The sequence below is a fragment of the Ahaetulla prasina genome, chromosome 6 (assembly GCF_028640845.1).
Source record: "Ahaetulla prasina isolate Xishuangbanna chromosome 6, ASM2864084v1, whole genome shotgun sequence".
NCBI classification, from domain to species: domain Eukaryota; kingdom Metazoa; phylum Chordata; class Lepidosauria; order Squamata; family Colubridae; genus Ahaetulla; species Ahaetulla prasina.
In genome coordinates, this window is record NC_080544.1 from 82,435,109 (window position 1) to 82,973,076 (window position 537,968).

General features: G+C 38.7%; 10 protein-coding genes and 2 long non-coding RNA genes across 29 annotated transcripts; 6 read left to right on the top strand and 6 right to left on the bottom strand.

Annotated features, from left to right (window-relative positions):
- Positions 1-3,100: 3,100 nt before the first annotated feature.
- On the bottom strand, positions 3,101-26,922 carry ANKUB1 (ankyrin repeat and ubiquitin domain containing 1). 4 transcript variants are annotated; one of them, XM_058189015.1, is made up of 7 exons: positions 26,887-26,922; positions 20,556-20,811; positions 16,059-16,202; positions 7,534-7,750; positions 6,824-6,938; positions 5,509-6,438; positions 3,101-3,750 (listed from the first exon to the last, which is right to left on the bottom strand). In XM_058189015.1, the coding sequence occupies exons 2-7, from the start codon at positions 20,643-20,645 to the stop codon at positions 3,666-3,668; spliced, it is 1,581 nt and encodes a 526-aa protein (XP_058044998.1). In that variant the 5' UTR covers positions 20,646-20,811; positions 26,887-26,922; the 3' UTR covers positions 3,101-3,665. The 4 variants fall into 4 exon arrangements, with proteins under 4 accessions (XP_058044998.1, XP_058044999.1, XP_058044996.1 ...); XM_058189016.1 differs by lacking the exon at positions 26,887-26,922 and having other exon boundaries at positions 16,101-16,202; positions 20,556-20,879; XM_058189013.1 differs by lacking the exon at positions 26,887-26,922 and having other exon boundaries at positions 20,556-20,878.
- Positions 26,923-27,058: 136 nt separating this feature from the next.
- RNF13 (ring finger protein 13) lies at positions 27,059-87,124 on the top strand. Of its 3 annotated transcripts, XM_058187831.1 has the most exons (11): positions 27,101-27,214; positions 33,138-33,227; positions 39,325-39,451; positions 40,926-41,006; positions 51,731-51,856; positions 63,636-63,723; positions 65,381-65,471; positions 65,965-66,070; positions 71,397-71,490; positions 83,654-83,734; positions 85,225-87,124. In XM_058187831.1, exons 3-11 carry the CDS (start codon positions 39,338-39,340, stop codon positions 85,605-85,607), a joined length of 1,164 nt encoding a protein of 387 aa, XP_058043814.1. In that variant the 5' UTR covers positions 27,101-27,214; positions 33,138-33,227; positions 39,325-39,337; the 3' UTR covers positions 85,608-87,124. The 3 variants fall into 3 exon arrangements, with proteins under 3 accessions (XP_058043813.1, XP_058043814.1, XP_058043815.1); XM_058187830.1 differs by lacking the exon at positions 33,138-33,227 and having other exon boundaries at positions 27,059-27,214; XM_058187832.1 differs by lacking the exons at positions 27,101-27,214; positions 33,138-33,227; positions 39,325-39,451; positions 40,926-41,006; positions 51,731-51,856 and having other exon boundaries at positions 63,682-63,733.
- A 1,915-nt stretch (positions 87,125-89,039) lies between these two features.
- Positions 89,040-95,863, bottom strand: PFN2 (profilin 2). Of its 2 annotated transcripts, XR_009155688.1 has the most exons (4): positions 95,477-95,863; positions 92,397-92,589; positions 90,514-91,036; positions 89,040-90,059 (listed from the first exon to the last, which is right to left on the bottom strand). XR_009155688.1 is itself a non-coding variant. In XM_058187836.1 (3 exons), the coding sequence occupies exons 1-3, from the start codon at positions 95,606-95,608 to the stop codon at positions 90,939-90,941; spliced, it is 423 nt and encodes a 140-aa protein (XP_058043819.1). In that variant the 5' UTR covers positions 95,609-95,863; the 3' UTR covers positions 89,040-90,938. The 2 variants fall into 2 exon arrangements, 1 of the variants encoding a protein (XP_058043819.1); XM_058187836.1 differs by having other exon boundaries at positions 89,040-91,036.
- A 225-nt stretch (positions 95,864-96,088) lies between these two features.
- LOC131200689 (uncharacterized) lies at positions 96,089-374,424 on the top strand. 10 transcript variants are annotated; one of them, XM_058187833.1, is made up of 6 exons: positions 96,091-96,269; positions 154,522-154,638; positions 156,181-156,213; positions 361,917-361,973; positions 367,212-367,265; positions 372,154-374,424. In XM_058187833.1, the coding sequence occupies exons 1-5, from the start codon at positions 96,142-96,144 to the stop codon at positions 367,228-367,230; spliced, it is 354 nt and encodes a 117-aa protein (XP_058043816.1). In that variant the 5' UTR covers positions 96,091-96,141; the 3' UTR covers positions 367,231-367,265; positions 372,154-374,424. The 10 variants fall into 10 exon arrangements, 3 of the variants coding, with proteins under 3 accessions (XP_058043817.1, XP_058043818.1, XP_058043816.1); XR_009155683.1 differs by lacking the exons at positions 361,917-361,973; positions 367,212-367,265; positions 372,154-374,424 and adding exons at positions 169,151-169,330; positions 174,799-177,188 and having other exon boundaries at positions 96,105-96,243; XM_058187834.1 differs by lacking the exons at positions 361,917-361,973; positions 367,212-367,265; positions 372,154-374,424 and adding an exon at positions 174,799-177,188 and having other exon boundaries at positions 96,089-96,269.
- On the bottom strand, positions 331,357-376,130 carry LOC131200691 (uncharacterized). 2 transcript variants are annotated; one of them, XR_009155690.1, is made up of 5 exons: positions 375,995-376,130; positions 363,926-363,999; positions 361,478-361,611; positions 335,278-335,387; positions 331,357-331,451 (listed from the first exon to the last, which is right to left on the bottom strand). It is a non-coding gene; the product is annotated as an uncharacterized LOC131200691 (long non-coding RNA). The 2 variants fall into 2 exon arrangements; XR_009155689.1 differs by lacking the exons at positions 331,357-331,451; positions 335,278-335,387 and having other exon boundaries at positions 359,026-361,611.
- On the top strand, positions 375,111-407,925 carry TSC22D2 (TSC22 domain family member 2). Of its 2 annotated transcripts, XM_058187827.1 has the most exons (4): positions 375,111-378,001; positions 393,235-393,306; positions 402,724-402,775; positions 406,362-407,925. In XM_058187827.1, exons 1-4 carry the CDS (start codon positions 376,077-376,079, stop codon positions 406,620-406,622), a joined length of 2,310 nt encoding a protein of 769 aa, XP_058043810.1. In that variant the 5' UTR covers positions 375,111-376,076; the 3' UTR covers positions 406,623-407,925. The 2 variants fall into 2 exon arrangements, with proteins under 2 accessions (XP_058043810.1, XP_058043811.1); XM_058187828.1 differs by lacking the exon at positions 393,235-393,306 and having other exon boundaries at positions 375,113-378,001.
- Positions 407,926-438,174: 30,249 nt separating this feature from the next.
- On the bottom strand, positions 438,175-441,513 carry SERP1 (stress associated endoplasmic reticulum protein 1). Its single transcript, XM_058187117.1, has 3 exons — positions 441,185-441,513; positions 440,823-440,898; positions 438,175-439,564 (listed from the first exon to the last, which is right to left on the bottom strand). The coding sequence occupies exons 1-3, from the start codon at positions 441,266-441,268 to the stop codon at positions 439,524-439,526; spliced, it is 201 nt and encodes a 66-aa protein (XP_058043100.1). The 5' UTR covers positions 441,269-441,513; the 3' UTR covers positions 438,175-439,523.
- A 165-nt stretch (positions 441,514-441,678) lies between these two features.
- EIF2A (eukaryotic translation initiation factor 2A) lies at positions 441,679-456,400 on the top strand. Its single transcript, XM_058187099.1, has 14 exons — positions 441,679-441,847; positions 445,034-445,103; positions 446,317-446,391; positions 448,542-448,660; positions 449,684-449,780; positions 450,550-450,632; positions 451,936-452,009; positions 452,121-452,265; positions 452,816-452,932; positions 453,454-454,025; positions 454,155-454,271; positions 454,507-454,635; positions 455,305-455,370; positions 455,914-456,400. Exons 1-14 carry the CDS (start codon positions 441,820-441,822, stop codon positions 455,977-455,979), a joined length of 1,758 nt encoding a protein of 585 aa, XP_058043082.1. The 5' UTR covers positions 441,679-441,819; the 3' UTR covers positions 455,980-456,400.
- LOC131200415 (uncharacterized) lies at positions 454,257-469,847 on the bottom strand. The gene is made up of 3 exons (XR_009155609.1): positions 469,713-469,847; positions 456,681-456,792; positions 454,257-454,600 (listed from the first exon to the last, which is right to left on the bottom strand). It is a non-coding gene; the product is annotated as an uncharacterized LOC131200415 (long non-coding RNA).
- Positions 469,848-469,916: 69 nt separating this feature from the next.
- Positions 469,917-482,654, top strand: SELENOT (selenoprotein T). The gene is made up of 6 exons (XM_058187116.1): positions 469,917-470,145; positions 474,666-474,776; positions 475,311-475,437; positions 476,742-476,829; positions 477,793-477,945; positions 478,472-482,654. Exons 1-5 carry the CDS (start codon positions 470,009-470,011, stop codon positions 477,915-477,917), a joined length of 588 nt encoding a protein of 195 aa, XP_058043099.1. The 5' UTR covers positions 469,917-470,008; the 3' UTR covers positions 477,918-477,945; positions 478,472-482,654.
- A 147-nt stretch (positions 482,655-482,801) lies between these two features.
- On the top strand, positions 482,802-489,285 carry LOC131200411 (glucose-dependent insulinotropic receptor-like). Its single transcript, XM_058187113.1, has 2 exons — positions 482,802-483,126; positions 485,728-489,285. Exon 2 carries the CDS (start codon positions 486,059-486,061, stop codon positions 487,049-487,051), a length of 993 nt encoding a protein of 330 aa, XP_058043096.1. The 5' UTR covers positions 482,802-483,126; positions 485,728-486,058; the 3' UTR covers positions 487,052-489,285.
- A 27-nt stretch (positions 489,286-489,312) lies between these two features.
- Positions 489,313-520,532, bottom strand: ERICH6 (glutamate rich 6). Its single transcript, XM_058187097.1, has 18 exons — positions 519,967-520,532; positions 517,075-517,129; positions 516,370-516,458; positions 516,215-516,269; positions 513,255-513,382; positions 511,449-511,509; positions 510,415-510,521; positions 508,152-508,202; positions 506,557-506,615; positions 506,253-506,369; positions 500,570-500,668; positions 500,325-500,479; positions 497,653-497,738; positions 495,558-495,706; positions 494,593-494,678; positions 492,485-492,643; positions 491,516-491,747; positions 489,313-491,242 (listed from the first exon to the last, which is right to left on the bottom strand). The coding sequence occupies exons 1-18, from the start codon at positions 520,025-520,027 to the stop codon at positions 490,982-490,984; spliced, it is 2,010 nt and encodes a 669-aa protein (XP_058043080.1). The 5' UTR covers positions 520,028-520,532; the 3' UTR covers positions 489,313-490,981.
- Positions 520,533-537,968: the final 17,436 nt, after the last annotated feature.

Here is a 537,968-nt window from a genome sequence, read left to right on the forward strand (position 1 = left end):
GGTTCTGGAGAACCCGTACCAGAATTTTTGAGCAGTTCGGAGAACCGGCAAATACCACCTCTGGCTGGCTCCAGAGTGGGGTGGGAATGGAGATTTTGCAGTATCCTTCCCCTGGAGTTGGGCGGGAATGGATATTTTGCAATATCCTTCCCGTACCACGCCCACCAAGCCACGCTCACAGAACCGATAGTAAAAAAATTGGATTTCATCAAAGAGCATAACTATACAGAACTTATTGCTAACAGGTTCACTTAAGAGTCCTCTTTTGAAAATGTGAATGGCAGCGTTTTGGTGGATGGGTAAAGTGTCCTGAATTAAAATCTTTTAGCACTAAAATAAGATTCATTGAACACCCCACAATTAGCTGGGTTCATAGCCACTCAGGGCTATGAATCATATTTTCCAGACCTTATGACAGGGTCTGCAATTAATAAACTTGTCGTATTTTATGTTGATATCTAGCCACCTGCAAAGATACAAGGAATGTTTGTCTCCTCCAAAATAGGCAGGAGGGAGAAAAAAGTATGTAACAATGATTGAAGACATGTTCTTGGTCAGGCTCTTTAAAAATAAACTCAGCGGAGTATTGCATACAAACCCATCATGTGATGTCCTTCTGGAGTTAGCAATATCAGACAAAGCAAACAAAAAGCAAAACACATTTAAGATAAAAAGAAAAAGATTATTTAGAGCAATGTGAGCTTGCTTTAGATAAAACCAGATTTTAGTTACACTTCTGATTTACTGGCTCAAATGTACAGAACTATTATTACATTCTTGTTAATTACCCACCTGCATTTTATTATTTTTCCTATCCCCCCATATTTTCTATATTTTAAAACTATTTATATTTGTATACATTTTTGAAATTATATTAGTAATAAATACCTGCTTTTAAAAAGAAATAATATAATCCACCTCCCTACCCACTGCTGAAATTTGTGACCACTGTACAACATCTCTACCAGTGATCACCAGGTCTATTTAAATACCTCCAAAGAAGGCAATACAGGTAATCCTTGATTTATGATCACAATTGAGTGCAAAATTTGTTACTAAGCAAGACAGTTGTTAATTTTTGCCCCATTTTACAATAGGAATAGCAATAGCAATTAGACTTATATATCGCTTCAGTGTGCTTTACAGCCATCTCTAAGCGGTTTAGAGTCAACATATTGCCTCCAACAATCTAGGTCCTCATTTTACGAACCTCAGAAGGATGGAAGGCTGAGTCAATCTTGAGCCAGTCAGAATCAAACTCCTGGCAGTGAGAATGCAGTGTGCCTACAAAACTGCATTCTAATCACTTCGCCACCATGGCTTACAACATTTCTTGCCACTGTATTAAATGAATCACTGCAGTTATTAAGTTAGTAACATGGCTGTTAAATGAATCTGGCTTCCTCATTGACTTTGCTTGTCAGAAGATTGCAAAAGGTGATCTCGTCACCCTGGGACACTGCAACTGTCATTCATATGAATTGGTTGCCAAGTGTCTGAATTTTGATCATCTGACCATGGGGATAATTGTAGCGATTGTGTGAAAAACAGTCATAAGTCACTTTTTTCAGTACCGTTATAACTTCAAATGGTCACTAAATGAACTGTTTTTAGTTGTGGACTACTTGTGCACAGAATGAAAAGTAATTTGCTCCACAGTTGACTTGCTTTTACCATTAGGAATGTTTTCAGGATAACTGAACTGTACTTCCTTGTGATTTAAATGCATTATTATCCTGTCATCCAGAACTGAAAAATTATTTTCTGTCATCTTTATTATCTAAAAATGGATATAGTGTTTCCCTGCAGTGTTCTCCAGCTTTAAATTCTCAGTATGTACAACTGTTCTCTCCATTATTTAATTATTTTTCTTTGGATTTGATTGTCAATGTTTTTCCTAAAATCAGCCTAGAAGGAAGTACAATAGTCCAGGTGTCATCTAACCAATGCAAAATACAAGCAGTCCTTGATTTAAAATCACAATTGGGACTGGAACTTCCCTAAGTGATGCAGTTGTTAAGTGAATCACCCTTGATTTTAGACCTCTTTTGCTGCTACCGTTAAGCTAATCACCACAGTCCTTAAATAAATCACATGGTTGCTAAACAAATCAGGCTTCCTCCCAATTGACTTTGCTTCTCAGAAACCACTTGAAAGATCACCAGTGCTAATCACACATGGCCTTGGGATGCTGCAATCATTGTAAATACAAGCCACTTGCCAAATGACAAAAATTTGATTACATGACTCTAGGGATGTTGGGATGTCGTACGTATGAGGACTGGCTACCACATTTTTCAGCACTGTTGTAACTTCAAATGGTTGTTAAGCATATAGACATAAGTCAAGGACTATTTGTAAAGAGGACAGTGAGTTATCTTGATCATGACACTGTATTCCTGTTGGTATAGTGCCAGGAGGATTCTTGTCCCTTTGCAGTAGCATTGTACTGTAACCTATGTTTAGCTTGTTCATTGTATGCTGTTCAGAATGGTCCTAATTCTATACCCCTGCATTTGAACCTTCCTTCCTTCCTCCCTCCCTCCTATACAGCTGCTCAGTTGTTATACACCAGGGGTAGCTAATAACCACCTAAAAACGTTGACGAAGTAACAGAATAGCAGTGCAGTGTAGAATTTTTTAAATGATACGGAGACATTGATATACATATTTCGGGTATGATTGTTCAGCCAGATCTGCATTCCTCCAATTATAGCATATTCCAGTCATATTAAACCCTTAAATAATAATGCATGACCATGGAAGCAATTCACATACCATAGAAGTTCATTCATTAGGTTTAATGGCAGCAAAAAAAGGATAGGATACAAAATCTTGGAAACTCCAACCCTCTCTTATTAGACTCTCTTGCTGTAAGAGGTCATAGAAATAGCAGTCTTTGTGGCAATAATGTTCCAGCATATCTCGCCTCACTCCTGTAACTGCTATACCTTACTGCTCTCCAAGTAGATTCAATTCAATAAATTAATACAAAAAGATAATTAAATTAAGACATGTCAATAATGATTTAATAAATAGGAACATATGAATTCTAAGAAGTAGCAGAAATACATTTCAAAAACATCACAAATGTTTTATAAATTAGGATTAATTTGGGAATGGCATTATAATAAAATTCAGACTTGTCAATCAGTCTTGTTTTCAAATTAGGAGGAGAGAGACCACTCCTCCAATGGTAGTACTTATTTACATGCAAAATATTTTCATCCACATAATATGTAAGCTGCTAAGATCATTTTTAGAATTCAGAGGATTCTTCTGAATACAAACTTCTTTGTCCACCACAATCTGTTTCAAGGTCTCCAATCCATTCCATTTCCATCCCATTCCTGGAGCTTCAGAAAAATTAAATTTGCTGATTGTCTACAATGTTTCTGTTTAAAGAATCCCCAATAGGAGTCCTCCAAAATGTTCAAAAAATATGCATTAGCATTTCATATTTATATAAACCAATTGTTATTCTTAATTCTTTTGGAATATGAATGGCATTTCAATAGCATCGGAAGGATGCTACTGGATTCCCACAAAGGGGAAGATTCCAGGATTCTCAGAATATGTATGAACTTTGCTTGCCAAGATGTATTGTTTCTATAAATCTTTTTGGTTAATCTATCTATTATATAGTCTATTTCATCTGAGTCTAGTTAGTATGTAGGTTTACATATACTTTTTCTAGCTAGGGTTCTTGCAATGTTCAATTGTTGCAGCCAAGGCTTCTCTTTAAATTCACTGCAATAAAAGATATAGACATTTGTTACCTTTGCAGCCACAAATAAAGTATCAATTAATTATATATACATGCAAAAGCAAGTACATGTTCCATCATTTACAAAGTGAAAATGTTGAGTCTGGATTCCTAGTATGCTTTATTAATAGAAAACATACCCTGAAAATAAAGACAAGTACCTGGGAGAAGTCTGCTCTGTGCTTTATGCTTGTGTTCAAATGATAGTTGGCTATTGCAATTGCAGAGTTTGATAAATAGACAGTATATAAAGGTAAAGGTTACCTTCACACCAAAGTGGTACCTATTTATCTACTCACATTTCCATGCTTTAAAACTGCTAGGTGGGCAGGAGCTGGGGCCAGTAACAACAGCTCACCCTATCACCGTGATGGTGAACCTATGGCATGTGTGCCACAGGTGGCACGTAGAACCATGTCTGTGGGCATGTGAGCATTGCCCTAGCTCAATTCCAGCACGCATGTGCGCACTGGCCAACTAATTTTTGAGCCTTCCGGGCCCACCGGAAGTCGGTAAACTGTCTCTGGGGATGGGTGGGGAAGCATCCTAGAAAGCATCTGGAGCCTGGGGAGGGTGAAAAATGGGCCTACCGGGCCCATCGTGCCATTGCGTGCCGAAAATGGGGGGAGCGCGGGGGGTCATGCGCGCATGCACAAGGGGTGGGGCACATTGGACTATGGGTGTGGGCACGCACACACACGACCCCCTGCACTCCCCCCGCTTTTGGCACGCGACAGCAAAAGGTTTAGCCATCACTGCCCTATCATATACCGGAGCTGTCAGTTTTCCAGCTAACAAGCTCAGTGTCTTTAACTGCTGAGCCATCGCACCTCCTCAATATAATATATGTCTCATAAAAAAAAAAAAATTGTCTGCTAAATTAACGTATTTTTGAATTTGACATACTGCACCGAACAGTAAACTAATCCATCCTGTATTTGATTCCCTAGCCTGATCTCAAAAGCTTCTCCCAACACAGAATGTTGGAAACATTGTCTAATGAAGTGGATCAAAAAACATTTTTTGCAGGAGAGGACAATCCACACTTTAGTTTTATTTAATAGTTTTTTTAAAAATATATTTCATGATTCTGCAAATCAGCTAAAATCAACTTGCTCAGCCTTGACCTAGACTCCTGCTCTTCTCTGCTTATAGTTTCCTGAATTTACTGTTGCCACTTGGTGGCAGTATCTATTCATCAGAATCTTTCTATTTTCAGCAGCTCCTTCAAATGATAATTATAATTGGCAATAATACATGATAATTATAATTGGCAATAATAAGTGATGATTAATTATGAAACCCTCCTCAGTTCTTTTTAAATCTACATTAAATTGCTGAGATAGGTGACCTATCACATAGATTCTGGTTTCATCAGCATGCTAATGATGCCCAGTTATTTACCTTTGCCCCAGGTCGAACAGGTGACAGGGTGAACTCAGTAACATTTGTAAAATATTTTGAATACTTCTGTCACACGAAAAAGGCTCAAGGCTGGATAGACTGTAGCCTACATGCAGGTCTCTCAGCATCCAGGTTGATGCCCCCTGGCACCGTGAAATCACATTGTAAATTATGGCAACAAATCACTATTTTTTGCCACAATTTTTCAAGCTCAATTTTGGGATTGAGGCACCTCTTTAGGACTGGGAATGGAAGCATAAGGTCTCCATAAGAAGAAGAAAAAAACTTCTGATGCTGCTTTTCAACTTATATATTTTTGAATAAAGACCGACACATACCTGGCTATGGCTAAGCAGTAGATTGCATTCTCTCTTGGAGTTCTTCCACAGTATTCTGAAAACGACTCCAGGGAAGGATTTAGCAGGAACTCTACATTAGGTATGGAATAATAGTATGCTGGTTTGAGGAGAGCATTAGAAGGCAGAGGAACTCTTGCTAAACACATATTTTGGTCCATGTATTCTTCATTAAGCCGTGTGTTCTTTTTTCTAGGTTTCCTTTTTTGCCATTGTCTATCTTTGCTACCTTTCTTCTTTGCACCTGCCACTGGAGGTAATCTAACATTTTTCGCTTTGAGGTACATATCAGATATGGTCAAATGGTACCGAGATCGCTCATGTTGAAACTGATTATTTAAATCTGGCAGTGTGCAACCTCTGCTACTTGCATGTTTGATCACGGCTGAGCAAAACCCTCTGGAGGTCATTTCTGGTTTTGTGAAACCATCCACAAAGACAACATCCCCAACTCGTGTTTTGAAGGCTGCAGCAGGGTTGTACTTCTTGACTGAATAGATGTTATTTTGAGATTTAAGAAGCCAAAGCTTTAACTTAATATAGATTTTCATGGGCAGAGAGAATGTAGGATAAGAAACCACCGACCATAACTTGGTGACTAAATATAATACACAATCTTTATGTCTCTGCTGGATACATAGCTGCAATGGCGTTTGCCCTGCAGAATTTTGGCATTGAAGGGATAATGCACTGGAATTAACAAATGCTTTCAGTATCATAAGTTGGCCTGCTTCTGCAGCTGCATGAACGGGACATTTCATGTTGTCAGAATGATCGTCTTCTTGACACCACTCACGATAAGGATGTACACCAATTGTTTCAGTGGGCTTCACTCCCTTTTTCAAGAGCCAGACTGAAACCTGAAGGTGTCCGAAAAAGGCTGCCATGTAAAGAGCTACTCTCTTTTGATATCTGAAACAATATGTGTGCAAAAAAATAATTAGCCATGTAAAGAATAGTATAGCATTTCCAAAATCACAAGTGTAATCAAAATTACACTGCAGAAGCCATTATGCATTTACATACAGTAGTCCCTGATATAATCCAGCACTATGGTTGATAAGGAACACAACCAGCATTCTGAAATGGTCTTGAAAGTCTATTGTAATCAATGCAGCAAACACAAAATAGATGTTATCTTGCAATAGAAGGCTTGACCTTCTTGATTTTAACTTTCACTTTCTTCCCACCTATTACCTCTATCCTTCAGTTCTTGCCACTTAATGACCATCTTGGAACAAACATTCTAATCTAAAATAAAACTGGATTTTGAGAAGTGTGTGTTGAATCTTCATACCTGAGTATTGGTTCTTCCTTTGACAGATAATACTGGATCTTGGGTTTGTTTCCTAGGATACAGCTGGTCAAGAATTCTCTCCATCCATTCCAAACATCCAAACGAAGAGTTGTGCCTGTTAATAGTAAACATTGTCATTTATTTCTGTTTCTATTTTTGTCGGCTAGAAGGTACCACTCATTCTCTTCTGAATACTAGCTTTTAATATCTGCAGTAGCAGAGAAGCTGAAAATCACATGAACAATAGCAGGAAAAGTGAAGTTTAGATTTAGAAAAGAAGCGATTTACATAGTATTATGGATACAATATAAAATTGAATCAACATTTAATTCAGAAGAATAGCTAAATTATCTAACTATTAACTGTTATCAAAATGTTAAATTTCATTTGCTAATTGCCAGTTGCTTATGTTCTAACATTTTAAAATCGTCAACTATGCCGGTGTTAGGATTTGAAAACTGAAGAGATAGTAAAATGGCACTGCCAAATATGAAAACCCTATTTCATTTTCTCTCAGTAAAAGTGTAAATATTTCTTATAATATAGTTCTGTATATGTCTACTCAAATATAGCTTGCTTTAGATTCACTGAGACTCATAAACCGTCTCAGATAAAGAAATCTGGACTACAATTTTGAGTCACCAAGATAAGATTTGAAGGTCCTATACTTATCAACTAAAAACAGATATAATAGGCAAACAGTCTTATACCTATATCTAACTGATAATCATTCGGAGTATTGCAGTCAAACATCTCCCTGCCCTCTGGAGTCCTGAGACAATAAATGCTACTTGGAAAACCACATTTCAAGGTCACTAAAGTTTTCAGATCTGAAACCTTTGATGAAAGAAGATAAATCCTTCCCATTATGGACAATTTTTCATGAGTGACTGGGTTGTATACATAGAAAATTGGCTTGTCTTCTTCCTGGTGGAGAAAACAACACTAATGAACAAGAAACATAATGTATATGACATGTCTTCAATAATTTAGTTCCCTTCAGATTTATTGAACTGCAACACTACATTTCTATATTTGTTGAACTACACAATTAAAATTCCTAGTCAGAATATCCAATATTTGGTGGACATTGGTTTGAAAAAGGCAATTTTAAATGTATGTGCAAGAAATTTCCCTCACATATGTCGATAAGGGAGTTAAGGTTTATCTTACAATTTGTTACAGGAGGTAACAATTTGTTATTAATTGTAATTAAAATAAATTAGATTGTCTTTTTTTCCCCTCCTGACTCTACCCTCCTTGTAAAGTATATCCTTATGGTATTCAAGGAACAAATGCAGCCCTAGTCTTGAAAAATGTTGCATATGCTCTGAGAATTTGGTTTAAAATTACACCCTCCTAAGATCAGTTCTGGTAGTCTTTGGATAACTTTAACATTATTTTATTCTGGCTTAATTTCCATCTCAAGAATGAGAAGAATCACTAATATGCTTCTCAGAATGAAAATATACAGAAAGAAATCATATAGAATATTTTCCACAATCAAAAGAGCTATAGCAACAGAAGTGCTTGTTTCTCAATGTGGGATCTAAAGCTTGGCTTTAGTAATCACTTCTGTGATTACTAATGAACTTGTATGAATGCAGATTCTTTCCAGTCTAATTTTTTTTGCCTGTTTATTTAGAAATTAAGTTCTGCTGAGTGCAAAGACCAGATTGAGAAGAAGACAGCAGCTCTAAGGTTTTTCTGGTGCTATGTACCAAGTAATGCCTTGCCAAGAACAATAATTTTGGCTAACTAACTCCTGAATTGATAAAATAAGCAAGACAGCAGCAATAATTCCTGGTTTCTCAATTTAGTTGCAAGTAATTTTCCCTTCCCTATTTATATATTAGCTTCAAAGAAACAATGAGATTTCCTTATTTTCTTTCCTCTTTGAAAAAAAAGCATTAACATCATGGCACAGCAATTCCTTATTTACATTTAAAAAAATAATGTGCAATTATGGCATATAAGTCACACATCACATTTTCACATTGGACAGTCATGGTATAACCATGATTTACTAAAGGTTCTAGCTTGCACAGAATTATGTATGTATCCTTCTGTTCCTTAAGGAGACAGAAAAGTATGATAGTAATTCAGACCAATAAAACCATGTCCAAAAATACTTCAAGATTGGTGAGGCAACAGAGTGGTATTGGGGGAAACAGAAGGAAGTTCACAAGGCATATTAGGAAAGTCCTCTCCCATAAGCACTTGGTATGAACTGTCATAATGACAGCCAAAAAAAGCTGAAATGGGCGTTGGCTTACCTGAACGCCCTTCTTGGAGAAATGGGAACGCCGGTCAGGCTGGGGTTTCTCCTGTGCTAGCCAATTAGGACCTCGTCTGCTTATTTCTTTTGGCCCTGCCTCTTTGCCTTCCAGCTTTTTCAGTGAGGACACTGAAGCAGACTGATGTGTCTACCTGAAACGATAAAGAATTAGTAGCCACCCCACCCCGACACCCCCTGAGCCGGCAGGATTAACCCCAGGGCGCGGCTGACCGGCGTTCCCACTTCTCCAAGAGTTCTCCAAGTTCAGGTAAGCCAATGCCCATTCTCCCAGTCAGTGGGAACGCTGGTCAGGCTGGGGACATACCAAAGTAGACATCCTCATTGGGTGGGAAACTGCTGGCTCTCCAGGGATTGGTCCGACAGGACTTGTTGAAGAACACGCCGTCCAAAAGCTGCGTCAGCGGACGCAGACGCATCCAATTTATAATGTCTTATGAACGGTGTCGGAGATGACCAGGTGGCCACAGTACAAATCTCCTGAATCGAAGCGTGTGTGTTCCATGCAGCTGAAGTTGCTGTGCTCCTGGTAGAATGAGCTCAAATGCGCCCTGGAACGGCAATGATTGGTGTTGGTATGCTGCCGCAATCGTAGATCGGATCCATCTGCTCAACATGCGAGAGTTAATCTTTAGGCCCAATGAGGCTGGTAAGTATGATATGAACAAGAACTCTGACTTCCTAAAGGGTTCTGAACGAGAAATGTAGATCTTTAACGCCCTACGGACATCAAGTGTGTGCCAGACTTTCTCCCGTCTGTGTACTGGTGAGGGACAGAAATCTGGAAGTACTAGTTCCTGCGCTCTGTGAAAGACCGTATTTACTTTGGTCATGAAGGTAGGATCTAGTCTGAGAATCACTCTATTGGAGTGGAACACACATAGGTCTTTTCTGACCGAAAGAGCTGCAAGTTCAGAAACTCTGCGTGCTGACATAATTGCTACTAGAAATTAGACTTTGAATGATAAGAATCGTAGGTCGACTCCTCTCAGAGGTTCAAATGGGGCTTGGTCAGGGCCGTCAGAACCACATTGAGTCTCCATGTTGGGAAACGGTGAACCGTCAGCAGTCGCAAATTAGAGGCACCTCTCAGAAAAATGTTGATTAGAGGATCCTTGGCTGCCACTGTGAATGCGCCTCCAGCCATAACTGAAGAGAGTGCCGCCACTTGCCTTCGCAAAGTTTTAGGCGCCAAGCCTTTTTTTAATCCGCTTTGCAGAAAACGTAAAATGTGGTAAACAGACGCTTCAGTAGGTACCACTGAATTGTCCCTGCACCAAGAGCTGAAGGATTGCCAAGTGTTCTCGTAAATACGAGAAGTGGACAGTCGACAGGAAGCCTGAAGAATTTCAGTTACCTTGTCCGGGAGGCTTGCGGCTCTTAGGAAGCCCCGCTCAACCTCCAGACGGTGAGCTGGAACCATTGCGGGTCTGGATGGTTGAGGGGTCCCTGGACGAGAACCACTTCGTTGGCTGGGATCGTCCAAGGTGGTGCCACTGTCAAGGAGAGGAGGTCCGCATACCACGGCCTCCTTGGCCAATGAGGGGCCACCATGATGACTTCCGCTCTGTAGTCCAGAATTTTGGAGATGACCCTTGGGATCAGGGATGGGGGAGGATGCATATAGTAGGCCTGGTGGCCACGGGCACCTCAGAGCGTCTATTCCCTCCGCTTCCGGAGATGGATACTGGGAGAAGAACCTCGGGACCTGATGATTGAGATTTGAGGCAAAAAGATCCACCAAAGGTTGGCCGAATCTGGACACCAGATGCTGAAACAAGGAGGGGTGGAGAGACCACTTTGTCGGATCTATCATGTTGCAGCTGAGTCCGCCCGTATGTTCGTGATTCCAGAGATATGAGCCGCTGACAGTGACAGAAGGTTGGACTCTGCCCATAGACCAATACGCAACATCTCATGCATCAGAGCGACTGAGTGTGTCCCGCCTAGCTTGTTGACATGCGCTTTTGCAGTCATATTGTCTGTTAGAATTAATATGTGCTGACCTATGACTAAGTTGCTGAAGCTGCAAAGTGCCAAGTAAATGGCCCTGAGTTCCAACAGATTGATGTTCATCTGGCACTCGTGTTCGGACCAACGACCTTGAGACATGTGCTGACCCAGATGGGCGCCCCAATCAGTCAAGCTGGCATCCATGGTAATCATTATCCTTGAAGGCTCTCAGTAACTGCTGCCCTTGTTCAGGGCATCTGAAGTCCACCATGCCAGGGAATCCCTGACTTCCTGGGACAGTATAACCTGTTTGTGGTCCAAGGTGTGATGACGATCTTGGTGTGGTAACAGAAACCATTGTAGGAGCCTGCAGTGAAGAGGGCCCATGGTACTATGCCGAAGGTAGACACCATTTTACCCAAGTTGAGATAATTGCAGGATAGATGAGTGTCTCCGCCTTCTACATTGGGAAGCCAACGAGGAAAGACTAATTCTACGTTCCTCAGACAGGAATATTATCAATTCTGTGAAATCTATTTGAGCGCCCAGATGCAGGATTCGAGTGCTTGGGAGGTTGCTCTTCTCCCAATTAATGTAGAACCCGTGAGCCTGGAGTTCCCTAACAGTGACCTGTAGGTCTAATTTGGCTGAATCTGGAGTGTCGAATTGGACAAGGATATCATCAAGATATGCTTGTATCCTGATGGGAAAGGAACAGATATGGGCTATCAGGGCCGCCAGGACTTTTGTGAATACCCTTGGGGCTGAGGAAAGGCCAAAAGGCATAGCTCTGTACTGGAAATGCCGTCCTGAGTAGGCAAAATGAAGGTATTGGCGGAATTGGGAATGTATGGGAATATGGAGGTAAGCCTCCGACAAGTCAATGGAGGACAGGAGATCCCCCTGGCGAATACTGGACAATATTGAGGAGAGGGTGGACATTTTGAACCGGTGGTATTTAATGTATTGGTTCAAAGATTTTAAATTGAGAATAGCCCTCCATCCCCCCGAGGATTTGGGTACAATAAACAGTCATGAATAGAATCCAAGTCCGCGTTCCCCTGCAGAACTGGTTGAATTGCTCCAATAGAGATAAAATGGTCAATTGCCGAATTAATTAGAGCCCTAGACAAAATTTTTTGAGAAACGTGGCATCATACAAAAACCTTCGGGGGCCTGGCTAGGAACTCAAGAGAAAGTCCATCCCTCACGGTAGTTTTAACCCACGTGTCAGAAGTCGTAAAATCCCAAATGGGGAAGAAATGGGAAAGGCGGGCCCCAATTGGGACAGCATCTATATTACTTGGACCTTCTAAAGGGTCGACTCTTGCCTCCCCTGTATAGTCTCCGAGAGGAGAAGCCAGATCCCTGTCTGCCCTGAAAATTACGTTGTGTATTACTGACCTGTCCAAAGGAACGTTAAGCTCATTGCTGGTTGAAAGATTCCGAGCTCCGAAAGGACTGGGGCCTGCTGTATGGTTGGCTGCGAGAATCACCTCGAAGAGATGTTGTGGGGAGCACCTTGCGCTTGTCGCACGTCTCAATTAGTAACGGCTCAAAAGGGGCCCCAAACAACTTGTCACCTGCATATGGCGAAGAGGCCAAGCGTCACTTACTACGGGCGTCGGCCTGCCAGTTCCGAAGCCACAGCAGTCGTCTGGATGTGACTGAGGCTCCGATGGCCTTGGCTGCAAACCGGGCCGCATTGAGAGTCACGTCCACTAAATACTCCAGTGAGGCTCGAATCTTATTCAGATCTTGGTGTGATCTGACATCGGAAGGTGGGATGCGCTCCTGGAGTGACTTGAGCCAGATCAATGATGTGCGATCGAAAAAGGAAGAAGACATGGTGGCCTGGGCAGCCCAAGCAGCCGCTTGATGATTTTTGATGAGAATCCTCCGGTTTCAGAGACTCCTCCGGTGGACCCGCAACAGGAGATACAGAAGTCAATGCCACAATGGGAGTGTCTACAGAAGGGACCTGAAGAGCTGATTCCAGATTTGAGGCTACACCATAAAGTCTTTTATCTTGGCTGTTAGGGACAGGTCCCAAGCCTGGGGCTGACCATTGTCATTGAGCACCATCAACAAACAACTTGGGTGCTGGAATCTTTTCAGCTTCCAAGGCCTGCTCTACAAAGGATGCATTGGTTGGGTCTGAAGGTGCTGAAGCCTCCTGTGAAGGTCTGGCACCCCCTAATTTGTAGTCTGCAGCACTTTATGTAAAAGTGATCTGAACATATGTGGGTTGAAAAGACCCACAAATGCAGGTTGATCAGGTTCCAGATCCTCGTCATCAGATACAGCCTCCTCCCTATGTGACTCCTCCTCAGACCAAGACCCTTGGGCTTCCAAATCTTGGTCCTGATAAAACCTGTTTTCAGGTGCTGAAGAAATTCTAGGCCTCCGAGGCCCTTGAGGCCCTGATGGAGTGTTGGTGATAGCACTAGGTTGAAGACATGGAGTGAGACTTTGTTTGATCACCTCAGAAATCATATGGCCAAAGGCCTCTGAAATCAGAAAGCCTGGATTCTGGCCTAGCGTCTGAGCAGGAAGTATGTTTGGAGAGGGACAACCTGGGGCAGTTGTAAAAATAACCCCCAATGGTTGAGAAGAAAAAGGAGGGGGAACGTGGCCTGAGGTCATGTGACCTTGACTGAACGGTTCCAGAATAGATTGAAAGAAGGCATCAACACAATAAGGGCTGGGAAGTGGCTCACCAGGCTAATGCAGCCTGTTATTAACACACAGCGGCCTGCAATTACAATTACTGCAGGTTCGAGTCCCACCAAGCCCAAGGTTGACTCAGCCTTCCATCCTTTTTAAGGTAGGTAAAATGAGGACCCAGATTGTTGGGGGGGCAATAAGTTGACTTTGTATATAAATATCCAAATAGGATGAGACTATTGCCTTACACAATGTAAGCCGCCCTGAGTCTTTGGAGAAGGGCAGGATATAAATTCAAATAAAAAAAAAACACTGGCGGAAGACTGTCGGTCAGATCTGAAGGATCGATCTGGGGACCAAGCTACAGAGGTAGTATTGAGAACCACGCCTTCATGTGGGCTAAGCTCCCTTACTGGAGCAGTTGCTAGCCCTGTATTGTGATGGGAGGCATTATCCCTATTCTGGGATTGTGCTTTATCAATTGCCCTTTCTATTGCCCTATGGAGACGTTCTTCTGCCTTAGAGGGCTTACTTAATTTGGGCTTGCAGAAGGTGCCTTAGACTTCCTCTTCTGGCCAGAGGAAGTACCCTGCCCAGGGCTGGATGGGTGATCTTCCCTCTCATTTGCGCGCTCTGGGCCTTTTGCTGAATCATCCGCCATTTTGAGAATCCCTGGCTCGCCCTTTTCCCGCCAAAAGAAACTGTCGTTTGTACTCACGGCTCTGCTGAATCCCCGCTCAGGAGGTTGAAGCTGAAACGCCTGGGCTAAAGAGCCCTTGTAGGCAGCAGAAAGGGGCCGGTGATCATTCCTCCTACGCTCGCTCTGCCAGCGGTCTAAGTAAAGGCACCTCTGGTCTAGCCAGTTGCACTTGTCAGTGACCCGAGTTGCGTTCCGAGCGGCGGAGAAACAAGCCACGATCCATGCAGCAGCAGAGCGAGGCTCCGAGCTCCGCTGCCTGAAGAAATGTGCCTTCCCAAAGGGGAAATCAGGCTTGCGGCTTTAATTAGGTGCGGAATGGATCGTTGCACCAAGCAGCCACTAGAGGAAACTCCTTTTCCTCAGTAAGGAACACCCTCCCTGAATAGGGAATTGTGGCGTGGGGGAGCCTTCCAAACGCTCAACCCCCAGAGGCGCTACCAGCTGGCAGCCCTGTGCCGTCTCCTGCAGCCTTTGGTGGCTATGAGCAAAGACTCTCCTCACCGGAACGAACTAGCAAGAATTAAAACGAACTCTTTTTTTTTAACAATAAGAACAATCAAACAATTAATCAATTAATCAATTAAAATGGTCTAAGCAGGGGTAGACACATCCAGTCCCTCTGCTAGACTGAGTCGAAAAAGCTGGAAGGCAAAAGAGACGGGGCCAAAAGAAATAAGCAGACTCGGCATTCCCACTGACTGGGAGAATATGCATTTTGTACTTGTTTCTCAATGTTGTACACAAGTACACAATCCCCACTATCATGAGATTTGTGTTGTAATGTCATTATATATACTTCCTTGTTTTCTCCGCTCTGTCACCCTCCCACTTGGACCCGTTTCATTTCCAGTCCAGCCTTCATCCCACTGGGCTCTATTTAGAATTGTATTCAAACGTTGTTTGAAGGACTGGTTGCAGGGAAGGAGGAAAGATTGTGGAAGATTGTGTCTTGGGTATGCAGCTTTCTACCTTACAATACAACCTTGACTCTAACTGAAACCTATCAGCTGGGCATGAGATTAAGATTGTGGAATGAGGACAGTTTTAAAAAGCTATAAAAACAGTTAGTGGATATCTTCATGCTGCACTTAAGGGATGTGAGGTTGAGCTATGTTTGTTCATTTTTTTGGAAATCAAAATAGTAACTTTTGTTTGCTTGGATTATTTATTCTTGCTGCTGCTACCATACTGTATATATCTATCAGATTCTACCAAAGACTTTTATTTGCTGAAGATTCCATTAAACCTGATATACACATCCAGCCACCATTCTCAGTCACTCTTATTAGGGATAGTATCATGCTATGTGCCACAGGTGTTGATGGAGAAGAACTGATGAACAAGTCAAATTTTAGAATACATGGCATACTAAGACACACAAAACATATAATAGTTCGTTTGAAAGAACTTCTTAAAACATTTATAAGTTCATTTGCAATCAGAGTGAGACTAAGGATTCTCACAGTCTTTATGCATTCTGCTTTATTATTTGAAGATTACTGTATTTCATTTGAAGATGAGAATCTTCTCATTCCTCTTAAATGATGCTAGCACAAATTCTAAAACATAGAGAGAGAATTTTTGTATTTGGCAGCCTTTTTGTTCTTTTTAAATCATACCTTGATGACACATTTAATTGAGGAAGAAACTGTAATGCCTACATCAGCTAGTACCCAGTTGTCCTTTAGCACTGCTCCTGCATATATCAGCTCCAGGTATCTCCTGCCTTGTTTGTCTTCAGAAAGTGGAACATGAAAATAATCCTTAATAGAAGAAAGCGGATTTTTTTTTTTTATAAAAAAACCATAAACACTAAAAGTTCAAGGTAAATATCCAAGTTATCATTCAATAACCATACTTGTAGGAATTATGGGGGAAGGATTTGAACTAAATAACGGGGCTATTTAGTTTGTTTGCCTAGTATATAAATGCGGAGTTGGAGAACCCAACTATCAGTGAGTGTGAGCCAGTTTCCCTCAACCTGTCACTCTCTATTCCACTAGACCTCAATTTCCATTATCTCAGACAACATCCCGTATAGAAGTTAAAGTCCAATGTATTCAGAGGGCAAGGATTTGAAGAAAGCTAATGCAAATATTAAGCTAGATAAATCAGTGGTTCATTTTGATGACTTTCCTATGTCCATAACTAATATAAACATGTCACAGTCTACTATGAGATTAAACACAATTTAAGCAGAGCAAGGTGAAAAGTAACTCTCGCATAGAATGAATGGCAAGTGTCAATATTGTGTCTACATAGTGAAAGAGACCAGTTTACTTTTTAGAAGCTTGAAAGAGAAGAACATGTACCTTGAGCAAAGGCACATAATAATAATAATGTATAGCAAGCACAGAGTTACTAAATTAGTAAGTTACTAATTTCTTAGAGGTACCAAGAGTTGTAGCTCAGCAGTTACAGGGTTCCCTAGTCTTGTTTTACAAAGTGCCTAGAGGTTATAAGTTTGGTTAAGATTTAACATTATTTCGAAAGGCTTCTGGGTGGCGCCATCTTTCTCGCTGGGTGCCAATTTATGGCACTCCGCATTGAATACCGTAAAAGCCGGATTTAACAACTGATCCCGGCTTCATTTCTCTCTCTGGTTGAAAGAGAGAGACAGAGCAAGGGGGAGGAATTGGGTAGATTCCCCTAGGGGCTTTGTTTTTGTAATACAAAGTCCTGAACGGTGAATCCCCTTATTTACCCCTCCCCCACCTCCAGTATTCTCTGCGCTCCTGAAAAAGCAGGAAAAGAGGAAGATGTCCACTTCTGCTAGCAATTGATTTTTTTTGTGGATACGAAAAGCAGGCGGAACGAATGTGAGGAGTAATTATTGGTTTGCAAGTATTTTTGATTTTCTGACTTCCTCCCCCCCCTTCAGTTTCGTTTTAGAGAAACTGAAAGCAGAGCGATACATCAAAGGGAGCTTTGCTGTTGAATCGAAACTGAATGGAGATTTTATCTTATTGTGTTTGACTGTGGACTGTTGGATTATATTACGCTGTTTAAGTACGTTACAAGGGGATTCTCAGCAGGAATTTTGTTATGGAGGTTCTTTCAGAAGAATGGGTTCGGGACGTTATACAGGACTACACAGAAAGAATGTATTTAATTATTCAAAAATACAAATTGATAAAAAATGGGGACGTTTTGGATGAGAGTTTGGAGCAAATTAACCAGTGCAATTATTCGGAAAATGGAATGGAGGATATACAAATAAAAGTGGATAAATATGAAGATTTGATCGTGAAGAAACAAGGTGATCTAAAGAAGTTTTCTTTAAATAGTTTGGATGAGCTGCCTGAATTTGTGCTACAGGAGATTGTCCCTCAAATGGAAAAGACTCACAAGCTTAATGTTTCCCAAGAGTTCTCTTTTTGGACTGATGGAATATACGGCAGTAATTTTTGGATTTCTGGACATAAGGAATTACTAGGAAATATTGTGATTGACTTTTTAAAAGGAGCAACGAAGGAAAGACAGAGATTAATGCACCAAAAAAAATGGCAAGAGACAATAGTATTATTTTTGAAACAAGGTTTTTTTAAAATATTAATAGACAAAAATATTTGTGTCCCCGAAAGAATTATATGGTTATATGGTTATAGAAGCTATAAGGGAGATATTCTCTGAACTGGATTGGATTTTTATGCTTTAGCTGGTTTTAAATATTTTAGGATTAATTTGTTCTACTGATTTATATATTTTATTATTGTTTATTGTTAATTTTTTGAAGGATTTGGTTATGTAAGGAGGAAGTCAGAGCTAGAGAGGGAGAATTGGTATAATAGTTTTGGGAAAAAAAATTTTTTTTTTAGCATATGTTTGTTTTATTTTTAACTATACCTTGTGTTTGTTCCGGGAAGCCAGGGGGGGAGGGGGAGGGGGTTTGTGAAGGGAAAGGGGTTGGGGGGAAAGGGGGAAAAAAATTTTTGTAAAACTTTTTGAATAAAAAAAAAAAAAAGATTTAACATTATTTCTATACTGCTGCTCCTCTTAGAACAGCCTCTAATAGTTTACCATTAATATAAACTGACAGCAAACCACACCCCTTATTAACACTGATGATGTTGCCTAGTTTGGGTAATGAAACTTCTGCAAGAAAACAAACAAGCTCAGAGAGCACCAAGGACCCCTCAGTTTACCATTAAACCAAAAAGGTCGGCTTAAGATCACTCGATGAGGCAGGATTTTTTTAATATCAGCTCTATGGCACAGTTATTCCAGTGCTTGACCTTCCCTTTACATGCCCTTTGATAAATAATATGGTACAAGAGGGGATGTATGTTGGATTGACAGTTTAGCATCTTCTGGAGGATAAACTCACCAGGTAGTTTACAATGGATTACAATGGCTGTCAAGAACCCCACATGCTTACCAGTTCTGCTCTGTCTTCAAAATTCTCTGAATAATATTCTAGGACTACATAATATTTAGCTAAAATTTTGAATCAGTAACAACAAATAATTTCTGCTCTTGCACTGGAATCAATGTGAATGGTCCCATTGTACTTGCAGTGGAAGATGCAGTACCAGATCCTGTACTCTGTTGTTTCTGTGTGGAGCATATTAGCACCAGGCTCTGTTCTGATAGTATTTATGGTTTGAATTTTTTTATATGCATTTTGTTTTTAAATCTATGTTGTTGTTTTTAACCCAATGGACTCTACTACTTTATAAGTAAAGTTACATAGGATTGAGTTGTTTTAGTTGCAATCCTATGACTACAGTCAGGCTTCTCTAAATTCTACTGTAGAGCTACAGCTGATCCTTCATGGTGGGATAAATAGTTTTATTGGAGAGAAGAAACGGAGTCCTCAACAAACAAAAAAAATCTGCAATTCACAGCAGTTCAAAGGTCTCTCTCTCTCTCTGTGTTCTATACTCCAGGATTAAGTCCTTGATTTGTTTTCCTTCTACCTTTTGAGATACTGTGGCATTCTCTTCAAGGTCAGGGAAAGCAGCTGCAGTTAAAGAATGCTTACATAATCATTCTCCCCAGCTTCAAAAGTGTATGGTCCCCTCCTTGCTAGTTTCAGCCCTTCTATCTCCTTCATTGGGAATCTCCTTGAATTGAATAGGGTATCATTTAGAATAAACGTTGAAAGGAATGCAGAGTGTCCATACTCTTTGTATGTAGCCATTTGCAATGCTATATTAATTCACACTATCAAATAGATATGGGTTTAATGGTGTCATAATAAATTATGAAGATGAAAAAGAATGATGTTTTATTTTTCTATTCTTTTCCATCCAACAGAATGTTGGAAAGGGACTGTGTCAAGAGACTCAGGACCTTGTTCATCTGTTTGTATGTTTATCAGCAAGATAACTCTGCAAAAACCGAATAGAACATAACAAAGTTTGGAGGGGAGAATCTGAAAAAAAATAATAACAAGAGTTTGAAATCAGGCCAAATCAAGATCGGGACTACAGAGAAAAAACATGTAGGGGAAAAAAAAATCACCCAATGTATTTCTGCAAGAGAAGCAGTTGGGCAGTTGCTGAGAATGCTGCCGAGTGTTTCATTCTAAGCCTGCTTTCTCACATGACTCAGAACAGAGTTATTATTAAGGAGTTGAAAAAATCCCAAAAGTCAAATTCTGCACGCTTTCTCTTCCTGGTTTGTATTCTGCAATTAAAGGAAATAGGACTAAACCATAAATACATGAATCCTTAGGTTCCAGCCCTATGTATTTCAACTCCAATGAATTTTGTGTAAATATGGTAATCATGTAGCTTGTGTTACTAGTTACTTAGTTTTTTCTTTGTTAACATCTCACATTCAAACAAAATAAACAACCTTCCTATATTGTATGTAGAAAGAGAGAGTTTTCAAATGATTTGCAGACTGGTTTTCTAGACAGTAACTGTTCAAAAGAAAAAAAAGAAGTCATAAGACAATTTTTGTTTCATATAACTTAGTGATCGTAACTTGGTAAGTTACGTAAGAAGCATGGTAACAACAGTTCCTTGTTTCACAAAAATGCTTTGTATATGCCGTAAAAGAGATTTCTCTTCATTTTGGCAGTGAATTTTATTACTGATTTCAATTTTCCATAGGGACAGAAAGTCAAAAGTTCTAAAAAGGAAGCAATTTGATAAAGATCAACTTACCTTTATCATCAGTTTTACGTCTTGCACAGTATTCTCTGGTGAAATGTCAAAAGACTCACAGAGCCCTTCAAAAGCGACAAATATCCTCATTTTAAAAGATGCTATTTACATTCTTCAAATGACTTTAATAAGCTTCACCTTACTACAATAGAAATGAAAAAAAAAATCCCAATTTTGTACGTTTCCAGTCTAAACTTGCATATTCTCATTTAAAAGCAAAAAGTAGCCTGGAAAATCCTCAGCCAGCCCATGGAATCTGAAAACAGTAAGAAGAATTTGATCAAAGGCTGAATTGAAAAGAAAAAAAGTTTGCTTTACAAACCTAATTAAACTTTCAAAGCACGTACTGACCAAGGCAAGATTGAACAAGTTTTCAGCATGTATATATATATATGCCTGCTGCTCCCAGCCAATTGTGCAGCAGTATTTGCTCAATTATATTTATCTAAGCTCAAAATACAGTCTTTTGACTTAAATTAGTATATGTTTACTCAATTGTTCATAACAATCTTCAAACTTTCTGTAAAGAAATCTAAGCTTTGTACTCATGTTACCATAACAACTTTGTAAACCTGTTAATGTGACTAGCCTTGCCAGCTTAGTCTGGAAACCAACAGGATCTGCCAACAACTTGAGATTTTCAGGGTCATGTAAGCAAGTAAGATGATAGCCAGGGGGAAAAGAAATGTATAACTATTTTATATTCTTATATGCTATCATTTCCGTTAGAGAAATGTGTGTATAATTCTTGGGGAGGACCCCAGGGTTCACAGCTTTCTGAAAGGCCAAGAGATTTGGGACCTCCCTGGTTATCAGGTGGGAAAGTGACAGAATATATATATATCAATAAACACACTCAACTACTCAAAAGACATCAGTTTCTCAATGCTAAATCATTCACAAAGCATTTCATTTAGTCTCATCATGCTTTACTTCAAACACAAATTGTAAATTCCTGAAAAAATCACCAATCATCCTTCAACATTATATTTGCACAAAACATTCCATTATACAGGCTTATTCTGGAGCAGAAAATGTACAGTGAGCCTTTTTGCATTCATATATATTACTTAATGACTTACTAAAAAGCATAAACATGGTTTACACACCGATGTCTAGCATAAAACGCTTTCTAAATGTTGCCTCTTGCTATCTTTTATATTCTTTCAATCAGATTTTTGCCAAACATATTTCCAGGTACATTTAATAATCTAATTAATACCCTATTTTCTACATTATTTTTATATTTATTTTTATCAATGAATCATTTAAAATGCGAATATTTTAACAACCCTAGAATTTTTCCTTTTCTGAGGTTGAATTCACTTACAGAGTCAAGCACGATACTCTACTTTCAAAAATAATCCCTTTAATAAATTTCCATTCAGTAAAAAAAAAAATGAAAATTCCTGTGTTCTGATTTCCCCAAAAGGTTGAAAATTACTGTGGTCTAGTAGTTGATAATAGCAGCAGAAGTATAATAGTTTTGACTTCCCTCAATGAGAGAAAAGGGGAAGCACAATTGTTTTCCCTTTTCTGTAAAAAAAAAAAAAAGAATTTGAGTTTGCTGGAGAAACATTGAAGTGAAACATTGAGAATGAAACCATTGTAATTCATGGTTCCATTTATTGCTGCAACTGTTATTATTGTTCTGTAAGTCCTATTGCAACTCCAAATCTCAACCAACAAATGCTCTGTCTTACACATTGGCAAAAAAAATAGAACACAAAATACAAGCTGGACGGATATGACCTAACAGACGACCCTCATTCTGTCAAAGACCTTGGAGTACACATCTCAAGTGATCTGAATGCCAGAGCTCACTATAACAGCATTGCTAAAAAAGCATTAAGAGTTGTTAACCTAATCTTGCGTAGTTTCTTCTCAGGTAATATTGAACTGCAAACTAAGGTATACAAAACTTTTGCCAGACCAATTCTTGAATACAGCTCATCTGTCTGGAACCCACACTGCATATCGGACATTAATACAATTGAACGAGTCCAGAGATATTTCACAAGAAGAGTCCTCCACTCCTCTGCTCGCAACAAAATACTTTATGCCACCAGACTCGAAATTTTGGGTTTAGAGAATTTAGAACTTTGCCATTTTTGGTCTGACCTAAGCATAGTACATAAAATCATCTGCTACAATGTCCTACCAGCCAATGAATACTTCAGCTTCAACCAAAATAATACAAGAGCACACAATAGATACAAACTCATGGTAGACTGCAGAAAATATGACTTCAGTAACAGAGTTGTCAATGAATGCACTACCTGACTGTGGTTTCTTCCCCAAATCCTCAAAACTTTAACCTTAGACTGTCTACTGTAGACCTCACCCCATTTGCAAAAAAAAAAAAAAGTTATATATTCTAATTAGCACTAGAGATAGAGCTAAATAATGAGCAGTTTTCAAATTTTCAGGTTTTTTTTCTAACCATCCTGGTTGCACTTCAAAAAGTTTGTTAGTATTTAGGCCAGATCTTCCTGATATAGCATCCACAACTATTACTGTGTCTGCAGATACTTCCGTGAGCATATCTGAGATTTTCCTGTTCTTCCGTATTTTAGGAAAGGTTTTAGAAACACACACAAACACACACGCACAGAGAGAAAAACTATTTAAGTGAAAAGCAAACTTGTTTAGTTATTTCTACCCCCTCCTCCCACACCTTATTTCCAATTATAATTATCTGCAGCCTTAAATGTAAGGATTTAAATACTGAAATGTGTGTTGATAGAATTAGTGGCAAATCATTCATTCTTTGATCTTTTGATTTGCCTGCATAAGGAGCCAAAGCAACACTATGAATTTGCACCCACTGGTTGCTGAAAGAGAAGTAGAAAGTAGAAAGAAAACAAGAACATAGAACGTCTTACAATGCTAATTTTTTGTACATTTCCTGCTTCATCCTTTTGCTGGAAAAAATGATTCAAGCATGAAGCTGCAATATTAAGAATAAAAAAAATCCCACTTCTTGCAACTCCAGTTTATTTATAAAAATAAACTCCTTGTTCTAGCTTTGTGTATAAGCCAACATGTGGCTGTCATGATCTGCTGACACCAATTATTCCTGTGCAAAGATATCATACAACTTGAACATTGGATACTACTTTACAGAAAATATTTATTTACAACAGACATTTCTTTTTCCACAAAGCTAGTTTACAACTAACAGAAGTAAGAAAACAGATGGTAGGTTACTTCCTTTTACAGGGCAGATTTAAGTGGTCATGTTGTATCTCATGATAGGAAATAAATTAGTTTGCTTGCCTTCTGTGACATTAAATACATTTAAGTCAGACTAACTGGCCCAAAGGTGCTTTTTCAAGAGGGAACTGGACTTTCTGGGTTTTTTAAAAAAGATGTTTCGCTTCTCATCCAAGAAGATTCTTCAGAAGTGAAATATCTTCAAAGAAAAATCAGAAAGTCCAGTTGCCTCTTGAAAAAGTACCTATGGGACAACCATGGCCTGGATGACTGAGAATCTCCATAGACATTCAGTCTAATTGACATTAACATATGCATGTTTTGAGCAATATTGTGTCCTATGGGACCTGCGCCCCAAACTTTGTAAAAGGTAAGCAACGCCTTTCATGGCTGAGACTAGCAATGACTCCTTAACAGATTGTTCTTATACTTCCTAACAGGAATATCAGGATGTTGTATAATTTTTAATGGCTTTAGCATGTGTGCATTTTGATTGTGTTGTTGTTTTGATAATCTGAATGAGGTATTTGCATTAAAAGTATGTCACAGAACTGAATTAAATACTGTATACAAATAATTGCACAGATGATATTAAATGTTATTTAGAGAACTCCTAGTTCAATAGAAAATTAATAATTCACAAAATAACGACTCTCTATTTTATACTAATATTGCATAATATTAATCTCTCCCCCCCCACTTTAAGGTATATTTTATTTTAATCACTAAATGAACTTCATTATCTCCAATGCCCTGACCTGATGCTCTCAAGAGGTGGTATTCAACAGGTTCTGACCAGTTCTGGAAAACTGGTAGCGGAAATTTTGAGTAGTTTGGAGAACTGGTAAATGCCACTTCTGACTGGCCCTGCTCCCATCTATTCTCTGCCTCCTGAGTCCCAGCTGATCGGGAGGGAATGGAGATTTTACAGTATCCTTCCCCTGGAGTGGGGTGGGAATGGAGATTTTACAGTATCCTTCCTCTGCCACACCCACCAAGCCATGCCATGCCAAGCCACGCCCACAGAACCGGTAGTAAACATTTTTGAATCCCACCACTGAATTGCTCTCCAAACTTGTAGTACTTCAATTCCCAGTTTGTGACAAAATGACGGAATTGTTTAATGGTAAGTATGAGATTTGGAAAGAACATATTCAACATTTATTCCTTATTAGTAAAATCCTTCTTTTAACTAGGCCTACTTTCTACAAAATGTCTATAATCCATACCATTCTTTCTCATATCAAAGCATGACTCTATAATCTTTGATATGCTGGAAGGGGGAATTTTTAATATTGAAGATGAAAATAATAATCCCTATATGTTCAAGGCATACTGTTAAAATTCTTAAAATGTTTACTAATACAGAACATTATATGTCACAATTACAGTATATTGGCTGAGAGCATATCCAGAATTCTTGCTATGATTTAGTGCAAAAGAAACTCATTCAGTTCATAATCTATTATGGAGAATTTTTAATGTTTGAATGCATCTAATTATAGTTTATTTAATAAATATGACTTGTTACTTTATGTCATTTTATTTCTTAATAAAACCAAGTATTCAGTGGTGGGATTCAAATAATTTAACAACTGGGTCTCTGCCCTAATGACCAGCTGGGTAGGCATGGCTTGGTGGTCATGTGACCATGGCCAACTCAACGGAACTCACATTGATGGCCGTTTCGTCTTAGCTGTTACAATGTAATAAGGGTTAACCAGAGAGGCAGTTTCTGTAAGCAGGGCAATAAAGATTAGGCTAGAAACAACACCAGAATGTTTCCTTCCTGCCTTCCTTACAGGATTAGCCCCATAAAGTGGAAAAAAAACAAAATAAGATTTCTTCCAACAACCAGTTCTCCAAACTGTTTAGAACAGGGGTCACCAACCTTTTGGACCTCAGGGACCACTAAATTCATAATTTTAAATCCTGTGGACCACTAATATGATCTGCCTAATTACCGGCTGGGTGGGTGTGGCTAGGTGGGCATGTGACTGGGTGTGGCCAACTTGATTTCACTCACATTGAGAGGTGCCTCACCGGCCTCTACTCGCCCCTCCCCTCCCAGCCACTTCTCGCCTCCCTGCCCCGGCTCCTTATGATCCCAACAGGAAGCAATTGTTGGAGCAAAGCAGCCACCATGAGAAAGAGTTGGCAAAACAGTTGGCTCAGTTCAGATTGGATTTGACCGACAAGGAGATTCAATAGAAGCACCTCACTGAGGACTACAAGCATAGGCTTTCCAAGCAGAGGGAAGACCTGCGGGAGTGCAAAGCCAGGTACAGGTGCCTGGAGGCTCAGCGGGCTGAGATGGTCAGCCAGTTCCAGGCCATGATGCAGTCCCACTGAAACAAGACCCTTCGGCTCTTCCCTCCAGCCTTCATCCAAAGCCCCACACCAGGAGGCCGAAGCAGACCCCAAGTCAGAATTTCTGCCCCCCTCCGACCCACAGAAAAAGACCCCGAAGAGGGAGATTCTCTGCAGCAATACAAACTTTCATTGAACGTATCCATTCCAGGGACCGTAGTTTGAAGAGCCCTGATTTAGTGCAATATAAAAAATGCAAATAATTTTTCTACAGACCATCAAAATTTTCTCGCGGACCACCAGTGGTCCATGGACCACCAGTTGGTGACCGCTGGTTTAGAAAGTTAACAACCGGTTCTCCTGAATAGGTGTGAACTGGCTGAACACCACCACTGCAAGTGTGTCTTAGCCTGATGTATGAACTGATCTTCTGCTGACTTGTTATGTTGTCCGAAACCAGCCTCTGTGGTTTGTATTAAGGGAACCTTGAACCCAATGAAACACAATTCAATCATAGGTGTGCGTGCCGTGTAAGCACAGCCAGCACACTCATTAATCTTGCTTGTCAACTTCAGTTTACAGTTTAACGTTGCATGAATTCTACCAATTTATATTTTATTCAGTAAGTTAGGATTAAACTACACTTAGCCCTATGTTTTAGCCCAATGGTTGCCTTCAGTAGAAAAAAAAAAGCACGATCATAATCGTTGCATTCCAGAATTAAATTCTGACACAGAGGAAACGACAAATTCCAAGACACCCTCAATTAACCCTAATCGCCTGCCCATCTTTCATTTATCCTCACCTTCCTTCTCTCCTTGCCACTCCTGCATCCCTCAGGAGGTGGCCGCTTCACTCAAGCCCCGCCCCTCCCCTCCCCAGGAGTCGTCGTCGTCGTCGTCACGTGCGAGCAGCCGTGCGCAAACACCGTCCAGTTTGTGAGTGACGGGCAGGGGAAGCCAATCCACGCCACCCTCTTGGTCCTCTGGGCCTATACGCGAACGCGGGGGTGGGTGGGATTTCCGCAGCTCTCGGCTGGCTTGCTGACGGACCGAGGGAGGGCTCGATTATGGCTTCTGGCTGAGCTGCCCTGCGGTCCTTCGTCTGGGCTGGGGAGTCTCTTCCCTTTTTCGGTAAGGGTTTCCCCCCCCCCCTTCCCGCCTCAGGGCTTTGGGGTGGTGGGCGCGCCTAGGCTTCTTTCCGGAGCTGACCTCTGATTGAACGTACGGGTTAGTCTTCGAGCCGGTCGTTGGGAGAGGCGGGGAATCTATTGCCGTCCCGGGCGTGATTTTGTTGCCTCTTCTCTCTCTCTCTCCCCCCACAACCCCGTTGATCCTTCTATTCCAGGGGTCCAACCTTGGCAACTTTAAGCCTGGAGGACTTCAACTCCCAGAATCCCCCAGCCAGCAAAGCTGGCTGGGGAATTCTGGGAGTTGAAGTCCTCCAGGCTTAAAGTTGCCAAGGTTGGGGAGCCCTGCTCTATTCCCTTGTTGGTCTTTGCAAGCGCAGGAAATTGTGTTGCACAGTTCGGGTTGTGCACGATTAAAAAGCGTGTGTGTGTGGGGGGGGGGCAGGGCTGTTTTCTCCAACTCTTTCCACACACCCCACTTTATCTTCCAATAGAGTTACTTTCTTTTGACTTTTGCGGCTTGGTTTTCCCGCCCCGCCGTCTTCCTTCCTTCCTTCCTTCGTTTTTAGGCGGCTGGGTCGTGGGGGACCCCGCATACCCCGCGTGGAGACGGTCCCCACGAGCTTTTGTCGCAACATCTTTCCCGCAGCGCCTTGGATGGGAGGGTACCTTGAAATCGCCCCGTTTTGGGGTTGCTGAAGTTCCATCGGGCGCCAGTGGGGTTCACGCCTCATTTTTCCCAAGAAGCAGAAGCTGAACCGCAAGCAGTGCGATTCCGGCGTCTTTTGTGATGCAGTGGATGCTTGTGATGACATGACCTTTTTTTTTTTTTTTTTAAGGACCCTTTATTGGGTTTAGCGAGCGCGGGAGGGGGGAGAAGAGTTTAATGCGTGCTCTTCAATTGAAAGGGATAGAAAATCATATTACTGCCTCTTCGTTAGTGGTGGCAGCCGAAATGGGTTGCCTCCAACTCCTCTCCAAACTTTTGGTCACGTTGAATCTAGAGCGAATTAAAAACAAAAACAAAAATTCAGTACAGTTTGGATAACCATCATGCAGCTGTTGTTTAGTTATTTGCCTTGGAAGTTTCCTGTAGATTTACATACAGGGAGTGGCTTTGGAAGAGGCAATCACTAATCGCATTTATTCCAAACAAGAGATTGAGTAGTTCCAGAAATACCCTATAAACTGCTGTACAAAAGTTGGAGGTTTAATATCTTGGGAAATCTCAAATTAGTTCTACCCCTGGAGCAAGCTATAATGCAGTTTTCCCCAACTTGGCGCCTCCAGATTGCTGAGCTCCAAAGGCTAAAGACTTTTGGGACCAAGGGATAGAAGGGTTGACAGATAGGCTACCAAATCTTGAGGCATACTTCCCATGTGATTCCGTTGAAAGTCATTTTCTGTCTTCTGTCTCTCTATATGTCATAGTTTGGACCCATAGACTATTAATAAATAGTCTGGGATCAGAAAGTGAGTGGTTGTCTTCTCTCGTGCTTTCTTAAAAAGAAATTTAAATTGTTTCTATATTGTAGTATATTGCTTATAAATAAAAACTATCCCTGTGTAGTTATGAAATTTTGTTTAGCCATTTATCCATTCATCTAATCTTTAATAGAAAAAATGTGTAATACTTAAAAGGAGCCCAGGCGTTACCAAATTTCTAAGATTGGCCCTGATAGAAAGGCAGATAGGCAGAAAAGAAAGAAGGGTTTTTCTTATGAAGTGCTGTTGTTTTAAACAGCACTTAATAAGAAAACCCTTCTCTCTTTCAGGCTAAGCTTAGAAATTTGGTAAGGCCTGGGCTACTTTTAAGTATTACACATTTTTCTATTAACAATTAGATGAATGGATAAATAGCTAAACAAAATTTCATAACTATATAGGGTTAATATTTATTCAGTTTTTACAACCACTAAAATGGGGTGGATTTTACAACTGAAACTATAGTGCTGAAAATGTGGAATTTGAATGCTGTGATTATATAATAAATCAAAACAACATAGTACTTTTTGTGCATAACAACTTCCACTGGAGTTTGAGAGAAGCTTATATTCCTTCAAGAAACGCTTCAAAATTCCACTCTCTTTGCACACAATCATTGTGATAAAAATGTGATATATTATCAGTGCAGATATGTTAAAACAATTATTTGTATTGGTAACAATTGAGGTTTTGAACACTCTTATGTCACTCCTTGCCCTGCCTAATAAGATGCTGTTAACGCCCCAGCTCATTAATTAGATCCATTAGCCTTATATTTGTGTGTATATATGTGTATGGTGAAAGGGATGCGGTGGCTTAGTGGGTAAGACGCTGAGCTTGTCGATTGAAAGGTCGGCAGTTCAGCGGTTCGAATCCCTAGTGCCGCGTAACGGGGTGAGCTCCTGTTACTTGTCCCAGCTTCTGCCAACCTGGCAGTTCAAAAGCACGTAAAAAATGCAAGTAGAAAAATAGGGATCATCTTTGGTAGGAAGGTAACAGCGTTCCATGCGCCTTTGGTGTTGAGTCATGCCAGCGACATGACCATGGAGACGTCTTTGGATAGCGCTGGCTCTTTGGCTTTGAAACAGAGATGAGCACCACCCCCTAGAGGGAATGACTAGCACGTATGTGCGAGGGGAACCTTTACCTTTTAATGTATATGACAATACTAGCAATTTAATTGTCATAAAATGTGGGAACCTAGTTATCTGATCCTACTACATAGAAGGTAATAGTCTACATTACAAATGTTCTCCTTATGTTTAGATGTAAAGGATACATTTGTGTGACATAGAAGCTAGGAATATAATGCACTTGTACAGCTTGATTTAGAATAGGATTTAATATTTTTTATGAAGTAGTTTAATATTTACTATGCAATACATGTATACCAAAAACCAGAGTGTTGGCTCATGGGAGAACAATAGAATGCAGTACAAAAGAGGAAATAATAATTGGGATCTATTGTATACCTGAAATGGGCCATGCCCTTGCAGAGATCCTGGATTCATATTTTACTTATTTGATTTCTTAGAGCGTCCCATCTCAATAAGTGACTCTGGATGACATACATATAAAAAACAATTACAAACTATATATATATATTTTACAAACCACACACACACACACACACACGTAAAACTGTTACTATGAATATTAATAGAGCCAGGAAATGGGTCCTTGAGGATCCTAAACCAGCCACACAACCAACATTAGGAACTGAACTTTTTAGTTGGAAGTCTTCTAGTCCAACCTCCTGCTCAAACAGGAGACTATACAATTTGAAATAAGTGGTTGTCCAGTCTCTTCTTAAAAACCTCAAGTGATGAAGCACTCACAACTTCTGAAAGCAAGCCGTTCCACTGGTTAATTGTTCTCACTGTTAGGAAGCTTCTCCTTAATTCCAGGTTGTTTCTCTCCTTGATTAGTTTTCATCCATTGTTTCCTGTCTTGCCTTTTGATGCTTTGGAAGATAAGTTGACTCCCTCTTCTTTGTGGCAGCCCCTCAAATAGTGGAATACTGCTGTCATGTCACCCCTGGCCCTTCTTTTCTCTAGACTAGTAATACCCAGTTCCTGCAACTGTTCTTCATATGCTTTAGTCTCCAGACCTTTAATCATTCTAATTGCTCTTCTCTGCACTTTTTTGGAAACATTTTCTCAACATCTATTTTTGTAATGTGACCAAAACTGGATGCAGTATTCCAGGTGTGGTCTTACTAAGGTTTTATAAAGCGGTACTAATAATTCATGTGATTTTCATTCTATCCCTCTGTTTATACAACCAATGATTGTATTAGCTTTTTTGGCTGTTACTGCACACTGCTGCCTCATATTTAAGTGATTGTCCACGAGCATTCCAAAGTCCCTCTTATAGTTACTGTTTTTGAGACAGGTTTTGCCTAATCTGTACTTGTATCTTTGATTTTTCTTGTCTAAGTGAAGACAATCTGAAGACAAACATCAGTAGCTTTTGTATTCAAATTATATTTTATTTATTTTAGACTAAAAAGGGGTTTTAGCATATGCTCTCTTTTGTGATTTGGGGCTGAGACAAGCCCATTGTTGTTATGCAGGCTGTGCAATCTCTAGTTGACTCAGTACCCTGTCCCGATGCATGGAAGTTCTAGTCTCCCAAAACCATATTTCAATTTGTCCAATATCAGCAGCAAGATGACTCAAAGATCCAGGGCTGTTGAGCAGCAGGGCAGTTATACTAGGAACAGCTGCCAACCCAGCTTCTATCTCTGTCCTTTTTTCAGGACACAGGTAATCTTCAGTTAACAATAATAATTGGAATTGGATTTCTTTCACTAAGCAATGTGGTCATGTAAAGATTGACATAATATGGCCACATTACTTAGTGATAGTAATCTTGGCACTTCTCATTGCTGTTGTTAAGTGAGGATCATGCGTCATTACACAAGTCCCAGATAGCTCACAAGCAGGCTGGCCATCAGGTTATGCAGCGTAAATGTAGCAGGCCCAGGGGTGGCTGCTGCCATGGAGGGCAGAATTCAAGTGCGGTAGAATGTGTACCTGGAGAAACAGTGGTGAGAAGTTTGGGAAATATGAGCTTTCCCAGGCCCAGATTAAGAGACTGTCACTAAGAAGTCCCAAAATGGATTAGGGGGGAGGATAAGAACAGGTTCAGGTAACCGCACCCTAGCATCTCTCAGGATATAAGTTACAGCTTTAGTTTGGCAAGATTCTGGCCATTAGGTGCAAGCAAATAAAGGATGTGCCAACAACTCCACAGCAGCTAGCAACATCCTTACTCCAGCATCCCCAGCAGGTAGACGCACAGGTAAATAAGCTGCTGTAGTGCAAAGTTGTGCAATGAGTTGTCCAGCAGTAGCAACTGAGCCAGTGCTAGTGCACTCTATGGAAGTGCACTAGCAGAGAGAGAAATTCAGAGGAGTTGTAGACCAATTGAGCTCCGAATGAAATGTTCAACAATAGCAGAGCAACGGAGTTCCCAACAGATCACATTGGTGTGATCTTTTAATTCAATTCAATGAAAGGGGTGGGCTGTGAAATGGGCCATGCCAATGATAGAAGGCAAATGACCCGTTACTGGACAACTACCAGAACTTCATCAGGAGATTTAGACACAATTTCAGCAATCCCATTTGGAGAATCACAGTCAGTTGGGAAATTTGGCAACTCAAACAGAGAAACAAGAAAGTAAGCTTGTTCATCTTGGATTTTAAATTGTTGGCCTGGGGTATTGGATGGAATGAAGTGGCACTTATCCAATTTAGAGTGGGATTGAATGATGACACTCGAGTTGAATTGGTATGCCAAGGGTCTCTTGCCTCATTAGATGATCCAGCATTGTTTGATTAATTGGCACTCTTTTGGGAAAATTGAAGCAGAGCAAGTACACCAGAGCAAGAGTTGCCTGTAGGACACAGGTTTCTAATAGTCGCATCTCCAGAGACAGATTGGGAAGCCAATGCAAATTGGAGCTGTCAATAAGTTAGTCTTGAAGGAAGAGATAGGGAAAGGCAAAGAGATCTGTGCTTCTGTTTTTACTGAGGAGTATCAGGGCATATTGCCAGGACCTACATAGTGAGAAAACCAGCAGCGGAAACTAGAGCATCTGAACCAGTGTTGGGGTTCAATTTTTTTTACTACCGGTTCTGTGGGCGTGGCTTGGTGAGCATGGCATGGCTTGGTGGGCGTGGCAGGGGAAGGATACTGTAAAATCTCCATTCCCTCACCACTCCAGGGGAAGGTTATTGCAACATCCTCATTTCTTCCCGATCAGCTGGGACTCAGGAGACAGAGAATAGATGGGGGTGGGGCCAGTCAGAGGTGGTATTAATTGGGTCTCTGAACTACTCAAAATTTCCACTACCGGTTCTCCAGAACTGGTCAGAACCTGCTGAATACTTTGATCTGAACAACCCGCCAGCAAGTACCTACTCTCATCCACAGGTGCTCACCAGGGAAAAGCCACTGGCCTCCATCATGAGAGGTCACAGGAGGGAACCAGCCAGCAAATAAAGAGAGCTCAAGACAAAGGGGGTAAGAATGTTTTCTTACTCTTGTCACTATAGCCTTAAAATTGGGTATAAGGTGGAAATAAAAGCTTTCATCTCATCACAAACTGTATAGATGTAGAGGTGGTGCATAAATGGCAGTAAAACTAAGCACCTGCCCTCTGGAACGAACTTCCCCCCGGTTTACGCCAATTGCCTGACCTTCGGACCTTTCGCCGGGAACTGAAAACTTATTTATTTATCCAAGCGGGACTGGCCTGATTTTTAAATTCTAAATTTTAAATTTTAAATTTTAAATTGTAATTTTACTGGGTATTTTATATGGTCAATTGGACGGTTTTAATTTCGGCCTTTTATTGAATAAGCTTTTTAATTGTTATTTTAATATGTATATTAATTGTTTTAAATGAAGGCTGTACACCGCCCTGAGTCCTTCGGGAGAAGGGCGGTATAAAAGTTTAATTAATTAATTAAATAAATAAATACCAAGACATGTAGAAGAAGAGATTGTAGATGGCCAGATTGCTCTAGTACATCCCAATTGTAGTGCAGCTGGCACTTGACATGGGATTATTGCCCTTTTACATAGCAGCTTCCTTGCAAGTGCCTGTGGTGCAGCTCCATAAATCATTAGTGGATTGGACGACTGGAGCAATCTCCTTTCCCTCTCCATTGAACACAAACTTCCATGTTCTCCCTGGTGCTTACAGTGAGCATCCAGCCAGAGTATGTGGAATACCTACTAAACATGCTGACTTTGCGGATGTCTTTTTGAGAACAGGAGGAGGCCACTGCACTTCCACCTCATAGGGGCTGTGATTGCACAATTGACCTGAAACCTGGAGCAAAAATCCCAGGCAAAAGACATTATCCCATGTATACCAAACAGCTTAGTATTTTAAAGGAATACCTTGATGGTCTGCTAAATCTCTTTTTAAGATTTCCCCCTAAGTCCCCAGTCTCTGCGCCAGTCTTTTTCATTGCAAAGAACAAAAAAGTGCACACCATCCATGATTACAAGGATCTTAGTAAGGACATGATCTAGGATCATTATCCACTTCCTGTAATATTAGACCTGTTAGACCAGCTGCAGAATGTCTGCATCTTTAGACCTGAGGAATGTTTACAATCTCAGTCAGGTAAAAGAGGGACATGAGTATCTGACTGCCTTCAATATAAGGTATGGAAGTTTGAATATATTGCATTGTTATTTGGACTAGCAAATTATGAAGCACTATTTTGCAGATTAATGAATCATGTTTGGAATACTTCTTTTTTTAAAAAAAGAAGTCAGTATTTAAATATCAAGAGAAAAGCTATGGTCTCCAGTATTTTCTTAGTTTTTAACAGGCCCTCGGAATCTCTGTAGTCTAGTGTTTAGTTCTGTGACGGTCTGCCTAGCCCTAGATAAATGAAATATTAATATTTCATTTAAGGAAAGGCTCAAGAGATTCTTGCCAACTTGCTTTTGGGTAAGTGCATCTTTTGTGACTAATGAAGAAAGCTATTTTGTAAGGGCACTTATAACCATTTTGTAAGTGCACCCAAATTAACTTTTCAGAATTCTTGATATGCCTATGGGACAAAGGTTCAAGGGATCTAGGCTGTAATTAGATAAACCTGTCAGGTTTCCCAATATGGGATAGGCAGTAAAATAAGATGTTGTTTTTTTTATTTGAATTTATATCCCGCCCTTCTCCGAAGACTCAGGGCGGCTTACATTGTGTTAAGCAATAGTCTCATCCATTTGTATATTATATACAAAGTCAACTTTTATTGCCCCCAACAATCTGGGTCCTCATTTTACCTACCTTATAAAGGATGGAAGGCTGAGTCAACCTTGGGCCTGGTGGGACTTGAACTTGCAGTAATTGCAAGCAGCTGTGTTAATAACAGACTGCATTAGTCTGTTGAGCCACCATGTTAATTTATAGTTTAGATCAACATCTTGGCTTGGGAGAAAACATACAAGATTAGGTGGTGGCTGGCAGATTCCTGGTTGTTAAAACTGATTTACAATAGTGAAGGTGGTATTTGATTAGATCTGGTTAGGACTCTACCTTATTGTTATAGGGTATAATACAGGGGTGAAATGCTCCCAGTTCGGACTGGCTTGCGAGATCTGGTAGCAATGGCAGCTGCTGGTTCGGAGGACTGGTAGCAAAAATCCCTGCCCCCCCCCCCTCTGCTGAGCTGCACCATCAGCAGAGGGTGGTTTTTTTAACTTTTAAAAGCAGGTTTTTCTTCAGCCGAAACATGCCTTTAAAAGTAAAAAAAGCCTTTGAGGATCCTGCCCCTCAGCTGAGATTGGCAGAGCCTTTAAACTTAAAAAAAAAAAAATTAAAGGCTCCTCTGGCGATCTCATCTGAGTTCCTCATCAGCAGAACCTTAAAAAAAACCTCCTTTTAAGAGATTCTAAGGCATTTACCTGATTACTGATCGAACACATGGCTTTTTTCCCAGCCCGAAAACCCCGGTTTCACTTTCAGCACCAGACAGAATCAGTTGCTTAGTTAATCTATTTCATCACTGAGCAACTAATGCTGGCTGGCTTTGCTGGCTGAGGAACTCTGGGAATTGAAGTCCACAAACCTTAAAGTTACTAAGGTTGGAGACCCCTGATCTAAAAAATATAAATAAAATAAAATAAAATAATAAAATAAAATATTTGTGCAGCTTTCTGAGATTTGGTGTGTTTCTGTAGTGTTTCACTCTAACTACACAAACACACCAAATCTCAGAAAGCTGTAAGTTGTATTTTGTGTGTGTGTGTATGTGTCAGTTGTGTTGTGTGTGTGTAAAGTGTGAAAGTTGGTTTTTGAGCTTTTCGTGGTTGTGTGAAGTGTGAAGTGCAGCTGCTTTTACATTGTGTGTGAGTCAGTTGTGTTGTGTTGTGTTATGTGCATGTAAAGTGTGAAAGTTGGTTTTTGGTACCTCATTGTTTTTTATACTTTGTTTATTATTTTTATTATTTATTGTTATTGGCCATGCCCACCCAGTCATCTGACCACCAAGCCATGCCCACCAATTAAGCCACGCCCACAGAACTGGTAGGGAAAATTTTTAGATTTCACCCCTGGTATAATAACATGTTTTTGAAAGGCTTACAGAGTATATCTCTGTCTCCCTTCACACAAAACAGAATAAAACTGAGCTTACCTTGAGTTTGCTTCACGCCTCACATCTCCCAGGATTGAGTTGATATTTACTGAGTAGTTCTTGGATTTCTTCTTCAGGGTTATTGCTGGACACTTACGGGTGTGATGAGTAGATAGGAAGGGGGTTAATATGGCTTGTTGATAGAATGCTTTGCAGAAGTATTCTTGGTGTTTGAATTGGTTCATCGCTTTAGTGGAGTGTGGTTTCTAGTGGGTGATGGAATCCTTTGACTTGGAAAAGGGAACGAAAATTGGGAATGATTAGAGGTAAGTGTGCAGGCAGTGATATGGTGATGGCAAGCATGGATATTTATGATAGGAAATTAATGTATGCTCACAAAGAACCTTATCCTTAGTACTGATGCCACATTCCAGCCTCTGAACTTGGTCCCAAGGCCTGGTGATTGGAGTAGAGTTCCAGATGATGCAACCAAATGCAAAGTCAATCTGTGATAAGACTGTGAGAGGGCTGGCCTGGTGTGTATTATCAACCTTGATTTCTATACCAGGAAGAGAGATTTGAACTTCACTAGAGAAAGTTGAAAAGGGAATCCAGTTGGGCAAATGTAAGAACATTTATTAGGGATTACCGTGTGGCAAAACAATTTGTTATTCTATTTTTATTGCTGTCCAAATAGCCAGCTAGTGCATTGTATTAGGTGCAAAGAAACAGTATTTATATTCTTTTAATTATACTTGTGGTTGACTTTTTTTAGCAAGTCAGGATGAGAATGGTGTCTAGCTATTCTTGATCTTTTGGCAGCTTTTGATACTGTTAATCTTGGTATCCTTCTAATTGGTGGGAGGTTTGGGGTGGGGTAGGGTGCCCTTCTCTTCAGCAGTTGCCTTCCTTTGAGGCGGGTTCCAATGGGTGTTGGGAGGGGGAAGAGATTGGGCCATGAGCCATTTCCCCCTCACTCCCATTTAATACCTACATGAAGCTACGAGACCATCTGTTGGCAAGGGATTAACTGTTATCAGTATTTGTTCGTTTCTTTCTTTTCTGACTTTATTATTTTTATAAATAACTCATGGCAGAGAACATATCCAGCACACCTTCTCCTATTTTCCTCAGAATGATAGTATGCTGATGAGACTCGGTTATATAACTGTACTCTAGGTCATTCAGTGCCTGGCAGCTGACTAGATAAGATGGAACAGGTTTGGACTCAAACTATTGTACAGAATAAGGAAGATTTCTCCCACCTAGTCACCCACCCCCATTTCTGGAGTGTGTCTTTTGTTAACTCCAGGTATAATAGCATTCTCCTAGACACCGAAGGCCAAGGCCAAGAAGGCCTTTGCTTAAATCCATGATGTGCATCAGTTGTGCCTATTCTTAGATTCTGCTCATGGTCACTCATACTTTAATTGTTTCAGTCAATTTCCAGTTGAACGGTTACAGTGAACTCTACAGTGGGGTACCATTTTTTTTAAAGCATTTGGAAGCTGCAGTTTATCCATAATATAGCAATGTGGCCCATTTTGAGTGCATCATGTTATGCTCATGTAAGATCACTGCTGTGTGGGCTGCTCTTGACTTTCAATAGGTTTGTAGGTGCAGTTCAGCACGCTAGTTATGACTTTTAAAGCATACGGCCAGAATACTCGGTGGACTGCTTGTCTCTCCCTGTTCTACCTGATTTGAAAAGATGGCCATGTGCCAGATCCCTTCTGTGAAACAGTGTTATCTTATGAGACCTAAGAGGCATGCCTTTTCTGTCTCACTGCCTGCCTTGTGGAACAGCCTTCATTCCCACCACTGTAGGTTCAGAAGACCCCAAACCCTATCGGCCTTTCAGATGTCCTTAAAAAGGGTGTCATGCTGATAGTGGAATCCAATGTATGTGTTTTGCTCTGTGATGATTGAAGAATCGGTTATTTTAGCGAGAGTCTTTTACTGTTATTGTTGCTCTTTTTGTCAGCTTTGGAAACCATACTAGGTTTTTTAATGTGCTTGTTTTTATTAGTTGTTAGCCGCTTAGAATTATTTAATTAAGATTGGTAGCAATGTGCATTTGTAAAATAAATGCATCTCAACTAGGTTAGAATGCTTATTCCACACATATGATTGCTCCCTTACTGCCAGTGCAAAGATATACTTTTAGGGATTTAAACATAGGTTTCTTCTTACCTTCATGAATTGACTGATTCTTGGCGAAAATATTTGGTGGTCTGTGCATGCTTGCATAGTGACCATCTCTGGCCTGGAAACTTTTGGTTCCCAACTTGCCAACCTTAGCCTTTACAAAATCTGTGATAAAATTTTCCTTATAATTCAGGAATAGTAACATTCAAGTAGTCCTCATTTAATGGCCACAACTGTTATCTGAAGTTCTGTCATTAAGCAAAGCAATTGCTAACTGACACCATGCCTGTGCGTCTGATCTTGCTTCAACTTTTCTTGCTTTACAGGCCTGCAAAGACCATAAATATGAGGATTGGTCATAACATTACTTTTTTATCACCATCATAACTGTAAATAGTCGTTAAGCCAGGGTTACATTTACTGGACTGTTATTTGTGATACCTAATGCAATCATACTTCACGACTGTAAAGATAAAGAGTTATGATACTATTAGTAAAATAATAAAGTAGCTGTTTTTACCTTTAAATCTAAAATCACCCTGTGCTTCTTAAAATACCCCTTGTCAATAGTTTCTTAGACTGTGCTATTTATTTAACAACCGGATATTTAGCTTGCTTTTATAACTTGTGGCTACAATTGGATCATCTTAAAGCGTTTCTTACACTTTATTGATAACATGTTTCAATTACATCAGAGTGTGAATGCTTTTATAATGACATCCATTATAATGATTGAGGCTGCCAGAAAGAGCACGAGCCAGAACCTTGTATCTCCTTTGACACCCAAAGGGGTAAAAGAAGAAGTAAAGAAGAAGAACGAGAAGTCAATGCTTTTTTCATATCCCAATTCTTATATTTGTTGTTCTTCTTTTCAGGAATTTCATTAAGATGCTGCTATCAATAGGAATGTTAATGTTGTCTGCCACTCAGATTTATACTATTCTCACAGTTCAGCTGTTTGCTTTTTTAAACCTGTTGCCAGTAGAAGCGGATATCTTAGCGGTAAGTTTTATAATTACTTTATAGCATAAAATATTCTTCAAAAATGGTACCCAACCCTTTAAACCTAGGTTTGTTGCATGTTAGATACAGACTCAAGTATTTCACCAGATCCTATGGCTAAATTTTTCATAGCACATATCCTAATTTACATTTTCCACTGGTCTGCACTATCTCAACTACCTATAACATCCACTACCTCATTATTTCATCTTGTTTCCCATTAAGCAATAATCCTTTATATTGCTTGTTCTTTCCCTTGCCTTTCCCGCCTTCTTGTATTTCCTTTTATGAACCTCCTTGCCTTCATAAAAAAATAAAATCTTATGCCCATCTTTTGAATCTGATATGAGTTTACTCATGCAGAATGGCTCTATCCCATTTAGCATTTAACCCTAATGCGTTATTCAAAGGTCATTGTGGTTCTTGGTTCAATTTTGCTTTTCCAAAGCCTTGTTCCACAGATGCACAAACTTATCAATGGCCAAATACAGTTTTAGCAAAATGAGTTGAGGGCTTCTTTGCTACTAGGGCAAAGTAGAAACTCTGCTTGCTTACAGCAGGTAAATGTATTCACAGAAAAGCATATACACACATTTTTGTTCAACTCATTCACTGTTTTTCATAAATTGTCTTCCATCTTCTCCCAACTTAAGTCTTATAAGCACTAAATTAATTGTAACTTACGACCAACATATGATATATGAGTAATGAGCTGGGGAGCCACACGGGGATCAATCTGTGGGTCAAAGTGTGTGCCCATATTTTAATAAGCAACCTCTGCAGAAGTCTTTTTCTCCAATACCTTTTATCCCAGAAGACTCTCTATTGCTCCTTTCTGTGGTTTATTTTTTCAATGCCTGCTATGTAAGCCAAGTCTTATTTCTATTTAATAAAATATTTTCAGTATGTCTCAACAAAAATTAGTGATTAGATTTCTCCATGTTTCATTTATTCTCTGCTAAGTTTTCAGTGCTGTAAATGCACTGTAAGTAATACTGATTTTAACTTGCTCTAGTTTATGTTTAAGTTAGTTTCATGTTGAAAAAGTCATATATAAAATTTAAGTTTTATATGATTGTTAATTCCCCTTTTTTGGTGTAGCAAACAGAATAGAAGCAAAAAGCGGACTGAATTTCTAAATATTGAGTTCTCCCCCCCACCCTTTCTGGCACTTTCTGATTCTGACTTTCCATAAAAGGAAGCTAGTTTACAGTCTCTACTGTTATTCATGGATTTGGTTTAAATATCAGTCGTAATAGATGAAAGCAAAATGAATCTTATATTCGGGCTACTTCAAAATTTCAAAATTAAAATGTCTTGATCTGCACTTTGTAACAATCCTTTTGCAAAGATTGTTGTTTAATTCAAGAGTATGCTATTTAAATTCTACTATACAATTATGAAATAATATGTATATGGCTAATTTTGCAATTTAATAATTGATATATGTTTTTGTGTTTCTTGTGTATTATAGTTTAATTTTGAAAATGCAACACAGACATTTGATGACTTACCAGCAAGATTTGGTTATAGGTTGCCTACTGAAGGTTTGAAGGTAAGAAGTAATATTTTGAAACAGATTATTAAATGGCAATTTACCTGATGGTAATTTACTGACTATACAAATTGTCATCTGCTGTTGGAAGAGAAATTTGGGAATTCTTATTTAAACAAACATTAAGTTCTTGCCATTTGAAATACTAATTGAGTGCTTTGAGGTAATATCACCTAATCTATCTGTAACTGAGTGCCTCATCTTCTAATCTTAACTATTCTGTTAGATCTCCGTATTAATGAACTTCTTCAGCATATTTGTGTTAAATTTTGATTCTCTGACTGGATTGTTGCTTTGAACGCAGATCATCATAGTAAAATGGAAAATAATAAGCCCCTGTATATTTTATAATTTTCTCTAATGTTCCATAATCTCCATCACCTTGCCTTTGTTAGTAAGCAGTCTAACTGTTCCAGCTATAGAAGACACCTTGATAACATGATGCCTGTTACAATCTTTTACATAAGTACTTTTCAAATCAGAAACTAGGTTGTAAATGTAGGTCTATTGATTAAGAATTCTCAGCTCCTGTGCAGTGTCTTCAGAGCTGTACTAAGCATTGGGTCAGTATATATTCTGGTGATATTCCTATCAAATATCATATTCTCAACTAAAAACAAATTATGCATCTAATTTTCTGTTGCACTCATTTTTCTCTTGGTTTGAGTAGAACAGTTAGTTATCATACAGTCTGCGCTACTAACTTACTTTGATAACAGTTGCAAAGGCAGTATTACTTAGAATAAGCAGCTTGAGAATTCTGTCATCTAAATTGCCAATGTACAGTCAAAACATGCTTGTTTTCAGAAGCATTTGGTTCTTTATAGGTCTTAATATATGCAATAGCATTAGCATAGCAACAGCATTTAGACTTATATACCACTTCACAGAGCTTTACAGCCCTCTCTAAGTGGTTTACAGTGTCAGCATATTGCCCCCAATAATCTGGGTCCTCATTTTACCGACTCGGAAGGATGGAAGGCTGAGTCAATTTTGAGCTTATGAGATTTGAACTGCCAAATTGCAGGCAACTAGCAGTCAGCAGAAGTAGCCTGCAGTACTGCATTTAACCACTGCACCACGCGGCTATGCCAAGCTCAAAAGGAATTGCAGAATGTTGTACCTATATTTTCTAGAGTAATGTATTCTGAGAATGCTTTGGTTTCTTTTGGTATTGACTGAGATCCTCGTCACTTGTCTTCAAAAGTAATTGCAATAAAATGGGCAAATTAGCATCTCAAGGTAAATATAATGTTTTAGTTGTCAGGTTGTATTTCAGCTAATGCTGTAAAATGCATCAAAAAATTTGTTAGCTTGTACCAAAGAGTTGAATTATTGTCTACTGCTCTAATTGTTTTTAAAATAAAGTAATATATAGGCCATCTCTTGGAACATGAGAAAATGTTCTCTTGGTTTATGGAGAGAAAATCTGATCTCTGGTCAGTAGGAATCGAAAACCACTTGATGGCACATCAATCAATCAATCAATCAATCAATCAATCAATCAATCAATCAATTGAACATTGCCTTGTATCAATGAAAGGACTTGCACATCTGAGTGACATTCAGCTATGCCATTAGGGTTGTATACTTTCAAACGGTTACTCATGAAAGGCCAGTCATTGAAAATGGAGCAGATAGAATACAATCCATTCGAAAAAACGGGGATCCATGGCAGAATTCTACCAAGAAAACCACATAGATTTTCAAGACCAGGACAATGTCAATATGGTACTGGAAGATGAGTCCCATAGGTTAAAAAGGTATAGAATGAACATTCAATGAGAAAGTATTCCACTGCAAAGAACAAAAGACAAATAGGAATAGCTTTTATGTTGGTGATGTGCCTGGATTTAAATTAAAAAAACATCCATCTGTTGATGTCAAAACCATGAATTAAGGCGAACGCCAGACAGGATTCACCATGTTGACATTCTAGGATCAGCAAAAACATCCTCAAATGATATTATATTATAGAAGAATGGAATGCTGAAATTGGAGTCAAATAGCACCTGTACTAACAGGAAAACAGTGTTTTGCCAAATTTTAGCAGTTTATAACAAAATACACTAGAAATCAACAAGATGAATACATTTGTCACAGGATGGACAATACTGGAATCAAATTAAATATATAGTGTGCAAGCAAGGATGGAGGAGCTCTCTTCAGACATAAAAAATGAGGCCTGGGGCTGATTGTGGTTCAGATCGTGAAATAATTCTTAGAAAACTAAAAAAAACACCTGGTCAATAAGATAAATCATTATCAGTTGTCTGCATGGTAGTGCAATGAAGATAAATAATAGATTTAGACTTGATAAATAGAGTGCTTGAAGAACTATGTTTTGAAATGAATGACATCATTAAAGATGAAATAAACAAAAATACCTTGAATGGAAAAAACAAACAAAAAGAAGATGAAATGTCTATTTGCCAGTATAGTGAAAAGAGCTGGCAAAAAGTAGAAGGTGATAATGAAAATTTTACCAAACCAAACACTAAGTTCCAGAGTGGAGCAAAAGGTAAGGATTGGAAGTATATTTAAATCAGCAGTGCAAAGAAATTGAGGATAATTGTTCCTGAAGTACAAAATATTTAAGAGGTTTACATAAATTGGTGCAAATTTTGTGCAAACAAGAAGGTGATCTATTGAAGAAGTGTTAAAGAACTGATGGTGGAAATATATAGAAAAATTGTATGAGAGCATCCCCGTTGGTGAGATATTCTACCCCCCCCTTCTTTGTGTAGTTTGTTTTTCTGAACTAGAGTTGGATCTGGAAAATGAAGTGAAATAGACTATAGGAAAAATTGCTAACAATCAGTTGTGAGCTTTGATCAAATATCAGTCAACTCTTTAAAGCTCATTTTACTTTCCTATTGATCAAATTTATATGCCACCCATCTTCTGGCTCAAGGCAAGTTTAAAGTGATATGGTTGAAATGGTAACAGTTTGCTGATTGTAGATTGATATGGAAAAAAAACCCTTTATTCCAATATTAAAAAGAGCAGTGTTAAAGTGCTCAAAGCACAAATTGCATTTATCTCACATGACAGTAAGAAAATGCTCGATTTTTTTCCTATCCAGGCTTTAGCATGCACAGAAAGAGTCACAAGATATTTAATTGTATTCAGAAGAGGCAGAAGTATCTGATGGATAATGGAAAAGACGAGTTTCAAGCATAACATTTTTTTTTGCTTTATTAATTATATAACTTCTTTTAACTCTACAAACCACAACAAAAAACCCTTAAAAACACTGGATTGCCTCATCTACCTGTTGAATAATTTATGTGATCACCAGGAAATAACTGTTAGAAGGAATATGGAGCAACTACATTGTTCAAGCTTTGAAAAGGAGTAGACCAAGATTGTATGCTGTGGTTTCTTTAAAAAATAATCTTTATGCAGAGTGCCTGAGAAGAAAAAACAGAAACTAGAATTAAGATTGTTGGGAGAACCTTAACCGATAACCTCAGATATGCTAATGATGCCATTTTGATGGCTAAAAGGAAAGTGGAACTAACTACAATAAGTTACTCTTACTGAAAGTAAAGAAGTACAAAAGCTAGTCTGCTGGTCAATATTTCTTTTTTAAAAAAAGATTCTGTCAACAAGCAATGACAGCCCAATGTGAACAGAAAATAAGGAAACAAGTAATAACAGACTTCATTTTCCTAGGCTCAAAGATTCACAGTGGTATTTATAAAATAAAGTGACATCTGCTATGGCAAATCTAAACAAAATGCTAAAGTGCAAAGATAGCACACCAACAGCAAAAATACGTTTTGTCAAGACAATGGGTTTTTTAGATGAAATATGTACTTAGAAAGCTTGTTTATCAGAAAGGTTGAAGAATGAAAAAGTGACGCCTTTGAATACTAGAACTAGAAAAATTGAGGATACTTTGGACTGTAAGAACAAATATGTTCTGACTCAGCTCCCCAAACACGACAAACCCTCTGAAAAATCAATGATTCCTTTATTAGGAGCGCCAGCAGTCCTGGCAAAAAGTTTCTCTCTCACCACAGGCTAATAAGTCTGTCTGGCAGGGAGTTGAATAGTTGTGTGCCACATCTATTCATCTCCGCCCCCTGCCTTTTCTCCTCAGAGCTAGGGTGGGGCTTCATTAGCAGCGATGGCTCTTCCTTCCCAAAGATCGGCCCACGGATTTCCACTGCTCTCCTCTGTCTTCTGCACATTCTGTGTGTTAGGCACTGAACCCATTTGTTCCTCCTCTTCCTCATTAGCCACCTCCAGACCTGGGGGCTGTTGATTCTCCATCTGAGGTCTTGACGGATGGCTCAGGCTCCGCCTCTGTCTCTCTGTCTGCCAGCTCCATTCCCTCTTCCCCCTCAGACCTCTCAGGTGCTGACCTTGACTCCCACGCCTCCTCATCTGATTCGGCTGCTGGAGGGGCGGCGGCCAGCAGCCACAAGCCACAATACAATACTCTATAAAACTACAGAGCTCACAGGAAGATGAAGGTAAAGGTTAAATATTTTGGACCTGTGCCATGAAGACGAGTAACTGGGGAAGACCCAATGCTTGTTAAATCAGAAACAATTAGTGGAAAGGCTGACAGAAAACAAGATAGAAAAATACTGTTATTGAGCTAACAAAAATTGGAAGGAGAACTTATTGATAGACAGTCCTGGTAAACTGATGTCATTGTGTCACAGAAGCAACTAAATAATTAGCAATTATATATTGAGGGTATAGGGATGCGGTGGCTTAGTGGGTAAGAGATGCTGAGCTTGTCAATCGAAAGGTCGGCAGTTCGGCGGTTCGAATCCCTAGTGCTGCATAATGGGGTGAGTTCTGGTTCCTTGTCCCAGCTTCTGCCAATTTAGCAGTTCAAAAGCACATTAAAATGTTAGTCGAAAAATAGGGACCACCTTTGGTGGGAAGGTAACAGCGTTCCATGCGCCTTTGGCGTTGAATCATGGCTACATGACCACAGAGACGTCTTTAGACAGTGCTGGCTCTTTGGCTTTGAAACGGAGACGAGAACTGCCCCCTAGAGTCAGGAATGACTAGCACATATTTGCGAAGGGAACCTTTATCTTTACCTTTTATTGAGGGTATAATTAAATACATCTGAAAGGCAGGCATATTTGAACTGTATTATCTGACAGGAGTTAAAATATTGTGTTTTAACAATTAGACAACAGAAAGTTAAAGTTCAGTTAATGATTGTGCCAAAAAGGATGGTGGAATTGGGAGAAACTCACTTAATGACTGCATCACTTAGTGATAGAAGTTCTGGTTCCATTTGTGGTTGTAAGTTGAGGACTACCTGTAAAGGGACCATTTTATTTAAGCTTTGATTATTACTGTATAACAGTACTGTATCCTTCTCTAGTGATTATACCCGATAGGGCCAAGGATCCTGAGAGGGTCTATGTTTTTCCCTTCTCAAGAGATATATTTAAAATGAAGATTCTTAAAAATTCTTATTCTACTCCTGGTGAAATGCATTACCTAAGTACCTAAAATGCATTAATGTAAATGCACTTAAATACTATAAAATTGGCAGGCTGCAACAAAGCTTTTTAATATATGCTTAAAACTTAAACTTTTGTACCTATTTTGTATTTAAGTAAATACTTAAGTGGTTTGCTGGATTAATGCCCATGTGAAATAGAGTTGGAAGCATAGCTCAGTTACACTTGAAAGTTGTCATTATAAGTTATACTGTATCTTGGCATTTTATTAATTTTAATTTGTATTGAACTTTAGGATATAAGTATTCTGATTTCATCCTTATCTGGCAAAGAAGGCTGATGATAGTAATGCCATCTTTGCCCCATTAAGAATTTTGACTGATTTAGATGAAACTTCCATATTTTTTTCAATCCCAAAGAGAAGAATTTAAAACAGGCAATCATGAGTGAACTAATTGCCATGTTTTGTATTAGAAGTTTTATAATTTAGATTTTAAAATGTTGATGTAGTTCTGAAAAACAGATGGACGAGTTCTCTTCTATTGCTCTGCATGAAGGACTCTTTATTATTATTATTATTATTTATTATTTATTTGATTTTTATACCGCCCTTCTCCCGAAGGACTCAGGGCGGTGTACAGGCAAAATAAAACAGGTAATACAATGTACAACTTAAAATACGATTAAGAAACTTATTTTATAGTTAGCCTAAGAAGTTAAAATATATAATAGACTAAAACCCCATTTAAAATTATTAATAAAAAATTTAAAATTGATAAAATTCAAGCCAGCCTCGCGCGAATGAACAGATGTGTCTTCAGTTTGCGACGAAAGGTCCGAAGGTCAGGAATTTGGCGTAAACCCGGGGGAAGCTCGTTCCAGAGTGTGGGAGCCCCCACCGAGAAGGACCTTCCCCTGGGGGCCGACAGCCGACATTGTTTGGCGGACGGCACCCTGAGAAGTCCCTCTCTGTGAGAGCGTACGGGTCGGTGGGAGGCATGTGGTAACAGCAGGCGGTCCCGTAAGTACCCAGGCCCTAAGCCATGAAGCGCTTTAAAGGTCGTAACCAAAACCTTAAAGTGCACTCGAAAGGCCACAGGTAGCCAGTGCAGCCTGCGCAGGAGCGGTGTTACATGGGAGCTACGCCTAGCTCCCTCAATCACCCGTGCAGCTGCATTCTGGACTAACTGAAGCCTCCGAGTACACCTCAAGGGGAGCCCCATGTAGAGAGCATTACAATAATCCAAGCGAGAGGTAACGAGCGCATGAGTGACTGTGCACAAGGCATCCCGATCAAGGAAGGGGCGCAACTGCCGAACCAGGCGAACCTGGTGGAAGGCCCTCCTGGAGACGGCCGTCAAATGATCTTCAAACGACAGCCGTTCATCCAGGAGGACACCTAAGTTGCGCACCCTATCCTTTGGGGCCAGTAACTCGCCTCCAACAGTCAGCTGCGGCTGCAGCTGACTGAATCGGGATGCTGGCATCCACAGCCACTCCGTCTTGGAGGGATTAAGCTTGAGCCTGTTTCTCCCCATCCAGACCCGTACGGCTTCCAAACACCGGGACAGCATTTCAACAGCTTCATTGGGGTGGCAAAGTACAGCTGGGTGTCATCAGCGTACTGCTGGTATCTCACCCCGAAGCCACTGATGATCTCACCCAACGGCTTCATGTAGATGTTGAACAGAAGGGGCGAGAGTATCGACCCCTGCGGCACCCCACAAGTGAGGCACCTCGTGGTCGACCTCTGCCCCCCTGTCAACACCGTCTGCGACCGGTCGGAGAGATAGGAGGAGAACCACCGGTACACGGTGCCTCCCAATCCCAATCCCCCCAACCGGCGCAGCAAGATACCATGGTCGATGGTATCAAAAGCCGCTGAGAGGTCTAATAGGACCAGGGCAGAGGAATAACCCCTATCCCTGGCCCTCCAGAGATCATCCACCAATGCGACCAAAGCTGTCTCCGTGCTGTATCCGGGTCGGAAGCCGGACTGGAACGGGTCTAGATAGACAGCTTCATCCAGGTATTGGGGTAGCTGTCGCTCCACGGCACTCTCTACAACCTTTACAACAAAGCGAAGGTTGGAGACTGGATGATAATTGCCCAAAATAGCTGGGTCCAGGGAGGGCTTCTTGAGGAGGGGTCTCACCACTGCCTCTTTCAAGGCGGCAGGGAAAACCCCTTCCAACAAAGAAGCGTTGATAATCCTCTGGAGCCAGCCTCGTGTCATCTCCTGAGTGGCCAGTACCAACCAGGAAGGACACGGGTCCAGTAAACATGTCGTGGCGTGAAGCCTCCCCAACAACCTGTCCACGTCCTCGGGAGCCACAGGGTCAAACTCATCCCAAATAGACTCGACAAGACGTGCCTCCTCTCCCTCGCTTGGATCATCCCAATTTCGGTCCAGACCGTCCCGGAGCTGAGCGATTTTATCGTATAGATAACCACTAAACTCCTCGGCTCGTCCCTGCAAAGGGTCATCCCGCACCTCCTGATGAAGGAGGGAGCGGGCCACCCGAAACAGGGCGGCCGGGCGGTTATCTGCCGATGCAATGAGGGTGGAGGCATAAGAACGCCTCGCCTCCCTCATTGCCACTAGGTAGGTCCTAGAATAGGACCTAACTAGTGTCCGATCAGCTTCGGAGCAACTGGACCTCCAGGTGCTCTCTAGGCGTCTTCTCCGGCGTTCATCTCCTCAGCCTCGGAGAACCGAGGGGCCGGACGAGATCTGCGCCGGCTCAGAGGCCGCAAAGGCACGAAACGGTCCAAGGCCCCAGCCGCGGCCTGTTCCCCGGCCGCGGCTAGTTCCTCACTCGTGCCATGGGCCAGGTCCTCAAGAAAAGGCCCAAGCTCTGTCAGGGACCTCTCGGGGGCCATCAGGCGCCTGGGACGGGACCAACGTAGGTTCCGCCTCCCGCGATGGTGAGTGGCGGTTCGGAAGTCTAGGCGAAGGAGAAAATGATCGGACCATGACATTGGTTCTGTTACTAAATCATCTAATTCCAGATCATTTAACCACTGTCCAGAGATATAAATCAGATCCAGCGTGCCTCCCCCCATGTGCGTAGGGCCATCATTTACTCGAATCAAGTCCAAGGCCGTCATGGAAGCCTGGAACTCCCGAGCTGCCGTCGATAACAAGCCAGCTGATGGCAGGTTGAAATCCCCCATGACTATAAGTCTGGGGGTCTCAACCGCCACAGCAGCAAGTACCTCCAACAGCTCAGGCAGGGCTGTGGTCACGCAGCAAGGAGCCAGGTACGTGATCAACAAGCCCAACTGATTCCTATGGCCCCACCGCACATAGAGGGATTCACAGCCAGCAATCTGAGGAACAGTGGCCTCCCTCGGCACCAGATCTTCTTTAATAACAACCGCCACCCCCCCACCCCTACCTTGGGCCCTTGGCTGATGAAATGCTCGGAAACCTGGAGGGCACATCTCAACAAGGGGAACCCCCCCCCTCTAGGCCCAACCAGGTCTCCGTAATGCCCATAAGGTCCGCGGACTCCCCCTGAATAAGATTGCAAATCAGGGGAGCTTTATTAACCACGGACCGGGCATTACATAACATCAGCCGAAGGTCCAAGCTCTGAGGATCATGGCCGCCCGAGGAACGGGTAGGGAATGGGGGGCCGGAGCACGTGATCGCTTTCAAACATCGAACACGTGCTCCCAACTCTTGATACGCCCCCCCCTCCGCCATATCTGCCTCTCCCACTTACCGTACAGATCGAACCACCCTCTAATCCTGGAACAGAGCCCTCCCCCCCCTGCCTTCAGACCAGATGGAATAATGTCGCGAACCAGCACAGGGGCTGGATCCCTCCCCGACGGGTTTTCACCCCCACCCGTCAAATCCCTCCCCCCCTTTAAAAAACCCTTATTTAAAAAACTATTTAAAAAACCCCACAGATTCTTCTTTGCCGCATAGAAGAGCCTCCCTTCCCAACAACTGGTACTAGAGATTAAATAATATTAATGCTTATTTGGAGAATCACACAGTTGGTAAGTGTTGCAAAGGCAGTTTTCTGGCCACGGCACTTTGGATTATGAACATCCTGTAATTGATAGCACAATGAAGGCAGCTGTATACTACAGGAATACTGAGTGTTCTTCTAGCACAATATTTTTTCTTTCTCAACAAAGAGTACAGAGACTGTACACAAATTTGTCAGATGGTCATACTATAAGAAATTATTTCCCAGGAGTTGAAATTCCATAATAGCATAAGCCAGAGCTACTGCCTTTTTTTCAAAACTAATGGCAGCTAACCACCTAAAACTATCCACTAGAGGGTATCATAGCAACTTCTGTGAAATAAAACCAATTCAGATATTTTGAATGGGATGTTATATTTATATTACCTTCTTAGACTGCATATATTTGGCTGATGTATTTTAGATGTCAGTATAACCAGTTAATTGTATTAATTATCAATATACTGATGACATTCAGATATATATCACAGGCCAGGCCAGGCCAGGCCAGGCTAGAGATTATTTGAAGGTGTAGAATTGGTACTCAGAATTTGGAGGAAATAGATGGGGTAAAACAAGCTCAGATTAAATCCTAGTAAGGTGGAAGTACTGTACTTTTAGGAACAGCTAGCTCTGATACAATTACAGTGATAGCTCTGGGCCAAGTTCCCTTCCTTCCTCAAAAGTAAGTCAGTCCTCCTGCCCTTGTGGCTTCTGCCCTTCCTAGACCATGAAATCCTGATGACAATCAGCCACACTCTCATTGTATATTTCCAGTTCTGCAATATACTATAAATGAGGGTGCTATTGAAGGAAATTGAGAAACTGCAATTGATAGAGACCACAGCAATCAAACATTTACAGAGTCATACTTATCCTTTGGTTGCTGCGCTGGTTATCTATAAAGTCCCAAGCTCAGTCTAAACTGCTCTAAAGTTGTTGTACGGTGCAGCACTGGGTAATTGGAGGGACTGGTTAGTTCAGAATGATTTTTTCTGGTCTGTGACTTGTCACCAGGTGAGTTATTGTGCAAGTTTACCAGCCTGATTGTGGGAGAAGGCATGGTCACAATCTTTCTTCAGGCTTCGGAATATGTTCCTTGCAAAGAAATGTCATTATCTTTCTGCAGTCATCAGAATTACTTTATTTGTAATGGATACGGGACCTGCTGTTTTATAGTTCCTGTTAATTATATTGCATTTTTATTTATACTGCACAACCCACCAGAAAAAAATTGTTTATTTTCCCATGTTATATCAAAATGCTAATCGTATCTTTTGAAATTGGTTTTCAGGGCTTCCTAATAAATTCAAAACCTGAGAATGCCTGTGAGCCTATAATTCCTCCACCTTTGAAGGATAACTCATCCCGTGAATTCATTGTATTAATCAGAAGACTTGATTGTAATTTTGATATAAAGGTAAGTAACTTTTCATTTCTTCAGTTCAGACATGTATGTAGTTTCCGAAGCTTCAAAATTATGTTTAAATACGCTACTTGAAAAGAGTCACACTGTTGAGTCCATATGCATAAATCAAATTTGGGTTGCCCCCCCTCCCCACCCCCCAAAATTTCTTCTTGCTGAAAATTGTTGGAACTATGTCTCATTATTTTGAGACAGGTAACACTTTGAAAACTAGTAGACAATGCAATTTAAAATACACAGAAACCCCCTCTAAAAAAAGACAGAAAATCATTCTCTCTCTCTTCTATTTTTCTCTAGACATAATAGCATTCAGGTTGCCAGAATTTCCCCAGTCAAATTTCCCCAAAAATTTTTGCCATATTTTTAATTAATTGGTTTTGGGGTTATCCACCAATTTCTCTTATATGTCAAGCATTGTTGGAGGAAACTCCTTTTCTGGAGGTTTTCTTCTGCAACCACTTAATGTGCAATATTTGAATGTCTTTATTGCCGGGCTTGCAACTTTTTTTTGTTCTGGGTACCAGCAACCTGTACTGTAATCTTTTGTAAAGAAAGAACATTTTTTATATTTTCAGAAGTGTAAGAGCAAGTGTAAATGTAAGAGGCACTAGGCCAGGGGTGAAATGTAAAATTTGTTACTACCGATTCTGTGGGCATGGCTTGGTGGAGGCAGTAATGACTGGGTGGGCATGGCCAACTTTTTTTTTAACTTTTAAAAGCATTTTTTTCTACAGCCTCTTTGGCCAAAGAGGTTGTGAAAAAATGCCTTTAAAAGCCTCTGATGGTCAGGCAAGTCAGCTGGGATCGCCAGAGGAGCCTTTTAAAAGCATTTTTTCTACAGCCTCTTTGGCCAAAGAGGTTGTGAAAAAATGCCTTTAAAAGCCTCTGATGGTCAGGCAAGTCAGCTGGGATCGCCAGAGGAGCCTTTTAAAAGCATTTTTTCTACAACCTTTGGCCAAAGATGTTGTAGAAAAAATGCTTTTAAAAACCTCTGATGGTCAGGCAAGTCAGCTGGGATCGCCAGAGGAGCCACAAGAGCAAAGGGTGACAAGAGGAGCTCTTAAGCATAAAGAAGAGCAACAGCTTCAAAGTAAAAGTCAGGACCCCAGAATGGAAGCTGTGGGAGGAGCTAGACGGAAGATACCGGAGGAGGATCTTCTGTTGTCTGCTTCAAAGCTTCAGGAGGCCAGTAATGGCAAATAGAATTTTGTCATGGAATGTTAATGGTTTGAATTCAGCTCAGAAAAGAAGGAAAATATTTCACTACTTGAAACAATTTAAAAATGATGTGATTTGCCTGCAAGAGACACATATCAAATTATCAGACCAAAAATACTTAATAAACTCAAAATTAGGTAAACATTTTGTTGCATCAGCTTTGGATAAGAAGCAAAATGGCATCGTTGTATATATCAGGAAGGATATACCAGCTAAGTTAATTGAGGCAGATATTCAAGGAAGATTTATTGCTATTGAACTAGTGATAGATGCAAAAAATACTTCACTGATAGGTATTTATGCACCTAATCAGCAACAAGAAAAGTTTTTTAGTTTAAATTCTTGACTCTTTTGAAGATAGAAATGACTACTAAGCCATCAAAGCCCTCTGGAAGAAGGGGATCTGAAGCAAATCTTGAGGATATACTTAAAGAACAATTAAAACTCTCTGAAGAGAGGCAAAAGGAGATGATGGAAAAATTTAATGGAGAAATAAGGGAACAGATGAAGGACAATAATGAAAAAAATAAGAGAAGATATTATGCTGGCTTTTCAATGTTTGTCTAAAAAAGTTGAGGGACTGGAAGAAGAGATGCAACAGATTTCTCAGTCAAATAAGCACTTAAAAGATAAAATGGAAGGTATTCAGACAAAAGTGGATGAAAATAAAGATCAGGTTGTGATATTGCAGTACAAGCTTATGGAAGGAGCTCTTAGAATCCGCGGTTTGCAGGAACAGAGAGGAGAGGACCTAAGAAAAACCATATCAGAAGCATTGGCTGAATTTATTGAAGTGGAACCCCAAGAGGTAGCTTATCAAATTGATAAAATATATAGAGTTAATTCTTGGATCACAAGACAGAGAAAGCTTCCTCAGGACATTGTGGTTTATTTTGTGAAAAGAACTATGAGAAATCAGATTTTGCAAGTTGCATATCAGACAACTTTGAAAATTGGAGAAGAGGAGTTGAAGGTCCTGAAAGAGATTCCTTCCAAGATGTTAAGAGACAGGAAGGAGTTTGTCTTTTTTACATAAGAACTTAAAAAACACCAGATTCAATTTAGATGGGAGGTGCCAGTTGGTCTGACAGTATTTTATCAAGGAAGGAGATACAGTCTTGAAAGTTGAAATAGAAGTGATAGAAAAACTTCAAGAGATCCAAGAAGGCGTGGTGACCCAAGAGGCTTCATTGCTGCCAGCACCAGAGGAGCCACAAGAGCAAAGGGTGACAAGAGGAACTCTTAAGCGTAAAGAAGAGCAACAGCTTCAAAGTAAAAGTCAGGACCCCAGAATGCAAGCTGTGGGAGGAGCTAGATGGAAGATACCGGAGGAGGATCTTCTGTTGTCTGCTTCAAAGCTTCAGGAGGCCAGTAATGGCAAATAGAATTTTGTCATGGAATGTTAATGGTTTGAATTCAGCTCAGAAAAAAAGGAAAATATTTCACTATTTGAAACAATTTAAAAATGATGTGATTTCCCTGCAAGAGACACATATCATATTATCAGACCAAAAATACTTAATAAACTCAAAATTAGGTAAACATTTTGTTGCATCAGCTTTGGATAAGAAGCAAAATGGTATCGTTGTATATATCAGGAAGGATATACCAGCTAAGCTAATTGAGGCAGATATTCAAGGAAGATTTATTGCTATTGAACTGGTGATAGATGCAAAAAATATTTTACTGATAGGTATTTATGCACCTAATCAGCAACAAGAAAAGTTTTATAAAATGTTACACGAGAGGGTGACCCTCTGGGATTACAGTTCGTTTATTTTATTAGGAGACTGGAATGGAGTAATTGATACAAGAAATGATAAGAGAACCTCTTCTAAGAAGATACCTATACATGCAAAATTACCAAAATCCTTTTCTGAAATGATGGAAGATTTTGAGTTTAGAGATATATGGAGGTTACGGAATCCAGATGAGAGAGATTTTACTTTTTTTCCCGATAGGCATCAATCTTTTTTACGTATTGACTTTATCTTAATTTCTAATGACTTACTTTCCAGGGTGAAGAAAATGAAGATATTTCCGAGGTGTTTAACTGACCATAGCCCAGTATGGATGGAATTATTACAAGGGAAAAAAGGTGGTAGAACATGGAGGTTGAATGAAAATCTGTTTAGATATGAGGATAATGTAAATCATTGTAAGAAACAGATGAAGGAATTTTTTGATTTTAATATGCACAAGGGGAGACCTATAGGAACTGTGTGGGAGGCGAGTAAAGCTTTTATTAGAGGTATATTGATATATTTGGACAATAGGCAGAGGAATAATAAACAAAGGCAGCGTAGGTACTTGGAAGAAGAAATTCAAAAGAAACAACATTATTAATTCAAAACCCACAAGATCACAAACTTAAAGAGGCTATAAGAATATTACAGAGTCAATTTAATATGTTAATGGCAGACCAGGTGGCAACGAATATACAATATGCTAAACATAATACCTTTTGTAATGCAAATAAACCTGGGAGGTGGCTGGCATATAATTTAAGGAAAAAACAGAAAGCACGTGTCATAGAAAAAATAGAATATAAAGGCAAAGAGATATATCAACAGGACAAAATTAAAAAGGCCTTCTCAGAATTTTACACTACTTTATATGCGAAAGATAAAATATCAAATAGGGACATTTATGATTATTTGAAAGATTATAAGGTTAATACTCTAACATTAGAACAAAGGGAAGAGTTGAATCAGCCAATAGCTACTGGAGAAATAGTGGAGGCAATTAAACAATTAAAAATGGGGAAAAACCCCGGTACAGATGGACTTAAAGCAAGTTATTATAAAAAATTACAGGATGAAATACTAGGCCCACTTAAAGAATTATTTAATCAGATACAACTAGGAGGGGGAATACCCCCATTGTGGAAAACATCTTTTATTTCATTGATACCAAAAGAGGAACAAGATTGTTCTAAACCCGGGATTTATAGGCCAATTTCACTTTTAAATAATGATTATAAGATTTTTGTTAAAATAATAGCAAATAGATTAATGTTAGTTTTACAACAAAGAATTCATACTGATCAATCTGGTTTTATAAAAGGGAGGCAGATGAGGAATAATGTTAGATTGATTATTAATATATTGGAATATTTGGAAAAGAAGAATACTTCAGCAGCACTTATTTTTTTGGATGCGGAGAAGGCCTTTGATCGATTGCATTGGGATTTTTTATTTAAATTAATAGAAAAAATGCAATTTGGAGATTGCTTTGTTAGAATAATTAAAGCAATTTATGGAGAGAAAACAGCTCAGATTATAATAAATGGTAGTCTGACAAAAGTTATTAAGATTGCGAAAGGAACAAGACAAGGATGTCCTTTATCACCACTATTGTTTGTTTTGACTCTGGAACCATTATTGGATAAAATACGAGAGTTAACGAAAATAGGGGGAATTAAAATTAGACAATATGAGTACAAAGTTAGAGCTTTTGCAGACGACTTAGTGGTTACTTTAACAAATCCTATAAATTCAAGTAGATCTTTGTTGGAAACAATTGATAAATATGGAAAGGTATCAGGATTTAAAATAAATCAGAATAAAACAAAAGTGATAATCAAAAATATGTCTAAACAACAGAAACAAAAACTAGAGGAAATAACAGGATTTGAGGTGGTAAAAAAGGTTAAATACTTAGGGGTTTATATTAGCTCATCGAACAAGAAACTTTATAAGAATAATTATGACTTGCTATGGCAAAAAGTTCAGAATGACATGAGTGTCTGGAAAAAATTGCAGCTATCGCTATTGGGGAGGATAGCAACTATCAAAATGAATGTGTTACCTAAATTTTTGTTTCTGTTCCGGATGATACCAATAATTAAGAAAGATAAAAATTTGGAGGATTGGCAGATTGGGATTAATAAATTTATATGGCAAGGTAAAAAGGCGAGGGTTAAAATGAAAATAATTCAGGACTCACGGGAAAGAGGAGGCCTAAAAATGCCTAATTTAAAACTATATTATGAAGCAGTTGCCCTTTCAGTAATAAGTGACTGGTTTAATTTAACGGAGGAAAGAATTTTGAATATAGAAGTTATGACTTACCATATGGATGGCATGCGTATTTATTTTATGAAAAAAAAGTGGATAGGGCTTTTAAGAGTCATGTGTTGAGAAGTGCTCTTTTGCGGGTCTGGAAAAAATATTCCTATAAACTAGACTATAAGATTCCTATGTGGGCGACCCCAGACATGCAATAGAGAATATAAATATAGAAGAGAAACAGGAAATGATTACTTATAAAGAACTTTCGTATGCTGAAGGAGGTAGCTTGCAATTAATAGGGCCGTGGTGGCTCAGGCTGTAAGATAGCCTGTTATTAAAACACAGCAGCCTGCAATTACTGCAGGCTCGAATCCCACCAGGCCCAAGGTTGACTCAGCCTTCCATCCTTTATAAGGTAGGTAAAATGAGGACCCAGATTGTTGGGGGGGCAATAAGTTGACTTTGTAAATATACAAATAGAATGAGACTATTACCTTACACACTGTAAGCCGCCCTGAGTCTTCGGAGAAGGGCGGGATATAAATGTAAATTTAAAAAAAATCATTACAAGTATTAAATGAAGAAGGGAGGAATTATATTTGGTTTCAATATGGGCAACTAAGTGCTAGATGGAAAGAAGATCAAAAAATTGGTATAATGCAAAGGGAGGAAAATTTAATAAAGCAAATTAGAAATCAGACCCAGGAGCATATAAAGAGATTGTACAATGTGTTGCTTGAAATAGATTCGGAAAAGGATTTGGTAAAGGACTGTATGATAAAATGGGCACAGAATATTCAGGAACCAATAATGTTGGTAACATGGGAAAAAATCTGGGTTAGAAATGTTAAGTTTACACAAGCACAGAATCTAAGGGGAAATTTTTATAAGATGTTTTATAGATGGCACTTAGATCCCAAAAAATTATCATGCATGTATCCTGATATCCAAGCGAAATGTTGGAGATGTGACTGTGATAACGCTACATATTTTCATATTTGGTGGACTTGCAAGAAAATTAAGGCCTTTTGGATAAGAATTTGGTGGATTATTCAAAATGTCCTGAAGAAGAAGATAAAGTTCCTGCCGCAATTTTTCCTTTTGGGAATTATAACGGATTGTACAGTGACTGAGATTAAATTGATTTTGAACTTAATAACAGCAGCAAGGCTGTTGATTGGACAATATTGGAAGAAAAAAGAGTTACCTACAATAGAAGAATGGATATTGAAAGTTACTAACTTGGCTGAGATGGCTAAAATCTCAGCCTTTTTGAAAGACAATACGCAGGAAAGATATTTAATTGAATGGAAAAAATGGATTGATTATTTACAAAACAGATATCAGATTAAGAGATATCAGATTGCCTTTGAATAATTAGGATGTATTATTTTATGTAATGGGGGGGTTAGGAAATGAAAAGACTTGGATGAGGTTAATTGGATTAGAAGGGAAAATTTTATTCTATGTTTGGTTTATGTATAACAATACCTTGTGATTGACCCTGGAAGCGGGGGGGGGGGGGAAGGGAGGGGGGAAGGGTTTTTTAGGGGGGGAAGGGGAAAAAATGTTTTTGTTTGTTAAAACTTTTTCAATAAAAAAAAGTGTGGCTTGGACAAAATCTATTGCTAAAGCAAGTGTAAAAAGAAAAATGGCAAGTGTTGTAGAACTTAGGTGCATAGACAGTATGTTCTTATAATTGAGGCTACCTTGCATTTGCCATTCACATATTTCAGAGCAGTTCTAATACAATAGCAAGCTGTCAGATGACTAGTAATGTTGTTAAAAAAGTGGAATGCAAAAAGAGAGTGCACTCCCACCACAGAACACAATAGTTGTATGAGCATAATTAAAAGTGCATTTTTGTCTTGGTTTTTATTTAAATAATAGCTCTCAGGAATTCTAAACAGCCTGGAGATAGGATGGGGAGAGCTGAACTCTACAAATGCAAAAGAGAATATTTGCAGAAGTTTGCTCTTCCCCAATGACTGCTGTTTACACATATGTTAAATTGCATTAAATTGTATTCAGGATTGTAACTTCATCCGACTGCTAGAGGAAATCGATTCTGAATATTTTTAGAAACCTTTAACGTTTAAGAAAACAATAGCAATCAAGGGAAAATTCTGTACTTGCCTAATGCCCATACTATTTTACCTGAATGATTCGTTTGTTTCCTTACTATCTCAAGCAGTATAGTCAAAATGTTTACTGCTAGATCTGCTGAATGTATAAGTTGGTCTTAATACAGTATATGAAAACCATACTTTTCTCCAATAAATATATATTTGTGTTTGAAATAATGTAATACTTTTGCGTAGGAGAAAGTGCATGAATTACAATGAATTGTCATGACCAGAAGAAGTTTTGATATAGCTTAGCTTTATTTTCTAGAGCAGTTTGCTTGTTGCTTAGAAATCAGATAGTATAGTTTGAAATAAATTCTGATCACTTCCCAAGCTGCAAATTTTGGTGGTTTCATTTACTATCGCTATTAACTGTTTTAAATTGAAATTGCTATGTGCAAGCTGTTATTATATTGAATACTGAAATTAATGCTGCAAAGTATTTCTTTTGATTGACAACAGTGGAATAAGGAACAAGCCTTATGGGTTATAGGAAGTGTAGGACTTCTAAACTGTGATTTAGTCTAATGTGGGAGGCAGCTTTGTAGATTATATTCAGGACTCTGTGGATCTAATAAAATGTTTACTGAGGAAGAGGAACTAAACAGCATAGTAATCAAATGTTAAATAATCTGCTTTATTTGTTTAAGAAATTATGTGTAATGAACAACATATACAGTTCATGAAAAATTGCAAATGACAATTTGTAATTGAAATTTTCAGTACGTCTGCATTAAACTTGGGTACTATAGTAATTATCCAAAACAGACATGGTTACTAGGGAATAAAGCTATTGAACTGCTTCATAAGACTTACTTCAGAGTAAACATGTTTGGGAATGTTTTGCACATAGTCATTGCCTGTCCAATGGCAGACCTTAGTTTTAAGATTTAGGAGCAAGACCTTTCCTCTTTGCTTCTGTGACACTGAACAAATATATAAATAAATATATTGGCCATCTCACATTACCTTTTGAAACTAAAAGAGTGACCTTTAGGCTTTTTGCAGACTGCTGATGACAAATTTGAGACTTGAGCAAGCACAATTCCTATAACAACTCTTTTTGCTGCACTACAAGTAATACTCCCTTAAATCTAGTATTAAAAGAAATAGCATGGGTATGGGGAAGAGGTCAAGAAAGTATTGCCTAGGAACATACACTAAATCTTATGTAAGATAATTTAGAATTGCTCAGATTTACTTTTAGATAAAATTGTAAACATAAATGATTGGTTATCTTTATGGACTTTAGCTAACTTGAACTTCTCCCTCTCAAATGTACTAATTTTGAAAGCACATGGTAAGGTTGCTTGAAACATTTCTGGAACAAGCCATTAATTGGGTAACTCCTGTAGTGTTGTCATGGTTTAAAATGGACTTCTTGCACCCGTTAAGAACAGCAAACAGTCATATGAAAACTGTAAGCTAAAGATACACAATTTCTGTAACTTTACAGACTTATCTGAATGGCTGATATCCAGAGGTGGTATTCAGTAGGTTCAGACCAGTCCTGGAGAACTGGTAGCGGAAATTTTGAGTAATTTGGAAAACTAGTAAATATCAACTTGACTAGCCCTGCCCCCATCTATTCTCTGCTTCCCGAGTCCCAGCTGATCGGGAAGAAATGGGGATTTTGCAGTAACCTTCCCTTGGAGTGGACTGGGAATGGAGATTTTACAATATTCTCCCCTGCCATGCCTACCAAGCCACACCCACCAAGCCATGCCATGCCCACCAAGCCACGCCCACAGAACCAGTAGTAAAAAAATTTGAATCCCATCACTATTGATATCTTATACAAACTTGTCTAAGTTTCTTTCCCATTGAAGAAAAACCAGATCTGGAAAGAGATATTGTAAGGTTTGGTTGTCCTTTAAAGCAGTTTATTTCCCTTTGAGACAATGCTTGTGGATGAATCAGTGTAAATTTTATTTATTTATTTTTTATTTGCACTCTTTACATATTTGTTACATATTTAACAGATCTGTGACATTATTCATACTACTAGAATCAATATTCAATACATCGTATACATTCTATTTGTAAATGTTCTATTCTTTTATGTACATTTCCATTCCTTATTTCTGTTATCTATCCATTCATACCATTTCTCCCATACTGTATAATATTCCGAGTTTTCCTTTTCCTTTAATTCTAATGTGAGTTTGTCCATTTCCTTGCAATCAAATATTTTCTGAATTACTAATCCCTCTGGCGGTATACTATCTTTCTTCCAATACTGTGCAAAAGCGTTCTTGCCGCCATTAATATATGTAACATCAAATATTTTATCTTTCTATTATATTTCACCCTAAATATCCCCAGGAGAAAAAATTCTGGTTTAAGTTCTGTTTGATACTTAGTTAAATCCTGCAGCCATTCCTGTATCTTTGTCCAATATCGTTTCGCTTCGGGGCATGACCACCATGAGTGAAAGAAGATACCTTGACCCTGTTTGCATTTTCAACATTTTGGATTTAAATTTGGATACATCTTGGCCAGCTTTGCTGGCGCTAAATGCCAACGATAAAACACCTTATATTGGTTTTCCTTATAGGCCACAGATTTAGTTATTGTATAATTTTTATTCCAGATTTTTTCCCAGTCTTCTAATTCTACGTTGTGTCCTACATTTTTGGCCCAGGCAATCATGGGTTCTTTCACCACCTCCTCCACCTTATCAAATTTTAGTAAATAATTATATATTTTGATTATTAGTTTTCCCTCTGGACCTACCAATAGTTTATCTAATTGTTGTGGTTTGATATCAAATCCATATTCTTCTGCGTCCTTTTTATATCTAGATTGTAACTAGGTATGGCCACCAATCCATAAATATTCCCTGTTCCTTTAACTCCTGATTATTTTTGAGTTTCCCTTGATTATTTAAAATTTTGTTATAGCTGAGCATTTTGCCTACATCTAGTGTATTGGGGTGGATCATTGCCTCCATGGTGGATAGCCACCCGGGGATCTTCATATAGTCTTTTTTCTTTATGTCTTCCCACGTTTTTAACTGCGCATCCCTTATTTTATGTCTGTAAAAATACGAATGTGCCTTATTTCCCCTGTCCCACAGAAAGGCATGCCACCCCTTTTGTAAGTCATGCCCTTCCAGTGTTAAAATTCTTCTGTTTTTTAAATTTTTCCAATCTCTAATCCATACTAATATTGCTGTCTTATAATAGAATTCCCACGTCGGGAGTCCAAAGCCACCTCTACTTCTACTATCCTGAAGTGAAACTAATTTTATCCGTGCCTTCCTGCCTGACCAGATAAATTTTATAATTATTTTGTTTAGATCTGTGAAAAACTTCTTATCCAATTTTATAGGGACTGTTTGGAATAGATAAAGTAATTTAGATAAAATATTCATCTTAATAGTCGCTATTCTTCCTCATAGAAATAATTGTAATGTCTCCCACCTTTCCAGATCCTTCTTTATTAGTTGAAATAGTTCTATGTAGTTGTCATCTTTTATTGAAGAGCACCTCGCCATTAACCAGATTCCCAGATATTTAATCTTCTTAGCGATTTGTAATCCCATTTCCTTCTGTAGATCTTTTTTCTGATTCATTGTTAAATTTTTAAGTAACATTTGGTCTTTTCTTTGATAATTTTGAGGCCCGATACTTCTCCATATTTTTCTATTTCTTGTAGTAAAGTGGGTCCAGTTTCCAATGGCTCCTCAATAAAAAATACCAAGTAATCGGCGAAGGCCTGTACTTTATACTCTTCTTTTTTAATTATCGTTCCTTTTATTACTTGGTTCGCTCTAATTCTGATTAATAATATTTCTAATGTCAGGATAAAGAGTAGAGGTGACAGTGGACATCCCTGATGTACTCCCTTCATTATTTGGAATGCTTTTGTGGTGTCCCCACAAAAGCATTCCAAAGCTCCAAATCAGTGTAAATTTTAAATAGCATTGGATGTGTAGAATTAATTATGGAAATATTTGCTTTCTTTCAATATTGATCTACTGAACCCAGGAAAGGACTGTGAAACCAATCAAGTTTCAGGATCCTATTACATTATGGATTAAATTGTAAAATAAAAAAGCTGATGTTGGAAACAGCTAATTTGTCTTTTGTAGAACACACTGAAGTTGCTTGGGACAAAAAGAGATTTCAGTGGTATTCCTAAATATAAATATAGGTAAATGGAAAAAAGTATTGTGCTCAGTAGTAACATGTTTATCGAAGTTCCAATAACAAGAGTAATTGTCAGCAGGTGGCAAAAGGCAAGATATATATCACCTACTTTTGTACAATTTACATCATATAAGAAAAGTACACAAATAAAACAAGAAATTAGTTCAAGTTGACAATAATTTTACAAAGCATATATGGATGGCAGAAATAAGTAATGTCATATCTCTAACAAATACTTATTACAAGTGTGTTTGGCATGCAGGTTTTGAATGCACAGAGAGCTGGGTTTAAGGCAGCAATTGTTCACAATGTTGACTCTGATGACCTCATTAGCATGGGATCTCAAGACAGTAAGTACAGGTATTAATTCTCTCCTGTTTGAAAACTATTCTGTTTCTCAGTGGTGATGGCATATCTTCTTTTTGTTCCCACTAAGAATTCCGACAAAAGAAAAATTTTCTTTTTTAATATGAACTTCATAGACACATCATTACAATAAAATGAGAGGAACACAGATGTATTATGCCAAGTACACAAAGATGCTCTTCTATCTTTTAGCCTGTGAATACAGATAGTTTACTTAACAGTAATTAAGACTGGAGTTGGGACTGGGATTTCCTTCACTAAGCAATGTCATGTGACTGTGCTTAGCACTGTGCTAAGCAATGTCATGTGACTGTGCACAATGTCATGTGACTGTGTTGATACAGCAGTTCCAGCAATCACCAGTTACTATTGGTGTCAGGGTTCCAGAAAAACCTCTTCTGCATAAAAAAAAACCTCTGAAGCCATTGTCTTTCAAAGTTCTTTACTAGCATAAGAAAACTGGCACATGATGAGTGAAATTCCAAAACTGAAACTTCCGGATTCTTTTCTCAGTTATACAAACCCCAAGAGTCCCACCCCCCTAACCCCTTTGCCGGTCACATGGTCCAACGTTCTTCCACTTTATTCAAAACCTCTTCTTGACACTCCTTCTGCAGATGCAAACACAATCCGACCTTGACCGCTTGAAGAATGTAACCATACCCATACCCATCACCCCCACTTCTTCCCCTCGGGAGAAATGTGGCAGCATCTGGAAACCTACGGCCTAGTATGGTTTCCAGGCCTGACAATTGGTAAATGAACCGCTGTCAGTCACCAAGGACCTCGCATGGCTGCAACTTTAAATTTCATGATGGTTCCTCCATTCATTTTGTTTGTGGGAAGCTGGCAAGGAACATAGCAAATTATAATTGACAGTGGAATGCTGGGACAATCAGAAATCCAGGCTGGTTGCCAAACTCTGAGATCACAATCATGTGACCATGGAGACACTGCGATGGCTGGAACTTTGAGCACTGGTTGTAAGTACCACTCATTCGGCACGGTTGTAAATTTGAATGGTTGCTGAATGAGTGGTCATTATCTGAGGGCCACCTGGGTGAGATCAATTGTGCAGTTCCGAAAACACAAACCTGTAACTGGGACAGATTTGAAAATCTGTCATACACCATGACAATTAGAAGGTTTAATGTGGGAAAAATGCCCAATTAGGTAAGGAATCAAAACATTTAGAGAATGCGGGCCTTGCCCCCCTCCACTGTGTCCCCACAGACTTTCCCCTCCCCCACACCCACCAGGTCCTCAAAGGGCTTGAGCTCCTCCCCTCCCCATCACACAATTATCTTTTGAATGTCTCTGGACCGCATATCAGGGGAGGAAGGCAGACCACTCCATCCCTTAGCACCCCTGGGCTGCAGGTCTGGGTCCTGAGAGAGGCACCAGAGCAGCTTCAATTCCTTGCAATTGCACTAAAATTGCAGTCATTTATTATGTGGTTATGCAGCCCAGCGATGAAACGATCTGCTGTACTTTGGCACTTTCTGCAGCACTATGCAGACCACATTAGGGAAACAGCGTATCGCTTCATTGCCGAGATGGGCAGCACATAAATTTAATAAATAAATAAATATCACAGTTGGACTAGTGATTACTAATTATCGTCTTTTTTAAAAAAAACAGTTGAAATTTTAAAGAAGATTGACATTCCATCAGTTTTCATTGGCGAAACATCTGCGAAATCTCTTAAAGAAGAATTTACTTTCGAAAAAGGGTATGTATAAGATAAATCACAAATTTTTTATTTACTATGGTGATATACAGAATGAAAGATTCAGTTTGAATGTAAGGATATTATGTTTTGCTCGCCTTTGATGCTGAAATGGCCAAACATTTAAATATCTTCTCATATTTCAAAAACTTTATTTTCTTGTGAAAGTTATACGAAATTTGTAGACATAAGTGTTCAAATTTTAAACCAATTTATGCAAGGGTTTTTATGTTAGCTATCTTCTAAAGTTAGACAATTTTATTTAAAAATAATGCTTTCTTTTACGGGCAATGTATGTGAACACATATAAAAGTGATCTATGTAAATTTAAAACTTCAAAGAAATACACAACCAAATGTAACAATCAAGTGTCTTAGCAGAAGAAGAATGAAGTATTTTTAGACTTTTTTATCATATGCAGTATTACAGATATTCTTCTCTGTACAACTTTTTTAGTAGAATTCTTACAATAAATTGTTTTTCCTTTCTTTCATAGAGGGCATATTGTGCTAATTCCAGAGTTCAGCCTTCCTTTGGAATATTACCTAATCCCATTCTTAATAATTGTGGGAATCTGTCTCATCCTTATAGTTATATTCATGGTAAGTATAATCTTTTCTCATTATGCTATCTTTAAATTTTCTCTACACATATAAACACTTTTTTTATTGCTGAAGTCAGTTTATTTTAAAGTTTATTGTTTAGTGTATGCCTTTGGGAAAGATATTGCAGGCATTATGTAAACTGTACATTAGAATCTTTAGCATAGCTTTAAAAAGCTGTTTGGGTCATCACTCCAGTTGAGGTTTCCACAGATTCATCAGTTTAAGAAGAGCTTCCTTATGGATAGTATTTATATTTAACTTAATATGAATATAAATCCTGCATGCCACATACAAAGTTTCACATGCAAATACTAATACTAACCAAACGTTAATTAAAATATGCTTGTTGCTTCTGATAGCATATGAAGCTTATAGTTTTTGTCACAATTCTTTTTCGTTGTTTGTTTTAGGAATTGGAGTAGACTAGAAGTTGAATATCATAGAAGAATATAGAAGCAAATTAAAAGTTAAAATCCTTTTTATGTTGCAGGTTAAGGGAACTATGATTCCAGATATTTTCAAACATATCTGGAATACAAGAGTTTTATTATGCATGATTAATGAATCATACCTTCTTTGTTAAGAATTTTATTTCTTTTTTGTGGCTGGTGCAGCATTTTTTGTGAAAATTAATGCATTTCTTTTATATAAGCAAGAGAACCAAAAGTAGCTAGTACTTAAAGTAAAAGATGATTTTTGGTATCTGTAAATTTATTAAAATAGTAGTAGCCACATAAAGTTGAACTGGGAAGGATGTTTTTCTCTGGAAATAAATTTTATTTTCATATCTAAAAAATAATCTAGGGTAGTATGGATAGTACTTCAAAAATTAAATAAACATAGCAAATTGCTGCAAAAGGAAGATTTCATGGTTATTTATGGATTATCCTTTTAGTCATCCCAGTATCCTTATGTTAGTGTCTAGTTTAGCTTTTCAGAATCTTCTATCTCTTGAAACAGCTGGCAATGTAGAAAAACTCTCAAGTGCTTATGGTGATACAGGGTTCAGCAAATTGTATGACTGCATATATGACTGTTCAAAGAATGGGTTATAAATGGACAACTTTTTTTTCTCTTTGGATTTTCTGCATCCTACTTTTGAATGATTGCTAAGTTCAATATTAGGCAGTAGGGCAGGTGCCCATCTTGACAGGACAAATGACAGCAAACCATAGACTGACACACTGATATCCAGTTGGTAATGTTAAAAGAAATTCTTTTGAATTCAGTTGTTATGGAGTTCTCTGAGCATGAGAATGAAAATTTGAAAAGCTTTCAAAAGAAAACCAGATGGACATTTTGTTCGTATGCATTAAAGAGCAGTAAAGAACTCACTAGTTTGGATTGGGATGGAGTGAAGGCTAAGTATACATAACATGACAGTCAGTTTCCAAGATTTTGTAATGAAACCCCCTTTTTTCCTTTGAGTAATCTTGGCTAATGAGACTTTGTGAGAATCTAGCTTTGTTGTTTAGTGATAAGAGTGTTAATGTCACTGTAAATGTTTTTGTGCCAAGATTTCAATTACTTTCTCTGTATAGGTAAGGATTAGGTCCAGCAGAACAAAACCCATGTTGCTGCTGCATTCTGAGAAATGAAGTTAGAGAGGAGAGGACAGTAATTTTTTTTTTGCAATCGGATTCTTGTTAAAATTACATTGCACATGCTTGTTTGAAATTTTAGCCATCTGATCAGAAAGTTTTTTAATTGCCTTCTACCTGTCCAGGCATAATGGTGACATTTTTGTTTTTCACTTCTCCTGTTCCTAGCCAAATACTATATATTTAATGGATTTCTATATTCTGATTCATGAATTTCTGGGCAAACATATTTTGCTTATGCATAGTGCAGTATCTCTTTCTTTTGTGTTGTGTCTTTTAAATGAGTTATATCCTATCAGTAGGAATGGGTTGTTGTTAGTTGCGAAGTCGTGTCCGACCCGTCGCGACCCCATGGACAACATTCCTCCAGGCCTTCCTGTCCTCTACCATCCTCTGGAGTCCATTTAAACTCATGCCTACTGCTTCAGTGACTCCATCCAGCCACCTTATTCTCTGTCATCCCCTTCTTCTTTTGCCCTCAGTCTTTCCCAGCATTAGGCTCTTCTCCAGTGAGTCCTTCCTTCTCATTAGGTGGCCAAAGTATTTCAGTTTCATCTTCAGGATCTGCCTTCTAAAGAGCAGTCAGGGTTGATCTCCTCTAGGACTGACTTGTTTGTTCGCCTTGCAGTCCAAGGGACTCGTAGGAGTCTTCTCCAGCACCAGAGTTCAAAGGCCTCAATTCTTTGGCGCTCAGCCTTTCTTATGGTCCAACTTTCACAACCATACATTGCAACTGGGAAAACCGTAGCCTTGACTATACGCACTTTTGCTGGCAGGGTAATGTCTCTGCTTTTTAGTACGCTGTCTAGATTTGCCCTAGCTTTCCTCCCCAGGAGCAAGCGTCTTTTAATTTCTTGGCTGCAGTCCCCGTCTGCGGTGATCTTGGAGCTCAGGAAAATAAAATCTGTCACTACCTCCATTTCTTCTCCATCTATCTGCCAGAAATTGAGAGGGCCGGATGCCATGATTTTAGTTTTCTTAATGTTGAGTTTCAAGCCAACTTTTGCACTCTCCTCTTTCACCTGCATCAAGAGGCTCTTTAGTTCCTCTTTGTTTTCTGCCAATAGAGTGGTATCATCTGCATATTTGAGGTTGTTGATATTTCTTCCGGCAATCTTAATTCCAATTTTTGATTCATCTAGCCCTGTTTTTCTCATGATGTGCTCTGCCTATAAGTTAAATAGGCAGGATGATAGTATGCACCCTTGCCGGACTCCTTTCCCAATTTTGAACCAATCAGTGGTTCCATGTCCAGTTCTCACTGTGGCTTCTTGACCCGCATACAGGTTTCTCAAGAGACAAATCAGATGGTCTGGTACTCCCATCTCTTTAAGAACTTGCCACAATTTGTTGTGATCCACAAAATCAAAGGCTTTAGCATAGTCAATGAAGCGGAAGTAGATGTTTTTCTGGAACTCCCTAGCTTTCTCCATGATCCAGCGTATGTTGGCAATTTGATCTCTAGTTCCTCTGCCTCTGTGAAATCCTGCCTGTACTTCTGGTAGTTCTGATCCACATACTGCTGGAGCCTAGCTTGTAGGAGTTTAACCTTACTAGCATGTGAAATGAGTGCAATGGTGCGATAGTTTGAACATTCTTTGGCATTGCCTTTCTTTGGAATTGGAATGTAAACTGACCTTTTCCGATCCTGTGGCCATTGTTGAGTTTTCCAAATTTGCTGGCAAATTGGGTGTAGCACTTTTACTGCGTCGTCTTTTAAGATTTTGAATAGCTCACCTGGAATACTGTCTCCTCCACTAGCTTTGTTCAGTTATTTAAAGAGTCTTGGCACTTGTCTATCAATCTTAGATACAGGGACTTGCAGTGTGCCCAAGGCTATATCATGTCTTCCACATAGCAGCCTTTGCTTCTCTTGCACGAATCATTAATCACCATAGTGCTCTTGTTCCTCAAAGTAGTGAGGGACTGTTTTAAGTGCTGTTCTGTGAAACTAGTAGATCTTTTCTTGGTCTAAATAACAGAGGAGCCATATGGAAAACTTTCATCCCATTCACATAGAATGTAGAAGTATGAAATAACTATTGTAGAAAAACCTCATAGGGATTAGTACTGATTGATATGGGATTCTGAAATGACTGTAAATAGAAATTAAATATCTGACTTCAATATTAGCATATCAGAATGGACCAGAAGGTAAGGAAAATCTTCTCTTAGGATACAGATTTTACTTACTCTTTGAGCTGTAGGTTGATAATCACAAGAAGCTTGGCTTTGAGATATCCAAAGCACCCAATAGTTAAATGACTTGACCATTAATGAAGAATTATTGACAGTCCCCATGACTGTACATGTACAGGAGAAAACAAATTCTGATACAAATTAACTTCTCATACAGGAATGGTAGGTATGAGGCTTTCTTGATTTTTGGAACACATCTGTGTTAAAATTCAAGAGATGTAGTTGTATATCATCCACACTGCCAAATGCAGAAGCTGGAGGCTGAAATGGAGCATAAGTAGTTCCATATGAAAAGAAAATAGAGCAGTTAGAGGAAGATTGCTCAAGGCAGGAGAAAGAGTGTGGCAAACTTGCCAGGGAACAATTAGGATTGCAGTCCTTCACACTCATTTAAACATCCTGGCTGCAAGGGGAATCTATCAGAATGCGTAGTGGAATTTTTCTGTGCAAATATTGTAGTAATGCATCCAGTTTCAACATGACATCATGTCCCACCTGGAACATAACCGTAAGAAAAGGGTTTTGTGCCCGGAATTAAATAACTGGCCTTTAGTGTAGAAGAGTTGCCATGCAGTGACCAGCTGAATCTGCTTGTTATAATGGATGTAACCCAACTCGTTGCAGTTTACATAGATTCACAGAACAACAAAACTATAAAATATTCATTACAACTTATTACTAAAACTGTAATAAAACTATTTTTCTACCAATTTATAAAAATCGAATATAAAGAGCAAGCAGGCTTGTATGGTAGAGTTTGTAAGATTATCCCTAGGAGACAGTTGTTGGGTTGAAGGTATATTGAACTTCTGTGATTCAAGGTGGCTCCCATATCACCATATACCATATTTTTCGCTCCATAAGATGCTCCTGACCATAACACGCACCTAGGTTTAGAGGAGGAAAACAAGGAAAAAAATCTGCCTCTGCCTCCCAGCATCCATGCGCTATTCATCTGGCTAGCATCTTGCGGCAAACAGCCTGCCTCCTCCGTGTCTGCTGCCTCCGCCTGGGAATGCTGGAGCCTTCACCTCCGAGCAGCTGATTGACGGTTGGATCGGCCTCCTGGAATACAGCTGATCAGCTGTTCTAGGCAGCAAGGACTGCTGCCGCTGTTTGCCACTGCAGCCTGTCACCCCTATTCGCTCCATAAGACACACAGGCATTTCCATCCACTTTTGGGAGTAAAATGGAGCGAAAAATATGGTAATATAAAAACAAAAACAAAACAGTTTTGAGATTTTAAAAAATGATCTGAAACTCTGTGTGTGTGTTGCACATCTTTGGAAACAGTAGAAGTAGGTGGTTCTTACAGTTACCAAATTTTTTCTTAGCAGTTCTTAACTGCTGAAAGTTTAAGCATTATCGTATTATGTTAACTGAGGATTTGGATAAGAATTTACATGTAGGAGTCTTACTGTTATATTTTATAAATAGTTTTATTATATTTCCTTCTTTAGGTAACTTAAAACAAATCAAGTAGTTCTATCCTTTTCTTATTTTATTTTTCCCTGTCTTTCAAGATAACAAAATTTGTTCAGGACAGACACAGAGCAAGAAGGAATCGTCTTCAAAAGGATCAGCTTAAGAAGCTTCCAGTACATAAGTTCAAGAAAGGTAAGTGAAATGTTTTAGAACTTTTAAAATAATCTCTATCTTACCAGTTTTAAACACTGTGTTACAACTGCAGAAAACAATTGGATAATGTTTCACACACTGACAAACTCTAATGCTTTCAGACATGGATAGCTTTGATTCAGAGTATAAGATTGCTATGCAAAGTCTAGAGTAGACAAGAACAGAACATATATTGGAGGAATGAAAAATATGGTCGGTCCTTTCATCCCCCTGACCCAACTTCCTCAATTAAAAACTGCTCTGTAGAAGTCATATAGAAAGAAGCACTTTGGTGGGCAGCTGGGAGAGGCACAAATCAGCAAAAAATAGTCTTTTTTATTTTTAAAAAGTGGGAACAGTTTATTATATTCTACATTCTGTATTTAATCTCCAAGCTTTCTATTTAAACCATCGACTAACAGGAGCACTAAAATAGTCCTTTGTGGCCAGTGTGAAGATCTGCTAGAAATCTGAATTTATGATTTATAAACTAATGAGTCATTGACGTATTACTGGAATTGATTTTTTTTAATAATTACTTAGAATATAGCTCCATGATGTAAGAAAGAATGTAAATATATTACAAATAAAACATTAAAATGTTTCAAGATAAATATTGTAATTTCAAGAAAGGAGATAATGGATTTTTCTTTATTCAGTGGCTTATGACAGCTTAATTCAATGAAATTTGCCCTCCTACATTATATGAATCATATAAATAACTTACAAAAGCAGGTATTTTTCAGCAATCGTGCAGTAACAACTCTTAGAAGAAATAAAATAGTTCTTCTATATTTCAAGTATAGAATGATATGTTCTACTAAGGACCTTAAGGTTTTTGATATTTGCTGTCAAAAGGAGAGAATAAGCTTGCTGTACACACTGTATCTGTTTTCCCCCAGTGTTTTGACAACTGTTTTGGATTCTGATTTGCAGAATTTCCAGCTAGTATGCCAGCAGTTTCAAAGAATATGCTTCTACATATCTGAAGGACATCTTATTGAGAAAGTATATACTGTATTAAATTGTCAGAAATCATTCATTAAAAAAACTGAATAGGATCTTTCCTTTGACATATGCTTGAACTGAATTTTCCCATTGTACTTTTTCTTCATTGTTGAGGGAGGAGTGAGGATGTTAGTTTTTGAGGGTTTTTGCTTTACAACATGGCGTAATTCAGTGGACCCGTTTGTTGTAGCTTATAAAGAGCTATAACAGCATAATGCCACTATCAACAGAACGAATATATAAGACATTATATGAGTTCAAGGCAAAACTCTAGCCTGCATGTTGTTTGCCCTTGATAAATACCTTGCATGATTCATGATATTGTCAGTAGTACTATTGCAAAGCAGATATTTGGTTGAAAAGTGCATTTGACATGATGTGCAAAGAATGAATTTCTTCTAAGATAATGAAATTCACTATGCAAAGCTGAGTGATCTTTGCTGAATAGTTTTATTTCACTGAGCTTAAAATGGACTAAAAAGGATTATGAAAGGTATCATTTTGAAAGACAGGAAATAGGCTAAGGTTTCCTTAAGTTCCGTTCCCTTTTTTCCCCTTTCCTTTTCCTCTTTTCAACAAATATATAAGTACGGTAACAGAACTGAGCCTTACCCATCTTAGGTCCAATTCCTGAGACAGGGTGGCTGGTAGCTTGGCAATTTTCATTGCCACTTCCTGTCTTTCAAAATGATACCTTTACCTGTTCTCCTCCATATGACCCAGTATATAAAAGAGATAGGGCTCCCATCACCTGGGAACAAGGAAAAGGGGAGAAATGATAAAAGAAAATGAATGGCATAATACCGCCTCTTCTGACTTAATAGGCATGTGGTAAGGGTAACTTTTATGTAAGGAGACTAATCTTACAAGAAATAAACAGAATCAAAGGTCTCTTTTAAAATGAGAGAACATTAATATTCCCTTTAACTTTAAGTAGCTACAGTAAAATGGAGGAAAGAATACAAGCATTAAAAACATAGGCAGGATTTCAGGATAACTTCCAATATCCTGAATGGAGTGGCAATTGTAAGACCGTAAGATTAGCTTGGCCTTTTCTCTAAGATGTACAACTACTGAACTTGCATAGAGAAAATTTATATCAAAGACAATGAACTAGATCAGAGGTCTTCAAACTTGGCAGCTTTAAGACTTGTGGATTTCAAGTCCCAGAATTCTGGGACTTGAAATCCACAAGTCTTAAAACTGCCAAGTTTGAAGACCTCTGAATTAGATTAACATCATACACAGCCACAGTAATCTTATGCAATATTTCTAGCTCTCAATTATGAGGTCAGTTTGGTGCACAGGTAGCCCTCAATTACCATGACAATTGGAATTGGAATTTCTGTTGCTAACTTAAAATATGGCTACACTGCTTAGCAATGGCAATTCCTGCCGTCCCAGTTGCATTGAATTCTTACATTGCATTTAATTCATAGGATACATATGCACATATGCTACCTTTGTTTATAGTGCCATAGTGAGAGAAAAATTGTACCTGTTTAAAGTAATCACATGTTGTTTGTTTCATTGCAACTTCAAGTTGAAAAGTGCCCATGGACTCACGTTATCAAACATTTAAATAGCTGCTGCTTGTTGACTTCTTACGCTGCTACTTCACGTCCTAATTTAGAGAGCCATCATGCTATTTTCCTTTCAGATATAGAGGGCAGTTAAACTGGGAGCCTTTGGCAGTCAATGGAGAAGTCACTCTATTGATACTCTTTGGAGATAATTCTACCTTTCTGTCCTTACAAAGTGGGCATAAATTAGAGTCAATGCCCATGGATACGAAAGTTGGTATAGGAGCCACTCTAGAGTTCTATGCCAAGCCACCTTTCAAATTTCTAGTTAAAGGTAAAGGTAAAGGTTCCCCTGGCATATACATGCTAGTTGTTCTCGACTCTAGGGGACGGTGCTCATCTCCGTTTCAAAGCTGAAGAGCCAGCGCTGTCCGAAGACGTCTCCGTGGTCATGTGGCCGGCATGACTAACTGCCAAAGACGCACGGAACGCTGTTACTTCCCACCAAAAGTGGTCCCTATTTTTCTACTTGCATTTTTAAGTGCTTTCAAACTGCTAGGTTGGCAGAAGCTGGGACAAGTAACGGGAGCTCACCCCGTTACCCGGCATTAGGGATTCGAACCGCTGAACTGCCATCCTTTCGATCAACAAGCTCAGCGTCTTACCCATTAAGCCGCTGCGTCCCTTTAAATCTCTAGTTAGCGCCATTCAAAATGTTGGTATTTTTTATTTATTTATTTATATATAGAAGTATAATTTAGATATACATGTTTAATTCTTTTGGCCTTCATTTAATTACTTTTAATAGAAGCAACCCCACAAATGGAAGTAATTTGCATGTTACAGGTTTCTTTCTGTAACTGTAAATTTTGTAGTGCAGCAGTTTAGGTAGTTTTCTCTATAAATGTTTATTATTTAGCTGAGGCAATTTGTTTCATATTATAAAGAAGGAAATTGTCCCGGACATTCTCACCAAGTTGTAATTAAATGCAACTACTCTAATCAACCTTTGTGTGGTTGCTGCTTTGGCTGCTGAAAAGGAGAAAATTGTAGAGCAGCCAACTAGGAGCAGAGCTGCTCTTGTAGGGAACCACCTAGACTGCTGGAAAGGAAGCTTGTTGTGGCTACTTTGCCCTTTCCTCGCTGTAGAACAGGGGACTGCAAACTTGGCAACTTTCCTTGCCAGCTTCCCCACTAACTTCGCTGGCTGAAGAATTATGGGAGTTGAAGTCTACAAGTCTTAAAGTTGCAATGTTTAGAGACCTTTGCTATAGAGCAAGATGGGACTTGCACTGAGTCTTAAATTGGTAATACAAGGATTGTTTTTGCCTATAAAAGACAAAACAAGGAGAAACCTGTTCCCCACTACACCTGACATGGAGACAAGCATTCTCATATAGAGTAGATGACGTCAGAGGTCTTCCCCATCCTATCATTTGATTGTCCAAGTAAATAGATGACTAGATACAGCCCCTAAACCAGACCTAGTTCTTTACTTCCAGGACAGCTGGATACATTAACTTTTGGGACAGATAGAAAACTATAAATGCTTTCCCCCTCCCCCCCCCCAAGCATTGGGAGTGTTGTGTGTTTCTTTGGTGTAGATTTGGAATGGTATAATTTCATTTTTAAAATGACTTTCAGAAAGAGTTACCTCTTTCTTTTCTTTTGCTGCAGTTGATCAGATCAAATTTTAGGTGGGTGGGAATAGCTGTTCTTGGCAGGATGCTCCTTTCAGGTTCATGTAAGCTGTTGAGTTTGCTGTTTCCATTAACACATCCACTGGATGTATTTAAAAAAACAACAACTGCATGCCAGCTGAAAATCCCAGGGCACAAACTAAAAAAACCTTTTTCCTGGAGATTTGTAAATTATTGGCTTGTACTATATTTTTAATTGACATTATTTTTAATAATTGCTAATACTTGTTAATTATACATGGACTTTCCAATATACAACATTTAACATATAACATCCAGTCTTTTTGAATTCAAAATCACTGCCAGATTATTGTTTAGAGCTACAGGCAGCTGGAACAGTTATAAATATTTGATCAAGGGTGAGTGTTACATTGAATCCATTATTAATGGAGTCTGTAAAACGGAGCTTATTTTGGTGGTGCATAATAGAATTAGCAGTAGAACTTACAGTCTTTCAAGGTTTGAAGGAGATTTTGAATTTGGGGGTGAATATTCTTTAGTCTTCACATTACAATCTAAGTTAAGTGTAAGACACTTACACTTTGGTATTTTTAATTGTACAGGTACAATTTACAATTGTAATTAAGACCAGAATTACAATCATAAGTCATGCCAGTAATTAAGTGGTCATCATGTGATTGACTTGATTTTACTACATATTTTGTGTTGGTCATTAAGTGACTGCCACAATTGTTAAATGAACATCATGGTTGTTAAGCAAACGCCAGAGTAATTAAGTGAACCAGTTATTCACAGTGGGTGTTTTTGGCTAAAGAGCAGAAGTAAATGTCAATTTCTGGCAAAAAAATACTACAAATTGCATTCCTGTGACCATGGGTTGCTACAAGTGGTCATAAATGCGGACTGGTTGCTGAACACCAAAAATGTACTCACATGACCACATTGGGGGCTGGATATTTGAACTCTGAATCTGGACCATAAGTATCTTTCTGGGGGTCCGTTGTAACCTCAAACACTCTCTAAGCAAAGGATTGCCTGATTTAGTTACAGCTAACTTCTTGTTCTTGTTTGATGTATTTTCTGTGTAACTCCAGTTGCAAGAATCACTTGTAAATATTATCTGTTCATAACAGTCACAGCTGCCAGTTCTTTAATTGGTATTGGCCTTCATTCACCTTGAGTTCTTCCCAAGAACATTGGATATCATAATATATTGATGTATATGTGTAGATCCAAGTAGTGTGGCCCTTTGAAATTGACAGATGGAAATTTTCTCAATGCACAGGTTTTCTAAATGCCACCCAGTGTTTTTAGTATGACACCCAGTGTACCATTAACCACTGAACTACCATGGCTGGTTTATGCCATAATATTTCAGTTTTAAATTCATGATACTTTGAAATGTCCAATTCTTTGTCTTGCATTGTATTACATCAATTATTTTCATTCATTTAATAATAATTAAACAAATTTATATGACTTTCCAACTTATAAATGGTAACACTGGTCAGCTTAGCCTTATAGCATTAAAAATCCACAACATAAAACATTACCTTCCCTTCCCCCAATGGGAATGAAAGAAGAGTTTGCCTCAGAAGCAAGCAAACAGTCAGAGACACAGCACTGGCAGCAGAAGCATTAACACATGACTCCCTTGTAGCAATTCCCGATTCCCACCCCACCCCCCTGCTTAGGTCTTTTTCTGATGCTCATAAGTTCTAGAGAAGGCTCCCTCAAAGGCTCCTGTGTTTTTTAAATGCCTGCTGCTTTGGTCCAAATCCCTACCCTTCAGATGATTTTATTAGCCATGGTAGCGCTATAGTTAGAACGTAGTATTGCAGGCAAACTCTGCCCATAGCCAGAAATTCAATCCTGACCAGTTTATGGTTGACTCAATTTTCCATTCTTTGAGATCGGTAAAATGAGGAACCAGACTGTTGGGGGCAATATGCTGATTCTGTAAACTGCTTAGAGAGGGCTGTAAAGCACGGTATATAAGTGATACTGCTGATGCTTAACCAATAGCAGTAGGACCATAACCTGGTTCTGTGCTGATCCAGGCAGAAAAACTGGAAAGATAACACAATGGAAGTTCAGGAAACGTTTTAAGTGCTTTGAAACAGAGGTATCTTGTTCCGTGCTCAAAATAAAATGTTTGAAATATGCAAATTGTAATATGAGTGCAGCGCCCTTGAAGGAATTATTTTGAGTGTGAAAACAAAATATTTTTCTATATGATCATGTTTCCCCAATAAGACTTGTCCGGATAATAAGCCCAATTGGGCTTCGGAGCGCATGCACTATAATAAGCCCCCCTCAAAAATAAGCCCCCCCAATACTTATACGCATGCGCAGCTGCCATGCAAACAGCATGAGGTGAGGAGGTGAGGTGGGGGGGCAAATAGCTCTCTCGCAGCCCTCTTCTCTCTCTTCTCCTGAGTGGCAGTGGTGCATCCGGCTCACGGATTCTGGCCTGCTGATCTTGGGTGGCAGCGGCAGCGCTCTGACCTGATCCTTGCTGACAATGCTGCAGGCAAGAACCGGCCACGCCAATCCTGCTTCATGGCTGCGCAGACAGCCTGCACAGGCCACTGCTCGAAGCTCCGGCGCCAGTACCCCTCCTCTCAGATCGACAGGGCTAGGGCTGGCAAGAGTTTGTTCGTGGCTGCTCTTCGCAGCTGCCATTAAGAGAAGGGGCGCGCAAGCTACGGTTTGTGGGAGCGATCTCCACAAGGCCGTTCTGGTTGGATGGTAGGTGCACGTGGGGAATGTTCCCCCACTGTCCGTCCCCCCCCCCCCGCCTCGCTTCCTCACATCGTGCTGCTTGCACGGGAAGCAAATTAAAAGCTGCCATGATTGCTGGAGGCAGTAGCCTGAGCGGCACCGGCAAAACAGCTGGTTGGCGTTCCAGCACCTGTCCCTCTGCAGTGGGCTGATGTTTAGGGCCCTCCTGCACCTGAAAAATAATAAGACACCCCCCCCCCCCCATAATAAGGCCAAGGCCATATTTTGGGGGTCAAAAGAAAATAAGACCCTGTCTTATTTTCGGGAATCACAGTAGTATATTTGAACTGTTTGGACTCCTCTGTTTCCAGAATGACTCTTTTCAAATCTCCTGAAACAAGCATTCTAATAACATGATGATAATTATTTTTCAAGTAATGGTTATATACACTATAATTCTTCAATTTATCTGACTTAAAAGGGCAGAGCAGATGCTATTATTACTTTACGGAAATAATTGCCTGAAAAATAGAAGCTAAATAACTGCTTAAGGGTTTATAGATTCCCCCATATAATTTATGTTTCAGCATTAACAAATTGCAGGGTATGGCACAAAGTGTAACACCCTAGTTCAAATATAACTTGATTTCTATTGCATTAAACTAATGGTCATCTTGTTTGACATTACTTGCACATTTCTAACATTCCCAGCTTAGAAATATAAATTCTCAATTAACATTTTCACATTAATGCTGCTTATACTTACTGGGAAAATACATTGATTACATTGTGTGTAAAAGAGCTACAAGAATAATATTGGTAGTTTATAATCTTAATGTGCTTTGTTGGATGTTTACAGACCTAATTGCCTATGGTATGTGAAGCATTTTTTTCTCTCTTATGTGTAGTTAACCAAATTTCTTGCCACCTCACAGTATTTGCAGACTTACATGTACTTAATTTAAAAAACAAGTCTTTAGGTTTTTCTCCGAAAAATTTTAATTGGGAAGCGTCAAGACAGAACTTACTCTCTCCCATTAATAGTTCAGTTGTCAGTGCTAAAATATCAACTAAGTTGCTTATAAAATTGTGATTACTAGCCTCCCAAGGAAAACAAATGTGGTTGTGGAAAAATGTAACACAAAAAGGGTTGTAAGCTTCTTTAATCAAAGGCATTGCTATGAGAACGACAGCATCTAAACAAAGCAAGCCTAGGTAATCCCCATGGTTCCAGCACAAAGAAGTTGTACCTTAGAAAACCTAGTTCAGAATTAGCTCTTTGTGATACTGTATTTGGCAAGGGAGGAGCCAGAATTGCCATTTGTTGAAGATACGATTTCCCAAGGCCCTAATGCAAAATCCATTAGCACCAATTACAGCTGGTCAAACCATGTTGACACTGAACTGAAGGGTTAACTATTTCTGCTTCTTTATTTCATATTTGGATGGCAAATTTGGAAGAGTCTAATCTTGGTGTTAGGCATTCCTTCATTTTCTTTCAACTATAACACATTCTGATTGCCTGCAAACTTTATGCCCTTCTTTGCATTCAGATGAGTCTAATTAGTGAAACTTTTTAGAAAAAGAGAGGGATTCTTTCATCTCCCAACTGAATTTTTGTGTTAAATCTGAGCCAACAGGTTCTAGGCTGTATCTTGGCAACACTGAGACTTCTTGTATGGCATAAAAACTAGCTTTCCTGATGGGTGGAAGGGGGAAATGTCCTGACAGTTATGTCACAGTAATGAGACGAGGGAACTGGAGCATTGTTAGTATTTAAGATGAGAAAGTCTGTGAATTGTTACCAACCTTAATTTCGGTGAACCTTTTTTTCTATACGTGTACTTGCACTACAGTTTCTGCTGTGCATCTGGTGCGATGCAAATATCTTAATAATTAGATTACTCATTCTACGGAGAAATAGCCACCCTGCCTCTGATTATAACTCTTTAGTCTCATTAGTTGCGGCTTTTTTCCTCCTTAATACAGTACTTCTAATGTTTTGCTAGATTTGTTTATTACAATTTTAATCTACTGATTCTAGTCCTGTCCTCTGTAACAACAAAGGCAAATTAACATCTTAGAGCTAAGATGCCTGGAGTTATCCACATCTTTCTGAGTCTCCATTGGGCTTGTTTTCCAGACTGCTCATCAAGGTTCCTCTTTGTGACATGTTTCAATTTATCAGTATCTTTTCTTTCAGTGTGCTAAATTTGACATATTTCTCTGACTGAAGTCTGATTAACAAATTATAGTTGGATAACCGTTTTCCATGAAGTACAGTCTGTGATTGCACTAATTGACGAAAATTAATAACAGACTCACCTCATGTTCTGTTTGGAATATCTTAAATCATTTTCATGTCTACCGGTGAACCTCAGTTAACAAGAGTAATTGGGACTGGAATTTTCAGGATTAAACAATGATTATAAAGAACCATACTGAAATTCTGGCACTCCCAATTGCCATCATTAAGCAAATCACAAGACATTGTTAAGCATGACATCACATGACTGCCATTTGCAGCTTCTTGTTGTCTTTCTCACTAACTGCTTGTCAGAAGCCAGCAGTGAAAATCACAAATGGCAATCCTATGACCGCAGGATGCTGTGATGATTGGAACTTCATTCAACACCATCGTAAGTTCAAACAGTTACAGATGAGTGTGGTTGTTAAGTGAAGACCATCTGTATTGTCAAGAACCCATGTAATATGTATTCATTTAGTCCAATTGTTTATTAAATCGGTTTATATAACCACCCTGCTCATGAATACAACTATAGTTTGGCTTCCATTTTTAATTTTTGGTACCTCAATTAAAGCTTACACTAGATTCAGCTCATTGTTCCAACCTGCCAATATCATTTTGAGTCATGCCTGTTTTCTGTATAGTGAGCTCACCCTCCTGGCTTAATGACAACTGCAGATTCAGTAGCCACACAATTTACTCCCTCATCGAAGTCACTTAGCTGCCTAGATAATGAAATTTCTGGCACTTTGGGATGGCCCTGTAGTCTGTTCTTAGCAGAACAATACTGAGGATGGCAGCAAACCTTTATTGTTGCTAGCTTTATCTGCACCTCTTAAAAGGAAATCTGAAAACAATGTCTCATTTATATTGACTATTTCCCTATGACTATCATTAAGTGTTGTATCTTATGATTCTTGACGAATGTATCTTTTCTTTTATGTATACTGAGAGCGTATACATCAAGACAAATTCCTTGTGTGTCCAATCATACTTGGCTAATAAACAATATTCTTTTCTTTTCTTTTCTTTTCTTTTCTTTTCTTTTCTTTTCTTTTCTTTTCTTTTCTTTTCTTTTCTTTTCTTTTCTGTGCCTTAAAGACTAGAATACTCTATATTCCTTATTGGGAATTGCTTTGGAAATCTGCCCCGGATCTTCATCTACAGCAAATGAAAAATTGAAATGTTTCTTAGATTCTCGGCCAACCTTAATTCTTTCTTTTTCAATTTTTATGCCACATTCCTCCATAAAAAAAACCAGTTATTTGGGGGGAGATTCCCCCCCACTTTAATATCATTTGCAAAGAGCCAGCTTGATGTAGTTGTTAAGGCAGGAACTATTAGTTCTAGTCCTGCTTTAGACGCAAAGACAGCTGTGTGACCTTGGGCCAGTCATTTTCTCTCAGCCCTAGGAAGGAGGCAAGGCACTTCTGAAAAACCTTGCCAAGAAAATTGCAGAGACTCATATAGGCCATTGCCAGGAGTCAAAAAACTGACTTGAAGGCACAGACTCAAAGAGAGCAAATGCTTTTATTTTAGCTGAATAAAGATTTATTTTTTTAAAAGTAAAGATACTTCGATACTGCTATAAACAGTTTGGCACTTTGTCTTTCCTGGGCTTTTGCAGTACCCCACTAGGAAAAGATAGCTTTGGTATAAGAAGTTGCAGGGAGCTTCTTGATTAACTCTCCATACATCTTGAAACATCTTTCACCAAAAGTGCTCCATTTATTCTTATATTGAAGCTGCTATCCTATTACACTAAGTATTAGAATTCTATAAAATGGTACGATACTCCTGTCATTTGTTCAATTGACTGAGTTTATAGGAAGCATTTTAACATATGGGAGAAGTTACAATATTATGAAACAGCAGAAATTAGCTAAACATTTAAGGCAAAAGGAGGCTGTTGAATAAAGCGAAATTTTTGGAGTAGACTCTGCTTAAGGGGAATATAAGGCATATCTATTTTGCTTTTGGTGAGAGCAACATGGAGTATATATAGAAGCCTACTTGGATGTTTTTTTTTAAATTTCTGTGTATGGGTTCCGTCTTGTGATTTTTGGTGGTATCTGATTCAAGTACTAACCAGGTCTGATCCTGCTTAGCTTTCAGCTCTCATTTATCTAGACTTACAATATGGCAAGTTTTAAAATAATTATAAATTTGTTCATGTTCTTATAATTGTCCCTTTCTAGTGATCTAGTGAACTGTTTAAATTGGCAGTAGTTCTTCAGGTTTTTAGACACAGATCATAATCCAAAACCATTAAAAGATACAAGAAATGCCTATAGCAGCTGTTATAAAGCACTCCCCTCCCCCCATTGAGCTACAGATAGTCCTTGATGTAAGACTGTAGTTGGGAAAAGATTTTTGGTTGTAAGTCATGACTGTTTTAGGGGACCCAAAAGACTCGATCTAATTTTATTATCCCTTTTATGCCAGTAATTAAGAGACTCATATGCATAAATGTGAATCCATTCTCCTGAATAGGGTTTTAAGTTGCAGATTGCAGTTACATGAACGCAGAATGCTGTAACCAGTCACGAATGTATGTTGGTTGCCAAATGCCCCAAATGTGGTCAGGTGATTGGGGGAGAGGGAGAAACAAGACATAGGCAATATTTTACAACAGCTAGAAGTGTTTTATAAGCCATAAAGCATTCTTCCTGCCATGGTAATTCAGAACAGTCATTAAATGATCAGTCATAAGTCAAGGACTATCCATATAGCTTTTGCATAGCAGATGTTCTGAGTTCTTAATATAACTATTTAAATGCTAATACTCTATATAAGAAAGCTAGTTTGATATAGTGGTTGAAGGCAATGAACTGTAATCCAGGAAGCTGTAAATTCTAGATGACTCACTTTACTTAGAATGGCTTAGATCTCAAGCAGCCACCTAAAGGCACTCTGAATACATTTCTGCAGGGCATGGATTCTGCTACATACTCTTACTTGTGTTTCTGTCTCTTTCATTCAAAACTTCTCTGCTTCAGGAGATGAGTATGATGTTTGTGCCATTTGCCTGGATGAATATGAGGATGGAGATAAACTCAGAATTCTTCCTTGTTCTCATGGTAAGTAGCTACATTAGATTATTTACTGAAGTCATTTTGGTGAGGGATACAAGATTTTGCTTCTTATAGACAAGGAACCAAATGTTGTGTATTTGTAAATGCAGTTGTTTTCATTAAACTAAGGCTGGTTCCTACAGAATTGTTGTGATTACATCTCCCAGAATTGCCAGCCACCTTGGGCAAAGACATATTTCAAAGTGTTATTTCAAGAAACAGTTTAGAATATAATAAAGTTGGGGTGTGGCAGGTAAGAGAGAAGAAACAGTTCTATATTTTTAGGAATTTTGACAGTGTTAGCAGTATCAGTATCCTAGATTTGATTGTATATTAAGATTGAAACAGGTGACATTTTAAATATTAATATTAAATGGTTGGATCCAACACTCATATTTATAAAAATTATGCATTGGCTGGCAGTTTTTATCTTCTCAAAGAGATTAATAGAATAGCTGGACTGACTAGACTTTGTCTGATACAGGTCAGAAATTGTTACCTTTTAAAAACTCAATTATGCTATTTTCAGTTTGCATTTTGAAATGATAATCCAAGGAGATCCAAGTCATGAGTGTTATTTGAAAGTACAAATGAGTGGCTTGCTTACAGGTAAAAATGTGACATTGCTTGTAACTAAATAATTTCCTGTGGTGGATTCTGTGTTGTTTGTGCTCTGTAAAATCCACATTTATAGCTTTCCACAAACACAGATTTTTGTTGAACCTAATTTTTCATAATAGTTGAAATTCAACTATTAGTAGTAGAAATTAGTACAGGGAGCACAATGTTTGATTGCAGACTTAGAAGGACCCATTTAACTTTTTATTTTTTGTACTGCATCTTATGATTGTAGGCATTGTAATAGAACAGTGATGGCGAACCTATGGCACACGTGCCAGAGGTGGTACACAGAGCCCTCTGTGTGGGCACATGCGCTGTTGCCAGGTGCTCTTCTGGTTTCTGGTGCACATATGCACGCTGGCCAAACAGGTCTTCGTGGGTGCCGGAGCACCAGAAAAGGGCCCGAAAAATGGCCAAAACAGCCAAAAAACAGGCATGCATGGACCAGCCAGCTGGTCTTTGGGTTTCCGGTGCTCCGGCACGCACACATGTACGCATGTTCTGGTTTGGGCACTTGATGCCAAAAAGGTTCACCATTACTATAATAGACTAATAACTATTATCTGAAAATGTAAGACTGCTCAGAGGCCCAACATTATTTCACAGTTCTTAAATTCAGCAATGACATTTCGTTAGCTACTGCTCTGCAGGACAAGAACTTAAAAACACACATACCACAAGTAACATCTATAGTTTCTTCAGAAGTAAACTGGCTTCTATAGAAAAAATGGTGTGAAGGTGGGTGGCACAGAGTGCCTTGTGTATTATCATAAAACATGTAAAATTATCTCCAAACTGCCTATAACTGCCCATTTTCCCCATCTCCTTCAAACACCTCTCTCTTTCCTTCCCCTCTTTCTCTTTTTTTCTGACAGCCTACCACTGCAAATGTGTGGATCCTTGGCTAACTAAAACGAAGAAAACGTGTCCTGTCTGTAAACAGAAAGTGGTCCCTTCTCAGGGAGATTCCGATTCTGAAACAGACAGCAGTCAGGAGGAGAATGAAGTCTCTGAGAATACCCCTTTGCTTAGGCCGATTGCTTCAGTTAGCACTCAGTCTTTTGGGGCATTATCAGAGTCATACTCTCATCCAAATATGACAGAATCTTCAGACTATGAGGAAGAGGAGGAGGAAGAGGAAGAAGGAAATGAAGATATTGACAGTAGCGATGCAGAGAATGGAGTGACGGAAGAAAGTGTAGTAGTCCAGCTACAGCCCAATGATGAAAAGGATTACAGAGCAGCAGATGCTGTTTGAACTGCAAAATGGGCAGTGTTACATGAACTCCTCTCCCCAGGACCTCTTACCTTATGTACCTGTACATAAGAGAAGTGCATTGCAGCCCATCCATTGCTTCACCAGAAGTACCTGTTCATATAGCATTCTATAGTTTAATCTCATTACAGGTTTCTTTACTTTTTGTTTATTCGATTCGTCTTTTGAAGACAAGCATTTTAACAGGACTTCACAATGTTAGTAATGGGGCTTCCACCACTAAATATAATGCACCCCCACAAAAGAGGTGTATCAGCATCTTGTTAAATGAAGTTGAACCAAGACCGTACATGTGTTTTCCCTGCTACAAGGGTGTAAGTAAGCAGTGACTTATTCGGTTATTTGTTAAACTTATGGTAAGTAACACCCTAAGCATCCATCCAACCAAAAATGTATGGGTGTTATGTCTGTGAAGGCTTTCTCTACAAGAACCAGCACCTTTTAAAGAACAAGATATGCTTGTTCTGTATTTGTCTGCCAAGAGTATTTCCCAACAATGAGGAATTGGAGCTTTGAGCTCTGTGAAGGATTTTGACTGTCGTTCATTATCCTATTGCGTTTGCAAGCACCTGGCAAAGAAATCTCAACATGACTTAGCTTAACCCATCTTTAAGGAAATAAAGGATAACCCCCCATGTTCGTTGGCATACTTCACTAATACTCCGCTTTCTTCAGACAGGGATTGGGACCAGGTTACAGAAAGACAACCTTAGAGCACACCACCTACTAGAACATTTAATTTTGTGTATGCCATATTTGGAAACAATTTTGTGTGCAGTACTGATTCACAAAGGAGGTATATCTTGTAATAAGAATGTCTGATACATTAGCTTGGTAAAAACTATGCAGAGAAATAAATCAAACTATGTATTGAATTTGAAAATGAGTGCTCATAGCTAACAGGATTTTACTTACACTGTATCATGAAAAGAACTTCATTATATAGAAGTGTAACTATGTAAAAAAAAATGTAGCCATGCTTCTGTATAGTCAAATTACAGGGATTTTTTTTTATATAGCCTTGTACAGGAAAGTTTGAAAGGATGTTAATAAATACGTTTTCCACTTTAATAGCCATTTTGCCAGTATATGTGGATCTACATTAAAACAGGCTGTGTGACTTCCTTTATCCTTCCAAAAATGGTTAATACCCCTTTCCTGCATGGCTGGTGTTTAGGCAGCAGAATACCAGAAATTTCAATTAACCACTCTTGCCATGGTTTTTTAATAAACAAATGCCATTCTCTTTGTGAAGAAGCTATGTCTGAGTTAGACCTTTAAACTAGCATGATAGTCATAAGCTTTGGAAAATACTTGCTTATGCATGCAACCAACTGGATTCTTGAATGCAGTTTAGGTCAGCCACACCTGAACTGACTTCTGTCTCTCTCTCTCACATACACATTTATTATATTTTTATCAAGTCTTTATTATTTTTATAACTAACATGGCAAATATATAAATATATATATATAAATAAAAAATAATAAAAATTAAAAGTTTGGGAGCCTCTCTGAACAAGTAAGAAATAACTTCTCTTTCACATCTTTATTGCATTTTTTATCAAGCCTTTATTATTTTTATAACTAAGGTGGCAAACATATCTAGTACTTCTTCCTCCTCCTATTTTCTCCATAACAATGCTGAGGTGAGTTGGGCTGAAGGAGAGTGGCTTGCCAAAAATCACCCAGCTGGCTTTCATGCCTAAATAAGGTTCAAGAAAGTAAACAAGAAGGAAAAAAATCATAAACTCTTTATGAATTACTTGTTTTCACATTAGTATTTGTACAATTAATAAAAAAGCCCTTACTGTGAGTCATCAACACAGGTATATCCTATACTTCATACTTTTAAAGTATTGAATTTTGTTCAAAAGAAGGGCTTGAGATCTTAAAATATTGGATTGAAATGTTTTGATTTCTAAAACGTGCAACACCATTTATATATCATCTATGAGCAAAGACAACTAGAATTAGTAAATATTAATTTATTCAGCCAACTGTTTTGCAAGCTCTTCAATTTATCCAATTAATGAACCCATTTTTCCCTTGGTAAACATTTCAGTAGCTGTTTTATCAGTTTTATATTTTAAGAAGTCTGTGCATTTGTCTGAAACAAAACAGTTCCTCTGTTGAACTTGTGACTTTTAAACCTTATTTGCTTTTTTAAAACAAATTGTCAAATATTCACCCTAAAAAGATTTTTTTAAAGAGCAATATTACTTATTTGAAGAACGTGGCAGGCATAGACTTAAAATTACTTGGCAAGCTGTTTGGAATCTTGAGGCACATCCCAGCATTATTAAGTCTTAAGTCCTATTATTAGCGAAAGACTGAAATTGGCATTCAGGTTTTCATCCAACTGACATAGTTTTATGTATTTGAATTTTCCACGGATATAAAGGGGCTTCAAAGATTAGATAGTTTGTCAAACTTTGGATAAGTTTTAGATTGCAAGGCCTAATGGTTTACTGGTTTGCTATGAAAAATAAGGGAAGAACTTTGAGCAATTGTACATGGTCATGTTGCCTGCTAAACTACAGGATGCTATTGCTGAAAAGCGCTCTTATTTTTTACTTTTGAGGTGTTTATAAAAGGAGTGGAAAGCCTCTGGGTGATAATTGCCATTTCCTTTCTTAAATTAACTTTAATATGATTTAGAGATTGGGGGATTGTTTAAAGGTGGAAGTGTAAAGACTTGTTTCCTATACCTTTTTCTAGACTCCTTAATTTTTGAACATATAAAGGCTTACACAGTATCAGGCTGGCTGTGGTTCGTGGACATAAATCTGTGTATTACCATAACAGTTGGAACCTTCTTCAATTGTAATATAAGTTAATTTTAAAGTCACCAAGTAGTAAATGGTTATATATTTATGGTTTCAATGTTGCAAGGCACCCAGTCATTGTGTCAAGATGGTTGATAAACAAATTTAATGTTATTTACCAGAAATCAGTAAAAATTAATAAATCTGAGATTGAATAAAAACATTGGAAGGATGATAATGCTAAAAATGGAGATCTTCCACTGAAGCTGGAGTTTTCAAAACAGACAAAAATCTAAATGTCAGTATAGCTGTATTAATCAAGATTCAGCGATAGCTCTACATTTGGCTATCTAGCAGCTTTTTCTGTTGATCAAACTGGTTTTAATGACTTTCAGTTGATGTACAGCAAAAGCAACATTGACATAATTGAATACAGATTTCTTCCCTCTCCCAGATCTGTTGAAAAATGTGATTGATATTTATTAAAGGATCTTCGGAGGATTATTATTCACTAAATTCAACAGATTGCATGATAATTAAATTTATGCCGATCTTAATAGAAAAAAATTAGTGTAAGTATAAGGTAGATAATCCACAAGGGCAACAAAGAAAAAGAAAAAACCACCACATAACACACTAATTCATAATTTATTTGGTTGGAATAAATTTATTTCATCTGTCTGTAAACAAGGTGTTTAATAGTTATGGCATTTTTTGAAATGCATATTAAATCAGATGAGTTAGACTGTATCCCAGATGTAACAAAGTGCAGGGAAATAAATGAACAAATCAGCAACAAGAATTTGTTTAAGTCTGTACATTATCCACAAGGCTCAAACAATAGAAGCAAATACTAGAGTGTCCCTAAAGTAGTGCCATTCAGAAGAAGCCATTCTTGTAGTTAAAATCCATCTCACAATAGCAACAGATCATTTTTTAAAACATTAGTATGGCACAGAATACATATTAAAAATTTATCACAAGACAGCCAACTCAGTTATTCCAACCAAGACCATCTTTCATTTTCTGTATACAGAGTTCTGCAGTTCTCTTTTAAATGAACATACATGTTAGTACCGTGCTCAAACTGACAATTTGGTTACACGTTTCAGATGACTAATGCACAAGGCAATTTACTTCACAATTTCTGCAGCTAGGGCATGATAGGCCAAATAAAAATTAGATTTGAAATGGTATTATTTGAACTTTTATTTTAAAACTACCAACCTTCAAAACATACACTGGTATCAAAGTAGCAAGTCTTAATATCCTTTCAACGTTCCAACAGACTGATGTCAGTCAAGGTGCTACCTGTATAACCAAAGGTGGCAGTTTGCTGACAGTGACACTGCAGTATCATATAAAACCCAAGCTGCAAATCAAAATTGGTCCTATGAAAAAAAATGAAACTGGACACACTCCAGATGGTTACACTGGGATATCTAAAGTCCATGATGGCAGCCTTTTTACAGTTCAACTACAGAACAGGAGCTGGCAAAGAAAGTTACGTGCCTGAGCTATTGTGGTGATGGAATGTCCCTGGGGATTCATTCAAGATGGTGATGGTGGTTTGGTGATGGGAGAAGTGCATCGGCACCTTTTCATAGTTTTGCAGTTACCCTTTTAAAGCAGGATGTGCTTCAGACATCATGGAGAGTTTTGCAAGTCTACACAGAAGAGCAACAACAAAACTAGAGCAACAATTTTAACAGCTTTCAAGCAGCAAATTGGTTAAACAAACCAGGCACTGTATTTTAAAAAATGTATTTATAGATAGAAGATGGAAGCAAAGAAACAAAAAGTGAATGAGGACAAGGGGGAAGAAAGTAGAGATATGCATGCACTTTACCCCTCCCAACCATGCTCTACAAAGGAAGACTAATGAGCTGTGTAAATGCTCAAAGTGCTGAAGAGGCATTGATCAATCTTGATTGTACAATCGGCACCTTTATTTCACTTCATTTAAATTGGTTTAGTTCTCAATGTCACATTAATCGCTAAGACAAAGCAGTCTGGACTTAGCATGATTTTCTTCCCAAGGTTTCAATGTATCATGCATATCATCTGTTTGCAATAGATGGTGCCAGATACAGAATGTGGATACAACAATGATTAACATACCAACAAAAAGTGTAACTGAAGCCATGACATCAGGGAAAAGATCTGTAAATAAATTGCCATCTTTAGGCTAGTATTACGGTGAACACAAGAGGATTGTGATGAGAGTTGCTATGTGAATGGGGAGAGGTTGTTTAGATATCAAACCTCTGCAGGTGTAAAGCCAGTTCATTAGCTTTCTTATTGAGTGTCCCTCTTTGGACAGTTTCTCTTTCCCATAACCATAACCAATGCTGGAGTACACAAGGAAACAAGGATGAACAGAAATAAAGAAAGAATAACACCTTTCCCCACCAATAGAGGGATACAAAGGAGACACAGGTTCATTCCCCATCACCCTGCATTGCTAATAAAGTTTCCACAATGTAGATTACTGTCAGGAAAGTTTAATAGCAATTTTCCCTAATACTTAACAGTCTGCCTAGCAACTAGAACCCAGAGTCTCTCAAGTATTTTGCCATTGAGTATGCCTTCTTATTCAATCCGCCTCCATGGACCCCTTCTTTGCCCATTACGAAGACCAAGACTGAAAGAGAAAACAAGTATAAAAAGAGTGTTAAAAATAATTCCAAGTGTTAATTAAGCACTGTAATAAGAATACACAAATGTTTCACATCAGATCAATCACCTAGGATTATTCTTTGTTCGAATGTTTCTGTTTCAAAAGTTTTAATAAAAAGTGCAGGCAGATAAACTCTCTAATGTCTGAGAAGCAGCATATTTATGATGTGGGAATTATAACTGAAATAACTACAGTAAATATACACTTGGTATAAATATGATCAGAATTATTTTCAGTATAACTCAGAATAGTGTAGTTCAGAAATATTTAGAACATATTTGTAAGTTCTCTTGTATGCCAGCAGATGTCACTAAAATATATAGTAATTCTGTTCTCAAGGTGTTCTCACTACAAAAGAGTGTCCATATATATATTGTTCTGCTTTTTCTATACACTGTATACTTAAAAGTCTCAGCTGATGCTAGACTTGTATCTGAAAGAACCATATTCAAATCCAATCCGAGCAGTGACTTGACAATTGACAAGTTACTCTCAAATTACTCTATCCTAGAGGACTGGAGGGAAAATAGGACCTTGAACTTCCATAGAAATGACAAGATGTAAATATAGGAAATACTAAATTTTCAGTATCTTTCAGTATACATTTCTTATTTATGCAATAAGTGCTTGGTGGGACCTTTTGGACTCTGATGCCAAAAGTAATACAGGTAATCATTAACTTACAACCATTCATTTAACACCCACTTTTAAGTTATGATGGTGCTGAAAAAAAATGACTTACAACCAGACTTCGCACTTATGACTATCACAACATCCTTAGTTATGTGATCAATATTCGAGTGCTTGGCAATTGGCATTATTTACAATGGCTGTTGTGTCCTGAGATCACCATTTCTGACCTTCCCAGGGGGTATCCAACAAAGTCAATGGGGGAAGCCAGGTTGATTTAACAACCACTTCAATTAGCAAAGGAAGTTCTGTTCTCAACTGTAATCATAAATTAGGAACTACTTGTACCCACTCCAAGTTCAGAAAATGATTTAATGGAATGCCTGTGAGCTTAATATAAGTTTGTGAACTATTGAAATGAACAGTTGAATGGTTCAGAATACCCCTGTTCTCTAACACTACATGCGTATGCCACGTATTAAAAATCCAGGCTGTCTTTTTGAAAATAAATAATGTAGTCAACTCATTTACATTCTCAACATTAAGCCTTAATACTGTGAATCTTGCACCAATATGGACAAAACAGTTTCATGAACAAATTTGATTGGATAAAACTTGAAATTATTTATTGCCTGCATATTTTCTACTATTTAATAAAAAAGCAAATCAAACGATAGTGCAAGAAGAAGCTTACCTCGTCCAGCTCTGCCTACAGCAACATTATATGTTGGTTCGCCACCTTGGCTCTTTGTCCTGATGTCCATTGTACAGTCACCATCCACATAGAGGCTATCTCGGATCACAGAACACTTCTTTGCACCAAGAGTCAGACCGTTGGTAAAAAAACCTTCGCGGTCTTTTCCTACAATCATATCTATTTCTATAGGCTGTCAAAGAGAGAAATCCAGAATTTTAGTTGAATCTTTAATGTTGCACACTGAAGAATATATGGATCTAGAAATTGTGCAAGTTCAATAGCAAGTTCTCTAGCAATTTAACATAAAGGTGGAATCTGAATTCAAGGGATAGTTCTTTAGCTATGAAGTGCAAACTCTAAGCAGAAAGCACATTTTAATTTGAGTGACATGCCACAGTTGCATTCTACAAAGTAGATGAACCCAAAACAAAGATTTAAATAAATAAACGTAACATAAAATTCATTTTATTATGTGTTTTCAATAATTCTCTTTAGTAGTTTTAAAATTTACAAATTGATGCCAGCTTTTGTATAGACTCTAAGATTGCATCCAATCCTTTCATGGGATGCATGAAATACTTGTGGTTAAGTTAATCTTTGCTTGGAACTCTACTGTAAAAAAGTTATTTTGAATGCTAATAAAATTATATGCAGGTTAAGGAGCTATTTCTTAGATAAATATCAGAGAAGTATAGCAATAGACATCATAGACATTTTACTATATGAATAGGCACCACCTTTGAATTCAACAGATCTAAGACAGAAGGTGAACCAATCCATTAACAGCCTTATGCTGTCCATAAACCCTCTTAGATGTAATGTAACTACAGCTTTAAGGCATTAATAGTATACATTAAATACTGAAGGACAAAATGCAGGCTATCCTTAATTATTTATATCTAGAGCTTTAGGACTTCTTAAACCAGGTTTCTCAAACGTAAAGCATACAGGGTTCTTACTCCCATTACTGCAAATTTGTGTTTTTGCACCAAACATTATAATGCAACTCAAAAGCTGCTGAGATTGCTTAGACAAAAATGGATAGGTTTTCAGAACTGCCAGGCATCCGATAGCTATATAGAAGAGGCAAATGAAGCAACAACACGGCCTGTTTTAACAACTGGAAATAGAATAAGCAAGCTGCTTACAAATCAGTCTTTTTTCTCTAAACCCAGACCAGCATTTTGTTCAAACAATACAGACAATAACAATAGAAAAGGCAGCTCAGCTAGAAAATGTGTTCCCCAAACCTTTTTCCATTGGAAGGCGTCTCCTTCCAATGGAACTGCAGAGTCATAGCAGGCCCTAGTCATTCCCAAGTACAGGCCAGGAGTCTACCTATCATGATCACCATCTCAATACTAGAGAAAGACTAGCTCAGCAGCCACCAAGGGCACTGCTTTTTTAACCCACCCTATACCTGCTGCAGATAAGGCAATATTTTAAGCCTTATCTTAACATTGCTGACACCTAAAGCAAAATCCTCGTTATTCTTGGGATAGATTATTAACAAAAGAGCAAAACGTATTTCAATAGTTTGTCAATTTTTGCACATGCCTGCACAGATAGGCAGGCAGTTAGCCAAAATGGCATTCCGGAGAAAAAAGAGCCATCCATGATCAGGATTGTAATGCAACATCAAATTGCACTCCGAATGCACTGGCACGTACACGAAGATTATGTATACAAATATTTATATCATGCCAATAATTGCGGTGTTTCAGCCTGCAAACACCGGCTGGTCAACACACAATACGGAACCTTCTTAGAGGGATCATCCCTCTCCTTTATCAGCTCTACTTCTATGGACCAGGGCACTTTAGGATAAGTCCGAAAGCCAGGTTTGTGGGGGGGAGAAGGAAGGGGCGAAAGACGAAGACTGCAGTGCAGGAACCGAGGTGATTAATATCTCGGGAGAGAGGAGTGAGAAAAGGAGGGGTTAAAAAAAAAATCAGCGGCAATGCGCCATCTTGGAGGCGAAAAACCTGGAGCAACTGGCGAGGAACGGATTCACAAAAGCCTCCTACGCTACATTCGCAAATCCCTCCCCAACAGCGCGAGGCAGACTAAGGGATTCCTACGCTAAACTCCCTCTGAATCATCCGCAAGCGCGCGCGCGCGGCCGCCCGCCCTTTCCAGGGTCCGGCCTTTTCCCTCTTCCTCCTCCCGCTCTGTTGCCGGGCATGACTTAGTCCAACGCTGGTAGTAAAGACGCCCCCGCACCCTACCGTACAAAATGGTGCCCCCCTCCCCCCCCATACACACGAAGGATCGGGCTTTTCTACCTTCCCCCTGGCTCCACGTGCACCTGAAATCTGGGGCGAAACTCCCAACGGCAGCTTTCCCCAACCTCCCAATCTGGGGCCCTTTATTTCCTCCCCCCCCCCGCCTCAAATCACGACTATCCCCTTTCAGGGCCAGCTCTCGAGGAGCCTTTCCCTTCCAAGCCCCTAAACCGGGAGGGGGCGGGGGAATAATAATAAAGAAAAAGAGGGGCTCGCTTTCAGTTCACACGTTCATGAAGCTGGATCTCTCGGGAGACGGCTTTCCGCGGGAAGAGGCCAACGCCGCGGCCGGGAGCAAAACCCTTCTTCCACGAGGGAACTCCCCGCCCCCCCTCCCGCCTCTTCCCTCGCCACTTTCCAAGGATTTCGCTAAAGGGGGAGGGGAGGCAGAGAAAGGGAAGCGCCGGACGGGGCAGCGGGCGGCCCTTCCCACCCTCCGGCCCGGCGGTGGGAAGAGAGGGGCGAGCCCCTCCGCAAGCGGTGCTGCTGCTGCTGCTGCTGCGGACGCATGTGAAACGAGGAGACGGGAAGGTGCCCCGCCGGGCTTCGAGGGATCGGCAGCCCTCGGCAGCTCCGTTGCAGCCCTTTCCACCCCACCCGCGGAGCTGGGTCACGGCTCGCCCAATGCGATGCGGATCCAAAGCCCAGCATCTCTGAGGAAGCCCCCCCCCTCCCCACCTCTGGTTCCCTTCCCAAATGTCGGGTCGCCTCTCTGCCTTTCCTCAACCCCCCTCCCCGCCCCTCCGGGATGGCTCCTTCCTTTCTTCCCGGGCGCCGCGGGCTTCCCCTTACCGTAATGCTGTGGAAGATGCCCCCGGCCGTCGCTGCCCAGACGTACTTGGCGTCACAGTAGCCGACAATGGCGGCCTCCTGGCAGCAGCCATCGCACATCAGGTTATCCACGTAGCTCTGCCAGCCTGCCATCTTCGGTGGGTGGGGGGGCGGGGGGCGGAAGCCGGGGCTCGGCGGCAGAGGCGGGCGGGCGGGCAAGAAGGGGGGACGGAGGCGGTAGCCGGAGCGAGCAGCCCCGCAGCGGACAGCTTCTCTGCGCGGCGGCGGGGAGGCGGCGAGGCAGGGAACGGGGGAGGGGACCGAGGGGGTGGGTCCACCTGAGGCGCTGGCGACTGCCGCGATGGCCGCCCGCCCGCTCGCTTTTTAATGGCCGTTCCCCACAGACAGCCGGAGCCGAGGCCACCAGGCAGCGCCCAACCGGCCCCGCAGCAAAGAACGGCGTCAGGAGGAGGCGCAGGAGGGGGAGACGGCCGGGGAAAAGGGGGGGGGGGGAAGAGCAGTCGAAAGAGTGCGGGCTGCCGCTCGCTCTTTGCTGTACCGCGGAGCTTACGCTCGCGAGGATCCCTCCGCCGCCGGCTCCTGCCGCCGTTTCCCAACGTTGGGTTTGGGGCGGAGGGATACGCTGTACTGCGCGTGGGGGAGAGGAGAAGGAGCTGCTTGCGTTGATGTTATTAGTGGGGAGGGGATTGCCGGACCCCGGCTGGCTCTGTCTGCACCGTAGCTGCTTCTGCGGGCGAGGATTCGTGGCAGCTGCAGAGCAACTGAATGTGGGTAACGTGGACTGGAGGAAAAGGTGGGGTGGTCGGTTCCTGGGGATGTGTGTGGAACTCTACCTGGATCAGCTTTGATCTCAGGCTTTGCTGTGCAATGCTCCTCCTCCCTTTCAGCGCTGCTTTTTAAAGTTGGTTGTGGTCATATTAGAGCTTTGCTGCCCTTGAACACCTGCACGGCCAAACTTCCATTCTTGCGGGGTTTCCGTGTGGCATTGAAGGGTTTTGTTTTTTTGTTTTTTTTGCATTCTTACAGCTATTTCCAGCAAACAACGCTCTGACTAAGCGTTGGGGAGGTGGGGGGAGCGCTGATCTTAAATCCGAGTAAGATCAATGAGTAACTACTGAGGGTGCAATATTGCGGATGTCTGCATAGGAATTCTTTGTATGCAGCGGCGCTTTCCGTGAACCCGTTAGTTAGGGTGATGCAGAAACTATTACTAAAGAAAAGCTATTTTGATTTCTAAATTATTTGTTATTCGTGTTAATCATGTAAAAAGCATATGGACTTGAAATTAATTGCTCTCTGAAACAAGTTGCTCAACTTCAGGTGAGACGCTTGCTTTCAAGAGAAAGGGTATGAAAGGATATTTTTGCAGGCTGAGGGTATCCCGATGTGGATTTCCTTTTGAAAAGCTTAGAAGGAGATTGGCCCCAAAATAAATTGTTTATAAATATTGTCTGTTAAGAGCCAGAATCCATAAATGATTGTCTAAATAGCCAGGAAATAACTAAAGAACATGCATTCTGACATTAGTTTACTTTCTTAACTTTCCTCCATAAATAAATGGGGAACCTCTAATGAAAGAGAAAGCTTAGATTGTTTATGTACTGTGTTACTGGTTAACTTTTCAGCCTGAATTATAAAATTTGCAGGATAACATGTTGATTTACCCCATATTATTGTGACTTTCCAATTCAATTTCTCATTAAAGTAAGAACAAATCATTTGTAGATTTGTTTCTCTGTTATACCAACATTCCTTAGAGTAATTGCACTATCAATGATTGTGAAAGAATGTTAATCCGATATGAAACTTAAATACTTTGTACTTAAGCAAATTGTGGTTTTAAAGCTGTTATACTTGGCTGGAAGTACATCCTATTTTGCAATTAATTGAGATTACATCTAGGCCTCAGTCTTTATTAGATTGATAACTTTGTGAGAACCACAAACCACTTAAACCAAAAAACTGACATGTAAGGTTTCCACTTGATGCATCTTATCCTATGACCAAAAAAGGAAAGATTCAAAACAAGACTAAAACAAAATGGCCTAAAGAATAACAGGGATTCCACAGTGTCCTTGTTCCAGGGTCTTTGAGAACAATCAAGTCTTCAATAATTTCCTAAATAACAACGTAAGAGTGGGAATCACATGAATTCTCCAGAGGACAGAAATTTTAACAGAATGGGCACATTCCTTAGTCCTTCAAGATGTCATAATTGAACATACCCACCCTGCTAAACCAAAACTGGACATGGATGCAGAGAAGTCCTATATCTGCCAGCTCAGAAATAAATTCCTTTATTCCAAGCAACTTACTTTCAAATTAAGATGCTACAGGATTTCAGTTTTCATTGTCTCTTCAGTGCAGCACCAGAACTCTTTAGATTTCACAATCCAGTTCAGAGAGGTTGTGGTTATTTCACGAACAATGTTAGTCCATTGATTTTGGGTAGATCATATATTTATCTAGGATTATATTTTGGCATGACCATGGAAATCATAAGTAGATAACTTGAGGGTTCTTCAGAAGGGTCTTGAAGATGGAAGGCAAAATTTTATATGCAAGGTCAGTAGGAATCTGCTTGTTTGCTTGACCAAGCTAGACCAAGACTAGCTTCATAGATTGTAATTTCTAGTTAGGCTTGCTTTTTTAAAAGTTTTTTTAATCCTACCTTTATTATTTTTATAAATAAGGTGGTGAACAATCTAGTCCATCTTGTCTCTACAACAAACCTGTGAGGTAAATTGGGCTGGGAGAGAATGACTAGCCCAAAGTCACTCACTTTGTTTTCATGCCTAAACCAGGACTAGACCTACAGTCTTCTGCTTTCTAGCCTGATACCTTAACTGCTCTATCTTGCCTCTCTCTTAGAAACATTAAAGTTTGTCTCCCAAGACTGATCCTGTTATTAGGATGTGGAAGTTGACTCATCCTGTGATTGAGGCATTAAAAACTATCCTTGTATTTATTTGTTTTTAACCCCCCTGCAGATGGTAAAAGCAAAGGATTCAACTTAGACACTCTGTCTCAAACAGCAAAATATTTTGAATATTTCTCCTTCAAATGTTTTTCAAGGAGGAAAAGAAAAGTACACAATTTGTTGTCTGCGCTGTGTTTTGTCTGCGCTGTGTTTTGTGCAATGTTTTATCACACAGTAGATTTTTTTGTGACTGTATTGGAAATTAAACTGATATGTAAAGAGTACATAAAAGCATAGATGAGATAGAGATCCTGTGTTCTAAAATGATCAGTGTATTTCTAATGTTAATTTTTCTAACAGTTCTTTGTAAGCTTGGAACTAGTATGTAAGTAAACCTACACTGACTCTTTCCTTCAAATATGCCATCAATTTCAGCTACTATAATTAGCTTATGTTAGGCCAAGATTTCTTACTCATAAAGTTAAATCATCATATTCCCCTGAGTCAGTAACAATAATATCACTTACAGGAGTGGATTTGAAATCTCGGGGTGGTTCATATTTATAGTACTTTATTTGAGTAGTGCTCTTTGATACATTTAGGATTCACAGAAATGGTACAACTGTAACCAATCATTATCAGTAAAATATAATTTTAAAACAAATTTAATGATATAACAGCAGTGTAGAAGTACTACATATATTGACTCAGTGACTGAAAGAATCTAGTACAGTGATGGCAAATCTTTTTAGCACCTAGTACCGAAAAAGTTGCACGGAAACGTCGCATGTGTGTGCTTGTTGGGGCCATGCTTTAGAAAAGCCGAACTTCTAGCCTTTCTTGACATTTTTATTTTGAAGGAATCCTTAAAATAATTTTCAGGTCTTGAGAAGCCCCTGAATAACATGCACACAGACATACAAAACCCCAAACATAATCATTCACTTTTCCATAACCTACATTTTACAATATGTATAAAGTAGTGAAAGTGACCTTGATGGAGATATGAAAAAGCTGTTGCCTAGGCAAAAAAGACTAAAACATTTTTTAAAATCCAGAATGTCCAGATAACGTTCAGAAAGGACACAGGCAAACCCCTCCCTAGTTGGCTGAACTATAAGGATGAGGAGAAGATAGCAGAATCAGACTTGTAAGGCTTTGTAGTAAAGCCAATCTCAGTAAAAGGGCTTTTGGGTTTCCTATGTAGTTGATTTCATGGTCTGACCCATCTAGTGGGACTGAAACAACATTTATAGCCGCAGCAAAGTAGAAGGCCAGCTTCTGGGTTGTGTGCATAAAGCCTCCCATCACACTGAGCGCTAGCATTGCACGGTGGTAAAAGAAAGAAAGATATTTTAGCCACTTGTAATTACACTGTCCCACAGAACCCCTATTGCTCTCTCACAGAATGCCAATTGAAAAGAGCTGTTATAGCGGGTGCATTACATTAATAACAAAAACAACATGGAGATAACCTTCAAGAAGGTCTGCAACAATAATTACATCTCAGACCAGAAAGACAGGACAGGGTGAGAAGGAATTTTTGTTTCTTTCCTGATCAAGCCCATCTAGAAGAAGTGACAGCTTAAGACTTGTTTGAGTCAAACCTGGTGACCTTGGGCACAGCCACATGGTTTTCTTGCCAAGCCTGTGTGAATGATTTTGCCTTTGTCACCTTCTGGGATACTTTTTCATCTTTCTAGTCTAGCCTAACTTTTCTTGATGGCTTCCATTCATACATTAACTAGTAGGTGTGTCTGCAGGGAGGCGCAGGGGCGCAAGCAACAACAGAAGTATTGTACTAGTGTGCCACAAGCTTTGTCCATTTGAGCATACAAAAGAGCCAGAGCTTGCAGTTGATGTTACTGTCATCATTTTGACAAGTACAGCATATCCTGTAGACATCTTTGCCATCTAGTTCCAGTTCTGCTTGGCACTTTGAGATTCTCCAAGGTCACTTAGGTGTTGTTTCGTACCTTTGGAAACAAAACCAAACAATCTTAAGAAGAAAATCACAGTTTGTTGTGAATCATTAAGTTGCCACTGAGGCCATTTATTAAATGGATTACCGAGGTAAAACTTGAACAATGGACTTTGTATCATTTGTTCTGGGATGCAAGCTGCATATAACATATAAATAAATGAGACATCGGCATTTTTTAAAAAATGAGAAGCATATTGAAAGAAGAGAAGTGTTGGAACAGAAAATATAATGGGTGCTACAGAGGGAGGGGGTCTTGTAATATACATGTACCTATATCAAATTTTGGATTCTGTTTGGACTGGAAGTTTTATTATTGTGACTCTGAATTAACAAGAATTCCCAAACATTGCTTTTTCTTTTTAAGTGCTAAGGCTGTTTTACACACATTCACATGTTAATTTTTTCTTTTTAATTACTGTGTGTTTTTATAAGCACTAGTTCCCAATACTGTTCATGAAAGCAAACCTTTAGAAGGCTACTGTCTGAGAGATTATCAGAGGTAAGATACAAGAAGTAGGGTTACTAGATTTAGGCTGCCCTTAGATGTCAGCACAGAGAAAACTTGTTGCTTCTATCTCGGAGTTCTCTGGATTCTTCCAGCCCAGATCAGATAGCTAGTTGTAGGTTAATCTGTATAAATTTAGTGAGATTATTATGCGCACAAAAGTAGAAAGATTCGGCACTATACACAATGGAGGAATGATTGGTGAAGATAATGGAACTTGTGGTGATAGCTAAATTAACTTCCTTGATTACGGAGTCGACAGTATGTTTATTGCTGTCTAGAAACCCCCTATAGACGTTTTGCTCAAATGGAAAAAAATGAACATACGATTTATAGTTTTGATGATTAGAAAAAAGAAGTAATAAGAGGGTTTTTTTCTTTTTGTAACTAAAGAATAAGAGATTAAAACTGGAAATTTTATTTCTTTTCATTCTTTCCTTTTGCATGTTTTGTCTTCTTTCTTTTCTCTTTTCCTTTCTTTTCTTTATACTTTTGTAAATTTTTATCTTTTCAAAACTCTTGCTTCATATATTTTACCTCCTATTTAGAGTTGCCACAGATGTAACTTGGGTCTTTCTGCATTTAAACACTGGACCTCTTTCGAAGTATAAGCCTTTCTGATAATCAGCCATATTGTGCCTGTGGTGTGGCAAAGTAGAGAGTTTGGTGCTCTGCACAGTATGCCCCCCCCCCCCCGCCCCCCGTCTTAACATCACAATTGGTGATGGAGATGTGACAAACTCTTTTCCACTCTATCAACGTCATTGGATAAAATGCTGATAGACCTACTCCTTTGCGCCCCCCTCCAAAGAAAGGACACAGCTGCCAATTACAGTGCGATTTGTATAATTATACTGTTCTTTGTGTTGCATGCTAGAGAAGTACGTTCTGGGAGGCCTCATCCTCCCTCACCAATCTGCCATACGGAGGCAACAGTCACATAGTTTAGAAGATTGTTTTAAGAATTGCTAAGATAATAGACATGGATTGCTCGAAAACTATAAATGTCTTATATAAATGGTAGGTATTTTGACATGTCATGTTAATAGCGTTTGTTTAATTAACAGACACAAAATAAATGTGATAGATTACTTACTACCTGCATACACTGCACATTTCAATGAAAGTTCCTCATATATTGTCATCTTGTCCTCTAGCAAAATTCCAATGCAAGTTGCTTATGATCTCCCTAAAAAGGTAGCCACATCTGAAATTCTGAGAACCTGTCCTGGTGTCCATTAGGAAGATGGTTTCCTGGCCAGGTGAGCACAGCTGCCAACAAAGTACTAGCATAGCTGCCCTGCAAGACCCAGAAATTTGATTGGAAACAAGTTTGATTTTCTAGCATGTTGCTTTGCAACAGGCTAATTTCATTGTGGAATCAACTAGAGCAGGAAATCTGGAAGCCTCTAATAGTATATTTGGCACTGTATGAACACTATGTCAGAATATGAATAACTTGTACAACATAGAGAAAGGGGACAGGAGAGTTAACACATGCCATGCACATGAACTTTGTGCTTCCTTGTGCTACCTGTCAGGAATGTGAACACATTGCCTGAAGAGGATGCGGCTTCTGGTCTCAGCACCCAAAGATGCTTTTTTAAGAGGGTTGAAGAAGCTTCTGGGATAAGAAGCAAAACATCTTCAAAGAAAAATCAGAAAGTCCAGTTGCCTCTTGAAAAAGCACCTTTGGGACAACCATGACCTGGATGACTGAGAATCACCATACACTGAGAATCTCCTGAGACACTTCTGGTCTCAGGCTTCATCCTTGGCATTTTCAAGTAGAATTCAGAAAGGCTGTGGTCACATACTTCACGTGTCGCTATCAGTAGGAAGTATTGAGTGATAAGATCCAATATTTTACCTGAGTACATGCTGCACTTAAGCCATGGTTTGTTTAAACTGTGATTTGTTGAAAAATTTACAATGGCTGGGTACACCCAATATTTTAAGCCAGCATTGAGGAAACTGCATTATGACTTATTGCAGTGTACAAATACAGACAGCAGAATTTGATATCTGTAAAATGCTTGCAAACAGCTTGTCTACAACAGATTAGTCAGCAATTTTAAGGTTAAGCAATATTGTACAGTAAAATACAAATATGTAAAGCGCATCAATTCAAAGCCAAGTCAATAAAAGCATTATGCAAAGCTTGAAAAATCAAAACTTGAAATTCATTCAAGATGTTACAGTTGAAAGCGGAAAGGAATAAAGGGCTAGAGAAAGAGAAAACCATTTAGGGTATCGGTTGGAATCTCTTATAAAAAAAACTCTTCCATATTCAGAAGAAATTACCTTAAAATTCTAACGCTTTTTTCCTAATTTCGTGCCATCCAGATATGTTGTGACGATTTCCAAAATTCCTCTCTAGAACGTTGAAAGGCATTCTAGATCAAATCTTTTGGAATGCACCAATTTAGAAAAAGTAGCTTTAGATAGTACAGGGCATTTAGCCCTGTGGAAGTTATGGGCAGCTCAGTGGTTGAGATAAGGTCTCTCTTTTTTACAAATTTACAAATAAAATAAAAATCAAAGGGAACAAAACAACAATTTGGAAAGGGTCTTACTGTTAACCTTTTACAGAGTAGTTGGCACAACATCAATTTCTAATTTTTAATTTTTAATTACATAAAAGTCACTAGCAGAGCTGTAAGAAAATAAAAGCTTACTAGCCATATAGGAGGAGGTCCAAAAATACGCATAGAACTTAAATCGATAAATATATGACAGAGTAGGAAAAAGAAGGAAAAGAAGTTTTTTCTTAAAAAATCCTTTAGATTAAATTTAAGAAGATTGAGTAGTCTAATAAAAATTTACTTATTTACTTACTATAGCCCCACCATTGCTGCTAAACAAACCAGTTGTTAAATGAGTTGCCCCATTTTCTGACGTTTCTTGCCAGAGTTGTTAAATGAATCACTGCAATTAGTATCACCATTGTTAAGTGAATCTGGCTTTGCCATTGACTCTGTTTGTCAGAAGGGTTCAAAATGTAATCACATGACCTCGGGACACTGCAACAGGCATAAATATATGCCAGTTGCCAAGCATCCAAGTTTTGATCATGTAACTGTGGGTTACAACAGTCATAAGTTTGAAAAAGAGTTGCAAGTCACTTCAATGCCATTGTAACTTCAAATGGTCACTAGACAAATGATTGTAAGTCTAGGACTACCTGTATTAAAAATTAAGCAAAAATACAGTAAGTGATGTGTATAGATAGAACTGTGATGGCAAACCTATGGCATGGGTGCCCAAAGTGGCATGCAAATCCATGTCGCCTGGCACACGCAGCCTTGCCTGTTTCTCTTCTGGGTTTCTGGTGCACATGTACACGTGACAATCAGCTGTTCTTCGCACGTGCAGCAGTGCCGAAAACTGGAGTGCCCATGCACACCGGCCAGCTGATTGTCAGGTGCGCATGCGTGCCAGAACCCAGAAGTTTGGCTTTTCCGGAGCACGATACCTTCGCGTGCGTGGCAGTGCCAAAAACCAGCCTGCGTATGCGCACTGGCTAGCTGATCGTTGGCCGCGCATGCACACTAGAACCTGGAAATTCGGCTTTTCTGGAGTGTGGCCCAAATGAGCGTGCGTGAAGGTTCGCCATCACTGGTATAGAAAGTGCTCCAGACTTTATTTCTTATATATGGACATACTTAAGGTACTTCATCAGTGCTTTTGAAAAGTTATGCGTTAGGAGTAAATTGACATAACCTTGCTCTGAGGCCATAGCTCAGCTATGTTTGCCCGTAGATAGAGGCCCCGGGTATGGTCATTTTTCATTTCACTACGATAAAACAAAAAGAAAATATTCTACAGCTGTAATTGTAATTGAAGACAACCCATGCTGCATATTTTTAAAATCCAAAAATGTTGTATTTTAATAAAAGACATGATTTTTCAATTGGCTTTTCCATTTAAATTAAGGAAAACAAAAGGCAGCCTAGAAGCATGAGCCCAAAACTCTTTTTCTACAGGAGATGTAGAGCGAGATATATAGGAGGGCTTTTAAAGCTGGTTTTGAAAGATAAAACCAAACTTAGTGTGTGAGGCAGGACATACAGTTCAAAATATATAATATATTACAATGGATTTTGTGTGTAAAATATTAAGTTAAAAACTTTGTATTTGTTCGGTTAACTTGAGTTATCTTATGTATGTGTGCTATTTGGAGATACTGTTATGTGGCCTAAGACATTTTTAGAGGATGTTGGAAAAAGCAACAGATCCCAACATTGGAGCGGAAGGATGGTAATTCACAGGAATTCAGGAAATCGTCATTCAAAGAATTGTTTTAGGCTACTGATTTTCTACTAGATTCGAACACTAGGTTCGAATCCCTAGTGCCACATAATGGGGTGAGCTCCCGTTACTTGTCCCAGCTTCTGCCAACCTAGCAGTTTGAAAGCACACAAAAAATGCAAGTAGAAAAATAGGGACTACCTTTGGTGGGAAGGTAACAGTGTTCCGTGCCCCTCTGGCGTTTAGTCATGTGGACCACATGACCACGGAGACGTCTTCGGACAGTACTGGCTCTTCGGCTTTGAAACAGAGATGAGCACCGCCCCCTAGAGTTGGGAATGACTAGCACATATGTGCAAAGGGAACCTTTACCTTTACCTTACTGATTTTCTTTAATAATGTGATGTCTTTATATCCAGGAGAGGATATTTAGATATTTTAAATCGGCCAGTAAAGGTAAAAATATCTGTTCAATTCCATTTTCATATTCATTCTCTTCCCCCCACACACACACATACACACATCCTTTTCATTTAATTTTTGGCTATGTCAGAACGCTTAAATACATCTCAGTGTTTCCCTGCAGTCTAGGACTGTTTCACAACTACATTATTCTAGCATTACAATGCCTCTAGTCAATCTTCCCTCTGTGCCTCTTTCTCCTGAGAGATAAGAGAAGCACAAGGCAAGGTAACCAGCATAGCTGCCCACAGTGGATTCACCTGATTTATAGCCTTATTCTAGGCATGTTCTAAAATGGATGTTAAAATTTATAATCACCACATCCTGGCTACTGTGTGGTTATTTGGACAGTCAATAATATATTCAAATCTATGAATAATACATGCTATGTTTGATCAGCCACATACATAAATTGTGGCCACGGTTGTTGTTAAGTGAATCCCATCCCTGCAAAGCAAATCTGGCTTTCTCCATTTTGTTAGGGAAGTGTGCAAATGGTGATCACATGACCCTGGGAAGCTGGGACTGTCATAAAACTGTGATTGTCATAAAACTTGCCAGTTGCCAAGTGGCCAAATTTTGATCATGTGACTAGGGATCCTGCGACAATCATAAATGTGAGAACCAGTCATAAGTCATGTTTTTCAGTGCCATTGTAACTTTGGTCACTAAAAGAATGGTTGTAGGTTGAGTAGTATTTGTACCCCAGTTACTTACACACAATGCGAAATCTGATGCAAGTTTGCAAGTTGTGGCATTTGAATAATTATGTTATCATGAAATTTGTACTGCTTGCATCCATGGTCAGAGGATCCCACAGGGCTGTTAAGGGAGACAATGACAAAAGCAGTGTTGCATTGATGTAGTACACCCCACTCCTTTGGATATACATCAGGATACAGGTAGAACTCAACCAATGACCATAATGAATACTGCCCATTATGATCTCATGTTGTGATGGTCATTAAGCGAGGTGCCTTTATGTTCGCCTAACTTAACAATACCCATCCATGCTCTCCCCATTATGGTCATTAAGTGACCACGCTAGTCATATAAGATACATAAGATCCATTTGATCTTTACCTGGTCAGTCATCATTCCCTTCCATTTAGTTGTTATTTCAGTATTTGGATTTGCCACCTTCTATGTTGCTTTTCCTAGATGCTTCCATTCCAAATGCATAATGGAAAATTGGGGGGCATTTTTCTTTCTTTTTTTTAAAAAAAAATCTAGATTAAAATATATTCTTCCCCTGTATATAAGACTGAACTCATGCCATCCTCATTGTGTGTGAGAAGTCCTCTTTGTAGAACGTTGCCTTTGGACAATTCTGAAGATGCCCCCAGCAGCATTCAGAGGCTAGAGAAGGTAGTTTCTCTGTTTCCCATAAACATGGTCTTTAGCTCAGAAATACACCCTTCAATGGCAGTTTTTACTCTGATCAAAAAAGTTGTTTACTACTGGAAAATAAATAATCATGTTAACTGCACTTATTTAAACTAAGCAACATATCGGTAACTATTTAAAATTAGTCAAACTTAATATTTTTCCTGATCCCACCCGCTACTTTGTCCCGAACTTACCTTTTTGTTGGAATGTGATCCATGGCATGCTATTTTAAAACCAGTTTAGTCTCAGAGCAAAAAAGGTTTGCAATCCACTAATTTTCCTTGCTCTTTCCTCTCCTGATTATTAAGAGCAATTAACTGTTGAGATTATTCAAAAGCAAATACTGTTAATAACTTCATAATTGTGGTTTTTTCTCCCCTCTAGTGTTTTATGCCTATTGGTTGAGGAGATTGGTGCTTTCCAACAACTGATGAGCTTGCATACAAAGCTTGTTCTGATGTAGTTACTGTACTGTGCATCAAGCTGTTAGACTCGAATTCTTCTCCCTAAAATAGGAACTTGCTTGCACATAATGCCGAAAAATAATTAAGGGTTACAAAGCAAACTTCTGCAAATCTTTGTATTGTACTTTTTCATTTTTTCCTTTAGGTTGCAAAATACATAACAAGAGCCTCAGAAGTATTCAATTCTATTTTTTTATTGTTCTTTGATGTGCCATTTAAATGTAACACATCCAGAGTTATTTGCAAAAGCAAACCTTGTCTTTGAAGAAAAAAAAACTCTTCAGATTTTAGGATTCAAGAGCTACAATAAGCTGTGCTTAAATCATAAAGGGATATATTCACTTTGGCCAGTCAGAGGAAGGTGACTGCCATATGTCTTTTTAACTATAAATTGTAGACTACTGTTATATGGAAATTTCAGTTTTCTACATTGAGAGATTTTTCCCCCATGTTAAAACATTTGATCTTAAGAACCCTCACTTGCTAATTGAATAGGACTATGCAGAAATTATGTTATCGAATGTTCCATTCTAACCCTCAAATTCCATTCTAAGCATTTTCTAGTTCGAGCATTCTGTGATGAAGCTTCCCTAGACTTCCCTGTGAGAATTAGGCCTTTGTGTAATCTAATCCTTTTTAAAACCATCAAAACATGTGGCTGTCAACATGTTTTGGTTTGTTTCCCTAAGTTAATATATTACGTAAAAATAATCTCACTGCTTGTCAGCTTGGTTTAGTATTACAACTTTTCCCCGTCTGATCTATGTACAGTTTAATAATTGTCATATTTCCAACTACCTGTATTAAGAAAAGCCCTTCCCAACATCTTTGTTTTTCTCTGGTTGGTTTTCTGTTAGATGAATTCATGCATGGACATATAGATGTATTTAAGCGTTTATGCCTGAAGAAAAGGAGGAACTGTACATGGTATTCTAAAGATAGCTGTTTTGCAGATCTATATCACAGCTATTATTATTAACCTAAAACAAGTCAGCCCTTTTTCCTAGATCTACAGCAAAAAAGTGGGATAATGAAGGAAGACAAAGCATACAAATCTAGATCTGGATTTGTTTCAAGCATATAAAGAACTGAAGATCCTGAAGGATGGTGAATTTTCAACTGTTGTTTCAGTCACCATATACTTTTTGAACCGGTGTGGTGTCTGTGAAGTACACATTTTCCTGCTGGGAACTTGTGACTCCAGCCATGGGTATCACTCTGTCCTGTAGCTCTATGGACCGGGTTGAAATTGAAGAGACGCCCCCTCTGATGACACTCCCGGTTTCAACTCGGTCCAGAGCTCGTTCGGATGGAGTTTTGGGTTGCTCTTGGAAGTTTGTGATTTATAGCATTTCAAGGTTTCTTCACTTTAGCATTTGAAGTTTAACATCAGCTGGGCAGTGGGAGTTAGTGCGGCCGCCATTAGGCAACAGCTTACGGCATACAGATCGCGTTAGTGAGCTCCCTTGTTGTGAGGCTTGAGGCTGCAATCCTTTGGAAAAGGTATTGGAGGGCTCCTCAGCGACAGAGACGGCGGCTGCGAGTGGAGCCGCTTCATTAATTGGTGTCTTTTTGCTCCGGCGACCCGTTTAACAGGGTATAGCGGGGTGCAAAGAAGCTGTGACTGAGAATATTTTTTCGGCTGCCCAGGCAACAACAGGATCTCCTGCCTGTGAGTAGGATTCAGGGAAGGTGGAGAAATACCATGGCTGGTTCTGGCGTTGGAGGTTTCCCGCCATTTTAAAGAACCATTATAGGCAGCCAGGCTCAGTGGCCATTTTTGGGAACCAATTTAGCCATGAGGAAAGTGCTGTCATAGGGCTCGATGTTCAGCCCTCCAGTACAGCGGAGTCCTCGGAGCCAGCCACGGCACCATCTGGCACTGGCCTCCAAGGTGAAGAAGCTCATTGCCTGTTTATATGGCCAAAGTGCAGCCGGGTCGGGCTGCTAAGGCCATTTTTTATAGCCACGAGTTCTGATAACAGTCAGTGACTAATAACAGGCATTCCGTCTCCAAGCAGCTGGGCTTGGCTTGCAACGGAGGAAGGCTATCAGAAAGGAGTTTTTACTTCCCTGCATTAAAGTTATTTATATATATATATATATATATATATATATATATATATATATATATTCCTGCCTACCAAACATTGGAATTAATTTTTCTTATGACGTTGGAAGACGCTACGCATTCACAGGGGGTCTCAAGTAGCAGATCCAGGCATCATTATTATACAACTAGAAGAGGAACCACTGAAGTGGCAGCAAAAATTAAAGCCAAGGCCTTGGCACTTAAGTGACCATCCAAGGCTCAAGGAAAGGCTGAGAAACGCCTTCAAACCACTTTAGAAAGGTAGGTGGAAAGGAGCCTTAAGGCGGCGGAAAAGAGGAAATGTTTAGCAGTCAACACAGTGGTTTCACATAGGGAGATGGCATCAGGGGACAGGTCCTTGTCTCCAACGCCTTCTATTTCTATGCACCACACAGGGGCCCTGTCTCCAGCGCCCGGAGGTGCAACCCTGATACAGGGGTACAGCCTACTCCGACTCCACCAACATTTGCTCTTCGTGTCTACTGGGTCAGTACCCAATCCTACTGACATGCCAGCCCTGATTCAGCAATGGATAAATCAAGCTGTGCAGAGAGGTTTTGAGGCTGGTAGGCAGGCAAATAAGAAGGCTGGCCAGGGACCTGAGATGCCAATAAAACAAAAAAGACAGGGGGGCACTCAGGCAGCTAGACAGGAGACGGAGTTAACTTCTGATTCGTCTGGGGCAGATTCAGGATCTGAGGACTCCCTCTCTCTAGAAGAGGGGGAGTGGGAACAGAAATTATCGGAAGAGGAGGGCATGCTGGCAGATCAACCCATATTTAAAGGATTGTTCCAGCCTCATCTCTTTAAGCCCCTCCTTATTAAGACCAAGGTGTCCACGAGGCAAGGGACTCCTTCTGAACCGATAGCCGGTGCCTCTAATCAGGATCTGGCACAGCTCTTGTTTTCAGAGCCAGCCATTGAAGCGGAGACTATTCCCGCTCCAGTTGGTTTTGGATGTCATTCAAAAACTGGGCATCTCCAGGTGCTTACCCCAACATGACATCCTATGACCGATGGTTTTATAATCCATCACCGGATCTGATGGAGCTTCTGAAGTTTCCAGAGGTGGATGAGCCGGTGTTGGCCTTATCGTCGTCTTCACTGCGTATTTATGGTTCAACTATTGCCTTATACATTGTAAACCGCCCTGAGTCTTCGGAGAAGGGCGGGGTATAAATGTAAACAAAAAAAAAAAAAAAACTTGGCGGACGTTCAGTGTTTGGTGCATGGGGAGGAGGATCAGGCCTACTAAAATCAGGGTACCAAAGCTACTTGACTTCTTGCAAGCCGGGTTGGAGAAAGGGTTGTCACCAGCTACCCTACGTAGACAAGTAGCAGCTATTGCACCTGTCTTAGCCTCTGGGAATTGACTTTCGGTGACTCAGCATCCGGATATATGACTCACTCTCAGATAGGCCGCTAATTTGAGGCCAGCAGTAATTCACCGCTATCCCACTTGGGATCTTCCAAAGGTCTTGCAGGCACTTACTAGAGAACCCTTTGAGCCTCTTCGGTCAATTCCTCTGCGTTTCTAGTGGCCATTACTTCGGCCATTACTTTCTAGTGGCCATTACTTCGGCCAGACAAATATCTGAGCTGGCTGCGCTCTCAGTGCGGCAAGACTTGTGTATCTTCCAGTCCAACAGGGTGGTCTTATGTCTGGGCCCAGCATTTATGTCAAAGATAAATTCCTTGTTCCACAGGGCTCAGGAATTAGTTCTTCAGGATTTCTGCCCTGCTGTGTCTCATGACAGAGAGCGCCTCTGGCACAAACTGGATGTACGACGGGCATTAAAGATTTATATTAGGCGAACCCAGATGTTTAGATGTACGGAGGATTTCTTTGTTTCATATTTGCCAGCTACAATGGGGCAGAAACTCAGTGCTTCAGTGGTGGGCAGAATACTACGGGCTATTATTGCTCGGGCCTACGAGGCACAGTCTTTACCACGTCCCAGGGCGGTTACGGCTCATTTAACATGGAGTGCGGGCACAACCGCGGCCTGGGCAGCACAGGCATCAGTCGAAGAAATCTGCGGAACAGCGACATGGTCAATGCTATCGCCTTTCATTCGACATTATTGCCTGGACGCTTACGCTTCTGCGGAGGCAGCATTTGGTCATCGGGTGCTGCAGCAGGTTTTGGAGACGCCAACCGGAGGTGACCAGACGACTTCCCACCCTTGAGGACTACCAGCTTTGGTAAGTCCCATGGCTGGAGTCACGAGTTCCCAGCAGGAAAAGGGGTGTTGAAACTACCTGATACACCCATTTTCTGTTGGGAAGGAGTGATTCCAGCCCCACCCTAACTTCAGGGTCTGGTCAGGGGGACGTCCATGGGGTGTCATTACAGGTGCAGTATCGGTGTGATATCCTGTGACCTTGCGGGACGTCGTTGAAACTGAGAGCGTCATCAGAGGGGGCGTCTCTTCAATTTCAACTCGGTCCATAGTGCTACAGGACAGAGTAATACCCATGGCTGGAGTCAGTCCTTTCCATCAGAAAATGTGTGTATCAGGTAGGACCAACACCCCTTTAATCCTTTTTCATAGAATTACAGGCATTTTTGTTTTCCCTCCTAGTGTAAAAATATTATTTTGTATTTATAAATAGACATAATATTGCTCCTTTACCCCATTTGTGATCATCTATTGGTGCTTTGTCTTTTTTACAGACTCCTCAATTTCTGGTTCATATTGTTTAAAGTCAAGATTGTGGGAAACTCTTGTCAATTTCACTTATACCTGGAGGAACCAAAATTTAGTAATGAAATTGATATGCTTGTCTTCTAAGCTTGTCTCTTCTGGAAGCCTGGAGGGAGAGAGATGGATGATAGTTATCCTTCTCAGAGGTCACTGGGGACTTGAAACTACCAGGGACTTGCACACATAAATCAAAGTGGATGCTGCCTATTTTGTATCATCTACTGAAATGGCTGATGGCTATCCAAAATGTACAGTGCAGCCTCCAGAGATCCAAATTGCTCATCCCTGCTGTAAACCAGGTGAAATTATTGTTTAGCACAATATGTGAACTTGGTTACTGTAGCCAGTGTAGTTATTGTGAGTCACTGGACCCTGTTCTTCACCGTCCAGATTAAAACAGTGGGGAAGTTTTTATTCATGATGTATTTAAAATAAGCAAATGGATGATAATTGCAATTGTGCATTAAATGGAATAGGTGGAATAGGATTCCTAATGATTGAAATTCTTGCAAACCTTTATATGATTTCAGCCTGGGTATTTTGTTTTTGAGTTCCCTGTAAAATGGAGTCTAAAATAATAAGGCTGACTATATTAGACCCTTCTCCTTTTTGCTTTGTACCTTTAATATATAAGTGAGTGCATGTGGTGCTTTGTTGTGCTTTAATTAGGTTTGGAAAGAAATCTGTGCAATCTAAATAAATGCATGAAACAAAACCTAATAGTATCCTCATTTGTTCCTTATTTTGCATCACAGTTTTCCATTCAAATAGTAAGCACACAAATGTGTGCATACATTAGAGAAAATGCTTACAAAACCATGTATAATAAATCAAATTGCATATAAAAACATGTGGCTTAAAAGAAAACTATTCATCAATATGCCAATTTTCCTGCTGGAATTTTGTTAAGTAATTTGGAATTGGCTGTAGAAATTGAATGAAATAAAATTGTGGCTCTTAAGAAATGAAAATTGCAGAAAATAAAGCCATCTGACTTAGCTGTACTAACAGATTGCATGGTATTATTAACTAGAACCATTTATATTTTACCTTTGGATTGTTCTTGTAAATTTTGCAAATAAGAGCAATATCTTTTAAAATCATGCTGGCATTAAAGTTCCAGTTCTTTGCCATGAATTTTAGATATTAAATATTTATTATAACATTTAACAGTATTTATAAATGTTATTTGTGGCTGAGAGAGAGAAATTAAGAAAAGAACTAGAGTGATTAAAAGTTTTGTTTTATATTTCTGCAATGGAAGTCAATATAAACATTCAAAAGCTAATAATTATTCTGCCCTTAGGGACATGCATAACTTAGTTTTAGGGCCAGGTGGAATGGGGAAAAATCAATAATTTTCTTACCATAAATATTGATTATTTTAGAAATCATAAGATGATTTCTAGTGAAGTGAAGATGATGATGCTAAATTGTTTATAAAGTATACATAAGGTGGTCTGAGATGACCAAAGCAGATCCTGTTACAGATATCCATGGATTTGAGTCAGAATGTAATCCATTTTTTTTAAATTCCTATTTTTACCATCACTATTCTCCTCCCATGGAATCAGTCCTCCCATGTCAAGTTTGAAGCCCAGAATTTATTGAAATAAGTTAAAAACCTGTTAATGTTATGGGGATATTAAAACATCCTTGAACTTTGAAACAGGCTCATAGACGGGATTTTTTCTACCCTTGTATGGAATCTAACGTGCTTTTAGTTTTACCTCATTTCCTACGTTAGTTTGCGGTATAGCTTCTGATACTCTTAAACCACATTGTTTTCTATTTCCTACATATTGTTTACCACAAATGGTTTTCAAACCATAATAGTTGAAATATATTTAACGGGCTGTATACATTTTTGCTCTCACTGTGGTGGTTTTACTTTGAAGTGGTTATTATCTCAAGGAAGAATTAACAATTAAGAACATTATAACTACTCAGGATGATTCTGTGCTGCTAATTACATAATTAAAGGCTGTTATATTAGGACTGGAAGCAGAATGGAAGAGAAAATTATTTGCTTTGGACTACATAAAAAACCAAAGAAATAATATATTGTTAATATATTATAAGATATAAATAATATATTTTCAAGCGACTTTGCCTCAGTTATCCTATAACACTAATTTGAAATAATCCACTCTGAAAATTTATTGCGAGTAGAGCTGATAGTTATTGTTTTGAATTAGGGCTATTTTATAGAAATAATCCTTGTTTAGCAACCACAGTTGGGACTGGCAACTCGGTCATTAAGCAAACAGGAATTTCTATTTCTAGTTTGTGGCAAGTTAGTTTTCATCTAAACATTCGCTACCCTGATGAGCAAGATACATAGAAAGAAAATATTCATGCTTATTAAAATAAATTGTGTTTTGTCATTACAGTGTAGTGCATCTAGTATGTGTGAAACTTTTCCTGGCGTTTGAAAGTATGTACAATAATCAAATTAAGGATTAGACTTTAAAATAGAATTGTGTTCTGAATAAAGACACCAGTTTTCATTCTGCTTCTTCAAGGGATAAATCACATTTCAGTTACTTCTGAATCTATTTTGCCTTATATGAATATATATATATATTGGGTTAAATCAAAAACAACATTTCTCTTTTTCTATATAATTTTTCTTAAGTTTTATTATAAAATAAAAATATAGAAAAAGCAGAAGTTAGGAAACTAAAAGAAAGAAGTACAAAAAGAGGAATAAAGCGGTATTTCCCAAGTGTTTTCAGTGTAGAATACACAAATACACAAAAAAACAACCCCTCAACCTTTTCACATTTTAAGCCATTTCTATAACAAAATCATTCTATTCATCAAAACCTCAAAGTTTTATTTCTTTCGGTTTTGAGCAAAAAATCCAGAAGGATTTTATGAAGCAGAAACAAAACAAAATAAATTCTTCTCTTTAATTAAAACACTTTCACTGTCTCCACTGACTCCATTACCTTTGTCATCCACTTTTCCATTGTGGAAATTAGTGTATCTTTCCACCTTTGCGCATATAAGATCCTCGCTGCTGTCAACATATATAATAACAAAGTTCCAAATTTTCTTTCATGTTCTTTGTCTATTAGACTTAAAAGGAAACTTCTGGTTTCAATTTTGTATTTATTTGAACAATCTAAAGGCCACTTTTCTCATGGATAATGATTTGGCAACTGATGCATATTCTGAAAGTGTTCCACTGCCTGCCTGTCATCTTATTGCTAATTCATCTTGAGTCGTGGTCAAGATGCAAATAGGCTCTTATATCATTCAACAAGAAAGACTGTTCTAGCAGCCTATTAACAAAACGATTGCTGAATGCCATGTGCTATCTGTAGTTTTCTCAACCTAGTCAGTACTAGGTAGAAACTGTGAACATGCAATAACTGTAAAGTAGTATACTTATTTAAAGTTTAAATAAACATCAAGGTATAATTTATACAGTAAGGAAAGCTAATGCCAAAATTATTCTGGTTATTTAATAAAATATAGTGTTCTAGGATAGGCTCAGAAAGATGTCCTCTTGATCACAACATGCCTGTATATCATAATTTGACAACCTTCCCTGATACCTTTACTCTATAGAGTTTCATACCTGCCTGATCCTTGGCTAGAAATTCTGAAAATTGTAATCTCAGCCCTTATGGATCATAGCAGTTTTGTGAAAAGTGAATGTGAACACTGGAAAATCCATGCCGTGATTGCCATAGACATGTTGAGCAGAATGTGTTCAGGAGCTAGTACATTGGCTATAGTTGGTAGGCTATAAGTATGTCACATGGTAAAATCCCTTTTTAAATTCAACTTGGTGATTTAGTTGCAAAATTTTTCATGGGTATTTGAATCAGTCAATATATTTTAGCAGGGAAGGAAAAAATAAGCTCCTTTCTAGTCTTTGATAGCTTATTTTAAATTTTATTTAATTTCAGACAGACTAGATAGAATAACAGAGTTGGAAGGGACCTTAGAGGTCTTCTAGTCCAACCCCCTGTTCAGGCAAGAAACCCTATACCATTTCAGACAAATGGTTGTCTGATCTCTTCTTAAAAACTTCCAGTGTTGGAACATTCACAATTTTTGGAGGCAAGTTGTTCCACTGATTGTTTTAAGTGTCAGGAAATTTCTCCTTAGTTCTAGGTTGCTTCTCTCCTTGATTAGTTTCCATCCATTATTTCTTGTCCTGCCCTCAGGTGCTTTGGAGGATAGCTTGACTCCCTCTTCTTTGCGGCAACCCCTGAGATATTGGAACACTGCTATCACGTTACCCCTAGTCCTTCTTTTTATTAAACTAGACATACCCATTATTCCAGCAACCTTTCTTTATGTTTTAGGCCCCAGTCCCCTAATCTTTGTTGCTCTTCTAATTTGATTTAATTTTGAACAGGATTGTATGTATACCATGTATGTATACCATGCAAAGCTACAACTGTCCTGTTGCCAGTTGCTTCCCAACAAACTTTGAAATTTATAGAGCTGCAAATGTATTGAAAATGAACCTGAGCCTCAGTCAACATTCTCTTCACAATAGTTGCAGAACATCTATTGCTTTGAATTACATAACTGGGTGATATTTCCGTGGAAACCAAGGTAACTCATAATATAGCATAATAGGTACTCCTCAATTGATGACCATAATGGAGCCTGGCCATTTTGGTCGCAAGTCATGTTAGTCACAAGTCATGTTGGTTGTAAGTCTGGTTGGTCATGTGACCACCTGATTTTCTCCTTCTCTGTGGTGGTTGTTCAGCAAAAACTAGTTTTTAAGTGAATCAGTGGCTTACCATGGGCGTGGTTTTGCCAAAAAAGCAGAAGTAAAGGCCAGCTTTCTGCAAAGCCATCATAAAATGCAGTCACATGACTACAAGAAGCTGAGAAAGGGTGTAAATGTGGTCCAGTTGCCAGGTGCCAACATTTGGTCACATGTTCATGGGGCGGGGGGAGGGCAACTATTGGAACTTCAGACCTGGGTTGTAAGTAGCCCCCAGGCAGGTCCTTTAGATGGATGTAAGTCAACCTGAACACCTTCCATACATGTGGTCATGTTTAGTGTTCAGAATTCTTAGTCGTGAACGTGCTAGTTGGGATTTCTGGCATGGAATGCACCCAGATTCGAAACAAATGCTCTGTTGCAGTAATAGAGTACCTCTTTTCATTCCCAGCCCCCCTGTGCTTGATGTTAGATGCCTTCGCATTAAAAGCAAGAACACTTCATGTTTCGGGACCTCATTACTTTTAAGATACAAACAACAAAAAGCAGCAGGCTAGAAGGAAATAAAAACTAAGGATAATAATATAGACTTCACATTTATATTTTCATTTCACATTATTAGGTACAGGAGAAATGCATTGATCTTCAATTTGGTACACTTCAAATGCATTGAGCTATAAAGAACTGAAGAAGCTTCTTGGGTTAGAAGCAAAATGCTTTCAAGAAAAAAACAACAACCAAGAAAAGCCCAGTTGCCTTTTGAAAAGCAACTTTGGGACAGCCATGACCTGGATGATTGGGAATCTCCATAGACTTTGGGCTGTAAACTTTTCCAGCCATTTTGTTCAATGATCTGGCAAGTTGTGGTCCAACGTGTCTAGAGAGCATAGGTTTGGCAAATGTATCCTAGGTTGTTAGTGCACAGGAGGTTGCACAATTTCAGTTCAGAGGTGCTTGGTATGCCTTTTGGTGGCTTGCTCTGTGGTCCTTAGCACAAATAAATAGGTCATGCATTTGTCTTTTGTCTGAACAGTTTGATTTCTTTGGCCAACAAACAGTATAACTGAAATTAAATACTTCAGAGAATTCCAGCTTAAGTTAATAATTTCATAACTAGCTGCATTGTTCTCCCTGTATCCGTTTGCTCAGATGATAAATTAGCTGTGAATGCAAGGCTTGGAGAGCTTTTCTTGCATGTGCAATTAAGTGTATTTAACAAAGATAATGCCAATTTCCAATTGGAATTTCTTCTTGAAGTTCAGAATTAAAGGGGTGTTGAAGGAAGCTTTGCATATCATTACATTTATTACCATGCCTAATGTAGTTCTGCTCAGTCTTGCTGAAACCAACAATTCATCTGTAATCAGTCAGTATTCCCAAACCTCATTTAGCTTTAAGAACAACAGCAGTAATAAGTTTTTATGGCCACTCAGATGCTTAATACCGCTTAATCAGTGTTATCTCTGACTCCCTTCGGCAGCATGGGTGGGAAGAGGATAGTAAAGTGAGCAGAGATATATTGTTGCACATAATTTCATGGGATGAAACTCTAACCCACTTATAGCCATGGTTCAAATCCCTCGGGTATTGAATGCACAGTCTGATGAAGTGCCCTGTTTCTCTCTTGCTTTCCCACCCTATTAAATGGTTAAAGTCTAGCCTGTAAATAAATCCTCTGCTTGGGAGAAACCACAAGCAATCTTGTTCTCTGACCAGAAAAACTCCATAATAAAAAGTGTCTCTATGGCTCTGTTTACAGTGACTGCTTGAATCAGCAACATGTTCTGCAGTTAAGTTCTTTCTGAATTAATTTTTCTTCTCTTAGCGGTTGTTAAACCCAATCATATGCAAGCTTATTTGGAAATGATTCTTATTAGCTTCAGTAGGAAAACTTGCCTGACTCTTGTATAATCCTATGCATATTTATCCAGGAATACTCTGCTGAATATGGTGGGGCTTATTTCTGTTCAGGGAATTGCAGAATTGTTCTTGTAAATCACCTTTTAATCAACCAAAGGAAGAAATGTTCAAGGCAAGTCTTTCAGGTGTTCAACTTCCATCATGACAGCAGAGCAAATAATCTAGGGAAATAATAAATCCATGCAAATGGAAGGCTTTCTTTAATTGCTTACACCAATAGCCCATTACAGAGCGAAGGCATTTGTACAGTGTTGATTTGTATAATAACCTTGTGTTTGACAAAAGAAAGCTTCTACATGAACTTTGAGAGTTTATTTTAGTGGTCTATTGAATTTCTACAATGCTCACATCACCTAAGTAACTGTGGACAATTTAGCTTGTGCAGTACAACTTTGCAAAAGATAAACAGACCACTTGAACATTATTTGGGAAATACAGATCTGTTTGCTTATTATGGACTGTCCTGTTGATGAGGAAATGGGAAGAATCCATACATATTTTTATCAGACATTTTGCTTTCCCAAGGCAAAAGACTGGTGGCAGACAGGTTTATCTCTGCCAACTTTTGTCAGCTTTTATAATCTGCCTGCCATATCTTGGAGAATGTACGTCGTGTGGACGTCAGCAAGTCGTCCTCCTTAAAGGAGTTGCTCTAGAATGTGTGCCTTTTGCGTATCATTTTTTTCCAGAATAACTTGGTAGTAGTGTTTGATGAGCAGAAGGTGGCAGAATATAATCAATATTTCTGGGTAGGGCTTTCTGAAGCTTTGAGGAGTTTTCAATCAATGCTGACTATTCTGAGTGAGGGAGAACCAGCTGTGATGTGAGATGAAGTGATGGAAATGAACAACCAGTTTAAAAAGTAAGTAAATAAAAATTGCAGACACATCATTTCTGAAAGCCTTTCATACTATCTCTTGGTGGTGCGATGGCTCAGTAGTTAAGACACTGGGTTTGGCAGCTTTCCTCAAATTCAAAACCTGAGCATCATGCAACAAAGTGAGCACCCATTTTTACCCAGCAGTTCAAAAGCATCCAATGCAGGTAGATAAATAGTTACCACTTCAGTGGGTAGAAACAGTGCTCTATGTCATCGTGCTGGCCACACGACCATGGAAACGCCTTTGGACAGCGGTGGCTCAACAGCCTTGAAACATAGATGAGCACCGCCCCTATAGTTGGCAATAGCTATTAGAGTAAAATCTACAGGGACTCTTCCTTCCTTCCTTTCATATTAGTTTTTCTAAGATTTCATTCCTCAAAGATAAAAGTATTTACAAGTAAATAAGGCCTTCGTTACTAGTGCTTACTTCTAACTGTGTATCTGAGATTGGCTGGGAGGAAGGGAAGATGGAATGAATGAGGCCCCCGGGGAAAATTAAATAATGTCTCTTTTTCCAATGTTCACGTTAACAAAAACACTGAAAAAGTTTCAAATCTGAGTATCAATTTTCTTCATACTGTACTTACTTTAATTACAGATACTTCTCACTTAACAACTGTACTTAGCAATGAAAGTTATGACACAGGTCCCCAGAGCTACTTATGATCTGTTTTCAAAGTTATGATGGTCAAATCGTACACACACACACACACACATACACGGTCTCATGCATTTTGGCAGCCAGCTTGCATTTACTGTCACTTACAGCATCCCATGGTATTTGACCCCAATTTTTGTCAGTTTTTGTCAATTTCTGGTCTTTACTTCTGGTTTTTGGTAAAAATACTCATTGTGGGAAATTGTTCACTTAACAACTGCAGAATTCATTTAACAATTTCTGTGTTCGCCTAATAATTATGGTGTCCACTTAATGTGACTGCAAAAAGATTGGTTGTAATCACATTTAATGAATGAGATGATTTAACAATCATAATTCTGTTCTCAGTAATGGTTGCAAATTGACAACTACCTATAGCCACATTTAATTTCTCTTCATATGGACAGTATTTTTTTTTTGCTGAAATAGTATCATTGTGATGATAATGATGATGGTTGTTACATGAGAATTCCAAAGTTTTCTCTATGCAATTGGCTTTTATGTATGAATGTAACCGATGGCCCTATCACAGTCCTCCATAGTTGTGAAATTATGCAGGAATAGCAGTGAGATTGAATGATTGCTTATAAACTTTGCATGCAGAAAATGTCAGATTTGGACCTTGATATCAAGATACGAAATCCAGAGGAGCAACTGATGTGCAGCATGGACAGTACTAAGCTAAATGAACTTTGAGGATGATTAAGAGACTGGAAGTGTAAGTCCATAAAAGAGAAATTATGAAAACTGAGCATGTTTAGCCTTGAGGAGAATGAGAAGGGATATGATAGACTCTTAAAATTCCTGAAGGGATGTTAGGAGGAGGCCAAGAGACATTCTGTGCTGACTGAGAATTTAGGATATGACATACTGGTCTTGGATGACAAGAAGCTGCATGTGGGTAGATATTAACAAAAGCTTTCTAAAGGTAGTTCCAGATACTTCAGATACTCAAATAATAGGGAGGATGTACAATTTCTATCCTCTGCAGTTTACTTTTATTAATTTAATAAAAATTTAATAAAACTAAACTAAAAACTTTAACAGTTCAATCTTCTTCCAGTTTCCATGTGGTGAAATTTTGAGTGCTTCTAATGTAGTTTATGCAGGTCTCTGCATAGTGTGTTGAGCTGGTTTGTTTCTGGTATGTTCGAGAATGGCAGAGAATGGAGGAAGTAAAATGACAATCTCTTCTTGTTTGCTCTGTATTTCCAAATGTCCAAAGTTGCTGAGATATGTCTGTATAAGGTAGCTTTTAAACTATTAAGAGATAACATATTGTTATCTCAATAAAAGAGGGCAGTGCACTTCACAAACTGTGTTATCACTTACTCATACCACTTCATTTGATAGTTTCATAGGCTTTTCTTCTTTTGTGGTATACTATGTAGAAAGTGAAAAATAAATGTAATTCAGATTTTTAAAATATTTGGAATCTGCAGATTTTTGACTGCAAATTTAAAAAAATCATATTGCTAATTACTAATGTGACAGGTTTATATAATATGATTAGTATTGCATTTAATGAATTATCAGCAATATACCAAAAATAAATATCATCCCAGGTTATATTTATTTTCCATACTACTGCTTGTTTGGGAACTTTATTAAGATGTATTTAGAGTACATTATATTCCTGTTTTTCTGCACATGCCTACTCAGAAATATATTAGATTAAACCTGATGAGGATTTTGTCTCAGGTGAATGTGAAATAGTTATGGAAACTTTTACATCCTTGAAAAAGTCATTTTTTTACCTTATGGAAATATAACTACAGCTCTTTGGAAAATACCATCAATGGCCTCTTGAACACTGTCCCAAAGGCCCCATGACGTGTGTGTCTGACTGTAGAAGTTTCCCAAACAAAGGCAGAGAATCTGCTGTTGGGCTCAGCATCTTCCTGCCAGCTTCTGCTGCTGGCAAATTCAAGGTTCAGGAATTTTAGTCTCAAAAAGGCCTCAAGAGATTGCGTCAGCAGAAGGGCAGCAGATCTCACTGGTCTTGCTGCTCTCCATGTTTGTTCATTGGTAAATATAACTCCGTTTGGCTGAAACAGTCTCCTTCTTGGGGAGAATCCTGGGGAATGGCTCTATTAAAAATAATTTTACTAAAAGTTTCAGATAGAAAAAGAAAAAAAGATAGTGGAAAAAGTATAAGAAAGTGAGGGGAGGGAGGGAAGGAAGGAAGAAAAAGAGAGAGAAAGAAAGAAAGAAAGAAACCCCACCCTTCTTCTTCCTTCTTGGGAAAGGTTTTTGTGACCTTTGTCCTGCTTCACTTCACATCCCTGCCTACTGCTGGTGTGTCCTTTAGCACTGGAGTTGTTGGTCAACTGATTGCTTTTCCAGTAGCTTACATTTTAACCTGGAGATTAAATCCAGATCTTCTGATTGTTTGTTGAAACTTAAAGAAAAGAGGCAACTCCCCAAAACTGTGTCAAACCCATTGCTGTGACAAATTTGCCGACAGTGTTAAAGATCTACGATTAAATGACAGCCATCTCACGTTGCTTCTTTTTTGTTCTCTTTTAGATATTTTACTTTTACTGAGAATCGGACAGAGCAACATATCTTAGAATTTCAAGATGGACTTGACAAAGCAAATGATAAGAAATTTCTCATTTGAACTGTTGTATATGTATGCATGATGATATATGAATATGATATATAAATAAAATAAATAATTAGACTTCCGGTGGCGCCACCTTCTTCGCTGAGTTCCTAATTAAGGGGCTCCGTACTGAACATCGTAAAAGCCAGGAAAAAGCCGGCTTTAATCTCTCTCCCTGGATGAAAGGGTGAGATAAGAGCTGCGGGGGAGTGGTAGACCTCCCCAGGGGCTTTGTTTTTTATTAAACAGAGCCCTGAGGGTCGAATCCCATAAATCACCCTGCCACAAGCTCCGACCTTCAGTGCGCTCCTGCAAAAGCAGGAAAAGAAGAAAATGTCCATCTCTGCTAATTGTCTTATCTTTATGGATTTCTATAAGCAGACGGAATAAGCACGAGTGAACAACTACTGGATTGCAAATATTTTTGATTTCCTGACTTCTACCCTTTTAAAAAGAGAAACTTTTTTTTCTTTGTTTTAACTGACTGTTTAAGATGGCGCCTGAAAGAAAGTGAAAGTGAAGAATGGAATTGTAAACAAGCTGTGTAACTAAGAAGCTAAGAAACATTATCTGTGGATTTTAATGAAGTGAGCTCTCCTATACTTAAAGGGGAAAAGAGAAGTTTCTAGACTTATATTTTGTGAATTTTAAAAATTGAAATGGCTACTAAACCACCTAAGACTGGGGGTAGAAGGGGTTCTGAACCAGCTTTAGAAGATTTGATTAAAGAGCAAGGGAAAGTGTTTGAAGAAAGGTTTAAGGAGATTATGGATAATAATGAGAAAATAAGAGAAGAAATAAAAGAGAATAATAAAAAAATAAGAGAAGATATTTTGATGGCTTTCCAAGGTTTGGCAAAAAGACTGGAGGTGGTGGAGGAGGAGGTGCTAGAAATTGCTCAGTCAAATCAGCAAATAGAAAATAGAATGGGGGGAATGCAAATCAAATTGGACAAAAATGAAGATCAAGTGGTGCTGCTCTCTCTGCAATAAGTGATTGGTTTAATTTAATGGAGGAAAGAATTTTGAATATAGAAGGTTATGACTTGCTATATGGATGGCATGCATATTTAATTTATGACAAAAAAGTGGATAAGGCCTTTAAAAATCATGTGTTAAGGACTGCTCTTCTGCGTGTTTGGAAAAAATACTCTTATAAACTAAATTATAAGGTTCCTATATGGGCAAGTCCTAGACATACAATAGAGAATATAAATATAGAACAGAATCAGGAAATGATTACATATAAAGACCTTTTGTATACTGAAAGAGGTAATTTGCAATTAAAATCTCTGCACATACTAAAAGAAGAAGGGAAAAATTATACTTGGTTTCAATATGAGCAACTACGTGCTAGATGGAAGGAAGATCAGAAAATTGGTATAGAGCAGAACGAGGGAAATTTGGTAAAGCAAATTAGAAATCAGTCTCAGGAGCATATAAAGAGATTGTCTAATGTGTTAATTGAAATAGATTCTGAAAGAGACTTGGTAAAGGATTGTATGATAAAGTGGGCACAAAATTTTCAGGAGCCAATATTATTGGAAACTTGGGAAAAAATTTGGGTTAGAAATGTTAAATTCACGCAGGCAATCTGAGGGAAAACTTTTATAAACTGTTTTATAGATGGGATTTAGATCCTAAAAAATTATTGTGTATGTATCCAGATATGCAAGCAAAATGTTGGAGATGTAAATGTGATGACGCTACATATTTTCACATTTGGTGGACTTGTAAGGATATAAAGGCCTTTTGGATAAAAATTTGGTGGATTTTACAAAATGTTTTGAAAAAGAAGATAAAGTTCCTGCCACAATTTTTTCTGTTGGGAATTATTACGGACTGTACAGTAATTGAGACTAAATTGATTTTAAATCTAATAACAGCAGCAAGATTACTAATAGGACAATACTGGAAGAAAAAAGAAGTACCTACAATAGAAGAATGGATATTGAAAGTTGCCAATTTGGCTGAGATGGCGAAGATATCAGCCTTTTTGAAAGACAATACGCAAGAAAGATACTTAAAGGAATGGAAAAAATGGATTGACTATATTCAAAGTAGATATCAGACTAAGAGTTATCAGACTGTTTTTGAATGATTATGATGTATTATTTTTGATTGTTTTCGGGGGAAGTTAGGAATTGATGATTGTAGGGGTATAATTAAGTTGGGACGAAATTTTTTTAGCATATGTTTGTTTTATTTTTAACTATACCTTGTGCTCGTTCCGGGAAGTCGGGGGGGGGAGGGGGATTGTGAAGGGAGGGGGGAGGGGAGGTGGGGGGAAAGGGGGAAAAATTTTCTGTAAAACTTTTTGAATAAAAATAATAATAATAAAAATAAATAAAATAAATAATTGTGGGATAATGTTGTAAGAAAGATTGTTGATGCATAATTATCAATCAACTTCCATTCTGGCTTGGTGCACATTTTTCACAGAATAAACTCTTTGAACTTTGTATTTTTAATGTTTAACGTTGTGCTTTTCAGTTGCTTTTACTTAGAGTAATCATGAAATGCCTATCCCTTAACTCTATGATGGCGAACCTCTCTGAGAAGACATCCGTTTTGTGGGCACGCACGCCATCGCTAGCTGCTCTTCTGGTTTCCAATGCGCACGTGCATGCTGGCCAGCTGGTCTTCGCATGTGCTGGAGTGCTGGAAACTGAAGACCAGCTGGCCGGTGCGCATGTACCACCTGATCTTCGGTTTTCCGGTGCGCATGCACATGCGTTCAAGTTTGGGCACTTGGTGCCAAAAAGGTTTGCCATCACTGCCTTAGGTTCAAGATTTCACATGTCCTTATGGCAACCTTATAGAATGTCTGCAGGACTATTACTCGAAACTTGTTTCTTGAATATAAATACAGGAAGGTTGGATCTGATGCTGATGCAGCAAGAGTTAGGACTGAGCACTAGGGCAGAGAAGATAAAAAACCCCAGAAATAATCATCCTCAGGATTTTACCTGTTGGTTCTGCAACAATTTGTTGCATTTTAAATATGGCTGTATATTTTTGGTACAGATAGTTTTCGACTTACATCCATTCATTTATTGATCTTTCAAAGTTACAGTGGTAGTGAACAAAAGTTTCTTACAACTCAAACTCACATTTATGACCGTTGTAGCATCCCCACAGCCTTGTGATCAAAATTTGGGTGGTTGCAAACATCATGTATGGGATGAGGGTTGCAGTATCCTGGAATCATGTCATCGTCATTTGTGACCTGCTCAGTTGGTTTTGAATGAGCAAAGTCAATGGGGAAGCTGGATTTGTTTAATGACTACATAATTAACAACTGCAGTAATTCATTTAATAGTCATGGCAAAAAGGTTATAAAATTGGGTGCGACTCACCTTACTTAGCAATGGAAATACTGGTTGTAATTCTGCTCATAAGTTGAGCATTACTTGTAATTAAAGACTGCTTTTATCATTCAGGATTTTTCAAACGTTGAGAATGTTCAGTTCTTTTTGGATTGCTTTTCTGTGATCTGTGTCCAAGCTTTGTTTATTCTCTTTCATTCAAGTCTTTCATACTTTGAAAATAGCCTGTCAAAGATAAGTTGCTGTGATCTTTGTGATAATAGTAATCAAAACTTTGACCAGAAGAACACCAATAGCAAGAGAAGACAATGTACATAAACATAACCATGCACACATTACATTTGTGAAAAATACGACAGGATAACAGCATATTTAAGGGTCTAGTGAACAGCATCTTGAATGTGTGTACAGAGAGTAATTCCGGGGCTATCCTGAAAAGGCATTGTTAGAAAGATAGAAATTACAAACTATACCACTAAACTAGGTTACTTACCTAGTTAAAATAAGTAACTATCCACTTGATGAGATTTGCTTCAGAGCAGTTGGGAACCTATGACCGGATTACACTCCCGACTATCACTTACCATTGGATATGTTGGTCTAGTTCTACCAGGGAGGCCGGATGGGGGAAGGTAATTGTTAACAGCTTGCATTCCATATTTTCTTCTACTTCTTTTTAAGATACAAACTTCCAAAGGTGGTCAATGTGTATACTTCGTGGTTTTCATCTACAGTCGTAGTTATAGGTGAATTAAATAAATATACTAGAAGTTGTGATCTCTCACACACCATGATTATTGTTAAACATGTATTTAGAGCAGAATTTTAGCTCTTTGTTAGATCCTGTTATTACGAAGTACACTTATTGCTCTGTGATTGTACTAGTTGCATTTCCTTGGCTTGTAATAGCCCTAGCTCTTGGGCTGGGTGGATCCCAACTTTAAATTATCTGGTGATGAAATAACCTATTCATTTTATGCTCCTGTGAGTCATCTGGTTAGTAAATGAAGCCTTGAGTAGAGAGATTTTGCTTCTGTCTAGTGGGATCAAGATGTAGTCATATCTTGTCGTTCAGGTCTCCATTTGCAGCTAACAATCCATGAACAGCAATACAAAATACATTTGTGAAAAAAATGCTGCAGCTCATCTGAACTTTCCTCTGTTAGAAATGATGCCATCTAGGGGCCCCACCCTCAAGTTTCATAACTTGAATATCTAAAGTTAATCTAGTTACTTTTGCAATAAAGAATTAGAAATATATGGCCTGGAGCACAGATTTTTTTTAAAAAAAAGTCCAGTATCATAAAAAGATTTATGCCTTATTTGAGCACAGCTCCTATAGCAATGTCTTATAAGTCATTTCCGGAAATATGAATAATGAAGATGGCATATTTTTAATTGTCTCAGTAGCCAACAGATTTTTATGAATTCCAAAATAGACTACCGAAGAAGGCTAAATAGGCTACTAAAAACAACTGGATTGACTTGTTTTAGAGACCTTCCAGATTTGCAAAAATACAACAATGAAAAATGACTTATTTTAAGAGTAACCATAATTCCATCCATGCCAGTCAGAAAAACAGCCAGAAGAAAGTTAAGATGAACATTATAAACTGCTGGCTAGAATTGTAGAATGAATGGATAAAAATACAAGTAGTCCTTATATTTTTGTCAGCCATTATTGGTACATGATCCTGGTTTTAATTTTTGAGTAATTTTTGTGAAGGGTGCTCAGAATCACTTAACTGGACCAATCTGTAAAGCTTATAAGTAAGTAAATAAACATAGGTAAAGTTAAAGGTTCCCCTCGCACATATGTGCTAGTCATTTCTGACTCTAGGGGGCGGTGCTCATCTCCATTTCAAAGCTGAAGAGCCAGTGCTGTCTGAAGAAATCTCCGTGGTCATGTGGCTACCAAAGGCGCATGGAACGCTGTTACCTTCCCACCAAAGGTGGTCCCTATCTTTCTATTTGCATTTTTCACATGCTTTCGAACTGCTAGGTTGGCATAAGCTGGGACAAGTAACGGGAGGTCACCCCGTTACGTGGCATTAGAGATTCGAACTGCTGAACTGCCGACTTTTCAATCGACAAGCTCAGTGTCTTAGTCACTGAGCCACCGCACCCCTAAATAAACTTACCTTATTAAATATTCTTTTATCAAATATATACGGCCACCCATCTCACATGAAGTGACTGGTAAACTACAACAATAATTAAGTGGTCATCATTTTTTCCAAGCTCATTTGTTTGTATCACATTAAGAGTGACAGTTTCTGCTTGCTGATCATTGCCTTAAGGGAGCAGTCAATCTTGATACAGCCAAGAACTGGTTTTGTCAATTCTTTTTGCATTCCATAGTGTTTGTAATAATTATTTCCAAATCCATAATTGAAAGACATTATTCTCTGCCTCTTTGTCAGTGTCCACCTTTTACAACCATATGATTAAAAAACCCTATTCTGATATTTGTTGAAAATATCAGTTTATTATTGCCTTCCTTCCTAGGTTTAATCTCTCCAGAAAACTGCCCATCTTTATTTGTTCTGCTGGAAAACAAATAAAACTGATGTCAGAGGCCTCGTATGGTCAATGAAACAAAAATAAAGCTCCTTCATGTATTCTCTCGCCTCTTTGTTATCCTATCTTATGTTAAATACCCAATCCTATGTATCTGTCTTTTCTAGAATCTTCCCATTAATTGACACTCCTCTTATGATGATGGTTTATGCATGACAAATTAATCATATTAATTTTGTTGGATTAGGAATTAGTGTAACAGTTCAATAATTTGTACATTTTCTTGCATCTATTGCAGTCAATGCAGGCACAATCGTTTGAAATCCCCAGGCCAAATATTGCTAATATTTCTCAGAATTTTAACTGTCTGCTGCAGCTTTAAAACATTTCACTTTGGGCATTTCATCTGTGTCTGGTGCTTTCCTAGTTAATTGCTTGTCTGTTGCTTCTTGCAGCTCATGCTGTAGAAGAATCCATTTCTGAGTAATCATTTCTCAGTGCAAATCTGCTTTTTACACACAAACAAACCCATTTGTAGAGTTTTAGCTAGCGTTTCCATTTTCTTCTAATCTCACTTGTCTATATCTTATCTCTCCTAATTCTTCTTGAGTATCATTATTTTACAGTAATTGTAATTTTTCTTGTGATTTTTTTAAAATCTTTAAATAAAAATTTTCTTATTCCTCTTTTTTTTTTAAAAAAAAACATCTTTGAGATACCAATCCTTCTTTGCCATTGACGGCACTTGTATTCTGTCACCATGTGCACCTTCATCTTGTGCACCATGTACAAAGCCTTCATCTTCCATCTTTCTGTTCTTCCTAGTGTTATTCCCGCGTTCTAGCAGGGACCACTTACTATCTTTCCCTGACTATCCTAATAACTTGTTCTGAAAGCCACTTGGATCTTTTCCTCTTTGAATTTTTAAGATTTGGTTTTCTGCTTTGATTTTCATAATGTCTCTTACTATTTAATGCAAAAGGGAAACTTTTTCCTTTTTGCATTAACCTAAGCGCCCTAAATCTGTTCTCTACGTCGATTTTATATTCTCCCTGTCTCCCTGGTTATATTTTATTGGCAAGGTAAAGGTAAAGGTTCCCCTCGCACATATGTGCCCGTTATTCCCCACTCAAGGGGGCGGTGCTCATCTCCATTTCAAAGCCAAAGAGCCAGCGCTGTCCGAAAACATCTCTGGTCATGTGGCCGATATGACTGAACATCAAAGGCAAATGGAACGTTGTTACCTTCCCACTAAAGGTGGTCCCTATTTTTCTACTTGCATTTTTTACGTGTTTTCTAACTGCTAGGTTGGCAGAAGCTGGGACAAGTAACGGGAGCTCACCCCGTTACGTGGCACTAGGGATTCGAACTGCTGAACTGCCGACCTTTTGATCGATAAGCTCACATCTTAGCTCCTGTGCCACCATGTCCCTTGAAGAGAGTAAGTCCCAAACTCACTCTCTTCAATTTTCTAATGTTTCACAAACTGTACTCTGGATTGCAATTCTACATTCTCCATTTCTTTTATGTAGTTGACTTGATTCCAGGGTTGAGTATCTAGTGATGCTTAATTAAATCAGATGCTAGCAATAAACAATTATCATTAGTAATGTCATTTGTTTTTTATATTTACTCAATTCAAAGACCAAAAGCAAAATTGATTCCAGAATGTTTTTTTCTCTTTTGGACTGCAGTTATTATGTCCCTTTTTCTTGTTGCAGATTTCTGTGTTTTTGTTCCACCGAAGTATCACCCAACCAAGATTTTTCATTCTTAAATGTCAAAGTGATGTAATTTCTATAGCGGTTTGTCTTTGCCTTCTTTCCAAGTTTGATTTTGGAGTGCCTTTTTCTATATTGGCTGGCTTCTCTTAACAGTTGCAGAGCCCGACCTGCTCTCATCTCATTGTAGATTAATCTTAAATTCCTTTTTTGAAGGCAAAGCTTGTCCTGCTAGAGTTCACATTCTCATCATCACACAAGATCATTGGGGCTACTTAGTTCTCTCATTACATCAAGGTAATGTGAGGAAGGGAGTCAGATTATAATACCATCATCCTCATAAAGCATAATGAGTGGTTGATAACTCTTTTAAGAGAGAGGCATATATATTCTCACCATCCTGTTTAAGACACTTGTGACTATTTATGCTGTTCATTCCAAGATGCTCGCAAAATGCAATATTCTAATTCTGAGCCCACCTAATTTTTCAGAGTCAAGTGCCTATAATTAAGCATGCTGTCATAATTTTGATATTTGGGGCATTCAAAATTGACCAGCTGATTCATTCAAAATTCACATTCTCCAAATGGTTTGGATTGCCTTTGACCATTTTGGCTAAATTCTTAGAAGTGAAGTCTCAGCACATCCAGAGAATGTTGGATTGTGGAGGGCTGTAGTAAATGAAGATGGCATAACGTTCAGTCCTAATGGGAAAAGCTGATGCAACTATTTCCTGATTCAGTTTGTGAGAAGAAGCATTGATATGCATGAATATATACTCTGGAATGCTTACCACCATCATAACCGTTTCCTACAAGTAAAAAAATATTCAAGTAAAGATTTCTTCAAAGCAAGAGTTACAATGAGTGATTTTGAAAGTTTTTATCAGTGGGGAAATCTAAACAGTCTTTTATAGCTTGAAGGCAAATACAGCCACATCAAAACAGTCCCTTGGAGGTTAGTAGTGAATGTTATTTAAGAGACTCAAACTTCATTGCAAATTATCTGAGAAATTTCACAAAATACCTGCTCCTGGTCATAACTTTGTTTTGATCCTCATACATCATTATGACAGGAGAGCTTTTTTCGTAATAAGAACACTACACTGAACATATACTGGTGGGGTTTTTTTTTGGAAGAGGTAAATCCTAGATAATGAATATTGTAATTTTGTCTAATAATAGACCTACAAATTTATTCTATCACCACCATCACCATCATTATTAGAAACCAGCAGTTCCAAATATTAAAAATCAAAGTCCTTGGCTAGAAATGTGTCTGAAAGCATATCTTTAACTTTGGATGTAGGAACTGCTTATAAAACCAAAATCTAGGGATTCACTGGAAGCGTTGCAGCGAGACTAGCTAAAAAACAGTGGACTCCGATGAGCCTTGTAAAAATCCAGCCAAATAAACCGCAGTCAGAGGGTCTTCGCACTGGAGCCATCTTGGAGGGACGGCGAAGAGGGAAAGGCACTTTGGATGACCAAGAGGAACAGGTAAGTTCCTCGAAGGGTCGGAGGCAGCTCTCTGAACTGGCGGCAGGGATGGCAGCCATTAAAACAACTACTCTGAAGCTGGGGCAACGGGACTAAGATTAGTGCAGGAGCGATGTTTGAATGGAGTATTGTTACCGGGTGAGTGATTGGCCAACTCACAGGTAAAAAAGATTTTTTAAAAGCTTAAAAGAGGTCCTGGCATGGAAATAAGCAGCTAATTGGCACTTGGGAATTTTAATTGGAGGAAGAAGAACAAAGAGGAAGTTAAAGGACTAAAGCCCAAAAAAGAAAACTTTCTACCTGGATTTAAAATTGGATTTGGAGAAATTGGATTTATCTTGGAGAAATTAAAAACAATAAAAGGAAAAGAAATTGAAGAGAAAGTATTTTTTATCTGGATTTAAACATGTTACTTTGTTGTCTTGAAATTTGTGGATTGGAGAGAGACATCTGCTGGTGGAAAGAAAGCACTACAACAATTGTTTTGAACTGAAGGAACAGTAAGGACTTTGGCTACCGTGAGAAATTTTAAGGAGTATTTGTTTAACTTTAAACAGCTGGGTCATGATTTTGAAAGGAAGTGAAAAAGATCTTTGCGTGAGAACATAAGCAGTACTCTAGTAGATTGACTCCGTGGACCATCTAATCCAACAATATTTTCTCACAGTGGCCCCCAAAACTGCACAAAGGAAGCCCAGTAATTTCCCAGCGTGCCTAATCCCTTCAGAACACTGCCATCAAGGTTAATATTTATTGATCCCCAAGACTTCCTTGAATTGGTCCAATTCTTTGAGGCCAACCAAGCTGGTAGCCAGCACCATATATCTTATGATAGTGAATCGCAAAGCGTATATGTGCTAACTAGCTATGCCTTTCCTGCAGTGGATCATTATGTCACCAACTGTAGCCTCCTCTCCCAAGAATCTCTTCATAGAATGATATGGTGGTATATAAATTTAATAAATAAATAGTATATGCAGGTCTTGCCCACCAATGGTTGCCTTCTCTAATTTAGATCAATTCCTTATTAAACACTGGAGTGGTAGTTGAATGATGCCTTACAAACATCTTTCAACCTGCTTAGTAGGAGTGGGCAAAATCATAGAATAAATCAATCAAATAACAGGCTGTTCTGACCCAGTTTGTTTTGGAAGAATTATAACTTTAAAATATCAATCACCCCATTGCATCAGCCCCTTTTGAAGTTGACCTACTTCCGGAATCTAGAATTGGATTGGCGTGGCCCATTTGGGACTAAATAAATCCATGACAGTATGTTTAGCACATCCTTACTTGTTGTCTTGTTGGTAAATATACACCTCCAATGAAAAAGAACACATCATTTCCTGAGGCCGTTTTTCCTACTGCTCGACAGCACTCTCCAAGGAGATGCCATTACTGATGCCTTGAATACTGTAAATTAAATTATTGGTAGACATTATGACCATGACCTTCCCCCCCCCCTTTTTTTTTTTTTTGCTGATTGCCAATGCTCTTACAGCAATAGTTTATAGTGGCTAAATATATGTTAAATTGAGCCCCCCATATCTTTTCCTTTCAGGGTAAAAAAGGCAGCATATGATGAATACAATCCTGCTATAAATAAACTTTTAAAAAGTCTTTCTCCTAAATCAAAGAGACTTCATTATGGAATATTTGTTTCTTGTTTGAACCTTTTACCTTATGAACAGTTTTCTCTGGTGCCAACTTCTAGTCTTTTCTTCCCACTGAATGTTTTTATTCAAAAGCTCTTGTAAAGTTAGTTTATCCCAAAAAAGTTTATTCAGATGTTTTGTTCCTTGGTCAAAGAGCAAATGCAGGAGAATAGATCTGCATTGTTTTCTTCAGTAGGTAAGTTCTCTTGATCCAAAGAGCATTCACTCGACTGCTTGTTATTGAAAGTGGTTCATTGTGTGGGGAAAAATGTTATTTATTAAGGAGAGAGATTTCTTTGAGACCCTATTGGAGCATTGCTAACTTCATTATCTGGTGAAACATGCTGGGATTGATTTTAACTCCCACTCCAGTGAAAGTCTGTGAGAACCCGAGTGAGATTAATTGAGCTAAATCTGTACTGGGTAAATTATGGGAAGCTTTCCTTTAGCTAGCAATAACCCTTCACTGTTACATCTTAAAGTTGTGACATATAAAATTATAGACTGTAGTTCACAGGTGAAAGCAGGAATTGAGTGCTGGCAGATAGTATTTTGAGGTCTTACAGAGGATGTATTTTTATAGGCAAAGAAAGCCATTCAGTTTCAAAAACTAAGTCATATGTTGCTCTGCCACTTCTTAATCTGTCGAATTTTCATTGCTAAAACATTTTGCCTCTATATAGAATGGGAATATGGATTGTAACTATTGGCTAATAAAATTTTGGATATATTGTCTCCAATATCATTGAATAAAATGTTTATAATATGCCTTGTACTCATATGCTGGCTTAGAAACCAGGAGACTGAGTTTAAGCCTCCCTTAGGCATGAAAGCTGGCTGGGTGACTTTGGGCCATTCACTCTCTCCCAGCCCAATTACCTCACAGGATGGTTGTTGGGAAAACAGGAGTAATAAGTATGTGTGCCACTTTGAGTGGACCCAAAATATATTTTAAAAGGTGTGTAAAATTATGATTAGTTACACAGTCAGCCATACCTTTAGACTGGATTTGATATTTTGTCCACCTATCAAGTTCTTTGTAAGGATAGTCAGATGTTGTTTAATAATATTACAGATATTGTTGCAGACTGTAAATGTTGTTATTCATGTTAGTGGAGCACATAATGCATATAATTCTCCGGCAAAACTATTGGCTAGATTCACATACTGTAGTAAGCTACTAAGCCATGCTTATTTGAACTATGGTTTATTGAATAAAGCATCTGTCAAGCAATTTTTTTTAAAAAAAATGCCATGATACCAATGCTGTTTATTTGTATTTGGATTTTTTGTCCTCCAAAACCTTTGTGTTATAGCTTAATGCAATATGTAAACATAGAAGTACACTGTGTATGCAGTTATATGTATTCCATCTACCTGTCTTTCCAACTCGCAGAATTTGCAATTTTCATTGCCTTTCAAAAACCTGCTTGATCAGATGCATCAAGATAGATATCAGAACTAATATGCTATCATGGAAATCAATTGTGCTATTGTGATTCTTCAGATACAACAATCACTAATAACTCACGTCATTTAATAATGTTAAGGTAGACGGTTCATGAATCAGTAACTGATTAACGATTAAACAAATAGCCATTAAAAAAAAACAATGGAAGATACATTCATTGTTCAAGAACTTGACTGGGACTGATGCTTCTTCATGAAGCATACTGTCGTGTCTCCCTCCCCCTCCGATGACTGGGTCTAGGAAGTCCGTATCAAGCATGGCAACGAAGCCTCTGCAGCTTTGCCAAATTCCTTCCAGGTTTCTCAGGGCAGGCAGGAGTCCATGTTGTGACTTCAACAAACTAGATGAGACTTTGCTTGACTCAAGGTTGGAATGCCAAAAGTAGGTCCTTTATATAGGCTGTGGGGTGTGGCTCCATGACTCAGCATTTATCCAGGCCTGCCCTACCCTTCCTTCTGTTGGCGTTGCCTCTCAGATCTCCGGAAGCGAGGATCCTCCCACACTGAATTGTCTTCAGCTGTCTCTACTGTTGGCATCTGGGAAAGGGAGGGGTCAGAGGGAGCAGGTCCGGGTAATTGCACCACTTGGCTGACTTCCTGCTCTGACGGCTGCGTCGAAGGAACACACACTGTATGAGTGAGCTATATGGGGTTTCTGTTTTCACTCCTTGACTCCTCTCTGGGCATGGGCCAGGGCCGGGGGCTGGAGGCATGACAGGCCATTCATCTTCATTATCAGACTCGGAGTCTGATAACAGGCCCAGGAGGAGACGGGAGGGGCCCGGCTGAGGAGGACGAGGCACAACACATACAATATGAAGAATGAGAAGTAAGCAGTGGTGGGCTACTGCCGGTTATAACTGGTTCGGGCAAACTGGTAGTTCCGACTTATCAGCTGGATAGTCGGAACTAACTACCTGGCCCCCTGCCCTATCCTGTCCTATATTTCCTTTTTGGCTCAGCTGATTCGCGCGGCACAGCTGATTTCCGTGCCTCTGTTGTTCTACTTACTGGGGCTGCCTTAGAAGGTAAGCAGCTAAACTTCAAATTGCTGTATTTTGAACACTGAATGCAAGAGTGTTTGGTGCGTGTCTGTGTATGAAGCCCGCGTGCACAAAGTACGCACTCACAGAACTGGTTATTAAACCAGTTTCAGCCCACCACTGGAAGTAAGCTAACCAAGTTAACTGATGTCACCAATAGTAAAGAAGATAAAGAACACAGAGAACTGCTGAATCGACCATGCATAGTAGCAAGGGAAATTCCCTTTTGAATGATTGTTTCATTCCTTCCAATTTAAAGACCACCAGGAAGTTATCCTGCATCAAAGCAATCTTAGATTGGAAGTGAGTCAGTTACATGATTAGTGTTAGTTATTCATGTCATCTTTCTTCCATTGATTTTTCCCCCCTCATACCAGGCCGTTCCAATGCATTGAGCTGAAGATTATTGATGGCTCAAAGGTAATCCGTGAGCTTTCTGATAGAGTCAATTATGCAGGGGGTTATTTCACATTGAAAATATGGATCCTGAGAAGGGACACAGTGGCTCAGAAACTTAATGATGCTGGAACTGCTGGCTAGAAATAGTCTGCACTCTGGTGTTTTAAGCCCGGCTCCATGAGACAGAGTGAGCTCCCATTGTTCAATCTCTAGCTCCTATTTACCCAGCAGATAAAAAGCATGCAATATTGCAAGTAGATTAATGGGTACAACTTCGGTGGGGAAAACCTAATTGTGTTCATGTTTGTGGAGAGCAGAAGCCAGGACTGGACCTGGATGGATGCAAGGCATCATGACTGAGGCAAGGTGAGACCAGAAAAGGAGATCAGAAGAGCCAGCAACCCAAATGTGGCTAGTTAGCTGATGTAAAGCTAGTTTCATCTCCTGCGGTGCACCAAAGGGTGACATATAATAAGTTCTGAGCAGCATGAACCATTCTAGGCTGTCAGGACTGCATTGTATGTCTAGCATGTGTAATTTCCGTGACATTGTAGGCAATACACTAAATAGTAAATATGGATTCTGAAAGTTCTAAACAGAGAAGTTTTTCAATAGCGAACTGAGTCCTGTATATTGGGCTATTATTTCACATCAGTTGCTGCTATCTTAATTAAATTCAATTAAACACAGTCAATGGCACATGAGAGAAATATATAAAGATGTCTTTTTGCTTTCACAGAATTCTGATTCAGAAAAAAATGGTTTCCCTTTCAATTAGCTCCTGTTGGAGACCAGATTTTCGTTAAAAACAAAAATGTTCTCCTTCTAAGACAAGGGAAGACATGTTCTTTTGTTCATAGGAACCAATGAATACTTCAGAATTTTTAAAAACAGCTCCATTGGATCACACACCACAAAGTCAATCTAAAAGGCTAAATCATCCGTTCAGCAGGCAATGAAGCGCTCGGGCATTTCAAACTGTCTATATTCATTTTAAATTGCTTCAAATAAATGCTTGAATTGCCAGGAGAGTGAGCTTTTTTTTCCTTTGGTGTGTGCTTAACCATTTTCTTTGGCATATCAAATTGGTGGAATTAACAGTGTAACTAACAAGTCATGATCCATGTGGGGTTTTTTCCCACCCAGTAATTGCATCCTTCCAAATGAATCTTAGCAACCAGGCCACAAATCAAAAATCAGACCTAATTATTGCCAATTCCATTCCTCTGAAGCATCTATCGCCGCTGTATATGACTTTTCCCCCATAGTATAGTTGATGCTTTTTTATTTGCTCTAATAAAAAAATCTAAGCCCTCATTTGATTAAGAGTGGCTTATTGAATAAATCACAAATGGCTGGTATTGATTCAATTATTTACTATAACTTTTAAGTTGATCTATTTCTAGTTGCTCTGAGTGGAGTATAGTATTAATACCAGAAGATAAAAATTTAAATAATACAGCTAATAACCCATCAGTCCAATGTGCCATGGTCCTACTCATCCCCAAATGCTGTTCTGAGGAGGCAAGTTATTATGGATTTCTGAAAGTTTTAAGGAGGCAGTGGTCTGGTTATCTAGGGGTAAGATGTCCCAAAGGAAGTGACCATCACTTCAAAGACTTATGTCCAGTATCCCTAAAAAAGACATTTTTTTAGCAGTGACACCTTCGGTAATCCCTCTCTCCCAGTTCTTACTACATTCAATAAATGTAGTAAAGCAGTCATAAAGTTATCCAGGCCCTGAGTCATATAGAGTTTTACAAGTAATAACTAGCACCCTGAATTGTACCTGGAAGAAGGCAGGTGCAGCTTCTATAATAGTGGTGTTGCAGAAGCAAACCTTGGTACGCTCATATCTACTAAGGCTGCTGTGTATTATGGATAAGGTGGTTTCAGGGGCAGCCAACATAGAACACACTTCCATAATCCAACCATTAGGAGATAAGGGCATGAATCACTGTGCATAAACCTCTTGATCAAGGCAAAGCCACAACTGGTGGCACTCTCAGCCTACAAGAGACCTCAAATAGTAGTCCATCTAGGAACATGTTATCTCATTGAGAGTAAAAAATAAAACCATCTCTGGATGCAGATGGTTTTCAAATTTATAGCTACTATGTCATGACAGGAGTCAGTCTAAGCCTGTTTTTCCTCATCCAGATCCTAACACCTGGCAAATACCAACTCAAAATTTCATTGCATTTCTGTCCAGCTTGGGACAAAGTTATATACCTGGGTATTATCAGAATATTGATGGTATGTCATCCCATGCCAGTAGATGAAATTTCATCCAGGTATTAAACAATAAGGAGATTGAACCCTTAGATGCCCCATAATGGATTGCGCAAAGATTTGCCCTCTCCCCACTTATCATCACCAATTGGAACTAGCCTCTTAGGAAGGAGGAAAACACTGGAAAAACTAATATTGTGTCTTTCAATATGTGTAGAGAGTCCAAAAGGTACTAAAACAATGTTAAAACAATGTGTTAAAAACAATGATATGTTGAGAGAACCAATATAATTATACTCCCTGTACCCTGGCCCTGCCAAAGATTATCAACAAGAGTGATCAATGAGTTTGGTTTCACAGTAGGCCTGAATCCTTATCGAAAATGATTCAGTAAATTTGCTTCAACTAAGGCTCTTATAACTATAATCCAACAGCCTTTCTTTTAAAAAAAGGGAGATTGGTAGGTAGTTCTCTAAAATTGTTGGGTTGAGTCGGATGAAATGTAAAATTTGTTCTGTGGGCGTGGCTTGGTGAAGGGGGTAATGTGACTGGGTGGATGTGGCCACCTTTTTTTTTTTTAACTTTTAAAAGCATTTTTTTCTACAACCTCTTCAGCTGAAGAGATTGTAAAAAATGCTTTTAAAAGCCTTTGAAGATCAGGCAACTCAGCTGGGATCGCCAGAGGAGCCTTTTAAAAGCATTTTAAAAGCATTTTTTTACAACCTCTTCGGCCGAAGGGGTTGTAGAAAAAATGCTTTTAAAAGGTTCTGACGATCCCATCTGAGCCATGCAATCACCAGAGGCTTTTTTTTTTTACTTTTAAAAGCATTTTTTCAGCCGAAGAAAAATGCTTTTAAAAGTAAAAAACAAAACAACCTCTGATGATCGCGCGGCTCAGCTGGGCATGGGTGGGGGGCAGGGATTTTTGCTACCGGTTCTCCGAACCACCTGTCACCATCACTATCAGAAGCATTTCACCCCTGGTTTGAGTTCACAAAACATATTAGGGTGTAATCCAGGTTTGCATATTAGAGAAACTAGATTTCTCCCAACTTCCAAACCAAACCAAGCAAACCATTGTAGCTTAATCTTGATTCATACACTTAAGCAGGCAGTTGTCTTATTTCAGCTTTATGACCCCGCAATGCTCTAATTTGCCAGTCATGCTTATATACTTGATTGTTTCAATGACCATTATCAGTTTTAACAGTTTTGAATAAAAGTGTGACTTTTTTTAATCACTCATATGATAATATACTACTATCCTTGGCTTGATTTCTGTTATATTATAATTTACCCTCCTGGAGGACATGTAACTCAACGCGATGCACTGAGTCAGAAAATACATTGCAGCTTTGCAAGTTCACCTTTTCAAGCAGCTGGGGGAAAGCAAGGTCAGCTGCTCTGGGGTAAATGGTGATGCCCTCTTAGCCATGCTAAGGGAGGGGGAATATTCCAATTCCTGCCCCTGGAAGAAAGGAAATGAGTTTTTGGTACTGCTACCCTGTTTCCCCCAAAATAAGACATTCCCTGATAATAAGCCCAATCGGACTTTTGAGCACATGGCACTAAGGCCAAGTGCTTATTTTGGGGTTCAAAAAATATATATCAGACAGGGTCTTATTTTCGGGGAAACACAGTAAATTAAACAAATCAGGACTTCTATTCCTATCCTTTTGGAGATAAGCCTTGGAGAGACATTGGGTCTCTCTCTCACTGGAAGAGGCCTTAGCTAAATGGAAAGCCTATCAGTTGAATGCAGGATCCCAGGTACAACCTACAGCCTCTTCAAGTAAGGGCTAGAAAATTCCTGTCTGAAATTCAGGATTGCTGCTGCCAGTCAGGGCAACATTATGAGCTGGATGGACCAATGGTTGATTTGGAACAAAACAACTTGTGTTACAGCAGAACACAAAAGGAAGACAGTTGGTTCCCTTAAGCGCTATGATTCTGTCGTATGATATATTCCATATTTTATTACTTTTTGCTTTAGGCAATTGCTTGTGCAACAACAGTGACTCACATCCCTTCCACTTCAGCAGTCTTCCTCTCTCTTTAGAACTATGTTTCAAGACGACAAAATACACTTATTGTTGTGTTTATCCTGTAATAAGCTTGGATTTTTTTTCCTCTCTCTCTCCCTCCCTCCTTCCCTTTTTTATTTTTATAGTTCAGGAAAAGAATTTGGCAACAAAAGTATAGACTGGACTTCTTGACGGGTGCCAGCTGCTATGCAAATATTAAGTTACACTTTATTTTTCACCGCCAATTTTTTGATGGTTGGTCACTGTCTTTTATTTTAGCATCAGAATGCTTGAAAAGGAAAACGAGGAATAACCACATCAAAATCAAAGGATTCAAGTTTCAAACACATCCTGACCGCAAGAGCTGGTGACAGTGGGGCAGACAGGCTTAAAAGGCAGCAGAATGTCCTTTGTTAGAGATTTTGAAGAGATTTGTGTGTGTGGGGGGGGCTTAGCAATATCACACCAATGGATCCCCTTCATTGGTAAGGGTGGACTGGATGACTCTTAAATTCATTTCAGATCAATGGTTTGGATGATGTTTGTGGTAAAATTCTGTGGTAACCAAAATATCAATGTCATCTTAGCACAGAACTGTTTTAAGACTACAGCCTTGACATCAGCCAGCAAAAAACATTTCCACAGTCAATGTTTTTATTTCTCAGAAGCAATTTGAAAATGACCTTGAATTGTTTTCATTCCACCAAAGCCTTGTATGATGAGAACAAGGAGCAAAAATTATTTCTTGCCCCAAGTTGCTGCAAAGCTTCACTCCCACTCAAAATATTTCTATCCTTCACACAACAGTAGAAGGAACTTCTTCAAAAACATCATGGTGCTTGTCAACCATGGAATGTGAGGAAGAAAAGGGAAAATAGAGGGAAAAAACCCCCAATTTATTCTGCTTTTGCTTAGCTACTGTCTGAAGGGGAGATGTGAAGCTGCCCTTTATAGGACCTATTAAGGCCAATAAACCCCAGGAAGATGTGTAACACAAGTGGGGATGTAGACTGTCCCCAAATACCATTGGGAGGGGGAGAAATCACACCTAAACAGGACCAAAAATTAAAAGAGAAAGGAAGTTCATTCTTTATACTTACTGTACTTGCCAGACATACAAATTAAGATATTAATATTTTAGAATGATTGTTTTTTACGAAAGTTTGTCTATAGGTATTTGTGTATGAGAAAGGCAAATGGACAGGCAGAATTTCCAACAATTGGAGCAACATTCCTTAGGAATTTTCCTTACTCCTCTCATATGGGAACACGTATCAGGGACCATGAGGTCAAGGAGTTGTTTAAATTGGCAATTCAGCATGAGAATGGCAAAAATTGCAGTAACCTCCCATGAACTCTGCCCATTTGGTAGTTGATAGCCTGCCTGTTTTCACCCTTATCATCGCAGTCCATTAATCCTATAATACTGGATTGAAATACTTAAGGACTTATCCCACCACTATATGAATACGTGGTGTGTTTAATGATCAAACTTTGTGAAGAGATTTGGCGTTGGGTTGCAAAGGGATTTGCTATCGCAGGATGGATATGGTTCAAAATTAAAATTGTAAATGCTACAGTGATAGTGAATATTATTTTTGCTTTGTCTCAATAGTAGAACTTAGACTCATCTAATTAAACTGATTAGCTGTGGGTTCAAGAAAAACAAAATAACTTTTAGGAAGTCCAATAGCTTCTGAAATATATGATGAAAGCTCCTAGTAATAATTTAATAATCCATTAAATTATTAAATAATTTAATGGGGCTATTATGAGGTAAGACATTTCCACTTCTCCAGGGTCATCAGCATATGCACGAGGGTAATACTGGTAGATTCAGAAGAATTCCAAAGTTTGAATAAGAAGGAAACCATATTTAAGGGAAATAACCATTCAAATATGGCATAATAATGCAAAATCTCAAAACTAAGCGAGCTAAACATGAAAAAGGATAGGCATAGGAGGGGTGTGGAATGACAGAAAAAGGAGGACAGAGGAAGAAATGTTTGGTTAGAAGATAGGGAGAATGTTCACTGGGTGAATAATTTCTTCAGTCATATTGAGAAACAATGCTTAAAGTTTCCCACTGAAGGAAGCGAATCTTGCCCATTTTATATAAACCAGCTTTATGTAAACCATACAATTATTTATAGTTAGAATAGCACACCACGGTATTCACCACCACTGCCTATGTGTGGGATATGTATAGAATTTATAAATATTGTGAACTCCCTATAAAAGCACCTGAAGTAAATCTACTATATCTCCTACTCCTACTCCTTCCTCCTATTCTACTTCTCCAAAATTGGATGACTTAAGTTTAAGTCAATTGTACCGTCTGCTTCAGATTAGAATAATATAAGAAAATAAATTATCAGGCTGCTGCTGCTGCTGCTAATTATGATGGTTCATCCCACAATCAGTTGGATGTTTAGACTAGATTTGACATTTTTATCCACCTATCGAGTCTTTCCCAAGAACTTTGGATAGGGAAATATTATTGTTTGATGGTGTTAGAAGTATCACTGTTATTAAGCAGTGTCTATGCAATATTTTTTTTTTACAAAAGAACTTCATACTTATCTTGCCTATTCAAAGAACCTTGGTATAAATCTTTCTTCCACCTACTTTCCAAGATCCCAGGTATGTGCTTTCTAAACTTTTATTATAAAAGCTTCCTGCTTTCTGTGCTGCCAGATTCTATATTTGGCACGTTGTGGGCTGAAAGGCAAGAAGAAATACTTACAAAATGAGATCATATAATCCAAAATGACATACTGTTGTATTAACCGTGTCAATATTTAATTTAAAGAAAGCTTCTGCTTCTGTCAGATCATTCTTTATTTTTCAGGCTGCCAAGTTCATGATCTGCTGCAGGTTCTAATTGGCAACTTTGGGAATGATGAATTTTATATAATGGAGAATAAGCAGGTCAGGCTCATTTCCATTAGTAATGAGAAGTTACAACATGGCATTCTTACAGTTGATTTATTTACAAATATATTACAGATTTGTGGAGGTAAGCAAAGAGCCTACTTCCCTCTTTCACATAGGCACACACACACCCCTCACTATACATTCATGGGACCAGGGAAAATTAAGTTGAAATTAGTTAGTACCACTTTATAATGCCTTGGTAAGGCCACACTTGGAATATTGCATCCAGTTTTTTACAATGTAAAAAAGATGTTGAGACTCTAGAAAGAGTGCAGAGAAGAGCAACAAAGATGATTAGGGGACTGGAGGCTAAAACATATAAAGAATGGTTGCAGGAACTGGGTATGTCTAGTTTAATAAAAAGAAGGACTAGGGGAGACATGATAGCTGTGTTCCAATATCTCAGGGGTTGCCACAAAGAAGAGGGAGTTGGGCTGTTCTTCAAAGCACCTGAGGGTAGAACAAGAAGCAATGGGTGGAAACTGATCAAAGAAAGAAGCAACTTAGAACTAAGGAGAAATTTCCTGACAGTTAGAACAATTAATAAGTGGAACGACTTGCCTGCAGAAGTTGTGAATGCTCCAACACTGGAAATTTTTAAGAAAATGTTGGATAACCATCTGACTGAGATGGTGTAGGGTTTCCTGCCTGGGCTGGGGGTTGGACTAGAAGGCCTCCAAGGTCCCTTCCAACTCTGTTGTTATGTTATGTTATGTTATGTTATGTTATGTTATGTTATGTTATGTTATGTTATGTTACGTTACGTTACGTTACGTTACGTTACGTTACGTTACGTTACGTTACGTTACGTTACGTTACGTTACGTTACGTTATGTTATGTTATGTTATGTTATGAAATAGGCAGGAAATGGGTGGGGGGCGGTTTTCCAGTGACATAGTCTTTCATTGTTTCTAGTCATCTGCAATAAAAGTATTTCATCCCAAACAGTCCATCGGTTCTATTAAATAGAGGAAAAGAGGAAAATCAGAATGAAGGAGCTTGTTTGCTTGCTTGTTTATTTTTTATTTATTAAATTTGTATACTGCTCAACTTCCAACTTTCTGGTGATTTACAAGTAAAACATTTATTTATTTATTTATTCATTTAATTTATTTATTTTGTCACACAGTATATATAAGCATAAGCATGAAATAATTGCACAATATATACGCATATATATGAGTATAAGTAATGACTATATTAATTGGATATAACGAAAGGAAACAATAGGACAGGAACGGTAGGCACGTTTGTGCTCTTATGCACGCCCCTTATAGACCTCTTAGGAATGGGGTGAGGTCAATGGTAGATAGTTTTTGGTTGAAGCTTTGGGGATTTTGGGAAGAGACCATAGAGTCAGGTAGTGTATTCCAAGCATTAACAATTCTGTCACTGAAGTCATATTTTCTGCAAACAAGTTTGGAGCGGTTAACATTAAGCTTAAATCTATTGTGTGCTCATGTATTGTTGCAATTGAAGCTGAAGTAGTCTTCGACAGGAAGGACATTGTAATAGATGATTCTGTGAGTTAAACTCAGGTCATGTCGAAGGCGGCGTACTTCTAAATTTTCTAAACCCAGGATTTCAAGTCTGGTAGTATAGATCCCTGCTCCAAATAATACAGTAATAAAACAAGGAACCAAAGATGGTAAAGAGCAAAGACCTGGGAAGCAATAAAGCCACCCATTTCTATACCCGTAGAAGTTATAACCATCCCAGCCAAGCTAAGAACTAGCCTTCTGGACACTCTAAAAGTAGCAGGGAGGCCCCCCTCAGATCTTGAGGGGACCCTCATTCCAAATGGCAGTCATTATGACAGAGAAGACAAACTTCCAGGATCCCAATAGATGGCATTGTTTAATCAAAGGCTGAGCAGATATTTGGAGAGAGATGGTTTCTCTCTAGAGCAGAGGTCTTCAAACTTGGCAGCTTTAAGACTTGTGGACTTCAAATCCCATAGCTGGCTGGAGAATTCTGGGAGTTGAAATCCACAAGTCTTAAAGCTGCCAAGTTTGAAGACCTTTGCTCTAGAGACTGGACTGTATGCTGTGTAGGACTTTACAACTAATGACCAGCATTTTCAATTGCACCTGGAAGCAAACTGGCGACTGATGCAGGTCACAAATTATAAATCTTATATGAACATTCCAAAAATGTCCATCCTTGCTTTTGCTGTTGCATTCTGGATTGGTTGACCTTTCTGGGCAGTTTTCAAAGACAGTCCCATATAGAGCATATTGCAATAGCACAGGCCGTAAATGAGTATCTGAAGGTTCTCCCAATCTAGGAAAGGGCACAATTGGTGGACCAGATGGAGTACAAAAGAATTCCTGGCTAACCTAACCACTCCACACAACCTCCAGATACTAGGACAGAACCTCAGTAGCCTCACTTGGCCAATCTATGGTTGAAATGTATAATTGGTTTCATCAGTATATTAATGATGCAGAACTCCACACTGTCTTATGACCTCACCCAGAAATTTCCTGGAGATGTTGAATAGGAGGGCAGAGAGTAGAGAGTAGAACCTAGTTACCCCCACCACCACCACCACAAAGGAAGATCATAGGGAACAATCTCCTTCCAACCAACTCTTAATGGAACCAAGATAAAATGGTGCTCCTATCCCCAGCCTTCGGAGCCAACTCAGAAGGATACTGTGGTCAACGGTACTGAAAGCCACTAAGAAATCAAGGAGCACAAGGATAGAAGCACACCTCAATCCTGACTGCCACGGATCAACTACATATGCAATATCAACTGGCCTGGTACAAAATCCCAGCATGAAATCTGACTGATATGGATCTAGATTTAATTGTAGCTCTCCAATAAAAGGAATTGAACTGTCTGATATATGAATACTATTAGAGCTGATTATAAAACGTGTCAAGTATTTGCTTTTAAATTTAAGAACTTGTAGTATCAAATACAAATACAGTAATGCTGAGAAGTAGAGGTGGAATTTGCTTGTGCTTAATAATAATAATAATAATAATATCAGAGTTGGAAGGGACCTTGGAGGTCTTCTAGTCCAACCCCCTGCCCAGGCAGGAAACCCTACACCATTTCAGACAAATGACTATCCAGCATTTTCTTAAAAATTTCCAGTGTTGGAGCATTTACAACTTCTGCAGGCAAGTTGTTCCACTGATTAATTGTTCTAACTGTCAGGAAATTTCTCCTTAGTTCTAGGTTGCTTCTCTCCTTGATTAGTTTCCATCCATTGCTTCTTGTTCTACCCTCAGGTGCATTGGAGAATAGTTTGACTCCCTCTTCTTTGTGGCAACCCCTGAGATATTGGAACACTGCTATCATGTCTCCCCTAGTCCTTCTTTTCATTAAAATAGCCATACCGAGTTGCTGCAACCGTTCTTCATATGTTTTAGCCTCCAGTGCCCTAATCATCTTTGTTGCTCTTCTCTGCACTCTTTCTAAGAGTGCTTGAATTACTCAAAACTATTATTCTTTCCTAGAAGGCACAATTTTGAAATTGAAATATGAATATTCCATATTTTGTGTCACTTTGAAATAGGAAGACATCATCTGATAGATCTCCTTCCAGATATATTGAAATCAACTCTAGAGAATCTAATGGATAGATTTATGTGATATTAATTAGCTTTGTCTTACTTCCCATTGTCTCATGCTAGAGAGACACTTAATTTTACAAAATCTGATGCTTAATGAATGAGATGGTCTCCAGTGCTAAATTAACTTCTCCTCCCAAGAGTTGCCATGCTGCAGACCAAGCACTTGGATGCAGATAGCCTGATATATTCTAATTTACTGAAGCAATTAGATGTTGGGAGTCCCAGGCAGTAATGATGATGGATGTCTCCCTTTGGATGCCTAGTAAGGAAACCCAGTCCAGCTCATCTTTCCTAAGTTGCATCATCTTCCATTACTCTGTTGTTTCTAAATTACAATAGATTGGTTTGCCAGAAGAAAATGTAGTACTTAATGAGAAAGTCAAACTGTTTGGGGTTGGATAAGAAATTTCCATATAAAAATCAAGTACCACTTGGTAGTGAATGGCGCCTGAGAATCTGTTATTATTATACTCAGAGACAAGCTATTCTTTCTTTGATTCATTATTAATATGCTACTTTGCATTATAAAATATATTTATCCGGCTCTGAGATTGCTTTTAATAAAGAAAATTTTTGTGAAGAAAAAAAATAATGAAATTCATAAAAATAGTCCAGTAACACCTAGGTTTAATAGCTCATTTGGGAGGAGGAAATGATTAGTTCTTCCACTGCCATGAAATACCAAATTGTTTCAATCACATCATTTTGTTCAGGCTATTTTGGACATGACTATTATTTTAGGTTTAAATCAGATGCAAATCATGTCTGTTTTGTCCAAAAGTGATTAACTGGTGGCTCATCTTCTTTAACTTCAGCCTCATCAAGTTAAAATTTCTTTGTAATGTTGAGATAATGTAACACTGAGATAGAATAACGCTGAAATGGCATAACAGTAAAAAAAAATAAAAAATGCAACAGCCCAGAATGGCGTAATAGGCTGAACTTGCGTAACTCTGAAATAACAGGACTAGCTCATCTCCAACAGTCACATGAATGATTTGGCTCCATTTGAGACTTCAGCCTCTTCTTTAACTTCAGCCTGACTCTTTAACTTAGTAACATTCATATTCAGGTCGAGTTATGAAAGAAGATGGAATAGGAGGACAAGAGAGAGAATAGAGAGGGTGAACAAAGGTCTGCCACGAGACATGCCGCATTTATGTTCCCCTTATGTGTCATAAGGGGCAGATGGTTCTCCCCCCCCCCCCACTGGCTGGTGATAGATGAAGGAGGGAGTGTTAAAAGGCCAATGGAATCAAACAATCACTTTGCTTGTCATATGTTATTTATCAAAATACAGGAGAAGAAGAGCAAGGATCAGCAACAGGAATAATCAATTTCATGCTGATGCAGTTTCTAGCAGTTTAAAGATGGTTAGATAGCGCTTCATTTCATCAGTGGGGAACTACCCTAGAGTGACCTACTCCTGACAGTGTAGCAGCATTTCTCAATTCAATCTCAATGCCTAATTCCTCCAAAAATATCCCAAACCTTTTTAAATTTCCCAAGTCTTCAATAAGGATCTAAAGACCTGGTTCTGCCAGTTGGCCTCGGGCCCCAATGCAGAAACAATACAGTGGAGGTCAAGTAACAACAGATCTCACCTCTCCCTAATCTGCCCTCCGCCTGGTTTGGAAGTGTGTATGCATCATGTGCGATTTTGGACACTCAACACATGCGCAGAGGGTCAAAAACAGGTTACTTCCTGGTTAAAAACTGGAAGTAATGATGTCCAGGCGGGTGGGCGGAGCTTTGTGCTGCCACTGCTAGCGGTTCACCAAACCACACGCCGCTACTGGTTCGTGTGAACCAGTAGCATTTCACCCCTGGCCCCCACCCTTCCCACATGTCCTTGATTTTAATTTATTATGTTTCAATGTAGATATATTTTTATGTCTGAAAGCCACCCCAAGTTACCTTATGGTAAGATGGATGGCCAATAAATTGTATAAATAAATAAAAATTTATTCCTGAATTTCTGTATTAGTGAAAACCTGATACACACACCACACTACACCCCCAAAGAACTTCCAAAGTACTGGCAGACATAAAACATTGTCCCACACTGTGCATTGGCTCATGATGTTAATTTAAACATTTGGTCAGAAATCTGTAAGAAGGAAACTAATTGTTCCTGTAGAGATCTTATCACCCCAGACATGGAAAGCTTCCTTTTATACAGAAAATCTCCCTGCCCTTAAAATGTCAAGCTAACCTACACATTGAGTATATTAGCAAAGTAATTAGACTGTTTTTATTTGAAAGCATAAGCAACTGCAACAGCCCAAAAGAAAAAGAATGGTTGCTCACTACAGCTATCCTCAGGGTAATTCAGTCTCTAGTTCTGACGGATTCTTTAAATTGCATATACATAGCATGGCATGGATGAGCTGTAGTTGTCTAGCAGTTGTTTTGTGGTGCATCTGCAGTGGTGTGATTTACGTTCCTCTTAGTGGGATAATTTGCCCTGGATCTATGCATACTCGCATAACAAGAAAATGATGCATATGTCAACCAGCAAGAACATCTGCAAACTGCATATTGTTCCAATCCCTTGGGACTGTGTGGAATTAATCTAGATTTAAAATAGAGAAAAATAGTCTGTAACTAGAAGACTATAACCAGAAGAATTAAATAATATGACCCAGCTTTATAAGCAATGACATTAAATCAGTGCTGAATATTTTACTAAGGGATGTTAGAGAAAAAGAAAAGCAATGTAATTGGTAAAATGATACAATATCTGTTTTAACACTTTAAAACTTGATTCAGCTCCTGGGAAAACAATGTAATAAACATCAGGAAAAACTTTCTTGATGAAACTTTCCAATTTTTTCAACCAAATACAGTAACTACTTCCTTCGCAAACGGAATAGTAAAGTATGTATAATTTGATATTAAACCCAAAATGAAGGGGAATAATGTTAATTCACAGCATCGGGTAATTACAAAAATGTCAGTGGAGATCCTATGAATTAATGCCAAAAGCATTAGTTTACAAAATATATTGCCTGTCAACTTTGTTACTAAAAATAGGAAGGAGGATCATAACTCAATGGCAGAGCATATGGTGTGCAAAGGATTCCAGGTTTAATCTGTCATAGCAGGTGGTCAGAAAAATTCTTGCTGAGGCCTCCAGAGATCTTTATTGTAAAAGATGTACGGTTACTTCTTTGGCAAGAAAGTTGAATATGTTCTTATGATGCAAAAATAACTTGCATCCTTCTATTAGGAGAAAATAAAAACAATTTCATCAGGGGGAAAAAAATCTTAGAGGTTCAGTAGTACTAAGACTTTTCAATTGAATGCCATTGTATATTCTATTTATATCTTGTCCTTTTATCCATCTTTCTTTCTTTGTTACATTTCCTTACTTTATTCATACTTCATGCTTAAAGACAATTCCCTCAATGGTTCTTTCCCCCTTCTTTCTGCTCATCAAAGAGATCTGAAGTTTGTAAGGGCGTATTGAGAGGATTGTTGTTTAGAAGTAGATGAATTTGATTTCTTTCAACCTCCTGTTTTTTTCAGAATATGTTTTTCACTGTTTCTTATTTTTAGGACTCAACTTAGATTGTCAAACCTGATTGTTTGAAAGGGCTATATATAATTTATACAATCTTAATATACAGTATATATTTCAAAATATGCAAGTTTGTTTGCAGTCTACCTGGCACAGATTTAACAAATAATTTATTATGCATTTTTATAAATGTATCCATGTAATATGTGTGTGTGTGTGTGTATGTGTGTATTTCCCAAACATACTTCTAATTGGAAAATTATTTTGCAGATTTATAGCACTGAGAATGTTGACCATCCATTTGTTGGTTTGAAAAAGCAAAATTAGACAAATTGAAAAGTTAACTAAATGAAGGTCTGCTGAAGATTTAATCATTTTATGAAAGGGGGAGTCTTTTTTCTTTCTTTCTATATAGTCATTGTAGTTTTGGATGTTACTAATTTCAAAAATAAATATAATAAATATATATTTAAAATTAGAAACAGATCAGCTGCCCAAGTGGCTTTTCTTCCTGTGTGTGCATGAAAGTTGGTTTCTTCCTTTCTTTATTCTGCTTTCTCTTTGCATTTTAGGAATGTCGCAAAATCAAAGGTCAAATAAATCAAAGGCAACCTGGTGTCTATGTTTGTGTGTGGGTGTGGGGGGGGGAGATATTTCTCCATTGTGAAGAATTTCAGCACTTGTTACAAAAATGCTTGCTCTTATAAGGGAAGACAAGCACATGGGGTTTTCAGAATAGATTACATTTGTTTCAAAGGAAAGTTTCAGAGCTTCCTTTTGATGGAGAATAAAATCAAGGTTGTTCTCCTGGCATTTTTCAAGAGTGGTGCAAACTGTGACCATTTGGAATCAAAGTTGCTGCCTTTGTTTTTTGTGGCCGCATTCAAAACATCATGCTTTCTGAAGGAAGAAATGAGGCCACTGGTTTTCGCTTTTTTAATTTTTATAAAACTATTCTTCGAGTCTGCTCTCTTTCTCTCTCTGTGTGTGTGTATGTGCTTCCAGTACTTTAATGGTATATGTCAAATTAGGTCAATGAATACTGAAGGTAATGTGGTGTGCTAGTGCCCGCTGTTTCACCTCCCTACCCTCAGTTTATTTCCATCTCATCTTTCTGTGTTCAGATAACTTCTTAACAAGATGTTTCTGTCTTTTTTTCACATCTGCTGCCAGTCCCCAGTGTCAGTGCTTTGCAATCTCCATCACATAAGAAGGTTGAATATGTTCCTAGTCAATGTCTGGGAGTCAGAACTATAAAGCTGTCAAGTCTCAGCAATGAATGTTCTATATTTCAGTCTCCCTACACCTCTGTCCTGGGTTTTTGGAGCACTACTTGCATGAGGCTTGGCTCATGTTTTTGAGTTTTGGATTGGCTTAAAGCAATGGAGTTGAGCAGAGTAGTCTGACTCACAGTTTCTCTTTGTGGTTTACATTTCATCCACTGCTCTTATTCCAGGTCATATTAGTTTGGAAGTTCATGCAATATGCTGCAATGCTTTACTGACCCTGTTAAATATGTTGTGTGAAATCAGCCTAAGCTTACAGGCACTTAAATCATATTTGGATTGGTGCTAATCATTGATAATAAGCAGATCGGATCTAGAGTTTTGGAATCCTTCAGATGTTCTGGATTCAACTTCTACAGCTCACAGCTGATAATTACCACAATTTTTACTATTATGTGTGGTGTAGATCAGTTCTTCTGGAGAATTCCAGATCGGAGACTGACCTAGGGACTTAATTGATCAGAATCTGGAAATGCTTAAGAAAAGGATACAGCCATTCAGGGCTGTATTTTTCCTAGGAATTTTCTTGCTCCCAATTTATTGTAAAACTTCTTTGTCCATTCACTTGCCTATTTCCCTTTATATTGAAAATCTAATAATAATGTTGGAAAAATACAATGCCTATTACAAACGTACACAATCATAGTTCTGCTCACTTCATAAACAAAAGGAAAAATGCACAACAGAAACAATTATAATTTCTGAACTGTGATACCCAATTGTCTTTTTCAGTATTAAATAGATAATAACAAAGGGCTTGATATCCATTTCAAAACAAATATAGCATAACTTTTAAAGTAATAATCAAGCAACATCTGAATCTTGTATGGTATAAGATTTCACAAAAGCTAGAATTAAAATTAATGAATGTGTTAAATTTTATAGAAGCAAAGATTAAACAATAACAAAAAAATATTTTTAAAGCTACAGCCTAATTCAAATTTGAATTGCTGCATTTTGCTGCTTTAAATAGAAAATATAAGTAGTTATTAGCCCTGAACAAGGAAGACATGAACAGAACATTTTGGCACATAGGTACTATAAATCTGAAAATCAGGTGCTGCTGTTAGATGCTGCTATTAAAAAAAATATCAATAAGGGAGAGTCAAAGAAGTTTATTACTAGTAATAATTGATATTGAAAAAGAATTGGTACCAGTCAGAAAGCATAATTATAAATCTCTTTCATTCAAAATTAAAATTAAGTCACAGTATCTTTCATTATAGATAGTCCTTGGTTAACAACCATCCTGTTTAGTGACTGTTTGAACTTACAATGATACTGAAAAAGTAGCTTTATGATTGGTCATCAAGCTTATGACTATCATAGCATCTCTGCAGTCATGGAATCATGAGTTGGCTGCTTTGTAACTGGCATGCATTTACAATAGTTGTAACATCCTGCAGTCATATGATCACCTTTTGCAAGCTTCACAGCCAACGTCTCAATGGAGAAGACAGAAATAAGTTGCAAGTTGTGGTCACGTGATATTGCATTAATGAACACATGGGTGGCTTGCTTAATCGTTGCAGTGAAACTGAAGTTAGAAGTCTGGCACAGTCATGTGCCACTTAGTGACAGAATTGCCAGTCCTAATTACAGGGTCCTTGTTGCTACCTGAGCTTGGTTGTTTGCTTGCAGACATTTTGTTACTTGACTAGGTAACATCTGCTCTAGAATTTCAGTTTTTAACTGAGGAACACTGTCCTCCACTTCTCTTCTCTCAACAAAATACCTTATGCCACCAGACTCAAAATTTTCGGCTTAGACAACTTAGAACTTCGCCGTCTTCTGTCTGACCTAAGCATAGTACATCAAATCATCTGCTACAATGTCCTACCAGCCAATGAATACTTCAGCTTCAACCAAAACAATACAAGAGCACACAATAGATACAAACTCATGGTAAACCGATCCAAACTAGACTGCAGAAAATACGATTTCAGTAACAGAGTTGTCAATTCCTGGAATGCACTACCTGACTCTGTGGTTTCTTCCCCAAATCCCTAAAACTTTAACCTTAGACTGTCTACTGTAGACCTCACTCCATTCCTAAGAGGTCTGTAAGGGGCATGCATAAGCGCACCATCATGCTTATTGTCCCTGTCCTAATGTTTTCTTTTATTTTTATCCTTTACATGTATTTATAATTATGTTTACACTTGTATCTGTCATAAAATACATGCTTGATGAAATAAATAAAATAAAATAAATATTGATTCTGGTAAGTAGCTGCATTTAAGATGACTGTAAAATTCGGTTTGTTTCCAGTTGTCTTGAACATCTCTGGAGGGACCTGAAAATAGCTGTCCACCAACAGTTGCCATTCAACCTAACTGAGCTTGAGAAGATTTGCAAGGAAGAATGGCAGAACATCCCCTTATTCAGGTGTGCAAAGGTTGTCGTGTCATACCCAAAATGTCTCGAGGCTGTAATTGCTGCCAAAGGTGCTTCAACAAAGTAGTGTGAAGGGTCTGAATATGTATGCCAATGTGATATTTAAGTTTTTTCCTTTTTAATAAATGTACAGACATTTCTAAAATTCTGTTTTCACTTTGTCATTATGGAGTACTGAATGTAGATCAATGAGAAAAAAATGAATTTCAACATCTGTGGAATGAAACTGGGAAACTCTGAGTTGTAGTTCTGCCTTATACACAAAGCCAGCTAGATGACCTTGGGCCAGTCACTTTTTCTCAGCCCTAGAAAGAAGGCAGTGGCAAATTGCTTCCAAACAACTTTTCCAAGAAACTTTCAGGGACTTGTATGGAGGAAAAAAAAATTTACACTAGAGATATTTCTATTATTTGTTTTTTTCCGGTTTTCTTTTTAACTTGGTACTTTTAAAGTTTTTTTTTTCCAATAAAAAAGACAAAAAAGAATGAAAAGAGAAGCCTTTGAAAGCAAATGTTAAAGGCTACAAATCACTCAGAATGCAAGTTGTCTGTTTATCAGAAAACAAGGTATTGAAAGTGACATGAAGCAACCTTTTATTGATTGTCTCCCAGCAGTCATTACTGAAGTCTGCAATGTGCTGCTTCAACTATTTTAGGCTATGGTAGTGTAAGCAAGGATTCCATTCATGCAAGGGTAGACGTTTGCCCTTTCTGCAACTATGATAGAGCTTGACATGGGATTTTAACAGTTTAACTCCGTATTATCTAAAATGGGTTTATGGTGTATGTCAGAAGAAAAGAAAATGTTCACTGTGGGCAAAACATCCAGTCTAAAAATGGCTTTTCTATATTTTGTCATATCATTTTCTGTGTTATGGATCATCATGCATAATGAATATTGCAGCTACTGCATGATCTAGTAACTTTCTGTTGCAAGGCAGTATGTGGAACCCATATCCAACCCATGCGGAGGACATTAAGTGGCAACTAAACTTAAAATTGTGGGACATTACAAAGATGGAATCAATAAAAATGCTCAAAGAATCACAATGATAAGGGAGAAAGAGTTAAAACATAGAGGGAAATTGAAGTAAGGAATAGATCAAACTCCATGGAATACAGATACAATGTGTCTTCTCCTTGAAAAACATGTATTCTTATGTCTTAACGTGACTTTAGGCTTTTTCCATTATTAGGAACTGAGGAACAGTTGGTAATTATAAACTGAACTGCTCTATCATCACCACAATTTTAAAGGTTAATACATATTATCTGTTGTGAACAAATCCTGCTGGATCTGAGGACCTTTCTGTTCATTTTCTTGAGGAGTAAGCTATTATCTATCCTATCAAGATGAAACCACCAAAGCAAAAAAATAATAATTTAATCATAAATATCTTTTATTTAAGCAGAATCTCTGAGCATCTGGGTTTTTGGAATTACTTAATTTTAATTACATTCCAATTAAACCTTCTCTTTTGTTAATATTAAGCCTTGTCTTTTGCTAACATTAAACCTTTCATTAAACATACAGATCCCCGAAAGACCAAAAAATTAGTGCCAGAAGGTGAGTAAAAAGAAAAATAATCTTTCTCTTCTTCTTTCTCCCTTCTTCTCCGTCTCCTTCTCCTTCTTCCTCTCCCTCTCTAATAGCTATTTCATTTCGTATCTTTTCATGAATGCTTGTGTTTATAATTATAGAATATAAACAAAGACAAAAAACTCAAGTCCAAATATTTCTTTAAGGGCATAATCATTTGGATACCTGAGGCTTAAGAATGTGAATAAAATGCTTATAATTGTTTGGCCTACTATACACTTTCTTGATCCCTACCCAAATTCTGCTTTTGGGGCAAAGTGTGTGAAAGTATTGATCACATTTGGTATACTGCTACAATGGCTCTCACTATCAATTTGCTACCAAGTCATGTTCAAGTTTTGCTCATGATGTGTAATGCTCCTCACAATTTCAAACTGGAATAACTGATAGATGACAGATGCAGGCTACCAGCCTGATGTTACCACCAGGGAGGACTTCTCAGTGTTGATTCCTTCAGCTGGGAATGTTTTCCCTCCCAAAATTCACAACATATAATTGCATATCGTTTAGGCACATCTTAAAATCCTGTTTCTTTAATCAGGCTTTCCCACTTCGAATACTATATATTTATGTTAATTTTGTTTTTTCTCTTTTTAAAATATATTGTCTTTTCATATGGTTTTGTATTGCTTCATTTGTATTATTTATATTTTGTACTGTGAGTGAATTTGAATTGCTTTCAGCCGTGTATAGGAAGAACTATAAAATATTAAAGAATGAGTGAATGAATACATAATTTAGCTGACAGAAGTCAGTGGACTAACATCATCTTCAAAATATATCATGAGCTGAGCAAAATCTAAAATCAAAATCTACAAAAAAAAGAGAGAATAGTTTTAAGAAACTTTGCTTTAAAGACTTTTGGAGTATTGAAAATAACACTGGTCCCAAATTATATGTTATTCAAAAAGTAAATTGTTTATGGAATGCAAAAACTTTAGATATCCAGCTTTAGAAAATTAGATCATTGGATTGCACTTCTTTCTGATGACTGAATTAGACACTTGACAGTTAACAAGAGTCTAGGAACTTATGTCAACAATAAGAAGCTGAAAAGCAACAGAGAGAAGAGAACATTAGAGGCGAACAGGTTTTAATTTCTTTCTGCTTTTCACTTGCAAAGACTCTCAAAGTCTAATTTGGAGGAATAAGTAACAAGTAAAGCAGTAGCCCAGTGGCTAAGACGCTGAGGTTGTCGATCGAAAGGTTGGCAGTTCAGCGGTTCGAATCCCTAGTGCCGCGTAACGAGGTGAGCTCCCGTTACTTGTCCCAGCTGCTGCCAACCTACAGTTTGAAAGCACATAAAAAATACAGGTAGAAAAATAGGGACCACCTTTGGTGGGAAGGTAACAGGGTTCCGTGCGCCTTTGGCATTTAGTCATGCTGGCCACATGACCACGGAGACGTCTTTGGACAGCGCTGGCTCTTTGGTTTTGAAACGGAGATGAGCACCGCCCCCTAGAGTCAGGAACGACTAGCACATATGTGCGAGGGGAATCTTTACCTTTTAAAGAAGTAGCAACGAATATAGGAATACTGTTCCCCTATTTTTTTCCAACTATTTGAGAAAGAACTATCTCCTAGATGCACCAAGCAGTGAAGACAACTAATAATCAAAGGATTTTCTCCAAAACCCCCCACAAAGGATCTTGGTGTGTTATTTTTGTAGCTGTGTCATAATTTCCCAATGGCCTTCAAAGGAAACCTTATATGTTGCTTAGTCACAATTTTCAGACCTTCATTAACTGTCTTGGAGAAGCAGGAGGACAATTATAGCAGTAATGTTGCAAAATCTCCCCAGAAGATAATTCCTTCCCTTACAGTATCACAGTTAAGGCTTGACCAAGACCAATCCATTCATCACAGAACAATCAAACTATATTTTCTACATGAAACGTGCAAAGGAGTTTTTAAGTGCTTAGATGTTATTAATTTCTTAAAGATATATAGGTAGTCCTTGTTTATGGGGGACAAGTGAGACCAGCAACTTGGCCATTAAACAAAATAGTTGCTGAAAGCACAACTGTGTTTATGAGGTTACTTCAACTTTCCTTTGCTTTACAGACCTGTGATTGTAAAGCTCATCACTGTCATAACTGAATGAGGCAAGAATTCATTGTCATTGGACCGAGGATCCACCATGCCTCTCTTTAAAAATAAAATGCTTTCTGTAAGAGATAACCAGGCTGAACTAGAGGGAGGAATCAAGAGTGTCATCAGTCTCAAGTCCCTTCACACTCATAAGAGATCTAAGTTCAGCCCACCTTGAATTCTGTTAACTCTAATCTACCCTCAATTTGTTTTGTTCGTTAGTTGTTCAGATTTTTGTAGAGAGCAAGGCTTTTGTACAGAACATGCAATAAACCTGTAGTCATTTGAACCATCTTTCTTCTTTATTTCTTGTTCCTGACACTTTCTTCAAAATGGCTTTAGGGTGCATACAATTATTGGTTTTATAATGTTTGGAATTATTATGTAATATTCTTTTTTAAATTCTTGCTTGTAAGTTTGGGAAGCTATAGAAATGTTTTAAATAAATTGGGAAGCTATAGAAATGTTTTAAATAAATTGATATTAAGGATCAAATTGTACTTCTAATATAATAGAGTAGATTTTGGGGCTGGTTTTACAACTTTGGGCTATCTTCATATTAGTTTCCATGACAATAAAATGGATATCACTCCTTTAAACCTTAAAGGATTATATCTAAGGAGAGATAGAGGGCCTCTTGTACTGATTTCAAACATAGATAAACACATCCTAAATTATACATTGAAATATTTTATTAGAGATAAAATCCACCCTATGTAAATTTCTTTCTGGAGTAAGAAAATTTAGATTCTCTGATGATTTTACTTTCTGGAATTTATACAAAAATGTACATTTGGTTCACTTTTTAAAAGAACTATTCTCTTCTTTTAGAATAATTATTGATACACAAAATCATGTTAGCTGGAATGTTTTCTCCAATATTAATGTAATTATTTTTCTGCTATTTTTTTTTGTTTCGTTTCAAAGCAGCCATAGCCACAAGCTAGGATTAGGGAACATGAAGTTCCAGAATTATGGCCCTTAATTTATAGAGGTCAGCTGGATGGATGAAACCAGAATCCCATCATAAAGATAAAAGATCTACTGGTATATTGCAGAAAAAGGAAAGCCACATTAGATTCAGCTATTAATACTAATTAAAATACAGTTTTATACAACTCACCCCATTCCTAAGAGGTCTGTAAGGGGCGTGCATAAGAGCACAAGTGTGCCTACCGTTCCTGTCCAAATTATCCCTTTAATTGTATCCAATTCATATAGTTTACATACTTATGCTTATATATATGCTTATATATCATATAGTTATTTCATGCTTATGCTTATATATACTGTTGTGACAAAATAAATAAATAAAATAAATAAAATAAAATAAACTCTGTGCTCCTGCCAGGCACCCTAGCCTTCCCTTCCTGCCCTTAGTATCACGGGAGAAGAGAAACAAATCAGCCATAGAGCAAATGCTTAGCATGAAGAAGACAACAGTTTTGATTCTTGGCATCTCTAGACATGGCTAAAAAAATCTGCAGAACTGGAGTAGAAGTGTCTAATAATCTGATTCCAGATTCCTAGAAGAGAACATTTGATTATTTGTATTTCATAACTTATCTCTCTGTTTTATAGACAGTTATGATTGGAAGACAATGGATACTTTGACTCTGCTCTCTTGGCTTTGATCTAAACCACATTTGACCTGCCTGTCTCAATATTCATGACAAAAATCCCCCACAGTGTTATTCTGGTACTTTGCTGAGCACCTGATACTGTGGTCTAATGACAAATGATCTTTATTTAGAAGACATGTGTGTCCCTAAATGTTATAAAACAATACTGGAGACCTAGAGGAATAGGAAACCTCAGAAAAAACATAACATGCAATGTCAGAATCAGACAGCATGAAAAAATGTCATGGAAACCATTCTGGGTGGAATGACAGCATTGCAGATGACTTGGTTATATATCTATATCTTTTGAGGGCACTGGGTCACTTCCCCAAATCACTAGCAACTGCTCCTAAGCATGAGTCATTTAGTGGTGCCTTTTGAAGTATTTCACTTTTAGGAAACACGATAGGTTGGCAAAGTGTCACATTCCTCTCATCAGCTCAGTATTTCTGCCTGTTGGGATGACTCAGGGCAAATGTCTCCATTTTCAGGGCTTACATGCAATATTTCAGCATTACCTTCAAGAAATATCCAGATGCGCCCATGCTGATCTTGATCCATTCCATACAATTGTTGTCCTCACATGCTTTTCACTGAGAAATCTGATGTAAAATGCTATAATTAAAATGTGGTATTTGCTATCATTTAAAGTTGTGATGATCACCAATTTAGGTAAAGTTGAAAAGTAAGCTAGATAAAGGTTTACTAGTCTTGAGGGCTTTATGTAACCTTCTGAATTACAAACAGTCCACTCCTGAGAAGCTATAATGAAAAGATCTATTACCTTTTGATCCAGTCTTCTCTCATTTTCGTTTGGCCATTGTATGATCAAATTTGAGATGGACCATTCACCAGATCCAACAGAGCTGATACTATGTTCTTAATGTTTTGACAGAATAATATTTATATTGGTGTATATTCTCCTTGCAAAGTTCTAACCTTTGACCATGACTCATTCAAAATCAGCGAATCGGTGAAATGGTTTAGGATCAGGAAAACTGATAAGGGAAATTATTTTTTGCTAAGAGATACAATAAGGAATATTAGACATGTTTTAAATATTAGAGGAAGAATGTTTTGCGAAGAGTAGGGTTGTTTTAGTCATTATAGAAGAGTGATGTTAGCAGCTTCAGGATTTCTTAGAAATAATGCATTTTGTTTGTGAAATTTTAGAAATTATACTTGGTTTATAGGCTTAATATACAATATTTTATTTTTAAATAAACTGATTTCAATGTTCAGAATTTAATAGCAATAACAGACTTATATACCGCTTCACAGTGCTTTATAGCCCCCTCTAAGCAGTTTACAGAGTCAGCATATTGCCCCCAACAATCTGGGGCCTCATTTTACTGACCTCGGAAGGATGGAAGGCTGAGTCAACCTTGAGCGGATCAGGATCAAACTGCTGGTAGTGAACAGAGTCATCCTGCAATACTGCATTCTAACCACTGCACCACAATGACTCCTAATTGTATAATATAGCATAAAACACACATATACATAGGGGTTGTTTTGACTGGTTTTGTCTGGTTTTTGTCTTATTATGTAAATAAGTAAGGTATATAGTCCTGTTTTGTTTTGTTTTTTACTTTTTTTTATTTACATTTATATCCCGCCCTTCTCCGAAGACTCAGGAGGGTTTACAGTGTGTAAGGCAATAGTCTCATTCTATTTGTATATTTACAAAGTCAACTTATTGCCCCCCCAACAATCTGGGTCCTCATTTTACCTACCTTATAAAGGATGGAAGGCTGAGTCAACCTTGGGCCTGGTGGGATTCGAGCCTGCAGGCTGCTGTGTTTTAATAACAGGCTATCTTACAGCCTGAGCCACCACGGCCCATATCCGGTTCCGGTCCTGGTCCTAAGCAGTATTTAAATTGCTGTCGTCATGTAAAACAACATAATAGAATAAAATAAAATAATAGAATAGAATAGAATAGAATAGAATAGAATAGAATAGAATAGAATAGATAGAATTTTTTATTGACCAAGTGTGATTGGACACACAAGAAATTTGTCTTGAAGCGTATGCTCTCAGTGTACATAAAAGAAAAGATACGTTCTTCAAGAATTTTAATACTTAATGATAGTCATAGGGTACAAATAAGCAATCAGGAAACAATATCAATATAAATTGTAAGGATACAAACAACAAAGTTACAGTCATACAGTCATAAGTGGAAGTAGATGGTGGTGTGAACAATGAGAAGATTAATAGTAGTGCAGATTTAGTAATAGTTTGACAGTGTTGAGGGAACATTTTCAAAATAAGGATATTTTTGCTCTGACAAGGTAGGAAAGTTTTTGGCCTCCAAACTCTTAACCTCTCCCTAGCCCACAAAAGGGCCTCTGTGGCTCAGGCTGCTAATGCAGTCTGTTATTAACAGCAGCTGCCTGCAATTACTGCAGGTTCTAGTCCCACCAGGCCCAAGGTTGACTCAGCCTTCCATCCTTTATAAGGTAGGTAAAATGAGGACCCAGATTGTTGGGGGCAATAAGTTGACTTTGTATATAAATATACAAATAGAATGAAGACTATTGCTAACATAGTGTAAGCCGCCCTGAGTCTTCGGAGAAGGGCGGGATATAAATGCAAATTAAAAAAAAAAAACAACAACTGGATATCACTATTTGTACTCAAAAGTTGTCTAGTCTATGCTTGCTATTGCTAAAGATGGTTGGGGAAAGCTGCTGATATAGATGGCTACATCTGGCCCTGAAAGCAATGTGTAGGACCCAGTTGCAGAAAGTGAAATTATTGCTTCCGTGGGAAATAATTTCAGGAACTATATCCCAAAGATGCTTTTGAAAGGCAACTGGGATTTCTTTGTTTTTCTCCTTGAAAACATTTCACTTCTCATCCAAGAAGCTTCTTCAGTTTTAACTGAATGGATGGTTGAGAAGTGAAATGTTTTCAAGGAGAAAACAAGAAAGTCTAGTTCCCTTTGAAAAGCATTTTTGGGACAACCATGACCTGGATGACTGGGACTCTCCATAAACGTACAGTAACCATACTTAATTTTTCTTTTCCCATATCTTCATTGTGTGATCCCTTGCATATTGTCTAAAGATCAAATGCATTCCTAGCTATAGTATAAACATATCAAAATACATCCCTTGTATAATTCAGGATCCAATTTGGTGGAAGGTTCCATATTATTACACAGCATCTACTGAAGTAGCCCATTTTCTGAGTTGGCACAATCCATGCTGTGTCCAAACAATCTCAGTTTACAAAAGATGCCGAGCCAAAAAGACCTAACAAATATTAAACCAACTAAGCAAGCATGTTCTATATTTGCAGCCATGAGATTTTGACTGACCAAGCCAACAGAAGGTAGCTGCTTTCAGCAGAGAAAGAAGTTAGTGTGTGCACTGAGCCTGTGATTTCTAGAGAGTTTTACTTTCTTCCCTTTTTTTCCTGGCAATTTATCTTCAGACTGATTTCAAGGCATTATCCCTTGTCAGCATCTGGTATGAGGATGAACAGCTCTACGGAGGAAGAGCGGGTGAATCATTGTACATCTGAAACAGCTACCTTTTTAGCATATGCTGGGTTGACAGCCATAAACCTACGGAGATATGTAGGCTTGGATTTTGTTTCTTTCTTCATTCTTCATTTCCATAGTCTGCAAGATGTAATTAATTCATCTCCTGAATATCTATATATGATGAGAAGATCCCTTGAAAATATATTGAAAGAAAACCTCCACCAAACCCTGTCGCTTGTAGGGTTGAAAGAATATGATGAACGGTTGCAGGAACTGGGCACAGCTAGTCTAGTGAAGAGAAGGACCAGGGAGACAGGTTAGCAGTCTTCCAATATTTGAGGGGCTGCCACAGAGAGGAGGGGGTCAAGCTGTTTGGCAAAGCACCTGAATTGCAGACAAGGATGGAAACTGATCAAGCAGAGATTCAACCTGGAAATAAGGAGAAATTTTCTGATAGTGAGAACAATCAACCAATGGAACTGAAGTTGCCTTCAGAAGTGGGAGCTTCATCACTGGAAGCTTTCAAGAAGAGACTGGACTGCCATCTGTCAGAAGTGGTATAGGGTCTCCTACTTGGGCAGGGGGTTGGACTAGATGACCTTCCAACTCTGTTAATTTGTATTATTATAAAACAAAAGAAATCATGACATTTTCTACTGGATTGGGACAGCAGGGTCTTTAACTCTTACCTCTCATGTTATTTTTCCACCATAAAGTTGTTGATGATTATTTGCTCCACCAAAACAACAACCCCAAAATGCAGACTTGTACTTTTTTAAGGAAAGATGGGAAATGATGATAGCCAGCATCTTTATTCTCTAGCACTGATCACTAGCATTGATGATGGTTTGGGTAATGAAATGTCTACAAGAAAACAACCAAGCTCAGATAGCACCAAGGACCCCTCATTTCAACCCTGAGCTACAAATACTCTCCTCTTTTTTGGTAAATTATTCTCCTTTTCCTTACACCAAATACAGTGAATTACCCTGACAATTGTCAAGGCAACGAGTCAAGGAAAGGCAATGATGAATGTCAAGTAAGATGTAAAGATGAAAGGACAAGAAACACCAAAAACAGTATGTCCTGTGACTTACAAAATTTCACATTGGGGGAGGCACTTTGGATTTGATTTTTGTCTCTGGTCAGTGGTTGAGAGATCTGGACTTGAAGGAAATAGTCATTGAACCTTTGTCATGGTCAGATCACTCTCTCCTTCGCCTGGACTTTCTGACCGCCATTCAACACCGCAGGGAGACGGAGCCGATACGTTGGTTCCGTCCCAGGCGCCTGATGGACCCGGAGAGGTTCCGGACGGAGCTTGGGCCACTTCCTGAGAGTCTGGCTCACGGCACGGCTGAGGAACTTGTTGCGGCCTGGGAACAGGCCGCGGTGGGGGCCCTAGACCGTGTCGTGCCTTTGCGGCCTCTGACCCGGCGCAGGTCCCAACCGGCTCCTTGGTTCTCCGAGGAGCTGAGAGGGATGAAGCGCCGGAGAAGACGCCTAGAGAGTTCCTGGAGGTCTAGCCGTTCGGAGGCTGATCGGACACTAGTGAAGTCCTATAATAGGGCTTACCTAGTGGCATTGAGGGAAGCGAGGCGTAGCTACGCCTCCTCCCTCATTGCATCGGCAGATAACCGCCCAGCCGCCCTGTTTCGGGTGACTCGTTCCCTCCTTCATCAGGGGGAGCGGGATGACCCGTTGCAGGGACGTGCTGAGGAGTTTAACGGTTATCTATACGATAAAATCGTTCAGCTTCGGGACGGTCTGGACCAGAATTGCGGTGACTCAGATGAGGCGTCTGAGGGTGGTCTTGGTGACATTTTGTGGGATGAGTTTGACCCTGTGGCTCCCGAGGACATGGACAGGTTGTTGGGTAGGCTGAATGCTACCACGTGTTTACTGGACCCGTGCCCCTCCTGGTTGGTACTGGCCACTCAGGAGGTGACACGAGGCTGGCTCCAGGCAATTACGAGCGCTTCCTTGGTGGAGGGAGTCTTCCCAGCCGCCTTGAAAGAGGCGGTGGTGAGACCCCTCCTCAAGAAGCCTTCCCTGGACCCGGCTGTTTTAGGTAATTATCGTCCGGTCTCCAACCTTCGCTTCGCGGCGAAGGTTGTAGAGAGTATGGTGGCATATCAGTTTCCCTTGCACCTGGAGGAAACTGTCTATCTAGACCCGTTCCAGTCCGGTTTCCGGCCCGGTTACAGCACTGAGACGGCTTTGGTCGCGTTGGTGGATGATCTCTGGAGGGCCAGGGATAGGGGTTGTTCCTCTGCCCTGGTCCTATTAGACCTCTCAGCGGCTTTCGATACCATCGACCATGGTATCCTGCTGCGCCGGTTGGGGGGATTGGGAGTGGGAGGCACCGTTTATCGGTGGTTCTCCTCCTATCTCTCCGATCGGTCGCAGACGGTGTTGACAGGGGGGCAGAGGTCGGCTCCGAGGCGCCTCACTTGTGGGGTGCCGCAGGGGTCGATCCTCTCGCCCCTTCTGTTCAACATCTATATGAAGCCGCTGGGTGAGATCATCAGTGGCTTCGGTGTGAGGTACCAGCTGTACGCTGATGACACCCAGCTGTACTTTTCCACACCGGGCCACCCCAACGAAGCTATCGAAGTGCTGTCCCGGTGTTTGGAGGCCGTACGGGTCTGGATGGGGAGAAACAGGCTCAAGCTCAACCCCTCCAAGACAGAGTGGCTGTGGATGCCGGCATCCCGGTACAGTCAGCTGAATCCACGGCTGACTGTCGGGGGCGAGTCACTGGCCCCGATGGAGAGGGTGCGCAACTTGGGCATCCTCCTGGATGAACGGCTGTCTTTTGAAGATCATTTGACGGCCGTCTCCAGGAGAGCTTTTTACCAGGTTCGCCTGGTGCGCCAGTTGCGCCCCTTTCTAGACCGGGATGCCCTGTGCACGGTCACTCACGCCTCGTGACGCCTCGCCTGGATTATTGCAATGCTCTCTACATGGGGCTCCCTTGAAGGGCATCCGGAGACTGCAGTTAGTTCAGAATGCGGCTGCGCGGGTTATAGAGGAGCCTCGTGGCTCCGAGGACATGGACAGGTTGTTGGGTAGGCTGAATGCTACCACGTGTTTATTGGACCCGTGCCCTCCTGGTTGGTACTGGCCACTCAGGAGGTGACACGAGGCTGGCTCCAGGCAATTACGAGCGCTTCCTTGGTGGAGGGAGTCTTCCCGGCCGCCTTGAAAGAGGCGGTGGTGAGACCCTCCTCAAGAAGCCTTCCTGACCCGCTGTTTTAGGTAATTATCGTCCGGTCTCCAACCCGCTCATGCGAAGGTTGTAGAGAGTATGGTGGCATATCAGTTTCCCTTGCACCTGGAGGAAACTGTCTATCTAGACCTGCTCCAGTCCGGTTTCCGCCCGGTTACAGCACTGAGACGGCTTTGGTCGCGTTGGTGGATGATCTCTGGAGGCCAGGGATAGGGGATGTTCCTCTGCCCTGGTCCTATTAGACCTCTCAGCGGCTTTTGATACCATCGACCATGGTATCCTGCTGCGCCGGTTGGGGGGATTGGGAGTGGGAGGCACCGTTTATCGGTGGTTCTCCTCCTATCTCTCCGATCGGTCGCAGACGGTGTTGACAGGGGGGCAGAGGTCGGCTCCGGGGCGCCTCACTTGTGGGGTGCCGCAGGGGGCGATCCTCTCGCCCCTTCTGTTCAACATCTATATGAAGCCGCTGGGTGAGATCATCAGTGGCTTCGGTGTGAGGTACCAGCTGTACGCTGATGACACCCAGCTGTACTTTTCCACACCGGGCCACCCCAACGAAGCTATCGAAGTGCTGTCCCGGTGTTTGGAGGCCGTACGGGTCTGGATGGGGAGAAACAGGCTCAAGCTCAATCCCTCCAAGACAGAGTGGCTGTGGATGCCGGCATCCCGGTACAGTCAGCTGAGTCCACGGCTGACTGTCGGGGGCGAGTCACTGGCCCCGATGGAGAGGGTGCGCAACTTGGGCATCCTCCTGGATGAACGGCTGTCTTTTGAAGATCATTTGACGGCCGTCTCCAGGAGAGCTTTTTACCAGGCTCGCCTGGTGCGCCAGTTGCGCCCCTTTCTAGACCGGGATGCCCTGTGCACGGTCACTCACGCCCTCGTGACGTCTCGCCTGGATTATTGCAATGCTCTCTACATGGGGCTCCCTTGAAGGGCATCCGGAGACTGCAGTTAGTTCAGAATGCGGCTGCGCGGGTTATAGAGGAGCCCTCGTGGCTCCCGTGATGACACCTATCCTGCGCAGACTGCACTGGCTACCTGTGGCCTTCCGGTGCGCTTCAAGGTTCTGGTAACCACCTTTAAAGCGCCCATGGCATAGGGCCGGGTTACTTACGGGACCGCCTACTGCTACCGGATACCTCTCACCGCCCGCACGCCTCACAGAGAGGGACTCCTCAGGGTGCCGCCAGCTAGACAGTGTCGCCTGGCGACGCCCAGGAAGGGCCTTCTCTGTGGGGCTCCCACCTCTGGAACGAACTCCCCAGGACTCCGCCAACTTCCAGACCTCCGAACCTTCCGTCGCGAGCTTAAAACACACCTATTTATCTGCGCGGGACTGGACTAGTTTTTAAATTTCTTAAATTTTAAATTTTTTAAATTTTATAGGGGTTTTAATTGGTTTTAATATTTATATTATTTTTAATAATTAGGCTTTCTGAATATGTTTCTTAATGGTTTTCTTAATTTGTATATATATGTTTTTTATCTGCCTGTGAACCGCCCTGAGTCCTTCGGGAGATAGGGCGGTATATAAATTTGAATAATAAATAAATAAATAAATAAATAAATGCGAGTCTCTGTCTTCTTCCTTTCTGTAGATTTAGCATCTGTTCATATTATTTATGCTCAAGCTCTTGCTGTAGACACTTCTGAAATCAAAAGGTGAACAAAATAAAGCTTCCTTCATTACTTTGTTATGGGATACTTTTTTTAGCCTGCCATTTACTCTTCGGAGTGACATTGATCACCTTGACATTAGCTTGTAAATAGCCTCTGTCTTTCTTACTAGTAGTAACTTGAACCAGCCACTTGGCTTCAGGCTAGCAGGGGGGTCTATGCTTATCCCCACTACAGTGCAAGGATTTCTCTCTAGCTCTTGCATATGGGTTTTAAAAAATCTGACTTCTAAGTGTGAATGAAAACCCAGAGGACTTCCAGTCTTAAAAATAGCAACAACAAAACGGGTTGGCACGGTTCAATTCAGAAATGTTATTCTTGCATCTTGGGTGGCATTCCTACCCTTTGCAGTGGAATAATAAGCCTTTAACTCCTTGAGGGCTCTAATTATTTAACATTAGGCTGGAAATATGGAGCATTTCAAGGCTTGCTCGTGCAAGCAACTTCCTGTAGAATCTTTTCTATAAACACAAATCATTTGACTTTCACGTAGATTTTTGATATAAAATTAAATGAGATGGAGCAGATTTGAAAGGAGATTGAGAGTTATTCAAAAACTGGCAATGGAGGAAGCAGAAATGTAAAAATCTAAATCGTTTTGCTTAATACAGTCAACTTTTCCTAAAGATAAGAGTCTGAAAGGCAACCCATAGGAAGGAACCCATCCATTGGAAGTGTGTGTGAGAGAGAGAGAGTAGCTTTTAAATATAATTTTAATTCATAATGATTTTATAAGGTTATATTTAAAAGATGTCTTTTGTGTTTCTATTTTGTTTAGTTTAGGGGCTAGTTTAAGCACTGAGAAAGCAGCACAGCATTGCTGTTGGAGCAGAGTTCAAAGGCAGGCTTAGAAGTGGTGATTCCAGTGCCTAAGAACACCTGACCGTCTTTCTTCCTGCAGACAATTCAGCCTGGCTAATTCTGCATGTCATTCTAATGGCTCCTACAGAGACACCTAGTGGGGTTAAGTAGAGTGCCATATTCTACTAGAACTGTGCACGCTTTACACGGATTAACAATGCCTCTGTGTGGGTCTGAGGATGGGTGAATTTGGAGCAGGATTTATTCCATTTTTCAAGCCTTTGGACTTTGAAGCAATATATAGTCAAGACTACAAGTAGGCATCTGTCTGTCTAGCTATCTAACTAGCAAGCTAGCTATCTAGTTATTCCAAAATGATATTTCTATCGAAAATAGGGTGATTGGTAACAGATAATCAACAGGCAAATACAGTTTTAAACTTAGAACTTTATATGTTTATTAATGAAATAGGGTATAATGCTAAAAGGTGATAACCCATTTCCAAAGCATGCTTGCTATCTCCTGTATTCTGCTGTAATTCTTCAAAATGGAACCTTCCTTTACTCCATTTTGTGCAAATAATGATTAGTGTCTAAAACCCCAACAGACGCTGCTAACACATGTGTGCTCGACTCATACTAACTCAGTTCTGGCTTACATTAAATGTGATCTGCTATCAATTTATGAATTGTACAAAATCAAATTTCACCCTACTCGAGCTTGTACTAATCATGACCTATCTGATAAAAAAAAATGGTCACAATACATCAAAAGTTAAATGATGATTGTGAGCAGTAAGCTCTGTGAATATATATTTGGGCTGGAAAAAAACATGCTTTTATTCCTTCCCTGAAGATTAGAAAGTCATGGAGGACCTTTTACCTGTTCTCTTCTCTGGGTTCCCCTCCTGAAATATTCTGCAGAAAAGAACACAACCATATCAGAAAAATCTCCACAGGGGACATTAGGAAGTATCTTTGTTTACAAGAAAAGTAATGCAAGTTCTAGTTATCCTTCCAACTTCCTCTAACTTTCTAATTTTTCTAATGTGCTTCACTACAGTTGTCAGCGTGGATAAGAAAAGTTGTAAACCAATGCAAGTACCTTCTAACTGGGTGTTTCCACAGTGATATTTATATGCTCAGTAGATGCATGGGAGAGTATTTACATGCACTCTGAATGAAAACATACTTTCCATCTTTCTCTTACTTTGGATATTATATGAAAAACGTCAGCTAGATTACTGGTTTACGATATTTGTTGCATAACTCGTTAGTTTTAAATTGCTTGACCAATTGCCAAAGTACCCGAGTTAAATTAATATCCATCGAGTGTTCGTCTAATGCATGGGTGTCAAACTCGCGGGGTCACATTGCCATCACGTGACATTTTGCAACCTTTTCTCCCCTTCACGGAGCTGGGGTGGGCGTGGCCTGCACATGATGCATCCAGCCTGTGGCCTGCCAGTTTGACACCCCTGATTAATGAATCCTTTTTTTAAAAAAATCTATCCTTGTCTATGGAAGATATATGAATGGACAACAGAGTGCTAGTCCTTTCTAGTAAGACAGTAGTTGAACGCTGTTGCTGTTAATTTAAAATATGACTCACTTTTCATTTTGTTAAAAAGCTTGTAATGTTTGAGTATAAGCAAAATTGCAGTGATGTAATTCAGTAAATCAATCAGTAGTAAACAATTAAAATTAGCCGGGGGAATTCTGGCAGCTGCAATCCCAACATAGTTGGAGCTCAACCATTTATGCAAAGCTGAAGAAATTATTTAATTGCTGCCTTTTCTAAGTGAGGTGGTCACTTTACACAGCTGTCTCCAATGGAGACCTCCTTCTTCTGAGTTTCAGGCATTAGATCAGACATGTTTCTCAACATCGGCAACTTTTAAGATGTATGGACTTTGGGGAAGGTTAAGAAATATCACATTGGATAAACATGGTGTTATTTTCTTAATTTTTTAAAATTCACTTCTCACTGAACATTGAGCACATAAACAAATAAAAAAGTGTGATCAGTATAATAGCCATAAAGAAAGAGGACTGTCCATTCAAAAGTACATGAAAATATGTAATTCATTCAAAGCATCATGAATTTAAGTGTGATCCTAATCATGCACTTACTAAGTGTGTGATGCAGATTCTATTAGAGAATATATAAATCAGCGGTTCTCAACATGTGAGTCGCAACCCTGTTGGGGGTCGAATGCGATTTGCCAGGGGTCGCCTAAGACCATGGGAAATATGGGAAGTATACTTGCGAGTCGAAGAATCGCAAATTCGGCTTCAGGCGCGATGAATTAAAAAAGAGAGAAATCTTTGCTCTGATGTCTCCCTCTCAAGCCAACTGCAATCACTCCCAATCGCTAGCCTAATCTGGCTTCAGGCACGATAAACTTAATAGGGGAGGAGTCTCCGCTTTAATACCTCCGTTCTCAAGGCAATTGCAAGCAGTTCAGATCGCTAGCCAATACGGCTTCAGGTGCGATAAATTCAAAAAAACAGTTTGCCGCTTTTCTCCCCCTTCTGCGGCTGCTGAGGCGTGCTGAGATCGCTGCCTAAAAAAATAATAATTTTAGGGTTGGGGTCGCCATATCGTGGGGAATTGTATTAAAGGGGTCGCAGCACTATAAAGGTTGAGAACCACTGATATAAATGAAGGAGCCCAGTTAGGTAATTATCCTCTTTCATCACAGTCTTGATCTCAGTTAAGGACTAGGCATTCATGATTTGCATTGAAAGAAAAATCGGTATTCCCCTTGGCATGGTGCCCATATCTGTGCATGCATTCATGACAGTTTTGTGTGGGATATGAGTCAAGCATGTATGTCTTTATTATAGATCGTTCTAAGTCATATAAACTGGAATTTCAGACATATTGAGAACACTGTGCTCTTTTGTGTAAGTGCACTATATTTGACCATTAATCTTGGTATAAATACTAGAATCTTCATTGGTGCTCCTACAGCTGAAATATTTATTATTCTATTTGCTCAGCAAATTTTCATGTGTTCCCCTTATTTCTTTGCTACTGTTGTTGCCATATATGACCATGTGTATTTTACCAAAAACAGGGGTACGTTGTTCACTTTGAAAAAGGGGAAGAATTCATTATTTATTATTTATAAAATTTATTGGCTGCCCATCTTACCTTAGGCCTAGGGTAACTCTGGGAGGCTTGCAGCCATAAAAATATGTTTATACATATACAGAAAAACATAAATAATTAAAACCAAACATTAAAACCTGAGGACACATGGGGAGGGTGGGGGCAAGCAATAATTGGCAATTGATTTGCTTTGTGATCAGTTTGATTATTTCTTGCTTATACTTTGATGGTTTGCTTAATGGCTTGCTGGCTTGTAAAAGCTTGGTAGAGCAGTCCCCAGAGAAAGGCAAGGGGGGGAGCTGGACTAATGAAAGCACTTTTGTAATCTGTGTGTTGCTGTTTTTGTACTTGCATTGTGATATCATATATCCACTTGCAGAGGCAGAACTTGTATGCTGTGATTCTGTAGACTCTGCTGCTTTAATGTTTTTCTATTCATAACTTGCCTGGCACCAAGAACCATGGAAAGATACATGCTCGGCATGTTCTCTTATCCCCGCAATGGGGTAAGAGAACAATCAAAAGTGTTCAATATCATCAAGAGAATAAAAGAATTGAAATGGAAAAGGGCTGGTCACATAGCAAGAAGAACTGATGGCAGGTGGACCAAGGCAGTCATAGAATAGATCCCACTTGATAAAAAGCATCCATGAAAGAGACCTAAAACAAGATGGATTCATTGATCAGCAAGTATTGCGGACCCAGTTGGCAAAAGAAAGCTCAGGACTGTATTGGTTGGAAACATACGGAAGAGGCCTTCATCTTGCAGTGGATAGGCCCTTGATGGCGAACCAGATATGGCACGCAGAGTCATATATGTAGGCACACGAGCCTTGCCTTAGCTCAGCTCCAGTGCGCATGTGCACATCGGGTAGCTGATTTTTGGCCTTCCGGGCCCACCAGAAGTTGGGAAACGGGCTGTTTCCGGCCTCCTGGGGGGGGAGGCTGTTTTCACCCTCCCAGGCTCCTAGAAAGCCTCTGGAGCCTGGGAAAAGTAAAAACTGGACCTTCCAGTTCCACCGGAAGTTGGGGAACAGGCCGTTTCCGGCCTCCGGAGGGCCTCTGGGCAGGCTGGGGAAGGCCGTTTTTGCCCTCCCCAGGCTCCAAGAAAGCTTCCGGAGCCTGGGGAGGGAGAAAAATGGGCCCACTGGACCCACCATGCCATCACATGTCAAAGGAGGGGGGAGCGCAGGGGGAGCACATGCATGCACAGAGGGCGGGGCACATTAAATTATGGGTGTGGGCACACGTGCATGCGACCCCCCGTGCTCCCCTCACTTTTGGCATGCAACGGCAAAAAGGTTAGCCACCACTGGGATAGGCAATGGCTAAAATGATTATTATGATGGCTTTGCTAGGAATCGCAGCATATAACAATCACATTCTTGTAATCAGGGGTGAAATGCTCCCAGTTCGGACCGGATCGTGCAATCCGGTAGCGATTGGGGCAGGTAGTTCGGAGAACCAGTAGCAAAAATCCCTGCCCCCTCTCCCAATGCCCACGCCTCGCTGTTCCTCTTCTCTGTCCCTGAAGCTCTCGGTGGTGATATAGCTGCAAATGGCCTTAAATGACTTCCGCGGCACTTCAAAGGGCCGCACTACAGCTGATCAGTGCTGTAGGCAGCTAGTAGACCACTGCCTCTATTTTTAAAGAAGGTAGACCGGTGCCTGCCAAAAAAAGGCACTTGGTAGAACGGGGCCTCTCAATAAAAGGCACTTGATAGACCGGGGCCTCTCAGTAAAAGGCAATTGGTAGACTGGGGCTTCTCAGTAAAAGGCAATTGGTAGACCGGGGCCTCTATTTTTAAAGAAGGTAAACCGGTGCCTCCCAAGTTTTGTATACTTTATTATTTTTATTATTTATTATTATTGACCATGCCCATTCAGTCACCTGACCACCAAGCACACCCACTTATTAAGCCACGCCCACAGAACCAGTAGGGAAAATTTTTAGATTTCACCCCTGCTTGTAATGGTACGTGGAAAAGGTATAATTACTTGGGTGTAATTATTACAGTTTAGCAGTTTGATTCAATGGCATCCATTGCAGGCCATAATGATTGAGATATGACAACATGCACACAATAAATCATAAGGCAAATCCCAACTCCATGTACTTCCATCCTGATGCAAGTACGGATTGAAGTTGATTTGTGCCATGCTGCATGTTGCGTCACTCATTCTTCTCATCCCCTCCATCTTGGTGGATGCCCATGAATTGATATAAACTGCTTTGCTGATACAGACTATACATACATACATACATACATACATGTATGCACATACATACACACACAAACACACATATATTAAAGTTATCTGTAAATAAACATCCTTTGCTTTGAAATATTGAAACCAAGAGCACACTGCAGGATCTCCTTAAGACAGAGTGTGCTAATGTCCAATATTAATACTTGTTAAAGAGTAACACATATTTACTGTTGCAGTAAAGTGGGTCTCTACTTATCCAAGTTGAATAAAGCAACTGATTGGTCTTTTTCTGTTCTTCTCAGTTATAGGTATCCACAACCATACACAGATATGGCCAGAACTGGGAATTGAAATGAAGATCAGTGATTTGTTCCCTCAAACCATTATTTCATATCACAGAATCACCAGGAATGCATCCAGTCAGAAGTCATATATCAGAATATGTCTGATATCAATTGCTTTTCTTTGGAATCTGGAACAGTCATTTTCCTTGGGATATCATATGGAACATAATTGTCCAGCTGACAGGCTGGGATTCAGTTGTTTAATAGGCAAGCAGAGCAGGAAGCGATAATAGCCAAGTTGGCCTTGCAGTTATTCCCATGAACCACTGGACAGGGGAAAGATGAAAACCTAGTGCCATCTAGTGCTCAGTGAGGGCAAAGCAAATGCAAATCAGTCCAAATTGTCAGGATGACAAATTTTATCTTAATAAAAAAAGAAACATAATAATACTGGAGGCTTCAACCATTTCTTGTGAAAAATATGTGAAATAATTAAAAGCAAAAGCAGCTGTCCTGCCCAGGATGTAAACCAAAATACAACCCAAATCGATACTGGTATTTATGTCATGTTTGCATCAGTTCACAGAATGAGGTGGAACATGGGCATAATCTACATATATGCAAATTGCATCTTATCAGGGACAGATTCAGAGACAGTGTTAAGGTAAAGCCTTCTTTGACTGCAGCTTGGCAATTTCATGAACTTGATTGTAAAGTCTTCTTGACAGCAGTACTGAAGTAGCTTCCGTGTGTGTGTGTGTGTGTGTGTGTGTGTGTGTGTGTGTGTGTGTTTTAAACTCCTATAGACTTAGGAGTTTCTGGCAAGCTCTCATCCCTGGTCAGCAAGGCAATATTTATAAAAAGCTGAGTATTATTTAGGAAATTGTAGTAAATAAAAAGAATCAATATAAACTGGTTATCAGGAGCTATGTGCTCAGAGATTACAAACTCAATATAGATGATAAGAATTTTTTCTTGCCCTGTATAGTGAGTCCTCTCTTCTCATTTGGTGGCCAAAGTATTTAAGCTTCAGCTATAGTATTTGTCCCTCTGAAGGACAATCAGGAATAATTTCCTTTAGGATTGACTAATGTGATCTACTTGCAGCACAAGGGACTCTCAAGGGTCTTCTCTAACACCACAATTCGAAAGCATCAGTTCTTGCACTCAGCCTTCTTTATGGTCTAATTCTCACAGCCATACATTACTTCTGGGAAAACCATAACTCTGACTATATGGACTTGTGTCAGCAAGGTGATTTCTCTGCTTTTTAATATGTTGTCTAGGTTTGTCATAGCTTCCCTCCAAAGGTGCAAGTATTTTTTAATTTCATGACTGCAGTTGCTGTCTGCAGTGATCTTGGAGACCAAGAAAATAAAAACTCACTGCCTCCATTTCCCCCACTTGTATTTGCCAGAAAGTGATAGGACCGGATGCCATGATCTTAGTTTTTTTTAATGTTGAGTTCAAGTCAAAGACTTGAACTGAACCTTCTCCTAATCAAATAGATTTTTGATTCCAGATTGTAGTTTTATCTACTGATTATATGTAAATATAGATATAGATTATCAACTAATGCTCTCCAAATATAAGACATATTTATATTGCATGGTTATACTTTCTGAGTATCATGGGAATTATAGTCCAGTGGCTCCAAGAAGGCAGCAATTAAGAATACATAGATACACTGTATAGGACAAGGGCAAGCATAGCAACCTGCATGGATATAAATATAATTTGGTCATTATAACATCAAAATAATCAAGATACATTAAAAATATCTCAAATCTTTCTGAGAGAGATTGGTGGTTCAGAAATGTGAAAAATAAATAAGAATATGTAAATAAATAAATACATTAATTCAATGAAAATTAAATGTGAAAAATCTATGCAGTATTTGATTTGTGATACATATTACTTCAGAGCTTTTAGTACACTAATTTACTATCTATAGTATTATATATTATATATAATATAGTAATAACCTTTAATATAATAGTATATGCAAATTTTAATAATAATTTAACAATTTTGCATATAGTCAAGTGTTGCGTACATAGTATTTGTATTGTTACTTTACAAACTTAAGTGCCAAATGTAGAATTAAGATACAGCAGCAGAACAACTGCTTAAAATTTGTTTGCTTCCTTCAGCAGTTTCTTGGTAACAAAAAGACCATGTGCATCTCACCTGCATGTAGCATTGGGAGGATTTAATTGCTCTCGGATCTTCACCATGGAAGCAATTCCCATTGGTTTGGGGCAAAAATTCATGCAGATGATGACACTTATTGATGGTTGATGACATAGAGATGTTTTCAAAAACATTGTACAATGGTTCTTTTATTGAATTAAAACATTTCTCAAGAAGTACCTGTGCAAAGACAAGATTGTGGTATCTGTGCAGGATTTCATAGCAACCACCTCTGAGAAGATCTTGTCCTGTGGGAGAAGGTTCGTGCTACATGAACTGTATCTAATTAAAGATAGTATGCCTGGAATATTTGTCTAAAAGAAAATAAAAAGAATGAACAAATCATATGAATCTGATAAGGGTCTAAAGTCTGGTATCCTTGCCTGCTACTGTAAATTAAAGAATTGAAAAAGCATAACAAAATCTATTCGCTTCTAATGAGCAAGATATTTACAGTTCCACCTTGGTAGCAATATGCAACAAAAGATATTTCTAGAATTAAATATATTTTTTATTTAGATATTTTAAAGAAAAAAAATCCTAATCTGTTATTACCATGTTGTAAGAAAATGATATAATATAAAAGTATAGTATTGTAATACAACAATCATATCTTACTGTAAGATAATCTATAACTTGGGGTGGGGTGGTCCTGGAGAAGACAAAAGAAACCAACTTTAATGGTTCTTGACAGATGGATTTATAGAAACCAGATCGTTTTTATCTTCCAGCCCAATCTCTCTTAGGTTATGTACAGTAGCTTGAAAGTTGCAAATGAGGAATTAAAAACAGCATCTGATAGGAAGAAGCTGAAGTTGTCCCTGCCTAGAATTGTCTTCCAAGGTGCTTTGGGCTCAGTACTTAGTTCATCCCTGAAACTGATGGATAGACTGGCATGCCTAGTCTTAGGAATAGTGATGAGCTCATTCAGCTTAATAACTATCTAACAACATTTATTATTCAGATTCTTGAAATTGTAGTAATTAGACTCCAAACCCTTCAGTGGAGATCAAAATCCAAATTTAGAAAACCTTTGGTCTCAGAATTACACAGTCAAGGTGACTTAGTTTTTTTTATCCCTTTATAATGCATAATTTCTACTTGGTAGGAAGAGGGTGAGGATTTTTTCAATTTTATTTTAGTAGACATGGAGCTGTATTTCACGAGTAGCCCTTTTTTTCCACTGAAACAATATTCCTGCAGGAATAACTGTGATCAAAGCCACAAGAAGTGAGGCTTAAAGGCAAAAAATAACTAAAGGCTCAGAGTCATGATTTTCTTCTCTTCCTGACACCTTATTTCCCCCACATCTTCTGGCACTCTTCTTTCTCTTACCCATTTTGCAACAAGTAGCAGTAAACATCTGCTGTATTGTATAACATACCAAGGGGGGGAAAAACTTGGGTAGAGTACCTAGTACCACATGAAGTACGGTACCTATAATCCTCCCCCCCATCAAAATTGCTGGAGAACAGTTGTTGCTCAATGTGCTGTACAACACAGTCTAAGTAAGTCTAAGCCAGGGGTTGGCAATCTTAAACACTCAAAGAGCCACAAAGCTGGAAGCCCCCCATTCAATTCTGGAGCTGACTGGAAGTCCAGTTCCCCCACCATAGAGTCTCCTCTTAGCGCAGTGTCATTCCCCCTCCTAACCGGAAGCTCCTCAAAATTGTGGTGCCGACTGACAGGGAGCCACAGCAGAGGGATGAAAGAGCCACATGCGGCTCCAGAGCTGCGGATTGTCGACCCTTGGTCTAAGCCATGGATTTCATTTAAACTCACCATGCCAGATGTTTTTAACCTAAAGCAATGTCTCTCAAACTTGGTAATTTTATGAAGTGTGGACATCATGGCTAGTTAGGGAATTTTGGGGGTTGAAATCTGCACATTTTAAAGTTGTCAAGTTTGAGAAACACTACTAGAAAGCATCTTCAACATTTTTATCTCCTCTTAATATGTAGCCACAAAAGTATGGTTTGTAACTATCTCAAGAGACCAGATTGGAGGTCTAGTTAACTGCATTATATAGAAAGGGTAATATAGTCCATATTGACTAATGAGTGAAATATATATGTTTGTATCTCAAATAATCTCAAGTAATACAACACACATATATAATTTGAGATGCCACAATTCCATGATATTAACTAACTGAAAATAAGAGATTTAAATTGCTGTTGCTGGAAACAATTCACTGTCTATTGCAACAGATAACTCTCTTGTGTTTTAAATCTTGATGTGGCTTTCATTTGCCTTGCCTTAGCAGATTTTATTATCTCCCTACACTCCATCTTGCCATTATGTTGTCATGTGTCATTGCATTGCAAATCTGAAAATCTGTAATTGCTTGCTGGGATGTAGAAGTAACTGGCCACAATCTTAGGAAATTTTATCTGTGAATTTTGAAGCAAAGAGGTTCTGCCTTAAGTTTTGATGTTAGGAAGTAGTCATCTGGAGAATGTAGCATCTAAGAAATTCCCGCAATAGAACAAGTAGAAGAAAGACTAAGAAGCACATATTTGTCTCATCCTGCTTTTTCATGCCCTTCACATTTCACTAATTTTTTCTTATTTATATTCAAATCTGATTTGCTATCCCAATTCTGAGTCTAGAAAGGCTAGAGGTAGTGTCAAAATATAATTAACATAGATTGTAGAATGAACTTGGATAATATCAAAGTAATGCTTTTTTTTAAATGGCACATTACTATAGACCATCTGGCAGGGTTTTTTTTTTAAAAAATCCAACATATGTTATATGTCATCAGATATAGCTTAACATTTTTAGTGCAATAATCCAGACTAAAGAGAAGAATGAGTAGGCTGCTCTGTCTTTTTGGCAATGTCATTATCACTCAGTTATATCAAACAAAAGTAGATCTATTTCATTTCTGGTTTCTGTCTGAAATGGCAAGACACAGAGGCATTAAAATACTCAATTGTAAATATGAGAACACACAGCCCTCACTTAGTGATCCCAATTGGGATTGGCAATTTGGCCATTAAGCAATGCAATCACTAAGTGAACCTGTGACTGTGCTTCTGATCTTACTTCAGCTTTCCTTTCCTTTGACCTGCAAAGGTTATAAATACGAGGATTGGTCGCAAAGTGACTTTTTATCACTGTCATAACAGTGAACAGTCGTTAAGCAAGGCAGTTGCTAAGACTAACTAAGCAAGTAAACATAAGAACCTAATATTATTTTTACGATATCCATTTTTCAAGTGCTTTTGATAGGTGAATGATCCCCTAATGAGTTAGTTCACCAGCTAGCTAAAGTTATTATTAGGTGGAATAAATAGTAGATCCAACTCTCTGCAGTGGCAGCTGCTGAGGCAGAAAACTCTTCAGGGAAGCTCCCCAGTCTTTCAATCTAATGGCTCTTCAGAGCAATACCATTGTGCCAACCCATAATATATTATTCTCAGGACGTCTTCTTGAGTGATGCATAAAGGGCATATGGTCAACAGTTAGAAAAGAATAAGTCAGGGAACATGCTAAGGAGAGAATAGAGGTACTAACAAAACAGAAATTTGTAGCTCATAGTTGACAAGATCAGTTCTTGGTACTTCTGAGCTTGGTTGTTTTCTCAGAGAGCACCAAGGACCCCTTAGAGCAGAAGTGTCAAACTCAAGGCCCATGGGCTGGATTTAGCCCATGGAGTGCTTAGATCTGGCCCGTGGGGCCACCCTGGAAATAGCAAAGGACTGGCCCGCAGTGCCTCTGCCAACAAAAACGGAGCTTGGGAGGGCTGCATGTGGCACTCCCCAGCTCTGTTTCCGCTGGCAGAGGGTTGCAGGGCCGTTGCAGCTGAAACGGAGCTTGGGAGCTCATTTTCACTGGCAGAGCGCTGGGGCCATCACAGGCATCCCCAACACAAATGATGTTGAGCTGGCCACATCCACCCTGGCCGTGCTCCCCACAGCCCCCAATGTCAAGTACAACCCTGATGCGGTCCTCAATGAAATAGAGTTTGACATCCCTATCTTAGAGAGTAGAGGGTGGCAAATCTTCCTACCTTAGGAGGTGGATTTTCTTCAGATGCTCATGGAGTTGATGACAATAGGTAACAGAAGACCCTCAGGCAGCTGGGTCTATCTTTAAATTCCCCACACTGTCCTGAATTAGCATCTTGTGCTATCTTGTGGGCAATGAAAAAGGTAGCTCCTGCACCTAAGTATTTAGGAAGAATATTAAAGTGGGAAAGAGGTCAGCTGGTTTTCTCCAAAATATGAAGGACTGTGCTCCACTTTTATAAAATGTTTCAAGACCATCCTTTTTAGCTATATAAGTGTGATAGGCTTTGTTTTGTTTTACATTCAACCAGCCCCATTCAGCTTAAACCGTGATTTTAAATATTTTTATACATGTTTCCATTTGTTAGCTGGCTAGAGTGGCTTGTGGACAGAAAAAGAGAAGATGGCTGTTGTCATTTAGCAGCTACTTAAGATATATCAAACAGTAATTTTGGCCTTGTGGCTATATTACACACATATACCTACTAGCAGTGGGGCGTGGGCAGTGACAGTCCTTCCACCACTGTTACAGTTTTTCATGTGATCCCTTGGGAAAATTAATTGCCCACCCCTGAAATACAAACGATTTATCTACCTCTAAAAGTTTGGGTGCATGTAGATACTCTTTGTAATCTCACTTCTTTTCTATGCTGACAATTATGACTAATAATTAAAGTTGCAATCCAAACCCCTTTGGAAGTTCACAGCACACAGAAAACATAATAATACATTATAAACAACAGGCTGTTGAAGTTCCTATACGTAGCCATGAAAGGCTCCTTGGTTTTTTGATTGTTGTTCAGGGATGGTCAATCCCCATAAGATGCCTGTCTATCACCAGAGCTTCCTTCAGACCCAATCACCAACAATTAGAAGTAACTTCCTGCTATTGTGAGACAGAAAACATGCCATTCATGTGGTGTTATCTCTAAAATAGCATAATATAATTTTGAAAAGAGAAAAAGAGCCCACTAGCTTCCTCTCAAAAAATTCCAGAACATGTTAGATTATCCCGGTGTGTATGTATGTGTATGTGTACAAGAGAAAGAGTGGGAGGGAGAATCACATCCGCTTTGTATCAGCATTATGCTCTCTATGGCCCCTGCCTTCCTTTCAAATGTTAGGCGCAACATCTAGCCAGATACTTCTGCATAGTTCAGAAGCAAATCATCTTAATGCGACAATCCTATGGTTTTGTTTTGTACATTTAATATGGTAGCAATGTGGCTACATCGCCAGACAATCTGCTTTTCTTAGAAAAACTTCTTGGAAAGCATGCCCGGAAAAAAAAAAAGCAATGTAGGACAGTCAGGAGTTTGTCGATGAAGAAAGAAAAACAAGTTGTGGGGGTGGAGTGTGGTAAAACTAGATCAGAATATAGTTTGAGGCACAGAAGAAATGGTGGGGATCAGTTAGCACATTCAAATGACATGCTGCATGGAATTGACATAGTAGTCTGGATTTAGACCTTCTGCCAGCCTCAAAATTTATGTTGTATACTGTTTAGACAGTTCAAGTAGATTCCAGTTAAAACCAAGCACAGAATCAACAACTTATAGAGCAGACAGTATGCTCAAGATTTGAGTTTCACTTGTGACACATAGAAGATGAACAGGGTATAGATGAGGTTCATTCCTTCCAGATGAGTCATTGTGGAATAGCTAGCCCTACAGATTCCAAGCTCAAGGAAATTGCAGCAGCAGTTTGAGGCCCAAACAGGATACACTAGATCAAATTGCTAATCGGGCTGAAAAAAACCAACCAGATTTTCTGAACTACTTAAAAAAGTGTATATTACGCTATTCAGTTAGTCATGCTCACACCAGTGAAAAATTCAGTTTCGTTAATACTGGAGTAGCACTTTTATTTATTTATTTATTATTTATTTATTTAATCATATTTATATACCACCCTATCTCCCGAGGGACTCAGGGCGGTTAACAGGCACTTAAAAACACATAAATACAGAGTAAAAAACAATTAAAAAACTTATTCTAAACGCCAAATATTTAAAAATATAAAAAATAAAACCCAGTTTAAAACCCGTAAATTTAAAATCTAACTCAGTCCTGCGCAAATAAATAAGTGTGTTTTAAGCTCGCGGCGGAAGTCTGAAATCTGACTATTTCAATTTTTTAAAATCTTTTTAGCAGAACTTTTCTAATAGTTTTAATTGAAAAGTGGACACAAGTACTTTAAAGAAATGAAACAATGGGTTTTTATAAATCAGAACAAAAAAATCTGGTTATAGAAAATTGTCACACACATATGGCAATCATCAAACTATAATGTGAACTTTCCTGAGCATTCCATCCCAATTTTCTTTTCTCCCAATCCTCTTTTCTCTGTCAGCCTTTGTCCTGCATGCTATTTATCTCTAATTCCCTCTCCTTGGAAAACAGCAACACTGGATATTTTGTTTGTCTTTTAACTTTTACAAATGATTAGGCTTGGCTGCAAAGGAAGGGGACAAATTAGGACATCTCCAAAAGACAATTTTTCAAAAAGCAAAGAGTGCTGGATTTGGGAATTCTCCAGACTACTGGATTTAGTCCTGTTTTTAATATTGTGACATCACAGCTGGAAACCATCACTTGTGGCTTCTAACCTGACAGATTCCACATGGAATCTGAAGAGTTTCATTGTGAGTTATTATTTCCCCTTGTGTGGGGGATTCTTATAGCTGGTATGAGTCTTTTCATCCTCTTGCTCATTGTAATGATGAGAATTTATGTAGTACTTATATGAAATTATGATTTAGTTAAAGTTCTTCATTGCTGCTTGGTAAAAGAACGTTAGTTCCCTATTTAAATCTTCTGTGGAAAACAATACAAATTAAATATGCTTTGATCAGCTTTGCATGTTCCCTGAAAAGCCTTCTTGATTCAATTAAACTTGGGTTAGTGTAATTAACTCCAATCTGTCTCTTAACTACCGGTTTCCCTGAAAATAAGTCCCTGTCTTATATTTTTTTTGAATCCCAAAATAAGTGCTTGGTCTTATTTTTGGGGATGTCTTATTACTTTGGGATGCGTGGAGCAAGATGGGGCTCCTCTTGCCATCTTATCTGATTTCCAGCTCTGTCTTCCTAACCCTAACCAGAGGAAATGGCAGGGACCATTGTGTGCATGTGTTTAAATATTTTTTTGGGGGGGCTTATTTTTGGAGAGGGCTTATTTTCAGGAGGGGCTTATTTTAGCACATGCGCTCAAAAGCCCAATTGGGCTTATTATCAGGGGATGCCTTGTTTTAGGGGAAACAGGGTATGATAATACTACTATAAGGAAGCAATGCTAATTTGCAGGATTTTCTTAACAAACTTTCCTATTTCTCTGTTGTTTAGTTCAGAAAATCCTTCTTTTCAGCTAGCATCTATGAACACACAACAGTGAACTGACTGCCTAATTGTGTTTCATAAGCCAATCTGTGCTGTCCTTTAATCTCTAGCAGCTGCAAAGACCAGATGAGAAAATGGTGACAAAGAGTAACAGGAAATTTACTTCTTTTGAAGCAACATTGGCCTTTAAGGGAAGGAAATAAACTTGACAATAGTATTGGGATAACTCTATATTTAGGTTCATATAATTTGGTAATCACTGTAGTAGTCAGTGGCATGTTGATTCCTATCAAATGGCTCTCTTTATAGCCAACAGATTAGGTTATATTAGGCAGATGAAGGATTTCATATTAGATTTTTGAAAAACTTTCCAAGTGAGACTGGTGTGTAATTTTAGCTTTGGGTGTAAGTTTCAACTTCCAAGTTTGCAAACCCTTGTTGGAGCAAAGCAGCTGATGGCTCATTAAGCAGTTGGATGGACATTCTCCTTTGTTCTGATAAAGATTGTTGAAGTGCTGTTGGAACAGCTCTGTGGTCTTAGGGAAAATGGCTGTTTAAAAATGGAAACTAGTTTTAAAACAAGATCAATTAGTTCTGTTTACTTACAGAACTGGTGAACATTTTACAGAATTGGTGTATTTTTTTAAAAAACTGTACAGGCAGTCCCAGGTTAATGTTCAATTTAAGGACAACCCATAGATATGAATTGATTGCTTATTACTAAAAACTAAACCTGTCAGATGTTGTCATTCCTTGAGTTGACAATCCACTGAAGCTGTGCAATACTTTCAGGAACCACTGAAGCGGCACATTTTCAAGACATAGCCTGTTTTCAGAAATTTTCAGTGGTGTCTGAAAGCATTGCGTAGCTTCAGCAGTTTGTCAGCTTGAAGAAGGACAACACCGCCTGCCATTTTTACTAATAGGTAGCTCATTTGTAAAGTACAAATTCTAAGTTTAGTTTGAGCTAAAGTCAAAGTTAGGGAATGGAACTAGTTCTTAACCTGAGGACTGCCTATACCTATATTATTATTACTCTTCATTGCATTTTAGCAATAACACTTAGACTTATATACAGCTTCACAGTGCTTTATAGCCCTCTCTAAGCAGTTTACAGCCCCCCAAAATCTGGGTCCTCCCATTTTCCCATTTCTTTGTATTTTTTTATTTTACACTTTTCCAGGTGATCATGAGCAGATTTACCAAAAACCAATTTACTTTTTTCCACAAATCTTTATATTTTTTCCCCACAAATTTTTATATTTATTTTCACAAATCTTTATATTTATTTTACATGTCCAATGTCTACACAATAGGGCAGAAAGGCAAAATATCAAACAACTGGATCAATCAGTAATATTGCTAATGACTTTGGGCCCAAGCATTTGCTAGATAAGTACCACTGGGCCTTTGAGATGTTTAGGACAACTGAAGCATATCCCACTTCCTAACACTGTCTAATCACATGGACTCATCTCAAAACAGTCTGCAATTGTCACCACTGGAGCCATGGTGAGAATCCAGGATAAACTAACCAGAACCAGCCAACCAAGCCTCCAGCTCACCAATAAGGAAATGAAGAAAATGGTTTGCAGCCAAGATCCCAATCTTCATCTTTGCCTTGCTTGCACCTGATTTTTTTAACAACTGCAAAGCTTGGTGTGAGGACATTAGGGTGCTGTATCAGCTTGGCAGCTGTTGGAGAAAAAGGTTAAGAAGTTGAAATATAGGGATTGGCAGCAGTTTCTGTCAAGGGGAAATTCTCTCTCTGTGCAATTCTTCAGGGTCTAGTTTCCATTTTGCAATTACAACTAGGCTGCAGCTGAGCTGGCAAGAAACTGTCTTGCTATGGGCTCTAGAAGGAAAGTCAAGTTCTTTGTGGAAACGTCAGGAGTAAGCAACCCAAGGTTTGGGTCTGGCTCACTCAGAAGCAGCAACCGTGTCTGGACTGTATCATTTCAGGTAAGGCTTTGCTGTGCCCAACTGCTCCCATGTAGAAAATGATGCCTGCAAACAGAAGCTAGGACACTGTTAAGAAGATGGCTTTAATTTTACTGCCTGGTTTTTATATCTATGGAGATGCAGGGACTAGATTGATTTGTGTGTTTATTCCAATAATATTCCATTCTGTGACCCTTTGCTTGCAACTTGATGTAGGCAGTCTAGATTTACTCCGTTGGAATTCAGAATAGGTTTGAATCCTGACATCTCCCATACCCATGGCTTATTCTTTTCTGTTAAGTGCTTATAGTCAAGACTAGATGCAGTTTTCTTTTTTTTTCTTTTTTAATTCTCAAAAATATTTATGTTAACTGAAACTTTTCTTTAGCAAATCTCTAGCATCTCATTTAATATAATCTACTGCTGTGAATGTTTTTAATAAGGTCTGATTATGGAAGGATGCAAAAAATCCACCACTGTAGTTGTATAATACTTGGGTTGCAAATATCTGCAAGAACTTTAGATACTAGATGGCAGCAAAGAGTTTTGGGTATCTCTTTGTTACTCTCTGGCTGTTTGCAGCCAGGTTGTGGTATCCTTTGCAAGTATACATACACCCAGCAAGACCAAATTGCCCTCATTTGTAAAATGTGTTGACACCTAAACTGAGGTGGATCAAAAGAAAACCCAAGAATGTGAATTAACCGGATGCTCTCCAATATATTGCTCTCCATATGTTTGGGATTTAGATTCCCAGTTTGAGGAAGCTGGAATAGGAATTGAGTCCTTCATTCCATGCATAATGTTATTTTTGCTTTAAGATTCCACCATGCAGGCAAGCAACGGAATTGGACCTTGTTTGATTAATTGGGTTGACCCCCTTCCCTTTACAAAAGCTAGTCTTTCCTTCTATCTCTAAGTGATTGATAAAAGCTTGGATAAAAAGTAATGGAGATCAGTCTGTTATGTCTGAGTGAACCAGTGGTGGAATCCAATTTTTTTTACTACCAGTTCTTTGGGTTCTTTGGTGGGCGTGGTGTGGCTTGGTGGGCATGGCTTGGTGGGCCTGGCAGGGGAAGGATATTGCAGAATCTCCATTCCTACCCCACTCTGGGGCCAGCCAGAGGTGGTATTTGCTGGGTCTCCGAACTGGTCAAAATTTCCACTATTGGTTCTCCAGAACCTGCTGGATTTCACCCCTGGAATGAATCTAGAATCTTATTAGTCCTGAAACCATGGAATGTCAAGTATTTCTAGCAAACCACAATTAGGTAAGTAGGTAAGAAAGCCTACTTTGGGATTATTCATAAACTAAATCATGATTCATTGTTATACAGCACTAAAAGATGAGTGAGGTCTTAACACTCAGGTCTATATTTTTTTTTACTTTTTGCCCTATGAATAAATTGCAGATTAAATTTATTGAAGGTGTACCGTTATCCCTTAACTGACTGTTCTTTGTGTGAAGCTTTTTTACATTAAAATTCATTTCTGCTGCCAAACTCAAGCTTGTTCAGCAAAGGAAAATCTCAGCAAGACTTACTTATTTTTCTACACAGAAGCAAAAGGATCCTGGAAACTTCCTGCATTTAGAAATTAATAGGGCAATTTCTGATTGCCTGAAAAATGAGCATTATTTTTTTGTTTCAAGTATAGTCCCCATTATTTAGAATAATAACTGTCTTTTATTAAATTTGGCTTTGTTTTGTAATTGCCCAAAATTATCCTGCTTGTTGGGAATGAGGCAGTAAAAATATAACTAATGCAAACCATGTATAATCCTTGCAGACAAAATCATAAAGACAGCCATAATTGCTTGTCTAAGTGCTCTATTATTTACACTTTTAATGATAAACATATTTGTTACATACAGTGAAACTTTGACTTCATAGAGTGCATTTGTGAGCCGTCCTAGGTAGGCCAGACCAAGATATCATTTTCAGCATACTTCCTACCTCATATTTCAGTGAATTAGCAGGATTTTTGAGCTTCATTCAAATATTACTTGGATGTTCTGGATTTAACAAATGTTTTGCCTCTTGATATCATGGCAACAACTAGCAGATCTCTGTCAAAGCCCTTACTTTCTTCATCGGGCTCCCTCCTGGCAACACTTTTCTTCTGAGCCTCTTTCCTGTAGTTAGGAGTTTTTCTGTTAATGTGACAAACTTTTAAAACTTTATTTAGAGCAATTAATATTCCCAGGTCAGGCTGAGAGAATTTTTTCATGGACAACATTTTAATGGTATTGGTATGGCCTTACTGTAGCTTTTTTTTATTGTCTCTTTTTGTCACACAGAAAAAAGCCACTTTCTCAATTAATTCTACTACTTCTTGAGTTTCTTTTAATTCTTGTTCTGGAATTCCACTCTTATCTGTAATTGTAGTTTGGTTCCTAATAAGCTTGGTCCAGCACTAGGCCAAGTCTAAACTCTCCCTTCATACCAGAAAGCAATAATTGAAAATGTCCTTTGGCATCAACATTAATGCACAATGCAGCCAGCAGATTTGTGCTAAAATATAAATCAACTTGAATCAACATTTGTAGAATCCATAAAGCTAAGATTTTGTAGCTCCTTTGTGGACTTTATTGTGTTAATTCACAGTCATTAGTTGCAGTGGTGGGTTTCAAATTTTTTTACTACCGGTTCTGGTGTGTGGCTTGGTGGGCGTGGCATGGCATGGCTTGGTGGGTGTGGCAAGAGAAGGATACTGTAAAATCTCCATTCCCTCCCCAATCCAGGATAAGGTTACGGCAAAATCCCCATTTCTTCCCGATCAGCTGGGACTCGGGAGGAAGAGAATAGATGGAGGCGGGGCCAGTCAGAATTTTTACTACTGGTTCTCTGAACTACTCAAAATTTCTGCTACTGGTTCTCCAGAACTAGTCAGAACCTGCTGAAACCCACTTCTGATTAGTTGCCATTATTTAGACCAGCAAATTGAGTTTCCAAGGCTTTGTGTGATAGAACACAAACAATAACTATTGCAGCTGTGATGGTCATACAGAGCATAGGTTGATCGGTCAAGAGGATATGTCAAGTTGATTGACATTTTCTAAATTATCAAAATATATACAATTCCATTTTAAAACAATGATTGGGATATATAGAATCCACATCCCCTCTTGTTCAGCCACATGGAAAACATCTGTTGAGACTTCTTCAGTTTGAACTGAAATATCTGAGCAGCTGTAGACAGTTAATTTATTGGTAGTTGAATGAAAAGGAGCCCAATTCGTTTCCACTGCTTCCAACGGGTCCCAGATGAGATTATACCTTCAGTGCATTTGTCAAGCATTTCAGCCGTTTTAACAGGAACAGATTAAACTTGTATTATTCACCACCCTGGGAATGGCAAGAAGCTGCAGAACACAAATATCTCAAGACAGGCTTTCCACTGTTCCCACTCTGTTATCCTTGAGAAATAGGCAGCTGATATGCATTTTTCAACATTAGTGGCAGGAAAAAAAGTCTCAAGACTGATATCATATAAAGCAATTTCAGCCAGGGAGGAATTTGCAAAGCTGAATTATACTGTACATTCCAAGAGACTGATGGCAAAGATATGCCAGAATTAATAATCAAGGCATCTCCACTTCCCCTTGAAATAGAGCTAAAACTATACAATTTTGCTTCAGACTCATACATTACCAGATTCATTTTCTTTAATGTCTAGGATCGCAATCCTAATTATATTGGGCATAAATCCCATTGAACTGCAGGAGTCAGGAGGAACATATAGGATTGCTGTATAGCAACATTATTCACAAATGAGATGATAATTACATACTGATTGGCTTTAATACTTTGTTGTGAGTAGATTGCCCAAGTTTTCAATTACTCTTCAATTACACATTTTCCGCCTGTTAGTGATACTGTAAAGCCAGTCCTACAACATACATAGAACTGGAGATGTAGTTTGTGCTTGTTATAAATTAAGCTTGTTGTGTCATATAATCTCTATCACACTAGAGCAAGACAAGAAGCACTTATCTTAACACACATCAAAACTGATCACATTGTAATCAAGATACTTACTGAAAATCAGAATTGCTACTTGAACTGGTGTTCATGCCAAGCTAGCTATTTATGGGAGCTGAGCAAATGCTGTTAATCTCTTTTAGTTGAAAGACAGCTGGCAGAGTCCATTGGCCTTCTACTCTGAATCAGCTGATTCAGGGGGTCACCAGGGCATTTGGGGCCTCTATGAGTTTTAATCTAGAATAGTGGTTGGTTTTTTTTTTTGCATTTATATCCTGCCCTTCTCCGAAGACACTATGTTAGCAATAGTCTTCATCCTATTTGTATATTTATATACAAAGTCAATTTATTGCCCCCAACAATCTGGGTCCTCATTTTACCTACCTTATAAAGGATGGAAGGCTGAGTCAACCTTGGGCCTGGTGGGATTTGAACCTGCAATAATTGCAAGCAGCTGATGTTAATAACAGATGTCTTAGCAGTCTGAGCCACTCAAGGACCCTTGACCCATTGAGTTTGAAGTGTTGTCAAACTCACGGCATCATGGTGAAATCCCGTGACATATTGGGACCTTTTCCGTCTTTGCTAAACCAGGCATGGGCATGGCCACCATGTGACACATCCGGCCCGTGGGCAGGGAGTTTGACAGCCCTAATCTAGAACAAAGGTGAAATATGTTTTCTTCTGATGGGTCCTTGGTTCTCTGAGCTTGGTTCTAGCAGATATACTACCAAAACTAGGTAATATCAGTTCTAGTAAAAAGTGGGCTTTGCTCTCAGTTTATATTCTAGTGGCTTGTCCTGTCAATGTTGGTGGGAGTGCTCATAGAAGTTCTTTGGTTTGGCTATTTATTTTTGGCTTGTTTAGCAGTTCCTTTGGGTTTGGGTTACTGTTTACTTGACTGTTGGTCTGATGTTAATCTTGGAGTTAATCTATGCTCATCTGGGTGCTGATTGCTGGTGGAGAGATGTCCTGGTTTTTTGTTCCCTTTTTGGTTTGTTGATTGTCTCTTGCATTGTAGATTTTGTTTGTATCTATCTGTCTATTGAGGGCTAATTTGTCAGTGCCAGTTTTCTAAAAATTCCTTAGCATTTTTGGAGTTAGCATGGTCTAGAATGGTCACAGTTGAAATTACGATTAATTTCACAACATATGGATGGACTTAAAGAGTTTTCATCATATCTTTTGAGAGCTGGCTGGTGTTCATGGATGTGTTCTGCCAGTCTTCTGCCTGTTTGTCCTACATAGTGATTATTGCAGTTATTACACTGTATTTTGTAGATGACTTCTATTTTTTTCTTCTGGGGTTGCTGGGTCTTTTGGTTTATGTAGGATGTTTTGAAGTGCATTAGTTGGCTTGTTTGCTATGCTGATTCCATGTGGCTGTAATAGTCTGTTGGTGATTTCTGGGATGTTCTTGATATATGGCAGTGTTATTCTTTTTATAGGGCTTGTGTTGGTTGTGCTGTATCAGGTTGAGTCAGGCACATTTTGATAAAGTTGCATGGATATCCATTTTATTGGAATCTATATATATATAAGCCAAATACCACTCACACATCACGAAATCTCCAGAACGGTAAAGCCTGCAAACTTGAATTTTGGCACGTATTGGCTTCTAGGTACTCACTAAGAAAGGATTTGTCAAAATGACCATCAGATCATTAGTATTTCATATACAGTATTATATTCACATGCTCCGATGCTAGGGAGCTAGACGTTCTACTCTCCCCACCTGAAAAGAACTCTGTTCCAACTGCCAGTAGCCTTAGTCTAACACACTCTGATGCTCCCCCTTCGCTAAACCAGGTGTGGGCATGGCCAGCCTGTGACTCATCCAACCTGCGGGCTGGGACATTCTACTCCCTCCCCTCTGTTCCAACTGCCAGTTGCCTTATATTAACACGCTCTGATGCTATGGAGTTCCACATTCTACTTTAAGTTTCAGGCTTTAAGTGTCAATTTATCATGCCCGATCACATAGTTTCGTAGCTAAGAATGGGCATCCAGCTAGTATATTATATACGTGTTTCTCCAAAAATAAGACAGGGTCTTATTTTCTTTTGACCCCCCACCCAAATAAGGGTTTGGCCTTATTGGGGGGGTGTTATTATTTTGGAAGTGCAGGAGGTGGTGAGCGTGGACAGGATGTCCCGTCACTGCCATTGCCTCCCCTCCCTATTCTTTGCACCAGCCGAGCAGCCCAACATATCCCAACCCACCCCAATGGCAACAGCTGCTTCCCTTCCCTGCCATCTCTTTACTGAGAGGGATGGCAGGTGGAGTGGGGGAGAAGCAAGACACGAGGAGCAAGACGTGGCTCCCCTTGCCATCTCTTCTCCCCCCCCCCACCAGGCATTACAGGGCTCCTGCCCCTCGCTTAGCTACCCGCCCCTTTAGGTATGTAATTTGGGGGTGGCAGGTAGGGCGGGTGAGAAGCGGGGTGTGCCTCTTACCTTTCCAGCTCTGTCCAATGCTGTAAAAGAAAACCTTGCAAGTTCAATCATACTTCTCGAACTTGCAAGGTTTTCTTTTACAGCATGTTTCACTGTACACAATGGCGAGGAAAGCGATGGAGCTTGAAAGGTAAGACGCATGTCTCGCAGCCCAACACGTCCCACCCCACCCCAATGGCAACAGCATCCTGGCTGCTTCCCTTCCCTGCCGTCTCTTTATCAAGAGGGATGGCAGGTGGGGTGGGGGAGAAGCAAGACACGTGGAGTGTTGAAAGGTAAAACCTGTGTCCCGCTTCTCTCCCACCCCACCTGCCACCCCTCTTGATAAAGAGATGGCGGGGAAGGGAAGCAACCAGGCTGCTGTTGCTATTGGGATGGGTGGGACATGTTGGGCTGCTCGGCCGGCATGAAGAATAGGGAGGGGAGGGCATGTCCCCCCTTCCTCCCCTCCGGCCTTGCTTCCTCAGCTCATTTTGGTTGCACCGCAAGCAATCAGAGGAAATGGCGGGACTGGCTGTACATGCATGTAAGTAGTTGGTGGGGGTGGCTTATTTTGCATGGGTGGTTTATATTATCACATGCACTGAAAAGCCTGATTGGGCTTCTTATCTGGACATGTCTTGTTTTCAGGGAAACACGGTATATGCTCTGTTTCCTTTTTTCTGCTGTTCATGGTTGTTGCACTGAGTTCTTAAGTGGCTTCTCTCATGGGAGATTGGGTTGTTGCTTTGGCAGTGGAGCACTTTGTTGGTGTTGGTGGTTTTTCTGTGCACATGTTTCTACTTTGCCATTGTGGTCTCTGCTGATCAGGATCATCAAGGAATGATAGCAAGTTGTTGTTTTCTTCTCTAATAAACTGGATTCCTTTGAGGATGTTGTTGATGGTTCTGTGGGTGTTCTATAATTGGTCCTTTTTGATTGTAGTGAATGTATTGTCTACATATCTGATCCATATTTTGGGTTGTATTTGTGGAAGTGCTATAAATTGCATAACAACCTCCTTTATAAGTCCCGAAAGCAGTGATCCCATAGATCTACCCTTAATTGGAGATTACTTTCAGATTGGAAATATGTAGTTTAAGCAGAAGTTTATGAGATCCATAAATCCTGGGTGTTTCAATCTTTGTGTATTTGGTTAAGTCAGGTGTTCTGTGGAGCAACATGGTCATAGATTATTTGGCTAATTCCAGATCTATGGACGTGAAAAGGGCTATGATATCAAATGAGACCATGTCAATGCATACACAGGCATGACATACTATATCTCTCCATCCAATCATATCATTACCGGGGGCCCTACATTGTAAAACAATAAAAAAAAGCTTAGGCACCTCAAAAGAAGCAAACAGTCTGTCAACTCCTCACTACAGTGCCTTCAAACAGTGATGTGTCAATAGATGAGGATGAAATTTCACATGGCCCCATTTGATGTTTAAACTTGCGTAAATGCAGCCCTTGTATTTACTGAAGAAATATGGCCCAGGTTGTTCTGGGTGGAGGAGGGCTATTTGTCCACTGACATAGGCTATTTTTAATAAAGCCTATGTTTAATATGACTGGCAAACAACATTTCCAAAAGGGTCTAGAATCTGATAGCTAAGCCTCAGTACTAATGTGATCTGTGTCTGTCTGTCTAACAGCCATCCATCCATCCCATGGCCTGCTTTTGCACAAAGCTTGCAATGCATAATGCTCTTAAAGGAAAAGCAGAGAAAACCACTCTCCCATTGCCAGCCCAATGAGTTTTTGTGTATGGACTGCCTTGGGAAGAGTAGTTGAAAAAATATCTTAAAAGACTGTTCTTTGGACAGTATGAAAAATTGAAAAGCTGAAACTAAATTGCATCCAGGGCACTGTTTGCAAGATATAATTATGATAATTATTAAATTATCATAATTAAATAATTATGAAAGGAGGAGACAGGAGTAAAGCTCTTGACCAGGTGGGATTATATCTTTTTCAGCATTTGACCTGTGTAAACACATACCCTAATCAGGACCTTAATGCAGGTATTTAAAAATATACTTACTATAGATTCAATCATGGGAAACCCTGAAGAATTCTATGGCAAATTGCAAGGATTGCTAAATGTAAATTCAAGAAAGTACTGCTCATGAGTGATTGGAATGTAAATTTTGGGACAAATGAAAGAATCCCATGAAATTGCATTGGCTAAATGCAATCATGCAGGACTTAGGGCAGTATATTTTTTCTCCCCGAAGAAAAATCTTTATTGTTAACATCTACCAAGTAACAAAAGAAGTTTGAATATCATTGAATGGATATCAGAATTAAACTGTCTACATGGGACTTCTGGGCAAGGAATGGTGGACTGAAGAGGACTCCATGAAACACAGAGCCAATGACTGTGGTAGAATGAAGAGATGACAAGACGACCAGCTCTTTAATAATTTCTGATCTATTTATGTTGTCCAGTTGCCCAATTTCAGGTACTAGATATGTAGTTCAAGACATTGACTTGTTATCATATTTATATAATCCAGTACTTTCTTCCCAAACTTCACAAGTATTGTTGTTGTTGTTAGTTGCGAAATCATGTCCGACCCATCACGTCCCCATGGACAATGTTCCTCCAGGCCTTCCTGTCCTCTACTATCCTCTGGAGTCCATTTAAGTTCAGGCCTACTGCTTTAGTGACTCCATCCAGCCACTTCGTTCTCTGTCATCCCTTTCTTCTTTTGCCCTCAATCTTTCCCAGCATTATAAGTATAGGACATTGTAAAAAATGTGCATACTTCCTTTTTCTAATCATTTTCAGAAATTGCTCATTAACTGCTTTTCAGCTATTAGGAACCTTTGGATTGACAGCTTTTACAGCACCGGGTGACTTTCCTTTAATCCTTAGCAAAAGGAGTTTTAAATACAAGTTAAGGACACATACACACAACACCCTAAAAAGTGTAAAATCAAGTTTTAAACACCCTTTTGCTACATATATTTCTTTCTTTGTCCTGAATGTGCATAGTTTCCCTCCCTATTTTCCACTAGAGGGAGCATTGATAATTCCTTCTCAAAAAGAGGCAGAGGACTCTACAAAGAACCACTTGTCTAGAGTAGGAGGAACAGATATCCTACTAGATCTATTCCCTTGTCTCAAAGTTGGAAGTATTTTGTCTGAAGGGCAAAGTAAAATAACACCATACATAAAATTTTAAGGAAAGCTAATATTTGGGCAAAGAGGAAGTTTGCAAATAGTTAAGACTTTTAAGAACTAAAGCATTCTAGAATAATGGTAGAAGATACTGAAGTTTAGGAGTATTTAAAAACAAAACAAAAAACCCACTCTGTAGAAAAAAGGATGAAACATAATAGTCTATGTAGGTCTTTGGTTATTCGGGTTTTCTTCCGCGTAAAATTGGAAGTGTCTTGACGACATTTCGACGAAGTCTCATTCGTCATTTTCAGGCTTCAGCTTCATGCTGAAGCCTGAAGATGACGAATGAGACTTTGTCGAAACGTCGCCAAGACACTTCCAATTTTACGCGGGAGAAAACTCGAATAACCAAAGACCTACATACAAACACCCGCGAAAACCTCAGAAAACAAATAATAGTCTATATGTATACGTGGAGGTTCAGATATTTATTATAAATATTTCAAACATATTTTATAAAAGTACAATACTGGTAAATTCTAGGAAATGTAATGATTGAGGTAATAATAGCGATTCTCTAAAAGTTATTGACTTAACTGATGTCATAGATGGGCAGAAATTCTGGATCTCGGAGTACCACTATTGTGGTTGCATAACTTAATATTGTGGATATGCTTTCTGAGAAATGATGCATTTTTCCAGCTATAAAATGTTTCATTTTGGATACTCCCCACAAGCAACATCTCCATTCGTTTTCTTGCTCCTAACAAAATAAAAGTGCAATTTGAAAGGAGGTATAAGATTCTATGCAAATAAGAAAAAAAATGAAGGGAAAAATATCCATAACGTAGAATTGTCTTCATTGAAATTTTTGCAACATTATGCAGTATTGGAAAAAGACACGTTAGATTCAACCTAAAACTAATGATCCAAGTTCACAATAGAGGTTGAAGTTAAAATGATTGAAATCAGAAATCTGCCAGCATTTTGGCTTTGAAAATGGAAAACAGGAAAAAAATCCAGTAGGAAAATGTTTAAAATTATTTGCTATTCATAAGTTAAAGTTCAGGACTTGAAGATTTGGCTTCAGGTAGAATGACGGTAATAAACTATGAAATGAATAATTATGGTAGAATCTGTTTCTTGCTTTTACTATGATTTGGGATCACATTTTAAAATAGCTTTGAATGAGACATGTTAAGAAAGTATAATAAAGAAACTAAAGTCTTAACTTTAAATATGTAATTTGAACATTTCATAATTTTGCACCCTATACATACATGCATTGATATATGCATATTGGAAATAAGAATTTATTTGAATTGATGAAAATACTTTATGGAACCAGAAAGTCTAATTTCTCTCTCTCTCTCTCTCTCTCTCTCTCTGTCTCTCTCTCTCTCTCTCTCTCTCTGTGTGTGTGTGTGTGTGTGTGTGTGTGTGTGTGTGTGTGTGTAATATTGAGTTAATGTTTCTCCAGTAATTCAATATTTTTAATTTCTATAATATTACTGCTTGAAGTTCTACACTTCTATAATACCGCTTAAAGCTTGATGTAGTGGTCAACCAGTTCCCAGGCTGTTTTTGTGCCTGCTCGTCCAACAATCTTAGTAGCTGCAAAACTGAATGTGTATCCTTGTTCATTGCAGTGTAAGGCTACCAGTGAGGATCTCCTCATCTGACTGCTTTTCATTTTTTATTTATTTATTTACATTTATATCCCGCCCTTCTCCGAAGACTCAGGGCGGCTTACAGTGTATAAGGCAATAGTCTCATTCTATTTGTATATTTACAAAGTCAACTTATTGCCCCCCCAACAATCTGGGTCCTCATTTTACCTACCTTATAAAGGATGAAAGGCTGAGTCAACCTCGGGCCGGGCTTGAACCTGCAGTAATTGCAGGCTGCTGTGTTCTAATAACAGGCTTCTAACAGCCTGAGCTATTACGGCCCTTTTTTATGTTCTTTTATTCAGATATCTGTCCAGTGCGATATATTTTCATCCCAGAAATAGTAATGAGCTAAAGAGTAGGGCAGTGCAAGGCTTTAGGAATTCTTTTTTGCCCCTTGAACCGGGAGTCATATAGGTGCATGGGCATGTGTCTCATTCTGTCCAGGGAATATGCAATTATGTAAGGGTCTGATCAAAGTGGGTACATATATGGTTCCCTGGGGGGAGGCCTGTATCTGTGGCTATGATTTAGCTCTCCCTTCCTGTTTTGTTTTGTTTTATCTATATGCATATACTCTATCCACCAGGAGTCCTGGGATACAGTCTCATAACAAAGGAAGGAGAGAAAGGCTTATAGTGAAGCCCATTTCCCAAGCTGATGCCCAACTGCACTTCCCATGGGGATCCATTGGGGTAATTTTTTCAGTTATGGTTTTTATCCCCTGTAGTTTCCTTTGAATTCCATCCACTTTCGGAATTGATCTTTTTCTCCCAGCTTCTTTTTCTGCATCAGATTTGGTCCTATCTGGTTTTGTTTTGAGAAAGTTTACCCTGCAGGTAGACACACAGCTAGGCAGGCAGAGACCCATCCAGAATCCTGAGTACCTTTACTTTCGTGGGTTGAAATGAACAAAAAAAGAAATGCATCTGGCATGATACATTATGTGCCTGTGTTGATTCATATGCACAGTGTTGGAAGAAACTGGGTTCTGTTCCAAGTGGGGAGAAAGACACTGGAAATATGAAGGCTATTTGGAAAGATGGTTTAATGGTGGACAGGAGCACATGTTTCCTTTTCCAATGTAGGGATTCAATTCGGCCCTGCCGGGTCCCAGTGAATCTTGGGCTTCTTAGTGAAACCCTCACGCCGGTCTCAGTTTTCAGACCAAAATGGGTCTGGGAGGATGCTGCTTCCCGTTACAGAGCAAGGACCCGCCCTCCAAGGGAACGCTGCTCTCAGTTTGCAGACCAAAAAGGGGTCTAAGAGGACTCCACTGCTCCCTGAAGTGAGTGTGGGGACTTCTTTCCCTGGCCGTTTTCCTTTTCCTTTTCCCACCTCAGTTTTCAGACTCACTAAAGTCCAGGGGGACCCCCGCTTGCTTTTCTGGGCTTTAAAATTTAAAATTTAGAGGTACTTACCTTCTTTCCAAGCAGCCTTTGAGCTCAAAACTCAAAACCCCCTTAAAACCTTTGTTCCAAATGGCCAAGGTCCAGGAAAACCCACCCATAGACTCAATGGATCTGTGCCGACAAGGGAGGCTTATCTGCGCCAGGTCTATTGGTCAGGTTAGCTTTGAGTCCCATCTGGGGTGCCATGTTTTTGGAAGAAATGTCCAAATGGGGAGAAAGATACTGGAAACTTGGAGGCTATTTGGAAAGATAGTTTAATGGAGGACAGGACCACATGGTTTGAAGTCCTGGGCAAAATTTTATTTATTTATTTATTATTTGAATTTTTATACCGCCCTTCTCCCGAAGGACTCAGGGCGGTGTACAGCCAAGATTAAAACAATTAAATATACAAAATTAAAATATCAATTAAAATACATATTCAATAATGGCCAAATTAAAACCGTCAAATTGACCCAGACTAAAATACCCCATATAAAATTACTAAAAATTCAAAATTTGAAAATTTAAAATCAAGCCAGTCCCGCTTGGATAAATAAATAAGTTTTCAATTCACGGCGAAAGGTCCGAAGGTCAGGTAGTTGGCGCAAACTGGGGGAAGCTCGTTCCAGAGGGTAGGTGCTCCAACAGAGAAGGCCCTACCACTGGGGGCTGCCAGCCGACATTGCCTGGCGGACGGCACCCTGAGAAGACCCTCTCTGTGAGAGCGTACGGGTTGGTGGGAGGCATAAGGTAACAGGAGGCGGTCCCGTAAGTACCCGGGCCCTAAGCCATGGAGCGCTTTAAAGGTGGTAACCAGAACCTTGAAGCGCACCCGAAAGACCACAGGTAGCCAGTGCAGACTGCGCAGGAGTGGTGTTACCCGGGAGCAACGTGGAGCTCCCTCAATCACCCGCACAGCTGCATTCTGGACTAACTGGAGTCTCCGAGTGCACTTCAGGGGTAGCCCCATGTAGAGAGCATTGCAATAATCCAGACGAGAAGTGACGAGAGCATGAGTGACCGTGCATAAGACATCCCGGTCCAGAAAGGGGTGCAACTGGCGAACCAGGCAAACCTGGTAAAAGGCTCCCCTGGAGACGGCCGCCAAGTGATCTTCAAACAACAGCCGTCCATCCAGGAGAACGCCCAAGTTGCGTACCCTCTCTGTTGGGGCCAGTGACTCGCCCCCGACAGTCAGCCGTGGTTGCAGCTGACTGTACCGGGGTGCCGGCATCCACAGCCAGTCCGTCTTGGATGGATTGAGTCTGAGTCTGTTTCTCCCCATCCAGACCCGTACGGCCTCCAGGCAACGGGACAAAACTTCGACAGCTTCGTTGGGGTGGCCCGGGGTGGAAAAGTACAGCTGAGTGTCATCAGCGTACAGCTGATAACTCACCCCAAAGCCACTGATGACCTCGCACAACGGCTTCATATAGATGTTGAACAGGAGAGGCGAGAGAATCGACCCCTGAGGCACCCCACAAGTAAGGCGCCTCGCGGTCGATCTCTGCCTTCCTGTCAACACTGACTGAGACCGGTCAGAGAGATAGGAGGAGAACCACCGGTAAACGGTGCCTCCCCCTCCCAAACTCCCCAACCGGCGCAGCAGGATACCATGGTCGATGGTATCAAAAGCCGATGAAAGATCTAACAGGACCAGGGCAGAGGAACAACCCCTATCCCTGGCCCTCCAGAGGTCATCCACCAACGCGACCAAAACTGTCTCCGTGCTATACCCGGACCGGAAGCCGGACTGGAACGGGTCTAGATAGACAGCTTCATCCAGGTACTAGGGAAGCTGCCACGCCACCACACTCTCTGCAACCTTCGCCACAAAGCGAAGGTTGGAGACTGGACGGTAATTACCCAAAATAGCTGGAACCAGGGATACCCAAAATAGCTGGATCCTTCTTGAGGAGGGGTCTCACCACCGCCTCTTTCAAGGCGGCGGGAAACACCCCTTCCAACAAAGAAGCATTTATAATTCCCCGGAGCCAGCCTCGTGTCACCTCCTGAGTGGCCAGCACCAGCCAGGAGGGACACGGGTCCAGTAAACATGTAGTGGCATGTAACCTCCTCAGCAACCTGTCCATGTCCTCAGGAGCCACAGAATCAAACTCATTCCAAACAACATCAACAAGATGCGTCTCAGTCATCTCACCCGGATCATCACAATCTTGGTCCAAACTATCCCGAAGCTGAGCGATTTTATCGTATAGATAACCACTAAACTCCTCGGCATGTCCCTGCAAGGGGTCATCCCACCCCCCCTGGTGTAGGAGGGAGCGGGTGACCCGAAACAGGGCGGCCGGGCGGTTATCTGCCGACGCAATGAGGGTGGAAACGTAGGAACGTTTCGCCACCCTCAGTGCCACTAGGTAGGTTTTCGAAAAAGACCTAACTAGTGTCCGATCAGCCTCGGAACGGCTGGACCTCCAGGTACTCTCTAGGCGTCTTCTCCGGCATTTCATCTCTCTCAGCTTCTCAGAGAACCAAGGAGCCAATTGAGATCTGCGCCAGGTCAGATGAGCACATCATTGAGAGAGATTTATACCTTATCTTGGACCCCGCCTAGCAGCTTCCTGTTCCTGTGTAAGAAATCTATTCTGATTGGTTGTCAGGCCCCATTGGTCCCATGGGGCCATGCAGGTCTAACTTTGTAGGTTGTCTTGAGTCCCACGCTTGGTTGAATCTTGCTGAGTGATGCAATCTCCCCAGGTGCCATATGGTGAGTTCTGTTGCTAGATGGGTAGAGGGCTAATCCTATCATGTCCTGGGGGCCATGTCTTAATCCCACCACCCTGAAGCTGATGGGGGGGGGCAGGGAGCTGCAGGGAGCTGCTTTGTCTTTAAATCATGTTTCTCCTTTTCTCATCCAGGGAAATATAATATTCTGCCTTTTTAATATTTCCTAAAATATTTCATTCTTCTAGGTGGGGGTGGGTGCTACCTTTCTTCAACAGAAATAAATTTAGACATAATTACTGTAATTTTAGCAGAAAAAGAATACAGCATACAATTGTGGAGAAACCTGCTGTCAGGTGATTTATGTATCTGTTCAGTTTGTTCTCCAGTTAATAATGGTTGGACAACTGTTGTCCTATTTTTTTTTCTAAAAACTGTACTTGGACTGCATAATAAAAAAAACCAAGATGGAGAACTGTTTTACACTGGAAGCTTCAGTCTCCCAGGAATAATTTGCTCTGGACTATTATTTTCTTTGTTTGGTAGGACGCAAAAGCAGCCTACAAGCAATACCATTCCCATTCCCAAATTGGGAAAGGAGAGGACATCAGAAAAGAAGGCAGGGCAGGTAATCTCTAGTCCAACATTCTCAGGCAAAGGGTGCTTAGTGATGCATTTCTTAGAGACCAGGACTGAAGCAGCAATTAAAAGGTTCAGGCACAGAAATCAAACTAAAACAGCATTTTGAACTAGTTTCTATTACTGGGATCTGGGTTTTGGTTTTGGTTTGGACATAGGAGAAGATGCTTCCACAGTTGCAGCATGGCTTCAGTCCCAGTTAGTACTCACTCATTTTTGAGGATGAAATTATTGTTAACAAGATTATTCCTATTTTTATAAACTTAATCCATCTTTTAACTGCCAGTGTAATACTAGTAACTCTGCACACACACTCACACATCCCACACCTTCTTGGAAAGACTTTTTTCCCCTTCTTTTTGTTCTTAGAAAAATTCAGATTCTCTGACAGAACATTAGTAGATTAGAATTTAAGGCCCCAAATTTGAGAATTATTGTGATGGGCCATTTTGAAGCAAGGTAAAGATGGAGTCAGAGCAGTGGTGGGATTCAGCCAGTTCGCACCACTTCGGGAGAACCGGTTGTTAACTTTCTGAGCAGTTTGGTGAACTGGTTGCTGAAAAAAAACTTTAGGGCAGAGAACTGGTTGTTAAATGATTTGAATCCCACCACTGAGTCAGAGCCATTACTGTCAGTGGGGATCATTCTCTCTGACATTTTTTTCCCCTTTGACATTCCTGATTGTCTTCTTGCCCACTCCCACCCCTAGTTTTCTTTAACACCACATTCTCTCTCTTTCTCTCTCTTTGTCAAATAATTCACCCTGCAAGAAGGACAATTATATCTTATCAGAGATCTAAATTGATCTTTTGAAGAGAGCTATTGAAATTAGGCTAAGGGTTTTAAGGTTCTTCAGTCCTATAGCAGATATGCTTATCTTCTACAAGATTCTAAGATGCCTGAACCAGTGCATAGCATAATCTGTGCAGAGGATGCATGCCCATTTAAGATTGTCAAAGAACTGGACCTTGCAAAGAGAAGATCAGAAGCAATAGATAGGGAAGTTTCTCGGCTGCTACTAATTTCTGAGAAATGCATAATACACCAGCAACAAATTGCAATATATAAAAAACATACTTTTATTAAGACAAATGAAGGTCCATGAAATCACTGCAATTTTTTGAGAGTCAAGGACTCTTCATTAAATTATTTGCTTAGAAAAAAAGAGGAAGAAGCAAGGAAGGAATGTAGCTGATCTCAGGGCCATGACCTTATTAGGTTTTGGCCTGGTTGAATGATGGAAGACCTCCAGACATGCAAAGGTTATTCTTATCAGACACAGAGTAGCGTAAGTTCTGGTTAAAGATCTCCAAAGCTTGCTGTAAAAAAACAACCACAAGGTACCACACATGACATTTTGAAATAGTTTGGAAGAATGCAATCATGACTCAACTTTGTTAATCTGAAACAATCTATACAGACAGTAAAATGGTGAATATGATAAAATAAGGCATTATTTGGTTTGTGCTTAGATAAATTTTAATGCCCAAGGGAAAAGAACTTTCTCCAAAAACCCAGAAAGTTTTAGCAAGCCAAACAATCTGTTGCCTAAAATCCAGTCTAATTATTTATCCAACTAGTGCAAAGTTATCTGCTGCCTGTGATTTTTCTACAAGGAAAAGATGCAATTACTAATGGCAAAAGAGGCAGGGGTTCCCTTTGTGCTCACAGTACAAATTCTGAAGTACCATTTATAGAGACTGAATATAATGCACTGCAGAACTACGTTGCCAAAGGGGGAAAAAGAAAGGGGGGAAAAAAGAAAGAAGACATACTGTTGCATACCGTGTGCATATTTGTAGATACAGACACACACACACACACACACACACACACACACACACATTTCTGGTCAGGAATGGCTAGTATAACAATGATGTCAGTCTGGGCAAATAGTGCAGAGATGAAACTCTGCGTGAGTGAAAACATAATGAGAACCAGGGCTGTTCTTGGTCATCTAGTATCTAAACCAATTCATAGTTGTTTTCAGCATATTTTTCTTGAGTGTCAGTTGTTATCAATACAGAATCCTCTTGGTCTACAACTGAGGCTAGGCAGGAAATTCTTTGCAAAAGTATTGCACAACTAAAATAATTTTCCTAGAATGACAATGTTTTGACAGGAAAGAAGCTGCCTCCTCCTCCCCATCTCCCCTTCCAACACCTCCTCCAGAATTTTCCACCGGAGCTGCATTTTGACTGGCAAAAATTCCACATCAATAGGAATCTGAGAATATTCAGTGTATTCTGGGCCAGCGTAGACATGAAAATGCTGCTTTGGGGTTCAGGAAGCTTGGCTTACAGTGAGTCTCTCTGATGGTGGTGATGGAGCATTGCTGGGAGAAGAGATCTTCTTTTGCAGAGCCGGCACATAGAATTTTCTTCCTGATTTAGAACAAAAAATGTAATTCAGGTCAAAAGTGTGGAATTTCCTGTGGGATGGGAAACCTGATTCTTGACCAGTTCTGAAAGGTTGCAATAAAGAGGACAAGGGTCATTTGTTTGCGTTGACCGCTCTGGTTGGAAGGAGAAGTAACGGATTTAAATTGCAGGAAGGAAAGCTGGCTTCTGGAATGCCTTTAAGGGAACAAGCTGAAAAAGAGAATAAGTGGAAATTCGATTTGATTTGATTTAATTAACTTGCCCAGAGTCCCCATTATCTTGTAAAATTTTCAGGTGGACAATTCTTCTAAACATTTTCCTATTAATTCTACTTTAATTTGATGTAAGAAAATAAGATTTTGAAATTATTTTCGAAGGAAAACAATCTTGGAGAAGGTCTTCTGGGTGAGGCCTGGTATTTTTTGCAGGGTGGTGGTTGGAGTATCAAGCTTGGAACCTTCACTTGTGCTCTGATTCAACTTGGTTAATTATTAATAATAATATCAATAAATCTTCAAATCAAGCTGAGCTTCTCGTACATGCAACTTTCTTTAGATGATATAGAAGTGGTTTGACATATCCCAAAATGTCTCCCATATGTTGGAAATGTAAAAATAAAGAGGGAACATATTACCATATGTGGTGGTCTTGCTCCGAATCACGTAAATATTGGTTAAAAATTAAAAAGTGGCTACAAGAAATCATGAATGAACAATTGGATCTAGAACCCGAACTTTTTTTATTGGGGATTTTAAAAAAAATACGTGAAGAGTATAAAATATTTAATACTACATATATTAACTGCTGCTAGGATGGCCTTTGCTCAATGTTGGAAACAGCCATGTGTGCCCTCAGAGAGACTTATTATACAAAAGATTATGAATTGCGCAGAAATGGACAAACTAACTCTGAGTCTGAAGGATAAAGAGACATCAGTATTTTATGGTATATGGGAACGGTGGTATGGATGGATGGAAAGGAGATAGGAATATTTAGTTACTAAGCATAATCAACAGATAAAATAAGAACACAAATATGTATAATCTAATGTTTGTCATTATTGCACGGATTATTGTTAGATGAAAAACACCACAAATAGCTGTTAAATGATATACGCTTTTCTTTTTCCTTTTTTTCTATGCTTTTAATGTAAAAAAGTTCAATAAAGTATATATATATAGAAGTGGTTTGACATGATCTCCTTTGGGATAGTTTTCTTCACACTAGGCTATGGATTTCATACTCCCAGTTTGCTGCCCCAATATTAACTAGGCTTGATTCTAAATTATATCACCCACATGTAGACACCAAGTACCACCAAATTCTGAGATCTTTTGAAATATTACCAAAGTCCAATAGGTGCCTCAGAGACTTCGTTGCAGGGAAAACCAAAGTGAGCGTGGAAATGTTGTTATAGCCTGAACTTCAGAGAGGACTTTCTGAAATTGGAATCCTGGTCCATAGTTTATATAAAGCAAGAAATTGACTGTGCAAACAGAGTATATGCTTATATGTTATTGCCTGGTTCCTAATATGAAATAAGAGGACTTATAATTTCAGTCTGTATAAATAGAGGAGATTCAATAAAGGAGCACTCTGTTCCAGACTTACTCTCATAGGAGAAATATGCCATTTTAAGGCATTGTACACTTAGTCGAAAATGACTCCCGTATTTGCTGAAATTGCCTTGAACTTGTTTAAATTTAGAAGTATTCACGTATGAAAAATTTTAGACAGCCTGTCCAACTGCATGGTATCCATTCTACCTTACAATATATATACAGGACCAAAATATAGATATATAAAACATACAGTACAAAACCATCCTTCCCCCCCACCCCCACAAAAAAGCCTCTCCATATTAATACCTTGTATTGTATGTATCTACACCGGATCACATGATTTTTCCCCATTTTAATCCATGATTTCCTTATAAATGCATGTTTCTGGTTCTTGACCACAATGGTGGAATTCCTTCTCCGCCCCTTTGTGGTTGGCGCTGAAGTTAGGTTTTTGAATCAAATATAGACCATCTGTTTGCCCATCTTATTATCTAAATTAATGGTGCTGTGGCCCTTATTGAGTGTCCCTCATTGTTTTATAATTTTTTTCTATAATTTTGTAGGGTTTTAATTTTGAATGCTCAGTGTATTGTTGTCATATATATATATATATATATATATATATATATATATATATATATATATATATATATATATATATATATACATATATATATATATACATATATATATATATATATATATATATATATATAATCGTTCTGTTCAAGAGAATGATCAGAATTAGTCCTAATACAGTCCAAGTGTGCTACATTTTGACTAAAACCATTTAAAAGGTACTATCCCAAGGAGAATTGATCCATATTTAAAATCATTGTATGCTGCGGATGCGGTGGCTAAGACGCTGAGCTTGTCAGTCAAAAGATTGGCAGTTTAACGGTTGGAATCCCTAGTGCCGCATAACGGGGTGAGCTCCTGTTACTTGTCTCAGCTTCTGCCAACCTAGCAGTTCAAAAGCCTGTAAAAAATGCAAATGGAAAAATAGAGACCACCTTTGGTGAGAAGGTAACAGCATTCCGTGCACCTTTGGCGTTTAGTCATGCCTGCCACATGACCACAGAGACATCTTTGGACAGTGCTGGCTCTTCGGCTTTGAAATGGAGATGAGCACCGCCCCCTAGAGTCGGGAACAACTAGCACATATGTGCGAGTGGGAACCATTACTTTTACCTTTATGCTGGGGATAGTTTTAAGATTTTGCACCAGCAGAGAGGTACATAAATAATTCTAGGTTTCAATAATGGTTGAAAAATTGGATTGCAACAATGAAAAAAATAAAACAAGTTATACAGTGTATTTAATTATTTTTATTTTTAAGGATATATGTGTATGTGTCCTTGAATCTGAATATATATTTTCTCCCTGTGTCTATTACTCTCTTTTCTGTGAATGTATGTGGTGTTTTGCTGTTTAATTTTAACTTTCTAGCATAGTTATCGGTTTTTTTTATTTTTTCATTTTTCTATATTTTTCCTTTTTTGAAAGGTTGATTAGGATTTTAATATTTTGTCTTGTCACCTTATAGCTTTTAAATACTGTATGTAACACATTAGGTTTATTTTTTAAACTATACTGTTTTTATTTAATATTAACATTACATTGCTATTTGTTCCAAAGGTGCTTTTTCAAAAGGCAACTGGACTTTGTTTTTTTTCTTAAAGAAGTTTTGCTTCTCATCTAAGAAGCTTCTTCAGTTCTGACTTAAGTACATTCAGTAAACCAAACAGCCAAGTGCTTCTATATTATTATCATGAAAATGTTGTGAATAGAAAGCCAGCAGGGATCAATTTTGACTCAAAGACGAGAGAGAAAAGAATAAATTCACAAAGTTATATCAATGGCTTTGATAGTTATGTGAACTGGAATTTCTTGGAAAGTACCGGTCCTTGCCTTCAATTATCACTTGTACAAGATACAAGGACTAGTACTTTCATATGCAATGTAAGTCCAAGATTTCATAGCATTTAGATGCATTTTTGTTAGGTAAATGTATTTTTACAAATTGTACATTGGTTAGAAAAGATTTGAGGTTATAAAATCTATTCAGAAATATTTTAATTCGGACTTCCGCTGGCAACGCAGGCTTCGCGGACGTTCCTTTGGGATCGTCTGCCCTGGGTTTCGTCAAACCGTCCCTGACAGCGTAAATGGGCTGTCAAACGGTTTGGGATTCCCTCCCCCGGGTGAAGGAGGAGGGAAGAGTGGTCAGGATTTGGGTAGAGCTCCCCGGGATCCCCTGGAATTTAACCAGGGGATCGAAGGGTGAGAGCTCCCCTTTAGCCTGACGAAGCTCCGTGCCCAGGGTGCTTCTGTTTACACAGAACGAGAAGCCGCGACCATCTCTGTGCCAAGATTTATTCCTAAAGAGAATTCAACACAGACAGAGCAAAGCAGGAGGACTAGCAAGAATTTGCAAGTAATAAATCTTAACTTCAGCTCATAAATAGCTTTCCTTTGAACTAACTTTCAACTTGAGTGGATCTAAAATGGCGTTTGCGATATACAAAGGAAAGCGAAACTATAAAGAAGAAGAGCATAACAAGCTACTTTTTAAAATGGAATGAACAAGAACTGTTAATGATTTTTTTCTCCTTTTACCTTTTTCTTTATCACAATGTTTAAGAAGAAAATTGAAATTTTTCTTTTTCTCTTTTTGGTAGATTTTACAGTTTATGAATGGCTCTTAAGCAAACAGAACTAACTATTAAAATCTTGCAAACCTCTTTATTTTAAATACGGAAACTTTTTTTTTTTAATAGAGAATTTGCAAGTAATAAATCTTAACTTCAGTTCTTAAATAGCTTTCCTTTGAACTAACTTTCAATTTGAGTGGATTTAAAATGGCGTTTGCAATATACAAAGGAAAGCGAAGCTATAAAGAAGAAGAGCATAACAAGCTACTTTTTAAAATGGAATGAACAAGAATTGTTAATGTTTTTTTTCTCCTTTTACCTTTTTCTTTATCACAATGTTTAAGAAGAAAAGTTTATTGAAACTTTTTCTTTTTCTCTTTTTGGCAGATTTTACAGTTTAGGAATGGTTTTTAAGCAAACAGAGCTAACTATTAAAATCTTGCAAACTTCTTCATTTTAAATATGGAATTTTTTTTTATTCTTTTCTTTTTTTTTTTTTAATAGGAATTTTTGGAGGCTTATCTTTTCTTAATAAGTTTTTAAACAAGAGATTTTTACACCAATATATTAAGGATTGGAAAGTCTTTATTGTTAGATGTTAAGCTGATTGGTGAGCAGATGGTGGGAAATGTGTAAGGAAATGTGTAAGGAAATGTGTAAGATAGAAGACAAGGGGAAGGAGAATGCTTAAGGTGATTTTGATGGTATTTTTTTTTAATATATATACATAGGGTTTAATTTTTACAACTGAATTGTTTTGGGTATATCACTATTTGATATATGTGAGGTATAAAGGAATGGGAAGATGGAATATTGTTTAACTTTTGGAGGACAGATAGAAAAATTTATGGATGTAATGTTGGTATTTGGTTAAATAGAATTTAATTGTTATAATTGATATATTTTGGATATAAGTTATAATTTTAATAATGTTATTTGATAGATGTAAGGTAAATTGAAGAAATATTAATATTTGCAATGTTATTTGATTTATGTAAGTGATATTTTTGGAGATTGAAAATGTGTAAGGAAATGTGTAAGATAGAAGACAAGGGGAAGGAGAATGCTTAAGATGTGATTTTGATGGTATCTTTTTTTCTTTTTTTAATATATATATATAGGGTTTAATTTTTATAACTGACATATTTTGGGTATATCACTATTTGATATATGTGAGGTATAAAGGAATGGGAGGATGGAATATTGTTTAACTTTTGGAGGATAGAAAAATTTATGGAGGTAAGGTTGGTATCTGGTTAAATAGAATTTAATTGTTATAATTGATATATTTTGGATATAAGTTATAATTTTAATAATGTTATCTGACAGATGTAAGGTAAATTGAAGAAACATTAATATTAGCAATGTTATTTGATTTATGTAAGTGATATTAATGATATGAGAAGATAGAATATTGTTTACTTTTGGAGATTGGATAAAAAATTAAGAATTTAAGCTGGAAATATGAATTATATTTGGGACACTGTTTAAGGAAGAAAGGTATATTATAGAAGAATTTTTGATGAATACTGGAAGATGGAATATCGTTTTGGTCTTGATCGATAAAGATTGGATATATATTTGGTCTTAATTGATGAAGATATTTTATTGATGAACTGGAAATACTAACTTAATTGGAAGATTCTGAAGATTTTAGGAGTGGAATGGACTGATATATAATGGACTGGAAGAAGAATGTATTTTTTTGTTTTTTTGGAAGAGGAGTTAAGGTTTTGACTTATGTTGTATTTTAATTTATGATTGTTAATTTTATACCCTGTACTTTGTTCTGGGAAGTCTCGGGGGGTGGGAGGGGGGAGGGGGGGGGGGGGAGATAAAGGATCAATGTAAAGGAATGATTGAAGATATGTAATTAAGAAATAGAAATAATTTGAAATGAAAGCGGGGCTGCTCAGCTGCCATTTCAGAAGGAATGGAGAGGAGAGGAGGAGTGAAGGAAGAAAGTAGGTAGGAAAGAGAGAGGTAGAAAAAGGGGAAAGGAGAGGAAGAAGAAAGGGGAAAGAGAGAGGATTAGAAAGGGTGGAAGAGAAGAGTAGGGAAAGAGGAGAGGACGTAGAAAAGTGAAGGAGAGGAAGGATGAAGAAAGTAGAAGAAAGTAGAGAAGGGAGGAGGAAAGGTTTGTTAAGGAAGGAAGTGGTAGCTGGGCAGGTCCGAATAAGTAACAAATGAAAGTTAATGATTAATGTTGAATAAGAGATTGTATATTGAATATGGGAAATGAAAATAAAACTTTTTACCAAAAAAAAAAAAAGAAATATTTTAATTAGAACGAGAGGTATTGTGCAGAAAGATTAATTTTCATTTAGAATTAGAAATTCCTCTTATAAAAATAATTTTAAATATTGTTTTGAATCAACTAAATTTTAACAGCATCCTTTGATGCTAGGATGTTTCTGAAATAAATGTTAAGGAGAGTTTTACTTGTAATAACAATAACAAGAGTTAAAAAATATATTTCCTACCCACTATAACAACCCAAGCAGTTCCATCTGCAGATCAAAATAAAAATACACAATAATTTAGGTACAAACAGGCAGATTATTTGTAATGCTTTGTTTATTTCATAATAAGATCAAAACCAAATATTTCAACAAATCCTTATTTACCATCTATCCAATTGAATCTCTTAGTTCTACATGTCTTAAAATATGGAATGGATTTAGTTAATTAATTCTGCATGAATATTCAGTTCGGGATATGCCACATGTAAAAAAATAATTTTAATAGAGGTTAGGCTTTCAGTTTCATCTTTCAGCACAATTATACAGTTAGGCCTTTGATTTATCATTTTGAAAGTCTTCTGTGTCTCAGAGGGACCACGACAGAGAAGTATTCATTTATTCTAAGAAATTGTCCACATTAATATTTTCTTCTCTTGTCAACAGTTCAAGGTACCAACAAAGACCTTTTCTTCCTGAACACTAAGAGCAAAGTTAGTTTTGCTGATAAATTAGTTGGCAATTTTGTTTGGGATACTATTTTTAAAAATCATGAATATTAGGAGCATCTTCTGTTAAAAATTAATGCATTCATTTTGAAAGTATGTATTTTGTGCATGTGCAATACTCAAGTCACTGGGAGTTTGGCAATACATAAATGTAATAAATTATAATTTTAATGCAAATGTGCACATACTGTTATGTACATGCACACATATGAAACTTTGTGTGTATGTGTGTGTGTGTGTGTGTGTGCGTAGAATCTGCTGAACTTTCCAAATAATTCTGTTAGGGGTACCTTTGGCTTTCAGTGGGAGCTGATGCAATAAAGTTTGGAAAATAAGATATAGGGTAGCATGTAATTTGAAGCACTTGACAAATACTCCAACTTTTTCCATCTGTTAAGCAATTGGTATGCTATGGATTGCAGTCCTTCTTTTGGCTAAATATAGTGACACATTTAATGTGACTCAGTAGTGTTGCCATGCCAGGTTTTGACCCCATTCACAGTAATATCACAGCTGTGTCAGCAGGATCCAAATGAAATTGGTCCATGCACAGAAAACAGCAAACAATACCTTGGCTATTGTGCACTATGCATATGAGCTTCTCTTAACAGTTAGATATGAAAGGCTGCCAAATAGCTTCTTTTGTTGCAGAAGCCCTTCTTTTAGCAAATAACATTCTCCTCTTTGGTTACTACTGTTAGGAGTACTTGTAGAAAGATTGACCCTGTTGGGCCTCTCTTTTCTCCATTTGGCTCTACAGAGATCTGCAAAGGCTTCCATTGATGTCACTTTAATTACACATATTTGAGATGCAGCTTTCACCTCTTTTGGGAAAAGAGGGAAAGCTATTGGGAAGCTTTTGGGAAGCTATTAACCAAATATGCTAAGGATAAGTTGTATAAATAACTCTATGTAAACATCAGGAAGCCAGGTATCAAATATCTGCTTTTGGAAAACATTTCTTGGGCAATATGTTGGTAATATACAATTAATCCATAGTAGTTCCCAGGAGTTGAACAATACCAAGTCAAATTGCATATTTAAAACTGGTCTTATGCCATGTTATTTAACTCTCAATTACACTGTATCATTTTAAAAACAGTTTTACCTAGGTCTTGGTGCAGATGAATACATCAACATTGAAACCCTTGATTTGTAGCAACTCAGGCACAGTTATCAAGATGTGCATGTTTTGAACATCATTGGAAGAAGTGTGTCTGGGAAAAAAAGATGTTGCTGCTTTAAGAGTTGGATTCTTAAGTGGGTGTATTCATTAAAGCAGCAGCATCAAACTTGTCATGCTTTAGTGAGTAGCAGAGAGATGCTATGTCAAAGTCCAAAGCAATTTTACCAATAACTTCTGAAGTCTGCAAAGCCCCAGTAGATATATTGAGAAATATAGTAAATTTTTGTGTCTTTCACACAGGATGCAATAGGCAATTAGGTTCATTCCCTGAACCCAGGTTTGTACTAACTCAGATATTGCCTACAACTGAATGAAAGTGCTACCTTCCAGTCTTTGAAGTAACAAAAAATGATATCAGCATAATATGAAGCAACCTGGAATTAAAGAGAAACTTCTTAATAGTGAGGACAATTAACCAGAGGAAAAGCTTGCCTTCAGACATTGTGGGTGCTTCATCATTGGAGGTTTTTAAGAAGAGACTGGACAGTCACTTGACTGAAATGATATAGGATCACCTGCTTGAGCAGGGGACTGGACTAAAAGACCTCCAAGGTCCCTTCCAGCTCGATTCTGATACGGTATTTGTTTATATATAAAGAACACAGCAAAAACAGGGATTTCCTCTGCTTTCCTTTCCTTTTTTTTAATCATTCTGCTGGAAATTATGGACCAATCACTTTTTTTAGCATGGAATGGAGATGAGGCTAAAGAGGAGGTGAGTTTTGAAAGATGCCTAGCCTTATGGGTTTAATACTTGTCAAAATTTGCTCTTATTTTGTTCAAGTGTTTTACAGAAATGCATTCAATAGGAGCCTGGCTGCACAGGGCTTTGAATTCTATTCTGGAATAGTGCTCTTCCAGAATCCAGCTGATGCTCAGATGAAGACATCTATGGAAAATATTTGTACCAAGGGCCAGAAGGAAGGACCATGCCCTGACTATACTAAATTGGTGCCACTTCTTTTGTCATTACTGGCCTGGGACAACAATCAATGGCCAAAGAGCAAATGTATAGCATGGTTTGTTGCCTGTTTAAAGGGAAAATAGTTTAGTGTGTCATAACAAAAGAATGCCTATTGCTAGATATGTTTGTGCATTGATCAGGTGCAGAGAGGTTAGGGCCTTAGTCCCATCACTGTTTTCATCAGCTGCACTATAGGGCAAAATAAAGTCTTCCATACCAACCCAAGTCTGCCCATGTTTGATTTATAGCACTTTGTATCTTCTGCCTGGAGAAAGAGTGAACTGGAGTGAAGAACAAACACAAGAGAGGAGACGGAGATCAAGATTTTGCTCTGTTCCATCTCTCTGTTGAAGTAGAAAGAAATGGAGGGCGAATTCTTGTTCTGCTGGAAGCAAGTTCTTCTTAGGACTCTGCCTTTATTTACATATAGAGAGTTGGCAAGCTTGAGTCGATAGTACTCTTTTTGATCAAGAATTTCTGCCTGCTATAGGAGTCACAGTCGCATTTTTAATTAGTGCAAGATCAAAGAATAGCAAGGACTAAGTTGAATCATATGCTGAATTGTCACTGCTATCTGACTCACTGTACCCTCCTCCTCTCTATGTTGTACAGATAGCAAATTCACTTTCTCAGTTCAAGCAAAGGTGATTCATTCTTTACTAGATTTTATTGGTTTACATTTGATTACTATAAAATTCAGCATTTTCAAAAATGCACAAACAACCTGGAAGATGGGAGACAAAGGGAATATCCCTGTTGTAATCTAGACTTGGAGGGATGCAGTGGCTCGGGGGCTAGGACGTTAAGCTTGTCAATCGAAAAGTCGGCAGCTCAGCGGTTCGAATCCCTAGTGCTGCCATGTAACGGGGTGAGCTCCCGTTACTTGTCCCAGCTTCTGCCAACCTAGCAATTTTGAAAGCACGTAAAAATGCAAGTAGAAAAAATAGGGACCACCTTGGTGGGAAGGTAACAATGTTCCGTGCACCTTTGGCGTTGAGTCATGCCGGCCACATGACCACAGAGACGTCTTCGGAGAGCGCTGGCTCTTTGGCTTTGAAATGGAGATGAGCACCGCCCCCTAGAGTCGGCAACGACTAGCACGTATATGCGAGGGGAACATTTACCTTTTTAAATCTAGACTTGGAAGTCAAAAAAGCATTCCAGAAGAAGACAGTAGCAAACTATTTCTAAATCATGCCAAGAGAAGTACATAGATGGCTCCATGAAGTCACCAGGTTTGAAACTAAAATTAAAAATAATTGTTATATGATTTCACTCTTTCAGCTACCCTTGAGATAAATTGAAATTAAATGACACTTAATGTATATTATGCTCTAATGGTCATAATTTTGTCCTCAGTTTTCTAGTTCTTCTATGTCTAGTTACGGACATCATTCAAAGATCTAAAATACATTGATCATATAACTTTTAGAAAGACTCAAAATTATGCAATAAATTTTCTTACTTTTCTGGATTTTCAGGTGAAAATTAGGGAAATAGAGCTAACAAGAAAAATAACTCTGTTTACAAATCTGGAAAAAAAATAATTGGGTGACTACAGGAGAAGGAAAAGTGTGGAATATATATATCTGTAATTAGCCCTGAGTCCTACTTAATGATATTTTTTGAGAAAGGGCATACAGGTGATAAGAACATTTTTTCTGATTTGTGAAGTTGCCCAGATTTGGAGATGATTCAGCAGTTTCATTCTGCTCTTAGGACTATTCAGGAATAGGAATTTCATTGACTCATAACTTTTGATTGACGTCCATCCCTAAAACTTACAATTAACTCAATTTAGCCCAGCTAAAGCAAGCCAGCACTGTTCTGTCCCCCCTTCGCCTCCGTCTGAGTGATGGCTTAATTAGCCGGCACTATCAGCTCTGTCAGCGGAATAGCGAGCATCTGCCAAGTGTCTCTGTTATCTCCCTTGACGCTGACGAGTCACCCAGGAACAAACTTCAGCTCTTAGTTAATCAGTTGATTTGCCTGCTACGAAGAGACACAGCAGCTCTGGCTGCCTTTATATCCTGTGGGGTGTGGCTTCATGACTCAGCACTTCCTAGGCCTGCCCCACCCCTGCTTCTGTTGTTCCCTCCTCTCCTGCCTACAAAACCTAGGGTCCAACCAAGCCTGATTGCCATCAGCTGGGTCTGAAGGCGTGGCCGGGGGGGGGGAAAGAGTCAGGGGACGGAGGCCTCATTATCTCTTCCACCTGGCCTGCCTCTGGCTCCTGGAACTGAGCCAGGGAAGCCGGTGCTCCTGAGGTAAGCCCTGACGGCCCTTCTCCCTCACTTTCCAAGTCACTTTCTGGCAGGAGGCCCGGCTCCAAATCACTTTCTGGCAGGAGGCCCGGCTCAGGGGGTGCAGACACAACAAGCGCCTATACTGGGCTGGAAGAAAATGAATACCTTACTAACAATGACAAAGACATTATTTCATGGCAATAGTATACCAAGTATACTATTAGTATACTTTTCTTCTCTTATTTCTTGCAATATACCAAGAAAACTTACATAGATAGATCTTTTAAAGCAGGGGTCACCAACCTTTTGGACCTCAGGGACCACTAAATTCATATTTAAAATCCTGTGGACCACTAATAGGATCTGCCTAATGACCGGCTGGGTGGGCATGGCTAGGTGGTCATGTGACTGGGTGGGCATGGCCAACTCAATGTCACTTGCGTTGAGGGGTGCCTCGTTGGCTTCTATTCACCCCTCTCCTCCCAGCCACTCCTTGCCTGCCCGCCCGGGCTCCTTAGGGTCCCAACAGGAAGCAGTTATTGGAACTAAGCAGCCACCATGAGAAAGTGAACCGAGGTGGCTCAGTTCAAATTGGATTTGACTGAGAAGGAGGCTCAGCAGAAGCACCTCACTGAGGACTACAAGCATAGGCTTTCCAAGCAAAGGAATGACCTGCAGGAGTGCAAGGCCAGGTACCAGTGCCTGAAGGCTCAGTGGGCTGAGATGGTCACCCAGTTCCAGGCCATGATGAAGTCCCACTGGAACAAGGCCCTCCGGCTCTCCACCACCAGTGGCACTTCCCTCCAGCCTTTGCCCAAAGCCCCGCACCAGGAGGCTGAAGCAGACCCAAGTTGGAATTTCTGACCCCCTCTGACCTGCACAAAAAGACCCCGAAGGGGTCTCTCTGCAGCAACACAAGCGTTCATTGCACGTATCAGGACCAGGGGCCATAGTTTAAGAACCCCTGATTTAGTGCAATATAAAAAATGCAAATAATTTTTTCTGCGGACCACCAAAATTTTCTCACAGACCACCAGTGGTCCACGGACTACCAGTTGGTGACTGCTGTTTTAAAGTGTTTGATGATGGCTCTTCTGACTACACATTGACATCCATTGATGAAATTATCTTTAAACTCTTAAGTTTAAATCTAAATTTTAATAATCAGCCTTTAAAATTTGCTCTTTTTAAATGTTGTTTTAAATTGTATATATTTTGTTTTTATTCTGGCTGTACACCGCCCTGAGTCCTTCGGGAGAAGGGCGGTATAAAAATTTAATAAAATAAAATAAATAATAAAATAAATAAGAGGGACAAATGAGTAAAGAAAAATGGGACTAAGGCAACCAAATCAGTGGTGAAATTCAGCCGGATCTATCCAGATTGCATGATCTGGTAGGGCCAGCAGGAGACTCCACCCACCTACTTGGATGTCATTACATCCCATTTTTGATTCTCTGTGCATGCGCAGAAGTCTCTGTGCATGCGTGGAGGAGGCATGCACACTCACATTTGCAATCCATTTCATCCCTGAACCAAATGGATCCACAATATAACAATCCAGAGTACCAGTGGTGGGATTCAAGTAATTTAACAACCGGTTCTCTGCCCTAATTATTTCTTCCAACAACCATTTTGCCAAATTGCTCAGAAAGTTAACAACCGGTTCTCCCGAAGTGGTGCGAACCGGCTGAATCCCACCACTGCAGACTATTCATTTCAGACATAAAAGCAGGAACCAAACTAGCCAAATTTTGGACACGTTATGCAAAGACCAAGCACTTTTGAGAAGTCTGCAGTGTTGGGAAGGTGAACTGAAAGAGACAAAAGAGAATGACCAACAGAAAGGCAGCTAGAGTGAATTACAGTGCCAATGAGGTACTACAGTGCAAAGTAGTGTTTTTGCAAATGTGCAAAGACACATTATGCAAAGACCAAACACTTTTGAGAAGACTGCAGTGTTGGGAAGGTGAACTGAAAAGAGACAAAAGCGAATGACCAACAGAAAGGCAGCTAGAGTGAATTACAGTGCCAATGAGGCACTGATTCAAAGGATCAGTCTGGGGGACATATTGTCCTGGAGAAAATCTATTTATGGGATTGCTAAGGTTTACACCTACATTATGACACATGATGAATCATCAATATGCTATTCCAATCACATTCAACTCTGAAAGACATATACCTTACCTATAGTAATTAAATTAAAACAGAATATCAATATAGCTTATCTAATAGTTTCAAAAGCAGCCAATACCTTCAGTTACCATTTCACTCTATGAGGAATCAGAAATTCCAAGCAGGCTCTCCAAATTCTTCTAAAACAGCCAGGTTTTAGCAGCTTTCTAAAACTTTAGCTGGACTACAACAGCCAATCAAAAGTCTGAGAGAATGTTCTTCCAGTTGTGGTCTTATCTGAAGCATGAGATCATGCATTTATCTCTATGTGCTTGGACTACATATTGCTTTCTTAGAAGACCACCCATGAACTTCAATTGTTGCAAAATCCAGTAACTCACTAGCTGGGAAATGAGTCACCTGTGGCTTGGTCTGAAATGGTAGTCCAGTGATATCTAACAGCAATTCAGAGTGATGATTTTAAGACATGCATACACACATGGAGAGAGAGAGAGAGAGAGTTCTAATGCTGTCATTAACTGGATTAGTTATTAATAACTGTGTCAAGCTACATTTTCAGAAGAACAGTAGCATAGAAACTTAGTCTGCCTATAGCTATCCAGATTCAATAACTTTCAGAAGTCACATGCTTTTCATAGCCGGGATTATCATAAAACAAATTCTCAGTGAAATAAGTAAGCAGAAATGATGATTCAAGACTTTCAATGAACATTATCCTTGTGTTAAGGGAAGTGGAAGCCCTGATTTTCATGTGAGAATACACCAGATAGAAGAACTCACGTAAAAAATAGGATAAATAAGAGTTCAATAGTTATTGCTGTGAAACACCCAATACACACAGAGAATTAGAGATAGAAATGCCTGAACAAGCACTTCAGACAAATGGCTATCCAACATCTTCTTAAACATTTCCAGTGTTGTAGCATTCATGAGTGAAGCTCAACTGGATCCGTCATTGTGATTCATAGAAGTTGGCTGGATTTGAATGCAAAAGAGGAGTATAATTCAGCAAACTGATAAGTGGAAAGGGAAGAAATGTTGGTTAGAGGGAAGAAATGTGAGTTGGACCCATGCTTTTTGGTTCTTTAAATATAATTTGGACTAGAGTTAAATATTGCTAATGTGACATATGAAATAAGGTAAAGTACCATGCTGGAGGCTTAATGAGTTCATGGTGCTCTTAAAATGGAATCTTTCCAAATAATATCTTATGCTGTTAATGTGCATGGATCAGTTTCAGAGAAGGAGAGACGGATTAGCTGAACTAGTTAAAAACAATCAAAAAATGTTTGCAAATATTTTAAGATTTAAAATCTTAAGATTTAAATGCCCCAGAACCAGTGCTGTAAAATTTTTGATTCTGTACTACATTGTTTATGAGAATTTTTAGATCGTCCACATTGGAATCATTCTCAGTAATACACAATATATTTGCTTGCGTGTGTGTGTGAGAGAGACAGAGAGAGAGAGAGAGAATAGGGTATAACCAGTCACATGAGACTAGAAAACATTTGTTACATTATTCTTCTACACCCTTGGGCAATTTAGCAGCCAAGAACTGCACATGTGAAAAATACAAAATGCTTTACACCTCAAACCCTTTCCTTAGCAGGCTGTGCTGAATGATCTCTAACTGGATAAATTATTTCATATGACTCTTTCCAGTGAATAATATAAATTCAGCTGAATAATATAAATCAGACATCAGAACTAAGGCTTAGTTAATTCAGCAGATTACCCAAATTCCTAGGGAAAATTCACAAGCAAAGTGTCATTAGCCTTTCCTGCTGAGATTCCCAGCAACTGTTAGGCTTCCCTGCAGCTCCCACATCTTCAGCTGCTTCTTCGCTATGCAAGAACCATCTGGAAAGGAAGCTGGCTTAAGAAATCCTTTATTGGATTTCAACCCCTTCATTTGCTTTGGCAACAGTGATGACCCGATGCTCTGTCTGAGTCATGTTTACCCCAACCTCTGATTTATGGTGTCCAATTTATTTACCCCTCCTGTCAGACCAAGAATAACATACAACAATAATTCTTCCAAACAGTGAGTTATGGTTTCACACCTATAGACAAATCATTGCCATACTGAGCACTCTATTATCTGCATCTATAATATACTCTGTGAACTATTAGGGAGTGGTCTTCACTCTCTTTCTCTCACACATAATACATGGGCTGGGTTGCCTCTTACTCCTCTGGAATGCAGCCCCTCCCTCCTGGGGATCCATCTCTTCACTGTATTTCTTCACATCTCTTGACTCATTGAATATAAAACCCCTAAACACTAGTTTTACCACTTTTTGTTTCTGTCACTGGGGCATAAAGAAGAAACTAATGGAATTCTTGGTCAATTTCATCTGGTTTTAAAAGAATTATCTTCCCAAAGGCCCCTTGTTGTGCTGTTCTAGCAATGAACTTCCAAAAACAAGGAGAGGTCCTTCCTTGCAGCATCAAGGAACTTGTTAAAAACCAAAACAACAAAAAAAACCCCAGCTTTTCAAAGGCTGAGGATGGGTGGAAAACAGAATCATGAAAACAGCATCAGCCTTCCAGACAGTGGTGGGTTGCTACCGGTTCACCCGGGTTCAGGCGAGCCGCTGGCGGCGATGGTGAGGTGAGAGTGAATCGGTTTGCTCTGACAGTCAGCTGGGGCCTCCTGCCTACCGCTGCGCTACACCTACCTATATTCGTTCATTTTTAGCCCAGCTGATAGGTGCGGCAGAGCAGATTGCCACGCCTCAGCGGTTCTGAAATGCAATGCGCTTTTGCAGAGCACAAGTTTGGCGTACGTGCGAGTGAAGCGATCAAGCAGGCGCGAATTGCGTGCAAAGTGTATGTGTGAAGTGAACCAGTGGTAACACCGGTTGAAACCCACCACTGCTTCCAGAGATAGTGGGTGGCTCAGATTGAGGAAAACTGGCAGTGTGGATTTGCCCTAAGATACATTTCATAGATATACTGACTCTGATCCTAAAGGTAGGTACTGTATTGTGATTATAACCAGATACTTTTAATACCTCTCCTACATGCTATTATAGGACAGGGGTCTCCAACCTTGGTCCCTTTAAGACTTGTGGACTTCAACTCCCAGAATTCCTCAGCCAGCTTTGCTGGCTGAGGGACTCTGGGAGTTGACGTCCACAAGTCTTAAAGGGACCAAGGTTGGAGACCCCTGTTATAGGCGACCTGTTCATTTATGGTAGAAACAAATCAGGAGGCATCTGTAACATCTTTTCAGAAGACAGCTGACTTTATCAGATGCACCTGAAGTCAGCTCTTTCAAACTTATGCCTTTTAAAGGCCCCTGCCTTTGATTCTGGAATGTCTTCCTGGTAGAAATCAGACTAGCCTCTTCTCTGACAGGATTCTGGAGGATCCTGAAGATCAAACTCTTTCAGACTGTGTTCTATTCTTTCATCTTGTTAGTCTTTGCTTTTACTAGGCAATGGCCATATCTGATCCAATTCTATATATGGCAATGCAGTTGACTTAACTTTTATGCTATCATTTCACATTTGAATGTTTGGGTTTGTTTTTAACTGGGTTTTTTTCTGATTATCTTTTTATGTTCTAAATTCCTTCAGCTCATGTAATTTGCCAAAAATATGTTGCAGCAGGATATAAATGGAATAAACAACTAATTGACTGAATGTGTCAATCATATGTGGCTTGCCTGCCTTTCCTTTTTCCTTATTATTTATCTCCTGCTTTCCTGAGAAAGAATGGCTGATTTCTTGTGTGAAGACCATTATTTTTTTGGTCTTATCATGAATATCATGTTTTAGGAGCGTGATTTCCAAAGCACCTCCAGCGGCTGTTATGTTCCAAGCTGATCAGAAGATAGTGGCCAGCCTCTGGGTATCTAATACCAAGCTAGGTGCTTGCTTTTTGTTCTGATTTGAGAGTTTCTGGAATAAGTGCATGATTTTTTTAAAAAAAGCATATGGCATACATAGCCAGGGAAGCCTACAATGCTTTTGACCACAGAGTAGTTCTGGCTAGCTTGCTAACTTGTTCATTCACGCATGCACACTATCGATGTTACACCATGGGGAACAAACTAGCTTTACACCAGCTGGATAACAGCATTCAGGAGATTTGGGTTCATCTGGGCTTTCTTCCGCCAGCTGTGCTTCAAATCTAGGCAGGTCTGGCACTGGCTTCCACTCAGAATGCTGCTACCTTTTCCCACTGGAATGGTAATTATTTATCTACTGCATTTTTACATGCTTTCAAACTGCTAGGTGGGCAGGAGCTAGGGGCAAATGATGGGAGCTCACTCCACCACATGGTGCTATGGGTTCAAATCACCAAAGTTCTGACCATCTCTTGCGCCCTTGTGGCCCCAGTACAAAAATATTTGCAATCTGTAGACCAATTCTATCTTTCCTTCCACGACATGAATTGTTGCAGGTATACATAGTGTATGCGTTGAGTAACAGAATAGCTGGAATATCTTGCAACTCTCAGCCAATATGGGCCATACAAAGGTATTCTGAGGTGGATGAGATACTTGGGGCTATTGTCAGCTCTATGAAGCAGAGCAGATCAAAAAGACAATGCTATATAGATCAGGACTATTTTTATCTTCCTGTTCATCAAGATCATATGCTCTGCATCTGTGAATGAGGTCCAAAGCGATGCCATGAATTGCTACATATTCACCTGGCAGCTAAGTGGGGGATGTGGCCAGGATGTTCAAACTACGGAATGGACATGTCTGATCCAATCCTATATATGGCAATGTAATTCTTTTATGCTATCATTTCAGTCAAGGTCATTTTAAAATCCCATTTAACACAGGAATGAAAAAATGCCTGACAAATAAAACCCAATTCTTCAGTTCATTAAGCCAGCATGTTTGGTTTTTAACAGATCCAAATTGACATGAGATCAGGGGAGCCAAAGATGTGTCTATAATCACATCTATCTGAAAGCAAGTTCTTTTGAAACCCACTGAATTTAACTTCCAGGCATGTTTGGACGAGTGAGGTGGGATAACAGCTGGCTTCCATCCAAATATTGTGGTTTTACTGGAGGTTTTTGGATTAGCCCATGACTTTTATCAGATTACTGATGATTGTGACTGTTTTTATATGATAGTTTGAAGGCTGTTCTTTGCAAGTGATCTCCTGATGATTATTTGGCCTGATGAAAGACGATGAGGTCATGTTCTTTGTGGGGCCAGTGAGCCTTGCTTTGCACCATTGATAGACAGACGGGCCTGATGCTCCCTGTGAATAGAATTTTCTTCAAAACACATGGGTGATCTAGAGTAGGGCTCTCCAATCTGGGCAACGTTAAGACTTGTAGACTTCAACTGCCGGAATTCCCCAGCCAGCTTCCCTTCTCCACTGAATCTATGAGCATACAATATTTATTTATTTATTTATTTATTTATTTATTTATTTATTTATTTATTTATTTATTTATTTAGTCACTTATATAAACATAAGCATAAAATAACTATATGACATATAAGCATATATATAAGTATAAGCATGAAATAATTATACAAGTTGGATACGATCAAGGGGAACATTATAATTATAATCAAGCTTGTATTTAGTGTTCTGATTCTTTTTTCCAATGTGTAAGACACAGAGCATTTGCTGGTTGAGATCTGGAGTTGCCATATTTTTGATCATTCCGACACAAAGTCAAGGTCTTTTTGAAGGGTAGCTGTATTGTTGGTAGTGTTAAATCTTCATAATTATAACGTAACAATCTTCATAATAGCAATAGCTACAGTGCTTAGATTTATCTACCACTTCACAGTGTTTTACAGCCCTCTTAGGTGGTTTACGGAGTCAGCATATTGCCCCCAACAATCTGGGTGCTCATTTTACTGACCTTGGAAGTGGCATGGAAGACTGAGTCAACTTTCAAGAAATCATCATGAAAAAGAGGGTCTCAGTAGTGGCCCCATTTTCTATTGAACATCATTCCCCCAGATTGATTTCCACTTCGCTGCCTTTCCAAAAAGCCCTGAAGAAGTTGTTTTGTAAGTGGACCTAGGGATCTCACATGGAGAGGAAGCTGATCATGTGGTTGGTTTTATTGCGTTGTTGCTGCCATGGAGAATGGTGTTTTTTTTATGTTGCAGATTTTAATGTTGCAAGTTGCCCAGAGTCATCTCTCTGTGAGTTGGGCAGCCATGTACATTTGTTTAATAAATAAATAAAATAAAACCTTTCCTTGTTTTTCATTGCATGAAATAAACTTTAAACATAGAATTTTGAAATAGAGGGATAGGACTAAGGTATGGCCATTTCCCCGTTCCATTAATTGCATTCCAGAATGAGAGTTCATATAATCATAAACAAAGTGCATTATTTTTCTGCAGTCATTTTAAAATTCTTTACAATAATACCCAGTTTTATGAATTGATCCCTTCCTATTATGTCTCATCTGGAAATACCTGCATTGCTTTGGCACATTCTTCTTTCTGTCTTGGTTTTTACCAGAAATGCTGCAGTAATTTTTTGAAATTCAGCTTTCCCTAATCAAGCACAATATAGAAGTATTGGTCTGTAGATCTTAGAATTCCAGCCAAAGAACATAATTCTTTGAAACCAAAACACCTGAAGGTATCGGTTTGGGAAAGACCCAGTGAAGACTAACTCGATTAGCTTGAATTCTTGCATAATAGCTTATTAAGTAGGTACATTTAATAATGCCTGGAACTTAGGAAGGAATCTCAAGACATAACATCACTCACATCATTGCCAATTTAGCAATACTTAAGAACCAAGCATGAAGCAGCAATATATATTTGAAACCGTTTCTTGAATCTTTAGATCACATATTCTGGCTGGACTGATTTCCAATTGATTTGAAATGCAGAAGAGCAAATACCAAGTATAAAGTTAACTGGGCTCTGACAAACAGCTAGTAGGCTGTTTGCTGCTGCACACTGCTACCTTTCACCCTCCCATGGAGCTGACTAGTGCTTGCTCTAGTGCTCATCAGTGATGGCTAACTGTTTCTGGACTGAGTGGCCAAAGCGCGTAAGCGTGTTTGTGAATTTGTATGTGTGTGAACCCCCAAAATGCAATGCATGCACCCCCCCATGCATGTTCCCCCACACACCCCCCACCTTCTGCTGGCTGGCAGGAAGTGTGCGCGCATGCGAGGCGGAGCTGAACTGGGCTGATGGGTCACATGCCCACAGAGAGGGAGCTGCGCGTCACCTATGGCATGCATGCCAGAGGTTCACCATCATGGGTCTAGCTACAGGAATGTGAAAAATGGCAATGAGTTGATCTGATACCCATTCTTCTTTTCCTACATCTTCACAATGAGAAAAAGGAAAGAAAAAGCACTGTGCAGGGAAAGTTGAAAGCCCCCCTTCCCCCAATGAGTGAAGACAAAGGAATGATGATGAGGGGCTGATGATTATAGGAGATGAGTTGCAATGGAAGGCCAGGGATAGGGGTTATTCCTCTGCCTTGGTCCTATTAGACCTCTCAGCGGCTTTTGATACCATCGACCATGGTATCCTGCTGCACCGGTTGGAGGGATTGGGAGTGGGAGGCACCGTTTATCGGTGGTTCTCCTCCTATCTCTCTGATCGGTCGCAGACGGTGTTGACGGGAGGGCAGAGGTCGACCCCGAGGTGCCTCACTTGTGGGGTGCCGCAGGGGTCAATTCTCTCACCCCTCCTGTTCAACATCTATATGAAGCCGCTGGGTGAGATCATCAGTGGTTTCGGTGTGAGGTATCAACTGTACGCTGATGACACTCAGCTGTACTTTTCCACACCGGGCCACCCCAATGAAGCTATCGAAGTGCTGTCCCGGTGTCTGGAAGCCGTACGGGTCTGGATGGGGAGAAACAGGCTCAAGCTCAATCCCTCCAAGACAGAGTGGCTGTGGATGCTGGATGCTGGCTGTTCAATGACTGTTGGAGGCGAGTCATTGGCCCCAATGGAGAGGGTGCGCAACTTGGGCGTGCTCCTGGATGGACGGCTGTCTTTTGAAGACCATTTGACGGCCGTCTCCAGGAGAGCTTTTTACCAGGTTCGCCTGGTTCGCCAGTTGCGCCCCTTTCTAGACCGGGATGCCCTATGCACGGTCACTCATGCCCTTGTGACATCTCGCCTGGACTACTGCAATGCTCTCTACATGGGGCTCCCCTTGAAGAGCACCCAGAGGCTCCAGTTGGTCCAGAATGCGGCTGCACGGGTGATAGAGGGAGCCCCTCGTGGCTCCCACGTGACACCTCTCCTGCGCAGACTGCACTGGCTACCTGTGGCCTTTCGGGTGCGCTTCAAGGTTTTGGTAATTATCTTTAAAGCGCTCCATGGCATTGGGCTGGGTTACTTACGGGACCGTCTGCTGCTACCGAATCCCTCTCACCGACCCGTACGCTCTCACAGGGAGGGACTCCTCAGGGCACCGTCAGCCAGGCAGTGCCGGCTGGCGGCACCCAGGGGAAGGGCCTTTTCTGTGGGGGCTCCCACCCTCTGGAACGAACTTCCCCCAGGACTTCGCCAACGTCATGACCTTCGAATCTTTCGCCGCGAACTTAAGACACATCTGTTCATTTGCGCAGGACTGGATTAGAATTTTTAAATTTTAAATTTGGTTTTAATCAGGTTTTATTATTTTATTGGGGTTTTAATATTCGGCCATATTTAATAAGTTTTTGAAATTGTGGTTTTAACTTGTATTTATCTATGTGTATATTTTACTTGGCTGTAAACCGCCCTGAGTCCCTTGGGAGATAGGGCGGTATAAAAATACGATAAATAAAATAAATAAATAAATAAGTAATTCTGAGAGGTGGGAAGTTGAGCAAGACAAGAGTTTCTCTATAACTTTGAGGGCTTTGAAGAGTCTAGGATCAGATAAGACCTTTTTTAAAAACACTGTATAGGTGCCATCAGCATCCGAAGTTGATAAACAGTGTCTTACCATATAAGGCCAGGAAAATGAGACACAGGATTTAAATCCTGGAGATGACTAACAATAGGACTAGAATTCAAGATTCTGCGTTAGTTGATCTTTCTGGTGTTATTTTCATACATTTTTAATGAAAGCAACTTATCTGAGCCTTGAATCTTGAATCGTCTTTTACTTAATTGTACATGTTTATATTCCTAGAGAAAGATGTATTGCTGTGTCCAGGATGGAGCGCTGACATGAACTTTCCCACTGCTGCACTCTGCAGAGTGAATGCTTGTTTCTTGTGTAATGCAAAATGAGTCACAAGTTTATTGGCTCAAATGTCCACAATATAGATAGCACCATGACATCCGAGGGAATCAGAAGAGCATCACTCATCTCAGACTGATACAACTATTGTATCTGGAAAAAACCTGTGTGTGACTCATGTGAATCATGCAGCTGCCCTCCAGTTGTGTTAATACTGTTATTCATGAGCAGTTATATGTGCCTCTAGAATGTTATAACTCTGTGAGCTGCATCGGTTGAAAGATTGCTTCCATGATCAATTCAAGGTGCTGGTTTTAACCTTTAAAGCCTTTCATGGCATGGGGTCAGGTTATTGGAGGAACCAACTTCACCCAATTACATCTGCCTGTTCCACTAGGTCAGGGGAGGGACCTGTAACAGGTCCCATCTGCAAAGGAGTTGGCCGGACATAAGAGATGGCTTCTTCTGCCATGGCCCTCACCTTGTGGAACATCATTTCTTTCTGGGGGGAATGGCTCCTTCCCTAGGCTCATCCCTGACATTCTTCTAGAAGTACCTTAAGACAGGCTTGGGATCTTAAGAAAATGATGAATTCCTCAGATAACTCATCCAGGAAATATTCTGGTTTGGACAATCTGAGAGTTGTAACCAGAGGAAGGATGCACTTACCTTCCCTACCAGTTCGCAAATGTGAGCGCACGCACCACATCTGCACATGCACATGGCCTTTTGTGCATACGCAGTAGTCGCACATTACGTCTGGGCGGGTGGGTGGAGCCTCCTGCAGTTGCTGCTACCGGTTTGCGCAATCCAGACAGAACCAGCTGAATCCTACCACTGGTTGTAACCCCAATATTTGTGGGAGATAACAAAATAGGAAACAAAAATACTGTAAGTGATTTCCTGATCAGCTGGCCTTCTTAAATCTAGTGCCATCCAGGATATTGGTCTATTTCCAACATATCCAACTAATATGTATGTACAATTTTGAGGACAGTAAGTTTGAAAAACTGATATAGACAAGAAAGCGTCTGACTTCTAGGCTCTACATGCCTTTATCCACCATTTTTCCCCTTCTTGATCGCTGAACAACCTTGTGTCTCTGCTATAGACTTAATAATTTTTATATTCCAGTAGCTTTTAAAAAATCCCCTCCTCCATTTGCACAGTTCAGAGGCTGCCATCCTGCACGCTTTATGTTTGACTGCTTCTCATACAAAGAGAAGCTGAGGAAGGGTGTGCCCATGACTCTGCTTTTAGATGTTGCCATAGTGGGTGCAGCTGAGAAATTGCTTATAGTGTACAGTGCAATTATGTTGTCAAGGATTCCCCTGCAACCACATTTTTTTTCCCTTTTAAATGAAACCTGAAACAATCATACCTACTTTTTCAAAACGTCTGGTTTCTTGAATAAATCTGTCACATGATGAATAGATGAGTCAGTACCGACAGCTATGCTAAGACTATAAAACATCAATCTACTTTTCTATGCAACTATCAGTTTTGAAACATTAACCAAGACTGAAAATGCTTTTATCTCTCTTTAATGCACAAACGCACACACTCATAAAGATGCACAGCTCCCTTCCCTTTGCTAGAAATGTGCCCTCTGTCAGCTTCTGTATCACTGGATTTCAGCAGGGTTGAGGGTTTTTCTCCTGTTTTAGATTTAAAGCCTTCCTCTATGGTGAATGCTAGTAAGAAGATATTTTGAGACATTCCATGATACAGCATTGGAGAATGCTGTGAACATTCTCTTGAAAAAAAAATGACAGTCAAAGAAACTCGTTGGCAGAAAAGATTGTTAATTCAATAAATAGAACTGAAGAATGCCATTTTTTTTCTTTTGCTTTACAGCAGAGGCTAGAGAAAATCAGCAGAAACTTCTGCGTCATAATCTTCTCCCCCACTCACTTTGATATTCTTTTTTTTTATTCTTCTCTGCATGCTCCATCCTCTTACTGTGAGACACAAAGATATGGTGACCACATGTCCTATGTAGTCAAAAATACATGCAAAGGAATGTTTAATCAGGGAGAAGGAAAGTGGTAATGGAAGCCTTTATATTATACATTATACACACATCTTTATAAATATATTGTGGGAAAAGTTCCTTTAAATATCCACTGATATTTTAATTAAATATTTGATCAATTACTACATGTGAAGTGAGAAGAATAGAATAAGGGAGTCAGTAACAAAAATCTTAATAGCTAATAATTCAGAACCATGCAGTCTCTGGTCTTATGCATTTGTTTCTTTGTTCATCTCATTTCGAATATGCTTCCTACTATCTGGACTTGAATTTCTCTTATTGCATTAATTTTTAGATCCTTCTGTATTAACTCTCCAACTTTTTTTTTTTTTTTTTTTGCGTATTGTGTTGCTTGAATTCTTTCTTACACAGGGCTTTTCAACCATTAGAGAATTCAGCTAGTAGCAGCCAGAAAACCTGGGGATTATGGAAATTATAGTCCAACATATCCAGACATCATTGTGCTGGAAACGAAATACACTGAAAAACTGGGTAACATAGATAATATAAGGAAGCCTCTTTCAAGCCTCTGCACCTTCTGGATATGAAGGGTTTAATTCCTGGAATTCTCATATTTCATACCAGTCCATTGCTAAGAATTCTAGGATTGAAACCCATACATCTCTATCAAGACAGAATGATATTGGGGAACCCATTGGGAGCTTCCAGTAGTATGGCTGGCATCCACACAAGACATTCTTGGAACCTTGTCCAGTCAAAACAGTGTCTACTCTGGCTGGCTTTAAAAATATTGGGCCTAGTACAAAAAGCTGAGTCATGTCAATTTCTTGAAACATGCTTTTGATGTAGCATAATTCTAGGGTGTTATGGGAAAATGAAATAATGTTGCCTAAATGGATTCTGCCCTATCATGTAATTCACATTCCCACAGATTTTGTTAGTGTATGAGCATATAACCAAAGATTACCCAATCCTCAATGTCCATTCAATCTAGTATTGTGCCTCAGAGAAGAGCTGCCAACTGTCTCTACAGATCAGTATTTCTCAGTCTTAGCAACTTTAAGATGTGTGGATTTTAACTCCCAGAATTAAAGATAGCTGAGGAATTCTTGTAGCTGAAATCCATACATCTTAAAGCTGAAGAACCACTGCTATAGACTTTTAAATAAAACAGGCAAAGGAGCTCCAAGAAAAAAAACCTTCCCTGATGTGAAAAGCCCAATAAAAGAAGACAATACTAGATTTAATATCCTTTGTTATGTTGAAATAACTAGGTGACTACAATTCCAATCACTCTTAGTCAGCATAGGTCCGTGATGGCGAACCTATAGGATGCGTGGTGGGCATGCGCACAGTCACCAGCTGCTCTTCTGGTTTGCAGCACGCACATGCGCACCAGCCAGCTGGTCTTCACTGGTGTCGGAGCGCCAGAAAACAGCCTGAAAAACAGACCATTTTGGGGATCGTTTTGGGGCCTTTCTCAGACCATTTTCCAGATTGTTTTTCAGACTGTTTTCAGGGCCTTTTTCAGGTCTTTTTGGGTCATTTTTGGGCTGTTTTTCGGGCTGTTTTTGAGCCTTTTTCGGGCCATTTTCTGGCTGTTTTGGGGCTGTTTTTCATTTCCCAAAAAACAGTGGGAAAACAGCCTGAAAAATGGCCAAAAAACAGACATCCATACTGGCCAGCTGGTCTTTGGGTTTCCAGGGCTCTGGCCCATGCACATGCACACCAGTGGTGGGTTGCCCCCGGTTCGCTCCAGTTCTGTAGAGCCGATAGAAAAACTCTGCTGGCGTTCGGAGAACCGGTGGTAATGGCTGGCTGGCCACGCCCCCAAAACGGTTCTCCAATCCTCTTTTCTTCAGCCAAAAAGGGGCTTTTAAAAGAAAAAAAACCCTCTGATGATCGTGTGGTTGAGCAGGGATCCTCAGAGGAGCATTTTAAAAACTTTTTTTCTCTGGCCCACCCAATCCCACCCTCCTCACTTAATTAAGCAAGTTCCTTTCGGGCTCGCTTTCCGTCGCATCTCCAATCAGTTACATTGTCTGGAAGGCAGAATCAGTTGCAGCTAATGTAATTGATTGGAGTTCCCCAGGAACTGGGAGTTGAAGTCCATAAATCTGCCTGGAATCCATTGCTCAGCCAAGTGCTTTGCTGGCTGAGGAACTCTGAGAGTTGAAGTCTACAAACTTTAAAGTTATAAGGTGGGAAACCCAGATCTAAAAAAATTAAGTAAAATAATAAAATATTTGTGCAGCTTTCTGAGATTTGGTGTGTTTCTGTAGTGTTTCACTCTAACTACACAAACACACAGAATCTCACAAATCTGTATGTGGCATTTTTTTGTATGCGAGTCTGTTGTGTTGTGTTGTGTTGTGTTGTGTTGTGTGTGTGTGTGTGTGTGTGTAAAGTGCGAAACTTGGTTTTTGAGCTTTTTGTGGCTTTGTAAGGTTCCTGCTTGTTGCAGGGGCCCTTTTGGGTGAAGTGAAGCTGCTTTTACATTGTGTGTGAGTCAGTTGTGTTGTGTTGTGTTGTGTTGTGTTGTGTGTGTGTAAAGTGTGAAGGTTGATTTTTGAGCTTTTTGTGGCTGTGTGAGGTTCCTGTTTGTTACAGGGGCCCTTTTGGGTGAAGTGCAGTTGCTTTTACATTGTGTGTGAGTCAGTTGTGTTGTGTTGTATTGTGTATGTGTAAAGTGTGAAACTTGGTTTTTGGTACCTCTTATTGTTCTGTATACTTTGTTTATTATTTTTATTATTTATTGTTATTGGCCACGCCCACCCAGTCACATGATGGCCAATTTACTCTCACCCAGTCACATGACCACCAAACCACGCCCAGTGTCATATGACCACCAAGCCACGCCCACAAAATAAGCCACGCCCACAGAACCAGTAGTAAAAAAAATTAGAACCCACCCCTGATGCACACACATGCATGTGCGTTCCGGTTTGGGCACTCGGTGCCAAAAAGGTTCGCCATCACTGGCATAGGCTTTGACCGGACTGACAGGAGTTGCAAACCAATGTTTCTGATGGGCAGCAGATTAATGAAAGCTGGCTCAGAGGTCTATGTTCCTCTGTAGAATACCGCATTTCCTTAAACTAAATGGTATCTATGTCTGTTTTGCTAACCCCTACTTTCTCACATGTTGCTCTTTATACCCCTTCTCCTTTATTCTCTTTTTCCTATGGTGGGGAATTGGGAGGGGGGGGAGTGATGGAAGAAGACTTTCCAAAGTAAACAGATCTTTCAATGAGGAGTTCCTTGTTCTCTGCCCACACTCTCATATTTACACTGTCATACTTTGCCTGCCTGAAAGAGACAGAGGAGGCAAACAGATTTACTGCCTTTATTAAATTAGCCAGCTGAGCTACGTATTTGAAAGAAGCCCAAAGGAAAAATCTGGAATTCTGCAAACTAAACAACTCTGTTCTGCTTTATCATTGCCACATTATAATAAATGTGCAGACTTTGCCTCTACCAAGTTGCATTGTTGCCTCTTTTGAAGGCGAAAGAAAAAAAAAGAATGAGAATTGTCTAGAGTCCTAATCATATATATTCCAGGGGGTCCCAAAACACTAGCTCTTTGCAAGCAAAGTTTCACCCACAATTGCACTGACTCCAAACTTTAATCAGAGCTGGATGCGCTTTGCATCCCAATCTCCTGAAGAGAAAAAGCAAATTGCTATTCAGAATACATTATTCAAATGTGGAATTAGCATAAACTTAGGGTCTGCATAATTCAGCCTCAATATGATGGGAGAATGTAGGCAGAGGGGGCTATGAGTATATATGTGTGTTGGCATCTGCATTGTGACAAATTCAGGATCTTACAGCAAAAGGAGCTGTGAGAAATGGGAAGGGAGAAATATAAGATAGTCTCATAAAATTCATAGATGCTAGCAGACTCCATGGTGTGGTCTTTGATTGAAAGGAATGGAACGGCATGCCATTAAACATGAAGTATAGCTGGAAAATGCTGGCTTTGACAGATCAGATAGTCAAATTAATCCTTCCTTCCTTCCTTCCTTCCTTCCTTCCTTCCTCCCTCCCTCCCTCCCTTCTACCAAAGGGCAATCAAGGCAACTGTCAAGCAAAACATAAAATATTAATACCTAAAATAATTATTAATCCTACCACCAAGCCTAGGTAACAATTCTTCTCCAGTTATTCCAATAAATTGACTAAAAATGGATGAAGGGAACATATATACTAAAATACTAGAATTAGTAGGAAACTTGCTAATGATATTTGATGTCTTGGTCTCTTGTTTGTATAACTGCACATGGTAAATATCTGTTTCCCATAACACTGACATATATATATTGTGCCCTTTTGTGGTTAGAACATAAATATGCCATCATGGATGGTTATGGAGGTCACACTGACTAAATTCCTGAATTGTTACTGATACCTCATCCCACCAATGACAGTCTCTGGAAATTGTCAGAGTCCATCATTTGATCTCTCCCCACCCCACTCTGGCTGAGAACGTATATGTCATCCTCCAGGAAATCAAGTGGTAATTAAGAAGACAAATGGAAAAGATAACACCACAGAAAGAAATCAGATTACATACACTGACCCTTACTATTGTGTGACCTGATGTAAATCCAGAAGTTAGTTTACATTCACTGACTTATACTATGGGAACATGCAAACCAGATTCCAGAATACGCAGATGCCAGAGTTGAGGATTTATGACTTTTTGGTTATAAGAGGACATCGCTTTCTGTCATAAGTTCGTAGTTCTTCCTTGCATGTATGTATGCACCATTATGTGTTTGGAACAGCTAACCATTTAAGCTTGATCAAGATTAAATGCTATTTTACTCAAGCCTCTGTTTAAGTCTCTTGATTGGCAGGTATGAGCTTAGACATATTAATAAATTGACTTTACATGGAAGCACCTGCAGAACTTGGAGATCATCTGCTGCCAGTCACTGTAGACAAAACAGTGTAAGTATAAGATGCAAACATTTCAATAACAGGTTTGGACATTTTTATTTATTTATTTACATTTATATCCCGCCCTTCTCCGAAGATTCAGGGCGGCTTACAGTGTATAAGGCAATAGTCTCATTCTATTTGTATATTTACAAAGTCAACTTATTGCCCCCCCAACAATCTGGGTCCTCATTTTACCTACCTTATAAAGGATGGAAGGCTGAGTCAACCTTGGGCCAGGCTTGAACCTGCAGTAATTGCAGGCTGCTGTGTTCTAATAACAGGCTTCTAACAGCCTGAGCTACCATTATTTTGAAATACAAAATAATGCAGAATATTCAACTATGATTAAGAACAGATTTCAGCCATTTTAAAAAAAAGCCGACAGCAATAACAATAAAACAATTAAAAATAGTCAGTAGTGTGACAAGTCATATATATCAGTGAAAAGTCAATAAAGCACCACCCAGTAAAAAGCCCTTTGAAAAGGTTAGATCTCAAAGCTGATGCAAATACTGCAGCAAAGCCTGGAATTGCCCATGCTTTAGGACGACAAATAATCAGATACTTTCAGACTGGGCAATCCTCTCTCAAACTGGATCTGTAACAAGGGGAATTACTCTCCAGAGAGAGGAGTGGGAGAAAATCATAAACCTAGTGGTTTTTGCAGTCTAAAATCTCCTTTCTGACTGCTTTTCACAAACCATTTCCTAGGCTAACTCCACCTGTAGCAATCTTCAACCCCCAACTCAGGTAGTTATACTCATATCCAGAATACATTTGATGAACTTCTCTCTTGCCAGAAAATGTGCACTAGGCTGTTCTACATGTTGTATTTATATGGTGCCTGGTTGTGTGTAGGATTTTGTCTGTTGTTAATTAGGGTATTGATGGCTGGCTATTAAATTGTTGATTCCTTGTTCCACTGTACCCTTGGCTCCTAAGTACCTGATCAGCTGGTGGTAAATCAGCACTCCTGTTGACTGACAAGGGACATGCTTCCCAGGCTTTACAATAATTTATCTGGCTATTTTTGACCCTGGTCAGCTAACAATCGTAGTAGCTCTGAAATTGAATGTCCTTGTTCATTGCAGTGTGAGGCTACCAATAAGTTCATGTTTAATTACATTTCATGAGTGGTTTTTGTTAAGTCTGGGCAGTAACGAGGCAGGAGACCAGGGTAGTGACAACAGCTCTTTAATATATGGTGAACCCAGCAACCGGGCTGGGGAAAAACCTCTCCTTAAATACAGTTTAGCCAGCGGCTTCAACCAATCAGCAACGTGCTTGTTTCCCGCCAAAACATTTAAAGATACATTACACTCCTTCCCTCCCAGAAAACACTTTACCAATATTTACATGCTATTTACATATTATTTTTCAACGTAATCACGCAAATAGACTGGGCGTCTCCTGACTCTTTCGGACCTGCGCAATTCATTCCCTGGGAGTGGGTCGAGCTGACCGGAGGGGCTGTTTGCTCCTCTCAGCTCCTCCTCTAGGCCATCCGGCCCTGGATTATTTGCCGAGTCATCCCTGCTGTTTTCTAATGGAACCTGTTGGCGTCGCTGGACCTCCTGGAACTCAGATAAGTCCTGCGATTTTCCCGGGTTTGAGTCAGCTGTGGATTCAAACATTGTATAGTCAGGGCCTGTTTCGTCTAATTCGGATTGTTCGGCTATGCGTTTTCTTATTTGGTCTATGTGGCGCCTCCATACCCGGCCGTCTTTTATCTCCACCAAGTATGATTTTGGACCTGTTATGTTTAGGATTTTTCCTGCTACCCAGGTCGGGCCTTCGCCATAGTTGTGTGCCCACACTCGGTCGCCTATGTCCATCCCTCTTGTTTTTTCAAGTCCCCCCTTGTAACCCTCCGGTGTATAGTTTGGATTTAAACGGTCTAGTGGGCACCTGAGCTTTCGGCCCATTAATAATTCTGCTGGGCTTCTGCCGGTTGTGACACAGGGGGTTCTGTGTTGGACGGCCAGGAAGACATCGATTTTTGTTTGCCAGTCGCCTGGCTTGAGTCTGGACAATGCCTCTTTTGCGCTCCGGACGAAGCGCTCTGCAAGGCCATTCGTCGCAGGGTGGAAAGGCGCCGAGAGGGCATGCCGGATGCCCTCTTCTGCCAAGTACTCCTCAAACTGGGTTGCCGTGAATTGCGGGCCGTTATCGGATACTAATGTGTCGGGCAACCCATGGGTTACAAATAGGTGTCGTAGGACTGAGATCACGGCCTCGGCTGTCATGGATCTCATGAGAATGATTTCCAGCCATTTGGAGTAGGCATCGACTACTACCAGAAAGGTTTGGCCGTGGAAGGGGCCGGCAAAATCAATGTGGATTCTAGACCAGGGCCCTTGGGGTCTCTCCCATTCCCGAACCGGGGCCGTTGGGGGTAGCGGTCTGGACTCCTGGCAGGCCTGGCATTTCCCTACCCTTTCAGCAATTTCCGAGTCCATTAAAGGCCACCACACATAGCTTCTCGCTAGACCCTTCATCCTCACGATCCCTGGGTGACCCTCGTGGAGGAGATCCAACACCCTTTTCCTCAATTTCTCTGGGATCACCACTCGATCCCCCCATAGCAGGCAACCCCCTTGAGCCGAAAGTTCCCCACGTTTCTTTACAAACTCTTTAAACGCCGCCCGCAGCGGGCCACCCTCTTGTACCCAACCAAGTACAGTTCTCAAAATAATGTCGGTATGACGCCCGAGCCACCTCCTTAGGCGTGACTGGGCCAGAGTCCAGAGAGTCAATTAACAGTATGGGCGTCCCGGAGTGGGGTCTCGATCGCCCCTGGCAGTGGGCATCTGCTTAACGCGTCCGCATGCCCCAACTCTTTTCCTGGCCGATGCGCAGTTTATAGGAGTAGGCGGCTAAAAGATAGTCCATCGGGTCAATCGGGTGAAAGTGCCACCGGCGTTGGGCGATCGCCAGCCAGTAACCCTAACAGTGGTCTGTGGTCTGTAACAATTTCAAAGTCTCTACCAAAACGATTCGTGAAACTTTTTACCCCTGATACTATAGCTAGAGCTTCCTTATCCAACTGACTATAGTTCCTCTCTGTCGAGGACATCGTTCTGGAGTAGAAGGCTATTGGGGCTTCTGTGCCATTTGAAGTCTGTGGCTGAGCACAGCACCCACCCGTAAGGGAAGCATCGCAAACTAATACAATGGCATTGTGCTATGATACTGAATCAGTAAGCTATCGCCGAGAGTAGGTTTTTACTGCTTGAAAGCCCTAGCTTCCGTCTTTCCCCAAGACCAAACAGTATTCTTTCCCAGTAACTTATGTAGCGGCTCGGCAACGGTTGCCTTATTTTTCAAAAGACCGCGTAAAGTTCACAAGACCCAGGAATGCCTGTAGCTCTGTTTTGTTTTTGGGCGCTGGAGCCTTTCTTATTGCCTTGACCTTGCTCTCAGTGGGGTGGATTCCTTCCTTGTCTATTCTGTAGCCCAAGAACTCTACGGATTCTACCCCTATTTGGCATTTGTTCACTTTAACCTTTAGACCGGCTGACCGGAAAATGCCCAAAACTTTTCTCAAACGCTCCCCCAATTCTTCTAAATTTTCGGCTGATACCAATACATCATCAAAATAGGGGACTACCCCGGCTAGCCCATGCAGCTGTCGCGCCATTAAATTTTGAAATAGACCAGGTGCCACACTCACCCCAAACTGTAACCGGGTACACTTGAAAGCACCTCTGTGAGTCACAATTGTCTGGGCTTCGGCTGTGTTGGCGTCTACAGGCAGTTGTTGATAGGCTTGGGCCAAATCTAATTTGGCAAAAACGTGCCCTTGCCCCAGCGAGTGCAGCAAGTGTTGCACCACGGGGACCGGGTAAGCGCTTTTTTGCAAGGCTTTGTTTAACGTTGCCTTGTAGTCAGCGCAGATTCTAACTGACCCATCTGGTTTCACTGGGGTGACGATTGGGGTCTCCCACTTTGCGTGATCGACTGGCACTAGTATCCCCTGACTGATGAGTTTGTCTATCTCCCTATCGATCTTGGGTTTAAGGGCAAAAGGGACCCTCCTTGCTTTTAACCGTATGGGGGCTACCTGGGGGTCTAAATTGAAAGAAATAGGGGTCCCATTGTACTTGCCCAGGCAGTCCTTGAAAACATCTTCGAATTCGTCCATGAGTCTGTCCTTTAGATTAAAGTCATTTCTGTAGATGCCAGTCACTCCCATTCCCAACGCACGGAACCAGTCTAGTCCCAACAAACTTGGCAGGGTCCCTTCGACTATCGTGATGGGCAGGGTCTTCTTGTGTGGTCCGTACTCGACGCGGACGGAGGTTGTCCCTCGAACAGGGATGCGATTCCCTTGGTAGTCTTGAACTTTTAGCCGTTGTGTTTGCAGTTTGCGTTTGGCGATTTTCGGCAAAGCTTTCGCAAAAGTGTCCCAGGACATGATTGTGATCGCTGACCCTGTGTCCACCTCCAGTCGGCACGGCACTCCTTCGATTTTCGGTTTTGTGAAGATTTTCTTCTCTACGCGGGTTTCTGCACGACCCACTATCACGGTCGTTCGATTTGACTTCGCGCCCTTTTTGTTTTGACCAATCGCGGGTCGCCTTGCCGATCCCGCGCTCTGATTGGTTGGTTTGAATTTTCGGCGGGAAGGTTGGGGTGCTCGACAGACTTGAGCCAGGTGCCCCTTCTTCTCGCACCGCCGACATGTAGCGTCCTTGAACTTGCATTGTTGACGCTGGTGTTGCCCTCCGCAACTTCCGCATTCATCCCGGTCTTCTTTGCTCATTCTCCCGGTGTGGAAAACTCCTTCCTCATCCTCGCCGTCTGATTCGGTCTGGATTTCTTCGTTGTGGACCGGGGTTGATTTCGCGCTCGCCATTGGTGTGAGCGGCTTTTGTAGGGTTTCCGCTGCTTGGGTGGACATCTCATGAGCTCTGGCTTCGTCCAGAGCGTTTGCCAGCGTTAGATTGCTTTTTGATAGCAGCCGCCTCCGCAATACAATGTCTCTAACCCCACGGATGAGTTGCTCTAACAGTTCCTCATCCAGATCTCGGTACCCACAATCCTTGGAGGCTTTCCTCAGGGCGGCCATGTAATCGCTGATGGATTCGCCCTCTTGCTGTCTGCGCTCTCCAAATTCAAAACGCCGTACATATTTGGACGGTGTCGGCGCGAAATGGTTCTTCAATAGATTCTGCAGCGTTTGCCACGATACCGATTGTACCGGCGTTGGCTCTGCCAGGGCTTCCGCGATGTCGATGACCTCGGGACCGCAGTGGCTCAAGAAATACGCCCTTTTTCGGTTGTCTGGAACTCCTTGCAGTTCGTTCGCCTCGAGGAAACTCTCGAAATGGGTCATGTATGTCCCCCATTTCTCCTTGGACGGGTCAAATGGCGCGGGCGGTGTGTAGCTGGCCATCGCTGTGTTCCGCCCTGAATTTTGCTGGGTTCGGTCCTCGTAGTGCGTTCAGCTCTTTCCTGGTGCTTTTAGCCTCGGGATCCCACCTTCGTCGCCAGTGTTAAGTCTGGGCAGTAACGAGGCAGGAGACCAGGGTAGTGACAACAGCTCTTTAATATATGGTGAACCCAGCAACCGGGCTGGGGAAAAACCTCTCCTTAAATACAGTTTAGCCGGCGGCTTCAACCAATCAGCAATGTGCTTGTTTCCCGCCAAAACATTTAAAGATACATTACAGGTTTTTTTTTCTATTGCTCTGATTTCTGTAGACATATATGGCCATGAAATCCAGTTCAATAAGCAGACAATAGAAAGCTGCTTGAAAGGAAGCCAAATCTGTTGGATTAGCTTTTGGAAGTTGATATCCATAGGAGTCTTGTATAAGCCATCATGACATCATGTCAGAACAGAATCTCTGCCCTAATTTCTACTTAGCACTTTCATGTGCAATGCAGAAATAAAGGAAATAGCTAAGGGTGCTGCATAATTATGAGTTCTTCTTAAACCATACAGCCACCTACTTGGTTTCTCAATGGATAGTTTTCGATTTATTGTTTTATTTTATTTTTTCTGTTTGAAAGTTTTTCAGTCTAAGTCTCATTTGAAGATAATCTCCTAAAAAAATGGACCACTAGAACGAAGATGGACTCCATCAGCATTTAACACCTAGAAGTAAAACTGAGCAGACGCACATCGTTTAGTTAGTCAATGCCTGCCTTAGGATAGTGAGATTCATGGTCTTTCTATTTCAGTTATCATAATTATTTCAGAATGTGCATGTGGGCTCTTAAAACCAGTTTCAAATTGTCTGCTTTTTTAAAATGATATTTAAGTAACTACCATGTGTATTAAGTGCGCAAATAATGACTTTGTCTACACTTAAGGGCATATAATTCATAATTGATAGACATAAAAATTGACATTTAGGATGACATCTGTTCAGAAAATATAGGAATATATAGAGGATTAGAATTTGATGTATAAAAAGAAAGCTTTTACATTCAGATGGAGATTAAATGAAATGCTGTTACAGATAGAGGCAATAGTGAAGGACTTTAAAAAGAAACTAATTGAATTTTTCTAAAATAATCTAAACATAGGCATGGATTTAAGAATAGTTTGGGATGTAAGCAAAGCTTTTATGAGAGGATATTTTATACAATATAATACTTTACCTAAAAGAAGAGCCAGGAAAAAACACAGGCTATTTTGGATGAGATAAAGAAAACGAGAAGAATTAAAGAAATTTCCAGGGAATATTAGCATTCTTCAGCAAATTAAACTTTTGCAGTAATAGTTGTCAATAATAACAATAAAAAATAGGGGGACACCAAAAAAATTGAATTTGCAAATAAACTATGGGAATAGCTGGCATATAAATTAAGAAAATAGAAGAAAGAAAAAATAAAAAAATCAAATTCATATTATGTTATAGTCTTAAAGACATTTTTTAAATAAAATGATATATTTTAAGTACCTGTCCCAGAAAAAACTGTCTATATAAAGATTCTTTAGATTTAAGCTCGAAATGTAACCAACAAGAAAGGACATTTTATTATGCTTGGTGAAAACTATGGATTCAGTAACATATAAAGAAATTTTAAAGATTCATATGCAATTGAAATCAGAGACTTTTCTTTTGGGATTTAGGAGTAAGCATTGGAAAAAAATAATAGAACTTTGTTTTTATATATGACAACTGCAGCAAGACTTTTAAATGCTGGGAAGCTGGAAAAAATTGACTTTACCCACAATGGAGGGATAGACGTTAAAGATGATGGAACTTGCTAAATTAAATTGCTTTAGTTTGAAATGGATTTCTTCTCAGTTTAATAATGATTGGAAATCCCTTTTTGACTTTTTGTTAGAAAGAGAAGCAGCAAAAAAAATGAAGTCATGATATGGTTTTGAGGATTAGAATAAAAATAATAGTTTATAGAAAAATGTAACCATGTTGTAACTGAAGAGTAAGAGTTATATGTGTGTGTGTGTATTTATACGTCTATTTATAAGTGCTGTAAAAGAAAATCAGAAGTCACTACTTTAAATTTTTTCCTCTATTTCTCCTTTTCTCTTTTTTCATTCAAAATAATAGTTCTTTCTTAATTTTTACTGTTTGTTCAAAATTCTGACAGTTTATATTTTTAAAAAAGGATTAGAATATATCAATTTATCATGAAGCTGAATTCTGGAATCAGTTAGCTAAATCTATTCCATTTAATGCAGAGGTCTTCAAACTTGCCTGGAGTTGAGCATAGCTCAAGCATAGCTGGAGAATTCTGGAAGTTGAAGTCAACAAGTCTTAAAGCTGCCAAGTTTGAATGCCTCTGATTTAATGTAATGAGAAATGTATTAAAGTTTTGCCTTGACTGTCTGCACGGTTCCTAAAAGCTTTACATTTTTGGAGCGTATTTGTGCTCAAATAGCAGCTTGATGTAGTGGTTAAAAGACCCCAGAATCTGGAAGACCATATGAGTTGTAATCCTTCCTTAGGCACAAAACCAGCTGGGTGACTTTGAACTAGTCATTTTTTCTCAGCCCTAGGAAGGAGGTAATGGCAAACCACTTCTGAAATCTTGCCATGACAAATGCAGGGATTTGTCCAAGCAGTCACCAGGAGTCAAAATAGAATAGAATAGAATAGAATAGAATAGAATAGAATAGAATTTTTATTGGCCAAGTGTGATTGGACACACAAGGAATTTATCTTGATGCAAAACTGACTCCAAAGTGCGCCCCCCCCAAGACAAATCACACACACAGAGCCGGGATAGCTCAGGCTGTTAAGAAGCCTGTTATTAGAACACAGTAGCCTGCAATTACTGCAGGTTCAAGCCCAGCTCAAGGTTGACTCAGCCTTCCATCCTTTATAAGGTAGGTAAAATGAGGACCCAGATTGTTGGGGGGGCAATAAGTTGACTTTGTAAAAAAATATACAAATAGAATGAGACTATTGCCTTATACACTGTAAGCCGCCCTGAGTCTTCGGAGAAGGGCGGGATATAAATGTAAACAAACAAACAAACAAACATGCATGCACATGCACACACACACACAATAGCATAGTACAGTCAGTAGGAAGTCGCCTAAGAAAGTTAAAATACTCACAAAGATTGCTGCTGAGGAACCACACATTACCTTTGCTTTTCAGGAGTCCTTCACATTGTTTAATGAAAATGCACAATCTACTATAAATCAAAACAAAAGCAGTCTTGGAAATCTGTATCTTACTGCTCCAAAGTATAGTTGGATTTAAGTTTTTGCTTCTAAAATATTGAGATTATTTTTAGAACTTTAGTCTGAAAGGTATAGAAGTAATAAACCAAAAGATTAGAAAGCAATCTTTTTAGAAAGCTGGATGCTATCTCAGCTCAAGGTGAAATGGAATTCTACCAGCAGGATTGTATGCAGTACATGGTCAAAAAAACACAAAACAAAACAAGATGGCAGCCAAGACTGAATGTCATAGATAAAACAGAGCTTTGATAAAACAGTAGCATCTTGACGTTTTGTGGGTTTTTTTACTACACCCCATGGACACACTGACTAAAAATAAAGATGCTTGAAAGTTGCCTGGAGGGGCAAGAGTTAATGTGAAGAGCTGAATAATTTAAAACAACATTTTTTTTCCTCTGCAATGCTCTGCAGTATTCAAAGGACTGCAGATCCTTTTTCTTAACTATTCGTTAGGAGAGTAAGAAAAATTAAAATCTAACAATTATGAGCATAACAATAAGAGACAGAGACAACAAAACAAAAACAAATTTCCTGTGAGAACTAATCGTAATGTCTCTAGTTACCAGGAGGTTTTCAATTAGCTTACTTAACCATAATTTAGTGACTCAGCTATAATTGGCTGCATTCACACCACTTACTAAATCACACATGGTGGTTATATTGCACAGCATCTTAAACACAAAGTTTATTATGAGTTAGCATACAGATGTGCAAGTTCTGTTGGCTTGAAGACATTATATTTTATGTGGCATGTCACAGGCATGCTCTAGAAGTCCAAGCCAAGTATTTGTGTTATGTGTGATGACTTGGACCCCTTGCTCCCCCTTGCTCCCCCGTGGGCACCCATGCATCAAACCCCAAATTCTCATCTTTCCCCAACAGAGTGTTTTCCCTTTATTTCTAGCCAGAAACCTCTAAAGATAATGGGATTAAAAGCAGTTTTTGGGAGTTTACCACATTGTGGAAGATTGATCTGGTGGGATCCAAAAGCTATTAGCAATTCTTTGTGACAGAACTGGCAATATTCTTCCTTTCATGCCAGGGTTTCTATGTTTTTCACACCCTTAGAGCAGAAAGTAGCAGATGGTTTATTAAGGCACACACTGTTTCGCACATGTGGATTTTTCACAGATACCAATTATTTCTTTCCTAGATATACTTCTGTGTATGACACTTACAAGCATCTCGATCACATATAGGCATTCCCTGTACTACTGTATGTTTATGCTTGTTTAGAAACTATAGCTAATTGTAGTTTCCCAGAAACAGGAATTTATGGATTCATCACATTTGATGTTCACATGCTTTTTCTCACCAGGGAAAAATTCTCACACGCAACGTGGCTCTTGAAGAAAGGATCTTAAAGTGCTGATCATTTACATCATTTAATTACTTCTATGCATCTTGTAAGTGCTCTCTAAATACCGAAGTTGACATTAATTTTAGATTATTGGATTTCTCTCCCATTCCCTGTACAGTATATTGGAAATGGCCTTAAGCAGGAATGAAAAAAAAAATCTGCCAAAAGCTAGGAATGTGAGGCTGCAAGGTAGAAGAATTTGCTAATTGAAGGGGTGTTGGACTGTGTGTGTAATAGTAATTATACAAAATGAATAATCATGCCATTATTCCAATATCCAGATCCAGCTGATTTGCCATTGCCTTATCTGGGATATTTTTGATGTCTTCGTTTAGCTTATTTATCCTAGTTTAACACAGAGAGCCAGTTGGTGTAGTAGTGAAGGCACCAGGCTAGAAATCTGGAGACTATGAGATCCTACCAGTTAATCCTAGGAAGGAGGCAAAAACAAACCACTTATGAAATATCTTGCCGAAAAACCTACAAGAACTAGTCCAAATAATTGGCAGGAGTCAAATACTGTCTGGAAGATGTGTGTGCACACACACAAACATACACTTGATATTTCCTAGCAGCGCCCAGTCCAAGTATTAACAGGCTCTCAAATGAACCATTTAACTTTTCTGAGATGAGACAAGGTTACCTAAATCAGGGGTCTCCAACCTTGGCAACTTTAAGAGTTGTGGACTCCCAGAACTCTGGGAGTTGAAGTCCACAAGTCTTAAAGTTGCCAAGGCTGGAGACCCCTGACCTAAATGGTGCAGATAATCTGAAATTCAAGAGTAGATGGCAGCTATGCTTTGAGTATATTGTCAGTACCACTTAAATGCAAATGAAAGTGATTGTATATTACACCAGCAAATACATAAATGTTGAGAGAGCAGAGAACATGAGATCACATCAATTTTAAAGATATAAATAGTGGGAAATACTGCTTGTTTGCACTATGGTGAAATGATTGGAACATTCTTAGTGTCGTGGCAAAAATTGGGTTATTATTAAAACAGAAATAAATCCGTAGTGCTGCTTCTAATTAAGGGTAAAATCAGGCTCGAAAGACATTTCAAGGCAATTATGGGGAATCTTTAGAGAAAGCTTTGTGTATGCACTCAGGTTATTTTGCACAATAAGTCATGCTTTGCTCAACTTCTGCTCCATTATCTTGATATGCTGTTTAAAAAAAAAAATAGGAGGATACTGAATTTGTTGATGCTGATGCCAGACAGATACTGGACTTTAATAAAAGAATATTATTGAACCCAAATAACAGAGCAATGTTTTTTTTCTGATGGGCTAGGATCCAGCTTTCAGATAGTGAGACTTCTGAGAGTTAGAGACAGGAAAGCAGGAGATAATTTGCAGCCAAACTGCAGTGGAGATGAAAAAAATATATGAATGTGTTAATTGAGAATAAAGTCTGAATAGCAATGCTGAAAGAACTGTGCTAACCTTCCTGATATAAAACTTTCCAGTGGCTCCATGTGCTAAAATATCTACTTGTAGATAAAGAGTCTCAGTAAGTGAAAATTTGTCTGGCAGCAGACTGAATACGGTGCTGTTTATAAGGAAAAGCACAAAATTTAGCAAAACAAGGATTACTGGATTTAGTACATGGCACTGATTATATGAAGTTTAAACACTGGCTGGCACTGATCTGTTACTGGAATAAATTTATTGAGTGAGTAATAGGGCCATATCAAATATTTTAATATTTTATTAGTTTAGAATGACTGTTTTATTAAGTAGTTGAAAACTACTTCCTTTACTTCGTAGTTTTAGTAGCTTAACATTTCAGTAACCTATTTTATACACAAGTAATTTTTACAACTTAGTGACTTAACTTAAAATATTTAAGTGGTTTTTTTAATATTCTAAAATTAGATTATGGCTAGTATATATAGCATATTTTGAATTTGCTCCGTTTTAGTCTTTCCTTTCTCAATGTACCCTTACATTTTGAATGTATTTTTATCTGGACAATCTTTTTATAACATTGTACACAGTTCTGGTCAGTGGCCATAATAAATATGTTCATTCACGTTGAAAGTTGTGCCCTTTGAGATGCTGAGGTGCCTGTCTGGGAATCTGATGGAAGTGTGTAATGTTGCTGTCTGTTATAGAAGAGTGGTTTGTTTCTGCTATGCTTCACTTTTCTTAGAATGGGAGGATGATGTATACTTTTGAAATAGAATAGAATAGAATAGAATAGAATAGAATAGAATAGAATAGAATAGAATAGAATAGAATAGAATAGAATTGAATTTATTGGCCAGGTGTGATTGGACACAAAAGAAATTTGTCTTGATGCATATGATCTCAGTGTACATAAAAGAAAAAAAATACCTTCATCAAAGGTACAACATTTACAACACAAATGATGGTCATAGATTGCAATTTAACCTTTAATGATAGCAACAAAAAGTTACAGTCATACAGTCATAAATGGAAAGAGATTGGTGATGAAAACGATGAGAAGATTAATAGTAGTGTAGATTTAGTAAATAGTTTGACAGTGCTGAGGGAATTATTTGTTTAGCAGAGTGATTGCCTTCGGGAAAAAACTGTTCTTGTGTCTAGTTGTTCTGGTGTGCAGTGCTCTATAGCGTCGTTTTGATGGTAGGAGTTGAAACAGTTTATGTCCAGGATGTGAGGGATCTGTAAATATTTTCATGGCCCTCTTCTTGATTCGTGCAGTATACAGGTCCTCAGTGGAAGGCAGGTTGGTAGCAATTATTTTTTCTGCAGTTCTAATTATCCTCTGAAGTCTGTGTCTTTCTTGTTGGGTTGCAGAACCAAACCAGACAGTTATAGAGCTGCAAATGACAGACTCAATAATTCCTCTGTAGAACTGGATCAGCAGCTCCTTGGGCAGTTTGAGCTTTCTGAGTTGGCACAGAAAGAACAGTCTTTATATCCTTTTTTGATGATGTTTTTGATGTTAATTGTCTATTTTAGATCTTGTGATATGATAGAACCTAGAAATTTGAAGGTTTCTACTGTTGATACTGTGTTGTCTAGTATTGTGAGAGGTGGAAGTATGGAAGGGTTTCTCCTAAAGTCTATCACCATTTTGTTGTGACCCAGGTTCCTGGACCCGGACTCCTGGACTCGGATGATTCAGAAAGTGAGGGAGAAGACCTGGCAAGCCCTGCTTCTCTTGAGCCCTTTCCCTCCCTGGCACCCACTCAAAGGGAGGAAGAGGGGCCGGCAAAGCCTGATTCCCTGGAGCCTTCTTCTGATTTGGCAACGCCCCAAGAACAGTTTTGGAGTGATGCAAGACTGCGCAGGCGTGACCGGCGCGCGCAACAGAGGAAGCATTGGGACAAAGCCAAGTCATAATTGTCATGCAGTGACATCTGCAGAGACTATAAATAGGAGGCGGGACTTCCTGGTTTTTTGTCTTGGACAAAGCAATGAATTTGCGCGGGCAAACTGTATCAATGGAGGAAAGAATATATTCGTGAGTAATTCTGGCCTTATCTGTAATTTCCTTGTTATCTCCAGAAACTTGGCAGGCCCGTGGGTAGACGTGGCCAGGACATTTATATATATGTAAATAAATCAGAAAAGGAGGCCTCTGACTGACTCTTTGCTGGGAGTATCTATCTTTCAGTTCCAAAGATGACGATATGTAGGGAAGCATGAGATGAGAAATGGTGGATACATTGGGAAAAGAATAGGAAGGAAGTTAGATAGAAACAATCAACTGCCAAGTGGCTTTATAAACAGGGGCTGAGGGAAGGAGAGATTCAAATCATTCAAGGAGACTCTGCCTTTGATAGGCAAACATTTTAAGGTTTTAAAAATGAAAATCTCACCTTAACTTTCATTTATCAAACTATTGGAAATAATTGTAGATTTTTCAGTATAGTTTTTATAGAATGATATGAATCTAGTGTTCTATGCGAGTTAGCAGCCCAGTCATAGTTTTATGTTAATTGAAGTATCTGGGTATTTTTCAAGGTTTGTTACACATGTTTGTCATAGATTAACTGTGATGTAATCAAAACAAGGATAACAACAACCTGATCCAACCAATTCAGGAACAGGCATCGCTGATAAACTATACCTAATTATGCAAACATATTCTTTGCCCCTTCCACTAACTGAAGGTCTAGAGAACTACAAGCCTGGTGTTTCGAAAGGAGAAGTCACCTACTCTACTTGGGTTGCCTGGAATCATGATCCAACTACAACACAGATATTTCAATTTACAATTGTTTGTTTAGTGACCATTCAAAGTTACAATAGCACTGAAAAAAGTGACTTATGACAATTTTTCACATGACTGTTACTGCATCCCCATGGTCACATGATCAAATTTGGATGCTTGGCAACTGGTTCATATTTATGATGGTTGCAATGTCCTGGGGTCATGTGATCACCTTTTGCGACTTTCTGGCAAGTGAAATCAATGGAGAAGTCAGATTCACTTAACAACCACATTATTAACTTAACAACTATTGCAAGAAAGGTCATAAAATGCAACATTCACTTAACCGTCTCGCTTACCAAGAGAAATGTTAGGCTCAACTGTGGTCATAAGTCAAGGACTTCCTGTACATAAGTCTAAATTATATGGACAAATATGCCTAACTGGTTAATTTGACTCTACATTTTATAAAAGTTTTTCCAAGTGTAAACTTTTTGTATGTAATTTTGCAAACTGTGCTGCAAAATTCGGAAAAGAGAATATTTTTTATAATAATTAATTGCAATTCATGTACTAATCCAAAAAATGTGAAAATATGTAGGGCTGCATTTAAAAGCACACAAAGTGATTTTTTTTTTGCAAAAAATCTATCCTGACTGTTATTCTTTCTCTTCACTTTAGTTTGGATACAAACAAAGGAAAACAGAACGAGAAAGTCTGCAAATACCCTTTGATCTGCTACAAAACAATAGCCATTCCTAAGAGTTCAAAAAGAGACCTTTTGCTACTTTGTATATTTCAGCCGGTGGAAATTTTGTGGGTAATGTTGAAAAAAGCCCCCACTCTATCATTTCCAGACATGAAACATTCCATTTGTGGTTTTGCATGCACCTTATGGCAATGTGGTTTGACTGGCTTTAAAAAATAGGTGAAAGACTCTAAGCAGGAGGGTCATCTTTATTTAATCAGTATAAACATGAACTAAGCGCCTAGGTAGAATTACTCTAGAATTACACAGCATTCCAAACAAGCTCAGGCAGGGAAGAATTTCTTTCTCTTTTTTTTAACCCATTGAACGAACTCATAATTTTGTAAATGCAGGAATTTTTAAACATCAGTAAATTATATCAGATGTGTTGTGGACTAAAAAAAAAAGATGTTGAGACTCTAGAAAGAGTGCAGAGAAGAGCAACAAAGATGATTAGGGGACTGGAGGCTAAAACATATTAAGAACGGTTACAGGAACTCAGTATGTCTAGTTTAATAAAAAGAAGGACTAGGGGAGACATGATAGCAGTGTTCCAATATCTCAGGGGTTGCCACAAAGAAGAGGGAATCGGGCTGTTCTCCAAAGCACCTGAGGGTAGAATAAGAAGCAATGGGTGGAAACTGATCAAGGAAAGAGGCAACTTAGAACTAAGGAGAAATTTCCTGACAGTTAGAACAATTAATAAGTGGAACGACTTGCCTGCAGAAGTTGTGAATGCTCCAACACTGGAAATTTTTAAGAAAATGTTGGATAACCATCTGACTGAGATGATGTAGGGTTTCCTGCCTGGGCAGGGGGTTGGACTAGAAGGCCTCCAAGGTCCCTTCCAACTCTGTTGTTATATATATAAATAAAAACTCATTGAAACTTGTGATGGTTTTAACACATATTCTTGCATGCACATATATGCACCCTGCATGTTTATGATTAATAGTCAATCTCTAATAAAAAGTTTCTATCTGATCCATAAGTATAACTCTTCATGGAGAAAACCTGTGTGGTTGCTAAGAGTCAATACTGACTTAAATGGCACACAATCAATTAAATGTATTTGAATTTAAATCCTATTTAGAAGAGCCAAACGAATTAATACTTCCAATGTGGCAATTTTAGAAGCTAACAACCCCTACATCAGAGGTCCTAGCTCCCCTCCCACAACAAAACATACTAATGCCAAAATGATGACATTATTCTGCAAATGATTTATTTGTGTAATTTTACTTAGAAATCATGATGCCTGTAGCATAATTTTGTTATTGTTTTGTCTTGTTGCTGGGCACCTATGATTTCTGATGTATGAGTGTTTAAGATGTTAATCAAAAATGAAGATTTCAGTCTTTTTTAATCAATCAGTATCTAGTTCACTCCTAAACTACATTAATGAGCTGTAGAAGAATAAAATAAACAGAATGCACTCAGAGTAATACAACTATGAAAAAGTATATGAAAAGTGTACATGAGAACAATGAGAACACTTAATGCATGATTGATTGAAGAAGCTGCAGATGTTTATGCCACAGAATTAGTAAGGTATTGTTAAAGCAATGCCTAAAAGCTAGCAATATTATTAGCGTTTATTATGTAAAGCAGGGGTGTCAAAATCAAGGCCCGCGGGGTGGATGCGGTCCAGAGGTTGCTTAGATCTGGCCCGCAGGGCTGCCCTAAAAACAGCAAAGGACCGGCCTGCGGTGTCTCTGGCAGAAAAAATGGGCTCCAGAGCTCCGTTTTTGGCTACGATGGCTCCTGCCGCCCTCTGCCAGTGAAAATGGAGCTGGGGGGGGCGCAAAATGGAGCTATGGAGCTCGTTTTTGCCGGCAGAGAGCTTGGGCCACCGCAGATGCCACCAATATGAGTAATGCCAAGCTGGCCTTGCCCACCCTAACCATGCCCACCCCAGCCCTGAGGTCAAACACAACCCTGATGCAGCCCTCAATGAAATCTAGTTTGACACCCCTGATGTAGAGCAATTGCTCATCTATTAGGGATGAGCAATTCCTCTACATAATATGTATGTACTAATTATATACCCATAGTATCTATTGTGAGGGATGTGGTGGCTCAGTGGCTAAGATGCTGAGCTTGTTGATCGAAAGGTCAGCAGTTCAGCGGTTTGAATCCCTAGTGCCACGTAACGGGGTGAGCTCCCATTACTTTTCCCAGCTTCTGCCAACCTAGCAGTTCGAAAGTATGTGAAAAATTCAAGTAGAAAAATAGGGACCACCTTTGGTGAGAAGGTAACAGCATGTGCGCCTTTGGCGTTTAGTCATGCCTGCCACATGATCACGGATATGTCTTCAGACAGCACTGGCTCTTCAGCTTTGAAACGGAGATGAGCACCACCCCCTAGAGTCGGGAAAAACTAGCACATATGTGCGAGGGGAACCTTTACCTTTACCTTTAATATCTATTGTTCTAATATAAATCAAAATAATGGTCACAGCTACATGATTATATTATACATGCAGCTATTTTTTCTTGTACCTACCTTATCCCTCTTTGGGTAACATTCACTTCTGTTTCCCTGACTGGATTTAAGTCTAAAGTAAATTCTGCAACAATGCCTGCATATAATTTATAAACTATTGTATAGATGATCAGATATGACCATGGGCTCACTGGCTGTTTGGGGGCCAATCACTACTTTACAGAGTTAGGAATAAAATTAGGGAAGTCCTCATGTAGTATTTAGGCTTACATACTGCTTTACAGTGCTTTACAGTCCTTAAAGTGATTTGCAGAGTCAGCATATTGTCCCCAACAATCTGGGTCCTCATTTTACTGACCTTGGAAGGAGGAAAGCTAAGTCAACCTTGAACCAGTGAGAATTGAACTGCTGAACTGTTGGCAATCGGCACTTATCAGAATTAGCCTGCACTTCTAACCACTGCGTCACCAAGGCTCATGTATACCACCTTAAATTCTCAATCGAAAGAGGGAATGATCAATAAATCTTTAATTACAGAAAATAAAGGGTGTAAGCAGTTACAACATCTAGGATACTATCATGATCAGAAAAACATAACACTTGTAAAATTCCATGTGCTAGCTAATTTATGAAACAGGTTCCTGCTTTTGTGCAAGATGTCTTTGATCATCTGTCTCCTTCAGGAGACTTCCATCTTACCACAGTTCCTGCCAGCTATTGATGTTATTTATCAACAGCAGCAGTTGCATGACTACCATCTACTTATCTCTAGGCCAGAACCAAAGAGCTAGTAAGATCTCATATGTTCTTTCTCCTCTTTCATATAAACATTATTTTGGCCAGGACACAAAGAAGCCCTCCCATTTTATGTCAGCTTCTTATTCAATGGCCTTGGAATTTTCCAAGCATCAAATATCTTCTCTAATGACTCTTGCTTCAAATTATATATTCAAAATATTTAAGCTTTAGCTTCGTTATTAATGCTACAATCTGTGCATTTGTTGAACACATTGAATTTTCTGGACAGAAAACTACCAGTTTATGCCCTGCTATGTTTCATGCACTGATGCTAAAATTTCTTGTTCTTCCCAATGTTACTTTACTCCCAATTTAGCAATCCAGTCACCTGCAATGAATATGCTTTGTACTGATAGGGGGTTGTAAGACATCATACAATGGCTTATCTTCTACTTCTGCTGCTTTTGTGATTTACTTCATCACAATATTTATTGCCATACTTTGGACTTGAAGAATCATTTTGACAGTTATGTTTAAGCAGTGACTTTTACATGCTAATAATAATAATAATAATAATAATAATAATAATAATAATAATAATAATAATAATAATAATAATAATAATAAAAAAAAAATCCATAGCGATGCAAGCTCGAGCTGACAGTTGGTATAACAAAGCACTGCATGGACAGTTCCTTGGAAAGATCCAAGGAAAAGTAGATAAGGAAAAGACCTGGTTATGGCTGACCAATGGAACATTGAAGAAAGAAACAGAAGGCCTAATTCTTGCGGCCTAAGAACAAGCCATTAGAACAAATGTAATCAAAGCCAGAATAGAAAAATCTGCTGATGATCCCAAATGCAGACTCCGCAAAGAAGCAGATGAAACCATTGATCACATACTGAGCTGTTGTAAGACAATAGCTCAGATCTAGTACAAACAACGTCACAACACAGTCGCTCAGATGGTCCACTGGAACTTGTGTCACAACTACCATCTGCCTGTAGCAAAGAACTGGTGGGATCATAAGTGTTCTGTTTCCCCCTCCCAATACTCCCAACAAAAAGTCAGTCAAACGCCTTCTTCAAGTTTATTTACATTTGGCTGGATTCCTTCTGGCACAGAGATGGCCACGTCTACCCACGCGCCTGCCAAGTCTGTGGAGATAACTAGGAAATTATAGATAAGGCAAGAGTCACTCACGAACATATTCTTCCCTCCATTGAAACAGTTTGCCCGCGCAAATTCACTGCTTTGTCCAAGACAAAAAGCCAGGAAGCTCCACCTCCTGCTTTATAGCCCCTGTGGTTGTCACTCCGTGACTCATTATTCTCTGATCCTGTCCCAACGCCTCCTCTGCTGTGCGCGCAGGTCACGTCTGCGCAGTCTCGCATCAAGCCAAGATTGTTCTTGGGGCATTGCCAAATCAGAAGAAGGCCTGGAGGAATCAGGCCTTGCCAGCCCCTCCTCCTCCTCCTGGGTCGGTGCCAGGGAGGGAGAGGGCCCAGGGGAAGCAGGCCTTGCCAGCTCCTCCTCCTCATTCTCTGAATCCTCCTCCTCCAGGAGTCCGAGTCTGGGAACCTAGGTCACAACAATAAGACTGAAAAAGTGATTGAAAATGAGCATTCAAAACTACTGTGGGATTTCCGAATACAGACTGATAAAGTTTTGGAACACAATACCCTGGATATCATGATTGTGGAAAAGAAAAAAGTGTGGATAGTCGACATTGCTATACCTGGTGACAGCAGAATTGATGAGAAACATCATTGAAAAAGTCACCAGATATCAAGATTTGAGAATCAAATTGCAGAGACTCTGGCATAAACCAGTGCAGGTTTATGCAGTGCAGGTGGTTCCAGTGGTACTGGGCACACTGGGAGCTGTGCCTAAAGACCTAGGCAAGCACTTAAAAGCAATTGGCGCTGATAAGATCACCATTGGTCAGCTGCAGAAGGCCACCTGACTGGGATCTGTTTGCATAATTTGCCGATACATCACACAGTCCTAAACGCTTGGGAAGTGTTCGACTAGAATAGAATAGAATTTTATTGGCCAAGTGTGATTGGACACACAAGGAATTTGTCTAGTGATCTGTGATACGAAATCCAGCATAATTATCTTGTTTCCTGACAGTTAGAACAATTAATAAGTGGAACAACTTGCCTTCAGAAGTTGTGAATGCTCCAACACTGGAAATTTTTAAGAAAATGTTGGATAACCATCTGACTGAGATGGTGTAGGGTTTCCTGCCTGGGCAGGGGGTTGGACTAGAAGGCCTCCAAGGTCCCTTCCAACTCTGATGTTATGTTATGTTATGTTATGTTTGCTGTGTATACTGTCATAATAATAATATCCATTTTTTAAAATTCTCATATTTTCTGATCTGCCATAGAAGAATAGAGGCTTTTCTACAGCATAGTGACCCATTCCAGTCTATTTCTAATTAATGATTTGCAGAATCTCAATATCCAGGCTTTATATTTCTGCTCTCATAATGGGTTTACATTGGCTTAAGGTTCTAAAGTGAAGCATACCTATTTTAGATACCTTTACAACATCGGATTTTCCTTTTGCCTCTGAATCCATGATTAGTTAAATGTCTTTTTAGCTGTAATCCTGCCAATATCATAAATGCCAATGTTACTTTTTACTTCCCCATTATCTCATGAACTCCGTGCAAAGAAAGAAGGAATCTATTTGGTTTCCTTGACAGAGTATTGGATTGAATTACTATTTTGTCCTTCACTGAATCTTGTGTAGTCTGATCTATTGTTCCTGACTGGCCCATCACAAGGTCGCCGTTCTATGAATATACATTCCCAATGGTAGTGTTCATAGTACTGGTAGTTCCTTCACCACTGCATGGCACAAGTGCATGAAGGAGGATGAACATGAATAACTGTCTGGATTTTTAATGCCCAGAATTGATAGTTCCAACAAATATAGCAAGTTAAAGTCATTTGACAAGTTAAATTGTCCTTGAAAATGTATAGAAGAAGAGCAGGCAGAGCTGGGGGCAGAGCACATCAATAGTTTAGAGTCACTGCATTCCTATAAGCGCTTCAAGTCCAACCCCTCTTGAATTCTGTTGACCCTTATTTGGCGCCTGTTTAGCATAGAAGTTTAGTTGACCAAATTCTTGTGTATAGCTTGAATAAATCTTCTATGCTGCAACTATACAAATAGTCCTGATTCTTTCCCTGCCCCCCAGCATAATGTTTGTGAACATGATTATCACAGCAGTTCCGTTACTAGTTCACAATTTAGAGATAACAACTTTTTAGCCTTTAATACAAATATAGGAATTTTACTCTCCAATCCTCCTGACTTTCTAAGGCTTTTTAAGCTATGAAAGAACCTTTGGGATATATAAATAGCTCCTCTGCTCTCTCAGACTCAGTTTGAGCAAATAGATCAGGCAGTTCCTGATTCCTACAGCTATAGTTGATATCTTATTATTAGCTATAGTACAGGCCACCAAATGCAAATAACTCCAAATTCTGCTTTAAGATATTTGCTTGGTCCAAATCTGGTAATAATTCGCTCTTCACAGATATGAAAGGGAGTTTATGTCTAATGGGGGATTTCCTGATCTTGTATTTTAAAAGAAAAAGAAGTACACCTGGGGGAAAAAATGAAAACTTATTCATCAACTGAACTATAAGTGAATAACATAACCAGAATAAGTTTTATTGCCCTGAGTTAGCTATTTCCTTTAGATTTTCTTGACACCTTTCCTTTATGTCTTGCCTAAGGAAATATCTTTCTTTGCTTTATAGCTTAGAACTTTATAGCTCCCCACCCTAGTAGGAATTGCTATCTTTTCTTAGTTGCTGGTTATCTATAATTATTGAACTCCAGCTTCCCTCCACCATATTAAACAATCACCTTTTATGCCTCACCCACAGAAACACACATTCTTTTGCAGGATCAAGGTTTTTGAGTTTAATGGTTACAAACTTTTTAAAAAGTAGCCTGAAGCATTATGCTCAGTGTATCTAATCCACCAGCAAGCCTTGAAGGTACAATTACCTGTCATTTGTTAACCAGTCCAACTAATTTTCATTCTAAATGATTTTGTAAGTTAACCCATGCATGAAAGGTTTAGTGATTGTAAAACTAGAGGGCAATCAGGAGGGGAAACATTAATGCAGAGGAAAATAAATTAAATATTCTTCTCATTTACTTTAGTTTCAAGGACAAACACATGACCCTTTCTGGCACCTTGAATTGCAGCAAAAGGAAATCAAAAGAGAAATACATATGAAATGATTACAAGCCATTTCAGATCCTTAATAAGAATATTAAATAAAATTTACCAGTGAAAACTTGTTTCCCAATGCACATATGAAGGCTTTGTTTACATCTAAATAGTATTCAAATTAAATATAATTATGTAGGAGCCTGCTGCTTTATTTAAGAGCTCGTGTGCACACCCTTAAAAAAAATTAACTTCCATACATAACCATGGTAATTTTGAATTATTTAAAGTTGCTCCAGAACTATTCAGAACCCTTTGATGTGTTTATTGCAGGAGGTATTTTTCTCGTCAATTAAAAACTCAGAGACCACAACTTTAATACTGGGTAGTAGGTTACAGTCTTCAAGTGAATCATACTTATATCTAATGAAAAATAAATCTGCTATATAAGCACTATTTTGGTTCAATTTAGAAAGGAAGAGGTTCAGGCTTATGATAAATTGTTAATTAGCCTATGATGAAATTAATACCAAGAGCAATAGCACTTAGATTTATATACTACTTCAAGTGCTTTACAGTCCTCTCTAAACAGTTTACAGAGTCAGTATATTGCCCTCAACAATCTGGGTCTTCATTTTACCGACCTCAGAAGGATGGACAGCTGAGTCAGTCTTGAGCCTGGTGAGGCTCGAACTGCTGAATGCCGACTGCATTCTAACCACTGTGCCACCACAGCTCATAATACTCTATTTAGCATATAAATATGGATGAAGTTTATTCTTTTCTACTTGAGAGAAAAATGAAAATAATAAAGACTAATTCTAAAGTAAAAACTCTAGACATAGCCATAGGAATGTTATCACCCTGTGTTTGAGCATGATGGGCTCTGAAACATCTGTTTCAGTAGGATATCTTATACTTTAAAAATATTAAATATGGACCAAAAGATCTTTATTTGCTACATTTATACTCATGTAACATAGATTTCATTTTCATATGGCAAAGTATCACTCAAATATCATGAAATATTCAGCTGAGCAACTTAGCTAAAATCCTGTTTGAACAGGTATAACAATTTGCAAGCACACTTACTCAATTAACCCAATTTTCTGACTTCACAATTCAGATGCTTGGCAATTGACTCATCTTTATGATGGTTGCAATGTCCTGGGGTCATATGATCTCCTTTTGCGGCCTTCTGACAAGCAAAGTCAATGAGGAAGTCAGATTCACTTAACCATGTTACTAACTTAACAACTGCAGTGATTCACTTAACAACTGTGGTAAGAAAGGTCATAAAATGGGGCAAAAGCCACTTAACAACTTTCTCACTTAGCAACAGAACATTTGGGCTCAATTGTGGTCATAAGTCGAGGACTACCTATAGCATAGTGCAGGGGTTTCCAACCTTGGCAACTTTAAGCCTGGTGGACTTCAACTCCAAGAATTCCCCAGCCAGCTTTGCTTATATATCACTTCACAGTGCCTTCCTGCCCTCTCTAAGCAATTTACAGAGTCAGCGTATTGCCCCCAACAGTCTGGCACGTCAATTTACCCACTTGGAAGGATGGAAGGCTGAGTCAACCTTTAAACCTGGTGAGATTTGAACTGCCAAATTGCAGGCAGCCGGCAGGCAGCAGAAGTAGCCTGCAGTACTGCACTTTAACCACTGCGCCACCACAGCTCATCATATATAAATAAGGAGTGATATTTAAGTTGTTCCAGAACAAATGAATTCAGACCTGCATTGACAACAACATCTCTTTTGAAGAAAGATTTGAGACTCTTTCTGTCTGCACACAGTCTTCAAAAAAGACATATTGATCTGTAGTTAGAATACATATCTTGGGCTGTTCCTTGCTCTTGGTTTTTGATTTTTTGTTTTTGTTAGTTTTTTATTGTATAAATCAAAGTGTGTGTTTCAATATTTTTCATTGCTTCTATTTTTAAAAATGAAAATATCTTTAATACGAGTTTAATAAATGTTCCAAAGACATGTGATCAATTTGAGACATTTTTAGACCTAGCAAATCAGTGTTGTGCAGTGTTTTCTTTTGAGTAAACAGGTGGAACTGGTTTCTCTTGAATTTGATTCTATATAGATAATTTTGTAAGTTCACCTGTTGTGCTAAGCAAAAACAAAGGAAGCATGTGAAAGCTTATCACAGGACATGAATCCAGTCCTTCTGGAGTGACTTGACAATGAAGTATGATTTACCATTATGAGCAAAACTTGGGTGACACTCCAATTGGTACCAAGACTCTTTATTCTTTAGATGAAATCTCAAATAACGTGCTTGGAAGTTTTCATATTCCTGCAACACTGTACAATATTGGATTTGAACCGTTATTCAAGATTTAATTTTAACCATGATTAAAAGGAAGTAACATGATAGGATCAAAGCTACTAGTTAGCATAGTGCTGTGAATCTAAGTGAAGACTAATCAGTTTCACTTGATTCAGTCCTGATATTAAACTGCTTGTACTTTGAGCAAAAGAGGGAGCCCAAGTCTAAGGCTTAATTAGACTTATTCACATATAAAACATGCAAAAACCCAGTTTAATTTTATATTTGAACAAGACTTCAATCCCATACATCTCTATGTGACTTTAAACTCAAGGAAGCAGACTTGATCTGTCCATCAAGCAAATTATAAACCATTTTCAAGAGTTGCCCGTGACAGCAGTTTGCACTATAACAATCTGTGTTAGCAAATCTATGAAGGCATGCTTGTCTATGCAAAGTTCACAAGACCCTGGTGTCATAAAGCATTAATTATGTTTTATAGATGGATGCTGCAACATACCATATAAAACTGCTTCTTTTTTGAAGCCTGCCGCCTGTTCAACAGCTGATCCTGAGAAGAAGCTGACGGACGGCTGACTCAGCAACAATGCATTTTTGGGACAAGAATAGCATGTGTGAAAACAGTGGGTTTCAGAAAGAGATCCTGCTTGGAAACTTACTACACTACTTTTGACAAATTAAATTGTAAAACAGAAAAGGGACACTGTATATATTAGCATATTTGCAGTCAAAATGGGGAAATATGCCTAAGTGGAAAAGTAAAAAAAAAAAAAATCCTCTTTACATATGCCATCTGCTAATAGCATATGTTGGCAAACGAGGCTGCCAAAAGCAGGAACAAAGAGAATACCATTATGGGGAGATTAAAGGGATGGCTGCCTGGGAAATTTCCTATTTCCCTTCATTAAGCATTGAAATAAAACAATCTCTCTCACCCATCCTTAAAAAGGGGGGAAAAAGAAGTTGAAATAATGCATTGGAGAATTTCATACTGACCATCATTAATCAGAATGAACAAGACAACAGTTGTCCTGTTTCCTTCTTAGTTCTCTGCACTATGACAGCCCCATTTTTGCTATGCTAATACAACATGAAACCAACACACTGAATGTGTATAACATGTGTATACCATCTACACACATGTATAGCTTGTGTGTTCCTAAAAGGCCATTACTGTATTCATGTAAGATTGCAATTTTTCAAACATCCACTATAATATAACAAAATTGAAAAACATTTGAGAACTTTAGAAAAGACCCAACTATTAGGGCAAACATCAGACTGATATCAAACATTGAAGAGTTAAAGAAATAATTCACACCATCTGATACCATTATTTGGAAGCTAATGCAATAGCTAGCTGAGAATCTTGCCCTCCCCCCCTTCAAATTAAATTATCTCAGAGTGGTATGGAAAACTTCAAATTCCTCAGAATTTATCCCAGTATAATGTGTAAGATTGGCATGTTTTTCTTTGGGTCTCAATATATTAAGGAACTCAAGTTACCAAGATTATTTGGGAACTCTAATGGCAGAAAGTAAAGAGAAACTAAAGAGTTTTTGTGATGAGGGTAAAAGGGGAAAGTGTGAAAGTTGGCTTGAAACTCAACATTAAAAAAACTAAGATCTTGGCATATGGTCCCATCACTTCCTGGCAAATAGAAAGAGAAGAAATGAAAGCCGTGACAGATTTTATTTTCCTTGGGCTCCAAGATCATTGCGAAGGGTGACTGCAGCCATGAAATTAAGAAAAAAAACTTGTTCCTTGGTTGTAAAGCTATGGCAAACCCAAAAAGCATATTAAAAGCAGAGACACATCACCTTGCTGACAAAGGTCCATACAGTCAAAGCTACAGTATGAGTAGTAACCTATGCCTGTGAGAGTTGGACAATAAAGAAGGTTGATCACTGAATTGTGCTACTGGAGAAAACGCTTGAGAGACCCTTGGACTGCAAGGAGATCAAATCAGTCACTCTGAAAGGAAAACAACTCTGTTCTTTAAGGACAGATACTGAATTTCAGGAAAGATACTAAAAATGGAAGCACAGATACTTTGGCCACCAAATGAGAAGAGAAGACTCATTGGAAAAGATCCTGACGTTTAGTGATGCAATGAACCTGAATTTGAACAAACTCTAGGACAGAGGAGCCTGGAATGCTATTGTCCATTGAGTTGCAAAGAGTTCGCCACAGCTTAGCAACTGAAACAACAACAACAACAACAACAACAACAACAAAATAGGGACACAGTCTGAATTATTGTGATTGACATGCAATAATTCAGATTCATTCATCACAAGGTGTTTAGGAGTGCATAGAAACATAAAGATAATACATGTCTATAATACTTCAAAGTGCCTGCATGGACAGGGTGCAGATTTTTTAAAATGTTGCAGAGAGATGGTAAATTCATGATCCTAAGAGCTCCTAAATTCCTTATGGAGACTGAATCCAAAGCATTGCAAAGCCCAAGGATTATAGAACAACAACCAAAAAAATCATCTATGAGTCACAATGAATAGAACTGAGAATTCTGCCAGAATAATAAGTAGTCAAGGAATTATTCTTGTATGACATAGTTTGAAAAGGAACACTGAGCTCATGTTTTAGCAAAAATTATATACACAGGGAAAAATGAAACATGTAATATTAACGTTAACTATACTGAAAATAGACACAGTGTCTCCTTGAAGTCACACCAAAACTATCTGTGTTTCATCTTCCAGCAATGCACTACAGTCTGTGTTTTGATCTGTTTCATTCAAGTGTTCTATCAAAATACACAATGCTTGTATTAGGGGTGTAGAAGGGTTGCTGTCATCTCTATCTCCTAAATAAGCAATTACAAGTGGGGGGTGGGGCGGGGCGGAATTAATGAATGAGCTTGGAAGCCAGAGAACACATAGATCTAAGATAAGGAGGAAACTTTTTAAACTCAAAACTTTAGGAAAAAATTGGAAATAATTATCTCTTAATTAACCTGCATGCATCCACAGTGTCAACATGTTGCAAAAAGCTCTTAACAAAAGTCTTGTCCACACACATGCTTTGATGTTCTTTCTACTTTGGTGGTGGTAGTAATAGAGTTATATGGTGTCTAGCAAATAAATAGTATATTTTCTGTTTTTGGATAATTCCTCCCAATGTCTATATGATTCAGTTTTGGGAGAAAGGGCAATCCTGACTGGTATATAAGTTATAGCAGTCTTGGTTTCCTTTTTGTGCTTTAAATTGTATACTGTTCTCTCCTTAGCGTAGTGATTCTGATTTTGCCATGATAATGTGAGAAAGGCCTTTCCATTTAAGGCAGGGAACGTGCATTCAAGTGGCATCAGGAGTTCAGACATTTGCAGCTTTAAAACAAATATTTGGAGAATAAATGGTGAATGGTACCATTTATTTAAAAGTTGCTTATGTTGGAGGGGTTTAGCGTTCATATGCTATAAATGCCAGAATACATTTTCCCTGTGGTCGATATGAAGGGATGATTTAGTTTGGTTTTTCTTTGTTTATATTTATACTATTTTAATTTATATAATTTTATCACTGTATTTTAGATTTCATGAGATTTTGTAGAAAGCAGTAGAGAAACATAATCAGTTTTTCCTTTGGCTGGCGATTTCTGCAGGCACACACACAAATACATTGCATACACTGAATGCCTTCTGGTAAGTTTTATTTTAGGTCTCTGTGATTTTTTTTGTTCATGATTTTTTTTAAGAATTCTGCATTCTTTCATGTCTTGTTTCATCAAAAAAAGGAATTAAAATAATTAAACATGATTTATGATGATGAGCTTAATCCTACCCTCCTGTAAGTTTCCATCTCTTCCTCCAGCATAGAGAAAGAAAGGCAAATGTGAGCTTCAGTTTCTGATCTCAATTACTCATAATTTAAGTTTTTGTTCAAAACCTAAATGTCCAATCTTAACTGTGATTTAAAAATCACAGAAAAACCTTGCTGGATCAGATGTCGAATTCTGGTGAAGAAAACCTTGCTCTTCTTACTTCCTAACATAGAACTGCAGCAAATACAACTTTCCTTAGGAAAAGGATTGTCTGAAATAAAGAATCTTTGTACTCTTGATTCATATCCTTTCATGAGATAAACCAAGCAGCTTTACACACTTATGGGACTCTTGGATCAAAGAAAGCCACATTCTTAACAAAGACCGGTATTTGTCCTTTCCAATAGCTTCTGCTATCCAACAATGTTTGTGTAATAATCTCTACTTCTGATGTTCTGTGGTCTGGCCAAATAAACTAGATTATCAGTTTGCTGCTAAAACCCACCTTCCAAACAACCAGAAACAAAACATTTAAAAGAGCAGTGCTCTTTCAATAAAGGAGGCCCTTTTAAAATAGAGCTGAAATTTCAAGTATACATTCTGCGACAAAGCCTGGGATTCGGCCTGTTTAGATTTCCTGGCATGATTCCAGGAAATTGTCAGGCACTCCAGGGGGCACTGTTGAGCTGCTTTAGCAGTTTGCAATATGCCCTACACTTTTTAAAAAAAAAAAAAACTACTGTAGTATATAATTTCATACAAAGTCCTTCTATCTTCTGGGTCTGATTCATTGTTTTCATATGGTGATGCATGCAGGTGTGCATGCATTAAAGGGACGTTTAGGAGAACCATGAAAAAGAAAGATATCCATGCTCAGGGAGGCTTGATCACTTCTGGAACCTTCTGATCGTGAATCATACCGTAATAAACTTGCGTCTGGGTTTCAGACTGCAGGTGGGAGTTCACATGATGAAATGCTGTTGGAAATTAGGGTGGTTATGGTGATGTCATTTTATCTGAACTGTAATTAGGTTCTTCCTGAGATGACATCTGAGTTTGGGCATAACCAGTTCGTATTGCATGTGGAAGTTCAGAGGCCAAAAGTTTCTTCCACTGAAAAAACTGGTCAACTTGAAGAATGTTACAGTAATTATTTTCTGTCAGACAGAGAGTAATCCCCCTCTTGACCCTCCTCCTGACTGGAATAGTGTCTCTCTCCAACATTTTAGTCCTGACTCTTCATTTTCTATTTCCATGGGATGTCTAGATACAGCATAGCTACATAAAAATCATACCTATGAGGAAAAAAGGAGTCTGTAGCTTTAAATGGTAGGTATCTATTAGTGCAGGTGAGTGCAGAACACCTGTACTGGAATTCCTGTATGCTGCTTATATTGTTATTGGTAAAATTGGCAGAAAGAATGTCAGTTTTCTCCCCAGCAGCTGTTTGTTTATTTAAAATATTTATATAGCCAGCCACTTTATAACTAATTTTGGGCGGCTCCCAATCTGGTTTAGAAACATCATCCCATGATCGGCATTTTTCACTTAGAAGGCTCATATGGTCTTATCTGTGATATATTTCTGCTTGTGCAACTAAATCTCATGTCTTCAATTTCCTCCCTAAGAGTGTGATGTTTGATTGACCTTGTTTACAATCTTTAGAAATAACAGAATGACTGCTTAATAAATAAGATTGCATCAGGCTTATTTGAGAAGCAGTTAATCTCACAAAATGAGTGATAATCCCAATAGTTATATCAGACAGGAATTAGAGAGTTGAGGTCCAGCATATTTAAAGGTCATCATGTTGAGGAGAACTAGGCTGGAGCTCTGAATAAAACCTTTGGAGGTTCATTTTCACGTTGACCTTCACATTCACTTCCTCCAAGTTATTTTGGAAGCCTATAGTCATCATTTCTAACATCTGAATGTTGTTAATCCAATCTGCTAATGGGATATATTACCTAACTATGGAAGACGGTGCTGTTTTGTATCATTAAATACTGAGATAAATGGAAAGAACTTAATTGGCCCAAAATGTTTCTGCCAAGTTATCTTTTACTACATCAAGAATGTCCATATCTGTGTTTGAAAACTCAAGTAGGATTTAGATTCCTGATGTACATTCTAATCTGTTAGTCACTCTAAATTGAGGAAACAGGCTTTAGAATAGTGTTGGGTTATAGTATAATTTGTCAGGTGTGGCTCCCCTTCATGGGACTTTTTCCATTTTTTTTTGTCTGAATACATACTACAGGACATATTTTCAATCCATACTGGAATAAGATAAAATCATTGGGAAAATAATATGATAGACAGCTGATAGACAAATTATTGTGTGTGTCTAATCACACTTGGCCAGAAAAAGTATTCAATTTAACTCAATGTAGAAATTGAAAATCTAGGATTCTGAAATCAGGATAGAACCAAAACAAATAACATAACATAATAACAGAGTTGGAAGGGACCTTGGAGGCCTTCTAGTCCAACCCCCTGCCCAGGCAGGAAACCCTACACCATTTCAGTCAGATGGCTATCCAACATTTTCTTAAAAATTTCCAGTGTTGGAGCATTCACAACTTCTGCAGTCAAGTTGTTCCACTTATTGATTGTTCTAAATGTCAGGAAATTTCTCCTTAGTTCTAAGTTGCTTCTCTCCTTGATTAGTTTCCACCCATTGCTTCTTGTCCTGCCTTCAGGTGCTTTGGAGAATAGCTTGACTTCCTCTTCTTTGTGGCAGCCCCTGAGATATTGGAACACTGCTATCATGTCTCCACTAGTCCTTCTTTTCATTAAACTAGACATACCCAGTTCCTGTAACCATTCTTCATATGTTTTAGTCTAGTCCCCTAATCATCTTTGTTGCTCTTTACTGCACTCTTTCTAGAGTCTCAATATCTTTTTTATATCGTGGCGACCAAAACTGAATGCTGTATTCCAAGTGTGGCCTTACCAAGGCATTATAAAGTGGTATTAACACTTCACGTGATCTTGATTCTATCCCTCTGTTTATGCAGCCCAGAGCTGTGTTGGCTTTTTTGGTAGCTGCTGCACACTGCTGGCTCATATCTAAATGGTTGTCCACTAGGACTCCAAGATCCCTCTCACAGTTACTACTATTGAGCAAGGTACTAGTGATATTGATATTGATATATTGAGCAAGGTACTATTGAACAAGGTACAAAATAATAATTCTCTATTTTCCAAACTTTTAATATGCTCCCTGCCTGAAGCTTGGAAATAGCAATTATTAATTGTCAAACTGTAATATATTAGGTAATCTGGTTTCTTAAATATGGAGATATAGAGGTCCCTGTTTATAACTTTATAAATAATGCACATGGATATGAAATCCTACAAAAGTTTTTGTGAAATCAAAACATGCCTTATAAAAATGGAAGTTAAATGTATATTTTGTAATGTGTGAACATGTATCAAGTCTACTTAAAAGTTTTTTAGTCAAGTGACAGCAATAACATTTATCTGTTCCTATGGTATTTATGACCCAGTTTGATTAGTGATTGATAAAATGTTCATTTTTTATTATAATGAGGAGGAAGGGATCAATTATATATTGCCGGTGATGTACTTCCAGTTCAAATTTTTCAGACTGCAAAAAAAGAGATATTATTTTGTAAAAGGGTTATATTCTGCAGAGTTTGTGGACAAATCAGAACACTTGCCTCATCCTCCCTCTCAGCTGGGAGCTTCAGTTTAGAAAGTCCTTCAAGTGGAAAGCTGTCTTGATTTAGGAAAAGATTAACTTGACAAGGATTGTGTCAGTTTCCTGCAGGAATGAGTAAAGTTGCAACATTTTAGCCTGTTTGACTTTTAGTTTTCCTTTTGTGCTGTGTGAAGGAATTTTGTTAACTGCAGCTGGATGGAAGCAGTGGTCTTACGGAAATGCTCATACAATGAGTTCCAGTTCCTGCAGCTTAAAAGCATACATTTTAAAGCTTTTTAAACCCATCTCCCCTCACTTTGCAGCCTATAAACATAGCTAGAGACATAGTTGGTACCAACATTGATGGCATATCATGCCACATTCATCAGGATGATTTTTAACTGCTGTACCAGGCTATTTCCTCTTGATTGAAATAGTTAGATGTCTAGCATTTGAGTAGTCACACGCATGAAGGCATGTTAGCAATTTTCTTGATTTCTTATCTAAGTGGAATGCAGGTCAGGAGATGGTTGTTTGTTTGTTTTGGTTGCTTCTGGGCAGGGTATTGATAAAACAATGTTTTCTGTATACTCCTATTAAACATTTGGAAAAAAAGAACATTGCTAAGGTCACTGTGTTCTCAGCATGTTCTCAGCAGGCTGAATTTTGTGTCTAGATCACAATTTAGTTATAATTGGAGTTACCACTTTGGGTTGCAAACATCTGAACGACTATTAGATGGCGGCAATGTGTTAAGAGAATTGTGTGTTATTTTATATAGCCATCTAGTGGCAATTTGGCAACGCAGATATGGTAGCTTATCTACATAAGAGTAAATGGCCTAGAGTAAGATCAGTGTCATGTGAATGGGGTCAAAAAGAGGCCATTCTGGTGATGCTGTAAATCTTCTAGAAGGAAAGAGTCAATGCTATGCAAACCGAGATAGTGTGTTCATTTTATGGCACAATCAACACAGACGATCTGAGCTAATTTAGCTAATTTAGCTCTGTGATTCAATTAATTATTGTCTGTAAACAAAACTCTTGGAAAGAAGCACTATTTTTTTTTAAGACTGAGAAAACATTAGAAAGAAGATAGATGATTGCTAATAACTGAACTGAATATAAGCAGAACATCTCGAATTATATAATGGAACTAATTTGCCAATGTTCAATGAATTCTCTATGTACCTTCCCTTCCTTCTTCAGGGTACACCCTCAGTTGTCACCAAGTCCAGCTCTAAAGCTGACTGAACACCAAACAAAACTAACTAGTGGTCTCCACACAGGCTTTTGACTCTGATTCACATCCCCACATCTATGGAGATGAATTGCCCATTCAGGAAACACACAGTGACTGACACATCTAAATTCTTCTGTCTGAAGGTTTTCTTAATTCAACGTATCTATAAATCTGCCATTAATAATTCACACTTCTCTATATATTTATATATATTTATATAACACTGCACACCAGAACAACTAGACACAAGAACAGTTTTTTCCCGAAGGCCATCACTCTGCTAAACAAATAATTTCATCAACACTGTCAAACTATTTACTGAATCTGCACTACTATTAATCTTCTCATAGTTCCCATCACCATTCTCTTTCCACTTCTGACTGTATGACTGTAACTTGTTGCTGGCAATCCTTATGATTTATATTGATATACTGACCATCAATTTTGTTGTAAATGTTGTACCTTGATGAACGTATCTTTTCTTTTATGTACACTGAGAGCATATGCACCAAGACAAATTCCTTGTGTGTCCAATCACACTTGGCCAATAAAATTCTATTCTATTCTATTCTATATATACACACATAAATACGAAATATGGATTAGCTACTAACCTTAATTAATCCTAACAATAAAACCTTAGATTGCAATAAAATGTACATTATCTGCCAGTGGACATTGAACATAACAAGGCTTCTTTGTACATAAACATGGATATGACTGATATCCACAAGTGAAATCCCTAAGGGAGAAGGAATAGAGATTTGGAATGAAGTTTCTCTGTTGGGTTTACTTCTAAATAAGTACTGTAAGCATAGGATCACAGTGTTTGAGCCTGACACAAAAAAAGAGAACTATGTGAAAAATTAAAACAACAGAAATATATGCTTAACATTGATACCAAATTTACAATCTATAGACTGCTATCAAATATTTGGAGCAACAGAGAACTCCATTCCATATTTTAGATATTTGAAGATAACTATCATCGCCTCCTAAATTTTCTTGTTTCTAGCTTAAGCCTCATCCTAGAACTAGGAAGCGAGTTCACATGATTTACATTCATGATTAACTTCAGTCAGAAATAGGATGGGAGTGAGGCTAATTTTTCCCATCGACTTTCTATCCTGCTCTTCAGTCATAACCATATGTGACTTTCAAAAATAAATAAAAAGAGAAAATACGCAATTATACATGCCCTCCTTTGAGGCTGCTGTAGTCTGTTATTTTTGATCTAAACTCCAAGGAGATAGCTAGGTAATTGGAGCTACAAGAACTGGGATGCAGAAATTTGGATGGCTGTGACACTGCCATAAATCAAGGGATTTTGAACACCATTATGATTGTCTGGAGTTTATCTGGCAGGACAAGATAGCAATACCAGTAGCACTTATACTTACCATTTAGATACCACTTCATAGTGCTTTATAGCATTCTCTAAGCCAGGGGTCCCCAATCCCTAGGCTACGGCCCACTACCAGGCCAAGGCCTATTTGTAATCGGACCGCACAAGAGGTGGGCAGGTGGCATCCATAGGCCTAAAACTCCACCCATGCGAGTGGTGGCCTGTATCTCCCCAGCCAGGCTGCCAAGCCACAAAATTTGGGAACCGCTACTCTAAGCGGTTTACAGGGTCACCATATTGCCCCCAACGTTCTGAGTTTTCATTTTACTGACCTTGGAGGGATGGAAGGTTGAGTCAAGGATCAAACTCTTGGCAATAGGCAGAGTCAGCCTGCAATATAGCAATATAGCATTCTAATCACGTTGCCAGTAGGGCTCTTTTCCCGTTTCCCAGATCTAGATTGACATTAGGACACAATTACACGAAGCCTAACCATGATACAGTGTTCTGACGACACTGACTTGTTGGGTGGACATTCTAGGACTGATGGTGTCAACAGGCACATAACATTATGACTCTGTCTTACAATTCCATGTTTTATTGGTACATTAGTGACTGGGTTTACAAAACATATGAAACCAAAATCAAGTGGCATGTTGTTTTATAAAATCAAGTATAAAATCAATGCATTTTAATTTACAGCAGAAATACACTGAGTCAATCCAGGCAATAAACCTTGCCTGAACAGACGATACTTTGTGCAAACCTCGGCAGAGGGTTGGACTAGAAGACCTCCAAGGTTCCTTCCAACTCTGTTATTATTATGTTATGTTATCCATGACAGAGTGTATTGATACCTTTTAAAGTTAGTACTTCATTTGGTGGACTTTACATTTTCAGATTCCTTGAAGTCCAGACTCTTAAAAAAGGAAGTGCATTATTTGGCGGCAATTAATGGCAGTTGCTGCTATTAGATCTCAAACCTTCTGCAGGGTTTCAGCCTCTGATCCTTTGCTTCCCCCCCCCTCCCTTCAATACTGTGTACTATCTTGTCCCATCACCGGACGTCCTGTGCCTGAGACCCCAGCGCAGGATTACAATAAGCCTGAAAGGAGTTGGGCGCCAACCTCCAAAAATCAGGGGTCTCCAACCTTGGCAACTTTAAGCCTGGTGGACTTCAACTGCCAGAATTCTGCTCCATATCATTGATGGCCTTTTCTTCAACGCTGCCATTTACTCAGCTAAAACGACGGCGGCCCGAGGCTGTCATTTGCAATAGCCGTTTTGCACAGTTTTCCAAAGGGCCCCCTGTTTGTTCCGCTGCCCTTATCGCTTCCACCGCAGTCACCTCTCCTTGACCCTCCACCACTTCTGAGCGGACCGGCCAATCGAGCGCTCGGCTCCGCCGTTTTGGAAAATGCAAACCTCTCGGCGCTACGAGGTCTCTATTTCTATGGCAACCCGAGACAAGCAAAGGGATCAGAACCTAAGATCAGAGCCGGCCGTGAATGAGCAACAAAAGACAAGGAAACTCCGGCGCGGAACCTAACATTCTCTGAGCGGAGAATGAGCAGCGGAGGGCGAGAACGGGCTTTCCTAGGCATTGGGTTGCATCCTTGAAGGTCGATTTGTACCATTTTGAACACATGTACGTGCGTGCTTGCAGGCACGCTCACGCACACTTTCATCCCGAATGTCTATGGAACTTGTCAGTCATCCAGGTCGTGGTTGTCTCAAAGGTGCTTTTTTTTTCAAGAGGCAACTGGACTTTCGGGGTTTTTTTCTTTGAAGACGTTTCGCTTCTCATCCTAGAAGCTTCTTCAGCTCTGACTGAATGGGGCGGTGGGGGGAATGGAAGGATTTATGAATCAAAAGCTATGGGCCCATGTGCTGGTCAGGGCATTGGGAGAATTGTAACTTTAAATGTAAGAAAATAAATGTATGGATTATGAATGAATTAAAATAAAGTAAATGAAAACTATATTACTTTGTCCATCTGTGAAAGAAGACAAAGAGGCGAAGGATATAATGGCTTGGGTAAAGATAGCCTCATGCTATAAATAGAATAGAATAGAATAGAATAGAATAGAATAGAATAGAATAGAATAGAATAGAATTCTTTTTATTGGCCAAGTGTGATTGGACACACAAGGAATTTGTCTTGGTGCATACGCTCTCAGTGTACATAAAAGAAAAGATCATCAAGAATTCTAAGGAACATCACTTAATGATAGTCACAGGGTACAAATAGGAAAAATAAATAAATAAATAAATAAATAAGCAATCAGGAACCAATCAATATCAATATAAATTATAAGTATACAAACAACAAAGTTACAGTCATACAGTCATAAGTGGAAGGAGATGGTTGATGGGAACGATGAGAAGATTAATAGTAGTGCAGATTTAGTAAATAGTTTGACAGTGTTGAGGGAATTATTTGTTTAGCAGAGTGATGGCTTTTGGGAAGAAACTGTTGTTATGTCTAGTTGTTCTGGTGTACAGTGCTTTGTAGAGTAGTTTTGAGGGTGGAAACAGTTTATGTCCAGAAAGTCAGGTGTCTGTATATATTTTCACAGCCCTCTTTTTGAATAGTACGGTATACAGGTCCTCAATGGAAGGCAGGTTGGTAACAATTGTTTTTTCTGCAGTTTCTATGGAACATAACTGAGGAATATATAGACAAAGAAATGAAGCTACGGTTTTAATTCTGAATGAAAAAACTAAAATGGATGTCATGAAGTTATTTGTTTAATAAATGTGCATAATGCTTCAATCTCCAAAGTAATTCTAGGCTGCTTACATAAAATTGAACTGATCTAAGTCATCTAAGTTGTAGGAGTGTATGAAAACAGGAATCCTTAGGTTGATGATAGCTGCATACTAATATGTGGTGATAACGGAAGAACCAGGCATGAGTTCTGGGAAAAATTGTTTGATAATCCATGAGAATAAAATATCTCTTAAGTGAATTGAATCTGCATAGTAAAAAGATGGGTTTTTTTAAAAAAAGGTTCAGTCATTCACAAATCCATGAATGAGAATAAGAATGATGATAGTTTAATGAATAACTGCTTAGAAAAATGTATATTTGTTTTGAATACATAGCTTAAGAAATGTGATACATTTATATACAGAAATGACATATAACATATATCTTCAAGTAATTAACTTACCTAAAAAATTATTAAAATGTTCCACAAGATCAGTGTGGATTAATATATGTGCATATACTAGCATTTTGTGTTTAACTCTACTTTTCTTATGTTAAACATTATTTTATCTATTTAATAAAGCTGGCAAGGGTTCAAGTATTAAATTAAAAACACAGAGAGATAAAATACATGTTTCACAAGATTCTTATGAAATCTTTCTGAATGAAGAGGTAATTCCAATTGTTAATTGATCAATATGCATAAAATAGGGACGCGGTGGCTCAGGGGCTAGGACGTTGAGCTTGTCGATCAAAAGGTCAGCAGCTCAGCGGTTCGAATCCCTAGTGCTGCTGTGTAATGGGGTGAGCTCCCGTTACTTGTCCCAGCTTCTGCTAACCTAGCAATTTCGAAAGCACGTAAAAATGCAAGTAGAAAAAATAGGGACCATCTTTGGTGGGAAGGTAACAGCGTTCCATGTGCCTTTGGCGTTTAGTCATGCCGGCCACATGACCACGGAGACGTCTTCGGACAGTGCTGGCTCTTCAGCTTTGAAACGGAGATAAGCACCGCCCCCTAGAGTCGGCAACGACTAGCACGTATGTGCGAGGGGAACCTCTACCTTTACCCTTTATACATAAAGTGTCACAAAATGATCCGGCTAAAAAGTTGGAAATCCATATTTAGACAATACTAGTTTCAAAAATTTTCAATATACCACATAAAATCTTACCAGGGAAGCTAGCACTGGTGATCACAATTTTTCTGGATGCATGTCAATTAATATTCTCATATCAGAGATGTGGTAATCTTCTTAAAAACCAGATTACATGGGATGGATAATTACAGAAAATATCATCCTTAATCTTTGGGCTAAGATTGATAAAAGTGGCCCTAAATCACATGGAGAAAAAAGCTTCATAAATGTTTAAAAACTTTGTTGAGAGATTGCTTGAAATTGTCACAAAATGACTGCTGTAATGACCCCATTCCCATCAATGGTGAGGCTGTTCCCACCATGGTTGTCATGATTATCATATAGCTCCTCATTCACCAAATCTTCTAGTATCCCTGGAAGTTACCATTCCAACTGACTTTCATAATTTTCCTTTTCAAAATTGTAACTAAGCACCATTTTTCCTTACTAAGAATGTTAATTGCTTTATCTGGGACAAAGAAACATTTGTCAACTCTGAGGGACGAAGCAATGTTTTATACCTTTTAAGGTATAATTTTCATTTTAAAGAATCTAATTTAATGGCCTGGGTGGCAGAGAAACTTGTTGAGTACTTAGGGAAGGGTTTACAGCATAGGCAACAGAAACTTGTAGAATCACTTGAAACATCTGGTAATTCCTGAGCTAGTTGTTGTTAATCAAAGACTGGAAATGAATGAATAGTTCTCACAATGGAATGATAACAATGGTGTTCATTAAAACGAGTGTTTCATATTTTGTTCATCCAGGAGTTAAGAATGAACAGTGAGGAAGCTAAATTTGCAGAGGAAATAAAATGGGAAATTAAAATAATTTTTTGAATGAGAGCAAAGAGCTCCCAAAGAATCTTACCAAAAGGGGAGAATCCGAGAATGGGTATTCAAATGAGAAACCTGATTCAATGTACATGCATTTAAAGTAAAGTAAAGTAAAGTGGCATAAATCTTAACAATCGCCATTATTTTAATTATCTTAATTCTTAGCTATCTGCTTATAATTCTAATTCTGAGAACTTTATTAACTCCAAATATTAACACCTAAACCATGATTGTCCCAACCTTTTGGCTTGCCTGGGCCATACTGAATGAAGAGGAGTTGTCTTTGGCCAGATATAAAATACATAATACAATTAATGTATATAAATAAAAACTTCATTTTTTTAATATTTATTTTCTTGTGGGGCTGCATTACTAGCTCTCCAGGGTCACATGTGGGCCATGGGTTGGACATGCCTGATCTAAACTAAATGTAGATGTAAATGTATAGTTTTAGAGTGGGGAAAGCAGAGATTGCAATTTTACACTGATAATAGAGTAGGAACCCTTCAATATACGTCTTTATGATTAAAACATACATTTCAATAAAAAGATTTAACCTAGATATTATATGTTACAAAAATTCTCTGGTAATAAGGAATCCTTAAGTTCTCAGGAGTAAAAGGATCCCAAACAGCTCTTAGAGATTTAATAAACAGGAGAGAATTCTTATCTAAATTCCAAATATTTTAGTCATGTCTGAATTTAAACCATAAATATATATATATATATACTTTGTATATAATATACAAATGGATGAAGACTATTGCTTAATACAGTGTAAGCCGCCCTGAGTCTTCGGAGAAGGGCGGGATATAAATTCAAATAAAAACAAAGAAAAAAAAGAAAAAGAAAAAAAGAACATGACCCCATTCCAAAAATAAAAGAATATATGCCACTGTAAAAACTAGATGGGCCTTTAGTCTGATTCAAATTGGTTCTCGTCATAGACACGTGTGTTTAAGTTTTCTTTTACCTCTATGACAAGTTTTGATGACACATTAACCATCGTTTGACAATGAATGGTCACACTAATTAATTCCTACTTCTTTATGCAGCTGTGCCAAAATCTGCTTGGAAGCTCTCAAAATAAACAAACAAATGAAACAAAACATCCCTAATGCAAATGTGGCTTCTGTTTTTCAACTTCATTCTTAAGGTGCTTCCGAATTCTTTTGGTGGTGCTACTGAGTTTATTTTATTATTGGCAGTGATAATTTTCTTATAGTCTCCTGCTCTGGTTCCTCCAATCCCTCTAGAACTTCTCTGGCTGTTCTCTCTTCCTGATCTGAGAAAACTCAATGGGAGGAATCTCCTCATTATATGTTCCCTTGGTGTTTAGTAGAAATATAAAAAACTAGGAAGGTTGCAAACTGCTGGAGAAAAGATTGAATGTAAGGGAGGACATTCACATGAATCTCTTGCCAGTTAGTCTAGAAGCCTCTTCTCTTGAGTGAAAATGCTCTTTTCCCCTTGAAATAAGTCTTTAAAAAAATCCTTTTCTGATACTGAATGAGAATTGATAGGGGAGAAAAAAAGGAGCATTTTTTAATGAGGTACTAGTTACATGGTCTTCCAGTGACTTTTCCTCTTGCTAATCAACGAACATACAATTTGCTTTAGTTTGTAATTATTTCATTACACACTACTTAAGGGTGGGAAACATGAGAACAATACATGATAATAAATCAAGCTCTTGATGGCCACAGGCACACCAGAAAATGAGAAGATAAGAGATAACAGGATAACAGAGCTGGAAGGGACCTTGAAGATCTTCTAGTAAGTTTAACCTCCTGCTCAGGCAGCAAACCCTGGCCTATACCATTTCAGACCAATGGTTGTCCAATCTCCTCTTAAAAATTTCCAGTGTTGGAGCATTCACAATTTCTGAAGACAAGTTGTTCCACTGAGTAATTGTTCTAACTGCCAGGAATTTTCTCCTTAGTTCTAGATTGCTTCTGTCCTTGATTAGTTTCATTGCTTCTTGTCCTGCGTGCTTTGGAGAATAGCTCTTCTTTGGGGCAACCCCTGAGATATTGGAACAGTCATATCACCCTTAGACCTTCTTTTCATTAAACTAGACATTCCCATTATTCCAGCAACTGTTCTTTATATATTTTAGCTTCTACTCCCCTAACATCTTTGTTGCTAGATAGGGAATGCTATGTTTTCATCTAAAGATTGCATTCTGTCTTCTTGATCTCATGGAGAAAAAAATATTCTGAGCTCTTCTTTATGAACCTATTGTGCTCAGCTGAAATTTGTACCAACTTTGCATTTCCCATGATGCTGTGAAACTTCTAGCAATCTTTGCAAGCTGAGCCACTAATTTAGAATATTTCCATTATTTCCTCTATAGCTGCAAGGTGAAAGTTTTTTACTGGTGCAAACTCTTCCCTTTCCCTCTTGAAGTGAGAGCTGTATGATGTTTCATCGTGGTTCTCTTATTGGAACTTTGCAGAAGTCCTATGTAGCAGCCAGTTGGCTTTATTTTTATTTTTACTGTTTTTTTCCATGCCACGAGAAACCAATTGAGTACAAGAGTAATATTAAAGCCAGACGGAGTGATGGCTCTCGGAAAAGTAGGGGAGAAGTGAGGATATTTGCAGAATGGCGCACAAATCTGCTAATGATTTAGAGACTAAAATGGCAACTATGTGGGAAAAAAACCATAGGAGTCAATATCTGAAAACTGCATTAAAGACAGTTATACTTAAGTTCTCCCATTGGTTTCATTATTCTTGCATACAATAGCAGGGATTTTTACGGTATCATTCTCAGTAGCACAATACCAACAATACTCTAATTTCCAGCATTTGTTGACTAGAGAACAGCTTTACTGGCTCAACACTGATAAAAGTTCACAGTTACAAATACAGTTTTTCCACACACTGGATATTCAGAGGAAAGAAGTGGATCTTTTAAAATGCAATCTTAGTTTAGCATTTCATTAGTCACATCAGCATTTCAGGAAAGGATAGCCAGTTTTGTAGGTTACCCAATTCAAATCAATCTCTGGACTTTAAGACTACAAGCCTTACTCATCACCTCATTCCGCTCTCAGGAAATATGGCAATATCACAATGTTATATTAATCATCCCTTTGTAATGGGGAACATGCTAATGCTAAAACTTGACTCTTGCCTATAATAATGTCAGCTATTTATAATCGTGCCCTACCTGTTTGGCAGCTAATCTAGGGTGGCAAATATTTGCATGTTTTGCTTTTTCTAAAAAATACCTGCCTAAGAAGTAGTTGTCATGATAAAAACCAGTATTTCCCAACCTTATGTTTCTCCATCAGTGGTTGGGACAAACTCCTGTACTTCCCAAGAATTCTGGGAATTGTGCTGAGACTGTCTTTTGAAATCCTGAGAATTCCTGTTGTTAGATCTGATGATGAAGGAGACGGACACAACTCTTTCAATAACAACAGCTCTTTATTAGTAGACCAGTACAACCCAACAACCTGCTGGTCTGGTAATGTCCCCTTTTATAAAGGGCTGCCAGACGGCTTAACCAATAAGCTTTAAGTATCCTGGTATCCATGGTATCCTGCTGCGGCGGTTGGAGGGATTGGGGGTGGGAGGCACTGTTTATCAGTGGTTCTCCTCCTATCTCTCTGATCGTTCGCAGACGGTGTTGGCAGTGGGGCAGAGATCGACTTCTAGGTGCCTCACTTGTAGGGTGCCTCAGGGGTCGGTTCTCTCGCCTCTCCTGTTCAACATCTACATGAAGCCGCTGGGTGAGGTTATCCGTGGTTTGGGGGTGGATTATCATCTGTACGCTGATGATACTCAGCTGTACATTTCCACTCCAACGAAGCTGTCGAGGTGATGGCCCGGTGTCTTGAGGCCGTGCGGGTCTGGATGGGGAGGAACAGGCTCCAGCTCAACCCGACCAAGACAGAGTGGCTGTGGGTTCCGGTGTCCTGGTACAGCCAGCTTTTGCCTTTGCTGACTGTTGGGGGTGAAGTATTGGCCCCCAGGGGAGGGGTGCGCATCTTGGGCGTTCTCCTGGATGATCGGCTGTCTTTAGAAGAACACCTGACGGCCGTCTCCAGGGGAGCATTTTATCAGGTTCGCCTGATTCGCCAGTTGCGCCCCTTCCTTGACCAGGACTCCTTACGCACGGTCACTCACGCCCTCGTTACCTCTCGCCTGGACTATTGCAATGCTCTCTACATGGGGCTCCCCTTGAAGAGCACCAAGAGGCTCCAGTTAGTCCAGAATGCGGCTGCGCGGGTAATAGAGGGAGCACCACGTTGATCCCATATAACACCCATCCTGTGTGGCCTGCACTGGCTGCCGGTAGCCTTCCGGGTGCAATTCAAGGTGTTAGTGACCACCTTCAAAGCGCTCCATGGCTTAGGACCGGGGTATCTACGAGACCGCCTTCTGCCACCGATAGCCTCCAAACGACCTGTGCGCTCCCACAGAGTGGGCCTGCTCAGGGTGCCGTCGACCAAACAATGTCAGTTGGCGGCCCCCAGAGGGAGAGCCTTCTCTGTCGCAGCACCGGCCCTTTGGAACGAGTTACCTCCGGGGTTACGCCAACTCCCCGACCTCCGAACCTTCAAGTGTGAATTAAAAACTTTATTATTTAATCGTGCGGGACTAGCCTAAATGTATTTTAAATGTATTTTAATTATAGTTCTTAAATTTTAAAGGGTTTTATGTCGGTTTTGACCGTTTTAGTAAATTGGCCAATTAATATATTCGTTTTTAAATTTGTTATTTATATTATGTGTACTTTTGTGTTTTTTAATATGGCTGTAAACCGCCCTGAGTCCTTCGGGAGAAGGGCGGTATAGAAATTGGATTATAAATAAAAATAAATAAAATAAATTTTGCCGCCTCTTTTGGAGGACCTGAATGAAGCCTATAGCTCACTCCTTATATGGTACATAACACCTGTGACAATTTATGCAAAACCCCACCATATTTAGAAAGCCCGATGAAGACCATTGCCCGATATTAGATAAGGCTGGCAGTCACCTTTTGCTAGTTTCTTCACATTCTCTGGAAATGAATCAGAGGTGGGTTTCAGCAGGTTCTGACCAGTTCTGGAGAACCGGTAGTAGAAATTTTGAGTAGTTCGGAGAATCGGTAGTAAAAATTCTGACTGGCCCCGCCCCCATCTATTCTCTGCCTCCCAAGTCCCAGCTGATTGGGAGGTTCCTGTCCTATTGTTTCCTTTAGTTATATCCAATTAATATAGATATTGCATACTCATACTTATATATGCTTATATATTGTACAGTTATTTCATGATTACGCTTATATATACTGTGTGACAAAATAAAATAAAATAAAAATAAAAAAATAGAAAAGGGATTTTGCAGTATCCTTCCCCTGGATTGGGGTATGGAGATTTTACAGTATCCTTTCCCTGCCACGCCCACCAAGCCACACTCACCAAACCATGCCACGGCCACAAGCCATACCCACGGAACCGGTAGTAAAAAAATTTGAAATCCACCACTGAAATGAATGCTGTTTCAATGCGCCTCTGCTTTAAACACTATTCCAGTGAAATAAAAGAAGTTGACTGAATCTCAAAGCAATCTTGGCATCCACTGAATGGAAGCTACTCTGCTATGGTAACTATGATAAGACTGTAACAGCAAATTTTTTTAAAAATCATAATTTCGTATTTTACTTCGTTCTGATGAACATAAGGAAGAGGAACATGTGGTTATAATTCAGGACTGAGAAAAATGCCAAAAATGACATTTGTCAGTTCTCCATACCAAAACTGCATGGACTTGTCCAAACAGTTTCTAGGAGTCAAGACTGACTTGAAGGCATGCAGGCATACACACATACACCACCTAATTTACAGAGCATAAATAAAATACAGACAGAACAACAAAGCAATTCTCAGTCACCTTGGAAGAATTACTACATTATTTCAGGGTTTTTTTATGGACTGAAATAGCATGAGTATAATGTTGAATCTCATGCAGATGAAGGAAACTTACAGTTTATTGTTGATGAAAGAAGAACACCCTACTGGGAGTGGTGGCACTTAAAGCATAATCTCTGTTGAAGATTTGAATTTATGATGGTTGATGTATTAGTAGAAGGCCCTTTTTTAATTAGACAGGTTATATGTGATTTTTAGACTACGGCTATAAAATTACTTCCATGGGAGTAAACAACATTGAACTTGGTGACCTGTCTGTCTGTACATTATGCAATGACCTAGTTATTTCATATTTCCCAGGTTTACACAAATGGCTAAACTTCGGTTCCTGCTGATTGCACAGGTGTCCATTAATACCTCCATTGCATCCTTTGCCTGAACTCTAGTTTTAAATTTTTTTACTAGATGATCTTCATTGTAAATGAAATGTTCAAAAAAATTTCCATGCTTCAAAGCAAAGCACCAGTCTCCAGAATCTTCTAAAGACTGAGAGCATCTTTCACATATAAAAAATATTAAGTGGATGCCCCACTGATCTTTGCTTATAAATATTTATCCGGTAACAAAGTCTACAATGAATTGAGATTTGAGTGTGAATATCCTTAGCGCAACCTCACAATTCTTTTAAATTGGTATTTTGAAACTGGCCACTGATTGTGACAGCTAGTTGTGAATATCACCCCTAACAACCATTTACTTTAAATACCGCCAAACATATTCTCGTGTATTATAGTATTCTGTTTCTCTTTCTTCTCAATTGACGATTGCCTTGTAGCTTAGATCTTGTAACTGGCCTCCAAATGTTAAGATCTTGTGCTAAGCCATGAATAGAATAGAATAGAATAGAATAGAATAGAATAGAATAGAATAGAATAGAATAGAATAGAATTTTTATTGGCCAAGTGTGATTGGACACACAAGGAATTTGTCTTGGTGCCTATGCTCTCAGTGTACCTAAAAGAAAAGATACCTTCATCAAGGTACAACACTTACAACACTTAATGATAGTCATAGGGTACAAATAAGCAATCAGGAAACAATCAATATCAAGAATAGTTTATTAAAGATAAACAATCCACATTAGGATTTTGCATATACAGTATGTAAACCAATCAGTGAATGTTCCTTTTCAGTAAAACCCAAACCCAGTGCCTTGAATTTAATTAGAAAATGCATTTTATGTGGCTTATACTTTACTTGTACTTTATGTACAGTATATCCATGAAGCAATTGGCAATAAATTCGTTCCTATCACCCATCTTCTCCCACTTATGACTGTATGACTGTAACTTGTTGCTGTATCCTTACTAGATTAGCCAATCAGCGGCGCGCATGCAAACGGATGTTCCATACGTCCGTACGTAACACTTATGATTTATATTGATTGTTTCCTAACATGATTCGATTGCTTATTTGTATTCTATGGCTATCATTAAGTGTTGTACCTTATGATTCTTGACGAATGTATCTTTTCTTTTTATGTACACTGAGAGAATATGCACCAAGACAAATTCCTTGTGTGTCCAATCACACTTGGCCAATAAAGAATTCTATTCTATTCTAAATAATAAACCTAGTCTTCTGTATCTGAATGTGGTATTAAACTTGAGTAACTACCAGTTGATTGGTTGCCCATGCTCATGAGAGAAATCAATAGGAAAATGTATACAAACTAAGGTATATAGTCAGCTTTATATCAATGTAATGAGTAAAGCAATCCAGTCAGCTGAGCTGTGTGGACCTCTCCATACTATATATAGTAAAACACATGAAAATGACTCTTGTAAAATCTCAATTAGTGAAACTATTTGGAAGCAAAATACTTTTAGGAAAATCATGATTTCGGCATGCTATAGTTATTGCCACACACCTTCTTCAAGTCTTTCCTTCCTGTCCACAGATGATACATGCCTTATCTTGATTATGTATGCAGGTTCTCTTTTTGTGTGTGTATGGACACAGAAAGCTCTCCCCGAGGGTAGAGCAGGGGTGAAATCCAGCAGGTTCTGCAGAACCAGTAGCGGAAATTTTGAGTAGCTCGGAGAACTGGCAAATACCACCTCTGGCTGGCCCCAGAGTAGGATGGGAATGGAGATTTTGCAATATTCCTTCCCCCAGGGGGGGAGAGAACGGAGATTTTGCAGTATCCTTCCTCTGTCATGCCCACCAAGCCACACCCACAGACCCGGTAGAAAAAAAAATTTGGATTTCACCACAGGGGTAGAGCAAAGGTGAATTCTACAGTCTTTGTGTGGAGGAGGAAATGTGCCAGTAGGCTAAGAACAGTCTTTATAATAGATGAGTAATTTATAAAAAGAAAATTACTTTATTAATCAGGTTTGGGATTAGGCAGAATGGCTTTTCCCCAATTCTATGAAGTAAAGGTGCCTGTAAATACAGTTTTGATGAATGAAAGGAATGTCTCTTAAGCTATGACCAAGGGACAGCTGATCTCCATGGTTGTGTTTCGCCTTCCTAATGGCTCCCACTTTTCCCCAACACAAGTGATTTGGCCAGATATCTGTATTGCCCAAGCGTATTCTGAAAATTATATGATTAGCAAATGACTCATTCTTTTTGATACTTGGCCAAGGAAGTGGAAATCACAAACTGCATATTTTAGACAATTTATGCTAGAAGTGGAAAGAGAGGATAGAGAGAGTTACTTTTCTCCCCCTAAGAAATCCTAGAAGATTATGAGTATCCTTAATCATCTGACGAGGAACAGTGTCTGCTGGAATGTAAACCCTTATTTTTATGCTCTGTAATATAAACCTAACATCTTGGAAACATTGGAAACACCCCTAATCTCTAGTGCCCTTTTTCTAAAGAAGCTATTGTCTATTTTCAGCCTCCCTAAAACTTCTTGTCACTGTGAAATGAGATGCTATAAAATACTGCTGAATGTACAACAGAGGAAAATATTTATTCATTCAGCTGTAAGCTAATTCTCCCAGAGGATTTATGACAATTTACAACATCCAAGAAATAAACTGTCTGATGCCATATCAATAAAAATATTTATTAATTTAACATGATTTCATACAAGTTAAACCCCCAGTAGATGACGGTCCTAATTTATATCAGCCTTATCCAATCTGGTACTTTTCCTGAGTGCTGGGACTAAAATCCCCAAGACTCCCAGCCAGCAGTCTTAATAAATAGGAAGTGGGAAATGCTCTGTTGAAGGTCTAAATCAGATTGTAGATTTTCCACCATTTTTTCATTGCCTTGGTATTGCTTGGTACTATTAATGCATATCTTTTCACAGTTATTTTTGTATTCTGAGACTGAATACAATGAAAAAATGGTATTAAAAAAAGTTGTTCTGCTGTAAAATGGAATTTCCACCAGTTTTTTTTCACATTCAAGTCTTTGTGTATTGGTTATGTTAATAAAGTACTGTAAATTGGGAGCAACTGCATCACTTTTATATCTACAGATATAATCGTAATTACATCATCGTAATTTCAGATTACAGGCTGCAATTCAACACAACTCTAAGATTGTAAAGAGGCTAGTATTGCCAGTGCAAATTACGGCACTCAACTAATTTGTGCTTTACTTACTCTGGTTGTCCTTTATGAAAATAAAATGTGTGATTAGAGTAAAAAGTTATCAGCGTAATTTCTGGATTTGTCAACCTTACAGCTCAAATGACTGGAAAACCATATTTTCTTTTTTTCCCACCAGTCCTCAAAAAACACACCCACAATAGGGAAGCCATCTGGTGCTTACTTTCCTAGGATAGTGGGAAGGGGAAAAAAATGGGAATCCACCAAATGGAGGCTACATTAATTGCAGTTTGGATAGAACTCCTAGCTATCACTACAGCAAAGTGGAGAAAAGAATTGAAACATAGGAAAGTTTTTTAAGTCACTTCTAGCTGGTTTATGCATGACAGGCAATCTGCTGAAGGCTGCAATGAAGAAAAGCTATATAAAGTGTAATCTCACAGGCTTGGATAGTTGCTCTGAATACATTGAGCAATTTTAAATGATTGCAAATTTCACACTGAGTCAGAGGATCTGAAATGCAAAACTCTACATAGCTCATTTTGGAAAGAGCTAAAGCAAGGATCTTAGTCTTTTCTATTCCCAAACCAGATTTAATCCTTAACATACTACTTTGAAAAGTAGTCCGGCTTCAGGCCTGGGTACAGTACGGAGACAACTTTGGTCGCGTTGGTGGATGATCTCTGGAGGTCTCGGGACAGGGGCTGTTCCTCTGTCCTGGTCCTGTTAGATCTCTCAGCGGCTTTCGATACCATCGACCATGGTATCCTGCTGCGGCGATTGGGGGGGTTGGGAGTGGGGGGCACCGTTTTTCGGTGGTTCTCCTCCTATCTCTCCGACCGATTGCAGACGGTGTTGGCAGGGGGGCAGAGATTGACCTCAAGGCACCTCATATGTGGGGTGCCTCAGGGGTCGGTTCTCTCGCCTCTCCTGTTCAACATCTACATGAAGCCGCTGGGTGAGATTTTCCATGGTTTTGGGGTGGAATACCATCTGTACGCTGATGACACCCAGCTGTACATCTCCACCCCTAACCACCCCAATGAAGCCGTTGACGTGATGTCCCGGTGTCTGGAAGCCGTGCGGGTCTGGATGGGGAAGAACAAGCTTCAACTCAACCCATCCAAGACAGAGTGGCTGTGGATGCCGGCATCCCGGTACAGGCAGCTTACACCATCGCTGATTGTTGGGGGCGAATCATTGGCCCCTCGGGGGAGGGTTCGTAACTTAGGCGTTCTCCTTGACGATCGGCTGTCCTTAGAAGAACATATGACGGCCATCGCCAGGGGAGCTTTTTATCAGGTCCTCCTGATTCGCCAGTTGCATCCCTTTCTCGACCGGGATTCCCTTCACACGGTCACTCATGCCCTTGTCACTTCCCGCCTGGACTACTGCAATGCTCTCTACATGGGGCTCCCCTTGAAGAGCACCAGGAGGCTCCAACTGGTCCAGAATGCGGCTGCGTGGGTAATGGAAGGGGCATTGTGATGCTCCCATCTAACACCGCTCCTGCGCAGCCTGCACTGGTTGCTGGTGGTCTTCCGGGTGCAATTCAAGGTGTTGGTCATCACCTTTAAAGTGCTCCATGGCACAGGACCGGGTTACCTACAGGACCGCCTACTGCCGCCTATAGCCTCCCATCGGCCTGTGCGCTCCCATAGGGAGGGCCTCCTCAGGGTGCCGTCAGTCAAACAATGTCGACTGGTGGCCCCCAGGGGGAGGGCCTTCTCTGTGGGGGCTCCAGCTCTATGGAATGAGTTGCCTCTGGGGCTGCGTCCACTCCCTGACCTCCGGTCTTTTAAACGCGAGCTCAAGACTTTCTTATTCCACTGTGCGGGGCTAGCTTGATGAAATTTTAAGTGGGGTTTTAGGATTGATTATTTTAGTGTTAATTTTAATTGGCCAGTTTATAATTAGTTTTTTAATATGTTTTAACTTTGTCTATGTGCTTGTTTGTTTTTATTTGGCTGTTCACCGCCCTAAGTCCTTCGGGAGAAGGGCAGTATAAAAATCTAATAAAGAAGAAGAAGAAGAAGAAGAAGAAGAAGAAGAAGAAGAAGAAGAAGAAGAAGAAGAAGAAGAAGAAGAAGAAGAAGAAGAAGAAGAAGAAGAAGAAGAAGATGATTTTATTTATTTATTTTATTAGATTTGGTTGAATCCCACCACTGTTCCCTACCCATATCAGATGCAGGGCTTTCAGAGTCGGGTTAATATCAGGGTTTCAAGTAACACCGCCAACAGAATCAAAATTCCGAGGCAGGCATCTTCCTCCCAAGTATAAATTTATTGGAGATGTCATATTGGCACATCTGGGGAAAACCCAAGTCTGAAAGCCCCAGTCAAAGTTCCTTCTAGTGGTAGGTTTCTACTGGTTTGCCCCGGTTCAGGTGAATTGGTAGTGGCAGTGGCAGGAGGCTCCACCCACCCACCCAGATGTCATAATGGACACTCTGCACATGCACAGAAGGTTCTATGCATCCGCAGAAGCACCGCGCGAGAGTGCACGGGCATTCACGGTTCCGAACCCGTAGCAAAGGTAAGTGAAACCCACTACTGGTTCCTTCCGCTCAGTCCACATGTGCATCATGTGATCCAATCCAGTCACTGTCCCAACTCCAGTTGACTTCCGTTCATGCTCCCCAGGTGCTGGCAAGATGTCCTTGATTCCCTGGGGAAAGAATGATGTTATGATTTCAACCCCCACCTCCTCCCTCCCATTTCCACAGCTTGCCCAGCCACTGCTGTGGCAGCCCTGAAGACTCCCATTAAAGATGGCTCCTGGGCTGACTTTCCTCAGTTGTAATCTGCAACCTGATTTTCTGGTTGCAATTAATATGTTGGAGTAGATGAAAATGTAGGGGATTCCAAAGAAGCTATTTATTGTACATGAGTTTGCCTTACTGGTTCAGATGTCACTGTCTTCCATTTGCAACCATCCCATAATTCCCATTACATCCTCTATTACTTTTCTTTCAAGAAAAATAGGCTCTTGGGGAATTAGAATAGCTATATTTCTAAGATCAAGGTAAAAGAAAAGATACGTTCATCAAGAATCATAAGGTACAACACTTAATGATAGTCATAGGGTACACATAAGCAATCAGGAAACAATCGATGTATATAGCGGAATCTTTTCAGTAAGGGTGGCAATACACTAATTTGTAAAACAGCATAGCTTGCTCCATATATCACCTGCTTGCCCCAATTTCCTAAGAAAGAACAGGTTAAGGAATCTGATGTGATAATTTGCTTATCAAGATGGTTTTCAATCCATTTCTATTTATGGGTATTACTGATAGCAAAAAATATGCATTGTTTGCTATCAGTGCACCCGAAGGCCAGACAAGGAATAATGGATGGAAACTGAACAAGGAGAGATTCAACCTGGAAATAAGGAAAAATTTTCTGACAGTAAGAACAATCAACCAATGGAACAGCTTGCCTTCAGAAGTTGTGAGAGCTTCATCGCTGGAAGCTTTCAAGAAGAGACTGGATTGCCATTTGTCAGAAATGGTGTAGGGTCTCCTGCTTGGGCGGGGAGTTGGACCTACAAGGTCTCTTCCAACTCTGTTAATCTGTTAGTGTAGATCTTTTATTCTGAATTAGCATGTCAGCTTTTTTTCATAAGTCAATTCAGATCTTTTAAATCTAAATTAATCCTACTTGAGTTAAACTCACATAATCATGCAAGTTAATTGATAGAAATTGAATTTTGACTAATGCTGCCCAAATTCAAATTGGAAAAAAACGTTGCTAACCTTAGTGTCACACTGATGTTTCCTCCCAGAGGCCATATTTTTAGTACCTTTTCACTTGATGAGTTTATGCTAACTCTAACCCACGCTTGCATTTGGGAAATCCCTGTCTTTTTACAATTTAGAATGAACAATTCATTTGTTCTTATTGCTGCTTTCACTTTGAGGTATTACTGTTGTTAATGCCAGCATTAGATAATAATATACAGAGACTAAAGGGATTCTGGAACTAATTATTGCTAATTGAACCAAGTTCATTTAGACCATATATCCAATATATCCTTATTTTGTGATTCTTTAGGACACTTCTACCCATGAATTTGCTTTTATTGCACCCCTGATATATATTCTCCTATTTAAAAAGAGCTATATACAGTATCTGTAATTGCATTTATGATTATACGTGTACTAAAGTTTTGGAAAATAATATCAATAGGGATCATATGATACCAGTTTACATTGTTTTTGGAGGGTGGTAAAGGAATACCTTATTTGACCAGAAGTTGGTATGGTTAATTGCTCACGCTGCTGATGTATTGGTGTGGAACTTTTTGATTGGTTGTTACTGATTTTTTTTCTTGTTTCACCAGCTCAGTTTTTAAATGAAATTTTAATTGGTTTAAATGTTGTGTTTGATATTACTTTAAGTTTTATTGAGGGATTTGTTTCCAGAAAACCATGGGAAAGGAAAGAAGAAAAGAAAAGAAAAGAAAAACAGTAACCCAGGGGTGAAATGCTTCCCGGTTCAGTTCAAAGGCGGTTGGTGGTTCGGAGAACCGGTAGCAAAAATCTCTGCCCCGGCCCATGCCCAGCTGAGCCATGTGATCGTCAGAAGCTCTTTTTTTTTAACTTTTAAAAGCATTTTTTTAAAAACCTCTTCCACCGAATAGGTTGTTTAAAAAATGCTTTTAAAAGATAAAAAAAGAGGCTCTGACGATCAGAGCTGAGCTATGCAATTGTCAGAGCCTTTTTTTTTACTTTTAAAAGCATTTTTTATAACCTCTTCGGCCGAATTGGTTGTAAAAAATGCTTTTAAAAGTAAAAAAAAAAGATTGTGTGCCACAGCTGATCACCCCCCTACACGCTGTTCTACTTACCCTATGCCTCCTTTTGGCGTGCATTGCACGTGCACCTGGCATTTGGTGTGTGGTATGCACTGCATAAGCACCACAATGCACATGCGCAGCCAGCAAACCGGTAGTAAATTGGTTCAGATTTCACCACTGCTGTAAGCTGAACAGGTCTTCATCTACCCAAAGTAATGATAAGAGCATTCAAATTGAACACAAATTTTTGCTTAATTTGATCTTATGCTCCTCAGAATGAACTCTCAGTTACTCAAACTCATAACTTTCAACCTGCTTACTGGTGGATTACTCACTCTTGAATCATTTCTGATGAACATGAAATTTCTTTCTCTGACTTCTCTAGTAAGACATTTGTATGACCAGTTTCTGTAAATTCTCATAACTACTTACTGAACATGGGAAGAACTAGAAAGGTAGTCCCATTTGCCTGAAAATATTTAGCTAATTAAATGCAGGTCTATTTTGTGTAATACTAAAATAGGTTGTTTAGAAGAAGTAAAATATCTGTTAATTACTCTATAGAATGTGTGGCTAGGAAGTTCAGAAGCAATTAAACTCTGGGACAACAGATTATTTATTTATTTATTTATTTATTTATTTATTTATTTATTTATTTATTTATTTATTTATTTACTTATTTATTTTGTAACACATTATATATATGTATAAGCATGAAATAATTCTACAATATATAAGCATATATACGAGTATGAGTATGTAATAACTAAAAGGGACACGGTGGCTCAGGGGCTAGGACATTGAGACTTGTCGATCAAAAAGTCGGTAGCTTGGCGGTTCGAATCCCTAGTGCTGCCATGTAACGGGGTGAGCTCCCGTTACTTGTCCCAGCTTCTGTCAATCTAGCAGTTTCGAAAGCACGTAAAAGCACAAGTAGAAAAAAATAGGGACCACCTTTGGTGGGAAGGTAACAGCATTCCGTGCGCCTTTGGCATTGAGTCATGCCGGCCACATGACCAGGGAGACGCCTTCGGACAGCGCTGGCTCTTTGAAACGGAGATGAGCACCGCTCCCTAGAGTCGGACTAGCATGTATGTGCGAGGGGAACCTTTACCTTTACCTTTATGTAATAACTATATTAATTGGATATAACGAAAGGAAACAATAGGACAGGAATGGTAGGCATGTTTGTGCTCTTATGCACGCCCCTTACAGACCTCTTAGAAATGGGGGGAGGTCAATAGTAGATAGTTTTTGGTTGAAGCTTTGGGGATTTTTGGAAGAGACCACAGAGTCAGGTAGTGTATTCCAAGCATTAACAACTCTGTTACTGAAGTCATATTTTCTGCAATCAAGACTGGAGCAGTTAACATTAAGCTTAAATCTATTGTGTGCTCGTGTATTGTTGCAATTGAAGCTGAAGTAGTCTTCGACAGGAAGGACATTGTAATAGATGATTCTATGAGTTAAACTCAGGTCATCTCCCAGATGAAGTAGTTCTAAATTTTCTAAACCCAGGATTTCAAATCTGATGGCATAAGGTATTTTGTTGTATTCGGAGGAGTGGTTATTTCACAAAATAACTAGAAAGAGATGACCTGATCATTAATTTTGAATATTTAAATGTTGGGAATGTATGTTGGGAAACATTCATTCATTCATTCATTCATTCATTCATTCTTAGGGGCTTTTAGATTCAAGTCAAACTTCAAACATATTCAAGATCTGAAGACTTTAGGATTATTATGTGAAATTCACTAGGTTTCTTATTTATTATAATCCTATTTTTTAAGTTTAAATTATCCTTTTTTCTCTTCTGTCTCTGTCTATACATCATCATTATTTCTGATACTGCAACAGACATGGTAAATAGCTTCAATTATGAAGATAATTTGAATGGGTAAGGTGGTGCTGTCAATTTACTCAGTCTATGGTATTCATGTGTAAAAATTAGTTTCAACATCCTTCTCCTCAGCACTATGTGGAGTAATGTTGGATATCATAGCTGACCTATTTAGAGAATGAGTTCCAGATGTCCCTGCACTCTCAAAGAAATCATTTATTTCCTTGAGTTGCTTTTGGTTTTTATTCCACAAAGAACATCCAAGCATCAGTTTTTTTGATAAAATCTGGATGACAAAGGATGGCATGCTAAATTGACAACACCTCAGGTATTTGGTGAGCTTGTCTTGACCTGCGGACAGTATGACTTAAGCCAGGGTGAACTTCTGTCTATGAAACATAATATCTGGATGGCATTTCAGCTTGCGGGTTTCAATAGCCTGTATTTAGGGTCCAAACTGCATCCACTGTTTATTTCTTAGTTTATAGCATTCTACAAAGAAAGAGAGCCTATGTGATGGACTGAGGGAGAAATATTGATCAATTTCATTCTCTTTGAAATATGCCAGGCTTGGAAAATATTACTTCCTTCCCAAGGTCTCAGCCTTAGACACCTTCAGGGCAAGAACAGAGAAACTACTTTTCAGGATCAAGTCAGCCTTGGAGAAGAGAAAAAATGTCTATAAAGTGGAGTTGTTTTCTGTATCCCTCTGTTTTCTTCTCATTAAAAAAAGAAAACTAAAGAAAAATGGCAATTGCAAGAATCCTTCCCTTTCTCAAAAAAACTTTTCAACAAACTTTGGTTGAAGGTTCTTGGCTGCCTACATCAGATAGAAATAAAAAAAAAGTTTCCAGGCTTAAGGCTTCTTTGCAGTGCTGCTACTCTCCCATGTGTTTCTGGGATTTGACCTATTCCTCTATTTTGGCTTGGGGATGGCTTGATGTTCTTTCCACAGTGTATTCATCATGGCCTCTGATTGGCAGAATTACTCTTATCAGTCCTGCCTCCACATTCCCATTTTCCTTATCATTCAGGCTTAGAAGAAGAAAGTGGCAGAAGGGTTGCCAATGTCAACATTTTAAAAACAAAACAAAAGATCCATGATATTGATGATTGATAATGACTATTCATTAATGAATTTGTAAAACCAAAAGTCAAGTCTTTTCATTGTTTCATCAGTAAATCTGCAAACAAATAAGGCTCAGGTTTACAGTGTTCTACTAACAAAATTGTAGGGAAAAAGAGAAGGGGGCATCTTTGCCTCAGCAGATAGCAATCGATTGATATGTTTGCATACAATGAATGAATCATGACAATGAATGAAGGCAGCATTACTTGAAGCACTTCAAGTCAGAAAATATTATTTTTGAGACTTAGCAGAAAGAAATAGATAGAGGTAGCTTTCCTAGAGGAATGGGAGCAAACAGAGCATGGCATAGTGCATACCTGCCCATTCAAAGCAAATATTCCTCATCTCCAGTCAATGTTCAGTGGTTGGTCCTCATGCTGGATCAAGCTGTTAATGTAGATCAGCCCTCAGGGGTAACTTTGAACTGATCAAAGGGCTTGCTCAGCAACTCCATGTGCCTTCATTACCACAGAACTTTTCAACACTTGGTACATTTCACAATAAGGCTGTATCCCTTTCTGCTTAAATGGAAGAACCTACACAGAGTGAAACACTACTTCTTAGGGACATTTCTCCATGTATTTCAAAGGTTGCACTTGCTAAAGCTAATGGACCCCTCAAAAGTGGGGTCACTCAAAAGTGATACAGGAGATTCAGACATGACAGCAGATAGACTAGGGACTAGAAGCATTTGTACTTTCAGAGATAGAGCTAAGCAGCCATTTACTTTGTTCTGAATGTTAGGCTAATCTGTTATTATATAATGCATTCAGTATATAATCTCTATCTTGAGACTGACTTTGAATTGCCATTTGTTGAAATATCTAATGTAAATTTTGGTCCTTTTGTCTTCCACTCATTTTCTGCTTTTTGTAATGTTTCGCTTGATGAAGAGAACTAAAAACTATTCCTTTGTGTCACTTACATTAGTCCTAGTAAAGCAATTATCCAACAGAAATTTCTATTTCTGTCCATCCATCCATCCATCCATCCATCCATCCATCCATCCATCCATCCATCCATCCATCATCTATCACAGAGTTCCCAAAATGATCAATATCAATCTTCAGAGATTGATGTGACTATCACAGAGAAAATGTGAATTCACAGCTTCCAGTTCTTTACTGATGTTGGTCTTCATATGCATCAAGTTCTTCCCAAGAATTTAGGATGTCATAATGTATTGGCACAGAATACATGTTGATCTAAGCAGTGTGGCCTTCTTTGAAATTTGTCAATGTGCAGATTTTCTATGTTCTGTCCAATATTTTTTGACATGGCATCCAATGTGTCCATAACTACTGGGACTCTCCCATGTCCAGTTTATACCATAATCTTTCAACTTCAATTTTCAGAACTTGATGCTTTGAGATATTCTTCAATTCTTGGTCTTCTATTGTATTTTCCCCTTGAATCGCCACATTAATTATCCCTAACCATACTTTCTTCTTTTCAACCGGTTAAATCTGGTTTGTAATGAACCAAGATTTTTTGCATTTGTGGTTGGTAATCCCACAATATTTTAACTTGCTCATTTTTATTACTGTTTCAACTCTATGTTCCTACCATTTTTTTTTATTACTGGCACATGATAATTTTTACAGATGTTCCAGTAAATCATGTTGGTAACTATGTTATATTGTTGTTGTTTCTAATCATTAATGGATCTTCTTGGATGAACAGAATATATGATCTATTCTTTCTTCTGCTTCTTTGCACAATCGGCACTCTATTATTAATAATATTATTTGTAGTACTATTAATTAAAGTAGAATTCATTAAATTACTTTCATCTAATAAATGTTTAGGATCAATGAGCAATCTGAAACTTCATGAAGGGGTCAATGAGCTGAAGAATTTGGGACAACTGTTTTATACTATCCATTCATCCATGGTTACATATGACTATGATGACATTTGCTTGATAAGGCAATGGCATATCTCTGAATTACAACTCCTGGCTTCTCTCATTCTTGGTTTAAGTGAGATTTGAATATCTGGGAGTTAGAGTTCAATTACAGGCCTTCTTAAGAAGCCTTCCCTGGACCTGGCTGTTTTGGCTAATTACCGTCCGGTCTCCAATCTTTGCTTTGTGGTGAAGGTTGTTGAGAGTGTGGTGGCTTGGCAGCTTCCCCGGTACCTGGAGGAAACTGTCTATCTAGACCCGTGCCAGTCCGGCTTCAGGCCTGGGTACAGCACGGAGACGGCTTTGGTCGCGTTGGTTGATGATCTCTGGAGGGCACGGGACAGGGGTTGTTCCTCTGTTCTTGTCCTGTTAGATCTGTCAGCGGCTTTCGATGCCATCGACCATGGTATCTTGCTGCGACGGTTGGAGGGTTTGGGAGTGGGGGGCACTGTTCTTTGGTGGTTCTTCTCCTACCTCTCCGACCGTTCGCAGACGGTGTTGACAGGGGGGCAGAGGTTGACCGCTAGGCAACTCACATGTAGGGTGCCACAGGGGTTGATTCTCTCGCCCCTCCTGTTCAACATCTATATGAAGCCGCTGGGGGAGATCATCCGTGGTTTCGGGGTGAGTTGTCAACTGTATGCTGATGACACTCAGCTGTACATTTCCACCCCGAGCCACCCCAACAAAGCCGTTGATGTGATGACCCGGTGTCTTGAGGCCATTCGGGTCTGGATGGGGACGAACAGACTCTGACTCAACCGATCCAAGACGGAGTGGCTGTGGATACCAGCGTCCCGGCACAGTCAGCTAATTCCATCGCTGACTGTGGGGGGCGAATCGTTGGCCCCCAGGGAATCAGTGCGCAATCTAGGTGTTCTCCTGGATGTACAGCTGTCCCTGGAAGATCATTTGATGGACGTCGCCAGGGGAGCTTTTTATCAGGTTCGCCTGATTCGCCAATTGTGCCCTTTCCTTGATCGGAACTCTTTGTGCACAGTCATTCATGCCCTCGTTACTTCCCGCCTGGATTACTGCAATGCTCTCTACATGGGGCTCCCCTTGAAGAGCACCAGGAGGCTCCAGCTGGTGCAGAATGCGGCCGTGTGGGGGATAGAGGGAGCGTCACGCAGCTCCCATGTAACACCTCTCCTGCGTAGGCTGCATTGGTTCCCGGTGGTCTTCCGGGTGCGATTCAAGGTCCTGGTTATCACCTTTAAAGCGCTCCATGGCATTGGACTGGGATACTTACGGGACCGCCTGCTGCCGCCAACAGCCTCCCACCGTCCGGTGCGCTCTCACAGGAAGGGCCTCCTTAGGGTTCCGTCGGCCAGACAATGTCAGTTGGCAGCATCCAGGGGAAGAGCGTTCTCTGTGGGGGCTCCGGCCCTGTGGAACGAACTACCCGTGGGGCTACGTCTTCTCCCTGATCTTCGGACCTTTAAACGCGGGCTCAAAACTTTCTTTTTTCATCAAGCAGGGCTGGCCTAACGTTTTTTTATTGAGGGTTTTTAGGGGGGCTTTTATAATTTTTAGAATTTTACATCCCTATTTTAATTATTTAATGCATTGAATCAGTTTTTTAACCAATATTGTATTTTAACTTTTTTGATATCTGTGTTTTATTTGTGATGTACACCACCCTGAGTCCTCAGAGAAGGGCGGTATAAAAATTTGAATAATAAATAAATAAATAAATAAATAAATAAATAAATAAATAAATATTTGCATATGTCATTAAATACTCCTGCACTATGCTATATTGTTGTCATAGAAAGGGTATTCCAAAAACATTGGTAGAGCATTTGGTGCTTGAAATCTTGGTCTATTTCTGAAACTAACCAAGTCATTTTATCAAGGAAAGCAATGATGAGGACAGCAGAAAAACCATTGCTTTTACCTGTTTTCTGTGGAAGTTTGAAATGGCTATCTCTGAGCATCCAATATTTTTTTTCCACTTGGAAATCAGATGTGAATTTTATGCTTGAGGTGGAAAAAAAGAAGATTTTTATTGACTGTCTGCTTCTGATGTTGTTGTGAGTCTGCTTCAGTTCTCTTGTTTTATAACTCACTTTTGGGATCATACTTTAATGTTGGTGTGTGGGTGAATGTGCTAGTACATATATACACACACGGGCACATAGCTGGTTTGAATATATTATCTTGTAACAACTTTTTATGAAGCTTACCTATAACAGACCCTTTACGGTTCTGTTTTTTATACATTCACTGTTGACATAATCTGAATGATTCAAGACTACAGACCTACTACCATTCAAAGACTTTCATATCCATTTTTGACGTCTAAGATATCTAAGAAAACAAGGTGTTGGGTTGATTGCTTGACAAGTTGCTGAAAGGATTTGCCTCTCATCCATAAATCCAACACGAATTCCACAGGTCACTTTTACAACCCAAAGAACATGTAACAACCTCTAAAAGAATCCCACTAACTTGGACTGTATAAGCAAGAGTGAATGCAAAAAGCAAGCTAAGGGAAATCTGAAGCACCACTCACAAACTCAAGATAAGACAGCTGCAGCAAGACAACATAACCTTAGAGCCACATCAAGCATGCTGCATTTACATCATCTTGACTTTTTGTTCTTTTAGTTTTATGTTTATAAAAAGCAAAAAATAAAATAAAATGTGATGAGTGACCAATGATCTTCTAAATACTTACCTCTGGGAATTTCCATAAAGCATAGCATAATGCTTCAGGGCAGGATTTTGAGGCTGAAATCTAAAGCCTTGCTTGGGAGAAAGCTTTTAAATGCAAGTTTAATTTATTGAGAAGGGAAATAATTTGCACTGCTTTATAAATAGAAGGTGTTTGTGCATGTATACTTAGAAGGATTGCCCCAAACACAAAGCATGGACAGAGGATTTAGGAGGTCTTGAAGCAGCTCTATGGAGCCTTCAATAGGATACAGGACTTCAGGGCTTCATTGGATAGTGGCTTACAAAGCAACCCTGAAATATACCATGCAGCAATACTCACAATTCATTAGCAACTCATCACATTTATTTTGTATTTATTTTGTTTTATTCTAGTTGGATATCACCTGATTTCAACCAACAATGTCTTTTTTAAAAAAATATTTATTTTTTATTTTTTATTTTTATACATCTCATTACGTGAATGGTTAGATATCTGGGTATCATACATTCCAATACAAATAAACCTAACAATATTATTCCTAATAATTACATTTCATTTTCAGTTTTAATTTTACTAACACATAGCTTCTACTACAGGGGTGTCCAAACTACGGCCCGCGGGCCAACTGCGGCCCGCGGGTCAGTTTTTATTGGCCCTCAGCAAATTCTAAAAGTATAATGAATATGGCCCTTTTGGGCCACCTCCCGGTGCTTGCCCAGTGGTTCGCTGCGAGGCTCGCGGCTCCTCCCCATGGGCGGGGAATAATGAAGGGAGGGGGCGGAGGAGGCGGCGAGCGGGAAAGAGGCTGCTGGCCGTTCCCGACCCCAGGAGTTGTACTCTCGCCTTCCCCGGGCCGCCTGGTGAGCTCCTCGCGCCTCCACCCCTTGGGCAGGGAATAACGAAGGGAGGGGGCGGAGGAGGCGGCGGCAAGCGGGAAAGAGGCTGCTGGCCGTGCCCGACCCCAGGAGTTGTACTCTCGCCTTCCCCGGGCCGCCTGGTGAGCCCCTCGCGCCTCCACCCCTTGGGCAGGGAATAACGAAGGGAGGGGGCGGAGGAGGCGGCGGCAAGCGGGAAAGAGGCTGCTGGCCGTTCCCGACCCCAGGAGTTGTACTCTCGCCTTCCCCGGGCCGCCTGGTGAGCTCCTCGCGCCTCCACCCCTTGGGCAGGGAATAACGAAGGGAGGGGGCGGAGGAGGCGGCGGCAAGCGGGAAAGAGCTGCTGGCCGTTCCGACCCCAGGAGTTGTACTCGCCTTCCCGGCCGCCTGGTGAGCTCCTCGCGCCCACCCCTTGGGCAGGGAATAACGAAGGGAGGGGCGGAGGTGGCGGCAAGCGGAAAGAGGCTGCTGGCCGTTCCGACCCCAGGAGTTGTACTCGCCTTCCCGGGCCGCCTGGTGAGCTCCTCACGCCTCCACCCCTTGGGCAGGGAATAACGAAGGGAGGCGGAGGAGGCGCGGCAAGCGGGAAAGAGGCTGCTGGCGGTGCCCGACCCCAGGAGTTGTACTCCCGCCTTCCCCGGGCCGCCTGGTGAGCTCCTCGCGCCTCCACCCCTTCGGCAGGGAATAACGAAGGGAGGGGGCGGAGGAGGCGGCGGCAAGCGGGAAAGAGGCTGCTGGCCGTTCCCGACCCCAGGAGTTGTACTCGCCTTCCCGGGCCGCCTGGTGAGCTCCTCGCGCCTCCACCCCTTGGGCAGGGAATAACGAAGGGAGGGGCAGAGGAGGCGGCAAGCGGAAAGAGCTGCTGGCCGTGCCCGACCCCAGGAGTTGTACTCGCCTTCCCGGGCCGCCTGGTGAGCTCCTCGCGCCTCCACCCCTTGGGCAGGGAATAACGAAGGAGTTTCAAGTTCATACCAAATACAAAACAAAGTTAAGATTGGTGTCCAAACTTGGTCTCTTTAAGACTTGTGGACTTCAATTCCCAGAGTTCCTCAGCCAGCTTTGCTGGCTGAGGACTCTGGGAGTTGAAGTCCACAAGTCTTAAGGGACCAAGTTTGACACCCTGGCCAAGATGAATGAATATGAAACATTTTCCCCCCTTAAATGAAGATGATATCCACATATTGTTGCTTTTTAGTAGACTGACTGTATCCATCTGTATTGTAATGTCCCAGGTTTTCAGGCCTCTGGTATAGTCCTAAATATTTACCACGAGTCACCAGAAATGGCAGCACCAAGAAACGCAAGATAGCAAGTGAGTGTAGAAGATTTCAAACACGGTGGGAAAATGAATATTTCTTTAAAGAAATCAACGGAAAGTGTGTCTGTTTGATTTGCAATGAAGATGTTGCCGTGATGAAAGAGTATAATGTCCATCGGCACTATGAGACCAAGCATCAGAGCTACGCATCGTACACAGGTGCCAAACGAGCACAGAAATTCAAGCAAATGGCAGCTAGCCTGCAAGCTCAACAACAGTTTTTATTTCGTGCTAACAAAATACAGGAAAGCATACAGCAGCAAGCTATGAAGTCGCAAAACTTATTGCCCAGCATGGCAAACCGTTCTCAGACGGTGATTTCATAAAGCAGCGCCTCATCAAAGTCACAGAAGTAATGTGCCCGGAAAAAGTGCAGGATTTCAACAACGTGACCTTATCCAGAAATACAGTGGTGCGGAGAATCGAGGACTTGTCAGCTAACCTGAAACTTCAGCTGAGAGAAAGCTTGTGCTTTTGATTTTACTCGATAGCATGCGATGAGAGCACAGGCATACAGACACCGCACAGCTTTTAATTTTTTGCGGGAGTCGATGATAATTTTGCTGTACGGAGGAGCTGCTTGATATGATGAGCCTAAAAGGCACAACGACAGGTGGAAATATTTTGACGCTGTGTCAGAGGCAGTTGAAAAGATGGGGCTTAAATGGGACAAGCTCTGTGGAGTAACAACGGATGGAGCTCCGGCCATGACGGGTGGCGCAAAGGAATGGCATCCATGGTGTGCGTCAAGGTAAAAGAGAGCGGAGGTGAGGCTGTTAGGATGCACTGTATAATCCACCAAGAAGCACTGTGTGCCAAGACTGTGCAGCTGGGCGATGTGATGAACACTGTTGTAAAAACTGTCAACATAATTCGAGCTAGAGGACTGTACCACAGGGAATTTCAAGCTTTCTTATCTGACATGGATGCTGAATACGGGGATGTACTCTACCACTCTGATGTGCGCTGGCTCAGCCGTGGCTCTGTGCTGCAGCGGTTTTATTCGCTGAGATCAGAAATCGACAATTTTTTGAAAGAGAAGGACCGACCTCTTCATGAACTGAGTGACCCTCTGTGGCTGGCAGACCTGGCATTTTAGTTGATCTTACTCATCATCTGAATACACTGAACAAGAACCTACAAGGCAAAGAACAGCTGGTATCACACCTGTATGCGCACATGAAAGCCTTCTGTGTAAAGCTCCGCCTGTTTGAGACACAACTACGAAGCTTTAATGCTGCACACTTCCCTCGCTGTCTGAAATCAAGTCTGCTTTTCCAAAGGCAGACCTTTCTGCTAAAAAGGAGAAATATGTTTCTGTAATTACATCTCTCGTGACAGAATTCAACCAGCGTTTTCAAGATTTTTCTGTCATTGAAAAACAAATCAAGCTGTTCTCGACCCCCTTCCTGGTGGATGCAGAAGAAGTGGAGGAGAGTCTGCAGTTAGAACTGATTGAAATGCAATGTGATGATTCTCTGAAGAGTCAACATCAGCTTCTCTCCTCCTGACTTCTATCAGAGTTTGGATCATGCCACGTTTCCTCTGATGAGACGCCATGCAAAAAGAATGATGAGCCTGTTCGGCTCAACATACATATGTGAACAAACATTTTCTCTGTTAAATCAGAACAAAAGCAGACTGAGATCCAGAATGACTGATAGCCATCTCTGTGAAGTCCTTCGTGTCTCAACCACCAAACTTTCTCCTGACATCCCAGCCATCCTTCAATCCAAAGGACAGCATCACTGCTCCCACTGAGAGCAATGTTCTTCACATTATAGGCGAGTTAGAAATACACACAGTAGTCATGTGTCAATATGTCACCTCTTGTGTGTGGCCCGGGCCACATGAATTTACTAGGCTTATATACTGTTTGTTGTCCAGCCGCATGCCTTTCTGAATAATTATATTTAAAATTGGCATAAATAGTTGGATTTTAAATTGGGGTTTTATTAATATTTTAAATTTTAAATTTATTTTAATTTAATTTTAAATGGGGTTTTAGTTTTTATATATTTTAACTTTTCAGGCTAGTTTTAAAATAAGTTTTTTAATTTGCATTTTAAATTGTATATTGTATCACCTGTTTTATTTTTGCCTGTACACCGCCCTGAGTCCTTCGGGAGAAGGGCGGTATAAAAATTAAATAAATAAATAAATAAATAAATAAATAAAAATATTACATTAAAAATCAACATAACACAAACACACACGTACACAAACATAGAGATACACATGCACATATATATAACTCACACACATATAGTATACTTAAGCCTAAACTGTGCATAGGGACTACCCAGACGGCTGAAAAAAGTGATTTCTGACAGGTTCTCACACTTTTGACTGGTCCTCAAACGTACAACTATCTTTACATTTTGCACCCTATCTTGTAACCGTGGTGAAGAGAAGCAGTTGTGAAATGAGTGATATGGTTGTTAAAAATGCTGCAATGGGCATAAATGTGAGGATGGTCATAAGTGTGAGGACTGGTCAAAAATTACTTTTTTTAGCCCTCTGAGTAGTTTCTATGCCCATAGCCACATCCACTCAGTCACATGAGCAGTTAGCCACGCCCACCAGTCACATGACCACCAAGCCACACCCCAAAATAAGCCACGCCCATCCATCCCCCCCCCCCCGTGGCCCGGGCCTTTGCTTATTTTTCTGTATTTGGCCCTCACTCAAAAAAGTTTGGACACCCCTGTTCTACTATCATCCTTCAGTTCTAAACCTTCTCATAATTCTTCTGTACATTGTATCATCTTAATATCTGTTTTTTATTATTTTCCCCCTCTTATTTCTACCTCTATTTTAGCCCTTTCCCTCCTTCACCTATCACTCTAGTAATTAAAGACGTGGTCTACATTTTTATACATATTTAATAATACCCTTGTACAAATTCTATTTATCTAATTTACTTATTTTATATTTTATATTTATTTTATTTTATGAAAAAAAGTAATTTTCCAATCTATATAATTCTAATAATAGTATACATTACATTACTACATTACTGATATATGTTCAAAAATAAGGTCTTGATGAATAAACAAAAAGCATAAATAGTCATGTAGAATGCTACAAGTTCCAAAGTATGGAAAATCAAAAGTGTGAAATACTGCAAATTATATCAGACAGAATTTTTCTCTGTGTGACTTGCTGATTTTTGTGCTACTCATATTTAATTATCCAATATGGAAAATACAAGTGTTTTCCCTGTATATCAATGTTTTATTTTTATTAGGGCCATGTGTGCTTCAAGAATGATTCCTAAGAGGTGCTTTGGCACGGGTGAGAGTGCAATTTATTTCCATAGCACTTCTTTAAAGCAGTCACATCTTTTTTCAAGCTTCCCTGCTACCATAAAAAAAGAAGTCGTCTTCCTTTAATGAGTTGACCCACTAAATCAGCCTCATTTTTTTTCAGACTTGCAAAGAAGTCTGGGGAAAAAAACACAATTGTTTCTATAGCTATCTATATATTTATAGCTGTTAAAAGATTCATGTTTCTGGATTGTATTTGGTAACCATGGAATTTTCAGGGAAGAAACATTGAGATGAGCCAGTGGAATAGTACCAGGTTAGAGATTATAATGTTAATTTACTATAATTTTGTACTACCCTTTTACAAATGTGGACAATATAGTATTATATATGATTATTACTTTTCCTACTTCCTTCATTTATTTTTTTGCAATATATATTTTGAAATCACAAATATTTTTTTCATTATATATGTATGTGTGTCTTTTGTAATATATGTGTTTGTTTTGGACATCCGAGACATTCATATACATTGTGGTAATCTATGCATATTTGTAATGTTACATAGCTTTCTTTCTGTATATTGTTAATACATTCTTAGGTCTAGTTTTTAAAAGCCTATTGGCTCATTTAGTTTAGGATGCTATTGAATGATGAGACTTTAATTTAGTATAGCACTGTATATCTTATGATGTATGGCATACGTATATATAGAAACCTATAAATAAGATACTATTAAAAGATAATACTTTAATTTAGTGCATATCTTATGATATGTGACATATCATAAATTGTGTGTGTGTGTGTGTGTGTGTGTGTGTGTGTGTGTGTGTGTCTGCAAATTTGCTTTTCTTTTTCTTTCTTGAGATTTTGGTTTGTTCCCTAACGAGGGCTGAATAGATTTCCATTCTGTTTTCTTTTGTTAGAGACCATATAGCAGAGGTGGGTTTCAGCAGGTTCTGACCAGTTCTGGAGAACCGGTAGCAGAAATTCTGAGTAGTTCGGAGAACCAGTAGTAAAATTTTGACTGGCCCCGCCCCCATCTATTCTCTGCCTCCCAATTCCCAGTTGATCAGGATGAAATGGGGATTTTACAGTAACCTTCCCCTGGAGTGGGGAGGGAATGAAGATTTTACAGTATCCTTCCCCTGCCATGCCCACCAAGCTACGCCCACCAAGAACCGGTAGTAAAAAAAATTTAAAACCCACCACTGCCATATAGTATGAGAGACCTCAGAGGCTGCATTATCCTCATGGGCTGCTTTAATTAATTAATTAAATGACTAAATAATAGGACTTGTTAGGAAGTCTCTGGGCCGGAAGCAAAGGGAGGTGTTGGTGGACCGCAAACAATTCAGACAAGCCCATTCCTGTAATTACCAGGTTCAAGCGCCTTGTTAAATGTATGAAACAATTCCTAACCATGGATCAAAAACGGGATGGGCTTGCTCTATGTGAGGGTAGTTTAACTGGAATGAAAAGAGATGGTCAGGACTGAGAGGGGTGGGGCTGCATACAACCAGAGAATGAAGAAAATGCTTGATACATTTATTACAAGAATCAGCTTTTGAGCTTATGTGAAAATTGCAGCAAACAGAGAGGTGGAACATTAGAGGACTATCTATAATGATCAGGTTAAACCAAATTTTCCAAAGATCATTAACCCCTCCCCCCATCACCCTATCCCTAGCATTCCTCCCCATTAGTCATGGTGGCTGAAAGTGCTGGGAAATAGAAGGCTGCAAATATCTGGAAAGCTGTGTGCTCTCCTGATGACCTATGGACCCTTTGCTTCCTGAGATTATTTTTTTCCAAACTGATTGGTTAAAAACTTGCATATAACTTTATGAATAATATAAACAATCATTTTAATTTTTAATTTTCCCTTTTCCTCCCCAGCAATTTTTCCTTAAAGGATTATGGGAAATAGACTACTTCTACTTGCTGATAGTTTACTTTTGTTGCACATCTCTTGCCAAAGAACTGAAATGCACTGTCAATTTTCAAATACTCTGGCTGATAGGAATGTGCATTTCTTCTGGTATCTTTGGGCTTTGGTTTTACAACAGGATTGACTCCAGCTATGCCCTTGCTTGTAGCTCATGTTTTCTTCAATGAGATAATGAATAATGTAATGCTAAGTCAGTCATCATACAACACTTCCAAGCAAAAGATTTATACCAAACAATGCAGTGCGGGAAAACATGACACTTGTAGCAATAATACACCACTAGGAGGCAAGGAAGTCATAATTCCAAATAGACTTTATCCAATGAACAAAGTGACAAGGCAAAATCCAAAGATCAGTAGAATGGGGCCCTCAAAACTTTTGAAAATTTCTATATAAACTGTTGTTTCTCCTTTTGCTGTTTATGAAATCACAGACAGAAAGGAGCCAAACTAACATGCCTAAGGAAGGGCGAACGAATGCTGATTGGCTGATGTTATCAAGTAAATTTGGCTGGCACACTCAGCTATTGGCTAATTTGGCAGACTTACAGGTATATGGGCAATAGGGTAAGAACACTGCAGTGTGCAGTAGGCAAGGACAATGGGGATAAAAGGAGCAATAGGTTTACACTTTTTTAGGGTTCCTTGCAGTGGTGGGTTTCTACAGGTTCCCCCCAGTTCAGGCGAACTAGTAGTGGCAGCGGGAGGTTCCACCCACCTGCCCGGATGTAATCACGGATGCTCTGTGCATGTGTAAAAGGTTCTGCGCACGAGCACGTGCTCCCAGTTCTGAACCGGTAGCACAGCCACTACTGGTTCCTTGGGTGCAAGCAAATAGCCTTATTTATAAGTGATCCTCTAATCCTTGAATAAGCATAAAATTATGTTGACCTAAAAAACCAGGAGATGTTGCCATTGTTACCCCTTTAAAGAAAGTGGTTGGTTAACTCTCCTGGTTTCATTTTCATTCCTACCTGACACCTTTCACTATCCTGGTCATTTGAATAAATGCAGCAACTTGTCTGGGATAGATTGTAATTGCTTTTCGACTTGTCCAGATGAAGAATCCATTGCTTTATTTACCCCTTTTATATATGTGTATGATGTCACAAAGTATGTGCAAAAGGAGAATAGATTGCATCATACCAGTATGATACCACTTCTGCCATTGCCTTCCTTCTCAGATACTGCTGGTGGAGGGGTGCCATACTTGTAATTTGTCCATTCAGTTTTTTTGAATGACTATTAAGCCTATATCCAAAAATAATCCATCTGACCAATTGCAGGGAAAAAACAGAGAGTATAATAGAAGCGATTGACATAAAACCAGATGCGAACTAAGGTAAAGGAAGAAGACCAAGATGGTGAACCTGACAAACTCCAACAACAACTAACAACCAGCAAAAGGTGTCAGCCCTGTCTCAGCTTGCACTTCTAAGTAAAATTGATCCTTGGCTACCTTTGTTGCAAAAGGAACAGTTTTATTAGAAGTCAAGTGAACTGCAGCAAAGCCAAGCCAGAACCGAAATTCGCATGCCAATTCCCTGAAAACCTTTCCCCCTTAGGCACTTCTCATTGCTGTCCCCCCAATCATCCAATCTATCTCCAAGATGTTTTTGAAATGGCCACTCTGATTGTAGGCTGGCTTGCAGCTGCATTCTTCTCATCACGAAGCGACCTTGAAACACTTTCTTGGAGAGCCACCTTCACTTTTGTAACTTTCCCTTCCCTTCCTGTAGCACTTCCCCCCCATCAGGGTTCAGACTGGTACCGAATAGCAGGTGTGAAGAGGCAGTTCTGACAAAATGGAGCATCAACTACCCTAGCTCAAAGCTAGTTAGAACAGCCATGTTTTAAATCCGTGTATATCCTATGCTAAAGATCCTCTCATGTTGAGGTATAGAGTGGAGCTATTCAAGAGAGTAGCTTCTTCAGTGGTAGAGAATAAGAAAAATAACCTTGGCAGAGATAGGCCAGAAACATTACCAAACTGAAGGAAAAAAGACATGTCTATAATCCCAAACAAGAAAAAAAATGCATGCATAATCAGCTTATGATGAGTTCCCATGGCTATAAGAAGGGGAGGAAATGCAACATAATCAGACTTGCAAGACTCTGTTATTATAGCCACTCTCAATAAAAGTAATCTTAGTCTTCCTGTGGAGTTGATTTCATGGTCTGGTCTACCTGCCAAGGCAGACACATATTGACTTGAGGAGCTCCTCATCAGTGATGCTACATTCATTGATTTTCTTCTGCCAGGCAAATACATTTTTATTTCCCAGACTTTTGAATAGTCTGTTATTATTGTTGCAGTGGGGAAATAATTTTTTAGTGGTGCTTATATTTCCTGCCGTGTAACGGGGTGAGCTCCCGTTACTTGTCTCAGCTTCTGCCAACCTAGCAGTTTTGAAAGCATGTAAAAATGCAAGTAGAAAAAAATAGGGACCATCTTTGGTGGGAAAGTAACAGCGTTCCGTGCGTCTTTGGAGTTGAGTCATACCGCCCACATGACCATGGAGACGTCTTCAGACAGCGCTGGCTATTCGGCTTTGAAACGGAGATGAGCACCGCCCCCTAGAGTCGGCAACAACTAGCACTTATGTGCGAGGGGAACCTTTACCTTTTTATATTTCCTATTTTATTGTTTGATTTATTCTACTTTAATACACTTCCATTGTTTTAACATTGTTTGAATAGTTTGAATTTTATTGTAATTATATCAAGGCTTTTTAAATGGAAAACAGTACACAAATTCCAGTTTCAAACTATTTCCCAGATGAGGTTCCTCTCCATTATACCTCTAGTTACTGCCTATAATTCCTTGTGGCCTACCTTTATATCTTATCACTTAGAATAGGTGAAAAAACCAATAATTTTCAGCCTTTTATTTCTTATAAGTAACATATTTTATTCTTTTGTGGAACATTCTTGTAAAGAAAAATTACTCTACAGGCTGAAACATTATCTTTCCAATAAAATAAAGTAAAATAAAATAAAATAATAAAATAGAAAATAATAGAAAATATAAATATATAAAAATAATAAAATAATAAAATAAAATAAAGATTGACAAGGAGCCTGGCACAACCAAAGGAATGTTTTGAAACCCACTAGCTACAGGTTGCGTCCCATAAATGAAGACTACAGCTTGATACAACTGACTGGCTCTAAAGCAGGGCTGTCAAACTCGCAGCTCACAGGCCAGATGTGTCATGTGCTGGCCATGCCCATGCCAAGTTTAGAGAAGGGGGGAAAAGTCCCAATAAGTCACATGACACTGCCATGACAACGCGAGTTTGACACACCTGCTCTAAAGAGTTAAGAATGCACAGAGAGAAAGAAGATACATCTGAATCTATATGTAGATCTCAGACTGATTTCAACTCTTAGTTGAATGGTATTAATGACAAAATACTGTTGGTGAATTGTTGAAGTGTCATTCTAACGGTGCATTTTTACAGCAGCCTTTAGTTGGTAGATTTCAAAGATTCAATGCACTCCAAAGTAAAATTTGCAAGCTTTATTTCTGCCTATTTTTGTAAAGGGTATTAGATATAAGATGCAGGATTGCTGTTGTTTCTTGATGCTAAAATAAGCCATGTTGGTTTTATTGTTACAATTATGAAAAAATAAATCTCTCACTTAAAAAGGTGAAAAAGAGCTTTTATGCTCACTTTTGTAAAAATAAAAAAAAAAGAAAGAAAGAAAGAAAGAAAGAAAGAAAGAAGGTAGGTTCCAGCAGGCATGTGGTTTAATGCTTTTTTAATACTTGTTATGAATCTCATTTTATATAATGAGGGTTACTGGTAACCTTATAGCTTGTGAATGCCTGTCTTTTGAATTTCTGCTGAAGAAGGAATTGACTCTTTTCATATCCAGCTGTGATTTTTTTCACTGTACACAACAATGATATTTTCCTTTAATGGATTCCAAAAATGCCTATTGCTAGCAGTAAATTTTCAGGACTAGATAGCACTCTTAGTGAAACAGTGCACAGCTTGTATTTATTTCAGATATTTAGCATTTTCTGTCCATTCACATTATCTTTTAGTCACTGTGTCAGGGTAACATGCAAGCATCTTTACTATATATATATTGTCATTGACACAAAGCACAGTTAGTCAGCCATTCTCTAGTTGAAGTTAGGGAGATACATTTAAATCTACTCAGAGTTGGGAGCATACTAGGTTTTCACAAACATTTTCACACATTGCAGTTGCTGACATTTTCTGGGGAAGAATGAAATTCATTTAGTAGCTAAAAATTAAAAATAAGTTATGTACATTGCATACATATTTAATGCCTGCATGCTGTGCAACAATTCAACTCTAATAATGTTTTATTGTAATTGTCTCAATATGTTTTGAAGCAAATATAAAAACACCTGGAACACAATGGCTTCAGCTTTGAATGAGCTAATATCCCCAAAAGAACAATAGTTTACCATGGAGACCTTTTCTTTTTTTAAAAAAATCCAGTATATGCTGCTTCCTCAAAGTATTTTTATTAGTAATCTCTCTCTTGCTCACTCTCGCTTTCTCCCCCTCCTTGTCTTTCCAAAATCTTGATTTGTTCACCATTAGAATATGTAGAAATGGAACTCAAAGACAGTTTTCCCCCTCAAACCTGCCTTGGGGAAAAAAGACATATTAGCTTGTTACTATAATAGAAATAAATAGCCCCTCCCTTCCGTACAAGGCAGCTGTATCCTGCATGTTGTATAAAATGATTCTGCATTCTTCTAGACTGGAACAAACTATAATATGATTCCCATTTAGAAGTGAAGTTTAATTACTTTGGGGGATTACAGCCAATATGAAATTTAAATTTTAAAAAATAATTAACCAAACATATAGTTCTTTCTAGTGGTGAAATCTGTTCTGTGGGCATGGCTTAGTGGGCTTGGTGGATGTGGCTTGGTGGGTATGGCAGGGGAAGGATACTGCAAAATTTCTATTCCAACCTCACTCCAGAGGAAGGATACTTCCAAATTCCCATTCCCTTCCCACTCCTGGGGGAAGGATATTGCAAAATCTCCATTCCCACCCCACTCTGGGGCCAGTCAGAGGTGGTATTTGCCAGTTCTCCAAACTACTCAAAATTTCCACTACCGGTTCTCCAGAACCTGTCAGAGCCTGCTGGATTTCACTCTGGGTTCGTTCTGGACTGAAGAAATGTGCAATACATCCAGCATGTGATGTGATAAATGTGTAATAAGACATATTTCTCTGTCACATTACACACCTATGTAAAAATAGCGGATAGTCTGACTTTAAAACAAAAATTAAGTTGTTGCCTTTCTCATCTCTAGCTTCACAGAAGAGTCCATTTTGCCCATGCAAATGTCATTTCAATTATTGTTCTAAGGATTAAATGAAAATATAGCCATTTCGAAGAATATTTTTAAGCGTCTTCACTTGCAGAAAATCATTGGGTAATATAAAAATAAATATTAAAATTAATAAACAACCCTGAGTTTAGGACTGAGATAGAGAGGGTTATTTTTACTAGAATGATTCTAATTGTTTGAAGAGCTGATCATAATTAGAACTGTTCCTTCTGATAAAGGAACCTTTCTAGTTGTCTCAATATGGAACAAACGAGGACAATTCTCCACCAGCTAAGAGTATAACTGAATGTCTATTAAACAAAACAAAATAACATAGAATGAAGTTTGGGGAAAGGGCAAAGAGATAATTCAGTAATGCTAACTTTGGAGATCTGAAGGAATGCTGGATTTTGTTTGAAAATTTAAGCTGCACTTTCTGTTTAACTTTATATTTGTAAATCGTCACTTGTTACAAAATGACATAAACTTCTAGTAACTATCTTCTAGCTAAACAGAAATCCCTAAGCATGACATTTCTGGAAATTGTTGTCACTCATAAAACTGCATTCCAATAAAAGAATTAATACAAAGAACAGGTGAGTGGAGTATTGTTACTAATCTTAAAAGAGTAAAAGAAATCTGAGTCAGACTTCGTCACAAAACAGGTGAACAGCAGGTTTAATTCTATCTCCTGGGGTTTGAACAAGGAAAGGCCTTTTTAATCACAGTATACTTAAACAACCCCAACCATGTGGGCTTGGCACGTTTTATTTCTCTGTTTTCACATTTGATCAGAAAATTCTTCTTCACCTCCACTGATTCTACACCAGAAGCAGTGAACTGATGCCTTTCCAATATTTTAGATTCAGTTGCTACAGCCTCCTGTTTCTAATTGCACTGCTGGACTTTATGGAAGTTCAGAATACTGTACCTTGAAGATATCAGATTGCTTATTTCAGTTCTTCACACAGATAAAAGATGGACTTTTCTCTTAATAAAATCTGTCCTTCTTCTGTAACCTCAGAGAAATTACAAACTATTCTTATTATACATTCAGATAGCTTCTGAAATGCTTCCTTATTAATATGCAGTATGTTTAGATAGGCTACTTAGAAAGCAAGTAATGCCCAAATCTGATTTTTCTTTGTCCTTTATTCTTAATAAGACTTCTTAATTTTCTTTCTTGAAAATTTTTAAGGATCTACTCAGGGCAATTCCATCTTACCCCAATAAGATGCACCCTTTCCTCATACTGTCAAACTATCAAAAAAAGAGTGAATGTGACCAAGATATGACAGCTTCTTGATTACTTGTTCTTCTGAATGGCATGTGTTGTTTCAAGGTTGGTTTGCTTCCTTTAATATTTTATAGCACAACTGTGTTTATTATTTTATTTTATGCCACCATGGAGATTGTTTCTGAACAGTAGCAGATAAGTCAACAAAGAAACGAAGCCAGCAATTCTTAAGGTGATTCAGGAGAACCAATCATCAACATGCCTGTGAAGGAAGTAATAGTAAAATGCTCAAAGAGAAGCATAGAATAAATCAAGCGAGTCCCAGGTGTTGGTGCTAGCTATCTAAGCCCTAAGAAGAACCCACACTTATCCATAACATTAAATGCACTCACGTGGGATCAAAAATTGAAGTAGGATGTGACTGTCATCCACCAATTCCATTAATACTATTTAAATAGTACTGTAGCACAATATAAATTGGTGAGAAATTCTGTTCACATCTTTTACTGCCAGAGATGTGAATGCATGAAAGATTCATCTTAATTTCTTTTTGAAGTATAGAATGAAATAACCTGGGGCATTGCCCTAACTTCAATAAGTACAAAATATCGCAGCGAAAGTGATGAGTGGAATGGATGATAAAAGCTACTTCATGCCAATTCTTTATGGTCTTCATTGGCTCCTAGTTCAGTTTCTGGTGTCATGTCAAGGGGCAGATATTAATATTAAAGAGCATTCATGGCTGGAGAATTTCTTTTCCTTCTGCTTCTCCTACGCTCCTACTCCTAGTCTAAATCCATATTTATTTATTTATTTATTTATTTATTTATTTATTTATTTATTTATTTATTCATATTTTTATACCGCCCTTCTCCGAAGACTCAGGGCAGTGTACAGCAAATAAAACGACAATAATCCAAAAACAATTTAAAATACCATAACAAGATTAAAAATCTAATTAAACCGCTGTATACTTAAAAATATTAGATAAAAAATTACAAAAGATAAAAAGCCCTGTTAAGAAGCCCACTAAAACCCCCAAATATTAAAATCAATCAATCAGGCCAGCCCTGCTTGGTGAAAAAAGAAAGTCTTGAGCTCGCGTTTAAAGGTCCGAAGATCAGGGAGAAGACGGAGTCCCACCGGCAGCTCGTTGAATTAAGAAGAGGGCCATGAAAATATTTACAGACTCCTCTCATCCTGGACATAAACTGTTTCAACTCCTATCAAACTGCCCAAGGAGCTGCTGATCCAATTCTACAGAGGAATTATTGAGTCTGTCATTTGCACCTCTATAACTATCTGGTTCGGTTCTGCAACCCAACAAGAAAAACACAGACTTCAGAGGATAATTAGAACTGCAGAAAAAATAATTGCTACCAACCTGCCTTCCATTGAGGACCTGTATACTGCACGAATCAAGAAGAGGGCCGTGAAAATATTTGCAGATCCCTCGCATCCTGGACATAAACTGTTTCAACTCCTACCCTCAAAACGACGCTATAGAGCACTGCACACCAGAACAACTAGACACAAGAACAGTTTTTTCCTGAAGGCCATTGTTAAGTTCGGGAAGTAACGAGGCTGGAGACCAGGGTAGTGACAACAGCTCTTTAATATAGGGTGAACCCAGCAACAGGCTGGGGCAAAACCTCTCCTTTTATACAGTTCTGCTGGAGGCTTCGTCCAATCAGCAACGTGCTGATTTCCCGCTCAAATATTTAAAGGCACAACTGTTAATACATAACACTCCTCCCCTCCCAGAAAACACTTGGTCTTATTTACATATTTATTTACATGTTATTTTTCGACGTAGTCACGCAAATAACCTGGGCGTCTCCTAGTTCTTTCTGACCTGCGCGGTTCAGTTCTGGGTGGTGTTTTGAGCTGGTCGGAGGGGCTGTTTTCTCCTCCCAGCTCTTTCTCTAGGCCATCGGGCTCTGGATTATTGGCCGACTCTTTTTCTTGGCCATCCGGCCTTGGATTAATTTTGGAATTTTCCTTGCTGTTTCCCTCGGGACCTGATGGCGTCGCTGGAACTCTGGGACCTCAGCTAAGTCTTGCGCCTCCCGGGTCATTGTCAGCTGTGGATTCAAAGTGGTATTGGTCATTACCTGTCTCTGTTGGTTTGGTTTGGTCAGTTATTCGTTTCCTTAACTGATCTATGTGGCGCCGCCACATTCGGTTGTCTGGTAGCTCTACCACGTACGATTTTGGCCCTGTTACTTTTGTTACTTGTCCGGCGACCCAACTCGGGCCGTCCCCATAGTTTCGGCCCCACACCCGGTCGCCTATGCTCATTTCCCTTGTTTTTTCTAGCTCCCCCTTGTAACCCTCGGGTGTGTAATGGGGGTTCAAACGGTCAAGTGGGCACCGGAGTTTTCGTCCCATTAGCAATTCGGCTGGGCTTTTTCCCGTGGCTGTGCTTGGGGGTCTGTGCTGGACGGCTAGGAAAAGTCTATTTTGTTTGCCAGTCACCTGGCTTGAGCCTGGACAATGCCTCCTTAGCGCCCGGACGGAACGCCTGCAAGGCCATTCGACGCAGGGTGGAAAGGTGCAGAGAGGGCATGTCGGATGCCTTCCTCTGCCAGGTACTCTTCAAACTGGGCTGCCGTGAATTGGGGCCCATTGTCGGACACCAGAGTGTCCGGCAACCCGTGAGTTGCGAATAGGTGGCGCAGGGTTGCGATTACTGCTTCGGCTGTGGTGGACTTCATAAGTATGATCTCTAACCATTTGGAAAATGCGTCCACCACCACTAGGAACGTTTGGCCGTGAAAGGGGCCAGCAAAGTCAATGTGGATTCTTGACCAAGGCCCTTGGGGCTTTTCCCATTCTCTGACTGGGGCTGTTGGGGGTAGCGGTCTGGACTCTTGGCAAGCTTGGCATTTCCCTACCCTCTCAGCAATCTCTGCGTCCATGAGTGGCCACCATACATAGCTTCTAGCTAACCCCTTCATCCTTACGATGCCTGGGTGACCCTCGTGGAGGAGGTCCAATACCTTGCCCCGTAACTTAACAGGAATTATTACACGATCACCCCATAACAGGCACCCCCCTTGAGCCGAGAGCTCATCACGTTTCTTAACAAATTCTTTGAACCGTTCGCCCGGCGCAGCGGGCCACCCTCTCTGTACCCAACCGAGTACAGTCCTTAACACAATGTCCCGGTATGATGCCGAGCCACTTCCTTTGATGTGACTGGGCCAGAGTCCAACGAGTCAATAAGGAGGATGGGTGTCCCGGAGTGGGGTCTTCGGTCGCCCCTGGCAGTGGGCATCGGCTCAATGCGCCTGCATGCCCCACTTCTTTCCCGGTCGATGCTGCAGCTTGTATGAGTAAGCGGCTAAAATATAGTCCATCGAGTCAAGCGTGGCGAAAGTGCCACAGGCGTTGGCGGTCGCCAGCCAGTAATCCCAGTAACGGTCTGTGGTCAGTCACGATTTCAAAATTCCGCCCAAAGACATACTCATGGAATTTTTGACCCTGATACAATGGCTAATGCTTCTTTGTCTAATTGGCTGTAGTTCCTCTCTGGGAGGACATCGTTCTAGAGTAGAACGCTATAGGGGCTTCTGTGCCGTTTGGAAGTCTATGGCTGAGTACAGCCCCACCCCATAAGGGGACGATCGCAAACCAGCACTAGGGGTAGTGAGTCGTGATATTGGATGAGCAGGCTATCACTTGAGAGCAGGTTCTTTACTGCTTCAAAAGCCCTATTTTCTGACTTTCCCCAAGACCAAACAGTATTTTTCCTAAGAGCCTATGCAGCGGTTCCATAGCAGTTGCTTTGTTCTTCAAAAGACCGCGTAAAAATTAACCAATCCCAGGAATGCCTGCAGCTCTGCTTTGTTTTTGGGCGCTGGAGCCTTCCTAATTGCCTTAACTTTGCTCTCAGTAGGGTGAATTCCTTTCTTGTCTATCCGGTAGCCCAAGAAATCGACCGATTCGACCCCTATCTGACATTTATTTGTCTTGACTTTTAATCCGGCTGTCCGGAAAATGCTCAAGACCTTTCTTAACCGCTCCCCCAATTCCTCCATGTTTTCCCCTGAAATTAGGACATCATCGAAGTAGGGAACTACCCCTGGGAGCCCTTGCAGTAGTCGTTCCATCAGGTTTTGGAACAGCCCTGGTGCCACACTAACCCCAAATTGCAATCGGGTGCACTTGAATGCCCCCCTGTGCGTCACAATCGTTTGGGCTTGGCTGTGCGGGCGTCTACTGGCAGTTGTTGGTAGGCTTGGGCCAAGTCTAACTTTGCAAAGACTTGCCCTTGCCCCAAGGAGTGCAATAAATGTTGCACCACGGAACCGGTACGCGCTTTTCTGTAAGGCTTTGTTAAGCGTCGCCTTGTAGTCAGCGCAAATTCTAATTGACCCGTCCGATTTGATGGGGTGACGATTGGCGTCTCCCACTTTGCGTGATCGACTGGCACCAAAACCCCCTGATTTATGAGCTTGTCCAGCTCCTTATCAATTTTGGTTTTAGGGCAAAGGACTCTCCTCGCCTTAAGCCTAATGGGGCTACCTGGGGTCTAAGTTGAAGGAAATAGGGGTCCCCTTGTACTTGCCCAGGCAGTCCTTGAAGACATCTTGAACTCGTTAAAGAGAATGTCTTTCAAATTGCAGTCACTTCTGTAGATGCCAGTCACTCCCATGCCCAGGGCACGAAACCAGTCTAGTCCCAACAGACTGGGCAGAGTTCCTTCGACGATCGTGATGGGCAGGGTCTATTTGTGAGGGCCGTACTCGACTCGGACGGAGGTGGTCCTCGAACAGGGATGCGATTCCCCTGGTAGTCGTGCACTCGTAGCCGCTGTGCTTGCAGATGGCGCTTCGCGACGGACGGCAGCGACTTCGCCAGGGTGTCCCAGGACATGATGGTGATCGCTGATCCCGTGTCCACTTCAAGCCTGCACCGTACTCCCTCGATCTTGGGCTTTGTGAAAATCTTCTTTTCCACTTTGGTTGAGGCGCGGCCTATAATGACAGTCGTTTGGTTAGACTTCGCGCCTTTCTTGTTTGAACCAATCGCGGGCCGCCTTTCCGGTTCCGCTTTGATTGGCCGATTTGAATTTTCGGCGGAAGGTTGGGCCGCTCTGCAAACCTGAGCTAAGTGTCCTTTCTTCCCACACCGCCGCATGTTGCGTCTTTAAACCTGCAGCGTTGGCGCTGATGCTGCCCTCCGCAGCTTCCGCACTCGCCACGGTCCTCAGTGTCGCGTTTCTCGGTCCGGCAGACCCTTCCTCATCCTCGCCTCACCTTCGGATTCGGACTGAATCTCCTCCTGGTGTACTGGCGTTGGCTTTGCGCCGCCTTGGATTGAAGAGGCTTTTGCAGAGCCCCTGCTGCTTTAGTAGACATTTCGTGTGCTCTGGCCCCGCCCAGAGCGGTGGCTAGTGTCAGGTTGCTCCTGGCTAGCAGTCGTCGCCGTAGGCGGATGTCCTTGACCCCTCGGATGAGTTGCTCGAGTAGCACTTCGTCTAAGTCTCGGTATCCGCAGTCCTTGGGCGCTCTTCTTAAAGCGGCCATGGAGTCACCGATGGACTCGCCCTCCATCTGTCTACGTTCTCCGAATTCAAACCGCTGCACGTATTTGGACGGCGTCGGTGCGAAATGGTTCTTCAGCAAAGTCTGCAGAGTCGGCCACGATACCGACTGTATCGGCGTTGGCTCTGCCAGGGCTTCCGCAATCTCGATTACCTCCGGCCCGCAATGGCTTAGGAAGTAAGCCCGCTTGCGGTTATCAGGGATCCCCTGTAGTTCGTTGGCTTCTAGAAAGCTTTCGAAACGGGTCATATATGTTCCCCATTTCTCCTTGCCCGGGTTGTACGGTGCGGGTGGCGTGTTTGCCATTTCCGCGTTTCTGCCCTGAGTTTGCTGGGTTCGGGACTAGCGTGCTTCAGCTCGGTTCTGGTTCTCCTAGCCTCGAGATCCCACCTTCGTCGCCAATGTTAAGTTCGGGAAGTAACGAGGCTGGAGACCAGGGTAGTGACAACAGCTCTTTAATATAGGGTGAACCCAGCAACAGGCTGGGGCAAAACCTCTCCTTTTATACAGTTCTGCTGGAGGCTTCGTCCAATCAGCAACGTGCTGATTTCCCGCTCAAATATTTAAAGGCACAACTGTTAATACATAACAGCCATCACTCTGCTAAACAAATAATTCCATCAACACTGTCAAACTATTTACTGAATCTGCACTACTATTAATCGTCTCATAGTTCCCATCACCAATCTCTTTCCACTTATGATTGTATGACTATAACTTGTTGCTGGCAATCCTTATGATTTATATTGATATATTGACCATCAATTGTGTTGTAAATGTTGTACCTTGATGAACGTATCTTTTCTTTTATGTACACTGAGAGCATATGCACCAAGACAAATTCCTTGTGTGTCCAATCACACTTGGCCAATAAAAAATTCTATTCTATTCTATTCTATTCTTCTTTTATATACATTGAGAGCATATGCACCAAGACAAATTCCTTGTGTGTCCAATCACACTTGGCCAATAAAAAATTCTATTCTATTCTATTCTATTCTATTCTATTCCACAGAGTCGGGGCCCCCACAGAGAACGCTCTTCCCCTGGGGGTCACCAGCCGACATTGGTTGGCCAACGGCACTCTAAGGAGGCCCTCTCTGTGAGAGCACACTGGACGCACCGGACGATAGGAGGTAACTGACGGCAGCAGGCAGTCCCGTAAATATCCCGGTCCAATGCCATGGAGCGCTTTAAAGGAGATAACCAACTCCTTGAAGCGTACCCGGAAGACCACTGGCAACCAATGCAGCCTGCGCAGGAGAGGTGTTACAAGGGAGCTATGAGGAGCTCCCTCAATCCCCCGCGCGGCCACATTCTGTACCAGTTGGAGCCTCTGGGTGCTCTTCAAGGGGAGCCCCATGTAGAGAGCATTGCAGTAATTTATGGGGTCTACTCTTGCCCCTGTGAGATGCAATAAGTCCCTACTCAGAAAGAAGCTTTCTAGATATTTTTAAATCCTCTTTATTGTCTTTGAAGGCTAGACAAGAATGTTTCTGTCTTTCCGGGACTCTTAATACTGTAATGAGATAATGCTGTAGAATATTTAAACTTTTGACTGTTGCTTTTGTGCTCAGTGTTATTTGTTTTTATTTTATTTTACTTAGTCTGTCTTAGATAATGTTTGCTTTTATCAATTGTTTTAACTTACTGTTTTGAGCTTTATTGTAAACTATTTACAATATTTACAATATACTATCTTACTTTACTGTAAGATAATTTTTAACAGGAAATTATATGCATATGTGTTCAGTAAATAAATATGCACAACATTGCGTTCTGGTTGCTGTTTAAGCCATTGGTTAGAGATTAAGTACGATTTTCTCTCAAGGGAGTTGGTCTCCTGGGCAAAATCTTTCAGTGGCTGTATGCCAGTAACTAAATGGGACAAGAGACAAAAATTCAGGGCACCCTTTTCTCTCTTCTTTTTTTTCCTGCCTATTCACTCCTATATTTTTTCTTGCCTTTCACATGAAATTAAGCCAAAGCTTAAGTAAAATCAAAGGAAGCCATAGGTGTCATGCCAAGTTCATGGGAAGGGGAGGGGGGAGGGGAGGGGAAGTAATATCTGCTGATTGATAGAAATAAAATCACCCATATTAAATAAAGAGGAATTCCTCAAAACACTAAAACTATATTGATAAAGAGAAAATTACTTGCTTCCATAATTCTATTATCATATGTATGTTTGATTTGAATTCCCAGGGTCTGGGAATTTATAGAAGAGTGGCTAATTATTAAATTTTGTGACTGATATTTTTTTTTTTAAAAAGAGAGCGAGAGAAATAGAAAATCAGAGTTTCCTTCTTTATTTTAATTTGATTTTTTCAATTTAGGCATTGCCTGATTCCAGACTGAAGCCACTCAGATAAACAAGGTAAAAAGTACAATAGAATTATTTTTAAAAGACAGAGTCAAGATGGTGAGTCTGGCCAATAATATTCTCACATTTTAATGGTACTTAAAAAGCATGATTAATGTTCAAAAATGTAATTAAAAACAAAATTGCTCTAAATAACATAATACAGGTTTTTTTTAAAAAAAGAAATGGAACAGAAAAGAAAAAAAAACCACTTAAAGGAAATAAATAAATAATAATTTCATTTTTGTAATTAACAGGAAAAGTACCTTAATCCAGGAGTGAAATCGAGCAGGTTCTGACAGGTTTTGAAGAACCGGTAGCGGAAATTTAGACCAGAGGAATGCTGTCAATATAATTTACTTGGACTTCAGTAAAGCATTTGATAAAGTAGACCATAACCTACTACTAAATAAAGTAGAAAAATGTGGGTTAGACAGCACCACCACCAGATGGATTCATAATTGGCTGACCAACCGCACTCAACGTGTAGTCCTCAACGGAACTACATCCACATGGAGGGAAGTATGCAGTGGAGTACCCCAAGGCTCTGTTTTAGGCCCAGTACTCTTCAACATCTTCATCAATGACTTGGACGAGGGGATAGATGGGGAACTCATCAAATTTGCAGATGACACCAAGCTGGCAGGAATAGCCAACACTCCAGAAGATAGGCTCAAGTTACAGAAAGATCTTGACAGACTTGAACATTGGGCGCTATCTAACAAAATGAAATTCAACAGTGAAAAAAGTAAGGTTCTACATTTAGGCCAAAAAAACAAAATGCACCAGTACCGTATATGTGGTACCTTGCTCAATAGTAGTACCTGTGAGAGGGATCTTGGAGTCCTAGTGGATAGCCATTTAGATATGAGCCAGCAGTGTGCAGCAGCTGTTAAAAAAGCCAACACAGTTCTGGGCTGCATAAACAGAGGGATAGAATCAAGATCACGTGAAGTGTTAGTGCCACTTTATAATGCCTTGGTAAGGCCACACTTGGAATATTGCATCCAGTTTTGGTCGCCACGATGTAAAAAAGATGTTGAGACTCTAGAAAGAGTGCAGAGAAGAGCAACAAAGATGATTAGGGGACTGGAGGATAAAACATATGAAGAACGGTTGCAGGAACTGGGTATGTCTAGTTTAACAAAAAGAAGGACTAGGGGAGACATGATAGCTGTGTTCCAATATCTTAAGGGCTGCCACAAAGAAGAGGGAGTCAGGCTGTTCACCAAAGCACCTGAGGGTAGAACAAGAAGCAATGGGTGGAAACTGGTCAAAGAAAGAAGCAACTTAGAACTAAGGAGAAATTTCCTGACAGTTAGAACAATTAATAAGTGGAACGACTTGCCTTCAGAAGTTGTGAATGCTCCAACACTGGAAATTTTTAAGAAAATGTTGGATAACCATCTGACTGAGATGGTGTAGGGTTTCCTGCCTGGGCAGGGGGTTGGACTAGAAGGCCTCCAAGGTCCCTTCCAACTCTGATGTTATGTTATGTTATGTTAAATTTTAAGCAGTTCAGACAACCGGTAGCGGACATTTTGAATAGTTCAGAGAACCAGCAATTACCACCTCTGGCTGGCCCCAGAGTGGGGTAAGAATGGAGATTTTACAGTATCCTTCCCCTATCATGCCCACCAAGCCACGCCCACAGAACCAGTAGTAAAAAAAATTGGATTTCACCACTGCCTTAATCACACTTAAGTTAATCAGAGATACCAAATGAGTGTTTTTTTTTTTTTTTTAAAGAATTAGGTTTGATTTCACTGTTTTGCTTTCAGCTATAAATGCCAGTTTGGTCACTTTTCAAGATGGACTGGAGCATAAGAAATGTATGAGCTGCCTCTTTACTAGTGAAAAGGGTAGGAAGTAGCTGAAAATGTGCTCTGACTACATTCCCTTGAGCTTGACCCTTCAATAGACAAATATCTGAGTACTTCAGACAATAGACAGCATTGAACAGACTTCTCCAGCTGTAGTCTTCTGCTTTCATGAATCTACAATTCCCCAATTTTCTGCATGACCTGTCGGCTAGGAATTCTAGGAGTTGCAAATCCAATATGTAGACAGAGCAAGGCTGGGGAAGACTGGCATAGAGCCTCACGTAATGCACACTTGCCAGTGAGCCTAATGATCTGATTTATCTGAATAAAGATAAATGTGCTTTTGTGGGCTAAAATTAAAAGCCTGAATTTGTCCTTGTAAAGACAGTAGATCAATTTAACAAACAAAATATTTCCTTTTTTGGATGCTCACACTATGAGTAGATTCATCCAAAGTTAACCTAGGAAGGAATGGAACAAGGATCCGCTACCACATTCTACATTTTGAAACCACATCCTTTGGCTAAGGAAGAATGTAGGAAGATATTGGTTTTTTCCTGGGCCAACTTTAGATTGATGTAGTTGAGATTCAAGAGTCAGGCTTTTCAGGAAGTTCATAGGACTTTGGCTCTAATCAGATCCAAAATTGCCCAGATTTTTCTTTTGAAATAACATATTGCGGGCTCTCCCACTAGGCAGTGCTTCTCAACCTTAACAACTTTAAGCAGTGTGGATTTAAACTTCCAAAATTCCCCAGCCACCATGCAGCTACAGTGTCTCCATAGGGTTTCCATAGAGCAGAGGTCTTCAAACTTGGCAGCTTTAAGACTTGTGGACTTCAACTCCCAGAATTCTCAAGCTATGTTGGCTGGAGAATTCTGGGAGTTGAAGTCCACAAGTCTTAAAGCTGCCAAGTTTGGGGGACCCCCCTGCCATAGAGGCCTTGTCCCCATCAGCAGCCGAGCTCCTTTTCATCTTCAGAGGCTGAGCAGAGAATCAACTTTGCCTCATGCTAATTCTTTCCAGCAAGGTAGGGTTTGTGTTCAGATATTGTATTTGAGGTAGCACGCCATTGACCTTAGATGAACTAAAAAAAAACAACAACACCACCTAAGCAAAACTGTTTTGCTTAGTGTTTAAATGGGAGACTATCAGGAAATCCCAGAATTGCAGTGCAGACAGAGAAGTTGGAATCACCTTCCAAACCACTTTGATATATTTGGCATATATATGAAATTACCAGGAGTTGGCTTTGACTCCAGAGAACATTTATCTTCAACACGACTATACCTTTCCAAATACAAGGGCCATACAGATAAATTTTATGTTTATTATTTTTTAAGGGACGTTAAGCTTATACTCACATTCAAGGTGACCAAATATTTTTACCAAGTTACACAACTGCGCAAAATTTTTTAGTTGTTTTGTTGCCTTGCTAGTTTTTTGCTTCCCCTAACAACTAATAGTTGCAGTAAACCATTTCTTGTTATACTGAACTCTTTTATTATAAAGCAGTGATGGTGAATCTTTTTGGCACCAGGTGCCCAAACTGGAATGTGCATGCAGGCGCATGCATGGGTTTCTGGAGTACCGGAAACCTGGGTCTTTTCCAATAAGTTGACTTTGTATATAATATACAAATGGATGAAGACTATTGCTTAACATAATGTAAGCCACCCTGAGTCTTCGGAGAAGGGCAGGATATTTTTTTTTAATTTGCATTTATATCCCGCCCTTCTCTGAAGACTCAGGACGGCTTACAGTGTGTAAGGCAATAGTCTCATTCTATTTGTATATTTACAAAGTCAACTTATTGCCCCCCCCCAACAATCTGGGTCCTCATTTTACCTACCTTATAAAGGATGGAAGGCTGAGTCAACCTTGGGCCTGGTGGGACTAGAACCTGCAGTAATTGCAGGCAGCTGCTGTTAATAACAGACTGCATTAGCAGTCTGAGCCACAGAGGCCCAGAGGGATATAAATGCAAATTAAAAAAAAAAATCCAAAGACTAACTGGCCGGTGCATGCATGCCTGTTTTTTGGCCCTTTTTGGCCCTTTTTCGACCATTTTTCAGGCCGTTTTCAGGCCATTTTTGTGCCATTTTTGGCCTAAACGGCCCAAAAAAATGGCCCAGAAAATGGTCTGCTTTTGGGGCATTTTTTGGGCTGTTTTCAGGCCCTTTTTGGGTGCTCTGGCACCCACGAAGACCAGCTGGCCAGTGCACATGTGCACACTGAAACCAGAAGAGCAGGTGGCAACGCACACATGCTCACAGAGATGGGTCTGTGTGCCACCTCTGGCACGCAGGCCATAGGTTTGCCATAAAGGCTGGTCAAAGACTGTAATACTGTATATTGGAATTTTGAAGACTGACACACCAGTACTAAAGTAATTTATTTTGCTTAATCTCACTGATTTTGATAGTTTTAATATCAAAATAAATTTGATAGTGTGATTCCCTAAGGACACATACATTCTTTTCAATTAGTGTTCTACAGTGTTCCCCAGTTACTTCAATGGAGGAGCTAGCTGCAGTATGATAGAAAGTAACTACAAGGAGCTCACCCTCTGATAAGATTCCTCAAATTCCAAACCCTTCTGGAGAGCATGAGGTTGGAAAGTTGTTCCAAAACTAGACTGAACTTGTAATGACCTAGGCAGAAATATCAGTGGCGCAGTGGTTAGAGTGCAGTACTGCAGGCTACTTGTGCTGCCTGCCGGCTACCTGCAATTTATCATTTCAAATCTCACCAGGCTCAAGGCTGACTCAGCCTTCCATCCTTCCAAGGTGGGTAAAAAATGAGGACCCAATTGTTGGGGGTAATATGCTGACTCTGTAAACCATTTAGAGAGGGCTGTAAAGAGGGCTGTAAAGAGAGGGCTGTCTATATCCGCATATAGACGAGAGGTCGAACGACTAGCCTTGTGGTGCAACCAAAACAATCTGGAACTGAACACACACAAAACCGTAGAAATGGTGGTAGACTTTAGGAAAAACCCTTCCATACTTCCACCTCTCACAATACTTGACAACACAGTATCAACAGTAGAAACCTTCAAATTTCTGGGTTCTATCATATCGCAAGATCTCAAATGGACAGCTAACATCAAAAACATCATTAAAAAAGGACAACAAAGAATGTTCTTTCTGCGCCAACTCAGTAAGCTCAAACTGCCCAAGGAGCTGCTGATCCAATTCTACAGAGGAATTATTGAGTCTGTCATTTGCACCTCTATAACTGTCTGGTTCGGTTCTGCAACCCAACAAGAAAAACACAGACTTCAGAGGATAATTAGAACTGCAGAAAAAATAATTGCTACCAACTTGCCTTCCATTGAGGACCGGTATACTGCACGAATCAAGAAGAGGGCCGTGAAAATATTTGCAGATCCCTCGCATCCTGGACATAAACTGTTTCAACTCCTACCCTCAAACGACGCTATAGAGCACTGCACACCAGAACAACTAGACACAAGAACAGTTTTTTCCCGAAGGCCATCACTCTGCTAAACAAATAATTCCCTCAACACTGTCAGACTATTTACTGAATCTGCACTACTATTAATCGTTTCATAGTTCCCATCACCAATCTCTTTCCACTTATGACTGTATGACTATAACTTGTTGCTGGCAATCCTTATGATTTATATTGCTATATTGATCATCAATTGTGTTGTAAATGTTGTACCTTGATGAACGTATCTTTTCTTTTATGTACACTGAGAGCATATGCACCAAGACAAATTCCTTGTGTGTCCAATCACACTTGGCCAATAAAAAATTCTATTCTATTCTATTCTATTCTATTCTATTCTATTCTATTCTATTCTAAAGCATTGTAAAGTGGTATATAAGTCTATTGCTATCTAGCAATTTTTTATTTGTATTTTTCTGATTAGCTTTTTTTTTAAACTACTTTTCCTAAACAACTTATGCAATAACAAACAATAAAAATAAAATTTCTAAGCTCAAAATGTCCTGTGTTTATTTAGATGCTTCTCATACCAGGAAACCAAGAATTTCCTTACCTAATTCATCCTTATCCATATTGGACAGTCCCAATGATTTCAGTGCCAAATTATTAGGCAAGGGGAATGATGATAGATCATTTGAAAAATCATAAGCCTCCTCCAAACAATTCCTCCCCAATTTTAGTCTCTCCCACTCTAAATTATTGCAGCCATGTCCATTTTATAAAGGAAAAACTGAGGCTAAATTTAATTAATGGTTACCTTGGCTACTTCATCATTTAATTTACTCTTTTCCCACAGAAAACTATAAGAATAAAGAATCCCACTAAATTCAGTGAAATTTCTTTTTAGAATAGAATAGAATAGAATAGAATAGAATAGAATAGAATAGAATAGAATAGAATAGAATAGAATAGAATAGAATAGAATAGAATAGAATAGCAGAGTTGGAAGGAACTTTTCTTCTTTTAGCTTCCACGCATGTCAGGAATGGAAAGTAAAGAACGTTAAGGTGAGAGTGAGTACTATAAAAATAAACACATCCTGAGATCTAATTTCAGATGGCACCTGCCTGATTTTTGCAAGGACACAGTGATCAGCCAGGACTTCACTGAAAGTAAGCCATCCTTTCCCTGCTGATTTCTGTGGAAAAGAGACAAGAACCATTTCAAACAGAGAACAAGTAGACTTATTCATGTTTGGTTCAGGTATTGCTGACAAAGTTATTTCAGCTTCCCTTGTTGACCTGCGGCCTCCAGACCAAAATACCCCTGAATAATTGCAAAATAAGAAAAGCTGTCCATCCTGTCTTATGAGTCCATCCATCTCACCTTTCAGCTTGGGATTAAAAGGGCCATTGAAGGAAGGGCCATCTACTCCCGCCGTCTCTCTCTCTCTCTCTCTCTCTCTCTCTTTATACCCCACCAAGAGAAAACTTAGAAACAGTACATGGCTATTGATCCTTTTTTTACCACCAAGACTTTTTTGCATGCTAGTTTTGCCCTCCAATCATTTGCCCTCTAATCAATTATGTCTGTTCCTTTTGACTGTCCCAACCATGCTCCCCCCCCCCATATCGGCAAATGTGTTAGAGCTAATGTTATTGATCTATGGTTAATACTTATTTCTAAGAATTTATGGATGCTCATAATGACTAAAAGGATATTGCACCAACAGATTTTTTAAAGAAAAGTTTTGTATTATTACATAAACCATCAAGAGCCATGGTGGCACAGTGGTTAGAATGCAGTATTGTAGGCTAATTCTGACGACTGCGAGCAGTTCGATTCTCACCTGCTGAAGGTTGACTCAGCCTTCCATCCTTCTGAGGTCGGTAAAATGAGGACCCAGATTGTTGGGGGCAATAGGCTGGCCCTGTAAACCGCTTAGAAAAGGCTCTAAAGGACTGTGAAGCAATATATAAATTTAAGTACTATTGCTAATACATTATATTATTTTGATACAATGTTATTCATTCAGTACTAGATAACCTGTGACCCACGGGGTCATTGGTACAGAACAATTTCCTTGCCGTTATCCTGCAATACCTTCAACAATGGCAGTTTCTAATGTATTTGAAACATTCTTTAAAATTCAGAGATGTATCTGCCTTGTAACGGCTCATGTTGTATTAGCTCATGTTGAATTGCACAGTCACACATCAGCAGTTGACCACAATAAATGTCTTATAGCATTTTGTATTATGTCATAAACAATTTTATGATAATTTTATGTCATAAAATATATTATATATTTTCTAAAATTTATCAGATTTTAATTCTGCAGGAGTCATGGGTCTTGGATTTTGGAGAGAGTCTGTAAATTAATCCGTTTCAGATAACTTTGTTGAAAAATTTTTGCTCTTTGATGCACTGTTTTTCCCATTAAAGATTACAGACATAAGAAATACAGTACTTCTATAGCTTGATTAATGATTATTAACACTCTAATATTTTGATTACTTAAAACATTGAATATATAAAAAGAAAAAATTATTATATCAGTATTAATTAGGATTTGAAATATTGATGTTAATAAACATAAAATTATTGCACCAATATACCCAGAGCATGCAATATCATTTTGTGTAAAAATATTCTTGCACCAAAGAATCCCTTAGACATTTTCTAAACAAAGAATGTATTTTCTGAAAATATTTTTCAGATAAACTGGAATTCCTTTCAGAATATAAATTAATTTGGGAATAATATTCATGTTAAAAGTGTTCACAACATGTAAAACCATTTTGGTCATAAGATTTTAACACTAGGGATGGGCAAAAAAGGAACAAAAATCCATTCCACTGTAACTACATCAAACTATGATTATAAAATTGCTAGTTTTTTGTTAATCTCCTTTTTCCATTTATTTTTATACACCAATACAGTACATTAGAGTGCAAGTTTTAGATTTTCTTTGGTTAACAAATTACATTGCCATTTGAAACTTTATATTTATTAAAGCTGCTGCTTGTATTGATGTGTGTTTCTTCGCATGTTTATTGCAAGTTTAATAAAGGAACTGAGTGGCATGGTTGGGGGGAGAGAAACACAAAGCAATAAGTATAATAAACTAGGCCCATCTATTAGGAAAAAAGCTGAAAAAAGTTTTGTCCTTCCTGCCAAAAAGAATACCAGCAAGAAATTTAGGATTAAGAATTACTGTTTAACTTGTTGTTATTGTTGTTGTTTCTTTTCCCTCCCCAACTGTTTACTTTTGTGCTTTACCTTTTATAATCCTATAATTCAGAAGACAAGCATTGTGCCATGAATAATCTTTGCAAACTGTCTTGGGGGCTTTTTTCAGCTGAGCTGCAAAGCAAATAGATCTTTTAAATCAAGGTTTAAGAATTTTCTGGTTTAAGAACCAAACTCCTGGGACTTGTACTAAAGTAGGATTGTGTCAGTGGTAGGCATGCATTCCTCAAGCTCCTCCCTCCAGCCCCATCCATCAATCATCACTCTGTGCTTGGAAAGCAGGAACAAAGGGACTCTACATTTTCAATGTACAGAGGAGCAAAGAATAGTTAAGACTGATCCCTCCAGGCTTCTCTGTGCCAAAGTTTCGGAGAGGCAGACAATTCTGAGAAGTGAGTGCATTTTGGTGAAATGCATCTGCCCTTAAACACGAAACTAATTAATTAAGAACTCTTTTCTTTCAATATGAATCAGTATATATGTAGTTGAACCCATTCATTAATCTACAGAAGTTTGAATCATAGAATTTACAAGCTTCTTAGTTCCATGCTTGATCAATGAATTATACCAGCATCTTCAATTGATGTCTGTCAATCTCCTGTTTGGAAAACTTTGGGAAACTGTAGCCCATCGGTCTTCTGTGTTTAGCATAAGATGTCTAATTCCTTCCAGATAGCTTGGATTTCAACTTTTGTCAGCCCCAGGAGCAAGGAATTGTGGGAAATGAAGTCTAAAACACATGGAAAAAATCTAAGTTCTTACCTGCGTTCTGACTAATTGTGCTGTATTCACATTGTTCTCTCTTTTTTTTTTCATATTAGCCTCTTAATGCCCTGCCAGAATTTCCTTTCCAGTAAATAGTTCTGCCCTTTTGGGATTCAAAAAATAAGCCTTCTTTGGCTCATTGCGTGTCATAATTGTTGGGAAGAATATTTGAAGTACTGACAATAAAGCCATGCCTAATAGTGTTTGGGCTGTTTCAACTTCTTATCTTACAGAAAAAGGAAATGAAGGAATGTTTTTTCAATCCAGCTATGACTGTTCCTTAAGACACGTGCCAGCAAGCAGATCCCTTACAGACGCTGTGAGTTTCCCAGAGAAAAAGTCTGCCAATTTTGTTTTAGTCATATTTCCTGTCACATGGAATAGGTGACACATCAGAAGCAGAATTTGAAGCCACAAGCCAAAGAGTGAAAACGGGAAAAGTTTATTTATACTCTTACTTGACATCTCCTCAGCTGCTATAATTTAGAAGTTATTGCTTATAATAGTTTGTCTCTCTGTCTCCAAATTGTTGTTTGAGTGAACATAAATTTAAAATTTTTGTATTGAATTCCACTGTAAATGACTTGCCACAAAGGAAAGAAGAATGTTATAAAAATTAATTTACAAAAATGAAAAGAATGATCATCAACATGTAACATCAAATTTTTGCCATTTGTTTATCTGCTTGTTATCTTTTCCTGACTCCAAAGCAATTTGATAATTTTATCAGTTTTCCATTTTTACCAAACAATCAGATACTCTGAGTAGCTGTTCATTGCTGCCTCTGCATCTATTTCTTCTGGTCAATAGGTTGTTTCTGTTTTCCAGAGTCCCTCATCTCTACCAGCCATGGCTTCCTATTGGCACTCCAAGAAAACTGAGATCTTTCTGTGGCTGGTCCTAGTGTAATTGCCATCAGCAACCTTCTCTTCTCTTCCATCAACCATTGGCTTGTGTGGAGTTTGGGGAGGAGTAGGGAATGAATGGATGGCTCCACAAGTCTGAACAGTTGAACTGCCTGTAGGCTGACTTCTTCCCATTGTTTTGTGAGCACAAAGGAATGCTACTGGACATGCATCCATCTATCTAATTCCATGCCAAGCAGTAGGCATGAGTGGCTTTGGGATGACTGCATTGGGAGGAGTACCTTGCTGAAGTCAGCTTTTCCATGACCCTGATTCACGGTGTCCTACGGTGTCCTATAGGGGTCAAATTGTGAAGTGTGGGTTCTCTGCCTGCTCATTGACTCCCATGTTAGGGGTCTGGACTCACATGGTAGCCGCACAGTCCCAGGAAAAGAGTTACATTTGAATTAAGGAGGTGCCAATAACATGTGACAAGCTGCTTTGGAGCAGGTGTGGTCATTCTGTCAGCACCTCCTTAACTCAAATATGTGTTTTCCTGGGATTGCATGGCAACCAGATGAACACAGTCAAAGATACAGCTTCTTAAAGTTGCTGACAGGTACAGAGTGTATGCCCTTGTGTGCTCCAAAACCCCTTTTGGCTCTGAATATGAAGTACAGGTAACCACGCTTGGTCATGGGGAAAGGCCCTGACAAGGACAATGTGCAATGAAGCTTTGAAAAAGAAAACTCTACGGTTTTTCTTATCATATCCCATAACTGTACAATTTCCAAACCTGAAGACTTCTAGGATTGGTCTACAGCTCCCACCAATCTCATGTTAGGTAGGGAGTATGGAATACGTACACTTCCATACCCAGAAGGTACAAGATAAAACCTGGTTGAAGTCAATAAATGGCATTCTTTTACTGTCTATAGCCCATTTTATATGGAAGGTATTCAGAAAATAACAGCATCTGGATGATCTTGACTGAATTTGTGTTTAGTTTGGAGACTATTTAGCTATAGGCAAGATTGAGGAATTGGAAAATAAAATCTCAGAAGTGATGGTGGCAAATGACAGCATTGTTAGTGTAATTGCCAAGAAAACCACATGGATGTGTCCAGCGAGGATCAAGCTTGACTCCAAGGAGATTTTAATATGAAAAGAAGAATAAGACATTCTTGGTGGAGTAAGCTATTACATAGTTGTAAAATTCACTTTCCTTTGTGGTTTCCATGGACTTCTTATTTTATAGGTGCATTATAAAATTTTTATGAGGCTGGAATTACAACATTTTAATGTATTTATACATTTGATTATTTTATGCTTCTTAGGCACATTGCTTATACAACCCTAATGACAGGTTTGAATTTTTGCTGACTTGCCTAATTACTATATTTACCTGAAAGGAAAATTATTTTCCCCAGGTAATTTAAATGTAAAATTAGAATGCAGCCTTAAGTTCATTGCAAATATAGAAATGATGGCAGATTAGTTTTTTCTGCTTAATCTTCCTGGAGTGCCTTCTTAAATTCAGAATTGTCTATCAATTGGACAAATGTCAATCCCAATGACTATGATGTTTTATGCAGCGTATCAAGCCAGAAGTAAGTAGCCTGCTTTCCAGAGGCTCAAGACTAATTTCAGAAGACCTCTGAAGAAAGCCAGGCTGATCTCACTCCATCTCCTTTTTTATATAGCTTGCTTTTTGGGAAAAGAGATACCAGGAGTAAAAAAAAAAAAAACTTGTCATACAGAGAATGAGCATGTCCACCCACTCTCAGCTTGTTCCACCCACTGCTTGCTTAGTACTAATAGAAGAATGAATATAGTACTGTTCTACGATTCATTTAAATAAATTCCAACATTTTCCATTAGTTTTATATATAAATAAACAGGCACAGAATTGTAGCCTTGAATCTTATAAACAATCTTACACAACCTTAAACTCTAGGCCCTACTTGTTTACAAAGCTTGTTCCTTCCAGAATACTTGGATCTGGATGTGTGGATGTGAAGTCATGTCCTTTCAAGATTACTCAAAGCTAAATTGTCTGAGCTTGCAGAAAAGCATCTCTGTCAGCTGTGTAAATTTCTTGATGTACATTTCCCCTTTGTTTGAAACAAGTAAGAGCAGTAGCTTGGACTAGCTCTTAAAAGGCTTCGTGGCACGGTTTTTCTCCTTTAAATGTTGAGTGGCTTTGGGCCGGTTGCGCTCTCTCAGCCCAACTCACCTTCAGAGTTGTTGATGTGAAGGAAATAGGAAAAGGAAGGAGTATTAGGTATGTTCACAGCCTTGAGGTATTTGTAAAAATATTAAAGATGAGATATAAATAAATAATTTAAAAAATGAAAGGAAATGAAAGCTGTTCCAATGAACTAATCAAAATTTTAAGTTCCAAGCTGCCCAGAGTCACCTTGTGGCAGATGGGCAGCAAATAAATTTAATAAATAAATAAAATACAGAAGTAAAAGATCTGACAGCATCTTTGTTTTCACCCTACAATATTTGAATATTTGAGTCTTTTGAGTTTGGGACATTTCTGTCTTATTTTTGTTTTTGTTTTCCTTTTTAACAACTTCAGTCTTTCTGTCTGAAGCTAAATGTTGCTAAAATGATGATGATGATGATGATGATGATGATGATAAAATGTTTTGTATCTATGAGCCTTCTGAATAGCCCAAATACAGATATATACCATATGCTGAGATAATATCACAAGTATGACATGATCTCATTACACATTCTCACATTCTGAAAAAGATAGCATTATTATCCTCTGCTGGCTAAGAGGCTTAGCCTGTGACACAGCAGATCTTTGTTAGATAAGCCAACAAGAATATTCATGGCTTGAAGTCTCAGCCACTGAATTACTGCCAGGGCTCATGAGCAAATTCAAGCCAGATACAGGTATTACTACATCCCCAGTACTACTTCCAGTTCTTCCAAAGCAGTGTAGAATTGGGCTGCGATATCTTTTTACTTCTGAAACAGAAAATCATGAGCCAGTTAGTGATGTTCCTGTTTCCCTTCAGCTGAATAAAAAGAATCAATGTCAAAAAATCATTGCCCTTCTCCCTGAGCGAACACTGATTGTGTAGTTTAAAAAAATCCCCACATCTCCAATCAGAATAGAATAGAATAGAATAGAATAGAAGAGAAGAGAAGAGAAGAGTTGGAAGGGACCTTGGAGGTCTTCTAGTCCAACCCTTTGGTTAGGCAGGAAACCCTACACCATTTCAGACAAATGGTTATCCAATCTCTTCTTAAAAACTTCCAGTGTTGAAGCAGTCACAACTTCTGGAGGCAAGTTGTTCCACTGATTAATTGTTCTAACTGTCAGGAAATTTCTTCTTAGTTCTAGGTTGCTTCTCTCCTTGATTAGCTTCCACCCATTGCTTCTTGTTCTACCCTCAGGTGCTTTGGAGAATAGTTTGACTGCCTTTTCCTTGTTCCTGAGATATCAGTGCACTGCTAAAATAAACGTGCTCTGCATGGATCTGCTCTTGGACACTGCCTGGAAGCTTCAACTGGTTCAGAATTCAGTTCAGTGGTGGGATTCAGCTGGTTCTCTCCAGATCGCATGAACCGGTAGCAGTGACTGCAGGTGGCTCCGCCCACCCCCCTGAATGTAATGCACAACTAGTGTGCATGCGCAGACGGCTACGTACGTGCAGAGGTAGCGCAAGCGAGCGAAGCAAGCGTGCGCATGCACAGGCTCACATTTGCCAATCGGTAGGGAAGGTAAGTGAATTCCACCTCTGATCCAGTGGAACTGGCAGTGATTGGCATGGTTCAGTATAACAAGTACCAACTGTTTCATGAACTGCACTGATTCCCATTTGACTTCCAGTGCAATTCAAGCTGCTGGTCAAAGCCTATAAAGGACTCTGGGTTCCTGCAATATATAGATGAATTAATATTAGAATTAATATTCTTGTAACGTATGGCTTAATTGATTTATCGTAATTAACAATTATTTTTCTCTTAATAGGATCTTCTAGACCTTTAACATTTAGTGAAATAATTCAACATTGCTTTCTCGTGACTTGTATTTTTAGAGTGTCTCTATCTAGTTTCTCTGTGTAATCAATGTTTTCTCACATCCAAGACATTTTCGAAGCTTATTTCTCACAGAATTCATTGTTACCTTGTTTTATAATATCAACAATACGAACAGCTTCAATGTTCTTTTTTCTGCATTATTTCTCCCATCCTTCCCTTTAAAAACTATCTCCTCCCTCATCTAGCCCCCACCACATCCCCCACATTCTGCAATACCTCCATATCTAACTTCTTATCCTCCAATCCCTCAGACCAAGAGCAATAATGTACTTTAAAAGAATATTTGATTTTAAAAATTAAATGGAAAGCAAAGCAAGAATTATGCTGGTCTAAGACTGTAGTAAAAAGTATAAATCAAAGCAAGAATGCCTCTGGGCCCTAGAGGCTCAAAGGGCATTCAGAGAAAGCAGAAATGTTGGGAAGCTTTATTTTAAAGCTTCTGCATACACTTATTTAGGGAAAAAAAATCAAAGGCAAACTGAAATTATAAAGAGCATTCTTCCAAGAGTTGCAATGTATAAAAATCTCCTCTGTTTTTACTTCTGGTAATGGAATGTCTTTTTTCTAGCTGTGCCAGCATGGCATTCATATTCTAAAATATTGGAATGGGGCGGAAAAATACTCCTGAGGAACAGGAGGAAGAGCTACAACCAAGACAACAGTCAGTTAAAAAAATCTGAATCTGGGCAAAACTATAATCCAAACAAGCATCTCAGACAAGACTTGCCCTATATCTCATAAAGTTAAAGGAAGGGGTGGAGGGGAGCACATACAGACTTGCAAGATTCTGCTACCGTAACCATAACCATATGATAAGGGTAGTATTAACAGTAATTACTATTGGTATAGCTTCCTAGTCCGGTCTACGTTGAAGGACTGACAGATATACTTTCCAAATTCTGGACTTTCTGGGTGCCGCCAAGAAAATCACTTTTCCTTCAGATAAGTGGGAACCATGCAGAGCTCAATAGTGACATATAACTGTGAATGCATAACTTTAATTCTTGGCAACCCCCAGTGGCTGCAAGTCAGAATACTTAATACTGTGATCATTAGGAAAAAATGTTTGAAATGACATTAGGAACTTTCCAATTAAAATCTTACTGACTGCTCATTTTCTAAAATGATGCTTGGTTTATGGCTTTGATTTCATTTCATATTGAGGATAGGAAGGGTTTAGATTAGATGTGATGAGATGTTTCCTATTACATACAATAAATACCTACTCATAAAAGTTGTTTGTGCTTCATAAAATATTTTCAGCTGAAAGATTGTAATTATACCTCTTCTCAGACATAAATTTATGGGCTTTCAGAGAGATAAACCTGTATGTGAAATGCATCAGAAACAATGAAGAATTTTGCAGTTAATTAAAATTGAATTTGTTTCTTATTGTAGAAGATTTTGCAAAATGCAACCTGGTGCTTCTGATATATGATTTTTTTTCTACCGCAGTTAGGTTTATAATGATGTCATAAACGTAGGGTCATAATATTTGTGTGTGTGTATGTGTGTGAGAGAGAGAGGGAGGGAGGGGGAGGGAGGGAGGGAGGGGGAGAGAGAGAGAGAGAGAGAGAGAGAGAGAGAGAGAGAAGATCTAATCTGAAAAGGTCTGGGTGGTCATTTTTATTGATACAGTATTTTTACAGTTTTCATTCATATTTTTGTAGCCCAGATCTAGTAGCCAGAGGAAAGTGAGATGCAGGAAGTACCAGTAGTGATAATTACCTAATGATGATTTTAACAAGGCTATAATGTTGCACATTTTAGATAACTAACCTTGTCTCCTTGTGCTGTGGTAAGGACAACTCACTAACCATTTCCCGTGCACATATCTGCACATTCTACCTGCCTCAGTGTGTTCTTGTAGGTCTGACAGCACTTTTTCTGTAATGGTCAGCCTGAAGCTGCTAAATGATGGCAATATAAAGGGCATTGATGTATAAATGAAATGATGTACTTCATGCCACCAATTTGGGGCTCCAACTGATTCTGCTGGTTTCCTGTGGAGGTACCCCATTTAGCCTGGTCTCTGCCTATTTTTCAGCCCTGTTTTAGCTGCTAGGCAAGCTGGAATTCTGACTTCTGCAGTCACTCCTATTTGTCTTTTTTCAATGAGTTGATTGAGTGTGAAGCCTTGAAGTTGACCAGCCCATGCAATTGAAAATGTAATTGAAAGGACTATTTCTATTTCAGTAGCCTATTCCTTGGTAAGGAATTCCCTTCCAAGTGGCCACTAGCTTCTCACTTCCTTTCCTCAAATTATGTGTCAATTCTGACACTGATCTTCACAAGTAAACCCGGTTCTCAAACTCCAGTTCTTCAGCAGCATTTGTTTAGTGACTGATCTTGACTGTAAAAATACAGATAGCCACTAGATGGCTATCAAGAGATACAAACCTACCTAACTCCTTGCTGCTGTAAAGGTTAAGTCAGGAGTGCCAAATTCAAGGCCTGGAGGTCAAATTTGCCCCACGGGGTATTTAGATCTGGCCTGCGGGACTGCCCTGGAAACAGCAAAGGACCAGCTTGCAGTGCCTCTGCCCAGGGGCAGCCCTTCCAAGCTCCATTTTCGCTGGCAGAGGGTTGCAGGAAGCCACTGAAGACAAAAACGGAGCTCAGGAGCCCATTTTCTCTGGTACAGCGCTCGGGCCACCACAGGCATCGAATTGGCCACACCCCCTGGCCATGCCCACCTTGGCCCCCCAAGGTCAAACACAACCCTAATGTGGCCCTCAATGAAATCGAGTCTGACACTCCTGGGTTAAACCATAGAGTTATATAGTTTAAAAGAGGTTTTGAAAAGTTAAATTGGTTGACCATAACATAAGAAATTAAAAAAAACTGCAACACATAGAATAATTTATTGTTTTGAACTTCACACGTTTGAGCATATCTTTTTATTTAGGGGCTCATCAACTGCAAAAAATTTTGTAAGCTCTATACAAAATGCAGTAACTACAAAATACATATTCTGCAACTTTTGTGCACTTGCGCGCATCATTTTCAGATGGATTATTGAGGATAAATTTCTCTTTTTCCTTTTCTACAATCCTGCACTGGTTCGTTTTAGCCATGGAGAAAGAGTAAAGAGACTCAGGACAATAAAATTTCATTTCCCTTCTTTGCACTCACAGGTCACTGTTTCTTTGCTGATATTAACACCAACAAAATGGGAAGCATGATAGACAGAGCATGTGTTGCTCAGCCATTATTAGCAACATGGCAACAATAACTTTCTGTTAATAAAAATGACATAAAAGAAAATGTCTTTTTTAAAAAAAACCATAAAGTGTGTTCTTGTTATTTGACAACCCTCTCCTTTATTTCTCAGTTGAAAAAAACATTAGATTAAAACAGAAGGGCAAGGAAGTACTTTTGCAAGCAACCTAAGTTTTTTATTTTTGTTTGCCTACGGCTCACATTTCCCATCATTTCTTTTGTACTTAGTTTTTAATTCCATCCTATGGTTTGTCCATATTTGGGTAATGCTGAAATATGAAACTGATAATTAGTATGTTATGTTTTGTTTGCAACTATATTATGTTATTGTTACTATCTATGCTTTAAATAAAGCAGAAAGAGTGGAGAAAGACAAAGTTCTTAATTTATCTAAGGCAGCAAGATATGTTGAGTTGGCACTGATGTTTGTTCATTACCTGGTAACTAACCGCAACGTGCATATAGCCATTTGATAAGCTGATGACATGCAGCATCCTGAGAACTGCTGAAAACATGAGTGTCTGTCAAATATTCAAGTGAATACACCCTGGAAGAGATCACATTGCATATGTTAACTGAATATTTGAAAGCAGCTAATTTTACCACTCTCCTGCTATCATAGATTCCTAACAGGATGTGGTTGTGTCTATCTAAAATTGTGCTGGCAGGCCATTACTTCTGACTGACTTAACAAGCATTTTGGTGTCCACATGTGCTAGGTGACCTCTTGATAAACATTCATTATCTAATTGCCTGGGGAGTGTGTGTTATTTTCCCCCTACTTTAAAAAAAATCAGAATTCCTTCCCCACCCCCCACCTTCAAATAGACTCTAGACTCAGATACACTGCTCTGGAGTTTAAGTGGTAATTTCCAGTACTAAGAGTTACCAATTGAGGAAGTGTGTATTTCTTTTTCATCTAACTTCTCTGGTGTGATTATGTAATCTATAAATTATGTAGTATGATTTGAAGCTGAAGGCAAGCCAAACATTCCTGTACTGCAGAGGTCATGATGAAACTGCTTATAAGATAAATTAGTCATAATGTACTTTACAGATAACATTGCAAAGCTACGTATGTGTGAGTAACTGCCAGTTCAAACATAGGCTATTGTCTGATATGCATATCCTTCCTCTTAATCCATTGCTGAGTTACACTTTTATTAGAACCAACGTAATGCTACCAAAAGGTATACAAGATGTTCATCAAATCAGATGTTACACAAACCATACCCATGATTGCTTTTTATTAGTTTCCCCTTTGTGTGCATCTATAGATGAGCAGATATTTGTATTTTCATTTAATCCTTATTTGTCTGAGCTAGGATTACAAATTCCAGAATTCCAAAGAGTGGACCCAAAATAGTTTGAAAACTGTAGAGCTGATAAAAGTGATCCTGGCTGCTTTGCAGTCACAATGATGCAAATTACACCAGACTTTCCCTGTGCTGGTGGACAATGAGAGCTGTAGTGCAAATAGTTCTCTTTTCATCTTCTAGTACAGGGGTCTCCAACCTCAGTAACTTTAAGGTTTGTGGACTTCAACTCCCAGAGTTCCTCAGCCAGCAAGCCTTAAAGTTACTAACTTTGGAGACCCCTGTTCTAGTATAATATTCCTTGGACCTGGATCCAAACAAATGATATTATCCCATATAAACTAATTTTACAAAAATCAGAATTTTTGATTTTTGAAATGATTTTTGAAATGATCTAAGTGCCAAAGCCCACTGCAACTATATAGCAAAAAAGGCTCTAAGAGTTGTAAACCTAATTCTGCGTAGCTTCTTTTCCAAAAACTCTACACTACTAACCAGAGCATTCAAAACATTTGCCAGATCCATTCTTGAATATAGCCCATCTGTCTGGAACCCATACCACATCTCTGACATTAATACAATTGAACGAGTCCATAAATATTTTACAAGAAGAGTTCTCCGCTCCTCTGTAAACAACAATATACCTTATTCCATCAGACTTGAAATCCTGGGATTAGAAAATTTAGAACTCCGCCGACTCAGACAAGACCTGTGTTTAACACACAGAATCATCTATTACAATGTCCTTCCTGTTAAAGCAGCAGTTTTCAACCTGTGGGTCAGGACCCTATTGGGGGTCGAATGACAATTTGCCAGGGGTCGCCTAAGACCATCGGAAATATGGGAAGTATACTTGTGAGTTGAAGAATCGCGCTCCAGTGGTTGACTTCACAAGCCAGCTGCAGGCTCTTCATACCGCTAGCCGAATTCGGCTTCAGGAGTGATCAATTAAAAAAGAGAGAAATCTTTGCTCTGATGTCTCCCTCTCAAGCCAGCTGCAATCACTCCCAATCGGTAGCCTAATTTGGCTTCAGGCACAATAAACTTAATAGGGGAGGAGTCTCCGCTTTAATGCCTCCGTCCTCAAGGCAATCGCAAGCAGTTCAGTTCGCTAGCCAATATGGCTTCAGGTGCGATAAATTCAAAACGAAAATAATTTTACGGTGGGTGTCACCACATTGTGGGGAATTGTATTAAAGGGGTCGCAGCACTATAAAGGTTGAGAACCACTGTGTTAAAGACTTCTTCAGCTTCAATAGCAATAATACAAGAACAAACAATAGATTCAAACTTAATGTCAACCACTTCAATCTTGATTGCAGAAAATATGACTTCAGTAACAGAGTTGTTAATGCTTGGAATATACTACCTGACTCTGTGGTCTCCTCTCCAACTCCTAAATGCTTTAACCAAAAACTGTCTACCATTGACCTCACCCCATTCCTAAGAGGACTATAAGGGGCGTGCATAAGTGCACAAAAGTGCCTACCGTTCCTGTCCTATTGTTTCCTTTCAATATATGTTCCTGTATATAATGTTATGACAAAATAAAAAAAATAAAAAAAATTATACAATCCAATCCTATGCCTTCTTTGCAGGTGTACAATATGAAACTTTTAATACTAGCGATGACCATGGGGTGGCAGTAAACAAAAGTCAGGATAGCAATGAAAACTGCAACTGAAGTTCCACCATCTTGACTTCTTTTATCTCTGCCTTAAAGACAACCCTTGATTAATATTAATGTGCCTAAAAATACTTCCTTTGGCATTCTTCAAACTGCCTTCTACTTTTTAAAATGTAATATTTAAATTTTAAGCACCTAAAAGAAAGTGGGCATGTTTTAAAGCAAAAGGGCTCGTCTCTGAAATATTTCCATATCCAAGAATACCCTTAGATTTCACCTAGGCTCCATAGACCAGGGGTCTCCAACCTTGGCAACGTTAAGACTTGTGGACTTCAAATTATGGGAGTTGAAGTCCACAAGTCTTAACGTTGCCAAGGTTGGAGACCCCTGCCATACACTTTCTCTGAGTACAAAAAGGATGAGTGGGAACAATTTATTTGTAATTGGACCTGCCTCCTCTCCCACCCTCCCTAAAAGAGAAACATAAACTAGCTATTGATAGTGAGCATTTTAGAGGCTCATGAGGGCAGCAGTGAGCAACCTCACGATTTTGCCATGAGGCAAATTGTTGTCTTATGACTGGCTGCATTCTTTGTGTATTCACCCTCTGTGAATATGCTATCCCTCCTAGGTCAGCCTCTTTCATTGAATTCCTATGACATGTTAGCAAAATGTCAGAAGTGTCCATTGGCCTCCAAAACGAATGAGTAGATCTGATTGACGTTAATTCAGGCTTCCTCAGAAATCCAGAAATGCTGAAACCACTTTCTGTTTCTGAGACATCTGCTTGTACCATATTTATCTATTTTTTAAAAAAACTACCGTATGTTTTAGACCAACCATTCCTTAAAGAGCAAGAATAAATAGCAAAAAAAAAAACAAGAACACAGACGAACACCCAACATCCACTTTGTCAACCTATGGTTGCCATTTGCAGATTTTGGAGATTCTTCCATTAACCAGTTCAAGTTTTATTTGACCCACTTATATACACATATTTGTATACGTGCATACATACTTCCTAGAAACAGCATTCCAAAGCAGGGCAGGGTCAACTAAAAAAAGTAACTGAATTAAATAATTGAATCATTACTTAAAATTAATTACTTACAAAATAAGGTACCCTACTTAAAAAATATGATACCATCTATATATTTCAATCCTTCTGTCTCTGCAGACATGTTCTCAGACACAAAAAGATGTGGGTATACACACACATTCCCTTTTTTCTTTCTAGTAAAAACTTCAAAAAGTGAAATGAAGGAAATAAACAGAATGAAGATGGGATAAGAAGAATAGGCAAGTTCACTAGAAAAGGAAGGAAAGGGAAAGAAAAATGGATATTAAAATTGGATAGAGATGAAGTCACAGGAAGTGGTAACTGAGCAGAGAAATGAAAAAAAAAAGTCTGGTTTAAGTGTTACAAAAAGGGTTAAATTCACTCGGCAACAGGCCCTTTGAAGTGGTAACTAATTTTCCAAGGCATCCATTCTTTGCAACCAGAAGGTCTGCAGCCGTTTTGCAATTCTTTTGTTTTGTTTTCAGCAGCATTTCATTATTAACATATTCATGTATAATTGTTGGGGCAGGAATGGGAGAAATTATCTTATCTGGTAAATCTAGTAATAAAATTAAAAACAAAATAACAAAATGTGTTACAGTTAAAGTTTTAGAAATAGCTAGAGACTAAATCTAAGTTACTAAGTAACTAGAGACTAAATTCTTAATGATCCTGATTAAGGTGGCTGTTTTCATGGAACGAAATGATTTTGTCTTCAGGTGTTACAGGGGAGGATAAGGTTAATAGAAGTGAGTGATTGCATCTCCACTACTCAGCTCATAGATCAGGGGTGTCAAACTCAATTTCACTGAGGGCTGCATCAGGGTTTTGTTTGACCTCAGAGGGGAGGCGTGGCCAGCTCGATGTCACTTGTGTCAGTGGGGGGGGGGACGACAACTGTGATGGCCCGAGCGCTCTGCCAGCGAAAACGGGCTCCTGAACTCCGTTTTTGGCTGCAACCCTCTGCCAGCCATGCCAAGGACAGCCAAGATCAAGGGTGTCCAAACCTTGGCAATTTCAATTCCCAGAATTCTCCACACTGGGGACTGAAGACCACACATCTTAGAATTGCCAATTTTAAAAAACACTAATCTATAGCAATGAGATTTTACAATATACTGTGTTGGTTGTATTGCTTAACTCATTCAGTTTTGGTGAGTCTATTTGCAAAATTATTAAGCAAGCTTGCTTTGAGCTTCCCAGAAGCACCTGTTTGTCTACTTCATGAAATAAGATGTTAAATTAGACGGTTACTTAGCTTGATTAAGCAAAACCTTTATTGTGTGTCTCCAAAAAACCAGTTTTCCATACTATCTATTGGACAGTTTTGTATGATTTCAAGACTTGCTGTGCCTTAACTCCCTTGGACACAGCAGAAGTTCTCTGACAAGTTTTACTTCTAACACAACCCCACAAGTATCAGTGTCTACACAGATCATTTTAAATCTTCTCTGTGTTTAGTTATTCACAAAAGAAACTGTATGGCACCTTTTCTCATTCAGTGACTAGGTGAATCATTAAGAAAATAACACTCTCTTATCTGATTCTTACAATGTATGCTCAGATTTGTATTTGCTTTTCCTAACTTAAGATCTATGCCGGAGGAGGGGTTACTTCCTTTATATATCCTTTGTTACTGCACACAATGGAAAACAAGCGGAATTTCTTTTGACTGAATCATTAAAAAACCCTCTGTGGAATTGGAGTCTATGGAAGGAGTCTATTGAGCAAAAGTAAGAGAAAATACACAGGACACACTACTGAGAAAGCTGCGGTAAGCAAATATATTTGACCTGGTATGGAAGATAGTTGCTCTATGCAGGAATTCTGCAAAACTAACTCCTTTCTCTCCTAAAAATAAATTCAAAGATTTTAATTTTCTAAATCCAATAGTTTTGCCCAAAAGGTATTTGTATAGAAACAAAGAAGTTAAACTAATAGGAAATTGATTAATATATATAATAAATGTAAACCAACTTGAATAAAACAGCCTTCAATTTAATATGGCTGAAAGAGTATCTTTTCAATACATGGAAGCACATGTGAAATTTCTGTTTTTGAAGCATAGCAGCTGCTAATGCACATGCTCTGAAATCTGCAAACACCTGGGAGCAGCTATATAAGTCTTGCAAGTAGTATGGCTTATACAGGTGTTTTCATGTGAGGTTGTGTGTGTGTGTAGCAAAGTGAAGCAATTTCACGCCATCATAACACAAAATCCACATTTTTTAAATGTGTGTTATGAGTTCACTTAAGCAAACAAAAGGGGGGAAAACTTGCTCTGGACACTTTGACAAAAGTCTCAAGTCCTTTGGATAGCTCTGGTGGCTACCTTAGCAAATCAAAAATATCATTTCAAATGCAGTGCTGCCCATGGCTAAAGACTCCATTTGAAGACTTCACATAGCTTTTTTTCATCAAAACTTATCAGCCAACACAATTTCTTACACATTTAAATCTAAAATAAAATTTACACTAGTTTTTCAGAATGTTATGGTGACAAAACCAAGGGTGGTTCTGTTGTATCCTTCCGTAGCCAAAGTGGGAAATAGGATTCCTATGGAACTAGATAACATTTGTAATGCAGGAAGAACCAGGGGTGAAATCTAAAAATTTTCCCTACCGGTTCTGTGGGCGTGGCTTAATTGGTGGGCATAGCTTGTGGTCAGATGACTGGGTGGGTGTGGCCAATAACAATAAATAATAAAAATAATAAATAAGGTATACAAAACAATAAGAGGTACCAAAAACCAACTTTCACACTTTACACACACACAATACAACACAATTGACTCACACACAATGTAAAAGCAACTGCACTTCACGTAAAATGGCCCCTGCAACAAGCAGGAACCTCACACTTTACACACCCACAACACAACTGACACACACACACACACACGCCACATACAGCTTTGTGAGATTTTGTGTGTTTGCATAGTTAGAGTGAAACACTACAGAAACACACCAAATCTCAGAAAGCTGCACAAATATTTTATTTTATTATTTTTATTTATTTTTTTAGATCAGGGGCTCCAACCTTAGTAATTTAGTTTGTGAACTTCAACTCCCAGAGTTCCTCATTCAGCAAAGAAGGAAGTCAAAGCAAACTTTTTTTTTTTCTTCAGTAGCTGAAGAAAAAGCATGCCGTTGCCGAAAGGAGCAGTAATTATAGGTAAGTGAGGAGGGGGAATTGGCTGGGCATGGGTGGGGACTCTTGTAAGTGGGGGCTGTTAAAAAGTGAGTTTGAAAGCCTGTGAAGATCAGGAAACTCCTCTGGGATTGCCAGAGGAGGCTTTTAAAACCTCTTTTTTTTCCTTTTTTTTCCCCCTGCGGCTGAAGAGGGTTTTTTAAAAAAAACTTTTAAAGGGTTTTGATGATCTCTGCTCTGCCCCACGATCATCAGAGGGTTTTTTTTTCTTTTAAAGGCATGTTCCGGTTGAAGAAAAACTGCTTTTAAAAGTAAAAAAAAACAACCCTCTGCTGATGGTGCGGCTCAGCAGTGGCAGGGGGCTGGGCCAGGGATTTTTGCTACCGATCCTTCAAACCAGCAGCTGCCATCGCTACCTAATCGGGTGAGCCGGTGCGAACTGGGAGCATTTCACCCCTGGGAAGAACAGAGAGATGCCACTTAGAACTATAAAAGTGTGTGAGAGAGGAGCTTGGACAATTAGGTCTACTCTCTTTGTTTTGGGCGCAGAAATACCCACCCACCCCCACCTGCTGTTGGAAAGCGGCCCAATCATGTCCTTAAAAAGCTAGTGACAATTAATAGACTACTACTAGAAGTACATGGAGGATGGAAGCCACACAGAACTATGTCTTAAAGCAAGGGTCTCCAACCTTGGCAATTTGAAGACTTGTGGACTCCAACTCCCAGAATTCCTCAGCCAGCAAAGGGAGTTGGAGTCCACAAGTCTTCAAGTTGCCAAGGTTGGAGACCCCTGTCTTAAAGCATGGTGCTCTTTTCCTCAACCAAGAATTTCCAACACTGGAGGTTTTTAAGAAGAGAATGGACAAACATTTGTCTGAAATGGTAAAGGATTTTGAGTAGTTCAGAGAACCGGTAGTAAAATTTTGAAACCTACCACTGGATTGATTGGGTTATGATTGTGTGATCACAACCACTATTTTGGTGGGTTTTTTTTAATCCTCTGCCTCTACAGCTGATTACTTAAAATTAAATATAATCAATCTGATTGGTTTCATGCATGTAATAATTTTTGTCTTTCATCACATTGAAAAACACAGCTTGGCTAAAAACTTTGCTAGGTGCCTAGAGGATTCCACTTAAGGCTTTGGGGGATGCTGGTGGCCCTGGGAGTTGAAGCCAGGTACCACTGCTTCAAATTCACCCAGGGTGTATCAGGCTGGAAATTGTCCAATTTATTTCCAGTCCTAAAAACACATTTGCTCTAGCATCCACAACTATTTAATTATGTCCTCTGGTTATTGTCTTAGACTGAAACATATTGAATCAGGACTATTGATCAGTTTATTTATTCAGCAGTAGATCTCCAAATCGCATTTGGAAAAAACTTTTCTCTGGAATCGATCAAATTCTGAATTTTAGTTTTCAAAACAACAGAAGTTTACACTATTCAGTTCCAAGTACAGAAGACCAATACATTCTTGTTAGCATAATGATAAAAAAATAATAGAACTCAGCAACTGATTCACAGTGGGATAATCCAGTTGTAGTTGGATAATTTGGAACTAACATTTTTGAGCTACTACCTGTTTTTGCAGCAAATAGCTGTGGTTTTTTTTTTTTTTTTTTTTTTTTTTTTTTTTTTTTTTTTTATTCAAAAAGTTTTACAAAATTTTTTCCCCTCTGCTGATGGTGCGGCTCAGCAGTGGCAGGGGGCTGGGCCAGGGATTTTTGCTACCGATCCTTCAAACCAGCAGCTGCCATCGCTACCTAATCAGGTGAGCCGGTGCGAACTGGGAGCATTTCACCCCTGGGAAGAACAGAGAGATGCCACTTAGAACTATAAAAGTGTGTGAGAGAGGAGCTTGGACAATTAGGTCTACTCACTTTGTTTTGGGCGCAGAAATACCCACCCACCCCCACCTGCTGTTGGAAAGCGGCCCAATCATGTCCTTAAAAAGCTAGTGACAATTAATAGACTACTACTAGAAGTACATGGAGGATGGAAGCCACACAGAACTATGTCTTAAAGCATGGTGCTCTTTTCCTCAACCAAGAATTTCCAACACTGGAGGTTTTTAAGAAGAGAATGGACAAACATTTGTCTGAAATGGTAAAGGATTTTGAGTAGTTCAGAGAACTGGTAGTAAAAATTCTGACTGCCCCTGCTCCTATCTATTCTCTGCCTCCCAAGTCCCAGCTGACTGGGAGGAAATGGGGATTTTGCAATATCCTTCCTTTGCCACGCCCACAGAACCAGTAGTAAAAATTCTGACTGCCCTGCTCCTATCTATTCTCTGCCTCCCAAGTCCCAGCTGATTGGGAGGAAATGGGGATTTTGCAATATCCTTCCTTTGCCACACCCACAGAACCAGTAGTAAAAATTCTGACTGCCCCTGCTCCTATCTATTCTCTGCCTCCCAAGTCCCAGCTGATTGGGAGGAAATGGGGATTTTGCAATATCCTTCCTTTGCCACACCCACAGAACCAGTAGTAAAAATTTTGAAACCCACCACTGGATTGATTGGGTTACGATTGTGTGATCACAACCACTATTTTGGTTTTTTTTTAATCCTCTGCCTCTACAGCTGATTACTTAAGATTAAATATAATCAATCTGATTGGTTTCATGCATGTAATAATTTTTGTCTTTCATCACATTGAAAAACACAGCTTGGCTAAAAACTTTGCTAGGTGCCTAGAGGATTCCACTTAAGGCTTTGGGGGATGCTGGTGGCCCTGGGAGTTGAAGCCAGGTACCACTGCTTCAAATTCACCCAGGGTGTATCAGGCTGGAAATTGTCCAATTTATTTCCATCCTAAAAACACATTTGCTCTAGCATCCACAACTATTTAATTATGTCCTCTGGTTATTGTCTTAGACTGAAACATATTGAATCAGGACTATTGATCAGTTTATTTATTCAGCAGTAGATCTCCAAATCACATTTGGAAAAAACTTTTCTCTGGAATCGATCAAATTCTGAATTTTACTTTTCAGAACAATAGAAGTTTACACTATTCAGTTCCAAGTACAGAAGACCAATACATTCTTGTTAGCATAATGATAAAAAAATAATAGAACTCAGCAACTGATTCACAGTGGGATAATCCAGTTGTAGTTGGATAATTTGGAACTAACATTTTTGAGCTACTACCTGTTTTTGCAGCAAATAGCTGTAGTTTTTTTTTTTTTTTATTCAAAAAGTTTTACAAAATTTTTTCCCACGTTTCCAATAATATTGGCTCCTGAAAATTTTGTGCCCACTTTATCATACAGTCCTTTACCAAGTCCCTTTCAGAATCTATTTCAAGTAACACATTATACAATCTCTTTATATGCTCCTGAGACTGATTTCTAATTTGCTTTACCAAATTTCCCTCGTTCTGCTCTATACCAATTTTCTGATCTCCTTCCATCTAGCAGGTAGTTGCTCATATTGAAACCAAGTATAATTTTTCCCTTCCTCTCTTAATACTTGCAGAGATTTTAACTGCAAATTACCTCTTTCAGTATACAAAAGATCTTTATATGTAATCATTTCCTGATTCTGTTCTATGTTTATATTTTCTACTGTATGTCTAGGACTTGCCCATATAGGAACCTTATAATTTAGTTTATAAGAGTATTTTTCCAAACACATGAAGGGCATTTCTTAGCACATGATTTTTAAAGGCCTTATCCACTTTTTGTCATAAATTAAATATGCATGCCATCCATATAACAAATCATAACCTTCTATATTCAAAATTCTGTCCTCTGTTAAATTAAACCAATCACTTATTGCAGAGAGCAGCTGCTTCATAATATAATTTAAAATTAGGCATTTTAAACCTCCCTTTCCGAGAATCTTGAATTATTTTCATTTTAACCCTAGCTTTTTACCTTCCCATATAAATTTGTTAATTCCTTCTGCCATTCCTCAAGATTCTTATCTTTCTTAATTATTGGTATCATCTGAAAGAGGAATAAAAATCTAGGTAAAACATTCATTTTAATAGCAGCAATTCTCCCAGCAAAGATAATTGCAATTTTTCCAAACACATGAAGGGCATTTCTTAGCACATGATTTTTAAAGGCCTTATCCACTTTTTGTCATAAATTAAATATAATCAATCTGATTGGTTTCATGCATGTAATAATTTTTGTCTTTCATCACATTGAAAAACACAGCTTGGCTAAAAACTTTGCTAGGTGCCTAGAGGATTCCACTTAAGGCTTTGGGGGATGCTGGTGGCCCTGGGAGTTGAAGCCAGGTACCACTGCTTCAAATTCACCCAGGGTGTATCAGGCTGGAAATTGTCCAATTTATTTCCATCCTAAAAACACATTTGCTCTAGCATCCACAACTATTTAATTATGTCCTCTGGTTATTGTCTTAGACTGAAACATATTGAATCAGGACTATTGATCAGTTTATTTATTCAGCAGTAGATCTCCAAATCACATTTGGAAAAAACTTTTCTCTGGAATCGATCAAATTCTGAATTTTACTTTTCAGAACAATAGAAGTTTACACTATTCAGTTCCAAGTACAGAAGACCAATACATTCTTGTTAGCATAATGATAAAAAAATAATAGAACTCAGCAACTGATTCACAGTGGGATAATCCAGTTGTAGTTGGATAATTTGGAACTAACATTTTTGAGCTACTACCTGTTTTTGCAGCAAATAGCTGTGGTTTTTTTTTTTATTCAAAAGTTTTACAAAATTTTTTCCCACGTTTCCAATAATATTGGCTCCTGAAAATTTTGTGCCCACTTTATCATACAGTCCTTTACCAAGTCCCCTTCAGAATCTATTTCAAGTAACACATTATACAATCTCTTTATATGCTCCTGAGACTCATTTGTAATTTGCTTTACCAAATTTCCCTCGTTCTGCTCTATACCAATTTTCTGATCTCCTTCCATCTAGCACGTAGTTGCTCATATTGAAACCAAGTATAATTTTTCCCTTCCTCTCTTAATACTTGCAGAGATTTTAACTGCAAATTACCTCTTTCAGTATACAAAAGATCTTTATATGTAATCATTTCCTGATTCTGTTCTATGTTTATATTTTCTACTGTATGTCTAGGACTTGCCCATATAGGAACCTTATAATTTAGTTTATAAGAGTATTTTTCCAAACACATGAAGGGCATTTCTTAGCACATGATTTTTCAACCAAATAAGAATCTGTCACGATATAAAGCAAGATGGCATCTGCAGCAGCAACCTCATTTCAAAGAAAGCTATTGGAACTTGCATGGACCTCAAAAGAATTACTAAAAAATACAAAAGACGGATGGCTATAATTTTATATAGAAGTGTCTAAAGCTATTTAGGGAAAAAAAACTAGCACGTGCTAAGGTCATAAGGAATATCTTCAGGTATTAGAAGTTACAGTGGGAATAATCTCACTAGTTGGCCTTCTGGTAAATCAGTGGGCCTTTTTTAAAAAAATGGCATTAACAAATGTTAGCCCCAGCATAGCTGATGTTTTTTGAATAGGCAAATTATGAGTTTCTTAGAACTCCTATAACAATAACCTTAATGTTCCAAATGTGTGTTTTGGTTTGAATTGGTTGGAGAACCCAAACTCCTTCTCCTTTTTTATTCTTCCTCTTCATAACTGCCATAGTCTTTTTTTTTCCATTAACAAATTAAAAAGTTTGGAATGGGGTTTGGGATAGGAGGAAGGGAAAGAATTTCAAGTTAGGACAGTCTTGCAACAACCCACACACACCAGAAAAAGGGAAACAAGACTACCTATACAACATCTTCCAACAAAATGGATAGCCATGCAACCAAAAAGTGTCTGATCATTCAACTCACAATAATCAACCAACATAAACTATGCAAAAGTGCTATACATCAGAAACAACCAATAGACTACAACAGTAAAACCACACAACATCACCATAGTTTTGAAACCAACCAAAGCCCTCCATAACATTTATTTATTTATTTATTTATTTATTTATTTATTTATTTATTTATTTATTTATTTATTTATTTATTTATTTATTTATTTATTTATTTATTTATTTATTCGCCCTTCTCCCGAAGGACTCAGGGCGGTTTACAGTAAAATAAAACAAACAATACAATATACAATTTAAAATACAAATTAAAAACTTATTTTATAATTGGCCTAAAAACTTTAAAATATATAAAACTAAAACCCATTAAAATTAATAATAATTTAAAATTAGGCATTTTAAACCTCCCTTTCCGAGAATCTTGAATTATTTTCATTTTAACCCTAGCTTTTTACCTTCCCATATAAATTTGTATAATATTCTAAAAAGCTTTTTAATTTTATCCTGTTGATATCTCTCTTTACCTTTGTATTCTATTTTTCTATAGTACGTTGTTTTGTCTTTTCTGATTTACCTTAAACCCTGAGACATTCCCATATTGATCAATTATTTCCAACAAAGATTTACTAGAATTTATAGGGTTTGTTAAAGTAATCACCAAATCATCTGCAAAAGCTCTTAACTTATATTCATACTGTCTAACTCTAATTCCTCTATCTCCTTTACTTCTCGTATTTTATCCAATAATGGTTCTAGAGTTAAAATAAACAATAATGGTGATAAAGGACATCCCTGTCTTGTTCCTTTCGCAATCTTAAAAGGTTCTGTTAAGCTACCATTGATTATAATCTGTGCTGTTTGCTCTCCATAAATTGCCCTAATTATTCTTAAAAAACCATCTCCAAATTGCATCTTTTCTATTAATTTAAATAAAAAATCCCAATGCAATCGATCAAAAGCTTTCTCTGCATCGAGAAAAATAAATGCTGCTGGAATAAAATTTTTCTTTTCTAAGTACTCCAGTAAATTAACAATCTGCCTAACATTATTCCTCATCTGTCTCCCTTTTATAAATCCAGATTGATCATTATGAATTCTTCGCTGCAGAATCAACATTAATCTATTAGCTATTATTTTAACAAAATCTTATAATCATTATTTAAAAGTGAGATTGGCCTATAATTCCCAGGTTTAGAACAATCCTGTTCCTCTTTTGGTATCAATGAAATAAAGAGGTTCTCCATGAGAAATTCCCCTCCTAGTTGTATCTGATTAAATAATTCCTTAAGTGGACCTAACATCTCATCCTGTAAATTCCTATAATAACTAACTGTGAGCCCATCCGTACCAGGAGTTTTCCCATTTTAATTGTTTAATTACCAAAATAATTTCTTCCGAGGTTATAGGCCGATTCAATTCATCCGTTTGTTCTAAAGTTAAATTTTTAACCATATATTCCTTCAAATAATTATCAATATCCCTATTCAATATATTATCTTTAAGATATAAATTTGTATAATATTCTAAAAAGCTTTTTTAATTTTATCCTGTTGATATCTCTCTTTACCTTTGTATTCTATTTTTTCTATAGTACGTTGTTTTGTCTTTTCCTTAAAGTGTATGCTAACCACCTACCAGGTCTATTTGCGTTACAAAAGTATTATGTTTGGCATATTGTATATTTGTTGCCACCTGATCAGCCATTATCATATTAAATTGATTCTGTAGTAACTTTATTGCATCTTTTCTATTAATTTAAATAAAAAATCCCCATGCAATCGATCAAAAGCTTGCTCTGCATCGAGAAAAATAAATGCTGCTGGAATAAAATTTTTCTTTTCTAAGTACTCCAGTAAATTAACAATCTGCCTAACATTATTCCTCATCTGTCTCCCTTTTATAAATCCAGATTGATCATTATGAATTCTTCGCTGCAGAATCAACATTAATCTATTAGCTATTATTTTAACAAAATCTTATAATCATTATTTAAAAGTGAGATTGGCCTATAATTCCCAGGTTTAGAACAATCCTGTTCCTCTTTTGGTATCAATGAAATAAAGAGGTTCTCCATGAGAAATTCCCCTCCTAGTTGTATCTGATTAAATAATTCCTTAAGTGGACCTAACATCTCATCCTGTAAATTCCTATAATAACTAACTGTGAGCCCATCCGTACCAGGAGTTTTCCCATTTTAATTGTTTAATTACCAAAATAATTTCTTCCGAGGTTATAGGCCGATTCAATTCATCCGTTTGTACTAAAGTTAAATTTTTAACCATATATTCCTTCAAATAATTATCAATATCCCTATTCAATATATTATCTTTAAGATATAAATTTGTATAATATTCTAAAAGAGCTTTTTTAATTTTATCCTGTTGATATCTCTCTTTACCTTTGTATTCTATTTTTCTATAGTACGTTGTTTTGTCTTTTCTGATTTACCTTAAACCCTGAGACATTCCCATATTGATCAATTATTTCCAACAAAGATTTACTAGAATTTATAGGGTTTGTTAAAGTAATCACCAAATCATCTGCAAAAGCTCTTAACTTATATTCATACTGTCTAACTCTAATTCCTCTATCTCCTTTACTTCTCGTATTTTATCCAATAATGGTTCTAGAGTTAAAATAAACAATAATGGTGATAAAGGACATCCCTGTCTTGTTCCTTTCGCAATCTTAAAAGGTTCTGTTAAGCTACCATTGATTATAATCTGTGCTGTTTGCTCTCCATAAATTGCCCTAATTATTCTTAAAAAACCATCTCCAAATTGCATCTTTTCTATTAACTTAAATAAAAAATCCCAATGCAATCGATCAAAAGCTTTCTTTGCATCGAGAAAAATAAATGCTGCTGGAATAAAATTTTTCTTTTCTAAGTACTCCATTAAATTAACAATCTGCCTAACATTATTCCTCATCTGTCTCCCTTTTATAAATCCAGATTGATCATTATGAATTCTTCGCTGCAGAATCAACATTAATCTATTAGCTATTATTTTAACAAAAATCTTATAATCATTATTTAAAAGTGAGATTGGCCTATAATTCCCAGGTTTAGAACAATCCTGTTCCTCTTTTGGTATCAATGAAATAAAGAGGTTCTCCATGAGGGGAATTCTCCTAGTTGTATCTGATTAAATAATTCCTTAAGTGGACCTAACATCTCATCCTGTAAATTCCTATAATAACTAACTGTGAGCCCATCCGTACCAGGAGTTTTCCCATTTTAATTGTTTAATTACCAAAATAATTTCTTCCGAGGTTATAGGCCGATTCAATTCATCCGTTTGTTCTAAAGTTAAATTTTTAACCTTATATTCCTTCAAATAATTATCAATATCCCTATTCAATATATTATCTTTAAGATATAAATTTGTATAATATTCTAAAAAGCTTTTTAATTTTATCCTGTTGATATCTCTCTTTACCTTTGTATTCTATTTTTCTATAGTACGTTGTTTTGTCTTTTCCTTAAAGTGTATGCTAACCACCTACCAGGTCTATTTGCATTACAAAAGTATTATGTTTGGCATATTGTATATTTGTTGCCACCTGATCAGCCATTATCATATTAAAATTGATTCTGTAGTAACTTTATTGCATCTTTAAGTTTTTGATCATGTGGTTATGTATTAATAATTGTTGTTTCGTATAAATTTCCTCTTCTAAATACCTACGCTGTCTTTGTTGCTTATTTCTCTGTCTATTATTAAGATATATTAATACACCTCTCATAAAAGCTTTACTGCAGTCCCAAACCATTTCTATCGATGTTTCATTATTCAAATTATAATCAAAAAATTCTTTCATCTGCTTTTTACATTGATTTACATTATCCTGATATCTAAACAAATTTTCATTTAATCTCCAAGTTCTTCTACCCTCTTTTCCATATTGCAATTCCATCCAAACAGGACTATGATCAGACAAACATCTTGGAAATATCTTAGTTTTCTTCACCTAAAAAGCAAATCATTAGAAATTAAATAAAATCAATAAAATTTAAGCCAGCCCGTGCGAATGAAAAGATGTGTCTTCAGTTCATGCGAAGGTCCAAGGTCAGGTATTTGGCGTAAACCGGGGAAGCTCGTTCCAGAGTGTGGAGCCCCCACAGAGAAGGACCTTCCTGGGGCCGCCAGCCGACATTGCTTGGCGGACGGCACCTGAGAAGTCCCTCTCTGTGAGAGCGACGGGTCGGTGGGAGGCATGCGGTAACAGCAGGCGGTCCCGTAAGTACCCAGGCCCTAAGCCATGGGCGCTTTAAAGGTAGTGACCAAAACCTTAAAGTGCACTCGAAGGCCACAGGTAGCCAGTGCAGTCTGCGCAGGAGGCGGTGTTATATGGGAGCTACGCAGCTCCCTCTATCACCAGCGCAGCTGCATTCTGGACTAACTGAAGCCTCCGAGTGCACCTCAAGGAGCCCCATGTGAGAGCATTACAATAATCCAGCGAGAGGTAGCAGCGCATGAGTGACTGTGCACAAGGCATCCCGATCAAGGAAGGCGCAACTGCGAACCAGGCGAACCTGGTGGAAGGCCCTCCTGGAGCGGCCGTCAAATGATCTTCAAGCGACAGCCGTTCATCCAGGAGGACACCTAAGTTGCGCACCCTATCCTTTGGGGCCAATAACTCGCCTCCAACAGTCAGCCGGCTGCAGCTGACTGAATCGGGTGCCGGCATCCACAGCCACTCCGTCTTGGAGGATTAAGCTTGAGCCTGTTTCTCCCCATCCAGACCCATACGGCTTCCAAACACGGGACAGCACTTCAACAGCTTCATTGGGGTGGCCTGGGGTGGAAAAGTACAGCTGGGTGTCATCAGCGTACAGCTGGTATCTCACCCAAAGCCACTGATGATCTCACCCAGCGGCTTCATATAGATGTTGAACAGAAGGCGAGAGGATCGACCCCTCGGCACCCCACAAGTGAGGCACCTCGCGCCCACCTCTGCCCCTGTCAACACCGTCTGCGACCGGTCAGAGAGATAGGAGGAGAACCACCGATACGGTGCCTCCCACTCCCAATCCCCCAACCGGGCGCAGCAAGATACCATGGTCGATGGTATCAAAAGCCGCTGAGAGGTCTAATAGGACCAGGGCAGAGGAATAACCCCTGTCCCTGGCCCTCCAGAGGTCATCCACCAATGCGACCAAAGCTGTCTCCGTGCTGTATCCGGGTCGGAAGCCGGACTGGAACGGGTCTAGATAGACGGCTTCATCCAGGTATTGGGGTAGCTGTCGCGCCACAGCACTCTCTACAACCTTCGCAACAAAGCGACAAAGCAACAAAAGCAACAAAGCAACAAAACATCTTAAGGGATCCAAAATACCTGGTAGCTCAAGAAGAAAAACAGAAGGCCAAACTAAATCCCAAAATGCTAGGGAGCTTCTGGAAGTTTAGTAATCAGACAAATTAGCCATTAGTAAACACATAGAAATAAACCACATTTACACACCATTCAAAAGAGAGAATAAAAAAGTTAAAAAAGAAGCAAAAAGACCTGACCAATCTTCTCCAGCAGCCAACACCCAGATAAACAGGGATTAACAGCAGACAAACAATCAAGCAGGAAGCAAATAAGATACTACCAAGGAGAAAACTACACCCCCCATTAACAAGCTACTGTGTATAACGAGGGAGCAAACTCCGTACTCATGAATACTGATGAAGTTATCTAGTTGGGTAATGAAATATCTGCAAGCAAACAACCAAGCTAAGAAGGCATAAAAGACTCCACAGTATAATATATTATTCTTCTACCAATAAAACCATAGTATTAATGTTGAAGTAAGATTCCAGAATTCTGGGAAACTATTTAATTCCACACTGAAGACTGCACAATTTCTTGGTATACTGATTAAAGCACTATGTTGTTCAGCTTCAAGTTTCAAGACAAAAATTTGAGTTTATATTTGGTGACTTCAGCTGAAAGTATCTATTTTAATCCTATTTTGAATATATCCATAAAGGCCATGTGTATGTTTCAAGACTTGTTCCAATGTTGCTTTGGTGTTCTGTTTATTCCAAGTGATTGTAAATTATCTCAATAATAATAGTGGAATATTTTCTATTCCACAAATGAAAGATTATGTAGTCTTTAAAAATCACAGTTTTATTATTATAACCTAATGACATTTAAAATAAAATATAACTTGTTGACTTGCTCTGAAAATTACTGCAAAATAGACTGTTTATGTTGATCTAAATTTACTAATGGCTTCACCTCACCTATTTATGGCAGCATAAGTATGATGTCTAGGTGACTGTGGTAAATTATAATGGCTAGCAGGAAATGCGAAAATGGGAAAGAATGATACTCTACAAGCTTATGCTACAAATTGACTCATCAGGAAAAAAGACCCATAGCAGTGTAATATCCTTAAATGACCAATAATGAAGGTAGCAATGAAAGACAGCCAGAAGTCTGTAAATTCTAGTCCTGCTCTGGGCACGAAAGCTGGCTGGGTGACTTTGGGCCAGACATTCTTTTCAGCCCATGACATAGGCAAATTTCTGTCACAATCAATGGATCACTTGGTTGATCCCCAAAAAAATGTGGATCCTACACTTGCCAGAAAAAGTTAGGAAAGAAAAACAAATGAAGGCATTTGTGACTAGTAGTTTTTCAGGTGACTGGTTCAAACTTCCTGCCACAGATGGAAGATAAAGGCCTGTGTGTGAAAAACATGGAAAGAATCACACAAAAAGTTTTGAGATGAACTTTTTCAATATCCCAATAATAGATACTGTTATGTCTATTACATAAGAAAATTCAAAATAGTATTAAATAAAACTTTTTAAAATTCAGTATTATCTCCAGGATTTGAACAGGTGGGGATGTTCAGATATGCAAACATTGGCAAAGTGTCTGATCTTTTTGAACTCTCTGAGCAATTTGTTAAAATTAGGACAGTGACCCTCTCCATTGGCCTTGAGAACAAATTTAGCAACTTCTGCAATGGTTTTTGAAAGAAATTGGTTTTTTAAAAAAAATAATTATATTTTTATCTACATTTTTACATTTTTTTTATTCGCAGGAGTAAGTTCTATTATATTACTTGCAGCAAATGACAGGAGCTCACCTACCACACAGCAGCACTCAGGTCTTGAATGGGGGCTTTAAGTGGTGAAACCCAATTTTTTTTACTACCAGTTCTGTGGGCGTGGCTTGGTGGGCATGGCAGGGGAAGGATATTGCAAAATCTCTATTCCCACCCCACTCTGGGGCCAGCCAGAGGTGGTATTTGCCACCTCTGAATTATTCAAAATTTATTTATTTTATTTATTTATTTGTCAATCATATATAAGATAACAAGTATAAGTATAAACATGATTTGGATACATGAAAGGAGTAAGTAAAAAGGAATATTAGGATAGGGACGGTAGGCATGCAGGTGCATTTATGCATGCCTCTTATAGACCTTTTAGGAATGGGGTGAGGTCAACAGTAGACAGTTTAAGCATAAAGTTTTAGTGGTTTGGGGAAGAAACTACAGAGTCAGGTTCTCTAGAACCTGCTGGATTTCACCCCTGGGGGCTTGCTAACCTCCAACTCCGCATCCTAACCATGTAACCTTGATGGGGATATGAAAGGAACCCCCACAAGCATCCCCCAGGCAACAGTGATGTCACCGGCTAATCCTTTTGATCCGGAAGTGCCTTAAAGGGTTCTTCCTATATGAATGGGACAGGGACTATACTACTTGTTATAAAAATAAAACAAAGATACAGTAGAACTGTGAGACAAGCTAAGATTGATGACCATATAGTTTTAAAGTAAAAAGATATGGGTGAAAAAATCCTAACAAAACCACAGAAAAGCACAGCCTTTGCTCTGGTGACAGAAAGACCTGATAATAATGCTATGGATTGCCTAAGATAGAAATAGAACACAGCAATGTAAAATAGCAGGAAGAGGCTGAGTAAATTATGGTTTAGGAATGAAAACAAGGGCAGCATTTGGAGTCCATGTGATCATATTGGTGTTGCCAGACCATTCCTTTCCAGTGACACTAATTAATGAAGGAAGAGACTGCATTATAACAGTCTAGTGATGACGTCCTCCATCATGATGAAATCCCTGCTGTGCAGAAGTAAAATGAAAATGGTGGGAATGGGCTGGTAGGAGAGGGAATCTGAAATTGAATCTGCTTTCCACAGTAAGATTCTTATCCACAAGGGCTTTCTTCAAAACCATTTTTATCATTATTGCCACGTTTGGATCTGGAGATCAAAGGCATTGCTCCGATATAGAGGGAGGAATATCATTTCCCATTTAGCTCTTTGAGGAACTTCTAATCTCAGGAAGTCCTGAAAGGAGATTTGCTGGAGATGGGATTCCATGTCCACAGGATTGACAATCCTCTTTCACCTGAGAAAGAAATTAGTTCAGTTAAAGAATTTGCTTCTTGTTGCCTCCAATGGAAGGAAGGAAACAGGAAGCGGCTGAGATCTCCAAACATCTATCCACCTTCACTTGTGGTTGGACTTTCAAATAAATCAGGGTGTTTCCACAGGAGGATACTGAAGGAGTTTGGAAGCATTTCAAAGTAACTGCGCCTCGAAATGCAAATAAAATAAAATTTGAAATGAAAATGAAAAGTAATTCTACTGAAGGGAATTACTGTTTCATTCTTCCTTTTGACTCTAGAACTTCATGTTCTGTGAGGAAAATTTGACAATTTTACAACTTCTCTGGAGCAGCCCAGATAAAATGAGCCAGCAAAAATAATAATAAAAAGAAGATAAACGTTTCATTAAGTTTTCCCCACTTGCCTGAAGAGTCTACATGCAAAGTGCCAAGTTATAGGCCCATTGCAACCCAGTGCACAAAATGTGCAACGCACAAGAGCATCAGATGGAAAAGTGCATGACCCATTATACAGAAAGAAACCACTCAAGAAAGAAGGAGAAAACAGTATTTTGAATGTTGTAAACAATGGGAGGAGGAATCTAAATAGAATTCTCTACAAGGGAGCTTTGTATGCTCCCTGTGCCCTGCTGGGTTTTGAGGTTTTCTTTTCTATCTTATTTTTTGATTTGGATAGGAGGAATTATTTTGCTGCAGCAATTCATGTAATGATTTGGGCTCCTTTTGCTCCATACTTCAAGTCTGTGGAAGTAAAGACAACTGCAGACCACCTACAATTGGCATCTGTGGATTTGTAACAGCATAAAGTGCCTTCAAAAAGCTCCATCAGTGAAAACACTTAGCATTGCTCTGCCCATTGCTCTATAACTTTTTTTCTCTCTTCAGTTACACAGTCACCTTCTTTATTTCGCCTCTAAGCAGAACTGACAGCCAAGACAAACTGCAAAGTTGGTATATATGTAATTGCCTCAGTCAAATAAACAGCTGTGCGACAAGCATGGGCTACATTCCTGAGTCAAGTAAGAGAGTAAATATGAAATCACTGTTGTTCCAACATGCATGTTTCACAAGCATCTTGGTTGACTATGATGAAACATTGAATGCAGTTCCTTCTGGTCAGGAAAAGGAAAAAGGAAGGTAATGAAACATAGTTATTTTATATCATTTAGCCCAGGTGCATTTTATATATAGCATAATATTGAGGGGGTAATTTATTCATTACCACAACAAATGCCTTGTCCTCAAAGAAGATACTGTACATCACTTTGTACCAAGCCTGTGTACACTCACAGTAAGAATGCAACTTCTAATCAATCTCTATAGTTTAGTACAAATTTAATATAATTCACACTATGAAGGGAGATGGTGGTCTGCCTACTTGTTCGGTACTCTCCATCCTTACTTTGAAGTTAGGTAAAGAAACCTCTGAGACTTACTTGAATTACTTTCAAATAGAATCTTGTTTTTTTTAGTACGGGGACATTGCCGTCTTAGCAGGAGGAGATGTTCAGTATGTATCAAAATGATCAATACATTACATTACTGGAAACTATTGCTTTCAGTTGCTTTCAGAAAACTTAAATGAGATTCTCAGCTGAGAATTCCTCTTACATGACAATTAGCAGTAATGGTTACTGCTTGCTATGTAGCCTTTACTAATTCTATTGTCCAAAATGTAACCCAAAGCAGATTAAGCTGTATGGCTGGGGAACTATGACCTGAGTTTATGCTAAAGTTCTGAAAAATTGTATAAAAGTGTGTGTCTCGCTTCCACTATTGAAGTTAAGTATGAGTTGCATTTTAAAGCCAGTTAATGAACTGTGCCTTTATTGCTCCTTTAAGGACAATTCAAATTCTCCTTCTGAACAAAATTGGTCAGATGTACACCCAAGCAAACATCGACTAGGTCAAATTGTACATTGCGTCCTCAGCAAGTTTCAACAAACTTGAAAGAAAAAGGAATTGTTTTCTTAAGTAATCTAATTTGAGACTGGAGAGAGAGAGAGAGAGAGGGAGAGAGGGAGAGAGAGAGAGAGACTGAGACTGTGAGTGCATGATGGTGCTAGGGCAATATCGATGGAAGTCGAAACAGATTATTCAAACTTGTAGTTTAAGTAGGCAGACTACATATTTAGATGCTTTTTCAAATAAAATATGAACTTAAAGAACTATTTATCAAACACCAGGACTGGAGGAGAATCATGAGCACACTTGTCCAATATTTTTATACTCTCAGTTTTACCAAGAAACAGAATGACATGGACATCTGGCAGGAATGTTTCACTTACCTTCAGCTATTAGTAGCTTGACAACTGGTATACAAAAACTGTATTTGAGTTACACTTTTAGGAGCTGGAATCTTTAGGACGAAAGAGGGAAACACACACAGACACATATACACAGGGAGGGAGGGAGGAAGAGAGAGAGAACACACATACTTGTATAGAAATTTATGGTGCACCACAGGAGTTTTTTATACAAAAGCATTCAAACTTATCCTATTATCTGCCACTACCATTTCTATCAAAGTATTGTACTTTGGACAACTAAGCTTCTGCAGAAAACAAACAAAACTGAACTTTCATGTAATATGTCTGTAAAATATCCCTTAGGAAATTTGCAGTTTCCATTGACAGTTTCAGAATTAAGAAAGGAGCAATAGTTAAGAGAGTGGGCGTGTCATCACTTTTTTCTTTCTCCTTAGTCTTGGTTTAAAATCTTCCTAGGAATTGCTACTGCTAAGCATATATGGTGCCCTCAAAAGATCTTTGGGCTATAAAAATAATGCTTTTCTTCCACTTTGATATACTGTTATTGCCCACACATGGAGTGAGTAATAATTGCTAGTTTCTGAACACAAGAAATTTATCACTACTTAAAATAAAAGGGCAAAAATGCACAGGAAAAAGAATTGTGTATTTAAATAGTTGCATAGAAGAAGGAAATTTTTATTAAGCTACATGGTAACATCTAGGATGGTCTTTAAGTTTGAATATACATCATTTATATTAGAAACTTCCTAACTAGAGTTTAATGAAAAAATTACACATAATTAAAACATTCTAAATCCAGGATATTTTTTTTCACAGCCAAAAATAAACAGAAGTCAAATCCTTCCACACAAAGTTCTATTTTTGAATACCCCAATTTCAAAAGTTTTAAGAGAAGCAATATAATGTGAAGAGAAGAATTACTGGCTTTCTATTGCTATTAAACAACTGGTAATCAGAAATTCTTGCTGATCTACTTTAGATTTTCAGAATTCTGTTATTAGATCCACAACTAGCTTCTATTCCTAACCCAGTCCTCTGTAACAAACATTGTCCGTTCGGTTCTCTGAATAAAATATAATCCTTGTCAGATTTTCTCAGAGCTACATTCATCTTCTGAAATAAACATCACTTTTAAATGTACCGTATACTCTAATATTGCTAGTTGAAAAGTATTCTGGAAGCCACCCATACATAATATTTGCTACGTATATATATAACAAAATTTAAAATCAGTTTTTCTTCAGAAAAATGTTTGACAGCCTGATATCAATTGATACAATTGATATTTTTGTTAGTTAATATAAAGGGCCACCATTTCTCACCATGCCCCATATCCCAGCTGCAACAGCACATGAATGACACAAGTATGGGATACAGATGTTATTCTTGGCTTTCTGGAATCCTCACCAAAACTCTAATGCTACTTGCTCAGCTTTAACAAAGAGGGATCAGGCAGTACCATCTGCAAGTTTGGGGCATGCTGTACATTTTCCAGGTCAACTTCTCTCATTGTGAGGATATTGAAAGATACTCTTGGGACACCATGAAGAAAAGAATGCAATTACTTATGCATCTGTTACTACAGCTGTTTTGTGGAGTTATGCAGCCATGAATCTGCTTTTACATTAAAACCCACCCTGTACATTGGAATAATCTATAGTAGCTATAGACTGATGTTTCTGATCCTCTTTTATCAATTCCCCTTTGAAGCCACATTGTCTTTGACTTAAATGAAACATGTTGGCTATGGTTAATGTATCAAACAAAAAATTACAGTGATTAGGGTTAGAATTAGAATTGGATTTTAGGGAGGTTATATTTTTTATTCTATACTGTACAAGATTTTAACCTAATGCTAAAAATTATTTGGAATACCAGATGTTGCAAGTTATTAGATCCAAGGGATGACTACTTGTTCTGCCACTGTAACTTTCCTCATATTGTGTGCTTCATTGGCATTAATAAAAAGTGCAGTTATATAGACAGACCTTAAAATTGTACTGTTCTGAGACCTATCTTGCTCATGAGTCTAAACAACCTGCATCAGCCCCAGATTCATAGATAGTTATAGTTTCTATCATAAACTACTGCTTTACAGTTAATTCCTCTATGGATTATATCTAATTCTTCAGTATCATATTTCTAACTATTGTATGGATCTTAGTTTGTTGTATATGCCATGTTAGTTACATGTAAATACAATCCATTTTATATTACTAAGGCTCTAGTACTAACAGGCAACTCTAGGTAGAAAAATAATCCTTCCATATTATGCTATGCTATGCTATGCTATGCTTGGTTATGCCATGCCATGCCATGCCATGCCATGCCATGCCATGCCATGCCATGCCATGCCATTCTATTTATATTGCTTTTACAGCCATTCTATTCTATTTATATTGCTTTTTCTAGGTTTGGCTAAAAAAATGGTATCAGGTTGTATCCAGTATACTTTACTATAAATCCCAATTAGAATGGTAAAAAGCTGCTGAATTCCAAATAGAACATTATTTACTACAGTGCAAATAAAAATGCAAATGCTGTGTTAGAACATTAGGAGAGAGGAGGATACAATCCAAATTCCATATTATATATAATAAAGTAAACAAAACTCATGCCAGACTTCTCTCCTCCCTGTCTGGACCAGAAAGAGTTCAGAGTCTGTCAGAATTCTGACTAGTAATATTTATTAGAAGAAAGGTTAAGCTTCTCACACAAGAATTCTAGCTGAAACTCTACTCCCAAATAAGAAACCTAGATGAATGTAGTTTAAGAAGGTGACATTCTAGCCCATTGCTCATGCTTTTTTACATAAAGGGGAAGAAATTTGTTTCTTTTGTAAAGGTAGGGAGTCTTTATTAGCTGATTGTTTTGCTACTAGACTACTTTTCACAGTGGGAAATGTATCTTGCAAATGATAACAAACAAGTCTGCAAATTTTCAAGTTCTGCTGTTTTCCAGAACTTTTCTCAGATAAGGTATTGCAAAAAGCAGTGGTGGTTGATAAGCAACATCTCACATAAGTTTCTTTGTTCATCTCTTCTCTGGAAACACTTGTGGCCTCTTGCATGCAAAGCGTATGTACCAGGGAGCAATCACTCTTCCACAGATTTGAGTAAATATCCATTACATTTCAACTTTACAGAAACTTTCCTGTGTGAGGAAAAAAAGTTCTTTTGAGGTATGACTCAGCACTACCAATTTAAACATATTGTGCAGTTAATTTTTCTCTTTAATAAGGAGGGTTGGGGAGTTACATATAAATGGAAAGAAAGAAAGATAGAAAAAAACAATGAACAAATTTGTCAGAGGACTTTGTGGAAGATTATATTTTAGGGCGCAAGATGAAATGAACTGTCCGTTTGTTTATAAATTGAATTCATATGATAACTTATAGCTTTTAAATATGTATTCCTATCACACTTTTTTTCGATTATGATGTTTTCTATTTCACCCAGAATTCAACTGCACAGTTCCAGACATCCAGAATTTCCACTGCTTATCTATGCATTCTTGTAAGCATGACCTTCTTCACTCTATTACAATTTAGTTCAGATAGTGTTAATCTTGAGCAGATGCCTCTTAGATGTTCTAATAACAATTAACCTAATATCATTAGACTACTTTGGAAATATTAATATACACTCTGAAGTTTGCATTATGGCTTCTTTGGATGAACCCATTTTTTCCTAAAGTCCCGTTTGGAAGACCCACGAAAGGTAGCAGCTTTTTATATTTGTTGAACAGATGACCTTGTAAACTATTTTTAAAGAAAACAAATCTCACTTTCCAAATTTAAATCCTAGTGAAATGGAAAGATATAGCTAACATGGAAGATTCACATAACATAAGCAGAATGCCAGCTAAGATGCCAACTGAATAGATGACTGACACAAACGTTATCTATCTTGAACCACTAAACTATTCATGGCAACCTTTTAAGTTAAGAGACTTCTGAATTGATAATTAGATCTTCTGATTGCATTTTTAACAGGATCTTTTTGAGATTGTTTTTTGCATTTTTTACTATCAACATTCTAATTTGTCCTTCAGTCATTTCAGACTAATGCTGCCGTCTTCTCCTGCGCTGAATTTAAATTAAGATATTGTTTCATATAATCTTCACATGGCTTCACCATGGGTAGATAAGTAAATAGTTTATTCTCTGTTTTGAAATTTACTGAATGGCTTGGGCCAATTGTTGTTTGTCATCTTAATCTACATCCCACTGGAATCTCACTTAAGCATAATAATAAATTATAAACTTCAGTGGAATTTAATTTATTGTGCAGTTCAGTCTGCATATGTTTACATCTAACTGGCATAGGATTACAATGTTGAAATATTACATTTTACTATTTAAATTGATAAAGACATTGAACAAATGTTTCAAACTCAATTGATACTATGCAGTGGCCATAAATTATCACACCAAGGATCCCACAGCCAGTTAACCTTGACTGCATCCCGTAGGATCTATAGAATATGATTAGCCAGCATCTGAGAGTTATATCCTGGTATCCTATTAAAGGTCTTTGCTTTTCTACTTAACCTGGCATCCCAGAGGTCCCTAAATAAGCCATATTAAGGGATTAGCTAAAAAAACCAATTTTACGTTAGAAACAAAACCCACAATAACATAGTCTAAAAAATTCTAGTAAACACTGTTAAGAGAGTAGCAGGGATCAAATATGGAAAGAGGAATTTAACATTCATTTCTTCAATATTGTCCTCCCACTTGCACTGAAAATATAAGATATATGTATATTTTGGAGAGGACTATGCATTGATTCAGAACTTTCCCAGATTAATTATTCAGCTCAACAAATAAATAATACATTGTGGCAATATTCATTCTAATACTTAAGACTCCCACAATTACTAAGGTGGATTTAACAGAAAAATAGGGTTTTTCCCTTATAGCTTTCAGAAAATCTATCTATGAAATTACAGCTGAGAGTAGAACTAAAAGTACTTTTCCATTTTCTCACTTTATGGCAATGTGATGCTATTCAACTTGCTAAGGCGTATATTTAGAACTTGAGAGGTATTTATATTCTAACCAGGTGGATATTCCTCCAGCATCAGATAAGAGAACAGTCATATCACCTGTTCATACAGGAGCCCTGAGTGAAGACAAAGAAAGTTTCTGTCTTAAGAGATTCTAAAGGATGAAAGCAAGTCAGTTGCTGAGATTTCTGTAACTTTATTTTATCTTTTTCTTGGGAAAGAATGTCTGGAAGAATTTTACTTTCTGTAGAGTTGGAGCAACCAAGAAATTAAGATGAAAGTCTGCTATTGTAAAAGCACACAAAAGAGAGATTTCTTCTGGAATGCAAACTGGTACATATTCTGCTATTTGCTGTTGGAAGATCCAGAGACAAAGAAAGAACAAAGAATTGGAAGAATCGGATGAAATAATCAGAAGTACAAGATTGGTGTGTCATTCCTATAAAAAAAAACTTACACTGATTTTGAGTGGATGAAGTTTGGATTTCTTCTCCAGAATGATTTCTGATTCATTAGAGGAATTGATTATACCTGGGAAATGAGAAAAAGCAGTATGACACTTTGAGGATCTTAATGTTCTTAATAATCTAGTTTTTTACATTTCCCCCAACTGTAGGAAAATAAGACATAGACATCATTCTTTGATCTTACATGTCAGGAGAACATCAGGAAAGAAGCAGTTTGTTAAGTGAGATTTAGCAGTAGTCTACATTTGAACTTGAAAGAATAACTAATGCTATGCAACATTTTTAAAGTATTTTTTTCAAGCATTTCCATTGAGAAAAAACAGGTTTTTAAAATATTTTTTTCAAAGGAGGAGGCATCTGTGAAGCTCTTATGAATCAGATCACTGGCTTAAATTAGAAGATGGATTGATAAGGTTAAAGAGCCCCATCTTTCAATGTTTTGACTGACATGCTTTCTTACTATTGAAAAATGTTCCACCTTGAAGCTGAATTACATCAAAAAGGAAGTCCAATGTATCTCATGACAGAACTTTATTGTTGGTTATGTAAACAGAAGTAGATACTTGAGTTTACGTATTTCTAATAAAGAAGATCACCTATAATATGGGATTTAGACAATTTAATAATAGTTGATCTAACTAAAAAATTGTTTGGCTTTTCAAAACTATGGCATTTGAATTACACTTGATACTTAAGTGCTTTGAAAACTTTGTTCAACCTGGGGATCTGAGATATGTAGTTCCAAAACAAAGAGCCAGGCTGGGAAGAGCTGGTCCAAAACTATTCTGTAGATCAGAATCAACCTTCCTCACTTGAAGAAGTATGGCGTTTAGCTCGAGACCTGTAAGAAACTGTTGTTTTGTGGTCTCCTCACAAAGAGCTACTGTCTGGAGCACTTGTGGGAAATCTCATGTTTTCTCCCTATTCAAAGAGGATAAGAAGAAAAGATGACATGTAGAACCAGTCTACTTGCCATGTCTTCATTCAGCTGCAGTTGTCAACTCCATTTTTGGCAGTGCCATCTTCAGTTCACCATTTCTTTCCTAAAAGTCCTTTTTCCAACTTTTTTGTTGATAGCAGATTTACTCTCTGGCACTACAGCTACCATCCATAATTTCTTAAAGGAAAAATAAAGAGCTTGGACATGACAACCACACCCACCTTCCATATTTTTAGATGGAATTATTCTGGGGCTGAGAAGTTATTTATTCAGGAAAACTGGATGCTTCCTAACCATTCTTTTATATACTGTGAGTTGCCACTTCCTCAGGAGTCAGGGGAGGAGGATGCACAGAAAGCTTGTTAGCTCAATCTCTGGTCACTCGTTGAATCGGCCCAATCAACTCCAGTGTGCCCCAGCTGCTTTTAGTTTGGTAATATATAGGCCATCTAGTCTTTCATTCCATAAAGAACAAAAATAGTAGGACACATGCAACTACCTTATAATTATGCATATTTATTCTCATCATTTTAATTATCAAATAAGGAGTTGAAAAACAGGTTCCATGAGGTACAGTGCTCATTATAAGCCTGTATTATTTTATCTAGATTACTCAGACTTTTTAATTTTGTCTATATGGCAAGGAAATAAGACATACTATCAAATTAATCTGTGAAAACAATATTATTTTTCATATTGAGTGTGATGGATTTGAAAAATCTTATAATGAATCATTACAGGCCATATTTTTATCCTACTATAGGATCTATAAAGTCTTCCAGGAAAAAATAGAATTTCTCATCTCCTCCCAATATTTAATTACAGTGCATGATATACATTTATATAAGGCATCCAGAAATGTTTCTACTGCTCTTTAAATTGGACGACACTGGCCAATTTAAAGAGGATTCTATTTGATCAGGAAACTGGAATGCTGAGGACTAAGTATGAATCTTTATAAAAAACAGAAATTTCATGCCGCATCAGTGATTGGATTTTTCCCCTTTCTCCTGCTTAGTTTGAAAGTGGTTATCCTTATTCATTTAGACAGTGATGTGTTTCACATTGTGTTAAGCCATGGTTTCTTAATCATGGTTTGTTTGCTAAGTCACAAGGGCTGGGTTCATAACAGTAGTGGGATTCAAATCACGTCACTACCAGTTCGCTCGTGGGCATGCGCAGAGACATCCGGCCAGGTGGGCGGAGCCTCCCATCGTCACCGGTTCGCCCGATATGGGGCGAACCAGTAGCAATGCATCACTGGTTCATAATGTATGCCAAGGGATATATTATGTTTTACAAAACATTGTATTTGGTTTATAGACAACTATGCTAACCCCCCCCTCCAAAAAAATCACATTTTAGCTTAGTTGATGAATGCCCATTGAGTGGGAAAAAGAACTGTAACAATTTTGCACTTTTATTTATATTTTATACTACTTCATGATGATTTTTGACTCTGAGTGATGACATTAAGCTGGTAGCTTTCAAACTGTGTGGCACTTCAACACCCTAAAATGATACAGTAGTGGAAAAAAACCATGAACAAAACTGATGATTTTACTCGTGTTTATGTTGGACAAGAAATAAACATATACATATTGGACTTGTAATTGACTACTGTGGTTTTGCACAAGAAAAATAAGAAAGTGAGTCTGACAATGTTTTCTATTCACCTTTACAAGCCTGACCTTCCCCCCACCTTAAATTGTGACATGCTTCTTAGTTGCTCTCAATCCCTGGCAGGGTTAGGCAATATTTGAGCATGAAATAATTTGGACAGGATAGATGATATCTATACAATTTTCTAATGCTTCTTCAGAAATAATTATTCATTTATAATATCTTGGCTGCCTTATAAAAATTTTCCCTCGTTCCTGCATTTCCTTAGATGGCATTTTTCCTTTACAGTAATAACTTAATAGGCCAATCTCTGGAAACAGACTGAGGTGGTCTCAGTGATAGAAATATGCAAAAGTAAACTAATGGAAATTGGCTAGATCTAGTCAAAGAGTCCTCCCTGTGTTACCAACTTTCTCTTCCTAAGTTCATAATCACCTAGATCATTGTTCAATGTTATGTTATATAATTTAAAAGGCTGAATTTGCAAAGTATGTTTTTTTCAAAAAAAAATAACTGAAAACATACTAAAATGAGCTAATGGGTAGATGGGTGAAGGAGAGAGGAAGATATTTGGTTGAATTTAAATATTTATTTATTCTTTTCCCAAGTCCACCCATCCTAGCAAAATGGAAAAATTGTAATGCTTGAAAAACTAAAAGCAATGATGCTGTATGAAAATATTACAGAAAATATATTTTTTTCAAAAATTTCAGAGCCACGGAACATGAATAAAACAAGATATCAAAATAAGAGACACCAATTAAAAGGTATTTCAAGTAAACAGGTTTTTAATGTTGTATGTAATAATATATCTAAGAGGGCAGATTGTAAGTTATTAGGAAACACCAAAGGGTAGGGAACAGAGAACCACTGTAGTGTAATAATTAAATTCAGATTCTAGTCTTCCCTTAGTCGTGGAAGCCAACTGGGTGACCTTTGGCCAGTTACACTCTCTCAGCCAGTTACACTCTCTCTGCCTCTGTGACAATTCTGTTACATCATAGATAGTTTTGCTTACGAGCTAGGTGAGTGAACTATTAAACAAGCTGACCCTCCAACTATGTGGGACAAATGCTAAGAAAATCAACAACCTTATAGATCAGGGGGATTACTGTGACACTAATCTTAGTGCCTAATAAGCTCACTAAAATAAAATAATTGGAGAAAAACAAATAATCTCAGTGAAAAATATATAGGCCTTTAAATATTTTTTTTACTGTTTTGTGTAAGCACTAGACACTATTTCATTACAACATACAATGGGGAACAGTTAGGAAAATAAATAAACTCAAGTATTTTGTTACATTAATTTTAATGTATTATTTTAACTTAATCATATTATGGCAGATGTATGATAATGGCATGTGTAGAATTCCAAAACCTGTTGATATATTCTGATTTTTAAGTAAGATTAATTAAATTTTAAAAAGCTGAAAATGGGTGTCTGTATCACAATCATGCTGACAAAACTTCCCCTGAAATCTTTTAGCCTGCTATTTACTTGATACTGTGTATCTCCCAAAACATAAATCTAATGAAATAACCCAACAAAACTTGACTAAAGTAGAAACCATTTCAGAATGATGGACTAGATCAATAATCAGTGACCTAGACATTACCCTATTAACCAAAACACGTGAAAATGATGATCAAAATTGTTGGAAGAAATGTCCATCGGGGTTTCTCCTTTTCTCATCCAGGGAAATATAATATTCTGCCTTTTTAATATTTCCTAAAATATTTCATTCTTCTAGGAGGCGGTGGGTGCTAACTTTCTTCAAAATTACATAACCTTTGATTAATTCACATTCTTTGCCTAAAGAAACCCCTAAGAACCTAACAATATCATACGAAATCATTCATTGGTTTCAAACCCCACATTAAGATATTTTATAAACTAATAATAAATGTATAATATATATAAATATAAATATTTATATAATATATATATAAATATATAATAAAACTAATAATAAAAATACTGCAAACTTTAAGTTCAGAATATTAAAATATGAATTCAATTAATAATGTCAAAATTTATAAATAATATAAAAATAAACAAAAAGATAAATGTTTCCCCTGACCAGTCGTTTCTGACTCTAGGGGGTGGTGCTCATATCTGTTTCTTAGCTCAGAAAGCCAGCGTTGTCTGAAGACATTTCCATGGTCATGTTGCCAGCCTGTCTCTATGCCAAAATGCACAGAACACTATTACTTTCCCACCAAAATGGTACCTATTTATATGCTCATATTTGCATGCTTTCAAACTGCATGGGGCAAGTAGTGGGATTTCATCCTGTCGTATGACAAGTTCAACATCTTTACAGAGCCATTGTGCCCCCATAAACAATAAACAAAGAGTAATAAATTGTAGCCATAGTATGATATATACTATGCATATACTATAGATACTAAGGTTATACACATACACATCCCATATTACCTAATGTGCTAAGTGTAGGAGCAATAACCTTGTAGAACAGAGAGAAATGTCATAACCCAAAATAATACTCAGATAAAAGAAATTTTGGTCCAAGCCAGATCTGTATCCTGAGTAAGCATCTCAGACAAGATCTTCCTTAGTTCTCATAAAGATAAAGGTAATGAGGAGGAAGCATATTCAGACTTGCAAGATTTTGTTACTATAATCTTATAATAAAAATAGCAATAGCATTTAGACTTATACCACTTTACAGTGTTTTATAGCCCTCTCTAAGCGGTTTACAGAGTCAGCATACTGCCCCCAACAATTTGGGTCCTCAATTTACTGACATCAAAAGGATGGAAGGCTGAGTCAACCAAATTACTATTACAAATGGTAATAACATGCGTGTCCTAGTCTAGTCTACCTTGGAAGACTGACAGCAGTTTGGGGGTACAAGAGTCCCCTTTGAAGGAAATGGGAGCTACTCTAGATAAAAGTGATTAATAAATAAATGTTGCAAATAGCACATGCTCAAATGAAGAATCAATATTGTTCCCTAAAACATTTGATGATCATTATTGTGTAAACTGAAGTAGATAGGAAGTTTACGACTTAATGAAAGTAACCTAACTACAGATACAGCCTTCTTGAAAATAATAGAACATGTACTTAATTCAATTAAAAAATTTGCATATACATAGTCCTTCAAGTTCCTGGGCCTAACACATTACTGGAAGACAACTTTCTTAATTTTTGTTAGGATGTTTATTTAACTTAAGGACTGTTCCACACCCGAGCAGATCCATTATTTTTGTGTTTAATGTTCAGACTGAGAAGCAATGCTCTGTGAAAAATGCAGAACAGCATGCTATGCCGTCTTGCCTAACCTTCCCATTTATGGGCCCTAACAAAGCAGAACTCTAAAAAAGCACTGCCAGGCCATTTCAATCATGTACATGTACATTTTTCTCTCTCTAAACATAAAACTATTTTGTTTGATTTATGTTTTTCATACCATATTAAAAAAGTACTCTTATTTCTAGTGTATAAAATTACACAAACGCTATCACAGAGCTGAATTCATTTTAATTCATTCATTTTTCATTCATTTTAAAATGAATTCAGCTCTGTGATAGCGTTTGTGTAATTATGTGTAATAGTTGTGTTATGAGTAATAGTTATGTGTTATGTGTTTGTGTAATAGTTGTGTAACTATTATGATACTGTGTAGATTTCTAATAAACAATGCATGTCTATTATTATTGGGGGGTTTTTATATATAAGGTGCTCTGGCCAACATTTAAACAGGTCTTTTTAGTTATGTCTTGAACAACAATTTGATAGTGTACTGGCCTAAAAACTAGGAGTCTGAGTGCCAGAAGACTGTCCCACCTTGGCATGGAAGCTGGCTGGATAATTTTGTGCCAGTCACTCTCCCTCAGCCCAACCCACCTCACAGAGGAGGTTGTGGGGAAATTAAGAGGAAGGAGTACCATATATCAGGGGTCTCCAACCTTGGCAACTTTAAGCCTGGCAGACTTCAACTCCCAGAATTCCCCAGCCAGCTTTGCTGGGAGTTGAAGTCCGCCAGGCTTAAAGTTGCCAAGGTTGGAGATCCCTGCCATATATATTCACCATCTTGAGCTACTTATAAAGTAATAAGGACAGGATTTTTAAAAAAGCTTACTCTAGTCTTGTTAAGACAGGAAAATATAATGTTATGCTAGTAGAATTCTATATACAGAACAGTCTATGCATTATTAAGTCTTCTCTTAAATGTGCCAGCCATTTTGTGAACAAGTAAGCCATCCCACCAGCATTGCCTGGCCAAAGTTGATTGGTATATGCAGAATTATTTCCATTTTCTGGCAGAGCTATTATGCCTTTGACAGCTCCTAGATAGGAAGAAATGTATTGCCCCTGAAGTACACAGGAACAGGTTTGGCCGCAGTATCTATCTGTCATACCGTGCATAGTGCGAAAAAACAAGGTATAATAAAGATGATTATATATATATATATATAAGAATAACTATAGACCTGATAATAAAAGGGAAGAAGCTTAGGGTAGCCAAATGAGAATAAAGTTCATTTGCTTTTAATAACTATGTAAAAGGACAAACAGGTGTAGCTTGCCATATTTTAGGGGTGATAAGATGGTAAGTCATTTAATTTCCTGTTTATGTGTATTCCATATCATCCCAAATAAATTCACTATCCTTCCTTCACCTCTGGAAAACCCTCCCTTACAATATTGTCAGTTTCTCCATGGAGAATACAGAATATTCAGAGAAGTGTGTGAATGGGAACTACAAAATAGCACTTAGCAATAACACGTAAGACCTGTATACTGTTCCATAGTGCACTCTCTGAGCAATTTAGTGTCAATATATTGCCCCCAACAATCCAGGTCCTCATTTTACTAACCTTGGAAGGATGAAAGGCTGAGTCAACCTTGAGCCAATCTTATACTTTTTTTTTTTTGAATTTATATCCCGCTCTTCTCCGAAGACTCAGGGCGGCTTACAATGTGTTAAGCAATAGTCTTCATCCATTTGTATATTATATACAAAGTCAACTTAATTGCCCCCAACAATCTGGGTCCTCATTTTACCTACTTATAAAGGATGGAAGGCTGAGTCAACCTTGGGCCTGGTGGGACTTGAACTTGCAGTAATTGCAAGCAGCTGTGTTAATAACAGACAGACTTAGTCCGTTGAGCCACCAGAGGCCCTGCATGTGTATTATATCTGAGACTTGATAATGGCATACTAAATTTTTTGGTGCACATCTTACCATGTGTAGGTATGCATATATCTCTCCCTATTTTAACAACAGGATTTGGAAAAGTTTTCCTAAGCACAGCTGAAAAGTACAATTAATATTTTCTAAAACAGAGGTGGGAAACCTGTGCCCCAAAGCAATTTGATGTGCCCAACTCTGCTTTTAGTGGCCCTCTCTCTACAATAAATTTGCGCCAGGTAAATGAAAAAAGAATACTTCCCCAAACTCCTTGAGGAGATCCCAGCTGTGGAGTAGTATCAAGAAAAATTGACATGACCATAAAATAAAGCTAAAAGTCAGCTGTGATAAGGGAACAGTTTCTCAGGAAATGTTAGTAAATCTATGCATCTTGTTTCTTTTTGGTCTTCATCTTCTTTCCCAACACCTGTTAACTTCTATTGTCCTTTGATTTTTCATCCCTTGTTAACTTCAATTTTCCTTCCTTAGGCCAAGCCAGATCTCAGCCAAATAATTCAACCTGATCAACATTAATCACTATACTCTACTTTGCTATGAGAAAGCTACACTACAGGATTATTTCAAATTAGAATCCTTATGCAAACTAAGATTGGAGCAGTGATTCTTTCTTTCAAATTAGAAGCTCCTCCTGATTTTATATATATATATTTGCTAACCTAATTATTATTTTTTATTTGAATTTATATCCCGCCCTTCTCCAAAGACTCAGGGCGGCTTACATTGTGTTAAGCAATAGTCTTCATCCATTTGTATATTATATACAAAGTCAACTTTTATTGTCCCCAACAATCTGGGTCCTCATTTTACCTACTTTATAAAGGATGGAAGGCTGAGTCAACCTTGGGCCTGGTGGGGCTTGAACTTGCAGTAATTGCAAGCAGCTGTGTTAATGACAGACAGACTTAGTCTGCTGAGCCACCCAGTTTACTTTTGATCTAATTAACACATACTTGTAGGAACACATACTTACTGTTAGGAAACAGTTTGCAGGAACAAGATTAATAGGGGATCAGAATATAGCTACCTGTACCTGTCTTATACTACACTATGTACTGCAGCATGCCCCTTCTACCACCCTGAATGGGGCAGGCTAATCCCACTTTCTTGGATAGCCTGGACTCATGCCATGAAGGCTTTGAAGGTGATAACCAAATGAGATTTTATTAATTGGAGATTCTGAGATACATATGCATTTTTGCACTGTTTCTCTGTGCTTCCATTTATGATCAAATTAAGACTTTTTAACAAATGGCATATATAAGCCTGTCTTTCAGATTCAGGAAAATCCTAACCCTTTTTCTGGTGCAAATTCAGTGGGCATGGTCAAATCAGGTTGAAGAATGTTTTTTAAAAGTACTTAGGTGCCAGGTCATATATGGCTTTATAGTTCAAAAAAGCATTTTAGGCTGCACCCATTGAAAGTCAATATAGAGGCCCAAACATACGTGAAATGAGCTCTTGACAAAACATGCCATATAACCAGGTTGCTGTATACTGAATCAATTGCAGCTTCTACATGATCTTCAAATGTAATCCCTTGTGCAGTCCATTGTAGTAGTGAAACCAATGATGTGGATATGATTTAACTGCAGTGAGGTACTTCTGTTTAAAAAAGAACAGCAGTATATACTTTGCTGGCTATTTTAATTATATATATACATATATATTCCTTGAAACGTTTTAAACAAAAGATGAAAATTGTCATTAAATGGATTTAAACTATAAAGTAAAGAAAAAAGAAAACAAAAAGAAAGGAAAATGTACAAGGAAAATAATACCTGGCTAATCCTCAAAACCATAAATCACAAATTCATTTTACAGAAAAATCCCATAAGAGGTTTCAAGTCAGCAATAAATGTAGATAGTATCTTTTCTCTAATCAAAGTTAGTTTATCAATCTCAGCAAGATGTCAATTTCACCAACCATTCTTCCATAGTGGATAATGCTGAATCTTTCCATCTCTCTGCATGTAATATTTCTGCAGATTAAATTATACACACACCCCAAAGCCCCTTTCTGAGAGAGACGGACGGTTAAAAAGTGTGGAAAAAAATAAATATTTCAAAGATGAAATAATTTTTGTATCTTACAACAGATAACACTAGTGCTAAGAAGAGGGTGATAATCTTAAATTTGAATACTTGGGAAATGAACCAAATCTGTGGTCATCTGGTCGTTCCCATCAACTTTGTTTAATCCCTTTAAAATCACTAGTAATTTGCACATTGAGATAGCAGCTTGGTCTAAAAAAAATAAACAACCAAGCAAGCTCATCTAATAAACCAAAAGGCCCTTCAGTTACTAAAACACCTCTCCCAGCATACTTTGCCATTGATTACTGGATTACAGCTGGCTGTGCATTGAAATTTACCACACATTTGGAAGGATAGAATGCCCAAGGCTTTGCCCTAAACACTTTCCTTTGTTTCATGGAAACAAATTGCACTTGATCCCTTGCGTTACAATTGCATAGGCAAATATTCTGAACTGTTAATTTGGCTCTCAAAATCGTTAAAGAAGAAAAAAAAAAGTAACAAACTTCTAGCTTCTTGTCCAGGATTGTCTGAACTGCCAAAATGAAGAAAACTCTGTGTCACCATCTAGTGGTTGCCTGGATTTTGGCAGCCCAGACTCTGTTGCCTTGGGGATCTTTAGTCAAAAGCATACACCTATATAATGTAAGTGCCTCGTTTGAAAAGGCACGTCCTACTTAAGGCTGCCAAATCCTGCAAAACACCACGTGGCAGAAAAAAAGCAAAACTTCCTAAAGATGGAAATGTCTTCTCCACTAATTCACTGGCCGTTTTCCCTATACTGGGCTACCAAAGCTGGTGTGGGTAATAAAACAAAGTGAAATCCGTTGTGGAAGTGGGTAAACGTTTGGCTTTAATCCGGATTCAAACCAGTTAAAACCCCAGCAGACTCATAAATGTACTCCTGGCAGCAGGGGAAGCACTTTCCTCATTAGAAAAACCTCGAGGCAAAGAGGAGGCTATAAAAGTTATAGTATAACTTAGTCGGGCGTGTCACATCCTAAAGATAAAAGTGCCACAACCAGGGCAGATAAAACTTCGACGAGCACAAGCAGGGACGTAAAAAAAAAAAAAAGGGCTCACATCATTCTTACCCTCCCTTCCCCCACAACTTTTCCCCGCGGGAAGATACCAAGTCTGCAGAGAGAAAGAGAAGGCGAGGTAGAGCCAGTGGAATATTCCAAACGGTTAAGCATGACGATCACGAAGGGGAGGGGCTTATCTCAAAGAAGTCACGCTCCGCTCCCTCCCTCCCTCCCACCCTCTCGCCCGCCCCTTTCTCGGCCGGATGAAATTTCTCACCCGCTCGAGTTGGAGAGGGGCGCGTCCGCTGGTGCTGATGTCAGCGCGCGCCCCTGCGTGGGGGGCGGAGACAAGGGAGGCTGCCGCAGTAGCATCCCTGCTCCACTTCCCAGCCTGCCCCGCGGCTCCATTTGAGCCCCATCTTGAGCGAGGGGAGTGAGCAGTTTGAATTTCAGCTCCTTCGGCGGCGCAGGGGAACGGAGCCTGCGCCGCGCTTTTCTGAAAAGGGGGAAAAAGGAGCCCGGCCGCTCCGCCTCGCTGCCACTTGGCTCGGCAGACGGAGAAATTGCTCTGGCGGCGCGGAGCGAGCGACCCCGCCGCGTCTAGGAGGCCCGCCCGCCTGAGGGGGCCGCTGTGACCGGACTCGTTCTCGTCCCCTCTTTTCTCTCCTCCCCAGAAGATGATGCGTCTGGTGCTGATCTCCAGGTAGAGCGGGGAGGCAAGGCGGCCTGCGCCTCAGGGACGCCTCGCCGGCTGCTGCCGCCGCCGCCCCTCTCCGAAAGCTTGCGGACGGATCAGTGGCGTTGTCCCGCCTTGGGAATCCCGGGTCTGGCCGGAAGCCCGGCAGCGGAGCGGCTTGAGTGATAGCGCCACCCCGGCCGCGCTACCCGAGAACGGCTGTGAAAGGAACCTCGGCTGCGAAAGGGGACAGCGGAACTCGCGGAGAGGCGAGAAGGGGAGGAGGAGGAGGAGAAGGAGGTGGCGGCGCCACCGCCGCCTGCCCGCCGAGGGGCCCGCCGCTTTACTCAAGGGGAGGAAGAGGAGGAGCCCGGCCGCCGCCCCCCTTTCCTTTTTGCCTCGTCTCTAACCCCAGGCCTGGTGACCGCCTGCTGAGCCCGGACTGCGTCGGGAGGCCGGAGGAATGTGCGAGACGGCCAGCGACTGCGCCGTAGAGAGAACGTGATCCTCCCTCCTCGCTACGCCCGGCCAGGCTTGTGTGGTGGCCAGCTCGGACCCCTTTCAAGGTCCTCACCTAGTTTTTCGTCGAATCCGGCGAGGGTAGGTGGGCGGAACCCCCTGACTTCTCACCCGCGCGGCTCTCTCGCGAAGGAACCATGTCCAAGATGCCGGCCAAGAAAAAGAGCTGTTTTCAGATCACGAGTGTGACGACGGCCCAAGTGGCCAGCAGCATCACGGAAGATACCGAGAGCTTGGACGACCCGGATGAATCCCGAACCGAGGATGTTTCATCGGAGATTTTTGATGTGTCCCGTGCCACCGACTATGGACCTGAAGATGTCTGTGAGCGCAGCTCCTCCGAGGAAACTCTCAACAATGTGGGCGATGCTGAGACTCCAGGGACAGTCTCTCCCAATTTGCTTCTGGATGGCCAAGTAGCTGCTGCTGCTGTTGCTGCGGCTTCTGGAGGGATCCAGCCGCCGCCTTCTCCTGCTGTGCCTGTTGCCAATGGAGGAGCGGTTCCCAGGAGCACTGTGATGCCTTCAGCGACTGCCAGCCAAGCCTGCTCAGTAGCGACAGGAGGCAGCAGTGTGCAACCAGCTGCTGGTCCGCCAGCCATGCCTCTAACGGCTGCTGCCGCATGCAGTTCTCGCTTCAGAGTGATCAAGCTAGACCATGGTACTGGAGAGCCGTATAGACGGGGACGATGGACGTGTATGGAATACTATGATCGGGACTCGGATGGTGGGGCTGTGTTAGCCAGGACTGGTGATTGCATTAGACACAACAGTACTTTTGAACAAGCTGTTCAAGATAGGGACAGTGGCTTAGGTGCTACTGGTAGTTCATTGATTGTCTCAGGTGTGGCAACTTCTGTGCATGGCCCTGACTCCTTAGCTGACAGTTCTGTTACTGCTGTTTCACAGCTACTCCAGCCGGAGAAAATAAACCAGCCCTCTCCACAGCAGCCTAATTTTGTTATTGGTCAGCAGCCTCACAGTGCTCAGCCAATCTATTCGGGAGCCACAGTAGCAGGCCAGCAGGTGATGGGATCTCTGTTGCAGACACAGGTAAATGCACAGAGCATGGGGCAAGCTGGGCCTAATGGGAAAGGCTTACAATCTACGAATGTAGCAATAGCTCAGCCAGGTTTGCCTATGCCACAACAGCAAGTACAGCAAGCAAATGTACCAGTGGCACAGACTCAGCAGTTTGCTTACTCTCAGTCACAGATGACACCAGTACACATGGTGTCAGCCCAGACTCCTGGTCAGCCAGAGTACATTCAGCATATGACAGTAATGCAGTCTCAAGGAGCTACACAACAGGCTGCTTCTGGCTCAGTCACAGGCACTGGAGCTTCCAGTCTTCCAGCAGCACAGGTAGTTGGTCAGAATCCTTCACCTCTAGCACCAGTAATGGGAGTTGCTTCACCAGCAGGCGAAACAATAGGACAGGCATCTGGGCTAATGCAGGGTGGCCTGACAACTCCACTTCAGACTGTCATTTCTCAACCAGGAGGTGTGGTACAGCAAGGCATTGGACATGCAGGGGCTGTTCAACAGAAATCCATGACTCAGCAGCAAATGGGTGGAAGCAGTCAAGTGGCTGGTACTCCACACAGTATAGTCTCCGGAGTTCAGAATGTGCCTGTAGCTGTACCTGGTACTACTGTGCCTAATGTGTCTACAACTTCTGTTACTATGCCAAATGCCTCTGTTACTTTAGTCCAATCTCAGCTGACCAGCCATACAACTGTCAGTAGAAGTTCCAGTGTTGTCCAACAACATATTGGCCTTCCATTAATGCAAGGCACAAGCAGTGTACATACGAATCTACCACAATCTAATATTGGACAGTTTCAGACACAGCCTTTAGGCCAGATTGATGATACTAGAAGAAAATCTGAACCCCTACCTCAACCATCACTTTCTCTTGTTGCTGAAAACAAACTTCATGTGAAGCCACCTATTCCGGACAGTTTAACAAATCCTCTTAATTTACCTGCAACTACTCCTATGAACAGCCTTGCCAGCACTGTCTTTGGCATATCTATTCCTGTTGATGGTGATGAAGACAGGTATCTATTTTTTTATATTTTCTAAATGGAATGTATTGTTGGAAACACATTTTACTGGAATGTTTATTGAGTTTAAATCTGTTTCAGGGTACTTGCTGATAAGATAGACAAGTAGGATAAATTTTAACCTCTCTGGTTCATTACTAAACTATTTATGTTGCAAAACTATGTGGAAAACTTTATAAGATGAACTTAAGGAAATGAGATCATAGACATTAAATAAAAAAAGATAAATTTCTATTCTGCTGAAAAGAGTTACAGTAACTCTTGAATCTATCAAATACATTTGGTAACTTGAAAAGAAATACTTTATTTCATTTTTCTGTAGCATGAACTAGAAATAATTAAATTTAGCCTTATTAACTGGACTATCAACTTATTCTATCAAATTACTAATTATATATTTTCACAAATCTGAAAGAAAACATGAGAAAATAAATATAGTCTGGAATATATACTTTCCAGGAGTTTTAATGTAAACCTGCAGATATTAACAAAAGGTACTTAGGAAAAAGGGGATCATAGAGGTAAAGAAGGTTTCACATTGACTTACTTTTTAAATAGAATCTTTATCATTGTTACAGGTATGTGAATATTTCATAAGGAACATAAAATCTTACAAGCACACTGTTCTGTTTTAAAGGATGTTTGCTGAAACGCATGCTACACTTAAATTGATTGGAATTGTCTTCCTGAAAAATTCCTTATGATTGCAATTTTAGCATGTTATTTTTTTAAAAAGCAACAACACTAACAACATATTGTTGTTTGAAATAAGTTGTACCAGACCTTTTCCAGGTTTTGGAATTCCATAGATAGAATATTTCTAAATGGTTTCTTTGAACAAAGTACCAAATTTGGAAATGTAGAGCTCCCTCAATCGTTGAAACATCAAAATGCTTTAAGGAAATATAATTCAGTAAGAAGTTTATATTTAAAAAGTGTAATCACGAAAGTAAAGTAAGAGGGGATAAAGAGTTTATATTTTAAAAAAAATCAGGATATACAAAAAATGCTGATTTCTTCTGTAAAGCTGAATGTTTTTGAACTAAGACACTGGTTCTGATACAGCTTTATAGAAGTTAATGAAAGTAATGAAATGTAGAGCAAGAAATAGTTTGTATCTAAATTTGCAATTCTAAAATCACCTTGGAAATATGTTCCAGGATTTCTCAGTTAATATGTATAGGCTTGTTGATTTTTCTTTTTTAAAACTTCCCCTAAAATATTTATTTCAAGAAGAAACTTTCAGTCATGCAGAATTGTGTTCTATACCAGGATATTCTGTTTCATTGTAAGTTGTAAACATGATATAAAAATTTTCCACTTGGAGAAACAGCAAACTAATATATGTATGAAATCTTATTGTCGACAAATCTACATATGATTAAATGCAATAAGAGGCTTTTCTAGTTTACAGCAATTGACAGTTTATTATTATCAATTGAATATTATATAATTCATGATTGCTATGGTTTATTAAAGATAAGCCATCCAATAATAGAGGCATGCATCTTTACATTATTATGCATCCTTATTCTAACTTCTGGTCTTATTTCCATAACTTGAAGTCAATAAAAGATAAATCCCATAGCAACTTTGCTATCCACCAGGTTTAATATACTTGTAGGATAATTCTAAGCAAGTTTCACTGAATTTTCACACCCATTGTAAGCTTGCAGTCTTGATTCTCCAGTTGGATTGTGCTTGTTAAAGTTCTGTGTTTGTGGTATCATGGAATAATATATGCCGCGGTGTGGCTCAGGCTGTAAGAAGCCTGTTATTAAACACAGCTGCCTGCAATTACTGCAGATTCAAGCCCCACCAGGTCCAAGGTTGACTCAGCCTTCTATCCTTTATAAGGTAGGTAAAATGAGGACCCAGATTGTTGGGGGGGGCAATAAGTTGACTTTGTAAATATACAAATAGAATGAGACTATTGCCTTACACACTGTAAGCCCCCCTGAGTCTTCGGAGAAGGGCAGGATATAAATGTAAACCGTGTGTGTGTGTGTGTGTGTGTGTGTGTGTGTGTGTGTGTGTGTGTGTGTGTGTATATATATATATATATATATATATATATGAAATACTTAATTTTGAATTGATTTCATTTCATTTTTGATTATTCTTATAGTATAATTCATTCAGGCCCAAATAATTTGTAGTCGTGTATACACAAATGAAAATGAAATCGCAGTTTTATACAGCCCTCATCTCAAAACTGACAGTATGTTAATAGTGTACTCATGCACATTAATGTTCAAATGTATTCACTTTCTCTTCCCTCCTTTCTATGATATAATTTCCACAGCAGCAGAAGCACGATTTTTGTGTGGGAAAGCAAGAAATAAATTGTAAAAAATAGGGAGAAATGTATTTTATAATGTAATTAAAAGAGGAGATAGCATTATGCTTGGTTTAAAATTTATATGGTTACTATAAGATTCTTCCAGTTAATTGGTTAGCATTAAATATGACTGTGGGATGCTCAGGAGAAATCTCTTATTTTTAGCAGGTTGTTACTTATTTCTGTGTACTTATATTGCTTAGCTACTATTACAATTTAAATAAATCAGCATTGTAATCAAAATATCACTTTTTAACCTATTAAAGTAAAATACTACTTACAAATCAATTCCTCAAATTAGTTCTGAAGCAATTTGTAGGTATTACAATACTGTTTATTTGTTTTTTTTTAAGTTTTGGGATAGGTTGGAATTTCAAAATGAAGTCTTGTTTGATATGACAGGTTTCAAATCACAGATTCTTTTGCTAACATTGTTTTGTTACTTGGTAAACTTTATTATAGTTTTCTGTGATATTGCACCCCATTATTATCAAGGTTGTTTAAAACTACATTGGAAATAATGTCTCATTGATGGTCTTCAGAATTCTGGGTGGGTCTGATATTCATCAGCAGAATTACATAATTACTGGATTCATAAATTCTTATGGATTAGTGTCATGTGAACTGAAGAAACTTTGTTCAACAGATTGATAGTATAATTGAATCTTAATATTTAGTTAATTGATCTCAGTATATGGTATTGAATTGGTAGTATGCAAACATTCTAAATCTGAAAACATACAGTTAAAAAGTAGATTGATCTGCTTGCTCCAAAGGTGATATAATTTTTCTACTTTGGTTTAATAAATGTCCTTTATGAGTTATGTCAAATTAATAAATATATGAAGCTATATTTTTACTTTTTAAATTAGTAAATGCTTCATAATAAAAATACTTTTAAATAAATTAGCATATATTAGATCACTAAATTTCTATTCTTTTAAATCCACAGACTTTTTAAGAAATATAACAAACTCACTATTATACTTTTGGCTCTTGTGAAAACTTACTTTAAACTCTTATTTTTCAATTGATGGATACATGGTGTAATGAATACCATAGACTGGATAGAAAGACTTAGTTAATCAATATGAACTGTATGGGCTATAACCCAGAATTTTGATGAATGCCTGCAATGTGAACTTTCAGCAAGCACCATTAGATGATTGAAAATTTGCAATCATAGTTTCTTCACAAACTACCTTTGTGTTATATTTAAAAATGTATTTATATAGTGTCCAAATTTGTGACACAATATTATAAAGGTAAAACTAACCTTTTGAGGCTTTTTTCTTCATGGAAGAAAAAATTGTTAGCTTTAACATTGATGATGGTCTCTTAATCTATTGTTCATAGCATTTTATATGTGCTACTTGAAGGCTAGATTTAAAAAAGATCCATACAAACTGAAAATAGTAGGCTCTAGGCTCTACTCACACCCTGTTGTTATTGATTTCTCCCTTCTAGTTGTTTGTTGAGCTTGCTAACAGGTATAACCATCAGGTTTTCATTCTCTAAAATTGGTTTTTGCTATGAACCCAGTTCAAGGCTTATGTGCATCCTTTGAGATTCACTGTAGTTCTATATAATTAACTGCATGGAATAACAACAGATTTTCTTACACATTCATCAAAATATATGAGAGTTAAAGTTCATTGGAATCCTTTCTAGCTCTATTGCATTAATAATACACGCAGAACATGCTGTAACTATAGATCTTGATATTCTACATTATTAAACAGGATGATCTAAAATGTTCTGGAATTGGAACCTCAATTCTTGGGATATAGTTAAAAGAGAAATTGAATGCAAGGAATAGTTTATTAGATTGTCCTAAATTTTAGTGGCAGTTACCTGGAATATTATTAAACTTGTATAATTATCTTTCTAGAACAGGTGTATCTAGGCCACATGTGGCCCTCGACAGCTACTAATGCAACCCCACAAGATAATAAGAAATATAAATAAAGGAAGTTTGTTATTTATGTACATTAACTGTATTATATATTTTATATGCAGCCCAGTGCAGCAAGTCAAAAGGTTGAATGACCATGTTCTAGACATTTTTTGAAATAATTTTAAAATTATTTTATTAAAACTGCTTCCATATCAGTGATACAGTGATACAATTTAGTAGAGAGTATCCACTCTCTACTAAACAAATCATTATATTGAGTATTTTGATTATTGATACCTGCTTAATATTTTTCATAAAGGTTTTTTTTAAACAAATGGTAGTAGTTTTTCCTAATACTGTTTCATTTGATAAGCAAATTTCCCTATTTCTATTAAACTGGATTTTTTGGCACTGAGTTACAGAGTTAGATTGGGCTTGGTATTTATCTCTAAATAACTTGTGTTACCATAATTGATCAGAGAAGAAGTTCTCTTGCTCTTTATACCCATGAAGGGATTCCATGGAATAAATATGAGCTTCATGTTGGCTTGTAAGTGTCCTAATAGACTTATTGCACTGACTAGTGAAAAATGAGTTCTCTATTATTTTATGTTCATTTATTTCAGCCTGTGGTTGGTCATGTCTGAATTAGAATCACTCCAAATGAAAAATAAATTTAGAATATATTGAGATTGTAGCAGAGAAATGACATGTCATTGAAAAGGCAATGATGAATGTAGGTCAAATATCAGCAAATGAAATGAAGGAAAAAGTATAATCTTTATATAGTTCCATTTCTGAAGCAGCTGGCTTAAACACTTTAAATAGCCAGACTTAAACTTCCTGTCTACAAGTCCAATAATTTTTTAAGGATTTTAGGTTAGTTGAATGGAGTAAAGCAGTCTATTCTCCATTGTGCTGAATAGCAAATCCAAGGAATGGGCTTTGCTCCTCTCTTCGACTTGTAGGCTGAGTCAATCAGTTCTTTGGCCATACCTCCCTTACCTGTGCATGCCCAGTTTTGTCTTGGCCTTGACCTTGCAAGAAGGAAGTGCTGGAGAAGCAAAGACGTATTTCCTTGGATAAGTTAGAAATATTTATCCCCATTAAAGCTGAGACTATTAAGACTGGATCAGATACCTTAATAGTTTGCCTTTTAAAAATTATTCTAAAGTTCTTTATTTGAAAAACATAAGTCTAGCCACTTTGAATTTTTCTTTTTTGTTAAAAACGACTGGTCTTCCAACTCATAAAATTAGGAAAATTGATGTAATTTGGAAATACAGCAGTATATTTAATATGGTTAATAAGCCAGTGTTAGTTCATATGGATTAACTAAACCAGGAGTATGCAACCTTGAACACTCAAAAAGAACCATTTGGACCTGTTTCCCATAGAAAACAACACTTGGAGCCACAAAACCTGGGTGGACGTGGCCAGCTCAATGTCACTCCCACCCACATGACCTGCTTGCGACACGCCTTTTGTGGTTTGGGGTGTTTTCTGCGGGAAATGGGTCTCCCCCCGCACTTTCATTTCTGTTTTTCTCTTTTTCGTCTCCCCCCTCTCTCTTTCTTTCTCTCTCTCCCCCTTTTCTGTCTCCCTCTCTTTTCTCTCTCTCATTCTCTTTCCAGCTCTCTCTCTCTCACTTCCTTCTCCCTTCTCTCATTTGTTTCTCTCTTTCCTCTCTCTCATTCTCTCCCTCCATCATTTTCTCATTTCTTATTTCTCCCCTTTTCTCTTTCATCTCTCTCTTTGCCCCCTCTCTTGGGTGTGTGTGTGCTCCCTCTTGAACCATTTCCAAAAACAGGTGAGGGGTTGGGTTTTTTGTTTTTGTTTTTTTGTTTTGCTGATGTTCTTCCTTTTTCTTTGGGTGCTTTTTACCATATGATTTAAATCAAGAGTCATTTCAGATTCCCAGATAAATGAAGTTCTTTCGTCCCCTGCTGAAGCTCCCTGTTGGTTGGCTGGCCTGCCCCTCACCTTCCCCTCCCAGTCACTCGCGTAGACTGCGACGGTAAGGGTGACAATGAGGATGTAGACTTACTCCGAACAAGAGGGAAGCACCGCTGTTGTCTCTCATCTCACGGAGGCTTCTTCCAGCACTTCTTAGTGCTGCACGCACCTCAGTCACTTGGGGAGACATGCGACTTGCTATCTGGCCCGGGCTGGCTGCAGCTAATGCTATGTGTTGTAAACAGCATCCCCTCCTCCTCCTGAAGTGAGGGGTGGGGCGAGCCAGCCAACAGGGAGCCACAGCAGGGGGACGAAAGAGCCGCAGGTTGCCAACACCTGAAGTAAACGCTTATCATCCAATTCAGTTCCTTATATTTATTCTATAACCAGACCGGCATAGTTTGGAGGTAAGTCATCATTTTAGTTGGAGAGCTTTTCCAGATGATACTTTATCTTCCAACAGAATAACAAGCTTTCATGATCTATTCCAGCAGAAAAGGATATCATACCCTATCTGTTTTATGTCACTAATTTATGATATGGGAAGCCTTTTATAAACTCTTGTACTAGTATCTCTCTTCAGGTCTGTACCTTTGAATTTTTTTAAAAATCAAAATTCATAGTGATAGATCAATCGATCGATAGATGGAGAGGGGAGGGAAGGGAAGGGGAGGGAGGGGCAGGCAATGTGGCAAACTTAATACTCCTACTTTCTATTTTCATCACAACAACTATCCTGTGAGGTAGGTTGGGCTTAGATAATGACTGTTCCAAAGTCTCCCAGTTTTCATGCCTAAGGGAGGCAGGCCTAAAGAAGGTCTAGAATTCAGCCTCTTGTTCATATCATGTTCCATATCACTTTTTTTTCCTAATAGGGCAAATATTAGGTTTAGCTCTAGTTTCTAAAAACAAAAAGAGATCTATATTCCAACTTTACCAGATCTCACAGGAAACTTCCATCATGTGTGAATTTCATATTTGCCAATCAGAGAAATAGAGAATTGAAACATATATTGCCAAGTCATCTAGAACTTCAGACTATATCCTTAAATTTTTTTGCCATGAAAGTTCTTACCAACATTTGAGATATAAGAACTTACAGAAGACTTTTCACATTATTTATCCTTTTAAAAGTTGATTGATATAATAAGGCGGCAACAACAATAAGCTAGTGTTTCTTAGTAGATTTTTAGAAAAGTGAAAAGAAACAAATGGCGTTGTAATTGATTTAGAAAGTAAATGCTTAATTCAGAACAGTAAAACCAACTCTTGAATATTTTTCTATTTAAGATGGTGCAAGAAAAATGCTTAAGTGTTATTTGATAAATATCAAATTTGAAAAGTAAACCATTCATGGGTTCCAATGGAACCCAAGTAAAATCACTTTTAATCCAAATAGAGAAGGCATATTGAAACAACATGCTACCTTTCTGTGAAAAATTAGCAATAGGCAGGCCAAGTTTTCTGAATGGAAAATATTTATAATGTTCCACTTAAACTACTATCATCCTTCATGTATGCAAGATTTCTTTTTATTGAAATTCAGGAAGTCTTTTTTGCTGTTACATGTAATGGATATTTACTTTTCAGTAAAATGTTTTCATATTCAGAGGGGAAGTCCCCTTTCCAAATTAAATGGACAACAATGAATATCTGGCATCTTGAATTATGATTTCAAAGAAATAAATATTTAGTCTGGTAAAGAATCTGCTTCTTTGATTACGGATTCCAGATTTGCAGGATGCTAGAAATGGAAAAAAATTACTATGGGACAGTCATTTTAGCTCAGATAACCTAGCTGCTGGAACTGTAGTTTTTGACAGCGAGAATATCCAATTTAGTTTCTATGTGTGTAGACTATTAGCTGCTCCATTAGAACAGAAAGTTGCTCAGAGCATACCATCATGGAAGTAGTGTACATTTTATACCCACCGCCCCCGATATTATCAGAACAGATGATAATACATATAGTTTGAGAACATCCCCTCAAGAAATTGTAAGACACCTTAAATAGTCTCATCATAGCCACACTAGAAGCACACTGGTTTGCTTCTTTAAATATCGAATTGTATCATCTATCACTATGATAATACACAGTATTCTGGTGATTTTATTATGCTTTTACCTTAATATTAAATTATATTTTATATTGTATATTGTATTGTCCACATACTTTATGAATATAGAAATACTGTATGTATTTAGGTACAGGTGTATACACACACACACACTTGGCATGATGGTCTAGTGTTGAAGACGCTTGCCTCCCACTCGGAAGGTTGAGAGTTTAATCATAGGTAGCGACAGATGTTTCTCAAGGTGCAAAGAGAAAATATCTGTGTGACATCTGGAAGGGCATCTGGCAAATAAATGCTCAGCTCCATCCAGTTGCCCTGAATCTACCCTGAATTAAGGGATTACAGGGTTGTAAAAGGGTGTGTGTGTATTGCTGATGCCTTATTTAAGCTTATATTTGTGTCTGTGTATAATGTGCTTTATTAATGTATATCAGTGATTGCATGACCTCTGTAATAGATGCCACACACTCAATAAATTAATAATAAATGATCTCCGATAATCTCTGAAACCACTAATAAGATAAAATTGGAAAAAGTATTTTAGAGAAAAAGTAGTAGATATAACAATATCTACTACAATTTACGGGACCACCTGCTGCCGACAGTTACCTCCCATTGTCCGATACGTCCAGTGCGTGCCCACAGGGAGGGTCTTCTTAAGGTGCCGTTGGCTAGTCAATGTCGGCTGGCGGCCCCCAGGGGAAGGGAGTTCTCGGGGGCCCCGGCTTTATGGAATGAGCTGCCGGTGGGACTCCGTCTCCTCCCTGATCTCCGGACCTTTAAGCGCGAGCTCAAGACTTTCTTTTTTCACCAAGCGGGGCTGGCCTGACTGATTTTAGTATGGGGGTTTTATTGGGTTTTAATAGGGTTTTTACCAAGGCTTTAGTTTTGATAAATTTTAGCTAATATTTTAAGTTACAGTGATTGAATCAGTTTTTTAAATTTGATAGTGTATTTTAAATTTGTTGGGATTTTTGTCGTTTTATTGGCTGTACACCGCCCTGAGAAGGGCGGTATAAAAATACGAATAAATAAATAAAATAAATAAATACTGAGTTACAATCTACTGTACACATTAGGTCCGTGATGGCGAACCTATGGCATGTGCGCCATAGGTGGCACATGGAGCCATATCTGTGGGCACACGAGTGTTGCCATAGCTCAGCTCCAGCACACATGTGCATGCCAGCCAGTTGATTTTTGGGCCTTCTGGGCCCACCAGAAGTCAGGAAACGGGCTGTTTCCAGCCTCCCGGGGGATGGGGTAGGCCGTTTTTGCCCTCCCCAGGCTCTAAGAAAGCCTCTGGAGCCAGGGGAGGGTGAAAAATGGGCCCACCATGCCATCACGCGCCAAAAGCGGAGGAGCACGGGGAGGCTGGGTGCATTGAATTATGGGTGTGGGTGCATGTGCGACCCCCTGCATTCCCCCCACTTTTGTCACGCGACAGCAAAAATGTTAGCCATCACTGCGTTAGATGAATTTGAAATGATATAAAATAAATAACTAAAGACAAAGTGCAATAATATTTTGTATTGCAAATGCATACTATAGTATATTATTGTGGCAGTTTCTGTTCAGTTACAGATTCACTGAAACCTACAGTCTAACTAGGTGCCAGTGCTATATGGGAGACCTAGCTAAGAAATCAATGCCACATAGCTGTAAAACTATTCTTATTAAGAGCCATGGTGGCGCAGTGGTAAGAATGCAGTATTGCAGGCTAACTTGCTGCTTATTTCCAGGAGTTCAATTCTGACCGGCTTAAGTCTAACTCAACCGTCCATCCTTCCAAAGTCACTAAAATGAGGACCCAGATTTTTGGAGGCAATATGCTGACTCTGTAAACCACTTACAGAGGGCTGTAAAACACTGTGAATCTGTATATAAGTCTAAGTGCTACTGCTATTAGAACTATAGTAACAGAATCTTGCAAGTCTGAATGTGTTTTTATCCTCAATTTTTTTGTGGGATTTAAGGAGGGCCCTATCTGAAGTGTTTTCTTAATTTGTTTGTTTGAAATTGGCTCAAGCTGCATTTGTTTGATTGTTGCCTTGGTAACATATCTTCCCACTATCCTTCAGGGCCATTCTCTCTGTCCTCTACATCATTTCTTTTGTCAGCCTCAGTCCTTGTCCCATATTTCCAGAGTCAGACCATGGGAATGAAATGTGGGTGTCCTGTTCGCTTCTCAGCCAGCGGTTCCCCCAGATCATTTAACAAATTCTGCTACTCATTTGCATCCTGAGGGGTGACTCCCCTTCCCTTCCTGTTGCAAGCCTGTTCTTCATCTTCCTGTTCTGGTAATTGTTCCCTCCCCTTTCCATTCTTACATCATGAATGTAGATACAACCGAAGTACTTTCCCTTTCCCCCACTTGTCAGTTCTATAGCCCCCTACAAGAAGTGAGACTTTGCCTATCCTAATTTGCCCCATTCTTCTAATGGAAGAATGTAATTCTTCCATTACAGTGTCATTGTAATTCATTTGAACAGGGTTTCCCTGGGCACTTGCAGTGGAATTGGCATAGCAGTTATGGAATATGCATATCTATTGCAGCCTCCTGCAATCTTTCTTACTTTGGATTTTAAATTAATGCCCTTGTATCAGAGTCCAAAATAGTCTCCACTTCATACTCTATCTATCAGTATCAGCAAAGCTGGAGTCATCCTAATATGCATAGGGTAGATGGTGCGCCTCTCATAATCAAAGACTGATGGAAAACAGAATCTTTATTGATTCTAACACATCAGTGGTCACAGGTTTAGCTGGAAAGGGACCAATTAATATCATGTTTCTTTGAAGATTAGGGAGACAGCAAAAAATCTGTAGAAAGCCACGCTGAACTAGCCACCTCTTACCTGCATTTCTGTGGTCTATGTGAATGCTGTCTTTGCCAGCTCTGGTTACTCCTTATAGTAAATTCAGTACGAAAGTGATCTTGGTACAGTCTTTGAGAAACTGTACTATGTTGCCAGCCATAAATAGTTCACATTTGAGTTGGGAAAGTCAGGAATCAGTCCTGGTCTCCTGTAGATTTTTTTGGCAAGTTCCCATGAAAATGCAGAAATACTGGTTGTGCTGCAGGCTGACAAATTCTGTCCAAATGTTGTGTTATCTGCAGCATGGCATTTTTAAATTGGTTATTTATAATGATGTTCTAACAATGATGCAGTGTAGTGCCTTGCTGAGAGTAGTGGTGTACCTTAAGAATTTTAGACTATCACCAGGAATACAGAGAACGACTGCCTCTCTAGAAAGAGTAAGAGACTTTCAAGATTGATCCCAGCCCAGTAGGGTAGACCAAACTAGGAAACCAATGCCATATACCAGTAGGTTTAAAAATACTTTTATTAGATTAGCCATAGTAATAGAATCTTGCAAATGTGAATGTGCTTCCCTTCCCCCTCACTTTTATCTTCATTTGAATTAGGAAATGGTCTCTCTGATGGGTTTTCTTATGTTCCGATTTCTTGGAATAGGCTCAAGCCATGCTTGCCTGGTCATTGCCTTGGTAATATATCTTCCACTGTCTTTCAGAGTCATTCTTTATGCCTTCTTTGGGAGGGGTGCGTAATGTTTGTAATTATATGCCATGTATTTTAAAAATAGTAACAAATTTACTGTATTTGATTAGATAGATAAAAGTTTATGTAAAGACACTTGCCTTTTTCACAAATAACCCTCTGGATAAGTAGCGATGGGGACAGAATCGTCCCAAATTGGGAAGATACCCCTTATTTGAGTGTAATAGATCTTTACAATGGTCCTTGGAGAGATTATGGGTAGTTGAGTCATCCATTCTGAGCAACTCCATGTTTCCTACATTGAAGATACATTTTGTGGGTTAAAAGAGTGAACAAAATTCCTAGAATAGAATAGAATAACAGTTGGAAGGGACCTTGGAGATCTTCTAGTCCAACCCCCTGCTTAGGCAGGAAACCCTATACCACTTCAGACAAATGGTTATCTAATCCCTTCTTAAAAATTTCCAGTGTTGAATAAACTTCCTTCTGTTCATAGTACTTGGACAATTTTTGTCAAAGAAAAAAATCTCCATATCCTTGAGACAAATTCCTTGTGTGTCCAATCACACTTGGCCAATAAAATTCTATTCTATTCTATTCTATTCTATTCTATTCTATTCTATTCAATACCATTTTACTGTGCTACTGGAATATTAACTTTATTTTCAAGTCTCCTGTATCTTTTGTCCATTAGCATCCTGTTCCTTGGTGCTTATCTTACTCAGTTGCAAGCTATTCTAGTTCAAAAAGTTAGCCACTTGAAATAGATTTTCTTCAGAATTGTAATTTTCTATTTTAAATAATTGTTGCTAAAATTATGGATTCATGAAACCTTATGTGGTAAAATAGTGAACAATACTGACGAATCTAAATGGCTTAAATCATAATTCCAAAGAACACATTTCAGTGCATATATTTTAGTCATGCTAAACTATAGATGATGTTCTATGCTTTTATATTTTTTTATTATTTAAGAATAAATGCATTCTAGGCCGATATTATTTAAATATTTGAATAAAATATTTCAATGGGTTAAACTAAACTTACCATTTCTTAGTTGAATACTCCAATTAAGCTGTTTTGGAAATTTAGAAAAAATAGATTTATACAATATTTTAAAATGTCTGCTCTTTCCCACAAAATATAATGTAAGAATACTACATAAATACAAAATGTTCCGATTCATTTCTTTTCAGAAAACCAGTGTCTTTGTAAGAAAATATGTACCATAATGTTACACAGTTTTTGTTAATTGTTTTAGTTTCGTACGTGTTTTACTATATTTACACAGTGAGGTTTTCTTCTTAAGAAGCTTAGTGTCTTGGTTAATTTTAGCAATGTGCAGCTAAGTTATTACAGTACTACAGGTCTCAATCATTCTATAATGCTCCTTTGAAGTAACCCTGATTTATTTTCTGTTTAATATTTTTATTTAATTTATCAAATTTAGTTTTCTCTTTATCTAATATTACCTAACCAAGATTTTATCAGAATCTGTTGATAAGGTTTAAGTTACAGATTTTACCTTCTCAAATAAATAATATTTATTGATTATGTAGAACAGACATATCCAGCCCACAGACTGCATGCAGCCCTGGACAGCCCCAGAAGATTGTAAAATTTTAGCATTATTGTGTGATTTATATACACAATATATACATTCACGCAATGCAGTTCAAGCAAGTCAAAAGGATACCTATAATGTAGAATAATAATAGACGAGAGAGAGAGAGGACACATTTTTAATCTGATCATTAAATACACACACGTTAACTAGACACTGCATCATTCTCTCTTTTTAAATCACCACTGCAATTGTCTAGGATAACTGTAGAAAGATGCTAATGATTCTGTTGCAAATTAGTGTTTCCTGAGAAAATACATATGTAGCCCTTGTTAATAAAAATGGTAACATTGTATTATATGACATAAATTGCATTTGACAGATTTATAATAGTTTCTATTTTGTATTCGGTTTGTATGGTAATTATCTTGAATTTTGTATGTCATAGTTCCTTAGGTATGGCTTGTTATTCAATTTTTATGTCAACATTCAAATATAATATGAAATTACAATTTAGTGTTACAAGAACAAGTCCCAGGAATCCCTCAGGTTCTTGTGTGCCTGTTTCCTTTCTGTATTACATGAACTGCATTTAGCATGCTATCAAGATGCTAAAGTATAATGATGGAAATAAATTAACTTTACAATTTATAGTCAGAAATTTTCTGTTTCCACAAAGGATGGCTATCGGTAGTGCCAATTTGACGATGATTCTAGAGGCTTGGGAATTGAAAATAGAGTTCTCAACATCTGATCAAAGGACAATTGTGCAAACTTGGGATTTAGCATGGCAATTTTTTGCAACGTAATATAATTTTAAACAGTAATTTAATATATTGGCCCATTGAAAATTTGGTTATGAAAAACAGTTCTTTGTGTAATTTTTCAGAAGTAAGGTAGGATATTTTTAAAGATAAGATTTCTATTTCTTCAGGCTGCAACTGAAAATATAGATTTCCCTTACGGGATAGTAAATGATTAAGAAAATAGTTCCTTGTCCTGTTTCCATTAAGTACAGATGATATGAGAATTACTGATAAAACATTTTTGCTATCTACTTGAAAATTGTTTCAGATTTTTGCCAAACCCATCATTCTGCAAGCTGAAATGCATAAAAAATTAATACCTAAATAGTTATAATTCTTGCCTTTCTAATACAGTGATGTCCTGTTTTTGTGATCAAAGCTCTGTGAAGGATGTATTGCCTTTCTTATGTTTAGGTAAAGGGAATTTATTCCTAATCCAGGTTCTATATTTAGAAGCATGGAATTCTTTTTCTGTGCTATCTCATTTTTGCTCACAGAACATCCTTTGTTTGAATAATCACAGTTTAGAACATCTTTTTTTTCTTAGACTTCCCTTTTTTTTAAGCCTGAGGTTGATAATTTGAGAAAATTATTTATTGGGAAATGTGTAGGTAGTTTTTCGTCCAGGTAATCACACATGAATAAATTGCGTGGCAAATATGAACTGTTCTGGTTAATGGGCATCAGGTTTTATATTTGGATTCCCATTCCTCTGTGTGTCTTTAAATTCATTGTTTAGAAGTTGTGGAAACTACCTTGTTCACGTATCTATAGCATGGTCTGTCTTTGGGACCCTTATTATCAGTACATAGTGATAACAGACAACCTTTCATTCAGAAGATAGTGCCATTTAAATATCAGGGCTAGGTGAATCATAAAAGCTATCATTGTATTCTGCTTGTAAGCATCTAGATGCATTTGATTGACACATTTTGAAAAGTTTCTCTTTTATCTATTATATATCTGCTAAGCTTTAAACCTAAATGTTTAAACCAGAGCACATAATTTTATTCAAAAATATTGTTCATTTTCAATATTGTTTCATTTCCTGGCTCTCATAGGAATCCTTCAACTACTTTCTACCAAGTGTTTCATTCGAACAAGTTACAGGAATCAAAGAACCTCTGGGATAGGTATGAATATTTGAGTATGGAAAGCATACGTGCTTAAGTATGCATGAAGAGCTTTGCACTGTGCAGGTTTCTCGTCATCAAGTAATATGTTCGTTTTAATATCTTCTTCCTTTTCCTTGTTTATTTGCCATGTAGGGGAATTAAAGTATCCCAAAATTTCTCAGTTACATAACTGTTGTCTTTTGGGCCATGTGGAATCTTGCTCCATTTCATATATCACAAGGTTTTTCTGGGAGAAGAGTATTTTTAAATTAGATGTTCATTGATACTAAAATGAGAACTTCTATCAGTTGTAGCTATCAACAGTTCAGACTTAATGTTTGAAAACTATCAGTAGTAAAAATGGCCTGACTAAAGTATTTTGAAAATAAATCAAAATCTTTTAAATTTCAGAGTTAAGAACAGTAAATATGGGATCTATATTGATTGGACAAAATAACATGTATATTAACAATTATAATATGTATCTACAAATTGAATCATGATAAATTAAAGCATTAAAAGAGAATTCAATTACATCCAGGCAATTGGCGAGAAACTGCAACAAATTCAACTTTGAAGATATCACTTGTCAAAGTTGTGTTACTAATTCAACAGCTGCAATTTGCTTTCTCACAATATTAGCAGATTCCAATATTAAAAGATTGGAATCTTGGCTTTTCAGGCTTATGGTGTTCTTGTCTGTTTTATATTTTCTACTGCTAATTGAACATTAAGCATCATTGTTTGTTTGCATTTGTGGTATTGAAGCAAAGAAAATTGAATGGCTTTTCTTAAAGCTTGCTCAATTCACATGCTTGCTGATTTCAACATTTTAAAGAACACATTTTAGGTTAAAACACAGTAATTAAAGTCACAATAATCTGAATAACTCATATTTAAAACAAATGCAAAAGAGCTTATAAAGCCATTGTTTTCAGTATTGAGATTGAGATCCTCAAGTACTCTTAATAGCTTATTTCCACATTTGGGGGTTTCAACATGCCATAAGATTAAGGAAAAAAATATAATTCTGTTGTTTTGTGTGTTGAGTCTCAGATTTACTAGCTCCATGAAGACAATAAGCACTATAGGGGTCAAAGAGGAATCTAGTAATATTCATCTCACTGATTCAGTTTTGCAAGAAAAATGAAATTTCCTAATATTGCTACCTATCAGTTCCACTCATTGCAAATTTGAACCAAGGTGGACATGGCTGATAGAAGCTTGATTCAATTTCTGGTATTCTACCACAAATAGAAAAAATATATTGTCAGTGTGTTTAAAGAAGTCAAATAATATAATACGAGATTGGAGGAAGAACATATAACCAAAGGTGGATACAAGGAAGAGACAAAAAATGTGGAGATAATATCAGAAAGATTAAAGCTTGAGATGTGCTGAGGTTACAAATGTCCAAAGAGTGAAAAAGAGCCTTCCTGAATATATTAGAAACAAAAAGAAAAGCAAATAGGATGTAAATTGTTGCGGGGAAGAAGGAATAATAATAGATGAGAATACAGAATACCATAATTATTTTCAGTGCTTTTTCTCTGAAAGGAAATAAAGCCCTGCTTGGCTACTATTGTGCCACTAATGCAAGGAGGAAGCTGCAATACAAGCTAGGCAAGATGAGAGTAAAGGAACACATCCACTTTAAATGAACCCAAATATCAAGGGCTAGATGAGTTACATCCTGGACTATTGAGGTGATTACATTAACTTTGAACTCCTAATGATTTAGCAAGAACTTAGAAGACTGGAAAAAAGCAAAGTAAAGAAAGAATAAAAGTTTTAGATATCCTTTCCAATTTCGTGATAATGTTGGAATAGAAGGAAGTGGTTGAAGACAGATTCATACTTATGCTCTGTAGCAGGTTGTTCTTTCAAAACTTGTGCAGAATTCATTTCAGCATTTCCTTCAGATCTTGTCTTGCTCTGCTGAGGCAACTTTAATATCTCAAATAGCTCTTTGAGAGCTATCAAGAACTCAGGAAAGCTTTGGATTTCATGGAGAAATTCATAGTGTTTTTGATAAATTTTCATGGGAGTTTTTTTCTCTTTCATATGGGAGATGGACATCATTTATATATTGCTATGTAAAGTATATGATATTTTTATTGCTATGCAATAAAATAAGAGACAGAAAAGATACAGATCAGGTTTCTTTAATCTGAAATTTGATAAATGTAGAAAACATTGATGTGTCAGTTAAAGGAGAGAAATTGATCATAGTTATTAAATGCTGATTTTTTCCCCAGACATTTCTTTTCATACTATTTTGTAATTTATGGCTTGAGTGCAAATGTTGCATATTGTGAACTGATAGGCTCCCTCAATCCATAAAGACACTTGTGGAGTGGAGAAAGAGCAACTTTTCCTTTCCCATAACTGGTACGGCCTCTGTGTCCCTTCAACTCTACAAACTCTACAGCAAACCCTTCAACTCTACTTTGGAAGGTTTAGGAATCTAACCACATGGAGTTTTAAGAGAAGAGTTTCAACCGAACAAGACTTTCTGAGGGAATGCAACTGAATCAATGACACTAGAAGCAAATCCTGAATCTAATTTATTGATTTTTGAATCTAACTACATTGACATTGTAGTGCAGTGGATGTATCCATAACTCAGAATTCTGTGATATTTTTATTTATCAAATTTATACACCACCTATCTCATCTAAGGGACACATTCTAGTGGGAGAGAAGTACCCTGAGGATGGGCTCCAGCACAAGTTCAAAAGCTGAGAAGACTAAAATTCTGGTCCTGGTGACCAACCCAGATTGGATCCTGACTCTGGTTGGTTTACATATAAAAACTATATAGCCATATAAAAGAGATAAAATAAAGTTAAAAAACAGGAGTAAAAACAAGTTTAAAAAGTTAAAAAGAGGAGGGAGTGTTCTCATGCCTGTCACTCTTTTTTTGGTATTTGTTTTCATTTTTCAACATACGTCTCTTGATCCCTATGCCAGTTGCCAAAGCCAGGTCTTGACGATCAGCAGAAGATCAGCAGAGTCAGAGCCCACCACAATTTTAGTGCCAAAATGTTTTATCTAAGTAACGTTGATTCACAAGTGTATATCCAGATGCTTCATATTAAAGCAATCCTAAGGAATACAAAATCTGCTTTTAATGTAACATAAACCTTTTTTTTTCTTTGAAATTCTGATTAGGAGTCAGTACTTACATAAACAGTTTAGTAGCATCCATGGACAAGAGGGAGATGTGAATAGAGTCAAATTAGGCTATATTGTCCTGTAGTGGAGGGGTTCTCAAAATTTTTAATACCATGATTCCCTAGCATAATAAATGAATTTGTGCACTGATCTGAAAATAATGATATTACCTAATATATTGGAGATGACCAGCTGGCAAAATCAGTTTCTGATCACATGACTCTAACTGCATATGATTTTGGCTGATCCCTATACTCCTGGGTTTATCCATCTCTAAAAATGCATTCCTGGACCGAGCTACGTATTTGAAGAAACCTTTCTATCTTAGATACAGTATTTTAAATTATTGTTTTAAGAATTAAACACCATGGCCAAGTTGAAGCTTCCTTTGGGAAGACACCATGTTTTTTTTCTTACCATTTGAACACTTGTTGCTAGGTACAGTAACCTCAGGAGCCTTTCACTACTTTAATTACTCAGAATAAGAGATTGTGGAATAGCTTTAAAAAGGACACACCGGGGAGCAATCACTGCTGCTTGGCCTAGTATATTTTTGCTGCTTAGCCTAGTATATTCTGACTTTGTGATAGATGCAAGAAAATGGGAAGTAAAGTCTGCCCATCAGTATTGACAATTCTGTTTGGTCACAGGTCTCTTCTTTGTGATCCATATTGTGTGTTGAAAATGCTGCTTCTAGAATTCTGAACCAATGGCCATTTCCAATCTCAGTACATCTGACATATTGGTTTGACTCAGCATTTCATTCAGTTTGTATTTGGAAATGAACTGTTCTGATTTGTACTTCCTGAACCACTTTAAATTCTGAACTCCAAATTAGAAAGTAGTATTTAACAAATGTTCTAGAATGTTTGTGTGCACCAGCATGTTCTGTTTCAGATGTGCTCACTTAATAATACAGATGTTTTATTGGCAGTAACAATTCTAAAAATAGGACTGTAAAATGTCCCTTTCAAAGAAAGTTTCTCATCAAGTTAATATCTTACGTCAATTTACCATGTTAAACCTTTACTATTTACCACTGATATAATCATTCAGACTCATAATTTTTTAAAAAACTTTTTTGTTCCTTTGCTTTCCCATCTCACTGAATAGTTAGATGATTATTAGCTAGTACTTAAGGGTGTATGAGTCAATAATAATTGAATTTAATATTTGGTTTAAAAGATTTGATGTTCAGTTTAATAAAATATTTAACTATAAAATTACTAAACTTTGTTAGCTACTTTAACTTTGGCAGAAAAAGTCTGACAGTGGTAGATATGGTTTGCAAAGTATCAGCCCAATATAGTCAAGCATTTCACCATAGCTATCTATAAAATACTTTCTCTGAATATTTTTAGAGTTAAAAACAGTGGGAATGAAAATGGAAAGTAGAGTAATTGATTTTTAATTCAATAGAAATATTTCTTCTTTCTTTCTGTGTCTCCATGCAATTTTTTCTAAACAAATTCTATCAGAAATGAGACACAGACAGAACAGTACTTCTTCAAAGATTGTTAAAAGGGCATATTATGAATGTGAGAAAAAACTCAACAGCAGACTACCTATATTGATGTCAAAAAGCTTTATCTACATATGGAAGAAAAGCTACAATGGAGAGCTCAGACTAAATCTCTTAGTCTTCAAAGTTACAAACTTCTTTGGATCTTAAACATCTGATTCAGTACATCAAAGATTCTATCCAAATAACATAATCATACATTAAATCACATTTGAATCTTTGCTATCATCTATCATCATCATCTATCATGTCTATGTAGAAGTAATGTGTTCAGTTGTCTATCTAATAGTGCTATTGGATGTAGTGTTTTGCCATTGGATTCTTAAGTATTCCAGTATTGAACTTAGATGGTTGTTTCAAAGAATCATGGAACAGTCCAGAAATATGATTGTTTCTATAGGTAGTTGAACAAAAACATTACATATTTATATAGGGAGAGGTAGATAAGCTTGTAAAATGAAAAAATGAAAAAAAACTCTGCTTCTCCAGCTTTAGATTACGTATCATTTCATTAAGCAATGATTGAAAGGTGAAACAAAGAAATAGTTCATTTAAGTTGGAAAAAATGGGGGGGAAGTGTTAAAATATCCTAATGAAGTTTAGTAGTCCTAGACTAGAATAGAATAGAATAGAATAGAATAGAATAGAATAGAATTTTTTATTGGCCAAGTGTGATTGGACACACAAGGAATTTGTCTTGGTGCATATGCGCTCAGTGTACAGAAAAGAAAAGATACCTTCATCAAGGTACAACATTTACAACACAAATGATGGTCAATATATCAATATAAATCAATACATGTTTAGAAAGTACATGTTTAGAAAGCCAGAGATAGGAATAAATGAGCCAATTCTTGAAATTGTAATAGTATTTACTTGTAATACTGTAGATAGATTGTTTCAAAAGAAAAGCACCCTTTATTTTTGTTCCACTGTTTACAAATGTGTGTGTTAGTCTTGAATTTAAGTTATTCTTTTCCTAGATGTTAGAAATATGTTGTAAAATATGTCCTTTAAATTCCACATTTCTTTGTAAGTTCTATAGTGGCCTCCTTTATAATCCTCAAAAAAAAAAAAATCTAGTATAAAACTTTGCAAAACCAGACTAGGCCTCCTAAACACCAACAGAGTAAGATTGATTTAAATGACTTTTTGAAATTCAAGAGGGAAAGCATGAATCTGAACCTAAGAGGCAGCTGAAAGAAAAGGTATGTCTTCTTACTGCAGCCCCCTTAGTTGCATAGGATAAGTACATTTTACTTAGGAAGATAATATTCCAAAGGTAATTGAGAGCCAAGCCAAGGCTTTATACATAAGCACTAGCAGTTTGAATGCTATTGATAACCAGCGTGCATCACAAAACAGATATTATTTTCAAAACAACTCTCTGTGACCAAGAAGAAAGCAAGTGCTCTACTAACCAATTTTAGTTTCCCAGTGGTCTTTAAAGAAAGCCCCCAAAAGAATGTCTTGCAGTGCTTAAACCTGAAGGTTTGGACATAAGCCACTGTTGGAAAAGATTCCTGATCCATAAACGGCAGTAGCTGCAAGAAGCTAATCTTGACCCATCCAAATCTTCAATTATTGTCTTCAGGTTCTATGTCTGGATTACTGCGGCATGGTTTCTTTTAGTTAGTTTTATATAGATGTTAAATAGCAAGAGAGAAAAAACTATCTTGTATGATCCCAAAATAGAGAAGTCAAGGGCTTAATTGCTTATCTCACATAACTACTGTCGAGAAACTGATTAGAATCACATACTCAGTATTTATTTATTTATTTATTTATTTATTTATTATTCATATTTGTATACCGCCCTATCTCCCGAAGGACTCAGGGCGGTTCACAGGCAGCTAAAAAACATATATATACAAATTAAGAAAACCATTAAGAAACTTATTCAAAAGCCAAATTAATTAAAAATAGTATAAATATTAAAACCAATTAAAACCCCTATAAAATTTAAAAAACTAGTCCAGTCCCGCGCAGATAAATAGGTGTGTTTTAAGCTCGCGACGGAAGGTTCGGAGGTCTGGAAGTTGACGGAGTCCTGGGGGGAGTTCGTTCCAGAAGGTGGGAGCCCCCACAGAGAAGGCCCTTCCCCTGGGCGTCGCCAGACGACACTGCCTAGCTGACGGCACCCTGAGGAGTAAAGAGTAGAACCTTCACAAAACAGTGCCTCTTCCTCCTACACTTTGCATGTTTTTTTTTCGTTTTTTTTTTTCATTTTTTGACTCCAAAAAGTTTAACAGGACTGCACTTGCTCCATTTTAAAATACTGAATATTAATGTTTCATAATATAGGTAAATTCAGTTATAGAATAGAATAGAATAGAATTTTTATTGGCCAAGTGTGATTGGACACACAAGGAATTTGTCTTGGTGCATATGCTCTCAGCATACATAAAAGATACCTTCATCAAGGTACAACATTTACCTTTATTCGTAAGTAACAAGCAAACTTCAAAACAATCTGAAAAGGGCATTTAAAAATATTTTTCATGTATTATAGAATTGTGAAATCTACACTTGATTAAATGCAGCAACTATTGCTTTTTAGTAATGAAAATGTAAGGCCTCAAAAATATGAAATATTTTTCTAGAGGTTGTGGAAGTGTAAAGTGAGAATGACCAGTAAGACTTCTTTATAAATACTTATCAACATAAAATATTAAGCATTTCCTTTTTAAAGTAGTGAGTGAAAACCTCTTAAATGTAAAATACGTTTCCATTATTGATTGCTTTTAAAAGAAACAAAATGAACCTTTTGCTTTCATGCCTGTTTTGAAAAACTTGCTAAAAGTCCACATTTTAACAAGAATCTATTGCTTTAAGTCAGGGATGTCAAACTCACGTCATCATGGCTGTGTCACGTGATGTGTCGGGACTTTTTCCCCCTTCACTAAACCGGGCATGGGTGTGGCCAGCATGTGACGCATCCAGCCTGTGGGCTTGGAGTTTGACAGCCCTGCTCTTAAAGTGAAGGCTGATATATTTTACTTTAAATATGCTATTAAATAATGAATATATAGTACATTTCTGTTCTATCTCACCGAGGAATTTTGAGATGGATCCCATCTACAGTATAAATAGAGAAAATTTAAATGTTTCATATAATAGAAAGGAAGAAACAATGGAAAATAAGTTTACAATAAAGTAGTGTTGGTAACTCTTTTTATGCACTATCCTGGTGGTGAGAATTAAATTGGAATTGCTAGGATTCCTGTCTATATGCAATGCAGTTTAATTGACATACCTTTTCATGTTGAACTAGTATTTGTGTAGATTCATCCAGAGCAACTGTACTGACTCAGAGAGAGAACCAAAATAATAATAAGTTATTCGAGTATTAAACATACTGTGCTGAAAGTTCTTAATGATGCTTTAATCATATCAGTCTTATATCATTTATCTTTATGTGCTCTATGTTTCTTATGGACCTGAGAAATTTGGAAATGATTACACAAATTTTCAGCAAATGTAAATACAAAGCACAATTGCATATTTCTGCTTTAGATATGTTGTTTGGCAATCAGAGGTTTCTTTAATATTGAAAAAAATGAAAAAAAATGTGTATGTGAACTATGGAGATCCTAAAATTTCGGTAGATTTTGCGCTATATATTGTTTATTTGAAAATCAATTATTATCATTATTTAAAATAAAATCAGTATGGAAGGAAGTTTTTTTAATATCCAGCACTGAATTTGCCTTATTTTTATGCTGGATTATAAAAACATGAATAATTACACGCAAACTGAGTTCCCTGGCCAATAATAGATTAAGAAATGAAAAATAGATTTAACTTTCTAGTAGTGAATACAGAATACTTTGCTGAAAAATATGCCAAATACAGTGGGGGGGTTTCTATAGTAAATTTATTAAATGTACTAAAAATCTAAACCATATGGAGATGACATTTTGATCAGCATGGCACAGGATGACATAAACATAATTAGTGCTTGCTAGGATTGAAACTGGATTCGGTATACGGTAAAATGTCTGGTGGAAATGATGATGTGGAAGTACTTTCAAATGTACAACTTGAACCGAAGACTAAAGTGTTGGACCATGGTAATCAACCCAACTATCTTTTGTGGGAATTCTACAATGAAATAGAACTCTCCCAACGATCAGTTTTGGGTCATTTTATTGTAAAAGAATTGGCTTATTTTTTTCCAATAAGATGCTTTTATATATTTCCATTCTGATCTAGGAGACTTGCATCAAAATGTCACTTTCAAACACACAGTGGTTGACTTGGTTATGATTATGAACTATTTCAGTTGCATATTGATGTGCTCAAATATGGGAGCTCATAACAGCCAATAGGATGTGGGCAATATTTCTTTTCTTATACTCTCAAGAGGTCTGTGCTCAGTTTCAACAAGGGCCAGAAATTGGCATAAATATCTTGGGCCCAAACTAGCATGAACTAGTTATGTCTAAGTTCTATTCAAAACATTAATATTCTCAGTTCCCATTGATCTTGATGAGATTTAAATATGTCTCACTTTCTCTGGGATACAATGCCTATGATTTGAAGATACCACACTTCCTAGTTCCTGAGCATATGGAATTAACACTCGCCAATTTTAAAGGTTTGTAATGATCTCTAAAATATAGAATGCAAAGTGCTGTAAAAGTGCTGACTTGTGAAACTATAATGGAAGACTTTGCTTTTCAATCACTTTTGCTGGACAGCATTTCATATGACTTTTCTTTTCTTTTAAACAGTGCATCTGGTGGGAGTGTTGTAGCCATTGATAACAAAATAGAACAGGCAATGGTAAGTAAGGAACTTATTTATTTATTAAACTTATCTGCCCGTCATCTCACTCTAAACAGCAATTCTGGACAACTTTATTTTGTCTACAATGTTGATCATATATTTGGAGATTTCAATATAAATAGCTATATGTTTTAGAATTTTCTATCTGTCCTAAATTCTTCATAGGTAGAGAAGAATAATCACAAAAAACTAGCATAGTACAACACAGATTATGGTTTTCTCTAGTTTTCTGGCTAGTTGCACTTTGTTGTTTAGCAATTTTGTGATTAGCAAAATAGCACCAATGTTGAAATAATTTGGAACTTTTGTAGAATTTTTAGCAATAAAACTGCCCATTCTAATACGTGCTGCTGTATGATTAATATTCAAATTCTGAATATTTTAACTGGGCAAATAGAATTTAAATTAATGTTATTTCAGTCATCTAAAACATTGTGGTGTTAAAACTATTGAAATTCTGTCTAAAATTGCCTAATTTGTTAATCATATTATTAGTAAGGATGTTATTTCAGTATAATTACTTTTGAAAATACAGTATGTCACAGATGTGAGTAAACCCCCTCACATTTTATAAATATTTAAGTACATCTTTTCATGGGACAACACTGAAGAAATGACACTTTGCTACAATGTAAAGTAGTGAATATACAGCTTGTATAATAGTATAAATGTGCTGTCCCCTCAAAATAATGCAACACACAGCCATTAATGGCTAAACTGCTGGCAACAAAAGTGAATGCACCCATAAGTGATAATGTCCAAATGGGGCCCAAAGTGTCGATATTTTGTGTGGCCACCAACACTCTCGGGCATAGAGTTTGCCAGAGCTTCACAGGTTGCCACTGGAGTCCTCTTCCACTCCTCCATGACAATGTCACAGAGCTGGTGGATGTTAGAGACCTTGCGCACCTCCACCTTCTGTTTTAGGATGCCTCACAGATGCTTAATAGGGTTTCGGTCTGGAGGCATGCTTGGCCAGTCCAGCACCTTTACCCTCAGCTTCTTTAGCAAGGCAGTGGGCGTTTTGGAGGTGTGTTTGTAGTCATTATCATGTTGGAATACTGCCTTGCGGCCCAGTCTCTGAAGGGAGGGGATCATGCTCTACTTCATGTCCTAAGTCTGCTTGTCTGCAGCAAACTGTTTGCGAGCTTTCTTGTGCATCATCTTTAGAAGAGGCTTCCTTCTGGGATGACAGCCCTGCAGGCCAATTTGATGCAGCGTGTAGTGTATGGTCTGAACACTGACAGGCTGACCCCCCACCTCTTCAACCTCTGCTGCAATGCTGGCAGCACTCATATGTCTATTTTCCATAGCCAACCTCTGGATATGATGCTGAGCACGGGCATTCAACTTCTTTGGTCGACCATGGCTAGGTCTATTCTGAGTGGAACCTGACCTGTTAAACTGCTGTATGATCTTGGCCACCATGCTGCAGCTTAGTTTCAGGGTCTTGGCAGTCTTCTTATGGCCTAAGCCATCTTTATTTAGAGCAACAATTTGTTTTTTCAATCCTCGGAGAGTTCATTGCCACGAGGTGCCATGTTGAACTTCCAGTGACCAGTATGAAAGAGTGAGAGCGATAATACCAAATTTAACACACATGCTCCCCCTTCACATCTGAGACCTCGTAACACTAATGTGTCACATGACACCAGGGAGGGAAAACAGACACATGGGCCCCATTTGTACATTATCACTTAGGGGTGTACTCACTTTTGTTGCCAGCAGTTTAGACATTAATGGCTGTGTGTTGCGTTATTTTGAGGGGACAACACATTTATCCTGTTATACAAGCTGTTTACTCACTACTTTATATTGTAGCCAAGTGTCATTTCTTCAGTCACATGAAAAGATATACTTAAATATTTACAAAATGTGAGGGGTTGTACTCACTTCTGTTGCATACTGTATAATGCATTTAACTATTTGGTTTGTGAACTTAAAAATTATATTTGTTAGTGTTCAAGTTACGGATATTGTTTCTTCATTTATTTGTTTATGTAGCTACCCATTTCATATATGTGACTCTACATGGCATACAGTGAAATGATTAAAAACAAATAAAATATATAATATAAAATAAAAACACATGACACCTGAACTTTATAAACTAACCATCCACAAAGCCAAGAAACAGGTTCCATCACACTTCCGGGTTCAGATCTGGCACAAAACCAAGGTTTTAGGACCTTATGAAAGACTAGCAATATCACAACTAACTCAAGTGGTTGTTCCACTTGCACCACAGCAGAACATGACCTCTTCCTGGGCCATTCCAGCTCTCACTGATTAGCCGATGCCACTTAGAGCATGTCCCTCCTGCCGGACTTGGTGGGACAATTGGGAAGAGACAATCCTATAAATAGCTCAGCCCCACTTCACAAGGCCTTAAAGGTATATATCAACATCTTGAATTGCACCTGGAAGTGCACAAGCTAGTAGTGTCACATATGTGCTGAAAAACCAATGCCATTAATTGTCTGGGTCGCTGCATTCTGCATCAGCTAAAGCTTCCAAATGCTATTCAAAGGCAGCTTCATGTAGAGAGCATAGCAACAGTTACATCTCCAGAGGCTAAATTCTTTCATTTGTTAATTCTTTAGTAATAATATTTATATAAAATATAAATAATTAAATGATTTAAATAATTGATTTTGAAAAGACTAAATTCTCTATGTGTTAGCTAGTTCAAAAGTAAGAATATTTATATATAAATGATGACTAAAATAATTGCTTTTGGTTAAGATTTGTTAGTTTTAAACATATAAGTCAACAAGGTTACATTTCCAAAAACTACATATTCTTGTTTCTCTGACAGCTAGGTTGTACAGAAAATAAATGAATACATAAATATATAAAAAGATGTGCACTATACTTTTCTCTATTTGCACTACAAAGTAGTAAGAAGCAAAGTAACCTTTCATTCTGAAGAATAGGCTCCTATGGAATAAGGGCCTAATTGAAATCATGGCACATTTTCTTAAATGGACATCCATATTCTTTAAACTTTATTCTTCTTATCGTAATTATCTGCATGTTGTTAAATTTAAAAGTTATATTGTAACTTTGAAGAGTTGCTAAGCGACCTGTCTAAAGTTGTGGACCACCTATAAAAAACCAGCAACTTATGCTACATATATAACATTAATTTATTATTTTCATTTCTTCAAAAGTAAACCTGAGGAGTTTAATTCAGATCAAGACTCAATAAAGAGTTTCCATTCATATCCATGGAGACATTAACAATTAGCAAAATGCATAGGCTTATGTTTTTAGGGATATCATAACTTCTCACTATGGATTCTATCCCAGTTATGAGCCATGATTCCACTTGAGTAAAATAAACATATTTGGTGTAATACATAGCTAGGTTACAGTTTGTTTTTTCGTAACTATTTTTTAAATATTTTACTTTATATATTTAGCAGTATTATTGATAGTGGTAGGTGTCTGTAGTTTATCTAAGATTTCTTGATAAAGAAATCTTTCTTATTTAAGCTCATAATGGAGTTTTATTCAAGTATTTGGAGTTAAATAACAGCTTGATATGGAGTTCTCTAATTATTTGATTTGTCTTTTACAGGATCTGGTGAAAAGCCATTTGATGTATGCAGTCAGAGAAGAAGTGGAAGTACTGAAGGAACAAATAAAAGAATTAGTTGAAAGAAACTCTTTACTTGAACGGGAAAATGCACTGTTAAAATCTCTTTCAAACAATGATCAGTTATCACAACTCTCAACCCAACAGGCCAATCCAAGTAGCACTTCTCAACAGCAAACAGTGATAGCACAGCCTCCACAGCCAACGCAACCTCCACAGCAGCCGAATGTCTCCTCAGCATAAAGCTTTCTTGCCTCATTAAGAACTGAAAGCAATCTGTCCTTGTGTGCCACTGGTCTTCTTTCCACTTTATATGAAAGCAGGTAGCCATGCTTCAGTTGTGTGTTTTGGCCTTTTCAGTATTAGACAATCATTCTGCAAGCGCTTTCCCTCACTGAGATGTCATACAACACAGTTGGTGTCCAATTATGCCATCAGTGCACAAGGGAAAAATGTAGAAGGAGTTATAATGCAAAAATCTGCATTTGTTTGATGCACATGAGTGGAGGTCTTTAAGAGCTTTAGTAAGGCTCTTCAAGGTTTCCATTACTCGTGGATTACTTTGAGCCTTGCATTTTCATACAGTAACAACTCATCTTTAGAGCCACTGTTCTTTCAATGACAAGTAATATTTGCCTACATTAGTTTCATTTATTTGTTTTATTTATTACAGGGCTGCTATTCATATTGTACATGAACAATGTCACAGAACTTTTAATTTTTTAAAAAATAAATGTAAGTATCAGTAAAACTTGATAGACAGGATTGAGTTTAATAGAAAAAATGTTTAGGCAATAATTGAACAAAAGAATCCTGGCCTATTTCTAACACTAATGGCAATTTACCTTTTGGTATTTATTTTCAGTAGTTAAGATCCAGCTTGAATGTAAATTTTTGTATAGTGTAAGTATGAAGACCATAGTGCATCTGTACAGGTAGTCGCCAGTCATTGTGATATAATAATTGATGGGCTATTTTGATGAAGAAAACTTTGCTCATTTCTGTTTCTACTTTCTAATAGAGAAATTGCCATGATTCCTCTGCTTTTTGACATTTCGTATGATTTTTTGGGGGGTGGGGGGGAATAAAAAGCTGTGAAATTGTTCAACCTACTTTGTAACCAAAGAAGCAAAGCTGTGTAATTGAGTTTTTATTTTATAATGCACATTCTTTATGTATTTTTATTTAGTGTTCTCATTCACATTTTTCTTTGCTGTCTAGCATGGATCTGCATGACCTATAATCTTTGAACCACTTTCGTACCTCATGTTTTATCCAGCACTCTTATTGTGATATGTAATAGTCTGTGAACAATGTCAAATTAAAAAAAGAAAGAACAGCTAGTGTGGTGGAGCTGAGCTGGTGTGTTATGCACTAGTTAAAAAAATGAAGTGAGCCATCTTTTGTTCATTTAAAATGGTGTTTTGAATTTCGTATGCAGAAAACGTTTTGTTACATTGCAGATTTTAATGTATTTAATAAATGCAACATGCAGATTAAGTGCAGTGTATACTGAGTATTTAAATTAAAATGTACATTTCATAAATACAGTTTCAAGAGACCATTTGTGTATACTAACGTAGTATGTCAGAAGTTGATGTACAATATATTTTAACACTTTCTGAAATTAAACTGCAGTTTTGTTGAAAGGTCTGGCTGTAAATATATTCAGAAGATCCCTAGGTTAGTGTTTTGGAGAAATATTCAAGCTGATATCCATACGTGCTACTTCTCTGACACTGGTTATAATTTAGGTATATTAGATTTTAAGGAATAGGTGGCACATATATTATTAAACTTCAAATAAACTTCATTCTAACAGAAATCTGCAATGGAAAGGGTTTTAACATTTTTTAATTAAATTTCTACACCGCCCATATCAAAAACTCATATCAAAACTCATGAGACACTGCTTATTTCTCTGTAAGTGTATGAAACCTAAATAAGTGGGCCATTGTTATGATTACTACACAGAATGCAATCTGCTACTTAGTTGTACATTAGACTTACAAAGCACCAACATTGCACGGGTTTATTTTTGGGCTCTGAGTTAAATAGGGAGACCTTGACTTACTACCATTCATTTAGCGATTGTTTAAAGTTACAATAGCACTGAAAAAAGTGACAAGCGGTCCTCACACATCTCGGCATCCCCATTGTAACATGATCAAAATTCAAGGGCTTGGCAAGCAGCATGTATTTGCAATGGTTACAGCATCCTAGGGTCACATGATTGCCATTTGCTATCTTCCTAGCAGGCTTTTGGGAAGCAAGGTAAATGGGGAAAGTTAAATTTACTTAACAACCATATGATTCACTTAATAACTGCAATGATTTGCTTAACACCCATATCAAAAAAGGTAAAATTCAGCATGATTCACTTAACAATGGTCTTGCTTAGTAAGAAAAATTCTGATCAATGACCCAATTGTGGTTGTAAATTGAGGATTACCTGTAGCAAGTTCTGGACTCTACTCTGCATATTTTTAGAAAGTTTGGGGGAATTAATTACCGTGTTTCCTCGAAAATAAGACCCTGTCTTATATATTTTTGAACCCTGAAATAAGCGCTTGGCTTGGACTTCTTATCAGGGATGTCTTATTTTGGGGAAAACGGTATGTAATACTACTTTCATCCACTTCAATTCTGTTCTGTACTATCCCTTCTTATCTTTGTCCATGATGTGAACACTCCAAAGAAAGCATTAAGCTGCACTTATTTTCTAAAAGGAATCTACAGTACTGTAGCAGTACTAAAAGTAGAGGTAAAAGTCCCTTTGTGCAGCTTCTAATTTTGTATCTAAACTTTTTACTGCATAAAGCTAGGTGTAGCTGGGAGCCTAGTGACTCTAACGCAAGAATTAGTGCCTCTTCCTATGAGATCTCAAATAGCTTAAAAATAGGGATATGCATAACAAAAACCATTAACAAACATGCACAATTTTTTAAAAATTGTATCCAAATACATACTTTGATACAGATGATCTGAAAGATTAATATGCAACAAGCCAGAATTTTTTCTTTTAGGATTAATGGATAAACAATTAGAAAAAAGCCATGGAAAATTATTTCAATATATGATCACATCAGTGAAATTACTGTATGCACAGAGATGGAATGCTACCCATTATGGAGGAATGGCTGGTGAAGCTGACAGATTTTGCTGACATTAATAAATTAACTTCTTTGATTAGAGAAAAGACATCTACATTTATTGCTAACTGGAAGCTCTTGTGGATTTTTTTTTTTTTGCATAAAAATGAAAAAAATTAATCATGACTTAGGGTTTTTGTGATTAGGCTAGATTATAGAAGGAAGAGTAATTTTAGAATGAGAAAGGTTAAAATATATTTATACTTATTACTACAGTGAAGAATACTGTATCAAAGCCATTTCCTTAAACTTCTTTCTTTTCTAGTTTTCCTTAATTTTTCCCCTTTTCTCACAGTTTCTGCTTTTTCTTTAATTCCTTTTTACTTTCTTACCTTCTGTTAGTTTGTGTTAGCTTTTATTATCTTGCTTTAAAGTTTTAATAAAATCACATGAGAAAACAAAAACAAGCAATTAACTACCCAACTATTTATTGCTTGGGCATCATTAGTGCCCAAATGCACAGTGGAACACTTGGATCTGGAAACACATCACTCACCAGTATATTGATAATATAAATGTAAGTAGCTAATTTTTTTGCTGCCTCAAATTAGCTGGATGGAGTTTTGTGCTTTGGACCAATTAAAACTTTGATTGTCTTCAAAGGCAGCTCTACATAGATCATGTTGTGATGATTCCACTGAGAGGTGACAAGGCATCAGTTAACTGTGGTCCTCATGCAGATAGTCCTGCAAATAGTCACCAGCTGTTGCCAGGCAAAGTTCCCCTTGATCACATTTTCCACCTGCTTCTCCAATGTAAACTGCAAGAAATGACGCTCTCCAAATTATGGATCTGCTTCTTTAGAGAATGCTATCCCAACAGGAGCTAAAATTAGAGCCAGTTTTGTCACTGGTAAATAACATCACTGTCCTATAAGGATCCAGTCTGAGTCTCATCCAGACAATGGGTCAGAATTCCACAATATTCCCACCCAGCTCAACCTGGGATGATACTGCATTATTTAGTAGCAGCATAGTGATATTGATTGCATTCTACAAATGATCTTTCCCAAGGGTTTGTGTAGATGTTGAATAGCATGAAGAAGTCTGAGCCCTGCAGTATCCTATACTGGAGAAGCCATCAGATCAAATCAGCCATTCTTTTCCATTTACCATCACCTCAGTGGCTGAAATTGCCCACTAAGAAAGGAGCAAAACCAGAACAAAACGGTTCCTCCAATCTAAAATTCTTCAGAAGGGTATCAGGATCAAAATCTACCAAGGCAGATCCTAATAGGTCTCAGAGGTCAACATCTTCAACAGTCCCCCAGCAAAGAGATTAATACTATTTCCACTTCACCTGAAATCCAACTGTAAGAATCAGAAAATGCAGTTCCTTGAGGACTCTGATACTGAGGTCTCACCACTTTTTCCAATAGGTTCCCCAAGAATGGAAAGCTGGATGATAATCACTGCTACTTTCAAGATTAAAAGAAGCATAAAACGTATCTAAAATACAATCACAACCCTCAGCCTCACAAATCATCATGGGGACTTGGACCTAATTACTTTAGAGCAGGGATCTCCAACCTTGGCAACTTTAAGACTTGTGGACTTCAACTCCCAGAGGAATTCTGGGAGACCCCTGGTTTAGAGAGATCATAATTTTTGAATATGTGAATGTTACTTACACTAACTTAGTGGCTGTTATTTTCAAATTACTTTTATTTAAATTAATTTACAATATTATTTTTCTATTACATAGTTTGAGTATCTATGCCATCTTTCACATAATATGCAGATTCACTGTAAGTAACAGATTCAGTTATTGGAAATATTACATGCTCCCTCCCTCCTTCCCTCTCTCTCTCTCTCTCTCTCTCTCTCTCTCTCAACTAATTTAATCTAATTGTATGCCACCAATTTCATCACTATGTTATGTAGCTGTGGCTATCTTATGAAATAATCATAACAGAAAAGCTTCTGTAAGTTAAGGGCATTGCTGAAATTTACGACAAGAAATATGCTGAAATGAACAAACATGACAATATGAAGCAGTAGGTACGAAGATTTAAAATACCTAAATTCTTTATTTTTACATTTGACTTAATCTCTTGACACAGATTTGGCAATGAGACAAGTAGCTTCCAATTTTTCCTTTCAGGCAAAAAAGAAGAAGGAGATTTCTTTCAAAGAGACTGATCTACTCCCAATAAAATACATAACGCTGCAACTTTGGTAAAATTCTAACTGAATATGTATAACCAAAGGTCTCATAAAGACTCAGAATAAGTGCTTGATTTTTTTTCTTCTTGCTTGGCATTTCTGGGGCACTTCAGATGGTGGAAACCTCCCCCCACCTTTTTTTAACTGCATCACTGCTTTATTTGCTCAGAGTCTATAAAAGCATTTCTTATAGCAACTTACAAAATAAGATGCTTCGATCCAGCAAGAGTTCAAACTGAGTTCAAATTCTGGAATATTCACATTTCAGAGTCAACTGCTTATGGTAGCCAACTTAATCCCTCCAGATGTTGTACATGTGGGCCCCATTTGTTTTTATGCCAGCTGCTACCATATCATCCAACAGCAAAGAGAAAATGGTACTTCCGTTAACCAGAATTAAAAGGCAGCTGGCAATGTCTATCTCTATAGAAACCAGGAGTTATGAATATGAAGATATAGTTTATGTAAATCTCAGTTTAGTGATCTTATTCTAAATGTCTCAGTTATCTGAGACCCAAATAGTAGTACAAAGAAACAGGACATTTCTAGCTTTGACTTCCTTCTGCTTGCTCCATGTCTATCAACTTTTTGGAATGTAATGCTTTCTTCCCATGAGGTCTTTATGATTCATTGGAATTTTGTCATGTAAAAATACATAATAGATATGGACTACATTCCATAAATCTATCTGTTGAATATTTCAGAGCTCTGTTCCAAAGTGTCTATAAGTATACTGATATAGAATAGAATAGAATAGAATTTTTATTGGCCAAGTGTGATTGGGCACACAAGGAATTTGTCTTGGTGCATATGCTCTCAGTGTAGATAAAAGAAAAGATACCTTCATCAAGGTATAACACTTACAACACTTAATGATAGTTATAGGGTACAAATTTAACACTTAATGATACAACACTTAATGAAGGTAAGGAGCTGCAGAAAAGAAGAAATCTGAGGACCAATGTGATTTAGTGATTAGGCAATGCAAAACTCCGCCCACCCGCCTGGGTGTCATTACTTCCTGGTTTTAACCAGGAAGTAATTTTTTACCTTCTGCGTATGCGCAGATAATTTTACGCATGTGCAAAAGGTCTGCATGCGCATGTGATGCACATACATGCTCGCTTCACTCACGCATGTGTGCAGCAGGTGCACTTCCAAACCGGTAATAAAGGTAAGTAGATTTCACCCCTGGGTGAGCCCAACTATAGCATTTCCTAAGTCTGAGTGATATCTTACGTCAGTTGAAAATTCTTGAGTAACAAGTCATTTTATGGTGTTATGCTTCAGTAGACCATGCCAAACTTTTCATTCTCTACTTTGAGGATAAGTTGTTCCCACACTCTTCTATGGATTGCTTTATTTATATTTTGGGTTAACAGTTCATCTAGATGAAACCTGCTTTCCGAAATATATCTCCCAAATATAGCTTTAAACCATGATTTAAAACTGGCTAGCAAATCATAACATGCTAGATTAAATTTATTTTATCAGATTAAATATCATAGAAGGAAAGAGAGAATCCATTTCCAAGAAGAAACCTGTGGCACATCTCATCTTTAAGATCAAGAATATTATACGGTAGCTGTACCAGACCTTTTCCTTTTTTAAAAGTTGGTTTTATCATTATTGAAAACTTCAATGTGTTCCCCAAAAGGTTAATGTCTAACCAGAAATCCAATGGAGGATACTTCCAAGTGTCTAAAGAATTCCCAGAGCATAGTAGAGCTTTTCTCAGACTTCTTTGCTTTTTTTTAATCCTTTTTTAGACAGGAAGCTTCTCCCAAATACCTTCTCCTTTGCACCAATCTAATGTCACTCTAATCCCTCCTGAAGACCAAGTGGAAAGGTTTTCTGAGTTCTTGCACTGAGTCCAAGAAACATGGGAATGGAGGATAAAGAACCTCAAGACTTAAAATTAGCTCACAATTTCCATCTCAACCCAGAAACATTTTAAAATCTTTCTCTGCTTGAATCTAATTAATGAAAGGAAGGCGGGGTGGGGTGGGGGGATGCCTTTGTTTGTTTATATATGCCGTTGCTAGTCTTTTGTGCTATATGAGCCAGTTCCCTATCACTGCAAAGCCCCTTCTTTGTTTTCGGTGTGACAGCACCAGCTTAGTCAATCAACTGCTGCAGGCAGTGTTTGCATCACATGATAGCTGGTAACAAAGAAAACAAAACCTTTTGAACATGGGGTGGGGTGTGTGAGAGGTTTTTCAGCACTCCAAATGCATACAGAGGAGCCATGCCAGCTGTCCTTGCAGCTAAGTCTGCTCACCAGGTTCCCTTTGAACTATGATTCAGGATGAGATAGGTGCCTGCACATGCAAAAAAAAAAAAATTGCTAAAGCAACCTCAAGTAACTGGACACACAAGAGTTTAGTAAAGCATTGTCTCCCAAGTAAAACACACCAAGAAGACCGAAGGTGGGAGTTGCTTTGCTTCCTTTCTCCTCTTAACTAGAAAACCTTTGAAAAGGAGGTAGGGCAAAGGAGTGACCCTCCAAAAGAAGGGTAAACAGAATCATTTAAGGCAGGGGTCCCCAAATTTGGCAGCTTTAAAACTTGTGGACTTCTGGGAGTTGAAGTCCACAAGTCTTAAAGCTGACAAGTTTGAAGACCTCTGATTTAAGGATACAACCTGAAGGTTCTTTGAAATAAGAGCATTCTCATCAGAGTAGCTTTGGAGTAGTGATGGAGAAGAAAATAACAAATTGTTATTTTTCATCATTAGAATTTAATTTCTTTGCCTCCTCCCCTGTTTACTCCTTTCATCACCATCCTCTCTATCTAGCTAAGGAACTCAAAAAATTAAAATCACTTCCCAGCAGTATTGTTCCTGGCTTCAATGTGGCATTGAGCCATCATGTCTTTAACTACAATTTGTCGAACAAGCATCAATGGAATGCTTTGCACAACGGCCTCAGTCAGATCCAAAATAAACGGGTGCTTCGTTGATGTATGAATGCAGCTTAGCACAGGTGCGCTTGGGCAGGTGAACACATGAGTTTCATGGGAAAGAGGAATTGGGGACTTCAACATCTTCAGTTCCATATCCGATGTTTATAAATCCACCCTGTCCTTCAAATCAAAGAATGAAACAGAAAACACAAGAGTTTATTGAAAGTATGAAAGCATATTTGATTTAATAAAAATAGCTGAAGTGGCAGTGGGAACTAGAGTTAAATAGCACCTATTCAATGCCCTGCTTCCCATAGTGTCTGGTGAGGTGCCAGTAGGAAAATTGCAAGCACTGTTTTATGTTCCTGTGAGTTGCCCTTGGAAGTTTGACATCGGCTCAACTTTCTAATGCAAAACTCTGAGCACCTTTAAAACTGGAATCCCACAAAAGTTATTGATAGCTGGCACAACACAAGTCTTTTTGAATACCCCCTCCTGTTCTGCAATGAAAAAGCACAGAAAAGAAAATGTGATCATATTCGAAGATCCGAAAGCATGACATGCCCAGGTGACACCTTCTTTTCGCTCTCTCAGTGAAATTCCCAAGTTATTGTTCTGTCTTATACTTTATCTCCACCTGCAGGTAGAAAGTTTTCAGACAAGTGTTTCTGAAACCCAGTACTGTACATATTCTCATCTGAATTGTATTTGATGGGTTTGGAATTTGATTTATTATTATTATTATTATTATTATTAATTAAACTTTTATACCGCCCTTCTCCCGAAGGACTCAGGGCGGTGTACAGCCAAGATAAAAAGCAGTAAGTATACAAAGTTAAAAATCAATTTAAAATACCTATTCAATAGTGGCCGAATTAAAACCGTCAAATTGACCAACCTAAAATACCCCATATAAAATTACAGAAAATTTAAAAAATTTAAAATTTAAAATTTAGAAATTTAAAAAATCTAAAAAATCAGTCCAGTCCCGCTTGGATGAATAAATAAGTTTTTAATTCCCGACGAAAGGTCCGAAGGTCAGATATTTGGCGCAAACCGGGGGGAAGGTCGTTCCAGAGTAGGAGCTCCAACAGAAGGCCCTTCCTGGGGCCGCCAGCCGGCATTGCTTGGCGGACGGCACCCTGAGAAGACCCTCTCTGTGAGGCGTGCGGGTCGGTGGGAGGCATGTGGAAACAGCAGGCGGTCCCGTAAGTACCGGGCCCTAAGCCATGGGCGCTTTGAAGGTGGTAACCAAAACCTTGAAGCGCACCGGAAGACCACAGGTAGCCAGTGCAGACTGCGCGGAGAGGTGTTACCGGGAGCAACGCGGTGCTCCCTCAATCACCCGCAGCTGCATTCTGGACTAACTGCAGTCTCCGGTACACTTCAAAGGTAGCCCCATGTAGAGAGCATTGCAATAATCCAGTCGAGAAGTGACGAGAGCATGAGTGACCGTGCATAAGGCATCCCGGTCAAGAAAGGGGCGCAACTGGCGGACCAGGCGAACCTGGTAAAAAGCTCTCCTGGAGACGGCCGTCAAGTGATCTTCAAACGACAGCCGTTCATCCAGGAGAACGCCCAAGTTGCGCACTCTTTCCGTTGGGGCCAGTGACTCGCCCCCAACAGTCAGCCGCGGTTGCAGCTGACTGTACCGGGATGCCGGCATCCACAGCCACTCCGTCTTGGATGGATTGAGTCTGAGTCTGTTTCTCCCCATCCAGACCCGTACGGCCTCCAAACAACGGGACAGCACTTCGACAGCTTCGCTGGGGTGGCCTGGGGTGGAAAAGTACAGCTGAGTATCATCAGCGTACAGATGATAACTCACCCCAAAGCCACTGATGACCTCGCCCAACGGCTTCATGTAGATGTTGAACAGGAGAGGCGAGAGAATCGACCCCTGCGGCACCCCACAAGTGAGGCGCCTCGCGGCCGATCTCTGCCCCCCTGTCAACACCGACTGCGACCGGTCGGAGAGGTAGGAGGAGAACCACCGATAAACGGTGCCTCCCACTCCCAACCCCTCCAACCGGCGCAGCAGGATACCATGGTCGATGGTATCAAAAGCCGATGAGAGATCCAACAGGACCAGGGCAGAGGAACAACCCCTATCCCTGGCCCTCCAGAGGTCATCCACCAACGCGACCAAAGCTGTCTCCGTGCTATAACCGGGCCGGAAGCCGGACTGGAACGGGTCTAGATAGACAGCTTCCTCCAGGTACTGAGGGAACTGCCGTGCCACCACACTCTCTACAACCTTCGCAACAAAGCGAAGGTTGGAGACTGGACGATAATTACCCAAAATAGCTGGGTCCAGGGAAGGCTTCTTGAGGAGGGGCCTCACCACCGCCTCTTTCAAGGCAGCGGAAAGACCCCTCCATCAAAGAAGCATTTATAATCCCCGGCAGCCAGCCTCGTGTCACATCCTGAGTGGCCAGCACCAGCCAGGAGGGGCACGGGTCCAGTAAACATGTAGTGGCATGCAGCCTCCCCAGCAACCTGTCCATGTCCTCGGGAGCCACAGAATCAAACTCATCCCAAACCACATCAACAAGGCAGGCCTCAGTCATCTCATCTGGATCATCGCAATCTTGGTCCAAGCTATCCCGAGCTGAGCGATTTTATCGTATAGATAACCACTAAACTCCTCGGCACGTCCCTGCAGGTCATCCCGCCCCTGGTGAAGAAGGAACGGGTCACCCAAACAGGGCGGCCGGGCGGTTATCTGCCGACGCAATGAGGGAGGAGGCGTAAGAACGCCTCGCCACCCTCAGTGCCACTAGGTAGGTCTTTGAAAAAGACCTAACTAGTGTCCGATCAGCTTCGGAGCGGCTGGACCTCCAGGTGCTCTCTAGGCGTCTTCTCCGGCGTTTCATCTCTCTCAGCTCCTCAGAGAACCAAGGAGCTAATCGAGATCTGCGCCGGGTCAGAGGCCGCAAAGGCACGACACGGTCCAAAGCCCCAGCCGCGCCTGTTCCCAGGCCGCGACTAGTTCTTCAGTCGTGCCATGGGTAAGATCCCCAGGGACCGGCCCAAGCTCCGCCTGGAACCTCTCAGGGTCCATCAGGCGCCTGGGACGGAACCAACGCATTGGCTCCGTCTCCCTGCAGTGGTGAGTAGCGGTCTGAAAGTCTAGGCGGAGGAGAAAATGATCTGACCATGACACCGGTATTGTCACTAAATCTCTTACTACCAGATCATTAAACCACTGTCCAGAGATATAAATCAGATCCAGCGCAGATCCCCGTGTGAGTAGGGCCATCAGTTACTTGAATCAGGTCCAAGGCCGTCATGGAAGCCTGGAACTCCTGAACCACTGTTGATGACAAGCCAGCCGATGGCAGATTGAAATCGCCCATGACCAAAAGTCTGGGGATCTCAACAGCCACCCCGGCAAGCACCTCCAGTAGCTCAGGCAGGGCTGTAGTCACGTAGCAAGGAGCCAGGTACGCGATCAACAAACCCATCTGATTCTTATGGCCCCACTTCACAAGAAGGATTCACAGCCGGCTATCTGAGGAACAGTGGTCTCTCTCGGCTCTAGACCTCTCTCATTACAACCGCCACCCTCCACCCCTACCCTGGGCCCTTGGCTGATGGAATGCTCGAAACCTGGCGGGCACAGTTCAACTAGGGCACCCCTTCTGCACCCAGCCAGGTCTCCGTAATGCCCATAAAGTCCGTGGATTCCCCTGGATAAGATCGCAAATCAGGGGGCCTTGTTAACCACGGACCGGCATTGCACAACATCAACCGGAGGCCCGGGCTCTGAGGATCCTGACCTTCCGGGAACGGGAAAGACTAGGGGCGGAGCACACGATCGCTTTTAAACAGCGAACACGTGCTCCCAGCGAGCAATCTGACCCCTTGCTTCCGCCATATCTGCCCCTCCCACTTACCGTACAGATGGAACCAACTTCCAATTCTGGAACGAACCCCTCACCCCCCTCCCTCGGACCAGATGAAAAAACGCCGTGAACTGGGACTGGGACTGAACCAACCCTCCCCGACGGGATCTCCCCCCCTCCCGTCACTTTCCTCCCCCCCTTTAAAAAACCCTTATTAAAAAACCTATGTACAAAACCCCATAAATTCTTCTTCCTCGCATGCCACCTCTCCGGGTCCCAAGACCCCTCGTTAAGGCCGGCCCTCGATAACCCAGATGGCCATTCCTGCGAGGCGGGGGAACCTCGCAGTTGAAGAAGTTCGGCAGCCGTATATTTCATGCACAAAGATCTAAATAGCAGCGGGGAGAGGAAAAGTTTGGGAAGTTTGCTTGCTTGTTTTTATTATGTAAGCCAGGATTAATCATAGGTCTATTGAAATGAATGCCATTTACATTTGTCACAATGTATTCAACTGATACCGAGTTTAAAATAGGGCTGCCTAAACTTTAGACAGCTGGACAGGCTGCTGCTTAATTTTTTTTTTTTTTTAATATTATAGGCTTCAAGAAGCAAAGTAATATCATGATGGTTTCTACAGGCTGTGCTAATTTGGATTGGAAAAAGCAGGCTTCAGTTTAACCTTAGTGAGACCAAGTGGCTTTGGGTTTTTGGAACCCCCGGGTTTTGGAGACTTTCTATCTTTTGTTCTAGATGGGGTTGCACTGTCCCATGCAGATCCTGTGTGCAATTTGAGGGTCCTTCTGCACTCACTTGAAGAGCAGGTAGCAGCGGTGGCCAGAGAGACCTTTACACAACTTTATGTTGGTTTGCATTGTACCTGTTCCTAGACCAAGAGGCCTTACTCATAAACCTCCTGCTTTTGGTTTACTGCACCAGGCTTTGTTGTTGTTAGTTGCAAAGTCATCTCAGACCCATCGCAACCCCATGGACAACATTCTGCCAGGCCTTCCTGTCCTCTACCATCCTCTGGAGTCCATTTAAGTTCATGCCTACTGCTTCAGTGACTCCATCCAGCCACCTCGTTCTCTGTTGTCCCTGTGTTCTTTTGCCCTCAATCTTTCCCAGTGTTAGGCTCTTCTCCAGTGAGTCCTTCCTTCTCATTAGGTGGCCAAAGTACCAGGCTTTACATGGGGATAAATTTGAAAAGTGCAAAATGCAGCTGCATGAGAAATCATGAGTACCATCCTTCAGTACATGCGAGATCTCTGCTTCTCAAACTGTATTGTATGAGTACTAATACAACCTTTACTGTATGGTGCAAGTCTGAAAGCACTTCTCTCCCCTGCCTTTACTTTACTTTTCAGAGGCTTAGGGAGGGTCCCTTCTAAGTCACTTCCCATGCCTTCCTTCCCTATTATGGGCTAAGATAGATTTTTGATGATAGTTGTCTAGGTTGTGTCTTTCCTGTCTCCTAAGGTTATTCTCACAGATCATTACAAAGACTGAACGAAGAACTGCAAATATAAAATCCCTGCAGTGTTATGGGTGTAATGGTGTGTGGGAATGACCTTGGGAAATAGGGAGAATTTCAGCCAAGGAAATGGTCAGATAAAAGGCTCCTTAGCTCTGAGAAGGAAAATGGGTAGGGCAAGCAGCTTAGAAGAGTTCTCTAATTTCTTGGGCTGTCAATGGGACTGTGGAGAAAAATATACTTTCAGTTTTGCAAGAGTCTGTTAATGCAACTTTACCGTAAAGTAGAATTAACTCATCTGGCCATGCTTCCTGTCTGGTCTACCTCACAAGGTTGTCAACTGGTTTTTGTGAATGTGTTGTTGGAAGAAATATCCATCTGGGTTCAGTTCCAAGTGGGGACAAAGACACTGGAAACATGGAGACTGCTTGGAAAGATGGTTTAATGGTGGTCAGGATTACATGGCTTGAGTTCCTGAACAGAAGAGGCTGAGATCCTGTGTGCTCCCTGGCTTTATGCTTTTTCTGAGCTTTGAACTTTCTGGGGCACAAGAAGAGTACCCTGATTGGCTGTCAGACTCCCAGGGGGTGGGGGTCTTAGCTAGCCTTGCTGGCTGATGTAATCTTCCCAGGTGCCATGTGGTGAGTTTCAGTTGCTAGATGGGTTCTATTATGATGCAGATGATGGCCCATTGACAAAGGTGGGGGGTGGCAGGAAGTTGCAGGGAGCTGCTTTGTCTTTAAAACATGTTTCTCCATTTCTCATCCAGGAAAATATATTCTGCCTTTTTAAATATTTTCTAAAATATTTCATTCTTCTAGGAGGGGTGTGTGTGCTAAATTCCTACAGTGTCAAGGAAAAATATTGTCTCCAGATCTAATCCATCCTTAACAGAGAATTGATTTTCTGGGAGGAATGCAGAATAAACATTTATTATATTCATTTAAAAAATGGCTGGGTTCCCCAATCACTCTAACTATTAATGGAATTTATTTGGGTCTATCTTAAATTTTGTATGAACCCATTGTGATTATGGTAGTAAGCCGTAATGTTTATGGCTATCTGGATTACAAGGCAGACAGTGGATAATGGCTTAGTTAGCAAACTCTAATTAACTCTGAAACATGACCCAGCAAAATATATGAGCTATGCAGGGGTGGGTTCTACTTACCTTTACTACTGGTTCGCAACGGGAGCATGCTTCTGGGCATGCACAGATCACCCATGATGACGTTGTGGCAGGTGGGCGGAGCCTTCTGCCTGTTTTACTGCCGGTTCTATAGAACCGGACCACACCGGGGGCAACCCACCACTGGCGCTGGGTCATCGTTTATAATGCTGGGGTATCTTCAAACAGTTGTTGCTCTGGGTTTCTCTTGGAGAAAAAGAAAAAAAAGTATGGAAATAGTGCTCACCACCTCAAAAGATGTTTGAAAGAGTATCTAATGTTGTATAACTTTGCATGCCATTGTCACTTCAACCATGCATGTTCTTGCACTGCCTTTCTGAGAAACAGTTTGCATACTTCCTTTTCTAATTCTCTGCACTCTAATGTAATGTAAATTTAGGTGCAAAATTGTAGCAGTGAATAGATCTTCTTTATCACTGAACAGTCACCATTTGGCAGTCGACCTTCAATCTTTTTTCCTGGTAGAAATAGATCTTCACTGAAACATCCAGACACTGATTGAGAGAAACATGATGAAGTAAGTATATACTCTGTAATCGACTTGGAGGTTTTCATGATATTCCATCACTGTATCTTTAGACATACTTCATCAGAAAATTGCATGTGTATACTGGACAACATTATTGGTGAAGATAAAAGTTAGGAGCTGTAACATTAAATCTCATGGATTGGGCTTGTCCTACAATTAGAAGTGAGGCTGAAATTTAAGGTTTGTTAATATCACTTGGAGATGGATCTTGGCACATTGAAGTTGAATATTTTTTTCCTAGTTAGATTTCCAGTAGATTCTATAAAGACATAAAAAATATGGATTTTTGGCACTTAATAATAATAATAATAATAATAATAATAATAATAATAATAATAATAATAATAATAATAATAATAATAATAATAATAATATTATTTTAATTTGTATACCGCCCTTCTCCCGAAGGACTCAGGGTGGTGAACAGCCAAATAAAAACAACAATCAGATACACACAATACAGATAAAACAATAGCTAAAAAACTTATTCAAATTTGTCCCAAAGTTAAAATACATTTAAAATCCCAAAAAACAAATTAAAAATTAAAACCCATAAAAACATCCAAAATTCTATGCCAGTCCTGTGCGGAAAAATAGGTAGGTCTTAAGCTCGCGGCGAAAGGTCCGAAGGTCAGAAAGTTGTTGAAGTCCAGGGGGAAGTTTGTTCCATAGGGTAGGAGCCCCCACAGAGAAGGCCCTTCCCCTGGGGGCCGCCAGCCAACATTGCTTGGCTGACGGCACCCTAAGGAGTCCCTCTCTGTGAGAGCACACGGGTTGGTGGGAGGTGGCAGTAGGCGGTCCCGTAAGTAACCCAGTCCTAAGCCATGGAGCGCTTTAAAGGTGGTACCCAACACCTTGAAGTGCACCCGGAAGACCACAGGCAGCCAGTGCAGCTTGCGCAGGATTGGTGTTATATGGGAGCTCCGAACAGCTCCCTCTATCACCCGCGCAGCTGCATTCTGGACTAACTGGAGTCTCTGGGTGCTCTTCAAGGGGAGCTCCATATAGAGAGCATTGCAGTAGTCCAGGTGAGAGGTAACAAGAGCATGAGTGACTGTGCAAAGGGAATCCTGGTCAAGAAGGGGCGCAACTGGCGGATCAGGCGTACCTGATAAAAAGCTCTCCTGGAGACGGTCGTCAAATGTTCTTCAAAAGACAACCATCCATCCAGGAGGACACCTAAGTTGCGCACCCTCTCCATCAGGGCCAATGACTCGCCCCCAACCGTCAGCTGTGGTTGCAGCTGACTGTACCGGAATGCCGGCATTCACAGCCACTCCGTCTTGGAGGGGTTGAGTTTGAGCCTGTTTCTCCCCATCCAGACCCGTACAGCTTCCAGACACCGGGACAGCACTTCGACAGCTTCATTGGGGTGGCCTGGGGTGGAGAAGTACAGCTGCGTGTCGTCAGCGTACAGTTGGTGACTCACCCCAAAGCCACTGATGATCTCACCCAGCGGCTTCATATAGGTGTTGAACAGGAGGGGTGAGAGAATCGACCCCTGTGGCACCCCATACATGAGGCGCCTCATAGTCGATCTCTGCCCTCCTGCCAACACTGTCTGCGACCGGTCAGAGAGATAGGAGGAGAACCACCGAAAAACGGTGCCTCCCACTCCCAAACTCTCCAGCCGGTGCAGCAGGATACCATGGTCAATGGTATCAAAAGCCACTGAGAGATCTAACAGAACCAGGGCAGAGGAATAACCCCTGTCCCAAGCCCTCCAGAGATCATCAACCAACGCAACCAAAGCTGTCTCCGTGCTGTATCCAGGCCGAAAACCGGACTGGAACGGGTCTAGATAAATCGTTTCATCCAGGAACTGGGGTAGCTGGCATGCCACCACACTCTCTACAACCTTCGCCACAAAGCGAAGGTTGGAGACAGGACGGTAATTACCTAAAATGGCTGGGTCCAGGGAAGGCTTCTTGAGGAGGGGTCTCACCACCGCCTCTTTCAAGGGGAAGGGACAACCCCCTCCAACAAAGAAGCATTAATAATTCCCTGGAGCCAGCCCCGTGTCACCTCTTGTGTGGCCAGCACCAACCAAGAGGAACACGGGTCCAGTAAACATGTAGTGGCATTAAGCCTTCCCAGCAACCTGTCCACCTCCTCGGGAGTCACAGGATCAAACTCTTCCCAAACAGTCTCAACAAGACGAGGCTCTGACGCCTCACCTGAATCTACCCAATTTTGGTCTAAACCATCCCGAAGCTGAGCGATTTTATCGTGCAGATACACACTAAAATCCTCGGCACGTCCCTGCAGGGGGTCATCCCGCACCTCCTGCTGCAGGAGAGAGTGGGTCACCCGAAACAGGGCGGCCGGCGGTTATCTGCCGATGCAATAAGGGAGGAAACATACGTACGCTTAGCCTCCCTCAATGCCACTAGGTAGGTCTGAATATATGATCTAACCAGTATTCGGTCAGCTTCTGAACGACTGGACCTCCAGGCAATCTCTAGGCGTCTTTTCCGGCGCTTCGTCTCCCTCAGCTCCTCAGAAAACCAAGGAGCTGGTTGAGACCTGCGCTGGGTCAGAGGCCGCAAAGGCACGACACGGTCCAGAGCCCCAGCCACGGCCTGTTCCCAGTCCGCGACTAGTTCTTCGGCCGTGCCGTGGGCCAGATCCTCAGGAAACGGGCCAAGCTCCGTCAGGAACCTCTCCGGGTCCATCAGGCGCCTGGGACGGAACCAATGTATTGGCCCCATCTCCCTGCGGTGTTGAGTAGCAGTCCGAAAGTTCAGACGAAGGAGAGAATGATCCGACCATGACAAAGGCTCAACGACTAAATCACCTAGTTCCAGATCATTCAGCCACTGACCTGAGACAAAAATCAGATCTAGTGTGCCTCCCCCGATGTGAGTAGGGCCGTCAACTACTTGAGTCAGGTCCATGGCCGTCATGGAGGCCATGAACTCCTGAGCCGCCGAAGATGCCACGCCGGTTGATGGCAAGTTGAAATCCCCCATGACCATCAGTCTAGGGGTCTCAACCGCCAACCCGGCAAGCACCTCCAACAGCTCGGGCAGGGCTGTTGTCACACAGCAAGGAGCCAGGTACGTGATCAACAAGCCCACCTGAGTCCTACGACCCCACTCACACAGAGGGTTTCACAACCAGCTATCTGAGGTACAGTGGTCTCCCTTGGTTCCAGGCTTTCCTTGATAACGACCGCCACCCCCCCACCCCTAACTTGGGCCCTCAGCTGGTGGAATGCTCGGAAACCTGGTGGGCACATCTCAACTAGGGGAATCCCCCCTTCCATGCCCAACCCAGTTTCCGTAATGCCCATAAGGTCCGCGGCCCCCACCTGAATAAGATCAGAAATCAGGGGGGTTTTATTCACCACGGACCTCGCATTGCATAACATCAGCTGAAGGTCCAAGCTCTGAGGAATCTGGTCACTCGGGGAACGGGAAAAGTCTGAGGGGCCAGAGCATGCGATCGCTCTTAAACAGCGAGTGCGCACTCCCGAAACACGATATGGACCCCCACTTCCGCCATATCTGCCCCTCCCACTTACCGTGCCGATGGAACAATCCTGGTGAACTGGAACGTAATCCTCTCCCGTCACCTCCGGACCTATTACAGTAGCGCCACGAGCACCCGCAGGAACTGGCCCCCTCCCCCACGGGTTTTCCCTCCCACCCCCCAACCCAAACCCGTCAGTTCCCACCCCCCCTTAAAACTCCACTTAAGACTCCCCTTAAAAATCCCCTTAAAACAATTAATTAAAAATCCCCTAAGCCTCCTATTTTTGGCATGCCAAAACTGGCCACCTTAGAATATGTATACTACTAAAATTCTTGTTTCCATAACTTTTAGCTGGTGAAATGGTGTACCATAAGGTGACAATTTTTGAACTGGGTTTAAATTTTTAGACCTTTTATCTGAAATTGCTTCTTTGGCAATATACAGTATTTTCCCCAACTTGGTGCCTTCGAAAAGTGTCAGATTTGGAAATCTGTACCTGATTTTCCACATTCCTAATCCAGTAGTGGGTTCCACTCATCTTCGCTACCGGTTCAGAACTTTGAGCTCGCACGCGGCGCTTCTGCACATGCAAAGAACCTTATGTGCATGCGCAGAGCCTCCCACTACCGCCACCACCGCTTCGCCCAAACTGGGGTGAACTGGTAGACACCCACCACTGTCCTAATCCCACATATTACCTCCACACCACTTTTGCCTACCGTTCCTGTCCTATTGTTTCCTTTCGTTATATCCAATTAATATAGTTATTACATACTCATACTCATATATATGCTTATATATTGTATAATTATTTCATGTTTATGCTTATATATACTGTGTGACAAAATAAATAAATAAATAAAATAAATAAAAATAAACCTCTTCTAGGCTCCATTAGAAAACATTCCTCAATCTAATTATCTCCAGATATGTGTAAAGGCCAAGCTATCTGGAGGTAATTAGAACAAAGATCTGATACATCTAGAACAAGGTTCTCAACCTCGGTAACTTTAAGATGTGTCAACTCTCAAGAGTGGAGATGAAGAATTTTGGAAATTGAGTTCATCCATTTCAAAGTTGTTGAGTTTGAGAAACACTGATCTAGAAGAGAACACCACATTAGAAGAAAGCATATAGTTTGTTTCCTTAATACTGTCCAATATCTTTTCTTATTTTTTATTTTTGGTGTCCATAAGCTTTTCCACTTCCAATTATTGAACCTTAGTGTTCAATTTCAGGATGAAGGTCAAATTTGTACATAACCCAATATAGAGATACCTTAGAAACTGCTAACCGTTACAAAATCCAATGAAGAAGAAGACGATCTTGCATGATGCATGCAAAAGGAACTGCAAGCTACGGCTAGATTTTAAACTCTGTTTTTTGCTTAGCTCAGTAGTTTGCTACTGACAAATCAGCAGGGCAGAATGAAGAATAGATTCATAAGTTTTTCTGTCCCTTGCCATCCTCCTTCTCGCTGTCCTTGTCTTGTTCTTCCAAAAAGCAGGAGAGAATGCATATAGACAATATATAACTGCTTTCTGAGTGTGGACTGGGGCTAAATTTCTCTGGATTCTTTGGAATCCAAAACTTCTCCCATTCTGAACCTTGTTCAACCTATAGTGTGCCTTTTCCCCCCAGAGATTTCAATGCCAGGAACAACCAGCTTCCCCCTCCAAAGTTATAGCCAAGGAACATGGGATTGCAGTTTAAGAAAAAAACAAAACACTATTCTTTCATTCATACCAACTTTTAGTGCTCTATAATCCCAGAACGGGACGGCTAGTCAGCACTTCACCATATTTCAAGCAAGGCCACTTTAAGGAGATGAATAGTATTGGCCAAGATGGCAGCCGCAGCCCTGCAATCAAAATCTTGTGAAAAAGGGAGGACAAGGCTTCGGTTGCATGGTTGCACACGGATACAGGGAGTCTGTGTTTAGGACCAACAGCTTGCTCGTTAAGCAAAATGGTTGCTAAGTGAAACTGTGGCCATACTTATCATCTTTCTTCAGCTTCCCTTTGCTTTATACACCTGTGAAGGTCATAAATGCAAGGATTGATTGTGAAGTTACTTTTTTGTCGCTGTGGTTAACTGGGAAAGGCTGCTAAAGGAGGCAATCCCTAAATGAGGACTTTAGCTTTGCTATAGGACGGAATGAAGTTCATGCAAATAAAGGATTGTGTACTCATCACATTCCCATTATGAGATAACATTTGTAGCAGCAATTGCCCTTTCTAGGAGGAAATCATCTCCCGAAGGACAGATAGCTGCAGGGGAATTGCCCGCTTTTAAATTCCTTTCTAAAAGGACCGGGCTTCTTCTCACTATACCCGTTCAGCTCCAGCTGTAATATTTCAAGGCTCCCCCCATCACCGGAAATGAGATCTAGCACAGATGTGATTCGATTTGTCTTAGGAAACTGGACAGCTTGCAGCAATTTTATACAGCTGTAGTTAAGTGAACGAAGCTATTGCTCACATAGGTTTGGGTTTCTGTGTGTGATTCAGAGGTGGGTTTCAGCAGGTTCTGACCAGTTCTGGAGAACAGGTAGTGGAAATTTTGTGTAGTTCGGAGAACCGGTAAAAACCACCTCTGACTGGCCCCGCCCCCATCTATTCTCTGCATCCCGAGTCCCAGCTAATGGGGAGGAAATGGGGATTTTGCAGTAACCTTTCCCTGGAGTGGGGTGGGAATGGAGATTTTACAGTATCCTTCCCCTGCCACGCCCACCAAGCCATGACATGCCTATCAAGCATGCCCACAGAACTGGTAATAAAAAAATTTGAAACTCACCACTGGTGTGATTCTGCCAGTAGGTGTTGCTCTTGGGGAGCTTTACTATATTTTTCAGCATACTAAAAAGCACAGACATCACCCTGCCAACAAAAGTGCGTATAGTCAAAGCTATGGTTTTTCCAGTTGCAATGTATAGCTGTGAAAGTTGGACCATAAGAAAGGCTGAGCGCCAAAGAATTGAGGCCTTTGAACTATGGTGCTGGAGAATTACCCATGCAAATATGCTAACCTCAATGCTAACATGGGCTACCTCTTGCCCATATTCTCTCATCTTCCTGGGTGACCTAAATCTACCTCTCATTAACTGGCAACTAATGAATGTTCAACTGACCTAATCCATACTACACTATACAACGCTGTTACAAACCTAGGTCTTGAACAACTTGTAACTAACAATACAAGACTCAACAACTGCCTTAATCTCATCTTCTGCAACAATTCAAACTCAATTTACGGACTACAAATTAAAGAACCTTTTTCCAACAGTGACCACTGCATAATTGATTTTCGTCTCAATATACGTCCATACTTAAATCGTCATAACAACAGTACTCCCAACTACAACTTCAAAAAAGCCAAGTACGACCTTATAAACAATGATCTTTCATTTCTGGACTGGCAAAATCTGTTTGCAACCTGCATAACCGCTGAAGACCACTATAGAGTCTTCCTACTTGAAATCAATAGAGTCATTAAACTATATGCACCACAAATGACTACCATGATCAAGAAAAACAAACTACCCATATCAATAAAAAAGCTTCAATCAAAAAAAAAAACCCTCTGGAAAAGAAACAAAAAAGGCTATGTTACAAATTTCAAAAACCGCTACAGAAATATATGCAACCAAATAAAAACTGAATGCACAAATTACCACACCAAGCAAGAAGAGAACCTTCTGCGCACAAATTCCAATCGTGCCTTTTATAATTTTGTTAACAATAAACTTACAAACTCAAGATCCATCCCACCACTAAAAGATTCTAACAACAAAGAATGCAATGACAAAACAGTTAAAGCAAACCTCTTCAACATTTTCTTTGGCTCAGTTTTTGTTAACTCCGATAACACATATCCGACATTCCACAAACGTACCAGCAATGATTATGATGATTTAACTCATATAGATTTCACAGAAGACAACGTTGGAAAAGCTCTTCATAACTTAAAACCATCACTATCTATTGGACCCGATGGACTATGTGCATACTTCTTAAAAAAACTTTCCATTAATATAGCAGAACCCCTAAGCATAATCTTTGATAAAGCCTTCACTACCAGTTCCCTTCCCAAACTTTGGTCACTAGCCACAGTCATCCCTATCTTCAAAAAAGGAGACCCCAGCTCAGTCGAAAATTACAGACCGATCTCTCTCTGCAAAGTCATGGAATCAATCATCAACCAATCCATTACCTCACACTTAGAAACTAACAACCTACTCTCCAATAAACAATTTGGTTTCAGGAAAAAATTATCATGTAATTTACAACTTCTCCACTGTAAAAACATATGGACTACAAATCTTGATCAAGGCAAATCAATAGATGCAATCTACATGGACTTCTGCAAAGCTTTTGACTCAGTAGTACACGATAAACTTCTCCTAAAACTAATATCCTACGGCATCTCAGGACCCCTTCGCAAATGGATATCTGCTTTTCTGTCTAACAGACAACAAGTGGTCAAAATTGGCAATGCTTTATCAAATCCTGTTCCTGTCAAGAGTGGCGTTCCTCAAAGCAGCGTCCTTGAACCAACACTCTTTATACTATACATTAGTGATCTTTGTGATCATATCTCAAGCAATTGTGTTCTCTTTGCTGATGATGTCAAACTATTTAACACCACAGACAATACTTCTATCATTCAAAACGACCTTGACCATCTAACTGCTTGGTCTAAATATTGGCAGCTCCAAATTTCAACCAGCAAATGCTCAGTCTTACATATAGGAAAAAAGAACCCAAACACTAAGTACATACTAGATGGACGTTACCTTACAGATGACCCCCATCCTGTTAAAGACCTTGGAGTTTTCATGTCAAATGATCTAAATGCCAAAGCCCACTGCAACTACATAGCAAAAAAAGCTCTAAGAGTTGTAAACCTAATTTTGCGTAGCTTCTTTTCCAAAAACACCACACTACTAACCAGAGTATATAAAACATTTGCTAGACCAATTCTAGAATATAGCTCGCCTGTTTGGAACCCTCACATCTCTGACATCAATACAATTGAACGTGTCCAGAAATATTTTACAAGAAGTGTTCTCCATTCCTCTGAAAACAATAAAATACCCTATCCCACCAGACTTGAAATCCTAGGCTTAGAAAACTTGGAACTCCGTCGCCTTTGACAAGACCTAAGTTTAACTCACAGAATCATCTATTGTAATGTCCTTCCTGTTAAAGACTACTTCAGCTTTAATTGCAATAATACTAGAGCAACTAATAGATTTAAACTTAATGTCAACTGCTTTAATCTAGATTGCAGAAAATATGACTTCTGTAACAGAATCATCAGTGCTTGGAATACTTTACCTGACTCTGTGGTCTCTTCTCATAATCCTAAAAGCTTTAACCAAAAACTTTCTACTATTGACCTCACCCCATTCCTAAGAGGACCATAAGGGGCGTGCATAAGCGCACAAACGTGCCTACTGTTCCTGTCCTATTGTTTTTCTTTTCTTCTTTCTATATATATATGCTTATACCTCCTTATATTTACTCATATATGTGTTTATATACTATATAATCTTTTTGTATGATACCTACATATAGTGTTGTGACAAAATAAATAAATAAATAAAATAAGACTCCTGCGAGTCTCTTGGCGATCAAACCGGTCAGTCCTAGAGGAGATCAACCCTGACTGCTCTTTAGAAGGCCAGATCCTGAAGATGAAACTCAAATACTTTGGCCACCTAATGAGAAGGAAGGACTCATTGGAGAAGAATCTAATGCTGGGAAAGATTGAGAAGAATGGGAGGACAGAGAATGAGGTAGCTGGAGGGAGCCATTTAAGCTCATGCAGTTGGCATGAGCTTAAATGGACTCCAGAGGATGGTAGAGGACAGGAAGGCCTGGAGGAACATTATCCATGGGGTCACGATGAGTCAGACACGACTTCGCAACTAACAACAACAACAACAACTGTTTTTTTGTCAGAGTTTTACAGTTGTAAATCACTGAAGTTAAGCAGCCATTGGCCGATGCACAAATAAAGCACCAAACAGTTCAGCTGTTCCATAGGGGTTACCATTAAGAAATTCACCATTAATTATGACACAGAATAAACTAAGTGTGGTGAGATTTAACAACAATAAGCAAATGACCTCAAACTTGCTGAATTCACACAACATGTTACACTACAATTCTCCATGACTTACTAACAACCTCCATTGGCTAGGCTCATACAATATGAAACCTATAGAAATTCAATACTGTATTACTGCCTCAGCCATGGAAAGGCTCAGAGTAATTTTGGGGCAGTCATTCTTACTCAAGCCTATTTCATGTAAGAAGAGAGGTCTATAATCCACCTTGAATTCTTGGAAAGTAAGATATAAAATTAACTAACATTAAAATAGTCCCAAAGTTGCTTTTTTTCAAGAGGCTCTGACTGGATGGTAGGGAATGGAAGGATTTATATTCTTTGCAGACAGCTGGTCATTTGCATAAATTATACAATGCAAATGACCAGCCGTCTGCAAGGAATATAAATCCTTCCATTCCCCACTATCCAGTCAGAGCTGAAGAAGCTTCTTGGATGAGTAGCAAAACGTTTTCAAAGAAAAACCAGAAATTCTAATTGCCTCTTTTTTAAAAAAAGTAACCTTGGGACAACCAATAGCTGGATGACTGAGAATCTCCATAGATATTTAACCTTAAAATACTAAAATCATGTTTTTCAAACAATGATCGTTGGTATCCTATTAAGATGCTAAACTGAGACCAAACAGGCTGGGTGAGTGAGATTAGCAAAATATGCCCATGAATTCAGTCTTTCTGCAGAAAACTGGAGCTCACAATTGCATAAAATCTTTGTACCTCTAGTCCAAAATGCTTGCACACAGTCAGACAACTGATACTCTGGGTTTTGCAACTGCTTGTTGCACAAATTTTTTTTTCTTCCAATATACTTTTATTTCTTTTGATTCTCCATATGTCATATATTTGGGCTTATGTCTTTCTTTCCTTCATCATCTGGAGCAAAAATAGCTACCAGGCAATAGCAGTGTCCGCAGGAGTCCATTATGATTTGATGTACATGCAGTGTGATGATGTATGTTGAAAACAGGAAGCTGGTATCGCACTGTTGCTAACACCTGACACATGCTTGATCCACTTTAGACACTGCTGCAGGCTGTTGAACCATTTATAATATCTATACATTCAAATGCAGAATCCTTCTGCCTCAAACCAAAAAAGCAATAAAGTTCATAATAGCTTCTCTGCATCCAATAATGATCTTCATGTCAATCCACCTATCACATGAAAGTCAATCTGAAGTGATGGAAAACGTGATGGAAAAGAATGGCAACACTGTAAAGAACAAATAAAGCAAAATCTTGATGAAGGACGGTAAGGCTATTTACTCATCCCACGAACCTAAAACAAAGATAGTGTATGTTATTTCAGGGGATATTTCCTGCATACATGACATAGTAAAGAAGGAAAAGAGATAAGAAACCATTTTATATTAGTCAACGTAATTTAGTACGTTGAAGTGAAAAGACTTAGAAGAATTGATGTTGTATAGGGCACTGGAGAACTACTCGCACTTGTAATGAGCGGGGTGTCAGGTGTGATGCAACCGTCTCCCCCAAATTCTGTCGCCCACCAATAGCAAAATCCTATCTAATCTCTCTGCCTTCTTTATATACAGGATGGAATATATGTGATGTGTGGCTGTCTTATCACAAAATACACATAGAAGACATATTTTTTTTCCCATTGCATCCTAATCAATTATAAAGATGGGAACTGAGATCTGAGAAAATGGAGATCACTATGGATGTGCACGTATACTAACATTTAACTGTAAAAAATGTCATCCAGACTTTGAAAATGATAAGACTGGATTGTGTACATATGATGAGCATATTATTGCTAACATGTATAGGAGCCACTGTGGCGCAGTGATTAGAGTGCAATACTGCAGGCTACTTCTGCTGACTGCCGGCTGACTGCAATTTGGCAGTTCAAATCTCACCAGGCTCAAGATTGACTCAGCCTTTGATCCTTCCAAGGTCAGTAAAATGAGGACTCAGATTGTTGGGGGTAATATGTTGACTCTGTAAACTGCTTAGAGAGGGCTGTGAACAGCGGTGGGTTGCCCCTGGTTTGAACTGGTTCTTGACAACTGATAGTAAAACCGGGGGAGGCTCTGCCCACCGACCCTAACGTCATCAGGAAGCTTCTGCACATGCGATCCCACTGCGAACCGATAGTAAAGGTAAGTAGAACCCATCCCTGACTGTGTGAAGTGGTATATAAGTCTATTGCTATGTATAAACGTTTACTGAAAAGGAAACTGAAAATGAATATATTAAACTATATGATAAAATGGGCAAAAAACTGGATTGGATTTAATATACTGTTAAACCATCATATAGCATGAGCCATGGGCTATGGTATGAGGCTGACTTGTTATAGGAATATTTTGTATTTGGGAGAAGGTATAGCACATTGAAGATATTTCTGTGGAAGCAGAGCTGATGGCCATGGCAAAGCCTATAGAACCAGAGAGTAGACCAGTTCCTGGAAACCTTTTTGGATAGAAAGAGGGCATGAGGTTTCCCACATGTGCTCTGGGTGGCTTCTTTCTGCAAAGGATACTGAAATAAACAGCAAAAGCCTCAGTACATTTTTAATTTTAGAAAGCTATAAATGGATTAAATATCCAGATAAAAATGGAATATTGTAACTTTAAAATAAAGATGCGGGAATTAATTATAAAGTACAACAGTTTTTTGTGAGAAATAGAATCTGATTTTGTTTTTACATGCTTAAGCAATTTCATGATTTCAAAAACTGGACACTAGAGGGGACTAAAGAATTTAGGTTGAAGAAAGATTGATATACAAGCCTGCAAGATGTTGCTATATGTTGTCAAAAAGAATATATCAAACAAATGGGTGAAGCAGACAGGTTATAAAAATGTTCACTCACTGGATATAGAAAATGCTACACATACTTAAATTGTCTTGCTTCACAGCTTTAACAAATTCCTAAACAGGTCATTTCTCATCTAAGCAATGTCCAAAAGGTAGCCTCATATGCCTTCAGTCTTCTTCGTGTTCATGGGAAATTGGGAAAAAAACCCCATTCTTTTATTCTGTAGAAAACAGAATAAAGGCACAAGGTGGCAGGAAACACATCAAATGCCCTAAGCTCAAGTGAATGTATAATGCCAAGGTCAACATGAAATTGATTCCAGTGTCGAATTTCATACTTCCATTTTTTAAAAAATGGCTCTATCTTAAGTAACATGCTACCAGTAGTTGCACCCAGCCTGCAATACACTCATCTTTTAATGTCCTAAAATTTACAAATTCCAATCAGAAAATCTTTCTGGACAAATTATCTATAAGATCATCCAGCATGTCATGGAACATAGCCACAGGTTTCTGGTACTTAATGACAAATGGATTTATATCCAGTTTAAATTTCTCTTCTCACCACAAATACACAAATATGTATTACATAGTCTAGAGCAGGGCTTCAAAAATTTACAAAACATCATTTATTTAGTATTCTGATTAGCCTTTAAGTAAAAATCCTATGATGTCAGCTAGCAAAATGTTGAAGAACTTCCAAAGAAAAGGTGAAAAGAAAACAATTAGATTTAGAATAGAATAGAGCTGGAAGGGACCTTGGAGATCTCTAGACAAACCCCCTGCTCAAGCAGGAGAACCTATACCATTTTAGACAAGTGACTCTAGTTTCTTCTTAAAAACCTCCTGTGATGGAGCGCCCACAATTTCTGAAGGCAAGCTGTTCCCATTGGTTAATTGTCCTCCACGTTAGGAAGTTTCTCCTTAATTCCAGGTTGCTTCTCTCTTTGATTAGTTTCCAACCATTGTCTCTTGTCCTGCCCTCTGGTGCTTTGGAGAATAATTTGACTTTCTCTTTTTTGTGGTAGCCCCTCAAGTAATAGAATACTGCTATCATGTCACCCCTAATTCTTCTTTTCTTTAGACTAGCCAGACACAAAATCTGCAGCTATTCTTCATATGGTTTAGTCTCTAGGCCTTTGAATTACTGAAAATTTGTTGGCATATCTTGCCCGTACCCCACCTGATTAACCATGGCAGCAATACCAACATATTGTAACTCATACTAAGGATTCTCTATGGGCTACGTGTATTGGCTCAACATATACCAATGGCCTCTGCCCTATTACAGCACCAATCAGTGATTCAGTAAAACAAACAAGACATTAATGCAAATAGTCAGAATCCAGTTTTTGACTTGGTTTAGGAAGATCCATGTTTGTGTCTCAACTATGAAAGCTCATTTGCTGACTTCAGGGCAGTCATGTTTGCTCAGATCAACCTGCATTGTTGGAAGAACTAGAGGAACGTGGTACTGTATTCATGCCTCAACTCACTGCAGAAAAGGTGGACTATAAATCAAACAGAAAAATGAGTACATATATGTACATAAATGAGTATTATACATTTATGTAATTATTTAGAAGATTTATGTGACAGTTGATCTTAAATACATAACTTTGGCTTTCTAACAACAATCCACAAAAACATTAAATCCCTAAAAATACACATACAAAAGTAAAGTAACCATAATGGATCAAAGGCACCATAGCAAACTTCCAACACAATTACACCTGTATTGGGCCTCAGAAACATTCTAGGACAAGGCCTGGGGTGGGTGGGTGGAGGGCAGGGAGAAGAGCTAGGTCTTCAAAGATCAAAGCCAGAAAATTGTTAGGCAAGCAGATCTGTAAACCTAAGAAGTTTAAACTATATTATAGCTTCCCACTGGAAATGTCAAGGAAATATTTCCAATAAAGCCAGTCTTAGACATCATCCTCGAAAGATCCATCCCCAGCTTAAACATCGAATGGAGGAGGGTCAATCATCTTTCAAGAAATAGGTTTGATACTGAATTGCTTGTATTGTCAGGAAATCATTCCTAATGCTTATTTAAACCCTCTTTAGTGTAATATGAATTAGTTGGTTTGGATTGCTTCACATAATAAAAAACACAATTGCTTTTGTTTATGCAACAACTCTTCAAATAATTGAACATGGATAGGATTTGTTCTATGGGTACATAGTCAATTGTTTTAATTATTCTTAATTTCCAGGCCTTTTGCCAGTTGTATTGTACTCTTCCATGTTCCAGTTTGTCCATGGCTTTTTAAAGTGTTGTGCTAGAATTGGGCGAAATATTCTAAATGAGGTAGAACCAAACCATAAAGTGATATATTTTTCACGAACTGGATACTATCCTTATGTAGCCATAACCCAAATCCTAACTCCAAGGATAGAATTGTGTTAGTCTTTTTAAGCTACCACAACTAATTTGCTTTGCATATTGTGGTATTACTATAGTTAGGACAGTTATTAATCTTATATTTGCACGTATGACTGTCCCTACTAAAATATTTTTAATTCATGGTCCTAATCGTTCTGTATTTGTGTTTATCTTCTATGATTTTATCTAGGTCCTCTTTCCAGTGTGATGTAATCTGCATATGTGATAAGGATCACATCTCCTGCTCTGTCATTTATAAAGATGTTATAATACCATAACCAACACTACAGACCTTTCACTAATTATGCAGTAGTTATTATCCCTTTCTTCAGCTCAGGTGAGGCAATGGAAATCAAGGCTAACAAACTAAAGCTCAAGCTGGACAAATATTGTAAACAAATGGCTTACCAATCCAGAACCAATTTGTTCTGGGCAGACTGCCCTGATTTTTAAAGATCAAGTTGTACAGTGCTTCTTGTTCCATCTCTGTTGTTAGCTACAAGCGTCCTCACTAACACAAAGTGCATTCAACTACCTTAGATAAATCCTAATTGGATGGCTAGCTGCAATTTGGTATCTTGCCCTAGCAATTGTTCATCCAGATTATTGCACTGCATTTTACATGATGCTACTCTTGAAAATGATGCAAAAACTTTGCTTAAGTGTAAAATATTTCAGTAAGAATATTACCTGGAATTGGACATTGTGACATAGCATGCTAAAGATATTAATGTATTACATATACACATTAATAGCATTGTCATTTTAAATCTATTAATTTACGAGTAGTAGTGATTTGAGATTCTTATATACAAACTGGGAAAAGGTTAATATACAATTTTAGAAACTTTTAGAAATACTCTCACAGCTCTTTTTATAAGAATTATTTCAAAATACACTGCTTGTTCTAATAAAAAGTATCTTAAACCCCGCTCTAAACTTTTTTACAGCATTACTAAGAAATAATTGTTACTTCTCAGGATTGTAATGGAATCATGGATAGCTGCATACCTCTTCTCAAGAGACTTGAAGGACAGCTCATTTGAATGTTCAACTAATTTAGGGTTAGCTAATACACCATTGAAAAACTGAACAATGGAAATGCTTTGAAGCAGATCTAGTTTAAATCTGCATCTTTTCCCACATTTGTTTAGTTGTGTCAACTACTCCCATAAACGGGATGGCCAAAGTAGTAGAGGTTTTTTTCACATTTCCTATCACCAAAACACCCTTTTATTATTTAAATATGCAACACAAGAGTCCATGCTACATACCATACTTTGGCAACCAAGGAATCTCATGTTTTTGGAGCAGTGTCAATAAATTCAAATCAAGCTAATTAGTAATTCCAGATGTTGTATTTCAAAATGACTGTAAGGTATAGACTGTAACATTAAAAACTGGTTAGCCTGAATACTATGTTCCACTATGATGGAAGATTGACCTTACCTGTTGTATTGTCTTAAACCTTTTAATATCATAAACTTACAAGGCTGAAGACCAAGACTGGATTCTGAAGTAATTAAAGAGTAGGACTGTGGTACAAATTGCTCTACTCCCTAAGCCACCCATTTTCAGTTCTGCACCACCGATCTTGTATCAATATAGAGAATACTTTGGCAAATAAAGTTGGTAGTAGACGCCAGCCAAGGAACTTTATAGCTCATAAAATGGCACTAAACAGAAAAATAACACCCTGCCTAATATAGGATTTTCTTCATGCAAATTAAATCAGGGATTTTGAAAACTTAACACGTCTCAGATTTTAAAGTAATTTATTGGAAATTGTTCTTAGATTACAAACAAGCATTTCCCATTTACAGAATGTACTGCTAACAGTACAAAGTATAGCCTTCCAGTAATCTGCCCATCATCCCATTTTTCAGGATTAAGAGTCATTTACCTAGTTAAAGTTCCACTCAGCCCTTTAAAAAGTAATATGTGGTCCAGTTACCTTTCTATAAGGCATTCCCTGATAGAGTACCAAACTTAGCGTTTTCCTTGCTATATACTTTGCAAGAAGCTGTTAATAGTGGTAAGAACATTTCAATCTGACGTTTACTACCCTGTGAAAGTGCAACCCACTTACCCTTACATCATTTCATTGACTTCTACATTAACATGCAGTAGAATTTACAGAAAATGGCTCATGTCACAGTAATATAAAAATTTGGATTCAGCAGTATGTTTAATCTATTAATCTGTACAGCTGAAGTGGGGTACTGTTCAGCCTACATGCATGTTAGTGCTGTCTATATAAACAATATACGGTTGATGTGGAACATATCAAGAGGTGGTATTTTCCTCCCAAATGTATCTTCTGAGTTGTGCCCACACTTATCTTACCCCAACAATGCAATAATGGCATAAGAAACACTGACATTCAATACAATTTAACAGTAGCAGCTAAGCATTTTGAGAAACTTCTGGTGCATTTTAAGACTGAAGAGCTTTGTTCCTTTATGTAAATTATGGTCAGTTAAGCCACTGGTTTTACATTACATTGTTTAATAAAACAAGGTCCAAAAGAAGGAAATGATAAAGTATTCTACTAGATTTGTAATTAAGTCACCACATGCTACACTAAAGCTAAGCTACACATATGCAAGATGGGCTTTAGATAAGCAAAACCACAGCAGGCATCCTTTAGCCGAATTGCATGAATGTGCTTTAAGCTAGTTATACAGTTTCCACTTAATAAGATTCACTCTTTTAAATAAAACACTTCCATTTATACAGAAGATTAACAAAAATCAGTGTTTACATATGATGCAATCACTATCTACACTGATTATATTTTAAAATATACTTTATGATACTTTAATATCAACAAAAATCATGAATTTGATTCACAGAATAAGTAGGTCCACCATTTTAAGTTAACAATAATTCTTTATTGCTTTATACATGTGGTGCTTTTTCAAGGCACTGTGGCATGGACTAGAAAACCTGGAATGATTTGTGAAAGAACCTGGAATGACATGTGGCCAACATGGACAGTTCTTCAGAAGCAAGACGACAGGAAATTTAAATTCCAAGTTATCGAACATTAGGAATGAAAGTTCATAGTTCACAGGAGAAAATATCTTGTTTAAAGACCAACTCTTTCACATGCCCATCCTGATACTCTGAATAATCTGGAAGATCGCTATAAAACAAAACCAAAAAGTATTACTAAGCAAAGTACATTAGCATTCATCAAATGGTACATGCCTTTTTAGTTAGTTTAGCTCCCTTATCTGAAAGAACCCTTATTCCAATGCTCTATTATTTGCTTATCAACTTATTCAAAAGTATACAAATAAAAGAAAAATCCCCTCAAATGTGTCATAAATCAATTCACACTTTAGTAACATATAAACAAGTTATTGCAGTATATAAACTTTTAATAATGTTTAGATTACAATATTGCAAATTTAGATGTTCATAGTACAGTACTACTTTCCTTTATGTATTGCCTATTTTTATAAGTATCTTGTTAATGAAAGAGCGAACTACTCTAACAGTTAAAGTTCAAGTATAAGGCAGCAAGTTCTGCTTATGTAATTTTGCCAAGGATATTTGGAAAGTATATATTGATCACATTTATATGGTTGGCCACCTCACAGAATGAAACTGGGAAGTATACAACAATAAAAGTATACAAAACAATCATAAAAATATAAAATGAAAATGAAAAAACCATAAAAATAAAATATAAAGTCCAGCATCAAGTAATAAAACCCATATAGTCTTACATAATAACATAAACAAAGTTGAAAGCTGATAAAAGACACAGGTGAATAATCACATGACCCCCTTAATGACAGTGCTTAAGACTACTTTGCATGAGCTTTCATCTTTTTTTTTTTTTTACAAAGCTTTTTCCTGAGCCATCTGGGATACAGGAAGCCTATTATTTTGAATGAAGCTATCAGAAATGAATTGTGAAATCAACATTCAGGGCTTGCTCACATACAATTGTTACAGAATTAGATAAATATCAGTGCAAGTGTACTAAAACAAAAAGCTTGACCGAAAAGTACTCTAGGCCAAGCAGCTTGGAAATTAGAGAAGTACACATCTGCATCATATATTCTGATTGCCAAATCATGGTTAAGTATTCTCAACTATTGCAGCAATAAAAGTCTTCTCTACACAAACATCAAAATGCACAAACATCTTCACTTGAACGCCTGTCAGATGCAATGTCACATTCTTCTTCACTGCAGAAATGTTCCTCTATTCTAAGCATTTCCCATCCTCGCCTGATCTGGGTTTGAAGCAATCTGGATCACAACCAAAGATGCCCCCTCCCTTCCTCCCATGTTGCAAAGGGACTCGCTCGGCAGGTCCACTTCAGGGGCCCCTTTCAATTCCCGGGGAAAGCCTGACCTCCCCCAGCTGCAGCCAGCAGCGACACTTACCCGAACCGCAGACCACGAAGATGAACAACGCCAGCAGCCACGGTCCCACCGATGCTTTCTCCTCGGGGGCGTTTCTCTGCGGGAAAAGCCATCAACGGTTAGGGACCGAAACCCCGCAGCCGCCTTGGGCAGAAACCTGCGGGGGCCCCCGCGCCCCGCCAGAAACCCTCCCGGGGATTACCAAGCCGGGGAGGGACGGAGGGAGAAGGGGGGGGGGAAGGTCGCCGAAGCAAAGGGAAGCCGAACGGGAGGGAGCCTCCCGGGGTGGCTGGGCTGCCTTCAGACACGCCTCGGCTGCCCTCTCTCCCTGGGAGAAGGGGACGCGGGTACCGGCCCGCCGAGGGCTGCGGCGGGGCCCCTACCGAGGTCTTGGCCACGTTGCCGCGCTGCGTGATGTTTTTGCTGTGCTTCTCGTTGGCCATCCGGATCCGCTGCTTCGCCACCATCTTGCCTGCTGTTGCCGTCCCCGCCGCCGTCTCCTCCTCCGTCTGGCACTCGCCGAGCGACGCCGCTTTCGGCTGTGGGAGCTCCGCGCCGGGAATCACGGGAGGACCGTCCGCCTCGCCTCTCGGGCTCTTCCCAGCCAAGCCGCCGCGTAAGCAGCAACTGCCCTTCACGCTGATCCCACCCTCCGGAAGCGCGTTGCCCAGCGGCGGAGAAGCGGGCGGGCGGGAGAGCCGTCCCCCCCCCCGGAAGCGAGACTCTCCTCGAGCCTCGGCTGTTCACGCTTTCTCCTGAAAAGCGTAGTTGACGGAGCTCCCGCCCTCTGTCATCATTGTCCAATGAGCGCCGAGCTCCCTGGAGGAACCTGTGGCGAAGCTTTCTCGTGGCCAGGTGATCCACGGCACACCCCTCTCCTCCCCTTCAGCTTGCAACACGTCACCCGGAAAAAACTCCGCTATTGAGCTGGCGATGGAGGGCAGAGCAGACGTGTACAGTTTTCTGCTGTGACCCGCTGTGCGCCACCCGGAAGAACAAGTGCCGCATCCGGATAAAGATGGCGGCTCCCACGCCGCTCTTGGCAGGTGGGTTCAGAATAAATCAACCAGACTCATTCTGTATCAAGATGGTTCTCATTGTAAGGCTTGTTGTGATGTCTGGTAGAGGCCTGAGAACGTCACACACTGGCGGCAATTTTTAGCGGGATTTTGTTTAAGCCTTCACTTTTTGGGGTGGGGGGAGGGGTTGTAGCTCTCCAGTGATCGGTGTCTGTGCAGAACACTTTTGGTATTATGTTCATGGCGAACGTAGGCTTCTAATAGGAAAGAGTTGTCGGGGAAGAGCATTCGGTTGCTTGTATATACAGGGGCTTAGCAGCAGACAGAAGCATTCTCGAGGGAGCAGTATCTGAAATATCGGACTTGCTTACATTCCATTACTCATTTTGTCACAGTCTGGGTTCAACCATGACTGGAAAAAGTTACTTTTTGAAGAACGTTAGTTTTAAGCTTACAAACATTACTAAATGCATTGTATGTACCCAAAATGTTCGTTTATGCTCACTCAGCACATTTACACTCATTCAGAATCTAAAGAATCTAGTCGTCTTTTCACTCATCCAAGACTTAGAGAGAAGCCAGGTTTGGAATATGGTAATACCCAAGACACTTTCCTCATCTTTTCCAACTTCCTCTATCTATTATCACCTACATAATTTCCTCCCTCCAATTTTTTGAGTGATAACTCGCCAGAATGATATTGTTTTCTCATGTATTCCTAAATGCTCTTTTTCAGTTTGGCAGGTTTTATCCTTATTACAGAGGCTTCATTGCCCAGTCACTACCTGGCCCTAATTTACTAGTATGTGCCAGATGATAAGATAACCTCTGAACTCTCTTGCAGAATACTCAACTAATGGTGAAATGCTTAATGTTTGCTGTGGTACTAAAGTCCTGCTTAGGGTTATGCTCGGGCAGATACTGTCCTAACCCTTTCATCCGATATATTCATGCATACCGATAAATGAGAATATTTGTAGCTAAGGGTTGAAATAAGGGATCCTTGGCGCACACTGAGCTTGGTTGTTTTCATGCAGACATTTCATTACCCAAACTAGGTAATATTGTCTGATGATGTTACCTAGTTTGGGTAATGAAATGTCTGCATGAAAACAACCAAGCTCAGTGTGTGCCAAGGATCTCTAATTCATGCATGCCTGAGGCTGCTTTTTGTCTCATGCTATACTTTCCAATTTAGGAAATGTCCTAGATTGCCAATGAAAGCATTTGAGCACCACAAAAGTCCTAGAGATTAAAGAGAGAGGGAGTGGAGTCATCATGCATGCCACCGTGCTTTTCTCTGGCATAAATCATTCAGACCAGAATCCTGAAGCAGAGCTGTATCTTGAACGTTTGTACAGTTACGTAATTCTGAACTCAAGTAAAGCAGTGTATTAAACTCATATGAAGATGTGTTTGAATCCAACCTAAACTAGTTTTACATTTATTGTAGTATTCATTTTAAGTGTTCTTTTATGTTTTATATTAGTTTGCATCACAATAGCATTGTAAGTAATCTTTTAAAATATTTCTGCAAAGCTAATGCCAGAGGCATGCTCCTAGACTTAATTTTAAATGACTACCTTCCATTTTACTGGAGTTAATAGGTCAATGAAATAACTAACAATGGGACATTAGAGAGTAAGTGCCACTTCATGAGATATGTAATATTAATGTGTTTGTACATATTTCAATATTTGCTTTAAAGTAATTTTGTTCCAAGTACTGGTTTTCTCTGGGATTTAAGTCAGTATGAAAGCACTTAAAATAAAAGTGCTAAGTAGAAATTGTGAATGTGTTTCTCCTCTACTTTATATAATATAATAACAGAATTGGAAGGGACCTTGGAAGTCAACCCCCTGGTTAGGGAGGAAACCCTACACCACTTCAGACAAATGGATATCCAACATCATCTTAAAAACTTCCAGTGTTGGAGCATTCACAACTTCTTTTATATCATACTAAATATAACATGATATAACTTTTATATCATGCTAAAGTATACTGCCACATTAAGCATTGGATTATTTTGGATTATTGGAGTATTCTGTGAGAGAAACAGCTGCATAATTTGATTGATTGATTGATGGGTGCCTTGTGGGTGCTTCTAAGCCGCAAATAGAGATGTACTCCTTTCCCACTGTTCTTCCTGTAACCAGTATTTTGTGGCATGCTGACTCTACAACTTGGGGCTAATGGCAGTCGTGGCTAGGACAGCCTTTGCACAACTTCAGGTTGTGCACCAACTGAATCCTTTTCTGTATTTTGAAGCTCTGTGCTCAGTTCCTCATGCCCTGATTGGGTTTGGATTCTTGCAACACATTCTACTTGGGGCTACCCTTGAAGAATATTCAGAAGCTACAATTTGTCCAGAATTATTTTATTTTACTTATTCAATTTATTTGCCACTATTTCATTTTGAAGCAATTCTAGGCAGTTACAGAGTATGCAGTTGCATGTAGAGTTTCAGAGGCCTCTAATGCAGTACATGTAATTCCACTGATATGTGAGTTGCACTGGCAGTTGATCTGTTCTGGGTCCAATTAAAGGGGTTGGTTAAAGCCCTCTATGGCATAGGTCTAGGATATTTCAGGAGCCGCCTTGCTGCAATGGGATTGGCCTGCTCCACTCATGCTGGCAGAAGAACCTATTGCAGACCATATCAGCCAAGGAATAGTAGCCAGTGAGGTCCAGAAGAGCCTTTTTTGCCACAGCCGTCACCCTCTGGAACATATTGCTGCATGAGGTGGGGTGTTCCCCTCCCCCTCTTTCTGGCCTTCAGGAAATGCTTTAAAACCTGGCTATGCCAATTGGCATGAGGCCCTGAAGGAGCAGCTGTTGGATGGAAATGGATAGTATCAGAACAGAAACCACCACTACCTTTCTACTCTAGACCCATGGTTTTTGTAATTTTAATCTGTTTTTATACTTATGATTGTTTTTACATCCATTTGCTTTATTATGTTGTAAGTGATTCACAGTTGCCTCAAACTTCAAGATGAGCACAATATATATTTGATAAACAAATAAATAAATATGAGGCTTCAGGTTTGCTTATTCACTAATTGGCATGGTTATTACACAAAATATATATTCATATTTTATTCAACTGAAATATGTTCATTTAACTTAGAATTTTCTCTACTGTATGAAACTAAGGAGTAATTAATTTGGAGCAAAATAAACATATGACTTATTTCATTATTCTGTTAGTACGAGGATCTGAAGGACTCTATATGTTGCATGGGTCACCTCATTTTACAGAGCATACAACATTTCAAAGGTATTTTAATTTTTGGCTTTATTAAATGTATACATTTTAGGATGCCCGTTACTGAAAAATAACAATAACAGATAATCAGATACATATGTGGAGGATGGAATGCCTCTACATATGTTCGGTAGAGCTTAAATTTTGGAAATGTGAATGTACATTTCTAATTTCTACTTCAAATATTACTCAGGTTTTTGTAATAATCAGAATGTTTTGGACTATTCATTTACAGCTTTGGGTGCTAATGTGGATAGGGCAGACATTTTTGGGTATTAAATGGAAAATGAAGCAATTCCACATATTGAAAAAAGAGCAGTGTAGGTAGTTACCATGTTTCTCCAAAAAGATGACCCATCTTGAAAAGAAGCCGTATCATATTTTTGAGCGCATGCAATCAAATTAAGCCCCACCTACAAAATTAGCCCTAATCAAGACCCCGCCCACCACGGGTGCAGAAGGTAGGGTAAGACACACAGATAAAAAATAAGCTAGGGTAGGGATGGGGGTGGGTGGAGCTACCCTACTTACCAGGCATTGCACACCCCAACACCAGCCTCGCCTTCTTCAGTGACCGCTTGCCGCTACTTACACACATCACCCTGGCCACCGTTTCGCCTTCAGATGCCTGCTGGCATCTGTTATCTGCAGCCGATAACAGCTCTGGATCGATGAATTCTATTATTGGCTACAAAGGGCTTTCTAGCACGCATCTGAAGGTGAAACAGATGCTGGGGCGATGCGTGTGAGTGGCGGCAAGTGGCTGCAGAAGAAGTGGGCCAGAAGTGGGCTGCTGGGCGGGGCTGTTGGTGCCACCGCCGCGAGGTGAGTCAATTATTAGAACCCTCCAAAAAGAAGGCCTAGCCTTTTTTTGGAGGGTCAAAAGAAAATAAGACCCAGCCTTCTTTTTAGAGAAACACATTAGCATCTTTCTTTATCCACACACCTGAGACAGAAATGAAACAAGTATACTATTGACATACCATTGTGTTACTGGAATGCATACTTAAATCTGTATTTGGTTCTGTTTTGGGTGGGAGATAGATCTCATCTGGCTTGTTTCATCTCTTTTTAATTTGATAGTAATGTTTATTTCTTTTATATCAAAATAATATTTTGTTAGAAGCATTTTTTAAAATTGATACTTTATATTTCATCTAAATAATTTTCTTTTTTCTTTATAAGAGTTATCTGAATTCTAATTTATTTATGTTTTTGTTTTCAGGGATTTTGGGAAAAATGCAAAGGTGTTTACTTTCAACAGAGATGGATCCCTTTTTGCATGGGGCAATGGAGAAAAGTTAGTCTTTCTGTGTTTGGGGTGTTTATATTTCTAATAATATATATTAAAAGCATTGCTTAAATAAGCTCATTAATTTTAACCAGATATTCCCTCCAGTAGGAAAGTATTTTGCATACTTCATTATTATAAAGCAGGTTACTGTGACTTTTGCAATCAGTAAAATATATTGAGTTTCATTTGGATTCCAAGGAATTTGTCTTGGATGAGAATCATGACTGAATCTTTTCCAAAAAGAGCACAAGATGTAAAGTTACATTTTTCTGTGGGATTTGTAACCAATTGCCTCTTCCTTTTATGAGGTGTATATAAGATTGATTGTAAAACCAGGCAAACATCCTAAATTCTGTATTAGCGATAGGCCTATTTTGTTATTTAATGCGAATTCTAAGATTTTATTTTATAAAAAATTGATAAGCTTCAGATATTTCCATTTATTAATTGATGTATTAGGAATAGGAAAAGATATAATGAACTTGGCTATACTAGTACATTTATTTATTTATTAAATTTATATGCTACCTATCTCACTTATCAAGTGATTCTGGGTGGCCTACAAAATAAATTTAAACTATTTAAAATATTTTAATGATAAATATGGCAAATATTAACATTAACAAAAATTAGCAAAGGAAGGAATCAATATAAAATATAGTAGAGGTGGAGCCTTCTTTTAATCCACTAACTATTTCCAGTTATGGAACATCCCCAACAGGGCCCTATGCAAATCACCAGAGCCACGTTTTAAGGGGCTGGTTGTAAGTTGAGGACTTTCTGTACTTTGATGGGATGCGAGTACAAATTATTTTTATATTACGATATTTTGGATAAGTAGAGTACCTCTGCTTAATTTTATAAAGGTAGTACAATATTCTCTCCCTGATTATGTCTACCTATCTCATTAGATCTTGACAGCAGAGGATGCTCCATCTATTTGTGGCAGAATCTGTGCAATGGCTATGTTGATTTGTATTGTTTTCACCTCACTTACTGATTACATTTGTTTTTTACACTTATGTTTTTATGGTATTTTTAACTGTTGTTAGCTCAGAGTCATGAATTTCAGATGGGTGATCATATAATTAAACAAATAAACTAATGAATAAAGAAATAAATTTTCATAAAATATTCCAGCAATAAGATTAACAGATAAATTTGCAAACTTCTTTTTGGTTTTATCATACCACACGATGTAATGATTATAAACAGTTGGTTTTTGTAGTTTCCACTGATTTTATTAAATGCTTGGGACTGTTTCCCCCCATAGTAGTTGCCTGGCTAGCTCTAATTAACAGGGTTGGTGCACTCTGGAGTTCATCGATTAAACAATGCCGTCTCGCTGAACCCCTGGCGCCTTCGCTGCAACAGTACTCTATCTTCTGGAATGAAGTTTGAAATTCAGATGTTCCCACCCTACTAGTGTTTCAAGGAACCCTAAAGACCTGGCTATTTGCCGAGGCCTTTGGAAAAGATAACTGATGTCTCTTTCTTCCTTTTTGTTGCTTCCAGGTTATTATCACATCATGTTTTTTATAGATTTTGCATTTTTTAATGTTTTTAAATAATTGTATGTCACCAAGAATCACTGGGAGAATCATTGGGAGCATATAAATTTCATAATTTATAGTTGGTCAGCCAGATGTTTAGATTGGATTTGGCAGTTTTATCTGAGCCTGGAGTAGGCAGATGTTGTTTGAGATGTTAAAAATATTGTCGCAGGATGTAAAATATTCCAAGTAAAATTGCTTTTTGAAGTTGACTGATGGTCTTCAAGTGGTATTTTAGAATTGTACCCAAGGTTCCTATTACTATAGGTACTTTATTTTCTTTCGCCAAGGGGAAAAGGGGCAATGTGATGTATCAGAGGGGAAATGATGTCTACTTACCTTGATTCTCAAGGACATTTTAGTGAATATGTGTGTACAAGTTTTGGAAACTCTGGAGTTCTATATTTATATTCTAATTTATTTTAATTATGTTTTGATGCTCTCTGAATTATTGCATTGATGGAATATCAAGCAACATATTAACTGGAAGAATGAATCTGTTTTCTGTGATTGGGAATTGAGCTAATTTAGAAGGAACAGCTAAATAGCTATTAATTAACCAGAGTAATCAAGCTTGACTGAGCTGACCTCTTTTGGTTCCAGAGTAAACATTGTAAATGTCACCAACCACAATCTGCTGCATTCTTTTGATCTGCCAAAGGCAGTTTGCCTTGAATTCTCTCCAAAGAGCAATGTCCTGGTGACATGGCAGCTTTATACAAGTGAGTATTCTAAGTTGTTCTCCAGCTACTGCAAACATGACAGCAACTATGCTAATTTTGAATAATATAATGATCAGATAGATTTTTTTGTTCTGAACTGGAACATTCAAAATATGGAACATCTGAGAAAAAAAGGATTCATTCCAAAGCAGCAAAAAAAAAAAAAGTTTGACTTGAGTTTATGTTTCCTTTTTCTGACCTCTCATTGTATTGCCCCAAAAGTTTAATCAATCCCCAATATTGATTTCCTTAACTTAAATATATTATTTCATATTGTGAACTCAATACAATAGAGATGTATTGGTTTTCTTCTGTGCGATATTCTTCAGGTATTAAATTTCTGTGCAGTCCACAGTCACCATGTAGGGGAGATGGGCAGCATAGAAATTTAATAAATAAATTTAATAGATAAATTAAAATATTTGAAGGTGTACTGCACATTTCCATGTATCTCTACACTTCTACACTTAACAAACAATCCAGGCCTCCAAGACTTAACCATATGTGATATTATTTCCTTTTTCTAAAGGTAGGATGGGAAGAATGTGATTAACTTTTTTATGCAATGTTTTACAAAATGGCTCTGCTGCAAAGACAGAAAAAGGAAATTGCTTTGTGATTTGTCATGCCATCTATTTTCTCCATTACCTCCACTACCGTTGGCAGTTAAGATGATATTGCAGGGAAAAAACAGTACAAGTATTTTTCAAATACATAAATATCTTTCTGTCAGCAAAAGGGTTGACAACTGAGGATTGTCTTATCCAGTAGTATAGTGAATTTCATCTTACAGCAGCAAGAATGGCTAATTTTGATTTGAGAGGAAGAAAGCTGTCACGGTTAGCTTTTTTTGATGATAAAAATACTATCTTTGTACTTGACAAAATGGGACCGTGGGGAAAAAGCTCCTTTTCTATAATAAAAGATTTGCAACAAAACGTCACCAGGGTCAGTGGTACACTGGAGAGGAACAGAGATGATTTTGGAGATGTTGGTATAATGTATGGATTTGGTATGTTGTAGCTGCAAAAGATGGTGCACGGGAACCCAACCTTCAACTTTTCAGTGTGAAAAATGGAAAATGCTTGAAGTCATTCATCCAGAAAAAGTCACAGAACTGGCAAGTAGTATTTCAATGTATTTTACTATTTAGAACATGGTATTTGAAGACACTAGACTATCTAATTGTCTAATACAGTTTTCAACTCTGCAGAAAGTTGCTTAGATCTCTGTATTTCTAGATCTCAACACAGTAACTCTACAAAACTGAATGCAAGAAGACCAGATTTGGTCTGCAATAGAAGCCAGCAAAAAAAAAAAAAAGAGTTGGAAAATGGTCTGTGGGTTGGACAGACAAAAATTCTAAACATATTGTCCCACGGCATGCTTATGGGCAGCTACTCAAAAGTTTCTACCAGCTTCATTCTGAATTCCTATCCCTCCTGACCACATGACCCAGAAGAGAATGTGTACATCCTGACCTGTGCTTCCAAGTGTATGTGTCTAAGCAAATACAGCAACACACATGTAAATGACATAACATATCATTTCATTGTACAGAAAAGATAAAGATGGGTCCTGTGGTCAAAAAAGAAAGGTTCCATAAGCCGTGTTCTCCATGCATGTCCTCTGTTTTTCAAAGCACTGATTTTTTAAATTTTTTTTTAATGTAACTTGTTTTCAGATAAGAACATATTCATGGTGACATTTGAAAATATAATAAGTAATGATAGAATCTTTGAATTTGTCTTTCACATTTACAACTTAAATATATAACTTTTAATGTTATTTTTTTTTAAATCTGCTTTTTAAAAATATTTCTGAAGGCCACAACTACCAGGTGTTGGTTTTAATATTTATTCCACTCCACTTCACTCTCTAATCATTAGGTGTCCTTGCTGGTCAGATGATGAAAGCCTGTGTGCCAGGAGTGTTAACAATGAAGTTCATTTCTTTGAAAACAACGACTTCAGTATGCAAGTTCTTGTTCTCTAGATAAGCATTCCATGTTTAATCTTTTCATTATTTTCTTATGTTTTCAGCTGCTTGCTTTATTGCAGTTCCCACCTTTAGTCTTTAATACAGTTTTGAAGTTCCATTAAGAATAGGTATTCCTCGACTTACAAACACAATTGAGCCCAAAATTTCTGTTCCTGAGACAGTTAAATGAGTTTTGCCCATTTTACTACCTTTCTTGCCATAGTTAAGTGAATTACTGCAGTTGATAAGTGAAACTGGTTTCCACATTGACTTTGCTTGCAAAAGATGATCACATGACCTCGGGAGACTGCAATCGTCATAAATATCACTGGTTATTTGCCAAGCATCTGAATTTTGATCATGTGAACAGAGGATGATTTAATTGTCATAAGTGTGAAAAATGGTCAGAAGTCACTTTTTTCAGTGCTGTTGTAACTTAGAATGGTCACAAAACAAACTATTGTAAGTGGAGAGCTATCTGTAATATGAAAGTTTACTTTTATTTTTTTATTTACTTCTAAACTTTTTTACTTGAAATGCAGTCATTTTAAGCTTTAAAATATTTTATGTTATAAGATTTACATTAAATTAAATCTGTTTGAGATAAAATTTATAGTCAGTTATTTTCTCATACTTACAAAGATATACAATTCATGTAAAATCTTTTAAAGTAGCAAATATGCCATGTACCCTATTTTTCGGAATATAAGACGCTCCGGACTATAAGACGTACCTACCTTTTTGGGGGAGGAAAACAAGAAAAAAATTCTGTCTTTGCCTCCCAGCAATTTGTCTCCTTACAGCAAACAGCCAACAGCCTGCTTTAGTTTCATTTTCAGCACAGCCTGATTAGTAGAAGAAAAAAAATCTGCCTCCCACAATTTGCCTCCTTGCAGCAAACAGCACCCGCCCGGTAATAGGCAATGGCACTCCCTGCATCCTGAAACAGCTGAGGATTGGGAGGCCGATCCAACTGACAGTCAACTGCTTGTGCTAGTCAGGCTGTGCTGAAGCTGAAATGGGCTGTTTGCTGCAAGGAGGTAAACTGCTGGGAGGCAGAGGCCAGCGGGTAGGGGCCAGCGGGTAGCGGGGCTACATTTGATGTATAAGAGCATCCAAATTTTCATCCTCTTTTAGGGGGGGAAATTGCATCTTATACTCTGAAAAATACAGAGTATAATATACAATATACAATATATTTTACAATTATTTACTTACTACTTGCTGGAATGCTACCTAACAATTCGCAAAAGTTTTTGTTTATTTTGTTAACTTGAGGATGGTGATCTTTGCAGGTACAATTGCAAATAAGCTTCATCTGCAGAAAATCAGTGATTTTGTGTTGTCGCCAGGAGATCAGTCAACCAAGGTGCTTCCTTTTGAATTCTTTCCCCAGCACAATTTTAATTTCATCCAGATTTTAGAACATACCTACTTTTAATGTTTATTTTAACAGATATTTCACATCTTGTTAATGCAGGTTGCTGTTTATGTTCCTGGAACCAAAGGAGCCCCATCTTTTGTAAGGCTTTACCAATATCCTAACTTTGAAGGCCTACAATCTGCACTGGCAAACAAAAGCTTCTTTAAAGCTGATAGGGTGAAAATGCTGTGGAATAGCAAAGGTATTTTTTTACAAAAAGCTTTGAGTCGACTTTTCTTTTTCTATATGTAGTCAGCATATAGGCTTCAATAATCAAAATGCCCAAAGGACACTTATACTTGGTATTATGCTATGTCAATCCCATTCTGTATAACTCTAACATACAGTGATCTTCTCTACATTTATTTGAAAGTTAGCTCTTCAGAATACACTGAGAAATATTTCTGAATGTTCCCATTGTGCAGACTCTGTTTTAGGAATAAGGATTTGGAGGAGAAACCAAAGCAACTTTTCCTAATTTGCACCGTTTTTTATGTTAAGTAACTATTTTCATAATTTCTAGCCATTATATTCTCTGGAAATTGTAGCCCATTACAATTTAAAAGAAACATAGAAAGATGTTGGGGTTAAAATGGTCTCCTTTATCCGAAGCTAGTTTTTTAAAATCATATTGCTCTTCAGACTGCAAGAGTACATATAGCTATGTTTATTATTTGTTTTTGTTTTTTAAAAAAACAGATTACTGTGTAGCTTCTTTTTAAAAATATCCTTTTTTTTCTCCATCTGAATAGCCACTGCAATGCTTGTGATAGCTAGTACAGAAGTTGATAAAACAGGAGCATCTTATTATGGAGAACAAACTCTACATTACATAGCAACCAATGGAGAAACGGCTGTCGTACAACTACGTAAGTGACTCTAATAAAATTTATATTATGTTTTAAAGCATTCAAACACATGATGGAAATAGATTCGTATGAGAATTTGAAGATCACCTTTAAAGAGCCATATTTAGATCTTATGACCAGCCAGTACTTACTGACGGAAATGGAGTGAAGTATGTAAGATTTAAAGTGAAAAATTTCATTATATAAAAAAGATGTTTATAGGACAGAGAGACCAACTCTGTATGAGAAGTCTCTTTCTAGACTATTATGTAGAAAGAGACTCTGGGGCTCCCAACCAATTTTAAGGACTTCTCTCTTTAAAAACTGCTTAATTACTTTTATTCTACATGATTACACTCAATGAAACTGTATAGATTTTATACCTTGAATTGTAGTACTAAATTACCAAAATTTAGTAGCACTTATGATTTCATTGAACAATTGTAAACTATATTTTGTGTTAAATTTAAGTTTTTTATTTTACTTGTCTCTCAATAACTTAGATATTGTTTTACAATTTCAGCTTTTTTTTTTCTGTACAGCAAAAAATGGTCCAATTTATGATGCAGCTTGGAATCCCAATGCCACAGAGTTCTGCGTTGTGTATGGTTTCATGCCTGCTAAAGCTACTGTCTTCAATCTAAAATGTGATCCTGTGTTTGACTTTGGGACTGGTCCCCACAATGCTCTCTATTACAGTCCTCAAGGACATATCTTAGTATTAGCTGGATTTGGGAATCTTAGTGGACAACTTGATGTATGGGATATTAAAAACTACAGACTTATTTCCAAACCACAAGCTTCTGATTCTACATATTTTGCCTGGTGCCCTGATGGAGAGCATATAGTAACAGCTACATGTTCTCCAAGGCTACGTGTTGGGAATGGATTCAAGATCTGGCATTATACTGGCTCTGTCTTATACAGATATGAAGTTCAGCCAAATGCAGAACTTTGGCAAGTTACTTGGCAGCCCTTTTTGGATGGAGTATTTCCAGAAAAGCCAATAACATACCATGCTGTTCCAAGCAAAGTGTTAAATGAGGAACCAAAGGCTGCCCCAGCCTATAGACCTCCAGCTCTTAGAAATAAGCCTGTAACTAGTTCTAAATTGGTAAGTAACCATTATCTTCACGAAAGTGTGTAGAAAGATACCTGCGATGTCTTCTATGCCTCTGCACCAGTTAATTATAGTTGGTTATATATACATCAATTATTTTTGTGTTGATTTCCTTCCTCATAGCATGAGGATGAGCCACCTCAGAACATGAGAACACAGTCAAAAAGTGGTGATAAGCCATTATCTAAAACAGCACTTAAAAATCAAAAGAAGCATGAAGCCAAGAAGGTGGCTAAACAGGTATAGCAGTTTTTATTTTTTTTTCTTAAGCATGAACCAATAGTATTTGGTAAACCATTGTTTAGTAGGATTCTGCATAGAATTTTGTATTAAGCTCAAAGTGTCCACTCTTTCACTATCAGATAAGCCAAAGTTAAACATTCCGGAGAACTCAAAACATTTCAATAATTAATAAAATTACTGCCTAGAATGGTTTCATTTAAAATTCGTCTTAACTTGATGCATTTCATTAAAGGAGGCGAGAGCTAAAGGGAACCAGGAAATCACTCCAGCTCCTCCAGTACAAAGTGAATTGAGTGATACAATATCCTCTGAAACATCAGGAGATCCTGAGTTGGAGAAAAAGATAAAAAATCTTAAAAAGGTAAGTTTTTCCTAACAAAAATTATTGATAGATCCTTTCCCCATTTCCTTTTGTTAAACAGTAGTATTAGTTATCTTTGTTTTACTTTTTCTTACTATTGTGACAGCTGGAGCTATAAGGCCAAGGTACATAATATAAGGCCCTAGGACCACATGTGGCCCCTGAAAACTTGTGTAAGGCATCCAAAGACTTCCAAGTATTCAGTCTCAAAAAGGTAGCCACTATAACTATCATTATGGCTGCCATCTTGAATTTTTTGAACCCCTTCCATCTCTGTAGATTGGCTGGTTTACAAACCACAGCAATTTAGTTCATAAAACATCCATTTTATTTCTTTGAGAGCACAGGTCAGTGGAAAGAAATATGTAAGAAGTCTCCAGATTTTTACCCTCTCCAGTTAAAATGATCTGGAAGTAACCAACAAAGAAGATCTGCCTTATTCTTTATCATCCCTCTTCTCAAACTTTCTGGAATTCATGTCCAGCTGAGACATCTGATGTGATAAGTCCAAGTATATTGGAAATGAATATAAAGACATTGGTAACCTAGAGGATTCTCTTTTGGCTCAATAAAAAAATACATAATTTGCATGCACCTCCACATACGTGCAGAAAACAAATTAAATCTGTTTTTTCTGACCTGCTTTTAACCATGTTTTCTGAATTACAGAAACTCAAGGCTATTGAACAGCTAAAAGATCAGGCTGCTGCAGGTAAACAGCTAGAGAAAAACCAGGTATGCTTATCATATTCTTAAGATATAGAGTTGTCTATGATTTGTACATCACCTGAATTCTGAAAATGTATATTAGTGTTACTTTGTAAACAATTAGTCAACTAGCAGCTGCTGCCTCTTAACTGACAAGACCCTAGTCAGTTTCATAGTAAAGACTTTCTTTTGCTTCTTAAGCAGATAGTTCCTAGTCACCAGCATGATAGTCAAACAGCCAGTGCTAGTGACTTTTGACAGTGATAATTATAAATGAAATTGGGTATTGGACGAGAAAGGACTTCTTTTATTTATGCAATCTGTTTCACATAAGTTTTCTAAACCTTACACAATTTTATAAGCTCTATTGTTAAATATTAGCTTTATTATTTTATTTCAGGCAGCTTAGAGGCTTCATTTTTCATATCTGAATAGATGGGAGAACATAGAATCTGGAAGACAGGCAATGTTAAATCTGATACTCAAAATAATCAAATAATTATTGATGATACTTTATACTATTTTTTCATTATGTGTACTAAGTAAGATTGTCTTATGTCTGTATTGTAGATGGAGAAAATTCAGAAAGAGGCTACCCTTCTAAAAGAATTAGAAGACTTGGAACTGGGTGTTTAAGCTACAGAAAATTAAAATCACAATTTTCTTCTATGGATTCATTTGAAATATGAAATAATTAAAAATGCTCACTTTTATTACTTCCCATATAGGTTAACTTTTTTTTGTCTACCTTCTGAAAAAATGTAAAATAATTATTATTTAGAAGTAAATTACTTGCCTTGATTCCAAAACAGTGTTGCCGAAATCCAAAATAAAGTCTTTTGGAGCACCTATTTTTTTGGCAAATGCTAAGTAAGCCTGATGTATATTGTTTTTAAACAAAGACTTAAACTTTTGGTACATATATATGTAGAAGTTTGCAGTTCAAGCAGCAAACTATATGATTTACATACTGTGGTTTGATTGTGATGCTGCAATAGCTATTTCATCATTTCCTTATCATTGTGGTTTACAGTAAATACTACGTACATTCACATTTTGATTTTGTAGGTCTTTGAGTTCTTAAAAACAGCTTTAAAACATACATATGAACATACACACACTTTTGTGTGTACAGTATATATATATATATATATAGAAGAAGAAATGAGAGTTTATATCTTTGTCAGAGGTGTCAAACTCGCGGCAGTGTCACGTGATGTATTGCGACTTTCCCCCTTTGCTAAACCAGGCATCATCATGGCCAGCGCATGACACATCTGGCCCATGAGCCATGAGTTTGACAGCCCTGATCTATGTGTTTTTAAGCAGTACGCTACCTGGTCTCAAGTTGGGAAGCTGATTCACGAGGATCTTCTGGCAGGTTCCCTTCAGCTTCTATCCAATTCATTTTAAATCAGCATTTTGCTAATTCTTCAGCCATCAGGTGACCTGTAAAGTGAAATTCCACACTTTATCAATCTATAAAATAGATATAAAAATATTTATCTCTATATGCATACAAGAAATTTATTACTAGCAATAGCACTTAGCAATAGCACTTAGACTTATATATAACTTTACAGTGCTTTATAGCCCTCTCTAAGCGGTTTACAGAGTCACCATATTGCCCCCAACAATTTGGGTCCTTATTTTACCCACCTCGGAAGAATGGAAGGCTGAGTTAACCTTGAGCCTGGTGAGATTCAAACTGCCAAATTGCAGGCAGTCACAAGAAGTAGCTGCAGTACTGCACTCTAACCATTGCGCCACCGTGGCTCATAGCTTACCTTGGCTTACTAGCTTTAGTAAGAAAACAATAGCTATACAAACAGTAGTATACAGGTAATGAATAACATTATTTTCTTCAGCTACAATCTTGTGCAAGTATATCCGTAGCACTGGAGCTAATTTATTTACTTCTAGTGGCAGCTTCTCCCAGTTTGCAATAGATTTATATTGCAAATATAAATTATATTTATATTACAGTTATATTTGCAACTCCAAATCTCAACCAGCAAATGCTCTGTCTTACACATTGGAAAAAAGAATCTAAACACTAAATACAAACTCGATGGACATTACCTTACAGATGACTCCACCCTGTTAAAAGACCTTGGAGTTTTCATATCCAATGATCTAAGTGCCAAAGTCCACTGCAACTACATCGCAAAAAAGGCTTTAAGAGTTGTAAACATAATCTTACGTAGCTTCTTCTCCAGAAACACTACACTGCTAACCAGAGCTTATAAAAAATTTGCTAGACCAATTCTTGAATACAGCTCACCTGTCTGGAACCCATACCACATTTCAGACATCAATACAATTGAACGTGTCCAGAAATATTTTACAAGAAGAGTTCTCCACTCCTCTGAATACAACAAAATACCTTATGCCACCAGACTTGAAATCTTGAATTTAGAAAACTTAGAACTCCGCTGCCTTCAACAAGACCTGTGTTTAACTTATAGAATCATCTATTGCAATGTCCTTCCTGTTGAAGACTACTTTAGGTTCAATCATAACAATACAAGAGCAAACAATAGATTTAAACTCAATGTTAACTGTTTCAATCTTGATTGCAGAAAATATGACTTCTGTAACAGAGTTATTACAGCTTGGAACACACTATCTGACTCTGTGGTCTCTTCTCAAAATCCCCAAAGCTTTAACCAAAAACTCTCTACAATTGACCTCACTCCTTCCTAAGAAGTCTGTAAGGGGTGTGCATAAGAGCACAAACATGCCTACCGTTCCTGTCCTATTGTTTCATTATATCCAATTAATATAGTTATTACATAATTATGCTCATATATGAAAAAGTGAAAAAGTGTGAAAAAGAAGAGCCAGTCTAGACCTATTAAGAATAAATCATAGCAAAACTGATTTTTTTTAAAGGGATAATCATGGGAATTTGATAGAATATTAACCTCAGTAAAGCATTTGACAAATCCTCGCAGGACAAGCTAGAGCAAATCCAGAGGATACTTATTAAAATGATAAGAGGGCTGGAAGAAAGTTTATGAAGAAACTTTGTTAGAGAAATAGAAGATTCAGAGAAACATGATTGTTCTCTTTCAGCTATATATGTTATTTAATTTGTCAAACATGTACAAGATAGCAGGTATAAATATGAACATGGACATGAATGAAGGAAATGAATACAAATAAATGGGGACAGTAGGACAGGGACGGTAGGCACTCTGGTGCTCATCCCCTTTACGGACCTCTTAGGAATGGGGTGAGGTCCACAGTAGACAGTTTAAGGTTGAAGCTGTCAGGGTTTGAGGATGTAACAACAGACTAGGGTAAAGCATTCCAGCCGTTGATCACTCTTGCTGAAGCTGTATTTTCTGCAGTCAAGTTTGGAGTGGTTTACCTTGAGTTTGTATCAATTGTTTGCCCATGTATTATTGAGATTGAAGCTGAAGAAGTCGTTGACAGGTAGGATGTTGTAGCAAATAATTTAGTGTACTATGCTTAGATCAGACCGTAGAATCTAAATTCTATATATTTATATTATTTTATTATATTATTTATATTTGTTTATTAAAGGTGTTTATGTAGAACAAGGGGCAAAATTATTCAGAATTGTTCCTGAAGACTAGTAAAGAAACAATGGGGCTTAAATGCAAGGAAATTCATTTTGGTCTCGCATTGGGAAAAATGTCCTAATAGTAACAGCTGCTCACCTTAGAACTCACTATTGTGTGAGGTAATATACTCTTGCTGGAGTCATTTAACAGGACGGATGTCTATCAGTGACACTATGGTTGTAGTAGTAGCACTGGGTATAGGGGTCATTTAGGTGATCTCTAAGATCTCTTCCAACCTTCCATTCTATTATGCTAAGGTTATTGCAAAATAAGGTCACATGGCAGATACCTGGCAGGAAAAAGAAACAAATGCTTTAAATGCCCTCTAGTGGAAAAATCAAGCAATTGTTTTTTCATTTGCAAATGATAGACTTTCTCATCACTGCTAAACAGCTTCCCTCACATTTGACACTCAATGTTATAGATCCCTACAAAGGGCTGTTAGTAGTTTAGCTTTCACAGTACTAAAATTTTGTTCACATTTAACAGGGTTTTTTTAATCAGTTCATGTCGCCTTAATTGCTTAATACACCTTTTCTAAAGTACAAATTCAGTTGAATTCTGTTCTGAATTCTGGTCCACCCATCCATTGTATGTGGCTATTATATTTTGTCATTTGATATTGATGTTTTTTGATTAAGAGCTGTAGTGGCACAGTGGTTAGAAGGCAGTACTTCAAAGCTAACTCACTGCTCGCTTCAGGAGTTCGATTCTGAGTGCCTCAAGGTTGACTCAGCTTTCCATCCTTCCAAAATGAGGACTCAGATTGTTGGGGGCAATATGCTGACTCTCTAAACTGCTTAGAGGGCTGTAAAGCACCGTGAAGCAATATATAAGTGCTATTGCTATTAATACCCCATGCCTTTTGTCTCTAGGAAGATGGAGACTAGACCATTTGCAAAGGACAGGATTGTCCTGCATAGTCTGCTGAAACATAAGTTTGCTGTAGTAAATTCTCATATCCCTGGCACACCTGTTCCTGTCCACACCTGATCCTGTCCACTTCAGATTTCATTTGTTTATACAGTATTCATCACAGTAATTGTATAGCATAGTTGTTTCCTATCAGCACAGGAAATGAAACATTCAGGCTATAAGAATGTTTTTTATGAAACCGAGGAGAAAGCACTTCCTAAACCCGAGTGGCAGGAAAAGCAGCTAGCAAAGAGTTCTCCCACGCATTGTCTTTGTGCAACCAAGTGTGCCATAGAAAAGAGACATGAATGTCTTGCGATATGCACATGCCAGTATTTGAACCAATTCTTTAATGTTAAGATTTTTCCACCAGATTGGGATTATTACAAACTCTTCCACAGATCCTTGGACTTTTTTTTCTGTCCATTATTTGGTTAATGATATAATTTCTAATGATATTAAATCTCACACATCATTATTAGCATAATGACATCATGCTGGATTATGTACTCTTTAGGATATAAATCTAAATACATCAACTTGGTATTTTCCACTAGAGTTTGTTTATAAGCAGTTTATAAGCAGACCACCCCTGATTGTGTACCATCATACCAGAGGCAATATAAACAAATCTGAATTTGTAGTGATAAAGCCCATATATTTATAGAATTATGTGTCAGGGTTCCAAGTAATACGCCCATAGCAAACAGAACTCCAAGGCGGTAGATTCCTCAAAGAATAGTTTTATTGGATATATCATACTGGCACAGTTCTGGTGAAAAACGATTCTGAAGGTTCCTGCGGTTTTCACCTAATTAAAATTTTTCCCTCTTTCCCAAACAATCAGTCACATGGTCCAATCAAGGTGCCATCCAGTTGTCTCACTCCTCACATCACTCCTCTCTCTCTCTCTGGCCACCTGCGGGAATGTTCTTGATTCCCAGGAGAAAGTATTTTGTTTTAGCTACAAAACTCCAGCTATCTCTATTCCCCTGTCCCTATCCCTCAGCTCAGTGTGGCAACACTGAAACTTCAAAATGGCTTCAGTCAGGTCTGGTTCAGGGTTGACATTATGTTCATTAGATTATACAAATAATTAGATGTACAAAAATAGATTTACATTGAATTGGTTCATAGCATAACATGTTTAGTAAGATCAATGAAGTAATGGGGTAGAACTATAAAAACTTTCATTTACTGAAAGAACAAAGGCTGTATTCTACAAAAATGTGTCTTTCTAGAAAGTTACTTTTAGGGATTTATCTTATACTTTTGCTTCCCAAAGTCTTGCTTGATCTTCTTAAGCTTTATCAATTTTTCTTGATCTGCTATGTGTTATATGGCTGCACTGAAAGGGTTGATTGTTTTTTAGTTCATGGGAAGGGGATGTTTTGGTTCATTAGAATTTGTAATAATATGCAAAGTTATCAATAGCAGTATAGCATTTATTATTTTACAATACATTTAATATATGCATCTTTTTTAAAAAACAGATTTTCATTTTCAGATAAATTATTTGATTTATGTCATCCTGGAATCAGAGCATTCAACAATTCCTCTGAGAGGAATAAAATAAACATTTCATCTAGATGGAATGGAAGGAACAATACAACTACCATATCATACCATAAACATCCACTTGAAAAACTCACCTAAGGGAAAGTACAAATAGTCCTCAACTTACAACCATTCATTTAGTGACTGTTCAAAGTTACAATGGCAGTGAAAAAAGTGATTTATGACCTTTTTTCATACTTACAACCATTGCAGTATCCCCATGGTCATGTGATCAAAATTCAGATGCTTGGCAATTGACTCATATTTATGATGGTCACAGTGTACCGGGGTCATGTGATCATCTTTTCCAACTTTCTGACAAAAAAAAATCAATGGGGAAGCCAGATTCACTTAACAACTTTATTACTAATTTAATAACTGTGGTGATTCACTTAACAGTTGTGACAAGAAAAGTTGTAAAATGGGCCAAAACTCACTTAACGTCTGTCTCACTTAGCAACAGAAATTTTGGGTTCATTTGTGATTGTAAATTGAAGATTATCTGTATACTGAAAGATAAGAAATATTTATACTTGAAATGCTACATGCTTCTTTCATGGTGGTGAAAATGAGTAACGCTTTTGAACAGCAGTATGATATATACAATCCAATGTGTATATGTTTCAAGAAATGTAGGGTATATAAATATAAGTGATGTACTGATTAAAAATTACCTAAGAAAATAGGACATGATATGATGTCAGTGATGAGGAATGTTTTTTTTCCCAATTATATGTATCTCCAACTAAAAAAAATCCTATCATATGAAAAAGTAATGTTAGATACTTACCAAGCTCATGCAAACTCTCCCCTCACCCCTGAGGAATTTGCATAATTCATATTTTAGTTAAATGAAATGACCACAGCTTTATATCCCTGCATGCATTATCGTGTCACACACAAAAAGGGTGACCTGTCCCTTGGTTCATCTTTTGGCCTGTGAATGTTGATGTTCTCTCCCCACTTTTTGTTTTCTCGCACACATTAGCTTTCTTGCACAATGCTATTTTCTCCCCATGCCCCACATGGGCACAGATGAGATCTTTGGCCTTTTCACTAGTCAGCCATGGACCATCAGCTACCCAGATAGCATAATTTTTAAATCTGCCATAGCAGGAAAAAAAAGGAATAGAATTGCCAGATCTAAGCTACAAAGATCTAGTATGAAAACGGAAACTGAGCAGTTAAGAAGCGGTCAAAAGGAGAATCCATTAGACAGTGTGATGAAGGACAAAGTTTAAAAAGCTGGCTTGTGTGACATAATTCTGAACATTTGGCTATCCTGACTAGGGAAGAATAAGACGCCAAAATTATTGTATTGATTATTTATTAAGATTTGAATATAATTTCATTTCTTTGTGAAATACAGAACCAGAAAAGTAAAAAACAAATTTAACAGATTGTGAGGCCAGCATCTGAGGAAGAAAGTAATATAAAAGACCCAACTTTGGTAAATTAAAGTATCATATTTTTCTCTTTTGTGTCTCATTATTTATTTGTGTAGCTTTTCTTCTTACAGAATGATAACAATGTTAACTTTAATGCAGAATTTGAACACTTTATTGCTTATCCATGTGAGTTAAATTTGCCATGTCGTTATTCTTCAAGTTGGCAGTATTGATTCCAAGACTATCAAGCTGTTATCAGACTTGTACTACAGTTAAAGACCAGAATATGCAAGACTACTACACTTCAAAATATGGAGGTTAAAACATGCAGATTCTTCCATGAGTATCACAGTGCAGTAGTAATAACAATAGACCTCTTATTCCCAGAGGATACGACCTCATAGGTAGTGAAACAAGTACCGTGTCATAAAAATGTGATGCTCATTTCATCGGTTGGCCCTTTTGCTTCTGTGGATGCTGATGTCCCCTGCCCACTAAGTAAAGAAACTCAAAGAGCCAAAGCAAGTGGCAATGTCAAGCTTATCTGGCTTAGAAATTAAAAAGGGTGGATGTCTATGGAGATTCTCAGTCATCCAGGTCATGGTTGTCCCAAAGGTGCTTTTTCAAGAGGCAATTGAACTTTCTGATTTTTCTTTGAAGATGTTTTGGTTCTCATTCAAGAAGCTTCTTCAGCTCTGACTGGATGGTGCTTCAGAATGGAATCCTTCCATTCCCCACCATCCAGTCAGAGCTGAAGAAGCTTCTTGAATGAATGAGAAGTGAAACCTCTTCAAAGAAAAACAAGAAAGTCCAGTTGCTTCCTGAAAAAGCATCTTTGGGGTAAGAAAGATGGAGCTTGTCAGGACTAAGATGGGAGATAATCAGAAAATACCTGCACTAGGTTTTACATTGGTAAGTTTTTTTAAAATTTCTTAAAAATTTAAATTATTTACTAAATCTGTACTACTATTAATCTTCTCATCGTTCCCATCACCAATCTCTTTCCACTTATGACTGTAACTTTGTTGCTGGTAATCCTTATGATTTATATTGATATATTGACCATCATTTGTATTGTAAATGTTGTACCTTGATGAAGGTATCTTTTCTTTTATGTACACTGAGAGCTTATGCACCAAGACAAATTCCTTGTGTGTCCAATCACACTTGGCCAATAAATTCTATTCTGTTCTGTTCTGTTCTGTTCTGTTCTGTTCTATTCTATTCTATTCTATTCTATTCTAAAAAAGTCTAAGAAGCAGACTAGTTCAAACTAGTTCCATACTACTTCCAAGAATGTGGTATGGTGGCATAAGATGATTATTCAGTGCCAATACACCATTACTTTAGATCAGGCCTGCACAACTCATAGAGGCAAAAGAGCCAGAATTAATCTTAACCTCAGAAATAATCACAAAGGAAGAGCTGTTGCACCATTCTGCTATTCGGCAATGTTGAAAAAATGTGATGGCCAGCATACAGTATGTTTGTTTGGTGGCCCACATGCAGCTGGTGAGCCTGATTTAATTGTAGAGTTGTGCCTGAGCATCACAAACCCAATAGCTTTATTTATTTATTTTTTAATCTGGAAATGGAGGTTTTGAACTTTGTTATAATTTTATCTACTTGTATACCACTAAATCAATACCAACTCATAACACTTTGTAAAACAATCAACAACATTCATAACCATTACATAAGTGTAATTATGAACAATTGGTAAACAATTCAAAACAACTGGTAAATAATCAAATACAAGAATTAAAGGATAAATTATTATACTGTTGAAGAATAAACAAATAGAACCAATAAAACATTAACAATGAAATAAAGTAATTCAAAATGAAATAAATTAAAGATGGCAATTGCAAATTATTCAACCAAACATTTTTGAAAATCTCTTCCACAGCTTCCGGAGATTAGAAGAGATCAAGCAAGTTATACCATAATTCTAGGGAGAGGATTTGCCTCTCCCTAGAATTATGGACAAAGAGAGGACAAAGCCACACCAGAGCAGCAACTGAGAAACAATGTTTTTGACTTTTATTCTCCTTAGTTCACAAAAATGGGTTAGATCAAATATACTGATTGCTCAAACTGGAAATTACCCAAGAGTGATTTTCAAATGACTGTAAAACCAGAACTGCAGTTCTATTAGTGGTTTGAACAGTTTTAGGAGGCGGTTTGTGGTTATCTATACACTGTAGACTCCACCAAGTTAAGAACAGAATAAGAACTGTGGAAATATTTGTGCATTTGTGCAACTATAATATAAGCTGCTCTGTTCTCGTTTTCCATTCTCACTCGGTAGTTAGCCCTGATAGAAAATTATCCCCAAAAATAAAATATATCATTCTTGAGACCTAAAGCAAAAATCCTCACTGCAGCACTGCTATGATTGGCTGATCTTTTTCACAGTTTTGAAAGCCAAAGCGTTATATCTTTGCTTAGCATGCAGAGCATAAAGCAATAAGGCCACACCATCTATTCACAAAGCAGAAAAAAGCAGAAAAAGATAATTATAACCAGCAATAGAAGAAATTCTAACTCATCAAAAAGAATACTGAAAATTTATTTCTGAGGAACATATATTTAGAATTGCACTGATATTTGTGGTATTTTTCCCATAGCAGTTTTAAGACAATACTCTGAAAGTATTAAAATTTCTTATGGTTAGTGAGATATAAAGATCACTGGCAACTTTTGATCAAACATAGTAATTTGTAGGAATAAGAATACTGTGTACTTTTCAAAACTTTATATTTTATGTCTTACAAATTCCATGAGACTTGTAATATTATTAGTATAATTCTTTGTGGAATTTAATTAATCCTTTATATAAATCTTAGGTAAGAGAGTGAAAAAACCCTTCTTATAGTCCAATGGTTTCCAACCTTTTTTTAGCCATGCCACCTAAGCATCTTAAAATCCTGATGCCTTCCCCCCCCCCACATATAATTCTTACTATTCAGAAAGTGAACTACTCACAGGAAGAAGCTTAAAAGGCCATTAACTTGGTTTAAACAAGATTCCAATTGCCCCCATTAAAAATCAATGCTGTGGGGCATAGGCCCCATGTTAGGAATCACTGGTCTAGTCTATAGTGTTGGGATTTCTTAGGAAGTTCTATCTAGCTTCTGAACCTAGTTAAGGTTAGTCAGTTATTCCTTGACCTATGACTATCACTGAGCCTGGAATTACGGTTTTAAGTCATGATGGTCATTAAGTGCATCACCACATTGCTACACACAATTTTATGATCTTTTCTGTGGTGACTGCATTCATTATTAAATGAATGCAGTGGTTATTAAGTGAATGTGGCAGTCACTAAGTAAGCCCATTTTAGTTAACACCATCTTCTGGCAAAAAATGCTGAAAACCTTGGTCACATGACTGTGAACATTGCAAAGAGATGTTAATGTGGGCTGATTACAAAGCATCCAAAATGTGATTAGGTGACTGGGGTTTGGCTGTTGGAACTTCAAAACTGGTTGTTATTAATTCTGGGGAGGTCTGTCATAACTTTGAATGGTTGCAAAGTGACCAAGTCAAGGACTAGCTATGATTAGAAGGTTTACCATACTGTTTTTTCTTAATTCTGATGAAAAATATTGTAAATATCAGCTCTCATTGATGGTCTTTTGAGCCTGACAGAAAGGAAATGAATGGACTGGAAAAAAAATCCATGTAAATGTTCTCCACTATAAAATGGATCAGCCCATATTGTGCAAATGCAGTCTACCTTTATTTACTTATTTGAATTTAATAGCCACACAACTCTTTTATTTTCATTTTCCCCATTTGCAAAGCTCAATGGATAAACTTAGATAAACATCTTCATTTTCCTGCATGTGAGGTCCATTTCTTTTGGTGCTGCAGTTTCTACTATATTCTTAGTTCCAGCAAGAAATGTTATGTAAGGAAAATTGTGATTCAAAAATATAGTGTGGACAATTTGATGTCCTCATTGGTTACTCTTATTTTTATGTTTAATAACAGACTGATACCTTGGAGTGACACCCAGGAGGATCATTATTTTTGAAGCAGGATTCCTTGGAGACTAATTATGCAACTGTGTTACTTATGATGAATCCAGAAGGTCACAGTAAGGATTTTTTTTCTTATGGGAAATCTAGAAAATCTCGAATCTAGAAAATCTCGAATCTTTCTGAGGAAAAAAGACATCTGCTAGTACATTGTATCACGGTCTACTGTTTAGGGGTGTAGAGATCAGGATAACTAGCAGATTGCCACATTAGAGTTGTAACAGAATTTCATCTAAAAGAAACTTCAGCTTTCTATTTTGAAAAAGAATATTTTAATCCTCCATGTGGCAGGCAGATGTCTAAGCTCAGAGGTATCTGAATAGTATCTGAATTTTTTAGTAAGTTACATAGCTAAACCCTACAAACTGCATTTAAAATAAAACAAGATGCATTGTCCAATCTACAATATTAGCCATTATTTGGTCTGATATTCATGTTGAAATAACAATGTCCTTAAAAGATGAACAATAATCCATTTTAACCTTACTTTTTGGTAAGTGATCATTCATATGGAAATTAAAAAACCCCAGCATGCTCCCTTTGCCCCTATCTGGGGCAAAGAAATATTATTTTCTGTCAAAAGAGAATCGACCTGGCTCCATATTTTGTTCAGAGAAGAATTGTCTTCAATTAGCAAAAGTTTTAGGCATAACCTTAGAATTAATCTTAATTGCATTTTAGCAACCAATGCAGTCTTAGTCCCAATTTCATTAATGACCATATAATTCCAATTCAACCATTTCCTCCAAGGAAAGATTGAAAGCAAACGAGATCCAGGTAGAAGAACATCATGGCTTCAAAATCTAAGGGACTGGCTTGGACAAAACTCATCAACATTTTTTCATCTGGCTGTTGATAAAAATAAGATCACCAACATGATCGCCAACGTCTGATGAAGGATATGGCACAAGAAGATGACTCATTTTAGGGGAAGGAAGAGACTCCTCTTTGAGAAAAAGATGTTGTTCTTAGGGTACCTAAATGTACTATCAGTCTTGCTGTAGAAGTGTTTTACATATACAGTGCTATGTTAATAAAATAAACATAAACTGCTACTCTCAGTAGTTTAAAAACAGAAATAGCCATTCTCTTTCAAGTCAGGGATTCTTTGGTAGCATAATTCTTCAAAAGAATGTCACATTTCCTTAACTTTCAAGTTTTGGAATATGGAATAATATTCTCTTAACTTCAGAAATAGTATTAGAATAGAATAGAATTTTTATTGGCCAAGTGTGATTGGACACATAAGGAATTTGTCTTGGTGCATATGCTCTCAGTGTACATAAAAGAAAAGATACCTTCATCAAGGTTTACAACACAAATGATGGTCAATATATCAACATGTTGCGCCTCTGGTGGCGCAACAGGCTAATGCAGCCTATTATTAACAGCAACTGCTTGCAATATTGCAGGTTCAAGTCCCACCAGGCCCAAGGTTGACTCAGCCTTCCATCCTTTATAAGGTAGGTAAAATGAGGACCCAGATTGTTGGGGGGCAATAAGTTGACTTTGTATATAGCATACAAATGGATGAAGACTATTGCTTGACATAGTGTAAGCCGCCCTGAGTCTTCGGAGAAGGGCGGGATATAAATGCAAAAAAAAACACACACAAAAAAACATAAATCATAAGGATTACCAGCAATTATGCCAGCCATGCCAACCTGAGCAGGTATAGTTCTGTTTCCAAGAAAACTTCAGTGACTAAAATGTGGCAGTTATTAATTTCTCAGCCCAAAATATTATTTTAAATAAAAGAAAAGAAAATTGGAAACTGACAGGTTTTTTTTTAAAGTGCTAGTTTTGTTGCTTTGAAATTCAGGTACCCAAGTTGGTGTGGAGCTGAAGACCTGATCCTTGAATTTGGGAGAGAAAAACATTTTTACCTTTGCAAAGGGGCTTTTTTACCAGCCCAAAAATATGAATCACTAAGTAATTCAAGAAAAGCAAAAAGCATTTATTAAGGGAATGAAATCTTTATATAGGGTATAAATATAAGGTACAGAAATAAATGATACATTCAGTATATGTGATTTGTGGGAAAGCAATTGATCAGATGTGATTAAATGTGAGAATTGAACAATGGAAAACATTGATTCTAAAAGTGGCAAATTTACGGGTAGAACTCCTTTTTTCCAGTTGAGCTTGTAACTTTCTTAAAACTGCAAGGGTGTTCAAGGACATTCAGAATAAGCTCCCTCTCCTGCTGAAAAGATTAGTTATTGCCCATAAAAGAAATGGTTTTGGCTTATAAGGAAAACATGGTTTCCTGAATTTCAAAAGGTGGCATGGATGCCACGCCAAAATGCTAATATTACTTTTATTAAAATGCTAACAATGAAGGCTAAAATTCCAGGTAACAGTTTATTGTGTATAGTTTATTTCAAATAAGCCTCTGCACTCCACGGTTTCAAAATTTTTTAATGAAAACTCCCAGGTTTGTGTGTGGGAGAGGGGACTTTTATCACACACATTTTAAAAAAGCTGGGGTTGTAAAGAACATCCTGCGGGTCATATTCGGCCCAGATGTTTTTTGGGCAGCCCAGGCTTACCATTTGCAAATTCTCCCACAGCAATCACCTTATGAGAACACCCACAACATGCCCCCACATTTCCAAGACACCTAAAAGCCCTCGCCATTCGCCTCTCGATAGTTCAAGCATCTCTCCCCCTCACGGCAGGTGGATCTTCCATCTCGCCCAACCCCGTGTAAAGAAGGGTAACCTCCAATCAACGTGCAAAGAAGTAGCTATGAATTTACACCTCCTGCTTTATACACAACGACTGTCACAACACCATATCTGAGGCAGGCGCGGTAGTATTCATTTCCGTCGCAATTACAGAAGAGGGTCATCCCCGCGTATTTTTACCTCAGGCGGAGGCGAGGATCTCCTACGACCCTCCCTGAGCGATGCCAGCGCCCGGCCGTTCATTCCCCGCTCCTGAGGAGGAAAGGGGGAGGAAGGGGGGGGCAGGAGACGGCGGCGGTTGGAGCAGCCTTTCCCTTTAGGCTCGCGATAGGTACATTCCGGCGCAGGCGCATTACGACGCCGGCTCGCGTGACCTGGTCGCTGTTGGCGGAAGCTTTCCACACCCGGGCCCAGAGGATCGGCGGGGAGGGGGGGGAGGGGAAGCCGTTCTGGGTCCAGAGGGCAGCGGGAGCAAGATGAAGCCGTCCCTGGCGCTGCTGTTGCTGGTGGCGGTGGCCTTGAGCGGCGCTGGGGCTCAGCCGGGCGGTCTACCGCCTGGGAAGAAACTACGCATGGCCTACGCCACCGGGCCGTTGCTCAAGTTCCAGATCTGGTGAGTGCGGAGGCCTGTTGCGTTGCCCGCTGCTTCCCGACCGTAAGCCGGAGCCAAGTTCAGCCGCAGCCCGTCGTCGGCGCCGCTTCCTCATTTCCGTGCTCTCGGGAGTGAAGGAAGCGGCGCAGAAGGGTTGGGGCAAAGCGCGGGCGCGAGGCTGCTGTGTGTGGAAGCGGCAAGGAATGTCGCGACGGGAACCGACCCAAGTGGAAGCGCCGGGTGTGATGGGGAGAGGGAGGAGGGCGGGTGGGGGGTGGGGGAGAATCGAGGTAGATAGAAGGGGCCGATCCTGAAGCTCTGGAAGTGACGGGGAAAGGAGGCGGAGAGCTGGTGGCGCCTGAGAGAAGCGGAGGAGGCGATGAACGGCATGCAAAGCTCTTGCATGGCTCTGCAGGTTGGGCTCTTTTCTAGGGAAACCGGCTGGGGCTTGCTGGCTTCGGTGTTGGGTTGCAGCTACTATTAAGAATGACAGCAAGGAGATAGTCTGAGTAGGTAGGATAGAGTAGGCAGGCAGTTGTGAGGCTAGAAAAATACAGGATTGTAATAGGAAGTACTAAAACCTTTGCCTTTCTCCCCCTCCCACTCCCACCCCCAAGAATTATTGACAAAGCAGACTCTCCTTCCTACCCAAGGCAAACTTGCCACATCCCATAGTTTGCATATTAAACAGGCAAGATCCAGTTTTTAAATGATCTCATTAGCCTTTTCATTTACATTTCTGTAGATTACTGAGTATACTTACTTTGAAATTATGCTAAATGAGGTGTGTAAAGTGAGGTTGGAATTAGATCAGATAAATACTCTAAGTGGTTAACAGCAAAACATGAGCTGGTTATTTTCTGTTACAGAGTTGGGAACAGGACAGGTAGTCCTCAACTTGCAACCATTCACTTAATGTCCGTTTGAAGTTACAATGGCACTGAAAAAAGGGACTTAGGATTTTTCATACTTGCAACTGTTGCAGTTCCAGTGGTCACATGATCAAACTTCAGAGACTTGACAACTGGCATGTATTTATAATGGTTGCAGTGTCCCGAGATCATATGATCTCCTTTTGTGCCCCTCTGACAAGCAAAGTCAGTGAGGAACCAAAATTAATATAACAACCGCATTAGTAACTTAACCACCACAGTGATTCAACTGTGGAAAGAAAGGTCATAAAATGGGGCAAAAGGCACTTAACTTAGGAACAGAAATTTTGGGCTCAATTTAAGTTGTAAGTTGAAGATAACTTATAATATATAGTGCTGGAAAGTATTCATTAGTATGGACTTTATGCCGTTTCATATTGCTTTCCTTCATCTTCTCCTTAGCACCCTTGACAGTTTTACATTAAAATAGTATTTTCCCACTTACTCTGATGCTGTCCTGGGACATCTTCAAGGTGTATATAAACAGTCAGATTATTAAATTTTGTTACTTCTCTTGTTGGAGGTTACTTTGGGCACTGGCAATACAGCAGGATAGGATTTAGCAATGGGACAGCAGAATTATGCCAGCGTAATTTTCACCCAGCTTGAAGGTAGATGAGTTCATGTAGTCTTTGACACAACAGTTCATTTAGTGCCCATTCGAAGTAACAATGACAAAAGTGAAAAAAGTGACTTATGACCATTTTTCCCACTTATGACCGTTGAAGCATCCTCAGGGTCATATGATTTACATTTGGATGTTTGAGAACTGGTTCATATTTGTAATGATTGCAGTGTCCCAGAGTCATATGATCACCTTTTGTGACCTTCTGACAAGCAAAATCAATAGGAAACCCAGATTCACTTAACAAATGTGGCAAGAAAGAGCGTAAAATGGGGTAAAACTCACTTAACAAATTCCTCATTTAGTAACATAAATTTTGGGTTCAATTGTGGTCATAAGTCAAGGACTACCTGTAATATAACTTGACAGTTTAGAAATGCCTATAGTGTGATTACATACTAAGTGAATTTCTTTGATTGGAGTGAGGATGAGGGACGAGAAATTCAGAAATTGTAGAAAAAACGATATGGTTGTCTTTAATCTGATAATGTGTGTGTTGTGAAGCAATAAAATACAGGTTATTCAAATCAGTTTGTATCCTCATATCTGTCATAAGATTAGTTATTCATTTCGGGAACAACTGTAAAAGTAAACCTGTAGGCAGTGCAGACTCCTGGAGCTAACTCCTGAATTTATATGAATGGAATTAACACAGCAATTGAATAATTCTAAAAAGATGACTGAGAATTCTTGTCAGTAAACGTACTAAACATTTAATTCCATTCCATTCCATATATATGTAGTGTTTTTCCTAGAGGCTGCCTAGATTTGTTAAACTACAGCTTTGAAGACACTGAGACAGGAGAGCCAATGTGATGGGTGCTGGAGATATTATCCTCCTGATATTGCTGGATTAAATGTTCCTTGACTGTATTCTAAGAATTTTTTAGCAATCGGTTTTAGCAAATATATTTCTAAAATAGCACAATTTTTATCATTGTTAAAGGTGAACATGGACTGACAATATATGTTTTAAAATTTCAAGTCCTTTACAACATCATACGTGTACATACTTTTGGAAATGAGACTTCAATATTATGAATTGGAAATCTGAAACTAAACAAGCTAATCTCCACTTAACTTTGATTAAAGATTATTGTGATTTTGAAATTTGAGGATATTTCAGTTTTTGTTCTACTCTAAGTATCTTTTGATTCCTTAATTACCTTTTCTTTTTTTCTATGAAGCTTTCAGAATTAAGAATATTTATGCCTATTTCTTACTATTTTTAAACATGCATTGTTATGTCTCTGATGAATTAGTGTTGCATCAGCATAACAAAACACATAGGAATTAAAGTGGGAAAACAGGAGATAATTTAAAAAACAATTTCACATTAGTTGTTTAAGGTTTTTATTTTTAAAAAAGCCATTTAATAAAGTTTATAAATAAATAATGTTATATACAATTCCTCAGTCATTAAGCTCAGGAATAGTAGTGTAAATTAGATTTTCACAGCTCTAAATAAGTCTATGTCAGTGTTCCAGAAAACCCCCTCGCAAAGTAAAAACTCCAAAGCACACATCTTTCAAAGTTCTTTTACCAGGATAGATAAACTGGCACATCTGGGAAAATCTGAATCTGAGAGAAACAGGTTTTCCCTCAATAAATCAAAAACCCCAAACCCACCCCCTGACTCGTCTGCTGATCACATGCTCCAATCGCCAACTGTCCCATCTCGAGACATCACTCTGACTACTACTTCTCCAGATGCAGGACTGGCCTGACCTTGACTGGCAGGAAGAATGTTATTATGTCTAATGCCAACCCCTCTACTAAATCCCCCCTCCTATTTTCCCACATATGAGAAAGTGGCAGCATGGAAGCTTCCGGCCCTGTATGGCTTCCAAAGCTGACAGTCTATGTATTCTGGTTAAAATTAATTTTATTAAAATTTGTTTTTTGAAAAAAGTTAATCTCCATGAGAGCAACTGTAAAGCAGAAAATTGACTTTCAACATTATGGAAATCAATACAGTATCTAGTTCTTGAACTAGACTGCATGATCATAATATCCTTAGTGCAAGGGTCTCCATCCTTGACAACTTTAAGACTTATGGACTTCAACTCCCAGAATTCAGTTGAAGTCCACAAGTCTTAAAGTTGCCAAGGTTGGAGACCCCTGCCTTAGTGTATGATAAAGACTTTTGGAAGGAGTCATTTGAGCAAAAGAATACAACAAATGGATTTATTGTTTTATACTAATTATTGGATCAAAGAGACTGGTTTACTACCAAAACTGTTATTCTGATTTTTCCAATTGTTTCTTATCATGATAATACAGGATTGTTGTACATTCAAATATACTATAGAAACTGATTACTGAAAGGCTTTGTAACAAATAGTAATGTGAAACATTATGGAAGCAACAAAGTAATAATTTTATGTTACAAATTGTATTGCACAAAAAAATTGTAATCTTGTTTAATTGCTACTATATTCTATTCTATTCTATTCATTTTTGCTAATATTTTAAAGGTCAAAGCCTCCTGGGTGGGATTAAAGTTAGCTATAGTTTTATATAGTGTGTATCTACATGCAGTATGATAAATAAAAATACGGTATAAATTAATGTCACAATAAAACCATAAAATATCAGTATTAGACATCAGTATTAGACATTTTCCAATATAATATAATCAGGGGAAACAATTGTACAACCTCAGTATAAATCTATATATCAAGCATTTTTCTATACAAAATCACTGGTATTATGGTGAGAACTTCCAGCAACTATTAACTAGCAAAACACTTTTTAGGGTATTCGTTCTTGTTTTATCTCAGGTGGCTCTTGCCAGTATTTCTAATTATCTGTCTTATTTGACTGTCTAATTATCTGTCTTATTATCTGAGTTCTAGAGAAAGATCTTTTTCCATATCATTGAATTTATCAGAGTGATGTGGAGGGGAGGGTTGTGTCTGTATATGTATGTATAAAATGCTCAATCATACCAATACTAATTGTGATAAAATACTTCTGTGCAGTGTTTCCTGAGGATACAGGCGGGTGTTTGAAGAGTACATGCGGGTTATTAGCCAGCGGTACCCAGACATCCGCATTGAAGGGGAAAACTATCTTCCCCAACCTATATATAGGTAAGTTAGTTCTGAGTTAAAATATGTTAAATAATTTACCTCAGGGCTGCCAAACTCACGGCCTGTGGGCCAGATATGTCATGTGCTGGCCACGCCCATGTCCGGTTTAGCAAAGGGGAAAATAGTACATTACATGACGCTGTCACAACGACATGAGTTTGACATCCTTGATTTACCTGAATGGATTGGAGATATCAAGTTCTGTAATGTTATGAATCTCAAAAGCAATATTTGATTGCATTCTGGTTTAGTTTTAATGACTGTGTACAATAATACTAATGTAACAGTCTGAAAAGTAACAAAATACCTACTGGTATTAAAAAACAGCTAAGTTCAGAGAACACCAAGGACTCCATTTTTTAAGAATAATATTCAGCCATTGTTAATCCTCTTTAAAGTTTATGTGCAGCTTTTCAGATATATGGTAAAGCAAAATACACTGGCGTTCACATTGGCATGGCATAACTTTTGTTTCTTTAGATTAGTTAAATTTATTTTATTCTACTCTGGTAATTATCTTTTTTTTCCTACCAGACATATAGCATCTTTCTTGTCAGTCTTCAAATTAGTGCTAATAGGCTTCATTATTGTTGGCAAGGATCCTTTTGCTTTATTTGGCATGCAAACTCCAAGTATCTGGCAGTGGGGACAAGAAAATAAGGTACTATTTCTTAATAGCATTTTATTTTTTAATTGTGCTAGAAGCAGATTTTATACTATGTTTACTTCATTGAACCACATTACATGAGTTATCCTCTTGCTCATAACATTCGAAACGGGATGTACTTTAAAAACATTACAAGCATAGTAAATACAACTAAAACATCTCATTTAGGAATGAAAAAGAATCTTTGCTCATAAAGAGATTTTTTGGCTGCAAGTAAGTTTTGTGTGTATGTTTATGTATACGTGCATACGGTATACATATACGTACACACAAATCTGGTGTCAGTCTTAACTCTTCTGTGTTAGTCTTAACTCGGGATTGCTTGAACAAGTCCCTGTTTTTCGGCAATATTTTTTGGAAGTGGCTTACCATTGTTTTCGTCCTAGGGCTAAGAGAGTCACTGACCAACCCAATGCCACTCAGATGGCTTTGTGCCTAAAACAGGACTAGCCTCCAGACTTCTGGTCTGGTGCCTTTAACTATCACAGCAAATTGGTTCTCACACGGGCATGATAATGTTTGGTCCTTTTAAATGCCACAAATAATACGTTTTTCTTTTTTTTGTTACAAGTAGTTTGGAGAGTCTATTGGAGTTTGATAGCTAATAAAGTTAAATACATTAATAATTCCTTGTGTGTCCAATCACACTTGGCCAATAAAAAATTCTGTTCTAATAGCAACAAAAACACTTCTAGATAGCACTTCTATCTAGTTGAAATAAGAGTGTTTAAAATTCTATTTAACGTCTTCAAAATTAGAATTTGTGAAACACTTTAAAATAAGTAACTGAATGAAGAATGGGTTGAAGTTTAATAACTTGACCCTGGTTATATACTTTCTTTGAGGAAAATGTATTTTTGAAGTGCTTTTATAATGTTTGACTAAAAAATTTTCAGAGCCATCTTGGTAAGATTTATATAATCTCATCCTTGAATAATACTAAACAAATTCGCATTAGGTATTATTAGGGTTGAAGCAGCATATTAATAAGCAGATTGTGAAACTATTGCTTTTTTTATGGAGCATTTGTTACACACACACACAGTATTTATATATTGTACTTCTTAGGTTATTTTTCTGTTAAAATTTGATGTTGCCAGTATTATTGATGTCTATTTTTTTCTAAATCTAAATGATTTTTGCAATATAAAAATAGCAAATCAGTAAAACCCTATTAGAATAATAAAGAAGTATGCATAACATATTGCTATCAATTTAATTGAGGGAATTTACAAATATGTTACATAACTCTTAAATATATTGTGTGATTTAATAACTATGATAAATGCTCTTTTTAGGTATATGCTTGTATGATGGTTTTCTTCCTGAGCAACATGATTGAGAACCAGTGTATGTCAACAGGTGCATTTGAAATAACTTTAAATGGTAAGTTTTCAGTAATTATTTGTCTTCCATTAAGTTTAAAATGCACTTTAGGTACCCATCTAAGATACAGATTGGCATCAAACTTGATTTGAAGGCACTTTATTTGTTAAGAATTTTATCAATTTATAAACGCCATTTGATACCCAAGATCAGACATAGGTTTTCTAAAGATAAAAAAGAACCTCTTTGGATCTGAGCCCTAAACTTTCACAAAATTAAGATTATTTTACCTTTTTGTTTATTACATTTGTATCCTAGCACAGTAAAAATAATGTTAGTTATGATCATCTTTAGATTAGTAAGGTCATTTCATTTGAATTTAGAGAGTAGTCAGTTCGTGTTTCTCATTTTGGAAATCCCCAAATAAGAAAAGGGAATAGGAGTTTTTTCATGCATGTATTTTGTTCTGAACTAATGTTTTAAAATGGCCATGTATTTTCAAGAGCCTGCTAAATTTGGCTGAGAATTTATGTGTTACTGTTTGATGTTAGAAAGAAACTGAAATGAAATCCGAGCATGAATAAATATTGGTTTTCCTTTTCAAAACTTTACATTAATAACAATGTTAACTTTTTTACGCTCAATGTTTGGAATCCTTAACAAAAGAAGGAATTGTTTGAATTTATAGTCTTCAGATACTCACTGATATCCCAAAATCTTCATGAATGATATACTTAACTACAGAGTAATTAGATCAACAACACTGATGGTTTTGCATGTGTGTTGTCTCTTCCAGGCTTACTGAGAATAAATTTTGTTTGTAGAATTGCAATGTTTATATTTTCTGTGGTTTTTTCAGCATTGTGGAATTCTTGCTTGGTTTAGAAGGAACCAGAATATTCTGACCTTTTTGATTTCAAAAGCTTGTATCCATAGATTGCATAAGTACTTTGAATGTAGGTAGATATAAAAGCTGTTCCTTCACCTTACATATTTTACCCTTTTTTTCCCTATGCTTTTTAGATGTCCCAGTGTGGTCTAAGCTGGAATCTGGGCATCTTCCTTCCATGCAGCAACTTGTTCAAATCCTTGATAATGAAATGAAACTCAATGTGCATATGGAGCAAATGCCACATCATAGATCATAGCCCCATTCATCAGTACTGAAAACTTCTTGTAAGTTTTTTAAATGATTCATTTGCTTGGGGGGGTGCGTGTGTGTATCATACGATTATTTAATATTAGTTAAAGCATTTGGCTGATCAAGAAGGAGCAGTTGGAATTTTCTGACAGTTAGACATAGATCTTTCCTTTCTGATCATATTCTGTACCGATCTAGGCTATTTAAGCAGTGAAGTAGAGCAGGGATGCCCAACCCCCAGGCTGCAGACTGGGACTGGTCTGCAGCCCGCCAGGAACCTGTCCACGCAAGCCAGTAAAGCCCCATCTGCGCATGTGTGAGATCAAGGCAATGCACGAAACCACAACTCCTGGACTGCATAAAAACCACCCTCTATGGAGCCGGTCCCTGGTGCCCAAAAGATTGGGGGATGCTGAAGTAGAGTCTGCTTATGTAGAAATCCTACTTTCGGGTGGATTTTTAATCCTTTTTTATTGAATATCTTTGTATTGAGATTTTCTTTGAGCTTACTTTATGAGGCTATCTTGTAACTTGTTTTGTTTTGATTTATTCTGCTTTCAGACATTAAGTGATACTTTCCAAAGGCAACATGAATGAAATAAATGAAGGTCTGTACTGAAGACAGAAAGCTGTTGGTACAGGCTGGATGATCTACTTGTCTTCATGTTGTACCTTCTGAAAAACTTAATGCAAGATCCCTTTTCAGTGCTGGTATGTGTCGAAGAACTGCACATTCAAGGAGTGCAATAATATTGTATAGTTTTTTTTAAAGTAATTTAGCCAGTTCAGTTTTAGAAAAAAATGCAGGTATTAACTTGATTACAAGTTTTTGCTTTTGATTAGATCCAGACTAAGTTGCATTTTAGACTTATTAAATTTAGTGTGGATTAAATGCAACCAGTGGAGTCTTGATCTAACTCTTTATATTCATGTCTATTAAGGTGGCAAAATTAGTTAATATTCTAATATTTTCCCTGGGAAAAAGTCATTTGCTTTATGTGGCCTTTATAGAATATTTGTGGTTTAAAATCAATCTTGAGAAGTACTGGCTGTCTTTTAAACTGGTTTGGATAATTGATGGCTGACGAACAATACTGATTTGGTTATGTAAGTTTTGTATATTTTCAGAGTATATTGCTGAGTGAATGGTGCATTGTAAAACTAAATTATATAAACAAATTATATGCAGAGTAACTTACCTTCTATGTCATGACTTCAGAAGACCAAGTGATGTTCAGATTCCCTTAACAAGTTGAAGTCTCTTTCCTGGCCCAAATTGTACGATCAAGTAATCGGCCTTTATGCTCTCATAAATATGAACTAAGTAAACTAATTTAAATAAAGAAATTTCATTTACTGTGAGTAAATCAGCTTAAATCACTTGATAAACTTATCTGAATAATATATTGAAGAAAGAAGCAAAAGTAATTTCATATATATTATGGATGTTTGGAATCTCCCTACATAATCTTTGGCATTACTCAAAACTTTCATAAATCCAAAAGGCGATCCCACTTTCTTAAAGGATAATATTTTTAGACCAGACATTGAAAAACAAAAATTATTTTTGAACTATGTGAACTTTTAATTTTAATTCATTGAAGAAAAGGTTTTTCATTGAGTAAGTTTATTTCCGACAAAATGTACTCTGGCTCCAGCCACAATTCTTTCAAATGTGCTGCAGCCACTATTGGTTCCCATGTTATTCTTTTGAGTAGCAAATATTCAAATACATTTGTAGTAACAAATAAGGTTAAAAATGTAGAAAAAAGGGTTGTACTTTCCATTTATAATGTCCTCCATGTATATAAACAGTTTTGGATTCAGAAAACATATAATCATACGTGGACTTATAATTATTTTGATTTGCTAAGTTGTAAATTTGCATAGCTTCTTATACGGTTTAAGGTTCTTTTGAGTTCTCATTTGGTGATGTTTTAAGACTGAAATTCTTTTACAATAGCACAAAAAGAAAAAAACAGTATACTGGTAATCTATGATAGTATCTTTCTAAGGCCAACAAGATCTAAAATTTGGATATTTTGATCTTCCAGAATTCTTTGCTTAATAGAATAATAAATAAATAAATAAAAATATGCTATTTTTAGGCTGTTTAAAGTCCTAGTAATAATCATCTACAAATATAATATCTACAAAGCCAAATTTTCCTTGAGTTGAGCTTAACATATCAATGGTATTTTTTCCACAACTATACTGAAATGGTTTGCCATTGTGAATTTTGGGACTTGTTTGTGGCTTTCTTGGCCTTTCATGTTGGTCCTCTGAGTACTAACTATTTCTGATCAACATAATTCTGTAGATAGCAAACAACATCTAGATACCTATTTCAAATTGTCTCTTGTGATTGCTGGCAAATAAGTTTTTTATTATTATTATACTATTTGGAAGTCCAGGAGAGCACAACTTGCTATTTTGGTTGTTAATTATTACTCTTACGGTTAACATATAATCATAATTAAAGAAACTTTTAGTTTAAAAGTTGGTGGTGATGAAGAGTTCCAATGCAATGCAATAATTTCATTATTGTTGTTGTTGTTATTTGTGTTATATGCCACATGACTCCAAATGTCTGGGCAGCTCACAACTTAAAAACAAAATAACAAATATGCAATCAACAATAAATAAGATGGTGAATAACAAGCATGTAACATACTCAACATGGAAATCTAACCACCCTAGCTCGAAATCTGGGAGCCTTAAGCTGCCAATTCTTAAGATTTTATGTTGCTACTGAACTTTTTCATGTTTGTCTTTTATAGGCTGACATTTGGTTTCCCTATTCCAAAGTATAATGCTATCTTATTATTTAACATTGTTCAGTGGCATCTTCTGGAGAAAACAGGTTTCTACTCCCGCCTCCACTCAAATATCAATTTACATTAGGAAACATGCAGAGCTCATGTGTGACAAAATTACTTTTGGGTTTGTGGTAGAAAATAAAGCTTGCTCTGCAAAATGATATTGCACACTGGTGTCTCCAAAGCGAAAGCATTGACATGATGGGCCCCCAGATTTTTAAGAATAGAATGGACATTTTGCAGTAGCACTATTTTAATAAACATCAGTACAGGTAGTACTCGACTTATGACCACAAGTGACCCCCAAATTTCAGCAAGACATTTGTTAAGTAAATTGTGCCTCATTTTATTAGGTCACAGTTTCTTGCCACAGTTGTTAGTTATTATTGTAAGTTAGTAACACGGTTAAGTACATTTGCCTTCTCCATTGATTTTGCTTACGAGATCACAGAAGGTGACCCAGGACATTGCAACTGTCATAAATAAATGCCAGTTGCCAAGCGTCTGAATTTTAATCACATGGCCACAGGGATGCTGCAATGTCCGTAAGTGTGGAAAATGGTCATAAGTCACTTTTATCAGTGTTGTAACTTCGAATGATCACTAAATGAGTGGTTGTAAGTTGAGGACTGCCTGTAATGTTGTGACTATTAATTCTGATTTCTTACATAGTTGCACAAGCTTCACAGATACTTCTTTCTACTCTTATTTCAAAATTAATTCCTTGTAAAAAGCTGGTTTTTTAATAGTTTTTCAAGATTGTTGAAGAATTATGAGATGCTTAATGCTCAGAGAGCTTGGTTGTTTTCTTGCAGACATTTCATTACCATCATGCTAGCACCGATGATGTTATCAGTTTGGGTAATGAAACGTCTGCAAGAAAACAACCAAGCTCAGAGCACCAACGACGCCTCCTTTCAACACTGAGCTAAAAATATTACCGTTGATTGTAAAGAATTATGTTTTCAAAAATAAATTTCTGAAACCTAAAACATTGAGTCACAGTACAGCAAACATTAATGAACACATGTGTTTACTTATTTGCAATTAGTTTTCCATATACCTACAGTATTTTAGTAGGTTTTTGAATGGGGGTAAAATTGCAGAACGATTGAGATTCTTCCTCAACCAAAACAAATTTAAAAAATCCAAACAACCAGCATGGAAAAAGAACTAATTAAAAGTATTTTAAAGTATACAAAGAAATAATAAAAACAAATTTTGATGGCATATTGATCCAACTCATTTAAAACTTCAAGTGATTTTATGAAAATTAGGCAGTTCCAATGATATATAAAGATTTTTTAAAAGTCTACTTAATTCAGGTCAGTTATGATGGAAAATTCATTATGGTCTGTGGACTTATAACCCTTTTGGTTTTGTTCAGTCTATGTGATGCCTACTGTAAACTCTGTGAGAAAGACTTAGGTTGAAATACATTTGGGATTTTTGTCTTCTTTTAAAATCAGGATTAAGTATTGCTTGGCATATATATTGCACATGTTTATGTGATATGTTCATACACGGTGTATTTTTTTAAATTAGTGTGCCATAACTTTTGCTGAGCTAATAACAGATATTTCTCTGCATCCTCAAATATATTTTGCTATTGCTATGAAAATTACTGGTTTAATCATAGGATATATAGTAATGTGTTTTGGTTTCTGTAATATTCCCACTTTTATAATTTATTTCATTCAGAATACGTATCTTTTTCTCTTGTTCCAAATTTTAAACTTCTCATTTTTTTCAAATTCTATGTAATACATCATTGTTAAATCTCATCTCAGGGAAGAAATAAATATATAAAGCTTAACTACACAATAGCCAATCAAAATAGAGTTTCTGCTTTTTTATATAATTAGCTTTACATTTTACTATATATCAAAACTGTTGGATTTCAATAAAACCTAAGTCTTTCAATACATCTTAGTCCCATTTAATTCAGTTTTATGTATATTGTGTGTGTGTGGGGAGTGATTAATCTCATTGAAAAATAAATCAGAAAGTACTCCAAATGTACATGTACTGATATAGTGTGTGTGACTTTGGAATGAAAATGTTAAATTAGGTAATCTTAATTGTATTAAGAATTTTACATTCCAAATATAAGGCTTGTTTCCACACCATATTTTCATAAAATAGCTATAAATTTTAAATGATACTAGACAATTCATGATCTGTTGGTTCATTGTTTCAGAGATATTATCTTATCTAAACAGAGAAACAGAATGACCAAGGTCAAAAACAATGGGATTGGGAGTGACTTTCCACTTCCTGCCAGTTTGACAGTGGTTGACTGGTCTCCAGCAGTTGATGATGGGATTGGTCTACCTGATATCTGGAGGACTAGGAAAGGACCCTTCTTGATCTCCAGTGGCCAAAGAAAGAATTACGGTAATCTAATTTAATTCGCCAGCATGAGGGCTAAGGTGTGACTGGTCTACCGAACCTCCAGGTGGCAGCACAGCAGCACTTAAGCAACAAATATGTGGAATCTGAATCCTATGGAAGTTATTGGTTTCTGATTTTATGCCCATTCTGTAATTTAGTCTTTTGAGGTACCATGGTTCAACAAGTGCTGCTCTGTAATGCACTTGTTAAAATTACCCCACTTAAAATTACAGAACATGAGAATTTTAATAGTATATATCATTGACATTTTGTTAGGATATTTCTAAAATACATGATTGGCATATTAGAGCAAGGCATCACATTGTTCAGTTTTGCCTGTAGGAAATAAATACATAAATATATTCCTGAAAATGTCCTGCTAATTCTGCAAGATGTTGGTGCAGACTTCACCAATCTAGTGGTTTCCAGATACACAGACTATAACTCCTATCACCCCCGCCACCAAAATGTTAGAGCTTACTGGCTAGAAGTGAAGATCTAATGTAGCACCTGTAGTAGGCACTGATTGTGAAAAGCTGCTGTAATTAGTAACTCTTAAAAACAAATAGAAGCTTCAAGCTATAAAAGCTTGACAAAGTTGTGTTAATTGCTTTGAAACAACCCAAGAGTACAGACTCCTTTAAATAGTGTTTGCACAGCTATTACTGCATCTCTTTTGGTGGCCATTAATGAGAAGATTGGTGATATCTATCTCAAAATGGCTGACATAAAATCTGAAACTGCAATAATTGTGAACTTAATGAATGTACTGTTTGAATAGAGGATAAGTTAGTGTTAGAATTAACACAGTTAAACCAGTTCCATGTGGTTAACTAAATATAGCAGTCAACTACATCTGTGCTTCTATGCTATAAAATCCCCATTTCTCAAATGTGTATCAAATGTGTTGTTGCCTCTCTTCCTTGAGTTTAGGGAGCTAAGTATAACTTTTTAAATTCCATATAGACGGTTTGAGTACCATACTTGATTTTTGTTAAAATTTATTATTTCTTATCTCCTGAAGTTTAACATTGCTGTATTAACTTTCAGATTGTAACAAAATTAGAATTTCATATATGAGCAGAATTTAGGGTCTTCTCTAAAATTAATCTGTTCTGCTTCAAATTTACCAGTTTTTCTCTTTATATCCTATTAAAATATTTTAAAAGCCTTGTAAATTCCAATTGATCTCCCTTTCCTTATAGTTATTAAGATTCATTTTATAGGTTATTATATGAGGGGCATGAGAAAAGTGTTTTACATACTGTATTTTCTGTTGCACCTTCAATTTACGTGCACATCTTTTATATTCTATTTGACTGCTGCTTAGTAGTGTGCTTTATTTCAGGGGAATACTGTATTACCTAATCAACCAAGCCAAAGTATGCTTATATGGTCATTTCAGGAAAGGAAATTTTACCTCAATTCACTTCTTTGCACCATATTGTCATGTATTAAAAAAAATCTTTCTCACAGCCATTTATTTCCGTAACTTTTCATAACAAAGCTCTTGTTCGACATTAATTTACGATGCACCCCACTCTGCATTCTTCCTTCAATCTATCTATTAGCTTATTCTCAAGGTCCAGCATTATAAAAAAATAGGCTGGATTTAATAGATCAACCCTAAACTTTTGTCCTGATGATTAAAATCTGGAATCATCTGTATTAATAATAGAGTCTATTTAAAAAAACATTTACATTGCATGAAGTACCTTCTAACTCTTACAAAATGTAACACTTCAAAGATAGTTTGTTGCTACCTGCCTGCTGAATACAGGTAGTCTCTCAAATAGCCTTTCATCAGGTAGAGATTTATAGATCATAATCGTCACTTGAATCATATCTGGAAGCACACTGGCAACCAGTGCAACTTGTAAAGCAGGGGTGTCACATAGACTTGCCAAAGGATGCACTCGCAGTTATGATCATCACATCACACACCATCCCTATGGTGCTGTGATTGCAGTTTGGGTGCTTGGCAACTAATTTGTGTTTACAGCTGGTTACAGTCACATGATCATGATTTACAAACCTTTTTGCCAATTTTCGGCAAAAATGTCCACTTGGGAAGCTGGATTTACTTAATGTGATTTGTTGAACGACCATGTGATTCGCTTAGCAACCATGGTTAGTTGCTTAATAACCACTTAATAACCAAAAATAGTCAAACAGATCTAACTGGATTTACGATGTAATAACAGAAATTCTGATCCCAATTGATGACTACTTGTAAATGTAGAAAATCTAGAAAATCTTCCCAATCATTCATGTAATAGTCCTCTTGAACCCAGACAAGCTACAAAGCTTGTACTCCAGTGATAGTTTTCTAATTTACTTTTAAATTTTAAGTCCAATATCCATTCCCCTTACCTGGGAAAAATTTGTTCTTTCTCTTGGACCTCTGAAATAACTAAGTTTTCTTTCCAGGGTCCAATAGCTAGGGACACCGTGGAGATGTTCTATCTATTAATCGCTTCATCACATAAGATCATTTTAATGCACGGAGAAAACAAACAATCACACACCCTTAGATGTGTAATGGTAACTGATATTGCAGTGTCTTTTTTTGTTAAATATCTTATCCTTATCTTTCTGCATCAGAGAATTCCATAAATAGAACAAATCTGCTTCCGGACTATTTTAGATCCCTTCCATTTCAGCCAATTAGTTGATTTTGTCTGAAGCTTTTAACTGGCAGAACTTTGATCCTCCATGTATCTTCTGATGTCTCTGCCAAGGGAGGAGTATTATGAATTTTGCAAAAGAAGCAAACTGGCAACAAAGATGTTGGGACAGACTAGCCATCAATTTGAAGAAAACCGTTTGACCAGAGAGGAGGATTGTAGCTACTAGGTCTTCACTTCTTGCTGTGATTAAACAGTTTGGTGATTGGAAAGCATGTTTACTCCTGAAGACTTGATACAGTTGGCATATGCAATGCATATCTAAGCCTCATATATCTTACCAGTTTACAGTAAACAAGATGTCAACTATTATTTATGCAGTGCTACATGTCATCTTAAGTATATTTATCACATCTGCTAATCTACTGGTAATCATTGTCATCTGTCGGTTGAAGAAGAGGAGATCAAGCAGAAACTATGTCTTCATCCTCAACTTGGCAGCTGCTGATCTACTTGTGGGTGTGATGTGCATTGGGGACGCTTTGGATGATGCAACAGATGCACTGTTTGATAAGAATTTGGTTTTTTGTCTTATAAGGATCTGCATGGGTATTACTCCTTGTATTGGCTCTATTCTCACTTTACTCCTGGTTTCTCTGGACAAGTATTTGGCGGTGAAACTGCCCTTTCATTATCCCTCCCTTATGAGCAAGAAACGTGTAATCATTTCTCTTTTAGTCCTCTGGGTTCTCTCCTCCTTGGTAGGATACATGCCACTTATTTCTTCAGGATTGCGGCAGAACAAATTGAAAGGTAACTGTGGGCTCCTATCTGCTGCCAAAAGTGACTACCTCTACATAATCTGTTTTGGCATTTTCATCCCTGCATTGTTGATCTTGGTGTGTTTGCATATCTCGGTAGGAAGGATTGCCTATCTACAGCATAAGCAGATCCAGCACTCTTGCTTGCATGCAGATACTCCTTTTGCTCATCTTTGTTACTTCAAAGCTCTAAGGACTATTCTTATTGTGATTGTTTCTTTCACTGTATTCTGGGGGCCTTACTATGGGACTGCCATTGTGAAAGCTACCTGTAAATCCTGTAATCTGAACCCACAGTTGAGGGATTTTTTATTTTTTCTAGGACAAACCAATTCACTGATAAACCCCTTTGTGTATTCATTGTACAACAAGGATATAAGGACTGAGTTTGCCAGGCTGATGAAATATAAGGGAAAAGGTCAAATAAAGCCATGCAAGTCTATTGATTTAGCAGTGGCCAATTCCAACTTTGGAATATGAAATGATTTATGAAATGCAATTAATCTGATCTAATTTCTGCCTCTTCTCCCTTCAACAGTTTTTCAGATTATAGAATAGTATGTTCAATCTCCAGTGCAGAAAATTGGAGAAGCATAGTTCTGATCAAGAGAGGCTTTCCTTTCAACCATAATTTGGTTATTTGAAGATATACAAAGATGGGTTAACTAGTAAATAAATATTGATATAGTTTACCGGATGAAGTATTTTAAAACTGAGAATATAGTGCGAGTCTCCTATTTGTCTTCAATTGGATCTTTTGGAAACTTTACTGGTAATAGTCAATAGCATAATTGCTACTGGTGTATTTTGGTTAATATGGTTTAAAGGATTGAAATCTATATTCAGTTTTTTAATTAAATCTGCAAACCCCTGAAGTAGGTATGTATTTAAAGTCCTTTCTTTAAAATGAGTTAAGAGCTCAATAGTCATTTTCTGAGTCTTTCTCATTATATAAGACTGTTTAATTTCAAAACAGTTCCAACAGAAGAATAATTTCAAATTACTTGGATATTCCTGGATCTCATTTAACCTTGAATTTGTGAACTAATCCATGAGCAAAAAAAGTAGCTTTTCAACCTTAACCACTCTTGGCAATAATGGCATATTAAAATCAAGCCTTCTGTGAGAACTTTTCTGAAGTACTTTGTTTAGAAAAAATGCTATATGAATTAAGTTACACACCGATCAGTGATTAGTGCCTCTGAAATGTAATATTAACTATGTGAGATAGATTTATCTATACATTTATTTCTGTGATTGTGAATTCTATTCCATATGAGGTCCATTTGCAATTTGTTTGGTTCTGTTTATTTAGCCCTACTGCTACTTAAGAAAGCATTTAGGACAAGTTATTTACTTACAGGCATATTTTGGGATGGGCTTTTTCATGGCTGTGTCCTTTGCAATTTTATGTTTCATTCATTTGATTTCCTTTTTATAGTTAACTTCCTTAGGACTGCTTTTGGGCAGTTTTATAAGTAAATAAATTGTGATAAAATAAACTAGGATGAAAAATGAAAAACAACCTCTGCAAATTACACTTAGATTACACTTGTGCTGACCAATTGGCCCCCATCTTCACCCATATTTTCAATAAATCACTAGAGATGTGCTATGTTCCTTCTTGCTTCAAACGCTCTACCATCATCCCAGTGCCGAAGAAGCCCACCATCAAGGAACTGTGACTACAGACCAGTTGCTTTAACATCTGTAGTCATGAAAACCTTTGAAAGGCTAATGCTTTCCTACTTGAAAACCATCACGGATCCGCTGTTAGACCCCTTGCAATTTGCATACCGAGCAAATAGATCAACAGATGATGCTCTTAATATGGCTCTGCACTACATCCTACAACATCTTGAGTCTCCAAAGACCTATGCAAGGGTCCTTTTTGTAGACTTTAGTTCAGCATTCAATACCATCATTCCAGACATTCTTCTAACTAAGTTAAACCAGCTACAGATACCGGAACAGACTTTAAGTGGATCACAAGCTTCCTAACAAACAGGAAGCAGCAGGTGAAGCTAAGCAAGATCACATCAAATACCTGTACAATTAGCACAGGGGCTCTTTGTATACCAATGACTGCATCTCCAATGATCCATCTGTTAAGCTACTGAAGTTCGCAGATGACACAACAGTGATCGGTCTCATTCGAGACAATGACGAATCCGCATATAGATGAGAGGTCGAATGGCTAGCCTTGTGGTGCAACCAAAACAATCTGGAACTGAACACGCTCAAAACCGTAGAAATGGTGGTAGACTTTAGGAGAAACCCTTCCATACTTCCACCTCTCACAATACTAGACAACACAGTATCAACAGTAGAAATCTTTAAATTTCTAGGTTCTATCATATCGCAAGATCTAAAATGGACAGCTAACATCAAAAACATCATCAAAAAAGGACAACAAAGAATGTTCTTTCTGCGCCAACTCAGTAAGCTCAAACTGCCCAAGGAGCTGCTGATTCAGTTCTACAGAGGAATTATTGAGTCTGTCATTTGCACCTCTATAACTGTCTGGTTCGGTTCTGCAGCCCAACAAGAAAGACACAGACTTCAGAGGATAATTAGAACTGCAGAAAAAATAATTGCTACCAACCTGCCTTCCATTGAGGACCTGTATACTGCACGAATCAAGAAGAGGGCCGTGAAAATATTTACAGATCCCTCACATCCAGGACATAAACTGTTTCAACTCCTACCCTCAAAACGACGCTATAGAGCACTGCACACCAGAACAACTAGACACAAGAACAGTTTTTTTCCGAAGGCCATCACTCTGCTAAACAAATAATTCCCTCAACACTGTCAGACTATTTACTGAATCTGCACTACTATTAATCGTTTCATAGTTCCCATCACCAATCTCTTTCCACTTATGACTGTATGACTATAACTTGTTGCTGGCAATCCTTATGATTTATATTGATATATTGACCATCAATTGTGTTGTAAATGTTGTACCTTGATGAACGTATCTTTTCTTTTATGTACACTGAGAGCATATGCACCAAGACAAATTCCTTGTGTGTCCAATCACACTTGCCAATAAAAATTCTATTCTATTCTATTCTATTCTATTCTATTCTATTCTAGATAAAATATTGAACTTCTCATACTAGTACATCCTACTCAAAAACAAACCACATTGATTTAAATGAAGCTTACATCTAAGGAAGCATCCATGGAAATGTAAAGTATTTTGATATATAATTGTGCTTTTAGAGTGCTTTATTAACATAGATATCTTGCTAGAGTTATTTTGATGTAAGTAAGTAACAGCCATCCCAGCTCCACCTTTTAATTATATGTCCTATCATTTTTGCTGCTGTTTTACCATATTGCTCAATTACATTGTTTTAATTCAGGAATTAAAACAATGGACTGTCTGGTCATCGGAGGGTATAATTTATTATACACATTGTTTCCAATAGTCCATTAGCTCAAAAGGAAAAGGAGAGATCAGAAGATAAACAAGAATTAACATAGCTAACATAACATAATATATATATATATGGAATTTACCTATGCTAATAGAACCATTACAAGTCATGAAATGGGGGTCAAGTGATTGTGAAGAGTATTTCATTTTTATGATAATAAGTATTCTGCAGTTTGGAAGATATCAGCACCAGCATTATATACGGGAAGTTTTATTTTCTGACCCTGGAACATACATCCTAGAAAATAGTTTCCTCCAAGTGTAGTAGATAAAACTTTGTTAATATATCAAGACTAGTGTTGTTTATCAACAAGACAGTATTATTAATATAAAGGATACCCTTTTCTCTATTGCTTTTACATTTAATAAAGGTACATTAGGTATTTTCCCTAAAGATGGATATGAGTCTGAATAACAACTGGATGGTTTGATTTCAGATAGTGGGAACAACATTTTTTTCCCCCAGCAGTTTTTACAAAACTCTTATGTGTAATTTGACTGCCTGGTAGGATCTAATTCCATCCATATTGTAACTAAATGCAAGCCAGTGGCTTGACCATCCCCTTCCTCATCCCAACCATTCTGTTTTATTTATTATCTTGCTTAAAGATATGGAGAAATGAAAAAAAAACAGATGAATTATGTGGGTTAGTATAAAAGTATGGTCATAAAAAGCTTATGATTTCTTTTAACCATAGCAAAGTGGATCTAGAGTTTTATGAATAGTTACTGAATCCTATGGCATATAATTCAATTTTCTTATTAAAGTTTTCTTCATATTTATATTTTCCAATGCAACAAACATTCAAGAAGATACCCATATATAGTATACTTTACGAATACATAAATATTAAATATAAATAAATTTGCTTACAGAATTCAACAGATTAATATTAAATATTTTAAACAAGCAAGTGACTTTAACCCTATTCAGTCAACATCAATCAACTATCAGCTGTTGATCAAACTGGTGAATTTAGTATTGCCATTATTAACTTATCCAGAGCACAGTCTATTTCACATTCTTTACAAAGATGTATTAACTTCGAAGTCTGTTTCAAAAGAAATGAAGGGAGCTCCAGTTTAGTCCACCAGTCACTGGCAGGAAAGTCTAAATATCTATTCAGTTTAGCAAAGATGCGAAGAATCTTTAATCTATTGGCGAAGAGCAGAAGGTCATCTTCAGCTATGTACTTTGGCCATGGAAGGTGTTCAGCAAGTGGCTTTAAGAAAAAAAAAAGTTAATTCAGTGCATACCTCTGACTAACAGAAATTCAGTCAGTTGCAAAGGGATGAAAGCAATGTTGCAATTAATTTAAATTAGGTAAAATGGCTATACAGATTAATTACATTGGAGAACACGAACTTGATCAATTTTGAATAAAACTTTAGTTTTTGTATTTTCCTAAATATTTTCTGTTCTCCCCATAACATTACATGCCTTGCTTAATTGTAACTTGTAAGAATAGGTAAACATTAATTTCTCTGACATGTACCTGGACTTTGGTTCCTACATTGATTTTTGCTTGTTTTCCCATTGCAAGAAAAGAAATGGCAATTTTATCTTGCCTGAGTATCCTGACACCAACATTAAGGTTCAAGGACAGAAAGATGGGCTTAAATGTTACACGGGGATTGTGTTTCTGTAAATTATTGGGCCAAATCCATGTTTTCACTTTGTTGCCAGCTTGATCTGAGTAATGTCCTCCTCGAATAGTAATATTTATCCTACAAGGGGAAAAAATAAACTGACTATATTTAAACCATAAATCTTAACATATCCTATATAAAAATTACAAAGACAGGTTCAGCTCACTTATGATCTACCTGATTGATTCATTTGCTCAACATTCCAAGCAAATAAATAAAAAGGGCCTGAAATATGCAATTGTTTCCAGAATTGCAACCAAGTTAACCCATTATAATGAAAACGATGTTTTTATTTGTTACAAAATAAGCTTCTTACAAATGTTTTGTTGATAATATGTATGAAGTCTAAACATACAAATTATATTAAGGGAAGGTAAATTATAAGCCAAGGTTAGTGCACAATAAAATGCAAGATATCTAGAATGTGACCATTCACAAAAACAACTAATTATTGGTAAACCATGGTTTATGCACTGGCATGAGAAGACTAAATTAACATGTCTTCTCTGTCAATAGCAGTGACGCAACATGATATTAGCAATCACACTTCAGAAATGACTAGCAATTTTATAATTTTTGCAATTTCAAGGAATAGGCTAGTGAACAGAAAATTACAGCATGATAAATTTACCATCACGTAGAAATATTTGTGTATTTTCTACAACTTGAGCATGGTTCCAGTCACAAAACAATGTTTCTAATAATACTGCATATATCGAAGTAATGAAAATCCTACCCACTAAATATTTAAATACTTAAATATGAAATACAAAATCCACAGCAAAAAATGAAATCTTTTTCTATAATCAGCTCACCATACAATTTGGTTTGGATGATAGCAAGTTCCTTTCCCACAGGAGTCAAATACTGCCTGGATTTCAGGCTTCTCGCACTTATCTTCTTGGACTATACAAATGTACCCTGCATTTTCATTCTTCTGTACAACAATAATGGCCAGATTTCCAGATGGATAGCTGTACGTGTAGCTAAGGTCTTTTTCCCTACTTTACTTGCTTAAAAATGTTAGCTCAGATGTATGAATAGTATAGTGAATTTCTGATTGGAGAGAGGGAGGGGAATCTTGGTTAACATCCCTTTTTCCCATATGTTACCTGCAGTTCTTAAATTCATTCTTTGGTTCTTTTTTACTGATGTAGCATGAATCTTCCCTGTCTAGACAAACAGCAAATAATCATAAACAGAATAGATTTAGCTACCTTAGAAGTAGAACTTTTATTATAGTTTTGTACCAATATCAAAACTCTCCCTAATTTTGCAGTGGTACAGCAGTATGGATGATACTACACAAGTAAAACTTATTTTAGCAGGATGTATAACTTATAGCAGGATGTATAACTTATAAATAAATATAAATATTTATATGTGTAGAAGCCCAAGTTTGCCAATATTTTGATTACAGACTAAAATGTGCAACCATTTCCCAGCTTGATTCAAGGGCCTGATCTTGGTCTGAACCTTTGTCACTTAAGGGTTCAAGACACAGATAGTCCTCAATTTATGACTGGTTGCTTAGCAACTACTTGAAATTATCACAGGCCAAAAATGGGTGTTTTATAGCCCGTAAAGCATTTCTGGACTTTATAAAACCTGACATACTTTCCCTTGATCATGTGACTGCCTTTTGAGCACTTGGCAATTGCTCACCTGCCCAATTGATTGCAGCATCCTACGGTCAGAGGACTACACTTTTTTTGGGGGGGGGCTGATTTCTGGCAAAAAACCCCACTCATTTGAAACAATGGGCTTGTACTTATGACTGCAGTATTTGCCTAAAAATCCCAGATTTGCTTAACCATTGCAGTAATTTGCTTAGTAAGCATCACAATATTGTAAAAGTAGATGCAATCACATGGGTGCCTTGTCTTATGACTGAAATAATTTACAACCAGCATTCTAGTCCCAATTGTAATTGTAAATTAAGGACTACCTGTACTGCAGAATGTAATATTACAAGAAACCCGAACTATCACCCAGCCCAGCCTTTCTCAACTTATCCTGTCCCCACTTGGATGGGTAAAGATCCACTACCAGACTTTCAGCCAGACTTTGTTGATGAAGTCAACAAAGATGAATAGCTCCAATGTTGAAAAGGCTACTTCAATGCATTCTACTGCCTAAATCATGAAGTAGGTTTTGGTAAGACACTGTACAAAAATGGAAAAGGAGTTTAAAAGTGGTCTTAAGACCACTAACACCTTTTCCATTTTTCAGCAGCAGGATAGTTTATGATTAAGTCTATGAGGGGTGTTGGTGTGTGTATGTGGTATCTCTGTAACTGTCATCTGCATTTTTGTCAGGCAAAATCTGGGATTCCAGAAAGCATGTAGATGTGAAAAATTTGGATTCTTATGGCATCAGAAATAGGACAACAGAGATCAGTAGGCAGACTTGGTACTGGATTATTGCCTGTGAAGTTGTAGTTATAGTCTAGTCTTATCCTGGGCAGGGGGTTGGACTAGAAGATCTCCAAGGTCCCTTCCAACTCTGGTATTATTATTATCTCCAACCCCCAAGAAGGGATCCTATGAATCCTCTGCTTATGGTGCTATAACATTATTTTACATCTTAGCAACTTTAAGATATGAGGAGTTAATCTTTTAGAACACTGGGAGTTGGTTCACATATCTTAAAAGATGCCAGGGATGAGAAGCATTGCCTTAGAGGTTTAATTGTTGTAGGTCAATGTATTTTAGACATTCTAATTTTAACTGTGGTGATTGTTGTATATTAAGGAGGCTATAAAAAAAATAAGATCACTACAAAGCATAGAAGGAACAGAACACTAGTTGTGTTTGTCATCCTGAAGATGTTTGCTGCAGATTATTTTGCTGCAGCCCTCTGGCTCTGATCCAGTTCCACAGAACACAATATGTCACAAAAGGAGTATGTCATAAAAGGATACAATATTTGTGCAGTGCCATCTGGAAACATGGTAAGGAACTTCACACCATTTTTGTAGTACTGTTGAATGAACTGGTTTTTCACCAACTATTGATGAAAAAACAACAACATGCAAATTACAGTTTCCCTATGGAACTCAAAAGAGCTAGGTAAGATACTGAAAGAGAATAATAAGGCTGGTATACAAAATGGAGTTAATTAGAAATCTAGTTTATTATTACCAAAAGGCCACGGTGCACTACGTGCTCTGCTATAGATACTTGTATGTTATTATGTAGACAAAAAGATAAATTTGTATGCCAGCAGCTAAATGACAAGCTTAAACCAAGAAAATGAGAGGAAATGGAGCCTTACACTAGAAATTCAATTTGCAGTCTGTCCTATTATTGTCTGCAGTGGCTAGCAATGTCGGTCTGACTCTTGAGCACATTGATTTTTATATGTCCCAAAAGATGCCATAAAGATTGGGAGGTATATTACCTTAATCTGGGAGGAGAGAAAATGAGTGGGCCCTGTAACAAATAAACCTTTTTTCCCCCCTTACAATTTAGGTAAAGTATTCTGAAATACAATTCCCATTTGAAATGGATTGTTTTGGTTTCCCAGTTCAAAGATTAGTTACAAGCTCATGCCCAAGGCATGGGTTCACCATTGTTATCAGTGCTGTTTGCACTCCTTAATTCCTGGGCAAATTCTGGTGGTTTTTTTTAAGAGTTGTAATTTCAATGTGACAAAAAGAAATTATTGACCATATAGTGAAAATAATGCTATGTTTACTTCACCTTTAAAATTCAAATTAAGTGATCCTAGCCATTATTTGATATTAATCCCACGTATAATTGACATGGGTACATTAAGTACATTGCTTTAAAAGTTTAGCCCTCAGCTCTAAAAAAAGTTGCATATTTTTATGCCGGAAATATAAAATTCAAAAATTGCTTCTAGTATATAGAATCAGTTGTTTACCTTTCCACCTGCAATAGTGAAATCACAGCAAGAGATGCTGTATGTATTGTCCACAATCTCTGCTTCTTTAATTACTGGTGAAAAAATTCTTGCTGAAGAAGGTGTCTCTTGAGACAGGAAGAAGGAAATTGTTTTAAGCTGTTTATTATCTACAAAATAAAATATTAAATAAGAGTTAAATGATGATTGACTTAAAAGGAGCAAACAAACTTCCTTTGTAGAATTTTTAGTGATCAACTGTCAACATGTAAGATTATATCTGAAGTATTATTGGGGGGAAATTATAAGTGGCATTTTTCTTATATAGTGCACTTTATGCCATGAGTCTCGATGAAGTTGGTAACATATACAGTATATCCAATAAATAACAACAAAGTAGGATTGCCTACTACTTTGGAAGTGCTTATATCATTCATGCAATTTTTGCCAGCAGAATTCAAATACTGGATCTGAGACTCACACTATTAAGAGGAAACTATTTTTAATTTAATTGGATATTTATTAAAACCCTGTCCTTCAATAGGAAGATACAGACTTGCTTTCAAAATAAAACATTACTATAATGAAACCCAAGCATTTTCAAAGTTATAGCAAACTATTGTAACAAATAAATTCATTTATTACATTATTGTAATCAAATAAAATCATAATTAAAATTTATAATTATGATATAGCAGCACTAAAAATAATAAAGCACTTATTCGTGTATGTTAACAAGGGGATACTGGTTTAGAAACAAGGGATCATGAAGCCCAGCATCTTACATAAAGAGAAACCCAGAGGCTTCAAGGAAAACCCCAAAAATAACAGAGCAGTCCTAATTCTTTAATACTTTTGCTATCTCAGCAACTGATAATGGGACATACTGAAAATGGCGTCATCAAAATGAATAGCTGGTGATAAGGTAAGGGTCTTTTAAAGACAGCTGTGGTAGGGGTATGATTCCATTTAACCATGAAACCAAATACCCAGAAATGTGAAGATCCTTCACTGGATGTACTCAAGCACAGACTTGGCAGCCATCTATCTAGAATACTTTAATTTGTATCCCAATACAAAGCAGATGATTGGATTTTAAACAGCTCCTTCCAATTCCTTTGATTAGACAATCTTCTAGTTCACTGTTAATCCTGTAGCTGGAAATTGTCGGGGAACATGGTACAGAGAAAAATTTCCATTTGTGCAACATTGGCAACAATTGTTCTAATTTTTTCTATATACACAATTATTTTCTAGTTGCATTATAAAGTTGTGCTGAAACGCTGAGATCCATATGGCTGATCTCAGTTCTAGAAGGCCTTAAAGACCTGCCTACAGGTAGTCCTCAAGTTACAACCATTTGTTTAGTAACCAAAAGTTACAACAGCACTGAAAAAAGTGCCTTATGGCAGTTTTTCAGTATCCCCATGATCAAAATTGGAACACTTGGCAGCTGGCATGTAGGTGATGTGATGTGATCACCTTTTGCGACTTTCGGGCAAGCAAAGTCAATGGGGAAGTCAGGTTCACTTAATAACCATTTTACTAACTTAACAACTGCATGATTTATTTAATAACTGTGACAAGGTCATAAAATGGGGCAAAACTCCCTTAACAACTATCTTGCTTAGGAACAGAAACTTTGGGCTCAATTGTGGTCATAAATCAAGGATTATCTGTATTTATCCAGGACGTGAAGTAGGGGGAGATGGTTGTCCCCTGATGTTTTCTGCTTGCTATGTTGTTGGAATAATCTTGTGGTTATTTTGTAGTTAATTTTGCATTCCTGGTAGTTATTTTTTTTAATATTTTGCTGTTTTCATTTTTTTTAAATTACTGTGATCTGCCCATATTTGGGTGGCATCAGATCAAATAAAATGAATAGATTCCTGAGGGGGAATATGCTGTAGTGATAAGGGTAGTGGACTAGTATAGAATAATCTAGGTTATAGTCCACCATTAGTCTTATACTCAGTAATATACTAAGTAACTTTGAGCCAAAGTTTTGATATGCATTTGGGTGATTCTTCTTTGTGAGTGAATATGGAATAAGAATCATTCTTCCTTCTGTATATAGTAACAAAAACATAAATAACAGTGGAATAATCCAACTTACATTCAGGGAGATGTATTGGAAATGCACTCTTTTCTGCTTCTACAGCCATGAAGGCAATTTGTTTTGCCATTTGTCTCTCCCTGAGCCTGCAACATTAAAATATGATGTGTGTGAACTTTTGGATTTTATTTTTAAAAAAATCTATTTAGTACAGTTCTTTGTCCCCTACTCAAACAACTCTAGGCATCTTATACATGAAGACACCCAAAACATAAGTAAAAAAATTAACAGCTTTAAAAATATCTGTTGCGATCATCTATTAAATGCTTTTTCCCTAAATGCCTTGTGGAAGGGAATGGTTTTAACCTGCTTCCTAAAAGATAATAGATGGGGATAGTCTGACTTCATAAGACATGCAGTTACTAAGTGAGTGGGCTGTCAGTGAGAATGTCATACTTCAGGTCCCTGCCCCCACTTCAACTCTGTAGGACTATGCACCTTGGCAAGATTATACTGTAGATAGAGAGTTTGATCCTGAGGCTTTTGTGGGTTACAACCTGCAACTTGATTTGGGCCCAGATGCCTGCTGGCAGCCACTTCAGTTCTTGAATAGAAATTATGATAATAAGTTGGTTAGTGTTGGTCAGAAGACATTGTGTTTTGTGCCAACTGCAGCTTCTGAATAGTCTTCAAGGACAGACTAACTTCTGTAGTGTAATTGAGATAACCCAGTGGCATAAGTTACTGTCTCCAGCACTTGCTAATTCAGGAATAGACTGTCATGCTTGATGAAACTGGACCAAAACTTTCTTGGATGTGACTTCCACTAATATTCCCCAGAATCTGACTCCAGGAGAACCCCAAAATTGCAGGCCAACTTTTCAGGGAAAGTGCAATTCTACGTGGAGCAATATACAGAACTGGAGGACTTCTGCATCAATAGTAACACTATCTTGCTAGAATTAAATTTTAGTCTGTTTTGCATATCTCAGCCTGGATCAGGACTCTATACTGCATTTCCTGCTGATCCTGAGTTAAAAATACAAATCTTGCTATCATCATTTGATATTAGACCCTATGTGGGTATAAAGGAACAAGTTGAACTTTGCAACATCCCATGCAAGAGTGGCCAAGGACTTGATATCTTCTTCCCCAGTAATGCTTTAAGAGCTCTAAATGCTCTTTAGCTGCTCCTCATAGCTATGTCTAGGAAAAAATAAACTCTTCTACTTTATCTTTTTTTCCCTAACATCTTTTAACAACCATGATCATTAGAATTTCACTATATAGGTAAGATTGATGAAGTGTTAAATTAATTGGACCAGTTCTTCTGCATTAATAATAACGATATACAGTAAGCCCAAGAATCGGGACTTGTTGGTAAATTAAAGATATTAATGATAGACTACTCATGTACATTCCCTCCAAAGTTTCTCTACTGGATTATGCAACCTCCCTCTGAGGGAGATTTGGTTAAAATTCTTTAGATGTGCATCCTAAAATTGATAAATTGCAAGATCCCAAGGCCTATATCTTGTATTAAGCTGGAGAGTCATCTTCCTTTCAGGTAACTTTTGAAGAGCTTATTTAAACGTCAGGGAGAGGTTAGAAATTTTCTTCCACTGAACTTCCTTAACTCATGGTAGAATATAACCCAATGTAGGTTAAAAGTATAGGTGGTACCTCGCTCAATAGTAGTAACTGTGAGAGAAATCTTAGAGTCCTAGTGTACAGTTACTTAAATATGAGTCAGCAGTGTGCTACAGTTGCCAAAAAAGCCAAAAACAGTTCTAGGCTGCATTAACAGGGATAAAATCAAGATCATGTGAAGTGTTAATACCACTTTATAATGCCTTGGTAAGGCCACATGGAATACTGCATCCAGTTTTGGTCACCACAATGTAAAAAAAGATGTTGACACTCTAGAAAGAGTGCAGAAAAATCAACAAAGATGATTAGGCTAAAACATAAAGAACGGTTGCTGGAATTGGGTATGTCTAGTTTAATGGAAAGAAGGACTAGAGGTGACATGATAGCAGTGTTCCGATATCTCAGGGGTTGCCACAAAGAAGAGGGAATCAAGCTATTCATCAAAGCACCTGAGGGCAGGACAAGAAGCAATGGATGGAAACTAATCAAGGAAAGAAGCAACCTAGAACTAAGAAGAAATTTCCTGACAGATCAATTAACAAATGGAACAATTTACCTCCAGAAGTTCTGAATTCTCCAACACTGGAAGTTTTTAAGAAGAGATTGGACAACCATTTGTCTGATATGGCATAGGGTTTCCTGCCTGAGCAGGGGGATGGACTAAAAGACCTCCAAGGTCCCTTCCAAGACTGTTATTCTAAATTCTAGGTTGTACATTTCCTTCCTACTTCCTTTCTTGTTGCTTGCATTGTAAGTGATTGTTTAAAGTGGTCCATTTTGAGAGGTATAATAGCTATCTAACTTTAAGCTGCATACTCTATAGATTGCACTCCCAAAAGTAATGGGCGAGGCTAGGACAAAAATAAATTTTTATTTCATTTAAATTACAATTCAAGACAGTTATTAGTCTTCAGCTGTGTAATTAGTAATTTTCCTTCTGTCACACTGTACATTAAATTTGGTATCAACTTCTAGAGATCTAAGAGCTTTCAGAGGTTCAGGTAGCTCTGAGGTATCAGACTTCAGTAGTCTCCCAAATCATCTTAAGGGCTCAAATATGTTGTCACCCCAGTTTGCCATACCTTTGTCGAGCTCTTTCTTTTGCCCGTTCTCGGTCAGCTTGACTTCCATGGGCCTTATGAGGGGCAATATCAATCATCTCCATTTTCTCTGGATAGCGACTTTTTTCACTGACAATGAACTCATGAAGCTCCCGGCATTGCTGGCAACAGAAAAGCTGGAAAGCAAGGTCCTGCTCTTACCAGCTGGACAGGTGAACCTTGGACCCAATGGAAAACCATGTGGTAAATTTTCTATCATTACTTACATTTCCCCATTCTGCTATGTGTTCCAGACTTTCAAATGAAGGAAAGTATTTTATGGGGCTGCCACAAAATTCACAGGTTTCTAGGGTTTCCTTCTGAGCCTGCAGAGTAGAAGGTAGGAGGGTATTTTGGAAAGTTTTATAACAGTTATCAAGACAAAAATTATAGGGTTCATAGCCTGGGTTTCTATGGCATGGCACTTTTTCTCCTCATTGCCGACCCAATTATCAATTTGTTTGTCTGTCTGTCTGTCTGTCTGTCTGTCTGTCCGTCCGTCCGTCCGTCCGTCCGTCCGTCCGTCCATCCATCCATCCATCCATCCATCCATCCATCCATCATCTCTCTCTCTCTCTCTCCATAATGCATATGTGTGTGTGTGTGTGCACATTTTATAAAACACATATAACACATGAGTGGAATCATTAGAAAATGTACCTATATCTTGATATAAAAGCCCTATTCTCAGTCACAGATTATTGTAAACATCTCTGAGTATAAAGTAAAGAAAACAGGACCATAAAATTCCTCTGACACAACAGTAGAGTGGGCAGCTCAGAACAACAGATGACTGGGCGAGTGGGAAGAACCACATTTTAAAGACTCTGGATTAATACCAGTGCCTGAAGAGTGATGGCAGATCATTTGGGCATAAACATTACGGGTGTTCTGTCCCCTCCCAGTCTCAGCCACGCGAGTTGGCTAAACCAGCCAATAATTGAGTTCACAGCTGCTATCAGTCCTGGCAGGGAATCTGTAGCTGCCTGCCAAAGTCTCCCTTATTTTGGGGTTGCCGGGCAACCAAGAAGTCAGCAATCCAGGCCAAATGTTCAGCTCACTTCTCCACAAGTCAAATAATTCAGCTCAATTTTTGCTCGTCATGGAGCAGAAGAGCAGCCAGGGCTGCTTTTATACTCTGTGGGGTGTGGCTCCGTGACTCAGCACTCTCTAGGCCTGTCCCACCCCTTCCTTTGTTGTAGCCGCCTCTCGTATCTCCGAAACCTGGGATCTAGCCAGGCCTGGTTGCCTTCAGCCGGGTCTGGAGGTGTGGCCTGGGGGAGGGGGAGAGTCAGGGGACGCAGGCCTCGCTATCTCCTCCACCTGGCCTGCCTCTGGCTCCTGGAGCTGAGCCAGAGGAGCCGGTGCTCCAGAGGTAAGTCCTGATGGCCCTTCCCCCTCACTTTCTGAGTCACTTTCTGGCAGGGGGCCTGGCTCAGGGGTCACAGACACAACAACAGGCTTCACTTAAAAACAATGCTAATGAAAAATGAGCACTGACTTGGGCTTTGCAGTGTTTCTTGGGAGGAGGAAAACAGATTGTAGAAGGTTAGTATATCGCTACTGTAAATAAATCAGTGGGACATAATATTAAATTGGGGAGGATTGTCATGAATGATATATAGACCAGATGTACACTCAAAGTTTAAAAGACTGGCCATCTTATTTACTCACAACTAGAAGAACTGAGAATTTCATTTACTTAACAAATGTGAAATTTAAAGCAAAGTTGCATGGGTAATTGGAGAAGGAAACTGGGGGACAGAAGTGGCAAACACTGTTTGTTTGTTCAATGAATGTTGTAAAGGAGTTCCTGAAGGAAAAGCACAAAAATTAGCCTATTTTGTTGGCTATTCAACATCACATACATATTTTTATTATGACATTTTGACTAAAAGGCTTATGTGGACTGTAGTCAGCAAGACATAATCATTTTGACTAAGAAATTCCCATCCCCCACCTGTTTTTGCTTTCATTCTCTCCTTATGCACTAGCTGAGGTGAATGAATTAAATATATTTGGATATTTTTCTTTCCATTTTTTTAAAAATACAAATAGTCCCCAACTTACAATAGAACTGAATAATAATAAACTGAAGAACAAAACTGAAAAGAAAGTGAAACCACGCAATCACAGATTCCTGTTTCTAACCATAAAGTTAAAATAGCAAAATTTAGTTTCTTAATTTTATTCAAGCTAATTTAAAATGTTCTACTTGGTTGGAGATAAACAGCCATTGTTTGCATGGATAAACAATAAAAAAGGGAATATATTACACAATAAAAATTATCTTTTCTGCATGCTAATACAGGTAGTTCTCGATTTATAGCAATTCATTTGATGATCCTTCGACATTATAACAGCACTGAAAAAAGTGACTTATGACCATTTTTCACCCTTATGACCTTTGCAACATCCCGATGGTCACGTGATCAAAATTCAGACACTTGGCAACTGACTCATATTTATAACGGCTGCAGTGTCATAGGGTCATGTGATCCTTTTTGTGACCTTATGACAAGCAAAGTCAAATGAGGGCGCCAGATTCACTTAAAACCCCTGTTACTAGTTTAACAACCGTAGTGATTCACTAAACAATTGTGGCAAATAAGGTCGTAAAATGGGACACAATTCACTAAACAAATGTCTTGCTTATCAACAGAAATTTAGGGCTCAATTGTGGTTGTAAGTCAAAAGCTACTTGTAACAGAAATGTTCACAGTTTGGAACGAACTAGTGCAGGGGCCATGGCAACTTTAAGACTTGTGGACTTCAACTCCCAGAGTTCCTCAGCCAGCAAGTCTTAAAGTTACCAAGTCTTAAAAGTTACCAAGGTTGGAGACCCCTGAACTAGTGTGAATTAGTTGCTTTGATTGCTTTCTCTCCCCCCACCCATGACACATGGCATTTTCTTGTTTGCCAGTGATTTAATGCGTTCAGAACTGATCCTGTCCAAACTAAGGTTCATGAATGTGATTTAAAAAAGCCAAGATGGTGCAAATCAAAGCTGCACCTGATTTTTATCTATATCACATATGCAAGCACCACTTTGACTTTGAAAATTGTGGTTGCCATCTTGTCTGTACTGTTTAGTTTCTGCTGCTAAAATCTGCTGCTAAGATACCCACCCCAGTTTCAACAAGTGAGATGAGTAGCAATCCTGAACAAGGTTAACTTTGCCCATTTACCGTTAACATATTCTGGAACTTCTCAATAGGGCTACTTTAGATCTGATTCCCAAAATATACTTGAAGTATCACATGTTTTCTTGGTATCACATGGCATCCACAGCTATATGAACCAGAGAAAGATATGACTGTTTTAATGAGTAGCAGATGGAAGCCATTTTTGTGCTTCCATATACTCCAAAGCTCTGTTTTGGAACTAAATCCAAAGTACTACGTGGTCTTGCCATTTAGAATGCTTAAACAGAAGTGGTATGACTAATTTTAACTTAACAAGAGAAAAAGAAACATGCAACTCTCTGTAAATTAATTATATGTATTACCAGATGCTACTTTGGCATTCAGTTGTCAAATTTAGTTAAGAACTTTTAAAACCCATTATATGACAGTATTAAACTTATGCTAGCTCATAGTCATAGAAATCAATGAAACATAAAAGTGTTCAACTTTTGCTTATTGTTTCATAGTATCCTATTCCCCATTATAAAACCATTTAAGATTTAATATTTATCAGTAAGGCCCCAGCAACCAAATTGACTGCATATTATGTGCGATAATAAAGCAAAGTTGGAATTTGGCAGGAATCTTTAATATTACTCAAAAATGTAATACACACTGATTATCTGAATACAAAATTAAAGAAAATCTTACAGAACCCATTAAATAAACATCAATGAAAAAGATTAGGTAAAGAAAAACATTAGACACTGTCGAAGGATTTTGTATGCACAAGGTGTATAGAAAAAAAATTGTCCCTTCCAGTCTTGTTTCCAGATTTCAAACATGAAAAGCTGGCTGATTGGTAGGGAGGAAGGATGATTTTTCTTGTCTCCCCTAAGCAGCATTTGTAGGTATAGATATATTGATCGATAACTATAAATGCTTATGGGAGAAAACAGAAAATCTCAAATCATTGATTTTTGGTCAAATATCCAATTGCTTTTGAAGCAAACTTGGTCTTTTAACTTCAGAGCTAATTATGTTTTTACTAATTAAAATTCAGAGCTAATTATGTTTTTACTTAGCCTTAACTGACGTCACATTGCCCTGACATTTGTTTACTCCTAATAGCCTTTCAGGAATGTTTAACCAAAGTTTTTTTAAAAAAGAAAAGTCAGTCCTCAGAAAAATAAATGAAAACCACAAATATGAATTGCCACATGGATGATGCTGGCTCTGTCCTATAGTAAACAACACGTAAAGTATATGAAAGTAATCCTGCTGTATGGGAAGGGTTGTGGAAAAACCCTTTTCTGCTTTTTCATCTCTTATTTCTGACAGTCCCTTGGAACAGATGGTGTTAGGCAGCTGTGCACCACAATCGCTAAGGATCATTGCTGCTTTTTTGTTCTTGCCCCCACCTGTTTCAGAAGTAGGAAAAAGCCTTGCTTTTTCTTCTTTCTAAAGGGATTAAAACCAACTGTAAATGATTCATTTTGCAATTTCATTAGGAGCGTAGAGACAAGTAGAACAAGAAGCAATGGGTGTAAATTCATCAAGGAGAGAAGCAACTTAGAACTAAGGAGAAATTTCCTGACAGTTAGAACAATTAATAAGTGGAACGACTTGCCTGCAGAAGTTGTAAATGCTCCAACACTGGAAGTTTTTAAGAAAATGTTGGATAACTACCTGTCTGAGATGGTGTAGGGTTTCCTGCCTGGGCAGGGGGTTGGACTAGAAGGTCTCCAAGGTCCCTTCCAACTCTGTTGTTGTTGTTGTTGTTGTTGTTGTTGTTGTTGTTGTTGTTGTTGTTGTTATTATTATTATTATTATTATTATTATTATTATTATTATTATTATTATTATTAAAAGCTGTTAAAGGATAACAAGCAACAAAACACTGAAAGGGGATGTGATTCTCCTCAATCCCATATTCCAAGAATGAATTTGCCAAAATTATCCAAAACACACAGCTCTTCTATCTCATTTTGTTTGTGTATCTTAAGAGTATTTACTTAAACTAGCCTAAATTCTTAAGTATGATATGGTCTTATTGAGATATTAGACTGCAAGGGAGAAGGCTACATACATGAATAGTTTCATATTCTTATTATGTACAGAAATAGAAAGGTAAAAACTTATTTTATGGCCAAATACTTGGAGTTATTTGGTTTGTTACCTAATTTACAAAAGGAGATTAGTTTTCCTCTTTTATTATACTTTATAATTTTTGTGGCTTGATTGATCTTTTAGTGCTATTGCTTGCATTTGTGTTTTTCATTTATTAAATACTTCAGCATTGTAAGTTTGAAAAGGAAGAAAGCTGACTATACAGAGAAAATTAATAGACAGAAGCAATGCACCACTTTTTCTGTTACAGACAGCTTTTTATCAGAATGTTTTATCGGTGCAGAATTTTTAAGAATGAGAAGTATTCTGTCAGACAACTTTATTCTGAAGTGGTAAACTTGTAGAAGCATGAACCGGTAACTATTTCTTTCTTCAGAAAACATAAAGGTTGATCCTCCAAGATAAACTGAAGATAAGATATATTCGCATGGTTCTTTCCTCAGCAGAAGCTGGAATTTTGAGCAGAATATCAGTGAAAATGGAAGAAACAATCGGTCTTAAAATCTCTCCTAATTCCCACCTTTACCCTCCTTTTCCAAAGTGCTCTTCCCTATCCAGGAGGAAAGAAAAGTGGTAAACAGCATTGCCCATTTCAGTAAAGAATAAATTTACAGTGCAAAGTAATGCATACGACATGGGTAGGTAGAGCCATTACCTCAATGTGAATATCTGCTCTTGATGACTCTGGTCTATAAGCTATAATAGTAGGTGGGCCAACACTGGAAAGTGTCTGCAGAGATTCTTGAAACAGTTTTAAGAAGTCTTCTCTAAACTTAAAAAAAGAGAAAAAAAATAATTTATTGCGAACCTCAAACCACTTGTCCAGAGTATCCCTGCAGCATCACTGCACAATAAACAGCCTCCGTTTTTATTTAATTATAAGAGGCAGGGATGGGGAAGGTAAACTACAATGAAAATAGGTTCCAATAAATTGTATGGAGACCACTTATGACCAATACCTCTGTGTCGCATAAAATTTCTAAGCAGCTGAGATCTTGGGGCACAACAGCATAGATATCTAGGTATCAATAAATAGAATTAATTAGGAAAGGGTATTAACTGAATCTTAAAGCAATATATGTATGGTTCTCATTTAACTGTTGGATACTTAAAAGTGGAGCTCAGCCAACACATTGTATTATATTCAAATTAACAAAACACCAGGACTATGTTAATATAGCAGGCTTTCCCTGACAAATCATATTATTACATCATGTGATGGTCTCGTTGGTCTAACATGTTAATTCAATATCTACAGCATACTGAGCCACAAATTTCTCAATCCCAATCTAATCAGATTAGCATGTGGTATATTTTCAACCAGTGGAATTCTAAACCCCCACCCCCCCAACTCTAAATATGATTCTTAGGTTCCATTCTTAGGTCTTCCTTCAAATTGTTGCTCACTGGACATGCAGAGTTTAGCACTCTCAGCATTGTAGGGCTAGTACATTTGGGGCAGCAGTTTGGGGAGAATTAGCCTGGAGGAAAACTACTACATTTTAGGAAAAGAGCGGGATCATTCAGTTTCTAGGACATTATAAAAATAATGCATATAATTCATAGAATATACAGTTAATTTTCATTTAGCAACCATCTCGGACTGCAACTGTTCAGTTATAACATTGATGAAAAAGGACTTTGCAATCAATGCCCACATTTACCACATTCATTATGACTGTCAGTCATATGTTTACCATTACAGTCAGTTAATACTATTGTTCTGTTCCTGACCTGCTTTTTCTCTCCCCTCACCACCTTGAAGAGCAGAGATGGCCTGAAGAAGCTACCTTTTCCTGACCACTTTTTTCTATAGTCCATGTTTGTAAGAAGTGCTAAAGAGCAAGTTAACAAACTCAGTTAATTAACGTGACCTTAATTAGTTGATTAGAACCTGCTGCAGACACTGACATGAACCTAATCCATTTCACACTGAAGACTTTCTTTTGCCTCCGAAGCTGCTAAGGCAAACCACCAGTGCTAATGCATTGCTTTCAATGTGTATTCCCCATTATGTGCCTATTCTCTTGTAATTTAGCAAAGCTAAAGTAAAATCATGAGCACAGTAATGTGATTTTCACTCAGCAACTACCCTGCTTAATGACAGTCATCAGAATCAACTATGGTCAGTAAATGGGGACTAGCTGCAGACTTCCATAGCAGCTGTGCAACTGTATCCCATAGCTTTAGGTTCAATCAGAATGACTGCCTTCTCTAAAAGGTTATATTTCCATAATGAATTGGCAAATGTGATATGTCAAAATAGAAGCCAAAAATTAAAGGACAGACATATATAGACATTACAGCGCCAAAAAATCACAGCAAAGCCTTTATATAGGGAAGAGACAGAGAATCTACCAGCAACCATCAAAATGCCTCAGTTTTCAGTGGAAATTAAAACTAAGACGTCTTTAGCAGTCTAGTGGCTGAAGAGCAATAACATATAGATGTACAGTCAGTCTGATAGCTCACTTTAGGAATCTATGGATTCAAAAAGTATAGAAATGAAAATTATTCTCAAAATGAATAAGAGATGTTTTGGGGAGCAACTTACCATTCTCGGGAGGAACCTCTTCTTGGTGCTCCTTTGGAGCTGAAAGGGGAGCTGAAAAGGGGGAAAAAACAGCCCAATTCTATCAACTTTTTTTCTCTTCTTTCTCTCTTTTGCAGAAGATCAAAAGTAGGTTGAGTAGAAAATGAACAGAGGCAGCAACTGGGCAGAAAATGAATGTTCCAAACAGGCCACTCTGAACCATGTAGGCTCCTCTGCTTCCATGCAGAGTTTTTCAAACAGAAAAATTAAAATTGGACAGCAATATGAGATTGCAATTTGCAATTTGTAGAGACAGCATGCACTGCCAACAACAAGGGTTTTAAACTAGAGATCATAACTATGGATAACAAAACTATGGATAACTATGAGTCCGATAAGGCCCCTCCCAAAGATGACAGTGACCTGTAAATAGGAAGATGTGGCATACACACACACACACACACGAACACACACGCTAACATATTTTACTTCACCATGCAGTTTAAATTAAACTAAATCCATTTCACTGGATGTTCCACCTACGTTTCTGTCACCACCTTATCTATGTTATCTTTCAGCCTGACAAGGAACAGAAAACTTTCTGTGTATTTTCTTTAAAAATATACACAGAGTAGGAAAAACATCCTCAGAGTGTAAACCCTCATATTCCTAATTCAGAAAATGCTACTCCAGCTTTCTACTTTAGCTTTTGGATGATCAGAGGAATACAGAATTCAAACAGAAATTCAAGCCAGAAAGATAACATTAAAAGAAAAAAAAAGTAGGAAATGAAAACTGTATGTATTTTAAATACTCCTTCCAAATATTACCACTGTTAGAATTGGATGACACCTGGTAGCAAGCAGAGCAGCAGAATTTGGTACCAAATTGACCAAGAGGATTCTAGGCCAGGGGTCTCCAACCTTGGTTCCTTTAAGACTTGTGGACTTCAACTCCCAGAGTTCCTAAGCCAGCTTTGCTGGCTGAGGGACTCTGGGAGTTGAAGTCCACAAGTCTTAAAGGGACCAAGGTTGGAGACCCCTTGTCTAGACTGTATTTTTAAAAGTTGGTGACCACATGCTATCTGGACTTCAACTCTCATGCTGGCTGGGAAATCTGGGAGTTGAAATGAACCCAAAGCTGCCAAGTGTGAAAAACAGTGGTCTAAACCAGGGGTATCCAACCTTGTCAACTTTAAGACTTGTGGACTTCAACTCCCAGAATCCCTCAACCAGCAATGCTGGCTGAGGAATTCTGGGAGTTGAAATCCACAAGTCTTAAAGTTGACAAGGTTGGAGACCCCGGTCTAAACTATAGTTTATAAAGTAAAAGCGGGATAGCCATGAGCCTGGACACTTGTTTTAAACTCTGTTAATGCATTCTTATCTAAAAGATTTAATAATGTTCAGTGTTTCAGCTTCCCAATAAAGTTTAACAATTCATATTTGAAGCAAAAATATTTTTTTAAAAAATACAAAAGTGCAATTAGGATACCAAAACAATACCAGCACACAGTTTTGGGTAAGACCAGCCACAGCAACCAGATTCAAGGCCAGAAGATCTTCCCAGAGAAGAATATTCTACAGGCAGGGTGCCACAATTCAGAATGGCCCTCATTAACCTGAGCGCTACAAATTTTAATATAAAAGGCCCTTAGCAGTTGGACAAATTTGAGTGGTAGTAGGCTATCCTTCTGAACTCTAGACCCCAAAGCTGTAAGTGGCTTTCTAGGAAAATAAATAGCAATCAGAACCAGAATGTTGGCAACCAGTGAAGTTATTTATCAACATTATATTCCATTCCTTTATCTTTGGATAATAGTCCAGCTCCCAAATTTTAGAGCAATAGAACTTTCCAACAAGCCTGCAATGCTATATCCTCAAGGAACAAACTGAAGTACTCTAGGGATATTCAGACAATGATAAAATAGTATGACTTTCATATATTTCCAAAATTTAAATACATAGTGTGATAAATTTCAGAATTAAAGATTTGTGCTTAACAAGAGATCCTGGGTTCAAATTCATTTCCTGCCTACGGTACACAGCTAACTATACTTTCATGAAGAACCACTAATGATTGGTAAAGCATGTTCTTGTATGCCAAAGATTCCAGGTTCAAATAGTCTACTCTCTGTAACAAAACATATATAGCAAATGCTGTGGAAAAGAATCCCAAAGCACTTCCTGTTAGAGTAAACAAGTAGGAGTTTTTCCTTCCTCAAGACAATGAAAATGTCTTCAATTATATATATTTTCAACATTACAATAAGCTCATTACTTACCCTTTCTCATATAGATGTGGTCATGAATCCAACTTGCATCTGTCTGCATTGAGACAGATATTTCTAAGGGTCGCTGAGGCATATCGACAATGGTGTCCAATATTTCCCTTTCAGCAGATACAAGATATCATGCAATCAAATTATCTTCAAATAAACTCCAATGCATCATGCCCCAAAATGATATTTGTTGCCCACTGCTTTTAAACAATAGAAAAACAAAATATTGGAAGCAATTTAACAACAGATAAGGTAGCATTCTATGCGAAGATCCAGTATAATTCTTAATACTTAGTGGGCTAAAATAGACACTTTCTTATTCCGAGAGCTATTTATCTGATCACAATTAATCATATTTGTTATTGAACTCTTTCAAGAAACAAGTTGATAAATGTATCAAGGAAGGGTCAACATGAGAAAGAAAAGAAATACATCAATCATGAAAAATTAATTCAGCAGTTGAGCACAAAACTGTAGCCATAGCAAAGTTTAAAAGATATATTAAAAAAACCCAGCTAGAATGTACTTCTCTCTATCGGAAAGCAGTGACACTCACAGTAAACCACAATGATGCCACATGCACAATTGTATCATCAGAGAAATGCCATCATTATCTACTGAGTCTTGAAGTCTGACTCAAGTATATATGTTGTGGAATTTGAGGCACAAAGTCAACATGCTAATGTTTTTATTTTATTCTCCTGTCTCCAGCAGATACCCATGTGTATACATCATTAGACCTAGACAAAGTAGTCCAGCCTTTCACAAACAGCCTGGAGCCTTACAGATACTTTGGATTCCTATGAATTATAAGTTAATGCACCTGTTAGCTGCCTGGCTGAAAAAGAGACTTCTACAATTACACTCATTGTTTAAAACACAATTTAGAAGGAACATACGTTATTTCCAACCTTCCCAACCATCATGTGTAAGAGACAAATATACAGACAGCGACATCATTAAAATGTGGAACATTGTTACTTAATAGTGACATGATCTCACTTTCTTTCGGACAGCTACTCATCTTAAATACTCACCTGCTGATTTCACTTTCTCTCCGAACTCCTCCCAAAATCCTTGGAAAGCTCTTGGTTTTTCCTGTTCATAAAACAATTGCATCATTCACATGGGAACCAAATTTTGTTCTGTACCGGCTATGAAAAGTTTAAATATAAATATATTCCTATATATCATTTATCTTGAGATGGCTTTAATGGTTTCTAGCCCGTCTCTATGTCTTTGAATATCTTGTGGCCACCCAGACCTTTCTGTCTTTGCAGAAAAGTGAACTAAATATCTGAAGATAGTCAACAGATGATCTCTGGCTTAGATTCCAAACTTTCAGGAGGTCAGCAGATGTGACAATGATCCTGGAATGGTTTGGTCTAAGGCAGGGGTGTCAAACTCAAGGCCCGTAAACTATGAATCAAGAAAATAATCATTAAAATGTAGCATCCACTGTCAGCTCATGAGGCAACTCTTAGCTTCATCTGCAACACTCAGGATAACAACTTATGTTAGTTTTGTTGTACTGAAATAGTATGTATAATTCATGTTAAGTCTTTAAAGCATTATATGCACCAAGACAAATTCCTTGTGTGTCCAATCACACCTGGCCAATAAAAATTCTATTCTATATTCTATTCTATTCTATAACATGTTTACTATTGTTGTAGCTGATTTGGATCAAGATTGAGACCAACAGATTAAATATGACTAATTCCATTGATTTTGAAAAGATCCTATGCCAAGTGTAATAGCATCTAGAACCAGTCTGGGCTTCTGTTATTTTAATGAAATTTATCCTCCCTTTTCCTTCTCAAATACTTCTAATGGAATCAGATTTGACTCCACTGTTTCTTATAGCTGTCTTCCCCTCCCTGCTGCAAGACAAATAAGCTTGGTCAAAAATTCCTACAAGCATTTTTTTAAACAAAGAACTTGATTGCACATAGAGTTTAGTCTACATCCATATAAACAGAAAACAGAGAAATGTATTCTAACATAACTCTGCTAGATTTCATTTTAAAGCCATCATTTTGGTACTCATTCGGCTAAGAGATTAGTCCAGCTATACTTTTTCTTTCTACACTGCCAAGTTAATATGAGAATCCAGCATCGATAAGGAAAGTTATTACATTGGTGGTGGTGTTTAGAATGTAGTATTGTAGGCTAACTCTGCCCCTGCCAGGAGTTTGATCCTGACTGGCTCAAGGTTGACCCAGCCATCCATCCTTTTGAGATCTGTAAAATAAGGACCCATATTGTTGGGAGCAATATGCTGATTCTGTAAACCACTTAAGGGTGTGCTGTAAAATACTATGAAGCAGTATATATGTCTAAATGCTAGTGCTATTACTATTGTAGTTCTTCCTAAGGTCAACATTAATATAATTCTGTGATACAGATATATTTTATCTGCATTCTGCCATACAGTCCAAAATTTCTTGCATTATGTAGGAATGAATGCATCTGCTGAAGATCTTATACTGCCAAATTAACATAATAACATAGGTCAAATTTCTATAAATATTCTAATCAGCAAGTGTGATGATTACCTAATTTTGGAACCTATAACTGACGATCTTCCTGAAAGTTCAAATGTATTGGGATTAGAGCACTTTGGTAATGGTGGCTGAAAATTCTGGAAACTATAATCCCATGACATAGAATAGGATAGAATTCTTTATTGGCCAACATCTGGAGAACATTAGATTGGAGTAGAAAGATTCATGCAACTGCACTTAAGAATTTACTTTATGACCAGTGTCATGGCTTTGAAATTCCTTACTCTCTGCCGTCTTAACTTATAGAACTTCTATAAGGAAATTAAGACAGAGTACCTGTGCTTGATGTTGATGTCTCTGTGGAACTTGGGGAAGACAACTCCATTTTTCTCTCTGAAGAAGCTCTATCTGATCTCTTATCTGGACAACCACTAATTTCTCCTACTTTGATTTCTTTGGAAGAACTACAAGAAACAGAACGATAATATATGAATTATTGAAGGCAAAATAAGCAACAGATTACTTCAGGAAGCCAAGATATTAGATCAGAAACTGTGCATTTTCCACCATATTGACTTTATGGTATATATAAATAAAGTTGAGAACTTTTAGCCAGAATGTGGGAAACTAGAACAAATATTTTAATTGCTATTTATGGAATTGGTGTATGGATCAAGTACTCCTACCAGGAAGATTTGTAAGGACTAACTGGGTAGGAGGGGTGTAATGAATGGTATTGGGTAAACAATCTTAGCTATTATTTCCATTCATTTTTCTTATATTTGTAATTTCTTTTGTTTACTATTTCATACCCTTTTGCTGTACTTACTTATGGGCATGCCCAAATTGTATGTAGTTCCATAGAAATCCTGATATAGATCTATTGGCTACAGAAGATTTTATTCCATCTAATAGAACTGGAGAGAAATTGAAACCACTGGCAATCATAGGTTCCTGTTCCCAACCATGAGGTTAAAATAGCAAAAAGTATTTCTTAATTTTATGCAGATTAAATTTAAAATGTTCCACCTGGCTAGAGATCAAGAGCCACTGTTTGCATGGATAAATAATAAAAATGGGAAAGTGTTACAAGAAAAAAATTATTGCTTCTGCATGCTAATATTCATTAGGTAACCGTATAAAGTTATAACGGCCCTGAAAAAAATGACTTATGGTCATTTTTCACACTTAATGACCTGGGCAGCTGCCCCATAGTCACATGATCAAAATTCAGATGCTTGGCAACTGGTTCATATTTATTATGATTGCCATGTGATCACCTATTGTAACCTGCTGATGAGCAAAGTCAATGGAGCAGCCAGATTCACTTAACTTCTATGTAACTAACTTAATGACTGCAGTTATTCACTTAACAACTGTGGCAAGAAAGGTCTAAAATGGGGCAAAATTCACTTAACATTTGCCTCACCTAACAGAAATTTTGGCCTCAATTGTAGTCATAATTTTATTCCATCTATCTATCTATCTATCTATCTATCTATCTATCTATCTATCTATCTATCTATCTATCTATCTATCTATCTATCTATCTATAGAGAGGGAGAGTATATATATATATATATATATGTAGGTCTTTGGTTGCTCGGGTTTTCTCCCGTGTAAAATTGGAAATGTCTTGGCAACGTTTCGACGAAGTCTCATTCGTCATCTTCAGGCTTCAGCTTCGTGCTTCTGGGAGCAATGTGTGATCACAGCTGTTTCTTCCTTTTAACTGCTGGTGGGGGTTTGAACTGATTGGGTGGAAGCTTGGCTGTGCTCTGATTGGATGGGGTTTTTTGTGCTCTGATTGGCTGGGGGTATGTCCTGTTTGGGTGGGGGCTTGGTTGTGCTCACTTTAATCTGTGTTGCAGGGGGATTTGAGCTGGTGAGCTGCATAGCTGTTGTTTGGCTTTGTGGTGGTGCTACATCTTCATAGTGGGTGTCAGTCTGCTGCATGTATGGATTGGAGGGGTTTGAAATGGCTAATGTTGCAGCTGCGGTCTGGCTTCTGGTCCTTAGTCGTGCTTCTTGATCAGTGTGGGTTTGGGTCTGCTTTCTGGGTGGATGTGCGGTGGTGACATCCTGTGTGGACCTCGTGAGTGTGGGTCTGGTGTCATTCCTCGTGTTAGGGACTCATTTGTCAATAAGGCGGGTTTCAAATGCCTGGTAGGCGGGAGGTATCATCTCGTTTGTTCATGCTGTGTGGGCGTTTTTCTATCTCAATGGCTTCTCTGATTATTCTGTTGTTAAAGTGTTCAGTTTTGGCGATAGTTCTGGTCTTTTTAAAGTCAATATCATGTCCTGTGACTTTAAAGTGTTGGACCAGGGAAGAAGTTGGTTCCTCTTTTTTGACTGAGTTCTTGTGTTCTTCAATGCGTGCACTTATTCTTCTGTTGGTTTGTCCGATGTATGTGGTGGGGCAGGCGGTGCATGGGATTTCATATACTCCTTGATTTTCTAACTCAATTTTGAAAAACGCCCACACAGCATGAACAAACGAGATGATACCTCCCGCCTACCAGCCATTTGGAAACCCGCCCTTATTGACAAACGAGTCCCTAACACGAGGAATGACACCAGACCCACACTCACGAGGTCCACACAGGATGTCACCACCGCACATCCACCCAGAAAGCAGACCCAAACCCACACTGATCAAGAAGCACGACCAAGGACCAGAAGCCAGACCGCAGCTGCAACATTAGCCATTTCAAACCCCTCCAATCCATACATGCAGCAGACTGACACCCACTATGAAGATGTAGCACCACCACAAAGCCAAACAACAGCTATGCAGCTCACCAGCTCAAATCCCCCTGCAACACAGACTAAATTGAGCACAACCAAGCCCCCACCCAAACAGGACACACCTCCAGCCAATCAGAGCACAAAAAAACTGCCATCCAATCAGAGCACAGCCAAGCTCCCACCCAATCAGTTCAAACCCCCACTAGCAGTTAAAAGGAAGAAACAGCTGCGATCACACATTGCTCCCAGAAGCACGAAGATGACGAATGAGACTTCGTCGAAACGTTGCCAAGACATTTCTAATTTTACACGGGAGAAAACCCGAGCAACCAAAGACCTACATACAAACACCCGTGAAAACCTCAGAAAACAAATATATATATATATTTATTTATTATATATATATATTATATATATTATATTATATATATATATATATATATATATATATAATAAATATATAGTAAATACATATTTATTTATAAATATATATATGAATTCCATTCATAGTCATAATTAACACAAGCATGTTTTGTTATTATTATTACCTAGTTGAAGGTATGGGAATTGCACTTGTAACTCCTCCTGGGTGATCTTCTGAACCTGGTCATACAAGCATGATTAACATAAAGGTATATACTTTAATATATATATATATAAATAAACAAAAACTTGCACTTCAAAAACAGTAGTAATACAACACCTGTAGCTACTTGTGACTCTTCTGTGATTTCATGCAACTCCATCTTTCGACTCTCCTGCTCTGGAATTGTCACATTATCTTCCGGTACACTGTGTTGAGAATAAATCAAATTTAGTTTATAGGGAAGGTATGCCACAATGGCAGCACTGTGGACCAGTGAAGATAACTTTACTGAAACATTTATCAGCCTTTTCAGGAGAATGCTAATTCAAAAGTGTAGGATTTTATATGACTTTTCTTAGTAAGGCTGACCACTTCCTATTGAAATTATAGCAATTATCTCTCGTGCATAGACTGAAAGTCTAAATGTGAATGGTTGGTACTAAGGATCAATAAATTCTAGTAGATTTTTCAAAGATCAAGGGAGCTATCTGGATTTTTCACCAGATAATTCTGTGGGACAAGCAGTTCAAGTGGGACAGTTGTGTTTGTATTTAGCTGGCTACTTTCAACTGTGAGAGATTTCTATTAGTTTCCATAGCACTACCTCATTCATCTTGTTGCTTTAAGTCTTCCAATTGCCACATCTCTGGCAACAAATACCATAAGTTAATGGTGTGAAGCACAGGGAAATTACTTTCTGACTTATAGCCCAAATTTATTATCAATGAATTTTATTGGATGGCTTTGAGAGGATATTCATTTTCTTTGCAATACTCTGATGAACTATAGATAAAAAGAAAACAATTTTTACCATTCACTTACTTATCAGAATTATCAGCTTCAGAAGATGAACTTCCTTTTCCAGTATCTTTGCTATCTGGTAAATACAGACACTTATTATAAATATATGGATGAATTTACTGGGTTTTGAATTATAAACTAAAAAGTAATGCCAAATATGATCCCCATTCTAGCTAGAGAAAATCATAGGTGGGAAATTAACATTTATTTGATAAAATAAAAATCTGACCTCTCTTTAAAAGATCAAAAGGTAAATACATAGTTCTTTCCCCACCCAATGTTTTCCTAACTCCTTAACCCAAACTCATCCAGCAAGTTTCATGATTCAGGAATTGATTCTGGATGTCCCCTGTCTTATTTCAATCTTATCTATTTCCAAGGAAACTTCTTGGGATCAGTCACATCTTTGACTGAGACTTAAAATGGGACTTAAAAATCATGACACATCACATGGATTTGAGCCAAACCATTTTCTTTCAAAAACTATAAAGCTATTAAGGGAATTATTCCATTAGTCACTCTTTCTTAGATCCCCTCACCTCACCTCACCAGGTTGTTGTTATGGGGGAAATAAAAGGAATAGAATAGAATAGAATAGAATAGAATAGAATAGAATAGAATAGAATAGAATAGAATAGAATAGAATAGAATAGAATAGAATTTTTTATTGGCCAAGTGTGATTGGACACACAAGGAATTTGTCTTGGTGCATATGCTCTCAGTGTACATAAAAGAAAAGATATCAAGGTACAACATTTACAACACAAAATGATGGTCAATATATCAATATAGATGATAAGGATTACCAGCAACAAAGTTACAGTCCTACAGTCATAAGTGGAAAAAGATTGGTAATGGGAACGATGGGAATGAAGAAGTATTACGTCTGTTCATTGCCCTCAGTTATTTATAAAAATGATAAAGACAAGGAGAAAAAAATATTTAAACCCTATAGATGTTAACTTAAAAAAGCAGTATTTCATACCTCTAATTTATGCAAGTCTCCCAATGTTCTGCTAAATAAAGAATTTGGACGGAATTTTCAACGGATGAAGCATTATCACTCAATCTATCATTTTTACAATAAAAAATTGGGGTGGGAATGTGTGCCATATGCACAAATATGGCCTGCTTTTTTAAAAAAAAACATAAGCATCTGCTCATCCTAGATTCCTTCCTTTAAAAACCAAACATAACTTAGACAACATCAGATTATTTGTAAAGAAGGATGACAGCAGAGTCATTTGGGGTAGGTAAGAAAGATGGTCAAAATCTGCAAGATGGTGGGACAGGCCTTGGACTATAACATTATACCCAACATCTTGAAAATTTTGATACACATACTCCCTTCCCTCAACAGTGGTGGATGACAGATTAGTTACTGTCAACTTCTTCTTATTCCACACATGCCATGTAGTTGAATCATACTTCATGATGTACATTCATACATCATGGATAAACTAGGTTGGCAAAAAAAATATCTGAAATGTTTAGCGATTGTGTTTAACTACAGAAACCACACTTTTATAATAAGATACCACTGAGATCCATTAACCACATTATGTATCTATGGATACTGCATGTTGAACATAAAAATAAGATTTTGAATCACATAAAATTCAAACTGGTTAAACCCGCAGGATTAGACATATATACGATATAAATACAAGAGACAGACTCCATGTATGAGGTATATATCTCACTGACAGAAATTATCCCATTTCCCATCCTAATCTCCTTTGAGTCAGATAATGTAAGAATGAAATGTATGAGTGTGTCTATAGTTCTGACAGCAAAAATTTCTCAGCCATTCCCATGATAACACTGGAGGAGAAAAGCCTATTCTTGGAATTTTGCCTTGGGAAGATGTAAAAAGGGAAGGAAATTACCGAATCAATGATTCTGGACTTGGACCAGGGAGCCATAGATTCAAGTCTCCATTCAACCACAGTGCTTATTGGGTGACTCGACTCCAGTCTCCTTGGGCCTTGATTTTTCACTAGTGAGCCAAAGTGCTTTCTGCTCAAATGTTTGCAGAAAACTAAACTAGGATGAAATTGGCTAAGTCCCTTGCTGATCCCTATTCTGTCTCTGTTACTTACCGTAGTTTAAAATCAGCGCAATTGCCAGATTCTTTTCTCGGTGTGGGGCAAGAAATCTTACAGATTTTATACACCTCTATGCTATTCTTGGACAGCTTCGAGATTAAAAGGAGTGAGAGGGAGAGAAACAGTTAAGGATGATTTATGTTTCTTCTCCTCAACAGCTGCAGACAATATGAAGGATGAACAAATAGTATTTATAATGTTTTTATGTTGAAATGGAGACATGTTCTGCATTGGAGCCGCTCTGTCCAGCTCTTTCCCAAACCTCTTTCATAGATGATCTGCCAACCACACACATTTACTCACCCTTCCAATTTTCAGGGCTCTGAAATTCTTACCCCCCAGAGTTGTTACTGTGGGACTAAAATTAGAAGGCCCCCAAGAACCCCACCTTCAGCTCCCATAAAAAAACAGGGACAAGCGTGTAATATATAAAGGAGTAACTTCCATCCACCATTTATAAGAAGATTCGTAAAGCTCGACCTAAGCTTGCACTTTAAGGAACGTTCAGATGAAAGACGGCTATTCCGTGTGCGCTAAACCCCCACTAAGAAAACCCTCATCTGCTGATGTGCGTTTATTACCCGAACAGAACATCATTTCTGCTTTCGGAGACCGCTGCTTTTCTCAGCGCACGTGACACTAAACTCACGCGGGTTCCTAGCTTCTTGCGGTCTGCGCCCAAGTCCCTGAGGGGCGGCACACCGAAAACGCCCGCTTTTCTGCCCTACCATACTCTTTTTTTCCAGTGACTTCCTCGCGTGTTTCTCTAGGACACGCTACAGAGCGTCAGAGGCTCGACCAGCACCTGGATCATTGCCTTCCTCATCAGCCCGATTTTTCCGTGAGGTCTGAGAAAATCCTTCCATAATCCGCGCGCCAATTCTCTCTCACTGCACCTCAGATGGCCCCTTTAAAACGCCAAGGGCTGCTCAGAGAACCGATGTTCTATGTGGCATTGTGACGTGAAATGTTTTGCATTCTAGTCTCTCGGGAGACGGCGCAGCAGGACTCGACTCCCCCCCAGGACTTCAAGGGAAGGAGCTCAAGCGCTCCTTCTCACGGCTGGGCAGAAACTCCACCCGTCAACGAGCTGTTCAATCCGGGTGGCTTGTTTTTGGTGCTTCGGCTGTTGGGCGTATCCTGACCTCCTTTTGAGGTTAGACTCCTTCACTTCGTTTGCCTGTTCACCGATAAGAAACTTTTTCCGGCTGATTCTCTTCTCCGTCTGGCGTGCTTGATCGTGCACGATTATTAGCAACGCTAGTCAATTATGACGCCTCATGCAGCAAGTGATAAGAGGTTTGCCTTCTGCGTGTTCAGTCCTGTTGCCTCTTTTTTTTTTAATATGTTTGCAGCAGGGGGCAGCATATAGCAGACCTTAACCAATCTGGGAAAAAAGAGCCAAGCAGATCTGGCGTGATTAGTAATTCAAGGGTACCGGGAAATCTTTTTTTAAAATTATTATTTTCGTCAAGCATGTATTTTATGACAGATACAAGTGTAAACGTAATTATAAAGACATGAAAAGGATACGAATAAAAGAAAACATTAGGACAGGGACGGTAGGCACGCTGGTGCACTTATGCACGCCCCTTAGGCTATATCCTAATGCTGCAGAGTGGATTGGAAAATTGTCCATATAGTATACCCCAAACTGAATTTGAATAATTCTTTACCTGTCAGAACTTGAGTAACAAGTGGATTAAATGGTGGATGTTGCAACATTGCAACTTCAAGGGACACATGGACTGTGGTTTCTGATTTGTTGGCTAATGAGCCTGTTTCCTGGCATTAATAGAGTGAGAAAACTGCTGAGAGGCTTTTTCTAAATACCCATTTCCTTCTGAAGAAGGAAGCTGTATGGGCCACATGGCCTGCTATGAATTTTCGGGAACCCAATTTTTCCACCCTAGTTTTCTCCACCTGCCTTGGTCAGATTTCCAGCTCCCAACTGTCGGATTTCTTCTTTAGCTTTCACAGTAACTTGGGTCTACAAATCCCTGAATTTCCAGCCAGGGCCAGGACTGTCATGGGGGATGAAGATCATGATTGGCATTGACTATTATATAGAATTTTTATTGGCCACGTGTGATTGGACACACAAGGAATTTGTCTTGGTGCATATGCTCTCAATGTAAATAAAAGAAAAGATACATTCATCAAGAATCATAAGGTACAGCACTTAATGATAGTCATAGGGTACAGATAAGCAATCAGGAAACAATATCAATATAAATCTTAAGGATACAAGCAACAAAGTTATAGTCATACAGTCATAAGTGAAAGGAGATGGGTGATGAGAACGATGAGAAGATTAATAGTAGTGCAGATTTATAAATAAATCTGCACTACTCACTAAAACCTCACTTGTGGGGTGCCACAGGGGTCGATTCTCTCGCCCCTCCTGTTCAACATCTATATGAAGCCGCTGGGTGAGGTCATCAGTGGCTTTGGGGTGAGGTACCATCTGTACGCGGATGACACTCAGCTGTACTTTTCCACCCCGGGCCACCCCAACGAAGCTATCGAAGTGCTGTCTGTCTGGAAGCCGTACGGGTCTGGATGGGGAGAAACAGGCTCAAGCTCAATCCCTCCAAGATGGAGTGGCTGTGGATGCCGGCACCCCGGTACAGTCAGCTGCACCCACAGCTGACTGTTGGGGGTGAGTTATTGGCCCCGATGGAAAGGGTGCGCAACTTGGGCGTTCTCCTGGATGGACGGCTGTCTTTTGAAGATCATTTGACGGCCGTCTCCAGGAGAGCTTTTTACCAGGTTCGCCTGGTCCGCCAGTTGCGCCCCTTCCTAGACCGGGATGTCTTATGCACGGTCACTCATGCGCTCGTGACATTTCGCTTGGATTACTGCAACGCTCTCTACATGGGGCTCCCCTTGAAGGGCATCCGGAGGCTGCAGTTGGTTCAGAATGCAGCTGCGCGGGTGATAGAGGGAGCCCCTCGTGGCTCCCATGTTACACCAATCCTGCACAGACTGCACTGGCTACCTGTGGTCTTTCGGGTGCGCTTCAAAGTTTTGGTTACCATCTTTAAAGCGCTCCATGGCATAGGGCTGGGTTACTTACGGGACCGCCTACTGCCACCAATTGCCTCCCACTGACCCGTACGCTCTCACAGAGAGGGACTCCTTAGGGTGCCGTCCGCCAGGCAGTGCCGACTGGCGACAGCCAGAGGAAGGGCTTTCTCTGTGGGGGCTCCCACCCTCTGGAACGAGCTTCCCCCAGGGCTGCGCCAACTTCCCAACCTCCGAACCTTCCGCCGCGAGCTTAAGACACATCTATTTATTTGCGCAGGGCTAGCCTAGGGTTTTTAGTTTTAAATTTAGTTTTAATGGGGTTTTATACTATTTTAGTGATATTTTAATTTCGGCCTAATTAATAAGTTTTTTAATTGTTGTTTTTATTTGTATTATTCTTATGTTTTTATTTGGCTATATACCGCCCTGAGTCCTTCGGGAGATAGGGCGGTATAAAAATTCGAATAAATAAATAAATAAATAAATAAATAAATAAATAAATAAATAGTTTGACAGTGTTGAGGGAATTATTTGTTTAGCAGAGTGATGGCATTCTGGAAAAAACTGTTCTTTTTTTTTTCATAAAAAAGTTTTATTTTTACAATCATATCAAACAGCTCATCCAATGTACAGTTATATACAATTAGTCGGGCTTGCCCAGTCACCACCCCCCTTTTTAACACTCTTCCCTCTTCTACCTTCTTCTACTTTCCAGACCTTCCTCTCCTTCTCTTATCTACATCCTCTCCTCCCTCCACCCTACACCTTCCTTCTCCCTCTTCTACCCCCCTTCCTTCCTCTTCTCCTCTTTCCTACCTCCTACTCTCTCCTCTTTTCTCCCTCTCCACTGTTCTAAAATGGTAACTGGGCAGACCCGACCCTACATTAATTATATTTATACATCTTCAATAATCCCTGTACATTAACCATCACTCCATCCTCTACCCTCAACCCCCCAAATCCCTCCCCCTTACCCCCCACCCCCCACCCCGACTTCCCAGAACAAAATGCGGGGTATCAAAACTAACAATCATAATCCAAAATAATTCCTAAATTTTAATCTCTAGTCACTCCACACATAATCACACTCTCGATTCCTGTTGTTTCTGACGCGGCCGTCAGCGGAGGAGTGGGACACGACAATTCCCCTCTCCTTCAGAAATATATCTAATACAAAATATTTCCTAAATTTACTCATATGTTATTCGATATTTTTTTATCTGATACTTATTTTGAATATAATGCTGTAATATATATTCCTAAATATTTAACCTTTTTAATGATTTCAAAACCCGTAGTTCTTTCTAACTCTTCTTTTTGTTGTATATTCATATTTTTAGTTATCATCTTTGTCTTTTGCTGATTCACCTTAAATCCAGATACTTTACCATACTGACCAATTATATCTTTTAAACCAGTAGCTGAGTATATTGGTTGGGATACAGTAACAACCAAGTCATCTGCAAAAGCTCTTAATCTATAATCTTGATGTTTAACTCTAATTCCCTATATTCGATCGGAACTACGTATTTTATTCAGAAGAATTTCTAAAGTTAAAATAAAAAGTAATGGGGACAGGGGACATCCCTGTCTCGTCCCTTTCCCAATTTTAAAAGTTTCTGTTAACCCACCATTTACTATTATTTGTGCTGTTTGCTTCTGATATATTGCTTTAATTGCATGGATAAAATAATCCCCAAATTGCATTTTTTCTATTACTTTAAACAAAAACTGCCAATCCAATCTGTCAAAGGCTTTTTCAGCATCCAAAAAAAAAAGAGTGTCGCTGAGACTTGGTTGTTTCGTTCCAAATATTCAAGTAAATTTACAATTTGCCTCACATTATATCTCATCTGCCTACCCTTAATAAATCCTGACTGATCATTATGAATTATTTGATTCATCACTGGCATTAATCTATTAGCAAATATCTTGGCAAATATCTTGTAATCAGTATTTAAAAGTGATATAGGCCTATAATTCTCTGCTTTAATACCATCTCGATCTTCCTTCGGTATTAACGAAATAAAGGCTGTCCTCCATGAAGGGGGAACATCCCCTCCCATTTGAATTTTATTAAATAACTCTTTAAGTGGTTCAACCATCTCATATTGTAAATTTTTATAATAAACAGCTGTTAAACCATCTGTACCTGGTGCTTTACCGATTTTAAGTTGCTTAATTGCTAACAAAATTTCCTCTGAAGTAATTAATTGATTCAGTTCTTCTCTTTGATTTTCTGTAAACTCACAAATATTTTGTTGTTGTAAATATCTTTCTATCTCTGTATTATCAATCATATCCCTAGTATATAACTTACTATAATACTCTAAAACGCTTTTTTAATCAAGTTCTTTTGATAAACTTCCTTACCCTATTTTCTATTTTATCAATCGTTCGTGATTTCTGTTTTTTCCTTATTAAATAGGCAAGCCATCTTCCTGGCTTATTGGCATTATTAAACGTATTATGTTTTACATATTGCAAATTAATTGCTACTTGATCTGCCATCAACTTGTTAAACTGACATCTTAATATATTTATTGATTCTTTTATTTTACTATTTCCTGGGCTATTTATCAATAACTGTTCTTTCTTTTTAATTTCCTCTTCCAATTCCTTTTTCTTTTTCTGCAATTTATTTTTGTATTTAATATTCATTTGTATAAGATTTTCTCTCATATAAGCCTTGCTAGCGTCCCAAATCATCTCTATAGATGTCTCTTTTTTCATATTCATAATAAAAAATTCTTTCATTGCTTTTTACATTCATTTACATTTTGTTCATATTTAAACAAATTCTCATTCAACCTCCATGATCTCCTAGCCTCCTTTTCCCGATCAAATTCAATCCAAACCGGACTATGATCAGATAGAGTTCTTGAACAAATCTTCGTCTTCTTCACTCTAGAGTACAAATCATTAGAAATCAAAATAAAATCAATCCTCGAAAATGATTGATGCCTGTCAGAAAAGAAGGTAAAATCCCTCTCTTCTGTATTATGTTCTCTCCAAATATCTCTTAATTCCAAGTCCTCCATCATTTCAAAAAAAGCCTTTGGTAATTTCGCCCGGCTTGAAATCTTCCTTAAACTTTTTTTGTCTTTTTGAGTATCCAACACACCATTCCAATCACCCATTAATATATATGATTTATAATCCCAAAATACTATTCTTTTATGTAAAAACTTGAAAAAAAATCCTTGTTATTGATTCGGAACATAAACTCCTATTAACAATGTCTTCTTTCCCTCCAACAAAAGTTCAATAGCAATATATCTTCCTTGCTTATCCACCTCAATTAATTTTGCTGATATATCCTTCTTTATATATATAACTAAACCGTTTTTTTTTCCAAAGAGGAGGCAACAAAATGTACTCCCAGTTTTGAGTTTATCAAATATTTCTGGTCTAAAGATCTAATATGTGTTTCTTGTAAACAGGTAATGTCATTTTTAAATTGTTTCAAATAATGAAATACTTTCCTTCTCTTCTGTGGTGAATTCAAACCATTAACATTCCAAGATAATAGTTTAATTGCCATTATCGGCCAAAGGAAACTTTTGGAACACCAGCCACAGATCACATTTTGCTTTAGGCCTTGCTCCTCCCACTGTTTCCATTGTAGTAGTTGCCAGTTGTTGTTGTGCCTTCATCTCTTGTTCCTTGCGTTTAGCAGCAGCTCTTGTCAGCCTTTGTTCCTTTGAATCTGAACCCGTCGTAGGTATTTCCAACACTTGTAATAAATCTTCTTCCATCACAATCTGTTCTTGTACCTGCTTCACTTCTCTTTCCTTCACTTCAGCCTCCCTTCTTCTAGCTTCCAATGGGGGAAGACTTCCAACTTTTAATGCCTCAACATAAAATTCTCTTGCTTTTCCAACTGTATTGAGACGATGTACTTTCCCTGCATAATATACTATTATACCAGTTGGAATATCCCATCTATATTCAATCTGACGTTTTTTAAGTTCATTCACCAGGAAGGCAAATTCCTTCCTAGCCCTTAACATTTTTGGTGGAATTTCCTTTAATATTAAAATATCTTGACCAACAACCTGTATCTTCTCCCCCTTATATGAGGCTTGCAGAATCTGATTTCTCACTGTTCTATTTGTAAAATAAATAACAACATCCCTTGGCAAATTTTTTTGCCTTGCTATCCAAGAATTCACACGATATATTTTATCAATTTGATAAGCCACATCTGCTGGACGGATTGCTAATATCTCAGCAAATGCTTCAGAAAAAATTTCCCTTAAATTCTCTTCTTTATTCTCTTTCAAGCCACGGATTCTTAAAGCAAATTCCATATTTCTATATTGTATCAAAACTATTTCATCATCTGTTTTTTCCATTTTACTTTGAAGTTCATCCATTTTATTTTCTAATTTTGAGTTAAATTGCTTGATTTCCTCAACTTCCTCTTCTAATAAAATTTGTTATTTATTGCCAAACTTTGTACTGCAATTACAAATCCTTCTTTAACTTCTTTATTTCCCACTTGAATTTCTAATATCTGCTCTTTCATTTCAGACATCTCATCAGTTATTACTTTAAATTTTTCTTGTATAAAGTCCTTCAAGTTCTCTTGTAACGCCTCTAAATTCAATGTTCTAGTCTCTGCTGTATGAGCTGGAGAGGCACCAGCTGATGAGATTCCAGAGCCCTTTGTTACAGTAGACTTTAATTGTTTGGCTGCCATCTTCTATAAAATTATTTATTTATTTATTTATTTCCAACTTAATATTCACTTTAAATCTTCTTAACCTCTGAAAAACACAGTCTTTTAAAGCAATATTTAAAAATCTCCCCTAGATTCTATCAGCAGGCAGCAAGGAGTTAAAGTAGCAAATAACATGCAATTTACCAGTGGCAGACGGCAAGCAATAAAAGTTCTATCACTTTCGCTTTCCACTCGTTAGCTTGTTAACAATTTGCCTCCATTTTCTTGCTATTTTCAAGCTTGTTACAAAGTAACGGGGAATTGGCTTGGCTACTTGCATAAAGTTCTCCCACTTTCGTTCTGTCCGGTATAATCCTTTATTGTCCAAAATAATTCTCAGTGTTTGGTTGTGGTGATTGGTTCCGCCAAAGCAGAAAAATCCTCGGATCTGGAGCACTTCGGGTTGCTGGAGGGAACTTAACCCTTCAAACCCCTTTTTTCTCTCTACCCTGCAGCTCACCTCCTCTTCTTCTCCCGAAGAGGGTTTTTTTCGAACCGCTGGACGGCAGATTTAAGCTGTCCTAGCAATTCCACATAATCCAGAGGTTGGTGATCGTAAAGACCACCGCCATCACCTACAGGGCCAAACAGGAAGCCCCTGGAAAAAACTGTTCTTGTGTCTAGTTGTTCTGGTGTGCAGTGCTCTAGCATTGTTTTGAGGGTAGGAGTTGAATTCTATTCTATTCTATTCTATTAATAATAATAATAATAACAATAATAATAATATTTTAATTTGTATACCGCCCTTCTCCCGAAGGACTCAGGGCGGTTTACAGCCAAAATAAAGTACAATAGCAATACATACAATATTAAAAACAACCGTTAAAAAACTTATTCAATTTGGCCAAAATTAAAATACGATCAACCCTATAAAATTAATAAAAGTTACAACCCCATAAAATCATCTGAAAATTTAAATAATCAAGCCAGTCCAGAAAGGTGGAATAATAAGTCTTAAGGTCCGAAGGTCAGGCAATTGTCGAAGTCCTGGGGGAAGTTCGTTCCACAGGGTAGGAGCTCCCACAGAGAAGGCCCTTCCCCTGGGAGCCGCCAGCCGGCATTGCTTGGCTGACGGCACCCTAAGGAGTCCCTCTCTGTGAGAATGCACGGGTCGTTGGGAGATAAGAGGATGGCAGCAGACGGTCCCATAAGTAACCCGGTCCTAAGCCATGGAGCGCTTTAAAGGTGGTCACCAATACCTTGAAGCGCACCCGGAAGACAACAGGCAGCCAGTGCAGCCTGCGCAGGATGGGTGTTACATGGGAGCTCCGAACCGCTCCCTCTATCACCCGCGCAGCTGCATTCTGGACCAACTGAAGCCTCCAGGTGCTCTTCAAGGGGAACCCCATATAGAGAGCATTGCAGTAGTCCAAGCGAGAGGTAACGAGCATGAGTGACCGTGCATAAGGCATCCCGGTCCAGAAAGGGGCGCAACTGGCGAATCAGGAGAACCTGATAAAAAGCTCTCCTGGAGACGGCTGTCAAATGATCTTCGAAAGACAACCGTCCATCCAGGAGAATGCCCAAGTTGCGCACCCTTTCCATCGGGGCCAATGACTCGCCCCCAACAGTCAGCCGTGGCTGCAGCTGACTGTACCGGGGTGGCGGCATCCACAGCCACTCCATCTTGGAGGGATTAAGCTTGAGCCTGTTCCAGACCTGTACGGCTTCTAGACACCGGGACAGTACTTCGATAGCTTCGTTGGGGTGGCCTGGGGTGGAAAAGTACAGCTGTGTATCGTCAGCGTACAGTTGATAGGAGAGGTGAGAGAATCGACCCCTGCGGTACCCCACACATGAGGCGCCTCGAGGTCGATCTCTGCCCTCCTGCCAACACCGTCTGCGTCCGGTCAGAGAGATAGGAGGAGAACCACCGATAAATGGTGCCTCCCACTCCCAAACTCCCCAGCCGGCGCAGCAAGATACCATGGTCGATGGTATCAAAAGCCGCTGAGAGGTCTAATAGGACCAGGGCAGAGGAATAACCCTTATCCCTGGCCCTCCAGAGATCATCCACCAACGCGACCAAAGCCGTCTCCGTACTGTAACTGGGTCAAAAGCCGGACTGGAACGAGTCTAGATAGACAGTTTAATGCAGGTACTGGGGTAATTGACGTGCCACCACAATCTCTACAACCTTCGCCGTAAAGCGAAGGTTGGAGACCGGACGATAATTTCCTAAAACAGCTGGGTCCAGGGAAGGCTTCTTGAGGAGGGGTCTCACCACCGCCTCTTTCAAGGCAGCAGCACCCTCCAACAAAGAAGCATTTGTAATCCCCTGGAGCCAGCCTCGTGTCACCTCCTGCGTGGCCAGCACCAACCAGGAGGGGCATGGGTCCAGCAAACATGTGGTGGCATTCAACCTCCCCAGCAACCTGTCCATGTCCTCGGGAGTCACAGGGTCAAAATTATCCCAAACAGTCTCAACAAGACGTGTCTCGAACCTCTCGTCTGGATCTACCCAATTTTGATCCAATCCGTCCCGAAGCTGAACGATAACCATTAAACTCCTCGGCACGCCCTTGTAATGGGTCCTCCCGCCCCTCCTGTTGGAGGAGAGAGCGGATCACCTGAAACAGGGCGGCTGGGCGGTTATCTGCTGACACAATGAGGGAGGAAACGTAAGAACGCTTCGCATCCCTCAATGCCGGAATAGCTCAGGCTGTAAGGAGCCTGTTATTAGAACACAATAGCCTGCAATTACTGCAGGTTCAAGCCCGGCCCAAGGTTGACTCAGCCTTCCATCCTTTATAAGGTAGGTAAAATGAGGACCCAGATTGTTGGGGGGGCAATAAGTTGACTTTGTAAATATACAAATAGAATGAGACTATTGCCTTATACACTGTAAGCCGCCCTGAGTCTTCGGAGAAGGGCGGGATATAAATGTAAAAAAAAAAAAAAATGCCACTAGGACCTAACTAGTGTCCGGTCAGCCTTGGAACAGCTGGATCTCCAAGCACTCTCTAGGCGTCTTCTCCGGCGTTTCATCTCCCTCAGCTCCTCGGAGAACCAGGGAGCTGGTTGAGACCTACGCCGGGTCAGAGGCCGCAAAGGCACGACACGGTCCAAAGCTCCAAGGCTGTGACTAGTTCTTCAGCCGTGCCGCGGGCCAGATTCTCAGGAACTGGCCCAAGCTCCGTCAGGAACCTCTCTGGGTCCATCAGGCGCCTGGGATGGAACCAACACATTGGTTCCGTCTCCCTGTGGTGGTGAATAGCGGTCCGAAAGTCCAGACGAATAAGAGAATGATCTGACCATGACAAAGGCTCGATAACTAAATCATTTAAAATCAGATCATTCAACCACTGGCCAGAGATAAAAATCAGATCTAGAGTGGCTCCCCCGATGTGGGTAGGGCCGTCCACTAATTGAGTCAGGTCCATGGTCGTCATGGAAGCCATGAACTCCCGGGCCGCTGAGGATGCCACGCCAGTTGATGGCAAGTTGAAATCCCCCATGACCAACAGTCTAGGGGTTTCAACTGCCAACCCGGCCAGCAACTCCAACAGCTTGGGCAGGGCTGTTGTCATGCAGCAAGGAGCCAGGTACGTGATCAACAAGCCCACCTGAGTCCTACAACCCCATTTCACATAGAGGGATTCACAACCAGTTATCAGAGGCACAGTGGTCTCCCTCGGTTCCAGGCTCTCCTTAATAATAACCGCCACCCCGCCACCCCTACCTTGGGCCCTCAGCTGATGGAATGCTCGGAAACCTGGTGGGCACATCTCCACTAGGGGGACCCCCCCTTCCGTGCCCAACCAGGTCTCCGTAATGCCCATAACGTCCGCGGTCCCCTCCTAAATTAGATCTGAGATTGGGGGGCTTTATTAACCACGGACCTTGCATTGCATAACATCAGCCGGAGGCCCAAGTCCCGAGTACTCTGGCCACCCGGGGAACGGGAAAAATCTGGGGGGCCAGAGCACGCGATCGCTCTTACATAGCGAGGGCGTACTCCCAAAACTTGATATGGCCCCCCCCTTCCACCATATCTGCCTCTCCCACTTACCGTGTCAATAGCACAACCCTGATAAGCTGGAACGAAACCCTCCCCCACCACCTTCGGACCTGTTAACGCCGCGAACACACATCGGACTTGGCTCCCTCCCCGACGGGTTTCCCACCCACCCATTCTCCCCTTCCCCCCCACTAACCCAGACTCGTCAATTCCCACCCTCCCCTTAAAATTCCCATTAAAACTCCCCTTAAAAAATCAGTTAAAACAATTAATTAAAAATCCCCTAAGTCTCCTATTTTTGGCATGCCACCTCTCAGGGTTCCAAAACCCGTCCTCAAGGTGGGCCCTCGATAATGTGGGGGGCCAAATCCGTGAGAGAGGGGAATCTCGCAGGGCAAGAAGGTCAGCCGCTGTAAATGTCCGCATAACAGAAGTCCGGCAAACAGACCCATCCTGGACCAGTCAAGGTGGTAAATGACAACGCCAGCAATTCCAGGTGAGAAACAGTTGAGGAATAGTTCTTAGGCGGTAGATGGACAAAACCGCTATGTTCAGTCAATTCACCAGCCCCTCATATACAATCAAGGGGTGGTCTATGGAAGAGGGGGCAGGGAAAAGATAGAGTCCTATAATGACGCTGCCAGGATTGTCCAGGACCGTCCTCAATTCCCCCAACTGGAACCAAAGATCTTAAAAAGGTCCCCCCTATTCTATTCTATTCTAACTATTTGAGCTTGTTTCTGTAGTCCTTCAGAGAATGTTGGAAGACAGGTCGTCTTCATTCAGATGGCAAAATTGTTTGTAATGGGTCTAAGTGAATATAATATTGTGCATGTTGTCAAGTAGAAGTAAGTGTACATATTCAACATTAGCGTATTATTTTTTGAAAGAATGGACCAACCTCAGTAAGCTTTTAATCCTGCAGTTTAGAATAAAAGGAAGTGTATGGATGGATAGTCCTCAACATATGGCCACAATTGGGACCAGAATTTTTGTTGCTAAGCAAGTTAAGTGAGTGATGCCTAATTTTTTCCTCACAGTTAGCGAATCCCTGTTTTTAACTGAATTGTGGTCATTAAATGAATCTAGCTTCCCCCAATGACTTTACTTGCTGGAAGTTGGCTGGGAAGGTCAAAAATGGTGATCACATGACCCCAGGACACTGCAACCCTTGTAAATACATGCCAGTTTCCAATCACCCAAATTTTGATGATGTGACCTTAGGGGTGCTGCAACTGTTGGTAAGCATGTGGACAGGTCATTTTTCAGTGTCATAACTTGAATGGTCACTAAATGCATGGTTGTAAGTTGAGGACTACCTGCAGCATGTACCTGTATGTAGTAAAAAACAGCAAGTTGAGGGTGGGGGAACCATAGTTGGATGATAATTTGGTAAGTTCAGTGCAAAATGTAACCAGTATGCCATCCTCTGAAGAGTTCTTTTTTTTGGGTTGGAGTAAACAAAACCCACAGCAGATGATGATGGGTTCAGCTCTGCATTTTGGTTTCGTCCCTAGGCTGTAATATTCAGCTGGTGGCTTCCCATGCGCATCTCCAAGTTCTTACCCCAAATTCAGTGTCTTTTGCCACTGCCCCATTCTCTTCTCCTTTTTGGAAGTGGGCTTTCTCACTGCTCGCTAATTATTGAATGAACTGTTTTCTAAGTAGTGTTTAGAACCTTCTCTCTCAGCATTTAGATGAGGGGTGTCCAGTCTTGGCAATTTTAAGACTTGTGAATTTCAACTCCCATCACTGGCTATCCTGCCCACATTGAATACCCCCAATTTAGATACTTACATTTCTAAATTGTTATATTTTTAGAATTTATTTTGTTGCAGTAGCTTAAAAAACTTGAGTGCTTAAACTTAAAAAAACCTTATTCCTTGAATGCTTATTAGAGTAGAATGGCAGAACATAAAGCCAATTAATAAATAAGATTTGTTTCATTTTTTATTCTAAGATTGAACCCACACATCTATTAATTCTTAAGTAATGTTAAGACATAACTTGGTCAGTTTGGGCTTAAATATTTTGGCTTATTGTATTTTATCAGCTTGGCTATTGTGGCTTATTTAATAAACAAGTGGTTAAATTTGCTTACATTACTGTATTGAAATAGCCACCGTAGACCGAGTTTGCAACATAATGATTTGGCAACAGCTGAGTTTACCCAACATGCAAGCCAGAAGCAGGTGAATCACATTTATAGATTAGTGTGTTATTTGAATCAGGCCTGCCTGTTTACATATTGGGGTATCAAAAAAGAATCTTATTTTTTTCACTTCCTTGATCGTAAGCATTTATGACTGACAAAATATGGTATTTTTTATACACAGTGGAATGGGTTGAACTATCTTGATCCAATCACGAACAAATTGTTTATTTTGTATAGCACCTGAGATACACAAGATTCTTATGCAGTATTTGGCATAACGTTGCAAAGTTTGAAAAAAAGGACGATCTCAGACTGATGATTTGAGCAGGATTTTGATATGAGAATGTTCATTTCCATGAGCAAAGGCAATTTCTACATGAAGAAATGATTTGTATTATTTGGAGCCATTATGTGATGATAGCAAACAAAGTACTGCATGGAAAATTAAATAATAATAGTTGCATCAGTAAAAATGTAATACAGGGAGTCCTTGACTTAAAACAGTTCATTTTGTGAAATTTTGGCCTCAATTGTGGTAGTAAAGCGAGGACTAACCTCTATAAAGAAGGTCACATCACATTGACATTTAACTAGATTAGAAGTGCTTCAATCACTGCCCTTTTTAAAAACAGATTTTTCAAAAATTATTTCCCTCCATTTATAAGCATTCCATGCATTCCTACTAGTTTAATATTTTTTAGTCACAATTATTCATTATGGAAGCACTATTTTGTGTGAAATTCTTATATTAACTAGATATGACAAAAGCACATGTATCCATTTTTTAAATTATTCTTTGCACTATGTAGTTCCACTGGTTATTATGGATCAACATGGGATGGAACAGATTTGGACTATAAGGGAGAAGAGGACCCATTTTTTACATCTATACTCAGAGTATTTTTTTTTGACATCCTCTTCTTTTGCTCTAGTTATATCCTGCACAGTTTTTCTTAAGCAGATGCTCTATGCTACACCAATAACTCCTAAAATTATTTATTATGGAATGATTGCAAAATTAGCTAACCAAGCTACCTGCCCAGGGTTGATAGACACGGTTATTCAAACTAACATAGACATCTCTTCCTTCCCCAAGACTTTGACTCTGGCAAAATCCAGTATTTCAGAGCTTATTTTGCCCAACTTCTCAGTTTACATTTTTGTTAGAGAACAATAGCTTTCCTGATTGTATTTAATTCAGCATCTGCTGAAAACTCCCTGTGGGCTCATTTCCTTTTTAAGCTTAAATGTTGAACAAAGATAGGAAAACCAAAGAGAATTCTGTCTGCTTTACCAGATAACAAGTTGAGAACTTAACATAGAGACAATCACTTAAATTTGGTTAGAAAAATAAAGAAAAGTAAATAGAAAACAAATATTTCACTATCCAATTATATGCAAACTAAAATGCAGGCTTAAGTAGTTCATGAGGTAGATTTTAATGGCAGGAAGCAAAAAATTGGGCTGTGTAGACAGAGTGGGGATGTGCTTTGAGCTCAGTGATCATGGAAATTTTCTCTTTCACTTAGAAATGCAGTTATTTTATCCTCTGTGAATTGAGGTTGTTTCACATCCTATTCAGACTCTCCAGTTTTTTTCCAGTGTCTCTCAGCTTGACCTTTTTCCATTCTTGATTGATTCCTTTACAAGCCAGATGACTCCATCTGAGAATTGGTTCAAATGGTTTATGTAATATTTATGTAACTAGTCTGTCACCTAATTTGTCATACTGACTTAGTTGTACCCAGATCACTTATCTGTCCAGATCCACCCCTCCAGATGCTTCTTCATGTATAGCTCCTAAGCAGTTTATTTGTGTTAACAGATGTATTGATTAACTCTAATCTCTTAGTTCAGCATTGATGATACTTAACACTTACTATATTATAAATGTATATGTTCACTTCCTATATAATAACAACAGTACAATATAAAGAGAACTCTGGTTAAATATTTATATATGAACAAACACAATGTAAAAAAAATTAAAATCCAAAAACCAGTATAAAAATTTTCCTGAATTCTGATCACCATAGAATTGTGTGTTCATTAAATGACCCCCACAATGCTCAGTATTACTTGCTTCTCAATAAGTATGTATACCCTTATAAATAATTGATTTTGATCATGCCAGGATGCTATTACATCAAAGGCTGCTTTACCAAATAATGATTTGGCCCATCTACTCCAAACACAGACAGATGATCTACTGAGAGTTTCACCCATATGAGAAGAGGCAGGTCTTTGCAGTGAAATATCTGGACGTATGCCTGGCCCCTTATTCCTTGATTAATACTGCTCTTTTTCTATTGATCTTTGGCCCATGGTTTATTCTGGATAACTATCTGGTTATTGTTGTTTTAAGGTAGGCTAGGAGGATTTTAATGGTTTGTTGTTAGGTATCCAGATGAGCAACATGGTGATTTAGTGGTGAAGATGCTCACCTCCCACTTATAAGGTTGAGAGTTCAATTCTAGGTAGTGGCAGATTATTCTCTCCTAGGGCACAAAGAAAAAAATATCTGCTGCAAACTCCATGTGATGTCAGGAAAAGCATCCAGCCTGTAAATGCTGAGCTCCATCCAGTTGCTCCAACTGTGCTCCAATTTAAGGGATTTTAGGGTTGTTTGAAAAAGGAGTTCTTAGGCATTCAGATCCTGGGAGGATGCAGGTTCCAGTTGATCCTTAGCCATGGAAGTATCAACCACCTAGACAACAAGGTAGTGATTGTGGGAAAAATTGGAGGAAGGAGTGCACTGTATGCCAGTGTAAGTTTCTGCAGGAAAAACAGAATATAGATATCACATATAAATAAGTAAAACATGATTAAATATAGTTATTCCACTACTGAATCTGAGAATAGTTCTAGAAATCTAGGTAGACTCTGAGGCATGTGACTTTCAGGAAATTTATCAGTTACAAGTTGGTTATATTTTACATCATATCTCATTTTTAATGTTACCCTGAGGGATACTAACACTTCAATATTTTATATTCAGCTTTATTGAATATAGGTCATCACAGAATGAAAAGTAAATATTTGTTATATAGTCACAATTCTTGTATTTGAGATATTTTTTCATAACCCTGAAATTCATAGCTATAGTTACATACATACTGTATAAGGAAGAAGGTAATTCCTTTGTTGTTGTTAGTTGTGAAGTCGTGTCTTCACAACCCCATGGACAACATTCCTCCAGGCCTTCCTGTCCTCTACCATCCTCTGGAGTCCATTTAAGCTCATGCCTACTGCTTCAGTGACTCCATCCAGCCACCTCGTTCTCTGTTGTCCCCTTCTTCTTTTGCCCTCAATCTTTCCCAGCATTAGGCTCTTCTCCAGTGAGTCCTTCTTTCTCATTAGGTGGCCAAAGTATTTTCAGTTTCATCTTCAGGATCTGGCCTTCTAAAGAGCAGTCAGGGTTGATCTCCTCTAGAACTGACTTGTTTGTTTGCCTTGCAGTCCAAGGGACTCGCAGGAGTCTTCTCCAGCACCAGAGTTCAAAGGCCTCAATTTTTTGGCGCTCAGCCTTTCTTATGGTCCAACCTTCACAGCCATACATTGCAACTGGGAAAACCATAGCTTTGACTATACGCACTTTTGTTGGCAGGGTGATGTCTCTGCTTTTTAGTACGCTGTCTAGATTTGCCATAGCTTTCCTCCCCAGGACCAAGCGTCTTTTAATTTCTTGGCTGCAGTCCCCATCTGCGGTGATCTTGGAGCCCAGGAAAATAAAATCTGTCACTACCTCCATTTCTTCACCATCTATCTGCCAGGAATTGAAAGGGACGGATGCCATGATTTTTGTTTTCTTAATGTTGAATTTCAAGCCAACTTTTGCACTCTCCTCCTTCACCCGCATCAAGACTCTTTAGTTCCTCTTCACTTTCTGCCATTAGAGTGGTATCATCTGCATATCTGAGGTTGTTGATATTTCTTCCAGCAATCTTAATTCCAATTTTTGATTCATCTAGCCCCGCCTTTCTCATGATATGTTCTGCATATAAGTTAAATAGGCAGGGTGATAATATACAGCCTTGCCGGACTCCTTTCCCAATTTTGAACCAATCAGTGGTTCTGTGTCCAATTCTCACTGTGGCTTCTTGACCCGCATACAGGTTTCTCAGGAGACAAATAAGATGGTCTGGTACTCTCATCTCTTTAAGAACTTGCCACAATTTGTTGTGATCCACACAATCAAAGGCTTTAGCATAGTCAATGAAGCAGAAGTAGATGTTTTTCTGGAACTCCCTAGCTTTCTCCATGATCCAGCATATGTTGGCAATTTGATCTCTAGTTCCTCTGCCTCTATGAAACCCTGCCTGTACTTCTGGTAGTTCTCGATCCACATATTGCTGGAGCCTAGCTTGTAGGATTTTAAGCATAATCTTACTAGCATGTGAAATGAGTGCAATGGTGCGATTCCAAAGCAATTCCTTGGTCATAGTTTAATCTAGGTTTTTGTTCTGATCCGTTTTATTATCTGATGGGGGAAAATCCATTTTGTGCTCCAAGTAGGACCTGGGAACAATCTCTCCTTGCTGAGATGGTTTATATATTGGTTGGAAATGTTGCTGAGGAAGTTGCGGCATTCTTTTCCTTTTTTTCTAGGTTTTGCTCATCATAATGGAATTATATATGGTTGTGGTCAAAGATTATGTTTGCCCCTTTGGCTTTCTGGGAGAGGAATGCAAAAAACATGCCAGGAAGTGACAAGGAAGAGCAGCTGTAGGCACTGCTGTGCTAACAGACTGGCTTTAATAGCCAAATGAGGTCACTTTTAGAATGCATAGTAGCTATTCTAGGTACAGTTTAAAGGATCTTAAATCATCTCTTGAGTTCTGGGAGTTCACTTTTTTCAACACTTAATGATCACTAAATCTATCCCACGCAGGATGATTAAAATCTATGCCTCAAAAGGGGTTTTTCCCCCTCTAT

What these genes read in the sequence shown, in the direction of transcription:
- ANKUB1 (XM_058189015.1), bottom strand. Translation starts at nt 20,645, where the DNA reads ATGAGGATATTTGTCGCTTTTGAAGGGCTCTGTGAGTCTTTTGACATT. An exon ending in AAGGAAGAACCAATACTCAG is followed by an intron (nt 6,439 to 6,823) that starts GTATGAAGATTC and finishes ATATTGTTTCAG; the next exon opens with ATATCAAAAGAGAGTAGCTC. An exon ending in TACTGCTTAGCCATAGCCAG is followed by an intron (nt 3,751 to 5,508) that starts GTATGTGTCGGT and finishes CTTTTATTGCAG; the next exon opens with TGAATTTAAAGAGAAGCCTT.
- RNF13 (XM_058187830.1), top strand. Translation starts at nt 39,338, where the DNA reads ATGCTGCTATCAATAGGAATGTTAATGTTGTCTGCCACTCAGATTTAT. An exon ending in TAGCATGGGATCTCAAGACA is followed by an intron (nt 63,724 to 65,380) that starts GTAAGTACAGGT and finishes TAAAAAAAACAG; the next exon opens with TTGAAATTTTAAAGAAGATT. An exon ending in GAATTTACTTTCGAAAAAGG is followed by an intron (nt 65,472 to 65,964) that starts GTATGTATAAGA and finishes TTTCTTTCATAG; the next exon opens with AGGGCATATTGTGCTAATTC.
- PFN2 (XM_058187836.1), bottom strand. Translation starts at nt 95,608, where the DNA reads ATGGCAGGCTGGCAGAGCTACGTGGATAACCTGATGTGCGATGGCTGC. An exon ending in GCATCTTCCACAGCATTACG is followed by an intron (nt 92,590 to 95,476) that starts GTAAGGGGAAGC and finishes TCTCTTTGACAG; the next exon opens with CCTATAGAAATAGATATGAT. An exon ending in TGTAGGCAGAGCTGGACGAG is followed by an intron (nt 91,037 to 92,396) that starts GTAAGCTTCTTC and finishes TTTCTCTTTCAG; the next exon opens with TCTTGGTCTTCGTAATGGGC.
- LOC131200689 (XM_058187833.1), top strand. Translation starts at nt 96,142, where the DNA reads ATGTTATTAGTGGGGAGGGGATTGCCGGACCCCGGCTGGCTCTGTCTG. An exon ending in AACGTGGACTGGAGGAAAAG is followed by an intron (nt 96,270 to 154,521) that starts GTGGGGTGGTCG and finishes GTTTGTTTCCAG; the next exon opens with TTGTCTTGAACATCTCTGGA. An exon ending in CAAAAAATTAGTGCCAGAAG is followed by an intron (nt 156,214 to 361,916) that starts GTGAGTAAAAAG and finishes TATTTCACCCAG; the next exon opens with AATTCAACTGCACAGTTCCA.
- TSC22D2 (XM_058187827.1), top strand. Translation starts at nt 376,077, where the DNA reads ATGTCCAAGATGCCGGCCAAGAAAAAGAGCTGTTTTCAGATCACGAGT. An exon ending in GTTGATGGTGATGAAGACAG is followed by an intron (nt 378,002 to 393,234) that starts GTATCTATTTTT and finishes TGGCTCTCATAG; the next exon opens with GAATCCTTCAACTACTTTCT. An exon ending in ACAAAATAGAACAGGCAATG is followed by an intron (nt 402,776 to 406,361) that starts GTAAGTAAGGAA and finishes TGTCTTTTACAG; the next exon opens with GATCTGGTGAAAAGCCATTT.
- SERP1 (XM_058187117.1), bottom strand. Translation starts at nt 441,268, where the DNA reads ATGGTGGCGAAGCAGCGGATCCGGATGGCCAACGAGAAGCACAGCAAA. An exon ending in GCAACGTGGCCAAGACCTCG is followed by an intron (nt 440,899 to 441,184) that starts GTAGGGGCCCCG and finishes CTTTTCCCGCAG; the next exon opens with AGAAACGCCCCCGAGGAGAA. An exon ending in CTTCGTGGTCTGCGGTTCGG is followed by an intron (nt 439,565 to 440,822) that starts GTAAGTGTCGCT and finishes TTTGTTTTATAG; the next exon opens with CGATCTTCCAGATTATTCAG.
- EIF2A (XM_058187099.1), top strand. Translation starts at nt 441,820, where the DNA reads ATGGCGGCTCCCACGCCGCTCTTGGCAG. An exon ending in CAGAAAAAGTCACAGAACTG is followed by an intron (nt 449,781 to 450,549) that starts GCAAGTAGTATT and finishes TCTAATCATTAG; the next exon opens with GTGTCCTTGCTGGTCAGATG. An exon ending in CTTTGAAAACAACGACTTCA is followed by an intron (nt 450,633 to 451,935) that starts GTATGCAAGTTC and finishes TGATCTTTGCAG; the next exon opens with GTACAATTGCAAATAAGCTT.
- LOC131200411 (XM_058187113.1), top strand. Translation starts at nt 486,059, where the DNA reads ATGCAATGCATATCTAAGCCTCATATATCTTACCAGTTTACAGTAAAC.
- ERICH6 (XM_058187097.1), bottom strand. Translation starts at nt 520,027, where the DNA reads ATGGAAGGATTTTCTCAGACCTCACGGAAAAATCGGGCTGATGAGGAA. An exon ending in AAATTTTATGCGACACAGAG is followed by an intron (nt 506,370 to 506,556) that starts GTATTGGTCATA and finishes TCTTTTTTTAAG; the next exon opens with TTTAGAGAAGACTTCTTAAA. An exon ending in AAAGAAAGAGCTCGACAAAG is followed by an intron (nt 497,739 to 500,324) that starts GTATGGCAAACT and finishes TTAATGTTGCAG; the next exon opens with GCTCAGGGAGAGACAAATGG.